The sequence below is a fragment of the Stegostoma tigrinum genome, chromosome 27 (genome assembly GCF_030684315.1).
Source record: "Stegostoma tigrinum isolate sSteTig4 chromosome 27, sSteTig4.hap1, whole genome shotgun sequence".
Lineage (NCBI taxonomy): Eukaryota > Metazoa > Chordata > Chondrichthyes > Orectolobiformes > Stegostomatidae > Stegostoma > Stegostoma tigrinum.
In genome coordinates, this window is record NC_081380.1 from 621209 (window position 1) to 1175866 (window position 554658).

General features: G+C 43.3%; 9 protein-coding genes and 1 non-coding gene across 18 annotated transcripts; 4 read left to right on the top strand and 6 right to left on the bottom strand.

The window, feature by feature from the left end:
- Positions 1-2081: 2081 nt before the first annotated feature.
- Positions 2082-99384, top strand: LOC125464750 (phosphorylase b kinase gamma catalytic chain, skeletal muscle/heart isoform-like). Of its 3 annotated transcripts, none has more exons than XM_048557524.2 (10): positions 2082-2649; positions 3293-3384; positions 28810-28985; positions 38513-38567; positions 59836-59901; positions 62744-62907; positions 72158-72248; positions 74712-74865; positions 89663-89788; positions 97297-99383. In XM_048557524.2, exons 2-10 carry the CDS (start codon positions 3302-3304, stop codon positions 97564-97566), a joined length of 1185 nt encoding a protein of 394 aa, XP_048413481.1. In that variant the 5' UTR covers positions 2082-2649; positions 3293-3301; the 3' UTR covers positions 97567-99383. The 3 variants fall into 3 exon arrangements, with proteins under 3 accessions (XP_048413481.1, XP_048413479.1, XP_048413482.1); XM_048557522.2 differs by having other exon boundaries at positions 2084-2649; positions 3232-3384; positions 97297-99382; XM_048557525.2 differs by lacking the exons at positions 2082-2649; positions 28810-28985 and having other exon boundaries at positions 3285-3384; positions 97297-99384.
- Positions 99385-109904: 10520 nt separating this feature from the next.
- Positions 109905-161413, bottom strand: sumf2 (sulfatase modifying factor 2). 3 transcript variants are annotated; one of them, XM_059655540.1, is made up of 10 exons: positions 161260-161356; positions 156271-156352; positions 155753-155897; positions 139341-139455; positions 136349-136393; positions 132554-132704; positions 128987-129042; positions 119347-119431; positions 118106-118271; positions 109905-110148 (listed from the first exon to the last, which is right to left on the bottom strand). In XM_059655540.1, exons 3-10 carry the CDS (start codon positions 155890-155892, stop codon positions 110043-110045), a joined length of 864 nt encoding a protein of 287 aa, XP_059511523.1. In that variant the 5' UTR covers positions 155893-155897; positions 156271-156352; positions 161260-161356; the 3' UTR covers positions 109905-110042. The 3 variants fall into 3 exon arrangements, with proteins under 3 accessions (XP_059511523.1, XP_048413414.1, XP_059511522.1); XM_048557457.1 differs by lacking the exon at positions 156271-156352 and having other exon boundaries at positions 161272-161413; XM_059655539.1 differs by lacking the exon at positions 156271-156352 and having other exon boundaries at positions 161260-161413.
- A 12260-nt stretch (positions 161414-173673) lies between these two features.
- cct6a (chaperonin containing TCP1, subunit 6A (zeta 1)) lies at positions 173674-206895 on the bottom strand. The gene is made up of 14 exons (XM_048557438.1): positions 206699-206895; positions 205398-205461; positions 203381-203515; positions 202406-202579; positions 201530-201633; positions 200536-200646; positions 195397-195556; positions 194644-194726; positions 187769-187865; positions 187055-187202; positions 185878-186011; positions 176044-176146; positions 175850-175922; positions 173674-174064 (listed from the first exon to the last, which is right to left on the bottom strand). Exons 1-14 carry the CDS (start codon positions 206833-206835, stop codon positions 173992-173994), a joined length of 1596 nt encoding a protein of 531 aa, XP_048413395.1. The 5' UTR covers positions 206836-206895; the 3' UTR covers positions 173674-173991.
- On the bottom strand, positions 202115-202246 carry LOC125464805 (small nucleolar RNA SNORA15). Its single transcript, XR_007250093.1, has one exon. It is a non-coding gene; the product is annotated as a small nucleolar RNA SNORA15 (small nucleolar RNA).
- A 13099-nt stretch (positions 206896-219994) lies between the features above and the next one.
- Positions 219995-283666, top strand: dhx33 (DEAH (Asp-Glu-Ala-His) box polypeptide 33). 2 transcript variants are annotated; one of them, XM_059655265.1, is made up of 12 exons: positions 219995-220230; positions 224974-225134; positions 232610-232837; positions 238286-238460; positions 243240-243421; positions 253194-253305; positions 262938-263097; positions 263269-263357; positions 270919-271046; positions 273217-273420; positions 273969-274055; positions 279304-283666. In XM_059655265.1, the coding sequence occupies exons 1-12, from the start codon at positions 220047-220049 to the stop codon at positions 279610-279612; spliced, it is 2019 nt and encodes a 672-aa protein (XP_059511248.1). In that variant the 5' UTR covers positions 219995-220046; the 3' UTR covers positions 279613-283666. The 2 variants fall into 2 exon arrangements, with proteins under 2 accessions (XP_059511248.1, XP_059511249.1); XM_059655266.1 differs by having other exon boundaries at positions 220227-220335.
- Positions 283667-300340: 16674 nt separating this feature from the next.
- Positions 300341-456764, top strand: LOC125464592 (carbohydrate-responsive element-binding protein). Of its 2 annotated transcripts, none has more exons than XM_059655497.1 (17): positions 300341-300752; positions 320343-320449; positions 323806-323888; positions 338869-338958; positions 340199-340240; positions 349405-349573; positions 359786-359866; positions 403774-403919; positions 407055-407658; positions 411585-411658; positions 420867-421044; positions 424619-424728; positions 426566-426685; positions 433543-433670; positions 439887-440010; positions 447186-447315; positions 452399-456764. In XM_059655497.1, the coding sequence occupies exons 1-17, from the start codon at positions 300502-300504 to the stop codon at positions 452506-452508; spliced, it is 2547 nt and encodes an 848-aa protein (XP_059511480.1). In that variant the 5' UTR covers positions 300341-300501; the 3' UTR covers positions 452509-456764. The 2 variants fall into 2 exon arrangements, with proteins under 2 accessions (XP_059511480.1, XP_059511482.1); XM_059655499.1 differs by having other exon boundaries at positions 454637-456764.
- An 8192-nt stretch (positions 456765-464956) lies between these two features.
- nupr1b (nuclear protein 1b) lies at positions 464957-470316 on the bottom strand. The gene is made up of 2 exons (XM_048557437.2): positions 470089-470316; positions 464957-467357 (listed from the first exon to the last, which is right to left on the bottom strand). Exon 1 carries the CDS (start codon positions 470308-470310, stop codon positions 470089-470091), a length of 222 nt encoding a protein of 73 aa, XP_048413394.1. The 5' UTR covers positions 470311-470316; the 3' UTR covers positions 464957-467357.
- Positions 470317-472388: 2072 nt separating this feature from the next.
- On the bottom strand, positions 472389-523195 carry rcc1l (RCC1 like). 3 transcript variants are annotated; one of them, XR_009447296.1, is made up of 12 exons: positions 522890-523195; positions 517620-517749; positions 516127-516255; positions 511704-511770; positions 510318-510369; positions 505264-505348; positions 497969-498150; positions 494624-494711; positions 487790-487963; positions 475889-475974; positions 475254-475442; positions 472389-473233 (listed from the first exon to the last, which is right to left on the bottom strand). XR_009447296.1 is itself a non-coding variant. In XM_059655234.1 (11 exons), the coding sequence occupies exons 1-11, from the start codon at positions 523124-523126 to the stop codon at positions 475365-475367; spliced, it is 1308 nt and encodes a 435-aa protein (XP_059511217.1). In that variant the 5' UTR covers positions 523127-523195; the 3' UTR covers positions 475104-475364. The 3 variants fall into 3 exon arrangements, 2 of the variants coding, with proteins under 2 accessions (XP_059511217.1, XP_059511218.1); XM_059655234.1 differs by lacking the exon at positions 472389-473233 and having other exon boundaries at positions 475104-475442; XM_059655235.1 differs by lacking the exons at positions 472389-473233; positions 516127-516255 and having other exon boundaries at positions 475104-475442; positions 522890-523190.
- Positions 523196-527908: 4713 nt separating this feature from the next.
- derl2 (derlin 2) lies at positions 527909-550901 on the bottom strand. The gene is made up of 7 exons (XM_048557248.2): positions 550766-550901; positions 545137-545202; positions 544167-544240; positions 543836-543929; positions 542545-542740; positions 538852-538942; positions 527909-538289 (listed from the first exon to the last, which is right to left on the bottom strand). The coding sequence occupies exons 1-7, from the start codon at positions 550856-550858 to the stop codon at positions 538184-538186; spliced, it is 720 nt and encodes a 239-aa protein (XP_048413205.1). The 5' UTR covers positions 550859-550901; the 3' UTR covers positions 527909-538183.
- On the top strand, positions 550711-553144 carry mis12 (MIS12 kinetochore complex component). Its single transcript, XM_048557249.2, has 2 exons — positions 550711-551020; positions 552017-553144. The coding sequence occupies exon 2, from the start codon at positions 552025-552027 to the stop codon at positions 552709-552711; it is 687 nt and encodes a 228-aa protein (XP_048413206.1). The 5' UTR covers positions 550711-551020; positions 552017-552024; the 3' UTR covers positions 552712-553144.
- Positions 553145-554658: the final 1514 nt, after the last annotated feature.

Genomic DNA, 554658 nt, shown 5'->3' on the forward strand with positions numbered 1-554658 from the left:
TCAGACCTATACCCCTTTCATCAGGGAAGGGGGATGGGGAGAAGGTTCTTGTCTGCCTCTCCCCTCTCCCTATTTATTTCAGAACGCTCTCCCCATCCCCCTTTTCTGATGAAGGGTCTAGGCCCGAAACGTCAGCTTTTGTGCTCCTAAGATGCTTCTTGGCCTGCTGTGTTCATCCAGCTACACACTTTGTTATCTCAGATTCTCCAGCATCTGCAGTTCCCAATACCTCTGATATGTTTTTTGTTCTGTTTGCTTTTATCAATTTCACCATCCTCATGGTTGAATTCATCCATTGGAAGAAGGAACTCAACCAGAAACTGATTGTGAATTCTATGCTCCTATAGGGGGAGCATAGTAGAATTAATAAAAACAGGTGCATTGTGGAAGGACTATGTAAATTATTGCACAGTACGAGGTACTATTGAGTAGTGCTAGTCACCAACGAGGCTTGAGGGCAAGCCAACTGCTTCTCAATTTACGAACTAAGTTATTTGAATATAGAACTATTTAACTATCTTCCTTACACACACATCAATAAGTTTATGTCTAGGATATTGTGCTGCATACAGTGAGGAAGCCGGACACTCAGAGAGTTAGGCTATTCATCTGAGACTTGATACATGCCTGCATGAGTGCTTAATCTTAGTTTGTAGATCCCATTTTTGGTAAATGCTCCAAGGGATCAACATGGGAGGTTGGGGGGGGGGGGGGTGAGATGTTAAAGCAACCGCTGGTTAAAGCAACAAAATTGGCCCACAGCTAGAGAAACCATACCTGAAAGAAAATTAGCCAAAATAAACAGCAGCCAGCAGCTATTGACTACAGAGGACAGTGGAAACCCACATCAAAGAGGTCACAAAGGCAACCAGTTATAACCAGCTTTAAAGTTGTATATAGGTCGATCAGACTTTCTTGCAATTTGACTTCCATCCAGTGCCTGAGGGCATGCACCGCAGCACGGCAAGAATGAAGGGTGTTGCCTTTCAACCCTGCTTGTCACCTCTTCACCCAAAGGCCCTGAACCCCTACAGTGCAGGAGGCCATTCAGCTCATCAGGTTCATGCTACCCCTCCAAAGAGCTTCCCACCAGACCCAGCAGTCTATCATATCCTGTAAACCCATATTTTACCATGGCTGATCCACCTAGCTTACACTTCCCTGGACACTCTGGGGCAAATTAGCATGGTTAATGCCCATCTTTGGATTGTGGGAGGAAACCAGAGGGCCCAACGGAAACCCACACAGGGAGAACATGCGAACTCCACACAGACAGCCACCCAAGGTTGGGATCAAACCCACTTCCATGCCGCTGTGAGGCAGCAGTGCTAACCACTGACCTACTGTGCCTCAGGGAGGTCCAGGTAGAGGGACATACAAACACACACCTGAAAGCCACACAGTGAAGACTTGTAGCGAGGCTCACGGCAGAAAGACATGCAGCAACCCTAGAAGATCCAGGAAAAGATCTAGCCTGGCCTGTGCAAACCCCCTTCATGGAAAACAGCCAGCCCTACATTGGGGAAAAAAGAAATACCAACAGCCCCAGCTCAAACACATGGATTGTTATAGGTGATAGCCCTTTCTCAGACAGACTGAGCTGGATCAAATATAAATATTGTGCAAATTTGGGAAATGTTCACAAAATTTTAATAAGGAATATTTTACTAATAAAATCAAGTTGAACCTCACTGAAAAGAGTACATTTAGTGTTTTTAATATTATATCTGGTTGAAGTGTCCAAGGCATGGGCAACAATAGACATTTGCCATTTTTGTTTCAGGAACTAACAGACACTGACATTGGTCTCTCAGCCAATGAGGCCAAACTTGCAGTGTGTTTCTTTTCCTAAGGTTCCCATAGGCACTGCAGTGTTGCCCCATCCACTGTCTTCATCTTCGCTTACCCCCTCCCCATTCCTATTCACTCATTTCCCTTCTTCTGATCCCTGATTCCCGCCCCAAACTCCTTCACCTTAGCCGTTTCCATTCCCCATCCTCCTCACCCTTTCACCCCTGCCCATGACCCCTACCTCTATTCACCATTCCCCCTCCCCACTCTCTCCCTCCATTCCATTCCCCATCCACCCTAACTTTACACTTCTCAGCCCCTATCCCCTGCTTCCGCATCCCTTCACTGCTAGTCCCATCCCGCTCCTCCTACACCATTTCCCCTCTCATCTTACATTGCCCTTCCCCCTCCTCATAGTCCCTCCCTTTCTCGGTCCCTTCACTAGCACCCCTCCCCCCCTTTCTAACTCTGTTTTCCCTCCTCTACCCCTTCCCCCTCCATTCTCTGCCCTCACAACTCACCTCCCCCTCCCCGTTCGCTCCAGCCATCTCTCCCCATTCCTCAATCCGCCGGCTCTCCCAGTGCCCACCTCTCCGTCTTTGTCTTTCCCAAACTCATTCCCTCCCATATCCCTCTGATTTTCACACCGCCACCCCCCCCCGCCCGCCTCCTCGCCTCCTCCACCGACTCCCCCTCACGGTTTGACAGACGCTGCATTCAGTGCCTGAGAGTTTGCTGGAAATTGTAACTGACTATTGAGTTTCTGATTGTATTCTCTGTCTCGGAGTCAGTCTCACATTCTCCAGCCGCACTGGAAACATATTGATCCTGACGCTGTGCAACTGCCGCATACTGAAGGTAAGAGCCGAGAGCGGACGGAGCTGAACGAGAAAAACCTCCGGAAACGGACATTGCAACTCCTTCCCCATCACACTTCAAGCTCCTGCCCGTGCACTGCCCTCTCTGTACCCCCTCTCCATTCCTTCAGCTCTTCCTCCCCTACTACTGCCCTCCCCCTTCGCCGTCCCCCGACTCGCGCCCCCCCCGACTCTCGCGCCCCCCCCCGACTCGCGCGCCCCCCCCCCGACTCGCGCGCCCCCCCCCCGACTCGCGCGCCCCCCCCCCCGACTCGCGCCCCCCCCCGACTCGCGCCCCCCCCCGACTCGCGCCCCCCCCCCCAACTCGCGCCCCCCCCCCAACTCGCGCGCCCCCCCCCAACTCGCGCCCCCCCCCCCAACTCGCGCCCCCCCCCCCAACTCGCGCCCCCCCCCCCAGCTCGCCCCTTCCCCCCCCAACTCGCCCCTTCCCCCCCCAACTCGCCCCTTCCCCCCCAACTCGCCCCTTCCCCCCCAACTCGCCCCTTCCCCCCCAACTCGCCCCTTCCCTGTCACTAACTCTATTGGTATCCTTTAAAGAAACAGTTTTCTTCTCTTGGTTCAGGTCATTGATGCCAGAATAAGGATATCAAACTGCTGATTAATTGCGTACTCACTCCCATAAGCCAGGTATCATGACCCGTGAGGAGGAGATGCCAGACTGGGAAGGAGCCCAGGAATTTTATGCCAAATATGATCCAAAGGATGTCCTTGGCCGGTGAGACCTTATGGCTTTGTTTGATTTATTTAAAATAATTTGGTTAAATTTTATCGCATACTATCAAACCAAATGATGCCCTCAGCAATAGATTAGAAAACCATAATTTTTTTGTTCAGTTTTCTGAATCATTTCTCTTAATATCTCGGAATAAGCTGTTATTGAGTAATTGTTTAAATTAAGTATTGAAATGTGAATGGAAGGAAGACCAGATTCTTGCGGAGCCAGGAAGACTTCACTTTAAAAATAGTCGATGGAGCTAAGAAGTTATCGCAATTTCAGACATCCCATTTTGCTGAAGCTCACCTGTGCAATTTCACTTAGTTCTGAGTTCCAACATATGTAGCTTTGATAGTTACCTTGATCTGCAGTGTGGGAGTTATGAATTTATGGATTGGACATAAATTGTCCTGAAGGAGGGATAGAATCTGTTTTGGTATCATGATCTGAAGATTATTTTATATTCCCTGCTCTTTAAACAAGGAAGTATAACAGGTTAGAAGTCCTTTGATCAGGCATCTGGCAGAGGTCAGTAAAAACATTCTACTTTTCATGCATTTTTAGCAGAGGTTTTCATTGAAATTTCCCAAGGGATACATGTATGTCAAAATGAATGCTTGGTTGAATTTTAAAAGCTGTTATTAATAATATTATCTCTGCATGATTTTCTGAGTGTGTATTACAATAGACAGCTTTAAAAATTTGATACAAAATGTGGTTAGAAATGTTTTTATATAAGCAATGCAATCACTTGAATAACTTTACAAGATTTGACAGGATTTCATGCATGCAAGTTCTTTTTTCATAGTCAAGTATGAATGAATTAGAACAGTATCAAATTGTTTTGTCATTTTACAAAACTATTCACATGGTCTCCACAGTGTGCCTGTGGTGGTAGGAGTAAAGGAACAAAAGCAGTCCATTCTGCATGTGTAGCCTGCTACATTGTTCTGTTATCTGATCATCTACTTCAATGCCACTTTGCCACACTGTTTCCAGAAATCTATCAATTTCTGTCTTAAGTATGTTCAGTGTCTTTTGGGGTACAGAATTCCAAATGCTCATTACCTTCTAAGTGAAGAAATTCCTCTTCATTTCAGTTTGAACACCCCCTCCCCAACCTTATCCTAAAATCCTATAAACCTGATTGTAGGCTCATTAGCTAAAAGAAATAAAGTATCTACATCTACTCTGTCAGATCTTCAAAGAAATTTGTAAGTTTTAGTAACTTGTCATCCTCACATTACTCAAAACTCTAGGGAATACAGAACCTCTCCTCAGAGAAATAAATGCCATCCCAGGTATTATTCTGGTGAAATTTTGTTGCCCTCCTTCTGTGACAAAGGTTTCCTTACTTAAGATGAGGAGCCCCAAACTTTATACAATCCTCCAAATGCTCTTAGCAAGGCTCCACAGCAAAACATCTTTAATCTTGTGCATACCATTTTTTAAAAGTGCATTATTCCTGTCTAAGCCAGCATTTATTGTCATCCCTAATTGCTTAGGCATCAATTAAGAGTTAATAACATTGTGGAGGCCTAGGAGCCTCATGTGGGTCAGACCAGGTAAGGATGGCAGATTTTCTTCCCTAAGAACATTAGTGAACCAAATGGGGCTTTCCTGACTATTGACAGCATGATGAGACATTATTGGATTCTTAAGTTCAAATTTTTATTGAATTCAGATTCCACAATCTTTCATGGCAGCTTTTGAACCTGGGCCCCCAAAACAATATCAGGGTCTCTGGATTAGTAGTTTAATGATTATACCATCACCATACCATATCATATTCCTTCCTTATTCATTGTTGCACCAGAAAATCATGATTAAGAACACTGTTTTGTTGTTTTATTAGATAGATTCCAGACCTATACCTTTAGGACTCCATGACATTAAGCCTTGTGACACTCTGGTACACAGGTCTTGTCTTCAGCCACACTCCCTGTGTAATGGTGTCAGTGTAGAGTCTTCAGTCAGTTATGTGTTTGTAATATACACTAATAGCACAAAATCTGGACTTCCATCTATGGTATTGTCACTGTGTAAATAGTGTTAATCAACTTCAAAACATCTGCCTCAACATGAACACAATGCACTGTAATATACCTTACATGGACTAACAAAAAAAAAGTGCAAAACCTATGGACACCAAAACTTGCTAAAATCTCAAAATTTAAAGAATATTCTACCTTTTTGCTTCCTTTTCTACAAATCTTCATGAAAGAAGATTGCATATTTCATTTTTAAGAATATGGACCATATTGGAAGTTGGACTGCTAAATAGCTGAAATAACAGAAGCATTTTGCAACTTTGAAAGATTAGATGCCACACATATTTAGCTCTGCAGGACAGTGAAGCAAAGAGATTATTACTTTGACACTGTGTTGGCACCAACAGATTTTGAATTAAAGAAATTCTGCCTGACAACAGTCCTCTGGTTAAATTGCAGTTTGCTAAAAAGCTGTAAGTGAAAGATTACCAGAGACATCAAGAGCTTGTGAACCGAAAATATCTAGTTTTCCCTCCTCTCCATCCATTTGGGGATCATGTGGGGATAAAGAAAGAAAAAAAGACTTAAAGCAAAAAAAATCAAGTAAAGGCCTATGTCTGCTGAATCAACTATTGAGGTGAAGAACGGTTATTGATAAACCTACAGCAGCCGGTCATCAATGCTAAGTCTCAAGAGTAACACAATTTCATCCACCCATGAAATTTGAATGGACATCTGTTTACTATCTATATTTTTTCCACTCATGATGTCAGTGTCAAAGAATCTGCCTTCAGTCTAGTAGCCATAAGTATACATGTGTATATTTGGGATTTTTGAACATATATAGCTTAAGTTACATTGTAATAAATTAGAAACCCTTTCTGTTCCACTGCTCTTTACTAAGTGTGTTGCAATAAATAGTTTTTTTTTACCACTACTGAAGGAGTCTGATGAAAATTTCCTTTGTCCTGAATAGCAGTCAGTCAGGCAAATTGTTTGACTTGATGGTCTCGTTGGGTTTTTGTACATTCCATAGTGGTTTGTGGAAGCAGTGGGGCACAATTACCAGCACATCACTTTCCCTTTCCCACATGCTCACATTTTCAGTCATGGCACTTCACGCTTATTTACATTATATTGCACTTGACAGTTCATGCGTTTTTACTTGTCTAAGTTTCCTTGAAACCTGTAGTGATTGGAAACATGCCAACGCTGTTCTCATTGACTATGAGATTTTTGACTGGGGTTGTTAACCTGAGCCATTCAGGGAGCTCTGGATGACAGATATAAATAGGAGATTCAGAATGTCTCCTCAGTTTAGGGACTGACTCTGAGCTGGCTGGTTACAGCCCACGTACAGTGCGTATGTAAATACAGGGTGACTTGGTGATATGATACTGGCCTCTGTGCATTTATTTCACTGGCAGTGAGAGAATGTCATACCTGAAGAAAACTCACTCACAGCAATTGACGTTAAGTTGGGTTAAGCATTTCTGGCATCGTGCCTTAATTTGGAAAGCTTGAAGATTGGGCCTGGTATCTGGAAAGAAACTTTTTTTTTCCAGCCAAATGACTTTGGGGCAGATATAAACCAAAGAATAATCCTTCTGACTGCTTGCAGACCTGTAGCATTTTTGATTATTAGGAATTTAACTTTCCCGATGCACAAGATAATAAAGGCTTTCAAGAGTCTATAGATTTAGCTAAGGAATGTTACAACCCTAAACCTCCTCTAATTCTCAGGTTCTATCGGTTTTATTCGGCTGCTTGAGAATGAGGGGAATCTGTTTCGCGATTTTTGACAAGGTTAAGAAGACTGGCAGAGGTACATGATTTGGGCTAATCTTGAATGAGATACTGAGAGACTGGTTGGTATGTAGGATTAATGATGTAATCATGCAGAAGCACCTACAGGTAAATCCCAACTGGACTTCAACCAGGAACTACAACTTGCTTTGTCATGAGGAAATGCAGCAAGTGAAGCATGGGAGCTACAGAGCTTCGCAATGGAAGTGGTCACCTTCACCTGTTTGTCGGAGCCTGGGGAACATCGATTGAGTGTAGGCAATCGCAGGGCCTCACGCAGGACATATCCTGAGCAGAGGGAACTCAATCCAGCCCACAACAAAACCTTGCAACAAAGCTGATCCTCAGACAAATGGCTAAGAAATTCTTCAGGATTTGGGCCTGCAAGCTATTGTAGTTGAGACAGAAAAGGAGCCCTATGAGGCCTGACTGGAGTAAGAGAACTCAATGGTCAGAATCCAGGAGAGTGCACGCCTTGGAACGTCCACCTACATGTGGGTTTGAACAGTTAAAATTGCTTAGCAACATCCAAATCAGAGCCGATTAAAATAAATGTCTGGTTCTCATGGAGCCCAATACCCACGCATCTGTAACAGTGGTTGGAGAAGTCTTCAACAAGATTCAGCTCTTATGTTCATGCAAGATCTTTGCCACATTAAGGACATATTCTGGGGAACTGTTACAGATTAAGGGCATAATAATAAAATGTGAGGCTGGATGAACACAGCAGGCCAAGCAGTATCTCAGGAGCACAAAAGCTGACGTTTTGGACCTAGACCCTTCATCAAAGAGGGGGATGGGGTGAGGGTTCTGGAATAAATAGGGAGAGAGATGAGTTGCTGTTCCTGTTCCCGAAGGTTGCAGGAACAGCAACTCATGTTCCGCCTGGGAACCCTGCAGCCTAATGGTATCAATGTGGACTTCACCAGTTTCAAAATCTCCCCTTCCCCAACTGCATCCCTAAACCAGCCCAGTTCGTCCCCTCCCCACACTGCACCACACAACCAGCCCAGCTCTTCCCCTCCACCCACTGCATCCCAAAACCAGTCCAACCTGTCTCTGCCTCCCTAACCTGTTCTTCCTCTCACCCATCCCTTCCTCCCACCCCAAGCCGCACCCCCATCTACCTACTAACCTCATCCCACCTCCTTGACCTGTCCGTCTTCCCTGGACTGACCTATCCCCTCCCTACCTCCCCACCTATACTCTCTCCACCTATCTTCTTTTCTCTCCATCTTGGGTCCGCCTCCCCCTCTCTCCCTATTTATTCCAGAACCCTCACCCCATCCCCCTCTCTGATGAAGGGTCTAGGCCCGAAACGTCAGCTTTTGTGCTCCTGAGATGCTGCTTGGCCTGCTGTGTTCATGCAGCCTCACATTTTATTATCTTGGATTCTCCAGCCTCTGCAGTTCCTATTATCACAGATTAAGGGCACGTCTTCAGTTCCAGTCTCCAATGAGAAACAATTGGTGTAGTTATTGGCTGGCCAACAGAAGACAGCGAGTGGTAGTAGAAGGAAAATATTCTGCCTGGAAGTCAGTGGTGAGTGGGGTTCCACAGGGCTCTGTCCTTGGGCCTCTACTGTTTGTAATTTTTATTAATGACTTGGACGAGGGAATTGAAGGATGGGTCAGCAAGTTTGCAGACGACACAAAGGTCGGAGGTGTCGTTGACAGTGTAGAGGGCTGTTGTAGGCTGCAGCGGGACATTGACAGGATGCAGAGATGGGCTGAGAGGTGGCAGATGGAGTTCAACCTGGATAAATGCGAGGTGATGCATTTTGGAAGGTCGAATTTGAAAGCTGAGTACAGGATTAAGGATAGGATTCTTGGCAGCGTGGAGGAACAGAGGGATCTTGGTGTGCAGATACATAGATCCCTTAAAATGGCCACCCAAGTGGACAGGGTTGTTAAGAAAGCATATGGTGTTTTGGCTTTCATTAACAGGGGGATTGAGTTTAAGAGTCGTGAGATCTTGTTGCAGCTCTATAAAACTTTGGTTAGACCGCACTTGGAATACTGCGTCCAGTTCTGGGCGCCCTATTATAGGAAAGATGTGGATGCTTTGGAGAGGGTTCAGAGGAGGTTTACCAGGATGCTGCCTGGACTGGAGGGCTTATCTTATGAAGAGAGGTTGACTGAGCTCGGTCTCTTTTCATTGGAGAAAAGGAGGAGGAGAGGGGACCTAATTGAGGTATACAAGATAATGAGAGGCATAGATAGAGTCGATAGCCAGAGACTATTTCCCAGGGCAGAAATGGCTAGCACGAGGGGTCATAGTTTTAAGCTGGTTGGTGGAAAGTATAGAGGGGATGTCAGAGGCAGGTTCTTTACGCAGAGAGTTGTGAGAGCATGGAATGCGTTGCCAGCAGCAGTTGTGGAAGCAAGGTCATTGGGGTCATTTAAGAGACTGCTGGACATGCATATGGTCACAGAAATTTGAGGGTGCATCCATGAGGATCAATGGTCGGCACAACATTGTGGGCTGAAGGGCCTGTTCTGTGCTGTACTGTTCTATGTTCTATGTTCTATGTTATCACTGATGGATAGTAAAAGGCTTGGGCCAAAAACCAATTGGCGTGGACTTGGTTGAAAAAGATAGACAAAAGCAGACATGGAAATCAGAAGGCTGGAAAGTGAAGGATTCATCAGTTTACAGAGTGGGTAGCTGTGGCCATACAGATTGTGAAGCCTGATGGCTCAGTCTGCTTTTATGGGGATTTTAAGCAAACAATAAACCGCTTCTTGCAGCCAGATCCCTCACACTGAGAACATGTACACAAAACTGGTGGAGTAAAGCTAGACATGAGCCATGCCTACTTACAACTGGATGAGGAGTCCCAGAGGTATGACATTATTAATATAATGGTTTATGCCAACATACAAAACTGCTATTTGGGATCTCATCAGCCTCCACCCTTTTCTAGCGTACAATGGAGCATATTTTACAAGGGCTACCCCAGCTTGCCATTTATCTGGATGACATGCTAATAATCAGGAATATCAATAAAAAGCACTTAGATAACTTAGACATAGTGCGTAAAAGTTTCTCCCAGGAGGGTGTATGTCTTAAAAATGAAAAACGTGTGTTCCGGGTGCCCCAAATGACCGACTTGGAATACAGAACCAACAGAACTGGGTTATACCCATCGGAAGATAAAGTGACAGTGATCAAAGTTGCCCTGGCTCTCATGTCTGTATCAGAGCTTAGGTCTTTCCTCGGCTTGTTGATACTTGTATGTAGCCTGGCCTCTATCTTGGCACCCTTTCACCTGCTGCTGAAAAAGACTCTGCCTTGGAAATGGTCCCTAGCTAAATAGAAGCTTTTAGGGAAATGAAAGAGTGTTGGCCCACTAAAATCTGAAGCAAGACAGAAGGAATCTGGGAAAACACAAAGGCATTTTACACATATGTGAGGAATAAGAGAATGGTCAAAGAAAGAGTAGGGCCGATCAGGGATAGCATAGGGAACTTGTGTGTGGAGCCTGAGGAGGTAGGGGAAGCCCTAAATGAGTTTTTTGCTTCTGTCTTTACGAAAGAAACGAACTTTGTAGTGAATGAAACCTTTGAAGAGCAGGTGTGCATGCTGGAATGGATAGAGATAGAGGAAGCTGATGTGCTGAAAATTTTGTCAAACATTAAGATTGACAAGTCGCCAGGCCCGGACCAGATTTGTCCTCGGCTGCTTTGGGAAGCGAGAAATGCAATTGCTTCGCCACTTGCGAAGATCTTTGCATCCTCGCTCTCCACTGGAGTCGTACCTGAGGACTGGAGAGAGGCAAATGTAATTCCTCTCTTCAAGAAAGGAAATAGGGAAATCCCCGGCAATTATAGACCAGTAAGTCTCACGTCTGTCGTCTGCAAGGTGTTAGAAAGGATTCTGAGGGATAAGATTTATGACCATCTGGAAGAGCATGGCTTGATCAAATACAGTCAACACGGCTTTGTGAGGGGTAGGTCATGCCTTACAAACCTTATTGAGTTTTTTGAGGCTGTGACTAGAAAAGTTGATGAGGGTCGAGCTGTGGATGTGGTGTATATGGACTTCAGTAAGGCATTTGATAAGGTTCCCCATGGTAGGCTCATTCAGAAGGTCAGGAGGAATGGGATACAGGGGAACTTGGCTGCTTGGATACAGAATTGGCTGGCCAACAGAAGACAGCGAGTGGTAGTAGAAGGAAAATATTCTGCCTGGAAGTCAGTGGTGAGTGGAGTTCCACAGGGCTCTGTCCTTGGGCCTCTACTGTTTGTAATTTTTATTAATGACTTGGATGAGGGGATTGAAGGATGGGTCAGCAAGTTTGCAGACGACACAAAGGTCGGAGGTGTCGTTGACAGTGTAGAGGGCTGTTGTAGGCTGCAGCGGGACATTGACAGGATGCAGAGATGGGCTGAGAGGTGGCAGATGGAATTCAACCTGGATAAATGCGAGGTGATGCATTTTGGAAGGTCGAATTTGAAAGCTGAGTACAGGATTAAGGATAGGATTCTTGGCAGTGTGGAGGAACAGAGGGATCTTGGTGTGCAGATACATAGATCCCTTAAAATGGCCACCCAAGTGGACAGGGTTGTTAAGAAAGCATATGGTGTTTTGGCTTTCATTAACAGGGGGATTGAGTTTAAGAGTCGTGAGATCTTGTTGCAACTGTATAAAACTTTGGTTAGACCGCACTTGGAATACTGCGTCCAGTTCTGGTCGCCCTATTATAGGAAAGATGTGGATGCTTTGGAGAGGGTTCAGAGGAGGTTTACCAGGATGCTGCCTGGACTGGAGGGCTTATCTTATGAAGAGAGGTTGACTGAGCTCGGTCTCTTTTCATTGGAGAAAAGGAGGAGGAGAGGGGACCTAATTGAGGTATACAAGATAATGAGAGGCTTAGATAGAGTTGATAGCCAGAGACTATTTCCCAGGGCAGAAATGGCTAGCACGAGGGGTCATAGTTTTAAGCTGGTTGGTGGAAAGTATAGAGGGGATGTCAGAGGCAGGTTCTTTACGCAGAGAGTTGTGAGAGCATGGAATGCGTTGCCAGCAGCAGTTGTGGAAGCAAGGTCATTGGGGTCATTTAAGAGACTGCTGGACATGTATATGGTCACAGAAATTTGAGGGTGCATACATGAGGATCAATGGTCGGCACAACATTGTGGGCTGAAGGGCCTGTTCTGTGCTGTACTGTTCTATGTTCTATGTTCTATGTTCTAAGACGTAATGCTGACATGCAATACCTCCCCATATGGTATTTGGTTAGTGTTCACTTACTGGTGACCCAACGGAGAGGAATAGCGTACACTTCCTGGACTTGGCTGATGGCAAGTATATTATGCCCAGATAGAGAAGGAAGGATCAACACTTATCTTTGGTGTGAGGTGGTACCACGAATACCTTCACAGATGTAAATTTGTCATAGCAACAGACTGCAAAACCCTGCTAGGGCCACTTAAGGAAGACAAGGCTATGCCGTCCATAGCGTCTGGTGGAATTCAATGGCGGGCCCTTATTCTCACTGCACACCATCACTAGTTGGAGGCCAAGTGCGAAACGGTAATGCTTTGAACTGCCTCCCACTGGCAGATACTCCGGTGATGCATCTCTTGGAGAATCCATTCTGGTCTTAAACTTTCTGGATACTCTTCTGTTCACCACTGACAGTATATGATTATGGACACAAAATGATCCCATCCTGGCAAAACTGAAACAGTTCATGGTAATGGGGGAAGCAGAAGGGCCATCACCACCAGGACTGAAATTTTATGGACCTGTTAAGATCCGATCACCATTGGAGATGGTGAATTACTATGGGAGTGATGCAAGAGTGATTGTCCCAAGCAAAGGTTGCCACCAGGTACAGGCCAAAGTCCACTACGGTCATCCAGGGGCTTCCAAAATAAAGATGTTGGCAAGACGTTATGTTTGGTAGCCGGATTGGATGCCAGCATAACTGCATTGATGGGGCAGTGCCTAGAATGTCAACAAGAACAAGGCAGGAATGGCTGGGTAAACCGTGGACACAGTTATGCATTGCTCAATGTTCTTTGTCATTATGGCTGCTCATTCAAGGTGATTTGACGTGCATAGAGTTCATTCAGCAAACCCAGGGAGGATGATTAAAAAGCTCTGAGCATTGTTTGCGACACTCAGGGTCCTGGAAGTATTGGTCATGGACAATGGGACGTCATTTGCCAGCAGCGAATTTGAGTACTTACGACAGTTGAATGATATTTCGCATGTTTGGATGGTTCATACTATCCATCGTCCAATGATCTAGTGGAAAGTAAAAGACTACAGCTTCACTGAATACCAAACTCTCCCGGTTTCTGTTTGGTTATAAGACTACCCCTTACGTAACTACAGGAATAGCTCCATCAGAGTTACTGATAGGGAAAAGACTTTGCACCAGGTGAAACCCGATATTCCCGGACCTGGGGGTGAAGATAAAGCAACAACAGGAATACCAGTGCCTGCTACATGCCTCCTCTCTGCAAAAGAGTCAGTTTACTCCAGGCAACGAAGTTTGGTGCCACAACCACAGAAATGGCTCGGCATGGGTACAAGGCAAGGCCAATGGGGGGCATATGTTCAGGTAGGTGAGGTGGCACTGAATAAACATGGAACACCTGAAAGCACAAACGGGGCAGAAGCAAAACATACACAGTCCCTCAGAATAGCCAGAAAGGCAATCAGAAACCGTGGGTTCTCCCCCTCTGTCTAGTGTCAAGGAAACCTCAAAATCTGAGATGGATGCATCCTTGATACTATTGCAGTTGGAAGAAGAGGGAAAACTCTCCCAAGTTGCTCCAGGCACAAGAGATGGGCTATATTCCAGCACACGCCCCCTGTGTCCAAGTCAGAGCTATGGACCTGGGGCAAAAACTTCCAGAAGGAACAGGTCTATATCCCTGCACTAAAGTAGGAAGTTGGAACCGTGCTCAATTGGATCTCATTGTATACGAGATCCTTGATTGGGATTGTTAACTTGGGCCAATCAGGGAGCCATGGCTGACAGATATAAATGGAAGATTAGAATGTATCCTCACTCAAGGGCACTGGTTTTCAGCTGACTGGTCACAGCCCTTGTGCACATTTAAATAAAGGGTGATTTGGTGACAGGATACCAGCCTCTGAGGTTATTTCAAAACCTTATTGGATCCTCTTCGCAATCAGGTAGATTAGGTCATTTTTAAATTTTGAAATATTACAACAGGTCATAATCATCCACATCTAAATTACTTGTAAAGGCCACGTATATAGCAGTGATCCTTTCAAAACCTACTGCCAGCAGTCTACCATCCTGAGAATGTTTCAGTTATTCCTAATCTTAATCTTCTGCCTCTTAACCAATTCTCTGTGTTTAGTTATAAATTACTTCTCATCTCATGAACTCAAAATTTGGTTACTAAACTGTATGGGACCTTATCAAAATCTTTCTGAAAATCCAAATGCACCATATCCTCGGTTTAGCTCTGCTACATGTAATAACCTCAAAGAAACGTGAAGCTCTTGACCAGTCTCAGGTGGCTTAGTAGCTGAGTGGATATCACTGCTACTTCACAGCACCAGGCACCTGGGCTCAGTACCAGCCTTGAACATCTGTCTGTGTGCAGTTTGCACATTCTCCTCATATCTGTGTAGGTGTGCTGACCTTCACTCTTATAGTCCAAAGATGTGCAGGTGAGGTGGATTGGCCATGCTAAATTGTCTGTAGTGTTCAGGAATTTGAGGATTAGCTATGGGACATGCAGAGTTACAGGGATAGGGGGTGTGTCTGGCTGGGATGCTGTTTGCAGAATCACTGTGGGCTTGTTGTATCAAATGGCCTATTTCCACACTGTAGGGATTCAAAGAAAATACTTGAGTTGGTTTGTTCAACATGATTTCCCTTTTCTAAATCCATGTTACTGCCCAGTTTTACCATTATTTTCAAAATGTATATCCTCTATAATAGATTTGAATATTTTCTAAACAATTGACTTCATTCTAACCAATATTTCTCCATTCTCTTTCCCCCGAAGCCCCACCCAACCAGCCCCAGCCTTCCTTTCTTAAATTTTGGGGCAGCATTTGCTACATTCCAGTCTTCTATCATCTTTCGAGAAACCATAAAATATAGAAAGAAAATCACCATAAAGCTCATCCAATACAGGAAGCTTGTTAGCTCTTGATTCAGCTAACTTTCAAAGTATTTCCTTTTCTCCCGAGCAGTCTAGCTATAACTTTTAGACCATGTCCCCTAGTTCTATAGTCTCCAACCCATGGAAATAGTTTATCTACCCTGTCTTCTCCTGTTAGTATCTTGAGGACTTAGATCAGGCCACCCGTTCACTTCTAAATTCTAGATAAAACAGGCCTAAATTGTATAACAAAACAATGAACTGCAGGAAATCTGAAACAAAAACAGAAATTGCTGGAGAGACTCAGCATCCATGGAGAGAAAGCAGGGTTAATGTTTTGAGTCCAGCTTCAGAACATCTGTGGGTAGAACTTAGGAATATAAAGAGGGCAAACACCTTACTGTAATAGATCCTCAATCAATTAGTAGACAATTGTGGAGCAGATATGCAGACAGTTCAGGGCCAGGGTGCCCTGGAGGGAGGGGAGATCACTATGTGCCTTGTCATGGCAACCCAGTTAAGGCAGAAATGGCAGCTAATAATCCCGTAGATGTGGATTCTGGTGGGATAGTAGGTGAGTACCAAGGGGGACCCTATCGCTGTTATGGGACAGCATAGGGGATTGAGGGCAGAGTGCCCTGTCTACTATGGTTCTGGGGGATACTCAGTTGAGGAAGAGGTGGACATTTTGAAGGGCCTCTTGTTGAAGAACAGATGTGGCAGAAATGGAGGAATTAAGAGAATAGAATCGGGTCTTTACAGGAAGCAGGGTTTTAGTCAAGGTAACTGTGGGAGCCGGTGGGTTTGTAGTGGATATTAGTGGCCAGTCTATCCCCAGAAATAGAAACAAAGATGTTGAGGAAGGGAAGGGAGGAGTAAAAATGGACCATGTGTAGGTTAGAGGAGGGTGGAAATTGGAAGTGAAATAGATGAGAGAGGAAACCACACCAGTGATGTCATCAGTGTACTAGAGGAAGAGTAATTGCAGGGATTGGGATATGACTGGAAGAAGAAATGTTCCATGGACCCCACAACAAGGCAGGCATAACTGAGACCCATGCAGGTACCAATGGTCACATCTTTGACCTGAAGACAGTGAGAAGAGTTAAAAGAGAGGTTGTTCAAACTGAGAACGAGCTTGGGTTGGCAGAGGAGAGTGGTGTTGGATAGGGACTGTTCAAGCCTATTTTCCAAGAAGAAACAGAGACCCCTGAGACCACCCTAATTGGGGATGGATGTGTCGAGGGATTGCGATCCATGTTAAAGATGAAACAACAGGAGGCCACAAACTGGAAATTCTGAAAATGACATGAAGTGTCAGAAGAATCACAGATGTAAGTGGGAAGGAACTCGATTCCTACCTCAACTGGATTTCTTTCACTCCTGTCCAGTCCTTTCCCTTCATTGCCTTCATCTACACACTTCTGATAAATTCGATCGAGCTCAATTGGAAAATCAATAGGAGAGGGACTGGATCAAGCTAAGGGAGAGGCAGCGTATTGAGGTCAGTCAGAATGGGAGTAGGAGAGGATCGAGCTGAGTCAGAGCAGGAGGGGAGTGGATCAAGCTCAGTCCAAACAGCAGCTGGAGAGGAGCAGTGTCGATGGAACCTTCGCTGAATCCAGTGGCAAATCAACTGAGATGACATCAGGGTTCAAAAAGTGATGCAGGGTGAGGGGTTTGGCTACAAAGGAACCAGGTTTACAGGCTGTGAGAATAGTCATGGATGGGAGACAGAATGTAAAGTCCTTATTTTTGTGATTCATAGTTTGTTAGGCATAGAGGGAGAGAGATCTGATTTGATGAGTCGTTGATCCCAGTTTATTATTTGTTGTAAGCTTCAAAATAATAGGTGAACTCAGCCCTGTGGAATTCTCCTCCTATAATATGTGGGAAATTAGGGACACTGCCAGTGTCAGGGCATGAACATTTTGGGGATAGGGACCATAGCTTGAGAAGTTTCGCATTATGGAAAGGAATAAGGTTAATGTAGAAGTTAAGTGTTTCAATTGGGAGACAGTTAATTTTAATATCATTAGATACAATCTGGCAAACATAGACTGGGAGCAGCTATTTGCAGGTGTGTCTAGAAAGTGGGAGTCTTTTAAAAGTAGTGTCATGTGAGTTCAGCGTCACCTGTGCCTCAAAGAGTGAAGGGCAAAGGCAGCAAGATCAGAGAACCCTGAATGTCTAGCATTATCGAGAGTTTGGTAAAGAAACTGAAGGAAGCGTATATTGGGTACAGAACATTAGACCAAGGGTGTTCAATCAGAAGTATGCATGTGCAAAGTTCTCAAAAAAAGAAATTTGGAGTGCAGTGGTGAGGGGATGTGGAATGAAAACCCCAAGGTATTATATAAGTATAATTAGTGCTAGAGGATTATCAGGAAAAGAGTGTGGTCTGTTAGGGAGACCAAAGGGATAATTTTTGTGCGGAACCAGGTAATGTGGTCACTTCTGAAATGAATATTTTTCATTTGTATTCATAGAGGAGAGAGGTATTGTAGCTGGAGATTTCGGTTGGAGTGGTGAGGTTCAAGAGCATGTTAAGACTAATAAGAAGGAGTTATTAGATGTTTTAATGGGCATAGAGGTACATATAACCCCAGAGCCTACAAATGCTCTCATCTGCTTCTTTTCCACTATTTGCAGGCCTATAATAAATATCAGGCAAGGTCACTGCTCCCTTCCTGTTTCTCACTGCCAACCATACAGATTTTGCTATCAACGCTCAAGCATTCCTTCAGTTTCTTTTCCCATTCCCCATCTTCTCTCTTTAGCCTTCACTGATGCTTCCAAAAGTAGGTTCATTAGTCAGCCCATTCCCTCCTTTACAAGTTTAAATTTATCCCCGCTACATGATTTACTCTGTTAGCTAGGAGATTAGGTCCATTTCTGCTTAGGTGAAACCTATCTCTTTTGAACAGCTCCCCCCCTTTCTCAGAAGTGATTCCAATGGACCAAAAGTCAAAACTACTCCACTCTGCACCATCCCTCCAGTCATGCATTCACCTACTAGATCTGCCTTTGCCAAGATGGTGAACTTGTGGCACAGGTAGTATTTCTGAGATTACTGCCCTGGAGATCTTGTGTTTCAATCTACTCTCTAATTCCTGAAACTGATCTTACATGTTATCATTTCGTTCCCACATGAACCACAGCCACAGGTTGTTCACCCTCCAATTCGAGAAATTCATCCAGCTGTTCTGAGCACTTGCATCCAGGAGGCAACAGACCAAATGGGATTCATGATGTCAGCTGCAAACTAGACTGTCTATCCCTCAAACTGTTGAGTCACCCACAGTGACCATCTTTCTAATTTGCCTACCAGCGTCTCTCTTCTTCCAGAATGGCCTCGAGATCCATGTTACTGTGCTTTTCCCTTGAGCCATCCACTCCTGACTCAGTCATTTTGCTCACTAAATAGACATCTAAAATTTCATACTTGTTAGACAGCTGCAAGGAAGCTTGGTCTGCTGTCTCTTTTCCTTTTGAAGAATGATATTCTGCCATCTCTGCCGCCCTCCTTGCCTGCATATCACAATGTCAACTCACCACTCTCTGGTACAACTCTTCCAGAATCCTCTCTCCTTCCTGTATGCTATGCAGTGAAGGTAATTGTGTTGCTCAAAGATTGCTCCCGTCTGACACTTCATGCAGGTATGACTATCCTGGATGTCTTGCAGATCTAAAACTCCCACATCTTATATGCTATGTACATCGCAAGGCTTCCCAGAGACCCTGACATCTTTGCTTGTCAAGATGACACGCTGCTGAGGCTATGCTGTTTCAAAGCCACAACCAAATTTTCCAAAAACACACTCTCTGTCTTTCTCTCTCTTTATTTGGCTCAAAGAGGAAGGATGGAGTGAAACACTGCCATAGTGTAGTGTTAGGGGCTTCACCGTTCTTTGACACAAAGTCCTCTGTGATCTGCTTCTCAGTTATGGTGACCAAGCTGACATCTCTGAGAAACCTCCTCAGTGACTTCTCACTATCATCCTCTGTCAGATGCTCTTCCTGTTGTTGAGCACTGGGACATCCAAGATCACCTTCTCAGTTGTGGTGAATGAACCAAAAATGACATAAGATTAGCCCTCTGCTCTTCTCCAGCAGAGAAACTTGAGTATTGCCTGTTCCTGTTAATAACGTTATTAGTTTAGCTGTATAATTTGAAGAAAAAATAGGTTATCTATTATTTTGATAATGAGGGGAGGTGATGACCTAGCGGTATTATCGCTGGATTGTTAATTCAGAGACCCAGATAATGTTCTGGGGAGTAGATTCGAATCCCACCATGGTAGATAATGGAATTTGAATTCAATAATATCTGGAATTGAGAATGTAATGATGACCGTGAATCTGTTGTCGATTGTTGGAAAAACCCATCTGGTTCACACGTGTCCTTTCGGGAAGGAAACTGCCATCCTTATCTGGTCTAGCCTACATGTGACTCCAAACCCACAGCAATGTGGTTAACTCTGAACTGCCCTCTGGGAATTAGGGATGGGCAATTAATGCTGCCTAGCTAATGATGCCCTCATCCTGTCAATGAATGAAGGAAAAAAAATACATCTATATTTTTTACAAAAGCAGAAATTGGTGGAAGCACACGGTGGGTCTGGCAGTATCTGTGGAGACAAAGCACAGTTAATGTTTTGGGCCCAGTGACCCGTGTTCAGAACAGTCTGTATCTCTTGTCTTCCTTATTCACCTCCCCTGCAGTCACAGCAGATTTCACATGCACCGCATGCACTTTTCCCATAGCCTCCAGCACCTTAAATTAGGTAAATCATGTTATTACGGTGGGAACACTTAAGCATTGGATTTCCACTTCTAACCTTAGCCACCTCCTTTCTTAATGTGAGGAAGAGATCTTGTAGCATTCCCAGCAATCCAACCTGTACCCTGGCTACTTACCTTCCTTTCACTCTGCCACCTCCATTCTTCTTGCATTCATCATCAATCAGAAAACAGATTTATTTTAATGGACCAGCTCATAGTCATCGGCCATGGGTTTACAATACTATGGTTGGGGGGGGGAAAAAAATCGACGAGTTAAACAATATTGCAAAAATCAAAAGTCTGGATTTCAAGGATGTATTAAATTGTGTATCAAAGCCTTTTTTGAATTTTCAACAGTGTTGCCATGCTACTGTCTGCAGAGTGATGGGCACTTTTCAATTTAGTAGTTGATCAGGTGGACCTAGGTCTTATCTTGTTAGAATTCTTTCTTTTAAGCTTTCTGGGTTTTCTTTATTTTCTCTGAGTGAACAGATTAGATTCCCTACAGTGTGTAAACAGGCCCTTTGGCCCAACAAGTGCACACTGCCCCTTACAGCATCCCACCTAGACCCATCTCCCTATAGCCCACACACCCCTGAACACTGTGGGCAATTTATAATGGCCAATCCACCTAACCTGCACATCTTTGGACTGTGGGAGGAAACCCGCGCAGACATGGGCAGAACATGCAAACTGCACAAGCAGTTGCCCGAGGCTGGAATCGTACCCGGGTCCCCGGTGCTGTGAGGCTGCAGTGCTAACCACTGGGCCACCATGCCGCCCCATCAGATTAAGAGGGAAAAGGAAGCTTTCTGTTTAGAGTCTCTCAATGTATTTCTGTCTCTGCTGCCTGGTATGTACAGCTGTTTTACAATCTGCACCTCAACCAATCAGAGAGCTGTCATGTGGCAGGATTTTCCAAATTCAAACTACTCTCAGTGCCATTGAGTTTCTCATTCTCCTTTTCACTGCTTCAAAAATTAACGTTGCACTGCCCTGCTCAGAAAAATGCAGTGCTTGATTTTTAGGTCATAAGATGCTTCTGGTATTTCAGTCAAATAGCAGTCCATTTGAATTAAGGAAAAGAAAAAAATGTGAGGCTGTTACACCGGAAACATTGAATAATATTGTTACATGGGTGTCTTGCTATGTGAGCATGCTGCTCAGAGTGAATGTACTTTATGGCCAGTCGTTCCTAGCTTCATTCGGCACAAATAAAATTTACTGTCAGTGACCGTGCCTCCCATGACAAGGTGAAGTTTTCTACACAACCATCAAGTTAACTTCTACATTTATTTGAAGAGTGTTCACAAACATTTAACCTGTCTGATTAAACAGGATACTAGCAGATTGGATACGAATTTATCTAATGGAGAGAAATCAAAACAAAGATGCTGCCAGACTGCTGAGAGTTACACTGTTGTTATGAGCAGCTGAGTCGGGGTGATTCTGTTCCTTCACCCACTTTTATTGGCCATAATAAGTGGTTTTAAGTTTTTTTCACCCCTTGCTACACCTTCTCCAGTTAAAATGTTGTCTACTATTTTTATCAGCAGCAATGAGGAACCTATTCAAGGTTTCCTTCAGTGAAGGAATGAGCAGATTTATAGCATAAAAGCACAGTACAGTGAATGCTGGAAATCTAAAATAAGCAGAGAATGCAAGAGAAACTCAGGAGGTCTGCTATCATCTGGCCAGCATCTTGTGACAATGCCAATGTCTTTCTGGACAGAGAAGCATGAAGGACAACATATATCTCTGTCTTGCTTTTATAGATCTGACTAAAGTATATAAAACAGTTTTTTTATAGAATAGAATTTGAACAGAACAGTTGCTTAGAGAAAACTGTGTCCAAGCTCTTTCAGACTTAACCACTCTGTGATACTGCTGAACAATTTGATGCTAGCATTTCTGTCAGTTTCAGAATGAAGAATGGGGTGTGCACTGATCTAAGTCCCTACTTCCCCATGCTCGCCTGCATGCTAGATTAGGCAGCAAACTCTATAAGCTTTCCAGACTGAAAGCAAAGACAAAAAGACACATCATCATCCGGTAGCTCAGTGGTTAACACTGCTGCCTCGCAGCACCAGGGACCCGGATTCCATTCCACCCTTGGGCAACTTTGTGTGGAGTTTGCACATTCTCCCCGTGTCTGCATGGGTTTCCTCCAAGTGCTCCGGCTTCCTCCCACAGTCCAAAGATGTACTGGTTAGGTGGACTGGCCGTGCTAAATTGCCCATAGTGTTCAAGGACTGCCTAGATTAGGTGAGTTATCGGGGAATGGGTCAGTGTTGCATGCTCTGAGGGTCATTGTGGACTTGTTGGGCCGAAGGGCCTGTTTCCACACTGTAAGGATTCTATGAATAAATTCTATGAATCCTGCTGGGAATTCCTGTATGCTAATAATGCCTCGTTAGTTGCTGACATGGAAATTTATGTATGAAGACTCATGGATTGTCTCTTCCATGCTTGTAACTTATTCTTCCTGAATATAAGTGTCAAGAAAACTGTCATCATGGGACAAGTGTCTCATTTCTGCTTTCGATCATGTTAAACAACATTCTACTGGAAATATCTAATATGCTCTGCTACCTTGAGTTCATGGTGACAGTTTGTCAATGCAGAATTGAATTCACACATAAGAGCAACAATAAGCTTTCAGGAGCATGGAATAACATCAATTTGGCCCTCAGGATCAAGGTGCTGATTTCTGAGGTCTGTGTTTTCAACATGTTCTTAAACTACTGGGATGTGTTGGAAGGTTCACCACTGTTGATGAAGTGAACACAATAATTTTCATCTTCAGTGTTCTCACCATATGCTCAACATCTCACAAAAGGAGAAAAATCATGAATGTGACAACTGTCTCTGAGGCAAAGCTAACACTCAGCAAGCAGAGGTAACTTTGGATGGGCCATATCCCAGAGCAAGGTTAAGACAAGGTCAGATACCCGGGGACCATCTGGGAAAATTGATTTTTACATCAAGAATCCAGTAGCCAACAACAGGGAAATTGGGTGTATACCAGCATCTGGACCGCATGACCAGTGGCTACAGCAGCTTAACAACACGACAACCATGGAATGGGCTCTCCATGCAGCAACAAGATAGGACAATGGGGAGGTCCCATATTCTGACCCCATCCACAATGGAATTGCTGCATATCCATCAACACACGTTGGTGAAAGCAAGTCAACAAAGGATTAAAATTCGATAGTTGATTGTTTGGACAGTCGTCTCAGACCTGTGTATGCAGTATTCCCCTTGATAGAATGTTGACAGTATTCCCCCAGACAGTTTGTAGACAATATTCCCTCAGACAGGCTGTCAACAGTTATGCGCTAAAGAGGCTGTAGACAGTAACCCCTAAAACAGGCTGTCAACAGTAATTCCCTAAAGAGGACGTAGATGGTATTCCCTGAGATGGGTTGTAGTTGGCATTCCTGTAGACAGGCTGTAGACAGTATCTTTCCAGACTGACAGTAGCCTGCAGAGCAGAAAAGACAGTATCCCCTTGGACAGATTGTAGACAGTAAGCCTTGAGACAGACTGTAGACAATAACTGCCTAGGCATTTTGTGGACAGTATCCCCCGAGACAGACTGTAGAGAAACTGTAGACTGTATCCCCCTGGACAGATTATATATATAGAGAAACTATACAAGTATTCTCTGAAACAGACTGTGGACAGTAGATGCCCAGACAGGCTGTCGACAGTATTCTCCGAGACAGACTGCAGACAGTGTTCCTCTAGACAGACTGTAGACTGTACCCTACCCCTCTGTAAACCAGAGATTGTGCATTCTAGATTAGATTCCCTACAATGTTGAAACAGGCCCTTCGGCCCAACAAGTCCACACCGCCCCTTGAAGCATCCCACCCAGATCCATCCCCCTATAACCCACACACCCCTGAACACTACGGGCAATTTAGCATGGCCAATCCACCTAACCTGCACATCTTTGGACTGTGGGAGGAAACCGGAGCACCTGGAGGAAACCCACACAGACATGGGGAGAATGTGCAAAGTCCACACAGACAGTCGCCCGAGGCTGGAATTGAACCCGGGTCCCTGGTGCTGTGAGGCTGCAGTGCTAACCACTGAGCCACCGTGCCGCCCTGTTGACAGTATTCCCTGAAACAGAACATAAAAAGTATGCACCCAGACAGACTGTAGACCACACCTCCACCCCAGACAGCGTGTTAACACTAACCACCAGATAGAGTGTAGACAGTATTCCCTAAACAGACTGCAGACAGTATCTGCACACCCCCAGTCCCCCAGATAGACTATCACAGTATTGTCCTCAACTGAATGTAGAAAGTAATCCTCTACAAAGGCTGTAGACAGTAATGTCCTAGACTGTTTGTCAACCGTGCTCCTTTAGGCACTCTACAGAAAGTATCACCCTGGACATGCTTTAGAGAGTAGACTGTACCTCAGCCCCCCACCAGACAGGCTGGAGACAGTACCAGTACCACACTTACTAAACTCTGGATTGCACCCTCTGGAAAGGCTGTAGGCAGTATTCCCTGAGATAAATTGTAGACAATGTTCTCCTAGACAGAATGAAAATAGTATCCCCCAGATAGGCTGCAGACAGTACACCTTAGACTGTAGAAAATTCCTAGCTGGACTGTAGAAGGTATCCTCCTCAACTGACTGCAGATAGTAACCTCTTAGGCAGGCTGTAGACAGCATCCCCCCAGACGGAATGTGTCCAGTATTTTACTAAACAGACAATTGGTAGTACTTCCTAGACAGACCATAGACAGTAATCCCATGGACAGACTGTAGATAGTCAGTAGACAACATCCCCCTACAGAAATCATGGGCATGGGTAAATTATAGGTAAGTACCCTATGGACAGACTGTAGAAAATATTCCGTAGACAAGCTGTAGATACTATACTGCTCAACAGACTGTAGATAGTATCCGAGATAATGGGAACTGCAGATGCTGGAGAATCCAAGATAATAAAGTGTGAAGCTGGATGAACACAGCAGGCCAAGCAGCATCTCAGGAGCACAAAGGGTCTAGGCCCGAAACGTCAGCTTTTGTGCTCCTGAGATGCTGCTTGGCCTGCTGTGTTCATCCAGCTTCACACTTTATTATCGTAGATAGTATCCTCCTGGATTGACTATAGGCAGTATGTCTCTCAATAAACTGTAGACAGTATCCCCCTCGATAGACTGTAGAAAGTACACCCCTAGACATGCTATAGACAGAACCGTTGAGACTGTAGACAGCATGTTATACCCCAGACAAACTTTAGACAGCCTGTAGATAGTACACTAACCTAGACATATTGCAGACAGCATCCTCTCTAGGTAAATTGTTGATAACACTTGCATCCCAGTCAGACTCTAGACAGCATCATCTCCAAACAAAAAAAACTAAAGAAGTGGGGACACTAAATCAGAAACAAAACCAAAGTGCTGGAAAAGCTCAGCAGGTCTGGTAGGATCTGTGAAGGAAAAAATAGAGTTAATGTTTCCGGTCCAGTCACCCTGCCTCAGAACAGAGGAAGAGTCTGAGGAAGGGTCACTGAACCTAAAACTTTAACTCAGTTTGTTCCTTCACAGATGCTGCCAAACCTACTAGGCTATCATTTCCAGACATGCTGATATAGACAAATCTCAGAGAAATGTATAAAGAATAGCGTACCAATTGTACAGGATTTAAACATCCCTAGTATTAATTAGGATAAGACAAAGTGCTTAGGTGGGTGCTATGGGTGGCACAGTGGCCCAGTGGTTAGCATTGCTGTCTCAGCGCCAGGAACCCAGGTTCGTTTCCACCCTTGAGCGACTGTCTGTGTGGTGCCCTGGTTTCCTCTCTCAACCCAAAGATATGCAGGCTATATAGATTAGCCATGCTAAATTGTCTGTAGCATTCAGGGATGTGTAGATTAGACGAGTTAGAGGGGGATGGGTCAGTGTGGGATGCTCTGAGGGTTGGTGTGGGCTTGTTGGGTTGAAGGGCCTGTTTCCACATTGCAGATTTTCTATGATTATGCCTGTGAATCCCTTAAATGTGTCCAGAAGATCTTTGAAAGGCAGCATATCGGAAGCCCTACAAGAGAGGGGAGCAATGCTGAACCTAATTTTAGGCAATTCAGGCAGACAAGAGGTAGATGTGAAATGATTGCAGGTACAGGAAAGAAGGCACCACATTACCAACCATAATTCAGTAAGGTTTAAATTAATGATAGACAAGTCCAAAATTGGATCAGAAATAAAGGTTCTGAATATGAGGTCATTAAGACTCCTTGGAAACCACCTCACATCTAGAAGGACAAAGGCAGAACATACATGATACCATGGTCACTATGTGGAGTACAGAATCACTACCTGCAGTTTCCTTTCCATTCACCATTCTGACTTGGGAAGATTCATTATTCCTTCACTCAGTGATCAAATTCCTGGAAGCCTTTCCCTAACAGTACTGTGGATATCCTTGCACCAAATGGATGCAGTGGTTCAGGAAGACAGTTCATTACCATCTTCTTAAGAACAATTAGGAATTGACAATACATAGCCATGGTGACAGAGGAGAAAACTGTGATTCAGAGTTGCACCTCTGAAAAGGTTCAAATTTGAAGGTGAAATGTTGGATAGATTGTTTGTACTTAAAGTTGACAAGACACTGGATGGGAAAGGATGTATTCGAGTAAGAATAGACATTGCAGGCACTGGCCACAACCTTTCATCCTCCCTGGACTCAGGGAGGAGCCAAAAACTGGAGAATTGCAAGCATTACGGCCTGTTCAAGAAATGTTGTAAGGATAACCCAGGCAATTACAGAGCAGTCAGTACAACATCATGGTGGGGAAGTTTCTAGAAATAATTATTTGATATATAATTAGTAGTCACAAGGAAAATGGTGGGTTGAATAGAAAGCTTTCAGCATGGATTTCTAAAGGGAAATCATGTTTAACTGACTTGCTGAGGAGGCAACAGGAAGATTCAATAAAGGGAGCACCATTGATTTAGTATGCATAGACTTCCAAACTTCTGTTGTTGTGCCACACAACAGACTTGTCAGGAAAGGCAGTGGTTTAAAAGGGCCAGTAGCAATGTGCAAACAAAATTGTTTTGAATGATAGGAAACAGAGAAGAATGGTCAATGGATATTTTTGGGTTGAAGGAAAGTTTATAATGGATTTCCATGGGTTTGTGATTGGGACTCTTGTTTTTCTTAATATATATTAACAATCCAGATCTTGGCATGCAAAGAAGATTTCAAAGGTTGCAGCTGCAATTTGGGAGAAGTTTAAACTGTAAAGAGGACAATGGAGAATGCCACAAGGTGATAGTTTGGTGCAGTGGGTAAATAGGTGGCGGAGGAGGTTTAATGCATTGAAGTGTGAGGTTGTGCATTTTAGTGGGAGGAGCATTGAAAGACAAAACAGGTGGTACAATTCTAAAGCAGCTGCAGGAGCAGAGTAACATATGTGTTGATGTGTATAGATCATTGAAGGTAACAGAACAGGTAAAGAGAACAGTTAATAAAGCATACAGTGTCTAGTCTTCAATAACCGGGCTATAGAGTACAAGAGCAAGGAAATGATGTTGAATTTGTACAAGACAGTTGTAAGACTTCAGCTGGAGTATTGTGTACAATTCTGGGCAACACAAGGATATGACTGCATCGGGGTGAGTGTCGAAGCAATTTGCAAGGTGGTCTCAGGGATGTAGTTACAAGGATTGGGTGAAGAAGTTTGGACTTTCTCCTTGGAGAGAAGGAGGCATCTTCAAAATCATGAGCAGGCTGGATACAGTGGATAGGGTGAAAATGTTACTGCTCATAAAAGGATCAAGAAAGTCAAACCTGGCACATAGGAAGATGGTTGTGGTTGGTTGTTGGAGGTGAGTCATCATCGCAGCTCCAGGACGTCACTTCAGGGTAGTGTCCTAGGCCCAACCATTTTGAGCTGTTTTATCAATGACCTTCCCTCCATCATAGGGTAAGAAGTGGGGATATTCATCAATAATTGCACTATGTTTAGCACCACTTACAACTCCTCGGATACTGAAGCAATCCGTGTTCAAATGTGACAACATCTGAACAATATCTAGGCTTGGGCTGACAGTTGGGATGTAACATTTGTGTCACACAAATGCCAGGCTAAGACTGTTACCAATAATAGCAATACCAATAATAATACCAATACCAATAATACCAATAATTCTAACCCTTCAGTGGTATTAGTATCACTGAGTACTCCACATCCAGGGGGTTATTATTGACATGAATGTCTAACATAAACACAGTGCCTATAAAACCAGATCAGAGGCTTGGAATACTGCAACAAGTTACTCATCTCCTGACTCCCCAAAGCACGTCCACCATCTACAAGGCACAAGTCAGGAGTGTGATAGAATACTCTCCACTTGCCTGGATGAGTGCAGCTCCAACAACACTCAAAAAGTTTAACACCATCCAGGACAAAGCACCCCACTTGATTGGCACCACATCCACAAGCATCCACCCCCTCCACCACCAACACTCAGTAGCAGCAGTGCATACTACCTACAATATTCAGCTCATCAAATCTACTCTGCTGTTCAATCATGGTTGATATGTTTCTTAATCTTATTCTTCTGCCTTCTCCAGTTATGCTGTTCTTGATCTAGTCCATTTACAGATTCAGACAATTACTATGAGTCCTCAGCTAAAAACTTTGACTAAGTCAATCTCTAGTTTATCAAGTGTTCTTTTCCATCTCTTCCCAGGGGTGTCAGCAGTATTGTCAGGCGCTGTATCAAGAGGAAGACAGAAATAGAATATGCTGTAAAGATTATTGACATCACATCTGAGCATCTGACTCCAGAGGAACTGGAAGAGATTTGTACATCCACTGCACAAGAAATCAGCATCCTTAAGCAGGTCTCAGGGCACCCACATATAAGTGAGTAAGTCATCCAGGCTAAATCTGTAATAATAGAACAGCTATTGAAGAATGGAGTAGATGCTATGATCATAGACAACAGATGTGGCAAGCATTTACATCTGGGGAGAAGTGCCAAAGTTGTGAGAGCAGTTCTAAAGATTAGTAAGCAAAAGTGTGACATCGGATCGCCCCACCAGCCAGTATGACATAATTCATCACCAGCAGGACAGACCAGCAAAGGTGGCATATAGTTTGGTGGGAGTGGTCCCTGGAGTTCACAACATTGATTTGGATTCCATCAGGTCTCATATCATCAGGTCAGACATGGACAAGTAAACCTTCTAATGACCATGTACCCCCAACCCCCACCTCCTGGCCTGATAAATCAGTACTCCTCCATATTGAACAACACTTAGAGGAAGCAGTGAGGGTGGCATAGGCATAGAATGCACTCTAAGTAGAGGACTTCACTGGGAGTGGCTCACCATAGTATTTGAGGTGACTAAACCCCATCAAATTGGAACAAACTCTATTTTGTTCAATAAGTCAGCTTAAAACTGATCCAGTAGTTTAAATTTGGACATACAATTGGAGGGGTGATGGCCGAGTTGAGAAAATCCATGATCTGAGGTAAAAGCACTGATATAAATGTAGACAATAGCTGGATTGAAAGTAATCGAGTGGATGTGGGACGATGTGGAGAATAAAGACTACCAGCAGGGAAGGAAATTATTCATGTCAGTGTTGTAGTTATTTAAGTCAACTGTTCATAATTAAATAAAACATCATGTTCAGCCCAATGTACTTTCTGTTGTTTTGTATCTGATCAACAAAGTTGCTGTTCCTAAAGTAGCAATCCCTGACTGAAATTCATCCAGCTACATCTCGTGTTTACAAGTTTTTCTATTATTCATTTGTGAGATGTGGGTTTCACTGGCTGGCCTGCATTTATTGCCCATCTCTAGGTATCCTTGAGAAGGTGAAGATGAACTGCCTTCTTCAACCCCTGCAATCCTGGTGCTGATGGTAGACCCAGAATGCCTTTCGGGAGGGAATTTCAGTTCAAAGTTGAATGTTAAAAGCTGCATTGTTATTTCAGTTGCATTAAAATTGTCATTCTCTGTGCTCATATTGCAGCCTGCAATATCTCATATAATAGTATATATAACTTCATCAATGTACAATCCTTTGATTTATTCTGGTGTCCTGTTTTAGGGCTCATGTGGGAGGGCAGGGTCTATTGGCAATGCTTGTGTTTCTATGACCAAATTCTGGTGTTAAATTATTGAAGAGGATGATAGGGTTGCTGTTGTCCTTTTTAAAAGGCATTTAGACAGAAATATCAACAAAAGTGGGATATGCATCAAGATGGGATTATTTTAGAATGGCATCATGGTCAGCACAGACCTAGGCCAAAGGACTTGTTTCCTGTGTTGCATAGTCTATGTTATGTTCAATGAGTCACAGAGGTGGGATATTACTGTTTTTTTTGACTAAGTGCAAGTTGCATAAATTTTGGTGGATTATTTCTCGCTACAAGACTGAGCAGTTTTTCTTGCTGTATCTTACCAAAGTCACCACTTTAGTTGCCATTTCAGCCCTCGTGATGGAGATCATATCCTATTCTCTATAAGTTTTACACTATAAGTTCACAAATACACACATACCACTAAAATTGAATTATACAGTATAAGTTTGGCTGTGAGCTAACATTCATCCCAGAATCAGCCCTGACCTTCGTCAAACTATTCCAGTACAGCTACAATATTGGCATCTATCCAATTAGCGGGACAGTTGGGAATGCCCACATTGTTGGTATTGTAGCTGTAGTAGAGTAGATTTATTAAGGGTGCAGCCTGTTCTGGAGCAAGTCCCAGCTCTCAGCAGAAGTTACATATTTTAGATCAATTTTAATGGCATGGACAGGTTTGTGAACCAATTTAAACAAAATTTTCTTACCAGAGAGGAGGGATAAAGGAGACAAATACAATTATGGGAGAGAGGACTGTTTTTCCCCTGGTCAAAGACAACATCAAAAGTTTGTCTGAACACATTTTAGAATCATAGAGTCATACACCATAGAAACATGCTCTTCAGCCTACCCTGTCTCTGCTGACAAACAAAAACAAAATTATACTTCACCATGGACATCCAGACCCTACACACCTGCATTCCCCATGCAGATGGCCTAAAGGCCCTCCGCTTCTTCCTGTCCCGCAGGCCCACCTAGTCTCCTTCCACTGACACCCTTATTTGCTTAGCTGACCTCATCCCCATCCTTAACAACTTCTCTTTCAATTCCTCCCAGTTTCTACAGACAAAGGAAGTGGCCATGGGTATCTGCATGGGCCCAAGCTATGCCTGCATCTTTGTAGGTTACGTGGAACAGTTCCTCTTCCAAAGCTACACAGGCCCCATCCCCCAGCTCTTCCTCCGTTACATTGATGACTGTATCGGCACCGCCTCGGGCTCCCAGGAGGAGCTTGACCAGTTCATCCACTTTACTAACACCTTCCACCCCAACTTTAACTTCACCTGGACCATCTCTGATACCTCTCTCACCTTCCTGAACCTCTCTGTTTCAATCTCTAGCAACTACCTGGAAACCGATATCTATTTCAAGTCCACCAACTCCCATAGCTACCTACAATACACCTCCTCTCACCCACCTTCCTGCAAGAATGCCATCCCCTATTCCCAATTCCTTCGTCTCTGCCGCATCTGCTCCCAAGATGAGGCATTCCACTCCCCGACATCCCATTGTCCTGTTTTTTCAAGGACCGCAATTTCCCCTCCACAGTGGTCGAAAACCCCCCGACTGCCTCACTTGCTTTTCCCGCAACCCATCCTTCACACCCCCTCCCCGCAATAACAACAAAAACAGAATCCCCCTTGTCCTCACGTACCACCCCACCAACCTCTGGATCCAAAGCATCATCCTTCACTTCTGCCATCTGCAATCCAACCCAACTACCAAAGACATTTTATCGTCTCCACCCTTATCTGCATTCCGGCGTGACCGCGCTCTCCGTGAGTCCCCTGTTCGCTCCACACTCCCCGCTACCCCATCAACCCTGGCAGTTTATCCTGCAACCACAGGAAGTGCTACCCCGGCCCTACACCTCTCCCCTCACCCCCATCCCAGGCGTCAAGAAAACCTTTCACATTAAACAGATGTTCACCTGCACATTCACTAACGTGGTATACTTTATTCGCTGTTCCCATTGTGGCCTCCACTACATCGGGAAAACCAAGCAGAGGCTTGGAGACCGCTTTGTGGAACACCTACGCTTGGTTCACGACAAACAACTGCACCTCCCAGTCGCAAACCATTTCAACTCCCCCTCCCACCCCTTGGACGACATATCGATCATGGGCCTCCTGCAGTGCCACAATGATGCCACCCAAAGGTTGCAGGAACAATAACTCATATTCCACTTGGGAACCCTGCAACCCAATGGTTTCAATGTGGACTTCATAAGCTTCAAAATCTCCCCACCTCCGACCTCATCCCATAACCAGCCCAACTCGTCCCCAGCCCCAACCTCATCCAAAAACCAGCCCAGCTCAAACCCGCCTCCTTGAACTGTCCATCCTTTCTCCCACCTATCTCCTCCTCTCACCTCAACCCCTACCCCAACTTCCTACCTAACAACCTCATCCCCGTCTCCTTGACCTCTCTGTCTTCCCATGACTGACCAACACCCATCCCAACTCCCCACCTACACTCACCTTTACTGGCTCCATCCCTGCCTCCCGTACCTGTCCGTCTCCTCTCCACCTATCTTCTCCTTTATCCATCTTCGATCCGCCTCCCCCTCTCCCTCATTTATTTCAGAACCCCCTTCCCCAGAAGGGTCTAGGCCTGAAACATCAGCTTTCCTGCTCCTCTGATGCTGCTTGGCCTGCTACATTCATCCAGCTCTACACCTTGTTATCTCAGATTCTCCAACATCGGCAGCTCCTACTGTCTCAAAGTTATGCTAATCCCACTTATCTGCACTTGCTCCACAGCCTACTGTGCTCATCCAGATATGGCTGCCATGGGAAAAAGATTTTCATGATCTACCCATGATAAGTGTAGAGAAATTTGGACACTGCCGGTTAGCTGAGGAAATTCATCAAGGTGCCATAGTGCAACTGAAATGATTGGGAATCAAGGAGAACATTTTCCTTTGGTTGTCGGAGGCTAGTTATCTCAGTACAAGGGCATTGCTGTATTACTGTGGGTGTTTCAACCCTTGAGGATTTTCAGGTCTGAAAGGGTTAATTTTTTTAAAAGAATCTTTACAGTATGGAAACAGGCCATTCAGTGCAACAAGGCCACACTGAACATCTGAAAAGGATCCCAACCCCCTGCCTTGTTTCCTGTAGCCCTGCATTTCCCATGGCTAACCCACCTAACTTACACATCCCTGGACGCTATAGACAATTTAGCATGGCCAATCCACCTAACGTGCACATCTTTGGACCGTGAGAGGAAACTAGAGCACCTGGCAGAAACTTGCACAGACACGACGAGAATGTGGAAACACCACACAGACAGGTGCAGTAAGAACTGCCTACTAAGTTAGATTATGCAATCGCAGGCAGAACAATGTAGTATCTGAAAGCATTCCTCAAAGTCTCTGTAACAATGCCTATCATAGCAAGGCAACCTGCAGTTAATTTACCAGACTGATTCCTAGGTTGGCACTTCTGTCAAATGAGAAGAGATTAGATCCATATTGACTGGAGTTTAGAAAATTAGAGGACACCTAATTGAAATATATAAAATTCTTACAGCTCAACAGACTGCATGGGAAGATGGTGTTTCCCTTGTTAAGTGCCATTTGCAGCTCCTTAGCAGCCCATATGCATATGCAGCAAGACCTGGACAGCATCCAGGTGAATGCTACTTGATGAATACCAGGTAACATACATAAGTGCCAGAAAATGGCCATCTCCAACAAGTGAAAATTTAGCCATCACAACTTGACTTTCAGTGGCATTACTAGTGCTGAATCCCCCACAGCATCCCAGAAGTTACTCTTATTTCGCCACACTTGTGCTGTGAAAGGAGATCAGAGTAAAGTGGGTAACTCACTCTTGACCTTCCAAAGCCTGTCGTCCATCTCCAAACACAATTGTGATGGAATATTCTTCAGTTTCCTGATGTGTACAGCTTTAGCAACATTCAAGAAGATACCATCAAAGAAAATGGTGACCAAACAAGTAGATGAGAGTAAACCGGTTATTGTGGTGTATATGGATTTCAGCAAGGCTTTCGATAAGGTTCCCCACAGGAGGCTATTGTATAAAATGCGGAGGAATGGAATTGTGGGAGATATAGCGGTTTGGATCAGAAATTGGTTTGCTGAAAGAAGACAGAGGGTGGTGGTTGATGGGAAATGTTCATCCTGGAGTCGGTGTTGGGTCCACTGCTGTTTGTCATTTTTATAAATGTCCTGGATGAGGGTGTAGAAGGATGGGTTAGTAAATTTGCACACTAAGGTTGGTGGAGTTGTGGATAGTGACGATGGATGTTGTAGGTTACAGAGAGACATAGATAAGCTGCAGAGCTGGGCTGATAGGTGGCAAATGGAGTTTAATGCAGACAAGTGTGAGGTGATGCACTTTGGTAGGAGTAACCGGAATGCAAAGTACTGGGCTAATGGTAAGATTCCTGGTAGTATAGATGAGCAGTGAGATTTCGGTGTCCATGTGCACAGATCCTTAAAAGTTGCCACCTAGGTTGACAGGGCAGTTAAGAAGGCATACAGTGTTTTAGCTTTTATTAATAGAGGGATCGAGTTCCAGAACCAAGAGGTTATGCTGCAGCTGTACAAAACTCTGGTGCGGCACTTGGAGTATTGTGTACAGTCCTGGTCACCGCATTATAAGAAGGATGTGGAAGCTTTGGAAAGGGTGCAGAGGAGATTTTCTAGGATGTTGCCTGGTCTGGAGGAAAGGTCTTACGAGGAAAGGCTGAGGGACTTGAGGCTGTTTTCGTTAGAGAGAAGAAAGTTGAGAGGTGACTTAATTGAGACATACAAGATAATCAGAGGGTTAAATAGGGTGGATAGAGAGAGCCTTTTTTCTAGGATGGTGACAGCGAGCACAAGGGGGCATAGCTTTAAATTGAGGGGTGAAAGATATAGGACAGATGTCAGAGGTAGTTTCTTTACTCAGGGGGTAGTAAGGGTATGGAAAGCTTTGCCTGCAGCGGTAGTAGATTCGCCAAGTTTAAGTACATTTAAGTTGTCATTGGACCAGCACATGGATGTACATGGAATAGCGTAGGTTAGATGGGCTTCAGATTGGTATGGCAGGTCGGCACAACATCAAGGGCCGAAGGGCCTGTACTGTGCTGTAATGTTCTATGTTCTGTGTTTTTAAAAAAGCCTGTTAGATCGTCATTTCATCCAAAATCTTCAACATTCACTCTTTCCCATCAATGGCAACAACATGTACCATCTACAAGATGTAATGCAGAAATTTGCCAAGGCATCTTTGACAGCATCTTTCAAATACACAACAGCTCAAAGGGCAAGGTCAGCAGACGCATTGGAATATCCTCCAATTCCCTCACTGAAAACATAATGGGTTTCCCTTCACCACATGGGCTGCAGCGATTCAAGATGGTGACTCACTGCCATCTTCTCCAGGGCAGTTAAAGTTGGGCAACAAAGTTTACTCAGCCAACAATATTTACATGTCAGAATTTCTTTTTAGAAATTGCATCCAGTGATCCAAACATGCGGTAATTTCTCTAATTGTTAAGTGCTGGTGACGCTGCAGGCACAGAGTGGGAAATTGTGTACTTTGCGAAGCCAAGCATAGTTTTGTATATAATGGGTATCAGAACTGAAAAATTCCATTGAAATCTGACAAATAATCCATAAAATGTTTACCTTAGCAGTTCCTTTCATCACATGCATCACCATTTTTATTGTGATTGAGTAAAGGATGAATACTCCCTTCTAGTTTTGCAGTTCAATATGTGTAACATTCAGGGAATTTAAGACCACAAAACAAGTTGGCTATATTGTGAAAGATGAATACATAAACTTCGGGACTCTTATTAGACCATAAGACATAGGAACAGAAGTAGGTCATTCAGCCCATTGAGTCTGCTCCACTATTCCACAAAATCAAAATGCTGAAGCCCATGTACACCACGTCAACTGCCCAGAGTGTTGGAGTTGGTAAATTATCATGGATACAGGATTGACTAACAAATAGAAGACATGGTGGCACGGTGGCTCAGTGTTTAGTACTGCTGCCTCACAGGCTACGTAAAATACATGTACTATGGCCAAATTTACAGATGACACCAAACGCATATTATTTTCAGTGTGTCAAGTTTTTGCCTACATGATTAACATGTCTATGTCCTTCTGCAGTTTTTTTTGTGTCATCCTCATCACTTGCGTTTGGTGTCATCTGTAAATTTGGCCATAGTACATGTATTTTACGTAGCCTGGTCAATTATGTATCGGAAATAATCACGGTGATACTCCACTGCCAGCCTGAAAATGCCCCCCTTATCCCAACTCATAGAATCCCTACAGTGTGGAAACAGGGCCCTCGGCCTGACAAGTCCACACCGACCGTTGTAGCATCCCATCCAGACCTATCCCCCTATAGCCCACCTATGCTACACATCCCTGAACACTGTGGGCAATTTAGCACGGCCAATCCACCTAACCTGCGCATCTTTGGACAGTGGGACGAAACTGAAGTACCGGAAGGAACCCACACAGACATGGGACAGACAGTCGCTCAAGTTTAGAATCAAACCCAGGTCCCTGGTGCTGTGAGGCAGCAGTACTAACCTTTGAGCCACCGTGCTGCCGTGTCTTCTATTTGTTAGTCAATCCTGTATCCATGATAATATACCAACTCCAACACTATGGGCAGTTGACGTGGTGTACATGGACTTCAGTAAAGCCTTTGATAAGGTTCCACGTGGTAGGCTATTGGAGAAAATACAGAGGCACAGGATTGAGGGAGATTAAGCAGTTTAGAGTTGAAAGAAGGCAACGAGTGGTGGTTGACGGAAAATAATCAGCCTGGAGTCCAGTTACCAGTGGTGTGCCTCAAGGATCTGTTTTAGGACCACTGCTGTTTGTCATTTTTATAAATGACTAGGATGCAGACATAGGTGGATGGGTTAGTAAGTTTGCAGATGACACTAAAGTCGGTGGAGTGGTGGACAATGTGGAAGAATGTTGCAGGTTGCAGGGAGACTTGGATAAACTGCAGAATTGGGCCGAAAGGTGGCAAGTGGAGTTTAATACGGATAAATGTGAGGTGAATCACTTTGGGAGAAATAATAGGAAGGCAGAATACTGGGTCAATGGAAAGATTCTTGGTAGTGTAGATGTGCAGAGGGATCTTGGTGTCCGTGTACATAGATCCCTGAAAGTTGCCTCCCAGATTGATAGTGCTGTTCAGGCGGCTTACGGTGTGTTAGGTTTTATTGATCGAGGGATTGAGTTCCAGAGCCTTGATGTCATGATGCAATTGTACAAAATGCTAGTGCAGCCTCATTTGAAATACTGCGTGCAGTTCTGATCGCCCCCATTACAGGAAGGATGTGGAAGCATTGGAAAAGGTTCAGAGAAGATTTACCAGGATGTTGCCTGGTCTGGAGCACAGGCCCTATGAAGAAAGGCTGAGGCACTTGGGTCTGGTCTCATTGGAGAGAAGGAGGCTAAGAGGGGATTTAGTCGAGACATACAAGATGCTCAGAGGATTAGATAGGGTGGACAGTGAGAGTCTTTTTCCAAGGATGATGACTTCAGCTTGTACAAGGGGGCATAGCTACAACTTGAGGGGTGATGGATTTAAGACAGATGTCAGAGGCAGGTTCTTTACTCAGAGAGTGGTAAGGGCGTGGAACACCCTGCCTGCCAATGTAGTTAACTCAGCCACATTTAGGGGCATTTAAACAGTCCTTGGATAAGCACATGGATAATGATGGGATAGTGTAGGGGGAGGGGCTTAGATTAGTTCACAGGTCGGCGCAACATCAAGGGCCAAAGGCCCTGTTCTGCGTTGTATTGTTTTATGTTCTATGTTATGTCGTTTGACATGTGATATCTTATACCATATGCTTTCTGAACATCTAAATACATTGCATGCACTGCTTCCCCTTTATCCATCCGACTTGTTACCGCGAAGAATTCTGATAAATTTGTCAGGCATGATTTCCCCTTTGTGAAGCCATGCTGACTCTGCTTGATTATATTACTTGGAGAGCATGAGGGCAAGTTCACGATCTCAACCTTGCCATAATCCGTGGGGCTGAAGAGGAGACTGGTGTTGGCAGTAGCTATTGCAATTTGTCCCTGGGCTGCAGATTGGCATAATCCAAGAAGATTTCAGGAGGCAAGAAAGAAAAGCAATAATGAATAGAAAAAGTGCTGAGAATTCTCAGCAAGTTGGGCAGGGTCTTTACTGACTCCCCTATTACTGCATTTAGATTTCCAGTATCTTCAGTACTTTGTTCCTCAAGAAATAAAACTGGTGAGTTACACTTTTGTTCTTTTCTGTTACAGTTTCACTCAACGATTGCTATGAATCATCAAGCTTCTACTTCCTGGTGTTTGATCTGTAAGTATGGAGGCAGTTACAAATGAGATGGTTCATTTTCTGAAGACACATATGGAGTAGGGGGAAAAAGTAGCATTCAAAGCTAGAACTTACTAAAAATCTAAAAGTAGTGATTGTAATGTAACAGTAAAAATAACCTCATGTCAAATGTCAGTTTTATAATATACAGAGAACAAAGTAGAACACAGAATGTACAGAGAAAAATAACAAAGGAAATAAAATAGACAAAAAGAGTGAGAACAGCAGCTAATACAACTTAAAACCCGAAAGACTCTATTACAGAAGAAAGGAGAAGAGGATACTGCCACTTGAACGAGGAGGTGTTAAACAATTAGGGCTAACTAAAATAGATAGAACATAGGACACTACAGCGGAGTACAGGCCCTTCAGCCCTCAATGTTGCGCCGACCTGTGAAACCAAACTGAAGCCCATCTAACCTACGCTATTCCATTATTATCCATATGTTTATCCAATGACCATTTAAATGCCCTTAAATTTGGGGAGACTACTACTATTGCAGACTGGGCATTCCATGCCCTTACTACTCTCTGAGTAAAGAACCTACCTCTGACATCTGTCCTATATCTATCACCCCTCAGTTTAAAGCTATGTCCCCTTGTGCTAGCCATCTCCACTGTTCACCCTATCTAATCCTCTGATCATCTTGTATATCTCTATTAGGTCACCTCTTAACCTTCTTCTCTCTAATGAAAACAGCCTCAAGTCCCTCAGTCTTTCCTCTTAAGACCTTCCCTCCAGACAACATCCTGGTAAATCTCCTCTGCACCCTTTCCAATGCTTCCACATCCTTTGTATAATGCGGCAACCAGAACTGTACGCAATACTCCAAGTGCGGCCGCACCAGAGTTTTGTACAGCTGCAACATGACCTCATAGCTCCGAAATTCAATCTCTGTACCAATAAAACCTAACACATTGTACGCCTTCTTAACAACCCCATCAACCTGGGTGGCAACTTTCAGGGATCCATGTACGCGGATACTGAGATCTCTCTGCTCATCCACGCTACCAAGAATCTTACCATTAGCCCAGTACTCTGTATTCCTGTTACTCCTTCCAAAGTGAATCACCTTACACTTATCTGCATTAAACTCCATTTGCCACCTCTCAACCCATCTCTGCAGTTTATCTATGTCCCTTTATAACCTGCAACATCCTTCCACACTATCCACAACTCCACCAACTTTAGTGTCATCTGCAAATTTACTCACCCATCCTTCTATGCCCTCATCCAGGTCATTTATAAAAATGACAAATAGCAGTGGCCCCAAAACAGATCCTTGCGGTACACCAACAGTAACTGAACTCCAAGATGAACATTTCCCATCAACCACCACCCTCTGTCTTCTTCCAACTAGCCAATTTGTGATCCAAACCACTAAATCACCCTCAATCCCATGACTCCATATTTTATACAATAGCCTACCATAGGGAACCTTATCAAACGCTTTGGTGAAATTCATATATACCACATCAATCGCTTTACCCTCATCCAACTGTTTGGTCACCTTCTCATAGAACTCAATAAAAACTCGTGGGCATGGATTTAAGGTGAGAGGGGAAAGATTTAAAAGGGACCTAAAGGGCAACTTTTTCACTCAGAGGGTGAAGCGTGCATGGAATGAGATGCCAGATCCTTGCCAGATACCTGTTTCAATGAATGAATGTCATGTCTCATTCTTCAAAACTGCAATGGAAACAGGGTCAGCCACTCCCTTTCTTAATAAGGGAAATAGCCCACATTCAAACCTCCCGCAACCCCTTCAACAAACACAAACACATTCCCTCCACCATCACTGCTCCCTGGTTCAAGTATAAGTCATGTGAGCCTTCTCAGCATGTTTCTAACGTAATTATATCCTTTCTGAAATAATGAGACTAAAACTGGACACAGTGCTCCAGGTATTTTCTCACCGATGTTATGTAGAATTACAGTAAACCATGCTGAGTTCTATATTTCAAGCCACTTGTAATAAATGGCAATATTCCAATGGCCTCTGTATAACACATGCACCAGGATATCCAGATACCTCTGTACCTCAGATATCAGCAATTGCTTTCTGTTTAAATGACATACTGCTTTTTTATTCTGTTGCCAGAGTGGAAAAGTCCAATTTTCACACATTCTACTCCAGTTGCCACATTTTGGCCCATTCACTCAAATTATTTTTATTTCATATCCTTCCCACATCTTATCCATGCATCTATCTTTTCATCACTAGCAAATTTAGCAAACCATACATTATCTGCCTTCATCCAATTCATTGATATATGTCGTAGGCTGCCCTTGAAATCAAGGCAACTTTTGACAGAGTGTGGTGTCAAGATTAGCTCGGAAAACTAGAGCTAGTTTGAATCAGGGGAAAGTTGTTCATTGGAGTTTCACCTGGTATAAAAGAGCATGGTAGTCAATCATAGCTCCAGGTCATCTCCGCAGGGGTTTCTCAGGCTTTTGTTGGAGGCCCAACCATCTTCAGTTACTTCATGAATGACCTATCTCTCATCAAAAGTTGATATAAAAGCAAGGCATTGCATTTTGGTAAGGCAAATCAGGGCAGGACTTGCTCCGTCAATGATAGGGTCCTTGGATGTTTTCTTGAACAGAGGGACTTGTGGGTTCAGGAACATAGTTCCTTGAACATGGTGTCGCAGGTAGAAAGGGTGTTGAAGAAGGCGTTTGGCACGTTGCCGTAATTGGTCAGAACATTGAGAATAGGAGTTGGGACACTACGTTGCGGCTATGCAACACATTGATGAGGCCACTTTAGAGTACTGTGCACAATTCTGATCGCTCTGCTATAGAAAGGATTTTGTTAAACTAGGAATGGGAAAAAACAAATTTATGAGGATGTTGCTGGGACTAGAAAGTTTGAGCTAAAGGGCGAGGTTGGATAGGTTGGGACTTTTCTCCCTGGAGCATCAGAGGCTTAGGCAAGACCGCATAGAGGTTTATAAAATCATGAGAGACATGGATAAGATGAATAGACAAGGACTTTCACCTCAAATTGGGGAGTTCAAAACTAGAGGACATAGGTTTAAGATGAGAGAGGAAAGAATTAAAAGGGACCTGAGGGGCAATTTTTTCACACAGAGGGTGGATGCATGTATGGAACCAGAGGAAGTAGTAAAGATGGGCACAATTACAATATTTAAAAGACATCTGGACTTGAATAGAAAAGGATTGGGTGAACATGGACCAAACACAGGCAAATGAAACTAATTCGGTTTGAGATAGGTAGTTGGCATGGACAAGTTGGAACAAACGGTCTGTTTCTGTTCTGTATGACTCTGTAATTCTCAATATTCAACACCTTTCATGACTCCTCAAATGCTGGAATAGTCATAAAGTCATACAGCATAGAAACAGACCCTTCAGTCTACGCTGATGAACAAACATGAAACTGTGCTGATGCCGTTTTGCCTGCATTTAGCATCATAGAATCCCTACAGGACAGAAACAGGCTGTTTGACTTATTAGGCCTGTAGCAGTCCCCTCAAAAGCATGCCACCCAGATCTAGCTCCTGGCCCTACCCTAACCCTGCATTTACGATAGCCAATCCATCTAACCTGCACATCTTTGGACTGTGGGAGGAAACCAGAGCACCTAACAGACATGAGGAGGACGTGCAATCTCCACACTGACAGTCACTTAAGGCTGGAATTGAACCCATGTCCTTTACACTATGAAGCAGCAAAGCTAGCCACTGTGCTGCCACTTGGCCCAAAGCCAACTGTGCCCTGGCATTTTAAGTGTTCAACTCGAGACTTTGTAACTCTTATGAGAGTACCTGCCTTTATCATCCTTTCAGGCAGTGTGTTTCATGTATTGACCACTCTCTGGGTAAAAAAGGATCTTTCTCAGATGTCCTCTAAACCACTTATTTCTCACCTTAAACGTGTGCCCTCTGGTCTTAGAACTGAACTGGAGTCACCATATAAATAGTGCGGCTACAAGATCATGTTAACGTTTCTGAATCTTGCAGCAAGTAACTCCCCCCACCCTACCCCAGCCCCCAACTTCCCATAGCCTTTCCACCACCTACAAAGTACAAGTCAGGAGTGTGATGGAACTTAAACAAAGTTGCTGGAAAACCTCACTAGGTCTGGCAGCATCTGTGGAGGAGAAAACAGAGTTAACATTTCGGGTCCGGTGACCCTTCCTCAGAACTGGATGGAACTCGCCTGGATGAGTGCAGTTCCAACAACACTCAAGAAGTTTGGTGTCAACGAGAACAAATCAGCCCACTTGATTCACACCAGATCCACGAATATTTACTTCCTCCACATCAACCTGCAGCAACAGCAGTAGGTACCATCCAAAAGGTATACTGCAGAAATTCACCAAAGATCCTGATTCAGTAACTTTCAAACCTGTGACTTCCTCTGTCTAGAAGAACAAGAGCAGCAGATACATGGAAACACCTACACATTTCCCTCCAAGCCACTCACCATCCTGACCTGCAAATATATCACTGTTTCTGCAGTGTTGCTAGCTCAAAATCCTGGAACTCCCTCCCTAATGGCATTGTGGATCTACCTACTGCACATAGACTGCAGTGGTTGTAGAAGGCAGCTCACCACCATCTTCTCAAGGGCAATTAAGGATAGGCCATAAACACTGGCTCAGCCAGCAACACCCACAGTCCATGGATGATTTTTTGTTAATGTACCCACCTCTGGACCTTGAGATACTTTAGTGTTGCCAACCTGAAAATGACCCATTTATATTTACTTTCTGTTTCCTGTTAACTAATCAATCTTTTATCCATACACACAACATCGGCTCCAAATCTGCTCAGTAACCCTTGATCTGGCACTTTGTCAAATGCCTTCTGGAAATCCAAATGCTGTAAATCCATTGGTATCCCTTTATCAAGATTACTTGTAACTTTTTCAATGAACTTTAACACAATTGTCAGCATGATTCCACTTTCACAAAATCATGCTGACTCTGCCTGATTGTACTGAGATTTTCTAAGTACTCTGCTTTAACCTACTTAACAGTGGATTCTTGCATTTTCTCTATGACAATTTGTTACTCTAACTTGCCTGTAGCTTCCCACTTTCTGCGTGTAGTTTCGGTCCTTTCTAGTACAAAGCACCAAAATTTTGTGAAACATTTACTAATTTCAAGAATCTGAGGAATACTGGAAAATTAAAACCAATTAACCACTTCTCAGTAATGATTGTAGGGAGCTCCTCGCTCCTTATCACCTCCTGAGTAATAATTATTTCTGGAATGTTTGTCGATCTTCTGTAGCAACAACAGACAAAAACAAAATCCTCAACAGGTCACCTGGAAGTGTTACTGGACTCGAAACGTTGACTCTGCTTTCTCTCTACAGATGCTGCCAGACCTGCTGAGTTTCTGAAATTCCAGAAATTTCTGTTTTGTATCAGATTTCAAATGTCGGTGGTTCTTTGTCTTAGGTTCCATCATTAGTTCCCTTGGCTCCCTTTCTAGAGGACCAATGTTCAATTAAGTTATTCATTTACTTTTTAAATGTCTACAGAAATGCTTCCTATCTACTGCAATATTTCTAGCTTGCTTTCTGATATCCAATAACTTTTTTCTCCTATTTTGGTCGTTCTTTGTTTTTCTGATTTTCTGACCTGACACTCATGTTCACAGAATGAATGCTCTTCCTTTTAATTTAATACTATTCTCGACCTCTTTAATTAGAAATAGAAGGTGCATGCCCTCCAGTGCCTTTCTCACTGGAATGTATCTTCACTGACTGCTATGAGCACCACCCTCCCCCCTGCATTGCTATCTTGGGCCTATCTTGGAGGTGATAGGACTGAATCAATGCCACCTAACCTCCCTGGAACAGAATTATGGTGAGTACTGGCCTCCCAAATAGAGAAGGGTTTATGGAGTCAAAATGCCCACCTCCTTCACAAAAATCTGGGTGAAAAGCAAGTAAACTTTGCAAAACATTAATGAATTGTTGATTCAGGCCCAGCTGGAGGATTTTGAACACCTCAGGACTGATGACAGGGCAAAAGGCATATTACCCATGTTGAAGGATCTCAGGTCTGTTGAAACTTAAATTCTTCTCCTTAGCGTAGGTGAGGTGTTCAAAAATTATGAAAGGTTTGAAAATCTAAACAAGCAGGAATTGATTCACTGGCAGAAGGATCAGTAACTGGAGGAGACAGATTGAAGTTATCTGACAAAAAAGAAGAGTTAAATGTGGAGATTCTTTCATTTAAAATCCAGTGATTTTTGATTGAATACTTTGTCTGTAAGGCTGGTAGAAGCACATTCAATTGTAACTGCCAAAGAGAATTGGATAAATATTTGAACATCATAAATATTTTCAGTTTTTAGGAAGGGTGTGGAAATGAGACAATGCACGGGTGAAAAGGAACACAATGGCCTTGCTCTGTGCTGAATCCACAGATCCTAAATACAAAGATGATTTCTCATCAGCTGAACAAGGGAAGAGAGGTTTCAATAGCTGCATATGCCAAGACAGAATGCACCGCATGTCTGAAGTTTTAACTCAACCAGTTTAGCTTCAGAACATTGCCTCTTGTCTGGGATAGTCAAGAGTAAATTGCTTTCTTTCACCTATCGTATCAGATCTTTTTATCATTTAAGAGCAACTGATTGGAGATTCTACCGAGATTCTACATCCTACATGGCTAATAACGTAAGCCCGAAATCCTGGCTGTAAAAGTCTCGTCTCACTCCAACAAAGGGAATCAAGAAACCCTGCCTGATCCTGCTGATCTGACAATCCTACCCCGATGAAATTACAGCCACTGTCACTGCAGCAGGTTAAAAATAACGCTGGACGTTGCATGTGTTTTCATGCTCCCAAATGGTATGGGGTCATTCATCATCCCAAAAGTGAATTACACGCAGGTAGTGAGGATTCTCAATCTCTTAGAACTGTTCCTTTGCTGAATATTTTGGGCCTTAATATAACAGATATCACACACACTGCTGCTGAAGATTGAGTAAATGATGAAAAGTAACAAGCACAGTGTCTAAATCCCAATATTAATGGAACTGAGACCCTCTAACAGCTAAGGGCTGTGTGGGTCTTTACCCCCTCGCTCATGGCCTGAGGGGGAGTGGAACGTTGAATCTCAAATAAGACATATGGTCACTTGCAACCTAACTAGCGCCATAAGACCATGAGAAATAGGAACATGAATTGGCCATTCAGCCTCTCAAACAAAAACAAAGTTGCTGGAAAAGCTCAGCAGGCCTGCCAGCATCAGTGGAGGAGAAAACAGAGTTAATGTTTCGGGTCCAGTGACCCCTCCTCAGAACTCAACCTCTTTAATTAGAAATAGAAGGTGCATGCCCTCCAGTGTCTTTCTCATTGGAATGTATCTTCACTGACTGCTATGACCACTGCCTGACCCGAAACGTTAACTCTGTTTTCTCCTCCGCAGATGCTGCCAGACCTTCTGAGCTTTTACAGCAATTTTGTTTTTGTTCCTGATTTACAGCATCTGCAGTTCTTTTGTTTTTTATTCAGCCTCTCAAGCCTACTCTGCCATTTAATAGAATTATGGCTGATCTGACATTCCTAATATCCACTTTTCTACGTTTCCTGTAATCCTTGGTTCAAGGCATTATGGGTAGAGCTCAGGAATAGGAAGGGTGCATTCTCAATTCTTGATTGAAGCCTTTTATCCCTGTAATCCTACTGATCAAAAAACTATCTCTCTCAACCTTAAGTGTACACAAGAACTATGCCCCCACAGCTGTCTGTGGCAATAAGTTCCAAACACTCTCAATCCTCTCAGAGAAGAAATTGCTCCTTCCTCTCAGACTTAAATTGACACCACTTATTATGATGCTGTTGCTATCACAGAGACACGGATGAAGGAGGCACAGGATTAGCAGTTTAATGTTCCATGATATCAATGTTTTAGACCATACAAAGGAGGAAGCAAAAGAGATGGGGGAGTTGTTTCACTGGTTGGGGAACATGTCACCGCTGTTTTGAGGGAGATACTGTGGCGGGGAGGATGATCTTGCAGTGAGGCATTATGGGTAGAGTTCAGGATACGAAAAGTGCAATCTCAGTGCTAGGATTGTAGTCAGTTTCTAGAAAGAAGTGAAAATAACAGGGTTGTTGAGGTGAGTGATTTTTCCCTCCCAAATATAAGCTGAAGTTGAAACATGAGGACTTAGTACAGAAAGTATTACAAAGCTGGCCTGAGGCAGCAGAAGAGCTTCTGCTAGACTGCTTGGAATTGATGGATTTGTCCATATTCAAAAATTAAGCTGCCAACCTATACAAGCATCGGACCACCGTCATGGACTTCGCTGGCATAGAAGACTGCATGCCAAAGAAGTCAATCTCTATGTTCCCCAACCAGAAACCAGGATGAAGTAGAAAATCCATTGCCTTCTGAAGACTAGGAATGTGATGTTCAAGATAGGCAACCCCGACCTTTACAAGAAATCCAGATGGGATAACTGTAAGGCCATGAGAGATGCCAAGAGGCAATACTGACTAAATTAGAGATCCAAACTAGCCACATGGACACCCACTGTTTGTGGCAAGGCCTACATGACTTAATGGGTGATAAAGTGAAGCAGAACAGAATAAGGACCAAAATACATCCCTCCCTGATGCACTCAGTGCATTTCACGCTTGTTTCAAATAGAAGGCCAGTGAAAGGATGTCACCTCACCAATAGCCTCGGATGCACCTGTTCCCTCAGTCACTGCCTATAGACATCAAATCGGTCTTCTTGAGAGTAAACCTGAGGAAAATGATTGGCCCAGATTGAGTCCTCAACTGTGCAGTCAGGTTCTGCATGAACCAGTTGACTTCTTTAAACTCTCTTTCTACAATCGGAAGTCCCCATCTGCTTCAAGAAGACCACTATCATCCTGGTATCGAAGAAAATGCATGAAATGTGCCTCAATGACTATTGCATGATGGCTCTGACCTCCATAATTACAAAGGGCTTTGAGAGATTAGTCATGGCTCACATCGACTCTGGCCTCCCAGCTTGCCTCAGTCCCTTGCAATCTGCATACTAGTACAGTAGGTCCATGGTAAATACCATCTATCTAGCCCTGCACCCATCCCTTGAACATTTCAATAATAAGGCTTAGGCTTCAACTTATTGACTACAGCTCCACCTTCAACACTATAATCCCAACTAAGCTAATATCCAAACTCCGAGACCTAGGTGTCTGCTCCATCCTCTGCACCTGGATCCTCAATTTCCTGACACACAGATGCAATCCTCAACACTTCCACCCCATAAGGATGAATACTCAGCCTGTTATTGTACTGTCTGTACACTCATGACTTTGTGGCCAGATTTCAAACTCCATCTACAAGTTCACTGACGACACGACCATTGTAGACCAGATATCAAGCAATGACTAGACAGAAATCAGGAAAGAGATAGACTGTTTGGTAGCATGGTATAAAGATAAAATTCTCTCCCTCAGCAGCAGAAAAACTGAAGAGGTGAGAAGCAAGGAGTAGGGCACTCCCCTGTCTACATCAGTGGTGCTGAGATCAAGAGTGTCAGGTTCCTAGGAGTGGCGATCACCAACAATCTGTCCACCCATGTTAATGTAACACTCAAGAAGGCACCACAATGCCTCTTGTTCCACAGGAGCTGAGGAAATTTGGTACGTCCACAAGGACTCTCACCAACTTTTATAGATGTGTGGACTGGTCATGCTAAGTTGCCCCCAGTGTTCAGGGATGTGTAGATTAGGTGGGTTATAAGAGGATGGGTCTGGGTGGGATGCTCTGAGGAGTGTGGACTTGTTGGGCCGAAGGGCCTGTTTCCACACTGTAGGGATTCTGTTCTTCTATTCTATTCTGTCCACCGTAGCAAACATTGTATCTGGATGCATCACGGCTTAGTATAGTAACTGCTCTGCCAGGACCGTAAGAAATTACAGAGAGTTGTAAACACAGGTTAATCCATCGTGCAAGCTGACCTTCTGTTCAAGGACTGAATCTACACATCTTGCTGCTCGGAAAGATAGCCACCATCATCAGAGACACCTCCCACTCCATTTATAATCTCTTCCAAGCTGTTCCATCAGGAAGAAGATACAAAAGCTTAAACACATGTACTATATCTTCAAGAACCGTTTCTTCCCCACTATTACTGTACTGTGAGTAGACCTCTCAAGTTTCAAATCTAATGTTGATCTTGCTTTTTGTGCGTCTTCTTTGCAGCCATACATTCTATTCCTCACTATGTTCTATCACCCTATCATCTTTATATGGTATGATCTGCCTGTGATGCATGCAAAACAAAACTTTTCGCTGTGCCTACATGACAATTATAAATCAAATAAAATCATAAATATTTTCTGGGACTCTATTAGTGCAAGGTGTTTGGACGAAAATCAGTTTGTTAGGTATGTTGTGAGGGTATTTAGAAACAGTATATAGATAGCCCAATGAGGGAGAGGGCCATACTGGACCTGGTATTGATACATTAGCCTGGCCAGGTGATCAAAGTTTCAGCGTGGAACATTTTGGGAATAGTGACCATAATTCTGTATGCTTTCAGAATCTTATGGATAAGCACAAGAGTGAACCTTGGATGAACATGTTAAATTGGGGAAGGCCAACTGTAACCAAATCAGGCAAGAAATTGAGATTGAGGATGAGGAGAGAATGTTTGAGAGTAAATCAACATCTGACATGTGGCAGTCTTTTAAAGACAGGTTGATTAGAGCACAGGACAGGCAAAACCCTGTGAAAATGAAGGATAGGAATGGTAGGATTCAGAAACCTTGATAGAAAAAATTATCAGCTTAGTCAAAGAAAGGGAAACATACCTAAAGTCTAAGAATAAAACCAGACAAAATCCTTGGAAAATATAGAGAAGTAGAAAGGAGCTCAAACAAGGAGACAGGAGGGCTAAAAGAGGCTATGAAGAGTTAAGGAGACTGTCAAGGCATTTTATACAAATGCCAGGAGTAAGAGGCTAGCAAGGGAAAGAATAGACCCACTCAAGGATAAAGGGGGGAAGTTATATGTCGAGCCAGTGGAAATGGGTGAGCTCCTTAATAAGTATTTTACATTGGCATTTACCAAAAAGAGAGGGAAGAAGGATGCTGAGGTTACAGAAAGGTATGTGAATACTCTTGCTCAGATCAACATAATGAAGCTGATGTGTTGGGTATCTTGCAATACATTAAGATAGACAAGTCCCCAGGGTCAGATGGGATCTATCCCTGAACTCTGGGCGGCAAGGGAGGGAATAACTTGAGCTCTAATAGATATTTTTATATCCTTTTTAGTCTCAGACAAAGTTCTAGAGGACTGTCTGATGTTGTTCCTCTTTTTATGAAGAGAAACAGATAATCTAGGTAATCTCAGGCCAGTGAGCCTAACATCAATGGTGGGGAAAGAGTTGGAGACAGGATTTATTCACATTGGAAGTGAATGGAATTGTTAGCGATGGGCAACGTGGATTTGTTCAGGGAAGGTCATTTCTCAACAACTAGATTGAGCTTTTTGAGGAAGTGAAAATAATGATTGATGAGCAAAGGGCTTTTGATGTTATCTACATGGGCATTAGTCAGGTATTTGATAAAGTACATCATGGCAGGCTGGTACAAAAGATAGAGCCTCATGGGGTCCAGGGTGAGCTGGATAAATGGATATAAAACTGCCTTGGTCATGGAAGACAGAGAATAGCAGTGGGAGGGTGCTTTGCGAAATGGAGATCGGTACCTAATGGTGTTTCACAAGGATCAGTGTTGGGACCTTTCTTGTTTCTAATATGTATAAATGACCTGGAGGAAAATATAGGTGGTCTGATTAGTAAGTTGCGGATGACTCCAAAATTGGTGGAGTTGCAGATAGTGAGGAGGATGATCAAAAAATATAGCAGGACACAGATTGATTGCAGGTTTAGGCAGAGAAATGGCAGATGGAATTTAGATTAGATTAGATTCCCTACAGTGTGGAAACAGGCCCTTCAGCCCAACAAATCCACACCTCCCCTTGGAGCATCCCACCCAGACCCATTCCACCTATAACCCACACACCCCTGAACACTACACGCGATTTAGCGTGGCCAATCCACCTAGCCTGCACATCTTTGGACTGTGGGAGGAAGCCAGAACACCCGGAGGGAACCCACGCAGACACAGGGAGAATGTGCAAACTCCGCACAGACAGTTGCCCAAGGCTGGAATCGAACCTGGGTCCCTGGCACTGTGAGGCTGCAGTGCTAACCACTAAGCCACCGTGCCACCCCAAATCCAGGAAAAGGCAAGATGATGCATTTTGGAAGATCAAATTCAGGTGTGAATTATGCAATAAATGGTAGAACACTTAGGTCCTTTGAAATATTGAAGGATCTGGGTGTATAAGCCCACAGATCCTTGAAAGTACAATACGGTTGAATAGAGTGATCAAGAAGGCATACAGCACACATATCTTCATCGGTCAGGACATGAATATAAAAGTTGGCAAGTTATGTTACAGCTGTATAGAGTCTTTCGTACCGTTCTGGTTGGCACACTACCAGAAAGACATGGATGCTTCAGAGAAGGATGTTGCCTGCTCTGGAGTGTGCTATTTATGAGGAGAGGTTTTTCTTTCCTTCATTCATTCATGGAATGAGGGGCCGTCTCTAGTTGCGCTAAGATTTATTGCCCATCCCTAATTACCCAGAGGGCAGCTAAGAATCAACCACATTCCTGAGTGTCTGGATTCACATGTAAGTCAGACCAGGTAAGGATGGCAGTTTCCTTCTCCAAAGGACATTAGTGAACCAGATGCGTTTTTTTCCTGACACGCGACAATGGATTCATGGTCATCATTGGATTCTTAATTCCAGATATTTATTGAATTCAAATTCCACCATCTGCCGTGGAGGGACTTGAACCCAAGTCCCCAGAATATTAACAGTCCAGTGATAATACCACTCGGCCACCACCTTCCCCTGAATAAACTCACTGGAAAGGTACAGCTTGGTGGATTAGATAGGGTGAATAGTTAAAGGCTTTTTCCACAGGGTGGAAAGGTCAACTACAAGAGGGTACAGATTCAAGGTAAGAGGGGGACAGTTTCGGGGAGAAGCATGGGGAAAATTTTTCGTCTAGAGGGTGATGGGTGCCTGAATGCATTGTAAGTGGAAGTGGTGGAAGCAGGCGAGTTAGCAATGTCAGAGGCGTATCTTGGCAGAGATAAAAAAAGGGACGTGAACAGAAGCATTGAAGCCCCATTTGGGCAAAAAGTAGCAGATCTAAATAAAGATTAGGAATTGGCACAGGCTTGGTGGGACGAAGGGCCTGTTCCTGTTTCTGATACTATGCCCTATATATGGTCCTATAATCTCACATAAGAGGAAACACCCTCTAAGCATTCACCCTTAAATCTTCTGTGTTTCAATGCGATTATCTGTCATTCCTCTAAATGACACAGAGTACTAATCGGTTTCACTTTTGTTCATAAGATATACAAGGGGTCATCCTTGTGAAAATTATCTGAACTGTTTCCAATGAACTCATACCTTTCCTTAGATAAGGGGACCAATACTATTCATAGCACTTTAGATGTGGTCTCACCAGCACCTTATACAGTTGCAGTAAGACTTCCCTACTCTTATAATCCAATCCCTTGGAAATAAGGGGCAACATTGCATTAGCCTTCCTGTTTACTGTGACACCTGTATGCTAGCTTTCTGTGTTTCATACACTGGTATCCCCAAGTCCCTTTGTTTAGCTGCTTTCCACAGGTTTATTTCCATTTAAATAATATTCTGTACTTTTGTCAACTCTTCGTCAATGCACAATTTCACTGTTCCCATATTATACTCTATTTGTCAAATTTTACCCGCTTACCTCACCTATCTCTGCCGACTGTTGTTATCCCTTTCACAGCCCAGCTTTCCAGCTATTTTTGTGTCATCTACAATCTTTTTGCTACAGTACATCCACTTCATTCCTCCAAGTCAGTAATATATATTGTAAACATTTGCAGTCCCAGCACTGATCTGTGTGGAACCCCACTGGTCGCAAGTGACCAACCTTAAAAAGAACCCTTTGTCCCCATGCACTGTTTCCAGCTCATGAGCCAATTGTCTATCCACGCTAATATACCTCCAACACTGTGCAACTTACCTTATGACTTATTGTTTTATGAGGTACCTTGTGAAATGCTTTCTATCCATTCTGATTGGGACTTCCTCGAAGAAAGTCCATAAATTAGTCAGACGCAGTTTCCCATTCATGAAGCCATTCTGACTCTGCTTGATTATGTTATGATTTTCCAAATGTTCTGGTAATACACCCTTAACAATTGATTCCAATATTTTTCCAAGAGATGTTGAGTCAATCAGCCTATAGTTATCTGCTTTTGCCTACCTCCCTTTTTTAAAAAATTGGCCGTTTTCCAATCCTCTGGTACTTCTCCAGATCCTAATTTTTGGAAAACTGCAACTCATGCATCTACTATCTCCTTCGCTACCTGTTTTAGATCCTAGTATGCAAACCATCAGTGCCAGAGAACTTGTCCACCTTTAGGCCCATTTGTTTGTCAACACTGCTTCTTTAGTGATGGTGAAGGTATTTAATTCTTCCCTACGTGTTCTTTGATATTGTTGGAGCCCAGAGAACACTGGCTCCAGTTATCATCTTATACAGAGAGGAGAAGAGTCATAAATGACTTTATTAATGTGTTAAACAAGACACATGTTTCTTATATATTTTCCCACAAGCTGAACTAGAACCTATTTATACACCCACTAGGGTCCTTTGACACTCCCCGAGTAGTCACAGAATATAAAAGCTAATACCCAATTCAGATAGCTGCTGCTGACAACAAGGGCTAATGCTGGCCAGGCACTGCACTCACGTCCTTGAAGTAGGGTCTGCTTCTGTTGATCTCCCCCACAGTTTTCGCTGGCTACATTCCTTATCTAATTCACTTATCTCATGCCTTTACCTGCTTAAAGATCTAGGTAGTATTACCTCATTGCTCCTTGTCTACATAAGGCTCTTGCATTACCTCATTTTTCTTATCTATTTGCAGAACTTGGTTGGTACCAAGTGCTTCAGATCGGCTCAGGCCAGCACCTGAACGTAGGCCATTCTCAGTTCACAATCTGTTTTCTCCCTTTGTGTGTCTGGGTGGGATGCTCTTCAGAGAGGTGGTGTGGACCTGTTGGGCTGAATGGCCTGTTTCCACGCTGTAGGGATTCTGTGAATTCTATAACCCTTTCACTGTATCTCAATACACGTGTGAAAAATAAATCAAATTAAATGTTCCTGAATATTAAGTTCCCAGTTTGAAATTCTTGTGACCGTATTACCTTAATGGCTACGAGATCATAATCATTTACGTGGATTTGCACCATTAGTTCACCTACTTTCTTTTGAATTATTCATGCTTTCAGATATAAAGCCTTCAAGTTTCCCTATTTTCCTCACATTTCTATGGTTCCCTTTTGCAATATGACATTTATGCACCCTGTTCCTTCCTTTTATTTTCCTTTAACAATTAGCCCCATCACTAACCTGCAATCCTACCTTCTCCTTTACTTTGATTTTCTAATTTTCCATGCAACAGAACCCACTGGAGCCACTCCCCCACATAATTAGTTCTAGCCATAAACTAAATTATATTAATCGTAAGTGCTTTCAAAATGTGCATTGGCACAGTTAAAGCACAGCAGTCCTTTACTAGAGAACTGCCCTTATCAAGTTTCAGCCGGTCTCAAGCTTAAAAATAGTGTTAAACTTTGCCCTTTATTTAAGCTACAGTCACAACAGCTAACAGTTCAAAGCCAGCTTTTACATTAAAGTTTATATTAAGAAATTTATATCACAGTAAGTTAAAAATCTAGGGGTAGAAATTATGAATTATTGTAACTTGAATTTTTTTTTAAATATCAAAGTTAGAAGCAGAATACAGCCAGGACATGGTCCAGTTAAGTTAATGTGTTCAGGAGATAGGGAAGGATCTGTGTCTGTGAAATCTCATTTGAGATAATATAATTTTAAATGGTCTCCCTGCTGTAGGAAGGATGTTATGAAACTTGAAAGGGTTCAGAAGAGATTTACAAGGGTGTTGCCAGGGTTGGAGATGTTGAGCTATAGGGAGACGCTGAATAGACTGCGGCTATTTTCCCTGGAGCGTTGGAGGTTTATAAAGTTATGTGGGGCATGGATAGGGTAAATAAACAAGGTCTTTTCTCCAAGTTGAGGAGTCCAAAATGATATGGCATAGGTTTAAGGTGAGAGGGGAAAGATTTAAAGTGACCCAAGGGGCGGCTTTTTCAAGCAGAGGCTGGTGCGTGTATTGAATGAGCTGCCAGAGGAAGAGGTGGAGGCAAGTACAATTACAACATTTAAAAGGCGTCTGGATGAGTATATGAATAGGAAGCGTTTAAAGGGGTATGGGTCAAATGCTGGCAAAAGGGACTAGATTATTTAGGATATCTAGTCGACGTGGACGAGTTAGACCGAAGGTCTGTTTCCATGTTGTATATCTCTATGACTTCATGACTCTACGTTTCCATGTGACACACTGACACTTGGGCAGCAACATGGTTGATTCTTCACTGCTATCTGAAATTGCCTAGCCAGCAACTCAGCTCTGTGAAAATGCTGACCATCTGACGTTCACCTCAGCAGAGAAAATGACAAGGTATACTACATCCATCCCACCCCTGCCAAGTCTTCATCTCTTACTTCCAGGGACTTGCACTGAAGTTGAGCAGCGCTTAATGCTCTTTTAAGCAGACAGGGGTGGGGATGGAAAAATGTCTTGGGTGGTGGGGTCGGATTGTAAATGGCGGAAGTGTCGGAGGATGATGCGTTGTATCCGGAGGTTGGTAGGGTGGTGTGTGAGAACGAGGGGGATCCTCTTAGGGCGGTTGTGGCGGGGGCGGGGTGTGAGGGATGTGTTGCGGGAAATGCGGGAGACGCGGTCAAGGGCGTTCTCGATCACTGTGGGGGGAAAGTTGCGGTCCTTAAAGAACTTGGACATCTGGGATGTCTGCTTTCCGGAGAGACCACTCTCTCCGTGACTCCCTTGTTCGCTCCACACTGCCCTCCAACCCCACCACACCCGGCACCTTCCCCTGCAACCGCAGGAAATGCTACACTTGCCCCCACACCTCCTCCCTCACCCCTATCCCAGGCCCCAAGATGACATTCCACATTAAGCAGAGGTTCACCTGCACATCTGCCAATGTGGTATACTGCATCACTGTACCCGGTGCGGCTTCCTCGACATTGGGGAAACCAAGTGGAGGCTTGGGGACCGCTTTGCAGAACACCTCCGCTCAGTTCGCAACAAACAACTGCACCTCCCAGTCGCAAACCATTTCCACTCCCCCTCCCATTCTCTAGATGACATGTCCATCATGGGCCTCCTGCACTGCCACAATGATGCCACCCGAAGGTTGCAGGAACAGCAACTCATATTCCGCCTGGGAACCCTGCAGCCATATGGTATCAATGTGGACTTCACCAGTTTCAAAATCTCCCCTTCCCCTACTGCATCCCTAAACCAGCCCAGTTCGTCCCCTCCCCCCACTGCACCACACAACCAGCCCAGCTCTTCCCCCCCACCCACTGCATCCCAAAACCAGTCCAACCTGTCTCTGCCTCCCTAACCGGTTCTTCCTCTCACCCATCCCTTCCTCCCACCCCAAGCCGCACCCCCATCTACCTACTAACCTCATCCCACCTCCTTGACCTGTCCGTCTTCCCTGGACTGACCTATCCCCTCCCTACCTCCCCACCTATACTCTCTCCACCTATCTTCTTTACTCTCCATCTTCGGTCCGCCTCCCCCTCTCTCCCTATTTATTCCAGCTCCCTCTCCCCATCCCCCTCTCTGATGAAGGGTCTAGGCCCGAAACGTCAGCTTTTGTGCTCCTGAGATGCTGCTTGGCCTGCTGTGTTCATCCAGCCTCACATTTTATTATCTATTAAGTGGTAGAAAGGGCTATGTGAATCCCAGAAAATTAATAAAATCTAAGCTTTGCAATCTTCTCACATCCAGTGTGAATGCTTGTGGACAGTTAAACATTTAACAGGAAGATGAGCCTCCACATATTTGCCATCGTCATAGATGGGGGAGCCCCACACATCAGCAATGGTATAACATATTTGTCTTGGTTTTCTTCCTGTAATGAAACATTTGTAAGTATTTTCAGCCAGATGTATCGAGTGAATGATGCATTTCAGCCTCCCCCAGAAATCCCCAACATTACATATGCCAAACTTCAGTCAGTTCAATTATTTCCACATGATATCAAGAAGGGGCAGCACAGTGGCTCAATGGTTACACAGCACTGAGGACCCAGGTTCAATTCCACTCTTGGGCGACTGTTTGGTATGACGTTTGCACATTTTCCTAGTGTCTGTTTGGGTTTCCTCCAGGTACATCAGTTTTCTCCCATAGTCCATAGATGTGCAGGTTAGGTGGAATGGCCATGCTAAATTGCCTGCAGTGTTCAGGGGTATAGGACGGATAACCATGGGGAACGCAGGATTACAGGGAGAGGGTCAGGGGTTGGGTCTGGGTGGGATTCTGTTTAGAGGGTCGGTGTGGACTTGTTGGGCCACATGGCCTGTTTCCACACTGTAGGGATTCTATGGAAAAATGCTAACGACACTGAATATTGCAACATTTCCAGCAACTGTAGTGAAAACTTATATTCTAGAACTTGTTGCTTCTCTAGCCAAGCTATTCCAAGACAGTTACTGCACTGATATTTGTCCAACAATGGTAAAACATTTCCAGGTATGTCCTGTACACAAAAAGCAGGACAAATCCAACCTGGCTAAGAACCGCCCCATCAGTGTACTCTTGGTCACCAGTAACGTGATGGAAGGAGTGCAAAGTGACATTTACGCAGTACTAATTGGCTTACTGTTGTTCTGTTTGGGTTTGGCATTTAAGGGAGGCTATATGAATGGAACTGAAGAACTGTGAAGGATCACAAGCTATAATAGGTTTTGTGTGCAGATCTCCTGGTAGTAGCTCTGAAATGCTAAATTGTAGAAATACAGAAAATAGGCAAGTGTGTAGCAAAGGTAGAGCAGTATTAATGAATCTTCAGACTGGATAGCTTAACATCAGTGATGGAAAATTGTTACAATTTAGGATGGGGTACCTGAACACCTTGAAAATTTTCATTCACTCAGGGAGATCCAGCATGGATTCATGACAGGCAAACCTTGTTAAATTTTCTTGAAGAGCTGACAGGCATTGGACAGAAGAATGTTGTTATATGGACTTCGAGAAGGCATTTGATAAGGTTCCACAAAAGAGACTGTCAACTAAGGTAGAGCACACAGAATTGAGAGCAAATTACTGATATGACTGGGAAATTGGTTTGAGTGGAGGTGACAAAGATAATAGGTAGATACTAAAACTGGCAGGATGTGACCAATGATATCCTCCAAGGGTCTCAATTATTCACATTATTTATTAACAATTTGAATAATGGCATAGAAAATCATACATCCAAATTTGCAGCTGATGCAAAGTTAGGCTGCATTGTAAACTCTGTAGATGGTAGCATAAAATTATAAAAGGATATGGATAGTCTAAGTGAATGAGCAAAGCTGTGGCAGGTGAAGTTCAATATGTGCAATGTTGAGGTTATCCATTTTGAATTGATCAGGTTATTTTCTAGATGGTATGAAGTGAAATATAGTGGATGTCCACAGAGACTGCAGATTCGGGTGCTCAGATCTTGAAAATGTTACAAATGGGTGCAGAAAACAATCAAGACAGCTAACGGAATGCCAGTGCTTATACCCTGAGGAGTGGAGGAGAAAGATGCAGAAGTTATTTTGCAGTTGTACAAAACCCTTGTTAGACTCGACTTGAAGTACTGTGAGCAGATCCGGGTACAACACCTATGGAAGGATATATTGGCCCTGAAGGGAGTATGATATAGTTTTGCAAGATTAATATTTAGACTTTGATGTTAAGATATTTAAATTAGGGGGTTATGTGATTGAAGTTTTTAATGCTATTTACAGGAAAGGCAGGTAGATAAAGAGAAACTATTTCTACTGTCTGGGAATTCTAAGGCCATAGACTGAGAATCAGAGCCTCACCATTCGGGAGAGATATTAGGAAGTACTTCTATGTGCAAAGGATGGGGAGATGTTTGGAACTCTCACCCACAAATGACATGGATGCTGGATCAGTTTTTATTTTAAATCTAAGATAGATAAGTTTTAGTTTAAGCAAAAATATGAAGCAATATTGAGTTGAACCTCAGATCAGCCATGATCTCATTGAATAGTGGAACAGTCTTTAGGTGCTTGATGAACTTCTTCTCTTCCTATTAAAACAAAGCAAGAAAAGTCAGTTCAACTGTAGCTAACAAAGGAAATTAGGGATATATTAGATTGGAGGAAGGAAGATATAAAGTGTCCAAAAAAAGCAGTCGACCTGAGGATCAGGAAAAGTTTGGCTTTAAGCAAAGGAAGAGAAAGAGATTGATTGAGGGGAAAACCAGTGCAAGAGAAAGTTTGTGAGGAACAAGCAAACTGGTTGTAAAAGCATCCATAGGTATTTAAACAGAAAGATTAATGAAGACAAATGTAGGTCAATTTAGTGTCAGGATCACGGCAAGTTATAATTGGAAACAAAGATATTTACCTCAGTCAACATTATTATACAGAGGTTCTGAGCACTCCAGTGAAGCATATTGGGTCAAATAGCTTTCTTCTGCACCAATATAATTCTGTGATTCTGACATTATGTTTGTGAGTTTGCTGTGCTGCAAATTGGCAGCTACGTTACCAACATTACAACAGTGACCACACTTCCAAAGTGCTTCATTGCCTTGAAAGCACTTTACAACATTTGGCCGTTTTGAATAATATTTTAAGGTTTTCTATTTTGACTGTCCTTATCTCTGTTATCTCCTCGGTCCCATTAACTCTTGATAATATCTGCACTCCTCTAATTAAGGCACTTCTAATCTTCCTTCTAACCGCTCCATTGCCCGTTAATCTAAGTTCAGATGTTGGGGCCTGAACATCTCCACCCTCCACCTGCCTCTCCTCTTCTCACAGCTTAAGAAGCTGACTGTTTAGTCACCTCCCCAGGTTTCTCCTTGTGGCTTAGAGTCATATTCTCTGTTGTTATAGTACCTTGGAGCAATTTACCGTGTAATTGATGCAGTATAAATACAAATTTGTGTTGGGTTCTTGTCATGGAGTAACCATGTCAAGTAGAATAGTCAGTATTCTGGTGTGACATCTTTACAATGTTCTTCCATTAATAGGATGAAGAGAGGAGAGCTATTTGACTACCTGACAGAGAAGGTTACCTTGAGTGAAAAAGAAACCAGGTAAGTGAATCTGTGGATAGAACCTCCTGCCCTCTTCCATGCCAGCAGGCAAGGTATCCCAAACCCTGCTGCCTTCTCACGTCCACCCAAAGTAAGTCAGAGATGAGAGGGCCTATGATCAAATTTTCCATCTCACTGCCAATTGAGACTGTTTTGTGGGTGTTTAATGGTCACCAAGGGCCCTATAGCACCCTCACTGGCATTAACCCTGCTGCAGGTGAGCCTATCAATGTCCGGCATGTACAGCAGGTAAAAGTGTGTAGGCAGCTTATCAGCTCCTGAGTTTAGGGTGGGTAATCCCTGCTTGATCAAGGGAATTGGTATCAAGAATAGAGATCAGTCCTCGGAGAGTCAAACCTTTGACAGTGCTGTCAACACCTCTCTCCCATTGAGCTGCCTGACGTTACCTAGAGATGCCAGGTCATTCCTTGATGTTGGATCTGGGTCCTGTCATTCCAGCAGCATCCATGGCCTTGCCAGTGACATTCTGATTGGATAGCAGCTCTCGGTAGCAGAATCCCTCTTGGGCATCCTGAGTCCAATGAAGTTTCCACAACATACCTGATTGGATCATGGTGTAGTGAGCCTCCCTAAAAAATGGCAACATGGGTTTCACTCTCACTATTGTTTTCACCCTGCAATCAGCAAGTGAGATCTACAATTCCTCAAGAACATTCTGCCTGGCCTTTATGTCTGTATGTTACTCATAAACATTGCAATAAACACCTCTTCATCCAAACCACCAAGCAAGAAAGACTTCTCCCAAGATCACTGAAAAGAGCAGCAATGACATAGTAGTTATGCCTCAGGGCTTGTAATCCAGAAACCCAGGATAATGTTCTGGGGACATGAGTTCAAATTCCACCATGGCTGATGTTGAAATTTGAATTCAATAAAGAAAAATCATGAAAGGACAGCCTAATGACAACATTGTCTTTTTTTTTGTAAAAACCTATCTGGTTCACTTGTGCTCTTTAGGGAAAGAATCATACTGTGCTTACTTGTTTGGCCTCCATGTAACTCCAGGCTCACAGCATCACAAGACTCTTAACTGCCCTCTGGGCAATTAGGGATGAGTAACAAATTGTTGGCTGAGCTAGCAATGCCTGAATCCCATGAAATAATTTTAAAAATTGAGATCTAAGGCTGCCTGGCCTTTCCCTTGAGTTGGACCTACTTCAGATGAAATTTCCATTTTTCTTTTCAACTGGAGTGATTCAAACATGGAGTGGTAACAAAAATAGGAACACATTAGAAGGGGATATTCTTTAAAAAATTGTTCATGGGATGAGAGAACCATTGAATAGGCCAGCATTTATTTCCCATCCCTAATTGCAGTCAAAGTCACTTGTGTTGACATGGGTCTGGAGTCACATGTAGGCCAGACCAGGTAAAGATGGCAGTTTCCTTCCCTAAAGGATATCAATGAACAGATGGGGCTTTTTCCACAATTGACAATGGATTAATGGTCATCATTAGAATCTTAATTCCAGATGTTGATTGAATTCAAATTCCACATCTTCCATGGCAGGTTTCAAACCTGGGACCCCAGGATATTACCTCGGTTTCTACAATAATGGTCCAGTGATAATACTGCTAGACTGTGGCAAGAAAGAAATGTCAGTAGATTTGGTGAGGTGAAAGAGGTTGGAAATGGAACTGTAGTTTATAAGGACAGCAGCACTAAGGGTATTTGAAGATGAAGGTGAGGCACAGTTCTGGCCTAATATTTTACCAACTTTGATAAAACACAGAATAATTTGGTGAGGCTTGTTGGTATTCACAATCAGCATTCAATTGGATGCATCATGATCTCAGACTTTAATCTTGTGACATGTTTCTATTGGGAAGTCAGTGCAGAGTAACAATTAGCTCCATCAATCTGGTCTGTCGTTGTATGGTTCACAGTATATCACATTCTTCTGAATACTAATGCTGCAAAATTATCTTTTTAGTCACAGAACAATCATTTTTACTGTGTCTTTAATCAATCATATTGATCTTTTTTCAAAAATTAACATTGCAAAGGTCTAGAATCCAACTCTTGCACATAATTTTTAAAAATTATTTTATGGGATATAGGCATCGCTGACTAGGCCAGCATTTGTTTTCCATCTACTTCTAAGAAGATGTTGATGAACTGCTACAGTCTATGTGCTGCAGGTAGACCCACAGTGCTGTTACAGAAGGAGTTCTGGGATTTTGACCCAGAGAGCTGAAGTCATGGCAATATATTTCCAAGTCAGGATAGTGAGTGGTTTGGAGTTGGTGGCACTCCCATAAGAAATAGGAACAGGAATAGGCCATTTGGCCCCTTATGTTTGCCCCTGCAATCAATAGGATCTTGCCCAATCTGACATTCCCCACACCCACTTGCCTGCCCTTTTCCCCCACAAGCCATGATTCCCCAATTGATCTAGTCTTAAAAATAACAAGGACTCTGCTCCCATGGCTCTCTATGGTAAGGAGTTCCAAAGACTCTTGACCATCAGAAAGAAGAAATTCCTCCCTATCTCAGACTTGAATTGACTGCCCTTTATTCTAAGTCTAGTCTGTCATCCAATCTGCTGCCCTTCTAGGTCGATGTGATTATTGGTTTGGAACATGCTGTCAGAGGACCCCTGGTGAATTTCTGTAATACATTCAACCCAACACACTGAGCTTTGCCAGAATTGCAGGATGAGATCTAAAAATAGCTTTGGTATGACTAATAATTGGAATTACCAGCTGCCAATTCACTCATTGCTGCTGAGTGTGAACTTGAGCAATTGGAGGAATCCAAGAGGAGCAATGTATTAGCATATAGTAACAGTGTTAAAACAAAACTTATTTCTGCTTCTAGAAACATCATGCGAGCACTACTTGAGGTGGTTAAGTTCCTCCATTCCAAGAACATTGTACACCGAGACCTCAAGCCTGAAAATGTCCTGCTTGATGATAACATGAACATCAAGTTGTCTGACTTTGGATTTTCATTACAACTTGAACCAGGCAAAAAACTGAGAGGTAAGAGAGTCCTTTCTGGGAATGGGATGAATTGCTCAGAAGGACTAAACAAACCAACAGTGAGTATTCACCAATCCTGGTGAAGTGAAAAATAAGAAATATTTCAACCACCCAGAATGAGTTTGGATGGAACTGAGAGCCAAACATAGAACATACAATACAGCTCAGAAATTGACCTTTCAGCCCATCATGCTAGTGTTGACCATGATGCCATTTCTAAACTAACCACATCTGCCTGCTCATGATTCATATCCTTCAATTCCCTGTGCCTGCCTAAATGCCTCTTAAACACTGCTCTCCTATTTGCTTCTGCCACCTCCCCAGGCAGTGCATTCCAAAAACCTACTACCCTCTGTTTTCTAATAAAAACGTGCCTTGCACATCTTTTAAACTTCCTACTCACCTTTTAACATGGCCGTCAGATGAAGAGTCAGACTGGGAGACAGGAAACAAGTGAATGAGAGACTCTGAGAGGGACCTTGACACAACCCATAGCCTTTGCATAATCCAGTACATCCAGACACACCTCGACATTACATGGAGTGAATCAAATTTGCTGAAGACTGATGTCTCTGGCATCTTTAATCAAATCAGGCCTTAACCATCTGAATTCCTAGGAGCACAAACTAGTTTACGCAATCTCTCCTTGAAGTTAACCCTTGGAATCCAGGGAACATTCCGGAAAATCTATGCTGTACATCATCATAGTAATTATAGGTGGGTCAGTGTGATGACCGGGTAATGTGAAGTAACAGTAATAAAGGTCTACAACACAAAAAACCCCTCTTGCAATAGACAAAAGCACCATCTAACTATTCTAATCCCATTTTCCAGTACTTGGCAATGCCAGTGCATATTTAAATGCTTCTTAAATGCAATGAGGGTTTTCTTTAGTGCCCTTACAGGCAATGAGTTCTAAATTGCCCACCACCCTCTGGTCGAAAAATGGTTCTCCTCATATTCCCCCGTAAATCTTCTGTCCCTTAAATCTACACCACCTCCCCTCCTCCGATTGTCATTGAGCCCTGAATCTGGGAAAAGTTTCTTTGTATCTCCCCTGTCTATGCCCCTCATCATTTTATGCATCTCAATCATGTCCCCTGTCATTCTCTTCTGCTGTAACAGAAAACAATCCCAGTCTGTTTTCAAAACTGAAACTCTCTGTAGAATTAGAATCCCTACAGTGTGGGAACAGGTCCTTTGGCCCAATGGCCCAACAAGTCCACACTAACCCTTGCCGCACTCCACCCGGACCCATCCCATTTTTACCCACCTAATCTACAGACCCTGAATGCTACAGGCAATTTAGTTTAGCCAATCCACCTGACCTGCACATCTTTGGACTGTTGGAGGAAGCCAAAGTTCCTGGAGGGAACTCCACACAGGCAGTCGCACGAGGGTGGAATTGAACCCAGGTCCCTGCTGCTGTGAGGCAGCACTGCTAACCACTGAGTCACCATGCCAGCTCAGCAATAGCCTGGTAAATCTTTTCTGCACTCTCTTCATTGCTATCACATTCCTCCTATAATGTGGATTCTAGAATTAATCATAGTTTCTTTACTCAGAGAGTAGTAAGGGAATGGAACGCTTTGCCTGCAACGGTAGTAGATTCGCCAACTTTGGGTACATTTAAGTCGTCATTGGATAAGCATATGGACGTACATGGAATAGTGTAGGTTAGATGGGCTTGAGATCGGTACGACAGGTTGGCGCAACAGCAAGGGCCGAAGGGCCTGTACTGTGCTGTAATGTTCTATGTTCTATGATACTGTAGCTGTGACTTAGCCAATGTTTATACAGTTCCAGCATAACCTTGCTGCTCTTAAACTCTATGCGTCAACTAATAAAGGCAAGTATCCCATATACCATTCTAATTCAGAGATATTTGTCTATGATATTGGAGCTTTTTAGGAGTTCAGAAAAAAAGTCACAGAATTATTAGAGTGCAGAATGATGCCATTGTACTTGCACCAGTTTTATCATCCAATGTCAACCCATCTGACAAACCTGTCTTCCTGTATTCTAAGGCTCCACGCTATTTACTACTTCGGCAACTTTTGTATCACCTGCAAATTTATTGATCATCCCTCCTAGACACAAATCTAAGTTATTTATAGATGTCACTATCTCGAGCATGAAGGAATCTAACATCTTCCCCTTCAGTGGCATTATAAGTGTTAAACCCATGTGCTCAACATCGAGTCATAGAGCTATACAACATGGAAACAGACCCTTCGGTCCAATTTGTCCAAGCCAACCAGATATCCTAAATAAATCTAGTTCCATTATTAGCATTGGCCCATATCCCTCAAAACCCTTCCTATTCATATACCCAGCCTTTTAAATGTCTTAATTGTGCCACAGACGCACAGTGGCTCAGTGGTTAGCACTGCAGCCTCACAGCGCCAGGGACCTGGGTTCGATTCCAGCCTCAGGTAACTGTCTGTGTAGAGTTTGCACATTCTCACCGTGTCTGCGTGGGTTTCCTCCGGGTGCCCCGGTTTCCTCCCCCAGAGCAAAGATGTGCAGGTTCGGTGGATTGGCCATGTTAAATTGCCCGTAGTGTTCAGGGGTGTGTGTGGGTTATAGAGTGATGGGTCTGGGTGGGATGCTGTAACGGGCGGTGTGGACCTGTTGGGCCGAAGGGCCTGTTTCCACACTGTAGGGAATCTAATCTAAAAAAATCCTCCATCACTTTCTCTGGCAGCTCATTCCGTACACATGCTACCCTCTGAATGAAATCATGGGAATTGCAAAGAAATTGGCTACAATTCTAACTAGATCGTCCCTTTAAATACTGTGGCTACAAGAGCAGATCACAGGTTAGGAATAAATCTCCACCAGATTCCCAATACAAGGCACAATTTAATGTGATAGAATGCTCCCCACTTGTTTGGATAAGTGGAGCTCCAATAAAGCTTATTTCCTTGAGGTTGGCCTGGTGGCTCTGTGATTAGCACTGCTCCTTCAGAGCACCAGACACCTGGGTTTGATTATATTCTTGGGTGTCTGTCTGTATGAAATTTTGAACATTTGTCCACCATCTGTGTGGTTTTCCGCCGGGTGCTTCAGTTTCCTCACACAGTCCAAAGGTGTACAGGTTAAGGGGATTGGCCGTGCGAAATTGCCTATAGTGTCCATAAATGTTCAGGGTTGATACAAGGGAGGTACAAGGATAGGGCAGGGGGTGGGTCTGCATGGAATGCTGTTTAGAGTGTCGTTATGGACTTGATGGACTGTACAGCCTGCTTCCACACTGTCAGCATTTTATAAATCATATTGAGCATTTATGTAGGGGATCTTGGCATGCAAGTTCAATGATCCCTGAAAGTGGCAATAAAAGTGGATAAATTGGCAATGAAGGCATATGACACACTTTTCTTCAGTCAGGACACTGAGTAAAAAGTTGGCAAGTCATGTTTGCTGCGATATAAAACTTTACTTAGGCCACTTTTGGAATAATCTGTGCGGTTCTGTTCACCACATTATCAGAAGGATATGGAGGCTTAGGATAGAGTACATAAGAGGTTCACCAGGATTTTACCTGGATTGAAGTGTATTGGCTATAAGGAGAGGTAGGACAAACGTGAATTGTTTTCACTAGATCTGAGGTGGAGAGGCAACTTGATACACGTATATAAAATGATGAGGAATGGTATGGATGGGGTGGATCATCAGAGTCTTTTTCCCAGTGTAGAAATGTCAAATACTAGGGGGCATAAGTTTAAAGTGTGAGGGAAAATTTTTAAAGATGTGCAAGGAAAGTTTTTTTTACACAAGGTAGTAAGTGTCTGGAATGCCTGGAGGCGTTGCCCGTGGAGGTGGTAGAAGCAGAGACAAGAGCTTCCGGGTCCCCTGACTCTATCACCTGAGCTGAGTTAATTTCCTTATATGGTGAGAGTCAATGTTCTTGTGTGGGGGAATTTGCTAATTGCCTTCTGGAAGTCCAGATACATAATATCCCTTATGATTCCCACTCTGATTAATGTCAGTGTTTGGATCTCATTTTGTTGGCCCTATGGTGCAAGGACTCTGTGTTTTGGGGATAGTGTGTTGGGGTGAGTACAGTTTAAAAAAAAGTATTGTTTTCAAGAACTCTTTTTGACCTTTCCTTTTGCAACACCTCCTTAGAGGAGTACAGTTGATGATGGATATACAATCCTTTTAGTGTTGTCCATGTTGTTGCCCTGTAGGGTGATGTGGCGTATTAATTCAGCAAGTGAAGTCTGGTAATTCATACTGCTCTCAATCCTAACCATAAAGGTGTACAGATCCAAATAAAGACATAACTAAATAGGGGGCTAATTATTCTCAGAACCAAACAGAAACAGCAGAATTGGTGCATTACTGCTTGGTATGGCAACTGCTGTGCCTAGGACTTAAGAAACTATGGACAGTGGTGTGGACCACCCATACCACCTCAAAAGCCAACCTTCATGGACTCCATCTACACTTCCTATTGCTGCAGAAAGGCTGCTAACATCATCAGAGACCCCACCCACCTTGCTAATGCTCTCCTACAACTTCTTCCATCAGGCAGAAGCTTGAACACACGCACCAACAAGTTCAAGCTTCTTCAAGTTTCTTCCCTGCTGCTATGAGACAGCTGAATGGACCTCTCTAAATTCAAATAATGTTGATCTGGCTTTGTGCACCTCCTGAGCAGTGTAGCCTGTGTGCCTCGCTCTGTCTAAGCACCCTATGATCTGTATGTCCCTGTTTGCTGTGATCAGCCTGTACTGCTCCCAAAACAAAGCTTTTCACTGTGCTTAGGTACATGTGACTACAATAAATCAAATCAAATTAAAAAAATGCTTTGACTGATCTTGTTGCTGCATCATGTTTATTCTCAAATGTTTGCTGTTTATATGGGAGATTGGGGTAGCCAGACAGACAAAGGACAGAGAACAGGCTCTTCAGCTCACCATGTCTGTGCTGACCATGATGTAATTCCAAACTAATCCCATCTGCCTGCACATGGTCTATATCCCTCTATTTGCTGCCTGATTATGTGTATGTCTAACTGCCTTTTAATGTTGCTGTAGTCTCTGCTTCTACCATCTCCCCCGGTACCATGTTCCAGGCACCCACCACCTGTTTTTTAAAAAACAGAACTTGCCTCATACATCCCCTTTAAAATTCCCCTTCTCACCTTCTACCTTTGTCCTCTAGTATTTGATATTTTCCCTTGGAAAAAGCTCTTAACTGTCCACCCTATCCATGCATCTCAATATTAGGTCACCCCTCAGCTTCTGATGTTTTAATTAAAACAATCCAGGTTTGTCCAACCTCTTCAGATAGTAAATACACTCCAATCCAGGCATCATCCAGGTAAACCTCTTTTGAGTTCTTTCCAAAGCCTTCACGTCCTTCCTTTAGAAGTGCACACACATTCCATTGTGGCCTAACTAAAGTTTTCTACAGCTGCAAGTGCATCTTGCCAACTTTTACATTAAAGTCCTGACCAATGAATGCAAGCATGCTGTATGTCTGCTTTACTATCTTATCCACTTGTGTTGCCACTTTTAGAGAGCGAAGGGCTTGCATCCCAAGATCCCTCTGCATATCAATGCTGTTAAGCATCCCGCCACTTACTGCAAACTTTCTTCTTGAATTTGACCTCCCAAAACGCATCACCTAACATTTGCCCGGATTCAACTCCATCTGCCATTTCTCTGCCCAACTTTCAAATAGGTCTAATTCCTGTTGTATCCCTTGACAAGCTTCCTCACTAACTCCACCAATTTTCAATATCATCTGGAACCTTACTAATTGCAACACCTACCTTTTCACCCAAATCATTTATACATATAATTACAAGCAAAAGCCCAACACTGATCCTTGCAGAATACCACTAGTCACAGACCTCTAGTCAGAAAAACATCCCTCCAACACTATCTTCTGTCTTCTATGACCAAGCCAGTTTTGTATCCAACTTACCAACTCACCACACATCCCATGTGACTTAATCATCTGGACCAGGCTATAATGAGGGATCTTGTCAAATGCTTCAGTAAAATCCACGTTAACAACATCCACTGCCCTACCCTCTTCAGTCAATTTCTTTACTTCCCCAAAATACTCAAGCTTGGGACAAGACCTCCTGTTCAGAAAACCATCCTGATTCTCCCTAATACTATTTTCTCCAAATGTGAGTAAATCCTCTCTATAAATTTCCTCCAGTACTTTCCTTACCACTGATGGAAAGCTCGCATCAGTCAACCTATAACTCCCTGGATTACCTGCTGCCTTCTTATAGTAACAATGTTGGTAATTTGCCAGACTTCTGGGACCTCACCTGTGGCTAAAGTGAAATAAGGATCTCTGTCAAGGCCTTAGCAATCTGCTCCCTTGCCTCCTTGGTTTCCTGGGATCAATTCCATCAGATCTTCTGGACTTATCTGCTGAAATGTTTATAAGATGCCCAACACCACCTACTTTTTGATATCGACATGCCCCCAAATATCAACAATCCTGTAATGCTAACCTTAGCATTATTAACATCCTTCTCCTTTGTAAGTACCAATGCAAAGTACTCATTGAGGACGTAGAAACATAGAAAATAGGTGCAGGGGTAGGCCATTCGGCCCTTCAAGCCTGCACCACCATTCAATATGAACATGGTTGGTCATCCAATTTCAGTATCCCACTCCCGCTTTCACTCCATACTCCTTGGTCCCTTTAGCCCTAAGGGCCATGTCTGGCTCCCTCTTGAATCTGTCTAAAAATCTGGTCCCAACAGTTGTCTGTGGGCAAATAATTCCAGGTTCACAACCCTGAATGAAGAAATTCTTCCTTATCTCAGCCTAGAATGGCTTACCCCTTATTCTTCAACTATAACCCCTTTATCTGGACTCTCCCAACATTGGGAACAATCTTCCCTCATCAAGCCTGAGCAGTCCCATCAGGATTTTATATGTTTCTATGAGATGCACCTTCATTCTTCTAAATTCCAATGAGTACAAGCCCAGTCGATCCAGTCTTTCTTCATATGCCAGACCTGTCATCCTGGGAATCAGTCCGGTGAACCTTCGCTGGACTCTCTCAATAGCAAGAATGTCCTTCCTCAGACTATGCGGCAAAAACTGCACACACAATACTCAAGGTGTGGCCTCACCAGGACCCTGTATAACTGCATCAAGGCATCCTTACTCCCATACTCAAATCCTGTTGCTATGAAGGCCAGCAAACCATTAGCTTTCCTCACCGCCTGACAAGCCAGGGACCTACAGGCCAGTGAGCCTGACATCAATGGTGTGCAAATTATTGGAGAGGATACTGAGGGACAAGCTCAACCAAAACCACGTCCTGCATCTGCATGCAAACCATCAACCACCGCTCTACCGTGACACCCAGATCTTGTTGCACCTCACTAAAGACTTATCCAACTATAACATAACTTCTTTTTAGCCCTTGAGTGACTCCTATACTCAACGCTCGACCTAAGAAGGCCAGCATGCTACATGCCCTCTTCACCACCCTGTCCACCTGTGACGCCACTTTCAACAAACTATGTATTTGTACTCGGTCCCCCTGTTCCACAACACTCTTCAGAACCTTACCATTTACTGTACAAGTTTTACCTTGGTTTGACTTTCCAAAGGGCGGCACGGTGGCTCAGTGGTTAGCGCTGTAGCCTCACAGCACCAGAGACCTGGGTTCGATTCCACCCTTGGGTGACTGTCTGTGTGGAGTTTGCACATGCTCCCCGTGTCAGCGTGGGCTTCCTCCAGGTGCTCCAGTTTCCTCCCACAGTCCAAAGATGTGCAGGCTAGGTGGATCGGCCATGCTAAATTGCCCATAGTGTTTAGGAGTGTGTGTGTTATAGGGGGCTGGGTCTGGATGGGATGCTTCAAAGGGTGGTGTGGACTTGTTGGGCTGAAGGGCCTGTTCCCACACTGTAGGGAATCTAATCTAATCTAATCAAAGTGCGACTCCTCAAGCTTATCAGTACTGAATTGCATTTGCCAATCCTCAGCCCACTTCCCCATCTGATCAAGGTCCCTCTGCAATTTTTGATAATCTTCCTCACTATCAACAATACCTCCTAATTTTGTATCATCCGCAACCTTGCTCGTCATGCTGTGTACATTCACATCCAGATCATTTTTGTCAATAACAAAGGTCCCAACACCAACCCTGAGAAAGAACCTTCAACCATCATCTTCTGCTTCCTACCATGAAGCGAATTTTGAATCAAAAATCTAGCTCTCCCTGGACCCCATGTGGTACCTAACCCTCATAACTAACCTGTCGTGCGGGACCTTGTCAACGACCTTACTCAAGTCCATCCACTGCCCTATTTTCATCCACCCTCTTAGTTACCTCTTCAAAAAACTATAAAAGATTTGTCAGACATGACTTCCCATGCACAATTCCATGCTGACTATCCCTTATCAGACCTTGACTATCCAAATGTTGGTTGATCCTCTCCAATAATTTGCCTAGCATTGATGTCAGTCTCACTGGCCTGTAGTTCCCTGGCTTGTCTTTGCTACCTTTCTTAAATGATGGAACAACATTAGCCACGCTCCAGTCTTCCGGAACTTCACCAGTGGCTAAAAATGAAGCTAAAATCTCTGTAAGGGCCTCTGCAATTTCTTCCCTAGCCTCCCACAGCGTCCGAGGATCATGCCCAGGGGATTTATCCACCTTAATGTGCTTTAAGGCTGCAAACACCTCCTCTCCGGTAATGTGTATGCAGTCTAAAACATCTCCACTTGTTTACCTTATTTCCAGGATGTTGCCAGGAATGGAGAGCTTACAATAGACGAGAAAGGCTGGGATGTTTTTCACTGGAGTGAAGGAAGTTCAGGGATGACTTTATTGAGGTTTTTAAAACCATGAGAGCCACAGATGAGGTGAATAGCAAGCGTCTTTTCGCTACAGTGGGCGAGTTCAAAACTAGGGTGCATGTTTTTTACGGTCAGAGGAGGAAAATTTAAAAGGGATATGAGGAGCAACGTTTTTACATAGAATAAATTTCCAGAGAAAGTAGTGGACTTAGGTACACTTAAAACGTTTAAAAAACATTTGAATAAATTCATGAATCGGAAATATTTGGAGGGATATGGACCAAGTACAGGCAGTAGGACTAGTTTAGTTTGGGACCATAGTTGGAATGGTCTGGTTGGACCCAAGGATCTATTTCCATGCTGCATGAATATATGTGTTACGCATGTTGAATGCTTCGCAACCTGGTGTCAATTGCAACTTTTAGTTGAGCACCTTCTGTTCTTGTTGAATACAGAATTGTGCGGGACTCCAGGATACCTGGCTCCAGAAATTTTACTTTGCTCTATGGATGAAACTCACCCTGGATACAGCATTGAAGTGGATTTGTAAGTATTTCCCCATTGCACAAGTACTTGGCACACTAATGGGCGGTTTAGACCTGACCTTTCACTCCCAAGTCGGATGCGCAAAGTTGGCAAAATTCCTGACTCCGGAAAGCTGGCTCAACTGAAAAAACTGGAAGTGGTCAGATTCTGCCTTGTTTGGAGGGCCAGTGGTAGGGGTTGTACTGGGCACACAGTAGCCCCAGAGCTGGCATGGTTAGTAAGTTTGCAGATGACCCAAAATTAAAAGGTACTGTTGATAACGAAGAAGGTTATCAAAAATTGCAGAGGGGTCTTGATCAGATGGGGAAGGGGGATGACGACTGGTAAATGCAATTCAATACAGATAAGCATGGATGTTGCACTTTAGACAGTCAGCCAAGGTAGGACTAGTACCGTAAGTGGTAAGGTCCTAAGGAATGTTGTGGAACAGTGGGACCTTGGAGTACAAGGACATAATTCGTTGAAAGCGATGTCACAGGTGGACAGAGTGGTGAAGAAGGGATTTAGCATGCTGCCCTTCATTGGTCGAGCGTTGAGTACAGGAGTTGGGATGTAATGTTACAGTTGTATAAGTCATTGGTGAGGCTGTTGTTGGAGTATTGTGTACAATTTTGGTCTCCCTGTTATAGGAAACATATAGTTAAACTGGAAAGTATGCAAAGAAGATTTACGAGGACATTGCCAGGACCAGTAGGCCTGAGTTATAGGAGAGGTTGGCCAAGATAGGACTTTATTCCTTGGAAGGTAGATGAATGAGAGGCATAGGTAGAATGAATGCTATGAGTCTTTCTTTTCCAGGGATGAAGAAATGAAAAAGGTTTAAGGTGAGAGAGGATAGATTTAAGAAGCACCTGAGTGGCAACTTCTTCACACAAAGAGTTGTAAATATATGGAATGGCCAGCCAGAGAAAGTGATTGAGGCAGGTACAACAGCATCATTTAAAACACATTTAGGTAGGTACATGGATGAGGAGGGTTGAAAAGGATATGGACCAAATGAGGGCAACTGGAACTAGCTGAGTGGGCACCATGGTCAGCATGGACCAGTTTGGGCCGAAGGGCCTGTTTCCATGCTGTATTACTGTATGACTGTATGGCTCTAACTGGTTAAGAGAGATGGGGCCAGTAGGAATTAACTTCATTCAATCAGGATTTGATAGAAGAGCCAGTGGTTAGGAGTCTCTGCAATCAGGCAAGTGTTGTTGTTGCTTAGAGGAGAAATCAATCAAAGGTGAAGCAGGCACTGACTTGTAGCAATTGTGCAGCTAGTTGCTGACGCCTGAGGAATGAGCTCATTGTGTGCTTTTCAAATGAGAGTACAGTCACTGCTGTCTCTTCACATTGGGGCACCTGCAACCAAGTGAAGACTTGAAAAGCCTCACAAGACACAGCCTTGGGAATGGCAGCATCTTGGCACCATAACTGCTTCAAATCTTCACCTGTGGCGCAGATTGCAATCTCTCAGGGGAAGGCACATTTGCCACAGACTTTTGCCCTGCCCACTTTCCAGGCATCTTTCAAGATGCAGCAATCCTTTTTGGTAGTAAAAATAATCAGACCATCGCCAGTTCAGATTATTTTATTTCAGTAGAAGATGTATTTCTTTATGCTTCAAATTAAAGCTAAACCATATGGCTATCATGAGGCACTGAAGCAAGTCATTCACTGACGCTGGCCAGAGATGCCATTTGTCTTCCATAGATGTTAATAGGATGAATTAATAAATAACGCAGCAAATGGAGAATTTGTTGTCAGAGCAATAACCCAACTAGGTCAAATTTAGTGGTCTCACCAAGGGTAGTGAAACAACCAACAGAAAAAAAAAGGAACTGAGATTGTGCAGGTGTTGCACCTTGGATTGTTTTCTGATTCACTCCCTCCCCCCACCCTATCTCCTACATATAAACCGACATTTTCCTGGTTACCACAGATGCTTTCAGACCTGTTCAGCTTTGCTAACATTTTCGGTTTTTGTTTCACATTTACAGCATCCACGGTTCTTTTGGGTTTTATGTGCATGCTAGCTTTATGCGATTTTGCATGAAGATTCCCAAATCCTTCTGTGCTGCAGCTTTCTGTAGTCGTTCCCCAACATTTTTCACATATTCCATCTGTCAAATTATTGCCCATTCACTTAACCTGCCCATGCATTTTTAAACAATAATCATGCAAATTTGAACAGGTGCCATCTTGTTAGCAGGAAATAATCCAGAGTGGTTCAAGCTGACATTTTTCTCTTCCTAAACCAGAGATAGGCAAATATAAAAGAGCAATTGACTTCATTGACTACAGTTATCCAAAGCAGTTGCTGCCTGTTGCTTGTCCTTAAAAATACACAAGTACGCAATGGAAAATAGACCCATGATTAATAACCAGACTAGAGCATTTCTGCCTGTTTAAAGCCAAACTTTATTGCAAGTGTATTTGACAAGTAGTTCTGATGTGAGATTGTCCTGTGCACAGATGGAGTTGTGGAGTGATCATGTACACACTGCTCAGTGGCTCACCACCTTTCTGGCACCGGAAACAGATGCTGATGCTCAGGATGATCATGAATGGAAGTTATAGTTTTGACTCTCCAGAATGGCAAGATCGATCAGACACCGTGAAAGATCTGGTGGGTATTTCAGTGGTCATACTAGTAACTCTTATTTCAATGATTTTGTCACATTTTTATTTTCAAATCTCATAAATGAATGAATAATTAAGAACAATATTGACAAGGGAGCACAATATATCATTTTTTTCTCCCACTGCTCCTCTATTGTCAAAGATTTTTCATGTTTTCAATGGAGTTCAGGGATATAAGGCCAAGTAATAAGCAGCAGAGGGCAGACACAGAAAGGACAAGAAGAAGCCTGTGCTTTATAATCCATTACCCTGTTGTTGAGATTCCCATTCACTTTACTTATTAGTAACAATATGACTGAAGTGTTAACCCTTAATTAACAACAGTGGCTCGGTGGTTAACACTGCTGCCTCATGGTGCCAGGGACCCAGGTTTGATTCCAGCTTCAGGCAACTGTCTGTGTGGAGTTTGCTCATGTGTCTGCGTGGGTTTCCACCGGGTGCTCCAGTTTCCTCCCACAGTCCAAAGATGTGCAGGTTAGGTGGACTGGCCATGCTAAGTTGCCCATTGTGTCCAGGGAAGTATAGGCTAGCTAAATTAGGCATGGGAAATGCAGGTTTATAAGAATAGAGTACAGAGGTGCATCTGGGTGGGATGCTCTTTGAAGGGTCAGTGTACCTTGATGGGCCAAATGGCCTGTTTCCACACTGTAGTGATCCTGCGCTTCGTGAACGTCAATCCTTCTAAAGAAAGGCCAACATACAATTTGCCTTCCAAATTGCTTGCTGTTCCTCCATGCTAAGCTTTCAGTGAATTATGAACAAGGAGACATTTGGATAACAACACTTCCCAATCTCTTATTTAAATAATGCTCTGCATTTCCTACCAAAGTGGACAGTGTCTCATTTTTCCACATTATATTTCATCAGCCAAGCTCTTGTCCACTTGTTAGCCTGCTGAAGTCCCCTTGACACCAGTTTTGCATCTTCCTCACAACTCACATTCCCACCTTGCTTGTCATCAGCAAGTCTGTAAATATTACATTTTGGATTTCAGCCCCAAATCATTGAGAGATTGTGAGTAGCTGAGGCCCAAGCACTGATCTATTTATTGTAGGTGTACTTAACAAATTGGTGGAGGACTTCAGAAGAACAGGTCACTATCATTTACATCGCATACAAATAAGGACAGGAAGCCTTAACATTCACTCTGCTGAGTTGTAGGACACCTTCGAGCTTCAAGTGCAACTGGACTCAAAATGGTAACTTAGCTTTCTGTCCAAAGGTACAGCCAGACTTGCTGAGTTTCACCAGCAATTTCTGTGTGTGTTTCAGATTTTCTCCATCTGCACTTCATTCATATGATTATCCATGAAATATTTAGCATCAGTTCTATTCATACATTAGACCCTTCAGCTGGCCACTGATTAAACCATGGTTGTATTGTGAAAGGTTAAAAAGATGTGCTGTTTTTTATTCATAAAGGTACTGTATCCTCATACATTTATTTCAAATTTGTTTAAGTATCTATGACCGATAAGGACTGCAAACATTATTCGACTTGATCATAGAAACAGAAGATAGGAGCAGGAATGCGGGATTTAGCCTTTCCAGGCTGTTATGATCATGGCTGAACATTCATCTCACCAGCATGATCTTGCTTTTGCTCCACATGTTCTCTGGCCCCTTGAATGCCAACTGGATGTACAATTTCTTCTTGAAATCATGCTATGTTTTTGTCTTGACTGTTTTCTGTGACAGTAAATTCCACAGGTTCACCATTTTCTGGGTGAAGCAATTTCTCCTCATCTCAATCCTAAATGATGTATCGCATGTTAGAACATCAAACTGTACGGCACAGTACAGGCCCTTCAGCCCACAATGTTTTGCTGAACATTTACCCTAATACCAAGGTCTGTCTAACCTCCACCCCTACCTTACACTATCATCCATATGCCTATCTAATAGCCACTTAAATGGCCCTAATGAGGCCAACCCCACTACCCTCTCCGGCAATGCATTCCACGTCCCTACCACTCTCTGAGTAAAGAACCTACCTCTGACATCTCCCCGAAATCTACATCCACTCACTTTAAAACTATGCCCCCTCGTAATTAGCTACCTCCACCCTAGGAAAAAGTCTCTGGCTGTACACTCTATCCATACCTCTGATCATTTTGTACACCTCTATCAAGTCACTCTCATCCTTTGTTGTTCGAAAGGGAAAAACCCTAGCTTTCTCAATCATTCCTTGTAAGATCTTCCCTCCATTCCAGGCATCATCCTGGTAAATCTCCTCTGCACCTTTTCCAATGCCTCCACCTCTTTCCTGTAATGAGGTGACCAGGACTGGACACAGTACTCCAAATGTTGCCGATCCAGGCTTTTGTATAGCTGGAGCATAACGCATGGTTCTTGAGCTTAATCCCTCTATTAATGAAAGCTAACACATCATACGCCTTCTTAACAACTCTATCCACCTGGGTGGCAGCTTTCAGGGAACTGTGAGCATGAACCCCCAGATCCTTCTGCTCCTCCACACTGCCAAGAATCTTTCCATTAATCCTGTATTCTGCTTTCAAATTTGTCCTTCCAGAATGAATCACCTCACACTTGCCAGGGTTAAACTCCATCAGCCACTTCTCAGACCAGCTCTGCATCTTATGAATATCCCTTTGTAACCTAGAACAGCCCTCCGCACTATCCACAATTCAACTCACCTTTGTATCATCCACGAACTTGCTAATCCACCCTTCCACTCCTACATCCAAATCATTGTCAAAAATCACAAATAGAAGAGGACCCAGAACAGATCCTTGTGGTACACCACTTGAATCTGAGCATCATGTTGAATATTTTCCATCCACTATCACCCTTCGTTTTCTAAGGGTCAGCCAATTCTGAATCCATGTTCTTGGATTGTGACACCCATTCCTGGACTCCCCTGTCATCAGGAACATCCATTCTGCTTTTACCCTGACTCGTTCTATTAGGATTTTGTTTCTGAGATCCACCTTCATTCTTCTGAACTGCAGAAAATATAATCCTAACAGATTCAACCTCTCCTCATACATGATCTGAAATCTGTTTACCCATATCAATTAGTTCACTGATAGAACCAGCACAATCTTCCAATACAATGGTCAGTCTGTACCTAATTGTGTGGCTTGAATCCTTCACTCTTTTCTTAATGTTTTCATAAATTGTGCACTTAGGGATCAGATCTTTTGGTCATGGTAACTGTGTCAATAGAATTAACCAGTGAGGTTCTAGTATTGAAAACTGTAGCAGTGTTATTTCAGCTCATGTTTGGTCTGTTCTTTCTCCTGGTCACAAGCCATGTTCTACTAATTAGCTGAGTTGCTTCTATCATTAACCAACCATTAAAATTATATACAGTACTCAAGTAGAGGTCAAGCACCATTGGAGCACGATTTTGTCAGACTCGTTTATCATACAAAATGTTATGATTAATTAGCACAAGTCAATTTTCCAGTAATCTACAATATACACTTGGAACTTAACAATCAGTCTTTTCAAAGAGTTGCCATAAGTGCATCATAAGTGTCAAATGCATAACTTGCTCTCCTACTGTTACTCTGTGTCCTATGTTGAGTGTTGAATACTGCATTGCTTGCGATGTGGTATAGCCCATACATAGTGTAGTGTACTCTTCATTCCCTCTCCTCTGGACATTATCCTACAAATTTCTGCATTAGAAACAACATTCTGTAAATTAAACAAATGACCATCCTGGTTGTCATTGGTTGGTTGAGATTAGTTCTGCAAGACAAAATGAAAAATTTATTGAGTAAAATGTTTCAGCAGTGATCAGTGTTTACAGTATCTATTTTTCCCTTTTCAGTTTGTGAGCACATGTATCACTGATCATAATTACAACATACGGTCCCACCCATCTAGACACAAGCCTTATCTCCCACACTAGTTACCTCAGGCTGTTCTGCTTTGTCTTTTGCCTCAATACACAGGACTTGCTCATAGTGTCACAGTCATAGAGAAATACACCACAGAAACGGACCTTCGGTCCAACTCATCCCTGCTGACCAGATATCCTAAATAAAACAAGTCGCATTTGCCAGCATTTGGCTCATATCTGAGAAAAACCCTTCCTATTCATATACCCATCCAGATACCTTTTAAATGTTGTAATTCTACCAGCCTCCACCACTTCCCCTAGCAGCTCTTTCCATACACGTACCACCCTATGCGTGAAAAAGTTGCCTCTTAGATCCCTTTTAAATCTGTCTCCTCTCGCCTTAAACCTATGCCATCTAGCATGTTGCGGCTGTACAGGACATTGGTTAGGCCACTTTTGGAATACTGTATTCAGTTGTGGCCTCCCTGCTATAGGAAGGATGTTGTGAAACTTGAAAGGGTTCAGACAAGATTTACAGGGATGTTGCCTGGGCTGGAGGGTTTGAGCTACAGGGAGAGGCTGAGTAAACAGGAGTTATTTTCCCTGGAGCATCGGAAGCTGAGGGGCGACTTTATACAGGTTTATAAAATCACAATGGACATGGATAGGATAAGTAGACAAGATTTTTTCCCTCATTTTTATTTTTATTCATGGGATGAGGGCACCAATTGCTAAGTGCCCCGAGGGCAGTTAGAAGTTAACCACAGATGCTGCCAGACCTGCTGAGCTTTTCCAGCAACTTCTGTTTTTGTTTCTGATTTCCAGCATCCGCAGTTCTTTTACTTTTTATTTAGAATCTGGCCAATGTGGACTAGGTACAGCTATTTGTTAGAAAATCTATATCAGAACAGTGGGAGAAATTCAAAGGGTAATTCTGAGAATGTAGGGCCAAAATGTTCCCAAAAAGGGGAGGATGGGATCAACAAGTCAAGAGAACCCCGGATGTCAGGGAACGTACAGGATTGGATGGGGACCATTAAGGCCTAAAGTGCCAGGCAACGATAAGCACTAAAAAGGGTGAATATAACTGTCACCCTTGACAGTTCCAGTACATCTCCATCACTTAATTCCCACACTACCAACATCCTGGAGATTGCCATTGACCAGAAAGTACGTGGACCAGCCACATAAATATTGTGCTACAAGAGCAGGTCAGAGGCTTGGAATTCTATGGAGTAACCTTCCTGAAACCTCATGACTCCCCAGTGCCTGTCCATCTGTAAGGCACAAGTTAAAAACTGAAAGAACTGTGGATGCTGTAAATCAGAAGCAGAAACAGAAGTTGCTGGAAGCTCAGCAGGTCAGGCAGCAGCTGTGAATTAAAAATCAGAATTAACGTTTTGGGACAGGTGACCCTTCCTCAGAACAGGTTAGGAGTGTGAGATAACAAGGTGTAGAGATGGATGAACACAGCAGGCCAAGTAGCATAAGAGGAGCAGGAAAGCTGATGTTTCGGGCCTAGACCCTTGTTCAGCAAAAAAAAGTTAGGAGTGTGATGGATTGCTTCCTACTTGGCTGGATGGATGCAGCTCCTACAAAACCTCCATCCAGGACATCATCCAATAGACTGGCACCACATTGTGATGGATCCTGTGCATTCACTTCCTTCATCACCAACACATTGTGACAGCAATATGTACCATCTCAAGGGTAAGATTTACTCATCTATGCCTGGAGGTGCAATTAAAAGAAGATACAATTTTGAGAGATACCTGAGCATGTCAATATTTGATGTTGAGTGATGAGGAGATATGTCATTCAGAAGGACTTGCCAGAAAACATAGGGATATGTGGAATTCATAGTGAGACGAGAAGTGTTGCGTTATGTAAAGTGGGGTTGAAGTGTCCAGCGAAAAGTGAAGAAGTGGTGGTAAGAGTACTAGATGGACTCTCAGCTCCAGGAGTACAATTTGTCCTTGGTAATGATGTAATTGAATCACAGATGTGAGTGCTGCCTACTGTGGTTGAAAAGCCAGTGGAAAATCAGGCAACTGAGTTATTACAGGAAGTACATCCTGGGATTTCTCCTGACTGGGATAATAAGGTCAGAAAGTAAAGTCCTCCTGGAAAGTCATCCTGGTAAACCTCTTCTGCTCCCTTTCTAAAGCCTCCACATACTTCCTGTAGTGTGGCGATTAAGAATTAAATGCAATACTCTGACTGCAGCCGAACCAAAGTTTAATGAAGCTGCAACATGACTTCCTGATTGTTGTACTCAATGCTCCAACTAATAAAGGCAAGCATGCCAAACGCCTTCTTTACCACCCTCTCTCCTTGTGTGGCCACTTTCAGGGAACTATGAACTAGGAACTCAAAATCCATTTGTGTATCAGTGCTGTTAAGAGTCCTGCTATTAATTCTATACTTGCCGTTAACATTTGATCTCTCAAAGTGCAACACCTCACGTGTCCAGATTAAACTCCATCTGTCAATCCTCCACACAAATCTACAACTGATCTATATTCCACTGTATTCTTTGATAACCTTCTACACTATCCATAACTCCCCTGATCTTTGTATCGTCTACAAACTCACTAACTCACCCATCTACATTTTCATTCAAGATAATAAAATGTGAGGCTGGATGAACACAGCAGGCCCAGCAGCATCTCAGGAGCACAAAAGCTGACGTTTCGGGCCTAGACCCTTCATCAGAGAGGGGGATGGGTTGAGGGTTCTGGAATAAATAGGGAGAGAGGGGGAGGCGGACCGAAGATGGAGAGAAAAGAAGATAGGTGGAGAGAGTATAGGTGGGGAGGTAGGGAGGGGATAGGTCAGTCCAGGGAAGACGGGCAGGTCAAGGAGGTGGGATGAGGTTAGTAGGTAGGAGATGGAGGTGCGGCTTGAGGTGGGAGGAAGGGATGGGTGAGAGAAAGAACCGGTTAGGGAGGCAGAGACAGGTTGGACTGGTTTTGGGATGCAGTGGGTGGAGGGGAAGAGCTGGGCTGGTTGTGTGGTGCAGTGGGGGGAGGGGACGAACTGGGCTGGTTTAGGGATGCGGTGGGGGAAGGGGAGATTTTGAAGCTGGTGAAGTCCACATTGATACCATTAGGCTGCAGGGTTCCCAAGCGGAATATGAGTTGCTGTTCCTGCAACCTTTGGGTGGCATCATGGTGGCACTGCAGGAGGCCCATGATGGACATGTCATCTAAAGAATGGGAGGGGGGAGTGGAAATGGTTTCTGCCAATGTGGTATACTGCATCCACTGTACCCGGTGTGGCTTCCTCTACATTGGGGAAACCAAGCGGGGGCTTGGGGACCGCCTCCGCTTGGTTTCCCCAATGTAGAAATGTATTTTTCTCAGATTCCCTCTAAACCACTCACTCCTCACCTTAAGTGTATGCCATCTACCATGGGGAAAAAATTTTGACGATCTGTGCTATGCCATTCATAATGTTGTATGTCTCAATCAGATTCCCCCTCATCCCCCTTTGCTCCAAGTAAAACAAACTCAACCCATCTAGTATCTCATTACCGAGCCTTTTCATCCCAGGCAACATAAGAGCCATAGAGTCAAAGAAGACTACCCCATGAAAATGAGCCCTTTGGCCCAACTTGCCCATGCTGCCAAGTTTACACAATTAAACTAGTGTCATTTGCCTGCATTTGGTCCGTATCCCAATGCTTTTTAAATGAGAAAATTGTACTTGGCTCCACCACAATCTCTGGCAGCCCACTCCAGACAGCGTTACCCTCTTGTGAAAAATTTGCCACTCTGGTCCTTTTGTACCTCTCCCCTCTTACCTTAAATCCATGACCTGTAGTTTTAGATTCCCTTACCATGGGGAAAAGCTATTGGCTGTCTATCTTATCTATATGTCTCATGATTTTATAGACTTCTATAAGGTCGCCCCTCAGTCTACTGCAGCCCAGAGAAAAAAGGCTCAGCCTGTCCAACCTCCTCTTATAATGCAAACCTTTCAGTACAGATAGCATCCTATTTATCCTTTTCTGCATTCCTTCCTGTAGTATGACTACCAGAACTGTACACAGTACTCCAAATGTGCCCTCACCAACATCTTGTCCAGTTGTAACCAGGCATCCCAACACTATGACTGATGAAAGCAAACATGCCAAAGGCCTTCTTCACTACCCTACCTACCTGAGACTGCTGTTTCTATTTCTGGACCCCTAAATCTCTTTGTTCTGTAATACTCCCAATGGCCCTACCTTTGACTGTGTAAGTCCTGTCTGGCTTGACCTACCAAACATTATGTTATTAAATTAAACTCCATCTGCCATTCCTCAGCCCAATGGCTAAGTTATCTGTGTTCCCAGATAATCTTCTCCACTATTCACTATACTACCAATCTTGGTGCCATCTGCAAGCTTACTAAACCATACCTCCTAAATTCTATTATTTATATAAATGATGAATAACAGTGAGCCCAGCACCAATCCCCACAGACACCTCTGGTCACAGGCCTCCAGTCTGAAAAATAACCCTCTGTCCTCTACTATCAGAACAATTTTGTACCCAAGTGGCTAGCTCACCCTGGATCTAGTGAGATTTAACCTCTCTAAAGTCCATGTAGACAACATCATCACTGCCCTGTTCTACTTTCTTGGTCACCCCTTCAAAAAACTCAATCAAGTTTGTGAAACACTATTTCCTACACACAAAGCAATGCTGATTATCCCAAATGAATCCTTGCCTCTCTAAATGCCTGTAGCTCCTGTCTTTCAGAATCACCTTGACCAACTTACCCACCACAGAGGTTAGGTTCACTGGTTTGTAATCCCAAGCATTTCCCTGCAGTCTTTCTTAAATGAGGGCACAACATTAGCCACCCTCCAATTTTTGGGAACTTCTCCAGTGACTGTCGATGATACAAATGCTAAGGGCCCCGCAATTTTCTCCCTGGCCTCCTATGAAGTCCTTGGATACACTTCTTTGAGCCTAGGTATTTTCTACCTTAATGTATTATAAGACTTACAGCACCCCCTCCTTTGTAATGTGGACGCTCTGCAAGACACCACTATTTATTTTCCCAGGCTGCCTAACATCAATGCCTTTCTCAACATTAAATACTGACAAGAATATTCATTCAGGATCTCATCCATCTCCTGTGGCTCCGCACTTAGATGATTTTGTTGATCTTTATTTTGTACCTCCTTTCCTTATTAGATCTCCCAACCTTGCACTTGATCAAGATTAAATTGCTGATTGCACTGCCATTATTAGACTGTAGACTGAGACTATATTTCTTACTATGAACATGGCCACCAATTTTTGTATTGCCTGCAAATTTATAATAATACCTTATACAGCCACATGCATGTTGATAAAGTGCATTACAAATAGCAAGAGTACCATTACCTTTTGCCTCTGACTTACAAGCCAGTTTTGAATCCAAGTTACCAACTTGCCTTGGATCCATGGGGTCTTACTTTTTGGACCAGCCTTCCAAGTAGGACCTTGTCAAAGGCCTTACTGATGTCCATATCAAACAGATCAAGTGCACCGTCCTCATCAATATATTTTCAAAAAAGGTCAATTAAATTGGAGAAACAAGATGCCCCTTCAACAATCCATGCTGACTATTCCTAATCAATCTCTGCCTTTCCAAGCATCGATTAATCCTATCCCTCAGAGGTTTTCGTAATAATTTCCCTACCATTGATGACAGACTAATTGGTCTATATTTACCTGGCCCATCCCTGCTGCCCCTCTTGAACAAAGGAATGCCTTCACTTCACCTGACGAAGGAGCAGCGTTTCAAAAGTTTGTGATTTCAAATAACCCTGTTGGACTATAACCTGATGTTGTTTGACTTCTGGCCTTTCTTAAGCACCCCACTACACTGAGTATTCCCGAGGGGCCTTCCCTGTGTTTATTTTTCTCAATCAAACTCTCTATCCCTTGACATCAAGGGTTTCCAATGAATTTCTACCCTTGCCCTTCCCTCTCAGAGGAATATATTGGCCCTGAATTCTCACTATACTACTTTTAAAAGTCTCCTACTTTCCAATTTGCATTCAAGCAGCTGCTCCCAGTCTGTTTGCCAGATCCTGTCTAATGATATTGAAATAGGCCTTTCCCTAAATTCGACACTGTAACTTCTGCACTATCCTTATTTCATTCTCTAATGACTTTAAAACTTCGAGAGTTATGGTCACTGCTCCCAAAAAGTTTGCTCAGTGACACTTCAGCCTTTTGATTCCCTAGGATTAGGTCCAGCACTGCCACATCTTTATGTACTGGCACGAAAAGCTCTCCTGGATGTACTTTCAGAATAATCCTTTCACACTAAGGCAATGCCAACTAATATTAGGAAAGTTACAATCCCCTTCTACTATAACCCTACTCCTCCCACTCCTCTCTGTGATTTGCTGACATATCTGTTCTTCCATCTCCCTCTGACTGTTGGGAGGTGTCTGGTATAATCCTAACAAAGTGATAATCCTTTTTTTTATTTCTAAGCTCAACCCAGATGGTCTCATTTGAAGAGCTTTCTAAGACCTCCCTCATTACAGTAGTGATGGTCTGCTTTATCAATAATGCAAAAGCCCCCATCTCTCCTACTTAGAGCCATAGAGTCATAGAGTAATACAGCATGGAAACAGGCCCTTTGGCCCAAACAGGTCCACGATAACCATGGTAACCACTCAGCTAATTTCAATTCCCCACTTTTGGTCCATATCCCACTAAACCCTTCCCATCCACATACCTATCCGAATGTTTTTTAAATGTTGCTATTGTACTTGCGTCAACTACTTTCTCTGGTGGCCCATTTATATATACGCACCACTCTCTGTGTGAAGAACTTGCCCCTCATGTCCTTCTTAAATCTATCCCCTCTCACATTAAACCTATGTCCCCTAGTTTTCAATTTCCTATCCCAGGGAAAAAATTATATGCATTCATTCTATCTATACCCCTCATGAATTTATACACCCCTCATTCTCCTATGTTCCAAGAAATAAAGTCCTATCCTGGCCAACTTCTTCCTATAACTCAGGCCTACTAGTCCTGGCAGCATCCTCATAAATCTTCTTTGCACACTTTCCAGATTAACTGTGTCTTTCCTATACCAGGGCAACCAAACCCGAGCCTCACCAATGACTTATACAACTGGAACATTACATCCCAACTCCTGTACTCAATGCCTTGACCAATGAAGGCCAGCATGCTAAATGCCTTCTTCACCAACCTGTCCACCTATGATGCCGCTTTCAACGAACTACATACTTGTACTTCTAGGCCCCTCTGTTCCACAACACTCCTCAGGACCTTACCATTTACTGTATAGTTGTACCTTGACTTGGCTTCCCAAAGTGCAACACCTCACACTTAGCTATATTGAATTGCATTTGCTAATTCACAGCCCACTTCCCCATCTGATCAAGATCCCTCTGTAATTTTTGATAACCTTCCTCGCTATCAACGATGCTTCTGACTTTACTTTCTGACCTTATTATCCCAGTCAGGAGAAATCCCAGGATGTACTTCCTGTAATAATTCAGTTGCCTGATTTTCCACTGGCTTTTCAACCACAGTAGGCAGCACTCACATCTGTGATTCAATTACATCATTACCAAGGACAAATTGTACTCCTGGAGCTGAGAGTCCATCTAGTACTCTTACCACCACTTCTTCACTTTTCGCTGGACACTTCAACCCCACTTTACATAACGCAACACTTCTCGTCTCACCATGAATTCCACATATCCCTATGTTTTCTGGCAAGTCCTTCTGAATGACATATCTCCTCATCACTCAACATCAAATATTGACATGCTCAGGTATCTCTCAAAATTGTATCTTCTTTTAATTGCACCTCCAGGCATAGATGAGTAAATCTTACCCTTGAGATGGTACATATTGCTGTCACAATGTGTTGGTGATGAAGGAAGTGAATGCACAGGATCCATCACAATGTGGTGCCAGTCTATTGGATGATGTCCTGGATGGAGGTTTTGTAGGAGCTGCATCCATCCAGCCAAGTAGGAAGCAATCCATCACACTCCTAACTTTTTTTTGCTGAACAAGGGTCTAGGCCCGAAACATCAGCTTTCCTGCTCCTCTTATGCTACTTGGCCTGCTGTGTTCATCCATCTCTACACCTTGTTATCTCACACTCCTAACCTGTTCTGAGGAAGGGTCACCTGTCCCAAAACGTTAATTCTGATTTTTAATTCACAGCTGCTGCCTGACCTGCTGAGCTTCCAGCAACTTCTGTTTCTGCTTCTGATTTACAGCATCCACAGTTCTTTCAGTTTTTAACTTGTGCCTTACAGATGGACAGGCACTGGGGAGTCATGAGGTTTCAGGAAGGTTACTCCATAGAATTCCAAGCCTCTGACCTGCTCTTGTAGCACAATATTTATGTGGCTGGTCCACGTACTTTCTGGTCAATGGCAATCTCCAGGATGTTGGTAGTGTGGGAATTAAGTGATGGAGATGTACTGGAACTGTCAAGGGTGACAGTTATATTCACCCTTTTTAGTGCTTATCGTTGCCTGGCACTTTAGGCCTTAATGGTCCCCATCCAATCCTGTACGTTCCCTGACATCCGGGGTTCTCTTGACTTGTTGATCCCATCCTCCCCTTTTTGGGAACATTTTGGCCCTACATTCTCAGAATTACCCTTTGAATTTCTCCCACTGTTCTGATATAGATTTTCTAACAAATAGCTGTACCTAGTCCACATTGGCCAGATTCTAAATAAAAAGTAAAAGAACTGCGGATGCTGGAAATCAGAAACAAAAACAGAAGTTGCTGGAAAAGCTCAGCAGGTCTGGCAGCATCTGTTAACTTTGTGGGCCCTGTAACCGTTCTAGAGTTTTGATGAACGTTGACTCTGATTTCTGTTCAGAGAAGCTGGCAGACCTGCTGAGTTTTTCCAGCAACTTTTGTTTTTGGCCAGATCCTGCCTTATTAAAATTAGCCTCCCCCCAATTCAGGGCTTCTATTTCCATTCTATTTTTGTTCTTATCTATCATTATCTTAAATTTTATTGCCATAACTTAGTTCTTCAGCCTATTTATTACAACTGGAGACTGTAAAGTATTCCTCAAAGCTGCTCGCCATTCACTGTCCCCCTGTGCTTTTTTCACTGCTGCCTCACAGCATCAGGGATCCGAGTTTGATTCCACCCTCAGTGATTGTCTGTGTGGAGGTGGCACATTCTCCCTGTGTCTGCATGGGTTTCCTCCGGGTGCTCCGGTTTCCTACCACAGTCCAAAGATGTACAGGCTAAGTGAATTGGCCTTGCTAAATTGCCCATAGTGTTCAGGGATGTGTAGATTAGGTGAGTTTATCGGGGAATGGGTTTGGGTGGGTTAGCAGTGCTAACCACTGAGCAGCCCACATACAACTGAGAGGAAGAGGGGCTATACAACAGTAAGAGGAAAGGGTCATACAGAAAGGGGAGAGACAGGTGGACAAATAAAACTGTAAAAATGAAAAACGAGTGAGAGATATTCAAGGGAGAAAGAGGACACAGAAGAAAGAGAATTATTTAAAGATAAAGAGAGACAAAGGACGTGAGGAGCATGTACAGGAGAGAGACACATAGGAGGCTAGAAGGAAATGTAGAAGAATTATTAAAAAAAGAGAAGGTACATAAGAAATATGAACAGGGTAGGAAAGCTGTACCATGACCTGATTCATAATTCAGTAAGAAAGCTGTAAAGGCTGGGTCATTAAAGTACATTTAAGGTTGATATAAACAAGTTTTTAATCAGTAAGGGAATCAAGAGTTATGTGAAAGATGCAGGAAAGTGGAGCTGAGGATTATCAGATCAACTGCGATCTCTCTGAATAGCAGAGCAAACTCGATGGGCTGAATGACCTATTTTTGCTCATATGTCATATGGTCTTGTGGATTTTTGGCCAGAAATAGCATGTCAGACACAGAGGTTCGAGCTCTTATTGGGAACCCTGGGACCATGCTTCAGGCCAGTGGCTTTTCATCAAAAATGGGAAAAGTTTGAAAAAGAATTGATTTTGAGCAAGGGGTGGGCAGGACAAGGATAAAAGAAAGACCTGTAATAGGACTGAAAATTGAATGATGAAGAAATTAGTCTGCTGGGGCCAAAAGGAATGATGATTTTGGCAGGAAAAGAAACAAGGAAACAAAAGATGTGCTAAGAGCAGGTGAATACTGTCTGAAAGAACTCAATGAAACAAGTAAAGAGAACAAAATAAACTGATGTAACTGAGTGTATTGTTGAGTCTTAAGGCTGTGTAATGAGGAAAATGAGACTGTTCCTCCGGTCTATGCCAGTTCTTACTAGAACAGGGCAGCAGGTCAAGGACAGGAGCATCAGTGTGAGGTGGAGAATTAAAGTGACCGTGGAAACTCAGTATTATAGGTGCAGGCAGAGTGGAGGTTTGCCACCAAGCAAACACCCAATCAGTGTTCAGTCCCTGCGATATTAGAAGACCACACGTGAATATAATAGTCATAATGGGAACTGCAGATGCTGGAGAATCCAAGATAATAAAATGTGAGGCTGGATGAACACAGCAGGCCCAGCAGCATCTCAGGATATAATAGACTTGATTGAAAGGAGTACACTCAAATCATGCTTTATCTATAAGGAGTGTCTGTAACTTCTTTGTTGAGAAGAGAGTGACTGTAGGGCAGGCGTTCAGGATTCAAAGATGAAAGGAAGCACAAGAGAGAGAGGTGTCTGCTTTGGTGCTCTCAAAACTGGTGTCAGGAAACCGGGGTCATGTTGGATTTCTGTGGGAGATGAAATTTTCTGGTAATCAAATGGATAGCACTTGCTACAATTTTTGAGGCAGATCAAAATGAGACTGGTGTATAAGAGAATAAGACAAATGGGTCTCCATATAGATTTCAGCTGGAATACAGAGGGAGGAGCTCACAGTAAGACATGCTGTTAATGTCAAGCCTGTGATGTTCTAATCTGTCTGTTTGTTTTTGTAATGAATAGATTTCCCACCTTCTGGTCGTGACACCTGAGGATCGATTCACGGCAGATCAAGCCCTGGCACACCCTTTCTTCCAACAATATGTAGTAGAGGAAGTTCGCCATTTCAGTCCCTTCAGGAAGTTTAAGGTAAAAGTTTAAGGTGACACCAGACGGTGGTGACCATCAGCAACACCAAGATCCAGCATCACTACAACCAGACTGCATCCAATAAAATGTCAGTTGGTTTTGTTTGACACAGATTGGAATCCTGAACGTCAATAAATCCAGACTTCTATCCACTGTCACAAATGGAAATCTTCACCAAAAGGAACAGTCCCCTTTCCCTTACTGCTTCCACAGAATTATCCATTGTTTTGTAGGCAAGTGAGCATATTGATATACATATTTTCAAATCAACCTGTTCATGGATGTTATTACACATCTCTGAAATACGTGTGACTTGAAGCTGGTTCCCCCGGCACAGAAGAAGGAATACTGTCACTGAGTACATTGATCATTGTTGTAATTAGAGTGAATGGAGGACAAATTACATAGAATAAGCTCCCACAAACACCAATGATATTAGAAGATCACATGTGAATATGGTCAAGTAGTCAGTTTTGAGAATATTTCTTGAGGAATTGCTATAGTCAGAAGTCTTATGCACAGCAAAAGGCCTTTTGGCCCATATTGTTAGTGCTAATCAAAAACAACTACCTAAGTATTCTAAGATAACAAGGTGTAGAGCTGGATGAACACAGCAGGCCAAGCAGCGTCAGAGGAGCAGGAAAGCTGACATTGTCGGGCCCAGACCCTTCTTCAGAAGAAGGGTCCAGACCCGAAATATCAGCCTTCGTGCTCCTCTGATGCTGCTTGGCCTGCTGTGTTCATCCAGCTCTACACCTTGTTATCTCTGATTCTCCAGCATCTGCAGTTCCTAGTACACCTAACTATTTTAATCCTAATTTCCAGCATTTGGTCCTTGTATGCCTTGGCATCGAAAGTGCATGTTTAAATATGACTTAAGTGTTATGATGATTTCTGCTTTTATCACACATCCAAGCAGTGAGTTCCAGATTCCTACTACCCTCTAGGTGAAAAGTTTTTCTTCATATCTCGTCTAAACCTTATGCTCCTTACTATTTTAAATTGACACCTTCTGGTTATTGATCTCTCCATTAAGAGGAAAATTTCCTTCCTGTCTCTCTCTGGCCCTCATAAATTTATACATTTCAATCATGTCCCTTCTCAATCTCATCTACTCTATGGAAAACAACTTTCCTGTTCCTTTGATGGTGCCTGCCCTCTGTATTCCTCCAGCTCCATACCGTGTTGTCTCTGACTCCGGCATCTGCAGTTCCTACTATCTCTGAGTGATTTTAAATCACACTGCGAAGCCTCTTCCAAGGATGCCCACCTTGAAGAAGTTGTCCTCCTCCCTCCAGAAAGACCTCAGTGGATCTCTTTCCCACTGCAACCCTCTCGTACCTTCCCCAGCCCTATCCCTCCTCTCTCTATTTATGTCCCAGCTCCCTTCCCCGCCCCCATTTCTGAAGAAGGGTCCTGACCTGAAACATCAACTTTCCTGCTTGTCTGATGCTGCCTGACCTGCTGTGCTCCTCTAGCTCCTTAATGTATTGTTCCTGTCTGTCCAATCTCTCTTCATAACTGAAACTCTCCAACCCAGCCAACATCCTGGTAATTCTGCCTCTGCACCATTCCAATACTAACGCATGCCTCTACAATGTGAATTCCAAATCTGCATGTAATACTTCAGCTGTGACTTAACCAACATTTTGTACAGTTGCAACATAACCTCTCTGATCTTAAACTCTGAGCCTCACCTAATAACGGCAAATAACCCAGATGCATTCTTAACCACTTTAACCGCCTGCCCCTGATACCTTAAGGGACTGGTGTGCATATATACCAGTGTCATGGTGGTGTCATCAGTAAACTTGTAAATTTATCTTTCTCAAAATGTGCTGGGATAAATCGTTCCTGAAAATATATGAATATCTCTTTAAATGTCAAAAACTACATCACAGCTTCTTTTTCACCTGGTTTCTCAGTTCACTTTAGCTAGCTCAGCATTATCATTACCGGCATTCAGGTTTTCAATAAAAATTTGAGATCCATACCCCTCCGCTTCCATCTAATCTAAAATTCTATTGTAATATGATTATTCTTACTTAGATTAATCCTGTCTGATTGCTCATAACCACATCTGGAATAGACTGCTCCCTAATAAATTCTAGGAAGTTCCATTCTGAGAAATTGTCATGAATACAGTTTATGAAATCATTTTTACTTTTGCCAGTTAGATTCACCCAGTATGCATGTGGATTGAAGTCAGCCATGATTTTTACAGTAACTTTCTCAAATGGCCTATTTATCTCTTCCTATATATATCCTTTATGTAACTACACTTTAATCTCATAAGTGACCTCTGCTTTTATTGTCCTTCTCACCTGCAGCCAAACTTATTTTACATCTTCAGAAATTGTTGGAAAAATTCAACAGGTCTAGCAGCATAGAACATAGAATATAGAACAGTACAGCACAGTACAGGCCCCTCAGTCCACAATGTTGTGCCGAACATTTGCCCAAAGCCTAAGGTCTATCTAACCTCCACCTCCACCTTATACTGTCATCCATATGCCTATCTAATAGCTGCTTAAAATGCCCCTAATGAGGCCGACTCCACTACCCTCTCCAGCAACGCATTCCACGCCCCGACCACTCTCTGAGTAAAAATCCTACCTCTGACATCTCCCCTGTATCTACCTCCACTCAATTTAAAACTATGTCCCTTGTATTAGCTACCTCCACCCTAGGAAAAAGTCTCTGGCTGTCCACTCTACCTATACCTCTGATCATTTTGTACACCTCTATTAAGTCACTTCTCATCTTTCGACATTCTAAAGAGAAAAGCCGTAGCTTTCTCAACCTTTCCTCTTAAGACCTGCCCTCCATTCCAGGCAATATCCTGGTAAATCTCATCTGCGCCTTTTCCAATGCTTCCACATCTTTTCTGTAATGAGGTGACGAGAACTGGGCAGAATACTCCAGATGTGGCCGAACCAGGCTTTTGTATAGCTGGAGCTATAACTCGTGGCTCTTGAACTCGATCCCTCTATTAATGAAAGCTAACACATCATACGCCTTTTTAACAACTCTATCCACCTGGGTGGCAGCTTGCAGGGAACTGTGGGCATAAACCCCGAGATCCTTCTGCTCCTCCACACTGCCAAGAATCTTTCCGTTAACCCTGTATTCTGCTTTCAAGTTTGTCCTTCCAAAATGAATCACCTCACACTTTTCAGGGTTAGAGGAGGTTCACCAGGATGTGCCTGGTATAGAGGGCGCTAACTATGAAGAAAGGTTGAGTAGATTAGGATTATTTTCATTAGAAGGACGGAGATTGAGGGGGGACCTGATAGAGGTCTACAAAATCATGAGGGGTATAGACAAGGTGGATAGCAAGAAGCTTTTTCCCAGAGTGGGGGACTCAATCACTGGGGCCATGAGTTCAAAGTGAGAGGAGCAAAGTTTTAGAGAGATATGCATGGAAAGTTCTTTGTAATTTGCTGTAATTTTCTTTGTTCTTTGTTCTAAACTCCATCTGACACTTCTCAGCCCAGCTCTGCATTCTATCAATGTCCCTTTGTAACCTAGAACAGCCCTCCGCACTGTCCACAATGTGACTCACCTTCATATCATCCACGAACTTGCTAATCCACCCTTCCACTCCTTCATCCAAGTCATTTACAAAAATCACAAATAGAAGAGGACCCAGAACAGACCCTTGTGGTACACCACTCGTAACTGAGCATCATGTTGAATATTTTCCGTCCACTACCACCCTTTGTCTTCTAAGGGCCAGCCAATTCTGAATCCAATCTGCAACATTCCCCCCCATCCCATACCTCCCTACCTTCTGCATGAGCCTACCATGGGGAACCTTATCAAACGCCTTACTTATATCCATGTATAGCACAACCACTGCTCTGCCTTCACCCACGTGTTTGGTCACCTCTTTAAATAATTCAATAAGGTTTGTGAGACGTGATCTACCCCTCACAAGTCCATGCTGGCTATTACGAATCAAACTGTGCCTTTCCAAGTGATCATAAACACTATCTTGCAGAGCCCTTTCCAATCATTTGCCCACCACTGACGTAAAACTAACTGGCCTGTAATTTCCAGGGTTATCCCTATTCCCTTTATTGAACAAGGGAATGACGTTTGCCTCTCTCCAAGTTTCCGGCACTATACCTGCGGACAGTGAGGACAAAGAGATCATTGCCAAAGGCCCTGTGATTTCTTCCCTCATTCCCCATAGAATCCTTGGATAAATCCCAGGGGACTTATCTATCTTCAAGCTCCTCAAAATTCATAGTACATCTTCTTTACTGACATCCACCTCCACTAGCCTACCAGCCTGTTTCACTCTGTCCTCCTCTACAGCTACGCCCCTCTCAGTTGTGAATATGACAGAAGAGTATTCATTAAGGACCTCTCCTATCTCTTTAGGCTCAGTGGAGAGAAATCAGAATTAATGTTTCAGGTCGAGTGACCCTTCCTCAGACCTGATGATAGCTAGAAAAATGTCAGTTTATATGCAGAAGATAGGGTGGGGGGAGGGGTTAAGGAGTAAACAGTAGGTGAGGAATAGAGCACAAAGACAGAAAAGAGCAGTTAGACAGACAAAGGATTGGATAACAATCTGGCTAGGCAGGTGAATAGCTGTTAATGGGAACTGTTAGTGGCTAACAATGGGTGCTATGTAATAGCAGACTATGTGATAACAAGCCTGGATGTGAGGATTGGGCTAAGGACATGGGAGAGCTCAAGCCCTAAAGTCATTGAACTCGATATTAAGTACAGAAAGCTGCAGGGTCCCCAAGCGGAAAATGAGGTGCTGTTCTTCCAGCTTGCGTTGAGCTTTACTGGAGGACTATAGCAAACCTGAGACAGAGATGTTAGTCAAGGAACAGGGAACAGGGTAACGTGTTGAAGTGACAGGCAACTGATAGCTTAAGGTTTTTTTTTGTGGGCAGAATGTCGGTGTTCTGTGAAGCGGTCACCCAGTCGACGCTTCATTTCCCCAAAGTAGAGGAGACCACATTGTGAGCAGTGAATGCAGTAGACTAGATTCTGAGAAGTGCTGCTTCATCTGGAATGTAAGTTTGGGCCTTTGGAGGAAGTAAATGGGCAGGTGTTACACTTTATGCTGTTGCAGTGAAAGATGCCATGTGGCTGTGGAGGTGTTGGGAATGAAGGAAGAGTGGACCAGGGTGGCCCAGAGGGCACAGTCCCTGTGGAAACGCTGACAAGGGAGGGGAGGGCAATATGTATTTGGTGGTGACGTCTCGCTGGAGGTGTCAGAAATGGTGGCTAATGATCCTCTGGATGTGGATGCTGGTTGGATGGTAAGTGAGGACGAGGGGACTCTATCACTGTTGCAGAAAAGAAGAGAGAGTGTGAGCGCTGAAGTGTAGGAGATGAGTCAGATCTCGCTGAGGACCTTGTCAACCATAGTGCTGGGGAATCCTCAGTTGAGGAAGAAAGTGGATGTTTCAGGGGCACCTCTGTCTCTTCCTACCTTAACTCAGTCTTTTCTCCCCTTGTCCAGACCCTGCCCATTTACACCCGCGACTCCTCAGATGCTTTACTCTAGTTTCAAGAATTTCCCATTTGCGGGCTCCAGCTGCCTCCTTTTTACCATGGATGTGTAATCCTTTTACACATCCATCACTCACCAGGATGGTCTCAGGGATCTCTGCTTTTTCTTGGAACAAAAGCCTGAATGTCTCCGTCCACCAACACCCTTCTCCCCTTGGCCAACCTCGTCCTAACCCTGAACAAGTTCTCTTTTAACTCCTCTCATTTTCTTCAGGTCAGAGGGGTAGCCATGGTTACACATACACCCAGTTACGCCTGTCTCTTTGTGGGGTATGTAGAGAATTCCTTGTTTTGGTCCCATTCCGGCCCCCACCCACAACTCTTTTACCAATATAATATGATATCGTCAGGACTGCCTCCCTCCCTTGTCTGGAATTGAAAAAGTTTATCCATTTCGCTTCCAATTTCCACCCCACTCTCTCCTTCGCCTGGTCCATCTCTGACTCCTTCCTTGCTTTCCTCAACATTTCTGTTTCCCTTTCTGGGGATAGGCTGGCCGAGAATGTTGAACTGCCAATCCTGCCCGTATTTTAGGTAAGCCTGATATCGTACTCCAATGTGATTATCTGTGCCCTGACCTCATCTGTCTTAAGAATCAGGCTCCTTATATTAAAACATATCCCACTTAAACTTGGTAATCCCATTTCTTTCATATCTTTTGACTCCCTTCAAGACTCAGTGACTCATGTTTCAACTTCTGATTCTATTGCAGGTTTTCTGCCTTGTGAATTGCAATCTCCCTGCCCATCTAGTTTAAATCCCCTCCTGTAGCTTTAGGAAATCTTCCTGTGAAGAAGTTGATTGCGTTTCGGTTCAGATATGACCTGCCAATTTGCACAGGTCCCATCTCGTACAGAAATACTTAAGTATTCCTCATTTATCTGTGCTACAGGATAAAACAGTTTGCATTGTCAGGCCTCCCACCGATAGATGCAGGCAACAACCAGTACTGACAGTTTGGAAAATAACTGGCAGCATGAATTTACCAAGCTTTCTACAGAACTCAGAATTAGTCAGGTTAATCCCATCCAACAATCCCCTACATCATTAGCAGGGGTTTATAGGTGCAGAATAGAGTGAGTGTTGGAGCATTTAATTGAATTAACTTTGCTGTCACGTGCAGTGAAAAGCTGCTTATGACGGCATCTTAGCTGCACATGCTAAAATGTTTGGTACAGAATCGAAACATAATATATAAAAGTCCAGCATAAGGATAAAAAGCGAAAATAAAAGGTAATTAAATTACAGTCCTTTTAACCCAAGTCTGTGAGAGCACCTGGCTTCCAGACCGTACTCAGCCAAGACTACAGACAACATCAGGCTTCAGACATCCAGTTCACAAGGTTCTCCCGTCCCCTGATGACAGTCTCCGGTCCAGGACTCCTCTCCCTGCGACAGCCTCCAGTCTAGGACTCCCCTCCCCGCGACAGTCTCTGGTCTGAGATTCACCTCCTCGCGACAGCCTCCAGCCCGGGACTCCCCTCCACTTTACGGCCGTCAGGCCGGGACTCACCTCCCCACGCTGGCCTCCAGTCCGGGACTCCCCTCCCTGCGGCAGTCTTCGGTCTGGGACTCACCTCCCCACAACAATCTCGGTCCAGGACTGCCCTCCCCGCGACAGTCTCCGATCCGGGACTCCCTTCCCCGCAACAGTCTCCAGTCCCGGACTCCCTCCCTGCAACAGTCTCCAGTCCAGGGCTCACCTGCCCCACTCCCCTCTGGGTAAGTTTAAAACATTAAAATGTTGAGAAAGAAACATTCCAGAAAAAAGAAATAAAAAGAGAAAGAATGGGTGGCACAGGTGTTCTCTGGTTGGAGCTCCCTACTCTGCCATTATCTTTAGGAAGTTCTAAGATCTACAATGTGGGAGGTGAAGGAGATATGAGGAGATCTAGAGGGGATGTGTAGTGCAGAGAGATTTTCACTTGGTATGTTGAGCTATGACAATTCTGGATTCTGTTTTCTAGACCATCATCTGGACTGTAATGGCCTCTGTTCGTATTTATTACAAGTATCGTCGAGCGAAGCCCCTCACCAAGCAGGTGCTAATTCGAGATCCTTACGCTATTAAGGGAATTCGTAAAGTGATTGATGGCTGTGCTTTCAAGGTTTACGGACACTGGGTGAAGAAAGGTTTGCAACAGAACAGAGCAGCCTTATTTGAGAATTCTCCAAAAGCTTTCCTGTTCTCACTGGGCACTGAGTTTGGTTATGTGTCTGAAGAGTGTATGGAATGAGTACATGTTCTGTTCATTTAACCGCTGAGCCCAATTAGCTCTTTATTTTTTCAAATGGTGTGAGGCTGATAATCTAAGTGTTAATTTAAGATTTATAAAAATATAGCACCAGTGTGAGCCGAGTTGTAAAGTGATTAGAATTCAAGAATTCGTGTGTAAGAAACTAACCATTTATCCCACTGTGAGGTGTGTATGAATCCTCTAGGCTTTCTGATGGTGCTTTTGTGATGCCCTGAACCTGGTGACAGTAATGGGTACTGCATTCTACCCTCACCAAGAGTGTTCCTTTCTCCCATTTCACCCTTTTCTGGCTCTATTTCCTATCTTAAGGATCCTTGTTGTCACTCTGGCCACACCTCCCAATGTAAATGCCCTTTGGACAGCCAGCTCCTACAGCAATGAGCAATTTACTGAACAATGGACAGGTCCAAGGCACCTCCCCTCAGCCCCACTCTGGGGACGGAGAATAGCCTTCAAGTGGAGACCACTCATGGGAATGCAGCCAAGGCCCAGTGGACATCAGACACGAAAGTACCTGTGGTGGTCGGGGGATGGGAGAATCTGGAATCTCAGGCTCAGAGACGAGTTGTGTTAGTGGGTTTTTGAGGTTGACAGAGTGGGGAAAAGTGGAATATGGAGGTGGGAAGACTTGGGGAGAGGTCAGATAGGCCAGGGGGTATCAGTAGAGGGTCAGTTTTCCTTTGTCCACAACCAAATTGAGCAGGAAAAGCTGGAAGAGTCACACTTGGCCCAGACCTCCACTCACCATGGGGAGAGGAGCATTTGATGGAGGTAGGTACAACTGTAACATTCAAGAGGGCACTGGACAGTTATTTGGAAAGCCACCAGGAAAAGGCAGGAGATTGGCACAAAGTAATAACACCTCATTTGAAGAGGTGGTGCAGGCATGATGGGCTGAGTGGCCTACTTCTGCACCATGACATGATTCTGTGAGGAGTCACTTAAATGGCCATTCACTGACCCATGGCAGATGGGCCCTTGAAAACACCATTTTGCACAGATTGCGAGCAGCTGGGCGATAGGGATAGACAGACAGATTTTCGATCAGTAGGGGTATCAAGTGTTACTCTTGTTCCTATTTCTTATGTTGTAATGGAAATGATGCCCATCACATTGCTCCCAGTGTTACACAGCTTCCAGCTGCTGTCCCAACGCCAGACAGAGACAGAATTGGATGGGAGTATCGCAGAAACTGACTCCTTGGAGAAGAAAAGCTTCACCTTTGAATCTGTGACACCGGCTTAAATTTATAAACTAAAATGAAAAGAACCAACAAAGAAGACCCTTGCGCTGCATGAAATGGTGACTTATTTTGTTCAGTCCAACATAAAAATCAGTCCTTTATTGAAAGATTGTGCTTTCTTTGCATGTGCTCTGACAGGCTATTTGTGTGAAGTGATTGCACTCTGGTTCTTTTCCAGCAGCATTAAGAGAAAATATATCCATTTTGAGACTATGTGGAATCATTCTTTTTCCTCATCGTTTAGTAAAATGATACACATGTATATAAACCTGTATGTATATAGACTTTGTATGTGCGTTTCTGTCGGGGTGACTATAGAGTCATAGAGCTCGCTGAAATAACTCCACAGAGGCTGATATCTGGTCACCAGGTCACTCTTTATTTACAGGTGGGAATCCAGCTCCCTCAGAGCCAGCTCTCAGAGTGAACAGAACCTCTGACACTCCTGTTTATCTTTGTCAGCCAGGGCTCCCTGATTAGACAAGATTAACAGCTCCAATCAGGGAACTCATTTCCTGAGAGGTCCACCTGGCCGACCTCATTACAATCACTATGTCCCTCACCCGCTGAGTTTGAGGGACACAGACTGGATCTTCTGTTTTGTAGCTCCTTCTGGGATGTTTTAGTAGTAGGAACAAAAACAAAGTTGCTGGAAAAGCTCAGCAGATCTGGCAGCATCTGTGAAGGAGAAAACAGAGTTAATGTTTCAAAGTACTTATTCAGTTCCATTTCTTTGTTCTCCATTACTACTTCTCCATCCTTTTCTTTCAGTGCTCCAATGTCCCCTCTTGCCTCCTTCTTACCTTTCAGCTATCTAAAAGTAAAACTCCTGCTATCATGTCTTCTATTACTAGCTAGCTTACCCTCATATTTCATCTTCTCCTGCTTCTTGTATTTTTAGTTCTCCTTTGCTAATTTAAAAGCTTTCCAATTCTCTGGGTTCCCACTAATTTTCAGCACATTATATGCTTTTTCTTTTGCTTATTTGCTGCTCCTGGCTCCCCTAGTCAGCCATAGTTCTCTTGTCCTCCCATTATTATGTTTCTTTTACCTTGGAATGAATTTCTGCTAGCTTGTTGAATTACCCCCAGAAACTCCTGCCGACGCTGATAGGGAAGATCTCACTGTCTTCCCTGCTATGTTCCCCTTCTAATCCAATCTAGCTAGCTCTTCCGTTATACTTTGTAGTTAGTCAGGTGTGAGGCGATTCACTTTGGAAGGAATAACAGGAATACTGAGTACTGGGCTAATGGTAAGATTCTTGGTAGTGTGGACGAGCAGAGAGGTCTCGGTATCCATGTACACAGATCCCTGAAAGTTGCCTCCCAGGGTGATAGGGTTGTTAAGAAGGTGTACAGTGTGTTATGTTTTATTGGTAGAGGGATTGAGTTTCGGAGCCATGAGGTCATGTTGCAGCTGTACAAAACTCTGGTGCGGCTACACTTGGAGTATTGCGTACAGTTCTGGTCACCGCATTATCGGAAGGATGTGGAAGAATTGGAAAGGGTGCAGAGGAGATTTACCAAGATGTTGCCTGGAATGGAGGGAAGGTCTTATGAGGAAAGGCTGAGGGACTTGAGGCTGTTTTCATTAGAGAGAAGAAGGTTAAGAGGTGTCTTAATAGAGACATATAAGATGATCAGCGGATTAGATAGGGTGGACAGTGAGAGCCTTTTTCCTAGGATGGTGATGGCTAGCACAAGGGGACATGGTTTTAAATTGAGTGGTGATAGATATAGGACAGATGTCAGAGGTAGGTTCATTATTCAGAGAGTAATAAGGGCATGGAATGCCTTGCTTGCAGCAGTAGTAGACTCGCCAACTTTAAGGGCATTTAAATAGTAATTGGATAAACAAATGGATGATAATGGAATAATGTAGGTTAGATGGGCTTCAGATTGGTATCACAGGTCGGCGCAACATCGAGGGCCGAAGGGCCTGTACTGCGCTATAATGTTCTATGTTCTATGTAAACTCTGAGGAAGAGTCACCGAACCCGAAACGTTAACTCTGTTTTCTCCTTCACAGATGCTGCCAGACCTGCTGAGCTTTTCCAGCAACTTTGTTTTTGTCCCTGATTTACAGCATCCGCAGTTCTTTTGATTTTTGTTTTAGTACTAGGTCAGGTTTCAGTATTTTAGGTATTTGTCTAGCTGCAAAAAGCAGTTTACTGTTCGTTTAAAATCCTCACAAAGGCAAACCAACCCATCGGGCTTCATAATCAGTACAATCATTGCTGCCCATTCGGCAAACTGGATCCTTCATTTTCCGTTGTCTATTTTACCCATAGGCAAATAGCACAAGACAGGTCTCACAGAATCATGGAGTTGCTTCCTGATCAAGGCCTTGGCTCCTTTGATATTCCCTCGACCTTCCTGAAAAGTTTCTGCATGTTTAATTAGGATTTCACGCAGGCATCTATTTTCTAATCAAAAAATGTTGAGCCAAACAAGGTGAATCTTTCTCAATGAATCTTGCCCCTTCAAGCTTGGGCCCAAGTAATAAAATACAATCAGCAATAACTGAACCAGCTGCTTCTCATAAGAGTCAGAACCAAAGTTGTACTCTTAGACTGTAGGGGTTCCCTATTGATTCCATTAAATCCAAACACTTAATCAAAAGCTTACATTGATTGTTTCAGAGATAGTAGCAACTGCAAATGCTGGAGAATCTGAGATAACAAGGTGTAGAGCTGGATGAACACAGCAGGCCAAGCAGCATCAGAGGAGCAGGAAAGTTTTGGGCCCAGACCCTTCTTCAGACAATCTTCATTCTCACTCTAAACTGCTTGTTTTATTAATGTTGGGCATCGCTGACTGAGCCAGCATTTACTGCCTAGTTACCCTTCAGAAGGTGGTGGGGAGCTGCCTTCTGAAGCAAAGCTGTGGGTTTTCAGGGTTGTAGGGATTGGGTGGGATGCTCTCCAGAGAGTTGGTGCCGACCTATTGGGAAAATGGCCTGCTCCACTCTGTAGCGATTCTATGATTAACTTCTGTAAACCATCCAAGTGACTTCTTACACACCCAGGACCTCTTAGCCACTAAACAAACCAGTACTACATAAGGCACGCCGTATTTAAAATAACCAAATTGAACACCTGAAAAGATAACACCAACAATCACCACTCACTGTCTTTGGGTCCAATAAGTCTAAATCCAACCTGGAATTAGAGATTTTGAACCTGACAAGGGCACCCAATTTGTTGTGCACCAGACAAACCCAAACCTCCTCAAAACATATCATGGAAAATACTTAGACCCTAACTTTCATTTTATTCAAAGGCACTACATTCCACATGATTCACTTGGTCAAATTATTAAGTTTCAAGCAAACACACTTGATTCTTACTCATAACAAAAAAGGAAAAAATTGCATAACTTTAATTCGATCAAAACACTTAAAATACTACATCACCTACTCACTACGCATCAACTGTTCCAATTAATCCCATAAATATACCATTGGCAGAAGCAAATTCAGCAAAACTGATTTCTCTCACTTATTATCTCCTCCAATCCAGAAGGAGCACACTGATAGAATGAATCTAGCAGCAGCAGAAAGACAGCTGTATCTAGCAGCTTCATCCCAAACACACCCCCCAACTTCAACAACTGAAAACAAAACTGAAACCTTGGATTTGTGTGAGCCTGACTCCACTCATTCATGCTTCTTTTGTCTTTTTTTTAAATCCCAAAACTATTTACCCTGCTTTCTATGGAGCAGACTCCTCAACACCAGCTTGACCACCCTCTCCCCGACTTTCAAGAGAATCAGGACATATAAATCCCCTTAAATATCATAACAATCTCTCTCAACCTTTCACATATAGTTCCAACTTCTAATGCACTTATGTCCCCTCTCAAAATTACAATGTTTAATTCTTTCAAATTCAATGTATGTTTCTCCATAAATTCTTGAACCTTTGTCTATGAACATCAAGAACTTAAATGTCATGCAATCAATATAGCTTTACATTGCCATATTTCTGAGAATTCTTCCCTGAAAGTGAAGTATAAATTTCTCGTACTTTATGTGTGCCTCTTGGCAGGCTGATACAAAAGGTAAAGTCACATGGGATATGCAATTAGCTAGTAAGATGGATACAGAACTGGTTTAGTCATTAAAGACAGAGAATAGCAGAAGGGTCTTTTTCTGACTGGAGATCAGTGACCAGTTGTGCTCCACAGACATCAGTTCTGGGACCCCGTTGTTTGTAACATATATAACTATTTTGAACGAGATTGTAGGTGATCTGATTCATAAGTTTGAAGATGATAGGAGTTTAGGGGAGTTGCAGATAGTGAGGTGGATTCGCAGATGACAGAGTAGGATATATGTAAGCTGGAGTGGAGAAAGAGCAGATAGAATTTAATCCAGACAAGTGCAAGTGAATGCATTTTTTCTAATGCAGGAGCAAAAATATACAGTGAATGGCAGAATGCTTAGTGGCATCAACATACAGAGGGTTCTATAGGTCCGTGGTTCCCTGAAAGTGGCAATACAAGTGAATAATGTGGTCAAGGCAGCATATGGCATGCTTACCTTCATCAGTCATGGTTTTTAGTTTAGAAATTCATCATGTATTAGCATGGTTTTTGTGGGCTAAAGGGCCTGTTCCTGTGCTATATTACTCCTTATTCTTTGATCCACATGTCAACTTAGTGTGTATGAGCAATGCCCAATCTTCTTTTGCTCAAATAATTTGTCTAGCCATTTCCTCAAGTAACATGAAGAACACTTCCATCTCCTCTTCAAAGTTTAGTTGAGCCCATTCAATATTTCCTTATTGGACTTCTAATTATGATTCAGATTGTCCCCAGTGTCAGCATTCAATATCTCCCATTACGGCTGCAGCATTTTAAGCTGATATTCATATTCTCTCTCTTCTTGCCACCTTTACATTACTGATTTTCTCATTTCCATTTCCTGTTGTCTTAATTCCAACTCCTTTTCCTGGTTGTTTTTGGATTTCCCCACCCTTTGGAATTCCATCTCTACTTTTTTTCATTCTCTACTAATTTGAGCATGTTTTTACAATAGCTGAATATCATCTGACTCCAATGTCTCATGACTCAGTATTTGCCTCTCTCTTCCTCTATTCCAGGTCCCATGTTGAGACCTCAGTTATCTTTACATTCTTAACGATGACAGGCAATGCTTCTTTCAAGTTATATGCCAAGATAATCACACTGGGTTTTGGAATTTCCTTTGACACTTCTTCCAGGGACTACTTTGCCAACTCCAGGAATCCTTTGCCATATCCAGCACCGTGTCTTAAATACCAGGAGACAGAATGAGTTTGAGTGAGGCAGAGTGAGTTGGAGTGCAGTGAGGTTAGTTCAAGTGAGTTAGGAACAAGAGTAGTCCATTCAGCGCTTCAAGCCTATTCTACCATTCAATGAGATAGCACATAGAACAGTACAGGACAGGAACAAGTCCTACAGCCGACCATGCATGTGCCAACTTTGATGCCATTTTAAGCTAATTTCATCTGCCTGTACATGGTCCATATACTGCTATTCTATGCCTATTCATGCACTGTTTAAATGCTTCATAAACTTTGCTCTTGTATTTGCTTCTGCTGTCTCCTCAGGCAACATGCCTCCCTATGTGTAAAAGAATTTCCTTGTACATCCCCTTTCCCTTATCTTAAAACTGTCTTCTATGACCAAGTTAGTTCTATGTCCATCTTAATAGTTCACCATGCATCCCATGTAACATCACCTGCTCTATCAGCCTACCGTGAGGGACCTTGTCATATCTTACTAAAGTTCGTTTAGTTAACAAGAATCAATCATTTTGTCAAAAAATTCATGTTTGAGACAGGACCATGCAGCCTATCACTAATAAATCCACATTTTTCCAAGTGAGCTAATCTTGTCTCTAATTTCCCTACCACTGATGTAAGGCTCACCAGTTTCCCAGATTATCCCTCTTGTCCTTCTTAAACAAAAGAACTTTATTGGCTGTTCTCCATTCCTCTGCATCATAATTCACGGAGAAGGATCCTAAAGTACTCATTAAGGACTTCACCCACTTCCTCTGACTCCGTGCAAAAAATTCCCTCCTTTGTCCTCGAATAGACCTACTCTTTCCCTAGTCACCCATGTATAAAATGCCTTGAGATTAATCCTGTTTGCCAAGGATATTTCAGAAAAGGACTTACCAGAATGTTGCTGGGAGTGGACGATTGAGATGTAAAAATGGACTGGAAAGATTGGGATGGTTTTTCACTGGAGCGCAGGAAAATGAGGAGTGATCTTATCGAGGTTTATAAATCATTAGAGCCATAGATAAGATGAACAAAAAAGGTCTTTTCACTAGGTTGGCGGGAATTCCAAACTAGGATGCCTAACTTTAAGGTGAGAAGTAAAAGATTTAAAAAAGGACATGGGGCAATTTTGTTTTTTTTAAAAAAAAGACAAGTTCATGTGTGGAATCAACTGCCAGAGATAGTGGTGGATGTAGGGACAGTTACAACGTTTAAAAAGGCATTTGGATAAGTTCATGAATAGGAAAGGTTTGGCAGGATATGGGCCAATACAGGCAGGTGGGACTAGTTTAGTTTAGGAACATGGTCAGCATGGACTGGTTGGACCGAAGGGTCTATTTCAAATTTTGGACTCACTCAGGGCTAAAAGGATCACAGGATGTAAGGAAAAGCAGGAACATGCTGAGTGGGATGACCAGCCAATAAATGGCAAGAGCAGGCTCAAAGGGCTGAATGGCAAACTCCTGCTCCCTTCTTTTTTCCCATGTTTTTATGTTTCTAATAGCTTCTGTAGCAGAATGGTCTTTCAGATTGTCAACAACTTGCATTTTAACTTCTGTCTAATTACGTTTCTCAAAGATTAAAACATGTATGAACGAACAAAATTTGAGCAGCAGCGCGAGTGGGAGCTTGGAGCAGGAGCCTGTCGGGAAGCCGGTGAGTCACTGTTTTTGAATCTATAAAAAGCTTACCTCGTGAATAGGCGGAGCGTACGCTGAGCGGGAGCGGACACGGGACTGGTGAGTGAGGGAGGTAATATATTTGTGTTGGTTGCATTACCCGAAACACTACCCGGGTAGTGTGTCCCACCCATCCTCCTCCTCGAACCAAAAAAAAAGGTTCTGTGTGCCTGATTGGTAAGGTAACAAGTTTATTTTTTATTCTTTATTTTTTAACAGTCTTGGGAATTTAGAATAATGGGAACGGAGGTCAGGGCAGTTGAATGCTCCTCCTGCAGAATGTGGGAGGTAAGGGTCACCACTAGTGTCCCTGCTGACTACATCTGCGGGAAGTGCACCCAACTCCAGCTCCTTGAAAACCGCGTTAGGGAGCTGGAGCTGGATGAACTTCGGATCATTTGGGAGGCAGACGGGGTTATTAAGAGGAGTTCCAGGGGGGTAGTCACTCCTCAGGTACAAGAAAAAGGCAGATGGGTTAGGGTCAGGGAACCGGCAGGCAGTGCAGGGATCCCCTGTGGCCATTCCCCTCAACAATAAGTATACTGTTTTGGATACTGTTGGGGGGTGATGACTTACCAGGGGAAAGCAGTGGGGCACAGGTCTCTGGCACAGAGTCTGTCCCTGCTGCTCAGAAGGGAAGGGGGAAGAGGAGCAGAGCAGTAGTCATTGGGGACTCCATAGTTAGGGGGTCAGATAGGAGGTTCTGTGGGTACAAGAGAGATTCATGGTTGGTGTGTTGCCTCCCAGGTGCCAGTGTGCGTGATGTCTCTGATCGTGTTTTTAGGATCCTTAAGGGGGAGGGGGAGCAGCCCCAAGTCGTGGTCCACATTAGCACCAACGACATAGGTAGGAAGAGAGATGGGTATTTAAGACAGAAATTCAGGGAGCTAGGATGGAAGCTGAGAGCTAGGACGCACAGAGTTGTTGTCTCTGGTTTGTTGCCCGTGCCAAGTGCTCGTGAGGCGAGGAATAGGGAGAGAGAGGAGTTGAACACGTGGCTATGGAGATGGTGCAGGAGGGAGGGTTATGGATTCTTGGATAATTGGGGGTCTTTCTGGGGTAGGTGGGACCTCTGCAAGCAGGATGGTCTTCACCTGAACCAGACGGGTACTGATATCCTGAGGGGGGAAATTTGCTAAGGCTATTCGGGTGGGTTTAAACTAATTCAGTAGGGGGATGGGAACCAAAATTGTAGTTTGAGCATAGAAAAGGTTGAGAGTAGCGTGGTCTGAAATAAAGTTTCAGGGATGCAAGATGGCACCAGCAAGCAAGAAGTTGGTTTGAAGTGTGTCTACTTCAATGCCAGGAGCGTCCGGAATAAGGTGGGTGAACTTGCAGCATGGGTTAGTACCTGGGACTTCGATGTTGTGGTCATTTCGGAGACATGGATAGAGCAGGAACAGAATGGTTGTTGCAGGTTCTGGGACTTAGAGGTTTCAGTAAGAACAGAGAAGACGGTTAAAAAAAAAAGTTGGGGGGGGGGGAAGGTCGGGCATTGTTGGTCAAGGACGGTATTACAGTTGCAAAAAGGATGTTTGGGAACTTGTCAACTGAGGTAGTATGGGCTGAGGTTAGAAACAGGAAAGGAGAGGTCACCCTGTTGGGAGTTTTCTATAGGCCTCCGAATAGTTCCAGAGATGTAGAGGAAAGAATAGCAAAGATGATTCTTGATAGGAGTGAGAGAGACAGGGTAGTTGTCATAGGGGACTTCAACTTTCCAAATATTGACTGGGAGCACTGTCGTTCGAGTCCTCTAGACCTATAGATGGGTCAGTTTTTGTCCAGTGTGTACAGGAGGCCTTCCTTACAGTATGTAGATAGGCCAACAAGGGGCAAAGCCACATTAGATTTGGTACTGGGTAATGAGCCTGGCCAGGTGTTAGATTTGGAAGGAGGTGAGCACTTTGGTGATAGCGATCACAATTCTGTTATGTTTACTTTAGTGATGGAAAGGGATAGGTGTATACCACTGGGCAAGAGTTATAGCTGGGGAAAAGGCAATTACGATGAGATTAGGCAAGATTTAGGGAGCATAAGATGGGGAAGGAAACTGCAGGGGATGGGCACAGTAGAAATGTGGAGTTTATTCAAGGAAACGCTCCTGTGTGTCCTAGATAAGTATGTACCTGTCAGGCAGGGAGGAAGCTGTAGAGCGCGGGAGCCATGGTTCATGAAGGAGGTGGAATCTCTGGTCAAGAGGAAGAAGGCAGTTTGTTAGGATGAGATGTGAAGGCTCAGTTAGGGCACTTGAGGGCAATGAGGTAGCCAGGAAAGACCTAAAGAGTGAGCTCAGAAGAGACAGGAGGAGACATGAGAAGTTGTTGGCAGATAGGATCAGGGTAAACCCTAAGGCTTTCTATCATTATTTAAGGAATAAAAGAATGACGAAAGTAAGATTAGGGCCAACAAGGATAGTAGTGGTAAGGTGTGTGTGGAGTCAGATGAGGTAGGGGAAGCGCTAAATGAATATTTTTCAATAGTATTCACTCTTGAAAATGACAATGTTGTCGAGGAGAATACTGAGATACAGGCTACTAGACTAGGTGGGATTGAGGTTCACAAGGAAGAGGTATTAGAAATCCTACAGAGGGTGAAGATTGATAAGTCCCCTGGGCTGGATGGGATTTATCCTAGGATCCTCTGGGAAGCCAGGGCGGAGATTGCTGAGCCTTTGGCATTGATCTTTCTTTAACTCGTCATTGTCTACAGGAATAGTGCCAGACGACTGGAGGATAGCAAATGTGGTTCCCTTGTTCAAGAAGGGGAGTAGAGACAACCCTGGTAATTATAGACCAGTGAGCATTACCTCAGTTGTTGGTAAAGTGTTGGACAAGGTTATAAGGGATAGGATTTATAATCATCTAGAAAAGAATAAATTGATTAGGGACAGTCAGCACAGTTTTGTGAAGGGAAGGTCGTGCCTCACAAACCTTAAGAGTTCTTTGAGAAGGTGACCAAACAGGTAGATGGGAGTAAACCGGTTGATGTGGTGTATATAGATTTCAGCAAGGCGTTCGATAAGGTTCCCCACAGTCGGCTATTCCACAAAATGTGGAGGAATGGAATTGTGGGAGATATAGCAGTTTGGATCGGAAAGTGGCTTGCTGAAAGAAGACAGAGGGTGGTAGTTGATGGGAAATGTTCATCCTGGAGACCAGTTACTAGTGCTGTTTGTCATTTTTATAAATGACCTAGATGAGGGTGTGGAAGGATGGGTTAGTAAATTTGTAGACGACACTAAGGTCGGTGGAGTTGTGGATAGTGATGAAGGTGATGAAGGATGCTGTAGGTTGCAGAGAGACATGGATAAGCTGCAGAGCTGGGCTGAGAGGTGACAAATGGAGTTTAATGCAGACAAGTGTGAGGTGATGCACTTTGGTAGGAGTAACCGGAAGGCAAAGTACTGGGCTAATGGTAAGATTCTTAGTAGTGTAGATGAGCAGAGAGATCTCGGTGTCCATGTACACAGATCCTTGAAAGTTGCCACCCAGGTTCGCAGGGCTGTTAAGGCGGCATACAGTGTTTTAGCTTTTATTAATAGAGGGATCGAGTTCCGGAACCGTGAGGTTATGCTGCAGCTGTACAAAACTCTGGTGTGGCCACACTTGGAGTATTGCGTACAGTTCTGGTCACCGCATTGTAAGAAGGATGTGGAACCTTTGGAAAGGGTGCAGAGGAGATTTACTAGGATGTTGCCTGGTATGGAGGGAAGGTCTTACGAGGAAAGGCCAAGGGACTTGAGGCTGTTTTCGTTAGAGAGAAGAAGGTTGAGATGTGACTTAATTGAAACATATAAAATAATCAGAGGGGTGGATAGGGAGAGCCTTTTTCCTAGGATGGTGACGGCGAGCACGAGGGGGCATAGCTTTAAATTGAGGGGTGAAATATATAGGACAGATGTCAGAGGTAGTTTCAGAAGTAAGGGAATGGAACGCTTTGCCTGCAACAGTAGTAGATTCGCCAACTTTAGGTACATTGAAGTTGTCATTGGATAAGCATATGGATGTACATGGAATAGTGCAGGTTAGATGGGCTTGAGATCGGTATGACAGGTCAGCACAACATCGAGGGCTAAAGGGCCTGTACTGGGCTGTAATGTTCTATGTAAAATATGAAAGCTCCATTCAGAGATGATCTTCAATTTTAATCTCCTTCACATCATAAAGTAAGGTCTATTTAATAAAAGCAATCAATCTCCTTAATTATTCTGATCCATGGATCAAGGTGTACATTCTTAAACTATTGCTAGTCTTCAGATGATTTAGAGTTCAGTTTTAACTTTCCCATTGTGTCTTGGAGACGAAACTTCACTTGTAGCACATCGGAAGCCCAAGTTATCAGAAGCTGAGTCAGGTGTATTCCCCATCCTAGAAAGAAACACAGCAAAATTAGCTTTCTGCTACTTTTCCTCATTTTTAATGTTTGATGTAACTGATATGCACTGGTCAGTTTGGATCACAAGCCACAATTGCTGACTGTTGTTAACCTGTATCAGTTGACAGGGTCACGGTTTTTATTTAAAACTGTGTGAGTGGTTTTTGCAATGTTTGTTACCTTTAAATTCTTCACCATGCTTGACACAAAACAAACTTACTTTACAGGCCGCACATGCACAGCTTTACAAAAATACTAGAACAGCCATCCGTCAAATGCTGCTCTCAAACTGATCACTGGGTCGCTATCCTGGGGCAGATATCAGGAAGACAGTTTTTAAAACAGGTGGTACACCTAGCTGGGAGGATTACTGCAGAAAACGTCAAAACTGAGAATTAGCTGTCAACATTCTCAGATATTGATGTGTAAGTCTAAGTGCAGGAAGTACAAAGGAAGAGAGACACCCCCTCTATCGTCAATACTAGTGCTGCAAAAAAGGTGAGAAGTGTGCCACATCAAGAGTCGGTGCCTTTTATCTCCTGACACCAGGTACCTCAATCCGATGGGTAGGCAGGTATTCCCAGAATAGTACTGTCACTCAGTGAATCTGTTGTGTTTGGCTTTCAGCAAAAGGTTTCCTCTCCCTGACTGGGCCATAGTGACCTTTGCAAGGGGAGCACATGCAACAAGAGGTGCCTGGACAATGGCTGGATCAATGACAGGCAGACAAGTCGGGAGGCTGCAAGGAAGCCTCACTGATCACGTGGGCTCCATTTCTACTATGGGATAGTAAATGTGATGTTTACAATCAAGTCAGTTGGGAAAAAAGTGGATGTTGCACAGAATTATTCGTCTCGTTTTAGTATCATTTCAGGCACACTTCAAAGTCACTGTTCCAGAGAGCAGGAAGCCATCTAGGCAGCGAGAAGAGATCAGCAACAAAACTGCCTGAGTCAGATAGTTGAGGGTTCAAATCACAGTCCATTTACCCAAATTGGAGTATTAGACAAAAACAGAGCAATTACCCTCCAACTCCTCACCATCATTTACCCCTGAACAAACATGCAGAACAGATTATCTTATCATTTGTCATCTGTGGAATTTTGTTTTGGTGAATTGGCTGCCATATTTGATAATGTTAAACTGTGTGACTACAGTTCACAAATGCTTTAATGGCTGTGAACCATTTGTGATGTCTGAAGATCATGAAAGCTTATTATAAAATTAAGAGTTTCCTGTTTGCTACATGGAGGCTTTTTGACCCACTCACACCCAGACCTCAGAATTCACCTTTCCATGCTCCAACCCCCTTTCATTTGGATTTGGTTCTCTGTCCCTACTCAGCTATTACTGCACTGCACCAACCAGTGTGTTCACCCAGCCACCCCACCCTCCTGCCATTGAAAAGTACATGCTGTTTCAGAGGCAGTGCCACCCTCTGAGAGCAATATGTTCAAATCACATTCTCATTTCTGTTGGCAATGGAAAATCCATTCCACGAAATGCAAAAGCAGGGAGGTTGTGTTGAACCTTTATATCACTGGGACATTACATATAAATTAGGAACAGAGTGGGAAATTCAACCCCAAGGCTACTCTGCCATTCAACAGGATCTTGGCTGATCCAACATTCCTCACATCCAGTTTCAGCTTAATCCTTGATTGCCATACTGATCAGGAATCTCAATCAATCTCAGCCTTAAATATGCACAAGTACTCAGCGCCCCCACACCTTTATGGCAAAGAGTTCCAAAGACACCTAACCCTCAAAAAAAATTCCTCATCTGAATCTTAAAATGACTCTTGTTTATTGAGACTATGCCTTCGAGTACTAGACTCTCCCATCCACTCAGTATTTACCCCATCAAGCTCTTTAAGAATCCTATAACTTTCAATAAGATCACTGTTCATTCTTCTAAATCCAATTAGTAGACATCCAAACTGTTTAGCCTTTGCTCATAAGACAATACTTGGGATCAGTGAACCTTCTCTGAGCTGCCTTCATTTCGATGGTACCTTTCCTTAAATTAAGGTGACCAAAACCGCTCACACAGTACTCCAGATGTGGTCTCACCAACACCTTGTATGGTTGGAATAAGACTTCTCTGTTCTCATTCTCCAATCCCCTGGAAATAAAGATCAACATTCAATTAGCCTTCCTGATTACCTGCTGCGCTTGACTATTTGAGTTCTCTGTTTCTAGCGCAAGTATCCTCAAGTCCCTTTTTAATCAATCACAGCTTTCTGCAGTTTTTCCTTAAATTTAAATAATACCGTTCCTTTGTTCTCCCTTCCAAGATGAACTTGGCATTTCCCATATTTTATTCCATTGCAACTCTTTGCCCACCTTAACCTTTCAGTATCTCCTTGTAAAATGTTTGCATCCCTCTCACAACCAGCCTTTCCACATAATTTTCTTGTTTGTACTGTAGCCAGACTTGCACTCACTTTCTTCCTTTTTGCCATTAATATACATTGTAAACACCTGCAGTCCCAGCACTAATCGCCAACCTGAAGAACCATCCCCACTCGCTTTTTCCTGTCCATTAGCCAATTCACTATCCATGCCAATATTCTACCTTAAGCCTCATGGGCTCTTATGATTTATTCTTCTGAGAGGTGCCATGTTTACATTTTCTAAAAGTCTAAATATAACACATCTACTGGCTCCCCTCCAACTGCTTTGATCGATAAATCCTCAAGAAAATGAGTTATCAGACACTATTTCCCTTTCATGAATCTATGCTGACTCTGCTTAATTAAATTATGGTTTTCCAAATGTGCTGCTATTACTTCCTTAATGATTCCAATTCTTTTCCAACAATAGACGTCAGGCTAATTGGCTTATAAATTATCTGTCTTTTGCCCCTCTCCCTTTTTGAAGAGGGTGTCAATAGGGAATGATTTCAGTCTGGGCACAGCAATGAGATAGCATTATCTATCATGCTTTCCCATTAATATTGAGATATTTATTGTCATATATGCAAAAAAAACAGCCCTTCAAGCCTGTGCTGGCACATTTTGCCCTTCTATGCCAGAAGGGTCTTCACTTAGTATCTGTATTCTTCTATTCCCTTCCTATTCACGTATTCGTCCAGTTGTTTCCTGAATACTGCTATTGTGTCTGCTTCTACTACTTTCTCTGGCCTTAGTGTGGAAAAACTTGCCTCACACGTCTCTCAAACTCTCACCTCCCACCCCCAAACACACTTCAATGTGCAGTCCATAGTAATCGCCCCTTCACCCTCCACTCTATCCAAGCCTTTCACGATGTTATAGGTCACCCCTCAACCTCCTGCATTCCAAGGAAAATGAGCCTAGTCTATCCAACCTTTCTTCATAGCTAAAATCCCCACATCCCAGGCAACATCCTGGTAAACCTTTTCTGTACCCTCTCCAAAGCACTCGTGTCCTTTTTGGTAGTGTCGTGACCAGAACTGCACGCAATACTCCAATTGTGGCCCCACTAAAATTCTATAAAGCTGCAGCATAACTTGTCAATCCTTCTACTCAATGCCCCGTCTCACCAAGGGTTATCCACATGCCTCCACTTCTCACTTCCAAACAACTGTCAAACCTTAAAACAGACCATGATTCGCAGCAAACTACCCAGCCTTCACGGCAACCTCTGCAAGACATGCCTTATCAACATGGATACCACCATTACACGTGGGAACACCACCCACTACACCCACAGTATGTACTCCTGAGACTTGGCCAATCTTGTCTACCTCAAACGCTGCATGCAAGGATGCCTCAAGGCACAATATACTGATGATCTTATACAGATGCAACAATAATGGATGAATGGACACCGCGCAATAATTGCCAGACAGGAATGTTCCCTCCCAGTCACAGAATACTTAAGCAGTCAGGGACATTCAACTTCCGATCTTCAATTAAGCGTCCTCCAAGGTGGACTGCAAGATGCAAAACAACGTAGAATCACCAAGCAGAGGCTGATAGCCTCAACCGTGATCTTGGGTTCATGTCACACTACAAGTGACCCCACCGCACTGTTTTCTATCTGTAAAATCTTCTGTCCTGTTTTAACACCATCACCTTGATAACTTATGATCTTTCTACTTCAATTAGTTTGTATAGTTATGGATTACTTGTTACTTTGGTTAGGCCCACGGCATATGACTCTTCTACCTGTCATATTAATCCAGCCATTTGGTTTGTCTCCAGCAACACCTTACTTTTAATTTTCTGTAATTATCTCTCTGCCCTAATTAATCAGATTACAGGCAATCTCTTACTTGCTATTCAGCTGTTGACACTTTACGGACACTGTTTGACTCTTCTGATCACCTGCAGAGAATTCTTATTCAGCCTGTCGATACTCCACTCACACCATTTGTACGATCTTTTGATTTTTCTGCTTGTAAATTCTGTGCCTGTGTGCTTCTCTTTACTTCACCTGATGAAGGGGTAGCACTTCAATAGCTTGTGATTCCAAATAAACCTGGACTATAACCTGGTGTAATGTGACTTCTGACCTTACCTACCTGCACTGCCACCTTCAGTGATCTGTGGACCTGCACACCTCTATCCCTCTGCACATCGATACTCCTAAGGGTTCTGCCATTTACTGTATAATTTCTAATTGTACTTTGCCTTCCAAAGAGCATGATCTCATTTGACTGCATTTAAATCCACCTGTCATTTTTCTGCCCATGCCTCCAAGATGTAAAAGCAACAGGGTTGCTGTTGTGGGTGATTTTAACTTCCCATATTGACTAGAACTTGGCAGTCTGATACAGAAAGCAAGTTGCACGGGGTCAGAGGTGAGCTTGCAAGATGGGTTAAAAACTGGCTCGGTCATAGAAGACAGAGGGTAGCAGTGGAAGGTTTGTTTCTGAATGGAGGGCTGTGACTAGTGGCGCTCCTCAGGGATCAGTGTTGGAACTGTAATATATATATATTTGGAGGAAAGTGTAACTGGTCTGATTAGTAAGTTTGCAGATGACAAAAGTTGATGGAATTGTAGTAGTGATGATGACCGTCAGAGGACGGCAGCAGGGTATAGATAGATTGGTGACTTGGGCAGAAATGGCAGATGGTGTTTAATCTGGAAAAATGAGAGTACGGTACGTGTAGGAAGGTCTAATTCAGATGGAAAATATACAGTAAATGGCATAACCCAACAGAGTACTGATAGGCAGAGGGATCTGGGTGTACAGGTACACAGGTCACTGAAAAAGTGGCAACTTAGGTGGAAAGGGTAGTCAACAAGGCAAACGGCATGCTTGCCTTCGAAGGCTGGGGCATGGAGTTTAAAAATTGGCAGGTAATGTTGCAGCTTTATGGAACCTTAGTTAGGCCGCACTTGGAATAGTGTGTTCAATTCTGATCGCCACACTACCAGAAGGATGTGATGGCTTTGGGGAGGATACAGAAAAGATTTACCAGGATGTTCCTTGGTATGGAAGGCATTAACTATGAGGAGAGGTTGGAGAAACTTGGGTTGTTCTCACTGGAACAATGGAGGTTGAGGGGTGACCTGATAGAAGTCTACAAGATTATGAAGGGCATGGACAGCGTGGACATTCAGCTTTTTCCCAGGGTAAAAGAATCAGTTGGTGTGACGGGCAAGGTTTAAGGATGGGTGCCTGGAACTCACTGCCAGGAGAAGCAGTGGAAGCAGATATGATGGGGACTTTTAAAGTCTTGTGACTTGAAACTTTTGACAAGTACACAAAAACATTGGATATAGGAGAATATGGATTGCAGAAGGATAGGGGGTTTTAGTTTTCACAGGCAGCTTGTCGCTGAAGGCTTAGAGGGCCGAAGGTCCTGTTCCTGTGCTGTAATTTTCTTTGTTCTAATCTCGATCCTCTGACAATCCTTCTCACTATTTCAGTATCTCCAATCTTTACATCATCTACAAACTTACTAATTACACCAGCCACACTTTCCTCTGAATCATTTATATACACCACAAACAGCAGAGAATGATGGAATGCACTGCCTGGAAGGATAGTTCAGAAGTGAAACTTCACAATCTTTAACAAGTAATTGAATGAACATTGGAGGTGCTATAACATTCAAGGCTCTGTGTCTACAATAGGCAAGTGGAAATGGTGTGGCTAATAGTGTATCTTTGGTGATAAACACTTGATAGGTTGAAGTGTTGTTCTTTACTGTGATTCTGTGATTTCAGACGTTGATAAATTGATTATCAATGCATACACAGTTATGGGGATAGCGTGGGTAAAGATGTGGAAAGTTTCCCTCAGCCACAAAAGTATTAAATGATGGAATACGCTTAATTGGCTGAATGGTCTATTACTTTGTAACTGTTCTCCAGGTATAGAGAAAAAGAATCAATAGGATTCCTGAGCTAGCATTCATCACCTGTCCCTAACTGACTTGAACGGTGGGGCTTGCTAGGCTAATTCAGAGGGCAGTTTAAATGTCAACTACATTGCTGAGAGTTTGGAGTCACATTCAGGTCAGAACCAGACAAGATTTTATAGAAACGTAGAAACTAAGAGTAGGAGGAGGCCATTTGGCCCTTTGACTCTGCTCACCATTCAATATAATCATGGCTGATCTTAACACTGTTTCCAATTTCTCCCCATTATCCTTGATTCCTTTAATATCCAAAAAAAATTCTTAAATATACTTGGCCTCCATGTGTTGTGAAAGTGAATCCCACAGGGTGACCTCACTTTGACCAGAAATGTTTCCTCAAGTATGTTGTAAATGGCCTACACAATCTTAAGAGAACGTGACCCGATTCTAAACTCTCCCTGTATCTAGTTGGTCAGGTCCAGTTCAAATCTTATACGCTTCAATCAGATCCTGTCTCATTCTGCTCACCTTCAGTAACAGGTCCAATCAAATCAACCTCTTCTCAGACGACATTCCTACCATCCCTGATATCAGCCACATGACCCTCTACTGCACTCCTCTATGAGGAGTATATAGTATCTTCATTAGGGAGACCAAAAATGCACAGTACTACAGGTGCAGTCTTAACCAAGCTCTCCACAACCACTGTAAAACATCCCGACTTCAGAACTCAAAACACACTAATTTTCTTACACTGCTGTACAAGGGCATCCCCAGATCCCTTTGTACATCCACATTTCCCAATATATTACCATTTATACAAGATTCTTCCATTCAGCTTTTCACACTAAAGTGTATAACTTTACATTTGCCAAGTCTTCACCCACATATAAAATTATCTGGATCTCCTTGAAGCTTCCTTGTATCATCCTTACAATTCTCAATCCATCTGCAAACTTGGAAATAATATTCCTTCCCGAAAGGCACTAAACAAGGTGGCTCTTTATGAGAATTCACAATTCTAATTCCAGATTTATTCTGAATTCAAATTTCACCATCTGCAATGTTGGGGTTCGAACTCATACCCCCAGAACGTTAGGATGAGTCTCTGGATTACTAGTCCAATGACATCACCAGTAATGAACTCCAAGCAGACAGAAAAAGGCTGGTGAGATTAACAGCGTATATAGCAAATAATTTTATTAGTTTACATTTCTCTAAAACTTTGATAGGAATAAAGTGAAGAGGCAGTAGAAAATAAAAGGCAAAATTCTAAAGTGGATGCAGGTAGAGAATTGAGATATAAGTTCACAAATCTCTGGAGGCAGAAAGGTCAAGATCGGAGGCATTTAAAAAAAAAATTCAGTCAGGGAAAATGGCTTTCGCTGGATGCACCAGCACATGCTGTCTCTCACCAACTGCCCTTTTGGTGATGGCAGTGAATTGCCTTCTTGAACTCCTGCAATCCATGCCATTAGGGATGCAATTCCAGTTCAGCTTTGAAAAGACCTCACTTGACAGACTGAATGGCCTCCTCCAATGCAGTGACTACTCTATGATTGGATGAGTTGGCACAAAAATGTTCCCAAAAAAAGGCCTAAAATACAAAATCAATGGATTCAGAGAAGTATTGCAAGATGTAGAGTACTACCTGCTGGTAACCCGTGCTTTGTGATTGAATGATCCATCTGCACTGTCAATCCAGGAGGAGCCACGCAGGACATACATCTTCTGAGCTCCAGCCTTTAAAGGAAGGCCTCTTGGAGAATATTCAGAGTCTGTCCATTCCCATACATTTCCTAGCATGTCATAGAGGCCTGAACAAGGAACATAAAGTTACTTTCAAATGCAGACATTTTTATTTCAATAAACCTGATACTGATGCCAGTAAATGAGTATCTTCCAGTTAAATCAATCTTCTTTTCTCAGCAATCATTAAATGCACTTGGTGAGCTTACAAACCTATCTGCATGTAAGTAATAATTCAGGGGAGAGAATGAGAGACAGTGACAGAAAGTCAGAGACCTATAGCACAGAAGAAGCCATTTGGTCCATCGAGTTTGCACTGGTCAGGAACAATCACCTAAATATTCTAATCTCATTTTCCAGAACTTGGCCTGCAATCTTGTATGCATTGGAAAAATACTGTTTGAATTTTGGGGGTTCCTGCCTTTACTGCTCAAAGAGTTGAGAGTTCACATTCCAACCACCCTCTGGATGAAAAGGTTTTTCCTCACATCTTCCTTTAAACCTTCTGCCTCTTATGCAGAATCTGTGCCCATGGTCATTGATTGCCTCACCAACGGGAAATGTTTCTTCCTGTCGCCTCTCTTATACCCCTTATTATTTTAGATTTTATTCATGTCCCTCTCAATCTCCTCTGCTCGAAGGAAAACAATCCCATTCTGTCCAATCTCTTCATAAACTCTCCAGCCCAGGCAACATTCTGGTAAAATTCTCTGCACATTGTCCACGATTATCACATGCTCCTCCTATAATGTGAATTACAGAACTCTACCCTGGCCCAATGTTGTTTATAATTCAGCAAAATCTCCCTGCTATAAAACCCTACACCTCGTCTAATAGAGGCAAGTAATCCACACACCTTCTTAGCCACTTGATCCTGTCCTCATATCTTAAGGGCCAGTGTATATGCGCACCAAGCTCCTTCTGGTCCTCAGTGTTTCTTAGGACCCTACCACTCATCATGTAATCCCTTGCCTTGTTTGTCCTGCACAAGTGCATCATCTCAAATTTATCCTTATTTTGAAGTGTGAGAATGTGTGTGTAAGTAGGCAGAAACAACTGGTTTTCAGCTGGGGTGTATTTATAAGATGCTCAAGATGGGGAGCACTCAGCTCCAGAAAAACGTTGACAATGACAGATCCTTACCATACTTATTCTGTGGTGGAAATGCATTTACAGGAGATACACCATGATATCCATCTTCTACTGTGTCTTCATCTGGAAATTTTCCCTAAAATGACATATCCAGAAAAAAATTACCATAGAAGTCAATGAGAACATGAGCAAAATAAAATGAAACTCTTTTAGAAACACCTAAAGAGTTAAATGGTAGGGGCAAACAAATACAATCTTGCAGAGACAGAGGGTATCGAGAGAAAAGCACAAACTAAGTGAGTATGTATTTCGAGATTTTAGAGCAGCATGGGAATTTGGTGTAGAAGGAAAGAGATGCTGTTATTCTGCATGCTTTTTTGGTTCATAGCTTGTAAGGGCTTTTAACAGAATAAGGTGAAAACCCAGGATCGGGAGCCCAGCACAAAGCAAAGAGTGACATCACACTCACTGGGAAGTGCAGAAGAGCTTGTGGGGGTAAGAACAAGGAGTGATAAAAGATAAAGACACTAATTTCTAAACAGGAAAAAAATAATTGGGGTGACATCATAGGGAAGTAGTGAGGTGAATGGAGGCTGAGGAACCAGCTTTAGTGACTGGGACAGGAAGAGTGTAAAGTCCTTCCTTTTATGGTCTATAGTTTGTTAGAGATGGAGAGAAAAAAAAAAGTCTGATTCGGTGAGTCATGGGTAAGGTCGAGTAATTTGCTCATAGTTTATTGTTTGTATGCATAAGGTTCCCAATGGCAGGAGGACAACTCCACGAAATACTCCTGCATTGTGTGGGAAATCAGGGTCACTTCCAGTGACTACGAATGCAGAATGTGTATTCAGATGCAACTCCTGATTAGTCAAGTGGAGCAGCTGGAGCTATGGATAGACTCACTACAGAGCATCCACAAAGATGTCATGGATAACACATTTAGTGAGCTATTCAAACTACAAGTAAGGGCTACACAGGCAGAAAAGCATCATGTGACCACCAAGAAAAATAGTAGGCATGGTCAAGTAATGCAAGAGATCCCCCATGGCTATTCCTCAACACCACCCCATCTCATTTCGAACAGATAGACTGTAAGATACTATTTATTTCTGGGGTAGGGGGAGGGAAGGGGGGCTTTGGCCTCTTAGGTGAAAATACCAATAGCCAAGTTAATACTAATATGGTTGCCTTTGCTGCACAGCAGGGAAGGAAAAGGACTGAGACAGCTTTAGTGATAGGGAACAGACAGGCGACAGGGAAACTGGCTGCTCTGTGACCAGAAACAAGACTGTTGAAAGTAATGCTGCTTTCTTAGTGCAAGGGTAGTGATGTCTCAAAGGCTGCAGGCATTCTGAAGGGAGGTGGTGAACAGGCAGCAATTGTGGTACACAGCAATACCAATGAATGGGGAAAACAAAGCAATGAGGCCTTGCAATAGAACATAGAACATAGAACAGTACAGCACAGAACAGGCCCTTCAGCCCACAATGTTGTGCCGACCATTGATCCTCATGGATGCACCCTCAAATTTCTGTGACCATATGCATGTCCAGCAGTCTCTTAAATGACCCCAATGACCTTGCTTCCACAACTGCTGCTGGCAACGGGATTTAGAAAGTAAGGGAGTGCAATGTTAAAGGGATAACATTTGTTCTGCTGACATGTAAGAAATTAGGCACTAAGCTGCGCCGAGGGCGCCTCTGTCTCGCAGACAAAATGTGGTAATCTGATTATACTCTGCTCTCTGTAAATGTTGAACTAAGGCTAAAAAGATGAGGAACTATCTCGAGCAGCGATTGAGAATTGAGGAACTGTCTGGTTGTACACTGTTTTTGGGCAGCTGACCTTCGCTTCTAATGTTAGGTGATTAGGTCATGTACTATCACTGTTGCTAGGCATATGACTGCACGGAAGTAAAAAGTTGTATCTTGCATACAGGACTGGCTGTGATGTAAAATTCTATATAAAGGGAAGATGGTTCCCTTATTGGGAGGGCATCGCTTGACATGGCTCCGCAAGCCCTGCGAAGATTGTTAAGTGATCCTCAAAGCTTGTATTTGCTTAAATAAACTGTGGCTGTTCACAGTAGTCGGCGTATTGTATTTGTATCGTGTGTGTGTAGCAATGTCCTAAAAAGGGAACCCCATAGGAGTAGATTTAAAAAGGAGGAATACCAAGGTTGTAATCTCCAAATCATCTCCAGTGTACACACTACAAAGTACAGGAATAAGAACATAGGTCAGATGAATGCGTGGCTAAAGGGATGGTGTAGGAAGGAGTGCTTTAAATTTTTGGATTATTGGTGCAGTTTGTGGAGGAGGTGGGATCCATATAAGGTGGGTTGCATCTGAACCAGAAGGGTCCAAAGTTCTTGCTGGGAGGCTTGTTTGTACAGTAAGGGAGGTTTCCATCTAATTTGGCAGTCAGATGGGGCACCGAGCAAATGTAAAGTTGGGAGCAAGGTTCAGTCAGATATAGAAGGAATACTAGGACAGGAGGAGGAGGAGACATGGGCAGGGGGGAGAACTGGATAGCTGCAGATGCTGGAGAATCTGAGATAACAAGGTATAGGGCTGGATTACCACAGCAGGCCAAGCAGCAGAGGAGCAAGGTGGCTGACGTTTCAGGCCTAGACCCTTCTGCAGAAATGCAGGTAAATGCAGATAAATTAAATCTATTTTAATGCACCAAGTCTGATGAGTAAGGCAAATGAACTTACAGCATTGATCAGCATATGGGAATATGATATTGCTACAGTCACTGAGACATGGTTGAAGAAAGGGCATGAGTGGCAGCTTAACATTCCAGGGCATTGAAGGTTAAGGTGTGATGTGGGCACAGGAGTATTGTGCGCAAAGACAGCGAGCTATATTATCAATAAAAGGAGACCACCATGAGGGAGGACATCTTCAAAGGCTCTTCAAGTGAGGGTAGAATTTAGGAACAAATTAAAAAAAGGACAATTACCTGGCTGGGATTATATTACAGGCCCTGTAATAGTCAGAGGGAGATAGGCACACAGAGGGGTGGCACGGTGGCTCAATAGCTAGCACTGCTGCCTCAGTGCCAGGGACCCGGGTGTGATTCCACCCTCAGGGCGGCTGTCTGTGTGGAGTTTGAACATTCTTCCCATATCTGCACGGATTTCCGCCCAGTGCTCCAGATTCCTCCCACGTCCAAAGATGTGCAGGGTAGGTGGATTGGCCATGTTAAATTGCCTGTAGCATTCAGAGATGTGTAGATTAGGTGGGTTATAGTGGGATGGGTCTGGGTGGCATAGACTTGTCAGACCAAAAGAAGGGTCTGGAACACACTGTAGGGATTCTATGGTGGTAAATCACAGAACAGTGTGAGAGGAATAGAGTTACAGTAGCAGGGGGTTTCAACTTTGCTAAAAATAACTGGGATTCCCTTAGTGTGAAAGGGATATTCGGGTGAAATTTTATGGTGAATCGAGGAATGCTTTTTATGCCAAGGTGTAGATCGTCCTACTAGAGAGGTTGGGGGGGGCGGGTGCAGTGCTAGACCTAATCCTAGAGAACAAAGCTGATCAAGTGGTTCAGTATTAGTGGTCAAACATTTTGGGAATAGTGACCAGTTTCAAAGTCATTATGGAATGGGATGAGATTTGTGCAGAAGTTGTGTCTAAACTGGGGAAGGCTAATTTCAAAATCATTAGACAGGATCTTGCAAATAAAGACTGGGAGCAACTACTTGCAAGTCTACATTTGGAAAGAGGGAGTCTTTCAAAAGTAGTATAATGAAAGGTCAGTACCAGTGTGTTCCTCTAAGTGTGAAGGGTATCTGAAGAGTATGATGTGAAAAAAGCCATGTTAAGTACATATGGTGGGTACCAGAAGCCAACAGATGTTTTGTTTCAGGAATCTGAGGGGGGAACCTGGTCAAATGTACAGAGTTTGAAAGGATCAAACAAGTTAATTTTGATAGGCGGACAAGGACATTGAAATAGATCAAACATATAATGTACCTAGAGAGATGATTATTTTGGAAGGGTTCAACAATTCACTCCTGAAGTAGTGAAAACTCACGTGGAAGAAAGACAGACAGTTAAGACTGCAAGATGAGCAGAAATAACAGATGATTGAGTTAGTTCATAAATCAAAGTTTAGCTTCCAACATCAATTTGAACTGGGCAAAAGAGAAATCCCTCTAGTATGGGAAAAGGAGGTCTCATTGAAGATAGTATATCACAGGGTAAAAAGGAAACCCATGAGGAGAGAGAAGTAAAAAAGCCCAGGTGTTTTCACTGTAATAAAAGTAGGCTACATGAAGTCAGTGTTGATGGCTTAGAAAAAGCACTGGGAAGAGGATTGTGGGAAAAGGGATAAGCCAGTGTGCTTGGTTGAAGTGGCAAAGTAAAGCAAAGTGGAAGCTAAAAAGTAGCAAAAGAACCTGGCCAGCGTTTGGTTGAGGAGAAAGTGCCACAACTCTTTAAAAAATTTACTCATGTGGGTAAGGTTTACTGATGTATGCCAGGAGTAGGAGGTAAAGAAATTCAGATTTTAAGGGATGTGGGAGCAAGTCCATCTTTGATGCTGAGATGAGAAGATATGTATTTCAGAAGGAGTGTTGCCAGAAAAGATGGTAATGAATAGAATGCTTGGTGAGAAGAAGTGTTCATAGACATAGAACAATAAAGCGCAGAACAGGCCCTTCGGCCCTCGATGTTGCGCCAACCTGTGAACTAATCTAAGCCCATTCCCCTGCACTATCCCATCATCATCCATATACTTATCTAAGGACTGTTTAAATGCCCCTAATGTGGCTGAGTTAACTACATTGGCAGGCTGGACATTCCACGCCCTTACCACTGAGTAAAGAACCTGCCTCTGACATCTGTCTTAAATCTATCACCCCTCAAATTGTAGCTATGCCCCCTTGTACAAGCTGACATCATGATCCTCGGAAAAAGACTCTCACTGTCCACCTTATCTAATCCTCTAATCATCTTGTAAAAGATTCATTGGAAAGGGTGAGGCTTGAGAGGCCAGTGAACGATGAAGTGGTGGTAGGAGTAATAAAGAAATTTTTGATTCCAGAAATACCGTTTATCCTTTTAACAGGAAAGAAATCAAAAAGAGAATGTATTATTGGTTACAACAGTGGGAAGAACCAAGTTCAGATGATTCTGAATTGGACATTCCTCAGAGGGGAAGTAATGGCCTAGTGATATTACCGTTGGACTGTAAATCCAGAGACTCAGATAACTTTCTTGGGACCCAGGTGTGAATCCCACCATGGCCGGTGGTGGAATTTGATTTCAATAAAATCTCTGAAATTAAGAATTTAATGATGACAATTGTCGATGGTTGGATGACTTTTAGGGAAAGAAACTGCCATCCTTATCTGGTCTGGCCCATAGTAATGTGGTTGGCTCTGAAATGCCCTCTGGGCAATTAGAGATTGGGAATTAATGCTGCCTAGCCAGCGATGCCGTCATCCCATTAATGAAAAAAGGAAAAAAAGATTAAATTGGACAAATAAGAAGTTATCGAAAATCAGGATAAAATATTGAGTCACTTCGAGGAAAATCAAAATACCTTAAGAAGTTATTACAATCATAAGGGGAGATATGAGAGAATGATTGAGTATTAATCTGGTTACACACAATGCACATATAGGAAACACTGTTCCAATTAAGCAACATCCTTCTCGACTTAACACTCTAAAATGGCACAGGTTCAAGAAGAAATTGAACACAGAACATAGAACAATACAGGACCTTCGGGCCACGATGTTCTGCCAACCTATTATTCTACCAACAAACTACTGTGCACACCCTATATTTTACTATCTTCCATGTGCCTATCCAAGTGTCATCCAGAAGTCTCTAAAGTATCTGACTCTACTACCACTGCCAGCAGCACATTCCACACGCCCACCACTCTGTGTAAAGATGGTCAGAGACAATACCAAAGTTAGTTGCATCAACTGGAGCTCAACCTGAGTAATGATGCCAAAACCAAGTGGCACCGAACAATTGTGTGTAGACTATTACAAAGCAAATGCAGTCACAAAATCTGATTCATATCCTATTCTATATTTGGAAGATTGTATTAAGGAGAGATAAGCAACCTATATTTCAAAGTTTGGGTAGTTTTCCTGCTGCTAGAATTGAATGAGAAGAAAATCTATTTTAATGAATTTGCCTTTGCTTATGGGATGTCACTATATTGGAGGTTAATTCGTACTAATTAGTATATATTATTATTGTTAAGCATTTTGACACAGTTAAGCCAATTCTTATTTTTATATTTAAAATAGAGACAAAATAAATTAAAAATGCAGTTTGTTTTGCGTAAAGTGGAATAGGACCTGGAATGCAATGTCGGCCTTTAAAATAAGAAAAAGTTAGAGTCTAGGCTATCCTTTGAGGGGGTTTGGTTTGATCCATAACACAAGTTTAAAGTGAGGAGTAAGCGGTTTAGAGGAGACCTGAGTAAATAGATTTTCTACCCAGAGGGTAATAGCGTCAAAGCAGGCATTCTTGCAACATTTAAGCAGCATCTGGATGAACACTTAAAATACCAGGGCATAGCAGGCTATGGACCAAATGCAATTAAATGAGGCACATATGGTTTGGTATCTGTTGGTCAACACAGACATGGTGGTTCAAAGGACCTGCTTCTGTGCTGTTGGACTCGACTTCACTACATAATACGGTCAGAGACATTGGATAGAATAAAAATAATGATGAGGGACTTAAAAGGTTACCGCTCTGAAAATAGTGAAATCGCCAGGTCTCAATGTGATGCATCCTAGAAGGATGCAAAGGGAAGTAAAGTTGGAAATGACAGAATGCCTGTATATAATTTCCCATTACTGAGTGTTATAGCAGCAGAATCAGAATACTTCACAAGGGACAAAAGGAGAAACTGGAGTTTAAAAACAGTGACAGAGCTGATATAATGGGAACTGCAGATGCTGGAGAATCCAAGATAACAAAGTGTGAAGCTGGATGAACACAGCAGGCTCCCGAGATGCTGCTTGGCTGCTGTGATTATCCAGCTTCACACAGAGAACCAGGGGTTTATAGTCATAAGCCTGACAGCACAGAACAAGGCCCTCAGCCCACTGTGCCCACGCCGATCAAAAACAACCACTAAACAATTCTAATCCCATTTTTCCAGCACTTGGTCCATAGCCTTGTATGGCTTAGCATTGCAAATGCACATCTAAAACTATTTCTTAAAATGTTGAGAACTTCTACCACCCTTATGCTCAGTATTGCATACAGTTCTGGTTACCACATGATCAGAAGGAAATGGATGCTTTGGAGAGGGTATAGAAAAGGTTTAACCAGGATGTTGCCTGGTATGGGGGATTTTAGTTATGAAGAAAGGTTGGATAGAGTGGGTTTGTATTCACTGGAATGCAGCAGGTTGAGGGGCGATCTGAAAGGAGTTTAAAAATTGTGAATGGCGTGGATAGAGGGATCAATTACTAAGGGACACAGGTTCAAGGAGCAAAGGGGAGGGAGGATGTTTAAAAGATGTGTGAGGCAAGTTTTTCCACACAGGGTAGAGGGTGCCTGAAACATGTTGCCAAAGGTGGCAGTGGAAGCAGACACAGTAGCAGCATTCAAGAAACACATGGACATGAATAGGAACAAAATGCATTGGCTAATGAAAGCAAGCATCCCAAGTGCCTTTTTAACATCTTTACACAGGGAGATTGTGCTAGACAGGATTAAATAAGTTTTTCCAGAAGGAGTTCAGAAAAGAAACACATTTGTTACAGTACAGGAGGAGGCCATTCATCCCATCATGCCTACAACTGGTTTTTATTCTTACCTAGTGTCAATTCCCTGCCTTTTGTCCCATCCAAATAATCATCCCTAGCTTGCGTTGAGCTTTGCTATAACACTGCAGCAAGCCCGAGACAGATATGTTGGTCAGGGAACAGGGTGGTGTGTTACAAGAAGGAGGCAATGCATAGTTCAGGATCCTCTTTGCGGGAAGAATGCAGATGTTCAGTAGAGCAGTCACCAAACCTACTTCAGTTGAGTTCAACGACTTCAGGGCTTGAGCTCTGCCATATCCCTACCCCAATTCCCACACCCCAGCCCTTACCACCACAATCCCCATTAATAGTTATTCATCCTCCTAGTCAGATAGTCATCCACCCCTTTGTCCATCCAGCTGTTGTTCTCTCTCTCTTTTGGCTCTATCCCAATCCATAGTTTAATCCTTACCTCCTCCCCCCATCCTATATATAAATTGACATTTTCCTAGCTACTATCTCTTCTGAGGATAGTTCACTTGACAAGAATTGTTAACTCTGATTTCTCTCTACAGAAGCTGCCAGGCCTGCTGAGCTTTTCCAGCAACTTCTGTTTTTTTTCAGCTGATGTGCTGGGTGCTGCAATTGGCTTCACCATTCAAGTGAGGGAAGCTGCAAAGGTTCATAATATCAACGATATCCAACATCCTTTAGGAACATAGTTTCTAAAATTAACCTGTGGAGAAAGCAGGTGGAACTTGAACTTCCTGGCTCAGACATAGGGACATTACCACTGAGCCATAAAAGCCCTACCAAACTACCCCTCGAGAAGATATTATCTTATCAACCTGCTCAAAGATGTTTTTACACATTATATGTTCCTCCTGTCATATATGTACAGCATAAAGTCTGAAATATAACTCAAAGAAAACAGATCTATCAAATTTTCAGATATTGGATACAGTTAATCAATCTTCTCCAGTTGTTATGGTTTGTGAGCAAAAAAGTTAAATTACTTAAGGAATAATACAAGGCTAGATTTAATATAAGAAACAGGAGGTTTACAGGGCTTGAGGGGAACTTATTTTTTAACCTAAAGGTCTGGAATTTTGCACCTTTAAAGGGTGGTAGATGCAGAAGCTCTCAGACCATGTTAGCAGTGGTGAGATTTGCACACGATGTCAAGGCATATAATGGGATTATCGCACTTAGGTACTTGCTTTTGACCAGCATAGATTCGATGGGCTAAAAGGCCTTTTATTTGCCGTGTGCTATAGATTTCCATGACTCCGTGATTTCAGAAGCAGGTGAGACGTGAACATCGTGTTGCTGATTCAGTGGTAGAGACATGTCAGAGCAAGCCTTTTCTTAAAGGCTGCCCAGACAGCATCACCCTCAAGCTGTAGATATTTTCTAATCAACATGTGCAGAGATGCTATTACGCACCTTTGGGGCAAGTAGGACCCAAACCCTGTAGGTTTCCTGGCTCATAGATCTATCAAATTTTCAGATATTGGATACAGTTAATCAATCTTCTCCAGTTGTTATGGTTTGTGAGCAAGAAAAAAGTTATACTACTTATAAGGAATAATACAGGGCTAGATTTAATTTAAGAAACAGGAGGTTCTTATGTGCAAGTAGGTCTCCTGGCTCAGAGATAGGCACATTACCACAAGAGCCTTTTTAACCCTTTTGGGAAACGCAGATCCTCTCTGCAATCAAACAGCTAGATTTTGCTTGACAACTTTACTCATACCTAACAGTAGCAACTTGGAAGAGATAATGAGGGTGCTGGGACCCTCATCAAGAATCACCAATTTCAGGATCAAGGCAAGTGATTACTTATCAGCCCCCATAACTATCCTCAACCATATCGAACGATTGGCAAGTTGCAGATCATAAAATTCTATAATTTTAGTAACCATCAAAATTGTATACAACACACTACCTGCCAGAGATTTGTGCGATTTGCTTGAAATTTGTTTCCCCATGGGTATGCTCTACCTGAAAGCAGAAATAACAAGAGTATTTTCAATTAAAGATCAAAACAAACGTAAGTCCTTGGCATTACACATAACTTTATCATGGGACGATACTAAACACTGCAATCCAAAAGTCCAAAGGGAGAGAAGAGAAAAGAGACATTGGAACAGTTCACAACTTGAGCTGCATATTTGAAAGATAAATCACAACACAGAATGGCTTTGCCAAACAGTTTCATTTCTGCAATTCTCTTAAGACACAAGATAAAGAACCTGCAGGCAATTTGAGGAAATAGTGAGAGAAGTTAAGTGGAAGAGGGAGCAGAGTACCAAGTAGGGGCATGTCACCTGGGGGAGTGGGTGTTGGGATGTCATGAAAGTGGGCAATGCTTAGAGTAAGGGAGAACTGAAGTTAAAAGCTTGTCAAACCTCAGGGGCTTCAGAAGTCATGGAGTCATAGAGTCATAGAAATCTGTAGCACAACGGCAAAACTTGGGAGCAGCACAGTGGCTCAGTGGTTAGCACTGCTGCCTCACAGCACCAGGGACCCGGGTTCAATTCCACTCTCGGGCAACTGTCTGTGTGGAGTTTGCATATCCTCAGTGTCTGCATGGGTTTCCTCCAGGTGCTCCAGTTTCCTCCCACAGTCCAAAAGATGTCCAGGCTAGGTAGATTAGCCATGCTAAGTTGCCCATAGTGTTCAGGGGTGTGTAGATTAGGTGGGTTACAGGGGGATAGGTCAGGGTGGGATGCTTGTGAAGTTCAGTGTGGACTTGTTGGGCCAAAGGGCCTGTTTTCACACTGGAGGGATTTTAAAGCAGGTCCGATCAAGGCAATGTGTCTTGGGTAGTGGAAGTTAGTCTGGCAGTACTTGGATCCGGAGCAGGGAGTTAGGCAGGAGCACAATTGATTAAATCCAAGGTCGCTGTGAACTATTCCATACAGAGCGTCAATGTGGCTTTGTACGTGGGGAACCATGTCTCACTAGCTTGACTGTTTTTTGAAGAAGCGACAAAGACTTAAGACAACAGAGCAGTGAACGTTGTCTATCTGGACTTCAGCAAGGGGTTCGACAAGACTGCATTTGAAAGGCTGGTTGGCAAAGATAGATCATATGGAAATGGGAGAGCTAGCCATTTGGCAAACTGGCTTGAAGGCAGGAGAAGAGGTTGGTGGAGGGCTGATTTTCATTTATGTACATGATTTGGATGTGAGTACAGGAGGTATGGTTAGTAAGTTTGCAGGTGACACCAAAATTGGTGGTGAAGCAGACAGCAAAAAAAAAGGAGGTTCTTTCACAGTATAACGGGTCCTTGATTAGATGAGCTAATGGGCCAAGGAGAGGCAGTTGGAGTTCAATTTAGATAAATATGAAGTGTTGCATTCTGGTGATGCAAATCATGGCAGGGCTTAGACACTTAATGATAGAATCCTGGGAAGTGTTGGCAAACAAAGAGACCTTGGGGTGCAGGTTCATAGTTACTTGGATGTGCAGTCACAGGTAGATGAAGACGACATTTAGTTTACTTGCCTTTATTGGTCAGTGCATGGATTTCTCTCCAGATGCGAGTTAGTGTTTCAGGTCCAGTGGCCCTTCCACAGATGCTATCAGACCTGCTGAGCTTTTCCAGCAATTTCTGTTCTTGTTGGGATGTTATGTTGCAGGCAAACAGGACATTGGTTAGGCCACTTTTGAAAGACCACATTCAATTCTGGTCTCCCTGCTAAAGCAGGAATGTTCAGTTTGAGGCTGAGGCGTGACCTTATACAGCTGTATAAATCAGGGTGGGTGGGGTGGGGGCGAGGGAAGAGGAGGACAGTGTGAATAGTCAAGAGATCTGGATGGGTACATGAACAGGAAGGGTTTAAGAGGGATTTGGGCCAAATGCTGGCAAAGGGGACTAGATTAAATTTAGATATCTGGTCAGGATGAATGTGTTGGACCAAAGCGTCTGTTTCCGGGCTGTACAACTCCATGAGTCTATGTAGCTTCCGTACATTATAGACCAACCAATCCTAGTTTGGTTAACAAAGTATACAACATCCTAAAATTTAGTAATACGGAACAGAGTATGACAGCAAGGAGATTATGTTTATTTTCCATAGAACCTCAGCTGGAGTACTGTAACCAATTTTAACAAACTTGTAATGACAATCAAGAGGGTGCAGAAAAAAAAAAATCAAAAATTATCCCAGAGATGAAGAACTTCAGCTTTGTACATGGATTGGAGAAGCTGGGTCAGTTTTCCTTGAAGAGAAATTTTAGAGGTATTCCATAGCTTAAAGACTTGATAAGGAAAACCCATTCCCATTAGTAAAAAGGTTGAGAACAAAGGGCATAGATTTCAGGTAATTGAAGACACAAGTAAAGATTCTTTCACACAGTTAAATGATTAGGATCTGGAATGCTCCAAGTGTTCAGTGGAGTTGGAAGGAGTTCCCCATAACAGCTGAGGGTCTAATAAATAACAATTCAAGAGTGAAGCAAAAAGAAGCTTAGTGCCAATAACATCTGGGCTGTAATGGTTACCAGGAATTTAACTGGTAAATGTTTGGCAGGTAAAGGCATTCAGGAGTATAGAAGCAAAGTAGGGAGGTGAAGTTAAGACATCAGCCATCATCTAACTGAATGCAGGACAGGTAGGTTGGGACTAAACAGCTTTCTCCTGTACCTTAATAACTACTCTGCCACTCTTTATAGAATCATAGAATCCCGACAATGTGGAAGCAGGCCACTTAGCCCATCAACCCTCCACAGTATCCCATCTAGACCTACACCACTCCCTGCCGCCCATCCCCCATTCAACTCTTATTCCCAGAATGCTGCATTTCCTGTGGCTACCTCACCCAATCTACACATCTTTGGACTGTGGAAGGAAACTGGAGCCCCCGGAAGAAACCTGTGCAGACGTGGGGAGAATGTGCAAACTCCACACATATAGTCGCCCAGGGTGGAATCAAATCTAGGCCTTTGGAGCTGTGAGGCAGCAGTGTTAGACACAGAATCACCATGTTGTCCTGATACAGCAATGATACTCCATATTAATGCACATCTACATCCACAACCTACTGCATCTGTACACCTTGAGAATTCCGCCCTTTGTTTTATATTATCACCTTCCCACTCCCCCAACATTCTACCAAAATGAAAGATTTTACACTTCTCAATGTTAATTCCATCTGCCATTTGTTCACCCATTCCACTAGCTTCTATATGCTTTCCAAGTCATACCCCAGAGATGAAAAATTTTTACTGAATAGTGGATTTCTAACACAAAGTTTAGAAATTCAGCATTAAATCTGGTTTCTGATCTTCCTGGCTATTAAAAAAAAAATCACAGGAAATAGGTCAAGTGCTTTGGATCTCCAAGCAGCTTCATGGATTGTACAAAGCTTCTATGCATTGCATTGTCCACAAAGTTTTTGTGCTCTGTACACTAAGATCTAGGTTGTTAACATACCTAAGAGCAAGGAATGCAACAATGACTGCTTAACCACTATGTAAAACCCATGTTAGTGTCATGTGATCATACCTTCCAACCCGCCTCGAGCAGCAAACTCCCATTCCTCTTCAGTCGGCAATCGCATCCCCTTCCATGCACAGAACGCCCGAGCATCAGACCAGCTCACCTGTACGACTGGGTACTGTAGTTTCTCTTTAATTCCAGAGCCAGGGCCTGCTGGCTTAAAACAATTGGAAAAATCTGACTGTGATGATCATATTCTATAAATTATAGATACAACAAAAAAATCTACCGTTCATTGGTAAAAATGAAATCTAATTCCAGATCCCAAAAGCCACCACGTCAGAGGTGGTTATTTAGCTAAACCAAACAATTCTTAATGAAGAATAACCAAAATACAGCAAACAATTCTGCTCAATGCAATATCAGGTGTGAAATTTATGTATATTTTAACACCATTTAGTTTGGACATTTTTGTATTTTGAACTGTTGGCGTTTGGGTTTTCTATGTGTCTGAAGGAGTTTCACAATTAACTTAAGCAATTCTATAACTATTGTTATTTTCAAACACAGTATTAGACAGAGACCTTTCAAAAGAGAAGTGGGAATTGTAGACTGGCAGCATTTTTCAGCAAAGTAAATAGTGCAGTGCTTCCAAAAGTTTTTTGGGATTTCTGAAGAAGGGTCCAGACCCAAAACGCCAGCTTTCCTGCTCCTCTGATGCTGCCTGGCCTGCTGTGTTCATCCAGCTGTACACCTTGTTATCACAGCTATGTACAGGTTCTGTTTGATACTCACGATACGTCACTGCCTAAATTCAAAGTCCAGAGGCAGGAGCTCAGGACAGCAAGACTCACTGAAAGGCCGAGACCTTGAAATCCAATGGCAAATCAGGGACATTCTCACAAGAATTTCATTCTTAACATCAAGACTATGAGACAATGTGAAAGCAACATACGCCGTTTTCCACTGGTACCCATTAAAATATCCTCCCTTTAGAACTGAGCTGGATTTTGCAATTTCTGGTCGGTTGAGGGAGTTGGAATGAGAAATATTCAGTCCATTTGCTCCTGTTCATACCATTTCAGTACAGCTAATCAATATGTTCAATTAACTGAATATACTTAATCACTTACCCCACTACCCTAAGAGAAGAAACTTGTCCCAGTCTCAAATTTGCAGCCCTTTATTTGCAGAGTATGACCCCCAAATTCTCTCACAAGGGGAAACAATCTCTCTGCATCTTCCCAGTGAAGTCCCCAGAAATCTTGTATGTTTCAAGGTGTCTTCTCCTTTTTCTACATTCCAATAAGTACAGGCCCAATCTACTCAAACTCTCCTCCAAACCTGGCAACAGTCTAGTGAATTTTCCTTGCATCGCTTCTTTAGATAAGGAGATTAAAATGTTCATAGTATTCCTGCTGTGGTCTGACTGGTGCATTACATTGTTTATTTGCTAAAACTCTGTCCTTTTATACTCCCTCCCTTTTGTAGCAGAGAATCAAAGTAGAGGCCCTTCAGTCCATCAGGTCTGTAACCAAAAATATACTATTACCTACAGGAGTCCCATTTTCCTGGACTAGATCCATAACCTTAAATGCCAAGATATGTCAAGTGCTCATCCACGTGCTTTTGAAGGTTGAGAGATGTTGTGCCTCAACAACCTTCCCGGGTAGTACATTCTAGAGATCCAGCACCCACTGGTTGAAACAATTTTTCTCAAATCCCCTCCAAACCTTCTGCCTTTCATTTTAAAATTATACCCCCTTGTTATTGACCTGTCAACCAAGAGGAACCAATGCTTTCTATTCACCCTGTTGATGCCCTTCAATCTTCTATGTCTCTATAGGTGCCCTCAACTTTCTTGGGAGCAAAGACGACAACCTAAGTTTATTCAGCTTCTCTTCGTAGCTGAAATGCTCCATCACAGACAATATCCCTGGGAATCTCCTCTGCAGCTCCTCCGGTGCAATCACGTCATTCCTACTGTGTGACAATCAGAAATCCAAGTAGTACTCCAGCTATAGCATAAGCAAAGTTCTATACAGCTCCAAAATGACCTCCCTACTCCTATAATATATGCCACGACTGATAAAGGTAAGCCTCTGGAGGCCTTAACTGCCTGATTAACACATCCTGCCACCTTTTATATTCCATATTGTTTTCTCCACAGGAAATAAATCTAATAACTTTCCCCATTATGGTGATCTTGGATGCTAGCTTTTTATGACTCTCAGATGAGGGCTCCCAAATCTCTCCATTCTGTAACTCTCTCCTTTTATGTATCATTCATCTCTTAATTCCTGATTTCAGTTCTTTAATTGCCAATTTTTACTGAACTCAAATTTCACCAGCTGGCACAACAGATTCAAACCCATGTACCCAGAACAATAGCCTGGATCACTAGTTCAGTGACATTCACAGCTTTGCCACTGCCTCTCATGATGATCAAAACTCTGCCAAGTAATCAGAAACTTAGATTTTAATATGCATCAGCCCAATGATTTGACAGGAAATATACCAACATATGCAAAACTGTTACTGTTTTGCTACATATAAATTCACAGTGTATGTGGACGTTTAACAAAAATCTCTGCAATCTAGCACAGAACATATAAATTCACACCACATTTCCAATACTGCTCAGGCAACTGCATTTTAGACACCCAAATTCCTTTGGAATAAAAACCAAGCAGTTTCGTCAGAGGAAGACAAAATACTGCCTGTAAGGATGACACAGGCTGACACTCATAACATTTTAGTCATATTTCGACATGCACTTGTAAAGCCAAGGCATACAATGCTATGGGCCAAGAGCTGGAAAATGGAATTAGAATAGTTAGCTGGTTGTTTTTGACTGACGCAGCATGTAATGAACTGAAGGTCTTTATCTGTGCTGTAGATCTCTATCACTATGACTCTAAATGAAGGCACAGAGATGAATTCAATGCATTTGGAGATGCCTCTTTTGTGCATTTTTATTGATTGTAGGTTGAAAGTCAGAGTGGCATCCATGGCATATGGAAGAAGGGGAGATAACAAGGTGTAAAGCTGGATGAACACAGCAGGCCAGGCAGCATTTTCGGAAGAAGGGTCCAGACCTGAAACATCAGCTTTTCTGCTCCTCTGCTGCCTGACCTGTTGTGTTCATCCAGCTTTACACCTTGTTATCTCCCCTTCTTCCATATGCCATGGATGCCACTCTGACCTTCAACCTACAATCAATAAAAGTGCACAAGAGGCATCTCCAAATGCATTGAATTCATCTCTGTGCCTTCATTTAGAGTCATAGTGATAGAGATCTACAGCACAGATAAAGACCTTCAGTTCATTACATGCTGCGTCAGTCAAAAACAACCAGCTAACTATTCTAATTCCATTTTCCAGCTCTTGGCCCATAGCATTGTATGCCTTGGCTTTACAAGTGCATGTCTAAATATGACTAAAATGTTATGAGTGTCAGCCTGTGTCATCCTTACAAGCAGTATTTTGTCTTCCTCCGACAAAACTGTTTGGTTTTTATTACAAAGGAATTTGGGTGTCTAAAATGCAGTTGCCTGAGCAGTATTGGAAACGTGGTGTGAATTATATGTTCTGTGCTAGATTGCAGAGATTTTTGTTAAACGTCCACATACAATGTGAATTTATATGTAGCAAATCAGTAACAGTTTTGCATGTGTTGGTATATTTCCTGTCAAATCGTTGTCTCAGACAGCATCAGCAGTTCCTACCATCTCAGAAAAAGAAGGTACTCCTTCTTTGATGCCCGACATCAAAATACATATAATCTAATTTTCAATTAAGTGTACAACTGTGAAACAAAATGCAAAAACATCAAACTAACATTCACTCCACAGGACTCACCTGTTGCCAAAATGCTCTTTCAATTGGTAGCCACCAAGGAGCAGACTGAAACAACAACATATAAACAATTATTGTTCCAAATAATGTAATGTTATAAAAATAGCATTTTCTACATTTTGTTGCAGCATTGTCAATTTTACTTTTGGCCTCAACGCACATGGCTACCTCTGCGTTTCAAGAAATTGCACATTTCAGAACACAAATCTTACATTAAATACAAGCAAAAGCTACATCACAAACTAAAATATGTTCTCAAACATTGGTTTTCAATCATACAGTAACAAGAACTGAATACATCAGATTCTGCAGCTAAAATGGTTCACAATGGCAGACTGAGGGGTGGTGCAGGATTTCTAATGAAAGATCATCCATCAGATGTATTAATTGTTTCATGGAATCACATAATTCACTAGAGGCCTTTTGGCCCATCAAGTCTTTAACAAGCAACATTATACCACTACCTACACTACTCGCACTTTCCTGCAATAGGCCCAGAACCTGAATATCATGACATTAAGTGCTCAAACAAGTCCTTTCTAAAGATCACAAGGTTTCCTGCTCAGCTACCCCCCAGCATATTCCAGATCCCCAGCTGGGCAAATATGTTTTTCCTGAAACTCCCTCTAAACCTCCTGCCTTCACTTTGAAATTATGCCCCATAGTTATTGAGCCATCAACAAAAGCGAATGGATGCTTTCTATTCACCCTGTTGATGCCCTTCACAATTTTATACATTTCTTTCAGGTCTCCATTCAACTTTGTTTCTCCAAAGAAAACTACCAGAGCTTATCCAGTCTCTCTTCGTAGTTGATATGCAGCATTCCAGGCAACATCCTGAAGAATCCTCTTCATGTCCTTCAGGACAATCACATCCTTTCTATAGCACATATTCTCTACATTCTGATCTCAATCAGTTCCTTTAGAGAAAAGCAAGATTTGAATTTCAACAGCATCTTTACACAATCTTATATAGTCAACCTGCTGTGAAGATCATAGAATCCCTGCAGTGTGGAAACAGGTCCTTCAGCCCAACAAGTCCACACTGACCTTGACATCCCAGCCAGACCCAATCACCATATAACCCACCTAATCAACACACCACCAGTCCACCTAGCCTGCTCATCTCTGGACTGTGGGAGGAAACCGGAGCACCCAGAGGAAACCCTGCAGACACAGGGAGAACGTGCAAACTCCACACAGACAGTCATCCGAAGGTGGAATTGAACCCAGGTCCCTGGTGCTGAGAGGCAGCAGTGCTAACCACTGAGCCACCGGTGCCGCCCCATGAAGCCTTGAGTACTTTACTATGCATTCACTGTTGCACTGTGGAAAATATAGCAGATAATTTGCATACAGTAATACCTCACAGATGAACAATTCAAAACTACAGGGCAGAGTGGGGTTACTCTGCTCATTAGATGAACATAGCAGTAGCAAAAACAGACAATGAGTTGAAATAGATAAAATCTCAATTGCTATTGTAAAGATGCACTCTGTGCCACGGTCTAATGGAGGCAGGCGGGAGGTAAAATTAATCCCCAGCACTGGAAAGTTGTGTCAGCCAACATCTCTGACAAGGTCACTTGTCTCTCCCAAACTGTACTCACCACATCACATCTGAAATTTTGCCTAGACTGCATCCCAAAATGTAACTTTTGCAACAAAATGAATCTAATCTGCAGATGATGAAATCAACATCAGCTTCCACCATTTTTTGGAGAACCTGCTGTGTAGAATTATTCACTGAATTATTACCCCTTCAACTACAGCCAGTCTCTCAACCATGATTCCACAGCAAATGGCTAGCACATACAGTTTTATCCATCCAGTGAATTTTCAAATAACCATAACTAATCATTGCAGTACATATCCAACACAATATGAATTCTACATTTGCTGCTGGTGCTTGATATCCTTTGCTGATCACAGGTCAATTATTGCAGAGCTAAGTGTGAAGACTCATTACTTCGAGACAAGTTCCTGATTTTTTCCCCCTTGCTAAGTTTCATACCATCTATTATGTAGGTTCCCCACTTACCTTTCAGTATTTTACATTTTCTCCCCTTGAATTTCATTTGCCACAGTTCTGCCCACATGTAGCTACCATCAACATCCTGCTACAACTTGTTGCTTGCTTAAAACTCTATTGTCCCTAAGACAAGCTTGTCACTGTCAAAGAGTCTAAAGAAAGTCTTATGCATCCAAATTCATGCTGATCAAAAGACAGTTGTCTCATTGGGGAAATATCCTGTCATATGTACCGCTTAGAAACAGACCCTTCAATCCAACACATCCATGCCAACCAGATAACATTGATAAATCCAGTCCCATTGTCCAGCATTTGGCTCATATCCCTCAACCCTTCCCATTCATATACCCATCCAGATTCCTTTTAAATATTGTAATTGCACCAGACTCCACCATTTCCTCTGGCAGGTCACTCCATCACCCTCTGTTTGAAAAAGTTGCCCCTTAGGTCCCTTTTAAATCTTTCTCCCCTCACCATAAACCTATGCTCTCTCGTTGTGGACTCTCCACAACAGGTAAGAGACACAATCCATGCCGCTGGTGATTTTATAAACCTCCATAACTTCACTCCTCAGCCTTCAATGCTCCAGGGAAAATGGCCCCAGTCTATTCAGCCTCTCCCTATCGTTCAAACCCTCCAAACTTGGCAACATTTCTGTAAATCTTTCAAGTTTCACAATATCCTTCCCATAGCAGGGAGACCAAAATTGCACACGGTATTCCAAAAGTGGCCTAACCAATGTCCTGCACATCCACAACACAACCTCAACTCTATACTCAATGTACGGACCAAGTCATTGCCATTTCAGCCATGACTGTTGCAGTATTGATTTACACCATTCCTCACTCACCCTGTAAACTTTATAAATAGGTTTCGAGCTCCAACATTAAAAGTTATATACCTTTAAATAGCATTCTCCTTAAAGTGCAACGTAGAAATGCTGTTCGTGAGAATTAATTATACCTCAATTCTTTGTGTCACTTTGTTTTTCAATTCTTCTGGTACAAAGTCTTCAAACACAAAACTCCAACCAAACGATTCTGCCTCTGTTTTATATTTCTGTGATCTGATAAACTCTCTGCAAAATATTGTAAAGTGTTAAAATTAATAAATCAGACACCAAAAACTGGACTCTGCTACTGTTGAAATGCACAGAATGTCAATGTGTGAATTGGACACTAATGCAAGATCTACTTGACACAATGGCCATCTCCAGTATGAAACAATGTAACCACCATCATTGCCGTTCACTGGCATCACCATCACTGAAACCAACATCCTGGGTTGGGGGGGGGGGGGGGGGGGGGGGGGGCTGGTGGTTACCACTAACAGCGAACTGAACCAGACGAGCTGTATACACTGAAGCCTGCACATAGGCACAAGTCAGGAATGCAATCGAGTACTCTCCACTTGTCTGGATGAGTGCAGCTCCAAAAACACAAGACGATCAATAGCACCCAGGATAAAGCTGTCACTTGATTGGCACCATATCCACCACCTTAACCATTCATACTCTTCACCACTGACATTGGCAGCAATGGGTACCATTTGCAGGATGCACTCCTGCAACCCATTCAGGCTCTTCAATATCCACGTCCCAACCACTCTGAGTAAAGAGCCGACCTCTGATGTCTCCCCAATATCTACATTCCTTTCACTTGAAAACAACGCGCCCTTGTAATAGCTGCCTCCAGCCTAAGAAAGTGTCTCTGGCTGTCCACTCTATCTATACCTCTGATCATCTTGTACACCTCTATCAATCACCTCTCATCCTTCATCGTTCTAAAGAGAAAAGCCCTAGCTCTTTTAACCTTTCCTCATAAGACTTTCCCTCTATTCCAGGCAACATCCTCGTAAGTCTCCTCTGCACCTTTTCCAACACTTCCTCATCTTTCCTGTAATGAGGTGACCAGAACTGGACACGCTACTCCAGATGTGGCCGAACCAGGGTTTTGTATAGCTGCAGTATAATGTCATGGCTCTTGAACTCAATCCCTCTATTAAATGAAAGCTGACACACCATATGCCTTCTTAACAACTCTATCATTCTGGGTGGCAGTTTTCAGTGAACTGTGGACATGAACCCCAAGATCCCTCTGCTCCTCCACACTGCCAAGAATCTATCCATTAACCCTGTATTCTGCTTTCAATTTTGTCCTTCCAAAATGAATCACCTACACTTTTCAGGGTTAAACTCCATGTACTACTTCTCAGCCCAGCTCTGCATCCTATCAATGTCCCTTTGTAACCTAGAACAGCCCTCCACACTAGCTATAACTCCACCCACTTTCATATCGTCCGCGAACTTACTAATCCACCCTTCCACTCCTTTATCCAAATCATTTACAAGAATCACAAATAGAAGAGGACCCAATTAAACTCCACTTGCCACTACTTGGCCATTGGCCCATTTGATCAAGATCCCGTTGTACTTTGAGATCACCTTTGTTGTCCACTATAACTCCAATTTCGGTGTCAGCTGCAAACTTACTAACCATACCTTGTATGTTCACATCCAAATCATTTATATAAATGATGCACAGCAGGGGACCCAGCACTGATCCTCATGGCACTCCATTGGTCATAGTTTGAAAAGCAACATCCACCACCACCCTGTTTCCTTACTTCACGCCTGTCTGTATCCAAATGTTCTCTCTATATTCCATGTGATCTAACCTTGCTAATCAGCCTACAAAGAGGAGCCTTGGTGAATAACTGGCTGAAGTCCATACAGTTCATGACCACGGCCTACCCTGATCAATCCTCTTCGTTACTTCTAAAAAAACTCAATTAAGTTAGTGAGACATGACCTCCCTCACACAAAGCCACGTTTACTATCCCTAATCAATCCTTGGCGTTCCAAATACATGTAAATCCTGTCCCTCAGGACTCCCTCCAACAATTTTAAGGGCAGTATGGTGGCTCAGTGGTCAGCACTGCTGCCTCACAACACTAAGTAGTCGGGTTCGATTCCATCCTTGGGCAGTCGTCTGTGTGGAGTTTGCACGTTCTCCCCGGGTTTGCGTGGGTTTCCTCTGGGTGCTCCAGTTTCCTCCCACAGTCCATAGATATGCAGGCTAGGTAGATTGGCCATGCTAAATTGCCCATCGTGTTCAAGGTATGGGTAGATTAGGTGAGTTTTAGGGGCATGAGTCTGGGTGGAATGCTCTGAAGGTCAACGTGGACTTGTTGGGCTGCAGGGCCTGTTTCAACACTGTCAGGATTCTAAGTTCCCAAACTTGTCAGGCTGACCATTGTGCTCACTCAGCTAGTTCCAATTGCCCGCATTTGGTCCGTATCCCACTAAACATTCCCATCCACGAACTTATCCAAATGTTTTTTAAATGTTGCTATTGAACTTGCCGCAACCACTCTGGCAGCCCATTTCTTATGCACACCACTCTCTGTGTGAAGAACCTTAAACTAGAGGGCATTAGTTTTCAATTCTCCATTCCTCGTGGAGACGGTAAGGAAGCATGGGATACGGGGCAATGTGGCAGATTGCATTCAGAATTGGCTGACCCTTAGAAGACAAGGGGTGATAGTGGACGAAAAATATTCAACATGGTGCACTACAAGGATCTGTTCTGGGTCCTTTTCTATTTGAGTTTTGGAAATGATTTGGATGAAGGAGTGGAAGGGTGGATCAAGTTCGCGGACAATATGAAGGTGGGTCACGTTGTGGACAGTGCGGAGGGCTGTTCTAGGTTACAAAAGGACATTGAGAATACAGAGCTGGCCTGAGAAGTGGCAGATGGAGTTTAGCCCTGAACAGTATGAAGTGATTCATTCTGGAAGGACAAACTTAAAACAGAATACAGGGTTAACAGAAAGATTCCTGGCCATGTGGAGGAGCAGAGGGATCTTGGGGTTCATGTTCACGGTTCCTTGAAAGCTGCCACCCAGGTGGATAGATTTGTTAAGGCGCATGGTGTGTTGGTTTTCATTAATAGAGGGATTGAGTCCAAGAGCCATGAAGTTATGCTGCAGCTATACAAACGCCTGGTTCGGCCACATCTGGAGAATTGTATCCAGTTCTGGTCACGTCATTACAGGAAAGACGTGGAAGCGTTAGAAAAGGTGCAGAGGAGATTTACCAGGACGTTGCCTGGAATGGAGGTAAGGTCTTATAAGGAAAGCTTGAGCGCGTTAGGGCTTGAGAGGTGTCTTGATGGAGGTGTACAAAATGATCAGAGGTGTAGATAGAGTGGACAGCCAGAGACTTATTCCTCAGGTGGAGGTAGCTTTTATAAGCGGGCATAGTTTTCAAGTGAAAGCAGGTAGGTATTGGGGAGTCGTCAGAGGTAGGTTCTTTACTCAGAGTGGTAGGGTGTGGAAAGCGTGGAGAGGGTAGTGGAGTAAGCCTCGTTAGGGGCATTTTAGCAGCTATTAGATAGGCATATGGATGATAGTATAAAGGTAGGGGTGGAGGTTAGATCGACTTCAGGGTTAGGATAAAAGTTCAACCCACGATGTTGTGCTGAAGGGCCTGTGCTGTCCTAAGTTCTACCATGGTGAACCTTATCAAACGCCTTAAATCTATGTCTACCACAACCACTGCTCTACCTTCATCCACATATTTGGTCACCTCTTCAAAGAATTTAATAAGGTTTGTGAGACATGATCTACCCCTCACAAATCCATGCTGACTATCACGAATTAAACTGTGCTTTTCCAAGTGATCATCAACCCTATCTCTCAGAACCCTTTCCAATAACTTGCCCACCGCTGAAGAAAGTCTACTATTTCTGGGGTTATCCCTATTCCTTTTTCTGAACAAGGGAATGATGTTTGCTCTCCCAAGTCTTCCGGCACTTTACCTGTGGACAGTGAGGATGAAAAGATCATCGCTAAAGGCTCTGTGATCTCTTCCCTTGCTTACCAGAGAATCCTTGGATAAATCCCATCAGGCCCGGGGGACTTATCCATCTTCAACTTACTCAAAATTCCTAGTATATCTTCCTTACTAACATCCACCTCCTCTGGACTACCAGCCTGTTTCACACTGTCCCCCTCAGTTGTGAATACTGAAGAAAAGTAGTCAATGAGGACCTCTCCTATCTCTTTAGGCTCCGTGCACAAATTCCCTTTACAATCCTTGAGCGGCCCTACCCTTTCTCTGGTCATTCTCTTATTCCTCACGCACATGTAAAAAGCCTTGAAGTTTTCCTTGATCCATTCTGCCAAGGTTTTCTCATGCCCCCTTATAGATCTCCTAAGCGCTTTCTTCAGCTTCTTCCTGGAAAACTTGTATCTCTCTACAGCCTTTTCTGTTCTTTGTTTCCTGAACCACACATAAGCATCATTCTTCCTCTTAACCAGTCGCTTGACCTCTCTCTCGTGAACCAAGGCTTCCTCACTTGACCACATCTTCCCTGCCTGCTAGGGACAAGCATATCCAGCACACGCAGTATGCATTCCTTAAACAGTCTCCACATTTCTACAGTGCTCTTCCCTGACAGCATCTGTCCCCATTTTATGTTATCGAGTCCTTGCCTAACAGAATTGTAATTACCCTTCCCCAAATTATAAACCCTACCCTGTTGTATGTACCTATCTTTTCCCATGACTATCGTGAAAGTACAGGGTTATGATCACTACTACCAAAATGCTCTCCTACCAACAGGTCTAACACTTGGCCCAGTTCATTGCCAAGCACCAAATCGAACATGACCTCTCCTCGTGTTGCTCTACCTACATCCTGTGTCAGGATTCCTTCCTGAACACACTGGACAAAATTCGCTCCATCTTAACTATTACAACTAAAAAGTTTCCAATCAATATTTAGAAAGTTGAAGTCTCCCATGACTTCTGCACCTTTCCAATGTCTGTCCCTCAATCCACTCCTCCACAACTGTAAGGGGGTCTGCAAAACACTCCCAAAGTGACCGCTCCTTTCATGTTCCTGAGCTCAACCCAATCTGACTCTTGAAGACATATCATTCTCGAATTGCCTTTCAGTAGCTGCTATACTAGCCCTGACTAGCAATGCTATTCTCCCACCTCTTTTACCATCCTCCCTATTTCTTTAAAAGCATCTAAATCCCAGAACTTCCATTACCCAAGTTTCTAAGTTTTTAAGTGACAAAATTGTACTCACCTCCGTCAACACCTCTGGGCAGCCCATTCTAGACACTCGCCACTCTGCAAAATAATTGCCTCTCCAGGGCCTGTTTGTACCTCTCCCCTCTCACCTTAAACCAATATCCTCTAGTTTTAGAGGGCCTCACCATGGGGAAAATCTGTTGGGTATCTACTTTATCTATGCCTCGTATGATCTTTGGAATTCCATAAAGTCACCCCTCAATCTCCTAATCTCCAGGAGAAACATTCCTAGTCTTATCCACCCTCACGTTATTACTCAAACCTTCCAGTCCAGGTAGCCCTATCCTGGTAAATCTTTTCTGCTCTCTTTCTAGTTTAATCATATGCGACCAGAACTGCATGTAGTACTCCGATTGCTGCCTTACCAATGTCTTGTACAACTGCAACAAGACAACCTTATCGCTATACTCAAGGCTCTGATCAACGAAAGCAAGCATGTCTACGACAGTATCAATAAAAGCGAACACCACATAGTCCTTCGAGATAAAGTCCCACCTTCGCATTGAGAATAACCTCCATCATGTTGCGTGGCACTATCAACATGCTTAATTGGATAGACTTCAAACAGAACTAGCAAATCAAGACTGGGCATCTGAGGCATAGTGAGCCATCAAAAGCAGCAGAATTGTACTCCTGCACAATCTATAACCTCACGGCCTGGCATATTTCTCATTCAACCATTACAATCAAGACGGGGGGGCCAACCCTGGTTCAATGGAGACTGCAGGGCACATGCCAGAAGATGAGGCAACAACCTGGTATAAGCAGCAAGTGATAGACAGAGCTAAGCGACCCCACAACCAATGGATAAGATCTATCTTCTGCAGTCCTGCCACATCCAGTCATAAATAGTGGTGGACAATTAACCAACTCACTTCAGGAGGCAGCTCCACATTGCCAAAGATGGAATTGACCAAAACATCAGTGCAAAAGATCAGGCTGAAGCTTTCCAATCTTCAGCCAGAAGCGTTGAGTGAATGATTCATCTCAGCCTCCTCCAGTGGCCTCCAGCATCACAGATACCTGTCTTCAGCCAATTTGATTCACTCCACGTGAAACCAAGAAACGGTTGGAGACACTGGATACTACAAAGGCTACGCGCCCAGAAAACATACCAACAATACAACTGAAAATTTGTGCTCCAAAAATTGCCATTCCTCTAGCCTAGCTGTTCCAGTACAGTTACAACATTGGTATCTACCAACAATGTGGAAAATTGCTCAGGTATGTCCCGTACATAAAAAGCAGAACACCACCAACCCAGCCATTCACTGCCCAATCACTCACTCTTGATCACAGCAAAGTGATGGAAGATGTCATTAAATACTTTCAAGCAGCACCTGCTCAGTGACACCCAGGTTTAGATTCCACCAGAGCCACTCAGTTCCTGACCTCATTACAACCTTGGTTCAGGCAAGGACAAAAAGTGCTGAATTCCAGAGGTGAGTGGCGAGTGACCATCCTTGACGCCAAGGCTGCATTCGACAGTGTGGCATCAAGGGGTTATACTCTCCGGTGGTTGGAGTCATATCTGACACACGGGAAGATCATGGTGGCTGTTGGAGGTCAGTCGTCTCAGCTCTAGGGCATCTCTGCAGGAGTTCCTCAGGGTCGTACCCCTACGCCTAACCATGTTCAGCTGCTTCATCAATGACCTTCCCTCCATCATAAGGTGAGAAGTGGGGATGTTCATGGATGATTGCAATATTCAGCACCATTTGTGACCCTTCAGATACTGAAACAATCAAATGCAACAAAGGTCTGGATAATATCCAGCCTTGAGCAGGTATTTGGCAAGAGACATTCAATCGCAATCAACATCCTGGGGCTTACCATTGAAACTCATGTAGCCACTATATTTATGTAGTGTGGCCAAAGAACAGGTCAGAGGCTAGGAATACTGCAGCAAGTAAATCACCTCTTGACTCCTCAAAGCATGTCCACCAACTACAAAACAAGTCAGGAGTGTGATGGAACAGTGGCCTAGAACAGTGCAGCTCCAACAATACTCAAGAAGCTTGACACTATTCAGAACAAAGCAGTCTGCTTGATTGGCACTATAACAATAAGCATTAACTCCTTCCACCACTGGCGCTCAGTAACCGCAGTACGTATTGTCTACAAGATGCACTGCAAAAATTAAAGATCCTCAGGCAGCACCTTTCAAACCCACGACGACTGCCATCTAGAATAACAGGGCAGCAGATATATGACAACACCACCACCTTCAAATTCCTCTCCAAGACACTCGCTACACTGACTTGGAAAAATATCGCCATTCCTTCACTGAGACTGGATCAAAATCCTGGAACTCCCTTCCTAATGGCACTGTGGATCAACCCATAGCTGGTGGACTGCAATAGTTCAAGAAGGTAACTCACCGCCACGTTTTCAAGGGCAACCGGGGACAGGAAGTAAATGCTGGCCAACCAGCAATGCCCACATCCCACAAAATGAAAATTTTATAAAAGCATGCCAAAAACCTTCTTCACCATCCTATCGACCTGTGACTCCACTTTCAACTAACTATAAACCTGTACCCCTGTTTTATAACACTCCCCAGGGGCCCTACCATCCACAGTGCAAGCCCTGCCCGGGTTTGACCTACCAAAAATGCAACATCTTGCATTTGTCTTAATTATTCTCCGTTTACCACTGCTCAGTCCACTGTCCCAGTTGATCAAGGCCCCACTTCATTGCTAGATAAGCTTCATTTTTCACTATACCACCAATCTTGGTGTTATCCAGGAACGTACTCACCAAACACCTGAATTGTTGTCCACAATTTTTATATAAAATAACTAGTAACAGTGGACCCAGCACTGATCCCTGTGGAGCAACGCCGGCCACAGGCCACCAGTTTGAAAAACAACCCTCTACCACCACCTTCTGTCTTCTAAAGACAATTTTGTATCTAACTGGCTTGCTCTCCCTGGATCCAGTGAAATTTCACCTTACTCAACACCCCATCATGCAGTGCCTTGTCAAAGACCTCACTAAAGTCCACGTAGACAACATGGACTGCTGGACTGCCCTCATTCACTTTCTCAGTCACCCCTTCAAAATCTCAATCAAGTTTGTGAGACTTGGATTTCCCGAACATAAAGACATGCTGACGAGCCCAAACGAGTCCTTCCTCTCCAAATGCCTGTGGATCCTGTCTCAGAGTTCCCTCTAACAACTTACCCAGCAGAGTATTTCCTCTCTTGTAATTCCTCTCCTCAAGAAAGGAAATAGGGAAATCCCCGGCAATTATAGACCGGTAAGTCTCACGTCTGTCGTCTGCAAGGTGTTAGAAAGGATTCTGAGGGATAAGATTTATGACCATCTGGAAGAGCATGGCTTGATCAAATACAGTCAACACGGCTTTGTGAGGGGTAGGTCATGCCTTACAAACCTTGACGAGTTTTTGGAGGATGTGACTAGAAAAGTTGATGAGGGTCGAGCTGTGGATGTGGTGTATATGGACTTCAGTAAGGCATTTGATAAGGTTCCCCATGGTAGGCTCATTCAGAAGGTCAGGAGGAATGGGATACAGGGGAACTTAGCTGCTTGGATACAGAATTGGCTGGCCAACAGAAGACAACGAGTGGTAGTAGAAGGAAAATATTCTGCCTGGAAGTCAGTGGTGAGTGGGGTTCCACAGGGCTCTGTCCTTGGGCCTCTACTGTTTGTAATTTTTATTAATGACTTGGATGAGGGGATTGAAGGATGGGTCAGCAAGTTTGCAGATGACACAAAGGTCGGAGGTGTCGTTGACAGTGTAGAGGACTGTTGTAGGCTGCAGCGGGACATTGACAGGATGCAGAGATGGGCTGAGAGGTGGCAGATGGAGTTCAACCTGGATAAATGCGAGGTGATGCATTTTGGAAGGTCGAATTTGAAAGCCGAGTACAGGATTAAGGATAGGATTCTTGGCAGCGTGGAGGAACAGAGGGATCTTGGTGTGCAGATACATAGATCCCTTAAAATGGCCACCCAAGTGGACAGGGTTGTTAAGAAAGCATATGGTGTTTTGGCTTTCATTAACAGGGGGATTGAGTTTAAGAGTCGTGAGATCTTGTTGCAGCTCTATAAAACTTTGGTTAGACCGCACTTGGAATACTGCGTCCAGTTCTGGGCGCCCTATTATAGGAAAGATGTGGATGCTTTGGAGAGGGTTCAGAGGAGGTTTACCAGGATGCTGCCTGGACTGGAGGGCTTATCTTATGAAGAGAGGTTGACTGAGCTCGGTCTCTTTTCATTGGAGAAAAGGAGGAGGAGAGGGGACCTAATTGAGGTATCAAGATAATGAGAGGCATAGATAGAGTTGATAGCCAGAGACTATTTCCCAGGGCAGAAATGGCTAGCACGAGGGGTCATAGTTTAAGCTGGTTGGTGGAAAGTATAGAGGGGATGTCAGAGGCAGGTTCTTTACGCAGAGAGTTGAGAGAGCATGGAATGTGTTGCCAGCAGCAGTTGTGGAAGCAAGGTCATTGGGGTCATTTAAGAGACTGCTGGACATGTATATGGTCACAGAAATTTGAGGGTGCATACATGAGGATCAATGGTCAGCACAACATTGTGGGCTGAAGGGCCTGTTCTGTGCTGTACTGTTCTATGTTCTAGTATAGCCACCCTCCAATCTTTAGGTATTTCACCCGTGGCTGTCAATGATTCAAATATCTCCCGCCAAGGGCCCTGCAATACGCTTCTTCAGAGCCTAGGTATTTTTCTACCTTAATGCATTATAAGACTTACAGATCCCCTCTTTTGACACTCTGCACGACTTCATTATTTATTTCCCCAAGCTGCCTAACATCAATGCCCTTATCATTAAATACTGACAAGAATATTCATTTAGGATCTCACCCATCTCCTATGGCTCCGCACTTAGATGACCTTGTCGACCTTTGAAGGTCCTATTCTGTCCCTAGTTACTCTTTTGCCCTTCTTGTACTTGCAGGATCTCTTCGGATTCTCCTTTACCTAATGGGCCAAAGCCATCTCATGGCTCCTTTTAGCCCTCCTGATTTTTCTCTAGCATACTCCAAAATCAATACCCAAGCAGTTCACTTGATCCCAACTGCTTCTACACATCATATGCCTCCTCCTTTTCCTTGACCAATGCTTCAATAACCCTAGTCATCCAAGGTTCCCTACTCCTGCCAGCCTTACACGCTAGCCCTGAACACACAACCTCACTTTTGAAAGCTTCCCACTTACCAGACATCCCTTTGTCTGTGAACAATTACCCTCAAACAACTTCTGAAAATTCCCAAGACCATCAAATTTGCCCCTGCCCCATTTTAGAACTTTAACTTGTGGTCCAGTCAGTTATTTTAAAACTAATGGGATTAGGGTCACTGGTCCCAAATTGCTCTCATCACTTGCCTTGCCTTATTTTCCAAGAGGTGGCCAAGTTTTGTGCCTTCTTTAATAGGACTGCCTACATATTGCATGAGAAATTCTTCCTGAACATCAAATTTCTCTCTGTCCAAGCCCTTAGCATGATGGTAGTCCCAGTCAATGTTAAGAAAGTGAAGATCCCCCACTATTACAATACTATTATTCTTCAGTTATCCTGACATACTTGCTCCTCAATTTCCTGCTGACTACTGGAGGGCCTATAGCACAATGCTATCAGCAATCTCCTCTTTGTTTTTCCTCAGTTCTACTTGCACTGACTCAGCAGACAAACCCTCAAGAAGCCCTCTCTCAGAACTGTTGTGATGTTCTCCCTAGTCAAAAAACACAACGCTCCCCTCCTCTCTTGCTTCCCCTTCTATCCTTCCTGTAGCTTCTGTACCCCAGAACATTGAACCACAAGTCCTGTCCCTCCGAGTCCCATGTACTCATCCATGCCCCGAGTTCATTTGCCTTACCTGTCAGGCTTCTTGCATTGGAATCAATGCAGTTTAACCCAGACTTCCCTTGCTTTCTGCATGCTCTTGCCTGCCCTGTCCAGTATTAGGTTTACTAATACTGCATTTACTATTTAACTTGCTCTCATTAACTTTCATAGTGTCCTCAACCTTCTCTTTTGTCTTCCTACTGCTTTTGATGCCACCCTCCCAACAGACGAGTTAAAACCGTCCTAAGTGGCTTGGCTAATCTAACCACCAGGATATTGGTCTCCCTCCAGTTTGAGTGCAACCCATCCCTCTTATACAGGGCACCTCCACCCCAAGAATCCCAATCCCTGCCCCTGCACCAGCTCTCATGCCACATATTTACCTGCCAAAATTCTCCTATTCCTACTCTCAATAACACGTGGCACTGGAAGTAGTCCAGAAGTTGATACCCTTGAGCTCCTGCATTTTAACCTTCTGCCTAACTCTCTATAATCACTCCTCAGGGCCTCATCCTTTTTCCTAGCTTTGTAGTAGTCTCCTACTATAAACATTCGCTTGGACTTTGCCTGTCCCTAATATACAGCACAGCCAGTGATGGCTGGCTGCTGCTCCTGTATTCCCGAGGAGCTATTCTTCCCACAACAGTATCCAAAATGGCGTACCTGTTTGACAGCGGGATAGCCACAGGAGACTCTGCACTATCTGACTGCCTCTTCTAGTGGTTACCAATCTGCCTGACTGAAGCTGTGTTGTGACTATATCACTATAGCTAGTGTCTACCACACTCTCTGTCCCTGTACGGTCCTGTGTCCAACTGGTGAAACACACGGTCTGTGAGGAGCTGCATTCGGTCACACTTCCTGAAGTCACAGACATCAGGGAATCTAGACTGTTGCCTGATCTTGCACATTTGGCAGGAGGAATACACCAGTACCCTAGCTGTCATCGTTGACCCTTGACAGTACAGCAGAAAGAATCTTATCTTGCTCTTATCTCGTTTCTGATTATCCTCAAATGAAGCCTGGTAATGCGCCAAATCCCATAGTTAAATCTCCAACAGCAGTCCCATCACACAGCAGCGCTTCTCAAAATTGCCACTCCGAAAATAGCCAGTCCACGATAGCTTGCCTGCCTTTTGTTCACTCCTGGCCGATCTCTAGTGACTCCTCCCTGAATCCTCCTCGATCATCTCTCAGCAGCACCCTCTCTAGGATGGACTAAAGGGCTTTTTCCTGTGCTGTAAACCTCTACGGTTCTAAGCCTTCCTTCAAAGCACACTTCATCATGATTTGAAACCATGTTGCCATTCCTTCACTAGCATTGTTGAAAATCTTGGAACTCACCCCCCAACCACATCGTAGGCGCATCTACACCACTTGATCAACAAGTAAGGCCAAAAACACTTCCTCCAGGATAATCTTTCTTCAAAATTGCACAGAGGTCTTGTCTCACCTCCACCATTTTCTTGTTTTCCATTATCGTTACTCAATCTCATTGTTTCTCTTTCTCTCTCTATACCAAAAGTTTTTTTTACTAATTAAATATTTTGTGAAACTTTTACTATCCACTTTTGTATTACTTCTACTTTTTTCTTCTCATTTTCTGCTTTCTCCTTTTCATAATTTCACAAAATCAAAGTCAAAATGACCAGGCAATGAGCGTACAAGTACTTCAAGTATAGATAATAAAATGTGAGGCTGGATGAACACAGCAGGCCAAGCAGCATCTCAGGAGCACAAAAGCTGACGTTTCGGGCCTAGACCCTTCATCAGAGAGGGGGATGGGGAGAGGGAACTGGAATAAATAGGGTGAGAGGGGGAGGCGGACCGAAGATGGAGAGTAAAGAAGATAGGTGGAGAGAGTATAGGTGGGGAGGTAGGGAGGGGATAGGTCATCCAGGGAAGACGGACAGGTCAAGGTGGTGGGATGAGGTTAGTAGGTAGCTGGGGGTGCGGCTTGGGGTGGGAGGAAGGGATGGGTGAGAGGAAGAACCGGTTAGGGAGGCAGAGACAGGTTGGACTGGTTTTGGGATGCAGTGGGTGGGGGGGGGGGGGGGGGGGAGAGCTGGGCTGGTTGTGTGGTGCAGTGGGGGGAGGGGACAAACTGGGCTGGTTTAGGGATGCAGTAGGGGAAGGGGAGATTTTGAAACTGGTGAAGTCCACATTGATACCATATGGCTGCAGGGTTCCCAGGCGGAATAATGAGTTGCTGTTCCCACAACCTTCGGGTGGCATCATTGTGGCAGTGCAGGAGGCCCATGATGGACATGCCATCTAAAGAATGGGAGGGGGAGTGGAAATGGTTTGCGACTGGGAGGTGCAGTTGTTTGTTGCGAACTGAGCGGAGGTGTTCTGCAAAGCGGTCCCCAAGCCTCCGCTTGGTTTCCCCAATGTAGAGGAAGCCGCACCGGGTACAGTGGATGCAGTATACCACATTGGCAGATGTGCAGGTGAACCTCTGCTTAATGTGGAATGTCATCTTGGGGCCTGGGATAGGGGTGAGGGAGGAGGTGTGGGGACAAGTGTAGCATTTCCTGCGGTTGCAGGGGAAGGTGCCGGGTGTGCTGGGGTTGGAGGGCAGTGTGGAGCGAACAAGGGAGTCACGGAGAGAGTGGTCTCTCCGGAAAGCAGACAGGGGAGGGGATGGAAAAATGTCTTGGGTGGTGGGGTCGGATTGTAAATGGCGGAAGTGTCGGAGGATGATGCGTTGTATCCGGAGGTTGGTAGGGTGGTGTGTGAGAACGAGGGGGATCCTCTTAGGGCGGTTGTGGCGGGGGCGGGGTGTGAGGGATATGTTGCGGGAAATACGGGAGACACGGTCAAGGGCGTTCTCGATCACTGTGGGGGGAAAGTTGCGGTCCTTGAAGAACTTGGACATCTGGGATGTGCGGGAGTGGAATGTCTTCTCGTGGGAGCAGATGCGGCGGAGGCAGAGGAATTGGGAATTGGGGATGGAATTTTTGCAGGAGGGTGGGTGGGAGGAGGTGTATTCTAGTAGCTGTGGGAGTCGGTGGGCTTGAAATGGACATCAGTTACAAGCTGGTTGCCTGAGATGGAGACTGAGAGGTCCAGGAAGGTGAGGGATGTGCTGGAGATGGCCCAGGTGAACTGAAGGTTGGGGAGGAAGGTGTTGGTGAAGTGGATGAACTGTTCGAGCTCCTCTGGGGAGCAAGAGGTGGCGCCGATACAGTCATCAATGTACCGGAGGAAGAGGTGGGGTTTGGGGCCTGTGTCGGTGCGGAAGAGGGACTGTTCCACGTAACCTACAAAGAGGCAGGCATAGCTGGGGCCCATGGGCACCCCCTTAGTCTGTAGGAATTGGGAGGAGTCAAAAGAGAAGTTGTTGAGTGTGAGGACGAGTTCAGCTAGGTGGATGAGTGTGTCGGTGGAGGGGTCTGGTCGGGCCTGCGGGACAGCAAGAAGCGGAGGGCCTTGAGGCCATCTCCATGCGGAATGCAGGTGTACAGGGACTGGACGTCCATGGTGAATAGGAGGTGTTGGGGGCCAGGGAATTGGAAGTCCTGGGAGGAGGTGGAGGGCGTGGGTGGTGTCACGGACGTAGGTGGGGAGTTCCTGGACCAAAGGGGAGAAAACGGAGTCCGGATAGGTGGAGATGAGTTCAGTGGGGCAGGAGCAGGCTGAGACGACGGGTCGACCAGGGCAGGCAGGTTTGTGGATTTTGGGAAGGAGATAGAAACGGGCCGTGCGGGGTTGGGGAACAATGAGGTTGGATCCCTTTTCCGCACCTACACAGGCCCCAAACCCCACCTCTTCCTCCGGCACATTGATGACTGTATCGGCGCCGCCTCTGGCTCCCCAGAGGAGCTCAAACAGTTCATCCACTTCACCAACACCTTCCACCCCAACCTTCAGTTCACCTGGGCCATCTCCAGCACATCCCTCACCTTCCTGGACCTCTCAGTCTCCATCTCAGGCAACCAGCTTGTAACTGATGTCCATTTCAAGCCCACCGACTCCCACAGCTACTAGAATTCACCTCCTCCCACCCACCCTCCTGCAAAAATTCCATCCCCAATTCCCAATTCCTCCGCCTCCGCCGCATCTGCTCCCACGAGAAGACATTCCACTCCCGCACATCTCAGATGTCCAAGTTCTTCAAGGACCGCAACTTTCCCCCCACAGTGATCGAGAACGCCCTTGACCGCGTCTCCCGTATTTCCCGCAACACATCCCTCACACCCCGCCCCCGCCACAACCGCCCTAAGAGGATCCCCCTCGTTCTCACACACCACCCTACCAACCTCCGGATACAATGCATTATCCTCCGACACTTCCGCCATTTACAATCCGACCCCACCACCCAAGACATTTTTCCATCCCCTCCCCTGTCTGCTTTCCGGAGAGACCACTCTTTCCGTGACTCCCTTGTTCGCTCCACACTGCCCTCCAACCCCACCACACCCGGCACCTTCCCCTGCAACCGCAGGAAATGCTACACTTGTCCCCACACCTCCTCCCTCACCCCTATCCTAGGCCCCAAGATGACATTCCACATTAAGCAGAGGTTCACCTGCACATCTGCCAATGTGGTATACTGCATCCACTGTACCCGGCGCGGCTTCCTCTACATTGGGGAAACCAAGCGGAGGCTTGGGGACCGCTTTGCAGAACAGCTCCTCTCAGTTCGCAACAAACAATTGCACCTCCCAGTCGCAAACCATTTCCACTCCCCCTCCCATTCTCTAGATGACATGTCCATCATGGGCCTCCTGCACTGCCACAATGATGCCACCCGAAGGTTGCAGGAACAGCAACTCATTCCGCCTGGGAACCCTGCAGCCATATGGTATCAATGTGGACTTCACCAGTTTTAAAATCTCCCCTTCCCCTACTGCATCCCTAAACCAGCCCAGTTCGCCCTCCCCCCACTGCACCACACAACCAGTCCAGCTCTTCCCCCCCACCCACTGCATCCCAAAACCAGTCCAACCTGTCTCTGCCTCCCTAACCGGTTCTTCCTCTCACCCATCCCTTCCTCCCACCCCAAGCTGCACCCCCATCTACCTACTAACCTCATCCCACCTCCTTGACCTGTCCGTCTTCCCTGGACTGACCTATCCCCTCCCTACCTCCCCACCTATACTCTCTCCACCTATCTTCTTTACTCTCCATCTTCGGTCCGCCTCCCTCTCTCTCCCTATTTATTCCAGTTCCTTCTCCCCATCCCCTTCTCTGATGAAGGGTCTAGGCCCGAAACGTCAGCTTTTGTGCTCCTGAGATGCTGCTTGGCCTGCTGTGTTCATCCAGCCTCACATTTTATTATCTTGGAATTCTCCAGCATCTGCAGTTCCCATTATCTCTGATACTACTTCAACTAGAGGATGTGTTTTGGGAATATTACTTCACACAACATAACTACAATAGATACAATTACTAATTATTTAAAATAGGTTTAAAATCATTACATTTCTCTGACCTAAATTCCACATTGGTAACTGGATACTGGTTTAAAGCAAATGGTTTTACAGTCACTCTTCTGATTGGAGATTCGCCATCTCTAGCATCGGCTTCATCAGTACCCATGTGAAAAGTGCCACCAGGCAGCTTCACTACCATCGAATCTAAAAGGTAGACACACAGGTTAGAAAAAACAACAAAGAATGCTAAGGAAGACAATAAATATCTATCAATATCTCTTTGTAATTTTATGTTACCATCTACAATGTTGCCCAACTTTGTATCATCAGCAAATTTGGATATATGACTTCCTCGACCATTATCCAAATGGTGGAAAACAGTTCAGAACAACACAAGTGCACGTCTGAATTTTGTGCAGCGCATCATAAAAGACAGGTCCTTCGGGAGTATGGCATGTGTAAGTGTACTTAAATAATAAAGTAGGAGGCCAAAGGAGGGCCACAAAAATATATTTGGCAGACAGGATTAAGGAAAACACCAAGGCTTTTTATAAGCATAGTAAAGTCAGAGGATTACCTCGGAAAGAACAGAGATCAGAGGGGCAATCGGTGTGCGGATACAGTGGATGTAGGTGAGGTCTTAAACGAATACTTCTGATCTGTATTCAGAGAGAGACAGACATTGTAGCCAGAGATATCAGTTGGGATGGGGAAGTTCTAGGGCATATTGAGACTAATAAGGGAGAGGTATTAGACATTTCAACGGCATACAGGCACATATAACCCAAGGGCCTGATGAGATACATCCCATGCTGCTAAGGAAGGCTAGGAGGAGATTGTTGGGGCCCTGGTGGATATATTTAATACTTTGCTGGTTACAAAGTGCCAGAGGACTGGGAGTAAGCAAGTGTGATTCCTTTGTTCAAGAAGGGCAGGGATAGGACGAGAAACTCCAGGCTAGTTGGTCTGATGTCAGCAATAAAAAACAAATTGCCAGAAGAGCTCAGCAGGTCTCCCAGCATCCGTGGAGAGAAATCACGGTTAACGCTTCAGGTCCAGTGACCCTTCCTCACTGGCCTAGTGGTATTATCAAGGACTGTTAATCCAGAGACCTAGGATAATGTCCTGGGGTTGAATCCCGCCACAGATGGTGGAATTTGAATTCAATAAAAATCTGGAATTAAAAATCTAATGGTGGCCACAAATCCATTGCTGGTTGTTGGAAAAACTGATCTGGTTCACCAAATATCTTTTCAGGAAGGAAACTGCCATCCTTACCTGATATGGCCTACATGTGACTCCAGATCCACAATGTGGTTGACTCATGGCTTACAAATAGAAGACAAAGCATTATGGAGGAGGGTTGCTTTTATAATTGGAAGCCTGTGACCAGCTCTGTACCACAGGGATCGGTGCTGGGACGCTGGCTGTTTATAATGTATATTAATTACTTGGACGTGAATGTAGAAGTTTTGACTAGTAAATTTGCAGATGACATGAAAATTGGAGGTGTTATTGATAGTGAGGATTAGATTCCCTACACTGTAGAAACAGGCCCAGTGACCCAACTAGTTCACACTGCCCTTTGGAGCATCCCACCCAGACCCATCCCCCTATAACGCACACATCCCTGAACGCTACGGGCAATTTAGCATAGTCAATCCACCGAGCCTGCACATCTTTGGACTGTGGGAGGAAACCAGAGCACCCAGAGAAAACCCACGCAGACAGGGGAGAATGTGCAAACTCCGCACAAACAGTTACACGAGGCTGAAATCGAACCCGGGTCCCTGGCACTGTGAGGCTGCAGTGCTAACCACTGAGCCACCATGCTGCCCTGAATGGTCTCAGGCTAGTCAGCTGGTAAATTAGGCACTGCAATGGCAGACAAAATTTAACCCTGCTAAGTGCAAGGTGACGCATTTGAATGGTCCAGTAATTGAAGGACATACACAATGAATGATAGCTCCGACCATACGTAATTGTTACTCGGGTAAATGCATGTTACTTAAATGTGAGATCAACAGCAATTTAAGGACAAATCATGTTTAATAAACTGGAAGAGGTCTATGCAGACTTGGGAACATAAGAACAGAAATAGGCTATCCAGCTCCTCAAGCCAGTTCCACCATTCAATGGCTGACCTGTGGCCTAAGTCCATGTATGCCTTTGGCCTCTACCTTTACCTAACAAAAGTTTATCTATAACCAATTTAAAACTAACAACCAAGCCTATATCCACTGCCTTTTGTGAAAAAGTTCTAAACATCCACCACCCTGAGGTCCTCATAACCCCTGAAGTCCAGGTATTATTCTTGCTATCTTTCTAAGCCAAGGTGCGCAGATCAGCTTACTGCAAATTAAACATCCAGTGCAAGGGTGAACAATCAGTACAATCTGAAGGTCATATTAAATTAGCTTTCTTGATTATTTTCTGCACCATATCTTCTCCTGTATCCATCTTCAATCAACCTCCCCCTCTCTCCCTATTTATTTCAGAACCCTCTTCCCACCCCCCCATTTCCGAAGAAGGGTCTAGGCCCAAAACGTCAGGTTTCCTGCTCCTAAGATGTTGCTTGGCCTGCTGTGTTCATCCAGCTCCATACTTGTTATCTCGGACTTCAATTCCTCATCTCTTTGGACTGAATGCACGGTCTAAAACTTCATACCATCTAGAAAGTACCCTGATTTATCCTTTTTCAGTCCAAATGGCTGACGCTGAACTCCATCTGCCATTGACTTAGTCTATCAATATCTCTTTGTAATTTTATGTTACCATCTACAATGTTGCCCAACTTTGTATCATCAGCAAATTTGGATATATGACTTCCTCGACCATTATCCAAATCATTAATAATGTGAATAAATGAGACCCAAACACAGGGACACCACAGGCAGATCTGACCAAGTATCCGTTATCCTTGCTTTCAGTCGTCTGCTACTCAACCAACTTCCTAGCCATGTCAGTAATTTGCACTCAGTTCTGTGGGTTTCTAACTTAGTCAACAGTGCCTTTTGTGGAAATTTATCAAGTTCCTTCCAGACGTCTGTCTCAACAACATTCAGAGACATTCCCTGTTACCTCTTCAATAATTCTGAGGTTGTCAGGCATGACCTAACTGTCATGAATCCTTGATAACAAAGTGTGGAGCTGGATGAACACAGCAGGCCAAGCAGCATCTTAGGAGCACAAAAGCTGATGTTTCAGGCCTTGATCCTTCATCAGAAAACGGGGAGGGGGGAAGAGGATTCTGAAATAAATAGGGAGAGCGGGGTAGGCGGATAGAAGATGCATAGAGGAGAAGATAGGTGGAGAGGAGACAGACAAGTTAAAGGGGCAGGAATGGAGCCAGAAGAGGTGAGTGTAGGTGGGAGGGGATAGGTCAGCCCAGGGAGGATGCACAGGTCCATTTCCTACCTCCTAACCTCATCCCATTCCCTTGACCTGTCCGTCCTCCCCAGACTGACCTATCTCCTCCCCACCTCGACTGGTTCCATCCCCACCTCTTTGACTTGTCTGTCTGCTCTCCACCTATCTTTTCTATCCATCTTCTATCCGCCTCCCCCTCTCTCCCTATTTATTTCAGAACCCTCTCCCCTCCCCCTTTTCTGATGAAGGGTCACAAAACATCAGCTTTTATGCTCCCAAGATGCTGCTTGGCCTGCTGTGTTCATCCAGCTCCACATTTTGTTATCTCTGATTCTCCAGCATCTGCAGTTCCCATTATCTCTGTCATGAATCCATGCTCAGTCTCCCTGATTAATTAAAAATTTACAAGTTGTTCAGTTAGCACATCCTTCCAAAACCCAATGTAGTGCTATGCCCTGAGCAAATTTGGGCCTCACTAAATAAAAGAAAAATAGGAAAGAAATTGGTTGAGTGACAGGAAATAAAGTAACAGTTAACAGATGTTTCTCAAACTGTAGAAAGGTTTGCAGTGGAGCTCCTCATTGGTCACGATTAAGATTCTGTTCTCCCTGATTTAGAAAAATGAACTAGCTCTTGGTATTATAAAATATTACAAAATTTTGAAGTAAGTTGAAACTTGGACACATTGTAAGGATGTTAAAACTTCAAAATGACTGCCAGGTTGGTGGATTGAGCAAATAAGTAGCACAGTAACACAGAGGAATGATTGATATTGGGAGCAAGAATACCAGAAGCCAATATAAAATTGTAGAAGCATAGGCACCGGAGCATGCATAAGTCATTGAACTGAACACAGAAAGCCTGGTTGAGAGCGCGGTCATTAAATTATACTTGAGTTTTATGAATAGAAGCATAAAGGAACAAAAACATGGAAGTGATATTAAAGCTGTACAAACCCTTATCCAGTCTCAATTATAGACCTGGGGGCACTATGCTTAAAAGGAGAATGTGAAATAATTAAAGGATGCAAGAAGGATTGACAAGTATGGTTCCAGAGATGAGGAACTTTACTTATTACTGGAAATATTGGGACTGTTCTTTGGAGAGGGGCAAGAGGAGATTTGATAGAAATGTACTAAAATCCTAAGGGGCCTGGACAGAGGAGATGATAGAAACTTCTCTCACTAATGGGAAGATTAAGAATCAAACAAGACATATTAAGTATTTAGCAAAATAAACAATGGCAACATCAGGAAAATCATTTTCATACATCAAGTGTTTTGGATTATAAAGGCACTGCACTCAAGAGTGACAGAGGCAGATCACTGGATCATTCAAATTTGACTAGGAACATCTAAAAAGGTAATGGTAGTGTAGAGGGAGACAAATAATGGTAATGTTCAGGACAACCGGAAAAGAGTAGGAGAAAAAGCTCAAAGTAAATTATAACCCAGCACCCCCACCCCCACTATCCTTACCACATACTACTTATAGCCAACCCATACCTGTACATCCTCCCTCCCTATACCCCACTAGTTCCATATAGCTCACAGCCATCATAACCCTATGCCCAGCCCTTCACACCCTTCCAACACAACACAACACAGCACAGAGCAGAGCAGAGCAGAGCAGTCACATCCAACTCTCTACACTAATGCACCCTTCCCTCCCAAAATCCCTGCACTTGTTACATCTCACCTCAACCTTTTTCCACCTCCCTGCAAAACCCTTCCCAAAACTCTCGCCATCAGCACGTACTGCTCTCAGCCAACCCATTCCAACACACAGCTCCCTTCCCATCTCCTTTCTCCACTGTGTTCACCCTTCCCCAAATCTGCAAACCACTAGTCACTCCACTCTCAGATAACAAAGTGTGGGGCTGGATGAACACAGTAGGCCAAGCAGCATCTCAGGAGCACAAAAGCTGACATTTCGGGCCTAGACCCTTCATCACTCCACTCTCCTCCGTTTTACCCATCACCGCCCTTTCTTCACCTCTTGACCCACCGAACCGCACTCCTCTTCCCCATTTCACCTCTTTTGCGCCTTGTCACCAGCTCCCTCTCCCTTCATTGCCATTCCTTCCACACACCACTCCCACATCTCCATGACCACACTCCTCTCCTCTGTCTCCCTCCTGCTCGGCTCCAATACACACATTCCACCCTTTCCCTCCCGGTCCGGTCAGGTCACTGACCTGTGGCTGTGGCTGTGGCTGTGGCCGTGGCCGTGGCGGCCGCCGCCGCTGTCCCCCACTGCCAGAGGCAGAGGAGGAGCCCGTAACCGGCTCTCGGACGATGATAGCTCCTCATTGTCGCCGCCGGAACCGGAACTAGACCCGCTCCGCTCCGTTCCCATGACAACCTCGGGCGGGACTGGGCCGGGCCTGAGATGCTCACAGATGTTGGGGTGGTGGATGGAGCTGCACTTCTAGCAGAGCGTTCACTGCAACTGGATTTCGGTATGTTCCGACGCAGAGAACTGCTGTTGTCCTGAAACTTAAGTCAAAGAACAAAGGCCAGAGAAAGTAAAATTGTGCCAACTTTTGGGTGATCTTGGAACTGGCAGTCATTGGGCCATATTCCCACGTTAGCGTAAACAGTCAGAGAACACGCCTCAGCAAAAGCAACGCTTTTCGGTAACTTATGGACGGCTTTTCAATGTCCCCATCACTACTACCTAACTCCACACCCCCTTCCACTTTCCACAGCGGATAAATCACTTAAAAATTAATCTCCTGCCTGTCCCACTATCAGCCTGAGGAAGCAGGCAGCAAACCGGGGTCTGAGGGACAGAGCTTTCAATCATTACTCTCCACATGGACCTGAACTTGTCACCAACGTGGAAAATATCTGACTCATTATTGCACAAAAGCACATTCTTCCTGTCCACTCCAGACTGGAGCAATCCGGTCAGCACCTTGCCCTTGTACCTCCACAGACCTGCAAATTTAATTTCAAGAATCCACCTAAAATTTCTTTTGAAATAATTGTCTCCACTTCCACTGCTTGCAAACAAGAATGGAAAACATAACGCACAAAATTTCATCGGTGCTTTTACTATTCACAATCAAACCCAAAAACATAGATTAAACATGAATTAACAAGTTGGTTGTATTTGATTTTAAACTATTACATATGAACTAAGACAGATTTCACAAAATGCTTGTCAACTGCAGATCTCACTGTTCTTGTAAGGTAAAATTTCTACAAATTTATATTATCTAACTGGTTCAGAGGTAGTAAGGACTGCCAATGCTGGAGAATCTGAGATAACAAGGTGTAGAGCTGGATTAACACAGCAAGCCAAGCAGCAGGAAAGCTCACATTCAACGTCAGCTTTCCTGCTCTTCTGATGCTGCATGGCCTGCTGTGTTTATCCAGCTCTACAGCTTGTCATCTTCTATATCTTGTATGATCTCACTGATGTTTCACTAAAACGTCTCAATTCTCTCCATTTAACTAAATCTACCATTTCTCTGCCCATTTTGGCGTAATATTTGTGTTGTGTTGCAATCAATTTGTAAGATCCTCACTGTATGCCAAGCCTCCAAATTTGGTATAATTGGAAGATATTGAAATTTTGCTGTGTATTCTATATGTCCAAAGTATTTACAGAAATGAAAACATGTGGTTCTAATGGTTGCTCTGTCTTGCTATCTTAGACTCTGTGATGCGTGTAACCTGAAAAATAACCTTATATCACAACTTTCTTGTTTTAGAGTCACACAATAATACAGCACGGAAACAGGCCCTTCTGGTCCATGTTGACCATGGTGCCCACTCAGCTAGTTCCAATCGCCTGCATTTGGGTCCAAATCCCTTTAGACCCTTCCCATCCATGTACTTATTCAAATGTTATTTTAAAAGTTGTTATTGTATCTGCCTGAACATTTTCTCCGGCAGTGCATTCCATATATGCACAACTCTCTGCATGAAGAAGTTGCCCGTAAGGTCCTTCTTAAATCTTTTCCCTCTTGCCTTAAACCTATACCCTCTAGTTTCACTTGCCCATCCTTCAGAAAAAGACTGTATGCATTCATCCTATCTATGCCCCTCATGATTTTATATACCTCAATAAGGTCACCCCTTATTCTCCTACATTCCAAGGAATAAAGTCCTATCCTGACCAAACTCTCCCTATAAATCAGGCCTACTAGTCCTGGCAACATCCTCGTAAATCTTCTGTGCACACTTTACAGTTTAACTACGTCTTTCCTATAAAAGGATGACCAAAACTTAACACAATGCTCCGTGTGTGACCTTACCAATGACTTATACAACTGTAACATAACATCCCAACTCCTGTACTCAGTGCCTCGACTGATGAAAGCCAGCTTGGAAGTGTGTTCAAATCTGATATGACATTCATTAATCTCAATTTTGTCAGCAAACCTTATGTGGTCCTTTTCAGTTACTTTCCTAAAATCAGTAGATCAATAAAATTAATCATCCACAACACCCCCGTCATCAACCTTCTTGATTACATTATTAACTACGGAATTGGCTGTCAGGTAGCTGAACAGCTTGGGGCCGTGTGCAAGACCGAGAAATCATCAGATCGCCACTAGATCAGGAGTTGTCTTTGTTCTCTGAACTAAAGCTACTTTCAGCCCAAAACAACCAGTTTTATCATTCCTCCAGCTGTTGCTGTAAGCTGTGGCTTGTAATAAGTCAAAGACATTTTAAGTGTGAACCTATGCCTCCGACAAACCAGTGAAAGCTTCCAAAGCAGGAAACCTGAGCAGGAGTGTCCAAGAATCACTTCATCAACTCCAGGGGCAGAACCCACTAACTGCCTTTCCATTCATCCATAACACTTACATTTATTTATCCTCCCTTTATGCAAGGGGAAGTACACAAGGGGATTGATTTTAATTAGTTGAGTTATGCTAACCAACCATAATTGTTTACCTGTAGTTTGAATACTTCTACAATATTTTTTGTTAAAACACAGACCAGGTTTCTGCATTTCTCAATGTGGGTTTGAAAACAGCTAAATGGGAAATTTTGCACACTTTTAAAAATCTTGAACTTTAATGATAATTCTGGGCATGGTCAGGCTTGATTTCCAGTATGTTGCCCGCACAGAATATGACTGTAGTCAGAATGCTGGCAGGGCCCATAGGATTTAAATTTTGATTTGATTTATTATTGTCACATGTACCTAGATACAGTAAACAATTTTGTTTTACGTGTGGTACAGGCAGATCATACCACACAAAGTGTATGAGAGTAACTAAAACGAGTGAGAAATGCAATATTATGGCTGCAGAAAGAGTGAGATCAACCATTAAATTTAAAATTTAGGAGGTATCCATTTTCAGTGACCAGTGCTTTCAGCCCTTTTTTTTCACTGATGTGGAGTAAATCAAATTGGTTGAAGAGTGGCATCTGATATAGGGATGCTCAGAAGGAGGCAGAGATGGATTATCCAGAGGCACTTTCAGCTAAATATAGAACATAGAACATTACAGCACAGTACAGGCCGTTCGGCCCTCGATGTTGTGCCGACCTGTCATACCGATCTCAGGCCCATCTAACCTACACTATTCCATGTATATCCATATGCCTATGGATGCAAATACATCAGACTTACCTTTTGCAGTGATGAATTGGACTCCCTCATTGTTGCGTGATACTTGTGGAGCCTCGTCCTCCTCCAGTGTATTACTTAATTGTTTACCAACATTCACAACTGGATGTGGCAAAACTATAAAGCTTAGTTCCGATCAGATGGAATTGCTTAGCCTGATCTATTGCAAACTGTCTCTCCTATCATAGACAGGTGCATCTGCGACAGTAGTTGATGAGCACAAGGTAGATTTTTCTCTTCACCCCTTGCTCCAAACCTAGTCTACCAGCTGATCCTTTTAGGTCTCAACAAGCTTAGACAGTAGCAGTGCTACCAAGCCAATCTTGGTGACGGAAGCAAAGTTCCCCAACCAGAGTGTACACTCTGCCCTTGTCACCCTCTGTGCTATCATCAAGTGACATCCAACGTGGCGGAGTATTAATTCATCAACAAAGGGCAAGCAATAAGGGGCAATCAGGTTTCCTTGCCCATAGTTATCCTGATGCTGTGAGATTTCATGTCTCAGGGCAATTCCTTCCCCACTGTATACCCACTGTGCCAACATCTCCAGTCAGTCTGTCCTGCCAATAGGAAACACCATACTACTAGATGATGATAATGATGATATCTGGAATATTAACTGCAAAATGAAAATTATCAGACTGTTGCTGTACTAGTTTGCGAAAGTTTTCCCAGTTTTGGCATAATTTCGTAGATGTCAGTCAGGATGACTTTGCAGTATTGTGTTTGCTGTTGTCTTTTCTGATACCAAGGCTGATGACATGGTCTGTCCGGTTTCATGCCTTTGTAATGATTTGATGCAACTGACAAACAACATATATTTCAATCCATGAGGCCTGACAGGTAAGGCAGATGAACTCAGGGCACGGTGGGAAACATGAGACTGGGATATCGTAGCAATTACAGAGAAGTGGCTGAGGAATGGACAGGACTGGAAGCTTAATGTTCCAGGGTATGGATACTATAGGAAGGATAGAAAAGGGTGCAAGAACTTAGAAATATCAGAACTTAGAAACAAGGGGATGGCCACTCTGTTGGAACTGTATTATACACTCCCAAATAGCCGGCAGAGGGACCTAGGACCTTTTGTTTTCAGTGGCAGCAGTGCGAGTCAGAATGCCAATGGGAAGGTAAGGTGGGTTTTGTTTCTCCTTGTATAAAAAACTTACCTCGCGCAGCAAGCGGCCCTCTTGTTTTCAGCGGCAGGTGTGTGGAGGGAACGTGAGCCAGGAAGAAACAGATAAATTCGGGCATTGGCTAAACCTGAAACACTACATGTGTTGTATCTCCCACCCATCCTTGTCCTCTAACCAAAAAAGACTGTGTGGAGGTTCGGTAAAGTAAGGCTTTTATTTATTCTTGTTCTGGAAATCTAGAGTAGAGGGAATGGAAGCTAGGGCAGTTGCATTCTCCTCTTGCAGGATGTGGGAGGTAAGGGTCACTGCTGGTGTCCCCTCTGACTTCACCTGCGAGAAGTGCACCCAAATCCAGCTCCTCAAAAACCACATTAGGGAACTGGAGCTGGAGCTGGATGAACTCCCGTCCATTTGGGAGGCTGAGGGGTGATAGAAAGGAGTTGTAGGGAGGTGGTCACACCCAAGGTACAGGAAAAAGGTAGCTGGGTAACTGTCAGGAAGGGGAAAGGGAATAGGCAGACAGTGCAGGGATCCCCTGTGGCTGTTCCCCTCAATAATAAGTATACCATTTTGGATACTTTCGGGGGGGATGACCTACCAGGGGAAGGCCATAGCGGACAAGTCTCTGGCACTGAGCCTGACCCTGTGGCAAAGAAGGGAAGGGGGGAGAATTTGAGCGAAATTGTAGTTGGGGACTTGATAGTAAGAGGCACAAAGAGGTGGTTCTGTGGAAACAAATGAGGTGAAAGGATGGTATGTTGCCTCCTGGGTGCCAGAATCTGTGACATCATGAATCGTGTCTTCAAGATCCTTAAGGGGGAGGGTGAGCAACCAGCAGTCATGGTACACATCGGTACCAATGACATAGGTAGGAAAAGGACTGAGAATGTGAAATATGAGTACAGGCAGTTAGGTTGGAAGCTGAAGTCCATGACAAACGGTAGTTATTTCTGGATTGCTACCAGTGCCACATGATAACAAGGTAAGAAATAGGGAGAGAGTGCAGATCAACATCTGGCTACAGGGCTTGTGTAGGAGGGAGGGCTTCCATTGTATGGATAATTGGAGCACATTCTGGGGAAGGTGGGACCTCTACAGTAAGGACGGGTTGCACCTGAACTGGAAGGGCGCAAATATCCTGGGAGGGAGGTTTGCTAGAGGTGTGCGGGAATGTTTAAACTAGTTTGGCAGGGGGTGGGGAACTGGATTTATAATTCGGAGGATGAAGTATTCGGCCTTCCAAAAGACATAACAGGGAGTGAGGTGGTTTATAAAGAAATGCGGTCGATGGAGCGTAGTTGCAGATTCGGAGATGGTTTGAGGTGTATATACTTCAATGCTAGAAGTATCAGAAATAGAGCAGATGAATTTAGAGCATGGGGTAGAGCTGGATGAACACAGCAGGCCAAGCAGCATCTTAGGAGCACGAAAGCTGACATTTTGGGCTTCGACCCTTATTCAGAAATGGGGCAAGGGAAGGGGGTTCTAAAATAAACAAGGAGAGGGGAAGGCAGATCAAAGATGGATCGAGGAGAAGATAGGCGGAGAGGAGTCAGACAAGTCAAAGAGGCGGGGATGGAGCCAGTAAAGGTGAGTGTAGTTGGGGAGGTAGGGAGCAGATAGGTCAGTCCAGGGAGGACGAACAGGTCAAGGGGGAAGGTTGAGGTTAGTAGATAGGAAATGGAGGTGTGGCTTGAGGTGGGAGGCGGGGATAGGTGAGAGGACGAACAAGTTAGGGATGCGGGGACGAGCTGGGCTGGTTTTAGGATGCAGTGGGGGGGAGGGGAGATTTTGAAGCTTGTGAAATCCACATTGATACCATTGGGCTGCAGGGTTCCCAAGCGGAATATGAGTTGCTGTTCCTGCAACCTTTGGGTGGCAATGTTGTGGCAGTGCAGGAGGCCCATGATGGACATGTCATCTGAAGAATGGGCGGGGGAGTTGAAATGGTTCGCGACTGGGAGGTGCAGTTGTTTGTTGCGAACGAGCGTAGGTGTTCTGTAAAGCGATCCCCAAGCCTCCGCTTGGTTTCCCCAATGTAGAGGAGGCCACAACGGATACAGCTGATGCAGTATACTATATTAGCAGATGTGCAGGTGAACATCTGCTTGACGTGTAAAGTCTTCTTGGGGCCTGGGATGGGGCTGAGGGAGGTGGTGTGGGGGCAGATGTAACACTTCCTGCAGTTGCAGGGAAAAGAGCTGGGTCTGGTGGGGCTGGAGGGGAGTGTGGAGCAGACAAGGGAGTCATTGACAGAGTGTCCGTCCGGAAAGCAGACAAGGGTGGGGAGGGAAAAATGTCTTTGGTGGTGGGGTTGGATTGCAGATGGCGGAAGGTGTCGGAGGATGATGCATTGGATCCGGAGGTTGGTGGGGTGGTACGTGAAGACAAGTGGGATTCTTTTTTGGTTATTGTGAGGATGGGTTCTGAGGGATGAGTTGCGGGAATTGCAGGAGACAAGCTGGGGCATTCTCGACCGCTGTGGGTTGGGGGAAGTTGTGGTCCTTGAAAAACTAGGACATCTGAGATGTACGGGTGTGGAATGCCTCATCCTGAGAGCAGATGCGGCGGAGGCAAAGGAGTTTGGAATAGGGGATGGCATTTTTGCAGGAAGGTGGGTGGGAGGAGGTGTATTCTAGGTAGCTGTGAGAGTCGGTGGCCTTGAAATGGATATTGGTTTCTAGATGGTTGCCTGAGTTGGAGAGAGTTCCAGGAAGGTGAGAGGGGTATTAGAGATGGTCCAGGTGAACTAAAGTAATGGGGTGAAAGGTGTTGGTGAAGTGGATGAGCTGTTCAAGCTCCTCTTGGGAGCATGAGGCAGGGCCGATACAATTATCAATGTAAGAGAGAAAGAGGTGGGGTTTCGGGCCAGTGTAGGTTCAGAAGAGGGATTGTTCCATGTAACCTACAAAGAGGCAGGCATAGCTTGGGCCCATGCGGGTACTCATGGCCACCCCCTTTGTCTGTAGGAAGTGGGAGGAATTGGAAGAGAAGTTGTTGAAGATGAGGACGAGTTCGATTACGCGGATGAGGGTGTCGGTGGAGAGGACCTGGTCAGGCCTGCGGGACAGGAAGAAGCGGAGGGCCTTGAGGCCAGCTGCATGGCAAATGCAGGTGTTTAGGGACTGGATGTCCATAGTAAAAATGCAGTGTTGGGGACCGGGGAATTGGAAGTTCTGGAGGAGTTAGAGGGGGTGTCATGGATGTAGGTAGGGAGTTCCTGGACCAACGGGGAGAAAATGGAGTCAAGATAGGTGGAGATGAGTTCAGTAGGGCAGGAGCAGGCAGAGACAATGGGTCGACCAGGGAAGTCAGGTTTGTGGATTTCAGGAAGGAAATAGGAGCGGGCGGTGCAGGGTTGGGAAATGATGGGGTTGGAGGCTGTGGGTCGGAGGTCACCCGAAGTGATGAGGTTGTGGATGATTTGGGAGATGATGGTTTGGTGCTCGGGAGTGGGTTCATGATCGGGGCGGTAGGAGGAGGTGTCGGAGAGTTGGCGCCTGGCCTCAGCGATGTAAAGGTCATTGTACGATACTACAACTGCGCCTCCATTGTCCACGGGTTCTATGGTGAGTTTGGGATTGGAGCGGAGGGCTGCACATTCTGTGGGGGAGTGGTTGGAGTGGGTGAGAGGGGTGGAGGGATTGAGGTGATTGATGTCTTGACGGCAGTTGGAGATGAAGAGGTCGAGGGAGGGTAGGAGGCCTTGGGGTGGAATCCAGGAGGAGGGCTTGTGTTTGAGGCAGGAGAAGAGGTCAATGGGGGAGGGTTAGGATCACGGTTAAAGAAGTAAGCATGGAGGCGGAGGCAGTGGAAAAACTGCTCAATGTCCAAACGTGACTGGTATTCCTTGAGGTGTGGGTGGAGGGGTACAAAGGTGAGCCCTTGACTGAGGACTGACTGTTCATCCTCAGTAAGGGGGAGGTCTGGGGGGATGGTGAAGACTCGGCAGGGCTCAATATTGCCGTCTCCTCTGGAGCTGCTGGCTGTGGAGGCTCGGTTCGCAATAAACAACTGCACGTCCCAGTCGTGTACCATTTCAACTCCCTTGCCCATTCCTTAGACGACATGTCCATCCTGGGCCTCCTGCAGTGCCCCAACGATGCCACCCGAAGGTTGCAGGAACAGCAACTCATATTCCGCTTGGGAACCCTGCTGCCCAATAGTATCAATGTGGATTTCACAAGTTTCAAAATCTCCGCTCCCCCCAGTGCATCCCAAAACCAGCCCAGCTCGTCCCAGCCTCCCTAACCTGTTCTTCCTCTCACCTATCCTTCTCCCACCTCAAGCTGCACCCCCATTTCCTACCTACTAACCTCATCCCACCCCCTTGACCTTTCCATCCTCCCTAGACCGACTCCTTATCGCCTCCCTACCTCTCCACCTACACTCACCTTTACTGGCTCCATCCCCACCTCTACGACTTTTCTGTCTCCTCTCCACCTATCTTCTCCTCTATCCATCTTCAATCCGCCTCCCCCCTCTCCCTATTTATTTTAGAACTCCCTTCCCCTCTTCCATTTCTGATGAAGGGTCTAGGCCCGAACCGTCAGCTTTTGTGCTCCTAAGATGCTGCTAGGTGGACTGTGTTCATCCAGCTCTACACCTTGACGTCTTGGATTCTCCAGCATCTGCAGTTCCTATTATTTCAGAACTTAGAACATGGGTTGGTACTTTGGAACTACAACGTTGTGGCCATTACAAAAACTTGGGTAACTCAGGGAGAGAAATGGTTGTTGGAAGTTCCAGGATTTAGATGCTTTAGAAGAAATACAGAGTGGAAAAAGAGGTGGGAGAGACATTGTTAGTCCGGGCGAGTATAGCAGCTACTGAAAGGCAGTTTGAGAATGATATGTCTACAGAGTCAGTTTGGGTTGAGGTCAGGAAGGAGAAAGGAGCAGTCACTTTGCTGGGGGTTTTTTAAACAGACCCCCTAATGCAGACAAGTAGGGTGGATTGGGAGGCAGATACTGGAAAGGTGCAGAAGTCACAGGGTTGTAGCCATGGGTGACTTCAACTTTCCAAATATTGATTGGAAACATTTTAGTTGTAATAGTTTAGATGGAGCAGATTTGTCGACTGCGTTCAGGAAGGATTCCTGACACAGTGGGTAGATAGACCAACACGAGGAGAGGCCACTTTGGATTGGTGCTTGGCATCGAACTGGGCCATCTTACACGCCTGTTGGTAGGAGAGCATTTTGGCAGCAGCGATCATGATACTGTTTCTTTCACGATAGTCACGGATAGGTACATATGGCAGAGTAAAGTTTACAATTGGGAGAAGGGTAATTACAGTTCAATTAGGCAAGAACTGGGTAACATAAATTGGGAACAGATGCTGTCAAGGAAGAGCACTATAGAAATGTGGAGATTGTTTAAGGAATGCATACTGCATGCACTCGATATGTTTGTCCCTAACAGGCAGAGAAGATGCGGTTGAGTGAGGGAGCCATAGTTCTCAAGAGAGGTCGAGTGACTGGTTAAGAGGAAGGATGCTTATGTAAGGTGTAGGAAAATAGGAATGGAAAAGGCTCAAGAGGGATACAAGTTATCCAGGAAGGAGCTGAAGAAAGGGCTTAGGAAAGCTGTAAGGGGACATGAGAAAATCTTGGCAGATAGGATCAAGGAAACCTCCAAGGCTTTTTACACGTACGTGCAGAACAAAAGAATGAACAGACAAGGGGTGGGGCCAATCAAGGATTGTAAAAGGAATTTGGGCACAAAGCCTAAAGAGATGGCAGAGGTCATTAACAAATACTCCTCTTCAGTATTCACAACTGAGAGGGACCTCGTTGTTGAGGAGGGCGTTGAGAAACAGGCAGGTAGGCTAAAGAGGTTGATGTTAGTAAAGATGATGTGCTAGGAATTCTGAGGAACTTAAAGATAGATCAGTCCCCCAGGCTTCATAGGATTTATCCAAGGATTCTATTGGGAGCGAGGGATGAGATTGCAGGACTTTTGGTGATGGTCTTTTCATCCTCACTGTCCACGGGGATAGTGCTGGGAGATTGGAAAGAGGCAAACATCATTCCTTTCTTCAAAAACAGAAACAGAAATAACCCTGGAAATTACAAGCCAGTTAGTCTTAAGGCAGTGCTGGGCAAATTACTGGAAAACGTTCGGAGAGATAAGATTTATGATCACTTGAAAAGGCACAGTTTGATTCATGATAGCATGGATTTGTGAGGGGTAGATCATGCCTGACAAACCATTGAATTATTTGAAGAGGTGAATGAACGTGGAGCAGTGGATGTGGTATACATGGATTGAAGGCGTTTGATAAAGTTCCCCATGGTAGGCTTATGCAGAAGGTAAGGAGACATCGGACAGGGGTAAGTGTGGCAGATTGGATTCAGAATTGGCTGACCCTTAGAAGGCAAAGGGTGGTAGCGGATGGAAAATACTCAACATGGTGCTCAGTTACGAGTGATGTACTACAGGGATCTGTTCTGGGTCCTCTTCTATTTGTGATTTTGTAAATGATTTGGATGAAGGAGTGGAAGGGTGGATTAGCAAGATCGCGGACAATATGAAGGTGGGTCACGTTGTGGACAGTGCGGAGGGCTGTTCTAGGTTACCAAGGGACATTGATAGAATACAGAGCTGGCCTGAGAAGTGGCAGATGGAGTTTAACCCTGAACAGTGTGAAGTGATTCATTCTGGAAGGACAACTTAAAAACAGAATACAGGATTAACGGAAAGATTCTTGGCCGTGTGGAGGAGCAGAGGGATCTTGGGGTTCATGTTCACAGTTCCCTGAAAGCTGCCACCCAGGTGGATAGAGTTGTTAAGGTGCATGGTGCGTTGGTTTTCATTAATAGAGGGATTGAGTCCAAGAGCCGTGAAGTTGTGCTGCAGCTATACAAACGCCTGGTTCGGCCACATCTGGAGAATTGTGTCCAGTTCTGGTCACGTCATTACAGGAAAGATGTGCAAGCGTTAGGAAAGCTGCAGAGGAGATTTACCAAGATGTTGCCTGGAATGGAGGGAAGGTCTTACAAGGAAAGGTCGATAGAGCTAGGGCTTTTCTCTTCAGAGCATTGGAGGATGAGAGGTGACCAAAGACTCCTGCCCCTTCCAGACTTCTGGTCATCTCTCTTGCCTGTGTGACCATCTCCTGAATAGGAGACGCTGTCTCTCATATGCCACAGGTGGTCCTTAAATATAGAATTCATGAACGCCATCTCAAACTGGAGAAACATCTTGTACAAGTGATAGCCATACATACGGCAGCAAGTGGAAGCGGTCAGCACTGATTCCAGTCTTGGGAGACATTTGGTGTTGAGTTTGCATATTCTCCCCACATCATCTGGTGGTTCCACACCCACCGCCACCCTGGTCGAAAGACGTGGTTAGGATGAATTGGGCATGCTAAAATTGTCCTGTAGTGTCCAGGGATGTATAGGTTAGGTGGATTAACCATGGTAACTGCAAGTGTGGGAAACCTGGGTGTGGATGCTCTTTGGAGACTCAATGAGCTGAATAGCCTCTAGGTGCACTGTACAGATTCTATTAAGTGGCAACCAAAGTATGTCATGTTGATCTATTTTTCCAATCCAACCCGTTTGGATATATTACATACCTCTGGAACAGATGGAACTTGAATTTGGGCCTCCTGGTCTGGGGTAAGGACCATACCACTATGCCACAAGAAACACTAAGGCATGTGGTGTTGAGAACAAACTAACAATGGACCAAGAAGTTACCCAGTTTGATGACCTGCAGCATTCATTTTTAAGGGTTTCTCACACTTTAAGCAGCAGGACAGAACCATCATAATGATGGAAAAAAATACCAGGAGATGCAAAAGGATCTTCAAAAGGAAAAAAAAATTGCTAGTAGATGTATTATTAAATACCACACCAGGACACATACATATCATTTGCAAAACAACTAGATTTATTCAACAGTTGAATGCAAAGATTGGGAAACAAAACTATTTAATGTAGAATAAAAAATTATTCACCATAAATAACCACAAAACATGAAAGCTTAACAATGTATTTGTATTTGTCACTGTTAATAGCTTAACAGCTTCAGTGAAAACGCGCATGGCCTCCGAATATCCTTGCAGCCAAGAGGATTGAAAGACTGAGCCCCTGGTTACACTTACTATTCAGTCAGTTGGCCACATTATGGTGATATGTTAAATTCAAAAGGAACAAGTTTGAACTGTAAAGAAATCCTGTTTTTTGTTTAGCCTTTCAGAGACGACATTCCTGCTCGCATTATTTCATCAACAAGAAGAATATTGCTTGCAATTACCGTACTGAAAAACAAAAAAAAAATTTAAGCTCAATTGTTACAGTAAAATTTATTACAACCTGGCTCAACCAATGTGTAACACTTATTTTAAAGTAATAGCCAATTGCAATTGTAAATATTACTTACATCAACTAAGCATCTATTACTAATTTAACTCAGGAATAAACAAGATGAGCAAGGTTACAAATGTTGGTTTGAACTTTCAATTATTTTGAATTACCCAAAGGCTTGGTTGCTTTCTCCATGGAAAACCTTCAAGGTGACCTGCCAGCCAGTCAGTATTCTTATCTCCTACATTATAAAACTGTCGTAATCACATTTAATTTGACATTCTTGCATTTTAGTACATAAGAACTAAGAGCAGGAGTAGGCCATCTGGCCCCTCGAGCCTGCCCTGCCATTCAATAAATGTTGGCTGATCTTTTTGAGACTCAGCTCCACTTACCCGCCTGCTCTCGATAATCCTTAATTCCTTTACTGTTCAAAAATGTATCTAGCCTTGTATTAAAAAGTGAGGTAGCTTCAACCGCTTCACTGGGCAGAGAATTCCACAGATTCACAACCCTTTGGGTGAAGAAGTTCCTCGTGACCTCAGTCCTACATCTGCTCCCCTTTATTTTGAGGCGATGCCACCTGGTCCTAGTCCAGAATGTATCTCCCTATCCTTTCTGATGAAATAAAATCACTTCATTTACTCATCTCAACCGGACACTTGTCAGCTGAATCTAGTCTCTTATGGTCTAACAGTCTATTTGTGTCACAGTCACTGTTTATACTACTATTTGACCAGAAATATTTAATATCCCCCAATCTGAAAGATGATTTACAAGTCACTGTTTATGTCCTTATGATTTTTAGACAAAAATTGGCCCTCTATACAACAAGGTATAATTTTGTTATGTAGCCTTTTTTGTATCATATACTCCCTTCAAATCTATACAGACATCATCCATTGCTGTCTCTTACCCAAGAAGACAAAAAAACACACAATCTGCTTTCAAGTATTATCTATAACTCTGGACTACATGTAAACTACATAAAAAGGACCAAGAATATCATTCAGATGCCACTTATGTTCTGCACTCAAGGGTTCTCAGTGCAGGTTTCAAGTCATGGGGAAAATACAATGTTTCTAAGTGATGAATGCAGCAGTTTTTGCAAATATAGCTCGAAACAAGTGGATGGATGCAGGTGATATCTTCCCTGATGGCTTGGTGCTAACAAAACTTCATGCTGTAATCTCTGAGAAATTTTAATCAAATCCGAATTACACAATCCACCATGCCAAGATTCAAACAGAGTACATTACCAAGGTCTCCAGATTAATAGTCTAGCTTTATATCCCTTAACCAGACTCCCTGTTCAGTCTCTCTGTACATAGAGCCAAAATGACATGAAATTCAGAGCAGGACCTAATTTTGCCAAATCCATTGATAAAGCCAGGCTCACACTAAAATCTAAAACAAATTGCTTGAAATCTCAGCAGGTCAGGCAGCAGCGGTCAGAAATCAGAGTTTACATTTCAGGTCCAGTTACCCTTCAGAACCCGAAACATTATTAGACACAATGCATTAACTGATTTCTCTCCACAGATACCGCTAAACCTGCTGTGATTTTTCAGCAATGTTTTCATTTGAGATTTAAAACATCCACACAGTTTTAATCTTTTTACTCTCTAAAATCAACTTGCAAGTGTTTATATGCTATATATACACAGCAATATCAATAAAACCTCAAAATCCAGATCACACAATTGCCCAAAACAGGGTACACAATTCTGCTCACTTACCTTGAATGAAGCAGCTGCTTCTTGACATTATAGTTGTCCCAAACCCCAGCTTCACCTGCTAGCATTGGTTCACCTGTGAAAGACAATAGGTCAAACAGGAGATAAATTCCAATAGTAAAAAGCTATTGATCGCTAGTGTGAAAACATCCACCCTCTGTTCCACCAAAATGAATGGGACCTTGATATTAACTTACCAGTGTTCAAGTTTACACCAACAAGCTGGCCAGATTCAGAATATTCTGTCTGAATTTTTACAAGAGTCTCTTGAGGATCATATCCAGAGTTTTGTGCAAGTACCTGAAACAAATGAAGTGTTTATTCTGCAATTATTGTTTCTCAAGCATTATTAGAATAACTACCTTTTATTTAAACTGAGGTCAAAAGAGAACTGTAAGAGGAGAACAGCATTAATAATAATGAATGAAAAAAGGCATTAGCAAGAAAATATCTGTCTTCAGAAGATTGCAAAGTGGAATTTAAGAATCACAACAGTTCAAAAACACTGATGGGAGCAGTTTACAAGCTGCAGGCAGTGGCAAGAACAATGTACAGAGCATTAATGAAGGTATTATTGATTCAGAATGAAGAATAAAAAACAGGATTCATTTCTGAAGAAGGGTCGAGGCCTGAAATGTCAGCCTTCCTGCTCTTCTGATGCTGCTTGGCCTGCTGTGTTCATCCAGCTCTACACCCTGTTATCTAAGGTATTATTGGAGCTTGTTATAAAGACAAAGACAATCTGGTAATTGTGGGGGACTCCATCAATGCAGGCTGAGGCAATCAAATTGGCAAATGCAAGATTAGTTTGCAAAACAAAATAAACTCCAAGCTGTTGAGTGAGGCAAGGGAGAAAATAGCAGGGGCATTGGCAATAATTTTCAATTCCTCTCTGGCCACAGAAGAGGTGCCACAAGACTGGAGGATGGGCTGTGTGGTACTGCAATCATGCAGAGTAAAGCACAAACCAGAAACTAAAGGGCAGTCGGTCCTCAATGTTGGAAAACCTACTAGAAGCAATTCTGAGGAGCAGAGTTAATCTGCCTTTGGAGAGGCTAAGATTAATTAAGAACAACCAGCATGGCTTTGTTAAGGGGAGGTCTGTCTGACCAACTTGATTGATATTTTCAAAGATGTGACCAGTGCATCAATGAGAGTAATGCATTTGACAGACTGATAGGGATTCAAAATTGGTTGAGAGGCAGGAAGCAGGTGATCTTGGTCAAGAGGTATTTTTCCAACCAGAAACCTGAGTCCAGTGGAATTCCAAAGGGATCAGTGTCCAGGCCCTTGCCATTTGTACAAATAATTTAGACTTGAATGTAGTAGGAATGATAAGTTCGTAAATATCAAAATTGGAGAAGTGATAAAAAAAGAGGCACTCTTATGGCGCACTCAGTGTCTCTAGTCCTAGACCTCAAGGCCCAGGTTCTCAAGTCCCACCTACTCCAAAAAGGTGTGTACTAACATCACTGAATAAGCTGATTAGAAAAATAGGTTACATTAAAAGTTATTAGAAAGACAGCCTTGGATATACTTTCTCAGAATGGAGAACTGTGACCAGTGGTGTTCCACGGGGATCCATATTGAGACCACTGTTGTTTGTGAACTACATAAGTGATCTGGAGGAAGGTTATAGGTGATGTGATTAGCAAGTCTGTAGATGACAATAAGATTGGTGGAGTAGCAGATAGTGAAGAGGACTGTCGGAGAATGCAGCAGAATATAGATAGATTGGACAGTTGGGCAGAGAATGGCAGATGGAGTTCAATCCAGGCAAATGTGAGGTGATGCATTTTGGAAGATTCAATTCAAGAGCGAACTATACAGTAAGTGGAAAAGCCCTGGGAAAATTTGATGCACAGAGATCGGGGTGCTCAGGTCCATTGTACCCTATAGGTGGCAACATAGGTTGATAGAGTGGTCAAGGCAGCATAGAGCCTGCTTTCATTCATCGGATGGAGCATCAAGTACAACAGGTCATGTTACAGTTGTACAGGACTTTCGGTTCGACCACACCTGGGATACTGCGTACAGTTCTGGTCGCCACATTACCAAAAGGACGTGGATTCTTTAGACAGGGTGCAGAGGAGGTTCACCAGGATGTTGCCTGGTATGCAGGGCGCTAGCTAAGAAGGGAGGTTGAGTAGATTAGGATTATTTACATTAGAAAGACAGAGGTTGAGGGGGGACCTGACTGAGGTGTACAAAATCATGAGAGGTATAGACAGGGTGGATAGCAAGAAGCTTTTTCTCCCAGAGTGGGGGACTCAGTTACTAGGGGTCATGATTTCAAGGTGAGAGGGGGAACAGTTTAAGGGAGATATGCATGGAAAGTTCAATACGCAGAAGGTGGTGGGTGTCTGGAACGCGTTGCCAGCAGAGGTGGTAGAGGCAGGCACGATAGCATCATTTAAGATGTATCCAGACAGACACATGAATGGGGAGGAAGCAGTGGGATACAGATCTTTGGAAAATAAGCAACAGGTTTAGCTAGAGGATCTGGATGAGCGCAGGCTTGGAGGGCCGATGAGCCTGTTCCTGTGCTGTAATTTTCTTTGTTCTTTTGTAGGCAGGTTTGCCAGATGCGCTGATCAGTGGCAAGCACATTTCAACTTGGACAAGTAGCAGGAGACGCACCTAGGCAGGACACAAGGCAAGGGAATACATGAACAGTAAAAGACTACTGCTTGAGCTGTAGAATTTTAGTGAAAAGAGATTGGACAGACCAGCATTTGCTTTCCTCACAGCAAGAGACTTTTTCTTGGGGGGCGGAGGATAGCTGAGATGTATAAAATTACAAGGTGTATAAATAGGGTAGACATGAAGGAATCAATGACCAGGATATCTATTTATATTAAGGGGTAGGTGTTTACAGGGATTATGAGAAATGATTTTTCCATCAAGAAAGCGGGGAGGAAATCTAGAACTCGATGCCTTCAAGGGTTGTAGATGCAGAAACACTCCTAACATTCAAGAAGCATTTCCATGTACACTTGCGATGCCAAGGCATACAAAGCTATGCACCAAGTGCTGAAAACTAGGATTAGATTAGTTAGATAATGTTTCAGTGGCACAGACTAAATGGGTTGAAGATCCTATTTCTATGTTATAGACCTCTGATTCTATTTTTGAGAGGTTCTTAAAACAATATATTGTGTAACCAGAGGGATAAAGCTGACTTAAATCTAGCACTGTAATAAAACAGTTCATTAGTAATACTTACGTAAAGATCCTCTGGGAAATGCTAATCATAATAGCATGTTAAGAATGTCATGTTTAAACTGTGTGTTCCAACTACAAAGTATAAATGTAAAACCAACCCTACAGGTATCAGAGATCGGATTAAAATTAATTGGATAAATACACTAAAACATATAGTTGTAAATAAGCAATGAGAAGCATTTAAAGAAAAACTCAATACAAAGCACTTACAATGAAAAATAAAAAATTGGCAAAAACCACACATCCACACCTCGCTCAGAAGTTAACAATAGCAACAACTAAAAGAGGCTTTTAATATTGCAAAAAAAAGGAACAATCTGAAAATTGGGAGCATTTTAGAAACCAGCAACGAGCTACCAAAAAAGACAAGCAAATTGTTACACGGCAGACAGAAGCCAGTGCACACTGGTTCCGTGAATAAGCATTATGACTGTGTGTCAACACATCATAGAATCCCTAGTGTGGAAGCAGGCCTTTCAGCCAACTGAGTCAACACCAAGCCTCCAAAGAGCACCACATGAAACAGAGGAAAATTTTTTACAGCACAAATGGATGGTGTTATACCCAGGACCTTAACAGGAAGATTACGACTCATGCCATATGCTTGTGAGCACAAGAAATTGGAGGACTGACTGACTGAACACATGGCAGGAGAACTGGCGTAGAAAGAAGAGCATCAGATTTGAGGAAACGAGACCATTCGGGAGTAGGTGGAACTTGTACAAGTTGGATGGGTACACCTCAAGACAGAGATTGTTATCCTTGTAGGGAGAATTGCTAGAACTGTTGGGTTGGGTTTAAATTAGCTGTCAGAGGGAATGGGGACCCAAGGTATAACTCAAATCAAAAAAGAAGCTAAATCGTACATCAGGATGTTGAAAAGATGGGAGAAACAAAGCATCAAGTTAACACCACTCTACTTAAATGGGCACAGCATTTGTAACAACGTACATGACCAAAAAGGATAAAGAGAGATAAACTGTCATCATGTAATTGCCATTGGAGAAGCAAGATAGCCAGGCAGGGGAACTAAATATTCAAAGATGGTTAGTATTTATTTACCTAAAGCTTGGATCCATTTGTATTAAAACAGTAATTGTTAAATATAAACATCTGTTTCTTGTTCTATAAACACAGGTGCAAACTGCATACAATTTGGGGAATTCTACAAACTACTTAAATATGTTTAACTTTTGTGATGCCTCCAGGAATATTGGAACATGATTTGAAGCAATACTAACTCAGTTTGGTGCAACAGTCTACACACGCATTGTGTTTCTCCTGGTTGGAGGGTATAAAACTTGGGGACGCAATGCCATGATCATAATGAATGGTGGTGCTGGCTCGAGGGCCGAATGGCCTACTCCTGCATCTATTGTCTATTGCAATTTAAAAAGTAAGGGCAATGCCTCTTACATTACAGACTAGAAGATTTGTTTGTTTTGAAAACTCAGTTGTGTACCTTATCAGAAGTCTAAAAACAGAATGTTTGACTATGTTTCTGACTACCAATGTGCAGAAGCTCTGGGTTTGAGGTGGATAAAATGCATTGAAGTGCTCATTCAGTCACTGTTGTATGAATGGCAGGCCATGTTTGAAAGGTTTAATGTTCCACTCCTGCTCCTTTGTATGTCTGAACTGAACCTGCTCCACTGTGCTGAGGTAATAGAGTCCAGATCCAAACCACTCCTCATTGTGGGATAAAAAACTCTCATTGCACTTGCTTCTTTTGTAAATTACGTTGAGCCCATGTCCTTTCATTCCCAATACTTTAACAAACAGCAAGTTTCTCCCTATCCATATTGTCCAGACCCCAGTTTTAAAAACTTCCCAGACCACTAATTCATCATCTCTCCAAGGGAAATCATCCCAACTTCAATATATTTTCATGTCAAAAAGTGCTTCATCCCTGGAATCATGCTTGCAAACCTCTTCTGCACCCATTCCAATGTTTCCTGAACTATGGCATCCAGAACGGTATATAATACAGGCTGGCCCCCGCAGCCCTGTCCCGCTGACATCTATTTGCCCCCGCAGCCCTGACCCCCTCACGGGGACTGGCCCCCGCAGCCCTGACCCCCTCACGGGGACTGGCCCCCGCAGCCCTGTCCCGCTGACATCTATTTGCCCCCGCAGCCCTAATAGGTCTAACTTGTATTTCAAAGATTCATTATACCCATCTTATCTTTAACCCCCTTCTCCTAATAAATGCTATAATCTTGATTAACTGTTGCCACCTTCAATGACCCATGTAATAAGGTCTCCCTGGGTGTGTTTAAAGCAGTACCTTTATTTCATACAGACGCTCCATGTTCCATGTACCAAAATATACTGCCACTCACTTTTCTGCAATGAACCTGATCTGTCACTAACAATGTCAATGCCTTTCAAGTTCTAAAGTGCCCCTCAGTTCATAATGCTTTCAAACTCTATAACATCTGCAAACTATGAAAATTGTCCCTTGTACAGCAAGGAGGTGGGGGGGTAACATGGATAGAATACTGCGATAGATAGAAAGCAGAGGGTGGGCACAACTAGTACATTTTCAAAATGGCAATGGATAGTGGAGTGCCACAAGGGTCAGCACAGGGCCTGAGCCATTTATAATCTACATTAATGACTGCATTAAAGCATCAGCAAACCTATGAGGAGGACACTGACTAAGCTGCAGGCAAATAAAATGAACAGGTTGCAAGGTGAAGTGTGAAGTCATGGGAACTGAAAAGCAGAACCTCTTTTTGAAAAGGGAGAAACTTATAGAGCTGATGTTCAAAGTGACCTGGTATCCTCATGGAAGGAATGCAGAAAGTTAGCATGCAGGTGCAACAGCAGTTAGGAAGGCAAGTGGCATGTTGGCCACTTTTACAAGTGAATTCAAGTATGGGAAAAAAAGGTCTTGCTACAATATAGTGTTTTGGTGAAACCACATCTAGAAATACTGTGTGCAGTTTAGGACTCTACATTTAAAAAGATATACTTGTACTGAAAATGGTACAGCAATGATTCACTAGGTTATAGTCCGAGATGAGGAGGGTGTCTCAAGAGGAGAGATTTGACAAACTTGGTCCAGGCGCTCTGGAGTTTTATATAAAAAAAAGGTGCTACCAAGAAGCAGGAATAGTTGAAATTGGATTGGCTGTGCTGGGAGCAACTCATACGTGAGGATTAAGAGAACGATCAGGGTGAAGGTAGGGCCGATCAGGGATAGCGTAGGGAACTTGTGCGTGGAGTCAGAGCAGATGGGGGAAGCCCTAAATGAGTTTTTGGCTTCGGTTTTCACTAAGGAAAGGGACGTTGTTGTGAAATGAGAACTTTGAGGAGCAGGAAAACAGGCTTGAACAGATCAAGATTGAGGAAGGTGATGTGCTGGAAATTTTGGCAAAAATTAAGATTGCTCCAGGAAGTGAGAAAGGAGGTTGCTAAGCCGCTGGCGAAGATCTTTGCTTCCTCACTCTCCACGGGAGTCATATCGGAAGACTGGAGGGAGGCAAATGTTGTTCCTCTTTTCAAGAAAGGGAATAGGGAAATCCCTGGAAATTACAGACCAGTCAGTCTTACGTCTGTGGTCAGCAAGGTTTTGGAAAGAATTCCGAGGGATAGGATTTATGACTATTTGGAAAAGCATAGCGTGATTAAAGGGAGTCAGCATGGCTTTGAGGGGGGCAGGTCATACCTCACAAATCTTGAGTTCTTTGAGGAAGTCACGAGACAGGTTGACGAGAGTCAAGCAGTGGATGTGGTGCACATGGACTTCAGCAAGGCATTTGATAAGGTTCCCCACAGCAGGCTCATTCGTAAAGTCAGGAGGTATGGGATACAGGGTGAGTTGGCTGTCTGGATTCAGAATTGGTTGCCTGACAGGAGGCAGAGAGTGGTTGTAGATGGTAAGTATTCTGCCTGGAGGTCAGTGCCGAGTGGTGTCCCACAGGGCTCTGCTCCTTGTAGTTTTTATAAATGACTTGGACGAGGAGGTTGAGGGGTGGGTTAGTATGTTTGCTGATGACACAAAGGTCGGAGGTGCCGTTGATAGTATCAAGGGCTATTGCAGGCTTCAGCGAGACATTGACAATATGCAGAGCTGGGCTGAGAAATGGCAGATGGAGTTCAACCCGGATAAATGCGAAGTGATGCATTTTGGAAGGTCGAACTTAAATGCTGAATATAGGATTAAAGGCAGGATTCTCGGCAGTGTGGAGGAACAGCGGGATCTTGGTGTACAAGTGCATAGCTCCCTCAAAGTTGCCACCCAGGTGGATAAGGTTGTTAAGAAAGCATATGGTGTTTTGGCTTTCATTAACAGGGGGATTGAGTTTGAGCTGCGAGGTTATGCTGCAGCTCTACAAAACCCTGGTGAGACCACACTTGGAATAACGTGTCCAGTTCTGGTCGCCCTATTATAGGAAAGATGTGGAGGCTTTGGAGAAGGTGCAAAGGAGGTTTACCAGGATGCTGCCTGGACTGGAGGGCTTGTCTTATGAGGAGAGGTTGACTGAGCTCGGACTCTTCTCTCTGGAGAGGAGGAAGAGAGGTGACCTGCTCGAAGTGTACAAGGTAATGAGAGGCATGGATAGAGTCGATAGCCAGAGACTTCTCCCAGGGCAGGACTGAGTGCCACGAGGGGTCATAGTTTTAAGGTGTTAGGAGGAAGGTACAGAGGAGACGTCAGAGGGAGGTTCGTCACCCAGAGAGAATTGTGAGCACATGGAATAGTTTGCCAATGGCTGTCGTGGAAGCAGAGTCATTAGTGACATTTAAGCGACTGCTGGACATGCACATGGACAGCAGTGAATTGAGGGGAATGTAGGTTAGGTTATTTTATTTTTGGATTAGGATTATTCCACGGCACAATGTGGGCCGAAGGACCTGTACTGTGCTGTACTTTTCTATGTTCTATGTTCTAAAACATGTAGGGGCATGGGAATAGATAATAAACAAACAATTTCAAAATGTGAACACCTCCTCCTTCTTTAACTTAATATTTAGAAGATTCTACGCTGAAAGGAAGGTGTTACTCTTTGTTCTGGCTTTCTGTTGTTGTTCAGCCTGCATCAAGCTGAAGCACTGCAGCAGGCCCAAGTCAGATGTTGCCATAGGAACAGGGTGGTCTGTTGAAGTGGCAGGCAACTGGAAGCTTGGGATTTTTAAAAACAGAGTCTAAGTTGTATGCAAAGTTGTCACCTATTCTGCATTTCAGCTTTCCATTGTAGAAAAGATCACATTGTGAACAGCAAATATAGTAGACTAGGTTGAAAGAAGTGCAGGTAATTCGCTACTTCACCCGGATCTCTGGAACCATTTTAAAAAAAAAACTTTTTGTAATTATCTCTCTGCCTTAATTAATCAGATCATAGGTCATCCTTTCACTTGCTGTTCAGCTCCTAACACTTTACACACACCATTTACACTTTTGATCACTACAAACACTTGTTATTCAGTCCATTAACATCCACTCACACTGTTTGTACCATGTTTTGACATTCTTATTTACCTAGAATTATCTTGCAATGATCTCTCCGCCTATAAATTCTGATCGTGTGCTTTCCTCCACTTAACATGACAAAGGAGCAGTGCTTGGAAAGCTTGTGATTTCAAATAAATCTGAACTGTAACCTGGTGTTGAGAGACTTCTGATTTTGATCATAAAAAGGAACAAGAATGAGACGGCATAAATTTAAAGTGATGTACAAACGAGGCCAGGATGATGCGAATAAAAGTCATAAAGTTGGTAGTCAGGGTATAAAATGCACTGTCTGGGAAAGTGGTGGAAACATTCAAAAGGGTACTGAATGACTACTTGGATGGAAACAGTGTGCATGGAGTTGGCGGTGGGGGGGGGGGGGGGGGGGGGGGGGGGTGGAGAGCTGGTATTAAGTAAAGACCCAGAGAAGGCGAGATGGGCCAAATGACACCCTCCTATGCCACAACAATTCTGCAACTCTTTACCTTCATATTTAGCCACATCATAGTGCACCAGCCACGTGTTGCCCACTCACCCACAGAGCTGAACTGACAAACATACATACAAGCTCCTGGAGGTATGTCAACAGGGAGGGTGTGGAAAGAATGTTTCCTCTTTTGGAAGGTTCTAGAGTTTTAGGAGGGGGTTAGTTAGAAATGTTGAAAGTAGATGGGAATGTGAAGCAATCAGGTTGTCCATGAACTTACTGAAGCGCGGTGCAGGTGCAAGGAGGCAAGTGCCTACTTCTCCTAAGTTATGTTTGTCACTAAGATTGGGATAGATAAATTTTGAACCTGAACGCCAAGGGATATGGCGAGTGGGCAGGAAAGAATTTGAAGCCCAAGATCAGCCATGGTTGTTCTACATGGCAGCAGAGGATTAAATCAGCCATGTTAGTCTACTCCTGATCTGATTTTTTTTGTCGTCTTCTAAAAATCAGAGTGAGAAACGTGGTAAAATGGGAGAGTAATTTATAATAAAATCTTGTTTTCTGCATCAGCCTCTCATTTCTTGGGCACTCAAACAGGAATAAAACCTTCCGAGTTCTCAGGAAAGGTCACCGGATCCAAAATGTTAACTGATTTCTCTTCACAGATGCTGCCAGGCATACCGAGCATTTCCAGCAATTCCTGTTCAAGTTTCTAATACCCACAAACCTTTTCAGAACAGTGTTAGGAGATTACAACAGCAAACATCAATTCAGATTTAAAGCAGAAAGCCTCACAGCCCTACAATCTTTTCTTTCAAACCACAAATACTCCCAATAAATTGTTGTTGGCCTTAAAAGAAAAGGATACATTGAGACATGCAATCAGTTTAAACTGAAGAGTAGCACAGAGCCACTTACCTTGGGAATAATCAACAGAGCATCTGCAAATGCTTGTACTCCCAACTGTGCTCTGCCCTTCACATTGGCCTTGTGCTTGATCAAACCATCTGCTACCGCAACTTCAAATGCACCTGCACCTGCCACTACACAACCTAAAAGGCAATGAATATCAACTTCACCATTTCATTTGATTTATACACATGAATTAGTTATTTAATGCATTTAGAAAGCATGTTTGATAATATGTTTCAGTAAACAACAGCTGAGTTACTAGATCTCGATTACACAACGGAAGTGGTGCAACAAGCTCATCGTTGGCACATGATGAATGAAAACGAAAATCAGCAAAAAAAAACTTGGCATAACTGAATACTAAGCTCTGGTGTCAAGACTAGACAGGCAGGTAGGTAAGCAGTGATTGGTGGCTGCCAGTACCCATGGCATCATCTCCTATCATGAAATCCCTACACTGCCGGAAGCAGACATTCAACCCTCCAAGTCTGCAACAATCCTTTAAATGGCATCCCAACTGGACCCCCATCCTATCCCTATAGCCCCTCATGTACTATGGCTAACCCCACCTAACCTGTACATTCCTACATACTACAGAATAATTTAGGCTGGTCAATCCACCAAACTTGCACATCTTTGGACTGTGGGCAGGAACCCAGAACACTCAAGGGAAACTCACATTGACATGAGAAGGATGTGCAAACTCCAGGCAATCACTCAAGGCTGGAATCGAACATGGGTTCTTGATGACGTGAGGCAGCAGTGCTAACCACAGAGCCAACGGGCTGTCCAAACCTCAAAGTCAAAACCCCTTTGATCTTTCTTCACATCCTATCACAAGGCACATTTCCAGAACTTGCAACTGAACCAAGACCAACACTATAAACACGAAAGCTTTCAATCACCGAAGTATTATGGTTATCATGGTCTGTCCACACATTCCAGTTCACTTCATTGTACAATCTGATGTCATTTTGGGGGCAGAGAACAAATGTCTCTTCTGGTGTCTCTGGTGTTTTGCCAGAAGCTGAACAAAACTCAAAAACACTTTCAGGTTTACCTTCCACAGGAGATAAGCTCAGGCAACAATTCACATCAAGACAGAATCGCAACTCAGCCACAGAAATAATACCGAGTTCAGTATTCATAATGCAGAGTTCAATCATTTAATTTTGTCACTTGCCATCCTCAATTGCATTCTTCACAGCACGCAGACCGTCACGGACTGCATCTTTGATTTGTGTTAAAGTATGCTTGTTTGGTCCCTTGAGAAGCAAGGTCACTGACCGAGGATTATCGCATTGCTCCACAAAGGTGAACTTCTCTTCGCCCTGAGTACAAGAGAAAATATTTATTACATTATTTGCAACACAAGGTCTTATTTTCAACACTAAAATGTGGGATATTAAATAGATAATTTTGTCAATAATCAAGTGTGGAGAGTGAAACAGTTAAGAGATTACACCATACTTTAGTGAACAAAAAAATATGGGCTTCAAGGAAGTTTTATTTAAGGTCCCCTATTCAAAAGGGATTCTTTCACAGCTTTACATACATCCCATTTGAAAGTTGCAGTGTCTAATAATACGACAGTTCCTCCAAAGTGGGTGTATTCTCAAACCTCTGAATAAAAATGGAACTCTTAACCTCATTCAGGCAGGAGTGCTCCTACTGAAAAGGGAACACCTATTGTCACTTACCTGCAATTCCCTTCCAATGTTCTAAATAAACATCCAATCAAGGCCTACATTTCAAACTACTGATGTAACTTACGGCTAAATTTTAATATATTGAAAATAATACAATGAATGTAGGAGTCTACTTTGGCATAGAATTAATGAATTAATCCGTTTAAACTATTACAGTGGAGGGGAAAAAGGTGAAAAGTACCACGTACCAAAGCGTGCTCATACACAAGTCCAGCATGCCCCAAGCACTCCGGGGTGAGATCCTCCACAGAATTCATGGCAATGCCTCCACATGCAAGAGTCAGCCTGAAGTATTCAAGAGGATATTAGCTCAAAAGACAAAGACATTCAGAACCCAAGAGTTCCAACAGTTTTAAATTTACATTTACAGAAGATCAAGTAGTTCAACGACAGGTTCAAAAACACCTACGCTTCAACCACAAAATAAAAAAAAAAATTTCCTTTGAGCACAACTTTATTATTCTACAGTCATCTGCAAGCAGATGAAAGAAAACAGGCAAAAATATCAATTTTCAAAAATTCACTGGCCAGAAATGTAAACTATCTTGAAAGATCAAAGACAAGACAAAGTTCACATAATGATTAAGTGCCTTCAGTGAAAAAGCCAATTGCCACAATCAGCATTCTTTTCCCAATGACTATTTTCTAGCTGTCCCCAGCTGTTTAATATTTACATAACTGAATTATGTTAAAGGATTTGAGAAGGTTGTGAAATGCACTTCTTCCAGAAAGCACTTGACAAGTTATTTCACAAAAAGCTTAAGTCACCAGATAAGAGCCAACAGCATTGGAGCTAGCATACTGGCATGGATAGAGATTTGGCCAACAGGCAGGAAACAGCAAGTGGGAATGAAAACTATTCTTTCGGTTTGATAGCTTATGAACCGTGGGATTCCACAGGGATCACTGCAGAGACCATATCTCTTTACAATATATATTAATAGCTGAGAGAAAGAAGTAAATGTACTGTAGTCAAATTTGCTGACAACAGAAAAATTACATGGAAAAACAGGGTGAGACGGGGATATAAAGTTTATAAAGAGAGATTAATCAGTTAAGGAAGTGGGCAAAAAGTTGGCAAATGAACTATAATTTGGGAAATGTTCATTTTGGCGGAAAGTACAAATGGACAGTATTTTTTAAAATAGACAAAATTGTAGAAAGCAGCAGAGACAGCAGGAAGGGGCCTTATTCACAAAACAAAGCTAGCATACAGCTGCAGCAGGTAATCTGGAAAACTAATGGCACTTTGGCTCTTACATAGCTCTAGCAAGTACGGTTGAAGCACAACAGTAGGGGAGACATACTGCAACCACACAAGATGTGGAGTATTGCCAGCAGTATCCTTATTTAAAGGACAGCTATTGTTGCACTGAAGGCAGTTCAGAGAAGGTTCACCCGGATGACCCCTGGTACAGCAATGGCTCTTAAGGTCAAATTTTGCTCCTTCTCAAGTAGGTGCATCCACGTATTGAATAAAAAAATTTATACATAATTAAAATCAAAACCTGCAAGCTCTTAACACGATTACCGTCCACAGACGCACTTTTGAGAAGCGACAGTATCAATGCTGTCTCTTTTGTTTTTAGTAGGATGATGTACTCTTCCTGTCAGGTGTGCGAAAGAGAGATTTAGAAAGTCTCCAAGAACAGTGTCTGCTTGCAAATTCTATCAGACTGCATGGATTGGTTAGAGTTGCAGTTAGAGACTGAGCAGTTTCAAGTACAAGGGGGTGTGACGGACACCAGTTTCAGAAATGTGGGGACCGCAGATACAGTTAACTAGATGGCTGACTGCTAGAAGAGGTAGCCATGAGTCTCCTGTGGTTATCCCCATAGCAAACATGTATGCCATTGTGGATACTGCAGCCAGAAGGGTGGGGGCAGGGGGTGAGATGGCCTCTCAAGGGAGCACAGCACTGAAAGCTAGGTTTCTGGTACCTTGTAATGAGGGGTACGCCAGGTTCCAAGCAACTGATTGTAATAGGAGACTCTTGAGTTTGGGCCACAGACAGACATTTCTGCAACCATCAGCGAGACACAAGCATAGTGTGCTGTCTCCCTGGTGCCAGAGTCTACCGATGTCTTGAAGAGGGAGTAGAATATTCTGAAAGGGGAGTGTGACCAGCAGGAGAGCATTGTGCAAATTTGTACCAATGAAAGGGATTAGGTTGTGAAAGGAGAGAACATAGGAAACTGGGCAGTAGGTTAAAATGTAGGTTTGAAGGTAGTAATAGCCGGACTACTACCAGTGCCACATTCTATATGACAGTAGGAATAGGAAGACAGAGCAGATGAACACGCACGGCTGATGTCATGTTGAGGCTGTGCAGGATTCTAGTGAAGCCATTTCTAGAGTACTGTGCACAATTCCGAACACCCTCCAATAGGAAGGTGATTATTAAACTGGAGTGTGATCAGAAAGGATTTAGATCAAAGACTGTAGAATCCCTACAGGGTGGAAACAGGCACTTTGGCCCAACAAGTTCACACTGGATTGCTACCAGTGCCACGTGCTAGTCAGCGCAGAAATGAAAGAATAGCTAGGATGAATGCGTGGCTTGAGAGATGGTGTAGGAGGGAGGGGTTCAGATTTTTGGGACATTGGAACCGGTTCTGGGAAGGTGGGACTATTACAAATTGGACGGTCTACACCTGAACCGGACTGGAACCAATGTCCTTGGGGGTGCTTTTGCTAATGCTGTGGGGAAGGCTTTAAACTAATGTGGCAGGGGGATGGGAACCAAATATTGGACAGAAAAGAGGTAGAAACGAAAGCCTGTAGGGAACTAGATAATGGAGTCGGTGTGACTAAAGGGAATAGTAGTCAGGGAGCAGATGATGAACACAAAAGGCACAGGTGGTCTGAGGTGCATTTGTTTTAATGCGAGAAGTGTAGTAGACAAGGCAGCTGAGCTTAGGGCTTGGATCGGTACCTGGAGGTATGATGTTATTGCTAATACTGAGAGTTGGGTGAGGGAAGGGCATGACTGGCAACTAGTTGTCTCAGGATATCGATGCTTCAGGTGGGATGGAGAGGGAGCTAAAAGGGGTGGAGGAGTTGCAGTAATGGTCAAAGACGATATCACAGCTGCACTGAAGGAGGGCCCCATGGAGGACTCAAGCAGTGAGGCAATATGGGTAGAACTCAGAAATTAGGAAGGATTCAGTAACAATGTTGGGGCTGTACTACAGGCATCCAAACAGCGAGCGTGAGATAGAGGTACAAATATGTAAACAGATAATGGAAAGGTGTAGGAGAAACAGGGTGGTGGTGATGGGAGATTTTAATTTTCCCAACATTGTCTGGGATTCACACAGTGTTAGGGGTCAAGACAGAGCAGAATTTGTAAGGTGTGTCCAGAAGGGTTTTCTAGAGCAGTACGTATGTAGTCCAACTCGAGAAGGGGCTAGACTGGACCTGGTGTTGGGGAATGAACACGGCCAGATGGTTGATATTATAGTAGGGGACTACTTTGGAAATAGCGACCACAATTCCGTAAGTTTTACAATACTCATGGACACGGATGGGAGTGGTCGTAAAGGAAGAGTACTAAGCTGGGGGAAGGCCGATTATACCAAGATTCGGCAGGATCTGAGGAATATAGATTGGGAGAAACTGTTTGAAGGTAAATCCACATTTGATATGTGGGAGGCTTTTAAGGAGAGGTTGATTAGCGTGCAGGAGAGACATGTTCCTGTGAAAATGAGGAATAGAAAAGGCAAGATTAGGGAGCCATGGATGACAGGTGAAATTGAGAGACTAGCCAAGAGAAAAAAGGAAGCATAGATGAGTTCTCGGCGACTGAAGACAGACGAAGCTTTGCAAGAATATCTGGAATGTAGAGCGAACCTGAAAAAAGGGATTAAGAGGGCTAAGACAGGACATGAGATATTGCTGGCAAACATGGCTAAAGGAAAATCCCAAAGACTTTTATTCATATATAAAAGAGCAAGACGGTAACTAGAGAAAGGATTGGCCCACTTAAGGACAAAGAAGCAAAGTTATGCGCTGAGTCAGAGAAAATGGGTGACATTCTTAACGAGTACTTTGCATCGGTATTCACCAAGGAGAGGGACATGACAGATGTTGTGGTTAGGGATAGATGTTTGCTTACTCTGGGTCAAGTTGACATAAGGAAGGAGGAAGTGTTAGGTATCCTAAAAGACATTAAGGTGGACAAGTCCCCAGGTCCGGATGGGATCTATCCCAGGTACTCGAGGGATGTGAGAGAGGAAATAGCCGGGGCCCTAACAGATGTCTTTGCAGTGTCCTTAGACACGGGTGAGGTCCCAGAGGACTGGAGACTTGCTAATGTTGTCACCTTGTTTAAAAAGGGCAGCAAGGGTAATCAGGGTAATTATCGACCGGTAAGCCTGACGTCAGTGGTAGGGAAGCTACTGAGGGATAGGATCTATTCCCATTTGGAACAAAATGGGCTTATCCATGATAGGCAACATGGCTTTGTACAGAGAAGGTCATGTCTTACCAACTTAACAGAATTCTTTGTAGATGTGACAAAGTTGATTGATGAGGGAAAGGCTGTAGATGTCATATACATGGACTTCAGTAAGGCGTTTGATGAGGTTCCCCATGGCAGGCTGATGGAGAAAGTGAAGTCACATGAGGTCCAGGTAGCTAGATGGATAAAAAAACTGGCTGGGCAACTGGAGGCAGAGGGTAGTAGTAGAAGGGAGTTTCTCAAATTGGAGACCTGTAACCAGTGGTGTTCCACAGGGATCTGTGCTGGGACCACTGTTGTTTGTGATATATGAAAATGATCTGGAGGAAGGTGTAGGTGGTCTGATCAGCAATGCTGATGACACTAAGATTGGTGGAGTAGCTGATAGTGAAGGGGACTGTCAGAAATTACAGCAGAATATAGATAGACTGGAGAGTTGGGCAGATAAATGGCAGATGGAGTTCAATTGGGGCAAATGCGAGGTGATGCATTTTGGAAGATCAAATTCAAGGGCGAACTATACAGTAAATGGAAAAGTCCTGGGGAAAAATTGATGAACAGAGAGATCTGGGTGTTCAGGCCCATTGTTCCCTGAAGGTGACAACACAGGTCAATAGGGTGGTCAAGGCAGCATATGGCATGCTTTCCTTCATCGGATGGGGTATTGAGTACAAGAGTTGGCAGGTCATGTTGTAGTTGTATAGGACTTTGGTTTGGCCACATTTGGAGTACTATGTACAGTTCTGGTCGCCACATTACCATAAGGATGTGGATGCTTTGGAGAGGGTGCAGAGGAGGTTCACCAGGATGTTGCCTGGTATGGAGGGTGCTAGCTATGAAGAGAGGTTGAATAGATTAGGATTATTTTCATTAGAAAGACGGAGATTGAGGGGGGACCTGACTGAGGTCTACAAAAATCATGAGGGGTATAGACAGGGTGGATAGCAAAAAGCTCCCCCCCCCCCCCCCCCCCCCACCCAGAGTGGGGGACTCAATTACTAGGGGTCAGGAGTTCAAAGTGAGGGGAGGAAAGTTTAAGGGAGATATGCGTGGAAAGTTCTTTACACCAAGGGTGGTGGGTACCTGGAACGCGGTGCCAGCGGAAGTGGTAGACGCAGACACGTTAGCATCTTTTAAGATATATTTGGCCAGGTACATGGATGGGCAGGGAGCAAATGGACACAGACTGTTAGAAAATAGATGACAGGTTAGACAGAGGATCTTGATCGGCGCAGGCTTGGAGGGCCGAAGGGCCTGTTCCTGTGCTGTAGGTTTCTTTGACTCTCAGAGCATCCCACCCAGACCCATCCCCTAAACTACACACCCTGAAAATTCAGGGGAAATTAGCATGGCCAATCCACCTAGCCTGTACATCTTTAGACTGAGGGAGGAAACCGGAGCACCCATGTAAACACGCAGGGAGAACATACAAATTCCACACACTCAGTCGCCTGAGGGTGGAAGTGAACCCAGGTCCCTGGGACCAACAGGCGGCAGCCTAGTGGGTCAGTGGTTAGTACTGCTGCCTGTTGGTCCCAGGGACCTGGAATTGAGCATTTGAGTTGTATAAAAGAAAATAGGCTAGATAGGCTGGGAATTTTCTTCACTGTAGCAGAGGAGGTCGAGGGGTGACTTTATAAGAGGTTTATAAAATCATGATGAGCATAGATAAGGTGAATAACAAAGATTGCTTCTCAGGGGGCGGAGGGGTTCAAAACCAGGGGACATACATTGGAGGTGAGAGGAGACAGTTTTATGATGGACATTGGGCAACATTTTTCACAGTGTGGATTGAAGTCCCAGAAGTACTGGTGAATGCAGATACAGTTACAACATTTAAAAGACATTTGGATAAGTACATGAATAGGGAAGGTTTGGAGGGATATGGGCCAAATGCAGGCAAGCGGAACAGTTTAGTTTGGGAACATAGCCAGCTTGGACTGGTTGGAGTGAAAGATTTGTTTCCCTGTCATATTACAGATATCTGATGGAGTCATAGTGTAAGAAAAATAGGGCTGTAATAGTAGGGGATTTTAACTTTCGAAACATAGAAAAGTGTTTCTTAACACATACCTGTGACTGAGCTTCAAATTCTCTCCATATTATAGGACTGCCAAGCTTTTTTAAAAAATTAACTAGGCTACAACAAGACACCATAAAAGTTTGTTAAACAAAAGCATGTCAAATAATTTGCTATTATATCTAATAGCATCTTTTTGTCGTGGCTGCATTTCATTCAAAGACAAGAGCATTTAAGTGCATTCTGCAAAGACAAGCCTTCAGAGGCCTGATCAAAGATGGAACAGACAATTTTGTTGAGGTTTTTATTATACAAATACTAATTATAGACAGGAAATATACGAAGAGAATTATTTTAGGGCTAATGGCAAAAACTATGCTCAGTCACCATTACCACGGATAAGCTTCTCATCATTTCACCAACTACAATCAGCCTGCTCTTTACAGCATTGGGTCTGAATCTACCAGGGTGCTGATTTTGCTCCAAACTGGACTGTAAGAGTACTTTCCTCTGTGGGACAACAGCCACACCTGCTCATAATACATGATTACATTGCATCGCATGCATTTAACAGAACCAACCTTTCCATATTTCTCCGCTTCGCTCTCCTCAGTGCCACAATGCCTTCTTTTGCAAACGCATCTAATGATAATGGATCAACACCCTACAAGTCAAAATTAAAATCAAATTTTAAATTTGGTAGAAAAATCTACTGGAACTATGAAAATCAGGCTGGAGAAAATAAATCTACTGTAACGCTTCATTGCAATATTAGACTGAAATTATAAACTGACAAATAAAAATATGCAAATATAGACAATAAATGAATCAAACCAAGTGCCCTGTCACATTTATTAGAAAGGAGGAAGCACAGCAGTAGAATGCAGGTGCAAGTGCCGGATTGTTATTGTAAGCTATTTCATAAATACAGCTTTTCTGAAAGGGGTGAAGTACTTTCTGACTTCCACAGAAATCTATGTGGAGACAATGCCTATCACTGTTCAAGTATTAGGTCAAGAAGTTAGAACATCTGAAAATAAAATGAGTCAGGTTAAGAGGTCAGAAATCCAGCTGATTCTTTTCTAATGGTGGTGATGCAGAATTGTCTTGAAATTGGAATTTGCAACTGTTGTCTAGTTAGCCTGACTAAAAGCTTGTAAAAGTCAAACAATTTGCTGATACAGCCATGGTTCACGTATGAAATAAAGGCTAGTTACAGGCAGGTGATTAAAAAATTGCAGATGACAACTGTTAGGAGTCTTCACAGGAGTAAAGAGGAGGGATCAAGGTTTGCAAAGACACAAAGCATAATCAAGTTATGGCAAAGTACTCACCTTTTGATTAATAACTACAAATCCCTTATTAGAGTCACCACAAACTTTTCTCTTCAGTGCTATGATTTTGTTAACTCTGTCTTCAATGAATTTCCTCTCAGCTTGCACAAACTTTTCCCTTTCATCAGCACTTTTGTAGAAGAATCCTGAATTTACTTCTCTGGGGAGAAATACAAATATCTCAGTGCTGCAGGTCACTCAAAAGGTAAAATATCAAATGGGTAAAAGCTGTGCCAAGACTTACTTCAGGACAATAATATTGATCAATAGTCACAAAAATTCAGCAAAGGCAATACACCAGACATTATTCTGAACATCATTATATAGATTAAGACAAATAGGTGGTTACTAAAAATTGTACAGCATAAAGACCACTAATTTATACACTTAAGATTGCCTGACTTCACCCAATTCAGCTGGAAGCTTACTTTTTGACATGTTTATTTGAAAACACCACAAACCTCAATGTACTCCTGGCTGATCCCAGGATGTTACTGGGACTAAAAGGCCTGAGTTCTAAGAGGAGGTTGGATAAACTGGGATTTTCTCCCATAGAAAGTAGACCTTATGACAGTTTATAAAATCTTGAAGTGCATTAAGTATGGCGAATAGTAAAAGGTCTCTATCCTATGGTTGGGGAGTTCAAAACTAGAGGGTATAGGTTTAATGTGAGAGGAAAAAGATTTAAAAAGGGACCCAAGGGGCAACGTTTTAAAAACGAAAGTGGTGCGTGTGGGGAATGAACTGGCAGAGGAAAAGGTGATTGCAGGTAGTTACAATATTTAAAATGACATTTGGATAGTACATAAATAGGAAACGTATAGAGGAATATAGGCCAAACACAGGCAAACCAGACTTTAGTTCTGGCAAATAACTTTCTTTGCATCGATATTCTCCACAGAGAAAGGCTTGGTGGATGAGGAGGGGCGGGATGGTGTAGAAAGTTTGGGTCATGTTGAGATCAAAAGGGAGATGGTGTTGGGGGTCTTGAAAAACATTAAGGTAGACAAGTCCTCAGGGCCAGATGGGATATACCCCAGAATACTGGGAGAGACAAAGGAGGAGATTGCTGGGGCCTTGAGGGAAATCTTTGTATCCTCACTGGCTTCAGGAGAAATCCCAGAGGATTGGAGAATAGCCAACGCGTTCCTTTAAGGAAGGTAGCAAGGATAATCCAACTAATTACAGGCCTGTGAGCCTTACGTCAGCGGTAGGGAAATTACTGGAGCAGATTCTTCGAGACAGGATTTACTCCCACCTGGAAATCAATGGGCGTATTTGTGAGAGGCAACATGGTTTTGTGACAGGGAGGTAGTGTCTCACTAATTTGATTGAGTTTTTCTGAGGAAGTGATGAAGATGATCGATGAGGGTACAGCAGTGGATGTTTTGTCTACATGGACTTCAGTAAGGCCTTTGACAAGGTCCTTCAAGACAGGTTGATACAGACAGCAAAGTCACTCAATGTCAGAAGTGAGCTTGCAAGATGGCCCGATCATAGAAGACAGAGGGTAGCAGTGGAAGGGTCTGTTACTGAATGGAAGGCTGTGACTAGAGGCGTTCCTCAGGGATCAGTAGGGACCTTTGCCATTTGTAATATATATATAAATGAATTGGAAGAAAATGTAACTGCAAGGGGCAAGGTTTAAACTTGATGTATGAGTCAAGTTTATTACACAGAGGGCAGTGCGTGCCTGAAACTTGCTGCCGGGGAGGTAGTGGAAGCAGATACTATATAGTGACTTTTAAAAGGCGTCTTGACAAATATATGAATAGGATGGGAAGAGAGGGATACGGTTCCTAGAAGGGATGGGGGGTTTAATTGTGACGGGCAGCATGTCGGTGCTGGCTGGGAGGGCCAAAAGGGCCTGCTCCTGCTGTAAGTTCCTTCTGTTGTTTGAAACTTGGTCGGCATAAACACTCAAACCAAAGGGTTTGTTCCTGTGCTGTATGTCTCAATCAGTGGAAGGATCGAGAAACATGGTTGATGGAAGGCCTGGACTGGTGATTCAACATTCCAAGATCTTTAGGTGAGACACAGCAGGGTGTAGAAAGGGTTGTAGGACTGTTAATTAAGGTGTCCAATTCTGCAACCAGGAGAGATGATATTTTGGAAGACTTTGAGGATAAGAAGCTCTGAATTACAGGTTTCCAAAAAGTCAGCAGCAAAAAGTAGACAGTTTGAGGTGTGTAAAAATAATATTCAGTTAATTATGTTAGGGAATTCCAACTTTCCCAACAAATTGGGACAGTCAGAGCGTTAAGGGTTTAGAGGGGGTGATTTCTTGAAATGTATCTGGGGGGAGGTTTTTTGCATTAATATGTACGATGCCCAAAGGATAGTGAAGTGCTGTCTTGGGAAAAGCCACCATACAAGCATTTAATGTGGCAGTGGGGGAACAATTTAAAGAAAAGCTCAAATTTGTTATGGACAAGGAAATAGGTGGCCTATAAGAGGCGCTCTGGATTTAGGGAAGGCACAGTTAATTAAAAAAGACAGGATCTGGCCAAAACTGAAAGGGAATAGCTCCTCCAGTTAGGGGGCAGGGGAGGTGAGGAATAAGCAGCTGCAGAGAATACAGCTCCAACATATAACAGGAACAGGACCAATTAGGGACCAAGGGAGCAACCCACGTATGAAGTCGCAGAATATTGGAAAGGTGCTGAACGAATACTTCTCTTCAGCCTTCACTCTGGAAAAGTCAACCGCGGTATAGAATTCAGGAATAGAGACTGAGGAACTTGCACAGTTTGACAGTGGAAATCAGGAGGTATTGGAGGCTCTGCCAGGCTTAAAAACAGACGAGGGAACAGGCCCAGATGAATTGTATCCATGCTGCTTTGGGAGACGAAGAAAGAAATTACAGAGGCACTTACACAAATTATTAATCCCGGTCTGGCCATGGTGGGGGTGGGTATGGGGGTGTTCCATAAGATTGAAGGATGGCTAATGTGGTTCCACTTTTCAAGAAGGATAGTAGAGGTGGATGAGGAAATTTCAGACCGCCAAGTCTCAAGTCACTTGAGGAAAACTACTGGAGAAAATTCTGAAGGATACAATTAATACTTAATTGGAAAGCCAGCAGACCTAGTCAGTATGGCTTTATCACAGGAAGGTCATGCCTAACAAATCTTTGAATCAATCAAAAAATATAACCAAGGGTGTGGATGAGTAAAATTCAGTTCTTGTAGTTTTTATGATTTTAGCAAAGCTTTTGACAAAGGTCCCACCTGGGAGACTGACCGAGAAGGTTAAGGTACATTCACCAAGAAAACTTGGTGAAATGGATCAAAAACTGGTTTAATAAGAAGATACAAAGGGAAGTGGTAGAAGGCTATTCGATTGACTGGAAGCCAATAAATGATACAGATGAAAATGTGTAGGGAACATTAAGCAAGTTTGCACACAACACCAAGATTGGTAGAGTGGTTAACAGCAAAGAAAATGATTGTAAGTTGCAGGGCAATACAGAGACGTTAGTCAGACGGGCAGAGCAGTGGCAGCTGGCATTCAACTCTGATAAATGTGAGATGATGCACTCTGAAAGAAGGAACAAGATGAGGGAGCTTTCAATGAATGGCAGGACCCTGGGTAGCTTAAAGAAACAAAGGGAGCTTGGGGTAATTATTCAGTTCCCTGAAGTCAGCAGAGTACGTGAACAGGAAAGTTAAGAAAGAATATGTGAAACTTGCTTTCATCAGTCATGGCGTAGAGTCTAAGAGCAAAGATGTAATATTGGAGTTGAGAGAACGTTGGTTAGGCCACAGCTGGAGTTCTACGTACAGTTCTGGTCACCTCAACACTGCAAGAATGTGACAAAAATAGATGGCGTACAGAAGAAGTTCAAGAGGATGTAGACTGAGATTGAGAAATTGTGCTGTTAGGAAACTAGATAGCCTTGGAATGTTTTCTCTCCAGGAGCAAGACACCATTGAGAAGTACAAGATTCTTGGGGGCAGGGTGGTGTCAGACAGAGTGAATAGAGAGTAGCTGTCCCCCTTGGTTTAGGGGGTCAATTATGAGTGGGCATAGTTTTATGATGAGGGGCAGGAGATTCCGCAGGGATTTGAGAAAAACACTCTCACTCAGAGGGTGAATTCTGTACTTCACTGCCTGGGAAGGTAGTGAGGGCCAGAAACCTTGAAACTTTTGTTTGAGCACTTGAATAAAATAACATTCAAGGAAATGGGACTAGCGCAGGAACTCAGGATTAACACACCTTTGGTGGCAGTTACACTGGTATAGAGTCAATGGGCTGAAGGGTATTTTCTGCCCTGTATGACAGATTCAAAGGGCACAGAAAAGGTATTGGGGGAAAAGCAGCTGTGGTCATTGAACAAAAAAAAAATTTCAAAGCAAGTCGTTACAAATGAGTTTAAGACTGTACTACCTGAGAGGATGGCAATTAAGGCATTAAGAGCAAACTAGATTGCTATCCAAACAGAAGAATGCGCAGGGAGAAGGCAGGAATGACCCTTAGTTATTTGTTCCGAAAGACAGTCAGCAAAACCATGACAAACTGAATGGCCTATTTTTGTGCTACAATTCAGAGATTGCACCCTACATATATATGAAGTCATCCAAAACTCTGCTGCACATCTCAACTCTCAGCTGGTCCCAACCACCTGTTACCCTACGCTACTGAATCTACACTGGCTCCAAGTCGAGCAAAAATAGTGATTCTAACATTTTCACCGTAATTTGTAAATGCCTCAGTCCTCCCCATTTCTAATCTCCTCCAATAATCTTCATTCATTTACTTCTTATCTTCAGTATCCTTGATTTTCCTCACTTCAAAATGGGAAGCTTCTGCTCTCAACTGGCTGAGTTAAACTCTAGAAGCCCTTGCTGCACCTTTTTCTCTCTATTTAGCGTAATGCTTAAAAGCTACCTAATTGGCCAAGCTTTCAGTCATCTGCCCTAACACCTCCTTTTGTGGCTTGCTGTCATATAATTCTTTTGTTTTATAACGTTCTCATTGCCATCAGCGATGTTATTGCACTATTAACATTTGATATCCCTTAATCCAGTTATTCGACTCAAAAAGATTGATCCAAGGAAAATAAATGTCTCTGACTCAAAAACACTTGGTTTTAATTCAGCTCAACTTCACGAACTGTAATGCCTGGCTGCACTTACGTTTTTTCATACTCCAGGGAAATATTGCAGGTAAGCATATAGGCATCTTCAACTCTCTTCTTCATATCTGGGTGACGAGCACCATGATCCAACACCAGTCCTCTTACCAGGCTGCAAAAAGAATATGTCCAGTTACAATCAATACTCGAGGGAGAATTATCACTGAAGGAACACTTTCCTCAATACTAATTAAATTCAAACAAATACAGCCAGAAATCTGTCATGAACATTTAATATGGCATAGAGGGACACAGGTTAAGCAGACAAGTAGGAATAAAATTTGGCTCTTAATAGAGGGGTCAATAACCAGGAGATGCAGCTTGAAGGCAAAGGCCTCGACATTATGTGGATACATAGTTAAAAAAAAATTTACCCAGAGAACTGCCTATCTGAAAGGGTGGTAGAGGTAAGAACCCTCAACATTTACGAGCTTTTTACAGGATTTACTTGAAATTCATAGGTTACCAGGCAATTGTTGGAAATTGGAATTTCAACAAATTGGTGTTTGGTGACCTATTTCTGTGCTGTAAAACTCTGAAAAGTTTTGGATTCGTATTTCAATCAAAGACTGAACATAAAACAAAAACCCATTTAAATATTAGGAACTGTACCGACAAAAGTGAAATTAGCAACAACATAAAAGTCAGAAACTAATAATGAACAATGGCACTAATAAAAAAAGAATGAAATAATACAGTAGACAATCTACAGCTCAGTTTTGAGGAATCCAAAAAAAATTTATACTTCAAAATTCACACCAAGCAGCCATGAACAAAAGAGGACCAGAAAAGTATTCTACTTAAAAATTATCCAAGAGCCAAAAGAAGCCTTTCATGAGTAAAAAATTTATCGTTTTTAATTCTAGACCAGAGCTTTCTTGAATATCACTGCTGCCAGAGTAGGTATTAAAAGTTGGTCCTTGATGATCAACAAAATAGTCATAATAGTTAATTCTGCCACTCATTGGAAGCAGCTTTCACAGGTTATTACTTACTTTGTGTCAGTCTCAGTTTTGTGCTTCATCTCCATAATCTCAACCATGAACAGATCAATGGGTTCGTTTGGTTTCCTCACTGCCAGCACAGCATCGACTACAGCCTAAAAATGATCAAACACTATATAGCTAGATATTCAATTTATATCAAAACTAAATTGTGAAACACAATGTCCAGCAGAGATTACACAATTAATATGCAACCACGTTAGAAACAGTTCATTGCTTTGCTCAACCTATAAATTCATGCCAAGAATCAGAGACAGCAAAACAATCCCATCTGCCATCAAGTTAAAGACCACAGGCTAACCTGAAAAGGATGCACAAATAGAATTTAGTCCCAACTTAAAAATGTACATTTGTCACTTTTTAAATAAAAATATATTACCCCAAAATCCACCCTTAATATGGAATGCTTTCCAAGTAATTATGGCATATCACAATTACATTTTAGCAGTGTTGGTGCCACAGTATCTCCAGGAGGGCTTTTTTGTGACAAATTTACATTCAATTGCCATACGAAGGTGAACATTGCAATTTCAAATCAATAATTTTGCAAGATTTGCAATGTCCATTCCTACAAAAACTTGTGTTCACCACTTTTGAATGTTGCCATGACAGGACAGAGCACCAATTTCAATCAAGTAAGTGAAGATACTCTAGCATGATGTCTGGCTGCTTTAACTACAGAAGAGCTAATGCAGAATTTAGTCATGCACTCGTGAGGCAATTACTTGCCAATATCTAACTAGGACAGAAAAAAAAAGATAGAAATTCATTTTAAACAGCAATGGAAATCTGTCAAATTTCTATTAGAAATTGCACAATGTAATGCTACACTGAAGGCTCAAAAGAAATTTTAAAATATGTGAATACCTCTGTTAAGACATCTGCCAATTCCTTGTGCACTTTGGTGCGCAACGATGTTCTAGCAACATTGATAAGAGTCTCTCTGTCCATCTCTTTGGTTATTTTCACCTGCTCCAAAATCTCAAGGGCCTTGTCTTTTGCAGCTTCAAACCCTTCTGTCACTATCCTGGGATGCAAACCCTGAAAATAAATGGCATGATACCCAGATCAAGTTCTCAATATGCTGCTGAACAAAATTACATTGTGACACATTTTTCATCTTTGATTAATAATCCCTCCATTACCTGACCATACCACTCCCCACTTTGAGCCTACTCTAACTCTACAGTTGTTGCTGGCCTGCTGGCCCGTTACGTCAATGTTAATCACTCCATTAACTCCATCGGCCCTCTCCTAGCTGAAAGTTCCTTTCAAAAACCTCCCAAGAAACTCCTTAAAATCTACCTCCTCAGTCCCAACATCTTACAAAAGAAAATTTAACTTAGCAAAAGTCTAAATGCAAAAATGTATATCTAACTTGTAGCAGTGGTATAAAAACACTACACACCTACAGATTGAAATTTGGTAGAATGGGAACAATGTACCAAGGTAGTCTTGTGAAATATAAGATACCAGATTCACAGACCTACTTTTTACAAGAAAGTACAGCACAGGAACGGGTTCTTCGGCCAACCATAAAGCAACCCAGCACTTCATATCATTTAGTCTTTTTATGGGCCTTGTTACAAGGATACATAACGGAGGAAAACATTTAAGAATTTAAAGTTTAAGAAACATAGGTGTGCTTTGTCACCCTAGTTATACATTTTATAATTACACCAAATTATACAGCTGGATCACCAGTAATGAACATTGCTCTTCATCTGGTCCAGTGCTCTTAGCAGTTTAATATCGCAAATGTTCCTGGCTAAGATTCACACCACATGCACATCCAGAGTACTTTTAACTTATAAAACTGCAATGACGCTACATATTTGTTACCTCTGAAATATAGAGATCAGCTTGTTTCAGCAACTCGCCAATGATCAGCACATTGGAAGTGGTGCCATCACCAGTCATGTCATCCTGAGCTGTCGCCACTTTAGCTATTAAAGAAGCTGTTGGGTGTTGTATTTGCTGCAACAGAATAATTGGGATATTCATAATATTTTACAGCAAATTCCACTAAGGTTTTAATTTTTACCTCATTCAAGGATCAGAAAGAGAGCAAGAGATTATTCAACTATTCAGGTGACTACGTCAGAAGTCACACGACACCAGGTTTATTTAAAAATCACAAGCTTTCAAAACACTATTCTTCTGTCAGGTGAAGTGAAGGAAGGCGCAGAGGCACAGAACTGTATAGATGAGGAGATAACGGTAAGATAATTCCAGTTAATAAATGTGTTGGTCTATAACCTGGTGTCCGTGACTTCTATTTTTGTCCACCCCAGAACAACATGGACAGCTCCACATCACACATGTAGGACTTGGGTCATTAAGATTGGCCGTCGATTGTTTTTTGTTCCATCTGTGTGATGAAACTTTCCCAAAACTTCAACAAATTGACCCACGGCCTAGTTTTTTTTAAATGAAGTGTCCTAGATTTCCACAGTCCTTTGGAACTTAACCCGATTGGCTTCGCTCTCATTTCAAGCCAACTCCTGTTATTTTGGACAGTCAGATTAACAGAAATACCTCTATCTATTCTAAACAAGGTTCATTAAATAAATATTGAAATGCAAAATGTCCATGCAAGTTTTTCAACATTGTCCAGTTTACATCTCCCAACTATAGGTGTCACTGAAGACCAAGACTCTCATTTCTTACAAAGTGACCATTTCATACAAAGTGAAAACATACAGGTATGGAAATGGTGTCAAAGATTAGCTTAAGTTACATTGCTAATTGAAGGAGCTATCAGCATCCACAAGGTCACATCTCATCACCCTCAGGAAAAAAACCACACAATCTGAACAGTTACATTATGCAATCAGATGAGTTGCAATACTTCAGCCATTAAACTCAACTTGGAATTAATTGAAAAACTAAGACTGTTACAAAGACAATTTAATCTCATATTTAGTTAATTAAACATTGCAACATAAAGTAATGAAACTGAGCCACAGCAAGAGTTACGAAATGAAGACTTTGCTAAAAAGATGTACGGAAAACTTAAGGAGGAAAGTCAGCTAAAAAATTTTAGTGAGGGAAGGGGTGTGCTTTGAGCTTCAACAACTGAAGGCACATCTGTCAATTTTAGAACCATGATGATCGGAAAGCACACAAGGTCAGAACGAGAGTAGTTTATATCTTGAACAGAGAGAAATACAAAAATGAAGTTGAGAACTGGGACCAGTAAAGACCAGTCAGCACAGGAGTGGCAGAAAAATGGGTCTTGCTGCAATGTAAAATATTGCCAGTAAAGTTTTGAAGTCACCTCAACATCACAAGACAGAAATGCATTGGAACTGTTAACTCTCAAGATAAACATGAATGAGATTTTCAGTGCAGGAGCACAGAGGGGGAAAAAGTTCAAGGTCAAAAAGTGTAAACGTAGATATTGTGTGGACACAATGCCAGAAACTTTCATCACACAAGACTGAGAATTTAGCAACAGCAGATATGAAAAGGCATGATGAATTTGGTTGGAACTGTTGACACAATAGAGACCGAGCTTCAATGCCCAAAATATGCATCCTAGTTATAACTTCACATAGCAATTGGAATGAGGGCCTGGTGGATCTCATTGAATTAGTTCCCTAATTGACCCAGGTTAACAGCGCCAATCAGGCAGTCCTGACTGAGATATAAACAGGAGTCTCAGGGATTCTCCTTATTCCAGGGACTGGCTCTGAGCTACCTCAACAGAATCCATTTACTGTGAATGTGTAAATAAAGGGTAATTTGGGGATGGGATACTGGTTTCTGTGGAGTTATTTTACAAAGTAACAGCAACATGCAGCTACAGTTGCCCAAACCTCAAATATTATTTCTACAGAAATTATATGATACTCACCATTTCATGCAACAGAACATTACCATCTTTGGTAAGCTTGATATCTCCAGCACCAGAAACAAGCCTGAAGACAAAAAGATCACAGCTTAACTGGGAGTTCTAATAATGCATATTTCAGCCTGTCAGCATTTGTTAAATTTTCAAAATCAAATTATGAACACTTACAGAACTGGTACTGAACAAAATTGCTGAAGCAATCGGTTGACACATCTCAAGGGCCTTGATGGGCTTAAGTCCTAATGCCTTAGAAGAACTGGCCAGTGACAGAGTTGTGTACTGATTTTAACAGGCAAAAATTTTCAACACTTCAGGAAGGTTACAGTCAATTGGAAGATAGCTAATGTACCTCCATTATCAAAAAAAGGTGGAAGACAAAGGCAAAAACTGCTTAACATCCGTTACAGGGAAGACATGAAAAGCTATCACAATGCATCGGGGTCAAATTCAGGACAATTAGAGGTAATACAGTCTTGTGGAAGGGAAATACCATGTAACCCATTTAATCAAGATCTTTGAAGGAGTGACAAGTGCTGTAGGTAAAGGGAAACTGATGAGATATACTATACTTGCATGTGGCATCCTGTCAAATGCTTTCTGGAAATCTCAGAATACTGCAGAAAATGAAAGCTCCAAAGACAGGGGGTAACAGTGAAGATAGATGGAAGATCATTTGCACACAAGGAACACAGGTGGCACAAATGGGTCATTTTTTGATTGGCAGGAGAGAAGTGGACTTCTGGAGTTGGGAATTTCAAAGATTTTTCACCCAGAGTCAAGAAATTTCTCATCTTGGATCTAACTGATTGAACCCTTATCCTGAAAATGATGTCAGTTTTGGACTCCCCATGCTCACCCTGTCATGTGCTCTAAGAATCTTATAAATTTCAATGAAATTACCCTTTCTCCAGAATTGAGGAGACTCTCAAGTCTCCCGTGTCCTGTCCCCATTCCCTCCCTCGCACCCTTCTGCCTACTTACCTTCTAACTTTGCTCCCCCTACCCCCCTCGCTAATCCCTTCCTTTTTTCTCCCACCTTCACCCTCTACCCCCTCATCCCACCCCACAGCCCTCCTCTCCTTCCACCTCCCCACGCCTATGATCCTCTCCTTCCCCACCCTTCCTTCGTCCCCCCACCCTGCCCTATCTTTTCTCCCCGTCTTTCTCGCTCCCAGCCACCTTCCCCACCTCCAACCCCAATGCCTCACCCTCCCCAAGCCCATCTCATCCTCCCCCCGCCAATCCGCATCGAACACGTGTTATCTCTGCCGGCTCGCTCCGTTCACAAGGCCGCGGCTTCTCACATCTTCATGGTCCCTTTCGGCCCCAGATTAGTCCTGAGAACATCCTGTAGGCCTCGCGCCGCACTAATATTAACAGCTAGGGCAGCTTGGGCCCTGGCTATCTCCGCTTTCGGGTTTAGAGCTTTGATTGCAGACATTGCAGAAACTCAACCGCCCAACACCACGATCGCTCCTAGACTCGGCAGTGGCAGCCCACCTCCCTCAACCCCATTGGTTAACTAGAGCGTTCCCCTTTACCTCATTGCTGCTCACCAGGCAGCCACCCAATGTATGGCCAGTTTACACGTCAATCAGTAATGTCTTGCGTTTTCTGCTGCGTATGTGGTCGGAAATCACTGTCAATCAGCAATGCTTCGGTCACTGATTGGCTTGCAGGCTGGTTGCCGGGCGGTGATTTACAGAATATTCTGGAAATTTGGATGGAAAGTGGCTGCGGGGCGGGGGTGTCATGGTGGGAGTCGGAGTTATTAGTGCTTTATCTTATCGTCTATGTCCTCTTTGAGAGACCAATTCATCTGGTACCGTTGGTGTGGTACAGATGACAAGCTCAGCGTTTGTTGCTTAAATGTTATTGTCTTTGGATATTCCAGAGGCTAGTGGAGGTGAACGTGCTGGTGTTGGACTGGGGTGGACGAGGTCAGAAATCACTGCAACGCTAGGTCATAGTCTGGCAGGTTTATTTGAAAACACAGGCTGTCGTAGTCTCACTCCTTCGGGTGTTAGTGAGAGAGGGAGTGTCAGACACAGAATTTATAAGATCAAAGGGTCATATTGCTGTTGGGGATGTACGAAACAGACCTAAGATGTGTTAAATCTTTAATCACTTAATATGTAAGTGTAAATCCCCAAATTCCTTTGAAGTCCCTGTCCTGAGAGAACTGAAGGTTTTATCGGTGTAAAGATGAGGCGACATTTTAGGTCAAACAATGCATGTTAGGTGTGAGGCCTTGTTTATAATCTCTTTGTGTTTTGGTATCGAATGAGAACAGTCACAGGATATGTCTGATAGTGTACCCTTCGTCAGCCAGTACTTCCCTGTAGTGGACAAATTCCATTTGCCAACATTTTGCTCAATTATCTATAGCCAATCAAGAGCTCTCCATAACCATTTTTATCCTTCTCGTAGCCTGCCTTTCGATCAATTTTTGATTTATCTGCAAATTTGGCTATAGTACATTCAGTTACATTCTCCATGTTAGTAATATATATTGTAAACAGTTGTTATATTAGCACTGGTCTCTGTGGAACCCCATTGGTCACAAGTTGCCAATCTGAAAAAAGAACTCCTTAGTCCCATCTCCATTAGCCAATTCTCTATCCATACTAATATACCACTGCCTCCAATGCCTTGGGCATCATATGACTGAACCTATTGTAAGGTTTCTTGTCAAATGTCTTCTCAAAGTCCACAACTTACTTACTGGTTGCCCTCCGTTCACTCTGATTGAGACTTACTCAAAAAAATCTTGAATAAAATCATCAGACAAGATTCCTTTTCATGAATCTATACTGACTGGGCTTGAGTAAAACATGATTTTCTAAATGTTATACTATTACTTACTTAATAATCAATTCCAAAAGTTTTCCAACATAGAAATTCAGCAAATCAGCCTATTGTTACCTACTTTGTGCCTTTCTCCCTTTGTTGAATTGAGTGGGCACATTGCAAGTTTTCCAAACCTCTGGTACTTCTCCAAAGTCCAGGGTTTGTTGGAAAATTACAGCTAAAACATCCACTATCTCTGTAGCTGTCTCATGTAGAATACTAGAATGCAAGCCATCAGGGCCTTGGGACTGATCTACCTTTAACGCCATTAGTTTGTCTAATACTACTTCTCTGGTGTTGGTGATGCTACTTAATTCCTCCCCAATATTCTTTAAATGTTAATAGGGTCTTCAAAGTATCTTTCATAATAAAGACATGCAAAATATGTTCTATTATTTCCTTGTTCCCCATAATCATCTCCCAGATACATTGTCTAAAGGACCTTGTTCACTTTGACTTCTCGTTTATATTTTTAAAGAAGCCCTTGTTATCGGTTTTTATAACCTTGCTTTTTGCCGTTGTAATTTATTTTCTCTACCTTTATTGTCTGTTTAGACCTCTTTTGCTGGATTCTGAATTTATCCCGATCTTCTGACCTAACTCTGAGTTTTGTCTTCTTATATACTGTTTCTTTCAACTTAATACTCGATGTATTTTTGCTGGGAATCATGAATTACCTCCTTAGATGTTCACCATTACTTGATTACTGTTATTTCTGCTAACTTATCTGCCTAGGTCGCTTTAGCTAACCCTATCCTCATTTCATTTTATTTAATTTAAATACAGTATTTCCAACCCTAGTTTATCACTCTCGACCTGAATATCAAATTCAATCACGTTATGGTCGCTACTTAATAGATCTTTTGCTTTGAGGTAATTTATTAAACTTGCCTCATTACCTGTTACCAGATCCAAGATAGCATGCTCCCTGTTTGGGTCTGTGACATACTGTTCCAGTAAACTATCCTTAATGCACTCCATGAATTTGTTGTCATGGCTATCCTTTCCAATTTGATTTACCCGATTAACTTGGAGATTAAAGTCACCCATAATTATTGCTCAGTTCTTTTTATATATTCCTTTTTTTTATTAATTTGTGGCCTTTCCTATTTGTTTGGGGCTTTGAATACTATTCCTACTAATCTTGTTTCCCTTGCCTTTTTTTAACCTCTGCTCTGACTCTACATATGTGAGCCCAGATCATCTCTGACATCTGTCGAAATTGCACCCCACTCTTTCCGAAAGGTCATATATCTCTGAATATTATGTGCCAGTTTTGATCTTCATTGACTTTTATTTACTCCGTCAGTTCATATACCTTATTCTGCATGTTTCATGCATGAAGATCCAAAGCCTTTAATTGTTCTTTCATCAAATTTCCCTATGCTTTTTCGGTTCATTGGTGCAATATGATGTCCTCACATTGGTTTCCTTCCTTTTATTTTCTGATAACAACCAGCCCCATCTCAAACCTATAATCCTATCCTCTCTTTCATCTCTGATTTTCTCATTTTCCTTGCTCACCACTGCCCCCCCACCCCTGACCACAACCCAGAAATCACTTTAAGCCCTATCTACAGACCTAGTTATACAATTCACCAGGGCCTTGATCCCAGCATGACTCCAAGGTGAATTCTGTCCCATCAGAACAGTTCCCTCCTTTTCCCAGTACTGGTGCCAATGTACCTATGTATTCAAACCCATTTCTCCCACGCCAATCTTTCAGTCATGCATTTACCTCTTTAATCTTGTTAACCCTGTGCCAATTAACTTGTAGAGTCATACAGCATGGATTCAGACCCTTCAGTCCAACTCATTCATTTTGACCAGGTCCTTCAGCTAGTAATCTTAAAATTATTACCTTTTCGGTTCTGCTTATTAACTTTGCCTTAGCTATTCATATGTTCTCAGCACGATCTCTTTCCTGTTTCTACTTGCATTGTTGATGTCAACATGGACCATAATAACTGGATCTTCGTCTCCCACTCCAAGTTCCTCTGCAGCCCAGATGAGATATCCTGAACACAGGCATTAGGCAGGCAAACTGCCTTTGGGGCTCTTGATTCTGGCCACGGAGAACAGTGTTTATATACTGTCCCTGATTACAACTACATTCCTCTTTACCTGCCTCCTTGAATGGATCCCTGTATCACGGTGCTATGGTCAATTTGCTTATCCTTCACATTCTCATCCACACAGGGAGCATGAATCTCAAACCTGTTTGACCAGCTCAAGGGCTAAACCTCCTGCTGCAATACCTCATAGATCCTTTACCTGTCTTGCTTCTATTCACACCTTCCTGTCCTTGAGCATTGAACGAATTTGAGGTAATTAATCTAATTGTCTGTGTCCTGAAACACCATGTTCAGGTAACTGTTCCCCTCCTTGTTGTTTCTCAGTGCTTGGAGCACAGGCTCATCAACTCTGAACCAGAGTTCCTTAATCTACCAACACTTGCTACAGATGTCTCTATCAACCACAATAAGGTCCATTAGCTCCCACAGCATGCATGTACAGTACATCACATGGCCCAGCATTCAATTTTATTTACTTAGTTCTTGTTTTTTTTTGTACTGCTCTTTTAATTTTAAAATATTTCTATTATTTACCTATAATCTGGAAGTAACTTTTTTAAAGATATTCAAATCAGCAGCTATTACCAACTAATAAACTTCTGCTTTTCTTGTGACATCCCTATTTTGTGGGGTACTCCTAATCCTGGACTTCAATTTATCTGTTAAGAAGCCATTACAAATTAAGTCAAAAAAAGTGAAAACCACACTTTCCCTCTCCACCAAATTCATGTGCTGCTCAAAAGTCTCAGAAGTACATTCTCATTTATGCCTCACTTAGGGTGTGATCTCTCCTTGACTGTGCAAAGCTTACTGATGATTGTTCTGGAAGAGTCACTGAAAGACTATTTTTTTCATAGTGACACCGTAAAAATACACCATTATGCAAAAACTTTATATTTTCCACCGGCAGGAAAATACCTGGTGGCTAGTGAAATATTGGATTGAATTGAATCATTTATTGTCACATAAATTCACTGTAAAAAAAACAATGAAAAATGTGTACCATCACTGTACACACACGGCACCATTTACATTAACATAGAATAAGATAATGAAAAAAAATACAAGAGTCCAACTTTCCTTTCCACTGTTGCAGTCCCTCTCCGGGCTTTCCAGCCTATGCCATGCCTCCGCCTGTATCCTACTCTGGACTTTCCAGGCAAAGTCTGATAACAGCAATGCTTATGTCAAAAAAGTGGAAGTGGCAGGAGGTAGGGGAAGGACAGTACAAAATCAAAATAGAATTGGGTGGGAAAATAAAACACCCCATCTCCTGTGGTGCCCAACTCTCCCTAAAAACATCGAGAACATTGATGGACACACTATGCTCCCTCTGCAATGATACCTAAGCGCGAGTGTAAGTGCAGAAGAAGAGCAGGTAATCAGCAGAGACAACCCCATCCATGGCCTGCTGCCTGGACATATTTCTAGCCAGCCTGGCCAGGTCCAGGAGCAGACTCAGGAGGAGATCCACTGAAAGACTTATATTGTGTTTGCTGAGCAAAGTGTTGTCTGCCAAGATCCCATTTATATTTCCATATCGGTAAGTATGTGCAAACGCTCTTAATTTCATGCTCTATGCCTCTAATTCACAAAACCTAGCATCCTGTCTGTCTTGTAAACTAAATTTTCACCCTGTACTGCACCTGCAAAAATTTCTGCACACATGCTCATGTCTCTCTTCCACTGCACGCCATTTAGAATTAAATTCTTTAATATTATCTCTCTTAATCCACAATTAGTGAAATAAAAAGAGGAAATAATCAGTGTGTCAAAAAGCATTTGTGGAGAAATAAGCAAGATTAACATTTTAGATCTGTGACCTTTCATCACAATTCATAAGAGATCATAATTCATCACAAGATCATAAGAGAATAACAAGGAATATCCTGTGCAATCGTATTTGGTGCAACGATAGTGTCCTTATACCCTAGCCAAGAGGCCTTGGTTCAAGTCCTACCTTGGGTGTGTGTTAACTGTTCACATAGATTGATTAAAATAACTGTAATCTGATATCTAGTGCACAAACTCAACTAAAAGAGGCCTTGTGGTGCAGAAGTTCAATTCCTACCTTTCCTAGAGATGCATAATAATATCTCTGAATAGATTGTTCAGAAAGTATTAACAACTGTAACAGGTTTTGGTGAAACAACAACTGGAGTACCATTTGTAAACTGTAAAAGGTTCTGATGAGGGGTCACTGATCTTGAAACGTTAACTGTTTTTTCTCTCCACAGATGTTGCTAGATCTGCTGAGTTTCCCCAACACATACAGTTTTTATTTAAGGTCTCCAGCATCTGCAGTTCTTTACTGGATAGGCCTCCAAGAGTGTAGGAAGTTGAGGTTTATTGAGGTTTATAGATTATATATAGAGAGGCATGGATAGGAGGAAGAGCAAAGTAGGGGAGTTCAAAACTAGAGGGCATAAGTTTAAGGTGAAAGGGAAAGATTTAAAACAGACCTCAGAAACAACTTTTTCACTCAAAGTCTGGTGTGTATGTGGAATGAACTGCCAGAAGAAATGGTAGATACAGGTACAGTTTCAACATTTAAAAGACATTCGGAGAGGTACGTGAACAGGAAGGGTTTTACAGGCAAGTGGGCCAAGCACATGCCAAGGAGACTAATTTAGTTTAAAAAAACTGAGAGGCATGAACGAGTTGGACCAAACGGCGTGTTTTCATGCTGCATGACTCTAATCACACAGTTAACTGCATAGATACTAGTGCATGGTTAGCAAATCAAATGCAAAAGGAGATTTTCAAGTTGAAACAATTTCACAGTGGGTCAAACCCATTCAGGCAATATGGACACGAAACCACATGCACAATCCTCCACTCACACCCCTTTAAATTGGTGTCAAACATGGGGATACCCCACATACATGCCCTTTTGATGCTGCACATGCATATCATTTCGAATGACCATAATATTCTCCAGCTAGAATATTGCACTGGCTGTTGTAACTGATCCTTTACTATACTAAACAAACTATATGAGCCAGAATCAAAATCTATGTACAGGAAAAGCTGGGGAATTACAGAATGGTGAGCCTTACGTCAGTGGTGGGTAAATTGTTAGAGAGGATTCTGAGGAACAAAATTTATATGCATTTCAAAAGGAAAGGACTGACTAGGGGTAGTCAACATGGCTTTGCATGTGGGAAATCATGTCTCACTGACTTGATTGAATTTTCTGAAGAGATGACAAAGAAGATTGATGAAGGCAGAGTGGTTAATGTCTACTTGGACTTCAACAAAGTTCCACTTGGTAGGCTGGTTAGTAAGGTTAGATCATGACATCTTGGAGGGGGGTGGTGAAATAACACCGTATGGAGCTGGAGAAATACAACAGGCCAGGAAACATCAGAGAAACAGGAAAGCTGACATTTTGGGTCAGTTGGATACAAAACTGGCTTCAAGATGGGAGACAGATTGTGGTGGTAGAGGATTGCATTTCAGACTGTAGGCCTGTGACCTACTGTGTGCCACAAGTTCCGGCGCTGGCTCCACTGTTTTTCATCATACATGCAAATAAATTGGATGTGAATATTTGAAGTATGGTTAGTAAATTTGCAAATGACACCAAAATAGGTGGTGTAGTGGACAGTGAAGATTATCTCAGTGTACAGTGGGACCTTGATCAGAAAGGGCCAAGGAGTGGCAGATGAAGATTAATTTAGATAAATGCAAGGTGTTGCATTTTGGTAAGGCAAACCTGTGCAGGGCTTATACAGTATGGTCAGGCCCTGGGGAGTATTGCCAAACAGAATGACTGAGACAAGTAGGTGTGTAGCTCCTTGCAAGTGTAGTTGTAGGTAGATCGGGTGATGAAGAAGGTGTCAATAGAAGTAGAGCCGGAAAAGCACAGCCAGTCAGCATCCAAGGAATAGGAAAGTCAACGTTTCAGCCCAAAATATTGACTTTCTTGCTCCTCTGATGCTGTCTGACTGGCACCTCATTTTCCGCCTGGGAACCCTGCAGCCTTCTGAGCTCAATAACTTTAGGGCCTAAAATCTCCCATGTCCCTACCCCAACTGCTACACATCAGGCTTTGTTATGACATAGTCCACTAATACACACAACTCACTGTTAGACAGACATTCCTCATTAATAGTACTCACCTTCTCGTTAGATCATTAACCACTCCTCTGACTGTTCTTCTCTCTCTGGGCTCTATCTCCATTTATCGTTTACTCATTACCCATCCCCCACAACCTCCATCCTGTTGATTAGTTTCCTAGCCAACTAACTAAGGAACGGTTATTGGACAAGAATCGTTAACTCTTTTCTCTCCACGGATGCTACCAGACCTGAACTTTTCCGGCAATTTCTATTTTTGTTCCTATTGGTATGTTCATTTGGAAGCTCACAGGGTCGATAAAGGCTGTTGATGTTTATAGTACCGTCATCGATGCCGGCGATCTGACCTTTTGTTCTTAAATAGCTACTCCAACAATTGAGTAGCTCAGTCAAATCATCTGTAGCGGGCAGGAACCCGTGCGTTCAATCCATGAACTGAAGACTGTAAACATCCTGACAGAAAAAGCATAACTCTACACTTCGCTGGAGTAAACTGACGATTGTCCTAACATTCCTTCCGAGCCCATAATTTATCAGCTCACTTCCTTACAACAAAGATAATGGGAACTGCATAGAACATAGAACATTACAGCATAGTACAGGCCCTTCGGCCCTCAATGTTGTGCCGACCTGTCATACCGATCTGAAGCCCATTTAACCTACACTATTCCATTTACGTCCATCTGCTTATCCATTACTTGCTGCACCTGCACGTTAAACTTTTTTTATATACATAAGAACACTAGATCCCTCTGCACTGCATATTTTTGCAATCTCTCCATAATTCAGTTGTATTCTGCCTTTTGATTCTTCCTCTCAAAGTGCATGGCCTTATTGGCTCCTAGATGAAATTCCGCCTGTCAAATTTTCACCCACACACTCATTGTACCTTTATACTCTCGCTGATTTCTTATGCCCTCATCGCAACATGCCCTCCCACCTATTTTTGTATCAGCAGCAAATCTGGAGAAATTACACTCTACCCCATCTTCCAAGTCATCAATTCAGATGCTGTATAATTGAGGCTCTAAGACTGATCATAGAGGGGAATTTTAAGGATGGTGATTAAAAACTCATGAGTGCCACAAGGATTAGACCTGAGGCCACGATTATTTACAATATTTCTTAACTACTCAAATGTTGTATGTAAAAGTACCCTCACCAAGTTTGTGTCTGATACAAAAATAGATAGGAAGGTAAATAGTGAGGATAAGAAAAGAAGTCCACAGAGGGGTACAGACAAGTTAAATGATGGGGTGAAAAACTAGGTAGATGGAACAAAATATGGCAAAATATAAGGTTATGAAATTTAGCAGGAAGAATAGATTATTAAAATAGGGAAATATTGCAAAAAACTGCAATGCAGAACATTCATGAATCACAAAAAAAACTAGCATTCCAGTTCAGCAGGAAATAGGAAAAGCAAAAGGAATGTCGGCCTTTAGTTCAAAGGAAATGGAGAATAAAAATTGGCAGCAAAGGCACTGATCAGATCACAGAAATTACTAGAAAAGCTCAGCAGGTCTGGCATGATCTATGGAGAGAAACCGCTGGAGAATTCCAAGATAATAAAATGTGAGGCTGGATGAACACAGCAGGCCAAGCAGCATCTCAGGAGCACAAAAGCTGACGTTTCGGGCCACCATCAGAGAGGGGGATGGGGAGAGGGAACTGGAATAAATAGGGAGAGAGGGGGAGGCGGACCGAAGATGGAGAGTAAAGAAGATAGGTGGAGAGAGTGTAGGTGGGGAGGTAGGGTGGGGATAGGTTAGTCCAGGGAAGACGGACAGGTCAAGGAGGTGGGATGAGGTTAGTAGGTAGATGGGGGTGCGGCTTGGGGTGGGAGGAAGGGATGGGTGAGAGGACGAACCGGTTAGGGAGGCAGAGACAGGTTGGACTGGTTTTGGGATGCAGTGGGTGGGGGGGGGAAGAGCTGGGCTGGTTGTGTGGTGCAGTGGGGGGAGGGGACGAACTGGGCTGGTTTAGGGATGCAGTAGGGGAAGGGGAGATTTTGAAACTGGTGAAGTCCACATTGATACCATATGGCTGCAGGGTTCCCAGGCGGAATATGAGTTGCTGTTCCTGCAACCTTCGGGTGGCATCATTGTGGCACTGCAGGAGGCCCATGATGGACATGTCATCTAAAGAATGGGAGGGGGAGTGGAAATGGTTTGCGACTGGGAGGTGCAGTTGTTTGTTGCGAACTGAGCAGAGGTGTTCTGCAAAGCGGTCCCCAAGCCTCCGCTTGGTTTCCCCAATGTAGAGGAAGCCGCACCGGGTACAGTGGATGCAGTATACCACATTGGCAGATGTGCAGGTGAACCTCTGCTTAATGTGGAATGTCATCTTGGGGCCTGGGATGGGGGTGAGGGAGGAGGTGTGGGGACAAGTGTAGCATTTCCTGCGGTTGCAGTTGAAGGTGCCCGGTGTGGTGGGGTTGGAGGGCAGTGTGGAGCGAACAAGGGAGTCACGGAGAGAGTGGTCTCTCCGGAAAGCTGACAGGGGAGGGGATGGAAAAATGTCTTGGGTGGTGGGGTCGGATTGTAAATGGCGGAAGTGTCGGAGGATAATGCGTTGTATCCGGACGTTGGGAGGGTGGTGTGTGAGAACGAGGGGGATCCTCTTGGGGCGGTTGTGGCGGGGGCGGGGTGTGAGGGATGTGTTGCGGGAAATACGGGAGACGCGGTCAATGGCGTTTTTGATCACTGTGGGGGGAAAGTTGCGGTCCTTGAAGAACTTGGACATCTGGGATGTGCGGGAGTGGAATGTCTTATCGTGGGAGCAGATGCGGCGGAGGCGGAGGAATTGGGAATAGGGGATGGAATTTTTGCAGGAGGGTGGGTGGGAGGAGGTGTATTCCAGGTAGCTGTGGGAGTCGGTGGGCTTGAAATGGACATCAGTTACAAGCTGGTTGCCTGAGATGGAGACTGAGAGGTCCAGGAAGGTGAGGGATGTGCTGGAGATGGCCCAGGTGAACTGAAGGTTGGGGTGGAAGGTGTTGGTGAAGTGGATGAACTGTTCGAGCTCCTCTGGGGAGCAAGAGGCGGCGCCGATACAGTCATCAATGTACCGGAGAAAGAGGTGGGGTTTGGGGCCTGTGTAGGTGCGGAAGAGGGACTGTTCCACGTAACCTACAAAGAGGCAGGCATAGCTGGGGTCCATGCGGGTGCCCATGGCCACCCCCTTAGTCTGTAGGAAGTGGGAGGAGTCAAAAGAGAAGTTGTTGAGTGTGAGGACGAGTTCAGCTAGGCGGATGAGAGTGCCGGTGGAGGGGGACTGGTCGGGCCTGCGGGACAGGAAGAAGCGGAGGGCCTTGAGGCCATCTCCATGCGGAATGCAGGTGTACAGGGACTGGACGTCCATGGTGAATATGAGGTGTTGGGGGCCAGGGAATTGGAAGTCCTGGAGTAGGTGGAGGGCGTGGGTGGTGTCACGGACGTAGGTGGGGAGTTCCTGGACCAAAGGGGAGAAATTGGAGTCCAGATAGGTGGAGATGAGTTTGGTGGGGCAGGAGCAGTCTGAGACGATGGGTCGACTAGGGCAGGCAGGTTTGTGGATTTTGGGAAGGAGATAGAAACGGGCCGTGCGGGGTTGGGGAATAATAAGGTTGGAGGCTGTGGGTGGGAGGTCCCCTGTGGTGATGAGGTCGTGAATGGTGTTGGAGATGATGGTTTGGTGCTCGGGTGTGGGGTCATGATTGAGGAGGCGGTAGGAGGTGGTGTCGGAGAGTTGGCGTCTGGCCTCGGCGATGTAGAGGTCAGTGCGCCATACTACCACTGCGCCACCCTTGTCTGCGGGTTTGATGGTGAGGTTTGGGTTGGAGCGGAGGGCTGCCCGTTCTGCGGGGGAGAGGTTGGAGTGGGTGAGAGGGGTGGAGAGGTTGAGGCGGTTAATGTCTCGACGGCAGTTGGAGATGAAGAGGTCGAGGGAGGGTAGGAGGCCTGGGGGTGGTGTCCAGGAGGCGGACTTGTGTTGGAAGCGGGTGAAGGGGTCAGTGGAAGGAGGGTTGGGTTCCCGGTTGAAGAAGTAGGCATGGAGGCGAAGACGGCGGAAAAACTGCTCTATGTCCAACCGTGACTGGTATTCGTTGATGTGTGGTTGTAGGGGGACAAAGGTGAGCCCCTTGCTAAGGACTGACCGTTCGTCCTCAGTCAGTGGGAGGTCTGGGGGGATGGTGAAGATGCGGCAGGGCTCAGTGTGGCTGTCTTCTCTGGGGTTGCTGGCTGTGGAGGTTGTGGGCGGAGCGATGAGGTTGTCGGCCATGGGCGGGGTTCCGTCAGCCGTGGGCGGGGTTCCGTCGGCTGTTGGAGGATCGGGGTGGGCGGCAGCAGCTGCGGTGAGGGTGGTGTGTGTGGTGTTGTACCTGGACGTGGAGGTGGTGACTGCAGCAGCGGTTCCGGAAGTTCTGTGGCCGGCGGAGGCGGATGTGACGTCATCGGTGGGGTCTCCGGCCGTGTCCTCATGGTCAATGGCGGCGGGTGCATGGTGGGGGAGGGGCAGGGACAGAGTCGGGATTTGGGAGGCGCAGGAATCCTCTAGTGGGTCGCAGGGGCCCGTGAGTTGGTTGTACTTACGATTTTTGGTGTCCAAACCGCAGGAAATGCTACACTTGTCCCCACACCTCCTCCCTCACCCCCATCCCAGGCCCCAAGATGACATTCCACATTAAGCAGAGGTTCACCTGCACATCTGCCAATGTGGTATACTGCATCCACTGTACCCGGTGCGGCTTCCTCTACATTGGGGAAACCAAGCGGAAGCTTGGGGACCGCTTTGCAGAACACCTCTGCTCAGTTCGCAACAAACAACTGCACCTCCCAGTCGCAAACCATTTCCACTCCCCCTCCCATTCTCTAGATGACATGTCCATCATGGGCCTCCTGCAGTGCCACAATGATGCCACCCAAAGGTTGCAGGAACAGCAACTCATATTCCACCTGGGAACCCTGCAGCCATATGGTATCAATGTGGACTTCACCAGTTTCAAAATCTCCCCTTCCCCTACTGCATCCCTAAACCTGCCGAGTTCGTCCCCTCCCCCCACTGCACCACACAACCAGCCCAGCTCTTCCCCCCCCACCCACCCACTGCATCCCAAAACCAGTCCAACCTGTCTCTGCCTCCCTAACCGGTTCTTCCTCTCACCCATCCCTTCCTCCCACCCCAAGCCGCACCCCCAGCTACCTACTAACCTCATCCCACCTCCTTGACCTGTCCGTCTTCCCTGGACTGACCTATCCCCTCCCTACCTCCCCACATATACTCTCTCCACCTATCTTCTTTACTCTCCATCTTCGGTCCGCCTCCCCCTCTCTCCCTATTTATTCCAGTTCCCTCCCCCCATCCCCCTCTCTGATGAAGGGTCTAGGCCCGAAACGTCAGCTTTTGTGCTCCTGAGATGCTGCTTGGCCTGCTGTGTTCATCCAGCCTCACATTTTATTACTTCCTTATAACAATCTTCCTCCCGAAAGTTGTGAAAATCCATCACCCATCATCGACTACAATTCCGGCAAGGATCAGGAATATCCGGTCGCACTCGGAAATATCCGGCCAGAATCGGCAATTTCCGGTCTACCTCGGGTATTTCCGCCAAGACCGGGCTAGCAGCATGGTGGATTCTGTGCAACCGTAGGTTCGGGTGCCAATGGAGAGTCGGCCTCCTCCAGCAAAGAAGTTCAAAACATCATTGTCCGTGTGTGCTCAAAGGCGGGACAATGCACTCTCGCGGGAGATGGAGATTGACCAACAGCGGAGAGAACTGCCCATCTATCGGGCTCGGGGAAAGCTCCTTGGACAACTGCGACAGCTGGACGCGGCGGTGATCATTGGTAACCACCGTCGGCCGGCCTAACCAAAACCTCCCCCAAGCTAAGAAACAATGGAGTGTGGAACTGGAGGAACACGGCATCATCAGGGGAACAGTGACTCGAAATGTGAGCTTTCCTGCTCCCCTGATGCCACCTGGCCTGCTGTGTTCCTCTAGCTCCACACTGCTGTTGTCTCTGTTTCTAGCAGCTCTTAAATTCTCCCCCCCCAAACTAACTCGACCACCACCACCCCCAGCCGAACCATCCCCCAAACTAATACCACCACCACCACCCCCAGCCGAACCATCCCCCAAACTAATACACCACCACCACCCCCAGCCGAACCACCCTCCAAACTAATACCACCACCACCTCCCCAGCCGAACCCCCCTCCCAGCTAACGCTACCACCACCACCTCCCCAGCCGAACCCCCCTCCCAGCTAACGCTACCACCACCACCTCCCCAGCCAAACCCCCCTCCCAGCTAACGCAACCACCACCACCTCCCCAGCCAAACTCCCCTCCCAGCTAACGCTACCACCACCACCTCCCCAGCCAAACCCCCCTCCCAGCTAACGCTACCACCACCACCTCCCCAGCCAAACCCCCCTCCCAGCTAACGCAACCACCACCACCTCCCCAGCCAAACCCCCCTCCCAGCTAACGCTACCACCACCACCTCCCCAGCCAAACCCCCCTCCCAGCTAACGCAACCACCACCACCTCCCCAGCCAAACCCCCCTCCCAGCTAACGCAACCACCACCACCTCCCCAGCCAAACCCCCCTCCCAGCTAACGCAACCACCACCACCTCCCCAGCCAAACTCCCCCTCCAAACTAATACCACCACCACCACCTCCCCAGCCAAACCATTCTCCAAACTAACTCTACCACCACCAGCACCAAGCCCCCACCAGAACCAACCCCATATTAACCCCAAACTGAACTAACCTTGACCTCAACACCCTCCCATGAAACTGGACTACTACTGCCTGAAACCACGCCCCAAAAGAACCCACACTAAAATCAACTCCAAAACTACTCTTGCTGTCCCCCAGCCTCATTAAAACCTTCCCTGAACTGACATCCACCAAATAATGCCCTCTGTAACCAGCTCTCCCCCTAACTAACCCTATCTGAAACCATCCCTGAAAACCTACCCCTCCAAACTGACCACCAAAAACTAGCCTGTCCAATCTAATTCTTCCTAAACTAACCACCCCTCAAACTAATCACCCTTTTAAACTGTTCTCCAAATTAGCACTACCACTTTGAAACCATCTCCTGCACCCTCAGCTTAATTAAACCCAACCCCTAAACTAATCTACTCTTGGAACTACCTCCCAAAGAAAGCCCTGCACAAATTCCCAGGAAAAAAAAATCCCTGAAAACCAACTCCCAAATCAATCTCTTCCCTAAAACCAACCCCAAACATACTTTTCTGAAGCCATCTCTCAATCTGACCCACCTGCAAATAAATCGTCGCTCCAAAGCCCCCACCCAAAATCATATCTTTTCCCCCCACCCCCAACAAATCTATACCCCAAACTGATCCCTTCCTGGGAACCACATCCTTCCAAAAGCACACCCAAACTGAAAACCCCTTCCCAAACTCTCCCCCCAAACAGACCTAGAGTTACTTGCTATCTCCTCTCTCCCATTTTGACTAGTGTCATATTAGCAGTTTTCCAATAGTCTGGTACTTCTGCAGAGCACAAAGATTTTTGGAAAATAACAACCCTGAAATGGCAAACTGATTGCTGTCCCACTGGCCTTCTGACTCACCCCACCCTTGATACTTACCTTGACCCCATAGACCCACATACTCACCCTGACCACCCCGACACTCTCAGGATTGTGGGATGCCAACATCACACTGACTGCACCAGTATGTGGCGAATTACAACACCATTCGGTGACTGTAGCCTCATCCTGTGAGGAAAGGGGGACTGAATGAAAATTTGTCAGAGGTGTTTGCTTTTCAGTGAGATATTAAAACCAAGTTCTAGCTTCTAACATAACAGGTCCCTGACAGAGTAATGCAGGAAAGTTGGAATTTTTTCTGAGTCTGATCAATATTTGACTCCTAACCAATACCAATGAAATGAGAAATAAAACCCTAAAATGTTGGAACTCCCCAGCAGGTTAGGCAATATCTGTGGCTACAGAAGAATACACTTACAAAATAAGATTGCTTAATTTTGTCATTGTTACTTGTGTGGAAATAGGATTCACATTTACCTACAAACTAGTAGTGATAATCTTCAAAAATAATCGGCGGCAGAGTGCTGAGAAATGTATAAATCAGTGCAAGTTTGACCTGTTTCTGGTGTTCCAAGTTCTACAAGGTGGCAATTCCACTGGGTAGTAATTTGCACAGTATATTTTTGTGGAAAGTTGAGGTACATTTCAATATGACCTTGAAAGCAGCAGAATTTACCTCATCAAACATTGAAAAGATAATAGTCAGCTACTTCTTTCTGAAGTAATGCCATTTCATTAAAGAAGGTATACTGTTTTAGTAATTGTAAGTGGACTTTGAGATTGTTTGCAACCCAACTTCTGAGTTAATATTGCTTGACTTTGATTATTAAATTGAGTGGCACTATCTTTGCAACCAAAACAACATCTGTTCACTACATGCATCCCTTAAACATAGGGGCAGCTGGTAAATGATTGGATGGTGAAACTCTTATTAATAAATGTGTGTAATTATGAGGTATGACCATGATTGTGCTGAGGCTATACAAGTACGTAATTCACTTTAGTGCAGTCTGATTAAACCCTGTTTAACTTTAGTAGAAGTAACTTGCCTGTGTTAACATAAGAACTAGGAGCTGGAGTGGTTCATTCGGCTCCACAAGCCTGCTTCGTTTAATACGATCATGGCTGATCTCATCTTGGCTTCAACTCCACATTCCTGCCTGCTCTCCATGACCCTTCAACCTCTTATTAATTTAAGATCCATCTGTCTCCTCCTTTTTAAATTTGCTTAAAGTCAGAGCATCCACCGTACTCTGGGACGGCAAATTCCACAAATCAGCAACCCTTTTGAGAGAAGTAATTTCTCCTAATCTCTTCTAAAACTGCTATCCCTTATTCTAAGACAATTGCTTTTCATTCTAGATTGCCCTACAGGGGGAAACATCCTCTCTATGACTACTTTGTCAATCCCATTTCGCATCTTATATCCCTAAATCAGATCTCCTCTCATTCTTCTGACCTTCACAGAGGAATTGCTTAAATTGCTCAATCTTTCTTCACCTTTTGATTTAATCCCATGGACCTCCTCTGAACTGCTTCCAATGCAACTAAATCTCTCCTTGGGTAAGGGAACCAAAATTGTATGCAGTACTGCAGGGGCACTCTCACTAATGCCTCATATAGTTGCAGTAACACTTAATTTTTGCAGGTAAATTTTTGTTAAGCAAATGTATTAAGAGATGTAGAGAAAGGCCACACAGATCAGCTTTGATTTCAATGAATGGTAGATCAGGCTGGAGGGCTGAAAGGTTACAGGAATAAGCCATCCTTGTGTATGTTTATACTCTTCATTGAGCAATAAATGGCAAAATTCCATTGCCTTCCCCCCCCCACTCCCCCCGGCACCATTACCTGCTGTACCTGCAAACTAGCTTTTTGTAATTCATGCACAACAGCATCCAGATCCATCTGCACTGAACTACTCCGAGGTTCCTCTTGATTTAGATAATAATTTGCCTTTCTATTCCTCTGATGAAATAGATAGCCTTATGTTTATCCATGTTAAACTTCATTTGCCAAAATTTGGCCGATTCATCTAACCTGTCCATATCCATTTGTAAATTTCTTATTTCTGCATCAGTACTTACATTTCCACCTGTTTTAGTGTCGTTTGCAAGTTTGGCTATAGTGCTTTCTGTCCCTGCACCAAGTCATTAATATTGATTGTCAGGCCCCAACTACTTACAATCCGGCACCCTAGTAAATCTGTGTTGTGACCTAAAAGATCAATATATCCTGAGTATGTGTATAACATAGTGACCATGTCACTCAACCACTAACTCAGAACCCCAGACTGGAGACGTGTTCATTAAAACAAAATTGGAAAATAAATGTAGCCGTTATTGATTGTCTCAAAAACACATCTGGCTCATGAATCACCTTTGGGGAAGGAAACTTTACCTTGTCTGGCTTACATGTGACTCCAGATGCTTCCTGTGGTAATGTAGTTGACTTTTAACTGCACTTTGAACAATTGGAATGTGCAAACAAAGCTGATCTTGCTGCTGACTTCCAAAATCCATGGACATATAAAACCAAAAGCTTTTATGATAAACAGCCTGCATGGGTTTCCTCTGGGTCCTCTGGTTTCCTCCCACACTCCAAAGATGTGCAGGCTAGATGGATGGGCCATGCTGAATTGCCCATAGTGTTCAGGGACGTGTAGATTAGGTGGATCATGGAGAATGCATCTAGGTTGGATGCTGAGGGTCAGTGTGGACTTGTTGAGCCAAAGGGCCTGTTTCCACACTAGGGATTCTGAAGCCTACGAATACGTGAATATTTCTTTTAAATGTCTTGATGATTTCAGTACAGCATTCTTGAGCATTCCTTTCTTAGGATCTGGATTCCAATCTATACCATTATGATGAAGGACCACTCAAGGTATTAGTTGTGAGGGTTTTGAAAGAGATCAATTTAAAAGCCTTGGCCGGGCACAAAGCCCAGATGAGGGGACAACTTGCTAAACCTGGCTCATGTTACGATGTTTTTAATTCAAGGTGAGACAGGTTCGGGGAAGACGACACAGATTCCACAGTATCTGTATGAAGCCACCATCGGGCGACAGGGTATCATTGGCGTCACACAGCCCCGACGTGTGGCAGCAATATCACTTGCAGCTCGTGTCTCAGAAGAAAAGAAAACAGAGTTAGGCACGTTGGTAAGATTTTATTTTAACGCTTCTTGTAGTGTCAGCGACAAGGCCAGCATTTGTTGCTTATCCCTGGTTGCTTTTAATATGTAACTTCTAAGAACAAAATAAATAGGAAGAAGAATAGGTTTTTCAGCCCATTGCGCTAGCTCCACCATTCTAGGTCATTGTTGATCATCTCATTAATGAATGTAGCTGGCATTTGACTGCCTTTGCCTAAACTTCATGCTTTCCAAAAGTTGGAGCATTTTCTTGAGCCTGTCATCATGGGTGTAATTATTTGGAACTGAAATAAGTGGCTCATTTAAATAATGCACTATTCCCTGAATTTCTTGCAAACTGAGTGTTAATAGTCAAATATGACATTGACTTGTCAACTAAAGGGTGCAGATATGCGTTTTGTCTAAGTTTTGTGGGGAAAAAAACTCTAGATTTCTGATAATGTGGTGAATACATTCTTGACATTTTGTCAAATTTTCTGGTGGATTACATTTTTAGACCCTGACTATCAGTCAATTTATAATCCTACACTATCAATACTTGCTGGAGTTGGTGCAGGAATGAGGGCTTAAGACTCTGGGACCACTGGGTATGTTTTTGGGGAAGATGGGTACATGTTCAAGTCTTGAGTTTGCATCTGACCCACATAAAGGCCAAGATCCTGGTGTTGTTGGTTGGGGTTCAGTTTTGCAGAGTAAATGGTATATAGTTTGAGGTACAATAGTGCGCAATGCGCAGACAATTTGGAAGAAAATCCAAGCACTCTGGTTGTCAACATGTATGTAGTCAAGACACAAGGGAACTTAGCATGGGGTTGATGGCATTTATTTTAATGCAAGGAACCTTGTGATTGAGGGACCTGATTAACACATGGAAATACGATATTGCTGTCACAGGGACATGTTTGAGAGATGGGCAGGACTGGTAGTTCAGTATTCCAGGGTATAGAATATAGACATGGGGAGGGGTTTTAAAAAAAAGGTGACCCTACAATATTTATCAAAGGTCAGACAGGTGCTAAATCAGTGTCTTCTGACTGCATAGTGCACATATTATGAAATCTGGAAGACATTAGCCATTGAGATACACAGCATGCAAAAAGGCCCTTTTGGCCCACTGAGTCTGTGCCAGTCTAAAATAACGAACCTAACTATTATAATCACATTTTCCAGCATTTGACCCATAGCCTTGGCACTCCAAGTGAAATCCAAATACTTTTCAAATAGTATGAAGGCTTCTGCCTCGACCACCCTTACAAGGAGAGAATTCCAGATTCCCACCATCCTCTGGGTGAAAATGTTTTTTCTGACGTCTCTTAAACCTTTTGCTTACCTTAAATCTATGCTCACTGGTCATTGATACCTCCGTCAAGAGGAAAACTTTCTTCTTGTCTACAACGTGCAAACAGACCCTTGGGTTTAATTCATGAGCCGAAACAAAGTTGCTGGAAAAGCTCAGCAGGTCTGGCAGCATCCGTGAAGGAGAAAACAGTTAAAGTTTCAGGTCTGGAGACCCTTTGTCAGAACTCCCGAGGAAGGGTCACTGGATCTGAAATGTTAACTTTGTTTTCTCCTTCACAGATGCTGCCAGACCTGCTGAGCTTTTCCAGCAACTTTTTGTTCCTTAGGTTTAACTTGCCCATGCCGTCCACGTTTCCTGAACTAAACTGGCCCCACTTCGCTACATTTTGGTCCACATCCTTCTGAACCTTTCCAATTCATGTACCTGTCCAAATGTCTGTTTAAATGTTGTAACTGTACCTGAATCTATCACTTTCTGTGGCAGATTCCACATATTAACCGCCCTCTGTCTGTGTGTTTTTTTTGGGGGGGGGAGGGAATCTGCTCGTCCAATCCCTTTTAAATCTTTCTCCTCTCACCATAAAGTTTATGCCCGCCCAGTTTTGAAATCCTCTACCCTAGGAAAGGACCTCTGCTGTCCATCTCATCTATGCCCCTCATGATTTTATAAGGTCAACCCTCAACCTCCACTCCACTGAAAAAAGGTGCCAGCCAGTCAGCTTTTCCTTGTTACTCAAACCTACCTTCCCACCATTTTCCACCCCCCTCCCCTGCCCCCACCAATAGCAGGGTGACCAGAACCATACAGAGTACTCCAAAAGTAGCCTCACCAACTTGAACAGTCTCAAAATGACATCCCAACTCCTGTAATCAATGGCCTGAATGATGAAGGCAAGCAAATGAAATGCAATCCCGTCTCCCTGTGACGTAACCTTCAAAGAACAATGTACCTGAACACCTATGTCTCTGTTTGACTTGACTACCCAGAGCCTGGACTCTAACTGTCTTCCTTCAATCTCTTCTGCAATTAAGAAAAACAACCCTAGTCTGTCCAATTTCTGTTTATAACTAAAATTCGACAGCCAGTGCAACATCCTGATAACACGGTGTGAAGCTGGATGAACACAGCAGGCCAGGCAGCATCAGAGGAGTAGGAAAGTTTGATGTTTCGGGTCGGGACCCTTCTTCAGAAATTCTCTAGCATCAGCAGTTCCTATTATTTCTGTAACAACATCCTGATAAATCTCCTTTACACACTATCCAGTACGATCATATCCCTCCTAGAATGTGGATTTCAGAACTGTACACAATACTGTATCTATGGCCTAATCAACGTTTTATATAGTTCTAGCATAACCTCCTGCTCCTAAACTCTGTTTTGGCTAATAAAGATTAGTAATACCTTAACCACTTTATCTAAGGGACTGGTGTGCATGCAGACCAAGATCTCTGATTCTTGGTGCTTTCCAGGATCCTACTGTTGATGCAATCCAGTCCAAGTGCATCACCTCACGTTTAGAGAGGTATAGAAATCATATAATGTAGAAAAGGCCCTTTGGCCCATTGACTCTGCACCGACATAACTACCAGTAAAGGTGCACTAATCCCAATTTTCTACACTTGTCCTGTATCCTTGAATGTTATGATATTTCATGCTATGTTTATTAACATGGTTAAGATGCCACAAATTACACAAATACACTGCATAGAAACAAGCCAATCAGCCAAACAGATTATTGCCAGTGATTACACTTCACACAGGTCTCCTTCCAGTAAGATAAAAATAAAAGGGAAGGTATTTAAAATGTTGGCAATCCCCAAAGCTGAAACATCACCCCTCCGGTTTGGAGTGGATGCATCTGGTTGCTGAGGGAAGAAAATTGTCAAGGCTTTGGCCACACACTCTTTCAGCCCTTCTTTAGATACTAGTTGGTACCAGAAAATGAAAATGAGAATTGCAAACATCAAACTCAAAAGGGGACTGTGAAACACGTAGCATCTCCAATTTGCTGGACCTTGTCGAAAGCCTTGCTGGTCCACGTGGACTGCACCAAAAGCATTGCCGTCATCTGTCAAAATTCAATCAAGTTGGTCAGACATGGCCTCCCTTAACAAAACCATGTTGACTATTCTTGAATAACCCCTGCCTCTCCAAGTGCAGACTAATTCTGTCCCTCAGAATTGCTTCTAATAGACTCCCCACCAATTGATAGATAAGCCTGCCTGTAGTTTCCTGGTTTACCCTTTGCTCCTTTCTTGAATAACGGTACCACACTGGCTGTCTTCCAGTCCTCTGGCATCTGTCTTGCAGCTAAAGAGGATTTCAAAATTTTGCAAGTGCCTGTGTTATGTCCCCACTCATCCTCCACCACTCTACATCATTCAACAGCCTGGGATATTTGGGCCTGAAAGCAAAGCTGTAAACTAGGAAAGACTAGTTTTAATAAAACCAAGATTTGGCCAGAGTAAACTTGGACCAGCATGGTGGGTCTGTGGTTAGCACGGCTACCTGACAGCGTGAAGGATCAGGATTTGATTCTACCCTTGGGGGACTGTGAAGTTTGCACGATCTCCCTGTGCCTGCGTGGTTTCCTCAGTCCTAAGATGTGCAAGTTAGGTGGATTGGCTGTGCTAAATTGCTCATAGTGTCCAGGGAAGTGCAGGCTCGGTGGATTAGCCATGGGAAATACAGGTTTACAGGGATAGAGTAAGGGTGGGTCTGAGTGAGATGCTGTTCAGAGGGTTGGTTTAGGCTCAATGGAATCGGCCATTTGGTCCACACTGTAGGGATTCTATGACTGCATCTAGCCAATAAGATTCATCATGTTATAAGCCTGCCAGACCACTCAGAACTTCAGCTATCTATGCTAACATCTTTTAAATATTCATTGTTTTCTGCCATGTCCACTGCATTTCCTTTAGCAATGCATTACATGACCTTGGGAGCCATTGAAATACTAATGGTGCCTCAGAGCTCCATTAAACTCTTATGCCTTTTGCTGGTGGCTCAGTGGTTAGCACTGCTGCCTGTCAGCGTCAGGGACCAAGGATTGATTCCACTCTTGGGTGACTGTCTTTGTGGAGTTTGCACATTGTCTGTACACCTGCACACACACACAGATGTGCAGGCTAGGTGGATGGCCATGCTAAATTGCCTGTAGTGTTCAGGGATGTGCCGATTAGGTGTGGTAGCCATGGGAAATGCAGGGTTACAGGGACAGGGTAGGGGGATGTTGGATATGGGTGGGATGCTCTTTAGTGGATGCTGTGGACTTGTTGGCTTGGGTAGCCTGTTTCTGCACTGTAGGGAATTTTTAAAAAAAAAACAAGGATGCTGGTCCTCTCCTGATTCAGGTGCAACCTTTTCTCTCTTGAACAGGTGCCAACATGCTTAAAATTGAAATCTAGAAACCCAGAAATCTAAAGCCCACCCTCCTGCACTATCTCTCTATGGTCATCCAAACTAACCTAAACAAATAAAATGATTGAAGTGAAACAAAAACAGAAATTGCTGGAAAAACCCATGGACTTGGCAACATTTACAAAGAGAAATCAGAGTTAACATTTTGGCCAAAGTGCCCCTTCTCCAGAACTGAACAATTGAAAAGGAAATTCAATTTAGAATTGAATCCTCTTACACTATAGCCCTGCAGTTATTCTTCCTCCTTTTTTTCTCGCACAGCATTTGCAACCACAGTGCCATAAGGTTAGCTTCCACTGCTTTCCCCTGTGCAGTCATCTCCCCCAGCACTATCCAAGTGTAGAAAGGGGGATGATCAGTAGAGGACACCTACACTTCTGCTACTCAGTGGTGGTCACCCAAACCCTGTCTGCTGTTCATTTGGCACTTGCATCTCACTGAATGGGCTACCTACAACTTTCTCGGCATTCTGGATGGTCCACAGTGAATTAATCCACAGCTACAGTTCTGAAATGCTGTTCACTAGTAACTGCAGCTGCGCATACTACTTCCACGCATGTTCACCAGAGACAACTGAAGATTCTATAATTCGTTATATAGCACAGGAGGAACATATCATGTGTGAGTTCTGCTCCCAAGATTTCTTTTAAGTATCCTGTCTGATTCAGCACAAACCCCTGTCCTTCACATTAGAAGTGTCCATGTCCATTTTGGATGTAATTCTTATCTGGCAGGTATTCTCACAGCCTTTATTTTTAAGAAAGGCACCACAGGGCTCAATTTCTACCTTGCTCTGTGTCTGTAATTTCAATTTATGTTTCAGACTTCTTGCATTTACAGTTTTTGTTTTTAAAAATTGCATTCTCCACCTGTGTGCATCTTTCTTTCTGTCATGGATTCACTGGATGACGACAGCACTAAGTACTTACAAAATACCTTTTAATTAGCAAAACATTCCAGGCTTCACGGGAGCAATTAGGAAAAGAAATTCAACCCCAGACCGCATAGAAAGAGATAAAGGGAGGTGATCAACAAAGAGGCACTGATGATGTTACCCAGCAGGGTAATGAAATATCTGCCAACCAACCAGAAAGAGACACGTTTTAAAGGTGAAGGGGAAGATTGAGAATTTAGGGATGGAATTTGAGAGCTTGGTGCCTAAGTAGCTAAAATCACATCCACTAGGTATAATGATTAAACCAAGCTGTTAAGGTGCTCAAAGTTAGGAGCATACAGGTTCTTTGTGGGTCGTGGGGCTGAAGGAAGTTAAAGGCAGGGAGAACTGATGCTATCATGAAGGGCTTTGAAACAAATTGGGTGGCATGGTGGCTCAGTGGTTAGCTCCTCGCAGCACCCGGACCAGGGCTCGATTCCATCCTTCGGCAGCTATCTGTGTGATGTTTAAACATTCTCTCTGTCTGTATGGGTTTCCTCCAGGTGCTCAGGTTACCTCCCATACTCAAAGATGTGCGGGTTACGTGTATTGTCCATGCTAAATTGCTCAGTGTTCATGGATGTGTAGATTAGAGGGATGGGTCTGGGTGGGATGTTCTGAGATTTGGTGTTGACTTGTTGGGCTGAAGGGCCTGTTTCCACACTGGATGGAGTCTATGAAAGACATTTATTATTTAATTTTGATCTTCTCTGATTTGCAGGACTAATTTGCGGTCTCTCCTTTTCTCTAATTTTGTGAAAATACTTTGTTTGCTATTCTGATTTCTGATGTACCCTGCGTTTCTCTGCTGTCTCTGGCTGTCGATCTGTTTCTATTTACTTGTGGGATGTGGGCATTGCTGCCTGGGCCAGTATTTATTGCCTGGTTGCCCTTAGGAAAATTGTGAGCTGATTTCTTAGACAACTGCAGTCTATATTATGTAGACAGACCCACAATGCAGCGAGTTCCAGGATTCTGATCCAGCAACATGTGAAGGAATGGTGATATGTTTCCTAGTCGGAATGGTGATATGTTTCCTAGTCAGGATGGTGAGTGAGTTTGGTGGTGTTCCCTTGTATCTGTTTTCCTTGTCCTTCTGGATAGTAGTGATCATGCACCTTGAAGGTGCGGTCTAAGGATCTTTGAAGTTCTGCAGTGCAACTTATGGATAGTACACACTGATGCTACTGAGCTTTGGTGGTGGAGGGAGTGGAAGTGGTGCCAGTTAAATATGCTGCTTTGTCCTGGATGATGTCAAGCTTCTTGAGTATTGTCAGAGATACACTTGTCCAAGCAGGTAGGGAGCTTTTCATCAGCCTCTTGACCGGTGCCTTGTAGATGGTGGACAAGCTCTCGGAGTCAGCATTTAAGCTATTCATTGCAGTATTCCCAGCTCTGACATGCTCATGCAGCCACTATATTTGTGTGGCATGTTCAGTTGTGTTTCAGGTCAATGGTACACCCCAGGATGTTGATAATGGGGGATTCGGTGAAGCTAATGTCATTGAAAATGAAGGGATGGTGGTTAGATTGCTCTTATTGGGGATGGTTTTTTTCGCTTGATATTTGTGTGGTTCAACTGTTACTTGCTACTTTTCAGCCCAAGCCTGGAAATTGTTCAGGTCTTGCTGCATTTGAATACGGACTGCTTCAGTATCTGAGGAATTGAGCAGCACTGAACATTGTGCAATCATTAGTGAACATCATGACTTCTGACCTAATGTTGGAGGGAGTGTCAGAGTTGATTGATGTTACTAACTTTTCCTGACTTCTTTCTGGTCTACCCTGGTTTCTGTTCTGAATGTTTTCTCTGCATTTCATGTCTCAGATTGGATACACTGTCCGTTTTGAAGATCTCACCTCTGACAAGAGTAAAATTAAGTTTTTAACCGATGGGATGCTGCTTCGAGAGGCAATCGGAGACCCACTCCTTCACAGGTACAGTGTGGTGATTTTGGATGAAGCCCATGAAAGGACTGTCCACACAGATGTTCTCTTTGGCATTGTGAAAGCCGCACAGAAAAAGCGAAAGGAACTCGGCAAAATGCCACTGAAGGTAAAAGTTTGGTTTGACCTCTACAACATGCAAATCTCTCAAACTAAACAACATTTCTTCATTGCTGCCTGTCTCCCACCTGGGTTCTGTTATACACAATGGTACAGAACAGCAGGAGACCATTTGGTCTAAAAGCCTGCAATAACTCTTCGGTAGAGCATTCTACTTAGTTCCACCATGTCCTCTTCTTCCACATTTTATTCTCATATTTATCCACTTCCCTGTTGAATCACATTTGTATCTTTGTATCCATCAACCTATCAGGCAGTGTATTGTAAATTCTTATCTTTTAATTCTGTAAAGATTTTCATGTTCTCTCTGGTACCTTTTATCAATCACCTTGGACCTGGTGCCCTCCTACTATCTTCCCTTCAGCTAATTGAAATCATTACTCTGTTTTATTTTACTTATATCTTTTCCATGCTTTAAAACATCTATTCTTGTCCTTCTCTGCTCTAAGAAGACACATCCTACATTTTATAATTTCTGTGCATAACTATAATTACTTCATCACTAGAGAATCAAATGGGTTTACTTAAATGAGTTATTCAAGTAAATCTATTTGATTCTCCCCCAAATGTCCAGCTCCTTCCTAAAATTTATTGCCAAGACTTGGGCAAAATAGTCTTTTATACAGCTTTGTGTTAACTACTTGGCTGTTAATACTGTGCTTTGATTCATTAAACCCCAGGGACCATATGCTTTATTAACTCCTTTTGTTAACTTGCCCTGCCCCTTTCCAAAATGTACATTCTGGCACTGACCAATGTACGATGATTTTATTTGTGTTCACCAGTTGGCCAATCTGTTGCCATCCTCCTTTTGGTTTCCTGCACTTGCAAGTTTTCTTTCAGTTGCAAATTTTGTAACTGTTCCATCAAGTCCAATTTATTATTGTTTCTCAGAGTCAGTGTTGTTTCTGGTTCTGAACCATGGAGAGCAATATGTGTGTCCCATACACTTGTAAAACAGCCAATTTCCACATCTGTTTTCTGTCCAGTAGCTTAGAATGTATCCACTTCAAAGGATCACTTGCTTACTGTGTGGAGTTTGCATGTTCTCCCTGTGTCTACGTGGGTTTCCTCCAGGAGCTCTGCTTTCTTCCCACAGTCCAAAGATGCACAAGTTAAGTGGATTGGCCATGCTAAATTGTCCATAGTGTTCGAGGATGTCTGCACAAGGTGTGTTAACTATGGAAAATATAGGGATAGGGTTAGGGGATTTGTCTGGGTGGATGGTCTTCAGACAGTCTGTGTGGACATGTTGGGCCAACTGGCCTGCTTTCACACTGTGGAGATTCTATGATGATTTCTACCACCTCAAATGAGAGGCCACCACCAGACACACATTCCCCTCCCCTCACTTGTCAGCTTTCTTCAGGGACGTCCTGGTCTATTCTTCCTTCACTCCCAATGCCTCCCTACAGCCTCATGGCACCTTCCCTTTTAACAGGTCCGTGTACTTCCTCCCTCCTTTGTATCCAAGGACCCAAATATTTCCAGAGAGAACAAACTCAACCCCTCCATTCCCTGTGATGTGCAACCAATCATCTCCCAAACTATTCACAACCTCATCACCTCAGGTGACCTCCCACCCACAACCTCGAGCCTTATTGTTCCCCAACCCCGCACTGTCCGCTTCTATCTCCTTCCCGAAATCCTCAAACCTGCCTGCCCTGGTCGACCCATTGTCTCTGCCTGCTCCTGCCCCACCGAACTCATCTCCACCTACCTGGACTCCATTTTCACCCCCTTGGTCCAGGAAACCCCCACCTACGTCCATGATACCACCCAGCCCCTCCACCTCCTCCAGAACTTTCAATTTTCCAGTCCCCAACACCTCATTTTCACCATGGACGTCCAGTCCCGAAACACCCACGTTCCTCATGGAGATGGCCTCAAGGCCCTCCGCTTCTTCCTGTCCCTTAGGCCCGAACAGTCCTCATCCGCCGAGCCGAACTCATCCTCACCCTGAACAATTTCTCTTTCGATTCCTCCCACTTTCGACAGACAAAGGGGGTGGCCAGGGGTACCTGCATGGGCCCAAGCTATGCCTGCCTCTTTGTAGGTTATGTGAAACAGTCCCTCTTCTGTACCTACATTGGCCCCAAACCCCACCTCTTCCTCCATTACATTGACGGTATCGGCGCCGCCTCTTGCTCCCAAGAGGAGCTCAAACAGTTCATCCACTTCACCAACACCTTCCACCCCAACCTCAAGTTCACCTGGGCCATCTGCAACACATCCCTCACCTTCCTGGACCTCTCTGTCTCCATCTCAGGCAACCAGCTAGAAACTGATGTCCATTTCAAGCCCACCGACTCCCACAGCTACCTAGAACACACCTCCTCCCACCCACCCTCCTGCAAAAATTTCATCCCCTATTCCCAATTCCTTCGCCTCCGCCGCATCTGCTCCCACGCATCCCAGATGTCCCTGTTCTTCAAGGACCGCAACATCCACACACAACCCTCCCCGCCCCCCAAGCAGTGGTCGAGAACGCCCACGACCATGTCTCCCGCATTTCCCGCAACACATCCCTCACACCCCGCCCCCGCAAGAACCGCCCAAAGAGAATCCCCCTAGTCCTCACATACCACCCCACCAACCTCCGGATACAACACATCATCCTCCGACACTTCCGCCATCTACAATCCGACCCCACCACCCAAGACATTTTTCCATCCCCGCCCTTGTCTGCCTTCTGGAGAGACCACTCTCTCCGGGACTCCCTTGTCCAATCCACACTCCCCTCCAACCCCACCACACCCGGCACCTTCCCCTGCAACCGCAGGAAGTGCTATACTTGCCCCCGACCACCTCCCTCACCCCCATCCCAGGCCCCAAGATGACTTTCCATATCTGGCAGATGTTCACCAGCACATCTGCCAATGTGGTATACTGCATCCACTGTTGTGGTTGCCTCTACATTGGGGAAACCAAGCGGAGGCTTGGGGACCGCTTTGCAGAACACCTCCGCTCGGTTCACAACAAACAACTGCACCTCCCAGTCGCGAACCTTTTTAATTCTCCCCCCCACCTCCCATTCTTTAGACGACTTGTCCATCCTGGGCCTCCTGCAGTGCCCTAATGGTGCCACCCGAAGGTTGCAGGTACAGCAACTCATATTCTGCTTGGGAACCCTGCAGCCCAATGGTATCAATGTGGACTTCACAAGCTCCAAAATCTCCCCTCCCCCCCACTGCATCCCAAAACCAGCCCAGCTCCTCCCCGCTTCCCTAACCTGTTCTTCCTCTCACCCATCCCCTCCTCCCACCTCAAGCCGTACCTCCATTTCCTACCTACTAACCTCATCTCGCCTCCTTGACCTGTCCATCCTCCCCGGACTGATCGATCACCTCCCCACCTGTACTCTCCTCTCCACCTATCTTCTCCTCTGTCCATCTTCGGTCCGCCTCCCCCTCTCTCCCTATTTATTTCAGAACCCTCTCCCCATCCCCCTCTCTGATGAAGGGTCTAGGCCCGAAACGTCAGCTTTTGTGTTCCTGAGATGCTGCTTGGTTCATCCAGCTTCATACTTTGTTATCTGTAATTTTGCCTCTTGGTTTTCAGGAATTTCTGCTTATCTCCAACCTCCCTTGCCCTCAGCCTTGTCTCCTTCCTAATGCGTAACGAGTTTTCGTTCACAACCACAGTGAAGCTTCTCTCGTTGAGTTTATGATCCTCTGCAGCACCAGAAACTCTGTACTCTCCTTCCTCATTCTTAACATCTCTGCATCATTCCTCCTCAGCTTGACATCTCTCTTCACTTTATCACTATCACCCCCTTCGTCTCCCACTCCTTTGCCTTCCTTCCATTGTTTAGTTCAGTCGTTCTACGACCCAGTGGGGTTGTGTGCCATAAATTGAAGCCACCCCCACCCATTATCAGAGTTATACCAAATGTTGAAGTTCTTTTTAAAGCATGCACAATATCTCAATTCCCCTGACGTTCAAATCAAGTTGGATAAAAAGCACAGATGATATTTATGTATGAGCAAGGATTATTATTTATTACAGATAATTAGACTACAGTGACAGGAAAACAGATACAAACCACTGGTGTATAACACTACAAACCAAAACTGTAATCTTTTTATAAATACTCCCTTAACATACAAACAGACTAAAGAGATAGATGAAATAGATTGTTGACAGAGATATAAAAACTGCAAAAGTCAGTTAAATGGTCTTCGTTTCCCGGTTCCAATGTTGAGAAGATCCTTCTTCATCTAGACAGGCTTCTTGTTTGGATGTCTCTCTGAATGCTTACACTGGTTTGTGAGAAGGACATTGTGGCTGATTGACACACAAAATATTTCTGATTGTCAGCTCAGAAGTCACAGTTCTGCAGGAATTGTGACTGATTTTCTTCAGGTTTAAACTGAGTTTTTGTGTGCAGAGAACAGGGAGCTTCTAAGCCATGAGAAGCACTTCTTCTCATATCTATGTTTCTCTGCCCCTGTCCCTCAGTTGCTCACACGCTCTCTGTAACTTGTTCACCGCTCTAGGCTGCCCCGCCACTGAGAACCAAACATACTATGTTGGCAAGCTCAAAGTTTTTGTCCTGGATAAGTGTCACTAGTCCACAGCCCAAAGATGTTTTATTCCCAACAAGAGCTGCATCAGCATGTACCCTTGGCTCTATTACTTAGTTTGTTCAGCAGATGTTTACAATGCCTGCTATGGGTATCTGGCTATTTCCTTTCAAAAATGCAGCTGCTTTTCCCAACCTTCTTTTTGGTTAAAAAGACAGTTCTTTCTCATTTCAGCTCATTAGTTTTCTTTTAAAAGCCATTCTTGCCAACAGAGTTGTATGCTGAACATCTCAAGCAGTTGCTCAGCATCCTGTTCTGATGATGTTACCTCAATATTTGGATCCCCCTTCTCTTAATCATCATCCTGCCTGCTGATAGCAACACATACATTATCAAATTAACTACCATATGGTATGTCCATGTCATCCAACTCTCAATCCTCTGTGCTACAAGATTGTTTTTTTTTCCAGATATTTTTGGTGTTGGATAAGTGTTTGTTTCTGCAGTGAAACATTGTACAAAATTACAAGCAATCTACTGCACAAAAACCCAATCTATTTGGTCAGTGACCAATAATTGTTGTCATTGATCAGTTAGTGCTTGCTTTCTACTTGCGATCCTTTGTTTTCAACTCATTCTGAAGTGGAAGAAGCTTCTCCAAATAAATCTCTCCAACCTCTTCATAATTATTATGTTCAATGCAGTGAACAACCATGCAGCATGAAGGAACTGCTGCAAACCCTGGCTGAAGTTTGTTCCATGACTTCAAAGAGGCACTTTCTTTTGCTTAGATTTGAGTTACCATGCTGATGTATTTTTGCATTAGCTTTTCATTTCAGTTTCTCTTTTTGCCTGCATAAAAGTTTCTTCACAGCCAAACCAGTTTGATTCTTTCTTTTTCTTTTTGAAAGGTAATTATCATGTCTGCCACAATGGATGTCGATCTCTTCTCTCAGTACTTTAATAGAGCACCTGTTTTGTATCTGGAAGGGAGACAGCATTCCATTCAGACCTTCTACACAAAGGAACCTCAGAGTGACTATCTCCACGCTGCTTTAGTGTCAATTTTTCAGATCCACCAGGCAAGTATGTTAGTGCCTAAATGATTGGACGTCAATTATTGTCTGAATTTTGAGTTTTCATTTGTGTACAGTATTATTCATTATTATCTGTGCTGTTAACTGCATTTCCTTTGGCAATAAATTACATCACCTTGGGAGCCATTGAATACTAATGGCACTTCAGACCTCAGTTATACTTTTCAGATGCCTTTTGACTTTTGGGGTGGCATGGTAGCTCAGTGCTGTCTCACAGCACCAGGGACCCGGCTTCAGTTCCAGCCTCTGGCGACTGTCTGTGTGAAGTTTGCGCATTCTCCCCGTGTCTGTGTGGGTTTCCTCCGAGCACTCCAGTTTCCCTCCACAGTTCAAAGATATGCAGGTTAGATGGATTGGCCATGCAAATTGCCTATAGCGTGTGGATTAGCCACGGGAAATGCAGGGATGCTGTTCAGAAGGTCAGAGTGGACTTGTTCAGCCGGGTGGCCTGTTTCCACCCTGTACAGATTCTATGACTCTGACAAATCTGGCCCAGCTGTTTGTAATTTAGCCCCATTGTTCTGGGTGACCTGTGAATCTATGTGGCCAGAAGCTTGCTCACGATCAATGTTTTGACCAACTCGTTTGTAGTTTATTGCCTTTTTCCTCTCTTCTCCTCTCCCCCCCGCCCCCCCATTTTTGTGGCAGTGTGTTCTCAACCCTGGCCAGTCCTTTGACATAACTACCAAATCAACATTAACGTTTAGAAGATTGTAGTTCAAGTCTTTGCTGTTTTCTCAAACACACTTCAGTATACAAGGAAGTAAACATCGGATCCCAGAGCATTTTCCACTCTGGGTTTCACAAGTTATTTTAGTTTTCCTTCCTTATCTATGTTACTTCTTATTAAACTGTTTTACCATATCCTGTTGGCCTTCATTTTTAACATTGCAATCTGTGTAATATATCAACTCCGTTGTGACTCAAAAGTCACAAACAGAGGATTATAGAAAAAGTCAGAAGTCATATGACAGCAGATCTAACCCATTGGACTATAACCTGGTATCGTGTGACTTGTGACGTTGTCCAACCCAGTCCAAAACTGATGCCGTGACATTAGGATTATGGAAGATTAATAGTTTGAAACAAGGAGTTACGAGGGGACATGAGATATTGTTAGCAAACATGGTTAAGAAAAATCCCAAAGCCTTTTATTCATATATAAAGAGCAAGAGGGTAACTAGGGAAAGGATTGGCCCACTTAAGGACAAAAGGAAAATTATGCGTTGAGTCAGAGAAAATGGGTGACATTCTTAACGAGTACTTTGCATCAGTATTCACCGAGGAGAGGGACGTGACAGAAGTTGAGGTTAAGGATGGATGTTTGCTTACTCTAGGTCAAGTCAGCATAAGGAGGGAGGAAGTGTTGGGTATCCTAAAAAGGCATTAAGTTGGACAAGTCCCCAGGTCCAGATGGGATCTATCCCAGATTGTTGAGGGAAACGAGGGAGGAAATAGCCGGGGCCTTAACAGATATCTTTGCAGCATCCTTAAACACGGGTGAGGTCCCGGAGGACTGGAGAATTGCTAATGTTGTCCTCTTGTTTAAGAAGGGTCGCAAGGATAATATAGGTAATTATTGACTGGTGAGCCTGACGTTAGTGGTAGGGATGCTGCTGGAGAAGATACTGAGGGATAGGGGCTAGTCCCATTTGGAAGAAAATGGGCTTATCGGTGGTAGGCAACATGGTTTTGTGCAGGGAAGGTCATGTCTTACCAACTTAATAGAATTCTTTGAGGATGTGACAAGGTTGATTGAGGGAAAGACTGTAGATGTCATATACATGAACCATTTGATAAGGTTCCCCATGGCATGCTGATGGAGAAAGTGAAGTTGCATAGGGTCCAGGATGTGCTAGCTAGATGGATTAAAAAACAGGCTAGGCAACAGGAGACAGAGTAGTAGTAGAAGGGAGTTTCTCAAATTGGAGACCTGTGACCAGTGCTGTTCCACAGGGATCTGTGCTGGGACCACTGTTGTTTGTGATATACGTCAATGATCTGGAGGAAGGTGTAGGTGGTCTGATTAGCAAGTTTGCTGATGACACTAAGATTGGTGGAGTAGCAGATAGTGAAGGGGGCTGTCAGAGATTACAGCAGAATATAGATAGATTGGAGAGTTGGGCAGATAAATGGCAGTTGGAGTTCAATCCGGGCAAATGCGAGGTGATGCATTTTGGAAGATCAAATTCAAGAGCGAACTATACAGTGAATGGAAAAGTCCTCGGGAAAAATTGATGTACAGAGAGATCTGGTTGTTCAGGTCCATTGTTCCCTGAAGGTGGCAATGAAGGTCAGTAGGGTGGTCAAGAAGGCATACAGCATGCTTTCCTTCATCAGCTGGGGTATTGAGTACAAGAGTTGGCAAGTCATGTTACAGTTGTATAAGACTTTGGTTTGGCCACATTTAGAGTACTATGTACAGTTCTGTTTGCCACATTACCAAAATAATGTGGATGCTTTGGAGAGGGTGCAGAGGAGGTTCACCAGGATGTTGCCTGGTATGGAGGGTGCTAACTATGAACAAAGGCTGAGTAGATTAGGATTTTTTCATTAGAAAGACGGAGATTGAGGGGGGACCTGATTGAGGTCTACAAAATCATGAGGGGTATAGACAAGCTGGATAGCAAGAAGCTTTTTCCCAGAGTGCGGGACTCGATTACTAGGGGTCATGAGTTCAAAGTGAGAGGAGGAAAGTTTTATGGGAGATATGCATGGAAAGTTCTTTACGCAGAGGGTTGTGGGTGTCTGGAATGCGTTGCCAACGGAGGTGGTAGACGCTGTCACGTTAGTGTTTTTTAAGATGTATCTGGACAGGTACATGGATGGGCAGGGAGCAAATGGATACAGACCCGAAGAAAATAGATGACAGGTTAGACAGAGGATCTCGATCGGCACAGGCTTGGAGGGCCAAAGGGTCTGTTCCTGTGCTGTAATCTTCTTTGTTCTTTGTTCCTTGTTCTTTTTTCTAATAATTGAATAAGTAGTTAACGAAAGCACATTGGCAACAGTAGAATAGATGATGTGTCACAGCTGCAACCTGTGGGAGCTCCTAGAGGCCAGTGTGATCCAGGACAAATCTAAACAATGCACTTGGAGCAAGCAGCTTCATCTTAGAATTTGAGCTTAAGGCTGAATTACAATAAATGCAGAATCCCTACAGTGTGGAAGCAGGCCATTCGACCATTGAGTCTCACCGACCATCTGAAGAGCATCCCACCCAGACCCACCCTAACCCTGTACTCCTGCATTTCCCATGGCTAATCTACCTAACCTACACATCCCTGGACACTGAGCTGTTTAGCACCTAACTTGCACATCTTTGGGCTGTGGGAGGAAACTGGAGCACCCAGAGGAAACTAACAGACTCCATTCGGACAGTTACTCTAGTAGAATGGAACCTGGTCCCTGGTGCTGGGAGGTACATAAGGGAAGAAGCTGAAAAGTTTGCGCCAAAAGGCGGTCACGTCCATAAAATAGGATGTTCTGATGTAGTCAGTGTTAAGAATAACGTGAGTATGGCAGAGAAGAGGACTCGGGGCAATTGAAACACTTTCAGGTTGGCAGGCTGTGACAAGTGGAGTGGCAGAAGGATCTAAGCTGGGGCGTTGGCTACTTGTATTAATCTATATAAATGACTTGGATAAAACGACATGATCATGTATCCAATTGTACTAATGCAAGGTCAGGTGGGAATATAGGCTGTGAGCAGGATATAAAGAGGCTGTAAATTGATCTGCATCCTTCATGAGAGTGGACAACAAGATGACACAGTATCACAATATAAATGTGGTGGGATTATTCAGTGTGGTCGTAGGAATAGGGAAGCAGAAAATGAACTGCCTGTAATGCAAATAAGACAATATTTTTCACTAACTTAGTATACATGATGATATATCAAATTATATCAAAAAAATTTGTTAATATTGGTGTTCTGCGAGACTTGTATATACAAGGAACACAAAGTAATATACAGCAAACAATTGAGAAAGCAAATAACATGGAGTTTTTTAATTGCAATGGGATTGAAGAATAAGGAAGACTTGCTACAATGGGCTTTAGGTGGGCCCGCACCTGGAATATAATGTGCTGCTCTGGTATCCATTTTTGTGGAAGGATATACTGCATAAATGATGATGTGAAAGTTCATGAAATTGGTTTCTGGAATGAGAAACTGAGTAAATTGGGCCAACGTTCTGGTGTTTAGAAGAGTGAATGGCAATCCCAGAGAAACATGTAAGATTTTGAAAGGGGTTTGACAAGGGAGGCACAGAACTAGTTTCCACTGGTTGGAAAATTTATGACTTGGGGACATGGTATCAGGATAAGAGACCAATCATTTAGGATTGAGAAGAGCAAAAATCATTTCATTGCAAAGTGTTTTAAATCCTTTGGAATTCTCTGCTGCAGGATGCTGAGGGTGTTCCACATTGAACATGTTTATAGACGGAAGAAACAGAAGTTTGATCCATCAGGGAACTGAAGGAAATGGAGAATTGCATGAAAGTAGAGTTGATGCCCATGAGTTGCTGTGAACATGTGAGCAGATTCAATGGGCCATCTGCTGTACTACTGCTATTTCTCCTGTTCTTCTGCCCATTCTTTGACTGTTGCTTGCTTTGTTCTTTTTATTGCATTGTTGTATATGTCTGAATGAATGTGAGACTTTCTCATTGAAAACAAATGGAATGGAAGGCAGTTTGAGGAATGAAGAAGATTTCTGAAAGCCTGTTCCTTAAAGGATAATTGTTATCTCTCTAACAGGAAGCACCACCTTCACACAACATTCTGGTTTTTCTGACTGGTCAAGAGGAAATTGAGGCTATGAGTCGAACATGCAGGGAAATTGCCAAGCACCTTCCACAAGGCTGTGCGCAGATGTCAGTATTCCCTCTGTATGCATCACTCCCTCACCTGCAGCAGCTTCGAGTCTTTCAACTGGGACAGAAGGTACTTCTTAAAATTCCTCTTGAGCAAATCTTAAAGCAAGCATGAAAGTAAACTCTTCGTTCTTTGTAGAAAGAACAATTGTTGGAACAAACATGAAACTGCAGAGCCTTCTAATTAGCTCGTAGACGCTCTTTGCTTTGTTGGCTGTCTTTAGTTCTAAGTCCCTTGCCAGTTAGCTTTGCAAACAAATGGGGAGAAATAAAACTCTGAACTTAGTCCTTTCGAATTAAAACTTAAAATTACAGACTTATCAGTGGATCTAAATCTATAGAAATGTTTTCTTATTCTTTCGTGGAATGTGTGTGTTCCTGGTGAGGACGGAGTCATCCACACTGCTGTTCTGAAGTCACACATAGGCCAGACAGGAAGAGGGTGACAGCCTTCCTTCCAGAAAGGACGTTAGTAAACAAGGTGGGTTTTTGCCATAAGTGGCATTGGGCGGCACGGTGGCTCAGTAGTTAGCACTGCAGCCTTACAGCACCACAGACCCGGGTTCGATTGCCGCCTCCGGCCACAGTCTGTGTGGAGTTTGCACATTCTCCCTATGTCTGCGTGGGTTTCCTCCGGGTGCTCCGGTTTCCACCCACAGTCCAAAGATGTGCAGGTTAGGTGGATTGGCTGTGCTAAATTGCCTGTAGTTGTCAGGGCTGTGTGGGTTATAAGGGGATGGGTCTGGGTGGGACGCTTCAAGGGGCAGTGTGGACTTGTTGGGTCGAAGGGCCTGTTTCCACATGGTAGGGAATCTAATCTTTAAAAAAAAAGTGCTGATTGTTTCATGATCACTGATACTGACTTTCAATTCCACTGGCTGCCAAGGTGGAATTTCAACCCAGGAGTAATAGTTTGAACCTCTGGATTACCAGCTTGGTGACATTACCGTTATGCAAAAGTTGCACTGCAATCATTGTAGTGTGCTTGAGAAGCTTCTGTTTTCCCTGTTGATGCCATAGTACAGTTCCTTCATGTAGAATACCATGGTCAGATGTCAGATCTGTCCTTGAAGCCCTTGTGTGAGGATTTAATATAATCTAACTAATGGGTTTTGTAAATTCCCAGTTTGTAATCAAGTATAATACCTTCCTCTGTGGAAACAATAACGTAATGACATTGTTACTGGACTAGTAATCTAGAAACCTGGGCAAATGCTGCAGAAACTGGAGGTTAAATTCCAACAGCAGCTAGGTGCATTTAAGCCCAGTTAATTTTTGAATCAAAGGAACATTAGAAATAGGAATGGGAATAGGCATAACCCTTGATTTCCCTGATATTTAAAAAAATGTCTACCTCCTTTTTAAATGCTCAATGATCTAGCCTCCACAACTGTCCATGATAGAAAATTCCAGATATTGACTACCGTCTGGAAGCAGAAGCTCCTTTTACATTTTCAGTTTAAATGAGTGTCTCGTTATTCTTTTAACTATGAGGATTCTTACCTTAAGATACAATAAGTGCGAGGTTATAAGGGGATGGGCCTGGGTGGGACGTTTCAAGGGGCGGTGTGGACTTGTTGGGCCAAAGGGCCTGTTTCTACTCTGTAGGTAATCTAATCTAATCTATCTAATCTTGTGCAGATGTAACAATACTTTCCTATTTGTAAACTCAAACCCTAGGGGAGTAAAGGCCAACATTCCATTTGCATGCTGAGTTACTTGTTAACAAGAACACCCAGATCTCTCTCTGCTGTGCATTTTATGGAGTGTCTCTCCATTTAATTAATTAAAGTCTGAATTTTGATTCTTGCAGTCAAGAATTTCCCACTTCTCACTTTCTTACATTAAAGCTCACTGTCAAGTTTTTGTCCACTGTTGTAAGTTACCTCTCCCCTTGCAGATACCTTACATTGTCCTCACAACATACTCTGCCACCCATTTTTTTTGTAACATCGACTAGTTTTAAATACATTACAATCTGTGCCTTCCTTCAAGTTATTTAATATAGAATTTAAGTAAATATGCCCCTTGGTCTGATCCTTGTGATGGTCTACTGTTACGTCTTTCCAAGCTTAGAAAGATCCATTAATCCTGACTCTCTTGTGTCCATTAACTAATCCTGAATCTAAGCTATTACCCCCAATGCCATGAGCTACCATCTTTTGCAATAACCTGTTATGTGCCAGTTTCTCAAATGCCTTCTGAAAATCCTAAAAAAACTAATCTACCTGCATCCTGTTATCAAACCTGCTTGTTATGTCCTCCAAAGAATTGAGAAGTTTTGTCAAACATTATTCCCTTTCAAAAAACCTATAAGCTTTTTAAATGTCCTGTTTCTTCCTTAATAATGGACTCCAGATTGAAGCCTTTCCACCACACCAAGGTGGCAGTGCTCCGTTTATTGAGAGTGATGCCATTGGGAGTTCTCAACTCTTGGCAGGGTCACCCACAAACAATGTCCGAACCTGACACAGCTCAATCCAAAACAAGCCCTCCGTGGTAAACTAGGCCAAAAATACCCATCTAATATCCGTGGCTGCAGCAGATGCAAGTTGCAGCAGTAGGGATTAATTGTTCTTTGAGGTTTCCTTGTTGCTGGAACTGGGTCTACCTTTTGTTAAGGACTATGTGCCTGCTGATGCGTAACAGCGTATTCAAGTTAAACAATATCCTGCACAGAGGAATGCAAACCACCTCCGTGCACAACAATCCCCGCAGCAAGATGTGATGGGCAGGATTGAGAGATCTGGAGACAATGGTCATGACTGCTTATGCTAAAACCCTTGATGCCAAGAATGAGTCGAAAGAAGGGTTCCACTCTAACCTGGACACCATCTCCTCCAAAATCTCTTAGGAAGATAAAATTGTCCTGTTTGGAGACTGCACTGTGAGGATTGGAAAGGTTGCCCAACTCTGGAGAGGGACCATTGGAAATGGAGGAGTTGGGAATTGCAAAGCCAATGGGATTATCCTGCTCATCAAATGTGTGGAACACCAGCTAGTCATCACCAACACCTACTAAAAAGACAAATTCAAAATTTCTTGGAGGTAACCATGGTCAAAATACTGGCACATGATCAAATACATCATTGTTTGGACCGGAAATCAAAGGGGTGGCCTCGTTACTGAAGCAATGACCAGTGCAGACAACTGGTGAACAGACCACTGGCACATCTGTGCCTCAGTGTGCTTGAAATGGCACCAGAAGCAGTTCAGAAAAAAGCTCAACTAGTGATCTTAGAGTCCTAGAGATGTACAGCACAGAAACAGACCCTTCAGTCCACCTCATCCGTGCTGACAAGAGATCCTAAATGAATCTAGCCCCATTTGCCAGTGTTTGGCCCAAATTCCTGTCAAACCTTTCCTATTCATATATCATCCAGATGCTGTTTAAATGTTGTCATTGTACCTGCCTCCACCATTTCCCCTGGCAGTTCATTCCATATAAGCGCCACCCTTTGTGTTGGAAAATGTTGCCCCTAGGAATCCTTTTTAAATCTTTTCCGTCTCACTTTAAATCTATGTCCTGTACCCTGGTGAAAGACTGTGTGACTATTCTTTCTATCCATGCCCCTCATGATATTAAACCTCCACAAGGTCTCCCTTAGCTTCTGAAGCTCTACGGAGAATTGTCCCAGCCTATTCAACCTCTCCCTATAGCTCAAACCTTCCAACCCTGGCAACATCTTTAAGTCTTTTCTGAACCCTTGCAAGTTTAACAACATCTCTTCTACTGCAGGCAAAAAGGTCTTCACTAAAATCTCAAGAGTTGATTTTAATGAAGTGGAGGAAATCTGGAAAGAGCTGAAGACATTCGTCATCTCATCCATCTTCATCTCAAGGGGGAGGCAATAGTCTAGTGGTATTATCACTGGACTGTTGACCCAGAGAACCATACAATGCAGGCAGTAGAACTTTTAATTCCAGATATTTATTGAATCAGTATCTGATGTTGACTATAAATAGATTGTCAGAAAAACCCATCTGGTTCACTAATGTCCTTTTAGGGAAAGAAGCTGCCATCCTTACCTGTTCTGGCCTACATGTGGCTCCAGACCACAGCAATGTGGTTGACTCTGAAGTGCTCTCTGGGCAATTAGGGATGGGCAATAAACACTGCCTAGCCAGTGATGCCCCTCATCCCCTGAATGAATAAAGAAATTCAGTGAAGAAATCATCAGCCACAAGACTGGTTTGAGAATGACCACATCATCCAAGATCGTATCGATAAGAAGAGGAAAGCTCTCCATGCCTGGCAAAGAGGAGGACTGAAGAAGAGGCTGAGTTGCAAAGAGGAACGTTGGAAATAAAGAGCCAATGGTGGACTGAGAAAGTTGAGAAGCTGCAGCTTCTTGCCGACCAAGACGACTACCTGGGATTTAATCATTGTCACCAAGGCAATATGCAGACCCACCACCCTTGGCCTCAGACTGATGTGGAGTAAGGATGGTACCCTTTTCTGAGAGACCAAAAAAAATCAGCCTGTGATGGAGCGAACACTTCAAAGAATTCCTAAAGTGTGATACAATCATCGACGAGGACATAGTCATGCAGCACGGAAACAGACCCTTTGGTCCAACCAGTCCATGCTGACCATGATCCCAGACTAAATTAGTCCCACCTGCCTGTCCATGACCCTTATCCCTCTAAGCCTTTCTTCTTGTATATGGGGTCTTACAAGATGTCGGTAGAGTAAGATGCTCCATTCGGAGCACCTCTGCTCACCGGCTCCCCCTCCAACCCAACATGTTTAACTACCGCTACCTGGAGAATGGAGTCAAGGGAGACAGCTCTCAACCAGAGCCTGGATGGGAGCTGAGCATATTTCAGCCGCATTCTGCAGCAGCAGCAGCGAAGCGAAAAATACCTGTACCTAGAGATGGTGCTGAGGAGTGACATTACAAACTTTTCACTTCACTGTTTGAGTGCATGTGACACTAAAGGCTTTTCTACCCATCCAGATGTTTTTTTTCAGCTTTGTAACTGGTTGCTTTCTTTAGACTAATGAAATGTAATAACTATAATAAAAATATGTTTTTTGAAATTCCGCCCCCTTCCCCCCCCCCCAACTCCCTTTCAATAACAAACTTGGACTCCCACCAGGAGTGGCAGCAGTTGAAACCTCCATTAGACACACGACTGGAAAAGTTACAGGATTGGACAGGATTCCAGCAGAGATTTTCAAACTTGGAGGAGCAGAGTTTATCCATTATCTCTATTGACTGTTCCTGAAAATCTGGGACAAAGAAAAAATCCCTACGGATATCAAGGATACTGCTTCCACCTCCCTCTTCAAGAAAAGAGGCAAAGTGGACTCTGGGAACAACAATCTTGCAGTTCTCCATCCCCAGGAAGATTACTGCCCAAGTCCTTGCTAGGCACTGTTTCCAGTCTTGGCTGAAATCCTCCTAAAAACTTGTGGCTTCTGATCCAACTGTGGAACTATGGACATGATTTTCACTGCTTAGCAATTCTAAGAATAATGCCACGCATAACTACAGCCACTGTCTGTGGCCTTCATCAATGTGATCAAGGCTTTTGACTCAGTCACTTTGGAAGTGCTTTGGAAGATCCTGTCAAAAGCCAGCTGTCCAGTGAAAATCAGTAACATCCTCTTGCCTCCACAACAAGATGTTGGTGATGGTCCTCACTGGTAATGTGACAGAATCCTTAGGGGTTAAGACTGGGGTCAAGCAGGGATGTGTCAACGTACCCATGCTTTTCTCCGTCTTCTTTGCCACCATTCTTCATCTTATTAAGCACAAGCTTCCTAAATTGGACATTATCTAAAAGTTGGATGGAAAACTTTTCTACCTCAGCCAGTTGAAATCCAAAAAGAAAATGAGAATGATCTCCCTTATGGAACTTTAGTATGTGGATAACAATGTTCTGTCCACACTCTTGGAAGACCATCTTCAAGCCTCACTTTAAAGACTTAATGAAAGCATACGAAAGAATTGGTCTTGACCTCGACTTCAAGAAGGCTCAAATCCGTTGCCAGCCAGCCCATCCCTCCTCAATCTCAAACCGTCCCAAACATGAAATATTTCCCCTACCTGGGAAGCTAACTCTCAACTATGACTCTCACCGATGTGCAACCAACTCCACTGGACCAGCCACATGCTTAGTATGCCTGAGTTTCAATCACCAAGGTAAATTATGTTTGCCCAGCTCAAGACAGACAGGAGGATAAAAGAAGCATCTCAAAGTCCCTAAAGGCTACTGTCAAAAAATACAACGTAGATGTCAATGTGTGGGAGACTCTACTTCAGAGGAAACTACTTGGAGTAAAATCCTGTGTGAAGGGATATAATTCTTCTGAGAACATCCTCAACAGGAGGAACTACAGAAAAGGAACCGGAGAAAAGAGTGCTAATGATCTAAAGGCCAAGGACCAATTCTGCCTTCTGGAAATTTCTACCTAACATATGGTCAGAGATGTGCGTCAAGGATCAGGCTCATCAACCACACAAGAACCCACAATCAGTGACATGGAATTTTCTAGATGGACAGTTGCACCAGTCAGTGAGTGATTTGCTGACGTAGCTGAATGGACTTGCGCATTTTCCCAATAATAGGTGTTAGATTAACTGGCCTATTGTTTTCCGCCTCCCCATTCTTAAATGGGGGTGTCACATTAATAGTTTTCCAGGGAGTTCTGCAACATCTCAACTGATGCCTTCACTATCTCTGCAACCAGTTCTTCTAAAAATTCTTGAGTGCAGTCCTGTTAACCTGTCTGCCTTTCGCCTCGTTAGTTTGTCAAATATTTTTTACTGACGAAGACTGTTGTAAGATATGAACAAACAAACGAACAGGCTAGATGTTCGACCTATCAACCTTGCCCTGCTATTTGTTATGATCAAGTATGATTGATCACTTTCATACCTTTAATTCGTACTATCCCATATGCTGTGGGTGATCAGAAATCTTATCAATCTGTACCTTGTTTAAACATACTCACTGAGTTTCCAAATACCCCTGTGGTAGCTAAGTCAAAATGTGAGTTTTTCAAAAAAGAATCTCCTCATCTCTGCCCTAAGTGACATCCTTTTTTATTAAAAAAAAAGGATTGTGCCCCACCGAGTTCTGGATTCTCCAACCGGGGAAAACATCTTAAGAGTCCATCCTGTATTTTCCTTTCAAGTATTTTACAAGTTTCAGTGAGATCACCTCATACTTCAAAGCTCTAATAAACACTGGCCCAGTTTGTCTAATTTTTCTTCATAAGCCAGTCCTGTGAGCCCAGGAATAAATCATGTGAACCTTCATTGTTGCACTTCTGTATGATAATATCTTTTCTCACTTAAGGTGTCTAAAACTAGCCCTCCCATTAGCAACTAGCCTATCTGTTATCTTTGGGATGTTTGTAGTGTCTTCCATCATGAAGCTAGATTTTTTTTTAAAAAGTTACTTTTAATTGTCTGCTTTCTCCCTGTTTCCTGTTTTTAATTCCCTAGTCATTATCTTCCAAAGGACACACACTTGAACTATCTTCTTTATACCCGTAAAATTTATCATTGGTTTTTTTAATACTTCTTGCCAATTTATTTTTATAATCATTTTTTAAAATTCTCCCATTTTCTTAGCTTTTTAGCCATTGGCTACTGGTTCCTAAAAAGTTCCTGATCTTTTTCCACATCACTTGTTTATCCCATTTTGCAAACCTTTAATTTCGAATGAGATCTCAGTCTAATTCATAATGATTATGAAACTCACTCATCAAAACCAGTCTGGTTCACTAACATTGCAAATAGTGCTGAACATTATACAAGGACTCAAAAATATGTCAAGACTTGTTAATATCCAGGCTTGGGCTGAAAAGTGTCAAATAACACTACAGTACACAATGCCAGACACTAACAATCAAAGAGACGATTTAACCACTGAGCTTTGACCATCAACAGCATTATCATCACTGAATGCCCCGCTATCAACATCCTGGTGGTTACCATCAACCAGAAACTGAACGGGACTCTCCATATAAATGTAGCAGTGTCAAGGACCGATCAGAGGCTAGGAATACCCCAACAAGTAACTCACTTCCTGACTCCCCAGAGCCTGCCCACCACCTTCAAAGCACAGGGAAGAGGTGTGATGGAATACTCTCCACTTGCCTGGGGACAAAAATAACATTTGAGCAGCTTGACACTATCCAGGAAAAGACAGCCCGCTTGATTGGCACTGTGTCCATTTCAGCTACCAACACTTAAGCAGCAGTGCCTGCTATCTACATGATGCACTGCAAAAAATTTTCCCACGCTCCTTAGCATCTTCCAAATCTGTAACCACTCCCATTTAGAAGGATATTTGCAGCAGATACATTGAAACACCACAACCTTCAAGTTCTCTCCAAGCTACTACTCCACCCTAAATTGGAAGTGTTTGGGCATGCTTTCACTGTCACTGGATCAAAATTCTGGAATTCCCTGCCTAATGGCATTGGGGGTATATCTTTTGCACATGGACTGCAGTGGTTCAAGAAGGCAGCTCATCACCTTCTCAAGACCAGCAATAAACGTACATCAGCCAGTGCTGCGCACGTCCTATGAGAGCAATTTTTCTTTTCCCAAAAGGTGATGAGATCTGATGCCATTGCAGGTCTGGTCTCCAGGCAATGTGATTGAATTTTAAATGTCAGCTGGTAAGCAATTCAGCTGTCCCAAACCATGACAGAAAAATACTGGAATTGTAATTATGTCTCTAGTCTAGAATTTGTAATGGGGAATAAACATTGTCGTAGTTAATGATGCATAAACAGAAGTCAAAGCTGTGTTGAAGAATGAGCGGTTAGAAGGTTGCAAAGATACTTTAGTGTGATTTGAATGAGCAGTGTGAGTCGGCCAATGCATGGCAGGTGAAATATAATCTGAATAAGTGTGAACGTATCGGTTTTGGTAGCCGGAACAGGAAGGTAGATAATCGAGTGGCAATGAATTGAGATGGGAATGTGCAACAAGAGCTAGGTGTTCTCATTCACCTGTCATTGTGGGTAAATATGCAGATGCAACAGACAGTAAAGAAGGAAGATGATGTGTTGTACTTCATACTGAGAGAATTCAAGTACAGGGCAGACATTGCTGCAATTGTACAAGGCCTTGTTGAGACCACACCTGGAGTATTGTGTAGTTTTGGTCTCCCTTCTGAGGAAGGATGTTCTTGCTATGATGGGAGTGCATTGAAGGTTTATCAGACTAATTCCTGGTATTGCAACACTGACATTAGAGGTGAGGTTGAATCTGTTCAGATTATATTCTGTGGAATTTAGAAGAATGAGAAGGATCTCGTAGAAACCTATAACATTCTAACATGGCTAGACAGAATTGCAGATTAATGTTTCCAATGTGGGGGAGAGAGAGTCATGAACTGGGGTCATAGTCTAAGGATATGGGGTAAACCATTTAGGGCAGATGAGAAATTTCTTCTCCCCCCACCCCCAGAGTTGTGAGCCTACGGAATTCGCTACCACAAAAAGTAGTCAATGCCAAAACATGGTGCGATTTCAAGGAGTTGAATATGGCATTTGGGGTGAAAGCGATCAAAGGATATGGGGGTAAAACAACATCAGGCTGTTGTGTTGGCCGGTCAACAGTGATCATCGTGAATGGCAGAGCAGGGGCAAAAGGCTGAATGGCTTACTCCTCCTATTTTCTACGCCTCTAATAGTAAAAAAGATTCTGTCTCTACAATTATATAACTCCACACAACTCTCTGTGAGCCCATTTGTCCTTTTGGGAATGACTTAAGACACCGATTTATGAACAATTATTGGAGGTGGTGTGTTGGCTGAAAATGAAGGATTCCACAGTGGCTTGTATTAATGACTTTTGATTTATCTATAGGGCTGCCGTAAAGTGATTCTTTCCACAAACATTGCAGAAACATCAATCACCATTCCAGGCATCAAGTACGTTGTGGATACAGGCATGGTTAAAGCCAAGCGCTACACCCCTGGTAGGTGATATTCATCTCTGACTTTCCTCGTTGCTGTCTCTCCACTCTTCTGAGCACACAGCATCTCCCACCACCAACCAGCACCATCCCTTTCCCTTTCACTTTCACCCTGTATTTACCTAATGCTCAAAATACACACAGGCATTGAACAAATCTGACCCCAAAATGACCAGATCAGGTGGGAATGTTCTTTTGTGGGCGACAACTCAGAGAAAAGTCATCTACTTGAAATGGATTGGATGGGCGTGGTGAGAACCTGCTCCAACAGTTGGTGGGCAAGTTGTCGGAGCGAGTCCTGAGTGACAGGATTTATGTGAATTTACAAAGGCAAGGACCGATTAGGGATAGTCAGCATGGGAAATCATGTCTCATTAACTTAATTGAGCTCTTTGAAGAAGTAACAAAGAGAATTGATGAGGGTAGAGTGGTGGACATGATCTTTATGGAATTCAGTGAGGCATTTCACAAGGTTCCTCATGGTAGACTGTTTAGCAAGGTTAGATTACATGGAATGCAGGGGGAACCAGCCATTTGGATGCAGAACCAGCTCAAAGGTAGAAGGCAAAGGGTGGTGGTCGAGGGCTGCTTTTCAGACTAGAGGCCTGTGACCAGCGGTGTGCCACAAGGATTGGTGCTGGGTCCACTGCAGAGGAAGTATGGTAAGTACGTTTTTAGATGACACCAAAATTGGAGCTGTAGGGGTAAGTGAAGAAAGGTACATGAGAGTACAACTGGACCCAGTCAGATGGACCGGTCTGAGGAGTGGCAGATGGAGTTTAATTTTGATTAAATATGAAGTGTTGCATTTTAGAAAGGCAAATCAGGGCGGGACTTGTATACTTAATGGGAAGGGCCTGTGGAGTGTTGTTGAACAAAGTAACCTTGGCATGCAGGTTCATGATTCCTTGAAAGTAGAGTTGCAGGTAGATAGGATAGTGAAGAACGCATTTGATATACTTGCTTTTATTGGTCAGTGCCTTAAGTATAGGAGTTGGGAGGTTATGTTGCACCTGTATAGGATGTTGGTGAGGCCACTTTTGGAATACTACGTTCAATTCTGGTCTCCCTGCTATACAGAGAATATTGTGAAACTTGAAAGCGTTCAGAAAAGGTTTGTAAGGATGTTGCCAGAGTTGGATGGTTTGAGCTGTAGGGAGAGGCCGAAAAGGCGGTCTATTTTCTCTGGAGCGTTTGAGGCTGAGAGGTGACATTATAGGAGTTTATAAAATCATGAGAGGCATGGATCGGTAAATACACAAGACCTTTTCCCCGGGATGGCGGAATTCAAAACTAGAAGGCATAGATTGAAGGTGAGAAGGGAAAGATTTAAAAGGGATCTGAGGGGCAACTTCTTCCACACAGAGGGTGATGCTTGAATGGAATGAACTACCAGAGGAAGTGGTGGAGGCTAGTACGATGAAAACATTTAAAAGGCATCTGGATAGGTATATGAATAGGAAGGATTTAGGGCATATGGGCTAAATGCTGGCAAATGGGACTAGATTCATTTAGGATATCTGTTTGGCATGGATGAGTTGGGCTGCAGGGTATATTTCTATGATAATAAAGTGTGAAGCTGGATGAACACAGCAGGCCAAGCAGCATCTCAGGAGCACAAAAGCTGACGTTTCGGGCCTAGACCCTTCATCAGAGAGGGGGGATGGGGTGAGGGTTCTGGAATAAATAGGGGGAGAGGGAGAGGCAGACGGAAGATGGAGAGAAAAGAGGACAGGTGGACAGGAGAGTATAGGTAGGGAGGGGATAGGTCAGTCCAGGGAAGACGGACAGGTCAAGGAGGCGGGATGAGGTTAGTAGGTAGGAAATGGAGGTGCGGCTTGGAGTGGGAGGAAGGGATGGGTGAGAGGAAGAACAGGTTAGGGAGGTGGAGACAGGCTCGGCTGGTTTTGGGATGCAGTGGGGGGGAGGGGAAGAGCTGGGCTGGTTGTGTGGTGCAGTGGGGGGAGGGGAAGAACTGGGCTGGTTTTGGGATGCAGTGGGTGAAGGGGAGATTTAGAAGCTGGTGAAGTCCGCATTAATACCATTGGGCTGCAGGGTTCCCAAGTGGAATATGAGTTGCTGTTCCTGCAACCTTCGGGTGGCATCATTGTGGCACTGCAGGAGGCCCATGATGGACATGTCGTCTAAAGAATGGGAGGGGGAGTTAAAATGGTTCGCGACTGGGAGGTGCATTTGTTTATTGTGAACCGAGTGGAGGTGTTCTGCAAAGCGTTCCCCAAGCCTCCGCTTGGTTTCCCCAATGTAGAGGAAGCCACACCGGGTACAATGGATACAGTATACCACATTGGCAGATGTTCAGGTGAACCTCTGCTTAATATGGAAAGTCATCTTGGGGCCTGGGTTAGGGGTGCGGGAGGAGGTGTGAGGGCAAGTGTAGCACTTCCTGCGCTTGCAGGGGACGGTGCCGGGTGTGGTGGGGTTGGAGGGCAGTGTGGCGTGAACAAGGAAGTCACGGAGAGAGTGGTCTCTCCGGAAAGCAGACAAGCGTGGGGATGGAAAAATATCTTGGGTGGTGGGGTCGGATTGTAGATGGCGGAAGTGTCGGCGAATGATGCGTTGTATTCGGAGGTTGGTGGGGTGGTGTGTGAGAACGAGGGGGATCCTCTTTGGGCAGTTGTGGCGGGGGCAGGGTGTGAGGGATGTGATGGGGGAGACGCGGTCGAGGGCGTTCTCGACCACTGTGGGGGGAAAGTTGCGGTCCTTGAAGAACTTGGACATCTGGGATGCTGTGTAACTCTGACTCTATAACAATCACAGGCTGTTCTCTCTAGTGCTTGCTGTTGATAAGCCTGACAGGAGCCAATCAATGATAACCTGTTTCATTTGGAATGAGTGGAGTCACAGGATTAGGCCATTAAGTTCAGTGAATCAGCTCCAGCATTTAATATAATCATGGCTGATGAAACACTTGAATGCCTTGTATCCACGCTGTCTCCATAACCCTTTCTGCCATTAATAATCAAATGCTTATCAACTTTTTTACTTCAAACATGCTGATAGACTGATCATTCATACCCTTGAGGGATAGAGAATTTCAAAGATTCTCAATCCTCAGTTTTAAAAAAAACTCTCCCTTTCTTCTGTACTAAGTGGCAACCCCTTATTTTTAAATTGATCTCCCTGGTTCTAGACTGCCCAAACATATAACTGTCTTACCTGTATTTACACCCTGTATTCTTTCAGGATTTTATAGGTTTCACTGGGGTTACTCCTCATTATTGAAAACTCTGAGGAATACAGGCTCTATTTTTCAATCTCTGTGCATAGGACTGTCCCACTATCTGAAAAACAAGTCTTTGTTGTTCTCCCTCGATTGTAATAATATCCTGCTTGAGGTAAGGAGACCAAAACTAGACACTGCTCCAGATGCAGTCTTATCAAGCTGTTATACAATTGCACCAGGACTTCACAACTCCGAGACTCAAATCCTCTTTCAATAAAAGACCATTAGTCTTCCTAATAGCTTACACTTGCATGTTATCTACAATGACTTAATAACGAGAACTCCTGGGATCCTTTTGCATATCGACGTTTGTTCCTCCTACCAAAGTGAATAACTTCATTTCTTTTACATGATATTCCAGCTGCTGTGTTTTTGCCCAAGGCAAGTTCTAAAAATGTTTTACACCTTCCTCACATCACCTCTTTTTGCTTACCTTTGTAATCTCCAAATTTTGGAAATATTAATTTTAGTCTCCATATCCAAATTATTGATATAGTTTGTGAACAGCTCAGCTGAAGTTTTCATTCTTACAGTACCTCACTAGTTGGTCTGCCAATGTGACAATGATGCACTTACTCAATCTCTGGCTAGCAGACAAAAGCTAAGAACTATGGGTGCTGAAAATCTGAAACAAAAATAGAAAATGGAGGAACTGAGCAGGTCTGATAACATCTGTGGAGAGAAAGCAGAGTCAACATTTAGAGTCCATTGACCCTTTTTCAGAACTGGATTAACCTGGTGCCACATTACTTCTAATACCATGTACTTTAATTTTGTGAAACCATCTCCATTTTTTTTTGAGACCTTAGTAAATGCCCTCTGGAAGTCCAAATATACTGCATCCATCGTGAATCCTTTTATCAATTTTGTTAGTAACACCCTCAACAAAAAAATTCCCAAGTTTATCAGACGAGATATTCCATTCACAAATTCGTGCTGACTATGCCCCTTGCTGTCAATTTGTTCTGCGCAGATTCCACAAAATTGTTCTTCCGATCCAGCATCCTCCTTGATCACATGTTGTATTTATCTTGAATTTGTAATGCAATTGCACTTCTCCTTTTCTTGTCTAGCCTTCCCTTTCTGTCCTCTTTAAATCTTAAATACCTTTGAATATTCAGTTCCCCATCGCAATCACCATGCAGCCATGTTTCTGTAATGGCAATTAGATCAGACCCCTGTTTTATCAACCTTGTTGTGAATGCTGCACGCATTCAGGTTGTGTGCCATTGATTTTCGTCTTTTTGATATCATTCGACTTTTGAAAGATACTTGATGCTTGGGTTGTTCCTCCTGTGTTTCTTTTCCATTGCAGCTTTTCTGCAAAGCTTTAACTTTCCAATTTTGGATACCCCTCATTAGCTAGCTTTTAAGCCTGTATTAACATGGATCCCTCTGAGGATATCTGCCTCAGTTCCTATAGGTACTTATGTCCAATTCCAGCATCACCCACATGATGACAGGCATTCAAAGCTGTGATCTCTCAGATTCAAACTCCTGAAAGTTGGGTGCCAACTGTTGCTGCACCCCTGAGCACCACAATTCCCATCAGGTACCACGGGCAGAGTAGCAGAGTGATTCCAGGTTGCTGTGTTTCACAGCAAGGTAAATTAACATAATGTTGTTCTGACTGATTTAATAACGTAGTTCTGTCTGGAGACATGAACAATTAGATATGCAAGTGCTGGCAGTGAGGGTGTACCCAGAGAAGTTGGAGTGTGCTAAGACCCAGGAATAAGAAGGCCAAGTTGGGAGTAAGGGATGGAAGCAGTCTTTTTATCAATGCTGAACTGGAGTTAGGAGCTGCCATCTTGCCAAGGTGGCTGTCTGTACACAGGGTCTATGATAGTTAGGATGAAGAAGGAGGCTACAAAGGATGTTGAGAGAATAAATAATTTTTGGGAGAGGGAGGGTGGTCATGAGGAAGTCATTTGGAGAGGGAGGGAGGCAGGCTGCAGGAGTGGAGCAGAAAATGGAAACTACGAAGAGCAGAGAATCATTTCAAGACTTCAGCAAAGAAGAACTCAGCTAACATGGAGCTAGGAAAACTTGAAATCAGTGGTAGTGAATGACTTGCAAACAAATGGGGTATCTTTAACTTAAGGCTGTGAATATTCAGGAATTACTTAATGAGGAAAATTGAAGTACATGTTATTGTAATGAAGACTATATTGACTATATCAATCTCTGATTAAAATTTAACAGTTTCTTTTTTTTACTGCATCTATCTAGTTGAAAGATTCCAATTTTGGGATTACACAAACACGTGGGCTGTGATCATACAAAAATCTGTCTGACATGTTTAGGGTGATGGCTTTTTGTGTGTATAACTAAGTTAGTTGTTTTGAAAACGTTTTTGCTAACTTAGGCCTGTTACCTTGCATAAGTTTAAATACTGTGGTATTTAGCAAATAAATGCTTTCCTCCTTTAAAGTTGTTTGTGGCTTTAAAGTTGATGGTGTTGATAATTTATTGAAGAAATTAATTAATTCTTTTAATTCTGCCTCTGCCTGTGTCCAAATATCCCACATATATACATGAAAACAGAAGATAATATGATTGCATCATCTAATAAAAGACTTTCTCTGAACGCAGACCCCCAAAAATCATTAAAGTAGCCTTCTGAGGAAGGAATGGTTTTTGTCCAGGTTCCTCCCGATCACCCCTACCAGCCAATCAGTGCTTTGCTTTGCTCTGTTTCTGCCCTCATTCTATTTGAATGTAGACAGATTAAGCTGCTGAACAATACTGTGGCACAGGTCATAGGAATAGGAGAAGGCAATTTTGCCTGGCAGGTCTGTCCTGCCATTCAGTAGATTCATGGCAGATCGAACACTTTAATCGTTTTACTCAGTGTACAAGGTTATCCCTTTCCATCAGAAATTTTTTCAGTTTTTACCTTAAACATACTTAAAGACTGAGCTTCCCTAGTCCCCTCTGGTAGATAATTAGAAAGACTCTCAACCTTCTGTTTCTAAAAAAAAAGTCCTCCCCATCTTGGATCTAGGTGACATCCCTTTTTATTTTTAATTGACAGTACTGGTCTCCACAACCAGAGGAAACCTCTTACTTGCATTTACCTCGTCTATCCCTTTAAGTATTTTCTGAATTTCAACGAGATTACCGATCATTCTTTAAAACACTAGAAAGTGGAAGGGCAGTTTGCTCAATCTCTCTAGCTCTCCTGCCATCCTAGGACAATTATGCTTAATCTTTGTTACACTTCCCTGTATTGCAATAATATGAGGAAAGATTGAGCAGCTTGGGTCTATATTTGCTAGAGTATAGAAGAATGAGAGGAGATCTAATGAGATATACAAGATTCTAAAGGGAATTGACAAAAGCAGAGCAGATGTTTGTCCTTGTGGGTCAAACTAAAACAAGATATTTTTAATCAGTAATTGGTTGAAGGGTTATAGGAAGCCAGAAGGAAACTAGAATTGAGGCCAAGATGAGATCAGCTGTGATGGTGTTTAATGGTGGAGCAGGCTGGAAGGGGCTGAATTATCCTTTCCTGTTCCTAGCTCTTTTCTTTATAAGTTGACCAAAACTACACTGTATGCCAGGTGTATTTTAACCAAGCTCCTACACAGTTGGAGCAAGAATTTACTGCTGCTGGACTCTCAATCCCTTGCATTAATGGCTAACTTCCATTAGCTATCTTAGTAGCTTATTGTGCCTGCATATTAGTCTTTCAGTAACTTATTAGCAAGGACACTTGGGTCGCTTCGTACATTTATAGTTATACTTTCCAACCTCTTTCCATTTAAGAAAAAATCTGGACATCTGTTTCCTTAACCTTACATTTTTCCACATTATATTCTATCAACTTGTTCTTTCCCATTCACTCAACCTGTCCATCCTCCTGAAGCTACTTTACATCTTTTTTACCACAATACTCATTGTCACTTGCTTTATCAGTCACAAATTTGGAAACAAATCACTTGATCCCATTTCCAAATCCTTGAAATTATTATAAAGCAGAGGTTGATCCCTACACACTCCCCACCGAGAACTGAAACCAAAACACCGAAAGAGGAGCACCTCACCATGTAGTCTGTAGAAGGAGTTTGGAAGGTAGTGTAACCTGCTTTGCAGCAACTTCTAGTGGTTAAATAAAATAAATCCCTAACACACTCTACACTCAACAAGTAGCAACCTATTTAACTAACTCTAAATGAACAAATGAATGAAACTAATAATGAACTGAATAAAACCCTACTGACTACTAACTGTTCCTGAATAAAGCAAGATTCTAACGCTGTGTTCCTCTCTCAAAAATTACAGCAGGGTCGCATGTCTTCAAGAGAGTTCTGTGCTTCTTCTGTCAGGAATAATAACTAGTTGTGCTGTTGGTACAGTTATTGCTGAGATGGTGCTTCCTCTAAGACCCAAAGGCATCTCTGAGAGCCAGCGATTTCTCTCTTGAGAACTGAGGGCCAATAGCTCTGGTAGATGGCAGCTAGCTCTGGGATCTGTTTCCAACTATCCCCTTCTTGTTATACCCTTGATGATATACCAATATTCCTTACCATAGGATTGATCCTATGTTGTCGGAACCATCAGACTTTAAATTCAATTGATTTTTGGTGTCTAAATACCTGGTTCAAATTCATTGGCTAAATTCAATTGGCCTGTTGTCTTGGTTAAAGCCTGCTGCTTGGCCTGCTAACTATGGCCTTTTGATACAGATGTTTCAATTTGGATGCTCTATGTATTTGCAAACTTTCAAACTGCTGCGCACAGAAAAAGCATGTTATCTTTTAAAAGGACCAGACAATGCTTCTGCCTTCGCTCCCCTTTTTTACATGTGCTTTCATTTTCCCAACCAGCCTTCTCTGGTGGTGCAGTATTAGAAGCTTTCTGAAAATATAATTATATGCCATCCACGCTGTCTCCATTATCAATTTTGTTAGTAATGTGGTATCTTCAAAACAGTTCCAATAAGTCAAATATGATTTCCTGATCGAAAATCAATGCTTATTATGCTCAATCAAATCATTATCATTCAAGTGTATATTTATCGCAATCTTTATAAATTATGTAAAATTCTAGAATTTTCCTACAAAGTAGGGAGCTAGAGAGCTGTTGCTCTCTCTGACATACCAAGCTTATATATAGTGGGGCAACAGTTGTTAACTTCCAATTTGCAAGAATCATTCTAAAATCTACAAATTTTGGAAGGTAGTTATCAATGCTTTGACTAACTCTGTTGCCATGTCCTTCAACATACTGGGAACTTAACAATTTGCACTACCATTAACCTTTTCAGTACAGTCTTTTTACTGATGCTCGTTTCCTTCAACTCCTCATTCTCTGTAACTAATCGAGTCTCTAGTTGTGGGAGATTTCTTGAATCAAATCTGTAAAAGCCGACACATACTAATCATTTACTTTCTCTGCTACTTCTCTATTCCTCACTATAAATTCTTTTGACTCTGTCTATATGGATGCAACATTCCTTTTCACCAAATGTTTCTTTCTTCCTACCTATAAAATGTTTGATAGTCTGCTTTTATGATATTTCCTAGATTGCATTCATTGTATTCTTCCTTTCCTTATCAGTTACTTTCTACTCCTTTTTGACACTTGCTTCATTTTCATGGTTACACCACTGGCCACCAAGCCATTAGCTGTATAAACTTCAAATCCGAAAATTCTCTTGCTAGCAGAGTGAGAGTTTAAGAATGCCTTTAAATTCTATTTCTGTGATCAAGCTTTTGGTCATTCATCCTATTATCTATCTCTTTGTGGCTTGATAAATTCTGTTTATCAAGGCTGCTCTTTCAGCGCTCTGAAATGTGTTTGTTGAGAAGCATTGGAACAGGAAGAGGCTATTTTGTAATAGAAGACTTTTTTCCCCATTTGTGTGATTGTAATTGATCTGTAACCTAATCCCAAAGACACATGTTTCCCCTTACTCTTAACACTCTTTGTTAACAAAAGTGTGTCAAACTCAGATTTGTATAAATCCATCATTTTTCATTTGTGGGTGAGTCTCAATTGCCTGCGACCTTTATTTGCAGAAGAGTTTACTAATTTTGCTTCTGAAAGATACTACCCTAATTTTTGAGACTATTGCCTCTTTATCTGAGACAGTTAGCAACTCTTCGCCAGAAGGAGTAGCTTCTCCCTCTCCACCAATGTCTGTTTCCATTTGATTATCTTGAAAACTTTTTGATCATATCAGTTCCAGACAATGCACCATTACCTTGTAAGTTCTCCTTTTATAATTCAAGCCTAACCTTTGCAATTTAACTTTTGAAGTCAAGTATATATTTTTCTGCTTTGTGTTGGTGCAAATTGAGGATTCATTTTAAAATATTCCTGACTTCCTGACTGAATCACATAAAGCGGAGTTAGAGAAACATGACATGTTGCTGTGTTACAGAGAGTGGGTTGGAGGTCCTTGCTGTGCAGAAAGTTTCAAAAGCCCAGGCATGGCAGCGAGCAGGGCGGGCAGGACGGCAGCAGGCAGGAATCTGTTACCGACTATACACTGAGGAGGAGTTTGAGAAATTCCTAAACATGACCGTACCAGAGATACAAAGGTGATCCTGCTTTCTCTTAAAATTTCTCATAGAAACTCTGTGGTTATCGTTACTGTTTGTAGTTAAGTCCTGACATTTTATTCTGACAAATTGTGAAACCGGATGATTTTATGCTAACTTCAGCCAGTTATGTAACCCACCTTGTGTTTCCTGTTGTTTGGCTATCTGCAGATGTAATCTGGCGAGTGTGATGCTTCAGCTGCTGGCCCTTCGGATACCCAACGTCTTGACATTTGACTTTATATCAAAACCATCTCCAGGTAAGGGGAAAAACGATTCAATCACATTCCTGCACTTGATTAACCAACACTTGGGAAGTAGAGTTTCTACAGAAAGCCTGAAAAATCATCTGACTTTGAATATTCCCACTCTTTCAGAAAAGTAAACACCAATTCGTGAAAGAAAAATTAATTAATTACAAAAAATGCAAACTTGAAATATAAACTGAAAATGCTGGAAATACTCAAACTTGGGCACCACCTGTGGAGAGAAAGAATTGATGTTTCACATGAGTGAGCTTCCATCAAAACTGAAAGTTGAATGGTCTAGTATTAAGCCACTACATAGGCAGGGGTAACTGGGCAAAAAAACAAAAGGAAAAGATATGCAAAAGGATAGAAAGTAATGAGAGTAAACAGTGAGAGACAAAGGTTCAATGCATAAAGTGATGATATTGGGTCAAGTAAAGAAATAAGAGCTAGATCTTCAGGAGGTGTAAATGGCAATCGTTGCCACCATCTATTGCCTGATTTCTGCTATTCACACCACCCCATTGTAAATGCACCTTGCCCTCCCCTCTCTTTTTCTGAAGTGACCATTCCCTCTGTGATAACAAAGTGTGGAGCTAGATGAACGCAGCAGGCCAAGCAGCATCTCAGGAGCACAAAAGCTGATGTTTCGAGCCTAGACCCTTCATCAGAAAAGGGGGATGGGGAGCGGATTTGTCCCCAAGACCTTTGACAAGAGCATAAGCAGAACTAGGCTGTGCACCCTCTTCTCCCTACTGTGTCATTCTGTAAGAATGTGGCTGATCTGCCTGGGCTTTAACTCTTTTATGTCAGCTCTCCATAGCCCTCAAGTTCTCTCTTTCAAATATCTGTCTGCTTCCTCTTTAAATATTTTCATTGATCTGGCCTCCGCAACTCTGGAAGAGAGAATTCCAGGCATTCATTACCGTTGAGAGAAGAAATTCCTTTACTGCCCAGTTTTAAATGAGTATCTCATTATTTAGTAACTATGTCTCTTGTTTGATGGTTCCCCGTTTGTGGAAACACCTCCTAACACTGAAATTTCTGTAGCATGAGTAAAGTACAAGGGTATGAAGACAGTTAAGAAAACTGGGAAGGTAAGTTAAAATGTAGGATAACTCAGAGAATCTCTTGAACTAAAGGCTAGGAGAAGAATACATGCTCTGTGGCTAACTAAGAAGATTAGGAAAATTTTAGAAACTAGCCAAGAGCAGCATACAAAAAAAATTGACTTGGAAAAAGTAAACCAGAAAACCTAGTAAACCAAAAATTTTAAAATGACATTCAAAGTATTATGATTCACTGGGGAAGCATGATGGAAAGTAAACCCCCTTCTTCGTGTAGTTATGATCAAAAATTAAAGATTTTATGAAGTATGCAAAGTACCTCAATTTACCTGATTGAGATGCTGGTTGACAGAAAACTTGGGGCAAGTTTCTGTACTGAATAGAAATCACTGTTTATTATGAGTTATTAGCTACAGCCTAATCACAGGTCCCCTAATCTCCCCTTGAGCTCGCGGGCAGATAAACAGAACTAGTAAAGTGGGTTGTAGACAGTGTGTTCTGTTGTTGAGATGATCATTTTGACTCTTGTAATGGCCAGTTTTTTGCTTCAGTCATCTTTCTCTATATGCTTCCACTAATTGATAAGAAACGCAAGGTATCAGGTTCACTGATAAAGTCTGTGAACTATTAAACTCACAGCTCACATCAACTGTTGCAGAAAAGCTGACACTGACTTTCTTCAGGTTTTACAGTCTGTTTTGACTGCAGAGAAGTGTAGCATCACTTGCTTTTATACTCTGTCTCTGTTTGAAAACCCAAGGAGTAGACCTTAAGCCGCCTTAACAATTTCTGCTCCTGTACTCCCCTCAAAGTTATACTGTTGATGTAGTTGGTTGGCTTGCTTGTCCCAGAATTTTGGTGTTCCTGAATTCCATCAAGGACATAAGAATAGATGACAACGAGACCATGTTATCATTTGACAGTACTATCCTGTCCACATTGAGTGATAGACAGACATACTACTAGCAAGAGAAACGCTGACGACACTATTGAAACAAGAACAAGACCCCAGTGACGCCATCTTTACAGACAACATGCTGAAGCTGCTGGACTTGTGTCACCACCCACTTCACCTTTAAGGCCTAATACATGAACAGATCATCGGGACACCTATGGGATCGCCTATCTTTGGACTAATAACTGAAGCAGTGATGCAGAGACTTAAAATACAGCCATTCCGCTAATCCAAACAAAACTATGGATACACTACATGGACGACATGGACATTGAAATCTCATTGTTTTCCCACCTGTTACTTAAACTCTGGAGTGCATTGATCTGGATTACCTCCCTTCCGGTTTTCCTTCGCAGTGGAGTGTATGTGGGGTCAAGCTTTGTGTTTGTTGATGGTTTTCTTCATGGAATACCAGGCTTCTAGGAATTCTTTTGCTTGTCTCTGCTTTGCTTGTCCCAGGATTTTGGTGTTGTCCCAGTCGAATTGGTGGTTCGCCTTATCCAAGTGGATAGAGATGACTGGGTATTTGTTGTGACTTTTTGTAACCAATTGATATTCATGCACCCTTGTTGTTAATTTCCTTGTTTGTCTGATGTAGATTTTGTCGCAGCATTTGCAGGGAATCTTGTATATGACATGGGTCCTGATCATAGCGGGTCTTTTGTTTGGGTGAGCAGTTGTTGTCGGATTGATGTGGGTTTGTGTGCTACTCTGATGGCCAGTGGTCATAGGAGTCTTGTGGCCAGTTCCGATATGTTCCTGATGTAAGGTAGCGTGAGGAGTGTGTCAGGGCATGTAGTATCTTCCTGGTGGTGTTTGTGTAGTAGGCATCTTCTGCCCCAGTTTTTCGGTTATCCATTCATTGTCCTTGAATACCTGGTAGAGGTACTCTTCTTGGCGTAGCTCTGTGCGGCTGCAGTGTGTAGTTGCCTGTTAAAATAATGTTCTCACATGACTTTGTTAAAGTGTGTTATGGTGGTTGCTGTTGAAACGCAGTACTTGGTCAGTGCATGTGGCTTTCCTGTGTATCTTTGTTAGGAATTCCCCAGTTGTCCTCCGCTGTACCATGATGTCCAGGAATGAGAGCTGTTTATTCTTCTCTTCTCTGGTGAATCTGATCCCGGTGAAGGTGTTGTTTATTAGTTTGTGTGTCTCCTCCAGTTTGGTCTGTTTAATGATTACAAAGGTGTTGTCCATGTAGCGTATCCATAGTTTTGTTTGGATTAGTGGAAGGGCTGTACTTTAAGTCTCTGCATCACTGCTTCAGCTATTATTCCAAGGATAGGTGATCCCATAGGTGTCCCGTTGATCTGTTCGTATATTTGGTCATTAAAGGTGAAGTGGGTGGTGAGACATTAGTCCAGTAGCTTCAGCCTGTTGTTGTGAAGATGGTGTCACTGGGGTCTTGTTCTTGCTTCAGTAGTGCCGTCAGTGTTTCGCTTGCTGGTAGTATGTCAATCAATGTGAATAGGATAGTAACGTCAAATGATACCATGGTTTTGTTGTTTCCTTGATTGAATTGAGGAACGGCAAAATCCTGGGACAAGCAAAGCAGAGACAAGTATGGGAATTCCTCGAAGCCTGGTCCTCCACGAAGAAAGCCAGCAAAAAACACACAGCTCAACCCTGTATACACTCCACTGCGAAGGAAAATCAAAAGGGAGGTAATCCAGCTCAACTGACTCCAGAGTTTAAATAACAGGCAGGAAAACATAACAGCGCTTCATCAGAGGCTGCACTGATGTTACCTAGCAGGGTAAGGAGATGTCTGCGGAAAAACAACGAACCGGCTTGGCGAGCCAACCAGCCACAACATCCACAACCCGAGCTGCAAATCTATTGTAAAACCTTAGAGTTGTACCATTTGAGCCTGTATTGTTAGTCCATGTTTTGTTTATCTAAAAATATTGCCTCTCATTTCTCTGCATTGAACATCTGCTAGGCACCTGACCATTTGATCACCTTGTCAATGTCCCTCTGAAGATGCTCAGCATTCATACTTCACTACTTCCCCAAGCTTAGTATCATCTGCAAGTTCAGAGATTTTTGCCTTCAACACCCATCTCCAAATCATTGTCTAAATCAGAAACAGCAAGGGTCCTAACCCTGATCCCGGGGATTACTACTTTTCAACTTGTCTCGAATCTGAGAAATGTCCATCTGTACCTACTCTGTTTCCTATCCTTTAGCCAGCTTTTACTTCATGCTGCCAAGGAACCATCAATCCCAAATGTTTCTAATTTGCTAACTAACTTGCCCTGTGACGCTATCAAAAGCTTTCTGAAGTCCAAATATACAATATCCACAGCATTACCCTCATTTGCTGCCTATGTCACCTCATCAAGGAACTCAATTAGATACATTAGACGTGACCTGCCCTTGACAAAGCCACAATGATTTTCTCGTTAATTTATTTTACTGTGAGTGTATATTTACCTAAACCCATATTACAGCCTCCATCAGTTTTCCTACTACTGATGTGAAGTTGACAGGTCTGTCGTTTCCTGGGTCATCCTGAGATTGTCACATTTCTGATTACCAAGGCGTATGGGGATGGGATGGGTAATAGGCATTGAAGTGTTCAATTAACAATGATCATATTGAATGGTGGGGCATATTCTGTGGGGTGAATACATGCTGCTGTTCTTGTGTTGTATGTTCTTACTAGAAGCTGTAATGGAAATAAAGGCTGACAAGTGCTCTGGACCTGAGCCTGCATCACAGGGTATTAAAAGAAGTGATTGGGTCAATGATCTTTGCATCGTCTGTAGTCTTTCAAAATGCACCAAATTCTGTAGATTGGAAACCAACAAATGTGATGCCCTTGTTCAAGATGGGAAAGACACAGAAAGCAGGAACCTAGAGGCCAGTTAGCCTTACTTCTGACATTGGGAAAATACTGCAATCCATTATTAAGCCTAGGAGGCCATGCAGAAAATCATAATGCAATCAAGCAGAGTTGACATGGTCTGGTGAAAGGAAAATAATGTTTGTCAAATTTATTAGGATATAACGAGCAGAGTGAATAAAGGAGACCTATGAGATAATATGTATCTGGTTTTCCAAAAGGTGTTTGATAAGGTCACAGAATCACAGAACTGTTCAGATACTGAAGTAGGTCATTCAATTCACGGAGCCTGCACCAGTGATATTTCCTAGTACCAGTCTCTGGTTTTTTTTGTGACACCTTTTCTGCTCCCCACCCCCCCCAATCTCAACTGCTATGCATGCTCACCATTTCTATTCAAATAATCATCATCTAATGTCCCCTGGAATACCCCAGTTGAACTTGCCTCCAGCACATTTCCAAACAGTTAATTCCGCAGCCTAAACCTCCTGCTTTCACTTTAAAATTATGCCCCCTGTTCTTGACCCCTTAGTTAAGGGAACAGCTGCCTTTTATTCACTGTCCATGCCCCTCATGATCACATACACCTCAGTCAGATCCCTTTTAACCTTCTCTGCTTCAAAGACTACAACCCAAGCTGATCCAGCCTCCCTTTATAGCTGAAATGCTTCATCCCAGGCACCATCCTGGTGAATTTCCTCTGCATCCCCTCCAGTGCAATCACATCCTTCCTAAGGTGCAGAGACCAGAACTGCACACAGTACTACGTCTGTGGCTTAACCAACATCCTAATCAGCTCCAACATCACCTCCCTTCTTCAATCTATGCCATGACTGATAAATGTGAGCATCTTGAATGCTGCATTAACTACCCTATTAACTTATCCTGCTGGCTTCAGAGAACTATGAACAAGTGCCTCAAGATCCCTCTGTTCCTTTAAACTTTCTAGTGCACTGCAATTTAGTGCTCCCCTGTCTTGTTACTTATGACAATAGACAATAGGTGCTGGAGTAGGCCATTCAGCCCTTTGAGCCAGCACCACCATTCATTATGATCATGGCTGATCATCCACAATCAGTATCCTGTTCCTGCCCTATCCCCATAACCCTTGATTCCACTATCTTTAAGAGCTCTATCCATCTCTTTCTTGAAAGTATCCAGAGAGTTGGCCTCCACTGCCTTCTGAGGCAAAGCATTCCATATATCCGCCACTCTCTGGGTGAAGAAGTTTTTCCTCAACTCTGTTCTAAATGGCCTACCCCTTATTTTTAAACTGTGTCCTCTGGCTCTGGAACTTCCAATATCACGGTTAAATTCCATCTGCCGAGCTGACTGATCTGTTTATGTCCTTACTGACAACTACTGGGCACAGTTTGTGTCATCTGCATATTATCATTGCCCCCTACATTTTCATCAATATTATTATGAATATCACGAACAACAAGGGACCCAGCACTAATCATTGTATTATGCCACTGCACACTGGGCTCCAGCAACACAAACAGCCTTCTACCACCACCCTCTGTCTCATACCACAGAGCAAATCTTGGGTCTAACTTACTAAGTTACCCTGGATCCCCATGAGCATTTACCACCTTAATCACTTTCCACCATGGGACCTTGCTGAAATCTATATAAACCACTCAACTGCTGGCATGGTGGTTCAGTGGTTGGCACTGCTGCCTCACAGCACCAGGGCCCTCGGTTCAGTTCCACCCTTGGGTGACTGTCTGTGTGGAGTTCACACATTCTCCCCAAAAGGAGATTATTAGGCACTTGTCCCTGCACCAGCTCTTCAAACAACAATTATTGGAGCTGAGAAGATAAGAGGCAACCTTATTGAAACATCCATATTCTTATGGAACATGACTGAGTGGATGCAGAAAGTTTGATTCCTCTTGTGGGAGAGCCTAGGAGTAGATGGCTTAGACCAAGACATATTTTAAGATTATAGGTGAGAAGAGTAGTAAATTTATTAAATTCTTTACTGCAGAAGGCTGTAGGGACTGGATAATTAATTATGTACAAGACAGATGGGTTTTTGGTCAGTAAGAGGATTGAGAGTTATGGCAGGAAATTGGAGGCAAGGATTATCCAATCAGCCATGATCTCTGAATGGTGGAGCTGACTTAATGGACTAAATAGCCTGCTCCTGCTCCTATGCCTTGTGGTTTTTGTCATTGAGGACCTTCAAACTGAGTTTTATTTTGAATTGATGAGGGAACTGAGGGTTATGTGGAGTTGGCACTGAAGTGAAGTTAAAGCTTCAGTCAGATCAGCTGTAGTCTTATTGACTGGCAGAGCAGATTCAAGGTTGAATGGTCTACTCCTTTATCTTGCTGCACCTCACTTTACAAAGTCATTGACATGAGTGTCACAGAATGCAACACTTCTTCAGAAGCATATCCCAAATCACAGGCCCAATCAATAAGATGTTCCATCAATTAATTCTAAGTTGTTAAATGCTCGTAGTTGCTGATTTGTACTTGTCATCCTTGAATTAGCAGAGTGTGTTCTGCCATGTCTGTTTTGAAGAATGATTTTCGAATTGATGAACTAAATTCTAAAAGCTTTGGATTCTAATGTAATATTTGAATTTTGTTATTTTGCATTGCTATTTTCCATGTTACATGTAGTCTGTTGTACTCTGTGGGGTAATAGCTCTTTAACATCTGCCATAGCTGATTTTTTTTTTATCCACAGAAGCAGTGCGGGCAGCCATTGAACAGCTTGAGCTGCTGGGTGCAGTCGAGTGCAAAGACAGCCAGATCATTCTGACACAAATGGGCAAGAAAATGGCAGCATTCCCTCTGGAACCCAGATTTTCCAAGGTAGAAAGCACTAGAAGACCCACAACCATTACCATCTAGATACACCACAGTGTGCAAGTTCACCTCCACGCAACTCACTATTCTAACTTGGAAATACATTGCTAATCCTTAAATGAGTCTGGGTCAAACTCCTGGAACAGCCTCCCTTACAGCATTATGGGTGTACCCACACCCATAGATTGCAGCAATCCAAGAAGGAAGTTGCTTTCCATCACCTTTTTCAAAGGCGATTAGAAATGGACAATAACAAGCAATATCCACATCACGTGGAAAATGAAATAAAGTGTAGCTCCCCTCTTACCCAGGGCCTTCTGTTTTTTTCTAAAGAATGCTGTTTAGAATTTAATACAATACTTGAACTGGGGTTTAATTAGTAGATAAAGATTAAGTATGACCTTGTTACTAATTGGCTGTATTTACAAAACAAGAAAGTGTCTGTGCTTTGAACAGAGACAAATTACTGGCGAAATTCAGCAGTTTTGGCAGCATCTGTAGAGAGAAGAAACAAGTTCGTGTTTCAAGTCTAGGTCTGAACAAAGTGTCAGTGCATTCAAAATGTTAGCTCTGCTTTTCTCTCCACAGATACTTCCAGACTTGTTTTTGTTTCTGATCTCCACCATCTGCCGTTTGTTTTATTTTGACCTTTTTAACAGCTATACTGCCACCTTCAGTGTTTATAATGACTCAGTTCTCTGCTTCTGCACTCGCTTTGCAGTAATACCATTTGCTTTGTTACTTCTCATCAATGTCCCTAACCAAATGCATCACGTCATGCGCCCCTGTGTTAAGTTTAATTTCCCCCTTTTTTTTCCATCTCCCCTAAAATAAACAAAGATCACAAAATGCATGCACGTTTCATTTAGGGCAGGTTATGTGTGTCCATTCCAATGATATTCTGAATCGTACCGAACAGTGATACAGATGACTAGGTTTAAGCCTTTTTCCCTGTGCCGAATTACATAAGTGGAGGTTGACTGAATGTAGTCACGATACCCTTGGCATCAACTCCTGCGTAGTAGCAACCTTTGTTACAGCCTTGCTGCAGACCCAGAGACTGATGAGTCTTTCTTTCCACCCTCCCCTTTTCTGTGACATCACACTTGAACTTATCTATTGACCATGGCACCTCCTATCTCAACCCAGCAGTGTCATCAGGGAAAACAACAACACTGTCTTTTGGGATGGAAAAGACCTGTTCGAAAAGGATGGGTCTAACCTAAACTGGAAAGGGACCAATATCTTAGTAGGGTGAACTGCTCATTCTGTTAAGGAAGACTTTATACTGAGAATTTCGCCACTCGCCATCTCTAAGAGCAGTGTAAATGTAAGGATTGATGGGGAAGGTTCTGAATGTGAGTAGAACATGTCAATTAGAAAAGAAAGACCAGAGAGAGTCAGAGCATGTAGTAATTCTGAAGAACTAAATTGCATTTATTTCAGTGTAAGGGGTCTCACACATAAGGCTGATGAACTCAGGGCATGTTTAAGGATATGGGATTGGGACATCATACCCAATTACAGAAACTAGGCTGAGAGATGGACAAGACTGGCAGCTCAATGTTTTCAGTTTTAGATGTTACATATTACTGCTATACTAGGGCAGATATTTCTGAAAAATCAGCCAGTAAAAATATATGGGTAGAAATTACAAATAAGAAAGGAAAGATCACTTTGATGGGATTGTACTGTAGTCTCCCCCAATGGTAAGAGAGAAAGTGAGAAGCAAATATGTAGGGAGATCTCAAGTATGTGTAAGCATAATAATGTTCCTCATGCTTTTCTGAGAAGGAGTGGCTACATAGCCCCAACTATGTGGGAAGGAGCTGGAGTTATCACTTCCATCTCCCTTCTCTGTGGGGAGGGGAGGGAAGAAACCATTAGGAGCAATCAGAAATACAGTAGCAACTTAACCTAGCGAGTAGAGAGAACATTAACTCACCTCCATTAGGTGTAATTGAGGTGACTAGCGTTGATGTATTTCATGGGAAATCAGATGAACTCGTGATGGGAAAAGAAAATAGATGGATATGCTGATTGGAATAGATGAAGGCACGTGAGAGGAAATGTTTATGAAGCATAAATGGCCAGTGTCCATGGTGTGGAACCTATAATGTTCCTGATAAACGTGTAAGGAATGATGTAACTTTAAGTGTGTTCCTTTCTCTGTCAGGCTGTCCTACTGTCCCCAGAGTTTCACTGTTCTGAGGAGATGCTGACCATCGTTTCATTGCTTTCTGTGGACAGTGTCCTGTACAATCCACACAGTAAACGGGAGGAAGCACACTCTGTGAGAAAGAAATTCATCTCTAGCGAGGGAGATCACATGACCCTCCTGAACATGTATCAGGCTTTTAAGAATGTAGGAGGACATAAGGTAAAACCTATTTCTTGAAGTTTATTTTTGGAGAGAGCATGACAGCTTAGGACTTGCCAGTTAAAATCAGATCAAGAACTCTGATGACCAGTGTAGGCATCAGTGGTCAGTTCCTCACTAGCTTCATGTCCTGTTTAATAAACACACGTAGTCAGCTGTACAATCGGAAGTGATATCTAGAATAAATATAATATATAACCATTAGCTTTTCAATGTCAAGTATTTTAAATATCATTTTTGACCTCGAGTTGTGCACAATTCAATTTGACAGTGTAAAGTGATTACTATCTCTTAAAGGGTCTCAATTTTCCAAACAGAACAGCACTCGGATAAGCTGCTGTTCTCTGGGAATTGTAGCTCAGTACAGCTGAGTACCTTGACGTGACCAGTTGGTGAGGGGAGGATTTAATGTGATCCCTGGGTTACAAGTTGCGTTATCAATCCTGTGATTACTGTAACAATTGTGTGCCTAACACATTTTGAATGCATATAAATATATATTACAGAAGTTAATAACTTTCTGTTTTGGTTGCATGCCTGCTCGTCAGGAATGGTGTAGAGAGAACTTCGTGAATGGCCGAAACATGGCAATGGTATCAGAAGTTAGATGTCAACTGCGGGATATTTGTGCAAAGGTAAAAATGAATTTCTCACCAGTTCATGTACCTCCTATGGTTGATGGCTCAATTGATGTCAATTCCAGTTTTCTGTTAGACCAGAGGCAAAAAAGCAGCCCAGTGTGATTCTTCCCCAGAGAGAGGAACTGTGTAGTCTGCTGGGCTGTGTGGCTGCATGGTTGAGGTAATAAGCAACTTACAGTCTGGGCCTGTAACTGGAAAATTAATTTCAATTTAACCAAGCGTGAGTTGATGGATTTAAAGAGGAATAATGAGTGCGAATGGGAATCTATTAAGAATCTAAATGTATCAATTTTAATAATTAATTTTGTTATTTTAATCTGTGAAATTTATACCCAGCAATGCAAACAAACCTGGCAATAACTTCTACACAGATGGAATTTAAAGGCAACAAAGTGGATTGAACTCCACAGTCTTGGTGGGAGGGTCGATGAATGATGTTTTTCAGACTGAATACAAGTTTATGTAGTGGTTCTGCCCCACGACTAATGATGGGACCACTGCTTTTTTTGATATATGCCCATGATCCAGACTTGGGTAGAAGGGGAATCATTTTACAATTTTCAGTTGAATAAAATTCTGGCAGTTAACTACCAATGAAAAAAGTAGTAACAGACCTTAGGAAGACATAGACTGGTGTAATAGTGCGACAGATGGCTTTGGACTTCAGCTGGAATTCAGTTCCATGCACCTCCATTTACAAATGATGTGGAGAGTTTGAAGAAGTTGCCACTGAGACTTGTTTGGCTGATCTGAAGAATTAAGGATTAGACAGGAAATGTAGTTGTAGAACCACAGTCCATTGACCCAGGCTGTTTTGAGGACTTGAGTTGAAAACCTACCAGGATGGTGGGTGGAACTCCAGGTTTTATTCAATTAAAGTTAGTCTTTTTCGTGGTGACCATGGCGATTATTATCAGTTGTTCTTAAAAACCCATCAGAATCATAGAATTATACAGTACAGAAGAGCCCATCAAGTCTGTACCATCGAAAGTATGAATGCCTACACTTACCTGAACTTGGGACTTAGCCTTGAATGTAACAAAACTTTAAGTGCTCATCCAAGTACTTTCCAAAGGCTGTGAGGTTTTCTGTCTCAACAATCTTCCCAGGCAGTGCTTTCCAGACCCCCTCCCCCTCTGGGTGAAAATGTTTTGCCTTGAAGGTTGCAGATGAAATTGGAGGCGTACTTGCCAGTGAATAAATTTACCTCGGAGTACAACAGGATCTTGAGCAGATTGGCCAGTGAGCTGAGGAATGGCAAGTGGAGTTTGATATAGATAAATGTAAAGCGCTGCTTTTTTTTTGAAAGGCAAATCAGGGCACAGCTTATACATTTAACGGTAAGGTCCAGAGGAATGTTGCTGAACAAAGAGACCTTGGAGTGCTTTTTCCTTGCAAGTGGAGGCACAGATAGACAAGATAGTGAAGAAGGCATTTGGTACGCTTGCCTTTATTGGTCAGTGCTTGAGTATAGCAGTTGGGAGGTGATGTTGCAGCTGTATAGGACGTTGGTTAGGCCACTTTTGGAATACTGTGCAATTCTTGTCTCCCTGCTATAGGAAAGATGCTGTGGAACTTGAAAGGGTTCGGAAAAGATTTACAATGATGCTCTAAGGGTTGGAGGATATGAGATATAGGGAGATGCTGAATAGGCTGGGGCTATTTTCCCTGGAGTGTTGGAGCTTGAGGAGTGATGTTATAAAGGTTTATAAAATCATGAACATCATGGATAGGGTAAATAGACAAAGACTTTTCACTGGAATAGGTGAGTCCAAAACTAGAGGCCATGGATTTAAGGTGAGAGGGGTAAGATTTAAAAAAGACCTGAGGGGCAACATTTTAAGGCAGACGATGGTGCATGTATGGAATGAGCTACCAGAAGAAATGGTATAGAATCTGGTACAATTACAACATTTAAAAGGCATCTGGATGGGTATATGAATAGGAAGGGTCTAGAGGGATATGGGCCAAATGCTGGCAAATGGAACTAGATTAATTTAGGATATCTGGTCAGCACACATGAATTGGACCGAAGGGTCTATTTCTGTGCTGTATAGCTCTGACTCTGAATCCATTCTAAACCTCCTGCATTATATCCCCTTGTTATTGACCCTTCAACTAAGGGGAATAGTTGCTGTTTATTTACCCTGCCCATGTCCTTCGTAATCTTATTCAACTCTATCAGGTAGCCCCTCAATCTTCTCTGCCCCAAAGAAAACAACGTGACTTTATCCAGTATCCCTTCATAACTGAAATGCTCCCTCCCAGGCAATATCCTAATGAATCTCCTCTGCACCCTCCCTGGTGCAATCACATTCTATAGTGCATTGACCAGAACTGCACCCATGCTCCAGCTGTGGCCTAACCAAAGTTCTGTACAGTTCCAATATAATCACTACACTCCTTTCATCTATGCTTTGACTGATAAAGGTAAGTGTTCCATTTGTCTCTTTAACGACCCTGTTAATTTGTCCTGCCATCTTCAGAATCTGTGGACAAACACCCCAAGATCTTTCTGTTCCTCTGAATGACAATACTATGAAGCTCAATGAGTACTCCCTTGTCTTACGACTTCTTCCAATGTGCATCACCTCACACTTATCAGGGTTAATTTCCATTTGCCTATCTGACCAATCTGTTTATATCCACACTGTCAACCTAGCACCTTTCTGTTCACTGCCAACCACCCAGCCAAGCTTATGTGTTGTCCACAAACTTTTTGTCATCCCCATGTTCTCATCTACGTCGATTATAAATATTACCAACGATAAGGGACCCAGCACTGATCCCTGTGGTACACCGTTTTGCACACCAGGCTCCAGTCATAGAAACAACTTACTACTACCACCGTCTGTCTCTTGTCAGTAAGCCAGTTTCGTATTTATTTTGCCAAGTCACCCTTGATCCCATGAGCTTTTACCTTCTTTATTAGTTTCCACATGGGACCTTGTTAAAGGCCTTACTGAGATCCATACAAACTTCTTCAACTGCCCTACTCTCATCAAACACTCCAGTCAAAATACCATCAGATTTGTTAGGCATGACCTCTCTGACAAAGCAATGCTGACTATCCCTGATCAAACCTTGCCTCATTAAATGGGGGTTAATTTTCTCCTTCACCATTTTCTTCAATAGTATCCTTACCATTGTTACCGTCCTTGGTCTGTAATTCCCTGACCTATGTCTCATCACCTTTCTTATAAAGTAGAACTACATTAGCTGTCCTGTCATCGTCTGGCACTTACCCTGTTACCAGAGACCACTTAAAAATTTGGATCAGAGGCCCTTTAATTTTCTCCCTTTGTCTCCCACAACAGTTTGGGATACAACTCATCTAGATCTGGGAACTTTTAAACCTACCAAAACCTCCAATACCTCCTCACTTCTTATCCAAGCTGTCTAAGAACTTCACAGTCCATCTTTACAAATTCTGTACTTGCATCCTCCTTCTAAAGACAGCTGTGAAGTATTCAGTTAACACTCTACCAATGTCCTCCACCTTCACACACAGATTTCCCCCTCGTTCCCCAGTAGAATATCTTGAGCTTCACTCTGATCTTTCCTGCAAGCATTTTGTCATGCCCCCTGTTTGCACTCCTGATAGTTTTCTTGAGTTTCCCCCCGTGCTTCCTGTACACCAGGGCCTCCTTTGAGTTGCTTCCTTCGTACCTTTCACACATCACATCTCTCTTTCTTTTTATCCAATATTCCTAGACATCATTGTTCTCTGTGTGTGTTGCTCCTACATTTCATCCTAAGGGAATATGTTGGGCCTTTCCTTTCCCATGACAATCTTAAAATATATGCTGTTATGGCCACTATCACTAAAATGTTCCCCCACTCTCATCGTGAACGCTTGTCTTAATTTATCCCCTCGAATTAGATCCAGCACTGGTATTGTAAGACTATCTCTTTGTTGATTTTTAAAAAATGCTCTCATGTACATTGCAATACAAAAATCCTCCCACCCCCCCCACCCCCCACCATCACCGAAAGCCTATGTTCTCTTATTAATAGTGGGGTAATTGAAATCCCCTAGTGTTATTAGTTTATTATAATATTTTTACATGCCTTCATGAATTGACTCGACTGGGTATTTGTTCCTCAGTTGCCCACTGGCTGTTTGTTTGGGTGACTATAAACACCGCTAACTGTGACTGCCCCTTTTTATTCCTAAATTCCACCCCCAAATCCTCATTTGAGAACTCTATCAAGATATCCTCCCCTTACTGCAGTAATTGACTCCCTAACTAACAATGTGACAGTAACTGTAATTCCATCTCACATGTTCTGCCTGAAGATCGTGTACCTGAGAATGTTAAATTGCCAGTCTTGACCCTCCCTTAACCACTCTCTCTGATGGCAATAACATTGTGGTTCCAAGTGTCAATCCATGCCGTTAACTCATTTGTTTCACCCACAATACTCTTGGCATTAAATGAGAAGCCATCTAGCCTTGCTATGGAGATAGTAGGAACTGCCGATGCTGGAGAACCTGAGATAACAAGGTGTAGAGCTGGATGAATACAGCAGGCCAAGCAGCATCAGAGGAGCAGGAAAGCTGACGTTTCGGGTCTAGACTCTTCTTCAGAAATGGGAGAGGGGAAGGGGATTCTGAAATAAATGGGGAGAGATGGGGAGGTGGATGGAAGATGGATAGAGGAGACAGACAGGTCAAAGAGGCAGGAATGGAGCCAGTAAAGGTGAGTGTAGATGTAGAGTTAGGGAGGGGATAAGTCAGTCCAGGGAAGAGGGACAGGTCAAGGAGATGGCATAAGCCTAGTAGGTAGGAGATGGGGGTGGGGCCTGAGGTTGGAGGAATGGATAGGTGGGAGGAAGGACAGGTTAGGGAGGTGGGGATGAGCTCGGCTTGTTTTGGGATGCAGTCAGTGGAGGGGACATTTTGAAGCTTGTGAAGTCCACAGTGATACCATAGCTGCAGGGTTCTCAAGCTAAATATGAGATGCTGTTCCGGGTGCTACTTTTTTGATGGGCTGTTCAAGAAAAGTAGTTATCAGCCTGCTTTAGTTGACATCTAGACAATCAACAGTGCTTATAGTATGAATGCCAGGCCCAGTAACTTGGTTAATTTTATTGTTGCAAGGCAGGTCTGGTGCTGTGAATTGGCTCAGTCTTTTCACCAAACTTGGTCCAGGGCACCCCTAGTCGCTCCATCAAGTACTACACTGCAAATTTGAGATACTTTGGTGATCATGTGTTTTGAATTTTTTTTATCTCTTAGTTTGGAGTTCGTTTGGAATCTTCTCGTTCAGACACCAGCAATATCCGTCGGTGCTTGGCTCATGCGCTGTTTCTGAATGCTGCAGAACTGCAGCTGGATGGGACGTATGCAACCCTGGACACCCGGCAGCCTGTGGCTATCCATCCCTCCTCTGTCCTTTTCCACTGCAAACCTTCCTATGTTTTGTACAATGAATTATTGCACACATCGAAGTGCTACATACGGGACTTGTGTGTGGTAGATCCTGAATGGCTTTATGAGGCTGCCCCAGAATATTTTGGTAGAAAGTTGAAAAGAGTAAAAAGTTAATGCATCTGAGATGGCGACTGCTCCCCGTATATCTGTTGTAGACAGGTGCATCATTGGTTTTCAGAAGACAAACAACCACAAGATTTTGCACTAAAATATCTGCTTTTTTAAATAACTTTTATATTACTTGGAAAGTAGTTCGTATGTGAATTAACAAAGCATAATGCATTATTGGCCTTTTCTGATACAGCTTCAGTAGAAGAAATGGATTGACCAACAATATTAACTCTTATTTTCTACTGTCAAATGTTTTTGTTGAGAGTTAGTCAATGGTGGAGTCATGAAATTGTGTTTTAACATTTTTACACACCAACTAGAAGGAATTTAATGAGTCATTGCTTTTTAGATTTCCTTAAAGTGAGAGATCTCAGGGAAATTCAGAAGTGCATGAGGATCTGTCTGTGCAGCATGATTGGGGCAAACGTGTCTGCACAATACAGTTGGGGGCATCCATGTTTTGTAGTTTAGTCAACTTTGTGCTTATACCTTTTGTAATGGCTTTTATTTAATTGTAATACATTAGATTCAACCCCAGGATCTCATGCTGAAACTGAATATGAAATTCCAAGTGTTATTATCACATTTCCTTTGAGGATTCTTTAGCTATGTATTTTTTTTTTAAAAAGTCATTTGCTGCAATTCATTAATTTCTGTCCTTAAGCCATTTCTTTTTCAGACCAAGCTGACACTTGTTCTTCTTTATTCAAGTGAGCCTAAATTTTGTTGACCATTCTTTTTATGTGGAGTTTTGTCAATTAGATTATTTAAATGTGAGCTGCCCTTTACAAATATCTGCTTTACACCCTTTACAATTAACTCAATCCTCTTGAGACCGCAAACATTCTGGGGACGTGGGTTCAAATCCCAGTAGATTAGATGTTGAAATTAGCATTCAGTAAAGACCTGGGAATAAAATTTAGTTTAATGCTGACCACATAACTACTGCTGATTGTCATAACTACCTACCTGGTTCATTAATGTCCTTTTGGCAATGAAATTTGCTGTCTGTATCTGGTCTGACTTACGTGTGACTCCAGACTCATAACAGTATCATTGACCCTTGATTGTTATCTGAGCAAATAGGGATGGGCAATAAATGCTAACCTAATTGGTGACACCTACAATTCCATAGTGAACAAAAAAAAGTGCCTCTTTTATCGCCTGATTACTATTTCTGAAGCCTACCCACCGTGTATAATAAACTGACTAGCTTGTAATTTTGAGCAGTGATCCTCTTCTCAATCTTCTGATACCTTCTATTGATGGAATAAAGTGTAAGATCATCGCATGCCTTTTCCAAAATCTTCATTCTCCCTCAACTGATTTTATGTGACATAGTTCCCACTTGAATTCACCTGACATGCCTTTTTCACTGTTTTTGTTTCAACAAAGTCTCCGCCTCCTCATCACTTGAGTCCTGACTTTGGCTCCTTTTCTATTCCACTATCAGGTTGCTCCCCACTCTTTTCCATTGATAATCTAATCAGAGATCATTCTGACTCAAATTCCCCCTGTGAACATATGGTCCATTTAGTATACCTCACTCCCCAGCACCAGATCCATCAGTGCTTCCTTTCTAGTTTGCATTAGAACACACTGACCAAGGAAGTTCTCCTGGGATGTGGCATCTCTGGAGTGCAGAATGTGGTGGTAGAAACCCAAGTGCTTTTTTTTTAAAAAATACTCTCACATTGTACAAGTTTAATTGCTAGTTTCTAGTCCATTAATCTTTCTGGAGAGATTTATAGGGTCTTTAAGTTTATAATAAAGAAATTTACCAACTAAATTATAATTGGTCTGTCTAAGCTGAAACATTGTTGCAAATACTCAAAATTTAACTTTGCTTTTTGTTTTACTTCAATTGTTCTCCAACAGACTTTGATGTTTCTTTTTCTTCTGGTATTGTTCCAAAGAGCACTACTTCATGAATGAATGTGTGATCTGTATGGAAAATTGCAGTCAAACTCAATCCTGTTCTTGGGTAACATCCTTGTGCCAAAGGGAGTCAGTGTTCAGGTCATTGAGAATTAGGCAAGGAGAATGAATTTTAACTGGGCTCTTTTTCTAGTCAACAGTTATTTATAACTGTGATTTATTTTTTGACCTTGCTGCCTACAGTTGGAAAAATATTCTTCTTGGGTCTGTGGCTCATCTGCTCTTGCTATGGGGCACCAATTCATCTACAGTGCTATGTTCTCCACAAACAAGCAGAATATGCTCAGAATGTGTGTTTTTTGAGTTAACTGTGAGCTTCAGGAGCCTTATTGTTCTCCGCTGCTTTCACAATGTCAACGGCCTTGGCCAATCAGTTGCTTTACTAATCAATTAGCATCTTTTTACTGCTGTAGTATCCATTGGTTTGACAGATTGAAACTTAACATTGTTCCATTTGCCCTGTTGGATACAAAACCAGAACTTCAAATATGCCTCGCTTCAGTGTTTTTCTTTCAGAAACATTCTCGGTCTTCAAGGGTTGGTGCTCACAATATGTTTGAATAATTAAAGTTCCAAAATGCCTATTGGAGTTCACTTGCCCGTCAGTTGTGAGCTTCCTCTTGATTTCTGGTCCATTAACACTTCCAGATCGAAATTCTTGATTCATTACTTGGATGTTTTGTTTGGTGTACTCTAGTTTTTCAGATCTGTTATTGGCTGAGATCTGCATCTTCCCACTACCAATTCTGCCATTTCCACCCCAGTCAAAAGCTTTTTGATCAGGTTCGTAAAACTAGATCTCTCTTTTCAGGGTCACATATTCACAGCGTCCCCCTCTGCTATCTGGCCTCAGGTTTCTAACAAGTGAAAGGATCTGAAGGAACACAGCAGGTTACGCAGCATCAGAAGATTCCTGATGATGGGTCCAGACCCAAAACATAAACCTTCCTGACCTGCTGTGTTCCTCCAGTTCCGCGCTGTATTGACTCTGACTCCAGCATCTGTAGTTCTTGCTATCTGCAAGGATCTGAAGTTCAGATGAAAGTTTAGGCTATACCTGCCTAATTCTGCTGTTTACAACTCTCATGCTGGTGAGTCATCAAGCATATTTCAACATCATGCCTGTTTTAACACAGGTTGGGTGATACACTTGACTGAGAGCTGCAAGCAGAGCAGAAATCCAAGTTGTACCTTGAAGTGTCTTTGTCTCTTGGAAGACTGCAGATGAAGTATAACGTTTTATGAATTTTGATACAAACGTTAAATCATATTTTGTATACAGTTACTATGTGGCTTTTGGAGAAACATTTGCAAGTTTCATCTTTCCTGAAGCACACATTCCCCACTATTAAGGGTGCAGGTCAGTCTTTGCTGTTTCCACTGCCAGTAGCTGCAGTCCCCAAGACCTTCCTTCCAGATGGTCTGGTTGACAGCAGGAGGATCTGTGTGATGTGATGGAGGTATGAATGCATGTGCCTGCATTCACCATCAGATGGCGTAGGTCCATCAGGACACATGTAAATCAAAATACAGAATTACCATTCGATTAACATTTAGTTGTTTCATATCTGAGCATTTATAACTAAAGCATGGTACAGTGTGCAGGGTATGATATAATTACTAGAGATTGAATTTTGTAAAATCTTTTCGCTAGATTTTTTAGAATCCGCCTTGATTCTATTACTTGCTTTTCAGCTATCAGTTTGTGCGTGTGCACTTGATTTCCAATGGACTGCTGATTGTTATTACTGATAACATTTTATGTAGGTCTCAAATATTGTCTTTAGTACTTTTTTAAAAATTGAGAGTTCTGACTGGTTAATTGTATTTTCTTTTCCTAATTATTGAAGGAAAAAAGGGTTGTCAAATGACTGACTGTACAGAAATTAAGAAAAGCCAACACAGCTTCAGTGGTTGTATTCTGGGATGAGAAGCACTGCCCTGCATATGATTAATGCATATGGATGATATGATTTTCAAGCATAAACTTTTGTAACATTATGCAATCCTGTTTGTTTCACCTTTGTGAATTCATGTTCTCTCAAAACTGTACATTTTGGATAGTGTTGCAGAAATTAGCATAGTTCATTGGTCTGACAAATAAAACTTTTTATTTTTACATATATGGGTTTATTTGGGACCTTCAGTTGAAGTCCATGAAAAGAATTGTCACCGTATTGCCACATTATACCTGATGATTCCTGGAAGATATTTGGTTATTCATTCACACTGATTTACAAGATCTTGTAATTTATCAGGGAGGAGGTGGCCTACAGGTATTATCGCTGGGCTGTTAATCCAGAGACCTAGATTAGATTCTGGGTTCGAATCTGGCCATGGCAGATGGTGGAATTTGAATTCAATAAGTATCTGGAGTTAGGAATCTAATAATGATCATGAATCCATTGTTGATTATTGGAAAAACCCATCCAGTTCACTGATCTCCCTTAAGGAAGGAAGGAAACTGCAGTCCTTACCAGGTCTGGGTGACACATGACTCCAGACCCCAGTAATGTGGTGGACTTTTAACTACCCTCTGAGTAATTAGGGATGGGCAATAAATGCTGCCTAGCCAGTGACACCCTCATCCTGTGAATGAATAAGGAAAAAAACCTTGAAGTATCAGAGACCATCTAGATGCTCATGCAGCTGCATATATTGTGATCTCAGACCTGATCTGCGCATTTGTTACAACCTTGGGCAGTATCACAAAACCTACTACAATCTGGTTTGAGAAAATAATGTTTTCTTTCTTAAAACACACACAATTTGAAATCTCCAGTTGCTGTGAGAACAAGGGACACAAATCAACATTATCTTACACTCTAACATCTGGAATTAACATGAGGAAATTATACATTAATAGACAAACTATTTGGGCACACTGTTAACCTCTTTATTAGTTAGCAGATACAATAAAGACTGGTTTTCTCAGCAACCCACTGCCAGTCACAATCTTTTAAGCTCTATCTTTTGAGGGATTTTAATTGTGCTCCTGCAAGAGCTAGCCTGAATCACAACTGACAGCAGATCTTCTCTACCTGTGTTCCACGTGATTTTTGGGTTACAATTATACATGATTCTAACGACAAATCCGCTTCTCGTCACTTTGATCATCTTTTCTAGACTCTGCCTTTGTGACGCAGAATGATGCCAATAGTGCAGGTTCAGTTCCCGTAGCAGCTGAGGTCACTGTGCGAGGGATGGGTCTAGGTGGGATGCTGTCTGTATCAGTGTGGACTTGATGGGGCGAAGAGCCTGTTTCTACACTGTAGGGATTCTGTGATCTATGAACCCTGCCTTTTTGTCTCAGCCGTTGCCTGAAATATGTTGACCCTTAGGTTAAACTCACCTCCAGTCCAATTTCTGTCCGAAAGGAGAACATCTATAGTCCTTCGAGACTGAAGGCCCCGTTCACAAAAGCTAAGCTGATAAGTTTAATGAGTTGCTGCAATTAAGTGGATTGCTCTGCCACTTCAGATGGTAGGAAGAATCAGTCATATTGATGTGGGTTTGTAGTCACATGTAAGTCAGCCTGGGTAAGGATGACAAATTCTCATCTTTCAGCAGCTCAGTCTTTGCAATAATGTGAGCTATGATAGTCACATTTACCTCTACCAACTTTCTATTATAAACTGAAAACAATACAAGTTAGACATTTCCCAAATGTTGTCATTGTATTTAAACTCACACTGACTAAATTCTCAACAATTTACCAACGATCTCTCATAGTATGTGATTCCATATAGTTTTAACTGTTGTAATTGGATTCACTTCCTTTGGATCATTTATTTTGATTTGTTTCATTTAATTCAGTTGACTTAATTTGATGAAATCCAACACATTCATTCATATCAATCACTTGAATAATTTTGGGCTCTGACTTTTAAAAGAATAGGTTCATGACCTGAAATATTAACTTGGTTTCTCCACTCCAATGCTGCCTTCCTAGCATTTTCTTTTTTTGATTTATTTTGATCTAATTTAAGCAGTTTCATCAATAGATTCATTAAATTCATGTTTTCCTAAAATTCACTTCAGATGCCATCCCACTGACCTTTTTATTGACCCCTCTAGTCTATCTCTCTGACCCCAAGCAATCTTTCCCCAGCAAAAGACTCTACTACAACACTGTATGCCACGTTTCAATGAAATTCAAGTCTGATGGGGTAATAAACATTAGGATTAAATGGGTAGTTTAAGTGTGGAAGACTGTAATGAGTAAAGTGCCACAGGAATCAACTATTTTTGGTCTCTTTCAAGAGTTTGGATGAGGGGATCAAACGTGTTGCAGCTAATTTTGCTGATGTCATCAAAACATTTAAGAGGTAGTGGAGTGTTCAAATAGGTATATGAGAGAATGGGAAAGAATTTGGCAGATAGAATATACATGTATAAATGTGAAAATGTACATTTTGGCTGAATAGAAAAAACAGTAAATTAAGAAAGTGAGATTACAGAACTGTCAATTTCAGACGGATCTCAGTGTCCTGGTAAACAAATTACAAGACACTCAGGTATAGCAAGTGGTTGGAAGGCAAATGGAATATTGTCATTTATTGCAAGGGACGTGGGAATGTTTAACTAGCTATACAGGACATTGTTGAGAGTATGTGGAATACTGTACAATGTTGGTTTTTATTTTGAAAAAAATACAATTACATTAGAAGCAATTCAGAATAGGTTCACATGATTCACACTGGGATGAAAGGCTTAGTTAATGAAGAAATGTTTGAGTAGGTGTAGCTTGTATCCACCAGACTTGAGAAGAGAGATTAGTTTACTGAAATGTATGTGATCTGAGAGGATTTGATAGGGTGATTATCAGGAAGAGATTAGAACAAGTGGAAACAGTTTATGAGTAAGAGATCTGGCATTTAAACAGAGATTAAGATATTTGTATTTTTCTCCTGAATTTCAGTGGACCCAGCACTGATACTTGGGGCACACTGCTGGTTATAGGCCTCCAGTCCAAAAAAAACTGTCTCCTACTTTGAAATCAATTTTGTGTCTATTTCCCCAGAAAATAGTAGAGGATCGGTCATTGAACATATTCAGGGCTGAGTTAGATTTTTGATAGACAAAGGGGTCAAAAGTTAGTGGCAGTAGGAAGGTGAAGTTGAGACAGCACCTGAAATCTTATTGAAAGGATTGATAGGATCAACTGGCATACTCCTAATTCAATGATGTATGTTTCCATGTTCCATATCCATCTCTTTCATGAGCAATGATGTTCTTCTTATAATGTGATGACCAGAACTGCACACAGTACTCCTATTGTGGCGTAAACACTGGTTTGTACGGTTCCAGCACAAACTCCCTGCTTTATATTGCATGCCTTGGCTAACAGAGGCAAATTTTTTGAATAAGTGACAAAGACGATCAATGAGGGCAGGGCAGTAGATGTTATCTATATGGACTTTAGCAAGACCTTTGACAAGATTCCTCATGGTAGGCTGTTATAGAGGGTGAAGTCACATAGGATCTGCGGTGAGCTGGTAAGATGGATACAGAACTGGCTTAGTCACAGAAGATAGTGTACCAGTGGAAAGATGTTTTCCTGACTGGTAATCTGTGACCAGTGGTAATCCATAGGGATCATTGCTGGGACCCCTGTTGTTTTTAACAGAAATAAATGATTGGGAGGAGAATATAGGATGGCACGGTGGCTCAGTGGTTGGCACTGCAGCCTCACAGCACCAGGGACCCGGGTTTGATTCCAGCCTCGGGCAACTGTCTGTGGAGTTTGCACATTCTCCCCGTGTCTGCGTGGGTTTCCTCCGGGTGCTCCAATTTCCTCCCACAGTCCAAAGATGTGCAGACTAGGTGGATCAGCCATGCTAAATTGCCCGTAGTGTTCAAGGGTGTGTGGGTTATAGGGGGATGGGTCTGGGTGGGATGCTTCAAGGGGCGGTGTGGACTTGCTGGGCCGAAGGGCCTGTTTCCACACTGTAGGGAATCTAATCTAATCTAATTTTGCAGATGACAAAAGGATCTGGGGAACTGAGACAGTGAGGAGGATTGTGAAAAGGACACAGCAGGACATAGGCTGGAAACTTGGGTGGTGAAATGGTGGATGGAGTTTAATCTGGGCAAATTTTAGGTGATGCATTTTGGAAGGTCTAATGCAGGAGGAAAGCAACAGTAAATGGCAGAACCCTTAGAAGCATCAATGTATAGAGGGATCTGGGTGTACAGGTCCGCAGTTGCCTGAAATTGGCAATGGAAGTGGATAAAGTGGCTCAGCCTTCATCAATAAGGGCATGGAGTATAAAAATTGACAAGTCATATCGCACCTATATAGAACTTTAGGCCATATTTGCAATATGATAGAGTCATACAGCACAGAAACAGACCCTTTGGTCCAACTCATCCCCACCAACTAGACATCCTAATCTGACCTAGACCCATTTGCCAGCATTTGGCCCATATCCTCTTAAACTCTTTTGATTCATATATCCATCCAGACGCCTTTTAAATGTTGTATTATATCCGTTTCTATCACTTCCTTGCTGCATTTTACTGTATTGTTCTCCAAAATGCAAGTGACAATGAAAAGCTTAGTCATTCATTCAAAAAGTTATCCCTCAGTTCCTTTTTAGATCTCTCCCACTTTGGGGAAAAGACCTTGGCTATTCACCCTGTCCATCCCCCTCATGATTGTATAAACTTCTGCAAGGCCACTCCTCAGCTTCCAGCACTCCCGGGGGAAAAAAAAACTCCAGTCTCAGCAACATCCTTGTAAATGTTTTCTGCACCCTCTCAAGTTTAACACTCCCCAGGGCCCTACCATGAGTTTTATAAGCCCTGCCCTGGTTTGCCTTTCCAAAATGCAACACATCACATTTATCTAAATTAAACTCCATCTGCCAATGCTCAGCCCAGTGGCCTATCTGATCAAGGTCCTGTTGTAGTTTGAGATAATCTTCACTGTCCACTACACCACTTATTTTGGTGTCACCTGCAAGCTTTACTCACCATGCCTCCGAGATGCACGTACAAATCAATTTTTTTAAAATTTTAAAATGGAATGCCTCTGGCTAGGCCATCAGTCAGTACCCATCCCAGAGGATAATTCAGAGTCAACCACATTGCTGTGAGTCTGGAGGCCAGACCAGGCAAGAATGGCAGTATCATTCGCTAAAGGACATTAGTGAAACAGGTGGGTTTTTCCAGCAATCAGCAACAGATTTATGGTCATCAGATTCTTAATTCCAGTTTTTTTTTAAATTTAATTGAATTAAAGAGCCACCATCTGCTGTGGAAGGGTTTGAACCTGTGTCCCCTACAACATTACCTTATTCTCTGGGTTAACAGTCCAGCGATAGTATGACTGGGCTGTTACCTCCCCATTACCGATGAAAAGCAGTGGACCCAGCACTGATACTTGTGGCACACTGCTGGTTATAGGCCTCCAGTCCAAAAAAACAACTCTGCGTCTCCTGCTTTGAAATCAATTTTGTGTCCAATTGGCTAGATCCCATGTGATCTAACTTGATTAACCAGTCTACCTTGCAGAACATTGTCAAATGCTTTGCTGAAGTCTGTATAGGCAATGCATACTGCTCCGTATTCGTCGATCTTCTGAGTCACCTCTTCAAAAAAAAATCAATCAATTTAGGGGACATGATTTCCCATGCACAAAGTTATGTTTACTATCCCTTAACAGCCTTTGCCTTTCCAAATGCAATTAAATCCTGTCCCTCAGAACCCCCTCCAACAGCTGACCTGCCACATTAGCTGACCTCATTTTTTGGCATCTTAACCATGGCTATCAATGATACAAATTTCTAAGCAAGGGGCTCAGAATCACTTTCCTTGCTTCCCACAACGTTCTGGAAAACACCTGATCAGGTGCCAGGGATTTATCTACCTTTATGCATTTAAGACCTCCAGCACCTCTTCTGTCATATGAAACCTTTGAGACATCACTTTGTATTTCTCCAAGTTCCCTCGCTTCCATGCCCTTCTTCACAGAAAATACTGATGCAAAATATTCTGAGTATCTCACACATCTCTTACGGTTTCACACATAGACAGCCATGTTGATCTTTAAGGGGCCTTATTCTCTCCCTAGTTACTCATTAGCCCGTAATGTACTTATTGAATCACTTCCGATTCTCCTTAACTCTATTTGCCAGAGCTACCTCATGTCCTCTTTTTGCCCCAGCTATCTATACCTCACATATGCCTGCTTTTTCTTGACCAGAACCTCAATTTCTCCAGCTATCCAGCATTCCCTACACCTACCAGTCTGAACTCCCATTATCATTCTTAAAGGCCTCCCACTTCCTAACTGTTCCTTTACCTGCAAGTAGCCTCTCTGAATCAACTTTTGAAAGTCCCTGTCTAAAACCATCAAAATAGGCCTTACTCCAATTTAGAACTTTAACTTTTTGATCAGTTCTATCCTTTTCCACAATCATTTTAAAACAAATAGAATTACAATCATTTGCCCCAAAGTGCACCCCCACAGACAGGCCAGCTACTTGTCCTGCCTTAATTCCCAACAGATGTTCAAGTATTGCTACTTCTCGAGTAGGTACGTCCACATATCGATTAAGAAAATTTTCTTTTACCAACTCAACTCCCCTTAACTCTATGATAGTCTAGTCTATGTTTGGAAGGTTAAAATCCCCTACTGTTACAACCCTATTACTATAGATATCTGAGAATTCCTTAAACAGTAGATTCTCAATTTCCAGCTAACTATTGGAGGGCTTATAATATGATACCAACAAGGTGATCATCCCTTTCTTATTTCTCAGTTCCACCCATTTACCTTCATTGGACGATGTCCCAGGAATATCCTCCCTAAGAATAGATGTAATGTTATCCCTATCTGAAAAGACCACTCCCCCTCCTGTCTTTCCTTCCTTTCTTTCTTGCCAATAGCGTCTATACCCTGGAACATTAAGCTGTCAGTCCTGCCCATCCCTGAGCAATGATTCTGAAATAGCTATGATATCCTTGTCCTATGTTCCCAACCTGAATTACCTTTCAGGCCTCTTGCATTGAATTAAATGTCATTTGATGCATCAGTCTTACCTTGATCTCTGCCAAGCTCTTGTCTGCCTTGACAGTTAGACTTGCTGCCCTTAACTACTATAACCAGCCTTTGTGTTTTCTCATTATTACTTTGGTTTTCCCCTCGCCCCCAAATTGGCACAGGGACAGTAAGATTGAAGAGGTAGACATATGGCTCAAAGATATGGGAGAAACAGGTTCAAATTCATGAGATATTGGCGTTAGTACTGGGAAAAGAGGGAACTATTCCAATGGGGCACGTTCCACCTGAATCATTTCTGGGACCAGAGTCACAGACATACAGCACGGAACAGACTCCTCAGTCCAAACTGTTCATGCCAACCAGGTTTCCCAAACTTACCTGCATTTTGCCCAAATCCATCTAAACCTTTCTTATTCATGTACCTATCCAAAAGTCTTTTAAATGTTGTACGTGTACCTGAATCTACCAAGTTCTCTAGCAGTTTATTCCATATGCACATCACCCTCTATGTGAAACGTTTGTCCCTCATGTCTCTTTCAAATCTTTCTTCTCTGACATTAAATCTATGCACCTCTAGTTTTGAACCCCCTATCTTAGGAATAAAACTTCTGCAATTCACTTTATCCATATCCCTCATAAGTTTATAAACCTCCATAAGGTTACCCCTCAACCTCCTGCTCTCCAGGGAAAAAAGTTCCAGCCTTATAACTGTCCTTATAACTCATACCTTCCAGTACTGGGAATATCCTTGTTTGTACTTTTTGAACCCTTTCCAATTTAATAATACCTTCCTATGGAAGGGTAACCAGAACTGTATCCAGTACTTCGAAAGCAGTCTCACTAATGTTTTGTATAGCCGTTAACATGACATCGCAACTCCTGCACTTAGAACTCTGACCGATGAATGTCTTTGCCATTCCGTATACAAGTGACACCATTTTCAAGGAACTTGAAACCTGAGGTGACTGTTTGGCAATACTCCCCAAGGTCCTACCATTAACTGTGTACATCCTGCTCTTGTTTGTCTTATCAAAATGCAAAATCTCACATTTATCAGAATTAAACTTGGTTTGCCACTTTTCTTAACTTAGTGGCACCACATTAGCCAACCGTTTTCTGGCATCTCACCCATGGCTATCAATGATACAAATATCTCTGCTGAGGGACCCACAATTTCTTCCCTGGTTTCCCCCAATGACAAATTTGATCAGGCCCTGGTGATTTATCTACCTGTATGCATTTTAAGACCACTAGTACTGCCTCTTCTGCAATGTTGACTATTTTCAAGATATCACTATATAGAACAGAGAACTGTACAGCACAGGAACAGAACCTTCCGCCCACAATGATGTGCTAAACATGAAGCCACGTTAAACTAATCCATTCTGCCTGCTCTTGGTCCGGATGCATATTCATGTGCTTGTCTAAAAATACCTTAAATGCTCCTATTGTATTTGCCTCCACCACCACCCCCAGCAGCATATTCTAGACTCCTATCACTCTTTGTGTAAAAGAACTTACCCCTTATATCTCATTTGATTTGTGAACTCTCACCTTAAATCATGTCTCCTCGTATTAGACATTTCAACTCTGGGAACAAGATTCTGACCATCAATCTTACCGATGCATCTCAGAATTTATAGACTTCTTTCAAGTCTCCCCTCAGTTGTTGCTGTTTCTGAGAAAACAGCCCAAGTTTTTCTAACCTCTCATTGTCGCTCATACTCTGTAATCCAAATAGCATCCTGGTAACCTCTTCAGCATCCTTTCCAAAGCCTCCATATTCTTCCTGTAATGTGGCAACCGGAATTGAACGTAATACTCCAAGTGCGGCCTAACCAAAACCTTATAAAGCTGCAACACCTTGTACTCAATTCGCTGACCAATAAAGGCAAGCATGCCAACACCTTCTTTAGTACCGTACCTACTTGCATCACCACTTTCAGGGAGCTATGGATTTGAACCCCAAGATACTTCTGTACATCAATGCCATTCAGGGTTTTGCCATTAACTACATACTTTTTCCTTCACATTTGATCTCTCAAAGTGGAGCACCTCACACTTACGTGGATTAAACTCCACCTGCTATTTCTCTGCCCATATCTGCAACTGATCTATATCCTGCTGTATCCTTTGACAACCTTCTACACTATGCATTGATCTTTGTATCATCTGCAAACTCACCCACACACCAGCATTTTCATCCAAGTCATTTGTATAAATCACAAACAGCGGAGGTCCCAATACGGTCCCTGTGGAACACCACTAGTCACAGACCTCCAACCAGAAAACACCCTTCCACCATTATCCTCTATCTTCTATGGGAAAGCCAACCTGATTCCACGCCGCCAAGTCACTGTGGATCCTGTGCATCTTATCTTCAAAATGAGCCTACCATAACGGACCTTGCTGAAAGCCTTACTAAAATCCACATAAACAGCATTTACTATTCTATGCTCATCGATTACCTTTGTCACCTCCTTGAAAAAGTCAATTAAGTTAGCAAGACCAGCCCTGCTCAAAGCCATGCTGACTGTCCCTAATTAGGCCATGCACGTTTTGAAAAGCATAAATTCTATCCTTAAGAGTTTTCTCCAATATCTTCCCAATCACCGATGTGAGATTCACCAGTCTATAGTTCCCTGCATATATATTTCCCCAAGCTTTCTATCTTCAATGTCTTTCTCCATAGTTAAGAAATATTCATTTAGTATCTCATCTATCTCCTGTGGTTCCACCCATAGTTGGCTTTGTTGATCTTTAAGTGGCCCTATTCTGTGCCTAGTTGATCCTGTGCCATAAATGACACTATGGAATCCTTGGGTTCCCTTAAATCTTATCTGCCAAAGCTATCTCAAATCCCCTTTTAGCCCTACTGATTTCCTTCTTAGATATGATCCTAGCCCCCTTATACTCCTCAAGGGATTTACTTCATCCCAGTTGTCTACACCTGACATGCATATTCTTTTTTGTCTTGATCAGAGCCTCAACATCTCCAGTATTCCAGCGTGTCTTATTCCTACCAGGCTGGTCCTTCACTCTAACAGGAACACACTGGAACAATTCCACAGAGGCCAGTATCCTGGTTCTCAGCCTAGCTGAGATCTCGTGCAAACATTAGGGTTGGAGTCAAGAGCAAATTTTGTTAATGACTGGTTCTACAATCACTGATACAGCTGCGCCATATCAACCTCCATTAAAACTAGCTGACCATTTAACCAGATATTTATTTTGATTGGTTCTTATTTGGATGTTGCTAAGTAATGTAACTGTTTCAAGCCAGATATAGGTGGGCTTTCCAGGGTGTTGTCTCTCCTGGATACTGGCATTGAGCTCTCTTATTCAATTCAGGCCTAGTGGGACTCTTGCTGCCTTGTATCTGCATACCAGCAGCAAATACAGTGTCTTGCTGCCCGGATCCAGAAGAAAATGTTAAATGCTTAGCCTAGGCTTGGTTTTGTTTTGAGGTTTTGGTGTAGGCTGACCTAGAGTCCCTCTGTTTGGGATATGTCCTGAGTGAGGCTATGCCTTCACTCAAGTGGTGTCCCCTAAGGTCAGTTTGCAACAGTATCCACTTCCATCAATATACCCTGTAACTCATATGCTCCACCTGCTGTATTTTCTAATAACAATGCCAGTCATAGTGCCTGTTTGAAGTCCATTTGGGCTTCACCTAATAGGTGCTTTTGCATGGTTACATAGTTCCACAGAATCATAGAATCCCAACAAGTCCACACCAACCCTCAGGACATCTCACCCAGACCCATCCATCTAATCTATACATCCCTTAACGCAATGGGGCAATTTAGTATGACCAAACCACCCAGCCTGCACATCTTCGGACTGTGGGAGGGAACCAGAGCACCCAGAGGGAACTCACGCAGACACAGGGAGAACGTGCAAACTCCACACAGACGGTGCCTGAGGCTGGAATCAAACCCACTGTGAGGCAGCAGTCCTAATCACTGAGCCACCGTGCCACCTGCTTCTTTTTAAAAAACTTTTTTAATCATAATAATTTTATCAAAGTTGGTGAATAAGATTCACTTTGTGTAAGCATTCCACACTTTTAAGAAATATAAGTACAAAATAATGCAATTATTACTACACAAATCAGACCCAAGCACGAGTCTTAGAACCAATTGCATTTAAACAAGTTATTAGAAGCTATTATATTATTTCACAATGTTCACAACAGTTCAATGTGTGGTAAAGACTCTCAAACAACTACCTGCTCAGATCAATTCTGTCATTGATAGCAGCCCAGTCCAGTGCAGAAGTGTAACATTTTCTTTGTCAGGCTGCTGTATGTCATAAACAGCTTCCACAAATTCCTGACGGCAAAGATTCCATATTGTGTGGCTTTGACAATGTTCCAGGTGCTGTGGTCACCGATATGGCCCTTCCATGACTGTGAATCACTGTAGCTGTGACTGTAATAGCTTTCAGTCTTTACATCCACGGGGTGGAGCCCTGGGTCACATCCTGGATCTGGCTCCAGCTCGGGATCGTCCCGGTGAAGATCCGCCTTCTTCAACCGCCCCACTGCATTCGGGTTACTGGCGCCGCACTCTAGCTGCGAGCAATGGATGTTGCCACTGGAATAACTCTACAGAGATCGGTATCCCATCACCAAGTCACCCTTTATTTACATGTGCACGGTACTTTACACTGGTCCAGCTTCCTCAGAGTGAGCAGAACCTCTGACACTCCTGTTTATATCTGTCAGCCAGGGTTCCCCAGATTAAACCAGATTAACAGCCCCAACCGGGAAACTCATATTCTATGAGGTTCACCTGGATGACCTTGTTATAATTTACCACACATTCTGTCTCTGAACTGTGAATTGCATAAGTTGGGCTGTGGTAGGGCTTTAAACTAAGTAGTGGGGTGGGGGTTAGGGATGGGATTCAGTTTCATGGAAAATTATGGATAGGGTTAAGGGTTGGGAGTGGTCAGTAAAGCTTATAGAAAAGTAAGGAATCTCATTTCAGGCACCGTAGCTAAGGGGACAGCTGTGGGAATGGAGTCTGTCAATGCAGGACTGAAGATGTTGTACTTAAATGCATGCAGTATATGAAACAAGGTAAACGTGTTTGTAGCCCAAATTGAAATTGGCAGGTGTGATGCTGTGGGTATTGCAGAGACATGGCTGCAAGGGGAACACGGCAAGGAACTAAATATCCAAGGATGCGTATCCTATTGAAAGTACAGGCAGATGGACAAGGGGCAGGGTTGCTACGTTAGTAAGAAATGAAATTAAATTGATGGCAAGAAATGATATGGAGATGAAAGGCACAACATCTGTGTAGGTAGATAGACACAGACAAAGACCCTTCATTCCAACTCATCCATGCTGACCAGATATCCTAAATTAATCTAGTCCCATTTGCCAGCATTTGGCCTATATCCCTCTAAACACCACCTATTCATGTACCCTTTTAACTGTTGTAATTGTATCCACCTCCAACACCTTCTCTGGCAGCTCATTCCAAACACACACCACCCTCTGCGTGAAACCATTGCTCCTTATGTCCCATTTCAATCTTTTCCTTCTCACCTTAAACCTATACCCTCTAGTTTTGGATTCGCCTATCCTGGAGAAAATACCTTTAATATTCACCCTCTCCATGCCCCTCATGATTTTATAAACCTCTATAACAGCACCCCTCAGCTTCCGACACTCCAGGGAAAATAGCCCCAGCCTATTCAATTTCTCCCTAGCGCTCAAACCTCCAACCCCTTTGACATCCTTACTATAGCAGAGAGACAAGAATTGCGCACAGTATTCCAAAGGTAGCCTAACTAATGCCGCAACATCACCTCCAAACTACCATACTTAATCAACTCACAAATAAATGCAAGCACACCAGATGCCTTCTTCACTACTCTATCTACCTGTGACTCCACTTTCAAGGAGCTATGAATCTGCACTCTCAGGTCCCTTTTCTCGGCAACACTCCCCAGGACCTTATCATTACGTGTCCTGCGCTAATTTGCCTTCCCAAAATGCAGCATTTCACATCTGTCTAAATTAAGCTCCATCTGCCACTTCCTTGGCCCATCTGAACCAGGCCCTGTGTACTCTGAGGTAACCTTCTTCAGTGTCCACTAGACGACTAATTTTGGTGTCATCTGCAAACTTTTCCTCAAATCCCTTTTATACCTCCAGTCTTTCGCTTTAAAATGATGCATCCTTGTTTTTGACCCTTCAACTAAGGGGAACAGTTGTTTTCTATCCAACCTGGCCATGCCCCTCATAATCTTATACAATTCTATCAATACCAGCCCCCACAACTTCCCTGATGCAAAGAAAACCAACCCGAACTTATCCAGCCTGTCTTCATCGCTGAAGTGCTCCCTTCCAGGCAACATCTTGGTGAATCTCCTCTGCACCCTCTCCAGTGGACTCGCATCCCTCCTTTTGGACGGTGACCAGAACTGCACACAGTGCTCCAGCTGTGGCCCAACCAAAGTAATGTGTTTGGCTCCAAAATGAACTTCCTCCTCTTATAATCTATGGCTATAATCTATCACAAATCTATATCAGGACAGGAAAATCCTCTGCGTTGCTGCCCCACCTTTAGTGTATCCTTCAGCACGTAGTCCCAGGCATTGGGATGTCCGTAAGACTCAGTCAAGGAGAGCCCCTTGGAAGACCTGTAAGATTTAGGATGTGAAGACCACCTTCCAGCAAATTTCTCATCCTTTGGTGATGTTTGTCATAGTGGCCAAAAGGAATGGGGTCTGGCATATTAACATTAATATGGTCCAATAGGAATGAGCATTTAGAACATAGAACGGTACAGCACAGTACAGGCCCTTCGGCCCACAATGTTGTGCCGAACCTTTACCCTAATCCTAAAGTCTATTTAACCTCCACCCCTACCTTATGCTATCATCCATATGCCTATCTAATAGTCGCTTAAATGCCTCTAATGAGGCCGACTCCAATACCCTCTCTGGAAATGCATTCCACACCCCAACCATTCTCTGAGTAAAGAACCTACCTCTGACATCGCCACTAAATTCACCTCCACTCATTTTAAAACTATGCCCCCTCAAATAGCTACCTCCATCCTAGGAAAATGTCTCTGGTTGTCCACCCTACCTATACCTCTGATCATTTTGTACACCTCTATCACCTTTCATCCTTCATTGTTCCAAAGAGAAAAGTCCTAGCTCTTGCAACCTTTCCTCGTAAGACCTTCCCTCCATTCCAGGCAACATGTTGGTAAATCTCCTCTGCACCTTTTCCAATGCCTCCACGTCTTTCCTGTAATGAGGTGACCAGAACTGGGTACAATTCGCCAGATGTGGCCGAACCAGGCTTTTGTATAGCTGCAGCATAACTTCACGGCTCTTGAACTCAATCCCTCTATTAATGAACGCTAACACATCATATGCCTTCTTAATAACTCTGTCCACCTGGGTGGCAGCTTTCAGGGAACTGTGGACATAAACCCCAAGATCCATCTGCTCCTCCACACTGCGAAGAATCTTTCCGATAACCCTATATTCTACTTTTAAGTTTGTCCTTCCAAAATGAATCACCTCACACTTTTCAGGGTTAAACTCCACCTGCCTCTTCTAAGCCCAGCTCTGCAACCTATTAATGTAACCTAGAACAGCCCTCCGCATTGTCCACATTGCGACCCACCGTCGTATCATCCACAAACTTGCTAAACCACCCTTCCACTCCTTCATCCATATCATTTACAAAAATCACAAACAGAAGAGGACCCAGAACAGATCCTTGTGGTACACCACTCGTAACTGAGCACCATGTTGAATATTTTCCATCCACTGCCACCCTTTGCCTTCAAAGGGTCAGCCAATTCTGAATCCAATCTGCCACATTTACCCCTGTCCGACGTCTCCTTACCTTCTGCATGAGCCTACCATGGGGAACGTTATCAAGCGTCTTAGTTAAATTCATGACTAGCACATCCACTGCTTTACCTTCATCCACGTGTTTGGTCACCTCTTCAAAGAATTCAATAATGTTTGTGAGGCATGATCTACCCCTCACAAATCCATGCTGGCTATCACAAATCAAACTGTGCCTTTCCAAGTGATCATAAACCCTATCTCTCAGAGCCTTTTCCAATAATTTGCCCACCACTTATCTCATGTTAATTTAATATTAACTAAGTGTTGCAGTCCATGAGAAATTTTTAACAGCAGAGCGCTTAGAAAATAGTGACAGGGTTGGACAGCTCCAGTTCAGAAAAAGGATCACTGGACCTTAAACATAACCTCTGTTTTCTCTCCATAGATACTGCCGGACCAACTGAGCTTTTCCAGCAATTTCTGTTTTTGTTTCAGACAGAGTCAGCATGGATTTGCTAAAGGGAAAACATGCTTTCACACAACTTTTGGTGTTTTTCAAGGATGTGACTAGTAAGGTTGATTGGGGGAGCCAGCGGATGTGGTTTACCTGGGCATTCAGGAGGCTTTTGATAAAGTACCATGTAAGAGATTAGCAGTGAAAATTAAAGTGCGTGAGATTGGCCATAATATGTGGACATGGTTACAGACCTGCCACGGTTAGCAGGCAGGAAACAAACAGCAAGAATATTTAAATCATTTTCTGAGTGGCAGCCAGTGGCCAATGCAGTATCACAGGGGCCTGTGCTTAGACCCCATCCATAAACAATAAACACAAATGACTTACTTGTGGAAACTAAAAGTAATATCTCCACATTTACAGATAATACAAAGCTAGATGGAAGGGTGAGCTGCGAGGAGAATGCAGAGCTGGTTCAGTGTGATTTGGATAAGCTGAGTGAATAGGTAAATGTATGGCAAAGTATCATGTGGCTAAATATCAGCTTATCCACTTTGGGACCAAAAACAGGGAGACAGATTACTATCTGAATGACAACAGATTGGAAAAGAGGGAGTTATAATGAGACATGGGAGTCCTTGTACACCAGTTGCTGAAACTAAGTATGTATGCAGCAGGTGATTTAAAAAAAGCAAATGGTATGTTAACCCTTCTATTTGAATGCAGGAGCAGGGATGTCTTGCTGAAAGTGGAGAGACCACACCTTGAGTAGTGGTTTAGCCTCCGTTTTAGCGTCCTTATCTGAGAAAGGGTGTTCTGTCTATGGAAGGAGTACAATAAAGGCTTACCACATGATCTTTGGGATGGCAAGACTGGCATGGGAAGAGAGACAGGATCAGTGTTTTGAAGAAAGATGGCAAATCTCTTGCAACCTATAAAATTCTAACGAGGTTAGACAGATAAATTGCAAGACAGATGGTCCCATTAACTGGAGAGTTCAGAACCTGGGGTCACAGTCTGAGGAGATGGGGTCGGCCACTGAGGACTGAGGTGAAGAGAAGCTTCTTCACCCAGGTGTGGTGAAACAGTGGAATTCACTCCAACAGAAAGTAGTAGAGGCTAAACCATGTTTTCAAGAAGGAGTTAGATATGGGAAGATATATAGAAGGATATGGGAAGAAACCAGGAACAGGGTCCTGAGTAGAATGATAGAACATAGAATTGTACAGCACAGGAATTTGCCCCTTTGGCTCATGGTGACGTGCTGAACATGATGCCAAATTAAACTAATCCCTTCTGCCTGTCCTTGGTCCATACCCCTCCATTCCTTACATATTCATACGCTTTTCTTAAAAAAAGTCCCTTAAAGTCCCTATTGTATCTGCCTTCACCTCTAAACCCATACCAAACTCTGTGTAGAAAACTTTGACCCCACATCTCCTTTGAACTTTCTCCCTCTCACCTTGAATGCCTAGTATTAGACATTGATCACATTGAATGGTGTGGCCGATTTGAAGGGCTTCTGTTTTCTATGCTTTTGCATTTGTACATTGGGAGTGGGCAATTATCTCATTATGGGAATACTGTCCAGTAGAGACAGGCGGTGGACTCATTAGGTTAATATCGAGAGTCGGTCAGAACACGTTGCAGTGCGATGAGTGCGGACCGTTGTGGAGGACAGTGTGAGACCCGGGCTCCGGTGGCCGGTGTAGCCAGGGCCGGGGACTCGCTACCCGGCAGCCGCCCACAGGTGATACACAGCGGGCACTTCATGGTGTCGAGGCCGCACGGCGACAGCATATACAGCGACTTGGAGCAGCAGAGTCTTCGGGCGGAGTGCCCGAACTCTCGGAGCAGCGAGCCCAGCTTGAGCCGCCTGCTGGAGTGCATGAGCCTGGCGTACAGGTACCGAGCTAGCACGGGCTGGGAGTGGGAAGCCGGGCCCCCTCCAAGTGCTCCAGGACCCCCTCCAAGTGCTCCAGGACCCCACTAGCGGATCACCCGTAGCGGTGCTCCTTGCTCGGGTTTAGAAACTATGCACCTGGTTGCTGTCTTTCATCTCCTCCTTACTAAAATCTGGTTTAGCCGCGAGCGCTTAATTTTTGTTGCACTGCAATTCTTAGTCTTAGAGATGAAATGCGTTTGACTTTGTGGATTTGTGGGAGTGTTGGATTGTATTTTAATCAGAGAGGCACGCTGATGAACTGTGACTGTTAAGATCCTACTCCAAATGAAAGCTCAATTAAAAAAATACACAAAGATACTGGAAATATTAAACAAAAAGGAAAGTGCTGGAGAAACCCAGCAGGTCGGGCAGCATCTGTCTAGAGAAAGCAGACTTCAGGTTTTAGGTCCAGTGACCCTTCTTCAAAGCGGCTGCTCTGAAGGAAAACTTGTTGGAAGCAGCAGATCTGACTCATAGACAGAGTACAGAGATGCTCTTCAGCAAACACTGCGCACAAAATAAAGTTGGGAAGTTCGGGTCTGTTTGTCACAGTACACGTGGTGAGATCAAAAGGGGCCGTGCAGACAAATTGCATGTAGAGGTCTGGGATAGCTGCTGTCAAATACAATCTTTGTTTGATAACAGAGAGAATGACCACCTTTCAGTCAGACACATTGCATCTTCCAAAGTTGCCGGCTGAGTATGACCACTGAGCATGAAATTAGAGGGAGTAGGTTAGAAACGAGGAAATCCGAGTCCGAGTGAGAGATGGTGCTTAGAATTGAAAGTTGAAAGTGAGGTGTGGTGTTTCGCAGCATATAGTCGTACAGCCACTTCAGTTCATTCAGTACGATGTTGAGATAAAGGGGTGGATCTGCATTTGCGTCTGATCTTAAATTGTACATATACTTAATTCTTTAGAGGACAAAAGCAAGCTGCAAAGGGATGATAATAATAAAGGAAAGTTGCAAATCAAACTTAATGCCATTAAGTACGAGCTTATAAGCTTTAAAGAAGTATCAATTATACTGAGAGATAGCAAGAACTGTCGATGCTGGAGTCAGAGATAACAGCGTGGAGTTGGATGAACACAGCAGGCCAGGCAGCATCAGAAGAGCTGATGTTTCAGGTCAGGACTCTTGCAATGCTGTCAAGAAGGGAGTGCATTACAGGATTCTGACAAAGCGACAGTGAAGATGTCGCAGGATGGTGAGTGGCTTGGAGGTGCTGGTGTTCCCATGTATCTGCTTCCCTTGTCCTTCCAGATGGAAGCAGTTGTACATTTGAAAGGTGCTGTCTGAGGAGTTTTGCTGAATTTCTCCAGCGCATCTTGTAGATGGTATACACTGTTGTTATTGTTGGTGGTGAAGGGAGTGGATGTTTGCGGATGTAGTGCCAATCAAGCTTTGTCCTGGATGGTGTCCAGCTTCTTGAGTTGGAACTGCACACATCCAGGCAAGTTGGGGAGTGTTCTATCACACTCCTGACTTGTGCCTTGTAGATGGTGGACAGGCTTTAGGAAGTCAAGAGGTAAGTTACTTGCTGCAGTCACTATCTATATGGACATCCAGTTCAGTGGTCAATGGTAACCAACAGCTTATGGATAGTGAGGTATTCAGTGATGGTAATGCCATTGAATGTTGATTTGATTTGACTTACTTATTGGCATGTGTACCAACGTGAAAAGCTTTGTTTACAAGTAGTGCAGAGAGATCATAACAGCAAGGACGTACAGATCACAGGGTGAGAAAAACTTAGACAGAGGCTTACATGTTAGAGTGTGCGGTAGGCAAGATCACCATTAGCCAGATCAATATTATTTGACGTTAGGGAGTCCATTCACTAGTTTAACAACGGCAGGGAAGAAGCTGTTCTTGAACCTGCTGAAGCTTCTGAATCATGTGCCCAACAGAAGAGATTTAGGAGAGCATTCCTGGGGTGAAATTGGTCTGATGTTGGCGGCCTTTCCATGGTAGTGATCCATGTAAATGGAGTCCTTGGATGGAAGGTTTGTTTCCATGATGGTCTGGGCTGTGCACATCACCTTCTGCAATTTTGTACCGCCCCAGGCCCCTACTGTACACTGTTGCCATACTGGGCCATTATGCAGCCAGACAGTGTGCTTTCTGTAGTGCATCTGCAGAAGTTGGTGAGGGACCTTGTGGATGTTCTAAATTTCCTGAGCCGCCTGAGGAAGAAGAGCTGGTGTTGTCCCTGTTGTGTAGTATTTATGTGAGAAGTCCAGGACAGGTTGTGGTTATCACTTAACATCACTCCCAAGAACTTGATGCTGTCCACCCTCTCCTCCTCAGGTCCATTGATGTAGATGGGGTTGTGTTCTCCTTTCTTTCTGAAGTCAATGATCAGTTCTTTAGTTTTGCTGACATTGAGGGAAAGTTTGTTCTTATTGCATCACATCACCAAACCCTTTGTCTCCTTTCTGTATTCTGACTTGTTAGATATCTGTCCTACCATGGAGGTGTTGTCAGCAACATTGTAGATGGTGTTCATTTGGGTTTTAGTAACATAGTCAAGGGGTGTACAGAGTGTACAGTAGGGGGCTGAAGACACATCCTTGTGGGGGGGGGGGGCCTCCGGTGCTGAGTGTTATCATGGGGGAGGCACAGTTACCTATCCTCACTGATTACAGCCTATGGGTCAAAAAGCTGAGGACCCCGTTGCAGAGGGTGGAACCGAGCCCAAGGTTTCAGAGTTTTGAGATCAGTCTGGTAGGGATAATGGTGTTGAAGTCTGACATAGGTGTCCTTATTGTCCATGTGTTCCAGGAATGAGTGCAGGTCTAGGGAAATGGCATCCACTGTGGACCTGTTACATCAATAGGCAATCTGTAGGGGATTGAGGTAGGCTGGGAGACTAGAATTGATGGGAAGATGGTTAGATTCTTTCTTACTTATTGCCATAGAAACAGAACTTTCAGCTCATATTATGCCAACCAGCAAACACCAAACCATATTAATTTAATTTACCCTCACCTGCATCCATAGCCTCCTGTGCTTTGGCATTTTAAGTGCTCATCCGGATGCTTCTTAAATGTTGAGAGTACCTGTCTCTGCCACCCTCTGTTTCTACCATCCTCTAGGTAAAAAGGTTTTTCACAAATTCTTCTAAACCACTTGCTACTCACCTTAAACTTATGCCCTCTATTTTTAGACAGGGTTGCCATGGGTAAAAGATTCTCACGAGCCACTCTGTCTGTGCCTTACATAACTTTGTGTACTTCAATCAGATCCCCCTCCTCAGCCTCCTCTGCTCCAGGGAAAACAAAGCCAGCCGATCGAGTCTCTCCTCATTACTCAGACTTTCCATCCCAGGCAACATCCTGGTGAATCTCCTCTGCAGCTAACAAAATCCTTCTGCTAATGAGGTGACCAAAACTGCACACAGTGTTCCATCTGCGGCCTAACCAATTACAATTTTATAAAGTTGAAACAAGACATCCCTGCTGCTATATTCTGTCCTGGCTAATGAAGGCAAGAATGCTGTATGCCTTCTTTACCACCCTGTCTACCTGTGCTGACACCTTAAGGGATCTGTGGACTTGTACACCAAGGTCCTTTTGTTGCTCAGCACTGTCCAGGGAGCTACCATTCATTGTGTGTAGACCTCCCTTATTAGACTCTCAAAATGCATCACCTTACACTTGTCAGGATTAAATTCCAGCTGCCATTGCTCTGCCGAATTTACCAGCTAATCAATATTGGGCTGAAGCCTGAGACCATCCTCCTCACAATCATCAACACCACCATATTTTGTACATCCAAGTTGTTAATGTACGTAACAAAAAGCAAGATCCCTGCACCTGTAGTACATTGCTGGTCACCCTTTACCTTTTATTTGCAAGCCAAGTTTGAAACTAGTTTACCAACTTGGCTTGGATCCTGTGAGCTCTTAGCTTTTGGATCAGCCTCCCAAAGGCCAGACTGATGTTTGTGTAAATCACAACTCCACGGCCCTCTTCTTTTCAAACAAACCCAATTGAATTGGCCAGATAGTGTTACCCTCCAACAAATCTGTGATGATCATGCCTTGTAATTGTGACCTTGCCCTTGCATCAGTTTCTCAGTTGTTACAATGAAATGCAGTAATATCCAGGTCTTTCTATACAACCGATACTCGGAATCAGGTTTCGGGGGTATATTCCCTGACAAATTTGGGGAAGAATAATATGGAGACAGCCTGATCAGTTGTGTGGCTTTCAAGTGAATGAAACTGGGATCCAAGTCCTGGTGAGCCAGACAAACCAGGATTGTAGGGAAACATGTGAAACTGGAGGAGGCTTTATTTACAATTGAATGGACCTGGTGAGTTTTGAATTGAATGCAGATGCAGCAAAAGCCGTCAAGAATGACGTAAGCCAAATGTTTGAAGTATAAGGAACATAAAGAACAACTGAAACTCAGTTTGAGAAGAAAGATACATATTCTTTCATTCAACATGCAAACAAATGGAAGGAATGATAAACAAAAAAGGAAGACTTGCATTTATGTAGTATCTTTCATGACCAAAAACATTTTGCATATAATTAAGTATGCTTATAGTCATGTGTAATGTTGAAAATTGATAGCCAATTTTTACACAACAACAAGCCACTGACAATAATGAGATAATGACCAGATAATTTGGTTTTTTGGTTTTAGTTTATGCACTAGGTATTGACCAGGATGCTCTGAATAACTCGCTTGCTCACAGGCAGAGTGACCATGGCCCCACAGGAAGCCATTCAGCCTGTTGAATCTATACCAACTCGATGCTAAGAAAACCAGGTAGTCCCATTCCTTTTCTCAATTTCCATAGCCCTGTAAGTTTAAATGAGTGTGGGACCACTTCCCTGTTGATGATCATGCCTGTAGTCATCTTGGTCCTACGCTCTAGAATTCCCTGTATTAGAGTCCCAAATGATTTAGACAAGTTAACTAGTTGGGCCAGTGGATGGTATTTACAGTATAATGTGAATACATCTGAAGTTATCCACTTCTGTAGCAAAAACAGTAAGGCGGATGATTATCTGACAGGCTGTGAGAAAGGGTTAGGTGTCCTTGCACAGTAAGCGTGTCGGGACAGCAGGCAACGAAGAAGGCAAATGATATGTTGACATTCACAGTGAAAAGACTGGAGTGCAGGAACAGGGATGCCTTGCTGCAGTGGCATAGGTAAGAACGCACCTGGAGAAATGTGTGCAGTTTTGGTCTCCTTATCTGCGGAAGCGTGTTACAGCTATGGAGGGAGAATGACAAAGGTTTACCAGATTTGTTACTGGGATGGCAGGATTGATTAGTGGGGAGAGACTGGATTGTTTAGGATTATATTCACTTGAATTTAGAAGAATCAAAGGGGATCTCATAGAAACTTCTAAAATTCTAGGAGAATTAGACAAGTTTAGATTAAATTCCCTACAGTGTAGAAACAGGCTCTTTGGCCCAAGAGGTCCACACCACCCCTTGGTGCATCCCGTACAGACCCATCCCCCTATAACCCACACACCCCTGAACACTACAGGCAATTTAGCATGGCCGATCCACCTAGCCTGCACATCTTTGGACTGTGGGAGGAAACTGGAGCACCCAGACGAAGCCCACGCAGACATGAAACTCCACACAGACAGTTACCGGAGGCTGGAATCGAACCTGAGTCCCTGGTGCTGTGAGGCTGCAGTGCTAACCACTGAGCCACCGTGCCGCCCCAAGTTTGGTGCGGGAAGGATGTTCCTGATGACCAGGGAGCCCAGAACCAGGGGACACAGTCTAAGGATACAAGATGGGCCCTTTAGGACTGAGAGAAAGAGAAATTTCTTCACTAAAGAGTGGTGAGCCAGGAATTTTCTGCCACAGAAAACTGCCAAAGCCAAAATATGGAATGTTTTCATAAAGGAGCGAGATATAGTTTTTAGGACTAAAGGGGTCAAAGGATATGAGGAGAATGCAGGAATATAATACAGGCAGTGCCTGACTTCCATGCTGGACGCTGCTCGCTGGGTCAAAATCCTGGGAGCCTCTCCCTAACGGCACTATGGGTCAACCCACAGCAAGTGGACTCCAGTAGTCTGAGAAGGCACCATGGTTCAGTGGTTTGTACTGCTGCCTCACAGCGCCAGGGGCTCAGGTTCAATTCAGTCCTCAAGCATGTTCTCCCTGTGTCAGTGTGGGCTTTCTCTGGTTGCCCAGGTTATCTCCCACAGCCCATATTGTCCAGAAATGTGCAGGCTGGGTGGGTTGGCTATGGGAAATACAGGGCTAGGGGAGTGGGTTGGGTGTGGGTATGATGTTCTTCAGAGGGTTGTTGTTGACTCGATGGGGTGAATGGCCCACTTGCACACTATAGGGTTTCTGTGATTCTAAGGCAGTTCACCACGACCTTTTCAAGGGCAAGTAGAGACAGTGCTGACCCAGCCAGTGATGATTGGATGAAGGAAAAGTCAGTTGATTGGCAATTTGGAATACAAAGCAGGACCATGGAATGTAGCTGTATGTAAATCCAGGAAGTGATCAGTTTTTAAAGGCTACACCCTGGCGTGGGATTGTGTTTGTAAGTAGGAGTTGGGACCCTTTGTACTGAGCTGGACAATCAGCAATAATCATATTGAATGGCAGAGCAGGCTTGAAGTGCTCAGTAGTCTATTCCTGGTCCTACATTCTGTGTTCTACCATCTCCCTGAGGACCGACAGGCTTAACTGCCTTACCTGAAAGGCAGCGCCACTGACAAATAGCAGTCCTTTAGGACTGGACTGAATTGTTGACATAGATTTTGTGTTCAAATCCTGGAGTGGGACTTGAAACTCCAAACTTCTCATCAGCTCAGTGATATGAGCTGTAGTTAATTGGGAGGGATGGCATGCCACAAGGTATGATCATTTCTCACTGAGTAAAAGGAATGTTTGACAATATGTGGATGGGAAAGTACTTAGAATGGGCTTAATTGCAGTAATTATCCAAAAGGTATTGGATATTCACTTGCGGAAGGTAAATCTGCATATGATGCACTGGAGATTGCTATATTTGACTTCTGATATTGATGCCGAAGGAGTGAGAATGAAAGGGTTTTGAGAATCACTTGCGTTATCGGGTAGATATTTTCCAGTTAGCCTGTTCACAGAAATTATTGCACACTTCCAGAACAGGTGGGACTTGAGCCTGGATCTCCTGGCTCAGAGGCAGGGACATCACCAGTGCATCAATCATACGAATGATTAATATGGCTGGCTTAAATCAAATAATCTAATCCCTGCATTAGGGTTAAATCCTGAATTATGCAGGGAAGCAGTTCTCTTGTGTTAGGGCCAGGTTAATGGACCCTCAGACAGAGGATTGCCTGTATTTCACCACCAGTTGACAAGACACAACTGTTCAGAGATGTGTTTATTTTGTCTTGACCAAAGTGTCTTTTAAAGGTGATTCAGTTAGAGGGGGTGGCAAATTGGCAGAGACACATTGTTCAATTTTCCACTAGCCAGGCAGTCATCGTTCCAGAATAGATAGGTGGTGTGCATGGAGACCCTGTGGAATCCCCATTGGAGAGGACACCAAAGGAATTGTATGGGAAATTAAATTTTCAGCTGAGGATATCGCACTTTGGCTAGAACCTTCAACTGTCTAGTGAAATCGAGTAAAATAATTCCACAGAAAAGGTTAAATGAGTAGATACATATTCAGACGCCTGAGTAACTATTAAACTGACACGATACTAAGCTCACACCTCCCCCAGACCCTTCTACTTCCTGACCCTGACCTGAAGCCTCCCTGATCCCCAGCTCTGGGACCACAACTGTGCCCAAACCCAGTTCTTTCCTGGACCTGACTCACCACCAGCATCCCAAACAACACTCAAAATTGTATTAGTATATCTCACCACACTGCAGCCTGACACCCTTCCCATTTGGCATTCTTACTTGGCACCCTGGCAAGCTAACCCCTCCACAGCTGGTACCCTGTCCATTCAGCACCATATTCACTAAGCACCTAGACATCAGGCACCCTACTCACTCAGCTGATGCCTTATCCAGTTGGTACTGTACCTAGCTCCCTACTCACCTGGCACATGTCAGCCTGGGTGTACATTGGGCACAGTTTGAATGGAGCGTATTCTGCTGGGACTTCCTCTGTTCTGATGAAGGGTCACTGGACTCAAACCTGCTTTCTCTCATCAGATGTGGCCGGGCCTGCTGCGTTTCTGTTTTTGTCCAATATTCCCTATGTTCCTCTGAACTATCCTGGAATTCATTGAATACTAAGGAGTCAGAATTGTATTGAAGACCCTGTGCCAGTAAATGGGATTAGCATAGTTTGGTGTTTGTTGGTCAGCATAGACATAGTGGGCCAAAGGACCTGTTTCTAAGCTTTATGACTCTACTGTTCCCTTCAACCTCGAGGCATGTATATCCTTCCAGTGTGGAAATGGGTGGCATAATTCAATTCCCAGTATCTTCCTGCAACTCAGAAGACAGGGAATCTCTGTACTCTAAAATAGGGATGGACATGTGATTCATTAAGGACAGTGGGATCCCTAGTGAGCCAGTGAGTGCATGCACGGTTCTGTCTGGGCTCAAAGTATAGACAGTGGGGGCTTTTTGTCAACATAGAAGCATTGTTCCCAATGGTTGATGGGACACGGACCAGGGGACTTCGATTCAAAGTTTTTGGAAGAGATCCTGAGAGATTGCTCACCGTCACCTTCTCCAAGGCAATTATGAATAGGCAATAAATGATGGACTTGCAAGCAGCATCCACAGCTTGGGAAGGAATAGAAAAGATATTTTTCATTTAAACCTGGAATTTGTGGCCTATGATGTTGGTCAATGATTTCGGGAGAAAATTAGAGGGCAGTCGAAGGAAATAGACCTGCTGGATAATATGGATTGAATGGGAGAATAAGATTGGCTCATTCTGATGCAGCAAATGGGCTGAATGCACCATTAAATTTTTTCTTAATTCATTCACGGATTTGGGCATTGCTGATTATGATTTGACGTTGGAAGGAGCGGACAAATGGCCAATGAAATTAACTCTAGGAAGTTGGTGATACTATTTTAACAAAAAGAATGGGATGAGAGAATACAAGCCCTGTGGTAAAGGGATGTCAACATGGGGATCTAGCAGTATTTGTACACAAAAATAAAATGAAGAACTGCGGAGATTTGAAACAAAAACAGAAATTGCTGGAGAAACTGAACAGGTCTGGCAGCATTTGTGGGAAGAAAGCAGAGTTAATTTTTCGAATCCGATGACTGTTCATTAGGATGGTTTCTTCATCAGTGTTTGTATGCAGATTTTAGAAAGAGCAGTATTCATTAACACAACAGAGATGTGGGGTCAGAGACCTTGTGTAGATTTAAGGCTTAGATCAATAGATTCTTGATCAGTAGGGGTATCGAGGAATATGGCAAAAGGGCAGGAAAGAGGATGTGAGGAATATCGGATCAGCTGTGATCCTCTTGGATGGTGGAACAGGCTCGAGGGTCAAACAACCAACCCCTGTTCCTATTTCTGAGATAACAAAGTGTGGAGTTGGATGAACACAGCAGGCCAAGCAGCATCTCAGGAGCACAAAAGTTGATGTTACGGGCCTAGACCCTTCATCAGAGAGGGGAATGGGGAGAGGGAACTGGAATAAATAGGGAGAGAGGGGGAGGCGGACCGAAGATGGAGAAAAAAGAAGATAGGTAGAGAGGAGAGTATAGGTGGGGAGGTAGGGAGGGGATAGGTCAGTCGAGGGAAGATGGACAGGTCAAGGAGGCGGGATGAGGTTAGTAGGTAGGAAATGGAGGTGCGGCTTGGGGTGGGAGGAAGGGATGGGTGAGAGGAAGAACAGGCTAGGGAAGCGGAGACAGGCTGGGCTGGTTTTGGGATGCAGTGGGGGGAGGGGAAGAGCTAGGCTGGTTTTGGGATGCAGTGGGGGAAGGGGAGATTTTGAAGCTGGTGAAGTCCACATTGATACCATTGGGCTGCAAGGTTCCCACACGGAATATGAGTTGCTGTTCCTGCAACCTTCGGGTGGCATCATTGTGGCACTGCAGGAGGCCCATGATGGACATGTCGTCTGAGGAATGGGAGGGGGAGTTAAAATGATTTGCGACCGGGAGGTGCAGTTGTTTGTTGCGAACCGAGCGAAGGTGTTCTGCAAAGCGGTCCCCAAGCCTCCGCTTGGTTTCCCCAATGTAGAGGAAGCCACACCGGGTACAATGGATGCAATATACCACATTGGCAGATGTGCAGGTGAACATCTGCTTAATATGGAAAGTCATCTTGGGGCCTGGGATAGGGGCGAGGGAGGAGGTGTGGGGGCAGGTGTAGCACTTCCTGCGGTTGCAGGGGAAGGTGGCGGGTGTGGTGGGGTTGGAGGGGAGGGGTTTAACCTGTTCTTGTTTCTGATTGTTTTAACAGCTTCTCAGGTATATCAGATCCTGAATAGAAGTACAAAAGCCAGGAGGTCATTCTAAACCAGTACATAACGCTGGTCCTGCCACAGTACATTGCTAATTAGGAAGGTTCTGATGGTTTTCAGTTGTTTAGGAGATTTACTCAAATAGTTCCAGGATTTAGGGCAGTGCTTCCCAAACCTTAACACACTGTGACTCCATTTTGAGCCTAGAAAATTGTGGTGATTGCGCTCAGTTAGAGCTGAGGTTGTGCTCTATTCAGCAGGAAAAAATTAAAAAATTTGATCAAGGTGTAGAAAATCGGACAGGTTCAGATGTGAGTGGCGGTGGGAAACTGTTTACCGGGCTGGGGTTGATAACCAGATGGTACAAATTTAAAGTGAGTGCTAATTAGGATTTGGAACGTGCTGCCTGAGATATTGTTGGACACAGATTCATTAGTAGCATTTTGGGAGGATATTGCTCAAATACTGGAAGGAGAAAGGAATTTCAGGGAAATGAGTAAGGACCAGGAGTGGGATTAACTGGATTGTTTGAAAGAGCCAGCAGATGAGTCGAATGACCCCCTGTGCTGTACTCAGTTCTTAATTTTGTTCTTCATTTTGTTTGAGTATTCAAAACAGATCTAGTTGTGCCTAGAGCATCTGTTGAATTTCTGAATGCCAATCTTTAACTATCTGTATCCAACCACCTGCATCTGTCTCAAGCGTGTAGAAGAGGTCTCTGGCTATCTGACAGTTGTTTTTATTTAAACGCTGATTTATTACAACAATTCTTTTAGTTTAATGTGACCTGTCATTTTGTAAATTTTGCAGCTTTTGAGATGATAGAAGATTAATTTCTTTGAAGTGAGCTTAGGTTTTGAAAAATGTGCTTTTCCGGCAGATTTTTCTTTCCACCTGTTTAGCTTCTAAGTGAATATACAGTGTACGAAGGTTAACAGGTTTCTTAATAGTCTTCGTAAGCACATGCAGGGTGTTATGTTCCTCAGAAGAGTGTATTAATTAACATTTCCTTACCATTAGTGCAGACAGTTGGTGCTTTAATTAGATCGCATTGTTCATTTCTCATCACAGTTTAACAACAGCTCAGCCAACTCAATGTTTACTGAAAGGCAGAGGCACCCTTTGCCCTTTTCATGATCTGTGTAAAGAATTAACAAAGGGACTTTTGTAACACTGCAAGTTCCTCATAACAGAGTAAATGTTGATGACTGGTCAAAGGTCAATTATTTCTCTGAGACAACGGACCAGTTGGAGGTGTGGTACAGTAGAACTTTCAGAAGTTGACAATCAAAAGATGGCTCACAGTAAAACCATAAAAAAAGGAATAAGAGTAGGCCATTCAGCCCCTCAAGCCTGTACCATCAGTCAGTACAATCACAGCTGATGTGACATTCCTCAAATCTGCTTTTTTGCCCTTTCCTCCCAACCCTTGATTCCCCTACTGATTAAGAATTTATCTCAGCCTCAAGCAAGGACTCTGCCCTCACAGCGATCTTTGGAACTCCTTTCCAGAGATTCTCAGCCCTCTGAAAGAATAAAGCCTCCTCATCTGAATCTTAAATTGGTGCCTGTTAATTCTGAGACTTTTCCCTCTGGTCCCAGACTGTCCCATGAGGGAAACATCCTCTTAGCATTTACCCTGTCAAGCCCTTTAACAATCCTGTATGTTTCGATGAGCTCCCCACTTATTCTTCTAAACTCCAGCGAGTAGAGTCCTAGCCTGTTTAGTTTTTGCTCCCTGCGCACCAGGAGTCATCCTAGTCAGCCTTCTCTGAGTTGCCTCCAAATAAGGGAACCAAAACTGCTCACAGTACTCCAGATGTGATCTCTCCTAGCTTTTTCTACAGTTGCCCTAAGACTTCCCCACACTTATACCCAAGCCCTGAAAATAAGGGCCAATGTTCCATTACCCTTGTACAGCCACACCTGTATGATAGCTTCCTGTGTCTTGTACATAAGTTGTTCTCCACACCCAAAATATACACAGACGCACACACAGAGATGCAAATGCACAAACAGGCACGGCTGGTTAGAAAAATTAAAGCACGTGGCGTAGGAGGTCATGTAACGGCATGGGTTAATGATTGGTTAACAGACAGAAAACAGAAGGAATAAACAGATCATTCTCATGTTGGCAGACTGTGACAAGTGGGGCAAGACAGTAATTGGGCCCCAGCTGTTCACAATATATATCAATGATTTGGAGATGGCGAGCAAATGTAATATGATCACATTTGTGGATGATATAATGCTAAGGAGCAACATGCATTAAGAGGAAGTTTTAAAGCAGCTTCAGGAGGATTTGAACAGAATGGGTAAGAACATGGTGATGTGGAAAAATGTGAGGTTACGCACTTTGGTAGAAGAAACTGATAAGTCCGAAAGATATTGGAGCTAAGTAGGCCATTCAGCCCATCAAGTCAGCTCTGCCATTTAATGAGACCATGGCTGATCTGCTAATTGTCAAACTTTCCTGTCTTTTTCCTATTAACCTTTGATTCCCGTGCTGATTAAAAATCTATCTAAGACTTAAATACATTTAATGATCCAGCCTTAACAGCGCTTTGTTGTCAGGATTTCCACAGATTCACAACTCTCCGAGTGAAAAAAATTCATTGTTGTCTCAGTCTTAAATGTGTGATCCCTGATTCTGAGATTATCCTGTCTGGTTTTAGACTCCCCGACGTGGAAACAAACTCTCTGCATCTGCCTTGTCAAGTCCCCTCAGATGTACAGAGATTTACAAGCATTAGAATTCGGAGCAGGAGTAGGACATTTGGCTGATCAAGCCTCTATCTCTATGCTGTATATTTCTCTCTATACGCTTGATACTGCTAATGTCGAAACTTATCTCTCTCTCTTTAATATAGTTCATGATGAATTGTAAAAGGTGGACAAACAGATTGAGGTGCCCTGTGGCAAGTCCCTGAAAGGCTAACGTTCAGGAGCAGCAAGCTATAAAGAAGGCTAATGCAATGTTGGCTTTTATTGCAAGAAGATGAGCGTCTAGCTATGGTGAAGTCTTGCTGCAAATGTACAGGACCTTGGTTAGAATGCACCAGCAGGACCGTGAACAGTTTGATCTCTTAGAATCATTGCATCTGTACAATGTGGGAACAAGCCCTTCATCCCATTAAGTCCACACCAATCCTCATAGCATCCCACCCAGACCCATCCCCCTATAACCCATCTAATCTATACTTCCCTGAACACTACGGGCAATTTAGCACGGCCAATCCACCTACCCTGCATATCTTTGGACTGTGGGAGGAGTCCAGAGTGCCTAAAAGAAACCCACACAGGCATGGGGAGAATGTGCAAACTCTCAGACTGTCATGCAAGGGTGGAATCAAACCTAGGTCCCCAGGGCTGTGAGGCAGCAGTGCTAACCACTGAGCCACCATGCTGCCCTGTTTCTTATTTCAAGAAAGATGTTATTACCATAGAAGGAACACAATGAAAGTCATGAGGCCCATTTCTGGAATGGTGGCACTGCCATAAGAAGAGGGATTGGGTAGATAGCATGTGTATTTTCTCGAGTTTTGGAGAATGAGAAGTAATCTCATTGAAACTTACAAAATAATTGAAGGGCTAGATAGGATGGATGCAGGTAAGATGTTTTCCCTGTTCTTTTAAGGAGCCTAGAACTGGGGGCACAGTTTGAGAAAGGGTTATGTCACTTGAGATTCGGTTGTTGAATCCATTTTTAAATGCACAAGATCTGGACGATATCCAGGCTTGGGCTGACAAACAGCAAGTAACATTTGTGCCACACAAATGCCAGGCAATAAACATCTCCAACAAGAGACAATCTAACCATCGCCCCTTGACATTCAATGGTGTTACCAGCACTGAAACCCCTACTACCAACAGCCTGGGGGTTATCATTGACCAGAAACTCTACTGGACTCACTGCATAAACACAATGGCTACAAGAGCGAGGCAGAGGCTAGGAATACTGCCGCGAGTAACTCCACCTCCTTATTCCCCACTTGCCTGGATGAGTGCGGCTCCAACAACACTCAAGAAGCTCGACACCATCCAGGACAAACCAGCCCGCTCGATTGGCACCACATCCACAAACATCCACTCCCTCCACCACAGACACTCAGCAGCGGTGTGTACTATCTGCACTGCAGGAATTCACCACAGATTCGTATACAATTCCTTTCAAATCCATGACCATATCCATCTAGAAGGACAAGACAATAGGTATATGGGACCACAACCACCACCTGCAAGATCCCTTTCGAGTCACTCACCATCCTGACTTGGAAATATATCACCATTCCTTCACTGTTGCTGTGTCAAAATCCTGGAATTCCCTCCCCAAGGGCATTGTGGGTCTCTATATAGTACATGGACTGCAGTGGTTCAAAAAGGCAGCTCACCATCACTTTCCCAAGGCTGGCTAAGGATGGGCAAAGAATGATGGTCCAGCCAGCAACATCTATGTTCCATGAGTGAACTTTTTAAAAAATGCATAGAAACAGGCCCTTGGCCCATCATACCAACCAACAAACACAAAACCACACTACGATAATAAAATGTGAGGCTGGATGAACACAGCAGGCCAAGCAGCATCTCAGGAGCACAAAAGCTGACGTTTCAGGCCTAGACCCTTCATCAGAGAGGGGGATGGGGGGAGGGAACTGGAATAAATAGGGAGAGAGAGGGAGGCGGACCGAAGATGGAGAGTAAAGAAGATAGGTGGAGAAGGTGTGGGTGGGGAGGTAGGGAGGGGATAGATCAGTCCAGGGAAGACGGACAGGTCAAGCAGGTGGGATGAGGTTAGTAGGTAGCTGGGGGTGCGGCTTGGGGTGGGAGGAAGGGATGGGTGAGAGGAAGAACCGGTTAGGGAGGCAGAGACAGGTTGGACTGGTTTTGGGATGCAGTGGGTGGGGGGGAAGAGCTGGGCTGGTTGTGTGGTGCAGTGGGGGGAGGGGATGAACTGGGCTGGTTTAGGGATGCAGTGGGGGAAGGGGAGATTTTGAAACTGGTGAAGTCCACATTGATACCATATGGCTGCAGGGTTCCCAGGCGGAATATGAGTTGCTGTTCCTGCAACCTTCGGGTGGCATCATTGTGGCAGTGCAGGAGGCCCATGATGCCTGGGAACCCTGCAGCCATATGGTATCAATGTGGACTTCACCAGTTTCAAAATCTCCCCTTCCCCCACTGCATCCCTAAACCAGCCCAGTTCATCCCCTCCCCCCACTGCACCACACAACCAGCCCAGCTCTTCCCCCCCACCCACTGCATCCCAAAACCAGTCCAACCTGTCTCTGCCTCCCTAACCGGTTCTTCCTCTCACCCATCCCTTCCTCCCACCCCAAGCCGCACCCCCAGCTACCTACTAACCTCATCCCACCTGCTTGACCTGTCCGTCTTCCCTGGACTGACCTATCCCCTCCCTACCTCCCCACCCACACCTTCTCCACCTATCTTCTTTACTCTCCATCTTCGGTCCGCCTCCCCCTCTCTCCCTATTTATTCCAGTTCCCTCCCCCCATCCCCCTCTCTGATGAAGGGTCTAGGCCCGAAACGTCAGCTTTTGTGCTCCTGAGATGCTGCTTGGCCTGCTGTGTTCATCCAGCCTCACATTTTATTATCTTGGAATCTCCAGCATCTGCAGTTCCCATTATCTCTCTCTCTCTTACACAAAACCACACTACTCCTATTTACCAATATTTGTTCATTGGATACTATACCTCTGCATTTTAAGTGCCACTCCAGGTGCTTCTTAAATGTTGCAAGAGTATCTGCCTCCACCACCCTGTCAGGCAGCATGTTTCACATTTCTACCACCCTCTAGGTGAAAATATTTTTTCCTCAGATCTCCTCTAAACCACTTGCTCCTCACTTTTAAACTTATGCCCTCTAATCTTTTAAGTCTGTCATGGAGAAAAGATTCTCATGATCTACTCTGTCTGTGCCTCTCACAATTTTGTATACCTCCATCAGATTCCCGCCCCTCCACTCTTCAGCCTCCTCTGCTCCAAAACAAAAACAAACCCAGCATATGCAGTCTGTCCACATAACAGACTTTACATCCCAGGCAACATCCTGATAAAATCTCTTCTGCGCTTTCTCCAGTCCAATCCTATCCTTCCAATAGTGCAGTGACCAAAACTGCACATAGTATTCCATCTGTAGCCTAACCAACGCTTTATAAAGTTGCAACAAGACTTCTTTGTTCTTATATTCTACGCCCTTGCCAATGAAGGCAAGCATCCCATTTGCCTATCCACCTGTGCTGTCACCTTCAGGGATCTGTAGACTTGTACACCAAGGTCTCTTTGTTCCTAAGTACTTCCTAAGGATCTGCCATTCATTATGTATATTCCACCCTTCTTAGACACCCCCTCCAAAAATGCATCACTTCACAATTATCAGAGTTAAATTCCATCTGCCATTGCCCTGCTCACTTTACCAGCTGATCAATGACTGCAACCTGAGACCATCCTCCTCACTATCAACAACACTACCAATTTGTGTAAAAAAAACAAATCAGGAACAAAAACAAAGTTGCTGGAAAAGCTCAGCAGGTCTGGCAACATCTGTGAAGGAGAAAACAGAGTTAACATTTTGGGTTCAGTGACCCTTACTCAGAAGTGATGGTGGCTGGGAAAACATCAGTTTATATCATATCATCAGAGATGATGCCAGACCTGCTGAGGTTTTCCAGCAACTTTGTTTTTGTTGCTACCAATTTGTGTGACCTACAAACTTACTAAATACTACATTCACCTCCAATTTGTTAATGTACGTATCAAACAGGAAGGGTCCCAGCACTGATCCCTGTGGTACATCACTGGTCGCAGGCTTCCAATCAGAAAAACGTCCATCACCCTTTGTCTCTTGTTTGTCAGCTAGTTTTAGATTCAGGTTGCCAACTTGTCTTGGATTCTACAGGCTCTTGCCTTTTGGACCAGTCACCTTTTCAAAAGAGCCAATTAAATGAGACAGGATCACCCTGTAACAAATCTATACTATCACTGATCAATCCTTGCCTAGCCAAGTATTGACTAACCATGTGTTTCAGAATTCTTTCTAATAATTTCCCTACCACTTATGCCAGACTAAATGGTCTATAATTACCTGGCCCATCCCTGCTGCGCTTCTTGAATAAGGAACCTACATTACCTATCCTCCAGTAATCTCTGCCTGTGGCCAGCAAAGTGTTAAATATCTCTTCCAGGGCCCTAGCAAACTTCTCTCTTACCTCCCATAGCAGACTGTACTACATCTCCTAAGGCCATGGGGAGTTATGCACCTTTACCTCTGCTAAAGCACCTAATAACTGCAGGGGGCAAATCAAGAAAGTAATTGGGAGAACAAAGAGGGGGCTTGGAAAAAAAAATCTGCCAAGCAAGATTAGGAAGAATCAGGGGAAGAGAATAACCAGGTAAAGATTAGGGTCCAGTCAGAACCAAAGAGGAAATGTGTGCATGAAGCCAGAGGACAGAGCTCCGCAGCCTCACAAGCGTCAGGGATCTGGGTTCGATTCCAGCCTCAGGTGACTGTGTGGAGTTTGCACATTCTCCCCATGTCTGTGTGGGTTTCCTCCCACAGTCCAAAGATGTGCAGGTTAGATAGATTGGCCATGCTAAATTGCTTATGATATGCAAGCTGGGTGATTAGCCATGGGATGTGCAGGATTATAAGGATAGGGTAGAGGGGTGGGTCTGTGTGGGATGCTCTTTAGAGGAATTGGTGTGGACTGTATGGGCTGAATGGCCTGCCTGCACACTATAGAGATTCTATAATTGTATGAACTCCTTCTTATTAGTCTGAACATGCTCTTGAACCTTACCAGACCAACTGAAATCTCCAGATGCAAAGTCTCTTTCCTCTGTGAATACAGATGAGAAATATTCATTATAGGTGTGACCACGTTCTCTAGTTCCACGGACAGGTTGCCCCTTTAGTCTCTAATCAGCTGCACTCTCTCCCTAATAATCCTCTCAAACATAGTATACTTATAAAATGTCTTTGGGTTTTCCTTGTTTGCATTTCTAAGTTCTTTTTAAGTACTGTCCTACACTCTGTACTTCTGAAGAGCCTCCTCTGTATTTAATGCTCTGTACCAAACGTATGTTTCCTTCAGTTTCTTTACCAAACTCTGTATTGCTAGACATTCAGGGTCCCTGATCTTGCTGCCTTTGCCCTTCACTCTTTGAGGGACAGCTGGCCCTGAACTCACACGACACTACTTTTAAAAGACTCCCACTTTCTAAATGTAGACTTGCCTGCAAGTCACTACTCCCAGTCTATGTTTGCCAGATCCTGCCTAATGATATTGAAATTGGCCTTCTTCCAATTTAGACTTGTGCACCATCCATATCCCATTCCACAATGACTTTGAAACTTCCATAGTTAAGGGGTTTTTTTACCTTAGGAATTCTCTCCCACAGAGGGCTGTGAAAGTTCAGGGTTGGAGTCTGTTTAAGGTAGAGATTGATTGCTAAATTTCTGATTATAAATGGCATAGAGGGATGGGGGATAGTATTAGAATCATAGAAACCCTACAGTGTGGTAGCAGGCTACACTGTCTTTCTCTGCCTCTGTTGCTCTTTCTGTGCAGCTCATGCCCTTTGAATTTCTCTCTCTCACTCTCTTCAGATTTGTCCCTGTGTGTCTCTGTCCCCGTCCCTGCCCCTGTGTGTGTGTGTCTCTCTCTCCACCTCCCTGCCCTGCCTGTGTCTCTCTCTCTCTCTGTCTCTGCATTACCCCCCACACGTCATCCCCTCTTTTTCTCTCTCTCTTCTATCTCCCTGCATCCAATCTCTCTCTCTGCATTCCCATCCCCCAGGCTGGTGATTATCTGTAAATTCGAGGTATCTGTGCCCCGTACTTTCCCTGGAGAGTGGTGACATGACATTGCCTCTCAGCTAGTAATCTGGAGAGGCTCTGTATGGGCCTGAGTTCAAATTCTGATGTAGCGCTTTATCAGGCCCAGGCAGAAGGCCCTGTGAGTGGCATTTTGCAGGCAATCTGTTTGTGTTTGCTCCCATTACCTGGACCAAAAATTTCCATGAGCCGATCATGTGAAATCTCAAAACATTCATGAACAAAGCTGCATCTGTGCAACTTGAAGCACATAGATCCACTTTTGTGTCAGTTTAGGTGATGCTTTCCTTTTCTGTTTCAGTGGAAAGCTGGTTTCTCCAAAATGGAAGCAATTCAAAGGCTTGTCACTTCTATGGAAGGACAAAATCCGTCTGAACAATGCTATCTGGCGAGCGTGGTTTACACAGTGTAAGTCTTTAGTAATCATTCTTCACTACTTTTCCAGTCCTACCTTCCTCCATTCAGGCTCTTTATAAGAAAGCTTTTGGGATGTACCTGGGCATCATTCTTTTCTTCTGAATCATTTAGATTGGAAATAATGGGCCAAATCTTCCAGTTTCCAGATCACTGCAGACTGGGACATACAATAGAAGATGATCTCTGGCACCCCATGTGGGAATAGCCTGGGAAGTTTCAACTTCCAATGGTCAATTTCCCCTCTTCCTGGGACCCTACACAAATGCCTTTGACTCTGAGCTAGAATCAGAGATTTCAGACATTAATTATCTGGGTTGTTATATCAGAAACATTATATGGATTAAAACCCCATGCAGGTTCTTCCTAACTAGCACATTGACTGGCCCCATTACAGTTCATCAACCCTCCAACACAGTCTGCCTACTACATGACTACACTGACCCACCGTTGCCCACCTCAGCATTTGTACAATTACTGCAGAGCTTCCTTCCTTCTTCCAATAGCCTGTAACTTGTACCTACACATTTTAGTATCCCTTTCCATGCACAAGTTGTTCTTTTTATAATGGGTTTTGTTGAGATTTTATTGGAGGGTACACTAGGTTTTCAGGGGCTCCTTTCTCATTCTAAGTAACTTGTTTACTCGATGATGCAGTTACATATTAACAAAACCTCCTGCATTTGCATGACATATTCAGAAGTTGGATGCATGCCAGCAGAATTAGAATAATTAGTCAATGTCTTTAATAACTATCAATGGTCAATTTAACTTATAAACCCACAACCACACAAGGTAAGTCATAATTTCCTTCATTCTACATTATCTACATTGCATATGACAACAGGCTTAAGTTAACAACTGAGAGGGGGATGGGGAGAGGGAACTGGAATAAATAGGGAGAGAGGTCTCCCCATCCCCCTCTCTGATGAAGGGTCTAGGCCCGAAACGTCAGCTTTTGTGCTCCTGAGATGCTGCTTGGCCTGCTGTGTTCATCCAGCCACACATTTTATTATCTTTGAATTCTCCAGCATCTGCAGTTCCCATTATCTCTTAAGTTAACAACTATTGTTTTCTCAGTATAGCTTCTAAGCTTCTATAGACAAAAAAAAATTGCCCTAAATGTACTTTCTGCAGGCTGGTGAGCTCATAGCTAAAATGATTTATTTACGTAAAGACAAAGCTGGAACATTTTAACCAGGCAGTCATTTTTATTTCTTTGACCTCAGTCTTAAGTTTAAATTTTAAAATTCACCTAGTGTTCATTAGAATGGCATCCACAACATTTTTTCCATGTTGTAACTCTTCAACTTGTTCAGCCTTAAGCTAAACACTCCACATTCGTTTCTCAGTGATTTTAAAATTTCCAGCTCCTAGTTATAGAGTCACACAGCCACAGAAACACACCCTTGAATCCAATGCATCCACGCCAACCCCACGATTCCCAAACCAAACTAGTCCCATTTATCTGTATTTGGCTCACGTCCCTCGAAACCTTTCCCATTCATGTACTTATCCAAATGCCTTATAAATGTTGTAACTGCACAATCGTTTACCACCTCCTCTGGCAGTTCATACAGCTTTGTTAGGTTTCAGACTGTTGCTGTCTTGCATGTGGCCTCCCATTTCCACTGCTCCACTTAGTGTCCTTCCGTCTATGTCCCTCTCTCAGATGTTTCCGGAACCCCACCCCTCTTTCAGCTTCCATCTCCCCCCAGCCCCTTCTTGCAACATTTTTCTTCCCTACTCCACACCCCCCACCACTTCTTGTAACCTACTCCTCTACACCCTGTTTTAAAAGACAGCCAGAACTTTGAAAGGAAATTTGATAAATCAGTACACAAACTAGTCAGTGGATTACAGTGCAGAGAAGAATGAGATTGTGCACCTTCGATTTAAGTCGAATTAATTAGAATATCTTCTAAATATTTAGTGTGTAAAAACAGGAGCAGGCCATTCAGTGCCTCAGACCTTTTCCCTTGTTGGTTCAGGAGCTTTTAATACCTTTTAAAGACCTACCACATCAGTTTTAACATTGTCAGAGAAGGATTTTTCTGCAGCACAGATTCACTGGAATGATACCATAATTCAAAGGGTTGAGTTGCAAAGGAAAGGCTTATATCCCATAAGTGTAATAAATTAACTCACAATTTAATTAAGGTATTAAAGTTGATTTGCGCTAGTTCCTTCGGGGATGATGTTATTATAGATGTTCTAAAGATTAATTTCCAATCTGTACTAGACACAGATGAGGTACCAGAGGGCAGGAGGAATACAAATGTGGTTATGTTGCTTAAAAAGGTTCCAGAAGTAATACCAAATGGTTATAGGTCAGTTAGTCTTACTTTATAGTGGGCAAATTATTAGAATCAATCCTGAGAATGGATAAACTGTCACTTAGAAAGGCATGGACAAGTCAGGGATGGTCAGCATGGCTTTGTTCAGGGAAAGCCACGCCTTATAAATTTGATTGAATTCTTTGAAGTGATGAGGAGGATTGATGAGGCTAGTGCAGTGGGTGTTGTCGTGGGGTTGGTTTAGCTCAGTTAGCTGGATGGCTGGTTTGTGAAGCAGGGAAATGCCAACAGTGTGGGTTCAAACCCCACACTAGCTGAGGTTGCCATGAAGGACTCTCCTTCTCAACCTCTCCCTTCACCTGAGTGGTGAGGCGGCCCGCAGGTTAAACTCTCACTAATATGAGAGCACTCCTCTGGTCTGTTAAGATTATGGTGACTTGACTTGGATGTTCTCTGCGTAGATTTTAGTAAGGCATTTGACAGGGTTCCACATTGCAGACTGGTCAAAAATGTAAAAATCCATGGGATACAGGGAAATATGTCAAATTGGATCCGAAGTAGGCTTAGTAACAGGAAACCAAGGGTAAACCACATCAAGGGTAATGTTCAATGGCTGCCCTAGTGAACAGAAAGCTGTTCCTGTTTGTTTTATACGTTAATGATTTGCACTTGAATGTGGGGGGCATAATTTGAGAAATTTGCGGATGACACAAAAATTGGCTGTGTAATGGATAGTGTGGGGGAGAGCTGTAAGCTCTAAAATGATATAGGTGGTTCGGTGGAGTGGGCAGAAAAGTGGCAGATGGAGTTCAACTCTGATAAGTGTCTGAAGAGGTTTTACCAAGTTAAAGATGCTGTGACATCGATAATTATTGACTGCATGAATTTATAAAGCACTGTAGGAGCCTGAGTCACCTTAGATTTTTGTAAACTGCTTTTAGCTTTCTCAGGAACAGTGTTGAGGTTTTTTTTTAAGAAAAGTACATTATAGTGAAATATCTAAACACAACAAATTTATTTGTTATTAATTTGCTTGTTTTGTACTTCTCCCAGATGTACAAAAGAGGAAGAATCCTGTGTGTGGGTTTATCACTCCCCTGGAAGGGTCTGAGGCTGATGAACACCGTAAACCAAAGGTCAGCAGGACCCAGAGATTCTGTTCTTTGAGAGTTTACAGAGTAATGGTTAAATGAAGGAAACAATCAAAAATGTAGAATGTTTCAGTGTCTTATTAGAAAATTAGCAGTGTGTATTTCCAGGGGTAAGATTCTGCTTGATGTCTCTGAAATATAACAGTGAGGTTACTGTGATATTTGGTCAACGTTTTAGAACGTTTCACAAAGCACAAACTGTTTAAAGTTGTAATTGAGCTGCCCCAGGCAAGTCTTGGGGAAATCTTTAAAAATGTGGAAAATGTCCAAAATACTTCAGGAATCACCTCCTGTCTTCCCAAAGCCTGTGAACCATCCACAGGCATATGTCACAAATATGTGAAAATTGCAACTTTAAATGAAGTGTAAAAGCCATTAAGGTATCAGAGAACAATTTGGCCTGGAAAAGCTAAAGTGCATGTTGAAATTCTGTGCCATAGATGTGCAGCATTGTGCATTCCTAGTTGAAATAATTTGCAAACCAAAACAAGGAAAACTTCAGTGATAAAAGTGGCTTCTTGCTTTCAGCAAAGAAATTTACATACAGCACAAGTTCCTCACACATGGGGCTACATCGTTACTGCTGTTACTGTAACACACTTATATAGGGGAAGGTTTGGTGGCTCAATATTCCCGGATACAGGGTCTTCAGGTGCAACAGGGAAGGAAGTAAAAGAGGAGAGGTGTCACAATATTGAACAGGGAATCTATTACAGCAAAAGGGAGCGATGATACCTTAGAAGGTTTCTCAAATGAAGTCACATGGGCAGAATTAAAAAAAAACAAAAGGGAACAGTCACAATCCTGGTAGTGTGCTATAGGGCCCTGAACAGTCTAAGAGAAATACAAGAACAGATACAAGATATGAGGGCAAATTTCAGGGAAATAGAAAAGAAATAGGGTCATGATAGTAGGGGATTTCAGCTTCCCCAAAATTAACTCACATAGTCATAGGGTGAAAGGTTTAGAAGGAGAGAAATTCTTAAAATGCATCCAGGACAGTTTTTTCAGCCAGTACATAGAATGCCGTACGAGAGAGGGAGTAGTCCTGGACTTAATTTTAGTTAATGTAGCTGGACGAGTGGCTGAAGGAACATTTTGCAGTGAACTTGGTAAGATTCAAGATTGTTGTAGGAAAGGACAAAGATGGGCCAGAAATCAAAATTCAAAACTGGAGGAGGATGCATTTTAATAAGAAAAGATACGATTTGCCTGAGTGGGCCATGAGCAGATACTTTCAGGTCAGAACAGTGGGATGCATACAGAAGGATGTGTGGAGAATGAAGGACCACTATGTTCTAATTTAAAAAGAAAAGTGTGGGACCATCAAATCCTGTGAACATTGGATATTGCGGAATATACAGCACTGGATTAAGAGAAAAAGGGAGGCTTATCGCAGATCCCGAGGGCTCAAAATAGCAGAAGCCCTACAGGAGTATCGAATATGCACAGTGGAATTTGAAAAGACTAGAAAAGGTAACAAACAACATAAAAGGATAATGGCAGATAAAATAATGGAAACACTTAAGTTATTTTTACAATTGCATAACAGTAGAAGGATAACAAGGGACAGAGTTTAGGAGAGAGATAGTAGGAACTCCAGATGCTGGAGAATCTGAGATAACAAGGTGTAGAGCTGGATGAACACAGCAGACCAAGCAGTATCAGAGGAACAGGAAAACTGATGTTTTGGGCCTAGATGCTTCTTCAGAAAAGTAAGGACCACACTGATACTTCGGGTTGGTGTTCACTAGTGAGAGGGACTATATGTGTATAGAAATCAGAGAGAAGGTCTGTGATACAATTAAAGAAATTAGCAAAGACAGATGTGGATCTGAGGGTCTGGCAGGCTTACAAGTAGATAACTCTCTAGGGCAGGATTGAAATGTATCCTGGTTTGGTGAGTGAGGCAAAGAAGGAACTAGTAGGTCATTGGCAATAGATTTCAATTCCTCTTTGGCCAGAGGAGAGGTATCAGAGGACTGGAGGGCAGCTAGGGTGCTACCATTACTAAGAAGGGAACAAGGGGAAAGCATGAAAACTACAGGCCAATCAGTCTACCCTTAGTGGTGGGGAAACAGCTAGAATCCATTTTGAGGTACAGAATTAATCTGCATTAGGAGAGACAGTGATTAATCCAGAACAGCTAAGGGGACACCATGTCTAACCAACTTGGTTAAACTTTTCGAAGAGGTGACCAGGTGTAGATGAAAGCAGTGCTTTTGTTGCAGTCTATTGGGACTTCAGCAAGACTTTTGATGAGGTCCTGCGTGTGGAACACTGATAGTAAAGGTAAGAGCCCATGGGATCCAAGGAAATATGCTAATTGAATCCAGATTGGTTGAGTGGCGGGAAGCAGATGGTGATGTTTGAGAGGTATTTTTGTGACTGGAATTCTGTGTCCAGTGGGATTCTGCAGGGGTCAGTGTTGGGGTTCTTGCTGTTTGTGGATTATATAAATGATTTAGACTTTGAACACAGCACACATCTTTAGTGTGGCTCCTGTTGACATCACAACTTCAATATCACAGAATTCCTACATTGTGGAAACAGGCCATTCAGCCCATCAAGTCCACACTGATCCACTGAAGAGCATCCCACCCAGACCCTCCTCCCTAACCTGTCCCTGTAACCCTGCATTTTCCATGGCCAGTCCATCCAACCTGCACATTTTTGCACTATGGGAGAAAATCAAAGCACCAAGAGGAAACCCATGAAGACATGGGAAGAACATGCAAACTCCACATAGACCATTGAACTCGGGTCCTGGCGCTATGATGTAGCAGCATTAACCACTGATCTACCATGCCATCTCAAACAGTGAGAAAGGCTCTGGATTGCTGAGTACTGGCACCTGACAATTGCTGGTTAACCCTCTTGTATCCAACAGATTTAGAGCAATGGGAACTTAGTTACAGTTAACTTTTTCATAACCTCAGTGATAGAGTAGGAAGTCTAACAAATAAGTCTATTAATTCAAGTCCAAGTGTCAGCTATAAGTTTGAGTTGTCAGGAGAGGCTGGCTGTTTGGAATATATAGCCTGCTATGTAAGGTGCCAGTGTCCCAGGTGACCACTTGTACAAGCAGTGTTCCCAGCTGCAGAAGCTGGACCTCCAAGTTTCAGAGCTTGAACAGCAGTTGGACACTCTGAGGCTGAGAATTATGTGGATAGCACATTCAGAGAAGTGGACACACTGCAGCTCAAGGGACTAGAGAAAAGCAGGGAAAGGGTGACCACTAGACAGTCTGGAAAGAACAGGTAGGTAGTACAGAAGTCCTCAAGGGCCCCACTCATTAACCAGTATTTTGGAAGCTGGACTTTGGAGGACTTCAGTCAGAGACCAATGTCTGACACCGTAAGAGGCTTGACGGTGTAGGGTTGGAGAAGAGGAAAAGAAGCAACAGGAATAGGGGGTTCTTTAGGCATGGAGCAGACAGGTGTTTCTGTGGCCAAAGAGGTAACTCCAGGATGGTGTGTTACCTCCCTGGTGCCAGGGTTAGGGACATCATTGAATGGCTGCAGGGTATCCTGAAAAGGGAAAGTGATGAGTTAAACATTGCAGTATGTCTTGGTCCCAGCAACATGGGCAAAGTGAGCAATGAGGTATTGCATCAAGAATTCAGGGCACTAAACAATAGATTTAAAAAGTAGGACCTTTTAGTAGTAGGACCGAACAGAGGTTAGGGATAGATGTTTGCTTACTCTAGGTCAAGTTGACATAAGGAAGGAGGAAGTGTTGGGTATTCTAAAAGACATTAAGGTGGACTCGTCCCCAGGTCCGGATGGGATCTATCCCAGGTTGTTGAGGGAAGCGAGAGAGGAAATAGCCAGGGCCCTAACAGATATCTTTGCAGCATTCTTAGACACGGGTGAGGTCCCAGAGGACTGGAGACTTGCTAATGTTTAAGAAGGGTGCAAGGATAATCCAGGTAATTATCGACCGGTGAGCCTGACGTCAGTGGTAGGGATGCTACTGGAGAAGATACTGAGGGATAGGATCTATTCCCATTTGGAAGAAAATGGGCTTATCAGTGATAGGCAACATGGTTTTGTACAGGGAAGGTCATGTCTTACCAACTTAATAGAATTCTTTGAGGACGTGACAAAGTTGATTGATGAGGGAAACGCCGTAGATGTCATATACATGACTTCAGTAAGGCGTTTGATGAGGTTCCCCATGGCAGGCTGATGGAGAAAGTGAAGCCACATGGAGTCCAGGGTGTGCTAGCTAGATGGATAAAAAACTGGCTGACCAACAGGAGACAGAGGGTAGTAGCAGAAGGGAGTTTCTCAAATTGGAGACCTGTGACCAGTGGTGTTCCACAGGGATCTGTGCTGGGACCACTGTTGTTTGTGATATATGTAAATGGTCTGGAGGAAGGTGTAGGTGGTCTGATCAGCAAGTTTGCTGATGACACTAAGATTGGTGGAGTAGCAGATAGTGAAGGGGGCTGTCAGAGATTACAGCAGAATATAGATAGACTGGAGAGTTGGGCAGATAAATGGCAGATGGAGTTCAATCGGGGCAAATGCGAGGTGATGCATTTTGGAAGATCAAATTCAAGGGCGAACTATACAGTAAATGGAAAAGTCCTGGGGAAAATTGATGAACAGCGAGATCTGGGTGTTCAGGCCCATTGTTCTCTGAAGGTGACAACGCAGGTTAATAGGGTGGTCAAAAAGGCATATGGCCTGCTTTCCTTCATCAGACGGGGTATTGAGTACCAGACTTGGCAAGGTCATGTTACAGTTGTATAGGACTTTGGTTCGACCACATTTGGAGTACTGTGTGCAGTTCTGGTTGCCACGTTACCAAAAGGATGTGGACGCTTTGGAGCGGGTGCAGAGGAGGTTCACCAGGATGTTGCCTGGTATGGAGGGTGCTAGCTATGAAGAGAGGTTGAATAGATTAGGATTATTTTCATTAGAAAGATGGAGATTGAGGGGGGACCTGATTGAGGTCTACAAAATCATGAGGGGTATAGACAAGGTGGATAGCAAGAAGCTTTTTCCCAGAGTGGGGGACTCGATTACTAGGGGTCATGAGTTCAAAGTGAGAGGAGGAAAGTTTAAGGGAGATATGCATGGAAAGTTCTTTACACAGAGGGTGGTGGGTGCCTGAAACGCGTTGCCGGCGGAGGTGGTAGACGCAGATATGTTAGCGTCTTTTAAGATATATTTGGACAGGTACATGCATGGGCAGGGAGCAAATGGACACAGACCGTTAGAAAATAGATGACAGGTTAGACAGAGGATCTTGATTGGCGCAGGCTTGGAGGGCCGAAGGGCCTGTTCCTGTGCTGTAGGTTTCTTTGTTCTTTGACCTCAATGATTGTAATCTCTGGATTACTCCCGGTGCTGTGTGCTAGCAAGTTTAGAAATAGGAAAATAAGACAGATGAATGTGTGACTCGAGTTGGTGCAAGAGGGAGGGTTTTAAATGCCTGAATCTCTGGGACCGTTCTTGGTGAAGGTGGGACACGTACAAATGGGATGGTCTGCTCTTGAGCAACATTGGGACCAACATCCTTGCAGGTAGGTTTGGAGGTGTTTAAACTAGTCTGCCTGGGGGAGGGGACACATATCAACACTGTAGCATAATGTGTCTCTGTTTCAAAGGAAGCAAGTCAGAGGGAGTTCAGCTACTTTGAATGTCAAGACAGTAAGGCATGCCTGAATGGGGTCCTTGTAATACGTAAGACTGAGTAAATTAGTGTGGATTGACATATGAAAATCTGATACAGTTGCCATCACAGAAACATGATTGAGGGAAGGGCTGGAGCTGCAACTCAATATTCTGGGATAAAGGATCTTTAGGAGAGACAGAGGAGGGTGTAAAAATGTGGCCGGGTAGCAGTATTAATTAAGGAGTCAATTATTGTGATAAGGAGAGATGATATCTTGGGACAGTCCTCAAAACAGGCTTTGTGAGTAGAACTTAAGAATGGCCAATTTATTGGGAGTGTATTATAGGCCCCCAAAGAGTCAGCAGGAAATAGAGGAGCAAATATGTAGACATTTCACAGAGGTCTGTAAGAGTAATAATCAGGTAGTTTCTTCTTTGTACTTTTTTCTAATTACACTATGGGATTTCAACATTCCAACATAAATTGAGATAGTCATAGTATTAAGGGTTTAGATGGCTGGATTTCTTGAATTGTATCCAGGAGAATTTTTTGTATCAATATGTAGAAGGCCCAACAAAGGATGGGGCAGTGCAGCATCTGGTTCTGAAAGAAGCCAGACCGGTGCTCAATGTAGGGCAACATTTTAGTGATAATGAGCACCACACAATTCAGTTCAAATTCGTTCTGGACAAGGAGAAAAATGGCCTGCAAAAGATGACTTTGGATTGGGGAAAGGCAGGTTTTATTAAAATGAAGAGAATCTGGCCATAGTTGACTGGGAACAGCTCCTGTGGGTAAGGCTACAGCAGAGTGGTGGGTTAGGCATTAAAAAAGGAGCTGGGGAAAGTACAGCCCCAACATGTACCCTTTAGGGGGGAGAAAAGCACCAAGTTCAGAGAACCCTGGATGTGTAGGACAATTCAGAACTGGGCGAGGAAGAAGAGAGGCAATTGCTAAGGGAGTAATTCAGCTGCAGCCCTAGAGAAATACAGGAAGTGCAGGAGGGAACTTAAGAAAGCAATTGAAGAGTAAAGGGGGACCTGAGAAAGGACTTGCAAACAGGATTAGGGAGAATCTTAAAATAGTTCATAAGTATATTTAAAGGGAAGAGGTTATCTAGGGAAAGGGTGGGTTCAAGGGAGTGACCTGTATGTGGAACCACAGGATATTAGAAGGGTGTTAAATGAATACTTCCTTTGGTTTTCACTCTGAAAAAGGAGAATGTAGGTACAGCATTCAGAAAAATGAACTGTGAGAAACTTGAGATAACAAGGTGTAGAGCTGGGTGAACACAACAGCCAAGCAGCATCAGAGGAACAGGAAAGCTGACGTTTTGGGCCTAGACCCTTCTTCAGAATATATTAATCTTCTAAAGGGTCTAGGCCCGAAGCGTCAGCTTTTCTGCTCCTCTAATGCTGCTTGGCCTGCTGTGTTCATTCAGCTCTACACCTTGTTATCTCAGATTCTCCAGCACCTGCAGTTCCCACTATCTCTGTGAGAAACTTGCAGTTTGACATAGGAAATGGGGAGATATTGGAGGCTCTGTTGACCTTAAAAATAGATAGATCCCCTGACCCAGATAAATTGCATTCTAGGCTGCTGTGAGAAGGTGAACCAGGAAATTTCAGCGGTCTGACACAAAGTTTTAAATCCTTTTAGGTGTAAGTGCCAGAGGATCGGAGGATGGCCAATGTGGTTCCACTCTTTAAGAGGCGAACCAGGAGATAATAGACTGTGAGTCTCCCATCAGTTGTAGGGAAACTGATGGAGAAAATTCTGAAGAAGAGAATTAATACCCACTTGGAAAGGCATGGGTTAATTAGGGGTAGTCAACATTGCTTTGCCAGACATCATGCCTAACACATTTACTGGAATTCTTTGAGAAAGTCTTCAAGCCTGTGGATGAGGGAAGTTCAGATGATGTAGTTTATATGGAATTTAGCAAAGCTTTTGACAAGATCCTAAACGGGAGACTGAGAAGGTTTAAGCACATGAAATTCAGGGAAACATGGGAAGATGGATCAGAAAGTGGTTTAGTAATAGACACAAAGGATAGTGGCAGAAGGCTGTTTCAGTGACTGGAAACCAGTGTTCAGTGATGTACCACAAGGATCAGTACTAGGACACTTATTGTTTGTTATATATATAAATGATGATATAGCTGAAAATGTGGGGAATGTTAAGCAAATTTGCAGACAATGCCAAGATTGGTAGGATGGTTAATAGCGAAGAAGATAGTTGGTGGGTTACAGGAAGATATGGATGGGTTGGGCAGACCAGGGTCAGATGGTATTTAAGCCCGTTAAGTGTGAGGTGATGCACTTTGGAAAAGAGACATGGTACGTGAGTCAATGAATGGCAGGACACTGGGTAGCTTAGGGGAACAGAGGGATCTTGGCCAATTATTCATAGATCCCTGAAGTTGGCAGAGCACGTGAATAGGATAGTTAAGAAGGCATATGGGACAGTTGCTGTCATTTGTTGTGGTATAGAATGTCAGAGCAATGAGGTAATGTTGGAATTGTATAGAGCATTAGTCAGGCCACAGTTGGAGTACTGTGTGCAGTTCTGGTCACCTCATTACAGGAAGGACGTGATAGCACTAGAAGGGGCATGGAGGATGTTCACTAAGATGTTACCTGGGATGGAGAAATTGAGCTATAAGGAGAGACCAGATAGGCTTGGATTGTTTACCTTAGAGCAGAGAAGACTGAGTGGGGACGTGATTGAGGTGAATAAGACTGAAGTAGGTAGACAGGTGAATAGAGAGCAGGATAGGTGATGGCTTGTGGTATTATTGCTAGACCATTAATCCAAAAACCCAGCTAATGTTCTGGGGACCTGAGTTCAAATCCCACCACGGCAGATGGTGGAATTTGAATTCAATTTAAAAAAGTGTGGACTTAAGAATCTATTGATAACCATGAAATTATTGCCGATTGTCAGAAAAACCCTTCCTTAGGGGAAGGAAATCTGCCACCCTCACCTCATCTGGTCTACATGTGATTCCAGACTCACAGCAATGTGATTGACTCTCAATTGCTCTCTGAAATAGCCTAGCAAGCCACTCAGTTGTCTCACCCACAACAAAGTCTTTAAGAAATGAAAAGAGACACATTACCTGGCATTGACCTAGGCACTGAAAAAGACAACGGCAGAAACAGCCTGTTGACCCTGTAAACTCCTCCTCACTTTGGGAGCTTGTGCCAAAATTGGGAGAGTTAAGCAACAGCCTGACATAGTCATAGTCATAGACAGAATTATACCTTACAGGCAGTGACTGAGACACCACCATCACCATCCCTAGGTATGTCCTGTCCCATTGGCAGGACAGACGCAGCAGGGGTGGTGGCACAGTGGTATACAGTCAGGAAGGAATTGCTCTGGGAGTTCTCAACATTGACTGTGTACTCCATGAAGTCTCATTGCTTCAGGTTAAACATGGGCAAGGAAACCTCCTGCTGATTACCATGTACCGTCCTCCCTCAGCTGATGAATCAGTACTCCTCCATGTTGAAGAACACTTGGAGAAAGCACTGAGGATGGTAAGAGTTCAAAATGTACTCTGGGTGGGGATAATCAATGTCCATCACCAACAGTGGCTCAGCAGCAGTGCTTCTGATCAAGCTGGTTAGTTCCTAAAGGACATAGGGGCTAGGCTGGGTCTGTGGCAGGTGGTGAGGGAAACAACAAGAGGGAAAAACATACTTGATCTTATCCTCACCAATCTGACAGCTGCAGATGCATCTGTTCATAACAGCATCAGTAAGAGTGACTATTGCAGTCTTTGCGGAGATGAAGTCCCGCCTTCGCATTGAGAATAACCTCCATCATGTTGTGTGGCACTATCACCGTGCTAAATGAGACAGACTTCACACAGATCTAGTAATTCAAGACTAGGCATCCATGAGGCACTGTGGGCCACCAACAGCTGCAGAATTGTACTCCAACACAGTCTGTAACCTCATGGCCTGGCATATCCCCCACTCAACCATTACCATCAAACCAGGGGATCAACCCTGGTTCAATGGGGAGTGCAGGAGGGCATGCCAAGAGCAGCACCAGGCAAACCTGAAGATGAGGTACCAACCTGGTGAAGCCACCAAACAGGACTACTTGCATGCCAAACAGTTAAAGCAGCAAGTGATAGACAGAGCTAAGCAACCCTACAACCAACGGATTAGATCTAAGCTCTGCAGTCCTGCCACATCCAGTTGTGAACGGTGGTGGACAATTAAACAACTCATCGGAGGAGGAGGCTCCACAAATATCCCCATCCTCAATGATGGAAGAGCCCAGCACATCAGTACAAAAGATAACACTGAATCATTTGCGGTAATCTTCAGCCAGAAGTGCCGAGTGGATGACCCATCTTGGCCTCCTCCAGTGAGCCCAAATACCAGTCTTCAGCCAATTCGATTCACTCCATGTGATATCAAGAAACAGACGGAGACACTGGATATTTAAAAACAATGGGCCCTGACAACATTTCAGCATTAATACTGAAAACTTGCAAAAAGCAGGACAAATCCAAAGTGGCCAATTACTTCCCTATCGGTCTACTCTCGATCATCAGTAAAGTGATGGAAGGTGTCAGTATATCAAGCAGCACCTGCTCAGCAATAACCTGCTCAGTGACGCCCAATTTGTGTTCTGCCAGGGCCACTCAGCTCCTGACCTCATTACAGCCTTGGTTCAAACATGGACAAAATGAGCTGATTTCCAAAGGTGAGGTGAGAGTGACAGCCCTTGACTTCAAGGCTGCATTCAACGTGGTGTGGCATCAAGGAGCCAAAGCAAAACTGGAATCAATGGGTGTTAGGGGGCAAACTGTCCGGTGGTTGGAGTCATACCTGACACATAGGAAAATGGATATGGTTGTTGGAGGTCAGTCATCTCAGCCCCAGGACATCTCTGCAGGAGTTCCTCAGGGTAATGTCTTAGACCCAACCATCTTCAACTGCTTCATCAATGACCTTGCCTCCATCATAAGGTCAGAAGTGGGGATGTTCACCGATAATTGTACAATGTTCAGCACCGTTCATGACTTCTCAGATACTGAAGCAGTCCATGTTCAAATGCAAAAGATCTGGACAATATCCAGGCTTGGGCTGACAAGTGGCAAGCGACATTCATGCCACACAAATGCCAGGCTATGACCATGACCAATAAGAGACAATCTAACTACTGCCCCTTGATATTCAGCGGTGTTACCATCACTGAATCCCCCACTCTCATCTACTAGGGGTTATCATTAACCAAAAACTCAACTGGATTCACCACATAAACACAGCAGCTACAAGAGCAGGTCTGAAGCTAGGAATACTGCAGCAAGTAACTCACTCCCGACTCCTCCAAGCCTGTCTACAACCGACAAGGCACAAGTCAGGAGTGTGATGGAATACTCCCCATTTGCCTGGATGAGTGTAACCCCAGCCACCCTGAAGATGCTGGACACCATCCAGGAAAAAGCAGCCCGCTTGATTGACGCTACATTCGCAAACATCCACTCCCTCCACCACTGATTCTCAGCAGCAGCAGTGCGTACTATCTACAAGATGTACTACAGAAATTTACTAAAGATCCTCAGACAGCACCTTCCAAACCCTTGATAACAAAGTGTGGGGCTGGATGAACACAGCAGGCCAAGCAGCATCTTAGGAGCACAAAAGCTGACGTTTCAGGCCTAGACCCTTCATCAGACAAACAATTTTAATCTTCCAAACCCATGACCACTTCTGTCTGGAAGGACAAAGGCAGCAGACATGTGGGAACACCACCACCTCCAAGTTTCCTTCCAAGCCACTCACCATCCTGACTTGGAAATATATTGCCATTCCCTCACTGTCACTGGATCAGCATCCTGGAATTGCCTCCCTGAGGGTATTATGGGTCAACCCACAGCAGGTGGACTGCAGCAGTTCAAGAAGGCAGCTCACCACCACCTTCTCAAGGGCAATTAGGGATTGGCAAGAAATGCTGGCCCGCCAGCGGTGCCCACATCCCACGAATAAATAGAAAGAAAGAACTGTTCCCCATGGTTGAGGGGTCAATCATGAGAGGGCATAGTTTTAGGGTAAGGGGCAAGGGATGCAGAGGGGATTTGAGGAAAAAGTGCTTTCACTCAGCACGTGGTGGGAGTCCGGAAAGCAGTGCCTTGGATGGTAGTGGAGGTCAGAAACATTAAAAACTTACAAAAATATTTGGATAACCACTTCAGAGACCATAACAGTCAAGGATATGGGACAAGTGCAGGACATTGGGATTAGTGCACCTTCAGTGGTAACTATATTGGTACGAACTCAGTGGACCTTTTCTGTGCTGTATGACTCTGTGAGTCTATCTATGAATTGTGACTCTATGAGGGCTGATCAGTAAATTTATGGATTCTATGAAAATTGATGGGATGGTAAATGATGAGGAGGATAGTTTTAGATAATAGGAGGATATGGATAGGGTGGTCAGGTGGGCTGATCAGTGGCAAATGGAATATAATCTGGATAAATATGAAGTGATAAACTTAGACAGGGCAAACAAAGCAAGTGAATACTGATCCAGAATGATACCTAGGTTGGAGAGTTTCAGTTATGATGAGATTAGATAGACTGGGATTATTGCTTTTAAAGCAGGGGATATTCAGAGGGGACATAATTGAGATGTATAAAATTATGACGGCTGTAGGTAAGAAAGACAGGAAGATGGAGGGGGTCAATGACCAGGGACATATAAGGGCAGAGGTTTGAGGAAATGTGAAGTAAATCTTTATCATCCAGAAGTTTATAAGAATTTGAATGGCATGGATAGAGAGGAAAGTATGAGGCTTTTTCCCAGGGTCAATTACTATGGGACACAAGTTCAAGATGCAGGATGGCTAGGGGGAGTTTAAAAGAGATGTGCGGGGCATGTTTTTCTCACAAATGGTGGTGAGTGCCTGGAAATTGCTGCCAGAGGAAGTGGTGGAAGCAGACACAATAGCAACATTCAAGAAGCACTTGGACGAATACATGAATAGGAAGGGAATCGAGAGATATGGATCCTGTAAGTGAAGACAATTTTAGTATGAAAGAGCAAAATGTGTCGGCATAGGCTTGGAGGGCTAGAGGGCCTATTCCTGTTCTTAGCTGTTTGTCCTTCAGAGGTGATAGGAATCTGAAAACCACTACTTGTAAGGGTGGTAAAAGCAGAAACTCTCATGACATTCAAGAAGCATCTAGATGTGCATTTTTGACATGAGGCATACAAGGCTATCGGCCAAATGCTGGGAAATGGGATTGAAATAGTTAGATGGGCATTTTTGATTGGTACAGACTTCATGGAAGCATTATACACTTTGAATGGGGTGGTATGGCCAGATAACATCAACATAGTTTTATGAGAGGCAAAATGCACTTGACAAATTTTAGAAACTTTTCAGCATGTAACTCTTAGGGTTGCGGAATTAGATCCAGTAGGAGTAATTCAAGTACATTCAAAGAAAAAAGCATTCATTTAGGTGCTCCAAAAATTATTGTGTGAGATAAGTAGGGCCTCAGAGCTGAGGTAATAAATTAATCTGGATAGAGGATTAATTAATGGACAATTATCAGAAAGTCAAGATAAATAGGGCATATTCAGGCTGACTGGCGGAACTCTACACTGATAGGTACTAAGTTGGTTTCCCTGGCTGGGATATATAAAACATGTGGGGGACATGGGGCTGCTGTTTCAGGGAATGAAATCTGTCATTTAACTCTGAGATGAAGAAAATGTCTTCACTAAAAAGTTATGCATCTTTTGGAATTCTCTACTCCTGAATGTTTTGGAGGTTCTGTTGTTTGAAAATATCACAAAGAAGCAAGAAATAGGAGCAGGAGTAGTCTGTTTATTCCTTTAAGCCTGCAATACTGTTTGATAGGATCATGGCCAATCATTTGTCTCTGGTCTGTACTTCTGCTATTCTTCCCTTTCAAATCTAAACATTTGTTTTCATTCTGAGACAGTAAGATTTTTGATCTCTCAGGAATCGAGGGCTATGCCAACCCTGGTGGGACAGTGAAGTTAGAACGTAGAACAGTGTACACAGGAACGGGCTCTTCGGCCCACAGTGTTGCGCTGGACATGACCCCAAATGAAACTAATCCCTGCTGCCTGCTCTTAGTCCATATCTCTCCATTCCTAATACATTCATGTGCTTGATTGAAAGTTCCTCAAACTCTCTTATCATATCTAACTCCACCACCACCCCTGGCAGTGTGTTCCAGCTCCTACCACTCTCTGTGTAAACAAATTACTCCTCACGTTTCCTTTGAACTTTTCCCCTCTCACCTTAAATGCATGCCCCCTAGTTTTAGACATTACAGCTCTGAGAAGAAGATTCTGACCGTCAACCCTATCTATGCATCTTACAATTTTATAGAATTCAATCAAGTCTCCCCTCCTCAGCACTGTTCAAGAGAAAACAACACAAGTTTTTCTAGCCTCTCCATGTAGCTAATAACACCCTAATCCAGGCAGCATCTGGTAAGCCTCTTCTGCACCTTCTCCAAGGCCTCCACAACCTTTCCATAATGTAGCAACCAGAATTGAGTGCAATACTGTAAATGTGGCCTAATCAAAGTCTTAAAAAATTAAAGCCATTATTTTTGCTTTGAAGAGCTGAATGATTTGGGGTGCCATGGTGTTTCAGTGGTTAACATTGCTGCCTCACAGCACCAGGGACCTGGGTTCACTTCCACCTTGAGTGACTATCTGTGCGGAGTTTCCTCCGGGTGCTCCAGTTTCCTCCCACAGTCCAAAGGTTGGGTGAATTGGCCTTGCTAAATTGCCCATAGTGTTCAGGGATGTGTAGTTTAGTTGGGTTACGAGAGGGAGGAATGGGTCTGAGTGGGATGATCTGAGGTTCAGTGTAGACTTGTTCGGCCGAAGGGCCTGCTTCCATACTGTAGGGATTCTGTGATTTGCCCCAGTCCTATTTTCTGTTCTGAAGTTCTTGAATTGCTGTGTTTCTGAATCCAGTCTCTGGTTTACTGTGTGTTGTTACTCTGCATTATTATGGTGTCTCTGTATCCTGTCAGTGGATCTCTGAGTGTTATCTCTGGGCACTGTCACTGAATCTCAGTGCACCATCTCCAGATGCTAACACTGGCATTTGAAGAATTTCTGAGCGTTACACCTGGGTGCTGACACTGATTAGTTTTGGCATTTTTCTCTAACTTTGGACAACTTGTAAACGCTTGCCCCTTTTTTTCGTTGCTGTGATGTTTTACCCTACCATCCTCCTGTCTACCCCATCCATTCCCTTGCATTTTGGGTTTAATGCTTTCTGTAGTTTGAATGGGTTTGTTTCTGCTTATTACAGGCAATTGTGTTGGAGGGAAACTACTGGAAAAGGCGGATTGAGGTTGTAATTAAAGAATATCATAAATGGAGGATCTACTTTAAAAAACGAGTGAGTATAGAATTATTTGCTTCATTGTCCCTGCTTCCATCTTTGTATGCTGAGTTTTTACAAGTGCACCGATAGGACCATGGTAGTAATTTTACTGGCAGTGCCCAACTAGTGGGCACTATCCAATTAAGAACATTAGCTGTCTCTCCACGTTGTGAGTCTGTTCAGGGGGCTATTAGCTCTGCAGGCTCAACAACACCACCTAGACAGTTGGCCACTGTTAGGACTGTATCAAAACAAGAGGAGGCCTCCTTCTTGACAGAAATTGATTTGCCTGATAAGCAGGGCCTACTGATCAGAGATCTGAACTCCAGCAGTGTCAATGGGGCCATTGGGCTGCCCACTTACTCTGTGGTGAGTTAGTCCTTGGGCCGAGTAGTCTCTATGGATTGAAGAATAGCGGAGGAGCTGCTGGGAGCCTCGTGCAGTTCATGAACTCCAACTTCACAGGCAGCCATTCTAATTCTGGCAAAATGCTGGTGGCTTGGTAAAATGGCCATCTGTAAGTCAATGAATTTGTGTAAAAACGAAAAGAACTGCGGATGCTGTAAATCAGGAATGAAGACAGAAGTTGCTGGAAAATCTCAGCAGGTCAGGTAGCATCTGTGAAGAAAAAATCAGAGTTAACGTTTCTGGCCCAGTTCTGAGAAAGGGTTCACCGGCCCCAAAATGTTTACTTTGATTTTTTTTGTCTTCACAGATGCTGCCAGACCTGCTGAGATTTTCTAGAAACTTCTGTTTTTGCTCCCAATTAATTTGTGTATTGGCTGTTGCCCCCCTGTCTGCACGTATTACGCTGCTGTTGTTCCAGCCACTGGGAATATCCCCTGGTGGTGGGAACACACCAGACTTCCAAAACCAACACCTTGGCCCTCTCCAAAGAGCTGATAAGATCATGGCTTTGTTGTGGCAGGTAGCTATAATCACAATTTTTCCAACAGTCTCTGATAGAGCTGTTTGTGAAGATTAGAACTTCATGGGGTTGGACTGTCAACGGTTCACTGTCCAAAGCTGTTTGAGAAGATTTTGAGCCACTAGCAACAGGGCTGGATCTCATTAATAATCTGCTCATACTGATTTGGGAACTGGATTAGTGTTGCATGTAGTTAGAAATATCACAGAAACCAGTGGACACATGTTTGCAGAACTTTTGGCCTGATTTGGCTCTTAGAAAAGTAAAATTTATTTTAGATGTTATTAATTGCCTCTCTTTGCTAAAAGTCTTCTATTTATTCAACAGTTACCCAAGAACCGTGATGATGGCCTGTCTAGCCTGGTAAAGGTAGGATATTTTCTAGTTTCTAGTTTCTTGTACCTGTTAAGTGCAGGATCATTATGAGACAGAGCATTTAAGGAAGAGTCAGCACAATTTTGCAAAAGGTGGATTGCGCACAACTAATAGAATTTTCTTGACTTAACGGAGAGAGTTAATGAAGGGAATGAAATGGATGTTGTCGATATTAAATTCTAAAGAACGTGAAATACCAGTTCAGAGGGATGACAAATTTGAGGCTCATAGAATGGGAAGGTCAGACACCATAAGACCATAAAATGTAAGGGCAGAATTAGGCCATTTGGCCCATCAGTTCTGCTCCACCATTCAATCATGGCTGATATTTTCTCACTCCCATTCTCCTGCTTCTTACATAACACTTGACCCCTTTTTACCAATCAAGAACATACCTATCTCTGTCTTAATACACTTAATGGCTTGGCCTTCACAGGGCTCTGTAGTGATGGGCTCCACAGATTCACCAGTCTCTGGCTGATGAAACTCATGCTCATCTGAATTTGGAAGGGTCGTTATTTCATTCTGACACTGCACACTCATGCCCTTATCTCTCCTACCGGTGGAAACACCTTGTCCACATCCAGGCCTCTCTATTCTGTAAATTTCAATCAGATCCCTGCTCATCCTTCTAAACTTCTAAACAGACGCAGAGCCCTCAACTGTTCCTTATATAATAAGCACTTCATCCCCTGGTTCATTTTTGTAAACCTCCTGTGGACCCCCCTAAAGTTCAGCAATCCTTCTTTAGAAATTGGGCCCAAGACTGCTTACAATTTGCAAATACAGCCTAGCAAACCAATAAAATGTATTAACCAGTTTAAAAAAGAGTATTAAAAAAGAAATGAAACGGACCATCTGGACTGGGTCTGGATGGACCACCTGACATTGACCAAGGTGTTGGAAATGGCAATGACTTACTCAGCCCTGTCAATCCTGCAAAGGCCTCCTTTCAAACTTCTGGGGTTAGTGCCAAAATTGGGAGAGCTGTTTCATTTATTTTTGCTATAACAAAGTGTGAAGCTGGATGAACACAGCAGGCCAAATCTTGGCCTGCTGTCTTCATCCAGCTTCACACTTTGTTATCTTGGATTCTCCAGCATTTGCAGTTCCCATTATCTCTCATTTATTTCTGCTTCTCTTTTTAATCCTTGCTTTTGGATGGTAGATGGTGCTGGAGACTGGCAATTTTGTACATTTTCCACAGTACTCCCGCATTCAAGTACCCGTGATAATAAAACGTAAATCTACACTGTATATCACTGTGTGCTGCCACCACTGCTGGGTGTGTCCTGCTGGTGGGAAAGGGTATATCTGGGGATAGCAATGGTGATGTCTGGGATATTGCCAGTCCACATCCACCAGTCAAGACTCCTCAGGCTCTTATGCATATCAGTTGAATACGGTGGCACTTTTCTGAATCCCAGCAGATACAAACCTAGCCTTTCCAACCTTTGCTCATTTGACAGCCCTTTAATTACTTTTGTCAGTCTGGTAAACCTTCTCCGGACTTGTTCAACATATTTACGTCCTTCCTCATGTAGGGTGACCAATATTGTGCATCGTATTCTGATGAGGTTGCACTCGTGCCCTGCATAGCAGATGTAAAACCTCCCTACTTTTATATTCAGTTCCCTCACTTATCTTTCCTAATTATTGGCTATATCTACATACAAACCTTATGTGATTCATGCACAAGGGCACCACAGAGCCCTGGGCTTCCTTGTGGGAGATGATGGCCTCATGGTATTATCACTCGACTGTTAACCCAGTTTACCCAGATAACATTCTGGGGACCCAGATTCGAATCCTGACAAAACAGATGGTAGAATTTGAATTCAATAAATTCAATGAAGAGTTTAATGATGACAGTGAATCTGTTGTTGATTGTTAGGAAAAACCCATCTGGTTCACTAATGTCCTTTAGGGAAGGAAACTGCCATCCTTACCTGGTCTGGCCTACACACACAGCAATGTGGTTTACTTTTAACTGCCCTCTGGGCAATTAGGGATGGGCAATAAATGCTGCCTGGCCAGCGACGCTCTCATGCCATGAAGAAATTTTTTAAAAAATTAATCGTAGAGTTCAGCAATGTCTCACCATTTGCCTCACATGCTTGTTTTTTATTCTTCCTGCCAAAATGGACAATATTTTCCTCAATCCCGTGTAGTTTGCCCACTGGTGAAACAGGTCCACAGTGGGCAGCAATTCCCTAGCCCAACACTCATCCTGGAACATCTGGATAACAAAGACACTTAATGTCGGCCTCCTACTCATCGACTGCAGCTCTGCCTGCAACACCATAATCCCTAACACACTAAGCTCAAAATTCAATTCCTACTTTGCAGCTCTGCCCTCTGCAACTGGATCCTCAGCTTCCTGACCCATAGACTGCGATCAATGAAGATAGACAACTGCATCTCCTCCATGAATACCTATCAATGCTGGAGCGCCCCCATCCCCAAGGATGCGTCCTCAGTCCCTACTCCCTGCACACCCATGACAGTGCAGCCAAATTCTGAACAAACAGCATCTACAAGTTCGCTGATGACATTGCCTTGTAGGACGGATGTCAACAACGAGTCAGAACACAGAAAGGAGACAGAGAGTTTGGTGACGTGGTGCAATGATTACAATCTCTGCCTCAGTGTCAGCAAAACGAAAGAACTGATCATTGACTTTAGGAAGTTAGGAGGAGAACACACCCCCATCTATATCAATGGAGCTGAGGTGGCGAGGGTCAAGTTCCTGAGGGTGACAATAACCAACAGTCTGTCCTGAATTTTGCACCTAGATGCGAAGGTCAAGAAGGCACACCTCTTCCTCCTCAGGCAGCTCAGGAAATTTGGTATATCCATCAGGACCCTCACCATCTTTTACAGATGCACCATAGAAAGCATTCCATCCGAGTGCATAATGGCCTGGTACAGTAACTGCTCTGCATGGGACCGTGAGAAACCACAGAAAGTTGTGTGCAAGGCGCAGACCATCACAGGGGCCAAATTCACATCCATGGACTCCATCTACACTTCATGTTGCTGCAGAAATGCTGCCAACATCATAGACCCTGCCCACCCCAGTGATACTCTCTTCCAACCTCTTCCATCAGGCAGTAGATACAGAGGCTTGATCACACACACACTAACAGGTTTGAGAACAGCTTCTTCCCTGCTGCAGTTCGACTGCTGAATGGACTTCTCCTAAGTTCAACTACTATTGATCTTGCTTTGTGCACCTCCTGTGCAGCTGTAACGCTGTACACTTTGCTCTGTCTAAGCACCCTATGATCTGCATGTCCCTGTTTGCTGTGATCTGCCTGTACTGCTCACAATACAAGCTTTTCAAAATACTTAGGTACATAAAACATAGCACAGGTCACTACAAGCCCTTCAGCCCACAATGTTGTGTTGAACCTTTACCCTAATCCTAAGGTCTATCTAACCTCCACTCCTAACTTATACTATCATTTATATGCCTATCTAATAGCCACTTAAATACCCCTAATGAGGCCAACTCCACTACCTCTCCGGCAATGCATTCCACAACCTGACCATTCTCTGAATGGCTACAGTAAATTAAATCAAACCAATTTCCACATTTTCCCCATGCCATTTGCCATACCCTTGTCTATTTACTTAACCTAACCTTTTGTAGCATCCTTGTGTCCTCTTCAGAACCTACTTTCCTACCTATCTTCATATCGTCAGCAGATTTTGCTGATCCAGATTGCCTTGATCCACTTCAATTCCCCTACCATTACAATAGGTCCACAGTAGACATCATTTCTCTTGCCCTACACTCATCCCTGGAACATTTAGATAACAGCGGCACCTCAGTCAGACTCCTATTTATCGACTTTAGCTCTGCCTTCAACACCATAATTCCAACCAAACACATCTCCAAATTCCAAGATCTAGAACTCTGCTCCCACCTCTACAATGGGATCCTCGACTTCCTGAGCTACAGACCGCAATCAGTAAGGACAAGCAACAACAATAATCCTCAACACCGGTGCCCCGCCAGGCTGCATACTCAGTCCCTTACTTCACTCCTTATACACTCACAACTGTGTGGACAAATTCAGCTCTAACTCCGTTTACAAATTTGCTGATGACCCCATCGTAAGCGGGTTGAATCTCAAACAACGATAAGGCAGATTACAGGAAGGAGGTACAGAGTTTGGTGGCATAGTGTAAAAGCAACAATGTCTCCCTCAATGCCAGCACAGTGAAGGGGATGGTCATCGACTTCACCAAGCAGAGTGGAGGACACACCCCTCTCTATCAATGGTGCTGAGGTCAAAATTGCCAAGAGCCTCAAGTTCCCAGGAATAAATGTCACCAACAATCTGTCTTGGCCCATAAACATCGCCACTACAGTCAGAAAGCACACCAATGTCTCCACTTCCTCAGAAGGCTAAGGAAATTTGACATGTTCACAATGGCTCTTACCAATTTCTATAGATGCACCACAGAAAGCATCCTTTCCAGTTGCATCACCGTGTGGTCTGGCAACTGCGCTGCCCAAGACTGCAAGAAATACAGAGTTGTGATGATACTTTTCATTGTATCTCGGTATGTGTGACAATAATAAATCAAATCAAGTCAAATCAAATCAACTGTACCTTCAGGGACTGTATCCAAAGCATTTATATAAATTGTAAGAAATTGAAGCTCCAGCACTGATTCCTCTGGCATACCACTTGTTACATCATGGTTCCCTGTTTTCCCTTTGTCCAGAGAATATTTTGTTTTTTCAAAAAACTGCAATAAGTTGATTGAATATGATTTCCCTTTCACAAATCCCATTGATTCTGCCTAAAGGCTCTGCCATAACATGTTTATTAATAGGTCCTAATGCTTTCTCTATGACAAATATAATTCCTGCTATCAGTCGCCTTCCCTTTTTGAAGAAAGTAGTTATGGTCACTATCCTCCAATTTAATGGAATCTTCCCTGAATCAAGGGAAGTTTGGAAAATTAGACCAATGCATCAACTGTCTCATTTCTTATAAGACCATATGAAAAAGCCCATCAAAACCTGGGAACCTGTAAGCCTGTAGCTCTAATACTTTGCTCAGTATCACTTCCCTTTCTCCCATTTTTTTGAATTGTGGCTCCTTCTGGCATGTTACTTGTGAAGACCAATGCAAAATACCAATTCAGTTTATGTCCTTATTTCTCCGTATTTTCCTTTATTAATTCCTCAGACTTGTTTCGCACAGGACCAATGTTCAATTTGTTGATTCTTTGCCTTTGTATATATCTATAAATGCTTACTATTTATCTTTACATTTATTTATGTACTTTTTTCTGTATATTTTCGACATGTGGTGTTAAAAACAATGATTTGGTACTTGGTTATTGATGAAATGTGACACATTTTGTCAAAGGTTTTCATCTTACTTTAGTCAGGACATTTTACAAGAATACCAATTCAAGGGGGAAACCAATTTCTGTACTGTGTGAAGGAACATCTCTGATTTATTGCGAAAGAAAGTTGACATTTTGGGTCAGGACCCTTCAGAAATGAGGAGGGGGAAAGGAGCTGTGAAATAAATGGAGAGACGAAGGGTGGGGCTAGGTAAGGTAGTTAGGATGGTAATAGGTGAGTACAGGTAGAGGGAGTGTAAGGCAGTTCAAAACTGACATCTATTTCAACCCCACTGACTCGCACAGTTACCTGGACTACACCTCCTCTCACCCACCTTCCAGCAAGAATGTGACACCCTACTCTCAATTCCTCTGCCTCCGTAGTGTCCATTCCTAAGATGGAGCATTCCACTCCCGGACATTCCAGATGTCCTCCTCTTTCAAAGACTACAAATATCCCCCCTTCTCTCCGGTGATCAAAAATGTCCTCAACCACATCTCTTGCATCTCCTGCACTTCTGCCCTCAAACCTCCTCCCCCCAACAAAAATAAACACGGGAACCCCCTTGTTCTCACATATCACCCCCCCCCCCCACCTCCATATCCAGCATATCATTCTCTGCTACTTCTGTCACCTACAATCGGACCCCACATCCAAAAAGAGAGACTTTCCTCCCCACCCCAACTGCCTTTTGTAGGGACCATTCTCTCTGCGACTCCCTCATCCGCATCGTACTCCCCACGAACCCCACCATACCCAGCACCTTTCTCTGCAACCACAGGAAGTGTCTCAACTGCCCCTACACCCCCCGCCTCACCTGCATTCAAGGCCCAAAAGCAAACCTTTCGTATCAGTCAGGAGTTCACCTCCACATCTGTCAACTTGGCCTACTGTATCAGTTCCTGACTGATGTGGCCTGCTCTACAACAGTGAGACTAAACGGAGAATCACAGTCCGTTTCTTAGAGCATCTGCGCTCTGTACTTGACAAACAAGAACACCTTCTGGTCACGAACTATTACAACTCTGAGTGACATGTCCATCCTGGGCCTCCTCCAGTGTCACAATGATGTCACCTGCAAACTGGAGGAACAACACCTCATAATCTGTTTCGGGAGCCTAGGCCTGATGGCCTAAACATGCAATTCAACAGTTCTAAAATCTCCCCAACCCCCTGCCCCCTCCCCCGGTATCATCCTGTGTCTAACTCTCTCTCTCATCCCTACCTCCTTGATCTGACACAACCTGGGTATCAAGTGCCCCACCCATCCCACTGACCAATCCCCACCATTCCCTGCGTGCACTCATCTCATCTCATAACTATCTCATCCCCATCTATCTTCCCAAGCTCAACCTTTCCTCTATTTACTTCCGAGCTCCTTTCCCCTACCCCATTTTTGAAGAAGGGTCCCAACCCGAAATGTCAACTTTCCTGCTCCTCCGATGCTGCCTGGGCCGCTGTGTCCCTCCAGCTCCAAACTGTGTTATCTCTGACTCCAGCATCTGCAGTTCTTGCTATCCCTGATTTGTTTATGTGTAGTCTCCTTCCGTCAGAGATACTGCCAATGGAGAATACAGTTTGTGTAAATATTCATTCTTGTTCTGAAAAGAATGGAGCTTTGTTTACAAATACAATTCTGAGAGACAGGGCTTACATACATTTGGAGAGGCAAGGGCTGATTAGAGATAGTCAGCGCAGCCTGGTGCGTGGGAAATTGTGTCTCATAAACTTTGAGTTTTGAGTTTTAACCAAAAAAATTGATGAAGTGATGGACGTTGCACACTTTACTAAAGAGATTTAAGTAAAACCTTTGACAAGGTTGCATGTGGTAAATTCATCAATAAAGTTAGATCATATGGGACTTAGAGAGGGCTTGGCACTTTGATTCAAAGTTAAGACAGTGGGTGGTGATGGAGGGGTTTTTCATACTGGAGGCCTGTGACTAGTGGTGTTCTGCAGGGATAGGTCTTCGGGCCACTTCTGCTTGTCATTTGTATAAATGATTTCGTTGAGAATTTAAGAGGCATGGTTAGTAAGTTTGCAAAAGACACCAGAATTGAAGGTATTGTCGATGGTGAGGAAGGTTATCCAGGATTGCAAAGGGATCTTGATTACTTGGGCAATGGGCTGAGGAGTGGCAGATGGAGTTTAATCTGGATAAATGCCAGGTATTGCATTTTGGTACAAAAAAACAATGTCATGACTTGTACAGTTATTGATAGGGCCCTGGTAGTGTTGGAAAGACCTAGGGGTGCAGATACGTGGTTCTTTGAAAGTTGTGTCACAGAAACAAGGTGATGAAGAAGGCATTTAGTATCCTTGCTCATACCATTCGACGTAGGAGTTGGAAGTCTTGCTGAGACTTTGCAGGATGTTGGTGATGCTACTTTTAGAGCATTGTGTACGGTTCTGGTCACCCTGCTACAGGAATGATATTATTAACTTGGAGGGAGTTCAAAAAAGGTTTATCAGGATGTTGTCAGGGGTGGAGAGTTTGAGTTATAAGGATGGGCTGGGACTATTTTTCTTGGAGCATTGGAGGTTTAGGGGTGACGTTATAGGCATTTATATAATCTTGAGGAGCATAGATAAGATAAATAGCAAAGATCTTTTTCCCTCGGGTGGGATCGTTCAAAACTGGGGGGCGTATTTTTCGGGTGACAGGGGAAACATTTAAAAGGGATTTGAGGGGCAACTTGTTCACACAAAGGGTGGTTTGAGTGTTGAATAAATTGCCAGAGGAAGTGGTAAACTCAGGTACAGTGACAACATTTAAAAGAGATTTAGACAGGTACATGAATAGGAAAAGTTTGCAGGGATATGGACCAAATGCAGGCAAGTGGACCTGGCTTAGTTTGGGTGATTTGGCATGAATGAGTTGAACCAAAGTGCCTGTTCCCATGTTGCATAACTCTGTGACTACGTAACTTGCTGGATCATCAATGGGGCTTGCAATGTGACACAACTGTGTGCAGTGAAATCTCTACAGAAAAGAGCTGTGCTCTCTGCAGACAGCCAGAATGTGTACATTCACTGAGCCAGTTTCATTTCAAAAGGTGACATTAGGTGAAATAGCTATTCAATAGTTCATTTCTCAGGCAGTGCTATGACCAATTGGAGTTAAGCTGCCATTTAAAATGTAATTAAGGCCTGGCTGTTGATCATTCCCATGGTAGCAGTTTTTCAATTTGAGTCTGCTTGTTAACCAGTCAGTGTTTTTCCTGTCATGCAAGGTGGATTAGATTAGATTAGATTCCCTACAGTGTGGAAACAGGCCCTTTGGCCCAACAAGTCCACACCGCCCCTTGAAGCATCCCACCCAGACCCATTCCCCTATAACCCACACATGCCTGAACACTACAGGCAATTTAGCATGGCCAATCCACTTAGCCTGCACGTCTTTGGACTGTGGGGGAAACCGGAGCACCTGGAGGAAACCCACGTAGACACGGGGAGAATGTGCAAACTCCACACAGACAGTTGCCCGAGGCTGGAATCGAACCCAGGTCCCTGGCACTGTGAGGCTGCAGTGCTAACCACTGAGCCACCGTGCCGCCCCTTTGTAGAAGTAGATTTTCCCTTTGATTTGGTATTCTTGCAAATTGTCCTGATGAGTGAAAGTCAAAAAGCTTCAGTAGAATATGTGTTTTTAAGCAATACTCAAAATATTTATTATGATCTGTTTTTGTACATTTTACTAACCTAACCACTGGTACTTATAATATTTTAAACCTTAGGAACTGAAAGTGTCAACTCACAAGCTGTTGATTTGCATACTTTTTAGCAGGATGTCGTCACAAAGAATGTGCAGAAATGGTCAAGTGAAGATCTCCAGGATTCAGTATCGATGGAGGAGGTAGATCCAGTTCTCTGTGATTTAGATGATCTTTTCTCTGATATCTCAGACACATTGTTTACCACAATGGAGAAGACAAAGCCATGGCCAAATGCAGGTGAAGTTTAAAAGTGTTTCATCACCTTGGCACCTACACTGCTTCTGAGGAAGTTTTAATTTACTTATCCAGATGAAGTTTATGTTGTTAAGGTGATCCAGTTATTTCTTAATTAGCCGGAACACTCCTTCCTTTTGCAATTGTTTCTATGACCATTTCAGTGGACATGGATGAAGAGGGTAATGGATCTGTATTTCACTTTTTACAAACACTTTTCTCCTTTTAACCCTGAGACATTGAACTATTGTTTAATTGAACCCTTTTCCTTTTATTTTATCTCCCATTCTTTATTGAAATCAAAGATAGGATTTAATAGAACAGCATTCAAAACTGCAAGGGAATTACTTTATTATTCTATGCAGACACACGCATTAGGGAAATTAAGGAAGACTGGACAGTATAGGAGATGCGTTTTTGTATATCCAGATCAGTTAATGCAAGTTACAACTTCCTGGAAGTCAGTGTCCAGTAATAGTTTCCCTTGTGAGCTGGGCCCAGCAGTGTTTCTGCTTTCAGGCAAACTGTAGGCTTCATTGCAGCTAGCAACCTGGAGCCAAGAATGGAAAGTCTGATCCAGGCTCCAAGTCACCCAGCAGGTCTAATCTTCCACTGGAGGTCAGACAGCAATTGACCTAAAATCTCAGAAGTGGGCTTTTAAGCAATTCAACCAGTTCTGATTTCGATCATTTGACAAGAATAGGTATTTCAGGAGCTAATGGCTCATCTCAGTGAGCTAGTTGGAAGGTCTTATGGGAAGTGTAACAGTGTAGCTTTACCTCCTCCCACCAGATTTTTCATTGTTGTGATGAGACAACTCTAAAAGCACTAGCACCCAATTTAACATGATTGTCTTTGTCTAGAACTTGCTGGAAGTAGTCAGCTCATCTCCAGGCTCATCTCTTGCCAAGATCTAGAGTGATCCCTGGACTGAGTGGGTTCCTTTAAGAAGAAAAATTGGATAGGCTGGGCTTGTTATCACCAGAGTACAGAAGCCCAAGGATAGGATTAGATTGAAATTTATAAAATGCTCCCAATGGTCTTGACAAGCTGGGCATGGAAAAGATGTTAGAAATAATGGAAACTGCAGATGCTGGAGAATCTGAGATAACGAAGTGTGGAGCTGGATGAACAGAGCAGGCCAATAAGCAGCTTAGGAGCACAAAAGCTGACATTTTGGGCCTAGAACCTTCATCAGAAAAGAGGGATGGGGAGAGGGTTCTGAAATAAATAGGGAGAGGGGGGAAGCGGATCGATGGTGGATAGAGGAGAAGATAGGTGGAGAGAAGGCAGACAAGATAAAGAGGTGGGGATGGAGCCTGTAGAGATGAGCATAGGTAGGAAGGTGGGGAGGGGATAGTCTAGGGAGGATGGACAGGTCAAGGGGGCGGGATGAGGTTAGTAGGTAGGAAATGGAGGTGCAGTTTGAGGTGGGAGGAAGAGATAGGTGAGAGGAAGAACAGGTTAGGGAGGCGGGGATGAGCTGGGCTGGTTTTGAGATGCAGTGAGGGGAGGGGAGATTTTGAAGCTTGTGAAATTCAAATTGATACCTTTGGGCTGCAGGAGGTGGGAGGTGCAACTGGGAGGCGCAGTTGTTTATTGCGAACTCAAGCAGATGTTCACCTGCACATCTGCCAATATGGTATACTGCATCCGCTGTACCTGTTATGGCTTCCTCTACTTTGGGGAAGCCAAGCAGAGGCTTGGGGATCGCTTTGCAGAACACCTATGTTCAGTTCACAGTAAACAACGGCACCTCCCAGTCGCAAACCATTTCAACTCCCCCTCACATTCCTTAGACGACATGTCCATCCTGGGCTTCCTGCAGTGCCACAAGGATGCCACCTGAAGGTTGCAGGAACAGCAACTCATATTCTGCTTTGGAACCCTGCAGCCCAATGGTATCAATGTAGACTTCACAAGCTTCAAAATCTCCCCTCCCCCCACTGCATCCCAAAACCAGCCCAGCTTGTCCCCACCTCCCTAACCTGTTCTTCCTCTGCCCTATCCCCTCCTCCCACCCCCATCTCCTACTTACTAACCTTATCCTGCCCCCTTGACCAGTCCGTCCTCTGCGGACTGATCTATCCCCTCCCTACCTCCCCACCTACACTCACCGCTACAGGCTCCATCCCCGCCCCTTTAACTTGTCTGCCTCCTCTCCACCTATCTTCTCCTCTATCCACCTTCGATCCACCTCTCCCTATTTATTTCAGGACCCTCTCCCTATTCCCCTTTTCTGATGCAGGGTCTAGGCCCGAAACGTCAGCTTTTGTGCTCCTAAGATGCTGCTTGACCTGCTGTGTTCATCCAGCTTCACACTTTGTTATCATGGAAAAGATGTGAACTGTTACGGGTGAGTCAAGAACTAGGGGGCTGTATTTTAAAATTAGATATCACCCTTTGAGGATAGAGATGAAGGAATGTTTTTCTCTGGGGATTTTGAACACTCTGCCTCAGTTGGAGGTGGGGTCTTTGACTACTTTTCAATCAGAAGTAGATAGATTTGGATTAGACAAGGGAATCTAAGCGTTTGAGAAATAGATGGCAGTTGAGTGGTAGAGAAGTCTTGAAAGGCTATTTTTTTCCACTCTTGCATGAGAAGGTGTATGCTGTTGACTGCACCAGCATTTATTTTCCATTCCTAATTGTCCTTGAGAAGGTGATGGTGAGCTGCCTTCTTGAACTGCTACATCCCATTTAGCATCGGTATGCTCTCAATTGGCATTCTAGGATTTTGACCCAGTGACGCTGAGGGACTGGCAATATGTTTCCAAGCCAGGATGATGAGTGGCTTGGAGGGGATCTTGAAGGTGCTGGTATTCCCATGTATCTGCCGCTGTTCTCCTTCTAGATGGAAGTGGTCATGGGTTTGGAAAGTGCTGTCTAAGAAGCCTTGGAGAACTCTGCTCCTTGTTTGCATGTTTGCATTCTCTTTGACCATGCCTTTTCCCACGGTAATAAGACTATTAAAGCAACATTGCAGGGTTGAAAAATGGAGGATATCCCACTTTGGTTGTTTCTTTGTAAAGTCGACAGAGGCCAGGCCACCTTCCAGGAGAAGGTCCAGCAGACAGCGACTGAGAGGGAGAGGCATCACTTTGGCGCACACATCACAGCCTGGAAACAGTCAGCTGCACTAAAGAACAGATTATCGTAGCCCTGCTGTCAAGGAACACCTAAGCACTAAACATAACATCACTGTTGTGTTTCCCTTTCTCCCTCCTCTAACCAGAAAAAATGGGAGACAAATGTGCTATTGAAAATTTGTTGGTGGAAGAGTGAGAAGTAAGGCATTGGCTTGAGAGGGTTTTGTTAGCAGCAGCTCAGCATAAAGTACCAGCAAACTCAGGTAAAGTCCCTTTAACTTTCCCCTTTAGTCTTAGAGCATTTGAGATGGCAGTTAGGTCAGTGGCATGTTCCTCCTGCAGGATGTGGGAGGTTAGGGAGACTCCCACCATTGCTGATGACCACCCCTGTGGGAAGTGCACCCAGCTGCAGATCCTGGGAGACTGTGTTAGGGAGCTGGAGCTGCGTGCACTCAGGATCATCAGTGTTGCTGAGCACATCATAGATAAGAGTTTTGGCGAGCTGGTCACACTTAAGGTGCAGGAATCCCTGTGGCCATTCCCCTTGAAAACAAGTCTCTTGGATACTGTTCAGGGGAAAGCACCAGTAGCCAGGTCAGTGGCACTATGACTAGCTATGGGGCACAGTGGGAAAGGGTACAGGTAAACAGGACCTTAGTGATAGGAGATTCGATAGTTAGGGGGACAGACAGGAGATTCTGTGGCTGCAGATAGGAATCCAGTATGGTGTGTTGCTTCCCAGGTGCAAGGGTCCAGGATGTCTCAGAGTGGCTGCAGAATGTTCTCAATGGGGAGGGTGAGCAGCCAGAAGTCATTGTACACATTGGCACAAATGACATGGGTAGAAATAGGGATGAGGTCCTGTGGAGTGATTATAGAGAGCTAGGAAAAATGTTAAAAACCAGTACCCCGACCGTGGTAATCTCCAGATTATTTCCAGTGTTAGAGAGGGAAAGAACGGGACGATGAGGCAGATAAATGTGTGTCTAAAGAATTGGTGCAGGGGACAGGGACCCAGATTCCTGGATCTTTTCTGGGACAGAAGTAACCTATTCAGGAAGGACGGGTTTCACCCAAACTGGGGGGGAACCAATATCCTGGCAGGCAGATTTTCGAGTGGGGGGGTGGGGAGTGCAATCGTCAACAGCAGTGAGGCAAGTGCAAGGCTGGAAAGAGATATAGTAATTAGAAATAGCAAGTTGAAGAGACAGGTCAGGCTGGAACAGGACAGGGAGTGATAAATTGCATCTATTTCAATACAAGAGGACTGACAGGAATGGCCAATGAACTCAGGGCCTGGATGGGTACTTGGGCCTGGGATATTATAGCCATTAGGGAAACATGGCTAAGGGAGGGACAGGACTGGCAGCTCAATGTACCAAGGTACAGGTGCTTTAGGCCAGACGGAGGTGGAGGAAAGAGGGGAGGGAGAGTTACATTTTTGATTAAGGGGAGTACCACAGCAATAGCCAGAGATGAAATAACTGAGGGATCATCCAGTGAGGCTTTGTGAGTGGAGCTAAGAAATAAGAAGGGGATGGAGACATTATTGGTGTTGTACTATAGGCCCCCAAGTAGCCAATGGGAATTAGAGGAACAAATATGTAGAGAGTTGTGGAGTCTTGCAGGAGAAATAGGGTTCTTCTTGTGGGGGTTTTAACTTTACTAACGCAGACTGGTTCTGCCACAGTGTTAAGGGCTTTAGATGGGGTGGAATTTGTTAAATGTGTTCAGGAAAGTTTCTTCAGGCAGTATATAGAGGGTCCTATTCAGGAAGGGGCAAAATCCGGACAATTCTTGGAAAATAGGGCAGGACAGGTGACTGAGGGGACAGTGGGAGATCATTTGGGGCCAGTGACCATCGTTCTATTAATTTTAAAATAGTAATGGAGAAGGATAAAACTGGTCCACAGGTATAAGCTCTAAATTGGGGCAAGGCACTTTTTGAATTAGACAGGAGCTTGTTAGAGGTCGATTGGGGAGTAGTTTGTTTGCAGGTAAAGGGACCTCTGGCAATTGAGAGGCCTTTAAAGTGTGACAGCTACAGTTCACGCTGTATATGTTCCTGTGAGGGTGAAGGGCAAGGTTGGCAGGAGTAGGGAACCCTGGATGTCAAGAGATATTGAGGCTTTGACCAGAAAAAAGGAGACATGGCTCAGGACCAGACAGCTGGGATTAAGGAAATCCCTGGAAGAATATAAGGGAAACAGGAGTTTACTGAAGTAGGATATCAGGAGGGTGAAAAGGGGGCGCAAGATAGCTTTGGCCAAGAAGATTAGGGTGAATCCAAAGAGATTCTTCAAGTATCTTAAAGGACAAAGAATAGCTAGAGTGAGAATAGGACTCCTCAAGAACCAAGGTTGACATGTACGTGTAGAACTGCAGGTGATGGACGAGGTCCTCAGTTAAGGCTTTTTATCATGAACCACATACGTATTTTCAATTATGTTAAGTGTGTTGTGTTGCAGTGTAACTTCTAGTATTCTCATGTTCTTGACAGTTATCCCACCGGTGCCGTATAATTATAACTCAGCAGGCAGTAATTTTAGAGATAGCAGGAACTGCAGATGCTGGAGAATCTGAGATAACAAGGTGTAGAGCTGGATGAACACAGCAGGACAAGCAGCATCAGAGGAGTAGGAAGGTTGATATTTCGAGCCTAGACCCTTCTTCAGAAATGGGGGAGGGGGTGGGTGTTCTGAAATAAATAGGGAGAGAGGGGGAGGCGGATGGGAGATGGATAGAGGTGAAAATAGGTGGAGAGGACACAGCCAAGTCAAAGAGGTGGGGATGGAGCCAGTAAAGGTGAGTAGATGGGGAGGTAGGGAGGAGATAGGTCAGTCTGGGGAGGACGGACAGGTCAAGGGGGCGGGATGAGGTTAGTAGGTCGGAGATGGGGGTGGGGCTTGGGGTGGGAGGAGGGGATAGGTGGGAGGAAGGTCAGGTTAGGGAGGCGGGGATGAGCTGTGCTGGTTTTGGGATGCGGTACGGGGAGGGGAGATTTTGAAGCTTGTGAAGTCCACATTGATACCATTGGGCAGCAGGGTTCCCAAGCGGAATATGAGTTGCTGTTCCTGCAACCTTCGGGTAACACCGTTGTGGCACTATAGGAGGCCCAGGATGGACATGTCGTCTGAGGAATGGGAGGGGCAGTTGAAATGGTTCATGACTGGGAGGTGCAGTTGTTTAGTGCAAACCGAGCGTAGGTGTTCTGATGTAGAGAAGGCCACAACGGGAACAGCGGATGCAGTATATCACATTAGTAGATGTGCAGGTGAACATCTGCTTGATGTGGGAAGTCTTCTTGGGGCCTGGGATGGAGGTGAGCGAGGAGGTGTGGGGGCAAGTGTAGCACTTCGTGCGGTTGCAGGGAAAAGTGCCGGGTGTGGTGGCGCTGTAGGGGAGTGTGGAGCAGACAAGGGAGTCACGGAGAGAGTGGTCCCTCCAGAACGCAGATAAAGTTGGGGTGGGAAAAATGTCTTTGGTGGTGGGGTCGGATAGCAGATGTGTAGGTTAGATTGGCTTCAGTTTGGTTTCACAGGTTGGCGCAACATCGAGGGCCTAAGGGCCTGTACTGCGCTGTAGTGTTCTATGTTCTATGTTCTATATTCTATAAACAACTTCTGTGCCTTCTGGATCAGCAGGTTTCTCTAGGAACATCCTGGCTACCTTCTCCAATGGAGGTACCAAATATCAATATCATTTTTTAATAGTGTTGAGTGCTCTATTATATAGACATCTTTGTGTGGGTGACCACCGGCACTTCCATTGTTCTTAAACCGTGTTTTCTGCACATCATTCTGGAAGTGACCTATAGATTTGCAAATGTATTGTTCCTTTGTTGTGTGGGTATCCTTTGTGCTTGTGAGGTCTTATCCCATGTGCTGACAGTGGTTCTCACCATCTGGTGTTTGGCTTACTCTCTATGTTGGTTTGTTACATGCCTATTGAGAGTGTCCGCACCATTTAAAGTGAACAGACTCTTTCTTTGTCTTTATTTTTGGTAGTGGCAATCTCCCCTCTCAGGATCTGTTTGAGAGTCTCTCTGGTTTTTGCTCCCAGCACAATGTGACTAACATTTACAAAATTAAATTGTCTCTAGGCAATAAGTTTTAACAACACTTCTGATTTAAAAGCTCCATATTTCAGCTTTCTGGTGATCCCCATTGATCGTTTATGAAATTAGCTGTGGAGTCCTTAGAAACCATACTTTTCCATTAAATCTTATTTGTTCAAGAATGTTTTTGTTCTGAAATTAACTGTAACATTGTAAGAAGGCAGCTCATCACCACTATCACCAGGGTATTTGGAAATGTGCAATAAATGCTGAACTAGCCATCGAAGGCCAAATCCTATGAATGAATAGATTATCAAAAACGTTTGAACATTTTCAAAAATATCTGCACTCTTTAACATTACTCTGATTAATAATATAATCTGCAACCGAGCCCACTGAATATAATTGTGAATTAACTTGCTCAGCTTCAGACTTTATGTATACTTTTTGAAGCAATATTGTACCTTAAGAACTGTTGCTTTCATGATGTCCAGTTTTGAATTTTGTACTGCTCTGATCTTGAGTTTTTGAGTATTATATCTAACTCCATTATTTTCTATATGTATTTAATAATTCTCCTTCCAGTAAATTTGTTCCAGATCCATAGTATTTCTATGCTGCTTTTAATCTGCTGTTCTTTAAGCCAGTAATCCACACAGACATGGGGAGAATGTTCCCCAAGGCTGGAATCAAACCTGGTTCCCTGGTACCATGAGCCAGCAATGCTAACTACTGAGCCACTGTGCTGCCCCATTGTAATGATATATCAAATTCTACAACAATTCTTTAATATGTATCAGTGGCAGTTCTATAGTGATTTGTTGATTTCACCTTTCAAAAATTCTGTTTCCTTATAATATTGAATCTCTGTGCTGCAGACTGGCTTTTTCTATTTTCTTTAATGATCAAGGTGACTTCAAGGGTGGCACGGTGGCTCAGTGGTTAGCACTGCAGCTTCACAGGGGCCCAGGTTCAATTCCAGCCTTGGGTGACTGTGTGGAGTTTGCACATTCTCCCCACGTCTGCGTGGGTTTCCTCCGGGTGCTCTGGTTTTCTCCCACAGTCCAAAGGCTGTGCAGGCTGGGTGGATTGGCCGTGCTAAATTGCCCGTAGTGTTCAGGGGTGTGTGGGTTATAGGGGGATGGGTCTGGGGGGATGCCCCAAGGGACACTGTGGACTTGTTGGGGCAAAGGGCCTGTTCCCACACTTAGGGAATCTAATCTATCCTTTTCAGCACTTACTGATTTTTGTAAGTATTACTAGCTATTTGTTTCTCTCTTTGTCATTCCACAGTCTTTCCCCTGCATGTCTTAATGGCTTCTTGGTGAATGTTTATCTCTGGAGTGCTAAGCATGCAACCTTGCTGATTTTATAGTTAGTGCAGGTTCTGTCTTTGCCAATGAAAGCAGTACATTTACTTTCCTTCAAAAAAGTTTGGTTCTCCTCCTGGTTGCTCGGAAACCAAATCTATAATGTTGTTACCATGTATTTCCCCAATAGATATTGTTTGGCTGCACATGGTATCTGCCACCTCTGTTGGTATGTTGCAGAGGAAAGGATGTTTGAGGTAACTTGGAGACGTACAGCACGGAAACTGACCCTTTGGTCCAACTTGCCCATAAAAATCAGATATCCTAGATAAATCTAGTCCCATTTTCCAGAATTTGTGCCATATCCCGCTAAACACTTCCTATTTGTATACCCATCCAGATGTCTTTTAAATATTGTAATTGCACCAGCTTCCAGCATTTCCCCTGGCAGCTCATTCCATACGTGTACTGCCCTCTGTGTGAAAAATTTTACCCCTTAGATCCTTACTATGTCTTTCCCATTTCATCTTAAACACTGCAACCAATGCTCCCCTATCTGTTGAATATCTGGGGTCTATCCAATGATCGGTGGTAGAGGATACCCTCTGTAGGCACTTTACAAAATGGCATTTGTCTCAGTTAACTCAATAGTTTATTACATGATAGCAATTAGTCAATATTACTACTCAGTTAGAAATTACTGGTGAAAATCAGCGGATCTGGCAGCATCTGTGGAGAGGAACCGTCAATATTTTGAGTCCAGTGATCCTCCTTCAGAACATTCACCAGACTTGAAACATTAACCCTGCTTTCTCCCCACAGATGTTGCCAGGCTTGCTAAGTTTATTGAACAATTTTTATCCTATTTCAGGTTTCTGGCATCCACAATTCTTTGATTTATTAAAATTACTGAGGAATCTCAGCAACAGTACAGAATACATGTCTTTCCTATTAAGGCTTGTTTAAGGGTAATGTCTTGCTTCCATCCAAAGTCTGTGTGTGACGTGGTCAGCTTGGGCAGAGATAATATAATTTCACTATTGACCTTTTTCAGAACCATTACCCTATATAATCCTTATCACCACAAATGCAGGTTTTCTCAAGGGGAAGTCTGCAGCACTGTTTCCAGAAAAGTGAATTCAGACAGCTGTAATTGACCCTGCAATACTCTCCAATGTTATCAGCCAGTGCGAGAAGTAACTTCATCTACACTTCAGCATTCAGTATGCTATGAATTAATTTTTTTTCCAAATCTAACTAACTTGGCCAAAATACTTATAAAAGTCTGCGCATCGTTATTTTATTTCTTCCCCCAGATTTAAAGGTTGTGTGTTATTTTTCAAGAAGAATAATTGCAGATATGGGCACAGTTTAAATCTGTTTTTAATAATCCTGTAACCTTTATTTAAAGAGGTTTTGTTTGCAATAGTCTAGTTTTGCATTTGTTACTTAAGGAACCTAATTGATTTGTTTTTGATTGTGAGCAACTTACAGTTTGACGTAATTAACAACATCATGGCCTTTTTTAAAAATTCAGCACAGGAAAAGTGGGACAAAGTGGTTCACCCTTCCAAACTCAGTTGTGACATTGTCCACAAAAGACCAGAGCATCTCTCTCCATTGGACTGAGGACACTTCAATAGCTTTTCTTAGGCTGTGAAAGGCTTTGGGATACCCCAAGTGTGAGAAAGCTGCTGTCAAAATTTTTTTTATTGTGTGCAATGATTTTTCTGAGTGGTTCTGTTATGATTTCCTGCAGTGTACACCAGCAATGCTGACATCATTCAACCAGACCTCACTCCTTTACAGCCTAATCTGGATGGGTTGATGGATGTACAAGGTAGGAATGCATCAAACATTTCTCCACTCTCTCAGAACATCAGTTGTATCAGAAACAATTTATCTCACATGAAATGTTCAAAACTCCCTGCACTCCTAACAAATTTAATGAAAAATTTCATTAAAATGTCATAATGTTTCAGCTCTATTGTATTTAAGAATAAAGAATTTATGTGTTGCCAAAGGAAGACAATATTTTGATGAAGCGTTTTGTATTGTACTCATCTGGGGATCATTTGAAGAAAACCAATGTGTAGGGAAAGCAATATTCTTATACTGTGAAGGACAGTTCACATTTGTGAAGTCATAGAAATTGAAGCAGTGCCCATGTGATGCTCCAACCTTGCTAGCCTGTTCACTATTATACGACTCAAGGATGCTATAAATATCTGCATTGCAACACTATAATCAAGCATTCTGCAACCAATCCAACCAGCTTGTGCTGGCTAAACTCTCAATGCTGTGAGCAATGTTGGATGTGACTGCACATTTGGGCAACGTGCAGAATAATCTTGTGTGCAAAGAATTACACAGACAACGAAGTTAAGACTGGTAATCAGGTATTCAGTGTGGTCCGCTTGCACATAATAGAAACTAGTTTTCCCTTTATACTAACAATGGTCATGAATTACCCTGATGAGTGCAAGATGAAAAGCTTCGATAAGATGTGACTTTTTTCAGCAACACTACTGTACGATGAATTGACCAATAGAAAATGTATTGTGAGCTGCAGGAAGCTACAGGCTCAACCAAGCCAAGCTCATAATTCACTTCTACCCAGCTGTTGTCTTACTACGTTCTCAAAACAGGGTAGTAATTCTTCTTTAAATCAGCTGATTTTAAATTTATTTGTGGGATATGGGCATCATTGACAAAGCCAACGTTTATTGTCAATCCCCATTTGCACTTGAGAACCTCACGACAGACCACCTTGTTGAACTGCTGCAGTCTGCAGCACTGTTCAGGAGCAACACTAAAGGAACAGCAATATAGTTCCATGCAGTTTGGTGAGTGGCTTGGTGGGGAACATTCAGGTGGCGGTGACCCCATGTGCCTGCTGTCCTGCCCTTACAGGCGATAGTGGCTGAGAGTTTGGAAGGTGTTGTCAAAGGAGCCTTGGTGAGTTGTTGCACTGCATCTTGTAGATGTGCTGCAGTAGATCAGGTCACTTGCAAAAAATGTTGACAATTGCTTTCATCACAATTTTAGAGATTACAAAAGCGTAACGGATCAAATGGCTTTTTCCCTTCTCTATATGTTGAAGTACTAGGTTCGTTTTTTTTCCCCCTATATATATATCAATTCAAAATGTCACATTTGCAGACCGTTCCTGTCTACCATTTATTACATAGAACCACAAAATACAGAAGAGGCCCTTCAACCCATTGAACCTGTACTGCCAAAAACTACTGTAAATGTATACCAGTCCCATTTTCCAACACTTGAAATGTTGCCTTGAATGTGATGACATTTCAAGTGCTTGTACAAGTACTTCTCAAAAATTGTGAGGTTACCATCTCAACGAATTTCCCAGGCAGTACACTCTAAATTCACACCAGCCTCTGAATGAATTTGTTTGCATCAAAACCCCTCTCAACCCTCTGCCTTTCACATGAAAATTAAAGCATCTTAGTATTGAGCCTTCAAGATATAGGAATGGCTGCTTTTTATTCGCACTTTCCATGCCTCTCATAATCTTACACGCCTTTACCAGGTTCCCCTTCAGCCTTTTCTGCTCCAAAGAAAGCAACACAAGCCTATCCAGCCTTTCTTCTTAGTTAAAATGCCCCATCCCAGGCAAAATCCTGGCCAATCTCTTCTGCACCCTCTCTAGTGCAGTCACATCTTCCTGTAGTGTGTCAACTTTGCTGTGCATATAATACTGTAACTGTGGTCCAACCAAAGTCCTAGTCAGCTCCGATTGAATTTCCGCTCTCTTATAATCTATCTCATGACTGATAAAGGCAGGCATCCCAAATGCCTTCTAAACTAACCTATTAACCTGTCCTGCCATCCTCAGGGATCTAAAGATACCTCAATTCCTGTGAGCTTCCTAGTGTCCTGTCCTTCATTGAGTCTTCCCCTGTCTTGTTATATCTACTAAAGTGTGCCTCACACTTAGCCAGGTTAATTTATATCTGCTACTAATCTGCCCATCTCACTAAGCTGTTTATATCCTCCTGTAACCTAACACCTTCCTTTCCAACTGTCAACCACCTGGTCAATCTTTGTGGCATCCACAAATTTACTTTTTCATTCCCCTCATATTTTCTTCAATGTCACAATCAATAAAATACTAAAACAATGATCCCTGTGGAATACTATTGGATACCAGCCTCCAGTTTCACAAACAGCTTTCTGCCACCCCCTCTGTCTCCTGTTAGTAAGCCAGTTTTGGATTCATCTTGGCAAGTTAGCCAGGATCCCATGAGCTTTTAGCTTAGATTAGATTCCCTACTATGTGGAAACAGGCACTTTGTCCAACAAGTCCACACCGCCCCTTGAAGCATCCCACCCAGACTCATTCCCCTGTAACCCACACACCCCTGAACGCTACGGGCAATTTAGCATGGCTGATCCACCTAACCTGCACATCCTTGGACTGTGGGAGGAAACCAGAGGAAACCTACACAGACACAGGGAGACCGTGCAAACTCCGCACAGACAATTGTCCGAGGCTGGAATCGAACCCGGGTCCCTAGAGCTGAGGCTGTAGTGCTAACCACTGAGCCAGCGTGCCACCCCGCTTCTTTATCAGTTTCCCATGTGGGACCATGACAAAGGCCTCTCTGAAATCGGTATAAACTACATCAACAGCCCTACCCTCATCTAAACTAGCTTTAAATTGAGGGGTGAAAGATATAGGACAGATGTCAGAGGTAGTTTCTTTACTCAGAGAGTAGTAAGGGAATGGAACGCTTTGCCTGCAACGGCAGTAGATTCGCCCACTTTGGGTACATTTAAGTCGTCATTGGACAAGCATATGGACGTACATGGAATAGTGTAGGTTAGATGGGCTTGAGATCGGTATGACAAGTCGGCACAACATCGAGGGCCGAAGGGCCTATACTGTGCTGTAATGTTCTATGTTCTATGTATGTAAACACTTTGTCACCTCCTCGAAAAATATACCAGATTTGTTAAACGTGAGCTCCCTCTGACAAAGCCATGCTGACAATGCTAATCAAGCCTTGCCTCTCCAAATGGGTATTAATTTTCTCCTTCTGAATTTTCCCCAACAGTTTCCCTCCCACTGATGTTAGACTCACTGGTCTACAGTTTCATAGAACACAAAACATAGAACAGTACAGCACAGTACAGGCCCTTCAGTCCACAGAAATGTCCGTCTGTTTTCCTAACTCACGATCCCCCCCATCACTACCACACTTTTTTTATTCCTCCCATCCTGTACAGTTGGACTGTTTTGCTACCAGAAGCTTGACTCTGTCTTTTTTAAAATTTATTCATGGGATGAGGGTGTTGCTAGCTAGGCCAGCATTTACTGCCCATTCCCAATTGCTTAGATGGCAGTTAGGAGTTAAACATATTGCTGTGGGTCTGGAGTCACATCTAAGCTAGACCAAGTAAGAATGACAGATTTCCTTCCCTAAACAACATTCGTGAACTGGGTGGGTTTTTCCTGACAATCAGCAAGGAATTCATGGTCATCTGTAAGATCTTAATTCCAAATTTTTCTTTTGTTAGATTCACGAGGTGGGATTTGAGCCTGGGTTTTCAGAACATTACCTAGGTCTCTGAAGTAACAGTCCAGGGATATTATCACTAAGCCATTACCTCACTTGAAGAACCTGCACTATCTTGAGGAACCCCCAGTGCCCTTATCAGCTCCCAAAATGGAAAATCAAATTGTGAGCCAGGGGTTTCAGCCTGTTCCTCTTTGACTACCAGGTGATCACCTATTTCCTTCTTTCCTTCAGTCTCTTGAGCTGTGGTGTGGCCACCTCTCTAAGTGTACTGTCCATATACTTCTCAACATCGCAGACGTTCCACAGTGTCTCCAGCTGCCCCTCAAACACTGATACAGGAGCTGACATTTCTACTTTTGGGAGTACTTCCTGTAGGTGTGGTCACGTCGGATACTATCAAATAATTTAGGGCTCACATTCCAATCAGCTGCCTTTGCCTGCCATGACTAAGTAAGTTCAAATTTAAGGCCAATATTTTTCAATATTTTTCAAACTTCGATCAGACTCTCTCTTTACCTTGACTTAAAGACGTAGAGCCTTAGGAGATCAACATCACAGAAAAAAGTCCTTCGGTCCACCACATCCACGCTGGTCAAAATCAACAACCTAACTATCGTAATCCCGTTTTCCACTATTTGGCTCATGGTCTCGCATGCCTTGAAATTACAAATGTGTGCCTAAATATTTCTTAAATATAATGAGGGTTTCTGTCTGTATCACCCTTATTGGTGGTGAGTTCCAGAAGAAAAAGAGGTTTTTCCTCATATCTTACATGTAGAGGCTTTGGAGAGGGTGCAGAATGATGCTTGGAATAGAGGGTATGAGCTAAAAGGAGAGGCTAGAAAAATTTGGGTTGTCTTCTCTGGAGTGACGGAGGCTGAGGAGAGACTTGATAGAAGTCTATAAAATTATGACATCCATAGATAGGGTTAATGGTCAGAATTTTTCTCCTGGAGTTGAAATGTTTAAAACAAGGGGGCATGCATTTGAGATGAGAGGGGGCAAGTTCAAAAGAGATGTGAGGGGAAATTTTTTACACAGAGAGTGGTTGGAGTCTGGAACACTCTTCTAGCGGTGGTGGTGGAGGCAGATACGATTGGGGCATTTAAGGAACATTTAGATAACCTCAAGAATATGCAAAGAATGGAAGGATATGGACCAAGAAGGAATTAGTTTAATTTGACATTGTGTTTGGCACAACGTTGTGGGCTGAAGGGTCTATTCCTGTGCTGTACAGTTCTATGTTCTATCTCCTCTATACCTTCTACCTGTTACCTTAAATCTGTGCTCCCTGGTCATTGAATGCTCCATCAAGGTGAACAGTTTTTTCCTATTTATGCCTCTCATAATTTTGCATCAACTGTGTCCCCTCTCAATCTCCTCTGCTCTAAAGAAAACAACCTCAGTCTGTCCCTCTCTTTATAACTTGGTGCCGCTGCACTTGGAGTATTGTATACAGTTCTGGTCACCGCATTATAAGAAGGATGTGGAAGCTTTGGAAAGTTTGCAGAGGAGATTTACTAGGATGTTGCCTGGTATGGAGGGAAGATCTTACGAGGAAAGGCTGAGGGACTTGAGGCTGTTTTTGTTAGAGAGAAGAAGGTTGAGAGGTAACTTAATTGAGACATATAAAATAATCAGAGGGTTAGATAGGGTGGATAGGGAGAGCCTTTTCCCTAGGATGGTGACAGCGAGCACGAGGGGGTACAGCTTTAAATTGAGGGGTGAAAGATATACAACAGATGTCAGAGGTAGTTTATTTACTCAGAGAATAGTAAGGGAATGGAACGCTTAGCCTGCAACGGTAGTAGATTCGCCAACTTTAAGTACATTTAAGTCATCATTGGATAAGCATATGGACGTACATGGAATAGTGTAGGTTAGATGGGCTTCAGATTGGTATGACAGGTCGGCACAACATCGAGGGCCGAAGGGCCTGTACTGTGCTGAAATGTTCTATGTTCTATGAAACTCTGCACCTCAGGCAGTATCCTGGTAAATATTATCTGCACCCTCTCCAGTGCTACCACATTCCTCCTATGATGTGGATTCCAGAACTGCACACACTACTCTATGTCTGTGGCCTAACCAACTTTTCTACAATTCCAGCGTAGCCTCCCCATTTGTAAACTCTATGCCTTGACTGATAAAGGCAAGTATATCCCCTATGCCTTCTTAATCACTTTATCCATTGATTGAAATCCTATTTGAATCTCTTTTTCTCATTTGCTTTTTTTTTGCTATTTATCACTGATGCTTCTCATTTAATGCTTGAATAATGCCCCAGCTCTTGGGGGCCGTTCCACACCTACCCCCACTGACCTGTGAAAGTAGTTAGGCAAACAAGACAGCAGAATAAAAGAAAAGCCTCCTTTGCTGAGCTCCCACACTCCCCATACTGCCCACGCCACTCTCTGTCGGTTGCACAGGGACCATTTTTTAAAATCCTGTGCCTCAGTTGTTTCAGGAACTGGTTTAGATCGGTTTATCTGTCAGCCCTGGTTAAATATGTAAACTTACAGCAGCCCCACTCAGTTAGAGAGATTGTTTTCACTCTCCTCAGCCCTAAAGGAAACCTGACCGACTACACTTTATAACCCTACTAAACAGTTGACATTATCAAAGAACTTAAGCAATTAATTCTAGATTCTAAGGTGAGTGACTTAACCTCTCATACTTCCCAAACTGACACACTCCACAGGTTACACTCTGTTATTGAGTTGGATTTTTTTGATGGCTCCATGTCAACCTTATCCATTATAACTTCTTGAGTCTGTATTTCTCATGGGAGAGCCTTCGGATTCCTGTTATGCTGTAATTACACCATCAGCCAGTGGTGACACTGCAGTGCCACTGTCGCCTATACTCCAGAGAAGTCTGTTATCAAACCAAGTGTAGTCCTCCGCCTCTCAACGTCAGGCATATTTTCAAATTACTGATGAATAATTATATGAAATCAAACGTGGTGAAAACTTTAATTACTTCAAAATGAGAATGAACTATAATTGTGCCTCAGTCTAATTATCCATTGTTAATTAACTCTCTTTGTGGGCTGCATTTAGCTTTGACTCTATGATTTATGAACCTTAGAAAATTGACTCAATGTGAATGAAAAGCCTTGCACAAAGCCATTTCCTCAAAAAGTAACACTTACATCCTGTAATATATTTCCCTGCCACATTTCCTTCATGATTTTTTATCAAGCTAATGTATTTCTAGTCAATTAATTTTCTTACCACCTGATTGAAACCTCCAATTTTGGACTCAAGGGTAGGTGACACTATTGCCTGTTTGTCTCGGTAAAAATAAAGTATTTTAAAATTACCTTGCAGAACATCATAAAATATTCAAAGGGACACATTGCCAGGAGATGATGTTTCCACTTCTGTGATTTGATAAAAGTAGGCCAGGAAATTGCAGACAAGAATTTGTAGCTTCAGGATTTGTCTCAAAGAAACAAAGAAACCAGGTCTCCTTCGGTTGAAAAGTTGTTACTGTCCTTTACTTAAGAAGGTGAAGAGAGGTAAAGCAGGAATTGATGTGCCTGTTGTTTTAATGTCAGTCGCAGGCTTTTACAGAATCCAAATCTGGAATAGGATTTGAACTCACAACCTTGTGACTAAGTAGGGTAAGTGCTCCATACTGAGTCATGACCACCACAATTAATACTTTAATGATCTTTCTTGAGAATGATTTGCAGTTTAATAGTATTTTTCGCAACCATCAGCTTATTAGCATGATATAGCCAGTCAAGTATTTTTAAAAGTGCAGTTGCTATCATAATGTAGCAAGCGCGGCCTCTAATTTGCATACTGTGAAACTCCATAACTAGCAATGCTGGTAGTAACTAGTAATGGTCCAAATTTCCCAGCCTCTGGATAGAGTTCAGGCATATTCTGAAAGAAGTGCATCAGGACCATTTGTAAGTTCCGATACATTGACCACACAATAATTGCCTGAGAAGTTTAAATTGGAATCCTATAAAAAGTCGTAAATTCTGCATTAAAGTTGGAGACTTCAGAGGGCTCTGACGAACATGAATAGTTATCCAAATGTCAGAGGAATTGAAACTTGCTCTAACTGTAAACTAATGGTCCTGTCCACAAACTTCCATGGGATCACCCCATCACTCGTACTCAGTCCCAGTCCTGATACTGAACCCTCCAAACATCCCCATGCCGCCTCCCCCAACTCCTAAAGCGACCCCAATGACTTACAAGATAATAAAATGTGAGGCTGGATGAACACAGCAGGCCAAGCAGCATCTCAGGAGCACAAAAGCTGACGTTTCGGGCCTAGACCCTTCATCAGAGAGGGGGATGGGGAGAGGGAACTGGAATAAATAGGGAGAGAGGGGGAGGCGGACCGAAGATGGAGAGAAAAGAAGATAGGTGGAGAGAGTAGAGGTGGGGAGGTAGGGAGGGGATAGGTCAGTCCAGGGAAGACGGACAGGTCAAGGAGGTGGGATGAGGTTAGTAGGTAGATGGGGGTGCGGCTTGGGGTGGGAGGAAGGGATGGGTGAGAGGAAGAACAGGTTAGGGAGGCAGAGACAGGTTGGACTGGTTTTGGGATGCAGTGGGTGGGGGGGAAGAGCTGGGCTGGTTGTGTGGTGCAGTGGGGGGAGGGGACGAACTGGGCTGGTTTAGGGATGCAGTAGGGGAAGGGGAGATTTTGAAACTGGTGAAGTCCACATTGATACCATATGGCTGCAGGGTTCCCAGGCGGAATATGAGTTGCTGTTCCTGCAACCTTCGGGTGGCATCGTTGTGGCACTGCAGGAGGCCCATGACAGACATGTCATCTAAAGAATGGGAGGGGGAGTGGAAATGGTTTGCGACTGGGAGGTGCAGTTGTTTGTTGCGAACTGAGCGGAGGTGTTCTGCAAAGCGGTCTCCAAGCCTCCGCTTGGTTTCCCCAATGTAGAGGAAGCCACACCGGGTACAGTGGATGCAGTATACCACATTGGCAGATGTGCAGGTGAACCTCTGCTTAATGTGGCATGTCATCTTGGGGCCTGGGATAGGGGTGAGGGAGGAGGTGTGGGGGCAAGTGTAGCATTTCCTGCGGTTGCAGGGGAAGGTGCCGGGTGTGGTGGGGTTGGAGGGCAGTGTGGAGCGAACAAGGGAGTCACGGAGAGAGTGGTCTCTCCGGAAAGCAGACAGGGGTGGGGATGGAAAAATGTCTTGGATGGTGGGGTCGGATTGTAAATGGCGGAAGTGTCGGAGGATGATGCGTTGTATCCGGAGGTTGGTAGGGTGGTGTGTGAGAACGAGGGGGATCCTCTTTGGGCGGTTGTGGGGGGGGGGGGGCGGGGTGTGAGGGATGTGTTGCGGGAAATACGGGAGACGCGGGAGACAAGGGCGTTCTCGATCACTGTGGGGGGAAAGTTGCGGTCCTTGAAGAACTTGGACATCTGGGATGTGCGGGAGTGGAATGTCTTATTGTGGGAGCAGATGCGGCGGATGCGGAAGAATTGGGAATAGGGGATGGAATTTTTGCAGGATGTTGGGTGGGAGGAGGTGTATTCCAGGTAGCTGTGGGAGTCGGTAGGCTTGAAATGGACATTAGTTACAAGCTGGTTGCCTGAGATGGAGACTGAGTGGTCCAGGAACGTGAGGGATGTGCTGGAGATGGCCCAGGTGAACTGAAGGTTGGGGTGGAAGGTGTTGGTGAAGTGGATGAACTGTTCGAGCTCCTCTGGGGAGCAAGAGGCGGCGCCGATACAGTCATCAATGTACCGGAGGAAGAGGTGGGGTTTGGGGCCTGTGTAGGTGCGGACGAGGGACTGTTCCACGTAACCTACAAAGAGGCAGGCATAGCTGGGGCCCATGCGGGTGCCCATGGCCACCCCCTTAGTCTGTAGGAAGTGGGAGGAGTCAAAAGGGAAGTTGTTGAGGGTGAGAATGAGTTCAGCTAGGCGGATGAGGGTGTCGGTGGAGGGGGACTGGTCGGGCCTGCGGGACAGGAAGAAGCGGAGGGCCTTGAGGCCATCTGCATGCGGAATGCAGGTGTATGGCGACTGGACGTCCATGGTGAAGATGAGGTGTTGGGGGCCAGGGAATTGGAAGTCCTGGAGGAGGTGGAGGGTGTGGGTGGTGTCACGGACGTAGGTGGGGAGTTCCTGGACCAAAGGGGAGAAAATGGAGTCCAGATAGGTGGAGATGAGTTCGGTGGGGCAGGAGCAGGCTGAGACGATGGGTCGACCAGGGCAGGCAGGTTTGTGGATTTTGGGAAGGAGATAGAAACGGGCCGTGCGGGGTTGGGGAACAATGAGGTTGGAGCATGTGGGTGGGAGGTCCCCTGAGGTGATGAGGTCATGAATGGTGTTGGAGATGATGGTTTGGTGCTCGGGTGTGGGGTCATGATCGAGGGGGCGGTAGGAGGTGGTGTCGGAGAGTTGGCGTCTGGCCTCGGCGATGTAGAGGTCAGTGCGCCATACTACCACTGCGCCACCCTTGTCTGCGGGTTTGATGGTGAGGTTGGGGTTGGAGCGGAGGGAGCGGAGGGCTGCCCGTTCTGCGGGGGAGAGGTTGGAGTGGGTGAGAGGGGTGGAGAGGTTGAGGCGGTTAATGTCTCGACGGCAGTTGGAGATAAAGAGGTCGAGGGAGGGTAGGAGGTCTGGGGATGGTGTCCAGGAGGAGGACTTGTGTTGGAAGCGGGTGAAGGGGTCAGTGGAGGGAGGGTTAGGTTCCTGGTTGAAGAAGTAGGCATGGAGGCGAAGACGGCGGAAAAACTGCTCTATGTCCAACCGTGACTGGTATTTGTTGATGTGTGGTTGTAGGGGGACAAAGGTGAGCCCCTTCCTAAGGACTGACCGTTCGTCCTCAGTCAGTGGGAGGTCTGGGGGGATGGTGAAGATGCGGCAGGGCTCAGTGTGGCTGTCTTCTCTGGGGTTGCTGGCTGTGGAGGTTGTGGGCGGAGCGATGATGTCGTCGGCCGTGGGCGGGGTTCCGTCGGCGTCGGCTGTGGGCGGGGTGCCGTCGGCCGTGGGCGGGGTTCCGTCGGCGTCGGCCGTGGGCGGGGTTCCATCGGCGTCGCCCGTGGGCGGGGTTCCGTCGGTGTCGGCCGTGGGCGGGGTTCCGTCGGCGGTTGGAGGATCGGGGTGGGCGGCAGCAGCTGCGGTGAGGGTGGTGTGTGAGGTGTTGTACCTGGAAGTGGAGGTGGTGACTGCAGCAGCGGTTCCGGAAGTTCTGTGGCCGGCGGAGGCGGATGTGACGTCATCGGTGGGGTCTCCGGTGGTGTCCTCATGGTCAATGGCGGCGGGTGCATGGTGGGAGAGGGGCAGGGACAGACTCGGGATTTGGTAGGTGCAGGAATCCTCTTGTGGGTGGCAGGGGTCTGTGAGTTGGTTGTACTTACGATTTTTGGTGTCCAGTAAAGCTGAGTGGAACTGGGTGTTCAGTCTGTGGATCCTGCGGAGGATAAAAAACAGCAGGGGTCCTTTGCAGGCCTGGGAGAGGGAGGCTCTGAGCTGGGGCTCTGAGGGAGGCTCTGAGCTTGGAATTCTCCAGCATCTGCAGTTCCCATTATCCCCAATGACTTACCTTACCTTTACCTATCACTTGTATCTGTTTATCCACTTGGCAACCACTTGCCACCCTGCCCTTTTACTCCTCTGGCACCCTGCTCCCACACCGATCTGACACCATAGCTCATTACCCACTTACAGTCTGGTCTCCTCATCTACCCACCTACCTGCTACACTATCTCTTACTCATCTGCAGCCCTACTGCCTTACTTGCCTGGCACCATACCACTCATAGACAGACCTTCTCATTGTAGTTGTCAAAATGGTTTTGAACCTTTTGAATGGTTTACTAACTGGAATAGGGCAGCTGGTACCATAACAAGGGAACAGATACAAAGATTCTCTCCATTGCTGCCTGCATGATTTGCTGGAATGTATCTATTAGAATCGACCTTGCATCAGAAGTCAGATTGAAAAATTCTGGAAAGGGATTGGCAAAATTAGTTGATTGGGGTCAGGTCATTCTGCTTTTTTGTGTAATATTGATTGAAGAATACACATTGGCCAGGTCAGCAAAAGATTGTCTTCTTTGTTCAAGATGGGTGCAAGGGATATTCCGCATCCACCTGAAGAAACAGATGGAGCCTCAGCTTAATATCTGATTTGAAAAATTAAGAGTTGTGAATGATGATATCATAATGATACAAAATATGAACTATTGATCTTTGAAATCAATCGGCTGATTTAATACTTGAACTTTCATGAATGGAAAGGGACCAAAGTGACACGGATCAACTGACCCACACCAACTGGCTGCATTAGGCTGCAACTGGGGGAGGTGATGGCCTAGTGGTATTATTGTTGGACTGTTAATCCAGAGACTCAGGTAATGTTCTGGGGACCCACGTTCAAATCTTGCCACGGCAGATTGTGGAATTCAAATTCAATGAAATATCTGCAGTTGAGAATCTAGTGATGACCATGATTAGTGATTGCCAGGGAAAAACCCATCTGATTCACTCGCATCCTTTAGGGAAGGAAACTGCCATCCATACCTGGTTTGACCTACATATGACTCCAGACCCACAGAAATGTGTCTGACTCTTAACTGCCCTCTGGGCAATTAGGAATGGACAAAAATTGCTGCCTACCCTTATCTCATGAATAAAGGAGAGAAAAAAATTACCAAATCAACATGGATTCTGTCTGAGCTGAAATGAACTTTTTTTCCAAAGGGCAATAGAATCAGTCCCCCATGCTCCAATGGGAAGTGTGAAAAATTCCTTGCCTCCTATTTGATTTACATCATTATGAGAATCTTCACAAGTTAGAGCTGAAACATCTATACTGTACTAAGCAGACTGGAAACCATTATCTCCGCAGACATGTCATATACAAACAGTTTCTATTTCAATTAGCTTTTCTGGCAGATTAGACAGAACTAATTAACGATGCAGAACTGAACAAAGACTAGGAAGGCACTCTCTCCCCCAAGAAGAAAAATGTGTGGTTGACTGACTGGAAAGAAGAATCAGGAAACCAGAAGCTTTAAAAATAATTGCAATCTTTGTACTGCTACCTGCGTCCAAGAAACCAACCTAGCAGCTTCGGTGCAAAAAGAGAAGTTGCTGGAAAAGCTCAGCAGGTCCGGCAGCAACTCTGGAGAAAAAAAATAAGCAGAGTTAACCTTTCTGGTCTGGCGACCCTTCGCCAGCTTTGGTTTCAAGTTAAGTCTGTATGCCTGAAGGACACCCGAACTACATTAAACTACATGTAGTTTATCTTCCTTCATACAGGACACAGAGTGTCTCAGAGGGAGAGATGGCTTAAGTGACAGCACCACTTAATGTTGCTTCTTAGATATTTTTCTTGGAGTTAGATAATAAATCTGCTGTTTCGTTTACTTGGAAATCTTGTGATTAACCTCTGCTTGCAGAAAGAGGAGTTAACTGCATTTTAATTGGAAAGATATGTAACCTAACTGCAGAAAGAATAAAAACTTCTGTTGTAAAATGGGGAGAACTGCAGATGCCCTAAATCAGGAACAAAAACAGAAGTTGCTGAAGAAGCTCGGCATGTCTGGCAGCATCTGTGAAGAAGAAAATCAGAGTTAATGTTTTGGGTCTAGTGACCCTTCCTCAGAACTGATGGTGGCTGGGAAAACATCAGTTTATATGCAGAAAACAGGGAGGTGGGTGGGTTAGGGAGTAAACAATAGGATAGAGCCTAAAGAGAGAAGAACAGCTGGTCAAAGGAATTGATAACAATCCGGCTGGGAGGGTGAATGTTGTTAATGGGGACTATTAGTGATTAACAACAGCAGGTGTGTAATGGCAGGCTGTGTGATAACAAGGCCTGTTGTGTGGGGTGTGGGATAGAGGGCTGGGACATGGGGAGTGGGACACACAGGGATACCCCACATGCAGTGTCACATGCACTCTCTTCTCCACAACAGCGTCACATCACATTGGCCCGGGATTGTACCACTCTGCAGTTCCACTTCTTCCTCTGGCGCATTCACCGCGCTAACAAGAAACATTTCCTTTTCCTTTCAGGCATCAAGGCCCACAAGATGCAACAACTCAGAGATACCCAGGCCCTCTGCAACCTTCCTCTCCTCCTCTCCCAACCCTTCCCCCCCCAACCTCCTGTCAGGCATTCATCATCCCTCCAAACCTTCTGCTGTCTGATGCTAAACCTTCTGTGCTCAAAGGCCTCAGATTTATCCTGCTGTGTCCCTTCCTTAACGAATTTCAGGCGCAGCACAATGACAAACTCTTCTTCCGTCGTCTTCACCTCCATGCTCATTTCTTAGGACAAGTGTCCTCTCCCCATCCCATAGATTCCTTCATCCACCTTTAACGCTTTCCCTTCACCTGCACCCCTCCCTCGTATTACCTGTGCTCGATCTGTTCATTGAGAACCGTCGATGTGGCATTGTTGCCTCAATTTCTCTGCCCCCCTCACACAATCCAACCTGTCTCGTTCCGAACTGACTACACTCTGTGTGCACTTAGATCTAACCCTGACTTTGCCATTGAGCCTGCTGATAAGAGTGGTGCTGTTGTAGTCTGGCATACTGGCCTCTACCTTGCAGAGGCTGAACGCCAGCATTCAGATACCTCCTCCTTCATTCCCCTGGATCATGACCCCACCATGACACATCAGGCCATTATATTTACGAATGTTTCATCTAATGACACCCCCACCCCTGCCAAACTGCTCGCAAGCTGATAGTCCCCCAGCCCTACACTGCTCACTTCTACCTCCTTCGAAAAATCCACAAACAGGACTGTCCAGGCAGTTCTGTTGCTTCAGCCTGCTCCTGCCTCGCAGAGCTCATCTCTTCCTACCTTGACTCAGCCTTCTCCCCCCCCCCCACCCCACCACTGGTCCAATCCCTGCCCACATACATCGATGATTCATCTGATGCCTTACGCCGGTTTCAAAACTTCCAGTTTGTCGGTTCTAGCCACCTCCTCTTTACCATGGACGTGCAATCCCTTTACACATCCAGTACCCACCAGGAGGACCTTAGGCATGTCCACTTCTTCCTGGAGCAAAGATCTGAACCATCCCCACCCACCACCACCCTTGTCTGCTTGGCCGAGCTCATTCTCAGCATCAACAACTTCTCTTTTAACTCCTCTCAGTTTCTTTAGGTAAGAGGGGTGGCCATGGGTACCCGCATGGGCCCTAATTATGCTCGTCTCTTTGAGACGTACATGGAACATTCCTTGTTCCCGTCCTATTGTGGTCTCCACCCATGACTGTTTCTCTGATCTGTTGATGATATCATCGGTCCCGCTTCCCTCTCTCTTCAGGAATTAGAAAAGTTCATCGATTTCGCTTCCAATTCCCCCCCGCCCTCACTTTCATCTGGTCTATCTCTGACTCTTCTCTTTCCTTACTCGACATCTCTGTTTCCATTTCTAGGGTAGACTAGCCACTAATATCCACTGTAAACCTACTGACTCCCACAGGTACATGGACTATACATCTCACACTCCACTTCCAGTAAAGATTCCATCCCATTCTCTCAGTTCCTCCGTCTCCATCATATACGTTCAATTGAGGCCAACTTCGACAAGGGAGCCTCCGAAATGTCCACCTTCTTCCTCAACTGGGGATTCCCAGCACCATTGTTGACAGGAACCTCAATCGGGTATGATCCATCTCCCGCACTTCCACCCTCACCTCTTCCCTCCCGCAACAACGATAGGTTTTCCCCTTGCCCTTACCTACCATCCCACCAGCATCCACATCCAAAAGATCATCAGACCCCATTTCCACCACCTCCAAGAGATGCCACCAGACACATTCCCCTCCCCCACTTGTCTGCCTACCACAGGGACCATTCCCTCCAGGACACCCTGGTCCACACTACCTTCACCCCCAACACCCAACTCAGCCCCACGGCACCTTCCCCTGTAACCAGCAAAGGTGTAACACCTGCCCATTTACCTCCTCCCTCCTCAGTATCCAAAGGCCCCAACATACCTTACAGGTGAAACAACATTTCTTCTGTACTTCCCAGAATCTAGTCTACTGCATTCACTGTTCACAATGTGGTTTCCTCTACATTGTGGAAATAAAGCATAGACTGGGTGGCTGCTTTGCAGAACGTCTATGTTTTGCTCGCAAAATTGACCCTGAACTACCTGTTACCTGCCTGATCCCTGGCCAACATCTCTGTCTGTGGCTTGCTGCAGTGTTCCAGTGAAGCTCAAAGCAAGCTGGAGGAACAAACCTCACTTTCCACTTGGGGACCCTGCAGCCCCCCAGATTCAATATCGAGTTCAATAATTTTAGGGCCTAAACCCTCCCATGTCTTGTAGGACTTGATGCCTGAAAGGAAAAGAAAATGTTCCTTGTTAGCACGACGAATTATCTGGAGGATGAAGTGGAACTGCAGAGTGGTGCAACCCCAACCAGAGTGATGTGATGCTGTTGTGGAGGAGAGCACATGTGCTGCGGCATGTGGGATATCCCAGTGTCCCACTGCCCATGTCCCAGCCCTCTATCCCACACCCCACACACCAGGCCTTGTTACCACACAGCCTGCCTTTACACACCCCCTGTTGTTAGTCACTAATAGTCCCCATTAACAACATTCACCCTCCCAGCCAGATTGTTATCAACTCCTTTGTCTGTCCAACTGTTCTGTCTCTTTTGGCTCTATCCTACTGTTTATTCCCAACCCCATCGCCTCCCTATTTTCTGCATATAAACTGACATTTTCCTAGCCACCATCAGTCCTGAGGAAAGACACTGAACCCGAAACGTTAACTGAAACTTTTGTTGTGACTAACTGTGGAGACTGAAAGAAAAGGAATCCTTCTCAGCTGATCATAAACATGAGTCAAAATGTTGTAGGATGATCCCATTGTCTGTTATTTCTCAGCAGTAAGTGGAATCAAGAACCTTTGAAACAGGAAGAGTTACAAACCAATATGCTAATTATGCACTAAACTCTCCTCTTGAGTTGTTCATTGATCTGGTGAGGGTCACTGTCAGGTTAGGTTAAATGAACCACAAAGTAGGAAGTAAAAAAGATTAACAAAAATAAAGTTTGAGATCAGAACGTGGAATCCACTGCATGAGGGAAGATATTGTCAAATAACCTGAGACAACACAATGTTATGTTACAATAGTAAAATCCTAGCATTTATTTCTTTTTGTGTGTTGCCTATTCTGATTCTCTCTGCGAAGCAATGTAACTAATATCAATCGTTATTGGAAGGAGGCAGGCCTTCATGCAAGTTCCATTCACAAGTCAAGTCAACATGTACCAGGGTCTAGCAAAGACAAAAATTTATGTCAGCAGTTTTCATCCCACTACCACAGTTGGATCCATCGCCAGATGACCTCATCGCAGCCAGGTGTTTTGCCCCACTCTCCATGCCTTCACTGGTCAAAATGTGACCGGCACTGAAGTGACTAATGATTGATCAGAGGCAGTGATTAAATTCAACATTTGTATTTGTTGCACGAGGTGGCAATATCTTTGTTAATTGTGGGAGCATAAAGATTTGTAATTTAGCTGTAATCAAATACTGTACACTATAATTTATCATCAAGGGGCACTCCCACTGGTTTCAGTTCAGGAGCTAGGAGAATCCTGTTGCTCAGGAATTGTCACTGAGTGTTGAAGCTTCCTCCCTAATAGCGTTGTGTGAATCCCTATACCACATGGATTGCGGTGGTTGAAGAAGGTGATTCATACATTGCTTCTGTCTTCAGGAGGAGGACACAAATAATGTACCAGAAATTCATTAGTGAGATGGAGGAAATCAATATTAGCAGAGAAATAGTGTTAGAAAAATTGATGGAATAGAAGGCCTATGCCCAGATAATCTACCTCGAGTACTGAAGGGAGTGGCCCTAGAAATAGTGGATGATTTGGTGGTCATCTTCCAAGATTGGAGAGAGATGGTCCAGGTGCAGGCAGGTGGGACTAGTTTAGTTTGGGATTTATGTTTGGCATGGACTGGTTGAACCGAAGGGTCTGTTTCCGTACTGTATGACTCTGGTAGAGTTGATGGGAGAAGCCATTGAATGTGGTTTCCTTGGACATTTAGAAATCTTTTGATAAAGTCCCACATAAGAGATTAAGGTGTAAAATTAAAGCGCGTGGAATTTGGGGTAGATGGATGGAAAATTGGTTTGTAGACAGGAAACAATGAGTAGGAATAAATAGGTCTTTTTCTGAATGGCAGGCTGTGATTAGTGGGGTACTGCAGGGTTTGGCACTAGGATTCCAGCTATTCACAATATATATAAATGATTTAAAAATGGGAACTAAATATAATACCTCAAACTTTACAGGTAACACAAAACTGGGTGGAAGGGTGAGCTATGAGGAGGATGTAGAAATGTTGCAGCGTGATTTGGACAGGCCAATTGAGTGGGCAAACGCAGTATAATATGGATAAATATAAGGTTATCCACTTTGGTATCAAAAATAGGAAGGCAGACTATTATCTGAAAGGCTGTGAATGAAAGAGGGGAGTGTTCGACAAGTCTTGGGTGTCCTCATGTACCAGTCACTGAAAGTAAGCATGTAGGCTCAGTAGGTGGTGAAGGAGGAAAACTGTGTTGGCCTTTATAGTGAGCGGATTTGAGCTCAGGAACAAAGATATCTTGTTGTAATTATACAGGGCATTGATATGGCCACAGCTGGAATATTGAGTGCAGTTTTAGCCTCCTTACCTGAGGAAGAATGTCCTCGTTACAGAGAGATTGCGGTGCAGATTTACCAAATTGATTCCTGCAATGGCAAGCCTAATGTATGGAGAGAGATTGAGTTGGTTAGGATTCTATTCGCCGGAGGTTAGAAGGTTGAGGGAAAGATCTTATAGAAGCTATAAAATTCTAAGCTAGAACGTTTAGATGAAGGAAAGATGTTTCTGATGGTGTTGGAGTCTAGAGCTGGTGGCCATAGTTTAAGAATAAGGGGTATAACTGAGAGAAGGAGAAATGTTTTTATCCAAAGAGTGTTAAACTTGTGGAATTCATGACCACAGAACACGGTTGAGGCTGAAAGATTGTGTTTTTAAGAAGGAGTTAGATATAGCTCCTATGGCTAAAGGGATGAACGGGTAGTGGGGGAGAAACAGGATTATGGTATTGAGTTTGCTGATCAGCCAAGATCATATTGAAAGGCGAAGCAGGGCTGAGGGATTAAATGGTCTACTCCTGCTCCTATCATTGATGTTTCTATATGACTTACCAGCACTTTCCAAAGGGCAGTCAGACCTGGGAAGTAAACCTTCTCTTGTTGGTGAATCTCACAATCCCAAGAATGAGAAACACGTGAACCGTTATGGAGCTGTCATTGGCTGTTGCTATGTTTTTCTATGATTTCTGCCAGCTCTACCCTACACCCACTTACCTGGTATGAATAACAAAGTAAAAACACAAGGGCTCTGGGTGTCATTGACTGCGCCAAAATTTATTGCCTGACACTGTCACCTTTGAGGAGGTGGTGATGAGCTGCCCTCTGGAATGGCTTGCATTCTTGTTGGTGTCATATCAATGCTGTGAGAAAGGACTTTCCAGGATTTTAGCCCAATGACACTGCAAGACGACGACATATTTATAGAAAACAGAGAGCAGGAATGAATGGATCATTCCAAGGTTGGCAGGTATTGGGTGCAACAAAGATCAGTTCTTCACTCAGGAGTTGTTGAATCTTGGGAATAGCTGACCTGACATTGCTCATGTCCACATTCCTGCCATTTCCCCATAACCCTGATTCCCTGACTGATCAAGATTCTGTTTCAGCTTTAAATATACACAATGACTCTGCCCTGCTCCTCTCAGTGGCAAGGAGTTCCAAAGACTCTCAAATTTCTGACGGAAGAAATTCCTCCTCCTCTCAGTCTTAAATTGGTGCTCCTTTATTTTGAGACTATGTCCTCTCACCCTAGACTCTCCTGTGAGGGGAAACATCCTCTAAAAAATTTACTCTGCCAAGCCCCTTTTAAGAATCCTGTTTGTTTCGTTGAAATCACTTCTGATTCTTCAAAACTGCAGCGAGCAGAGTCCAAACCTGTTTATCTTTTGCTCAGACTACAATCCCTCCAGACCAGGGATAATCCTAGTGAACCTCCACTGAACTGCCTCCAATGAAATGATACATTTTCATAATAATGGGACCAAAACATCTCTCCATCCCCCAGACGTGGTCCCACTAGCACGTTGTTGAATTGCTGTACAACCTCCCTACTCTTATACTCCAATCCCATTGGAAAAAAGGGCCAGCATTCCAATAGTCTTCCTGATTACCAGCTGCCACAGTTAACCCAGATCATAGGACTGCTCTCATTAAAGGCAGATGGCTGGTGGTGGTTTAACCTGAGGGTCACCATGCCCCAGGTGAGGGCAGAGGTTGAAAATGAGGGCCCTTCATGGTAACATGGAAATTGAACCCAAGTTGTGGGCATCACTCTGTATCATTAGTCAGCCATTCAGCCAGCTGAGCTAACATTTTGGTGGATAGTAGCCTTGCTGTGGTGGAGAGATTGAGTGTTCTGTAGATCCCAAGAGCAATACTGTAAGGAGTTCTCAACTCCTGGCAGGGCCACTGATGATGGTAATGTCAGAGGAGAGGAACCAGACAAAGTGCAATCCAAAATCAGTCCTCAACAGTGATCCATGTGATATCAGTGGCTGTGATGGTGGTTACAGGCTACAGTAGGAGGCACATCCCCGGTCATTGAAGTTTCCTTGTCACCGGATAAGGATCTAGCTTCAAACAAGGACCGTGCATCTGCTGATGTGCAACAGCATTCCCACATTAAAAGGTGTTCTGCTCAAAAGCGTCTACATAAAGGAATTAAAATCCCCTCCATGCACACACAACTCTGTGGTGAGAGCTTACAGGCAGGATTAGGAGACCTGGGAGTCCCCAGCTTCTGATGGACACATAGACGATGTTTTTTTAATCCAGACGATTCACTCTCTGATTAAGAACAGGATAACATTTTGCCAGCTTTCTTCACCACTGTGCAGCTGTCTTCAGGATTCACTCTGCTCATGTGACATATGACAGGTCGGCACAACATCGAGGGCCGAAGGGCCTGCACTGTGCTGTAATGTCCTATGTTCTATGTTCTATGTTCTATCCCGCACATGGCAGGAGCTAGAAAAGGTCGGTCCCAACACCAACCCGGCTGGAAAACCACAGCCAGTGGCCTCACCTACCTGCAGTCTGAAAACCAAAGTCAAACTTGATCTTGGAACCTGGAATGTTTTCCCATTCCCTACAAGAATGAATCCTCATGGACCTTCACAAAATGTGCAGCACAGATGGACCTGCTTGTTCTTGCACATGAATCAGCAGAACGATCATCAGAATGAAGCGCTGCCCCAATTACCTCAGATACTTCATCATCGATATCACTGCCCTGCACGAGACTTGACGAGCAGCTGGGGGGAAGGTGTTGGTTACACCTTGTTCTGAAGAGGAAAACCCAGATGCGCGGAATTGGATTCACCATCCAGACCAAACTCGGCAACTGACTATTGAAGCTCTGTGCTGGCACCAATTATCACCTCATGACTCTCTGTCTATAACTTGCTACAAAGCAGCAGGCAGTGATCAAGAGTGCTGGTGCTCCAGCCCCGTTGGCAAGGGAGAGTACAAAGAAGATTTCTGCTCCACCCTGGACACAATACTCACCAACATCCCTTATGAAGATAAAATCCTTGGAACCTCCAACACCAGCGTTGCAAAGGAATTGCCCAACTCTGGAAATAAACCAGCAGAAGTGAAGGTGTCGGGAATTGTCACACCAGTGGAATTGTCCTGCTCACCAAATGTGTGGAAAATCAGCTGGTCATCACCAACACACTGATCTGCTAACAAGACAAATTCAAGATTTCTTGAAAGCATCCATGGTCAAAGCACTGGCACATGAAAAAAAATCATCATATGGTCCCAAAGTCAAGAGGATGCCTCATTACCAAAGCAATGACCAGTGCAGACAACTGATGATAGGCCACTGGCTCATTCACGCTGAATGTCCACCAAATGTCACCAGAAGTGCAGAAAAAAAGCTCAACTAGCAAACTTGCAGCAGTCTTCTCCTAAATCTCCAAAGAGTTAATTTTAATAAAGTGGAAGAAATGTGGAAGGAGCTGAAGACAGCCGTCATCTCATTCAGTGAAGAAATCATCAGCCACAAGACTGGTTTGAGAATGACCACATCATCCAAGATCTTATCGATAAGAAGAGGAAAGCTCTCCATGCCTGGCAAAGAGGAGGACTGAAGAAGAGGCTGAGTTGCAAAGAGGAACGTTGGAAATAAAGAGCCAATGGTGGACTGAGAAAGTTGAGAAGCTGCAGCTTCTTGCCGACCAAGACAACATTTAATCATTGTCACCAAGGCAACATGCAGACCCACCACCCTTGGCCTCAGACTGATATGGAGTAAGGATAGTACCCTTTTCTGAGAGATAGAAAATAAATCAGCCTGTGATGGAGAGAATACTTCAGAGAATTCCTAAAGTGTGATACAACCATTGACAAGGAAATATTTGGTGAAATTCCACAACTCCCCATCAGTAACGAATTTGGACTCCCATCAAGAGTGGCAGAAGTTGAAACCCTCCCTTGGACAACTGAAGAATGAAAATGTTACAGGACTGGGATTCCAGCAGAGATTTTCTAACTTGGAGGAACAGAGTCCACCCGTCATCGCTATCAACAGTTCCTGAAAATCCAGGACATAGAAGAAATCCCTGAAGATCTCAGGGACACTGCCTCTACCACTGTCTTCAAGGAAAACAGTAAAGTGGACTCTGGGAACTACTGTGGAATCCCCCTATTTTCCATCATCAGGAAGATCATCATCCAAATCGTCACTAGGCACCATCTCCTAGTCTTGGAGGAAATCCTTCTGGAAACCCAGTCTGGCTTCCAACCAAACCATGGGAATAGGGACATGATTTTCACTGCTCAGGAACTCCAAAAGCAATGCCAGGAATAACACCAACCAGTCTACAGGACCTTCATCGATCTGACCAAGGCTTTTGACTTAGTTACCTGGAAGTGCTATGGAAGATCCTGCCCAGTCTGGTTGCCCATTGAAGTTCATTAACATCCGCCATCTCTTTCACGACAAGATTGTCGGTGATGGTCCTCACCAAAGGTAAGGAGACAGAATCCTTAAGGGTTAAAACTGGGGTCAAGCAGGGATATATCAATGCAGCCATACACTTTTCTCCACTTTCATCACCATCGTTCTGAACCTTGTTAAGAACAAGCCTCCCAGGGTGGATGGGAGACTTTTCAACCTCAACCAGCTGAAGTCCAGAAAGAAGACAACACAACTTCACTTGTGGAACTTCAGTATATGGACGACAATGTCGCTCTGTGGATGTCACTCTTCGGAAATGAATCATCATTCTTCACTTAAAGACTTCATGCAAGCATACAGAGGAGTTGGTCTCAGCCTCAACCTCAAGAAGACTTGGATCCTTTATCAACCCTTTCCAGGACAAGTTCCAGTCCATCCCTCCAGTTGATCAATGGAGAAATATGGAACCTTATCTGGGAAGCTATCACTCTCAGACCTAGATGCAGAGATACAACATTGCATCTGGTCTATGAGTGCTGACTTGAGACACCTTGTCACCCTTCTACTGCTTCAACTTTAACTTGAACTATGTATAAGCACCGCTTCAAGGCCTTAGAGAAGTACCATTGATGGTGCTTGAGACTGATCATCCGTGACAGCTGGGAGGACAAGCGTCTGAACATCAGCATCCTTGGAGCAGCTAGGAGACACTCATTCAGAAGAAAGCACTTGAAGGAAACTCCTGTGTGAAGGGACACAATTCTTTGAGAACATGCTTTAGGTGGGCACAGTGGTTAGCACTGCTGCCTCACAACACCAAGGACCCGGGTTCGATTCCAGCCTCGGGCGACTGTCTGTGTGGAGTTTGCACATTCTCCCTGTGTCTACGTGGATTTTCTCTGGGTGCTCCAGTTTTCTCCCACAGTCCAAAGATGTGCAAGTTAAGTGGATTGGCCATGTTAAATTGTCCGTAGTGTTCAGGGATGTGTAGATTAGGTGGATTATAGGGGGATGGGTTTGGGTGGAATGCTCTGAGGGTCAGTGTGGACTTGTTGGGCCAAAGGGCCTGTTTCCTCTCTGTAGAGATTCTATGAATAAGAAGTATGGGAAAGGATTGGAGAAAAGTGTGCCAATGATCTAAAGGCCAAGGACCAATTCCACCTCCTGGAAACCTAACATGGCCAGAGATATGGATCTAGTATCAGGCTCATAAGCCACACCAGGACCAACAGAATCCACAATCAGCGATATGGAATTTCTGAGGTGGACAATTGTACTAGTCAGTGAGTGATTCGCTGATTAACTTGCCTTTGCACATTTTTTTTCTATCATCTGCGCATGTGACTACAGTACATTCACATCGTTCCTCCAAGTCATTAACAGATTTTACAAACAGTTATAGTCCTATCACCGATATCTGTGGTACTCCCCGTTACAGATTGCGAACCTAAAAAATGAACCCCTTATCTCACTCGGTATTTCCTGCCCATGAGCCAATTCCCTATCCATGTCAATGTGGTACTTCTAACACCATAGGCTGTTAACTTATGACTTAACATTTTGCGAGGTACCTCCTTGAAGGCTTTTTAGAAATCCAAATACAATACGTCTACTGGTTCCCCTCTATCCACTCTGGTTGAGTCTTTCTCAAAAAACGTGCTAATTGTGCTTTATTAGATTAAGATTTTTCCAAATGTTTTGCTGTTATTTCCTGAATTGAATTGAATATTTTCCTAACAATGGGTATGAAGTGAATCTGCCTGTAGTTACCCATTTCTTGCCACTCTCCCTTTTTGAAAAGGGGAGTCACATTATCAGTTTTTCAATCCTCCAGTACTTTTCCAGGCTGTAACAATTTCTGGATAATTGCAACCAATGCATCCACAATTACTGTGACTACCGCTTTTCGGATCCTGGGATGCAAGCCATTAGGGTCAGGGGACTTATCAGCCCTTAGCCCCATTAGTTTGTCTAATACGACTACCCTAGTGAGGGTGATGTACAAACCTGTGTATTTTAGTATTAATGGTATGTTAAAAATATCTTCCGCTGTAAAGACAGATGCAAAATATCTGTTTAACTCCTCTGCCTTTCCTTGTTCCGCATACTGATCTCCCTAGATTCATTTTCTAAGAACCTTTTCTTAGATTTAAGTAAGCTCTTATTGTCAGCTTTTACATTCCTTGCCCTCAGTGTATTTTCTTTCTTCATTATCTTCTTTGCTGGATTCCAAATTTATCCCAGTCTTTGGAACTTTCACTGACTTTTGCCTCCTAATAAGTTTTTTTGGTTCAATTTAATATTCTCCCTAATGTCCTTGGTTAGCCATGGTTAGCTTCTCCCTTTCTTAGAATCTCTCCTCCTTGATTACTGTCATTCCTGTTAATCTATCTGCTCACTTCATTTTAGCTAACTATCCTCATTACATTGAAATTCTTCATTTAAGTCAAATACAGTTGTTTCTGACCTTTTCACATTTGTAATCTAAATATTAAATTCTATCATGTTATAATCACTACTTTTGAGGGGAACTTGCACTCCAAGGTAATTTATTAAATCTTCCCATCATTTATTACCAGATCCAAGATGGCCTGCTCCCTGGTTGATTCCATAATATGTTGGTATGGGAGAATGTCCCCATAGTACTGTATGACTTTGTCGTCATAGTTACCTTCCAACTTAATTGACACAATCATTATGAAGATTAATTTATTGCTCTGTTCTTTTTGCATGTTCCTATTTGTTAATTTACAGCCTCTCCCACAGTGTAGCTAATGCATGGGAATCTATACACTATACGAACTGATAAATTCTTTGCCTTTTTGCTTTTATTTACCTCTGCCCAAATATATCATCTGAACCTAGATCATCTCTGACAACTATCCTCATTCCATTCACATTAACAGCACTACCCCACTACCTTACCCATCCCTCCTGTATCTCTGACAGATTAAATATAGTTGAATGTTAAGTTTCCAGTTTTGATCTCTTGTAACCATGGCTAACGGCTTTGAGTCTGCATTCATTTACTTTAATTTGCTGCATCGGCTTAGCTCCATTGTTGTGCACCTGACGAGATTCACAGAGAAACACTGGGCTTGGTCAGAGGGCTCTTACTTGAGGTCCTCCTTTGTCAGGTGGATCTCTTTGGTTGCTCCCCCCCCCTCCCCCCCACCAGGCTTCTCCTTGGTCAGAGAATTCATGTTAGGAGGGTTCTCTTTGATCAAGGGGATCTTACTCAGAGGCCCCCTTCAGTCTGCTTAGGGAATGACTGAAGAATGTGAGACCAGGCAAAGCAAGCTCAGCTGCTAGAAGAGTACTGGTACAAGGCATCTTACTGCATCTAATCAGAGTTATACAGCATGGAAACAGACCCTTTGGTCCAACTCATCCACACCAACCAGCCATCCCAATCTGACCTAGTTCCATTGATTGGCAGATGCCAGCATTCGGCCCCTCCAATGTCATGCCTATGAACTAATGAGATGTCTCCCTCAGCATTTCATCTATTCTGAAAGGGGACATGGTACCATCCAGTGAACTCATTTCCAATGGAAATACCACCTCACAGATTCAAATGACATCAAGTCAGCACAGAGTGCCTGACTACCAGCCGTCTGATGGAGCACCTTCAGGAAAGTTCAAATTGGATATTCTTCGGCTGTCAACAAGATGACATAATCATTTATCACTGCTTGTGAAAACAAGTTAGTTCTTTCAAGTTCTTTTTTGGGATGGGTATGTCACTGGCAAGTCCAGAATTTGTTGTACATCCTAATTACCCTTCAAATTGGTGCTTTGCTCTGCCATTTTTGAGAGTGGTTTATATGTTGAGGGTCTGGAATTACCAGCTAACCAGACCTGGGTAAGGATGGCAGATTTCTTTCCTGAACAAACATTGGTGAAGCGATTGAGTTTTTATGACAAAGCTCAGCAGGTGTAACAGTAGCAAAGAGAGAAACAGAGTTAACCTTTTCAGTACGATGTGAGTCTTTTTCTGAAAACCAGTTGAAACAAGTCTTCAGACTTGAAATCTCAACTTTGGGTTCTCCCTCTGCCAATGCTGCCGGACCTACTGAGTTTCTCCAGCATTTCCTGCTTTTATTTCAGGTTCCAACCTCCACCTTTGGTTTTGTTTTGACATTTTTAAACTCAGGTTGTCAGTGCCTGTCCCACTCCCTAAACTGCACATATCAATACTGCCTGACATTACCACATTTACTGTGCAGAAAAAATGTATTTTGTTGGCTGTTAATTAGTTTGGGACGTCATGACTTTCCAAAAGGTGCTGTGAAAATGCATGTTCCTCAGAGGAATATAATTCAATGACTTGTTTTGAATTCTATACAAGCACACACACACACACACACACACACACACACACACACACACACACACACACACACACACACACACACACACACACCTTGAAATGGAATCTGAATTTGAGGAGAAAGATTTATAACGACACGAGGGGCATATTTTTTAGACAGAGTGTGGTTTGTGTGTGGAACAAACTTCCAGAGGAAGTGGTGGATGTGGGTATAGTTACAATGCTTAGAGACATTTGGATAAGTACATGAATAAGAAATTATTGGAGAAATATGGGCCACGCATAGGCAGGTGGGACAAGTTTAGTTTGGGATTATGGTCGGCATTGACTGTTGAAGGGTCTGTTTCTGTGCCATATGACTCTGTGATTCTATAAATGGCAAAACCATCCCTACAAAGGCACAGAGAGCTGTTAAGAAAGAGACCTCTTGAGAAACTGTCAGTTTAAACACACAGTTTGAAATGAATGTTATCAGCATTCACTGGGTTGAACAGAACTGGCATCTGCCAATCAAAATCTGAAGCAATAGTGATCTAAGGCGATATGTTCCGTCCCCTGACAGACCTCAGGAAACAGTTGAAACAGACTGGTTTACATCAGTATACAGGACAGGTGGCCATGGCAAGGTGGGAAAAAGTACATGGAATAAACTTTGGTCAGTTTGCTGAAGAGCAAGACAGTCGCATCTCTCAGGGTAAGTTCAGCGTCAGCTTGTAGAATATGGAGTGAGCCAGGACTTTACATCCTTTACATTTTCTTTTAAACATCAAATTAGCCAGCTCTGCTCATTGACAAAGCATAAAGTAAATAAAAGACTACTTCTCTCTCCCTGTAACTCTTTCTTTACTCTGATTCAACTTTTCTATACCTTCCTCTCTCTCTTTTCCTCTGCCTGTTTTGGACAATCTCTTTATTTTTGTCTGCCATTTGGACTCTTCCTCTCTGACATGCTCTGATTCTTTCTATCACTGTCTCCACCGCATTCTCTTTCTGTTTCAAGCTTTCACGCTGATAAAGTTAAAAGGCTGCCTCCATGCTTGCCTTCAAAGGAAGGATAGCAGATATATTCATTCAGAGGGGCTATGGCTATAGAAACACAGCAATTTACCTCCAGAGCTGCTGGTTCTAGACAGGAACCACCAGGGCGTGTCCATTTGTGTTTCTCTGTGAAGGGTTTTCACTTTAAAAGCTAAACTTTGATCACAGTTATCAGATTTCTGCTGTGGAGGGGTAGATCCCACTAGGTATTACTGTGGCCCTCTAACAGCTTTGCAAGTTCTGATGAAGAGCCTTTGAACTCAAAGTATTAACTGTGTTTTTCTCTCTCCATGGATACTGCCAAACCCACTGAATTTCTCCAGTAGTTTCTGTTTTTAACTTAAGAATCTAACTATCTCTGCCTTAAAAATATTTAATAATCCTAATTCTATTGCCTTCCAAGGCAGAGATTTCCATATTCGCAAAACCCTCAGTGTCCTAGAAGGGCCATCCCATACTTTGAAAACAGTGTTCTGCACTGACCAACAAGAGGAAACGTCTGTTCCATGTTCACTTTGTCAAAATCATTCAGGATCTTGTACATTTCATACAAATCACCCTTCATCTTCTACGTCACACTCAGGCTGCCGTGGGAGATGAGGGAGAAAATTACTAGAGCCCCGACCCAAATACTTCTTCTCTGGCCACAGGGAGGACAGCTAACGTAGTTCCACTTTGCACGAGGATGGCAGAGATAGACCAGGGCGCTATAGATTGGTGACTCTCACATCGGTGATAAGGGAACTATTGGAGAAAATTCTGAAGGCGAAGATTAATCTGCACTTAGAAAGACAAGGTTTGATCAGGAATAGTCAGTATGACTTTGTCTGACGGAGGTCATGCTTAAAGCTGGTTACATTTTTTGTGGAGGTGACCAAATGTTTTGAGGGTAGGGCATTTGATATAGTTTTGTATGGATTTCAACAATATCTTTGACAAGGTCCCATATCGGAAACTGATAAAGAAGATAAAAGTTCATGGGATCCAAGGCAACTTGTCAAGTTGGATCCAAATTTGGCTCAGTGACAGGAGACAGAGGATGGTGGGAGAAAGCTGTTTGTGTAATCTGAGCTCGGTGTGCAGTGTTTCTGGGATCAGTGATCAGTGTTGGGACCTTTATTGTTTAGCACATGGGACACTTGACTTTATCAGTCATGACATAAATTATAAGAGCAAGAGGTCATGTTGGAGCTATGCAGCACTTTGGTTAAGTCACAGCTAGAGTTCTGGTTACTGTAGTAAAGAAAAGATGTGATTGTACTGGTGCGGTGCAAAGGAGACGGACCATTTCAGCAATGAAGAGTAGCTGGATAAACTTGGAGTTGTTTTCCTTTGAGCAGAGAAGTCTAAAGGGGTCCTGATGGAGATGTACGAGATTGAGGAGCATGAACAGGGTAAATAGAAAGCAGCTGTTCCCATTAATCAAAGGGTCATTAATAAGGGGACATAATTTTATGATGAAAGGCAGGAAGTTTAGGGTGAAGATGAGGAAATACTTTTTCACCCGTAAAGTGGCAGGGCTCCGGAATGCACTGCCTTGGCGGGGGGGCAGGGGGTAGTTGAGGTGGGAAACCTCACATCCTTTTAAAAATAAATGGATGAGCAATTAAAATGTCATAATGTTCGAGGCTATGGGCCTAGTGCGGGAAAGTGGGACTAGTGTTGATTTAAAGTTGTGTTTTTGGTTGGTGCAGAGTCCATGAGCCGATACTGTACGATTCCATTGTTCCAGTGGAAACAAGCCCAGCCTGTCCAACTAGACCCCAAGGACAACCCACTTGTTCAAGATATCAATCTAGTAAACCTTCCCAGAGCCTGCTGAAATATATTTGAATTTACTTAAGGAGATGCAAACTGCACAGTATTTAAGACATGGTCTTACCAATGTCCTGTCTAACTAAAACAAAACACACTTTTGTTCAGTTTGTTTCATGATAAAGAGGTGCATTGCATTAGCCACCTTATTATGTGCTGTACTTTTATAGTTACCTTTTGGTAATGTGCAATAATATCTAAATCCCTTTGCACATTGGAATTCTGCAGTCGTTTTCCATTTAATTGATATGTTACCTTTTTACTCTTCCTGCTGAATCAATTCACACTATCCTACGCTTTACAGTTACCAGTTTTTTCCAACTTTCTACATCCTCAAACTCCTTGTGTCTCCTTCACAACATATGTTCTTTCCATTTGGGTTTTATCTGTGAAATTGTGAAAGGTTTGAGCCCCCAGCATGGATCCCTGTTGGACTCCATTGATTGTGGTGATCAGACAATGATTCATTTATGCATATCTTTGTTTTCTGCCAGCCAACCTTGTATCCATGCTAATATGTTACCCCCTACACTATGAGCTTTAATTTTCATCAATAACATTTGATGTGGCACTTTATCAAAAGTGCCCTGGAATTTAAAATATAGTACAGCAATAGGCTCCCCGTTATCCACAGCACATATCATTGTTTTGAAGAACTTCAACAAATTGGTGAAAAATGGTTTTGTGATGAAATCATACTGACTCTTCTTGATTGCCTTGAGTTTATCTAAGTGCCCAGCAAGAACCTTTCTAATCATGATTCCAACACCTTCCCCAGGATGGGTGCCGAAATGTAGAACAATACAGCGCAGCCCTATGGCCTACCATCTCTGTGCTGACCATGATGCTATTCTAAAATAATCCTGTTTGCACATGGTCAATATTCCTCTATTCCCTCTCTGTTCATATGTCTGTGTGAATGCCTCTTAAACATTGCAAACATATCTGCTTCTACCACCTTATCTGGTAGTGTGTGCCAGGCACCAACCACCCTCTGTGTCAAAAAACTTGCTTCACACATCCTGTTAAATATTTCCCTTTCTTAAACCCTGGTATTTGACATTTCCACCCTGGCAAAATGATTCTGAAAATCCACCCTATCCATGCCCCTCATAATTTTACATACTTCTATCAGGTTTCCCTTCAGTTTCCGAGGCTCTGGTGAAAACAATCCAAGTTTGTCGAACCTCTCCTTAGAGCTAATACAGTTCAATCCAGGCAACATCCTGGCAAACCTCTTTTGCATCCTTTCCAAAGCCTCCACATCCTTCCTATAGTGTGGTGACCAGAACTGCACACAATATTCCAAATGTGACCCAACTGAAGTTTTATACAGCTGCAACATGACATGCTAATTTTTATACTGAATGCCCTGACCAAACATACCATATGCCTTCTTTACCATCTACTTCACTTCTGTTGCCACTTTCAGGAGCTATGGACTTGCAGCCCAAGATCCTTCTGCATATCAAAGCTCCCAAGGGTTCTGCCATTTACTGTATACTTTCCACTTGCATTTGACCTCCCTAAATGCATCATCTCATGTTTGTCCAGACTAAATCCCATCTGTCATTTCTGCACCCAACTTTCCAACTGATCCATATCCTGCTGTATTCCTTGACATCTTCCTCACTATCTACAACTCCATTAATTTTTGCGTCATCTGCAAACTTACTGATCAGACCTTCTACATTTTCATCCAAAACATATATTATAAACAGAGGACCCAGCACGGATCCTTGCAGAACACCACTGGTCACAGAACTCCAGTCAGTAATACGCCCTTCTACAATTATCTGCCTTCTGTGACGAAGCCAATTTTGTATCCAAATTATCCACATACTGTGAATCCTGTGTCACTTAATCTTCTGGACTTTACTTTAGCAATGTAAAGTAATACTTTAGCGAATTTGCTTTAGCAATGACAAGTGAAACTGAATATATTGCAAATCATCAAAAATTGTCCTCATATTTGACCGCATAATAGAGGGAAGGTCACGAATGAAGCAAGTGAAGATTGTTGAGCATAGGACATTACTCTGAGCAGACAAGGCTCTTGTGGTGCAGTGATAGTGTCCTTACCTTTGAACCAGTTTTAAGTCCTACCTACTCAGGAAGTTTAGATTAGATTCCCTACAGTGTGGAAACAGGCCCTTCAGCCCAACAAGTCCACACTACCCCTTTTTGAAGTATCCCACCCAGACTCATCCCCATCACCCTATAACCCACACACCCCTGAACGCTATGGGCAATTTAGCATGGCCAATCCATCTAGCGTGCACACCTTTCGACTGTGGGAGGAAACCGGAGTACCTGGAGGAAACCCACACAGACGTGGGGAGAATGTGCAAACTCCACACAGACAGTCACCCGAGGCTGGAATTGAACCCAGGTCCCTGGCGCTGTGAGGGTGCAGTGCGAACCACTGAGCCACCGTGCCGCCCCCAAGTGTATATAATCTATACACAGGTGTGTGATAATATCTCTTAGCAGGTTGATTAAATAAAATTGACTGTGTGGATCTATTACAATGATGTCTTGGGCCTGAGATGATGGGCCTCTGACACCCATTCTTTATGCTGGGTATCACTCCAACCAGTGCAGACATATTCTCATTGACCTCAATTATGCTACAGCTCCTTGGCAATAAACTGTGACAAATGCTGGCTTCCTGCAGCATTTCCCTCTCTGCCTGAGCAAAGTAAATCTGTAAGATCTGTGGTCTCCAGTGACTGTTTCTGTTGCATGCCAAAAAGAAATCTGGCAGGAGACTGACAGGTTAAAACAGGCAAGATAGAAGGAAAGTTCACTGTAGTCATGATTAAATAGGGAAGACTTTGGAGAGGAAGTGGGAAACCACAGGCAATGTGTAGGCGAGGGGATCTGAAGGTCAACACTAGAGTTAGCACCACAGAGAACGACTGAGTTTCTGAGGGATTTTGATTTGCATTAGGGCACTGCAAAGATGGGAAATGCTCATTGTTTATCAGATAGTACACTATTCACATATGCAATCAGCATTTACAGTACAAACTCACAGTACATACTTCATATGCAATGTAAACTGAATTTAAAAACAGAATACAGTGCCTTGTAAAGAGCAGGTAACATATACTATATATACCACATTATGACAGAGAAATTACAACATGGAAAGCCATTTGATCCAATAGCTTCATGTTGGTATGTATGCTTCGCATGAACCTTTTCCCATTCTTCTCATCAAATTATGTCATCCTCTGCTGTTGAGTTACAAGATTTTGGGCTCAAATCCTACTCCTGGGCTTGAGCACAAAAATCAAAGCTGACATTCCAATCCAGTACTGAGGGGTACACACTGCCAGGGATGCTATCTTTCAGAAGGGATGTTAGATCAATCTCCTATCACAGTGGACATGAAACAATTGACAGTGTTATTTCCAGAAGAACAAGTGAGTTACATCCAGAGGCCCAGCCAATCGATCAATTTCCCGAGAAACAGACATCATCATTGCACTCCTGCATGTGGGAGTTTGCCAAGTGTAAATTGGCGGCAGTGTTCCTTGTATCACAGCATTGATTGTACTTTAGAAGGTAACGTCCACAGGTATGAGGCTGGAAAAGCACAGCAGGTCAAACAGCAGCGAGGAGCAGGAAAGTCACTGTTTTGGGCCAAGACTCTTCATCAGGATTGTACTTCAGAAAGCACTTGAATTGGCTATAAATCACTTACAGGTATCCAGTAATTTGTGAAAGATGATATCTGAATTCATGTCTTCTTGCTTTCTTTGTTTCTATGTTTAGTCAAATTATGCAACAGACAACACACTCTATTATGTAAAACAGGCCTTCTCAATCTTCAGTCCTTTTGTTTCTAAAGCCTTGACCACACCAATAAAATTACCTCGCAAGGTAGCCTGAAGACAGCTCTTGATTTAACCATCCCCTTAATTATTTTGTCTTGAACCCACGCTCTTGGATAAATCCCCAACAAACAAGAGACCAGTAACATTTTTTAAAAGAAAGGCGATATGAAAATCTGGTCAATAGGAATTAAACAGCCAAGTTCCACAACTCAAAACAGGTTTTGTTTTGCTGTCCAAGAGTACAGCAACTATAGACCCAGGCAGCTTAACTTTGATGATACAAAGAGCTGGGAAGATAATTAAAAACTAAAAGAACTGTGGATGCTGTAAATCAGAAATGAAAACAAAGTTGCTGGAAAAGCTCAGCAACTCTGGCAGCATCTGCAAAGAAAAAATCAGAGTTAACGTTTCGGGTCCGGTGACCAGTTGTGAGAAAGGGTCACCGGACCCGAAATGTTAACTCTGTTTTTTCCTTCACAGATGCTGCCAGACCTGCTGAGCTTTTCCAGCAACTCTGTTTTTGTTCCTGGGAAGATAACTGTTGGATTTCAGGACATGTGGAACTCTCACTCCACAAGAATTGCTGGGAAAGTTGAAACTTCAATTGGGAGGAATGGCCTAGTCGTTTATATTGTCAAGCTATTAATCCAGAAACTCAGTTTATGTAATTCAATTTAAAAAATCTGGAATTAAGAATCTATCTAATGCCACAAAACCATTGCTGATTGTTGGTAAAACCCATCTGGCTTCACGGATGGAAATTGCCATACATACTTGGTCTGGCCTACATGTGACTTCAGACCCACAGCAATGTGGTTGATTCTCAACTGCCCCCTGAAATGGCCAAGCAAGCTGCTCAGTTCAAGAGTAATGAAGGGTAGGCAATAAATGCTGGCCTGCCAAGGACTCTCACCTCCCATGAGTGAATTATAAAAAGCTTCTGGTGGGCAGTTACCCAGCATCTGGAACTCACCACTAAAGTCCTCCATTCTGTATTAAGAGTCAGACACCTTAGAGGGTTCTGACTGTTTTAGCCTAACATTTGACCAGGAAGAGTTAGATGAGTTAAAATCTGCACTAACTCCTCGGTAGCTGTAAAAATGACACCTGACCTGATCCCTGTCTCCCATCGAACAATTCTGAACCCCTGATAATCCCTCAACTCCTCTGATCAACCTGACACCCAACTCCACCACAAACCTCCCCACACCGCCAGATTGCTACGCCTGGTAATCTCCTCACTTGGGCTTTCACAGGGACAACTCCTCCAAAGATACTCAGGACTTCCGTTCCTGATTGGAGCCAATTCAGTCAATAACTCCAAAAAATATTAATAGCCACAAGGATAAATAAAGGTAATTGAGGAAAGACAGCATCAATACCTTAAGTGAAAATCATGTTTAGTTAACTAGCTGGAGCATTTCAAGAGAGGATTAATGAGACTAATACTGTAGACGTGTAGATGGATTTTGAAAAGTAATTCCAACACCCTCCCCCCACCCCCAACCCCCATTACCTCACTCGGAAACAGTGTGTTTAGTAACAAACTCTCCCATGCCACTGGAAATCTGTAAATTTAAAGGAGCTGTTGTAGTGCAGTGATAATGTCCCTTGCTCTAATCCAGGAGCCCAGCGTCAACTCCCATCTGCTCCAGAGGTGTGGCAGGGCATTTAGAACATGGAACATAGAACATAGAACATTACAGCACAGTACACGCCCTTTGGCCCTCGATGTTGTGCCGACCTGTCATACCGATCTCAAGCCCATCTAACCTACACTATTCCACGTACGTCCATATGCTTATCCAATGACGCCTTAAATGTACCCAAAGTTGGCGAATCTACTACCGTTGCAGGCAAAGCATTCCATTCCCTTACTACTCTCTGAGTAAAGAAACCACCTCTGACATCTGTCCTATATCTTTCACCCCTCAATTTAAAGCTATGCCCCCTCGTGCTGGCCGTCACCATCCTAGGAAAAAGGCTCTCCCTATCCACCCTATCTAACCCTCTGATTATTTTATATGTTTCAATTAAGTCACCTCTCAACCTTCTTCTCTGTAATGAAAACAGCCTCAAGTCCCTCAGCCTTTCCTCGTAAGACCTTCCCTCCATACCAGGCAACATCCTAGTAAATCTCCTCTGCACCCTTTCCAAAGCTTCCACATCCTTCTTAAAATGCGGTGACCAGAACTGTACACAATACTCCAAGTGCGGCCGCACTAGAGTTTTGTACAGCTGCAGCATAACCTCTTGGTTCCGGAACTCGATCCTTCTATTAATAAAAGCTAAAACACTGTATGCCTTCTTAACAGCCCTGTCAACCTGGGTGGCAACTTTCAAGGATCTGTGTACATGGACACCGAGATCTCTCTGCTCATCTACACGACTAAGAATCTTACCATTAGCCCTGTACTTTGCCTTCCGGTTACTCCCACCAAAGTGCATCACCTCACACTTGTCTGCATTAAACTCCATTTGCCACCTCTCAGCCCAGCTCTGCAGCTTATCTATGTCTCTCTGCAACCTACAGCATCCTTCGTCACTATCCACAACTCCACTGACCTTAGTGTCGTCTGCAAATTTACTAACCCATCCTTCTACGCCCTCATCCAGGTCATTTATTAAATTGACAAACAGCACTGGACCCAACACCGAACCTTGCGGTACACCACTAGTAACTGATCTCCAGGATGAACATTTCCCAACAACCACCACCCTCTGTCTTCGTTCAGCAAGCCAATTTCGCTATATCTCTCACAATCCCATTCCTCCGCATTTTGTACAGTAGCCTACTGTGGGGAACCTTATCGAATGTCTTGCTGAAATCCATATACACCACATCAACCGGTTTACTCTCATCTACCTGTTTGGTCACCTTCTCAAATAACTCAATAAGGTTTGTGAGGCACGACCTTCCCTTCACAAAACCGTGCTGACTATCCCTAATCAATTTATTCTTTTCTAGATGATTATAAATTCTATCCCTTATAACCTTTTCCAACACTTTATCAACAACTGAGGTAAAGCTCACTGGTCTATTTCTGAACAGGTTGACTTAAAGTACCTATAATTTGCAGAAACATCTAAGACTGATTTTACAGCTTGGCACCAGGGTCCACTCAAAGCTTGCTTATTGTTCACACTCAGGCTCAGTGGCCTTCAGACTCTTGTCTTCCTTGCGACGGATCTAAGCTCTCTCCTTCCACACTGGCTACTTTGGACCCCAGTCAACTGCGGAACATATCCATGCGGAGATCCACAAGCATGGTCATCACCGTAAATGGCACATGATTGCACAACATTCTCAACCTGCCCTGGATGGATCTACCATGAAACAGAAATGGTTGTAGCAACTCATTCTCAGCTTCTGGATCTGATCAGTGACTTCTTCACTCTTCTTCACATTGCTTATACTGTACTGATGGACTCAACAACTTTAGCTGCCCAGTGTGGACTGATCCCCGTCCTTCTGTATCTTCAGTTCAGTTTACCCAGAAATTTTGCTTCCCAAACCTTAGTTTAGTTTTGTTTCTTTGGAAACTGTGATGGTAGGTTTCTTCTCATCATCCCATTCTGTTCCCCTTTCAGTTGAATTTCTGATTTGGCTGGCTTCTTCCTGGATAAATGCAGGTGAAATAGAAACACACCCTCATAATTTTGTGCTGGGTTTTCAGGGAGGTTTGCTGAGCCAGAATGGTTATTTTGCAGTTTTTTTTCAATTAAACAAACTAAGGTCACTCAAAGGTACATTGATCAGACAAATATAAAAAATAGCATTTCTAAGCACACAGCATTTAGTGAACATTTTGAATCAATAAGTGAATGCGGCACCTGCTTTCCCGAAGATAGAGCCTGAACAATCAGCCTCCTCTGCTTGGCCAAGCTTGTCCTCATCCAGAACAACTTCTCTTTTAACTCCTCTCATTTTCTTAAAGTCAGAGGGATGGCCATGGGTATCTGCATGGACCCCAGTTATGCCTGGCTCTTTGTAGAGTACATGGAACATGCCTCATTTCCGTCCTATTCCGGCCCCCACCCAAAACTTTCTCTGACATATCAATGATATCATCAGTGCTACTTCCCTGTCTCATCCAGAATTGGCAAGGTTCATCAATTTTGCTTCCAATTACGACCCCGGTTTCACCTTCATCTGGTCAATTTCTGACTCCCTCTTTCCTCAATATCTCTATTTCCATTTCTGGGAATAGGCTGGCCAGTAATATCCATCATTAACCTACTGACTCCCACAGTTATTTCGTCTAAACATCCTCACACCCTACTTCCTGTAAAGACTCTATAGTGCTTTCTCAGTTCCTCCATCTCAATGGCATCTATTTTGATGATGCTAACTTCGACAAGGGGCTATCTGAAATGTCCACCTTCTTCCTCAACCGAGGATTCCCCAGCACCATAGTTGACAGGGCCCTCAACCAGGTCTGACCCATCTCCTGCATTTCAACGCTCATCCACTCTCTCTTCCCTCTCATAACAACGATAGGATTCCCCTTGCCCTTACCTATCATCCCACTGGCATTCACATTCAGAGGATCATTAGCTGCCATGTATGCCACCTCCAACAAGATGCCACCACCAGGCAAATATTCCCCTCCCCTCCATTGTCTGCCTTCCACCGGGACTGTTCCCTCTGGGACACCTTGGGTCACTCGTCACTCCCAACATCCCTCCACACCCCCACAGTATCTTCTGCTGCAACTGCAGAAAGTGTAACACCTGTCTGTTTACTTCCACCCTCCCCACTATCCAACATACTTTCTAGGTGAAGCAGCACTTTACCTGTACTTCACACAATCTAATCTATTGCATTCATTGCTCACAATGTAGTCTCCTCTACATTGGGGAAATAAGTGTGGATTGGGTGACCACTTTGCAGAACACCTACATTCTGCTTGCAAAAAAGATCCTGACCTTCCAGTTGCCTGCCACTTCAACACATCGCCCTGTTCCCTCACCACTATCTCTGTCTCAGGTTTGATGCAGTGTTCCAGCAAAGCTCAGCGCAAACTGGAAAAACAGCACCTCATTTTCCGTTTGGGAGCCCTGCAGCCTTCTGGATTCAATATTGATTTCAACAATTTTAGGGCTTGAGGCGCCTTCTCCCATGTCCTTACCTCAACTCGCACACATCAGGCCTTGTTATCATATAGCCTGCTATTACACACAGCCCAATGTGAGCCACAAATAGTCCCCATTGGTAGCTATTCATTCTCCCAGGCTGATCAGTACCTACTCCTTTGTCTGTCCAACTGTTCTTCTCTCTCTTTGGTGTTGAACACCAAAATAGAGCCGCCACTTGTGTGTACACAGGCTAGTCCCAGACCAGGACAGACAGGTCTGCAGACTCATCCCTGTGCCTGCTTTATTTTATACCTGGCAGTGCTCTTGTACACAACCAAATGGCTTTCCCACCACCAAATCACCATGACTATATTTTTTGTTTCTACCAACCACCAACAGTAAATCACCAATGTAGCCAATTGGATATACACCAGCCAAGCAATGGAAACCATTAAAAGTGAGGGAGGTGTGGATGAGTGGAAGGGAGCTAAATCGAAAAGGAAAAACAAAGGTTGTGAATTTGGAAGGTACTGTCAAAGAAACTTTGTTGAGTTGCTGCAATCCATTGTGTTGTGTTCCCCGAGGTACCTGCTTCTCTCTCTAACGGTATTGAGGGTGTTGATGGACATTGAGTGCTCCTTCTCCAACAATACCTGGAATTGAATGTAACTGCAGGAAGAGGAACAGATAATGTGTCTGCATTTTTTTTAATTTAGCCTATCTTTCTGACCAACTTGTTCAGAGATAGTATTACACACCCTACGCAGGTGAGACATGAACCTGGGCATCCCGGTCCAGGGACATTACCCCTAAACCATAGAGCTCAGGTGATGAGTTCCAGCTGGGCAAGCCATTGCCTGTTACTGAGGGAACTCATACTCAAAGACTCCATGAGAAGATTTTAAGCAATGCCTCATGTAGGGGTTATCACAGCACTAATCATGAATGATTGTCTCTGGGAGTCTTGGTAGATGGAGCCCTGAATAGGAGAGATCAAATGGATAACACCCCTCACAGGCTTTGTGTTCCCCAAGATACCAAAGTATTCTCCACCCAGCCAGGGTTCAAACAGCCCTAACAGTATCTACTGCAGAATAAGTATTTCTCACCAGTCATGTGATTTCTAGGAAATCATGTTAAAAAGAACTCCAATATCCACAGTGACCTTTCAGTGACTGTTTTTAAAGAAATCACTACTGAGTATTTCCACAAACTTGAAATAAATTTAAGAAAATGAATTCTGAAGTGACTTCACAGCAATTTTTGGCTCCTTCACATGTGGAGGGTTTTATTTGTTTTGGGGAAGCTTGGTGGAGCTTCACGAGGTTGATTCCAGAGATGAGGAGTTATAAGGAGAGATGGAGAAGTTTGGGCTGATACTCCCTGGAGTTTAGAAGAATGAGTTCCAATTGAGATGCATACGTTGCTAAAGGAGATTGACAAAGTAGATGTTTCCTTATTGAAGGCATAGAACAAGAAGTTTAGATTTATGATAAAGGGAAACAGACTTAAAACAGAGATGGGGGAGAATTAACTTCTCTCAAAGGTTGGTGAATCTATGAATGAGGTGGAATCCCAGACAATGAGTAAGTTAAAGGTGGAGACAGAGTAAGATGGTGGCAGAGTAGGACTCTCCAGTCGGAGCTCTCCTTTTCTTCTTTTTCTTCCTCTTAATGCTGTTTTTCTTTCTTCTGTCATAGCCTGTGGCAATGATTCCAGTCTCCAGTGACGACTCCTGACCTGGCACAGAGGCCTCCTCTCATAGGGGCATCCTGACATTGCTTGGCAACCATCTGGCCTCCCGCAGTGCCCTGCAGGTGTGGTGTGTCGCCAACGCAGGGTGGAGTAAGGGCTCAGTGCAGACTGGAAGCAAGGTGCCAGTGTGGTCTGTTGTGCTGAGGTCTGCAATCTGGACATGTTTATTTTTCTGTTGTCTAAGAGCTTGCACCTGAAGAAGTTGTGTCAAGGTACTTTTGTATCTGAGTTGGCGCTGTAATTGGCAATGTATAAACTTTTCACTGAGTATATGTGCCAATAAAGGCTATTCTATTATGGTAACGGGCTGAAGGGTTATGGGGAGCAAGCAGGAGGTGGAATTGAGGCCGAGATGAGATCAACCATGATTGTATTAAATGTCAGAACAGGCTCAAGGGGTTGAATGGCCTTCTCCTGCTCCTACTTCATACACTCTTATGTTACATTTCCACTGTCAGAAAATGAAATACTTTTAAAAATGTAATTGATTGTAAAGTGTGGAAAAAAGCAGTGCTAACCACTGTGCCGCCATGCTGCCAAGGGATGTGAGAGATTAGCTTGGCACCTCTTTCACGCTGACTTCCTACTCTCCACTTAATTCCAGATACCAAAGTATTCTCAATCCAGAGATAGCAGGAACTACAGATGCTGGAGAATCTGAGATAACAAGGTGTAGAGCTGGATGAACACAGCAGGCCAAGCAGCAGCAGAGGAGTAGGAAGGCTGACATTTCAGGCCTAGACCCTTCTTCAGAAATGGGGGAGGGTTCTCAATCCAGTCACTGTTTAGAACACCTATAGCAGTACAAGCAATTATCACCAGTTATGTGATTTCTAGGAAGCCTTGTGAACAAAAAATCTCCAAATTCCATGTGGTTTCTTTTGAAGAAACCACAACACTTGAAATAAATCAGTTTTTCTACAAACCTTCAAACTTTAATCAATGAACAAAAATCATAAGAAATATTAGCTCTAAAGCATCTTTGTAACACTGTCCATTTCATCCCACTCCAATAGCCCTGAGAATCTTACATGTTCAATTCTCCTTTGAAAGTTAGCAGTGAGGCTGCTTCCCTAAATCTCTGTTCTAATTATAAAAACTCAGCTTTAAAAACATTCTCATCATTTCATTCGCTCTTGTGTCATTTATCTGAAATCTATATTCTCTGGTTCCTGACCCTTCTACTATTGGAAACATTTTCTCCTTGCTCAGTTTGTCAAGACCCCTTCACAATTTTAAAGACCCCTTTCAGAGAACACAACACTCATAAATTTCTTCTTGACTTCTCTGCTCCAAGAAGAACAAGCCTAGTTTCTACAATCTGTCTTCATAACTTCCTGTTAATCCATTCAAGGGATGTGGCTGTTGCTGGCCCAACTCCAATTGTCCTTGAAGCATTCTAGTCCATTGGGAGTGGACAAGGTCAGAAATCACACAACACCAGGTTATAGTCCAACAGTTTATTTGAAAACACAAGCTTTCGGAGCCTCAGTCCTTCTTCAGGTGTTAGTGGGAGGTAGTATCAGACATAGAATTAATGCAAAAGATCAAAGGGTCATGCCATTGATGAGGATGTACTAAACAAACCTAAGATGCTGTTAAGTTTTTAATCAGTTAAAAGATTTAATTAAGTAATATGTGTATGTAAATCCCTGAATTCCTTTCAAGCCAATGTCCCAATAAAGGTTTTATCAATGTAAGGAAGAGGTGACATTTTAGGTCAGACAGTGCATGTTAGGCGTGAGTCCATGTTTACCACCTGTTTGTGTTTTAGTCTGGAGTCAGACTGGTTTTATTTCTAAAGTACAAATTTATAAAATGCCACATTGACTGATTGTCAATAAATTGTGTGCTTTTTGAACGAAATAAAGTGTATCAGCATATAAAAATTCACTCTATAGATGTACGTGTGAGCACGATTGGAGTGGGGCAGGAGTTTTAGGATTCTTACTAGCAACAGGAAAGGAACAGTGACGTTGTTCTGAGTCAGGCTGATCTGTGTCTTCGAGGATGGTTGTGAGTTTGCAAAGTGCTGTCAAAGAAACTTTGCTGAGTTGCTGCAATCCATCTTGTTAGTGGTATACACAGCTGCCAGTGTGCATTGATTGAGGCAGTAAATGTTTCCAGTGGTAAAGTAGTGATGATTAAGCAGGGTGCTTCGTCTAGGATGATTTGAACTTCTTGTTGGAGCTGCGCTCATCCGGTCAAGAAGAGAGTTTTCTACCATACTTCCCGACCTGTGTATTGTATATGGTGGGCAGGCTTTGGGGAGGCAGGTGCTGCGTTACACATCACAGAATTCTGTGCATTTGACCTGCTCCTATAGCCCAGTATTTATGTGACTGGTCCAGTTCAATTCCTGATCAATTGTAACACTCCAGGATATTAATAGTGGGAGAGTCTGCAATTGTAGTGCCTTTGAACGTCAGTGGAAATGATTAGATTCTCTCTGGTTGGAGATGGTAATTTCGTAGCACTTCTGTGAATCAGGTCAAGTTGGTATAATTTACCTCCAGCTTATTGCCTCAAACCACTCTGAATATAACCACCATTGTATTAATATCAATAAGAGTGCCGGGGTTACCCCTGAGGTGAACACTAAGTGGAAACACCCATTTATTGGCTGCAACTGAAGATTGTTCATGTTTTGGCTGCGAATTCATCTGTTTGGTACTTATTGTTGTTTTTATAAACCTGCCTGCTTGTGTTCAACTCAATTCCTGTTGATATACACATCCATGTTATTGTTACCTCTGGATTAGACAATTACAGTGTTCTGCTGGTCAGTCTCCAATCCTTCAATTTCCAATTCTTGCAAATTCCCCAGAACACTTTAGTGAACATGTACAGAAAACATTGGGTACAAAAACTAAACAAATTCAAACCTAGAGTCAAAATTGAAAATACTGGTATGTTCAGCAGGATTTTTAGTGTCTGATGGATTGGATTATTCTTATCAATGAATTATAAATCAAGCAGTGTTGTACTGTTCAGTTTCTGATATACTACATGCAGCTCTGATTAGATAATAACAGCAGAAAACGACTAACCTTGAGGAAGATTCAAAACTAAGAGTTTTGGGTGAGCTAAGCTAATTGGAAGAACAATTGAGAGAGTTGGAGTCTCGACTACAAGGAACTTAACCAAAGTCCTCAACATTGCGTCAGGAGTTTGGAAAAATGTTTGTTGAATGAATTATAGATCCTGGTCACAGAGAAATAAATAGTCCTCCACCGTTCTTATGTGTAGCTTTGTGACCTTTTCTGTTCATCTTCTTCCTCAGGTTTCTTCAGTGGTCCCCATCATCCACACCCAGCCAATTCCTTTCCAGAGCACAGTCACCTTTCAAACTTCCCCAGCAACCCCTTTGGACCAGTAACCTTCACTGGCCCAACAGAAAATATACTGCATGGCAATCATCATCCACAGGTCAGCTCCGTTATATATATCTTGATGTTTCTGACTTACATTTTGAAACAATATTGTTCACACTTTAATGCCAAGTTAATGAAACATTTCAGTCTTTCCACCTTGTACTAACAGCACATACATGGATATATGGGTCGAACAATATATTTCTGAATTGATCACAATTGTGTTAAAGATGCCAAGTTCATCATTAATTTTGCTTTATTTCTAGGTTTCATCACATTGACAGACTAAAAATAAAACATTAAGGCTTACACTGTGGGATCTCTGAACATTTCCATGTAATATTATCGTGTTCCCACATGTAACAGAGACAACAGGTTGCCAGGGTCCCACATAGATCTATGCTGAAGCCTAAACTATTCACTAGTGATGATGTGATTGAGTCGCATAAACAAATTACCAATGACATAAATGTAGATGGCAAATAGAAAGAAACATTAAATTATTGATAAATTAAGTGAATGGCCGAAATGGTGACAAATGGATTTGAATGCAGGCATACCTGAAATCACCCACTTGGATCTTGGAGAGAAGGAACTTTCTAAATCGTGAAAAATGAGAAGCAGTGGTGACCTGAAGAAACTTGGAGTTCCAGTACACCGATCATTAAACAGTCACCAACGGCACAGAAAATAATCTGTAAGATTAATACACTTATAGCTATGCATTTATGTCTTCACGATTAGAATATAAGGGGCTAGAATTCATACTTCAACAGTTCAAAGTCCTGGTTGGATCACAACTGAAATCACTGGGAGCAATTCTGGGCACTGCACCTTGTGAAGGAGCTATCGCAGATATGAAGATTTTCAAGAATGATACCCAGACTTCAAGGATTAAATTATAAATTGAGATGCCCAAAATAGGGCTGTATTCCCTGGAAATCAGAAGCTCAGGTGCTGAATAAATCAAATATTTCACAATGTGAAGGGAATTTATAGGGTCGATGGTGGGAGACTGTTTCCACTGGTCAGGAAGCCAGTAGCTCCCATGGACTTTGGAGTATTGTTAAAAAAATTGGAGCCAGACTTTTCAGACTGAAATTCAGAAACACTTCTCCACAGAAAGGGTGGTAGAATTTGACACTATCTTCATTAAATACCAGAGTAAAACTGTTAACTTTAAAACTGAATTTGATAGACTTTTAGTAACCAAGATGTGAAGTAAATGTTGGTGCATGATGTTGGTTTGTGTTGTCAACAATGATCCATCTCATTGTGTGGAGGAACAAGCTTGAGGGGCTGAACAGCCTGATTTTATATTGAAAAGCGGTTTGTTTTTAACAGTAGACAAAACATTTAAATGAACGTGTTCAGAGTTTGTTTGCAATCAGTTTGAGGCAGAGCTTTCCTTGTTGATTTTGCTCAGGAATGAATCACATGACACTCGGTTCTCGTCCAGCAGGTTTATTTGAAATCACCTCCATCAGTCCACTCAAGTTCAACACCGGCACCTCCACATCTTGTGCAGCAATTGCAATGGGATTTAAACCTCCAGCAGTGTTATGAAATAATGAAATGAGTATCATTTTTCAAAGCAAGCTGAATACAGGGCTCACTGTTAAAAGTGAAGACCAGCCAAAGAACGTGGACAGTTATAGTAACTAAGAAAAGCCTGTTTAGGGGCATTGAAGCCTTACATCACCGAAGTGAGTCATTCAACCATCCAGTCAATGCCAGCTCTCTGTAGAGCATTTCATTAGGTCCCACTCCACTGTGGGATAGGTACAGGTCCATAGCTCTGTAGGTTTATTTCCCTGAAGTGCCTATCCAACTGCTATTAGAAATAGTCTGCTGTCCCCAGTTCCACTGTCCTTATGAACAGTGACTTGCAGGGCATTCCCATTCGCTGTGTAAAAATGTTCCTCTCACACACCTCTTGCTTCACTTGCTCACAACCTTAAATCTGCGTCCTCTTAGGCCTTATATCATCAGTCATTGGGTACTGCTTTTCCTGGTATGGTTTATCTACCCCTGACATAATCTTGTCTGTCCACTTCCTGCCAGGAGATCTACTGTTATGGTATGTGACACTTGACTGTCTTGTGTCATCTGCAACTGCTCCGTGATACTAACTGTAAACTCGATTTATGTTATTTCTGTACAATCAGTCTGAACCATGAACCATGATGCATATTATGCAAATGTTTTATCACTAATGGGTTCGTTTTTAATCATGATTACACTACGATGCAGAAAGAGGCCTTCATCCCATCAAATCCTACAACCCACGTTTAGTACTGCTAATCCACCTAAGCTGCACATCCCTGGACACAATAGGGCAATTTAGCATAGCCAATCCATCTAACCTTCACATTTTGGTACTGTTGGAGGAAACTGGAACACCCGGAGGAAGCCCATGTAGACAGGGGGAGAATGTGCAAACTCTGCATGGACAGTCATCCAAGGCTAAAATCACACCACTGGTGCTGTGAGGCAGCAATGCTATCAGTGAGCATCACACATTGAAAAAGCAAAATATTTGAGGACTCACCTCAGGTGACTAAGTTATTCACCTCTCGTCCCTCCTGACATGATTCCTGGGCATCCTCATCTCACCTCCTGGGCCTGTATCGAAGGCCTGACTCCTGGGCCTGACTCCTAAACCCACCTCCTGGAGTTACTCCAAGGCTAATCTCCTGGGCTGGAATCCCTATTCCACGTCCTGGCTGATCTGCTCTGCTGAATGCTGAATCCACCTCCTGGGCTTTTCTGTATGTTAAAACCAGGAGTCAGAGTTGGGACTAGGTTCCCCTTATTGAAATTTTAACCCTATTGCTAGACTTAGGTGTTAAGGTTATTAAAGTTACCTCTAAGTCTTATCTGAAGCACGTTCTGTCACAGTTTCTCAGCTTCAACCTACATAATTTTGAGCAAGTAACTTGACTGATTTTCACAGATGTTTAGTGAGTCAGATCTTTTTCTGTTTTTGGATATTTTCCTGGACTGTACTTGGAAGAGTTTGAACTACTGCTGTTCTTGGAAAACCCTGCTTACACACATTGCCCTTATCAATAAGTTATTGCACAGTGCAAAATACACAGTCCATGACACTTGGGGGTAATGATTTAATACTAAAAGCTCCCAAGACATTGCAACGTTGAAATATGCAGATTATTATCTTGTTTTACAGGTAGACATCCTCTCAGATCCTGGGTTTACCCTGACCATTAATACAGCGGCAATCTCCAACCAGTTTTTCCCTGGGTCCACAGTGTCTGTTGACAGCCAGAGCGTTATTTCTGGCTCAAAGTTCCAGCCACCAGCGCGTTATGAACAGAGACCAAGTCATCTACTTCCAGAGAGCATCACGGCTCAGTCACCTTGCAAATCTTCCTATTGGAACACAATTCTGTCTGCACCAAGTTCTGCAGTAATCAGCCAGCAAGAACCATTACCTTGTCCAAGGCCTCTCCTGAATCCAAAATACAGATCTGGAACTGATGTGTTTCCCCCAGTCATCACTGACTCTGCACCATCGCCTTTCAGCCAGCAATGCTCAGCTTTCACCTTTCCTGCAGCCATGATGCTGTCTCCTTCAGACACCAGTCCATCATCCTCTGCAACAGTCCCTTCTGTTCAACTGAAGCCTCAGACGCAGCAAGTCACTTTAACCCAAGTGCAGTCACTCCATTCTGTGTCAAAATGGAAACACAAGCCCACAAACCCAGAAGAAGAGTTATTTCCCTCAACTGTATCTTCGCAGTCTCAAGACTTAATCCAGCTGCTCTCAGCAGGTAAATCTAACTTAAATAATGAGTTAGTATTCAAATATACTGTTCAATATACCTACATGCTTTTAGCATTGCAGAATGTTTATAGTAGGTATTGCTGGACAGCAGCCCTACATTGTGCCTAACTGAGATTAGTTAGATACTATACTAGATATTCATGCAATCACACATTAGTTTTAAATATATCGTTCAAATGCAGTGATCCTATTTTTTGATCATCTCCAGGGCACAGCCCAAGTAATGTGAATTTCTCCAGTTAAGCACCTGTAGCTCGGTAAACCTACCCCCATCACAGACAGGGTTAAAGTGATGGGCATGTGGCCACCATGAAGGACATACATACCTTGGCATTCTCCATGTGACACTGATCACCTTCAGGTGGGAGGGGCACCAAACTGAGTTCAGGACATCTGTGATTTCTCATTGGTCCTTCCAATTAGCGTTCAGCCAGTTGGAGATCCATATCCCTGAGCCTTGCAGTATCTAGTGCTGGTGATATGCAGGTTACTCTAATTATTAGCAAGTGCCTGCTGAAACCTTTCAGGTTATGTCTCTCTGTTTGCTGGGCCGTTCATCAGCATGGACCACTATGGGAACACTAGGTTGCCATAGATCCGCAAAAGATGCTAATGTGCCATAGACCACCATACGCCATAAACCAGCATGTGGTGTTACACCACATAGACCAGTTAGATGCATTAACCACAGACTAGCAAGAGGCACTAGACCAGCAGTAGGTGCTTTTGGTAGACCAACAGATGGTGTTATGCAGTACAGAGCAACAGGAGGCAATAGTGCACAGAATTCTGGCAGGAGGTGCCAATGCACACAGTTGACTAGCAGCAGGCACCAATGCATAAGAGGCACACAGAAAGTGCTAACACACAACTGACTGGCAGGAGGCCCAAATGCATCAGAAATCAGCAGGATAGAGGCTCACAGTGGCCTAACAGGAGGTGCTAGAGCACCGTAGACACATCGGAGGTGTTAATGCACAATGGTCCAGCAGTAGGTGCCTGGACACAATAGGCAGCTGGAAGTGTGAATGCAACACATACCAGCAGGAGGCACAAGCTCACCACAGACTGGCATTAGAACACACTAGATCAGCAGGAGCTGCAGGAGACTATGATATGGTCTACTAGGAAGCATTTGTACACAATAGACAAACATGTTGCAACTGCAGTATAGACCTACCGGAGGCACTAGCACATCATAGATCAGCAGGAGGCACTGAGGCAGCATAGACTAGCAGGAGAAATGTGTGCAGAATAGACAGCAGGAGATGCCAGCTCTACATAGCCCACCAGGAGGCACGAGTGTACGGTAGAACAGTAACATGCAGAAATGCAACACAGAGCAGCATATGGCGCTAGCTCAGCATTGATCAACGTGGTATCAGCAAACTAGAGACCCCCTGCTGGGGATGCTTGTCCATCCATGACCAATGGAGGCATTAACATACCATAGCTCAAATAACACACCATAAACCAGCAGGAAATGCAGCTGTACCATAGACTAGAAAGGGATGCATAGTGAGTACGAGCAGGAGATGCTAGAGCACAATTGACGACAGGCGGCATTAGCTCACCACAGACCACCAGGTGCTGCTAAAACACAATAAGCCAACAGCATAATAAAATGTGAGGCTGGATGAACACAGCAGGCCCAGCAGCATCTCAGGAGCACAAAAGCTGACGTTTCGGGCCTAGACCCTTCATCAGAGAGGGGGATGGGGTGAGGGAACTGGAATAAATAGGGAGAGAGGGGGAGGCGGACGTAAGATGGAGAGAAAAGAAGATAGGTGGAGAGAGTATAGGTGGGTAGGTAGGAAAGGGATAGGTCTCCAGGGAAGACGGACAGGTCAAGGAGGTGGGATGAGGTTAGTAGGTAGATGGGGGTGCGGCTTGGGGTGGAAGGAAGGGATGGGTGAGAGGAAGAACAGGTTAGGGAGGCAGAGACAGGTTGGACTGGTTTTGGGATGCAGTGGATGGGGGGGAAGAGCTGGGCTGGTTGTGTGGTGCAGTGGGGGGAGGGGACGAACGGGGCTGGTTAGGGGATGCAGTTGGGGAAGGGGAGATTTTGAAACTGGTGAAGTCCACATTGATACCATTAGGCTGCAGGGTTCCCAAGCGGAATATGAGTTGCTGTTCCTGCAACCTTCGGGTGGCATCATTGTGGCACTGCAGGAGGCCCATGATGGACATGTCATCTAAAGAATGGGAGGGGGAGTGGAAATGGTTTGCGACTGGGAGGTGCAGTTGTTTGTTGCGAACTGAGCGGAGGTGTTCTGCAAAGCGGTCTCCAAGCCTCCGCTTGGTTTCCCCAATGTAGATGAAGCCACACCGGGTACAGTGGATGCAGTATACCACATTGGCAGATGTGCAGATGAACCTCTGCTTAATGTGGAATGTCATCTTGGGGCCTGGGATAGGGGTGAGGGAGAAGGTGCCGGCACCTTCCCCTGCAACCGCAGGAAATGCTACACTTGCCCCCACACCATATTCCGCTTGGGAACCCTGCAGCCTAATGGTATCAATGTGGACTTCACCAGTTTCAAAATCTCCCCTTCCCCAACTGCATCCCCTAACCAGCCCAGTTCGTCCCCTCCCCCCACTGCACCACACAACCAGCCCAGCTCTTCCCCCCCACCCACTGCATCCCAAAACCAGTCCAACCTGTCTCTGCCTCCCTAACCTGTTCTTCCTCTCACCCACCCTTCCTTCCACCCCAAGCCGCACACCCATCTACCTACTAACCTCATCCCACCTCCTTGACCTGTCTGTCTTCCCTGGACTGACCTATCCCCTCCCTACCTCCCCACCTATACTCTCTCCACCTATCTTCTTTACTCTCCATCTTCGGTCCGCCTCCCCCTCTCTCCCTATTTATTCCAGTTCCCTCTCCCCATCCCCCTCTCTGATGAAGGGTCTAGGCCCGAAACGTCAGCTTTCGTGCTCCTGAGATGCTGCTGGGCCTGCTGTGTTCATCCAGCCTCACATTTTATTATCTTGGAATTCTCCAGCATCTGCAGTTCCCATTATCTCTGATACTATAAGCCAACAGCAGCTGTTAATTGACCAGAGCCCATTTAGAGGTGACTCTGCACCAATATGAACAGAACCAGCAGCTCAGACCAGCAGCAGGCACTAAAGCAGCCTAGCTCACTATAAACTGGCTACAGCACTAGGGCACTGATGACCAGTGAGAGCTAGACCAGCAGGAGACACTAACACACCGCAGACCAGCAGGTGGTGCTTGTTCAGCATAAAGGAGCAAGAGGAATCTGCGCACAATAAACTCCAGGAGACGCAAGCTCATCTCTGACGCCAGCGTGCCAGAGCATGATATTCAAGTTGCTGGTTTTGCCCAGATTATAAAACAACAGCTGGCACTATCACCATGTAGATGTAAGGAAGTGTTAGTGCATAGTATCCCAGCAGGAGATGCTGATTAGCGGGAGGATACACCATCGACTACTGCCCTGGTGTGGAGGGGTTAACTTATGAGCAAAGGTGAAACAGATTGGAACTCTTTTCATAGGAGTATGGAAGAATGAGAGGTGATCTCAGTGAAGCATATAGGATTCATAAAGATCTTACCAAAATAAATGCCAAGAGGATGTTTCCCCCGATGGGAGAGTCTCAGACCAAAGACTATAGCCTTAGAATAAAGGAGTGCCAATTTAAGTCTGAGATGAGGAGGATTTTTATCTCTCAGAGGGTTGAGAGTCTTTGGAATTTCTTGATACCGACAGATGTGGGGATAGAGGATGCTCTTTTGGAGGGTCAGTATAGACTTGATGGGTTAAATGGCCTCTTCTGCACTGTAGGGATTCTATGATTCTATGTTTGCTTGTTCCCCACCTCCAGCCACGCTTTCAGTCAGTTTGGTTAAAACTCATTCACTCAAAATTTCCTTTTTTTCAGAGAAACAAGAAGATGGACGATTAGCACAGTTCATTGTCAGCTGTGACCTTGCCCCTTCACCATCCAGCTGTCTGGTAAGACTCACTGCTGAGTTACGAGTGATTCAATTTTGTTCAGTTTTTCTGAAAGCTCAATAATTTATATTTATTTAATCAACAATTGGACCTTGTCCATATTTCTGTTTCTATGAAGAGATTTGGAAGGAAGGATCATGAATCTGCCAATATATCAAATAGCAATTTTCTCGGTCCCACCCAGTCAGGAAACTCTAGGACACAAATTACCAATCTGAATGCGAGAACAATGTGATTTACTCATGGGATGTGGACATCGCTGGCTGGGCTAGCATTTGTTGATTTTGATTTGATTTGATTTATTTATTGTCACTTGTATTTACAAATACAAGTACTGTATTATACAAATACAGTGAAAAGTGTTGTTTTAGGAAGCATGGACTGGGAGCAGTTGTTCCATGGTAAGGGAACTATAGACATGTGGAGACGGTTTAAGGAACAGTTGTTGGGAGTGATGAGTAAATATGTCCCTCTGAGACAGGCAAGAAGGGGTAAGATTAAGGAACCTTGGATGACGAGAGCGGTGGAGCTTCTAGTGAAAAGGAAGAAGGTAGCTTACATAAGGTGGAGGAAGCTAGGGTCAAGTTCAGCTAGAGAGGATTACATGCAGGCAAGGAAGGAGCTCAAAAATGGTCTGAGGAGAGCCAGGAGGGGGCACGAGAAAGGCTTGGCAGAAGGAATCCGGGAAAACACAAAGGCATTTTACACTTACGTGAGGAATAAGAGAATGGTCAAAGAAAGAGTAGGGCCGATCAGGGATAGCATAGGGAACTTGTGTGTGGAGCCTGAGGAGGTAGGGGAAGCCCTAAATGAGTTTTTTGCTTCTGTCTTTACGAAAGAAACCAACTTTGTAGTGAATGAAACCTTTGAAGAGCAGGTGTGCATCCTGGAATGGATAGAGATAGACGAAGCTGATGTGCTGAAAATTTTGTCAAACATTAAGATTGACAAGTCGCCAGGCCCGGATCAGATTTGTCCTCGGCTGCTTTGGGAAGCGAGAAATGCAATTGCTTCGCCACTTGCGAAGATCTTTGCATCCTCGCTCTCCACTGGAGTCGTACCTGAGGACTGGAGAGAGGCAAGTGTAATTCCTCTCTTCAAGAAAGGAAATAGGGAAATCCCCGGCAATTATAGACCGGTAAGTCTCACGTCTGTCGTCTGCAAGGTGTTAGAAAGGATTCTGAGGGATAAGATTTATGACCATCTGGAAGAGCATGGCTTGATCAAGTACAGTCAACACGGCTTTGTGAGGGGTAGGTCATGCCTTACAAACCTTATCGAGTTTTTTGAGGATGTGACTAGAAAGGTTGATGAGGGTCGAGCTGTGGATGTGGTGTATATGGACTTCAGTAAGGCATTTGATAAGGTTCCCCATGGTAGGCTCATTCAGAAGGTCAGGAGGAATGGGATACAGGGGAACTTAGCTGCTTGGATACAGAATTGGCTGGCCAACAGAAGACAGCGAGTGGTAGTAGAAGGAAAATATTCTGCCTGGAAGTCAGTGGTGAGTGGAGTTCCACAGGGCTCTGTCCTTGGGCCTCTACTGTTTGTAATTTTTATTAATGACTTGGACGAGGGAATTGAAGGATGGGTCAGCAAGTTTGCAGACGACACAAAGGTCGGAGGTGTCGTTGACAGTGTAGAGGGCTGTTGTAGGCTGCAGCGGGACATTGACAGGATGCAGAGATGGGCTGAGAGGTGGCAGATGGAGTTCAACCTGGATAAATGCGAGGTGATGCATTTTGGAAGGTCGAATTTGAAAGCTGAGTACAGGATTAAGGATAGGATTCTTGGCAGCGTGGAGGAACAGAGGGATCTTGGTGTGCAGATACATAGATCCCTTAAAATGGCCACCCAAGTGGACAGGGTTGTTAAGAAAGCATATGGTGTTTTGGCTTTCATTAACAGGGGGATTGAGTTTAAGAGTCGTGAGATCTTGTTGCAGCTCTATAAAACTTTGGTTAGACCGCACTTGGAATACTGCGTCCAGTTCTGGGCGCCCTATTATAGGAAAGATGTGGATGCTTTGGAGAGGGTTCAGAGGAGGTTTACCAGGATGCTGCCTGGACTGGAGGGCTTATCTTATGAAGAGAGGTTGACTGAGCTCGGTCTCTTTTCATTGGAGAAAAGGAGGAGGAGAGGGGACCTAATTGAGGTATACAAGATAATGAGAGGCATAGATAGAGTTGATAGCCAGAGACTATTTCCCAGGGCAGAAATGGCTAGCACGAGGGGTCATAGTTTTAAGCTGGTTGGTGGAAAGTATAGAGGGGATGTCAGAGGCAGGTTCTTTACGCAGAGAGTTGTGGGAGCATGGAATGCGTTGCCAGCAGCAGTTGTGGAAGCAAGGTCATTGGGGTCATTTAAGAGACTGCTGGACATGTATATGGTCACAGAAATTTGAGGGTGCATACATGAGGATCAATGGTTGGCACAACATTGTGGGCTGAAGGGCCTGTTCTGTGCTGTACTGTTCTATGTTCTATGTTCTATGTTCTACTGTTGCCACTGTCCAGTGCCATCTTTAAAGCAAATAAACCCAAACCCAGAATATAAAGCTGCAGAAATAATAAAGTTTATCTTATCATCTTATTTCAATAAAGCGAGGTGGTCTTTGGAACAGGTCCTACTTTGAGCTGAGCTCCTCAACTCCGATCCTCAAGTCTGTGTTGCTAAACCAATGACACTAACCATGGCAATCCACGCCCAGTAGGTAGGTCTACTATGCCCTTAGGCAGGGAATTCCAGGATTTTGACCCAGCAACAGTGAAGGAACGGTGGTATATTTTCAAGTCAGGATGGTGAGTGGCTTGGAGGGGAACTTGCAGGTGTTCCCATGTATCTGCTGCCCTTGGAAGTAGTCCTGGACTTGGAAAGTGCTGCCTTTGGTGAAATTCTGCAGTGTATTTTGAAGATATTGCACACAGCTACTGCTACTGAGTATTGGTGGTGGAGAGTTGGATTTTAGTGGATGTGATGCCAGTCAAGAGGGTTGCTTTGTCCTGGATGATGTCCAGCTTCTTATTGTTGGAGCTGCACTCATCCAGACAAATATGGAATATTCCATCACACACTTGACTTGTGTGGTGCATATATTACTTTTTGCTTGTCAGCTAAAGTCTGGATTTTGTCCAAATCTTGTTGAATTTGGACATAAGCTGCTTTAGTGTCTGAGGAGTCATGAATGGTGCTGTACACTTTGTGCAATTATTGGTGAACCTCTCTACTTCTGACTATTAGAGGGAGGGTCATTGATGCAGTTGGGCCTAGGACACTACCCTGAGGAACTCCTGCAGAGATGTCCTGGAGCTGAGATAACAGACCTGTAAAAGTTGTTAAAACTGGCAGTATATTGGCTGGATGGAAACCTAGTTTGATAGTGGCTTGGCTGGATGAACACAGCAGGCCAAGCAGCATCTCAGGAGCACAAAAGCTGACGTTTCGGGCCTAGACCCTTCATCAGATGAAGGGTCTAGGCCCGAAACGTCAGCTTTTGTGCTCCTGAGATGCTGCTTGGCCTGCTGTGTTCATCCAGCCTCACATTCTATTATCTTGGAATCTCCAGCATCTGCAGTTCCCATTATCTTTGATAGTGGCTTGGGCTTGGAATAGAATCTTTCTTGCTGTGCAGGGTCGAAGGGTGTCTTCAGTTAACAATGGTAGAGGATTGACCACTAGTTAGTTTTAACCATCAAGCGAACTTGTCTTAACAATAAAATATAGTTTATTGCATTTTAGTAATAGATACAAGTTTATATTGGCTGGTTAGGCAGAATGGCAAAGATTATCAGGGACGAGAGATGATACATCTGACCCCTCCCTCACCAGGATCTGCAGCTAAACCATTCAGTTCTTCACCCAAGACTGTGTGACATCATCATGTTGGAGCCTGATGCAGTCTTCACCATTAACCCTTTCAGAGCCATTACCTTATACAATGGGACGGCAAGTGCAGGCTATGGCACAGGGATTGAGAAATGATTGAAGGGATTGCTTTAGGATCTGCTATGGTCACTGTTGGGCAAACCATTCAGAAAGGTTTCTTCAGAACAATTTTTATTTTGATGGACATTTAGGATGTTTAAATGTTAATTTGTTAATCTGAGTGCATGTCTGTTCAATAGATGGGGAGGATAGCATGATGAACTGCAACGGGGAAGTGTGTATGCACCAGGATAACACCCCTGTCTGACCTGATTCCAGTCCTCAGAGTTGTTTTTAGTATATTTCATGGAACTTAAAACTTGAAACAGTGCAGAAAGAGGCCATTCAGCCCATAACATGTGCTCTACAAATAAGCAGCGCACTTAGTATGACCTCAGAAAAGGACATACATGTTCATGTGGTAGGTCCCAGGAATATAACTGAGCTGAGTCATCACATTGATCGGAAGCTGTTGGTTTTCGCAGCCTTCAAGAAGTTTGAGAATAATGAATGGTTGTGTGATGTTACTTTTCTGAGCTCTTATTATTCCAGTTTTCTTAATCTGACAAAATATTTCCGTTGTCCATTCTACACTTAGAACAGTACAGCACAGTACAGGCCCTTTGGCCCACAATGTTCAGCTGAACTTTTACCCTAATCCTAAGGTTTATCTAACCTCCAACCCTACCTTATACTATCATCCATATGCCTATCTAATAGCTGCTTAAATGCTCCTAATAAGGCCAACCCCACTACCCTCTCCAGCAACGCATTCCATGCTCTGACCACTCTCTGAATAAAGAGCCTACCTCTGTCTCCCCTATATCTACCTCCACTCACTTCAAAACTATGTTCCCTTGTAATAGCTACCTCTACCTGAGGAAAAAGTCTCTGGCTGTCCACTCTATCTATACCTCTGATCATTCTGTACACCTCTATCAAGTCACCTCTTATCCTTCATCGTTCCAAAGAGAAAAGCCCTAGCTCTCTCAACCTTTCCTTGTAAAACCTTCCCTTCATTCCAGGCAACATCCTGGTAAATCTCCTCTGTACTTTTTCCAACACTTCCACATCTTTCCTGTAATGAGGTGACCAGAACTGGACTCCAGATGTGGTCGAACCAGGCTTTTGTATAGCTGCAGCATAATTTCACGGCTCTTGAACTCAATCCCTCTGTTAATGAAAGCTAACACACCATATGCCTTCTTAACAACTCTGTCTGCCTGGGTGGCAGCTTTCAGGGAACTGTGAACCTGAACCCCAAGATCCCTCTGCTCCTCCACACTGCCAAGAATCTGTTAACCATGCATTCTGCTTTTAAGTTTTTCCTCCCAAAACGAATCACTTCACACTTTTCAGGATTAAACTCCATCTGCCACTTCTCAGCCCAGCTCTGTATTCTATCAATGTCCCTTTGTAACCTAGAACAGCCCTCCGCATTGTCCACAACATGACCCACCTTCATATTGTTCGCAAACTTACTAATCCTCCCTTCCACTCCTTCATCCAAATCATTTACAAAAATCACAAATAGAAGAGGACCAAGAACAGATCCTTGTGGTACACCACTCGTAACTGAGCACCATGTTGAATATTTTCCGTCCACTACCACCCTGCCTTATAAGGATCAGCCAATTTTGAATCTAATCTGCCACATTTCCCCCTATCCCATGCCTCCTTACCTTCTGCATGAGCCTACCATGGGGAACCTTATCAAAAGCCTTATTTAAATCCATGTCTAGCACATCCACTGCTCCACCTTCATCCACCTATTTGGTCACCTGTTCAAAGAATTCAATAAGGTTTGTGAGGTATGATCTACCCCTCACAAATCCATGCTGACTATCTGGAATCAAACTGTGCCTTTCCAAGTGATCATAAATCTTAAGTCTCAGAGCCCTTTCCAATAATTTTCCCACCACTGACGTAAGACTAACTGGCCTGTAATTTCCAGGGTTATCCCTATTCCCTTTTTTTAAACAAGGGAATGACATCTGCCTCTCGCCAATCTTCCGGCACTATACCCGTGGACAGTGAGGATGAAAAGATCATTGCCAAAGGTCCTGCAACACTTCTCTCGCTTTCCATAGAAACCTTGGATAAATCCCATCAGGCTCAGGGGACTTACCTATCTTCAACTTACTTAAAATTCCTAGCACATCTTCCTTACTAACATCCACCTCCTCTAGCCTACTAGCCTGTTTCACACTGTCCTCCTCTGCAATAGGTCCCTCTCAGTTGTGAATACCGAAGAAAAGTATTCAGTAAGGACCTCTCCTATCTCTTTAGGCTCCGTGCATAAATTCCCTTTACAATCCTTGATCGGCCCTACCCTTTCTCTGGTCATTCTCTTATTTCTCACGTATGTATAAAAAGCCTTGGAGTTTTCCTTAATCCTATCTGTCAAGGCTTTCTCATGCCACCTCATAGCTCTGCTAAACCCTTTCTTCAGCTCTTTTCTGGATAACTTGTATCCCTCTTGAGCCTTTTCCATCCTTTGTTTCCTAAGCCTTATATAAGCCTCCTGCTTCCTCTTAACCAGTCATTTGATCTCGCTTGAGAACCAAGGCTCCCTCACTTGACTGCATCTTCCCTGCCTGCTAAGGACAAACATATCAAGCACACGCAGTCTACATTCCTTAACCAATCTCCACATTTCCGTAGTGCTCTTCCCTGACAGCATAGTTTTTGAGATTTCAGCTGGCTCAATTGCTTTTGATCTACAATTGAATGTTCAATTCTCCACAGTTTCTGTGCTAGGATGGACACTCCCTTAAGAGCAGCTTTCCACTATTGCAGTTTCAGGAGGATTCTTTCAAGAACATGCAGAGATATCAGAGGAGACTACATTGTAACCAAGAAGGCAGGTCGACATTTGATTCCACAGCATACTCAGGGAGATCTGCTTGCTGGGCTTCCCTTTCAGGTTGTCCTGTCATCAGTTCACAGACTGACCCGGGACTGGGGATTGTGACCCCAACATCGAAACTCTGCACAGCCACTTCCTTTACAAGGGTGTCATTATTTTCCGTGATACCAAGGATGCAGCAGCTACTATCTATTACACATGCGACCATGGGTGCTGCACTCAATGTTGCTCTGGTATTTATGAATGGGGAAACGTTCCAATTCAGTTGAATGGCAAGTTTTATCAGATCATCCTGCAGCTGAAGGGCAGGCCTGCGGGAAGATGGCTCACAGTATTGAGTATGCATGGAATATCTGGAATGGTCTGACAGATCCTGGGACATTCCTAGAGCTATGGTCCATGGGGTCAATCCAAAGTACAGAAACTGTAGAGAAAGAAAGCAAAGAATAGAGGTGAACAAATAGACAGTATATTTATAGGAGTTTTAAGCCCTGGAACATGCTTCTTGAAAGGTCAGTAGAGCAGATTCAATAATAGCTTTCAAAAGGGATCTGAATAAAAATCTGCAGGATTTGGTGAGATAACAGCTGGAATACTGTGTATAGTTTTGGTCTCCATATTTAAAGAAGAATCTTTGAGTCAGTATGAGAGGGTTGTCCAGAAGGTATAGGACCAGAATTAGGCTGTTTGGCTCATCGAGTCTACTCTGCCATTTAACCATAGCTGATATGTTTCTCAATTCTATTCTGCATCTCCCTGTAACTTTTGTTCACCTTACTAATCAAGAACCTATCTATGTCTTAAAGATACTCAATGACTTGGCCTACACAGCCTTCTCTGGCAATGAGTTCCACCATCTGGCTGAAGAAATTCCTCCTCATCTCAGTTCTAAAGGATTGTCCATTTTACCCTGAGGCTATCCCCTCAGGTCCTAATCTTGCCCACTGGTGGAAACATTGTGTCCATGTCCATTCTATTCAGACATGTCAGTATTCTGCAAGCTTCAGTTAGACACCCCCTCATCCTTCTAAATTCCATTGGTTATAGACCCAGAATCCTTAACAGCTCCTCAAATACCAAGCTCTTCAACTCCAAGATAATTCTTGTAAACCTCCCCTAGACCCCCTCCAAAACCAGCACATCATTCCCTTGATACAGGGCCCAAAACTGCTCACAATATTCCAAATGTGGTCTGACCAGAGTCTGATACAGCCTCAGCAGTACATCCTATCCTTGTTTCCTTGTCCTCCTGAGATGAATGCTAACATTGCATTCGCCTTCCCAACTGCCAACTGGACCTACATGTTAACCTAAAGGGAACTTTGAACTCGGAATTAAAAATGAGAAAAAATGTTCCCATGGAGGGTGGTGCATGTATGGGATGAGCCGCCAGAGGAAGTGATGGAGGTGGGTACAATTACAACATTTAAAAGGCATCTGGCTGGGTACATGACTAGGAAGAGTTGAGGGCCAAATACTAGCAAATGTGACTAGGCCAGATTGGAATATCTGTTTGGCATGGACAAGTCAGACTGAAGGGTTTGTTTCTGTGCTGTATTACTCTCTAACTTCTGTCCCTCTATACTATGCCACTATTTTGTCTTATCAAAGTGCGTAATCTCACACTTTCCCACATTGCACTCCATCTGCCACCTCTTTGCCCACTCTGCTGACCTGTCCACATCCTCCTGCAGCCTCCCCACTTTCACAACGCTCCCTGAGACTCCACCTATCTTTGTGTCATCTGCAAACTTAGCAACAATGCCCCCAGCTCCTTCATCTAAATCGTTAATGTGTAGTATGACTAGTTGAGATTCCAACACTGACCTCTCTGGAACTCCACTAGTCACTGGCTGTCAAACTGAAAAAGACTCCCTTATTGTCACTCTGTCTTCTGCCAGTCAGCACATCCCCTATCCGTGCCACTACCTTGCCCTCACACCTTGGCTGTTAACCTATAATGAGATGCTGAGTAAATAGGGCCTATACTCACCAATATTTCAAAGAATGAGAATGAGACTGGTTGTTTCCATCGTGGAATCTAAAATATGAGGGCTCAACCTCAGGATAAGGGACCGATCATTTAGGACTGTGATAAGGAGCAATCTCTCCATTCAGAAGGTTGTGGATTGTTAGAGCTCTGCACCTCATAGAGTTGTTGATCCTTCAACATTGAATAGACAGATTTATAGTCTCTCAGGAGAAGCCAGGGAACATGAGGGTAAATTGAAGCCGGAGGTTAGTCATGATCATATTGAGTAGTAGCATAGACTTGAATCATCTGGTGCAACTTAGCATTCCCCACACTGAAACTTTTATAGGCTTTGCAATGTCACTACCTGCTGTTGTTTGTATCCACGATGATAAACAGCTGGAAATGGGTTACTGAAGAATTTAACACATTTCTTTACGCAGACCAGTGCACTGTCAGATTTCCCAGGAACTACCTTGATGAAACCAACTGAGCACGTCTTTTTAGAGCCGTCTGCACAATCCAGTACATCACCCTCTGTCCCTTATGTTTATCCAAAGACAGAGAGGTTATCACCGAGCTCAAGCTGCAGTGAAAATATTCCATCATCTTCACTTCCAGGTATTTACTGAGGAACCGTAGAGACTTAGGGCAGAATCTTACAGGGCTCTGAGTAACATGGTGAGATTTGTGGCCAGTGAGCCTTGTTGCACCTTTCATACTTTTGCTGAACAGCGAAATTTCTTGCTAGGCAGCAGTGAGCTGCCTGTTAAGGGGGATCTGTAGCTTGTTAAACATCTTAGTAACACCACAAATCCCCTCATTAATATTTAGTATCCTATCTTCCCAAATACATCAAACAAGCTTGACCTTGAGAAACCAGAGCATCTCCCTGGTGCATTCAGCTCACTGCTTGCTCTGAAAGACCAACCACCCCCACCCCATGCCCCATGCTGGACACGGAGCACCATGGTCCCAGGGCACAGTGCATGAGCTCATACACCCCACAGCTACAGACATTGGCATCTAACATGTGCCAGTCTCTAAGAGCACATCTCTGATCCACTGTCAGGATATTTCTACGCTTCAATGCTGTCTCTCCAGCTGCACCAACACTCTCATTGTAAAGCTGCAGCAACGTCACTGTGTGCTCAGGAACTGCATCAGGCTATAGCTGCAAGCTCTTTGCTCAATCTCATAGTGCTCGCTTACTCTGAGCCGAGTTGGATGCCTACTGCATTCCTCCTGGCATTGCCTTTGTGCACTTTGCCCCATCAGCCAGAGATACCAGGCTTATATCACTGCTGTCTTGCTGCAGTTTAGCTCAGACATAGAGGCAGCAAGCTGCTCATCACTGTCAGCAGACTTCAGTCAGGTCAAGGGGCCTTTACTCTGGGGGCCCTGGCACAGTAGGTCAAGGGCAGCCTCCGAGAACAGTGAGGGGAATTGGACACAAATCAGTCAGCTGCTTGGGGCTGAATGAAGAACAGAACACCATTTAGCCAGACTCTCTCTGCTGTATCGGGCAGTTTTCTCTCTGGAAAGAAAGAAAGGCAGGTACCATGAAACAGCTATTGCTGTTGGTGCAGGTGGGGAGGAGTTCCAAGTGAGTGAGTTGGCAGCACAGAGAGCAATGCAGGGTTACTGATGTATATTGGGGGTTGGGATCAGTGACAGTGATTAGGGGAAATAGTGAGAGTGGGGGGAGCGTGACCCTTAGTGGGTGGTGGAGGCAGTAGTAGAGATAGAGTGAGAGAGAATTATCGGACAGAATATGGGTGGCACCTACGGTAACGGAGTGGAGAAGGTCAATGACCCTCTTCGTACAGAGCTGGGCATTCCTCCAGATGGCCGAGACAGTACTGACCCCAAGGTCAACCTGGGACCAGGCTGACATGGTCTGGCAGAATGGCCTCCATTGCCGGCCTGGGGGAAAACGATGTTCTGTGTTAGCACCTCCCAATCCAGCAGGGCCTTCAGGATCCTGTCCACAAAGCAGGGCAGCAATTTCTCTCTGCCTGCCTTGTCTGCATAGGGTAGCTCTGGACTGATTGTGTCTGTTCATGTGTACTATGGACTGCTATAGATGGCACCAAGCAATTACCAAGTCTTTCAGATATCTGGTGAGTTGTTCTAGGTAAGATGGGACTAGAATGAAACATACTGAGACATAAGTTAGGATCAGGTGGAGTAGGTATCTAATGAGGCGAGTTTGATAAAACGCAGCGAGAACTCCCCAGAATAACTTGACACAACTTGCACCTAACCAAACAAATACAAAATTCAGTGCAGAGTATTTATAATACTGAAGGAGGAAATTCAGCCCATCAAATTCATGCTGGACCTCTCAAGTAAGCCAATTTATTCCAAGATCCATCCCTGTAGAAATCTATTTTTGTCAATCATCTATCAAAGTTTCTTTAGAAATCTGTCCTTTAGTCCTTACATCATCACTTAATGGGAACAATGTTTCTTTTTCTATCTAAACCTGCCTGAATCTTGTACACTCTATTAAGTCTCTTTTCAATTGGTTTTTACTCTGAGGAGAACAACTGCAGATTTTTCAATAACTTTGTAGCTAAAATCCCCAGCACTGGAAGCCTTCTGGTACATCACTTCCATATTCTGTCAAGGGGCCTTCTGAAAGCGTGCTGATGAGGACTGGATGCAGTATTGTAGCAGGATTGCAACTGGAGCTTTATAAAGCTTCAGCATAATTTCCCTGCTTTTATCCTCAGTACTTCTTTTTACGAAACTTCAAATCCCAAAGATTTTGCTAACTCATTTCTCAATATATGTGTTGATGTGCTGAATGGCCTACTTCTGCTTCTGTATTTTATGATCAAATAGTCTTATGTCCTACCACCTTCAAAGATAATTGCACATGCAGACTCAAGTCCTTTTGTCCTTCTGTATATGTTGGTTTATCTAATCTGTTCTCAATTTCTATCCCTCCAAGTACCAACTACATTCATACTCAGCCTCTACTACATAGCTTCCAAGGCCAATGGGTCCTTACTGAGTCCAACAACTCTTCCAGTAAATCATTAATCTATGGTTTCCTCACTTCTTTAACTTCAAAAAGCAGAAAAATTGGGAATGTAACAAGCTAATGTACGTCAATCATTCAAATAAAATGGCCTCACTTACCTTGTAAATTCCCAGTAGCCCTTTCACTATTCCTTCTACAGCTCTTTATGCTACAAATGGAAGTGAACTTACTCCATTGTAAAGTGGAGCTTCATGTCATTGCCATTGCTCAGTTGGCCAGTACAATGTTCATTCTCACCTTTTTAACCAGTCTATCCTTTCTCCTCAACAGCCATTAACATTTAATGAACCTGAAGTTTGGTCAAGAGTTGCACACAGTTTCCACTTTTAAAAGGACTCTTCTACCGAGGCTCTAGACAGGATACCAAAGGACATTTTTCATTCGATGAGTGACTTCCTCTCTCATTTTCAGTTTCAGACTCTTCTTTGTAATTTGTCTATATAGAGTCACAGAGTCATTCAGCATGGAAACATACCCTTTGGTCCAACTTGTCTGCACTGACCACATGTCCAAATCTGACCTAATCCTGTTTGTCAGCATTTGCCCCATATCCCTCTAGCCCCTTCCTATTCATACACCCATCCAGATGCCTTTTAAATGTTGTAATTGTACCAGCCTCTACCACATCTTCTGGCAGCTCCTTACATACATGCACCGCCGTCTGCATGAAAAAGTTGCCCCTCAGATCTTTTTTAAGTCTTTCCCCCCTCACATTAAACCTATGCCCCTCTAGTTTTGGACCCCCCTACCTTGACTATTCAACCTATCCATGCCGCTTGTGATTTTATAACCCTCCATAAGGTCACCCCCTCAGCCTCCAATGCTCCCGCATATCTAGCCTCACCCTACAACTCAAAGCTTCCAATCCCAGGAACATTCTTGTAAATCTTTTCTGCACCCTCTCAAGTTTCTCCCTCTGCTGAGCTCACTACAGCTGTGGTCAGAACTTTCTTCTCGTGTCACTCCTAAATTCTCGGAGAAACCGGCTGATTGGAACCATGTCGTGTATGCTGCCTGTTGTGTTTTCCTTCTCTTCCTTTATTTTCAGTTATGATGGTGTTCTGAGTTTTTCACTTGTGAGAAGCTCTGGATGGTTGTTGCCTTCTGTGCATTGCTTATAATCAGTGCTGTCTCTTTGTACAGATCACAAATGTCGCTCAGGGAAAGTGTCACTCAATGAACCAGGAGAATGGGGTTCAGTGAAACAGTCAACATGTTCCACTACAAACAGGACAAGGCCCCAAACAAACAAGGTAAGTGTATGGAGAACTCATTTCACATAGAGGCAGCTTTTAAAGGTTAAGAAAGTGTGAATAGGGTGAAGTTGCTGGTTTAATTTTTATAGAACTAGAATTAAAGCCACTTCGAATGCACCAACTTACAGACTGAACAGGGGAGACCTTGGTGTGTGGTGGAATATAGTTGACGGGTCAATATAAAGGGAGCATAATTTTAAAGTGAAAGGCAAGAGATTCAGGGGGTATTTGAGGAAAAACCTTTTCACCCAGAGGATGGTTGGGGTCTGGAATGCACTGTCTGGGGAATGTGGTTGAGACAGGAAACCTCAAACCTTTAGACAGTACTAGGCTGAGCACTTGAAGCATCATAACTTTAAAGGCCTAGTGCAGGAAAATGGGACAAGTATCAATTAGAATAGATTTTAATGACTCTTCTCTGTTGTTTGATTCTGGGAACAGAGAAAGAGAGGAACAGCGCAGACAACGATGGAAATCGCAGAGAGAGAGGGGAGCAGAGACAGAAGGAAGCAGCAAGAGAGAGAGGGGTACAGAACGAGAGAGGGAAACAGCGGAGAAAGAAGCAGTGGGGAAGAGAAAGAGGTGCAGAGAGGTATGAGAGCAGCAAGGAGAGCACCAGGGAGCGACCAATGTAACAATCACACACAACAGCCATTTTCAATCGCACACACAAAGTGATCCTGCAACTCACTGAGCACCACTTACACAGCTCTCAGATGGCTTCTGTCAATTTAGTCCGTCACATTCAGCAATGGGAATCAAGTCAAAGGGACTTCCAAAAATCCCAGGTCGTATTTCAACACTTTAATTACCAAATAATGATTGAAATAATACTATAGTAGAGAGTTAGGAGGAGGAGGAATTTCTGAAATTCATTCAGGCAAGCTGAACTTAATTTTGGCAGATCTGGTGCTGGGCAATGAGGTGGATCAAGTGAACCAAGTGTCTGTAGGGATTATTTGGTTAAGAGTGATCATTATATTCTAAGGTTTAGATTAGTAATGGAGAAGTAAGGAACAGTTAAAGTAGGAAGTCTAACTTGGAAGACAGCTAACTCAAATGTAATGGGAAGCAATCTATCCAAAATCAAATGTAACCAAATACTGACATTAAAATGACAATAAAACAATGGGTGATCTTTAAGAAAGGGTTGCTTTAAGTAAGCACTTGAAATATTCTCAACAAGGATAAACAGTAAGGGACCAAAAGTCAGGGCTCCTTGCATGATGACTGAGATAGAGATAATGATGAAACTAAAGACAAGTGTGTGCGACAAATATCAGGTGAATTCTTCATGTAAGACCCTGGGTCAAACTGTGATGAGGGGAGAAGTAAAGAAGAAAATAAGACTGACAATAGGAGAATAGAATGACAGTTGTAAAAAGAACCCCAAAAACCTACTGATGGGAATGTAGGTAGAGTGTGTCCTACCAAGAGCAAACAATGTGATATATATTTAGAGGCAGAAGGCTAGGCTACAATTTATAATAGTTGTTACTAAGAAAAAGAAATCTGCCAAATATTGGTCTAAGTGGAGGGGGTAGAAGCAGTGAATGAGCTCAATATTGAGAAGGAAGAGGCACTAGAAAGACTGGCTCTCCTCAGAATGGCTAATTGACTGGTCTGGATGACTTCGTTAAAAGCCCTGTTGGGAAACTTTCTGTCAGCAGATGTAGAATAAAAATAATAATCTACTATAAAGTGTTTCTAAAGAGCTTAGTGAAGGTGCTTGCTGTCTGAGGTAGGTCTGACAGCAGGAGTATAGGGTTCTGTGATATAAATCCAGTCACAGCTGAAGAATTATTCAAGTGTTCCGATTCTTTGCCTCTGGTAGTCTGTGACAAGACAGATCGTTCACATCTCTGCGGAGCAGAAGAGGCGTTTCAACATCAAACTAGGCTTTGATACCTTGCACAGTCTGGTGACATCCCTTGACTCACAGCCAGCTGTGAAGGTGAGTGTATTCTGCCACTCTATAGTGTGTGTGTGTGTGTGTGTGTGTGTGTGTGTGTGTGTGTGTGTGTGTGTGTGTGTGTGTGTCTGTCTGTCTGTCTGTGTGTGTATCTGTGTCAATAATATGAAAATTGACAGAGTTATGCAGCACAGAAACAGACCCTTCTGGCCAACTCAATGCCGACCAGATATCTTAAACTAGTTCCATTTGCCAGCATTTGGCCCATATCCCTCTAAACCATAAGACAATAAGACATAGGACCATAAATCAGGCCATTCGTCCCATCAAGTCTTCTCTGCCATTCAATCATGGCTGATAAGTTCTTCAACCCCATTCTCCTGCTTTCTCCCTGTTGCCCTTGATCCCCTTGATAATCAAGAACCTATCTATCTCAAACTTAAATATACTCAATGACCTGGCCTCACAGCTTTCTGTGACAGTGAATTCCATAGATTCACCACTCTCTGGCTGAAGAAGTTTCTCCTTATCTCTGTTCTAAAAAGTCTTCCCTTTACTCTAAGGCTGTGCTCCCGGGTCCTAGTCTCACCTACCAATAGAAGCATCTTCCTAATATCCACTCTGTCCAGACCTTTCAGTATTCTGACTCTTTCTATTCATACACATAGTCCAGATGCCTTATAAATGTTGTTATTGTACCAGCCTCCATTACTTCCTCTGGCAGCTTGTTCCGTGCATGCATAACCCTCTGAGTGAAAAAATTGCCCCTCAGCATCTTTTTAAATCTTTCCCCCCTCACTTGAAATCCATGCCCTCTAGTTCTGAACTCCCCTACCATGGAAAAAGGTCTTGCCCTGCATGATTCTATTAACCTGTATAAGGTCTCCCCTCAGCCTCTGACGCTCCAGGGAGAACAAGACCCAGTCTATTCAGCAACATCCTTGTAAATCTTTTCTGGACCCTCTCAAGTTTAACATCATCGTTCCTATTGCAGGGACTCCGTATTCTAAAAGTGGCCTCACCAATATCCTGTACAGCTGCAACTCCTATACTCAATGCACTGTCCCATGAAGGCAAGCAAAACGAATGCCTTCTTCGCCACCCTGTCTACATGCGACTCCACTTTCAAGGAACAATGCACCTGCATCCCAGGAACCTTTGTTTGGCAACACTCCATAGGGCCCAAACATTAACGATATAAGCCCTGGCCTGAATTGCCTTACCAAATGCAACACCTCACATTTATCTAAAGTAATCTTCATCTGCCCATCTGGTCAAGGTCCCATCTGAGATAACCTTCTTTGCTATACGCTACACGACCAATTTTGGTGTCATCTGCCAGGCACCAGCTGAATGGTAATATAACATCATTAAGGCTATTTACTTCACAGCTCAGAGAATCTTGTCTCTGAAAGAGTTCTGTTAGTCACCCCATCTTGACTGTGCTGCTTTTCCTCCACTAAATCTAGACAGAACATATAACCACAGTCAAACCAGTGACATGGATTACCTGATTTTACATTTTAAATTCTACAATGCAATGGGCTTGCACTCAGGTGTTCTGTCAGTGACAGCAGGATAGTCATCGTCATAAACAATTCAAAGTTCAATGTTTAAGCGTGTGCCAATAAGAATGCAAGTAAAGGGAATAGGAACAGGCAGTGCAGCCCTTCAGTCCTGTTCTGCCATTCAGTAGGATCGTGGCTGATCTGATCTTGACCTCAAATTTGTTTTCCTTCCCTTGCCCTGTAATCCTTGATTACTTTTAATTCAAAAATCTCTAATTCAGTCTTCTATTTGTCCAGTGAGAAGGCAAGTCAGCTCTGATATATTCTTATTCACCCAGGGGTCCTGACCTGTGAAAGATAAAACATGTTTGGCATAGTGACTTTTCCAGTTAAACTAAAAACCTGGAGGATAATTGTTCCTTGCCAGTTAAAACTAAAAACCTGGAGGATAATGCCCTGTGTGCCAACAAGGACAAAAATTACCAACAGCAGCTCCCCCACATTTACGGTAATGGCCGGGCAAACCCTGGACAAGGTTACACCTCGACAATGCCTACCCTTCCATGGGCTCAACATTTTTAGTTGTTGTGGATGCCCAGTCAAAGTGGTTGGACGTACATAGAGTACATTTATCAAACATGCGGTCAACGATAGAAAAGCTGCAAGCATCTTTTGAAATACACGGGCTTCCAGAAATGTTGTTCGCAGTCAATGGGCCATCATCATTTACTAGCAGGGAATTCGAAAATTTCCTATAGCCGAATGACATTTGGTTTGTAAGGATAGTTCTTTACCATTTGTCGTCCAATGGTGTGATGGAAAGAGCAGTCCAAATTTTGAAGACAGGCTTAAAGAAACAGTCTACAGCCTCACTCGATATAAAATTTACATGGTTCCTGTTTGGTTATCAGACTACTCTTCATGCAACTACAGGGATAACTCCAGCAGAGTTACTAATGGGGAGAAGACCAGGTTAAAGGTGACCTTCCTTGACCTGAGAGGGTGAGGGTGAAATGGCAGAAGGAACGCCAATGCCACACACAAGACTCCTCTAAGCGGGAGACACAGGGGATGAAGTTTGGTGTCAAAACCACTGGAATGGCCCAGCATAGGTAAGAGGCATGCTCAACACGAGATCAGGTTCCATGACATACAATGTTCGGGTAGGTGATGCAGCCCTGAACAAGCACATGGACCACATGAAAGCTGCAACCGAGCAAACAGGGTAGGAATTAAACATACCCAGCAACTCAAAACAGCCAGAAAGGCTGTCAGAATCCATGGGTTCTCCCCCTCCATCTATTGTTGAGAAAACCTCAATGATTGTTGTAAGAACTCATCTAATTCACTAATGCCCTTTAGGGAAGGAAATCTGCTGTCCTTACCTGGTCTGGTCTGCATGTGACTTGCATTACTTACAATAATGGCCCAATAAGCCATTCATTTGTATCAAACACTAAAAAGCAAAAGATGAATGAAACCGGCTGGACCACCAACAGTTAACTGAGACACTGGAAACAATAACCAACAAAGGCCTGTCTACCTTGAAAAGTCTTCTTTATTAACATCTCAGTTAATGTTGGGAGAGCTGTCTCACAGACTAGTCAAGCAACAACCTGACATAATCATACTTACAGAATCATATCTTCCAAACAATGCCCCAGACATCACCATCACCATTGCTGAGGTGGTGACACAGGGGTATTAGTCAGGAGGAAGTTTCCCTAGGAGTCCTCAACATTGACTCAAAACCCCCATGACATCTCAAGGCATGAGATCAGACATGGGCAAGAAAACCTTCTGCTGATTGCCACAAACAGCCCTCCCTTGGTTGATGACTTTGTGCTCCTCTATGTTAACAACACTTGGAGGAAGCACTAAGGGTAATAAGAGAGAGAGAGAATGTACATTGAGTGGGGCATTTCAATGTCCACCACCAAGAATGTCTCAGCAGCAGCACCACTGATCAAACCAGTCCAGTCCTAAAGGACATGACTGCCAGCTGGGTCTGCAGACCTTATCCTTACCAATCTGCCAACTGCTGATGCATCTGTCCATGGCAACATCGGTAAGAATGACCACTACACAATCCTAGCAAAGTCTCATCTTCACACTGGGAAGTAGGACAGACTTTGAATAGAGCTAGCAACTCAAGACTGGGCATCCATGAGGCATTATGGGGCAATCAACAACAGCAGAACTGTACACCAGCACAGTCTGTAACCTCATTGTCTGGAATATCCCCCACTCTACCATTACCATCAAGCCAGGGGATCAGCCCTGGTTCAATGGAGAGTACAGGAGGACATGCCTGGAGCAGCACCAGTCATACCTAACAATTAGGAGTCAACTTGGTGAAGTAACAACTGGTAGGCCAATAACAGAAACATCAAGTGATAGACAGAACTAAGTGATTCCACAACCAACAGATCAGATCTAAACTCTATAGCCCTGTCGCATCCAGTTGTGAATGGTGTTGAATAATTAAACAACTCACTGGAAGAGGAGGAGGCTCCATGAATATCCACATCTTCCATGACGGAAGCGCCCAACATATTAGTGCAAAAGCTAAGGCTGAAGCATTTGTAAATAACTTCAACCAGAAGTGCAGAGTGGATGATCCGTCTTGGCCTGTCATTAGCACCCTATCCGTCTCCTGTCAATCATCAGTAATGTGATGGAAGATGTCATCAACAGTGCTATTAAGCAGCACCTGCTCTCTGTTGCCGAGTTTGGGTTCCACCAGCTCCTGACTTCATTACAGCCTTGGTTCAAACATGGATAAAAGAGCTGAATCCTAGGGGTGAGATGAGAGTGACAGCCTTTGACATCAAGGCTGTATTGAACCAAGTGTGGCCTCAAGGAGCCCCTAGTAAATCTGGAATCAATGGACATAAAGGGGCATACTCACCACAGTTTGGAATTATACCTGATACAAAGGAAGATGGTTGTGAGAGGTCATTTCAGCTCCAGGACATCTTTGCAGGAGTTCCTCCGAGTGGTGTCCTAGATCCAACCATCTTCAGCTGCTTCATCAATGGTCTTCCCTCCAGCAGAAGGTCAGAAGTGGGATGTTCGCTGATGACTGCACAATGTTCAACACCACTTGCAACCCTGCAGACACTGAAGCAGTCTGTGTTCACATGCAACAGGAACTGGATAATATCCAAGCTTGGGCTGACAAGTTGCAAGTAACATGTGCAAAACCCAAGAACAAGCAATGATCATCTCCAATCTAACCATTGCCCCTTGACATTCAATGGCATTTCCATTGCTGAAACCCAGGCTATTAACACCCTGGGGATTACCACTTACCAGAAACTGAACTGGACGACTGATATTAACTTGTGACTATAGATATTAACTTGTGACTATAAAAACAGGCCAAAGGCTAGGAAGTTTGCAGCAAACAACTCACCTAATGATTCCCGACAGCCTGTCCACCATCTACAAGGCACTATTCAGGAGTGCGATGAAATACACTGCAGTTGCCTGGATGAATGCAGCTCCAACAGCATTTAAGAAGCTTGACACAATTCAGGACAAAGCACATCTACAATTATCCACTCTCTCCCCTACTGATGCTCAGTAACAGCAATGCATACCATCTACAGAATGCATTGCAAAAATTCAGCAAGTCTCCTTAGGCAGCACCTCCCACACCCACAACCACCTCATCTAGAAAGACAAGCACGGTGCATACACAAGAGCACCCAGTTGCAGTTCTTGTGAGTGTTCGGAGATCCAGGCTAGAATAACAGTATGATTCTGTTGGCCAAGGCTATGCAGAGATTGGTTAACTTCTCAAGACATGTCACAAATAGAGGCAGTAACATGTATGGAAAGTGAAATCTTGTGTAACAGTTTTGTTACTGGTGGCTTTGTGTCTTTTAAACATTCTTTTTCTTTCTTGTAAAAATAATTGACTCTCATCATAACCTCCTCACAACTCGTCCCTTGTTCCACGTCATTAATATAGATTGTTGAAGACAATTGAGGTCCCAGAATTAATCCCTGTCGCCCCATTTTTTAAAACGTTGCTAACCTGAAAATGACGTCTGTTTCAAGTTGGCCAAACATATTACCCCTGCACCATAACTGTTCCCTTGTGCAGTAACCTTTCATGTAGCACCTGATTGTGCAACATTATAGTGTAATAACATAACCTTGAAACCTCTGTGGCAATTAAGCTTAACATCCAATATTTGACAGGTGTTCCTTCATTCTTTCCAAAGCTTTCCTGCGAAAAGTTTTAATGAGAGGAAACCATTTGTAAATCATGTCACCTTACAGCACAGAAGATTTTTTTGTCCATTATTTCTGGCACTGTACCGTTAGTCCCATTCACATAACCCTACAGTTTTTCTCCGTTCTAGTACTTACTTAATTAAATTTAATTTTGATTAATTAAAATTATATTTTAAAATATGGGATTGGGAGGGCTCAGTATAAGAGCAACATCAGGTTGCATTTCCATTGCTATTTATTCTGCTTTCAACACTCTTTCAGGTAATACATTCCAAGGCACGACTATTGTGTATAACCAACTCTCACCTCACCACTGGCACATTTTTGCTATTAGCAACTTTAAATCTGTATTCTAATTATTAATCTGTACTCAATTACCAATACCACTTTTTTAACTTGCAGACATATTGGTAATGAGTTCCTCTTTTTTATTGTATAAAAACATTCCTGATTTAAATTCCTCTACTAAATCTACACTTAACCAACTGGAACTATGTAGTCTATGTGGAACTGAAAACTCTCATTCTAGATATCATTCCAGAAAATCTCCTATCCTCCACCTCAAAGCTCATGTCATCCTTCCTAAAATGTTATGTCCAAAACTGGATGCAGTGCTGTAGTTGCGGCCTAAACAAGTTTAACCCAACTTTCTTGCACTTGTACACTATACCCTGCTCATGAAGTACTTTATGTTTTTTTAAAGTCAGAAGTCACATGACACCAGGTTATAGTCCAACAAGTTTATTCGAAATCACAAGTTTTCAGAGCACAGCTCCTTGGCCAGGTGAAGTGACAAGGGGGCTACGCTCCAAAAGCTTATGATTTCAAATTAACCTGTTGGACTGGAACATGGTGTCATGTGACTTCTGACTTTGTCCACCCCAGTCCAACACTGGTACCTCCACATCATGTTTTTTTAAACAGCCTTCTCAATGTCAGCTTGCTGCTGAAGCACAGACATTCCTCTAACATCTGACTGATACTAAAGGGGCTGATTTAAATGGAGAGTAAGATCAGGACACTGTTAAATCTGCCGGTAACCTCTTTGCTCCAATGGGGGTAATCTTCTTTCATCAGTGTCGTTACCATCACCCCACAGCTGCTTTTGGAATCTATGTTCTTGCTCTTGTACTGTTCTTTTAGGTCAGCAAAGCCACAACACTTCAGAAAACAGCTGCATATATCACCAAGCTACAGCAAGAACAGACACGGACACAGGAGGAGGCACAACGAATTCGAGAAGATATCGAGAAGATCAACACTGCAATCAAGTATGAATTTCTTGCAAAATCTTTAGCAGCATTGAAAGAGCTTTACTCTGTACCTAACCCATTCTGTACTTGTCTGGGACTTTGATTGTAGAGGACAGAGGAGCTCGCTCTATATGAACCCAAGAGGTACCTGCTCCAGGAATATTTGATAATACATTGTAGAGGGGCTTTACACTCCATTGAAACAGTGGGTGAGATGTTGGGGAAATCAACATACAAAGATGGGATTAGGAGGAATGCTATCAGAACAACATCAAGTTGCATTAATTATCACCTTTAACTTAGTAAAATATTGCAAGGTGCTTCACAGGTGAACTATTGAACAATGTTTGACAACAGCTACATAAGGAGATGTTGGGGCAGATGATAAAAAGCTTGGCCAAGGGGACAGATTTTGAGAGCTTTTCCAAGAACAAAAATGGGCGAAAGACTTTGAGGGGGCTTATTATATTCACTGTATACTCATTATATTTTCTTAAAGTGCTTTACAATCAGTGGAGAATTCTTTGAAGCCTGGCCACTGTTGTACAGCAGAAAATGTGGCAGCTCAATAGCACAAACAGCAATGTGATCGGGACCACAAGATCAGTTTTTGTGAAGGCTAGTTGAGGAATAAATATTGGTCAGTATATCAGTATATTGGGAACTTTTACTACTCTTCTTCAAAATGGGATTTATAATACCCACAACAAAGGAAATCAGTGTCTGGGTTTAATATCTCATTTAAAAACTGATACCTCTGACTGTGCACGATTTTGTCAGCACTGATCCGACAGCATGCCCTTAGCTCTGGCTGGCGTGTCTACCATGAGTTTTCAGCTGAAATCCCAGAGCGAGATTTGAACCCACAAATCTCAGAATCAGAGTAGAGAGCACTACCATCTGAGGAGGAGAGAAGTAGTGAAGTTAGGGAGGGAACTTCTGAGGTAGGGTAACGTTAACTGTTTTTTTTATTCCTTTGCAGCTGCTGCCAGACCTGCTGGGCTTTTCCAGCAACTTTGTTTTTGTTAGAGTCAGGGACCTGGGCAGCTAAAGTAATTACTGTCTATCGTGAAGCATTTAGAATCGGGGATACCCTAGAGGCCAGAATCAGAGGAGCAGAGAGATTTAAGAGATTGTGAGGCTGGAAGAAGGTGGGGATTTTCTCTTTGCTCTGGAGAAGAATGGAAACAAGTGAGTGTAATGCCATACAGCTGAGGACAGGATGATGCCCTTCTCAATAGCTGCTGACAGACTGAGAAGGATGAGGAGGGAAAGTTTACCTTTGTCACGAGATGTCATTTGTGATCTTAATAAGTGTCATTTCAGATCTGTGGAAAAGATAAAGATCTAACTTTTGAGGGATTGCTCTCAGAAGGATGGGGACAAGCTTGGTAACAGATTTAAAGGATGAAGAATTTTGGACAAGATGGGAAGGTTGCAGATTGGAGAAGAGTTTTTAACAGCAGAAGCATACTGGTTTGATTTTGAGGAGTCAGCTGATGAAAACAAATTTGAAGAGGATTGGATAGTATGCGAGGGGAGAGAAACGTGAAGTGGTGATATTAGGTGGTGTGTCTTGTGGTTGCCTTGAAAGGAGTACCTTTTGGGTGTTACATAAGAACATAAGAACTAGGAGCAGAAGTAGGCCATCCGGCCCCTCAAGCCTGCTCTGCCATTTAATGAGATCATGGCTGATCTTTTTGAGATTCAGCTCCACTTACCCGCCCGCTGACCATAACCCTTAATTCCTTTACAGTTCAAAAATGTATCTAGCCTTGCCTTAAACACATTCAGTGAGGTAGCTTCAACCGCTTCACTGGGCAGGGAATTCCACAGATTCACAACCCTTTGGGTGAAGATGTTCCTCCTGATCTCAGTCCTACATCTGCTTTCCTTTATGTTGAGGCTACGCCACCTAGTCCTAGTTCCACCAGCTAGTGGAAACAACTTCCCTACCTCCATCTTATTTATTCCCTTCATAATCTTACATGTTCTGTAAGATGTCTCCTCGTTCTTCTGAATTCCAATGAGTATAATCCCAGTCTACTCAGTGTCTCCTCATAATCCAACCCTCTCAACTCTGGAATCAACCGAGTGAATCTCCTCTGCACCCCCTCCAGTGCTAGTATATCCCTTCTCAAGCAAGGAGACGAAAACTGCAGACAGTACTCCAGGTGTGGCCTCACCTGGACCCTGTACAGCTGCAGCATAGCCTCCCTGTTTTTAAACTCCATCCCTCTAGCAATGACAGACAAAATTCCATTTGCCTTTTAAATTACCTGCTGCACCTACTTTTAGCGATTCATGCACAAGGACACCCAAGTCCATCTGCACAGCGGCGTGCTGCAATATTTTACCATTTAAAACATAGGCCATTTTGCCGTTATTCCTCCCAAAATGGATGACCTCACACTTATCAACATTGTATTCCATCTGCCAGACCTTTGCCCACTCACTTAGACTATCTATATCCCTCTGTAGACTTTCAGTGTCTTCTGCACACTTTGCTGTACCACTCATCTTAGTGTCATCTGCAAATTTTGATAAAGCACACTTAGTCCCCAAATCCAAATCATCTATGTAATTTGTAAACAATTGCAGTCCCAGCACTGATCCCTAAGGCACACCACTAGCCACTGATCACCAACCAGAAAAACACCCATTTACCCCTACTCTTCACTTTCTATTAGTCAACCAATCCTCGATCCATGCCAATACATTACCTGTAATACCGTGCAACTTTATCTTATGTAGCAGACTTTGGTATGGCACCTTGTCAAATGCCTTCTGGAAATCCAAATACACCACATCCACAGGTTCCCCACTGTCCACCAAGCCAGTAATGTCCTCAAAGAATTCCACCAAATTAGTTAAACATGACCCACACTTCAGGAGCCCATGCTGGGTGTTCCCAATGGGAGAATTTATATCCAGATGTCTTGATTCTTCTTCCTTAATGATAGATTCAAGTATCTTCCCCACCACCAAAGTTAAGATAACTGGCCTATAATTACCTGCTTTTGTCTACTTCCTTTTTTAAACAGTGGCGTCACATTGGCTGTTTTCCAATCTGTAGAAACCATCCCAGAGTCCAGTGAATTTTGGTACATAATTGCTAGTGCAGTTGCTATTTCCCCCATCACCTCTTTTAGTACCCTGGGATGCATTTCATCAGGGCCAGGAGACTTGTCTACCTTTAGCCCCACTAGCTTGCCCAGCACTGCCTCCTTAGTGATAATGATAGTTTCTAGGTCCTCACTTGCTATAACCTTCTTGCCATTTGTTTTCGGCATGTTATTTGTGTGTTCCACTGTGAAGGCCGACACAGAATAACTGTTTAATGCCTCGGCTATTTCCTCATTCCCAATTATTAAATTGGCCTTCTCGTCCTCTCAAGGATCAATGTTTACCTGCGCAAAACTTTTACGATTTACATATTTATTTTGCTGCCTGTTTTTATATTTTCAGCTAGCTTACTCTCAATCTATCTTACTTTTCTTTATAACTTTTTAGTGGCTTTCTGTTGGCCTTTAAAGATTCCCCAATCTACTAGTCTGCTAATCTTTGCTTTTTTGTATGTATTCTTTTTAATCTGATACTTTCCTTTATTTCCTTAGACATCCATGGCTGACTATTTTTTTTCCTACAGTTTTCCTTATCAGTGGAATATACTTCTGCTGAGCACCGTAAAGAATCATTTGGAAAGTACTCTCACACTCCATCTGTATGTTAAATTGGGCCATACTGTAATTGCTGTTTCCGAGAGGATCCCTTACTATGGGATCACTAATTATTCCCGTCTCATTACACAGGACTCGATCTAGGATAGCTTGCTCCCTCTTAGGTTCCATTACATATTATTCGGGGAAATTATCGCGGATGCATTCTGTGAACCTCTCCTCAAGGCTGCCATGACCGACCTGATTTGACCAATCGATATGGAGATTAAAATCCCCCATGATAATTGCTGTGCCATTTTTACATGCATTAGCTATTTCTATATTTATTGCCCATCCCACCATGATGTCACTATTTGGTGGCCGAAATACCACACCTATCAATGACTGCTTCTCCCTGCTAGTCCTAATTTCCACCCAAATGGATTCAGCTTTTTGTCCAGTAGAACCTATGTCATCTCTCATGACCACCCTGATGTCATCCTTAAAATTCAGAGCAACACCACTTCCTTTACCTTCCTGTGTGTCCTTCCAAACAGTTTGATACCCCTGGATATTTAATTCCCAGTCATGACCATCCTGCAACCATGTCTCTGTAATGGCCACTAAATCATACCCATTTGCCATGATTTGCTCCGTCATCTCATCCACCTTGTTTCGAATGCTCCAAGCATTCCGGAAAAGTTCCCTTATGCCAGTTTTCAAGCCTTTCTGGGCCCTATTACCTCCATTAGCTTGAGTTCTCCTTCCCTTTAACTTTTTTCCTAATTTACAATGGAGTTGAAGCGTCCTCGTCACCGGCTAACCTGCTGCTTTGCCTTACATTAATCGTTATACTCCCTGCATGTTCAGTCCTCCCCCCGCCTCACTAGTTTAAAGGTCTATTGACCACCCTATTTATCCTTTTCACCAGAACACTGGACCCGGCACTGTTCAGGTGGAGTCCATCCAAGCAGTATAGATCCCTCCTGTCCCAGGACTGATGCTAGCGCCCCATGATAAGGAAGCCCTCTTTCCCACACGACTCTTTTAGCCACCTGTTTACTTCCCTGATCTTTGCCTCCCTTTTCCAGTTAGCACGTGGCTTGGGCAGCAATCCAGAAGTTATGACCCTTGAAGACCTGTTTTTTTAATTTTGTTCCTAGCTTTTCATATTCCCGAAACAAGTCTCTTTTCCTTGTCCTGCCTATGTTGTTGGTACCTACGTGGACCACAACGCTGGATCCTACCCCTCCCTCTCTAGTATTCTCTCAAGCTGATCAGAGATGTCTCGCACCCTGGTACCGGGCAAGCAACACACCATGCGGGATTCTCTATCCTACTCACAAAGGATACTGTCTATCCCCCGATGATAGAAGCCCCGACAAGTACAATCTGTCTTTTTGCTCCCCCCTCTTGAATGGCCTCCTGGACCATGGTGCCATGGTCAGTTGACTCATCCTTTCTGCAGCCCTGTTCCTCATCCATGCAGGCAGCAAGTGCCTCATACCTGTGGGACAATGTCAAGGGCTGCGGCTCCTGTGTTCCTGTCTGCAGGGTTCCTCTACCTGCCTCACTCGCAGTCACACACTGCTCTCCCTGCCCACCGATCGAATTAACATTAGTTAATCTACCAGGTGTGACTGCCTCCTGGAACACAGCATCCAGGTATCTCTCCCCTGCCTGGATGTGCCACAGTGTTTGGAGTTCGGATTCAAGCTCATCAATTTTGAGCTGGAGCTCCTCAAGCAGCCAACACTTGCTGCAGATGTGGTCACTGCCGTTCTCAATGGGATCAGCCAGATCCCACATCATACAGCTACTACACATCATCTGGCCTGCCATCTCTACTTAGTTAATTTTTTAAAATTAATTAGTTTTTTTTTTAGTTTCGCAGTGTTCTCTGCACCAGTAAATTTACTCCATTATATACTCAAACAGACTCCGGCTTTGCCTTCCGAGCTGCTCCCGGAGGGTTAGATGTCTAGGTGACCACTCCAAAAAAAGATGAGAAAAGAAATGCAAATAGCTTACCTGCTCACCACACTTAGCCTTTATTACTAGGTTAGAGGAGGTGGAAGGGTGGGAGACACTACACGTGCGGTGCCTCGGGCATTAGTTATTTCTGAAATTTATTGAGTGAAAGATAACTGTTACCCAGCTGACCACTCGTGCCCGCTCTAGGACTCCTCTTCTGCTGTACAACTGAAGGCCACAGTCATGCGAGGTAAGACTTTTATAACTAGAGCTTACCTTCCCAAACTGCCCTCGCGCTCTCTCTGCTGGACTCCAGCCATGGGACAACTGAGGGCTGCAGTGTTGGAGAGGAATTTCCCAAATTCTATTCCCACAAGATGGATGATTAAGATACATCTCACTTTTTGATGAACATTGCTGCTGAGAAAGAGAGCGCCAGATGGAGTGGGTGGCTACTGGTTGTGGGTACTGGGTAATGTAAATTTAGTTGTAAGATTACTGAATGGACTGCAACTGTTGTCTCTCCATATCTGATGACATTCTATTCTGTGATTCTATTCTATCAACTGAACATTGTGTGTGCTTACCTTCTGATTTCCAGCATCTGTCAGCAGCAGCTACCTGCTACTGGAGTACCCATCACTCAGCAAAGATTCAGACAGATGAGGGAGATGTTTGATGAGTATGTGCGTGTGCGGACATTGTCCAACTGGAAGTTCTGGATTGTATCCTTTAATTAGTCCTTGCCATTCAGAATCAGATTGTGAACAAAGTAATGGCAGCTGGGCCTTCACAGTGTGGAGGTGTCAGGACATGATTACACATTCCTCACTGCAATGACTCTGACTCAGACTCAGCTCAACCCAACTGTTAGCATCGTGAGGTAACAGCAGATTTTTGTGGTGAGTATCAGACAATAGTTGATTATCCACCACGAGGACAAGGTAAAAATCCCACCAGTTGGAGGCACCGGCTAAGCACCAAAAATTTGTTTTCTGTTTGAGTAACTATCTCCCAACTTAACTACTGTTAGTATCAGTGAAGTGTACAGGAGATATGGAGCTTGTAACTATTTGTGTTAAACTTCCAGACTGAACGGATACTGTGTTTTCCTTATGTTACTGGACTAATGATCCAAAGAACATGGCAGTAAAATTCAGTTTGATTGCATCTGTAGAATTGTTAATACTAGTGCTGTTTTGGTTCCAAAGTGTCATCTGTGCTATATGTCTTTAGTGTGATCTTTGCAAAACAGAGATGTGCATAAATGGGTCTTTACCAGCTTGGCAGGGTGTGATGAGTGGGATCCCACTGCCATCTGTGCAGGGCTTCAATCTTTCACAATTTATATTAATGACTTAGATAAGGAGGACAAATACATTGTAGCTAAGTTGGCAAATGACACAAAATAGGTAGGGAAATATGTTGTGGAAACATAAGGAGTTTGCAGATTTCAGTTTCAGCAGCAGTGTCTACTATCTACAAGATGCACTACAGAAATTCACCAACTATCCTTAGATAGCACTTTTCAAACTCATGACCACTAGAAGCGCAAGGGCAGCAGATACATGGGAACACCACCCCATGCAAGTTCCCCTCCAAGCCACTCACCATCCTGACTTGGAAATATAATCAGTTTCTTCACTGTCACTGGGTCAAAATCCTGGAATTCCCTCTTTAAGGGCGTAGTGAGTCAACCCACAGTATGTGGACTCAGCAGTTGCAAAACATAGCTCGCTACTACTGCCTGAAGGGCAATTAGGATGGGCAATAAATGTTGCCTGCCAGCGATGCCCACATCTCCTGAATAAAATGTTTTAAAACACCTTGGGTGGTTCGGTGGCTCAGTGGTTAACACTGCTGCCTTACAGCATTAGGGACCCACATTCAATTCCACCCTCAGGTTATGGTCTGTGTGGAGTTTGCAGATGCTCCCCATGTCTGCATGAGTTTCCAACTGGTGCTCTGGTTTCTTCCCACAATCCAAAGATGTGCAGGTTAGGTGGATTAGCTAGGCTAAATTGCCCTTCGCGTTCAGAGTTGGGTGGATTAGTGGTGGGAAATATAGGGTTACACAGAGAAAGCAGGGGATGGGGATGGGTCTGGGTGGGAAGCTCTTCACCGGGGTGGTGTGGACTTGTTGGGCTGAATGGCCTGTTTCCACACTGAAGGGATTCTATGATATGTAGATTGAGGGAATGGAAAACTGGCATTTGGAATGTAATGTAATGTGTGAAACTGTGAAATTGCTCACTTCTCCAGGACAGATGAAAAATCAGCGTATTACTTAAGTGGAGAATGATAGTCAAATTCCTAGGTGGAGAGGGACCTTGGTGTTCTAGTGCAGGAATTACAAGAAGTTATGAAGAGATACAGCACATATTCAAAAAGGCTAATAGGATGTACGCCAAACTTTTGTGAAAGGAATTTGTTATGGACCAGGCCAAAACATATCAAGGAGATAGCCTAGACCCTAACTTTAATCTTATTTAAAGGCAAGTGTAAGGTGCTATATTCCGGATGTGATTTGATTGGTCCACTACTGGGCTTTAAGCAAAACACATTATTCCTACACTACAGGTAAAATACAAACAAACTAAAATAGCATAACTTTAACTTTATTGAAATATGCAATAAAATAATATTTTATGTTCCAATATAGCAGCATGCCATAAACACACCATTGGCAAAGGCAAATTCAGCAAAACAGATTTTCTTCATGCACTATCTCCAGTACAGGAGAAAGAAGCTTGAAAAGAGACACAATCTCACAGCAGGGATTGCAGAGAGAGAGAGAGAGAGTGAGAGAACAAGCAAGCGAGAGAGGGAGAGAATGAGAGAGAGAAGTATCTGTCGTCTTCAACAGCTGACTCCAACAACTTGAACTGAAAAGCAAAACTGACTTCATTCACTAATGCTTCTTGTCTATTTTTAAAACAAAATCACTCAAGGAGCGCAAAGCAGTTTACCGTGTTTCGGAAGTGCCATTCATCCCCCACTCTGCAAGAGAAACAGCACAGGACAAATCTCTTCAAGGGCACAGTCTCATCACCAATTGAACAGAGAAAGGATATGATACCTCAGTTATTTGGGATGTTGGTGAGACTACATCTTGAATATGATGTGCAGTGTTTGCCCCCTAAAAAAGGAAAGGTATAAATAAGTTGCAGGTGGCTCAGAGGTAGTTTGCTAGATTGATACTTGGAATGAGAGATTAATCTAATGAGGAGAGATCGGAGAGGTGGGGCTTGTTTTCTCTGGGGTTTAGAAGACCGAGAAGTGATTCGACTGAGGTATATACAATCCTGAATGGCTTTTCAAGTTGGTTATGGAAATGATGTTTCCTTTTGGGAGGTAAAGTCCAGAGTTAGGAGATACTGTTTATAAGTAGGGTTTTCTTATTTAGGACTGAAACAAGATAAATTTTACAGTGGTGTGACGTTCTAACTTGGAAGGGTGTGATGGTAGGGTCATGGAATATTTTTGAAGGTGGATTATTGTTTGACAGCGATATAATGTGGGGGCAGGAACATGGAATTCAGAACACAAACAAAGCTGTGATCTTATTGAATGGATCAGCAGACTTGAAGGGCCAAATGGCCTACCCCAGCTCCTAATTCCCAGCTAAAGGTGTTATGTAAGTATAATATACATATTGTACATACTATAACACAAGTTTTCTGAGCATTGCAGCCGTGATGGGAGCAGTCTGATCTTGTTTGGCAAGAAGCATGGAACCCATACGGTCTGTCTGAGATTTTGGTGCAGTACCTCAGCCATTGCTAGTTTCTGCTGGTGCTGTAGTTAAAGCTAAGATATTGGCTAGCAGATGCTCCATCGTGGTCAGTGCTGCCGTGGACTTTCCAAGCTTCCATCATCACAACAAACAGACCCAGATTAATCGTCCACTTCAATCCCTGTGTCTGCTCCTTGACGTTATTCACTGTTAGCCTGCAAGATTATGTTAGGAATTGGGGAAGTAAACAGTGAAAAGTAGTTTGCATTTGCTGATACTGTAAGGATTTGTAGTCACAGATTAGATTTTGGGCAAAAGACATGGGGTTGTGTGAGGAAGAGTGTTAAAACACAGCCAGTGGCAATGACCTGAAGCCCTGTTCCTACGGGATGCTGAGATGACCAGTGATCTCAAAAGACAATTGCATGAGCACCTGAGGAAAATAAGTTTCCAGGGCCATGGGGAGAGGCTGGGGTAATGGGACTGATGAGATGGCTCCATTTAGAATTGACATTGATTCAAAGGGAAGCATGATCTCCTTCAGAGGTAGTGGCACAGTAGTATGTAATCAGGAGGGATTTAGAACATAGAACATAGAACAGTACAGCACAGAACAGGCCCTTCAGCCCACGATGTTGTGCCGACCATTGATCCTCATGTATGCACCCTCAAATTTCTGTGACCATATGCATGTCCAGCAGTGTCTTAAATGTCCCCAATGACCTTGCTTCCACAACTGCTGCTGGCAATGCATTCCATGCTCTCACAACTCTCTGTGTAAAGAACCCACCTCTGACATCCCCTCCATACTTTCCTCCAACCAGCTTAAAACTATGACCCCTCGTGTTAGCCATTTCTGCCCTGGGAAATAGTCTCTGGCTATCAACTCTATCTATGCCTCTCATTATCTTGTATACCTCAGTTAGGACCCCTCTCCTCCTCCTTTTCTCCAATGAAAAAAGTCCGAGCTCAGTCAACCTCTCTTCATAAGATAAGCCCTCCAGTCCAGGCAGCATCCTGGTAAACCTCCTCTGAACCCTCTCCAAAGCATCCACATCTTTCCTATAATAGGGCGACCAGAACTGGACGCAGTATTCCAAGTGCAGTCTAACCAAAGTTTTATAGAGCTGCAACAAGATCTCACGACTCTTAAACTCAATCCCCCTGCTAATGAAAGCCAAAACACCATATGCTTTCTTAACAACCCTTGGGTGGCCATTTTAAGGGATCTATGTATCTGCACACCAAGATCCCTCTGTTCCTCCACACTGCCAAGAATCCTATCCTTAATCCTGTACTCAGCTTTCAAATTCGACCTTCCAAAATGCATCACCTCGCATTTATCCAGGTTGAACTCCATCTGCCACCTCTCAGCCCATCTCTGCATCCTGTCAATGTCCCGCTGCAGTCTACAACAGCCCTCTATACTGTCAACGATACCTCCAACCTTCGTGTCGTCTGCAAACTTGCTGACCCATCCTTCAATCCCCTCATCCAAGTCATTAATAAAAATTACAAACAGTAGAGGCCTAAGGACAGAGCCCTGTGGAACACCACTCACCACTGACTTCCAGGCAGAATGTTTTCCTTCTACTAACACTCGCTGTCTTCTGTTGGCCAGCCAATTCTGTATCCAGACAGCTAGGTTCCCCTGTGTCCCATTCCTCCTGACCTTCTGAATGAGCCTACCATGGGGAACCTTATCAAATGCCTTGCTGAAGTCCATATACACCACATCCACAGCTCGACCCTCATCAACCTTTCTAGTCACATCCTCAAAGAACTCGATAAGGTTTGTGAGGCATGACCTGCCCCTCACAAAGCCGTGTTGACTGCATTTAATCAAGCCACGCTCTTCCAGATGCTCATAAATCCTATCCCTCAGAATCCTTTCTAACACCTTGCAGACGACAGACGTGAGAATTACTGGTCTGTAGTTGCCGGGGATTTCCCTATTTCCTTTCTTGAAGAGAGGAATTACATTTGCCTCTCTCCAGTCCTCAGGTACGACTCCAGTGGAGCGCGAGGATGCAAAGATCTTCGCAAGTGGTGAAGCAATTGCATTTCTCGTTTCCCAAAGCAGCCGAGGACAAATCTGGTCCGGGCCTGGCCACTTGTCAATCTTCATGTTTGACAAAATTTTCAGCACATCAGCTTCCTCTATCTCTAGGTATTGGCATTCCTCCACATTGACTCTAGACTCCATCTCATGACATCAGCTCCAACAAGGGTATGGAAACCTCTCCCTGATTATCAGATACTACGTGTCCCCTGTTCCCCACTGCCACTCACACCCCCTCCCTCAACTGATTCAGTACTGTGCCATGGTGGACAACACTTGGAGGAAGCACTGAAGGTGTCTAGGTGCAAAATGTAGTCTGGATGGGGGATTTCAGTGTCCATCACCAAGAGTGGCTCAGCAGGAGCATCACTGATTGGGTACGAAAGGACATAGCTACAAAACTACGTCTGCAGTAGATAGTGAGGGAACCAACAAGAGGGTAAAACGTACATGACCTCATCATTACCAATCTGCCAGGTACAGATGCAACTGTCCAAGACAATATCGATAAGAGCGACCATAGCACAATCCTGTTGGAGACAAAGACCCACCTTCACATTGAGAATACCCTCCATAGTGTTGTGTGGCATTATCACTGTGCTCAATGGGACAGACTTCAAATAGATATAGCAACTCAAGTCTGGACATCCATGAGGCACTGTAGGCCGTCAACAGTAACAGAATCGTATTCCAGCACAATCTTCAATCTCATGGCCCAGCGTATTCCCCCACTTAACTATTACCATCAAGACATGGTATCAACCCTGGTTCAGTGTAGAGTCCTACACAGTAACTATCTTGACTTGCAAATGTAAGGCCGTTTCTTTCTTGTCACTCGGTCAAAATCCTACAATTCCACTCCTCGCAGCACTGAGGACCTGCAAGCCCTCTAAAAGCTGGCATCAGGAAGCTAAGACATCTTTGAGAGCCACAATTTACAGAACCCAAGTGGACAAGGTCACAAACCAAAACCCACAGTCCATTCAGAATCTCAGTTAATGACTTGCCCATACTGAAGCCCACAATTAGTATGCAACTCATTCCCAGACATTCATTACACTTTGTAAACACCAAAATCGCTGGGTTAGATTCCTACTTATAACTTGCTCTCGAATATCTGTTACTTTTTTTCCAAAAATGTACTTCATCAATAAAATACTTTGAACTGTGTTACATGACAAATCAAAGTTTATTGAAGTACAAGCCAGATCATTTTTTTCTAGTGCTATATGTTATTCCCGACATTTACAATGACAGTCTATTTACACAATATATAACATTTCAAACATACAGCCCTAGGGTTTTTCTCAGTTTCCAGCTCCTCTGTGTACAATGGCTGACAGGACTTTGTAAAATTTGATCTGTCCAGTAGCTGAACTGAGTATTTAGGGTAGCTCTCAGCACATAGTCCTAGATCTTAGAGTGTGCCAGTCTGCAACCCTCAGTCAAGGTCACCTTGCACTGGAATACCAACAGGTTTTGGGTTTTTTGTGAATATCTGTGTTCTCATTTGATCCAAGGTTTTACAATATTTATGATGCCTTGGAAGCTCAACTGCACTTTATAATGGAAATGGCCAAATATTTGACGGAGAATTCTGTCAGTTAGAAGAAGAGTACAAAGATTTAAAACAGACATGAGGGATAACTTCTTTACACAAAGAATGGTTCGTGTGTGGAATGAACTGCCGTGGAAAGTAGTCAATGCAGGTACAGTTAGAGTGTTTGAAAGACATTTGGTTAAGTTCATAAATAGGAAACGTTTGCAGAGATATGGGCTAAGCACAGGCAGGTGGGACTAGTTTAGTTTGGGAACGTGGTCAGCATGGACTGGTTGGTCTGAATAGCCTATTTGCATGCTGTATGACTCTGAGACTCTATAAACGCCATTTACAAGAATGCTGAGACAGAACAGTATTCTAAAGAAGGGTCATTGGACTTGAACTGTGAACTCTGCTTTCTCTCCACAGAGGCTGTCAGACTCTGCTGAGGTTCTCCAGCAGTTTCTTTTTTTGTTTCAGATCTTCAGCATCTTTTATGGTGTATTTTTGGTGTTTGGATGCTGCTTGTTGATCTGTATTTACCTTAACAGATATTGCATAGTTCAGCTTCATTATCCGCCCTCTTTTCGAATCATTTAATGGGATGGTTTCCACTGGTAGTTTGGATGATCTTTATCAGTCAGCTCTGGCTTGGCTGGACCAACACTGCTCCCTCCCTGCATTGAGAGTCAGTGAGTATCTGTCTTATTCACAGTGCAACCTATTGTAACTCACCAAGGGAAAATTACCTGATTCATCTATCCTTGAATAGCCATTCCCTTACTATCTTCAGTGAATTATGTAAATACATTCCCAGGGCTCTTTGCTTTTGCACTCCTGTTAAAGTTGTACCCTTTTATTTTATATAAGATAACGCGGTGTGAAGCTGGCTGAACACAGCAGGCCAATTAGAGGAGCAGGAAAGCTTGACGTTTCGGGTAGGACCCTTCTTCAGACCCTTTTTCTGAAGAAGGGTCCTGACCCAAAGCGTCAACCTTTCCTGCTCCTCTGATGCTGCTTGGCCCGCTGTGTTCATCCAGCTTCACACCGTGTTATCTCAGATTCTCCAGCATCGGCAGTTCCTACTATCTCTGTAACCCTTTTATTTTATATTGTCTTTCTCTATTAGTCCTGCCAAAATGAATAACTTCACATTTTCTGTGTTGAATTTTACCAGCCAGTTATCTACCACTCCACAATGTTGTCCATTCCCTTTTTAATTCTACACAACAGAACCACAATTTACAAGGCTTCCAAGTTTTGTGTCATTCACAACTTTTGCAGCTGTCCTCTTCCCATCAAGGTCTAGGTCCTTAATATCTATCAGGAAAAGCAAGAGTGTCAGAACCCTGACCTGGGAGAGCTCCATTATATGCCTCCCTCCTGCCTGAAAACCATCTGTTTGTCAGCACTCTCCATTTCCTGTCAATCAGGCAGTTTCATACCCACTTTTCTGCTATCCCTTTCATGACCTTTAACTTTGTTCAGAAACCTGTCAAATACCTTTTGGAAGTTCATGTACACCACATTAACAGCGTTATCCTCATCAGCCTTCTCTATTACCTCTTTGAAAAACTTCAGCAAGTTCATTAAAAAACAATTTGCCCTTTACCAAGCCTTACTGGTATTTTGTAATTAAACTGCATTTGCTTAAGTTATTGATTATTTTGACTCAAATTATCGTTGTTAAAAGTTTTCCCACCACGAAAGTGGAAGTGACTGGCCTGTAGTTGTCAGGTTTACGGTTACACCATTTTTGAAGAAGGCAGTGGCCCCTAACCTGCAGCTAAAGAGGATTGAAAAATTATTCAGTGCCTCCACAATTTTAAACTTGCTGTCCTCAGAATCAATGGGTGCTTCACATACAGTCTCAGTGACTTATCAACTTAAGATACAAGCAATGTGTCTCATTCCTCCCCTTTATCAATGTTTAGCTCGTCCAGCATCTTGATGTCCTCCTGTTTCACTGTGACGTGTGCTGCATCGTCTTTGGTACAAATAGATGCAAATTGTTCTTTTAGTATTTCAGCCATGCCCTGCACCTATGAATAATTCCCCTTCTGTGTCCTTAATCAACCATACTCCTTCTTTTACCACTGTTTTACTAGTAATGAGACTAAAAGATAGTTGGATTCCATTTTATGTCAGCTGCTAACCTCTCCTCATACTCTCTTTTCTCTCTCCTCAATTGTTTATTCACTGTCCCTTTGAAACTTCTGTGATAAGCCTGACTCTTAGTTGTATTATTCACTTAACATTATCGTTCACATCTATTTCCTCTTTCACCTTAGACTGTTCATTTTTGTCATGCAGGAGGCTCTGGATTTATTTGTCGAACCTTTCACCATGATTGTAACCAAATTATCTCAGTTTGGCTGCCACACTTTGATTCCAGTTTACCTGGGCCAAATGTATTCTCATTCCAGCATTCCTATGTGATATCCTTGTGTGATATCCCTGTGTGATACCTCTGTGTGATATTCCTGTGTGATATCCCTGTGTGATACCTCTGTGTGATATCGCTGTGTGATATCCCTGTGTGATACCTCTGTGTGATACCTCTGTGTGATAACCCTGTGTGATATTCCTGTGTGATAACCCTGTGTGGTATCCCTGTGTGATATTCCTATGTGATAGTCCTGTGTGATCTCCCAGTGTGACACCCTTGTATGATACCCCTGTGTGATGCCTCTGTGTGATACTCCTGTGTGATGCCCCTACGTGATATCCCTGTGTAATAACCCTGTATGATATCCCTGTGTGATACCCCGTGTGATACCACTCTGTGATTCCACTGTGTGATATCCCTGTGTAATAACCCTGTATGATATCCCTGTGTGATACCCCTGTGTGATAGCGTGTGTGATACCGCTCTGTGATTCCACTGTGTGATATCCCAGTGTGATATCACTGTGTGATACCCCTGTGTAATATCCCTGTGTGATACCCCTATGTGATATCCCTGTGTGATATCACTGTGTGATACCTCTGTGTGATATCCCTATGTGATACTCCTGTGTGATCTCCCAGTGTGACACCCTCATGTGATACCCCTGTGTGATGCCTCTGCGTGATATCCCTGTGTGATACAAATTGATTATTTTGACTATGGATTACTTGTTGCCCTTTTTCATGCCAATTTAAACCCTGTGATACTCTTGACACTGTCCCTTAAATTTACTTGCTGAATAAACATGTTTCTATTTTTGTTATAAAATGATTGTTACATGCTTGTTCATTTTAAAACTCATTCTTTGGTCAGTCACATTGCAATTTACCTTTCAGTTGATGATCTGTTTCTTGAATAAGATGTAATTATTCTTTAATGATTCAAGTCCTCCGTCACAGCCGTTCCATAATTGTTGTAATTTCCTTGCAAATCCATTTCTCTACATCGTTCCCAGTAGGGAACTGTTGCCTTTAGAATACTCCCAGTAATGTATCGGCCACTCTAAGTGCTGTAACCAAGTAAATTGTGTTCCTGACCTCTCTGGGCCACCCCATCCTTCCAGCACGGTAAAGTTGTCCTGTCATCACTGTTTACCTCCCTGCATTCCTGGGATATTTAGTACCCAGTCCTGCGTTTCTTTGATGCGGATTTTTGTCATCGCCACATTTCCTGTGGGATTCTGAACCTGCAGCTGTTCACCACATCCCTAATTAGACTTCATTACTTTCCCCTTTTACTCTAACAGCACCTAATAGCTAACTACTTCTACTCCAGTGCTGTCTTCCTTTCCTTCCAATTCTCTGTTTACTTTGGTATTCCTCTCTGACCAGGCCACCTGGTCTCCACATGCCTGCCAAGTTAATATAAATCCTCTTGATGGCACTGCTAAACCACCCCAAGGATATGTGCCCTTTATTCAGTGTAACACCTTCAGTCTGTACAAGTCCCATCTTTGCTAGAAACAGTCCCAGTCTTCCAGCCCTACCACTTTCCAGCCACACACAAATCTGCACCATCCTGCTGCAGTCTTCCTCCACTCACTGAACTTGGACAGTCCCTAGATTACTGCCTTTTTATGCCCTGCTTCTTTGTACCTTTCTTCACTCACCAAAGCCTATTTGCAAGATCTCATCCCTTTTTCAGTCCGTCAGTGGTATCACCAATATGGACCACGACTGCTACTGTTAAGCTCCTCCTCAGCGATGTATCTGCTTGTGGTGCAAGGCAGGAACACAGTATCCTGAATTGATATCAGCAGCTGCATCATGCCTGTGGCTCCTCCATTTACAGAACCTGCTTCCACTGTTGCTTTCCCAATCTGCATCATCCAGGTGCAACTGAAGCTCCCTGTGCTGCTGCACTTAGTTCTGGCTGCATGCCTCAGAGCGATGATCTCACTCTTCGGCATTCAGAATGGGATACTGCTTGGAGAGTGAGACTATTCCAAGGCACTCCAGCACATTGTGCCTGGCCCACCTTGCCTGCACTCTCTATAGTGATTGTAACAAGGTAGGCCAGGTGGACTTCATAGGATATGAGTTCCCTGATTGGGGCTGTTGACCTGGTCCAATCTGGGAGCCCTGGCTGACAAATAAGAGCGGGAATGTCAGACATCCTGTTGACCCTTAGAGCTGGCTCTGAGGGAGCTGGATCAGTGCCTGGGATTCGCCATGTGTAAAAGGGTGACTTGGTGATGGGATACTGGTGCCTGTGGAGTTACTTCATTCTCCACCTTTGTACAGAGTGGACAGTCAGTCCAGGTCACTCTTAGTCTCACAGATGCTCCTCAGTGACTCCCGCTGCTGGTGAATTTTTCAAACTCTACCTCACTAACACATCTTGCACAAGACTGTCCAAAACATTATAAACTTGATATGTAAAAACAAACATTCCGTATCTCTCTGAATCAAATATTTTGCTCATTATGTTAATATCAATAATAATTAATTCAAGATCTGAAATTATTTTATTTTCTCTGCCTTTCATAAGCTTTTCATAACTTCTTCTCCTGCAAGATTTCTTGAACATCAATAGCAGAGAAACACAGTGGAATGCCTCTCCATAAGTGGATCCACAGGAGTATCACACAGGGGCATCCATGGGTATATCACACACGGATATTCACAGAATATCATAAAGGGGCATCCACAGGCGTAACCTGAGGGATGTCACACAGGTGTATCCGCTAAATGTATCACAGAGGGGTATCAAACACGGGTATCCTGAGGGCTATATCCCGAGGGATTTTTCTAACCCTGTGGTATGACTTTTCCTTTGTGGCTCAAGATCCCATGAATTCTGGATCAGGAACTGAGAAGTGACCTCTGCTGGATGATAAACATGATCTTCCCAGAGGTAACCAATTTGTGTGCCTCTCTGGTTCTTCATCCGGTTGTGAAGGAGAGCCTAGGGTCTGGAGCCAGAAAGTCCAGCCCTGTCTTCTGGCTCTAACCCAGCCCGTTCTTGCTTTGCAGATAACAATCCAATTCCCTCTTGACTGAGGCTGCCTCCACCACATTCCCTGGCAGAGTATTCCAAATCCTAACTACTTGCCGTATGGAAATCTTATTTCTCATCTTGCAATTGCTTCTTTTATACAAATCACCTTAAATCTAAAAATCCAACATGACGAACCAGCCTTGACAAGATAATTTACTGCTTTATTTGGTATGAAGCAAATTATAGGAAATGCAAGCTGTGATTTTGAGTAAAGCTCTGAAATTGGGGATCACTCGTTGGAGGTTCACTGCACAATCTCAGAAACTGTTTGATCTATTGCTGCCCTCATTTTGATTCAGTATTGATCAGATTTTATTTCTCAACAGCTGTGCTGAACTCCCTTCGACAATTGAGCACCTCTACGTCAATCCTAGCGGATCCATCCCTAGTCCCTGAACAAGCAATTGTGGCCGTGAGGAATCCCAGTCATTCTTAATGACAGATCCAGGCTCCAGCAACTCTATCATTTGTGCAATGTCCTTGTATTGTCTTCACAGCATTCAGGGTTAAAGTGTCACTGTGTTCGACTAATCTCTGTCTGTCTGTCACTGAATGTTTTGATACAATTGCTCTTGTAACACATAGCTGTCATAAACCATTTTGAAGCTTAAACCTCAATGAAAATCCTGACATCAGATTTTAGTTTGTGGAAGAAGCTTTTGGTTCACATTGGCAGGGAACTGGGAAAAATATCCTGCAGATGGTGCATCTTGCATTTAGGAGCAGAGAAGCTCACATCTTAAAGGGTTATTGTGCTCAACATTTCTCAGTTCTTACTCCTCTGAGTTGCTACTGTTTGAGACCACTCCAATGTCTCAGGGATGGGAGGATCATGTTCCAGAGAGTGAGAATTATTTTTGTTGCATTCACTTACAGCACCGTGATAGCCCCCTAGGTATCTAAGTTGTGGGAGAGGAAGAGCTCAGTTCCTACTGATCCACATACAAAAAAGCCCAGAGAGATGCATCCATTGTGTGCACAGTACAGGCTGTCCCTGTGAGTACAGGCTGTCATGGTGAGTACAAGTTGGCCCTGTGAGTACGGGCCATTGCTGAGAGAACATGCTGCTATTGTGAGTACACGCCCTCGTTGAGAGCACAGGCTGTCCCTGTGAGTACAGGCTATTGCTGAGAGAACAGGCTGCTACTGTGAGTACAGGCCATTGCTGTGAGTACAGACTGTTACTGTGCGCACAGGGTGTTACTGTGAGTTTAGGCTGTTCCTGTGAGTACAGGCCGTTACTGTGCGTACAAGGTGTTACTGTGAGCACAAGCCGTTACTGTGCATACAGGCTATTACTGTTTGTACAGGGTGTTACTGTGAGTACAGGCCGTTACTGTGCATACAAGGTGTTACTGTGAGTACAAGCCGTTACTGTGCATACAGGCTGTTAGTTTGTACAGGGTGTTACTGTGAGTAAAGGCTGTTACTGTGCGTACAGGCCGTTACTGTGTGTACAGGCCGTTACTGTGCATACGGGGTGTTACTGAGAGTATAGGCTGTCCCTGTGCACACAGGGTGTTACTGTGCATACAGGGTGTTACCATGCACACAGGCGGTTACTGTGAGTACAGGGTGTTACTGTGCTTATAGGACGTTACTGTGAGTACAGGCCGTTACTGTGTATACTGGCCGTTACTGTGCATACAGATGGTTACTGTGCGTACAGGCGGTTACTGTACGTACAGACCATCAGTTTGAAGCTAGATGGCAGCTGTTGAGGCAGCTCCAATGGAATGTTCAGGTTGTAGTTTGAGACTATAACAGAGTGCTGAGATAGTGACTGTGTGACCAGCTGTGTGAACAGTCCCTCCCTGTTACAGGGCAGTGTGAATTTCTGGGGTTGCTCTCCCACAACTTTAGGGCCTGTCCAGCAGGAAACAGTTGTCATGTTCAGTTTTATATTCTTCCTGTCAACATGGACCTCAAATTTTCCAATGTTATAGTAGCGGAAAAGCAGATGTGAGACCACAATCTTATTGACTAGTGGAGCAGGCACAAGGGGCCTAATGGCCTACTCCTGCTCCTTTACTCAATCTGCCAATCTTTTTCCCCATCCATAACTCCTTGCAGACATGATGTATCTTCACAGCTTGCTTTCCTACCTTTACATATCATCAACAAACTTAGCTTTTATAGTCAGTTCCTTTTTCCATTATTAATAAAGATCATAGATAGTTAAAGCCTAGCAGTGATTCCTATAGAAATCCAGTTTGCCAACCTGAAAATGACCCAATTCTTTGTTTTCTGATATTTAGCCAGTCCTTTACCCATGATTATGTACCACCTCCAACATCATGATCTCTTATGCAAGAACTTTGAAAATTACACTTTATTGAGAGTGCCTTTTGGCAATCCCAATATACTACATCTGCTGCATTTCCCTTTCTTCTTTCAGACGAAACATGTTGACCCTGCCTGATTGTATTTAGATTTTCTAAATGTCTTGCTGCTATCTGTTTCTTAATGCATTTACCCATTGACAGATGTCAGGCTAATTTATGCTTCCCTGCTCTCTGTTTTCCTCCTGTTTTGAAAAGTGATATTACATTTATGTCTTACAGTCTGCTGGGACCTTTCAAGAATCTAGGAGATTTTGGAATCAATGAAGTTTACAATCAATGGAACCACCATCTCTGCTGTCAATTAGCATAGAATCCCTACAGTGTGGAAACAGGCCCTTCGGCCCAACAAGTCCACACCCACACTTGCAGCATCCCACCAAGACCAGATCCCCTATAACCCACCTAATCTACACATCCCGGAACACTACGGGCAATTTAGCTTGGCCAATCCACCTAACTGCGCATATTTGGGTTGTGGGAGGAAACCGGAGCACCCAGAGGAAACCCACACAGACAGGGGAAGAATGTGCAAGCTCCACACAGACAGTCGCCTAAGGCTGGGATCAAACCCGGGTCCCTGGTGCTGTGAGACAGCAGTGCCAACCACTAAGCCACCATGTTGCTCGAAACTTCCTGTACAACTCTGCTATGCATCTTGGCCAGTCAGGTCCAAGAAACATCCAAGACATTAATTCTATTAGTTTTCCTAGCAGACTTTCTCCAATGATCATGGTTGTCTTGCATCCTCCCTCTTACCCTCTGCATTGCTACTAATCTTGGGAGGGTTTTCATGTCCACTACTGTGAAGCATGACTCTGTCATGCCCTTGTTTCCCGTTATTAAATCCCCAGTCTCACCCTCTAAGGGAGGAGTGCTCATTTCGGCCTCTCTTTGCTTTTTTGTATATTTGTAAAGATGCCTACTGTCTGTTTTTATATTCATTACTACTTTTCTCATACCATTCTCTCAATTTCTCTTTTTTTAAAGTTATCTTTTATGCTTTCTAAATTGGCCCTAGTTTTATGTCATGCCACTGATCTTTGCAGCTTTGTGGATCTTGCTTTCAATATGGTACCATTTCTTTGTTGTCAGTACCTTTGTTACAAGCCCCCATTGTCTTGATAATGCTCTATACAGTGCAGGTACTATCAGGGGTCCTGTAGACCATTCACACACCTTTTTGCAATTTTCACTCCTTGATCCTAATAAACAAACATATTTTCTCACTGATCTCATCCTTCAGAGCCAATATCTTCAGTGTTCTTCCTGATTATTCTATCCTTGAATATTCAGGTCCTAGCCGTGGACACCTTGCAACCATATCTGCATAATGGCCATATCACACCTATTTAATACAATTTGCACCACAGATTTGTTCTTCCTATGAATAATGCATGTATTCACTTTAGGAGCCTGTCTTTTAACTTTTCCTTCCCCTACAATGACTCTATTTGCTGGTGTACTGTCATGTTTGTAAACTCTGTCTCTTTCTGCCATACTCTTGTGCTCATTTCTTTTATTACTACCCTGAACTGTTGCCTTGACCTTTGTGTTAACTTTCTAAATCACATGTTATATGAACCCTCCCCTCTCCCAGCTATGCAGTTTAAAGCTGCCTGTATCGTCTCTGCACTGTGACGACCAGATCCATGCTCACCCGCTCCAAGTTTCTCCCCAACCCCGTGGGGATCTCCTTGATCCTGCCACCAGGTAGGCAACACAGTCTACAAAATTCATTTTCAGCTCCAGAGAATCCACAAAATATACTGTTCCTTTTCACCGTCCCTACTTGACCAGCTCACTGCACCACAGTGGTGTGGATGATTTTTCTTATATTCCCTGCAGCCCACGGTGACATCCACGTAAACTGCAAGATTATCATACCTGTTGGGCAAGGGAAAATTTGTGATCAAAGAAGATTGAGCTTAGATCATGATATTAATTGATTACCTTGACCTTTACCTGTGTTCTGCTAAAGTTTCATGCTTACTAATACATTGTTAACTTCTGTTTAAGCTATATTCTTGGTGCCCAAGATCAGTCATTTGTAACTTCTCCATTGCTATCTCCTGGATCTTCATATCTGCCTTATTCAGTACTACACCTTTCTATCTTTGATCATGGCCCAAATCAGAAGTGCTTAGCTGAAGTGTTGTGGCGTCTTCTGGAGCTGCTTGTCCAGGTAACTGTCCGTCTCTATGATGCATCATGGTGTCTGCAGCTCAGACTCCAGCTCATCAACTCTGAGCTGAAGTTCCTTGAGCCACAGACTCCCTGCAGATGTGGTTATTGGAGATCACACTGGGGTCCACCACTCCCACTGGCTATAACTGCAACACATCACCTGCTCCACCATCTTAATTGTGTCTTATTTAACAAATTAAGTTGCAAGTTTAAAAATATCATTCGTGTAATTTATCTTTATGTTAAGTAATCTAATGTGTTTGGCTATAAGTTTAATGCAATGTCTCTTTCTATTGTTCATTTTTGGAAATAGGATCTCAAAAACTCACAATCACATAGATGCTAACTTAATTAAAGATTTGAATTTATCAAGTTCTGGAGGCTGAATTATTATTAAGGCTGAAGACATTATGTCGGTGTTCCCATACTCTGCAATTAACACCTCTGCCAGTGGTCTGCCCACAGGATCCAGGCAGACCTGTACGTGGCTCTGTGAACACTGTGCATACAGATAGAGCCGAGAGTAACACCAGGACCTCTCATTGCAGCACTGTTACAACATGGAAAACCAAACCAAATCAGCCTCACTTTCACAACACTTTGAAATATTCAATAACTATCAAAATAGCTCTACTGTTCCTAATCAGACTTCACAAATAAGGGATCTTGGACACCAAGTTTATTAATTTAAACAAAAGTTAACAATTTATTATTAAGAATTAAACTTTAGCAGAACATAGATAAAGTTCAAGGTAATCTAATTAATATTTATGATCAAAGTGAGCTTCTTTGATCACAAATCCCCACTTTCACACCAGCAAACACAGTTAAGGGATAATCTAAAAAAGAAATTAAAAGAATTTCAATTTGCCAGTTTGATGACCATTTTTAATAACGAATATGAGGCCTTCTCGAAATCCTTGGACAATAGTTGTATTACCTCTGAAGACTTCTACTTACTTCTGACAGACTGGGGCTCTTTGCTCAGAACTTTCAGCAAATTGGTAACTGGAGAGTAAGTAGATCCAAAAACAGTTCCAGTCCAGGAGCTTCCAAAACAAAAACTCTCTCTTACCCAAAAACCCTGTCAGAGCCAGTATACTCTTGTTTTAAAAAACAAAATTTCAACATTTACTGTGGTTGGATGGCCAGCACTGGCCCTATCTTGATTGACCAATTCAGCATCCAGCAGCTGTGCTGCAGCATCTTGGTGTTGATTGTCTGCAGTGCCCTTAGAGCAGTAACTAGCCTGCATTATCTTTCCAAGCCAGTTCCCAACAACAGACATCTCTCTTTTTAAAAACAAGTTCAATTTGTCAACTACAACTCACAGCATGAAACAAGCAGGCCAAATGTACAAGAGCTCGTCTCCTCAAAGAACCTTAAAATTAAATTATGCAGAGTAGATAAGACAAAACTTACCAAAGAGGTCACACTGTAAGCGAGTGAAGAAAACTGTGGGATCAGGAGAGTAGATGCCAGTCACCATGTTTGGCCGGACTCTCAGTCAGTTACAATTAAGATTGAAAAAACTGACAAATCACACTTCATTCATTGACAGGTTTGGAGACAATTAAGATTTAAAGTTATTATCAATAAATTTTATAAACCATTCAGTCAAAACTAAACAGCAAAAATATCACGGAGCAGACTGGAAACAACACCATTCCCCTCTGTCTCCTGAACACCAATAGCGAGATCAAACTTCCATCGAGTCTAAAATCAAAGGCACGGCGTCTCAACCCTGTTCCAATTGTTTATTGCCAGAAATTGAAGTGTTTGATCCTGATCACCTTCAAACCGACTATGCATAATGAATTCCAAGATCCTGAATTCCAGTCCTCTCCTGTTCCCAGTCCTCTTTGTGGTTCCTCTTTCCATTCACTCCATCTAGCAATTTATTTGTCCGCTCATATAATCTGTATATATCCTCTTGAGACTCTTTGAATCTTCCTCAACTTTTTTTGCATCGTTAGAAAACATTAAAAAATGTTAAAAAAACATTTAAGCCCCTTCATCTGAGCCACTCATGTAGATTATAAACAATTAAAACTCTAGCAGTGACCTGTGAAAGTGTCCCCAGATTAAGGTTCTCACCTGCTCCAGCATCACCCAGCTCACCCCAGTGGAGAACCGAGGAGCCCCAGAGAAATCTAAATGCTCCCCCTCCATATCTAATGTTAGTATTGAACCAGGTGTGTTTGGGGACTCCAAAATTTGAGATGGTAAAGAGGATACATAGAGGATCTCACTCCTTGTTCCAAACTTAACCATGCTGATTCCTGGAGCAGGGATACTGTAAACACCACCAGGTTTCTTCTGAATGTGCTGATATCAGCACGAGCACCCCACCTCACGAAGGTGAGGATAGAAATTGCAAAGAATGTGACCTTGAATATAGGAATAGCACCAGAGGATTGGAGACCGAACATGTTACACCCTGCTTAAACATGGAGAGAGAGACAAACCCAATAATTCCAATATCACACCTAAAAATCTGGAGGCAACGATCTGGCAATATTCTTTAACATTTGGGAAAGTGGCTGATAGAGATGTAAACCAGGACTGATTTTGAAACAGAATTATTTGGAATCATTCAATTTGATGAAGTTTGCTTGTATACAGATTTAAAGAGGCTCAAATTAAAAGACAATGGCAGGGGAGACACAACATATATCTGAAAGAAAGCAAGCTGAAAGTAGCGGTGAATGGTAGGAGAATACTATATCACAAATAGAAAGTTGTCGGAAAGCTCTAGGCTGAATTGTATTGTTTCATTGGCTAGGTCTGAGTTGCATTGGGTTTTTGAGGGATTTTCACAATGACACCTCATTAATTAATGACCCCACTCCTTTGGTGCTCCTCACATTCGATTTCAGCCCCATCTGTCATGCAGCATTTATCCTGAATTTTACGAGCAGCCCTTGTGCCCACATCATCTCTTAAAATATTTTTAAGAAAATTATTTCACAGGATGAGGGTATCACTAGTTTGACCAATATTTACTACCCATCACTAATTGCCCACATGGTTGTGGGTCTGGAGTCACATTGAGGCCAAAGCAGATGGGATTTTCCCAACAATCACTAACAGTTTTATGGCCATCGTTAGACTCTTAATTCCAAATTTTTATTGGATATAAATTACAGTCAGTCTTGGTAGGATTTGAACCCAGGACCCCCAGAACATTACCTGGGTCTCTGCATCAATAGTCTAGTGATTATAGTGTTGTACTATCACTTCACTCTAAGTGCACACTCAGTCAAGAGCTGTCAGTCCAGACCTGCCCTGGACGGATTCTGACATTTGCTGTGGACATGGCAGCCAGAGTGAAACTGGTTTCAGTTTTGTGGGCGGGGACGCCTCATGGATGGGGTCACACAGAAATCAGACTTCCTCTGCCCCAAGAGTGGCAGTGGAGTCCACAACAGTGGACCATGCAGACTGCTCTGAGTTTGCTATGCAGATACAAGCCCTTTCAGGAGGAATGCCCCGCACTGTAGGAAGAAGGTCAATAAAGAACGTTCTGCATTCCACCAGTGGTAAATACCACCATCTTCTCTCCAATAGCTCACACTCCCTCTCTGTCTGCTACTGCACTCATCTCATATCAAGGCTCTGCCACTCTCACTATTGTTAGGTTCGTTTTCGGAGACCCTCACGGACTTGCTGTAATAACAAGACACTGACCTGTTTAGAAAAACACATATCCTTTATTACCAAGCAAGTACAAGCTGTGGAGGATCACTGTACTCAACCCAGCACAGAATGCAGAGTCTCGTAAGCAATTCTCCCTGAGCAGCAGACAGTCCCTGCTTTTCATACCTTATCGAGTGCATAATACATAAAGCAATTTTACATCTCACAATGGCATGATACATGAAACAATCCCTACATCGGACAATGACATGATACACAAACAATTACTACATCAAAAACATAAACAGAGCAGGATATAGTATCGATCGTTCGTGAAGTGACTGATGACAGGGGGCGATTTCAAGTTACCGAAGTGACACAATGTAATTTCAAGCCACTGACGTGTCTGGCCTGAACAAAAGTCAGTGCCCTGGCCCCTTTAGCAGAAACAGAAATTATATACTTTACAGGATTTCAGAAGTCTCACACCTTTACAAACGGTTCCCACCTAATCTTATTTCAGACAGTTTCCACATACCAGGAAGATAAAAACGTACAAAGTTTATACCTAATTCTATTCAGGCAGGAAGTTTTAAGGCAGTGTCTACATGCCTCAGTATAAGCAGATAAAGGACATTAATTTATAGAAAATATAGAAATCAATGGGATGTTATCCCTTTAACATCTCAACTATCACCTGCAACATCTTCATTCCCTCACTGCCATCCACCCCAACCCGAAACTGCACTAAACCTGTATATTATCTGTGTTGTGCACTCCGTTGCTCAGGGCAATACACCACCAGGGCTAATATTAACAATCGTGCCACATGTTTGTAATAGGCTCTTCAATATGTCCTGCTATCATTGTCGATTTATGTCTCTCTGTTCCTGTACCCCTTTTAAAATGAGAGTTTATATACTTCACCTCATTGGCCTCCAGCCATACTTGTCTGAAGATGCCTGATCTTGGAAGCGAAGCAGACTCAGGCCTGGTTAGTGTCAGAGATAATGGGAACTGCAGATGCTGGAGATTCCAATATAATAAAATGTGAGGCTGGATGAACACAGCAGGCCAAGCAGCATCTCAGGAGCACAAAAGCTGACGTTTCGGGCCTAGACCCTTCATCAGAGACTCTGATGTCTCTGATGAAGGGTCTAGGCCCGAAACGTCAGCTTTTGTGCTCCTGAGATGCTGCTTGGCCTGCTGTGTTCATCCAGCCTCACATTTTATTATATCAGGCCTGGTTAGTACTTGGATGGGAGACTGCCTGGGAATACCAGGTGCAGTAGGCTTTGGGGTGGCATGGTGGCTCAGTGGTTAACCCTGCTGCCTCATAGCTCAAGGGACCCGGGTTCAATTCCAGCCTCGGGCGACTGTCTGTGTGGACTTTGCACATTCTTCTCATGTCTGTGTGGGTTTCCTCTAGGTGCTCTGGTTTCCTCCCACAGTCCAAAGATGTGCAGGTTAGGTGGGCCAGCCATGCTAAATTGCTTGCAGTGTTTGGGGGCCTGTAGGTTAGGGGGATGGGCCTGGGTGGGATGGTCCAAGGGCCAGTGTGGACTCAGTTCGGCCAAAGGGCCTGTCCCTACATTGTAGGGATTCTATGATTGTTATTTCTTATTAATGTGGATTGAATATGTGCCTTACTGCCCAGTCCTTTCTTTCCTTCTCCCTTTGTACCTAGCTCTGGTCACTTCAGAACAAAAACAGCTAACAAAAGGATAGAAAGGCTTGAGGTGGTTACTGTGCTGCCCGAGCATTCAGTAGGACATTCTCCCTTTTATGAGGAGACAGTTCTGACTCTGACCATCCCAAGCAGTTGTCTAATCTCACACGCTGGTCTTGGAGGCTGCCCTTGACCTACTGTGCCAGGACCCCCAGAGGAAAGGTGGCCCACCCCTTGACTTGACTGAAGTCTGCTGACAGTGATGAGCAGCTTGCTATCTCTGTGTCTGTACTAAACTGCAGCAAGACAGCAGTGATATGAGCCTGGTATCTCTGGCTTACAGGGCAAAGTGCACAAAGGCAATGCCAGGAGGAAAGCAGTAAGCATCCAGTTTGGCTCAGAGTAAGCAAATGCTATGAGATTGAGCAAAGAGTTTGGAGCTACAGCCTGATGCAGTCCCTGAGCACACAGTGATGTTGCTGCAGTTTTACAATGAGAGTGTCAGTGCAGCCGGAGAGACAGCACTGAAGTGAATGAAGTATTGTTGCCAAATTTGAATAATGCACCTTCAGAATTATGTGAAGCTTTAGGTAGTGTTCAAGGAGATTCACTAGAATGCTAACAGAGCTGCGGGACTTCAGTTACAATGGAGAAGCTGAGCTTGTCCTCCTGACAGCAGATAATACAAGGGGGGGTTCCAAAGAAATGTTTAAACACACTTTACGTTGCAACATAGTTAAAATACACAAAAATTTGGCATTACTTTAACTCGACTGAAATACTTAACAAGATAATATTATTTAACCACTAATCATCAACTATTTTAATATAGACAGCAATCCTATAAACACACCCTTGGCAAGGCTATTTAGCAAAATAGTTAAGGTTCTCATTTGATAGTAGGAATGGCAGATGCTGGAGAATCTGAGGTACACAGCAGGCCAAGCAGCATCTAGAGGAGCAGGAAGGCTGACGTTTCGGGCCTTGACCTCTTGTTCAGAAAGGGTCTGGGCCTGAAATGTCAGCCTTCCTGCTCCTCTGATGCTGCTTGGCCTGCTGTGTTCATCCAGCTGTACACCTTGTTACCTAAGGTTCTCATCCGCTGCCTCTCACCAAACCATCGGAATGAAATTCTGGAAGAAATAGTCAGCCTCTCTAATTCAAAGAGGAAGTTTCTCGTCTAAGACTCCAGCAGCAGAGAACTCAAGCTGTTAGCTCAGCAGCAGCAAAAACCTTCTCACTAACTGAAAGCAAAACTAAAACCTTCTTGGGTCTGTGTGAGCCCTGACCCTACCTACTCATGCTTCTTTTGAGTAATTCTTTTTAAAAAACACCCAGGAATACCTCCAAAGTGTATACCAACTGCCTATATGAAGCAGACACCCTGATGCCACTGTGGTAACACCTCTGTGCAAGAGAAACAACACAGAGCACATCACTCTTAAAGGCACAGTACTGTCAAAATGTCAACTCTGTTTTCTCTTCACAGATGCTGTCAGAATTGCTGAGTTACTCCAGCAGTTTCTATTTTTGGTTACTTAAAAGCATGAGTGGTTTTGTTAAGTAAGAAGAATAAATAAATAAGAAGAAACCTGTTACAAATGATCAAATGAAGTAGTACAGCACAGGGACAGGCCCTTTGGTCCTCCAAGCCTGTGCCGACCATCGTACCCTAATTAATCTAAAAACAAACCTGCCACTTTTTGTTCCGTATCCCTCTATTCCCTCCCTATTAATGTTACCATCTTGATGCCTATTAACTGTCTTCAGTGTGCCCGCTTCCACCATCTCATCTGTTAGTGCATTCCAGGCTGCTACCACATTGCGTGAAAAATTTCCCTCACACATCTCCCTTAAACTTTACCCCTCTCACCTTGAATCTGTGCTTCCTTGTAATTGAAACTTCAACCCTGTGAAAAAACCTCTGACTATCCACCCTATCTTTGCCTCTCATAATTTTGCAGACCTCTATCAGGTCTACTCTCAGTTGTCGTCTTTCAAGTGAAAACAATCCTAGTTTTTTAACCTTTCCTTAAGTCAATGCCCTGGAGACCGGGCAACATCCTTCCCTGCATTGTCTTGAAAGCTTCCACGACTGGTAGCGTGGTGACCAAAACAACACACAATATTTCAAATGCGCTTAACAAGGGTTTTTTATAGCTGAAACGTGTTTTGCCAACTCTTGTATTCCACACCCCAGGCAATGAAGGCAAGCATGACGTATACTTTCTTCATCACCTTGGCTACCTGTGTTGCCATTTTCAGGGAACTATAGACCTGCATGCCCAGATTCATCTGAATGTTAGTGTTCCTAAGGATTCTGCGCTTTACAAGATAATTTACACCGAAATTTGATCTTCCAAAATTCATCAACTCACATTTGTCTGGATTAAACGCCATCTGCCATTTCTGAGCCCAAATTACCAACCTGTCGATATGCTGCTGTATACTTTCACAATCAGAAACTCAGTGACAGACGGTTGATGATACAGTGTTGACAACACAGTTTTGAGGTGATTGGCAGAACTAATGAGGGTATGGAATAAACTTTCAGTGCTGCTTGAAAAAGGCACTGCAAGTAAATTGAATCCTGACATTTAAAAACGTACTGGAGAAATACCTGAAGATGAAAAGTAATCTGAAAAATGCTGGGACAGTTGGAAATTTCTACAGCCCCATGTGAAGACATAGCACAGCTCAATGAGTTTCCACATGGAACAGTTTTGACAGTCAAGTCTGCTGGTTGCCTAGGTACTGGGATGGGAGGGTTTTTTTTAATTTTAGAGCTGTTTCTTTAAACATGAGAGACTTCCACCCCTATCTTCCTCTTTGGTAATGACAGATACAAAGCACTGATTTAACACCTTAGCCATGCTCCTGCTTCCAGATATAAATCCCTCTCTTGGTCCCTAATTGGCTTTTCCCCTCCATGTACCATTCACATGTTAATTGGAGACTGCAGGATACCTCTATGATAGTTGCCAGTGTTTTCTCTTTGCTTCTCTTGTTGCATTTTCACACCTGCACCCCTCACCCTCCCACCCATCTGAACCTTCTGTATTTTTCCCAGTACTCAAGTTCATTTTCACCTGTCTTAAGCATCAATTTTAAGATAAAGAATAAAATGTATCTCCTTTCTCATTCAGGAAGCTCTGGATTTGTTTGCTGTGTCTTTCTCATTTGCAGGAATAGACCTTAATTCTATCCAAACCATCTCCTCTTTGAAGGTGGTCCATTGTTCAGTTACTGTTTCTCCCACCAACCTGCCCTTCTCCATTGTTGCCGCACCAAAGTGCACTCTCAACCTATCGGTAGCGAACACATCAGCTGTGAAGAGTCTTCCTGCTTAGGTCACGGTGATGTGGACACTTTAGCTGGTTGCCACAGAACTGGAGCCTGGGTAATTTACGCTGAAGGAGTCATAGAGATGTACAGGACAGAAACAGACACTTCAGTCTAAATCATCCACAGCAACCAAATATCCCAAATTAATCTAGACCCTTTTGGTAGCATTTGGATCCTATCCCTCAAACCCTTCCCATTTGTACACCCACTCAAATGTCTTTTAAATGTTGTATTCTTACCAGTCTCCACCACTTCCTCTGGCAGCTCATTCCATGCTCCCACCACCCTCTGTGGGAAATGTTGCCCCTTACGTCCATTTTAAATCTCTCCCTTCTCACCTTCAACCGACGTCCTCTAGTTATGGACTCCCTGGGGAGAAGACCCTGCCTATTTACCCTATCCATGCCCCTCATGATTTTATAAACCTTTTATAAGATCAGCCCTCAGCTTCCAACACTTAAGGGGAAATCGCCCCAACTTATTCAGCCTTTTCCTATAGCTCAAACCCTCCAGATCTGGCAACATCTCTGTAAATATTTTCTGAACCCTTTGCATTTTTTCAGGTGCAACAATGGGTGAGTGGCAATTATGGGTAACTTCCCCCGGGGTAGATAACTTTGTTCGTTGGAAGTAATCCAAAGTCTCAAACAACATGTTGCAAGTGGCAGAGCTTGGAGATCGTGGACCCAATACAGAATGTGCCAGAAAAGCAGAGGTCATGGTTCACGTGGGAGCCAATAATGTAGAAAATTTGCTGGTATTTGTGGAGACAATTATAGCCAATCTGTTCAATGGACATTGACCAGGAATGAGACAGTCTGGTTGATATTTTGCTCCTCCCAACCCCAGGAGAACTAGGTCCAACTGCAGACTCAAACCCAGACGTCATAAAATCAGCTCATTACATTGTGACAGCTTTTGACCCAGAAACAATAGCAGTAAAGAAAACTTGCATCTGGGCCCAAAACATCAGCTTTCCCGCTCCTCTGATGCTGCTTGACCTGCTGTTTTCATCCAGCTCTACAACTTGTTATCTTGCAGCACTGGGGCCTTTTTATTTGTAAATGTTTGCAAGACTTTAAAAGGATTGTATTAATTATAAAGAGATAACTTACAACTTTTGGATAATAAATATTGGTCCATATGACATGGCAATCCTTGACCTGGAAGCAAATATCAACACCAAAAGTGTTAAAATATAGGAGACCATTTAAATTACAATCTCCTGAAGAGAAATGATTAAGTCTTTACTGGGTAAATGGTGTGGTTGACTCTTCAGGTGGACTAACTGCTCAAAAACTTGGCAAGACAGCCTCTCTTGTATCTGCAACTCCATATTTAATTGGTATTTTAAACTCATCACGATTTGCTGGTCATTTTGATTCTGATTCATATTAAAAGTTACAAACCGGCACAATTTTGTTAGAAACATCTTTGTTTGAGAGTCTGATTGTAATGATCAAATTTACCAGATTCCTCAGGGATAATGCGAACTGGCACTTGGTCTGAAAGCTGACTGGATGACTATGCAGATCGTGAAGCTCACATATATAACTGGGCTATCGATACATTCTGTATCGATACAAGTAGGATCACTTCTGAGTACTGGGAATTACTTTAATGTCTCATTGTTTTCGACATATTGACTATTAAACACCTTCACTGAACTCAGTAACCACACAGCGAGAACTCATCAAAAAGTCACAGTACACATAAAACAGACATGGCTTCTGGCTCATTTGCATTTATAAATGTATTCAATACAGGCAAACATTCACAACCACAATTATCAGATTAAACCATACTTGGGAAAATGCCTTCATTCTGTTTCGCAAGGTTAGAAGTTCTATTGCTATTAGTTTTAGCAGCTACAAAACACAACACACTAACTCAATTGTGGTTTAATTCCTCAACTTTAATTTTCCACAATGGGTGCTTTATCAAAAGTTACGACTCATTCCCAAAACATTACTGAAAGCTGCTTCAATAAACAATTGTCACTGTCCAACAACTGGAGAACATATGTTGCGATGGTACTTCTTAAGACAGTAAGAGACCAAACTCAGGATGTTGATGGAAAAATCAAGGTCACTTGTTGAAAATCTGTGAAGGCGAATCAGAGAAACAAATTTAATTGAATATGAGCATAGACTAATAATAATGTCAATCGCTCACCTTTTTTATTCTTGGGATGTAGATAATTTTAATAAGCTTTATTGTACACCGTAATTACACCATATGTGTATTAAGAGTCAAATATGTGGTGTGAGATTAGACTGAAGTCACATCTAGGACAAATAGGGTAAGGGTTTACATCAGATATTGCCTCAATTTGGAAGGAGTAAAAGGATTGAAGAGTTTAAAATGATCTTTGCTTCCTCACTCTTCACAGTAGTCATACCAGAAGATTGGAGGGAGACAAATGTTCCTCTTTTCAAGAAAGGGAATAGGGAAATCCCTGGAAATTACAGACCAGTCAGTCTTACGTTTGTGGTCAGCAAGGTTTTGGAAAGAATTCTGAGGGATAGGATTTATGACTATTTGGAAAAGCATAGCGTGATTAAAGGGAGTGAGCATGGTTTTGAGAGGGGCAGGTCATACCTTACAAATCTTATTGATTTCTTTGAGGAAGTCACGAGACAGGTTGACGAGGGTCGAGCAGTTGACGTGGTGTACATGGACTTCAGCAAGGCATTTGCTAAGGTTCCCCACGGCAGGCTCATTCATAAGGTCAGAGGTATGGGATACAGGGTGATTTGGCAGTCTGGATTCAGAATTGGTTGGCTGACAGGAGGCAGAGTGTGGTTGTAGATGGTAAGTATTCTTACTGGAGGTCAGTGCTGAGTGGTGTCCCACAGGGCTCTGTTCTTGGGCCTCTGCTCTTTGTAGTTTTTATAAATGACTTGGATGAGGAGGTTGAGGAGTGGGTTAGTATGTTTGCTGATGACACAAAGGTTGGAGTTGATAGTATCGAGGGCTATTGCAGGCTTCAGCGAGACATTGACAATATGCAGAGCTGGGCTGAGAAATGGCAGATGGAGTTCAATCTGGATAAATGCGAAGTGATGCATTTTGGAAGGTTAAACTTAATGCTGAATATAGGATTAAAGGCAGGATTCTCTGCAGTGTGAAGGAACAGCGGGATCTTGGTGTACAAGTGCATAGCTCCCTCAAAGTTGCCACCCAGGTGGATACGGTTGTTAAGAAAGCATATGGTATCTTGGCTTTCATTAACAGGGGGATCGGGTTTAAGAGCCATGAGGTTATGCTGCAGCTCTACAAAACCCTGGTGAGACCACACTTGGAATATTGTGTCCAATTCTGGTCACCCTATTATAGGAAAGATGTGGAGGCTTTGGAGAGGGTGCAAAGGAAGTTTACCAGGATGCTGCCTGGACTGGAGGGCTTGTCTTACGAGGAGAGGTTGACTGAGCTCGGACTTGTCTCTCTGGAGAGGAGGAGGAAGAGAGGTGACCTGATCGAGGTGTACAAGGTAAAGAGAGGCATGGGTAGAGTCAATAGCCAGAGACTTTTCCCCAGGGCAGGATTGACTGCCACGAGGGGTCGTAGGTGTTAGGAGGAAGGTATAGAGGAGACGTCAGAGGGAGGTTCTTCACCCAGAGAGTTGTGAGCACATGGAATACTTTGCCAGTGGTAGTCATGGAAACGGAGTCATTAGTGACATTTAAGCGACTGCTGGACATGCACATGGATAGCAGTGAATTGAGGGGAACGTAGGTTAGGTTATTTTGTTTTTGGATTAGGATTATTCCACAGCACAACATCGTGGGCCGAAGGGCCTGTACTGTGCTGTACTTTTCTATGTTCTATAACAAAAAGCGTTTGATTCAGTGGATAGGGAGAAACTAATCTCTGATGGGAGAACTCAGAACAAAGGGACACAATCTTAAAATAAGAGTTAGGCCATTTGGGAGTGAAATCTATGAGAATTTTTCACATAAATTGGTAATGGAAATCAGAAAGTTTCAGATGTTGGGGGTCACTGAAATGTTAAGCTGAGAATGATGGATCTTGTTGGGCAGGCAAAATTCTTTAAATAATCAGTTGTGTCGGGTGGGCTGAATAGTCTTCTACTATTCTTATAAGAAGCTGTGTAAATATTCATTTGTCCTTAATTCCAAATACAGCCTATTCTGATGACTTCACTCCACTTAAGCTACTAGGAGCAGATGTTAGTTGATCTTTCTGTGCAACTGAATACATGTGATTCTGTAATGTTGTTGTGACTCATTTTTTCAGTTAAATCAAAATCATGTGTCAGTCAGGACTCTGTACAAAATCTGTATTCTCCAATATTTTCCTTTCTGCTACCTGCAGTAAAATCATTTAAGTCTTTGAACTGCTGTCTCCGCCTCCTGATGCTAGCTGAACCTTCATGACACCCTACTTAAAATCCCCAAACTGAGCTCAGCCATGGAATCAAATGCTATTCCCTATTGCACTTTGGAATTAAACAGAGACAATCCACTTTGTTAGTATAGAAGATGACAAATTGAAATGGCTGTATCCAAACTCACCAGAAAAGGGAGCTCTTTCTGAGTGAAAGACTAACTTTCAGCTGATAAAGCTGGGAATTCCCACCCAAAACATCTCTGGGTCTTGTTCCTCATGAAGAAACACCTTGGAACTTATCTGACCCAAATGTTTTTCTTTAGCTCAGTATCCAACTTCATGCCAATGCAGCTATAAAGCACTGAGTTTAATTACACAAGAGGTTCCTAACAACTGAAGTTTGTTTGGGCACTGCACATCCTGCACAGTGAAGAGGGGGCACACAAGTGTGTGGGGAGGGGAAGGGGAAAAAGTCACTCACCTAGGATGAGCTTCGAGCTTTCTTCCTTTTCAGGTCACTTTTGTAGAGTTTCTCCATGATCTTCCTCTCATGCCCAGCTGGGCAACTGCGATTCGTATTCCGAATGCTCTCTTTCTTGCTCCTGCCTTTCCCTCCATTGTGAGCCGGGTAATCTGCCAGATTGTAATACTCGTACTCATCGTAATGTGCTTCTTCAAATGACTCCAGGCTACTGCAAGACATTGTGCCTGGGGCGAATGGTCTAGAGGGAGGCTGAAGCTGAAGCTAGGACCCTGTGTACTGGGCTGTCCTAAACCGTGCTGTGCTGGGCTGCACTTGGCTGGGGTAATTCACTCTGTATGCCTTCATTGGTTCACTGTGATGTCAGGCTAAGGATGGACTGGCATTTTTTAAAACTGTTTTGAAGAGAGGTGATGTATAAGTTTTCAGAGGAGTCATTGGTTTTACTTAACTCTTAAATAAACTGTGACCATATATGACCCAGATAAGCAGAACTGATTTCTGAATCTCCAACACAGCCCTCTCTTTCACTTGTGGATATCCTGTCTAGCCTCTACCTCCTCCTTTACCAGAGGCTATCTACCCAGACTCAACTTCAACCATCTCTAAGTAAATTAACATCATATACCTATCCTCATCAATTTTAAACTACTCAGGTCCCTACCAAGGCCTCCACTATTCTCATCTCAGTTGATTTTACTAACTTTAGTATGTTCATCTCGTGAAGGACTGCCACGTACGGTACCATGGATGGGTCAGGGAAGTTGCAACTACTTCCTTCTTAAATGGGAGGTGGTGCATAGTGGTAATGGTGCTGAACTAGTAATCTAGAACTTAAGGCTAACATTCTGTTGACCAGCACCTAATGCTGGATTGCATCCCACCAAGGCAGATCTAAAGGTGACCACTGTTGAGTATTTTAAAATCCCTCTGGTTCACTAATGACCTTTAGAAAAGAAAATTTGCTGTACTTACCTACATGTGACTCCAGGCCAAAGAAACGAGGTTGACTCTTAACTATCCTTCATAACGGGCAATAAATGTCAGTAATGTGTACATTGATTAAAAAGTGGAAAATAAGGAACAACTCAAGACAGTGGTTATCCAGGTCAGATCATCACCCATGAACAGAGATCCTCCTGAGACACCCATGCTTATGTACCTTCTGCTTTAAAAATAATCATATTCTGCCAGTTCCCCCAAATCCATTCAATCTGGAAGTTTACCTTTTGCACCAGAACTGAATACATTTGTTAACTGAGGCTGCCCCAGGATCTGTGGTCCCATTATCTGCACTTCAGTTCTGACCTTCTCTAGTTCGTCACCCTTTCAACACCTTCAAGATTGTATCATTTTGGACACCTCCACCATGAAATACATTTCTCAATCCTTCCACTTCACACCTTCTCACTCTCACACCCATACTTCCTGTTCTTCACCCACATATTGCCTAGGACCCCAAATATGCTTCAGGGCACGCAACTGCCGAGTCCTTTCTCTCTCGTTTCGTCCATTTGAGCATCTATCACTACCTTAGGAAGAACACATGCAAAATAAACGAGCAGTTTCCTGAACAGCTCAACTCTCTGAGCTCTCTAAATCCTACTAGTTTTTATTTGCCACACCCACTACCCACTTTCACCTTCGCTGTTTTATAGAATCAGAGTCCCTATGGTGTGGAAGCAAGCATTTCAGCCCAGAGTCCACACTGCCCTCCGAACAGCACTCCATCCAGATGCAAGCCTATTCCTGTAACCCTGCATTTCCCATGGCTAATCCAATTAGCCTGCATATCCCTGGACACCATGAGCAATTTAGCATGGCTAATCTAGCTAACCTGCACGTCTTTGGACTGTGAGAGGAAACCAGGGTACCCAGAGGAAACTCTTGCAAAAATGGGGAGAATATACAAACTCCACACAGTTGGTCACCCAAGGCCGGAATTGAACCTAAGTCACTGGCACTGAGAGGCAGCAGTGCTAACCCTGAGCCACCTACTTTCTTTAATGATTCCCTCCATTACTGAATTGAGACACATTCCAACAATGGTTCAATGGTACTTCTCCTGAGGGAGTTTGTCTCATTTACCCCTCCCTTTGAATCTTTTACTCTTCAGTTCTAAAGGAGGGTCAGATCTTGAAACACTAATTCTCAAACCCTTTCTAGTTTTGTTCAATTTTCAGGATCAAAAGGATTTTATGCACAAAAGTAAATCTGTCTTGGAATTAAGGATAAAAGACAACAAGGTAAAAGAATAAAAAAAAGTGTATAGATTACAAGAAAGCTCAATGCCAAACATTATAAAACACATGAGAGGATGGAAATGATTGAGAATTTTATAAGGACACTATGACAACATATAATCTATGGACTTCAATATAAAAAGCATATGGCAGGAGCTAAAAGTAATGATAATCCCTGTGCAGATGTGTGTGTTTTTTTATTCATTCATTGTGGGTGTTACTGGCCAGCATTTATTTTCCATCTTTAATTCCCTGAGAGCAGTTAAGAGTCAATCACTTTGCTGTGGGCCTGCAGTCACGTATAGGATGGCAGTCTCCCTTCCTAAAAGGACATTAGTGAGTCAGATGGATATTTATGCCAATTGACTGTGGCATCACAGTCATCATCAGACTGGTAATATTTTACTAAATTTAAATTCCACCTTCTTCTGTGGCAGGATCCGAACCACAGTCCCAGAACACTACCTGGATCTCAAATAGTCTAGTAATTATCCCACTATGACACCACTTGCCCATATTGTAGAATCGTGAAGTGTGTCCTCTTGTGGAGTGTGTGTTCTTTCTATTCTGTAAATTAAACAGACCTACATTTTGCAATATATTGCAATTATTTGTATACTTAAATTGTGCAGCCGATTTATTACCTCATGTTTCATTTATTCTTCATGATTGCCTGTAAATATGTAGTGAATTATTACTGGTTTTATTTTATCTTGATCATAATCTGACAGCTGCCAACATGAGGATCTTTCAATAAATCTATTGTCTATTTTGCTTTGATTTATTATAACCAGCAGCTGGTTAAGCCAGTTGATACTGACTACTTGCTAGCCCTGCATTCTTGTTAAATGCTAACATCTGGATGAGGAGTAATCAGCAGTTTGCGAAGCTGTCAGCAGTACCTAAAGGGATTGAATGACGGCTAATCACTGTTAGAGGCAGGGTACAGCTATCAATCAGACGTCCATAAAGTAAGAAAAAATATTCATTTAATACATTTTGTCAATGAACAACACCAAACATCTTTACAATTGAACAGAAATTTCTTGCACATAAATATTGGGGAGATGGAAGCCAGTGCTTTCTGTCCTGACAGCAACTCAGTGTCCCTGCTACCAGCTCCACTCCTTGTCCTGGCAACGGTCTTAAGTGTTTGAAACCTTGGTGCTTTTTTTGACTCGAAGATGATCTTCTGACTACACATCCACTCAAGTCATTGACAAGCTGACCTAGCAGCACTGCTTTTACCCATGGCATTCTACTTACCCAGTGTGGTACTGTGACTCTATTATCTTTCTACTCAAAAATTCCACAAGACAGCGATCATTCCAGGGATCACCACAGCTTCAAACTCAGTGTTACCATATACATTTTCACTTGCAAACAACTTTTAGCACTTGAGGTATAAGCACAGGAAGCATTTCTCCCACAACTCACTGGTACAGAAACCAGAAATCAACCCATAGTGATTTCCAGAGGGTTAAGCAGAGCTCCTTCATGGGCCTGTTGGTTTGTGAAGTACATTCAGCTTTTCAACTCTGGTAGAATTACAGGCCACAAATCAGTGTGCAGACACCAGTTTAGTCCTCTTGACACAGTCTTTTTCCAGCTTTGTAGCCATACAATATTCTCTAGCACAGTTTAAATACTCAATGACAATTGCCAATAAGTTTCATCAACTCCTCACTTGAAGCAGTTCCTCACAGAAAGCCTTTGCAGCAAGATGTTAGTAATATTGAAATCCAAACTCCAATCTCTGTTCATGCAAACAGCAATCACAACGGCACTGCTTTCAAGGTGGGAACAGCAGTCAGCGTTCCATCAGGTTGTTCATACGATGGATTTTGTGGAATGGACGATCTTTTCTTAATTTCCTTTCATAAATGAAATGAACCTGGCATTTCACAAATCCTGAATCTCCCTTTTCACATACCAATCCGGAATTCTGTGAATCTTGAGATTCACAAATCTAGGATTCCTCTTTTACATATGAATTCAAAGTTTCTTGGCTCATGGAGGAAGCTCAGTTTTCACTGAAGTTTGCCATTTTCACTCCAGTATTATTAGACAGGAATTGTACTGTTTACTGCCTTGCAAACACCACCATTATTGTGACATCACAGCAGCATGTTACATTAAGTATACTGTATCCTAGAGACAAGAACATACAGAGAATTCATAGAACATAGAACATTACAGCACAGTACAGGCCCTTTGGCCCTTGATGTTGTGCCAATCTGTCATACCAATCTGAAGCCCATCTAACCTACACTATTCCATGTACGTCCATATGCTTGTCCAGATGGACAATTCAAGGGACTATCAATGGTGGTCATGTGAAAAACTGGAAACAATTTTGTATGAAAGGACACAAAAAGTCAATGAGCAAAAGTATTGAGATAATGAGAGATAGGAAAAGGTGATGTATAAAAAGTGCCCTAAAGAGAGCAAAATTAACAAAGATCTTTAGCACCTCAATATTTATTTCCCAAATAAAATGAACCAGGTTTCTCAGAATGGTGAGAAAACTATCCCAGATTCTGATATGTGAAAAAATAGATCTGTGATAATCTTTACACCAACAGTTGTGACTATTGATACAACAGTTGGAATAAAATCACAGCACACTCTCAGAGTTAGTTAGAATGGCACCTTCCATCCAGTTTTAAAGGTGTAGTGGAGGAAATTGAGAGGCAATGAGTTCAAGAAAGAAAGCTACGAAGAGAAGTTAGAGAAGAAATAACAAAATAGGTTGATGAACGGTGGACAGTGTAACATATTTGAAAAGTTTACTTCAAAAGGTCAACATACTCAAACACAAGCTGTTCCATTCAAGTGACCATCAGACCAACAACAGGTCTTGTCAATTTGTGCAAGGTAGATCCACATGCAATACAAAAAGAGGAACTCTTTTGCACATACGTTTCTTCTGTGGATACTGGAAGAAGATCAGGGATCCTGGGCAGCTGATTTTGGTCCAGAATCAAAGAAGATCCATGTTGCAAACTCTCATTGCGTGCAGCTAGTATCAGTTCAGATGAATGATTTTGTAAGTGCCACCATGTGGTCCACCCCACAAGCCACATCCACGACGTTGCCTGGTACTGTCACCTAAACAACCAACAAAATGCAGTTAGCTACCTCCTCTCTGGCTACTCAGTGTTACGAAGAATGGTCTTACCAGAATGTATTAGAAAAGGAACTGGGCTCCAAGAAATACCCCAAGTATGAGCTCCATCTGGCAAGCTATCATCAATAACAAACCAGTGAACTGGAAGAACAAGTGATCCAAGTTTGACAAAATAGAGGATTTCTTTAATATAGTTTCAGGTGAAAGTAGATGGCAAAGTGGAAGTGAAACAAAAGGAATTATCAAGCAGCTGTATCTTTAGGGGAATTTTTTGTTGGGATTCCAATGGCTAAGATTTGAGACAACATTGCAATGAAAAACTCTCCCTAGGTATTCTCCTTCAATACAGGTTTCTTTCTGCGATACTGGATTTCATTTTGATACAGAAATTGAAACTCCAAGAATAATAAAAAAGTGAAGGACCTACCCGCCAGGGAAAGTACTGATCATCCATGCTTCCAATGCCAAGGCAGCCTCGGAGATTCTTGCCCCACACGAAAAGCTCACCACGATCTGGAACATGAAGACATTATGGACTGGAGTGTTAAGCAATACAGCCATCATTTTATTAGCCAGCACCTATGGGACCAGGAATGTGGTGGTTGATCAAAAGGCCCGAATGATCAATGTGAAAACACACACTAAGAAATAGAAATGCAATGCATCACCATTATATTTTATATACAGCATAAGTCACTTAAACAGCAATGCAACTTGGCCTTAATAAAATCTAATGGTAGAGATCTTTCTCACTCGTACCCGCAACTCAATACTTGGACGTCATGGAGACTGCAATAACAGTAAACTTCCAGTATTTCAGGTAAAGTAACTTCTGCCAGTTTTTTCAAGAGCAACAGTAAAAACAAAATTTGCTGTAACTAAATAACCTCAATTTCTCTTCCTTTTAATTTATTCAGTTATGAGATGTTGGCATCACTGGCTGGACCAGTATTACCCTGGAGAAGGTGCTGTTGAGCTGCCTGCTTGAATCACTTCAGGCCATGTGATGTAGGTACACTACAATGTTATTCAGAAGGGAGTTCCAGGATTTTGACATAGTGACAATGAATGAACAGTGATACAGTACTGTGCAGCACCACCACTGTGCTAAATGGGATAGACTTCAAATAGATCTTGCAACTGAAGACAGGGCATCCATGAGGTGCTGTGAGACAGAAGCAGCAGAATCATGTTCCCAACAGAATTTGCAAATTCATGGCCTGACATATCCCCCTCTCAACCAAGAGAGTCAACCCTGCTTCAACAGACAGTGCAGAGGACAAGCCAGGGGCAACAACAGGCATACTTAAGAGTGCGATATTGATCTGGTAAAGCTCATAACACAGGACTACCCCCGGGTCAAACAGTGTAAAGTAGCATGTAGCAGACAGAGTTAAGTGACCCCACAACCTCTGAGATCAGATATAAACTCTGCAATCCTGCTAGATCCAGTCCTGATGGTGGTGGACAATTAAACAGCTGACAGGAAGTGGAGACTTCACAAATACCCTCATCTTTAACAAGAAGGGAGCTAACAACATCAACATAAAAAATGAGGACAAAAGATATTTATATCCAATTTTCAACCGTAAGTGCAGAGTGATTTCAGCCTCCTTTCAAGGTCCCCAGCATCACATCACATCAGTCAATTCAATTCACTTTGCATGATATCAAGAAACAGCTGAAGATATTCAATTCCAAAAAGACTATGGGCCCTGACAACACTCCAGCAACAGGAATGAAGTTGGGAGCTTCCAGAATCTGCTACTACCCTAGCCAAGCTGTTCCAGTGCAGCTACAACAATGGCAACAACCTGACCATGTGGGAGATGATGCACAGAATGCAGGTCAAATCCAACTCAAAGCGTATTCCATCACACTCTTGAATTCTACCTTGTAAATGCTAGATGGGGTTAGTCCTGATGAAGAATCCTGACCAGAAATGTCTACTTTTCTGCTCCTCTGATGCTGTCTAACCATCTGTGTTCCTCCAGTTCCGCACTGTATTGAAATGGTAGATGGGCTTTGAGGAGGTGTAAAGTGAGTTCGATGCTGATCATTGCACAATCATCAGTATGATGGGAAGGTCATTGATGAAGCAGTTGAAGATGGCCAGGCCCAGGATATTACCATGAAGGATTCCTGCAGAGGTTTCTTGACATGGAGATGAATCGTCTTCAATAACCGCAACCATTTTCCTTTGTCCAAGTATGGCTCCAGCCAGTAGAGAGTTTTGCTCCTGATTTCTATTGACTTCAAGTTTGTTGGGAATCAGAATCGTACAGATTTAGCCTATTGAATCTGTACCACCAAAAATACACTACCTCCTACACTAACCCCACTTTCCCATTCTAGGCTCATAGCCATTAACGTTACAACAAGTGATAATCCAAATGCTTTTTAGAAGATTGAGAAGTTTTTCGCCTCAACTACCCTTCAAGGCAGTACATTCCAGATTCCTGCCACCGTCTGGGTGAAAATACTTTTCCTCAAATCCCCTCACTTTCACTCTACAATTATGAACCCTTATTTTTGACCCTTTGACTGAGGGGAACAGCTGCTTTCTCACCAGACTGTCCATGCTCCTCAATCTTATACATTTCTATCACGTCCCCCTTCAGTTTACTCTGCTGCAAAGAAAACAACCCAAGCTTATCCAGAAACTTCAGTTCGCAACAAACAACTGCACCTCCCAGTCGCAAACCATAACCATTTCCACTCCCCCTCCCATTCTCTAGATGACATGTCCATCATGGGCCTCCTGCACTGCCACAATGATGCCACCCGAAGGTTGCAGGAACAGCAACTCATATTCCGCCTGGGAACCCTGCAGCCATATGGTATCAATGTGGACTTCACCAGTTTCAAAATCTCCCCTTCCCCTACTGCATCCCTAAACCAGCCCAGTTCGTCCCCTCCCCCCAATGCACCACACAACCAGCCCAGCTCTTCCCCCCCACCCACTGCATCCCAAAACCAGTCCAACCTGTCTCTGCCTCCCTAACCGGTTCTTCCTCTCACCCATCCCTTCCTCCCACCCCAAGCCGCACCCCCAGCTACCTACTAACCTCATCCCACTTCCTTGACCTGTCCGTCTTCCCTGGACTGACCTATCCCCTCCCTACCTCCCCACCTATACTCTCTCCACCTATCTTCTTTACTCTCCATCTTCGGTCCGCCTCCCCCTCTCTCCCTATTTATTCCAGAACTCTCTCCCCATCCCCCTCTCTGATGAAGGGTCTAGGCCCGAAACGTCAGCTTTTGTGCTCCCGAGATGCTGCTTGGCCTGCTGTGTTCATCCAGCCTCACATTTTATTAACCAAGCTTATCCAGCCTTTTTTCTTGGCTTAACTGCTCCATCCCATGTAATATCCTCATGAATCTCCTTTGCACTCCCTCCGTGCAATCATATTCTTCGTATAGTACAAGACCAGAGCTGCAGACAGTATTCCAATTGTGGCATAGCCAAAGTTCTGTACAGCTCTCATATAACTTCGCGTGGCTGTTAACGAGGTTAGGAACTGCATGGCCCTGGCAGTACCCAAACTGGACATCACTGAACTGGAGCCATTTGATAGCACCGTTAACACCTTCCATCACTTTACTGGTGACTGAGAGTAGACTGATATGGTGATAATTGGTCGGGTTTGATTTGTCCTGCTTTTTGGGTGAAGGATATAACTGGCAGTTTGCCACACTGTTGGGTAGGTTCCAGTGCTGTAACTGTACTGGAACAGTTTGACTAGGGGTGTGGGAAGTTCTGGAGCACAATTCCCGGAATGTTGCCAGCGCCTATTGCGTTTGCAGTATCCAGTGCTTCCAACCATTTCTTGACATCACATAGAGTTCATATTGCACTCAATGCAGAAGGTCAACAATTGTTTGAACAAGGCTCAGAGAAACATAGAAAACAGAAGTAGGAATGGGCCAGTCAGTCCTTTGAGCCTGCTCCATAATTCCATCATGGTTATGGCTGATCATTCAACTCAATATCTTGTTCCTGCTTTCTCCTATCTTTTGACCCTTTTAGCTCCAAGGATTGCATCTAACTCCTTTTTGAAAACATTCAATAGCTTGGCCTCAACAGCTTTCTATGGCAGAGAATTCCACAGGCTCACTGCTCTCTGGTGAAGAAATTTCTCCATATCTCAGTCCTAAATGGCCTACCATACGTCATTAGACAATGACTCCTGGTTACTTTCCAAGTAGGTATTGACTGTGTGTTGGCTTTCCTTAATCGATTCAGACTTCTGGCACCTACCCTATGTCCAGCTGGAAGATTATTAATGTCTACTGTCTCCGCTCCCACTCCCTTCAGTGATTAGAGATGCAAGCATTCAGGCCAGGCAACGCATCCACCATAATCCTTTCTACTTTCTTCCACTGATTGGTTTTCACTTCATCCATTACCTTGTGCACTTTGACCAATATTATGTTGATGAGAAATATCAATATCAGAGTCTCATTAAGTACTCTAGCTATGTCCTGTGTCTCCGAGAGAATATCACTCACTTTGTCTCTTGTTGGACCTTCTTCTTACTAGTCATTTACTATTTTCATGCCACTGTCAGATTTTTTACTTCCCTTTCAGTTAACTGCCATTTTTTTCACTCATATTCACTCTTTATCAGCCTTATTTTCGTCTTTACTGCTCCTCTTAGCTTAGCATAAAAGAATATAAGAACTAGGAGCAATAGAAGGCCATTTGGCTGATCAAGCCCACCTTGCCATTCAACAACAATGTAGTTGATCAGTCCAAGGCCACAACTCCAATATAACAGCAGCTCCACAACTCTCATCTCCCTGATTTTTCAAACATCTCTTTAAATACTTTGTGATCGAGCCTCCACAACCCTCTGGGGTAGAAAATTACAGATATTCACTCGGAGAAGAAATTCTCTCACATTTATTTAAAAGGAGGGTCCCATTTCGCTGTAATCACATCCCCTAGTTTGAGATATCTCCACTAATAGAAACATCTTCTGGGGCGGCACGGTGGCTCAGTGGTTAGCACTGCAGCCTCATAGCGCCAGGGACCCGGGTTTGATTCCAGCCTCGGAAAACCGTCTGGGCGGAATTTGCACATTCTCCCTGTGTCTGCGTGGGTTTCTTCCAGGTGCTCCAGTTTCCTCCCACAGTCCAAAGACATGCAGGCTAGGTGGATTGGCCATGCAAAATTGCCCGTAGTGCTCAGGGGTGTGTGGGTTATAGGGGGATGGGTCTGGGTGGGATGCTTCAAGGGGCGGTCTGGACTTGTTGGGCCAAAGGGCCTGTTTCCACACTGTAGGGAATCCAATCTCTACCCTGTTAAGCTCCATCAGAAACTTGTCTGTTTCAACAAGATTACCCCTCTTTCTAACATCTAAAGAATAAAAGCTGAACCTGTTTAGCCATTTTTCATAAGTCAACCACTTCATTTCAGGAATTGGTGCAGTGAATCTCTTTTCAGCAGGTCCAAAGCTAACATATTCTCTCTTAAACATGGGGATCAAAACTGTACACAGTGTTTCATGCAGAAGAACACCAAACACATTGCGCTGCACTTTTCTGGAATCTCTATCTAGTTGAATAACAGTCTGCCTTTGGATTCTTTCCATCAAAATGCATGATCTCCTACCTTCCTACATCAAACTCCATTTGCCAGGTATCTGCTCACTCTCACTGCCTATTCTATATCCCCTTGTAGATTCCCTGTATCCTTTTCACAACATGATCACCCAACTATTTTTTATCAGTAGTAAATTTTTATACATTACATTCTGCTCCACTTCCAAGTCATTAATACATACAGTAAATAATTTAGACCCTAGATCTACTCCTTATGATACTCCACTAGTCACAGCCCAGATAACATCCTGGTAAATCTCCTCTGCACCCTCTCCAGTACTGTCACATTCCTCTTATAACGTGGATTCCAGAACAATACGCAATATTCTAGCTGTGGTCTAACCAACGTCCCAGCATAAGTTCTGTGCTCTTTAACTCTATGCCTTGACTGTTAAAGGGAAGTATACATGTGCCTTCTTAACCACTTCATCAACCTGTACTATAAGGGACAGCTGTACATACAGACACTAAGACCTCTACAATCCTTGGTGCTTTCCAGGGTCCTACTGTTCATCATGCCTTGCCTGGTTTGTCCTGCCCAACTGCATCATATCACATTTATCCAGATTGAATTCCATTGCCAATCAGCCTGCCTGTACCTTCCTGTAATCTATCCCCCACTATTTACGTCCTTAATTTTTGTCTCATCTGAAAACTTACTGATCAATCTTCCTACATTCAAGTCGAAATCGTTTACATGAACCTACAACAGCATGGGCCCCAACATTGGTCCTTGTCAGACCCCACTGGACATGTTTTATTCAACCACAGAATCCTTACTGTGGGGAAGTAGGCCATTCGGCCCATCGAGTTTACACTGCCCATCCGAAGGGCATCCCACCCAGATCCGCCCATCTACTCCATCCCTGCAAACCTGCATTTCCCATGTCTAATCTGCCTAGCTTGCACATCCCTGGACACTAAGGGTAATTTTCCATGGTCAATCCACCTAACCTGCATTTTTTTGGACTGTGGCAGAAAACCTGAGCAACCAGATGAAAACCATGCTGAATCCACAGAGTCGCATAAAGCTGGAATTCAACCCAGGTCGCTGTGCCTTCTCAGTGGTACATTCTTCTCATCAAGTTCTTTTTTTGACCAGAATAATTTGTTTTGCTGTGCCCTTGGGTAATTAAAGTTCCTAATGTAACTACTCTGTAGTCTTCGCAAATCTCAATTTCTTTGCAGGTGTGTTGTTCTACCTTACTCACTATTTGGAGACCTCTGAACTGCTCCCAGCAGAATGTGGTCATAATCATTCTACTCCTCAATTCCAATGATTTCATTGGGCATAGTCAGGTTGGATTTGCAATTGGAAAATTGCGTTTAGCATTTTTAAGATGTTACTAACAAAATTGACAAAGGGAGCTCATGGACGTAACATACTTAGATTTGCAGGAAGCTTTGGATAAAGACCCAGCTAGAAGCTGGTTAGAAAATAGAAAGCATATGGGACGGGAGGCAATGTACATGGATTAACAACTGGCCAACAGAGAGAAAACAGACAGTCGGATGAAATGGGTCATTCTTGCATTGGCGGTTGTGATTAGTGGGTACTGCAAGGATCAGTGCTTGGGCTCCAGCTATTCATGATTTGGAGGTGGGCGCCAAATGTAGTTTTGAATCATCTGTAAATTTGGAAACGTTAAATGCGAATGTGTGTTGTGAGGGAGATGTTAGGTGGGTTCAGAAGGATTTGGACAGTCTTCATTAATGGGTAAGAAAATAGCAGATGGAACATAACGTGGAAAATGTGAGGTTATCCAGTTTGGTAGAAAGATGTGCAGAGTATTTCTTTAATGGTAAGAGGTTAGGAAGTGGAGATGTACAAAAGGGCACTAATATCCTTGCCAATAAGTCACTGAAGGCTAATATGCAGGTACAGCAAACTATTAGAAAGGCTACTGGAATGTTAGCCTTTATTGCAAGGAAATTTAAGCACAGAAATAATGAAGACTTGCTTTAATCGTACAGGAGCTTGATTAGATCGTATCTAGAGTACTTCATGCAATTTTGGTCTACTTATATCAAGAAATTATCATCATCATAGAGAGAATACAATGAAGGTTCTCCAGACTTGTTGCCAGGATGATGGGACCGTTCCATGAAGAAATATTGGGTAGACTGGGCCTATATTCTCTAGGATTTTTGAAGAAGGTTAACTCACTGAAAACTTACAAAATAGTTAAAAGGGATAGATAGGATAGATGCAGTCCTAGCTGAGGTGTCGAAAACCAGGGGCCACAATTTAAAAATTAAGAGGCAAGCCATTTAGGATCTAGATATGTTTTTTTAAATCAGAGGGCTGTGAATCTTTAGATCTAGTTACTCCAGAGGGCTATGGAAGCTCAGTATTTAAATGTATTTAAAATATAGGTTAACAGATTTCAGATGGGGATGGGGTGGATAAAAGGCATTGAAGTGTTCGCTCATCCATGATCATGTTAAATGGTCTGTTTCTAATTCTGTTCGTGTCCCTCCGAGCCTGCCTCCAATACTACAATGTCTTCCCTAATCAGTATTGCTGTCCTACCTCCCTTTTCTTATCCTTCCTTTTTTTTGAATACTTCATATTTTTGAATGTTAAACACCCGCTCTCACCATTTTTTAGATAAATTTAGTTTACTGCCACTACATCATCATCTCACACAGCTATTTGTGTTTGTGGCTCACCAACTTTATCCACCCACTTTGTGTATTTACACATAAGCATTCAAAGCTTGACTCTCTATTCCTCAGTGTAACTTAGGGGCAAGGGAGAGGAAGCTGTGTCCAGTGCAGATGCAAAGCACACTTGGGACAAGAAGGTATGTCAAGAACAATTCAAGGAAGTGGTGACAAAAGGCCTCATCTGTGACTGACACCATGGGATTTGCAAAGCCATGTGACACAGCAACACAGAAGATGAATCTAAGGGGAATAAAAGGATATTGAATTCAGAGGAGAGAGAGTACAGTGAATTGAGAAGGTGGTTAAGTTGAAGCTGAAAAGTTGTTTGGTGCAGAGGGTACAGGAGAAAACCGGATGGGCTGGTACCAGGGTGTGTGATAGAGAGGAAGAATTTTAAATGAGAAGCAAGGGAGCTGGAGAGAGGTTAAGATCTCAAACCACCTGAGTAACAATGAAATAGTCCATGAAGTGTTCTGGTGAAAGGAGACATATCACTCCTACAATATAATAAAATGTGAGGCTGGATGAACACAGCAGGCCAAGCAGCATCTCAGGAGCACAAAAGCTGACGTTTCGGGCCTAGACCCTTCATCAGAGAGGGGGATGGGGGGAGGGAACTGGAATAAATAGGGAGAGAGGGGGAGGCGGACCGAAGATGGAGAGTAAAGAAGATAGGTGGAGAGGGTGTAGGTGGGGAGGTAGGGAGGGGATAGGTCAGTCCAGGGAAGACGGACAGGTCAAGGAGGTGGGATGAGGTTAGTAGGTAGCTGGGGGTGCGGCTTGGGGTGGGAGGAAGGGATGGGTGAGAGGAAGAACCGGTTAGGGAGGCAGAGACAGGTTGGACTGGTTTTGGGATGCAGTGGGTGGGGGGGAAGAGCTGGGCTGGTTGTGTGGTGCAGTGGGGGGAGGGGATGAACTGGGCTGGTTTAGGGATGCAGTGGGGGAAGGGGAGATTTTGAAACTGGTGAAGTCCACATTGATACCATATGGCTGCAGGGTTCCCAGGCGGAATATGAGTTGCTGTTCCTGCAACCTTCGGGTGGCATCATTGTGGCAGTGCAGGAGGCCCATGATGGACATGTCATCAAGAGAATGGGAGGGGGAGTGGAAATGGTTTGCGACTGGGAGGTGCAGTTGTTTGTTGCGAACTGAGCGGAGGTGTTCTGCAAAGCGGTCCCCAAGCCTCCGCTTGGTTTAAGCGGAGGCTTGGGGACCGCTTTGCAGAACACCTCCGCTCAGTTCGCAACAAACAACTGCACCTCCCAGTCGCAAACCATTTCCACTCCCCCTCCCATTCTCTTGATGACATGTCCATCATGGGCCTCCTGCACTGCCACAATGATGCCACCCGAAGGTTGCAGGAACAGCAACTCATATTCCGCCTGGGAACCCTGCAGCCATATGGTATCAATGTGGACTTCACCAGTTTCAAAATCTCCCCTTCCCCCACTGCATCCCTAAACCAGCCCAGTTCATCCCCTCCCCCCAATGCACCACACAACCAGCCCAGCTCTTCCCCCCCACCCACTGCATCCCAAAACCAGTCCAACCTGTCTCTGCCTCCCTAACCGGTTCTTCCTCTCACCCATCCCTTCCTCCCACCCCAAGCCGCACCCCCAGCTACCTACTAACCTCATCCCACCTCCTTGACCTGTCCGTCTTCCCTGGACTGACCTATCCCCTCCCTACCTCCCCACCTACACCCTCTCCACCTATCTTCTTTACTCTCCATCTTCGGTCCGCCTCCCCCTCTCTCCCTATTTATTCCAGTTCCCTCCCCCCATCCCCCTCTCTGATGAAGGGTCTAGGCCCGAAACGTCAGCTTTTGTGCTCCTGAGATGCTGCTTGGCCTGCTGTGTTCATCCAGCCTCACATTTTATTATCTTGGAATCTCCAGCATCTGCAGTTCCCATTATCTCTCACTCCTACAATAGGTGGGCAAGGAGAGCTCTGAAAGGTACAGCCAGGTCAGGGAAGAGGATGAGGGTGGGGTGTTGTCATTCCACAATCCTCATATAGAGGAGACAATGGCCTAGTGGTATTATTGCCGGACTGTTAATCCAGAAACCCAGAAAATGTTCTGGGGACCTGGGATCAAATTCTACCATGGTGGAATTTAAATTTAGTAAAAATATCTGGTAAAATAAAAATAAAGATAATGAAAAACCCATCTGGTTCACAAATGCCCTTAGGGAAGAAAAGTGCCATCCTTACCTGGTCTGTCTGGCCTACATGAGACGCCATAGAACATCACAGCGCAGTACAGGCCCTTTGGCCCTCGATGTTGCGCCGACCTGTGAAACCAAAGTGAAGCCAATCTAACCTACACTATTCCATTATCATCCAGATGTTTATCCAATGACCATTTAAATGCCCTTAAAGTTGGCAAGTCTACTATTGTTGCAGGCAGTGCATTCCACGCCCTTAATACTCTCTGAGTTAAGAACCTACCTCTGACGTCTGTCCTATATCTATCACCCCTCAATTTAAAGCTATGCCTCCTTAGGCTAGCCATCACCATCCGAGGAAAAAGGATCTCACTGTCCACCCTAACTAATCCTCTGATCATCTTGTATGTCTCTACTAAGTCACCTTTTAACCTCCTTCTCTCCAACGAAAACAGCCTCAAGCCCCTCAGCCTTTCCTCATAAGAACTTCCCTCCATACCAGGCAACATCCTGGTAAATCTCCTCTGCACCCTTTCCAATGCTTCCACATCCTTCCAATAATGCGGAAACCAGAACTGTACGCAATACTCCAAGTGAGGCCTCACCAGAGTTTTGTACAGCTGCAACATGACCTCATGGCTCCGAAACTCTCTTCTACCAATAAAACCTAACACACCGTACGCCTTCTTAACATCTCTATCAACCCGTGTGGCAACTTTCAGGAATCTATGCACATGGACACTGAGATCCCTCTACTCATCCACACTACCAAGAATCTTACCTTTCGCCCAGTACTCTGTATTCCTGTTACTCCTTCCAAAGTGAATCACCTCACACTTTTCTGCATTAAACTCCATTTGCCACCTCTCAGCCCAGCTCTGCAGCTTATCTATGTCCCTCTGTAACCTGCAACATCCTTCCGCACTATCCACAACTCCACTGACTTTAGTGTCATTTGCAAATTTACTACCCATCCTTCTACATCCTCATCCAGGTAACCAATAAAAATGACAACAGCAGTGGCGCCAAAACAGATCCTTGCGGTACACCACTAGTAACTGAACTCCAGGATGAACATTTACCATCAACCACCACCCTCTGTCTTCTTGCAGCTAGTCAATTTCTGATCCACACTGCTGTGGTTCACTCTTAACCACTCTGTGGGCAATTAGTTTTGGGAAATAAATGCTGCCTGGCCAGCGACACCCACATCCTGTAAATGAATGAAGGGGGAAAAAAACCACAGGCCTTGTTTGCAAATCAACAAAGAGAAATGTTGAGGAGCAACAAAATGTCAATGGTGCAGGGAGGGGGATGTTGGACAGGAAAGAGCTTGCAAGATTAGCTCCCAACAGACACACTGTGCGAGGCAAGTTTATCGATGGGTCCTCAAAAGATACCAAGACTGATACAGATAGAAACTTTACAGCAAGTCAAGTCTGAGCAGCAGGAGAGTGGGAAAGTTGAGTGTCATCGAAAAGCTGTGGTGGAAATTTGGGAAGACAGAATATCCAAAAGGTCAGAAATTTAAGGATAACAAGAGGATTAAGGGATCTAGAATGGCAAGGAAGGCTGATGGGCAGAACAACCCAGTCATGTTATAGTAAGAACTGCTGATACTGGAATCAGAGATAACACGGTGTGGAGCTGGAGGAACACAGCAGGTCAGACAACATTGGAGCAGGAAAGTTGACATTTCAGGTTGGGACCCTGCTCCTCTGATGCTGTCTGACCTGCTGTGTTCCTCTAGCTCCACACTGTGTTATCTCTAGTCATGTTTGCATGCCGATGACAGATGGGCCTAGCAACAGTACAGACATGAAATACAAGACTTAATCCCTGAAACCTTCAACAGTTCATGGAGCTCGTTGAAAGACACTTACTGGTGATGGCAGCAAAATGGTTGAGGCCACAACGAATATGGTCAACTTGGACCTCAGGCGTGAACTCTGAGCAGCCAAACAGCGTTGATGGGATCATCTCTGGCATTCCAGATTCAGAGAGATTGCAGCCCTTTCCTAGGATTCCATAACCCCAGACAAAGACATTGCCTTCTCCTGCAAAAGACAATAGTACAAGTTCATTCTTGGCAAACTCAGCAGTGGTTAAGTCAGCCAGCACAGCATCTCTCATTGACACTCTCAGATATTTAGAAACATCAGGGAATCATAGATTCACTGAGAAGCCGATAATGCACAGTGGAAGCTTTCCTGGAATAAGACACTGGTAGGTCAATGCGTAGCCCTCTCACCTCAGCTGGGGAGGCTGTGAGCTCAAGCTGCATTGTGGATGTTTCAGTATAATTCAGGCTGACATTCCACTGCAATGCTGAGGAGATACTGCCTCTTATACAAGATCTTAAAGACGTGCTTTGAAGTGCATGCAAAAGATTCCACGGTGGGATTGTAGGATTTTCTGTTCTTAAACTGGCTCCTGGATTTCCCTAGGTTACAACACTGACCACAATTCAAATTGAGTAACATTCATAGTCAACGTACCAAATGAATGATAAGGAACTATATTGAAACTGTTAAAAATAATTGTTTATGGGTGGGCGACACCTTGATGAACGTAGAGAAGTAACAAGGAGGTAGAAGACACAAGAGGGGAAGTTATTCAACAATAATCACTGACTCAAGCTCCATGACGAAGTTGACAAAGTGTGAAGCTGGATGAACACAGCAGGCCAAGCAGCATCTCAAGAGCAAAAAAGCTGACATTTCGGGCCTAGACCATTCATCAGAGAGGGGGATGGGGAGAGGGTTCTGAAATAAATAGGGAGAGAGGGGGAGGCGGACCGAAGATGGAGAGAAAAGAAGATAGGTGGAGAGGAGAGTATAGGTAGGGAGTTAGGGAGGGGAAGGGTCAGTCCAGGGAGGACCGACAGGTCAAGGAGGCGGTGTGAGGTTAGTAGATAGGAAATGGAGGTGTGGCTTGAGGTGTGGGGGGTAAGACAGGTGAGAGGAAGAACAGGTTAGGGAGGCAGGGACGAGCTGGGCTGGTTTTGGGACGCAGTGGGGGAAGGGGAGATTTTGAAGCTTGTGAAGTAAGTCCACATTGATACCATTGGGCTGCAGGGTTCCCAAGCAGAGTATGAGTTGCTGTTCCTGCAAACTTCGGGTGGCATCATTGCGGCACTGCAGGAGGCCCATGATGGACATGTCGTCTAAGGAATGGGAGGGAAAGTTAAAATGGTTGGCGACTGGGAGGTGCGGTTGTTCATTGTGAACCGAGCGGAGGTGTTCTGCAAAGCGGTCCCCAAGCCTCTACTTGGTTTCCCCAATGTAGAGGAAGCCACACCGGGTACAGTGGATACAGTATACCACAATGGCAGATGCGCAGGTGAACATCTGCTTAATATGGAAAATCATCTTGGGGCCTGGGATGGGGGTGAGGGAGGAGGTGTGGGGCAAGTGTAGCAATTCCTGCGGTTGCAGGGGAAGGTGCTGGGTGTGGTGGGGTTGGAGGGGAGTGTGGAGCGGACAAGGGAGTCCCGGAGAGAGTGGTCTCTCCGGAAGGCAGACAAGGGTGGGGATGGAAAAATGTCTTGGGTAGTGGGGTCGGATTGTAGATGGCGGAAGTGTCGGAGGATGATGCGTTGTATCCGGAGGTTGGTGGGGTGGTATGTGAGAACGAGGGAGATCCTCTTAGGGCGGTTGTGGTGGGGACAGGGTGTGAGGGACGTGTTGTGGGAAATGCAGGAGGAAAGTTGCAGTCCTTGAAGAACGTGGACATCTGGGATGTGCGGGAGTGGAATGCCTCATCCTGGGAGCAGATGCGGTGGAGGTGGAGGAATTGGGAATAGGGGATGGAATTTTTACAGGAGGATGGGTGGGAGGATGTGTATTCTAGGTAGCTGTGGGAGTTGGTGGGCTTGAAATGGTCATCAGTTTCTAGCTGGTTACCTGAAATGGAGAATGAGAGGTCCAGGAAGTTGAGGGGTGTGTTGCAGATGGCCCAGGTGAACTTGAGGTTGGGGTGGAAGGTGTTGGTGAAATGGATGAACTGTTCGAGCTCCTCTGGGGAGCAAAAGGTGGCAACGATACAGTCATCAATATAACAGAGGAAGAGGTGGGGTTTGGGGCCTGTGTAGGTGCGGAAGAGGGACTGTTCAATCCACTTCACCAACACCTTCCACCCAGTTCATCCACTTCAGCAACACCTTCCACCCCAACCGCAAGTTCACCTGGGCCATCTCCAACACATCCCTCAACTTCCTGGATCTCTCAGTCTCCATTTCAGGTAACCAGCTAACAACTGATCTCCATTTCAAGCCCACCGACTCCCACAGCTACCTAGAATACACCTCCTCCCACCCACCCTCCTGCAAAAATTCCATCCCCTATTCCCAATTTCTCGCCTCCGCAACATCTGCTCCCAGGATGAGGCATTACACTCCCGCACATCCCAGATGTCCACGTTCTTCAAGGACTGCAACGCTCCCCCCGCAGTGGTTGAGAACGCCCTTGGCCGCGTGTCTCCCGCATTTCCCGCAACACATCCCTCACACCCTGCCCCCGCCACAACCACCCTAAGAGGATCTCCCTCGTTCTCACACACCACCCCACCAACCTCCGGATACAACGCATCATCCTCCGACACGTCCGCCATCTACAATCCGACCCCACCACCCAAGACATTTTTCCATCCCCACCCTTGTCTGCCTTCCGGAGAGACCACTCTCTCCGGGACTCCCTTGTCCGCTCCACACTCCCCTCCAACCCCACCACACCCAGCACCTTCCCCTGCAACCGCAGGAATTGCTACACTTGCCCCCACACCTCCTCCCTCACCCCCATTCCAGGCCCCAAGATGATTTTCCATATTAAGCAGATGTTCACCTGCGCATCTGCCAATGTGGTATACTGTATCCACTGTACCTGGTGTGGCTTCCACTACATTGGGGAAACCAAGCAGAGGCTTGGGGACTGCTTTGCCGAACACCTCCGCTCGGTTCACAATAAACAACCGCACCTCCTAGTCGTGAACCATTTTAACTTCCCCTACCATTCCTTAGACGACATGTCCATCATGGGCCCCCTGCAGTGCCACAATGATGCCACCCGAAGTTTGCAGGAACAGCAAGTCATATTCTGCTTGGGAACCCTGCAGCCCAATGGTATCAATGTGAACTTCACAAGCTTCAAAATCTCCCCTTCCCCCACTGCGTCCCAAAACCAGCCCAGCTCGTCCCCTCCCCCCACTGCATCCCAAAACCCAGCCCTGCTTGTCCCCACCTCCCTAACCTGTTCTTCCTCTCACATATCCCCTCCTCCCACCTCAAGCCGCACCTCCATTTCCTACCTACTAACCTCACCCCGCCTCCTTGACCTGTCCATCCTCCTTGGACTGACCTATCCCCTCCCTACCTCCCCAACTATACTCTCCTCTCCACCTATCTTCTTTTCTCTCCATCTTCGGTCCGCCTCCCCCTCTCTCCCTATTTATTTCAGAACCCTCTCCCCATCCCCTTCTCTGATGAAGGGTCTAGGCCTGAAACGTCAGCTTTTGTGCTCCTGAGATGCTGCTTGGCCTGCTGTGTTCAACCAGCTTAACACTTTGTTATCTTGGATTCTCCAGCATCTGCAGTTCCCATTATCCCTGACTAAGTTAAATAGCTCAGTAAATGCAAAATAAATGCTAGCATTTCATCACAAAAGGACTGAATACAATGAGATGGAAACTATGGTGCAGCTGCACAGAGCTCTGGTTAGATCCCATCTGGCTTTGCTGCATTGATTTTTGAGCAACACAACTCAGCAACAGGATAATCACCTTGGAAGGACTGCAGCTGATATGCACTGGAACAAGATGAGGGTTATGAGACATGGTATACAAACTGGTCTTGCCTTCCTACAGTACAGGGCGACAAGAGTCACTGAATTGTGATGTTTAAAATGACTGAAAGATTTAAGAGGATAAAGAGAGAGGGTCTGCTTTCTTTGATTCCTGCAATCCAGAACAAGAGGATTGATTTTAAGCTTTGAGGTTGACGCTCAATGATATTGAATAACTCTTCATTTGAAGCAAGATGGAAATCCGAAACTCAGGCATAAAGGAAAAGGAGTAGGCCATTCAGTGCCTTAGTCCTGTTGGGACAATCATTAGATCACGGCTGATCTATGATCAGACTCCATGTAACTACTTTCCACCCATAATAAAACTAAAGGCGAACAAAAAAATTCAAACCTTATTTATTTATAGATATTTACTGATGTTTCTCAATTTCACTCCAGAAAGGTCTGGCTCTCACTTTTAGATGATGGATCCCAACCCCAGCAGGAAGTTCCTATTTACACTTTCTGCTCCTCTTACAGAACTGAAGGGATCTGCACCTCAGAAAAAGGCCCTTTAGCCCATCATGTCCGTGCTGGTCAAAAACAACCACTTAACTATTCTAAGATAACAGGTGTAGAGCTGGATGAAGACAGCAGGCCAAGCAGCTTCTTAACTATTTAAATCCCACTTTCTGGCACTTGGTTGATAGACTTGTTTGGCTTGGGACCACTTTAAAAAAAACAATCAACACGCCATGCTACTGTGATGTTCAAGCTTTGATTTGTTTCCCCAATTAGCAGACGCCTGAACCTACAACTCTTAAACCGGGACTCCCTTTTCTCTACTCAGTTGAAGCCTTACAGACCATAAAACCCTGAAAAAATGACCTTCCAACCTATGAATAAAACCAAAAGAAAAACAAAACGCACCTCTTTCCATCAACAAACTTGCAAGGTGGATTGAATTTCCAGTCACTCTGTCTCTGGTGTGCCTTCCCTCAACTACACATCTGAAATGTACTAATCGTGTGCATTTCACAGACCATTCTTAAAACCACTCCTTAACCTTCATTACTTTAGAAGGGATCGGTAGAGGGAAGGGCAGGAGATAGGGACCACTGCAAGACTTTCGCGTGGGGAGTGAGAGAGGAAAAGCTCTCACCCCCATTCAATCACCTCGTCTAGACTTCTCACAAACTAGCTCTGATCCCACCCATTATCCAAATACCCCACGACCGATCCTGGATAAACACCGGCAACCACTACTTCCTAAAAATTTCCCATTCATTCGACTGCCTCATTTTTGTAACATTTCTTTCAATTTTTTACCATATTTAATTAACTGAAGTGCACTCCTCTCTGTAAGTATTTTTCAATGGAATGTATCATTGAGAGTTATGACACATCTCTTTAATGGCAGTGCTTCTCTCCCACTTTAGTTATTGACCTGTCTTCCAGCCCATTTAAATAGCCTTGTTTCATATCTTTTTAACTTCCTTCATTGAAGCGTACGGCATTAGATTCACAACGCTTACCCTCAAACTGAATGTAAAATTCTATCACATTATGCGCACACTTACCTAGAAGATCCTCTACTGAGTGCATTAATTAATTCCATCTCATTACAAATCACCCTGTCAAGATATTTTTCACAAGCAGGATAGAAACCTTGATTCTTAATACAAGGCTATCCAGGGGTTGTAACAGGAGGAGCTGGGTTAGGGACAGGTTCTGGCCAATGTGTATTTCATTTCTTCTCACCACATCCATCTATGTCTCCACCCCACTACATAATAAGTGATCTGTAGCTCAGGCTGGAACCTCAAAATGGCCCACAGGGTTAACGATCAAACGTTTCCTGTAATGGTTACCAAATAGCACTCATTATTAACGAGATTTTCCCTTACCCTGTTGGCTGGGCAGCTGGATTGCAATACAGAGTGATACCAACAATGTGGGGGTCAATTTCCACACTGGCTGAGGTTACCGTGAAGGATTCTCCTTCTCATTCTCATTCTCTTGCCCCGCCTGAGGTGTGCTGGCCTTCAAACTAAACCACCAGTTAACCCTCTCTTTTGAATGCAGCCCCGTGGTCCGTTGGGATTACAGCAACTTAACTGCTACCCAAAACTTAAACCATATCCCATTTAAATTCAAAACACACACATTCATTCACAAATACAATGCACAAGGCAAATTTCAGTTGAAATATTATGGATGGAAAGACACAGGCAAAAGGGAAGAATTCCGATGGGTGAAGAGTCCCAATAAAAAGGAATAGAAAGAGGTGAGTTTCTCACTTTTTTAAAAATCTTTCGTGATGCTTTCTCTGTGTTGTCAACCATGGCAATCCTCAATTCAGTAACTAGTTAGTTGGATCTAGGTTTTTGGTTGAGTTAGAAATTTTTCTTTTCAGATGTTTTGATGCTGGCATTCTTCCACTCACAAAGGGAGTTGTGGGGAGAAGGGGAGACAGAGAGACAGAGAGAGAGTCAGACAGAGATTGGGCTTGCTTTCAGGTTTTTAGAAGTCTGAATTCACTCAGGTCTGTGGAAAACTGTAACTGAAAGACAATTAAAAAGCTATTGCTGAGCTTTTAACCCAAAAGCACTTGGTATCAGTCAGTCTCTCAAAATATATCAAACCCAACTCATCCAAAAAAGTTACGTACTGTAATTTTGATTTGAATTGTTAAAAAACACAATTGATCCGAACTACCATTTTGAATTTCTTATTTCCAAATTAAATTTATGTAGTCCTTACAATATCTAATCAATCTCCTAGGAAGTGAAATTAACAACCAACAGAATAAATGGTCACTATGCACTCAAAGATGGATAAACAATCATGATAACACCTAATACTGTCAGTTGGAATTGAGGAGGTCTGAAAAATAAACATTCTGAACACAGCATTGTGTTAAAAAGAATGAGGACTCACTGTTAAGTATTGCAGCATGGGTCCCACCACATGCTGCCTGCTTTATCTTTCCAACTCCTTTAAAAGGAAGGTGCTTTGGAACACTGACCTGCAAGAACATGCAATGGAAGAAAGTCACAATCACTTTGTAGGGAGATTTTGCACATTTTTCAGTTACCGCCTTATAAATTCCAATTCCTTCTACTGTCTGCATGTCCTCCTCTTTCACTGCGGCCAGGGTAGCAACAGTTGTAAAGTATTCTTTTGTTACATCAGTTAAGACCCCTGGCTGTGTGTGTAAATCCCTATTTTGATTCTTAATCTGCCCCACTCCTTTTACCACCTCTTAAAATATGTATATTGTTATACAAAAGCTTGAATTCCCTTCTATGTCAATTGACAGTCTCTTCTCATATTTTCTCTTTGTTTCTTGTATCTGCTATATCACTTCCCCCTTTGAACTTTCCATATTCAGCTTGGTTCTCCGCTGTATTACCTTCACCTGATAGCTCTAATATGAACATTTGTTCTTCTCTAACTCTACTAGCACCTAGGAAGCTCTGGATTTGTCTGTCATTCTTTTCCCTTTCATGGAAATGTGACTTATTTGTGCTTGAGCTCTCTCTTCTTTGAGGGCATTCCATCAATCCCATTACACTTTTTGCCTGCTAATCGTTGATTTGGATTTATCTTGGTAAGATTCATTCTTACCTCACTGAAGATGGAATTGCACACCAGCAACAACCACGCCCCCACCCCGCCCCACCGCCGTTAATTATCCTTACGCTGGATTGTTTCATCTCCTTTTCCATATTTAACCCACAAGCTTATGATACCATAATTACTGTTCCCTAAATAGTCCTCTACTGACACTTCATCTACTTGGCCCATCTCATTCCGTGAACCAGGTACAGCCAGAGAAACCTTTCTCATTGTACTCCTGCAGAAATCCTACTCAGCACATTCTAGGATCTCTTGCCTCCCTCTGCCCTTTACACTATTACTAAGTCTACGTTGCAATAATTCAAGTCGCCCATCATAGCTTGTTGATAATTCTTGCACATTTCTGTTATTTCTATGTAAACACGTTCCTCTACAACTTTCCTAGTAATTGGTGGCCTTTATAGACTATAAATACAGTCTGCAATAATGGCATCTTCTTTGTTCCTTAGCTGTAGCCGAATAGATTCTGCCCTTGACCCCTTTGGAACATTCTCTTTCCAGCTCTGCAATGTTCTACTTCATCAATCTAGCCATTCTATCCCTTTCCCTTCCTTTCCTGATCCTTGAGCAGCTAATATCCAGAAAACCTTTTCTGATCTAGATTTTTGCATTCACAACATAATTTGCTATGTGGCTTTGTGAACCTGGAACTCATTATTCTATAATACCACAGACCATGCACAAACAAACGTATGCAGGGTAATCCTGATGCAGACTTCACTTTTTCCCTTCTTATACTGAATCTTCCCCAATAGTTTTCTATTTCTATTTAGGTAGTGGGGAGAAGTGAGCCTGCAGGGTGAGGTGGAGAGAGGGGTGGTGAGAAAGGAAAGGAGTGGAAAAAGCGAATTGCTGCAAAGGTGAGTGGGAGGCTTGCTGCTAAGGACAGCCGGTCAATAAAGTAATAAGGGAGCCAGGAATTCCTGAATTCACAGGTAATGAGCTCTTTGAAAATTAAAATGTTTCTCAAAGTGCGGGTCAGATATTGAACAAAACATTTCATTGCTAACTTATGGCAGTGACCTTAAGCCAATGTAAATATCGTGGTGTCCAATAAATTTAAACTTTCCTGTGTATTGTGGATTTAATAGAGGATTGACAATTACACAGGATATTGATGAATTCTTCTTATGCTGCTCCTGGGTCTCCAAATACACAATTTGATAACACAAATATAGAAGATAACGTGTCTGCTTCTCACCTACCATTGTTCAGAATGAAAAGGTAGCCCTCCAGAAATCTAGAGAAAAGCTCTTAGAAAGAAAATCAATTTTGATCCTGACCCAATTTCCATATCCAGTTGAGTTAGTTGAAACCATCCCAGTAGCACCAACAAATCACCCTTCAAAGGACCAAGTGCCAGCTCTGTTTTGACTTCAACCAAAGGCATGTACAGGTCTGATAACCTCCAGAACTGATCCCAATTTCCCAATCTAAACCTTCCTCTTGCACAACGCTCCAGTCACGTGTTCATCTGCTTATCTATTACGGCCAATGAATTATTTCTCCTTTTGAAACCAGGTAGCCCAGAGTGTTCGAGCAAAGATTAAGAACCAAAGACAGACCTCCATTTCCTGGTGGTAAATAGAGGATACAGGCATTTACTGAGCAATGAAATCAGGAGGGATAAAAGGGGGTATGAGATAACTCTGGCTGAGAAGATTAGGGTGAATCCAAAGATTTCCCTTTAACATATTTAAAGGGAAAAGAATAACTTGAGAGAGAATAGGACCCCTCAAGGACCAAGATGAACATGAATGTGCAGAACTGCAGGAGATGGGCTCTGTGCTTACCATGGAGAAAAACAAGACGACTTGGGGAAGTTAGTGGCGATATCTTGGGGACACAGTAGAGGCAGCGCTGGAAGTATTAGAATGCATGAAGGTGGATAAATCTCCTGGCCCTGATCAGATATATCCAAGAACCCTGCAAGGGGCTACAGAAGAAACTGTGGTGGCTCTCGCTGATATTTTTGTATCATCGATAGCCATGGGTGAGGTCCCAGAAGACGGGAGGGTAGCAAGTGCTGTGCCTTTATTCAACAAAGGCTGCAAAGAAAAAAAACTGTTCAGATGCATGGTTCTCTGAAAGTAGAGTCTCAGGTAGACAGGGCAGTGAAGGCTTTTGGCACACTGGCCTTCATCAGTTAGAGCACTGAGTATAGATGTTGGCAAGTTGTATAAGACGTTGGTGAGGCCGAACTTGGAGTATGGTGCTCAATTGTGGTCATCTTGCCATGGGAAGGATGTTGTTAAACTGGAAAACGTGTAGAAGGAATTCACAAGGATATTGCCAGGACTCAAGGGACTGACTTATAGGGACAGGTTGGACAAGCTAGGACATTTTCTTTGCAGCATAGGAGGCTGAGGGGGGATCTTATTGAAGTGTACAAGAGAAGCATGAATAGGGTAATGCACTCAGACTTTTTCCCAGGATTGGGGAATCAAAGACTACAGTGCATCAGTTTAAAGTAAGAGGGGAAAGAATACATGGCAACCTGTGGGGCAACTTCTGTTTTTACACATAGGGTAGTATGTGCTGTAGGTCTCTGTGACTCCGTGCTGAGACTCTGTTAGGATGCTGAGTCACTACTGTGTTTGCTTTCACAAAGTTTTTCTTTAGACTGCAGACTCCCGTACTTACTTGTGTGGCCTCAGTAACGGCAGAGAACTGAAGATACTCAGAGTTGCCCCAGCCAAACAGATTCCCATCTTTGGATACGGCTAAACAGAAGTCTCCGTATGTTGCTGTCTGTACAATATTGACTCCAGCAATATCGCCTGTGAGCCTGGTCAATTTACAGGTGACACCATAGTGCCCAAGACCTAAGTAAAGAAGTGAAAGAGTAGGTTTTGTTGGTTTTCAAATACAAACAATTAACTCTTTATGCAGAGGCAATAACAAGCTTTTTAACAGAAATAGTAGTCATCAAGGCAGAATGCTGAAGAGGAACTTGTGTACGCTCAGAAATAGCAACAATATTGGAAAGCTTTTGGAGCAGAGGTGTCAAAATTTGCAAATGGAGAACATGTTGTGAAAGTTATCATTTAGAGGAATTCGGTTGAAAGAATTACTGAACATTTCTCCAGAACTGACAAGTTACAACCCAAGAAGGTGGGGAGAGGATCTTTCAGATAGAAGTTGGTCAGTTTGTGATTCTGTTCTTCAGTAAATAGTGATGAGGTCAGAAGTTACAGGCCAATCAGTCTACTGTACAGACTGTAATATGGAATGGGCAAACCAGGTTGTGTGTGACCACCAAATAGAACACATTGAAGAAAAAGGGAGAAGATGATGAAGGAGGCAGAGTCAATGTGCTGCCAAACCCAATGCTTTTGGGAAGCCTATCACTTATAAAACATTTATACAAAGACTAATATGAAGTTAAAGAATGAGATAGTTACTATGAAGGATTCTTATCAGATTGAGAAACCGACTCATGGAGAAACTGGCTGGGGAAACCACCTTTTCCTTTGTGGATCATTCATTGATTCGCTCAAAGTCCAAATCTCCCTTACCCTCTAATTAGGAATATTTTCCTTCATGTGATTCATAGGGTGACCCATGTGATAGTAAAACACCTTTTTAGTCGAAAGCCGTTCAAAAGTACGTATTTAAAAGTGATCACCGCATCCTTTTAACCTCACTATCAATCATTCCAAAGAAAGACGTAGGTCAGTGGTCACAAACATCACCACAAATACACAAACAGATTTTGACGTGTATCTCAATAATTAAAAGTCAGGCCCCTATAACTCAGGTTAATACAAGTCATAAGCTGAAGACAGATGACTGGCTTATTGGTTGAATCCAGGCAGAAACTGGCAAATGGACTTGTACAAAACTGGAAAATATTTGTGAATAATAGGTAGCTATTAAAATCAGAGTTGATACAATTTCAGCGGCCAACTTTTGAGTGCAACAAGCTGCTGGTTTGCATCCATCCAATTAAACTTGCCGAACAGACATCACAGCACGGGGAATGATTCAGCCAATAGCTGGCATCTGAGCGCAGCTGGTGGGTTGTGCGCGTACGTGCGTGCGTGTGCGTGCCTTGACAGCTCCTGCATGACAAACTGCTAAAGGAGGGATTGAGGCAAAATTGGCAACTTGGATCTAAAACAGGCTTCGTGGAAGGAGACAAGGGTGGAGGAATGTATTACATTACAGGAGGCTTCAAACAGCATGTGCAGGTGAGCAGATCAGTGGCAAATGAAACCTAACCCTGATAAATGTGTGGTGATGCACTTCGGAAGAGGTAACAAGAAAAGGGAGTATCAACTAAATGGCAGGGCACGAGGAAGCTCAGAAGAACAGAGGGTTTGTGGGGTGCTTACCCACAGGTCTCTGCCAATGGCAGTACAGGTTTAATAGGGTAGTTAGGGTGGCATAGGGGACACTTTATCAGACCTGACATATTTTAAGAGCAGGAACATTATGTTAGAGCTGTAAGGAACTTTGGTTGGGCTACAGCTGGAGTACTGTATGCAGTTCCCGTCACACCCTAAAAGAAAGATGCGATTGCACTGGAGGGGATGCAGATGAGATTCACCAGATGTTGCCAAAAATGGAGCATTTCAGCTATGAAGAGGTGGAATAAGCTTCAGTTGTTTTATAGAGTCATACAGCACAGAAACAGACCCTTCAGTCCAAGTCGTCCATGCTGAACAAACATCACAAACTGAACTAGTCCCAGTTGCCAGCATTTGGCCATATCCCTCTAAACCCCTATATCCAGACAGGTGCCTTTAAATTTTGTAATTGTAACCACCTTCACCATTTCCTCTGGCAGCTTGTTACTTATAGCCACCACCTCTCCGTGAAAATGTTGCGCCTTATGTCCTTTTCAAATACTTCCCTTCCCACCTTAAACCTTCTATTTTTGGACTTCTCCAGCTATTTAGCCCATCCATGATCCTCACGATTTTATAAATCTCTATAAAATAACCCCTCAGTCTCCGATGCTCCAGGGAATATAGTCCCAGATTATTCAGCCTCTCCCTATTGCTCAAACTCTCCAGTCCCAACTTCCTAAAGAAGTTTGCTTTAGAGTAAGTTGAGGTTGTACTTGATGGAGGTGTATAAGATAATGAGGGACATGAACAGGGTGGAGCGAAAGCAGCTCTTTCTCTATATCAAAGGGTCAATAACAAGGGAGCATAACTCTAAAGTGAAATGCAGGAGCTTTAACGGGGTTGTGTGGAAAAAGCTTCTCACCTAGAAGGGGGTCTTTAATTGTTTTTGTTTAGTACAGCACAGGAACAGGACCTTCTGACTATTACGTTGTGCCAAACATGCCGCCAAATTAAACCAATCCCTTCTGCCTGCCCTTGGTCCATATCCCTCCATTCCTTGCATATTCATGTGCTTATCTAAATGCCCCTTAAACCTCCCTACTGTATCTGCTTCCACCACCACACTTGGCAACATGTTCCAACACACACTGTAAAAAAAAACACCCCTCACATTTCCTTTGAACTTTATCCCTCTCAGCTTAGATGCATGCCCTCTAGTATTAGACATTTCCACTCTGCAACTTCTGTCAGGGAGGGTAGTTGAGGTGGGAAACCTCACAACCTTTAAAAGATAATTGGAATTTCATAATATTCAAAGCCTAGAGCAGCAAAGTGGGTCTAGTGTAGGTGGCAGCGTATTTTTTGGCTGTACAGCCAAAGGATATCTTCTGTACTGTATGATTCTATGTGGGCAGATGATGAGATGACCCAAAGATTGCCTGGGTGGTAGACAATGAAGAGGAAGGTCCTTAGGTTACAGGAGGGCATAAACTGATTAGTCAGATGGAAATTAACCTGGACCAGTGTGAATTGACGCACTTTGGAAGAAAGAACAAGACAAGGGAGTACTCGATGAATTGCAGAACACTAGCATGCTAGGAGGAACAGTGATCAGAGGGATTTACGGGGTGCTAGTCCACACATCCGTAAAGGTGGCAGGTTATATATTTTTTTAGAATTATTGTTCATTCACAGGACATGGACACCTGGAGAAACTTAGCAGGTCTGGCAGTGTGGAGAGAAATCAGTGTTAATATTTCAAGTCCAGTGACACTTCTAAAAGCGGTTTGAGTTTCTCCCAACTGTTTTTTTAAAAGATAATGGGAACTGCAGATGCTGGAGAATTCCAAGATAATAAAATGTGAGGCTGGATGAAGGGTCTAGGCCCGAAACGTCAGCTTTTGTGCTCCTGAGATGCTGCTTGGCCTGCTGTGTTCATCCAGCCTCACATTTTATTATCTTGTTTTTTTTTAAACCCTGTTTCTGTCCTTAACTTTCTTGGTTAACCATAATTGATTTATCTGCTTCCTAAAATCCTACATTCTTGCTGAGTTGGTTATTCCATTTCCTAGAATCCCCCTTCCTCACTGAGATGGACCTTTATTGTGAGTCATAAACTTCTATTTGAAACATCTACCATTGTTCATCAATTGTGCCTTCTGCTAAACTCCTTTCCCTGTCCATTCTAGCCAACTCTGCCCTCATTTAAGCTTGGCAAGTTATTTCTAAACCAAGTCTCTCAAACTGAATGCGAAATTCTAATATGTTATGGTCTTTGGCTCCTAGTGGATCTTTTATTCTGTAATCATTTATTAAACCTGCCTCTTACACCTAACCAAATCCAAAACAGCCTGATCACTTGCTGGTCCACAGCATATGGTTCCAGGAAACAATCCAGAAGGCATTCTTTGAATTCTTCCTCATGACCACGTATGCCAAACTGATTTCCCAATTGACATGAAAACTGAGGTTACCAGTGATTAATCATGCTTTTTTTGCACGACTTGATTATTTCCTAGTAATTTATCCTACAGAACCTAAACGGATTCAATTATCATCTGATCATAGATAATTTCTTGTAACTATTTCAATCTCCTACTAACAGCACGTTACCATCCCTCTTTTCTGCCCATGCTTTCAAAAGGTCAAATACCCCTGAATATTTAGTTCACAGGTTCGATCTCTGCCATGGCTTAAAAAAACCATATCTGTTAATCTCTGTTTGAGTCATTCACTTATTTTGTTCTAAATATTACGTACATGTAGGAGGAGAGCCATTAATTTTGCCTTTTTAATCCTTGCTTCACCGTTAGCCCTATTTGTTCCTGCTTCTTAAAGCTTTCTGTACAGCCGAACTGATGAGCATTTGATAAGGTGTCACATAAAAGGTTATCAATAGAAGAGAACAGCTCATGAGGTTGGAGGTAACAATATTAGCATGGATAGAGGATTGGCTAACTAACAGTAAACAGAGAGGGTATAAACAGATCATATTCAGATTTGCAAATTGTAACTGGTACAGTGTTGCCATGATCCATACTGGGGCAACACTCATCTCCTTTTGAAATCAACAGATATAGAGAATGTTTGCAGGACCACAACTAGAGATCTGAGTACAGTCTTTTCAAGCCTCTCATTAAAGGAAGGACTTACTCGCACCGGAGGCACACCGTAGGGGTTTCAGTTATGTCATTTCCTGGGATGAAGGGGTTTTGTTGTGAGGGAATGGTGTGAGCAGTTTGGACAAGTTAAAATCAGTTAGGAAGCCGATCATTTGGCACAACAAGTCCACAACCCTCTGAGCAGCATCCCACCCAATACAACTCCCTACCCTATCCCTGTAAGCCTGCATTTCCAAGGCTAATCCACCCAGACTGCATATCCTGGACACTATGGGCAATTTAGCATGGCCAATCTGCCTAACCTGCACTTCTTTGGACAGTGGGAGGAAACTAGAGCATCGAGAGGAAATCGACACAAACAGAGGGAGAATGTGCAAACTTTACACAGACAATTGCCAAAGGGTGGAATCGAAGCCAGGTCCCTAGCACTGTGAGGCAGCAATGCTAACCACTGAATGGCTGTACCACCCCTAACATTGGATTAATACTGATATTTAGAAGAATGAGAGGCGATCCCAGTGTATGATTCTGAAATTTGAAAGGCTTCTGAAAAAGATTTACAAGGGTTTGCCAGGGTTGGAAGGTTTGAGCTATAGGGAGAGGCTGTTTTGCCAGGATGGGGCTATTTTCCCAGGAGTGTCAGAGGCTAAGAGGTGACTTCATAGAAATTTATAAATATCATGATGGGTATGGATAGATTGAATAGTCAAGGTGTTTCCCCCAGGGTGTGGGAATCCAAAACTAGATAGCATGGGTTTAAGGTGAGAGGGGAAAGATTGAAAAGAAACCTAAGGAGTCACTTTTCACACTGAGGTTGGTGCATTTACTGAATGAGATGACAGAGGAGGAGGAGGAAGCTGGTGCAATTACAACATTTAGAAGGCATCTTGGTGACTTTGTGAATTTGAAGGTTTTAGAGGGATACAGGCCAAATGCTAGCTAATGGGATTAGATTAATTTAGCATATTTGGTTGGCTTGGATGAGTTGGACTGAAGGTCTGTTTCCATAGAGTACGTCTCTATGAGTCTATGAGTGGGGCTGGCAGGATTCGTGTTGAGGGATAGTTCTCCTCATGGGAGAATGTAGAACTAGGGTCACAGTTTCAGAAGAAAGTTTGCTCATTGAGGCAGCAATAAGAAGGAATTTCATCATTCAGAGGATCTCTGAGAATTTGTGGAACTCTGGGTCATTGCATTTATTAAAAAGGTAGAGGTGGACTGATATTTGAACTGTACAGGAAAGGAGGATTATTGAGAACAGTCAAAAACAAGGAGTTGATTCCAAGGTTAGAAAAGTCATAATCATATTAAATGGTGGAACAGGCTTCAAAGACTCACTTCTACAAACTCGAAGTACTGCAAACACATGGGAAGATTGCCCCAGAGCTGACTGCTGAAGAAAATATCTGGAATTCTAAATTGTACTCCTGTGATCCTGTGAATCCTATAATCTGTGAAGGTAGTGAGCTGCATATTGTTTGGGGTGTGGAGCTAACTCACTGGTCTGAAACGGCTTTTTCTCATCCTCCCCAATTTGTGTTAATCAGGTCACAGGATGTTCTGCTGTATCAAGTAGCCAGTCAATCTTCCTTTTACATCCTTTCAGACGGTACATTCCAGATCTCAACTCATTGTGTGAAAGCAATCTTCCTCACTTCATCTCCTCCTGTCTTACCAATTGTCTTAAATCTGAGTACTCTGATACTAGGTGGAAATAGCTCCTCCTTACCTACTTTAACCAAACCATGAGAGATTTTGGATGTCTCAATTAAGCTACTCTAAAGAGATCAATCCCAGCTTCTCCAATTTTTTTCACATAACTACATCCCTCTCTCTCTTACAATATATTTTAAATATACTACATATTACACTGTCTGCACTATAAAACCTGCAAGTCACATAAGGAGATACTGGGACAGAAGACCAAAAGCATAAAGAAAGATGGTTTGAAGGAGTAGGGTAAAGAAGCAAAGTGAGGTAGAGGTGAGAAACAAATATAGGGAGGGAATTTCAGAGCTTGGGACCTACTTGATGGCCCAATCGTCAACGGTGCAGCTCTTAAAATACTCAAAAGGTGAGAATCAGAGGAGCGTAGAGACCTCAGGGCTTGCAGAGTTAAGAGAAAATGCAGATATAGGGAGGGCTAAGGTCGTAGAAGGATTTAGAAACAAGGATAAACGTCTTTAAATCAAGAATATTATTCTAATAAAACTCTTCCACATTCTTGAAGATCCTGACATCCTTCCTAATGTATGCTGCCTGGATATGGAGAAAATTAGAGCCTAACCAGTGTTTTATAAAGAACCACCGTTACTTCACTGTTTTTGCATTTTATTGCTCTGTTGTTAAAGCCTATAATCCCTTCAGCTTTGAAGCAGCCTCATCAACTTGTTCTGCCACCAGAAGTCTGTCGACAAACTAATGAATAATTAATTCTACAAAACTATCACAAGCTTCTAAGCTGAATCCTGAAAGGAGAAGTTGCTGAAGAACTGAAGAAACTGTTATCAGACCCCTTTACCTGTTTGTCCGTCAGCTCCCCAGCCACAGGAATAGATCTCGCCCTTCTCTGTTCTGAAGAGACTGTGATCCTGTCCGCATGTAACCTGAAAAACAGTAACAGCACGCTGATGGTGTGAATAGCTTCCAAGCTAGAAGCAATGCTTATCAAACCACATCAAAATTTCTGTATTATACAATACATATTACTACATTATATTACACAAACAAACAATATCTAAAGAATAAAATTTTTAAACATTTAAAGTTTTTTTTTTGAATTTTGCTACTTTTACTTGTAGTTCCATTTTAATTTTAAATTTTTTTGGCTTCTTACTCCAGATCTTGTAATTGGTCACATCAGAGACGCTTAGTTCTCTAATTTTTTCAATTAATTCACAAGATGAGTGCATCACCCTAAAGTCAACCATTTAGTGCCTAAGCCTACGTGCCCTCGAGAATGAGATACAAAGCCACCTAACAGAACCACCACCTCTGCCAATATATTCCCAGGGAATTTACAGGAACTGGTGTTTCCTTGTTCACTACCCTCATTTTGTTAAATGATAGAGGACATGGGTTTGAAGATTGCACCATCAATGGGTGATGGGTTTCTTACAGAGTAACGAGGATTACAAAAATATTTCTTTAGCTGTTACACTTCCATATGCTTTTTAATTTACTGCAGCAATTCACAACTCAGCTTTAATTGTCAGATAAAGTCAATGAAAACAGATGACAAAAGATACTTGCTGACTAAAATGCTTGCTCCTTATTTTCACAGTTCTTGAGAATCAATTACACTGTACAAACTTGTACTGTAAGCATTTAGAATGAGCACTCATACGTAAAGGTTGTCTATCAAAATGCCACTTCAGTTTTCCCACTGCTCCGGACATGTGTTATTTTTCTTTAAACTACCTTTGATAAATGAGCAGGAGATCAAATCTGAGTGTCTGCCAGTTTTTGTCATTTTCTAACTAAATTACCAGAAGTGGTAAAGACAACCATGCAAAACCAACCTCTAATGGCTGTCAGTAGAACTTAACCCTGCATCAGGAATCCCTACTGAATACCTATCATCCATCACGTATCCTGAAAACACTGCCCTTTTCGTGATTGAACGTTGCATGAGATTTATCCCAACTCCAGCAAATTTGTTCATTTGTTAACAAAACGAACGCACAGCCTGATGTTTATGCATAGATAAAGTGAGATTTTAATGTTAATATTTTGAGTTAAATACAACTGCTTCCTTTAGCCTTCAGTTGCCCAGTGACATCCCAACTCAATGCTACTGGTCTGAACTACCTCACCCCAATTTCTCTGACACACCAATCATTTGGGAATAACAGGATGCCATTCAGCCCTGAGCTTGTTTCATCTTTCAGTTAGAAGGTGATTGATTTGTACAATTCAATGGTCCTTGTCAATCAAAAAAAATCAAACTTTCAATACTTTCAGTCGACATTAAGTGCAACAGCTTCGTAGATTGTTCGTTTCACTAGCTTATGTTTGAATAAATACTTTTTGGAATCATCCTTGAACAGTTAGGCTCTTTTTTTGAGGTTATATCATTGTTATAAATCTCTTCAACCAGAGAAAGTAATTTTCATCTGTCTACAAATTCAATTCCTTTGGACATTCTGTATACAGTAAATATATTACCTCATTCGCTGTATTCAAAGGAATACAAACCTAGATGATACAACCTGTCATCATAATACGGGCAGTATTCTGGTGAATCTGTGTCATTGACACACAGAAAAATGGAAAATGTCACACTCTCTTGTGAGAGCACTTTTCCTGTGTTTTAGTGCAGGACTCCAGATGGGGTTACTGCTGGTACATAACTATCAACTTTGTTGATTAACCATTAGACTCCTCAAAGAGTCCACCTTAAGTAATGGGGTAGCCTAGAACATAATTGCAAAAGATAAGGCAACAACTTTCAGTGGATCTCAGCCTCGAGAGGACACCAAGGTAATTATTGCCAGTTTTCAGCCAATTCAATTCACTCAAGCTCATATCAAGAAATACCAGAAAGGTCTAGATACTTCAAATACTACGGGCCCAGACAATGTTTTGGCAACAGTACTGACAACTTGTGCTCCAGATCTTGCTATGCCACTGGTTAAGCTGTTCCAGTACCGATACAACACTGCCATCTACCCAAACAATGTGGAAAAGTGCCCAGGTACATCCTGTACACTAAAACCCGGACAAATCCAACCTGGCCAGTTACCACCCCATCAGTCTACTCTCGGTTATCAGTAAAATGATGGAAGGTGTCATCAAGTAGCACCTACTCTTAATACCATGCTCAGTGACGTTCAGTTTGGGTTCTGCCAGGGCCGCTCAGCTCCTCTCCTCATTACTGCTTTGGGTCAAACATGGAAACAAAAGAGCTGAATCCCAGAGGTGAGCTGACAGCCTTTGACAATAAGGTTACATTTGACTAAGTATGATATTAAGGAGCCCTGGTAAAACTCAAATCAACAGGATATGTGTGAAAACTCTCCACTGACATGAATATACTTGGCACGTAGGAAGATGGTTGTGTTTTTGGAGATCAGTGATCTCAGCTGCAGGACATCTCCGTAGAGTTCCTCAGGGCTATAACCTAGGCCCAACCATTTCCAGCTGCTTCAATGACCAGCGCCATTTGCGATTCCTGGAGTTGTCCACACTGAAATACAGCAAGGCCTGGTTTGGACTGACAATTGGCAAGCAACATTCATGCCACACAATGTCATGCAATAACTGTTTCCAACAAGAGAGAATATAACCATCGCCTCTCGCCATTCAGTGGCATTACCATCACTGATTTCCCCCACTATTAACATTCTGACAGTTACAATTGATCAGAAACTGAATCTGACAAGCCATATAAATATTGTGGTTGCAACAACAGATTACAGGCTAGTATTCCTGCAGAAGATAACTCCTGACTCAAGGCCTGACTACCATCTACAGGTCTTAAGTCAGGAGTGTGACAGAATACACCCCGCTTTCCTGGGATGACTGCAGTTCCAACAACATTCAAGAAGCTTGACACCGCCAGGACAAAGTAACCTGCTTGACTGTTTCACAGCTGTGGTACCATGCACTCCCTTTACCACTAACACTCTTAAGCAGCTGTGTGCACCATCTACAAAATGAACTGCAGAAATTCTTCAAGGCACCTCCAACAGTACTTTCCAACATCACTGCCATTGAGAAGGGCAAGGGCAGCAGGTACATGGGAATACCAACTACTGCATGTTCCTCTCCAAGCCGGTCAGCAACCTGACGTGGAAATATACCACTGTTTCTTTACTGTCGCAGGATGAAAATCCTGGAACCCCCTCTCTAATGGCACTGTGGCTTCACCCACATCAAATGTACAAGTGGTTCAAGGACACAGTTCTTAAGAGCAACTCGGAATGGGCAATAAATGCTGCCTCAGTCAGCAATACCTACATCCCATGAATCAATAAGAAAAAGGCTTAAAAGGTGACGAAGGTAAGACAAAGTCAGTACATGAGACACAGAGATGGCTCCATGTTCAGCAAAGCTGCTTTTAGCTAAAGGCAACTGAACTATATTTGGGGCTCAAGGAAGTCCTACTGTAGTTCATGATCTCCATGCAATGAGGGCTCCAAGAAATCAAGAGAGCTGTGCTTGGTACAACTGAGTTAGGTTAGTGTTTGGTCTAATACTGGCTTGGTTAAGCTCAGTATTTGTGAAAAGCTGTTGTGGCTGTTAAGTGCTGAACTGCAGTTTCCAAAACCAGGCAGTGTAGTCTCCAGAAAGGGCAGTACACAACCAGAGTGTGAGAGCACTCATTAAGACAATTCATGATGAAGTGGCTTTTGATCAAATTTCAAGGTCAGTTCATGAAAAGTGAAAAATCATCATCTCATGAAACTTTCATGAGATTTGAAACAAAAACAGAAATTTCTGGAAAAACTCAGTTCTATAGAGTCACTGGATCCAAAAATATTAATTCTGCTTTCTGCCAACAAATGCTGCCAGTCGTGCTCCAGCAATTTCTGCTTTTGTTTCAGATTTCTTAAATAAGATATAGTGACAGGAGTTGAGTGGAAGGATGCTGAGAAATTTGTGAGATTTGTTTAACTACACTTACTATTTAATGTGGTCTGTTGACACTTGACCATCTGATACTATATTTGCCTTATGTTAAGTTTGGATTGTTAGAATATAACTCTACTATGAACAATCTAAACCTGAATGTCAATAATCTTTGTATGTCTGTTAAGTCTGATTTGTAACAAACTAGTTATTCTTTGTTAAGCCAGGCTGAATTGTCTAATACTAAACCGGATACAGTCTAAAACCTATTTAATTGGCTTAGTTTTAATGTGTGTTCAATTCCCACCAAAACTGCGGTGACCCTCAAGTTAAACCACCACCAGTCGTCTCTCTAAAATGAGAGCAACCCTAAAGTCCAGTTGGATTATGGCAACTTTAACGTTATCCATAATAAATTTTAAAATTTGGTTTGGCTAGTAGAGAACTGGGAGTGGAAAGAAATGAGTGCACACCTCCAATCTCAGTCGTAACAAGAAAAAGAAAAGATAATAAGTGGCTCAAACTCCATCAAATTATAGCTTTATAAATATTTTATGAGTTGTCTGAAGAAGCTGCGCATGGGAATGAATTGCAGCAGGGGTGGGGGGAAAATATAGGGATGCAACAAAGTCTCCAATTTAATTAGAGAAATGGACGAAACCTTGTATTCCAGACTGACTCATATGGTACTGAAAAGAGCGTGAACCAAGTCCTGGGAATAATCATCAGGATTAACAAATTGCCACTGAAAAGGAGCTGCCAGTGCTGCTCAAGTGAACAAACTGCAGTGTATTTAATTTGAATGTGTATCCTGAATCCTCATTCTGCTTGCCATTCAGAAGTGAAGTCTTCTAACAATGCACTGAGTCAAGCAGGAGATGGAACTGTGAACACAATTGCACGAGTTTGCCACTGAATAAAAAGAACCATTGCCTGTTTCAAAGTATTCCTCCTGTGATCTTTCACAATCAATTGGGACTTTCTAACAAATTTAGACCTTACCTCAACAATTTTGTCATCTAAATCTTCAATTCGGTGAATAATTTGGCTGCCACTGGAAAAATAACAAATATCATGGTAAGTAAACTAGAGTCACAACACACGTACAGTTAAAGACTGATCTGCACTTTAGACCAAGCTGTGCGGCCATAACACAGGGCAAAAGGTCCTGACTAAGAGACAGCGAGACCCCTTGGAACAGGTAAATGCACGGGCAGAATGGGGCAACATATTGCACGTTGATGTCTCTGCCAATTGCATCATCAATCAGTCACATCTTCGTGCACTTTCACAGATTATTTTAATACAATTGTGCAGTAAGAATATAGCTGAAGAATGTTTTCTGCAGAAAGGATGAGAGGGCCATTTTCATTGATCAACATTGAATTAAAGTATTAACAGTAGGACTGCAGGTACGAATCATGCACATGTTTGGGTTGTGTTTCATGGCTGATGCAGGGAACTCCAGAATTTGATGAAGCAATTGGTTCCTTGAAGGTTGGAGGTGTGACCAGAGTTGGAACTACTGACTGGAAGATTACCGGTGGTAGAAAATAGAATATTCAGAATGAGAAATGACAGATTATTTCTTCAATCTCCAAATTTATCTCCCAAAGACATTCTTCAACCAGCTCCCAGAAACACAACACATCCATTTTGTTCTCACTGATAATCCTCCATTTCCCTGTTCCAAAAGCACACACATACTGGCCTCCTCCCACCACTATTCTTTCAGCACTCATTGCTCCCATTCATACTGACAAACTCTACAACTTTCATAAGTAACCTCACTCCTCCATTATTGGTCAGGCTTTCCTGCCAAATCGAATCCCCAATCACTTCAATGTCCCAGCCAGTCAAATCTAACTGAGTCTCTAATTCATCCTCTGTACACCTTAATATCTTACTCTCAGCCTCTTGTTCATTTCCGATGTCCTTTAGCAATCTCTTTCATTTCCTTTAGGGCCTTACAGGCACAAACATATCACGCTGAAAAAAAAATCACAATTTTGACCATCCTCTACATAAAAAGTGTTTATAACCTACCTATTAAATCCTAATTTACATTTCCTATCATGCCAAGCTGTAGATAGGCTGTTCACCTTAACAAAGTCCCAAGATATGCATGCGGGCCCCCATTACTTTCCCACGCTTTGTAAAAAGCCTAACTTTTGATTGCCTTTTTAATTATACCACTTAAATCCTAGCACTGCCCAGGGTATCTATGATGGACTGTTATCATTAAAAGGGACCTCTTCACTTACACTCTCCTGAGAGATTTTCTGTTTATCACTATTTGTTACTATTTAACTAAAGTTCAGCTGACTGCTGACCCTTACCCAGTCAGGTTTCATTTTAGATCTGAGTAAGGGCTAAAAGGTAGCTTACCTATAAATCTCATTGTCCACGATGCTTCTCCCACACTGTCCGTAGGCATTGTTTCCCATACTGAAAACTGCGAAAAAACACAAACCAAATCCAAAAGAGCTCCCAAAATTTTATCAGAAAGCACCATCATCTGGCAGGGCTAAAAAATACAATTTCTAAAAAGGACAATACAAGGAAAGGAGAGGGGTACTCTGTTGTACCAGATTAAAAAGCACAAGCAAAACAAATGGAGCTAAAAGCTGATAAGTCCCCTGGACCTGATGGGTTGTATCCTGGAATTTTAAAAGAAGTAGCTACAGAGATAGTAGGCGAGCAATCTCCAAAGAATTGTCAGATTCAGGAAAAGTCCTAGGGGACTGGTAAACTCCCACTGTATGATTTTTACTAAAAAGAGTAGGGAATTTTAAAATAAGACTAGTTAGCTTGACATCAGTCACTGGGAAAATGCTAAAGTATATTGTAAAGGATCTAAGAGCAGAGAATTTAGAAATAAATACAAAATGAAGCAGAGTCAACACGGCTTCATGAAAAGGGAATCATGCCTGACAAATTTATTAGGGTTCTTTGAGGAGCTGACAAGCACGGTAGATAAAGGAGACACCAGTGGATGTAATAGATTTGGATTTCCAAAAGGTTTTAATAAGGTACCATACATAAGTCTATTTAAACTATAATAACCCATGATGTTCTGGTTGTATATCAGCGTGAATAAAGGATTGGCTAACTAACAGAAAACAGAGAGTAGGGATCACAAGGGCATTTTCACAACGGCAACATGGAGGGACTGTCAAACAGGAGGGGGTTCTTTGAAGTTTAGGAGAATAAGAGGAAACCTAATTGAAACATATAGGATAATTTTAGGGTCTTGACATGGAGAGATTGTTTCCCCTGTGGGAGAGTATAGGACCAGAGGATATAAGGTCAGAAAATGAGGTCGCCCGTTTAAGGCAGAGACAAAGAAGATATTTTTCCCCTCAGAAGGGAGCCTATCTGTAGAATTCTTTACTGTAGAGCGATGGGGGGCTGGGTTATAATGTATGTTCAAAGCTGGACAGAGAGACTTTTAATCAGTAAGAAAATAAAAAGAGTCACAAACAAAAACAAATTGCTGGAGAAATGTAGCAGATCTGCCAGAAGGGTCACTATTCACAAAGCATTAACTCTGCTTCTCTATCCACAGATGCTGCCACATCTGTTGAGTTTCTCTAGCAATATTTGTTTGAGTTTTAGATTTCCAGCATCTGCACTTCTTTGTTTTAGTTTAGGGAATCAAGGATTATCCGGGATAAAGCTGGAGAGTGGAGTTGAGGATCATCAGAGCAGCTATGATCTCAGTGAATGGCAGAGCAGACTTGAAGGGCTGAATGGTCCACTTCTACTCCTACATCTTAAGGCCCCTATCACATTATTAAATAATACAATGACTTTCAAACTTTCTTACATTTAAATTTCTCATGGCACCAAACTTTGCTAGATTTGTAATCACCTGCATTCCTACAATGTTACAACATACCTTCTCTGCACCACCTCCCACTATGCCTGCTCATTGCCCATTGCCTCATCTCTTACATACTTTGCACTACTGACTTTGGCCTCCAACTCCCACTACCAACATCACCACTTGTGGCTGTACTTTCTGGACAGTAATGTCTGGAATTCCCTTCATAATGTCTTTCCCTCACCTCTACTCCTTCACCCCAGCTTCCTGAATGACCAAACATTTGAACGGCACACAAGCCTGGTGCAAGTCTGGCTAGGGGAGCTGACTGAGTATTGAACTATAACATACATAACTGGGTCAGGGTCACTGCTTTAATCTGAAATAAATATATCCCTTACAGATTTAGTGCTCTGAAACAATTTTGTAGAAAAACACAAACACTGGAGCTTTCAGCAAAAATACATCACATGAAGGAGGAAAAATGAAAAGAAAACGATGAACCAATCATGGGTAACTAAGCAAGCCAAGGAGAGTATGACATTGAAAAAAAAGCATAAACGGAGGTAAAAGTCAGTGATAGCTCCCAACACTGGGATAAATTCAGAATCCCATTAAGGAGGACTAAAAGATAATTAAGACAAAGAAGATAATTAAGTACAAGCTAGATAGGAAAATTAAAATTGACAATAAAAATTTATTTAAATATATAAAAAGAAAGAGAGAAATCAGGGGGAAGAAAGTAGGGAGAGGTGCGTGGAATTAAGTATCGTCACCAGAGAAGTAGTATCAGACAAACTAATGTGCTAAAGGCAGATAAGTCACCTCGCCTTGTGAGTTGCATCCTAGGGTCTTAAAAGAGGTAGCTACAGAGATAATTAATGCATTGGATTCTGTGAAGTACCAGAGGTTCGGAAAACTGCTATTGTGACACCCATTCAGAAAGGGCACAAAGTAGGTAACTGCAGGCAGATTGGCCTAACATCTATTGTTAGAAAAGCATTTCAATCAATTCTTAAAGAGCTAATGGTAACACATTTGGAAAATCATAATCTACTCAAGCTGACAATGGTTTCATGAAACGGAAATTAGGTCTGACTAATTTATTAGAGTCTTTTGAGGAAGTCTCAACCAAGGTGGATAAGGGAAATGGTAGATGCATTATATATGGACTTCCGAGAAGGCATTCGACGAGGTATCTCAAAAAATGTTAAGTAATAAAATGAGGTATTGGAGGTAATATATTGGTATGAACAGAGAATTGGCTCATAGCAGGGCTCATAGTGAGCGGGATATGGGGTTCTTTTTCAGGTTGGCAATTGATAAGTAGTAGGGTTCCACAGGGATCAGTGCTGGGACCACAACTGCTTACAATATATATTAATAGTTCGCAGAAAGGAAGTGAATGTATTGTAGTCAGATTTACAGCCAACCGAAAAATATGTGGAAAGGCAGATTGTGAGAGGGATATAAGTAGCATACAGAGACATATTGATAGGTTATCTAAGTGGACAAAATGTTGGCAAACGAAATATGTCAGAAAACATGAAACCGATCATTTTGGAAGGGAGAACAGAAGAATAGTATGATTAAATGGAGACAAACTGCAGAAACCAATAATGCGTAGAAGGACTTGTGCATGAAACACAGAAACTTACCACACAGGTGCAGCAGGTAATTAGGAAGGCTAATGAAATATTGGCTCATTTCAAAGGGATTGGAGTATAAAAGGAGGGCAGTCTTACAGTAATTGAACAAGGTGCTGATGAAACCACATCTGCACAACTGAGCAGCATGGATTGGAAATAGCTAATGCAACACAAAATTAACCCATAGATGGGAGCAAACAAGAGGCTTGCAAGCCTGACCCCAGACACTTGGAAACACAGGAACAATGAAGACAGTAAGAGATTTCAGATGGATAGGAGCAGATTGGTGAAGTGTGCAAACACATAGGAAATTATATTTAATGTAGAATATGTCAAGTGATGCATTTTGCTCAAAGTAATGATGAGAGACAACATGAGAGAACTTTAAAGGCAGTGCCGGAACAGAAAAAGGTCCAACGATACATACACAATTCAACAGAACAAGTTGAGAAGGCTGTGGAGGAAAATATGAGCATTTGATTTTATAAACAAACTAAACAGAACAAAAGTAAAGAAATTATGTTCAATATTTATAAATTACTCGCTGATGACACAATACAGGGCACCACACTTTAGGAAGAATATCAAGACCTTTGACAAAACACAGAAGAAACTTGCTAACATTAATACTGCTAACTAGTGTGCTGCCTGACAGGGTAGGGAGAGCAAATTGAATTGGAACTTGCACAGTGAAATTGTTGAGAATATGAACAGAGAAAAATTACGAGGTTTTGGGAAAAATAACAGGAAAGTGGGCCAAATCAGACAACGCTTTCAAAGAATTGTTACGGGAACAATGGGCTGAATGGCCTCCTGTTATTTGCAATCCTACAACTGGCCTAGATAAATTTTTTCACTACTTCTTGAAAGGGTAAATGAGGATGGAGAGAAATTTAAATGTAATTGGTTGGTAGTACAGAAAGCAAACAATGCGAGAAAGGAGACAAGCAGCTGAAGCTTTTCAGCTCATACATCAGGACTAGGACTCAAGACTTGAAAAAAGAGACACAGTTTTAATACAGCACAAAAAACAGAGTGCTGATTGGTTAGGTGATCACTGGAATTATAATCTCAGACTTGCTCAATGGGCTGCAGTCTTTCCCTGTCTTTCCTCTCCAGTTTGCAGCGGCAACAAACTGACCTCTACTGCCCCTTAAACAGGTATTTGAACAGGGTCAGGTTGTGACACCATCAGTTTATTTACACAAGGATTATTCTTCTACCAACTGGCAAAATTACAACCATATAAACAAAAACAACCTACCACAGCTTAAGGGTGAATGATGGAGAGCAGGAAACCTGTCATATACAATTGAAGAAGAAAGAAGATACAGACCTCCTTCGTTGTCAGTCAGCAGTAGCGAATGTGCTCTCCCACATGACACCTGGATCACACGGGTTTCCTGAGGCCTCTCTAGAGGTAACGGCACTGGTGATGGTTCCAGAACAAATTCATAGCCCTTTGCTGAAACAGGATTCAGAACAGTACAGTAACAATGTGTGCTTCTGGAGCAAAAGAAATCCAACCTTGCATTTTAAGGTCTTAGTTTTGATTTACTCAAAATGCTATTACCCCACAACACGGTCACCCACGGCTCAAGCGTTCACATAGATTAGACTCCATTGGTCTTACCTACTGTCATAGAATTCCGGATAAGAACTCAGGCTCCAGAGTTTAAGGATTAGTTTTCTCATTGGTTACTCTTTATAAAGGAAATTACTGGAGGTAGTGTAAATAGGGGCTGGAATTCTAATGAAACGATTTACCCATAATCTGGAACAATTGGTGAAATTATTGAACCACTATTTCCTGCCCAATGCATTGGAATGTTAAAAGGCGTTTGGTACACATCAGTTAGTTGCCGAGGTCACATCCATATTTCTGTTAAAAGTACATCTGTACAGACCTGTTACAGGTCAGGGTGTGTTCAGTCCTCGAGACCCCTTACTCAATGCACACATAAGGAACAAAAAGGGATATGAGTGAACCCACTACGGTCAGTTTGACTGAAAGACTGTCAGCAACAGTTACAGACTTTGATGCACATGATGTAGCCCATCAATATTGCATTAAAACTCTGACTCAGTCACAAAGGAAATGGTCAATCGCTCAGTCGGCTGGCCACATGACTGCATCGTGCTTCATACATCACAAGGAATGTTCTAGAAGGCTGGATGGACTGCTTCTTTGCTCAGTCCCAGGTACGTTGTTTGCTGATTTTTACACTGACCGTGACTTGCTGAAAAGTATTCATCAATCCACTGACTGATCATAGGAAGTATATGTGTTTTGTCAAAGGTCTTGACATTCTTCCTAAAGTGTGGTACCCTGTATTGTGTCACCAGTCAGTAATTTATAATATTGAACACAGTTTCTTTGCTTCTGTTCTGTATAGTTTGTTGATAAAATCAAATGCTCATATATTCTTCCACAGCCTTCTCAACTTGTTATGTTGAATTGTGTACGTATATTTGGACCACTGTCTGTTCTGCTACTTCCTTTAAAATTCATTCGTGCTGTCAGAGACCAAAATAAGAGCCGGCAATATGGATTTCAAGGAAATCTTCTATCTCAGAATGGTTGGAATGTGAACTTTATTCTGTTGAAGCAAATAAATGCATTTAAGGGGGAACCTTAACAAGCACATGAGAGAAAGGAATCTAAGGATAAGCTGACAGGAGATAAAGCCAGGCTGAGGTGGTTCACATCGCTCTTGTGCTGCATGTTCGAGGTAATCAACACCCCAAACCCTAAACACAAATCTCCAACGGAATAAAAGCGAACACCAAACACAGAACATTTGCCATTTCAAGGTCACCGCAACTCACTCCTATCTGCCCGACTCCGGTGAAATCCAATCTGGGAATCTTTGTTCAAGCCCATTCCCCAGACCTTGGTGATGTCACGAGTTTGTGAAGCCAATAAAGTGAACCCATAGCCACAGGCCGCAGATGAGATCTGTTAAAATGACATACAAAGGTTGCATTGTGAATGTTTGCATCTTGGAATGGTTTGATAAACCTATTTTTCAATGATGAATGGCATAAAATCATCATCAGATTTAAACACAATCTCCTGGCCCCACAAGCGGTCCAACAACAGACAATATTGACCAGTTATTTAACAGCATTGCTGAAACCAACCCCTCACTTACATTCCTGTCCCTCTTCTCAGTTTAGCATTGAAAGAAGCCTCTCTCTAAACCTTCTCCACACTCTCATCTCATTCTCAACTTCTCCACTTGCCTTCCATTTCTCTCCTCCATCAACCCCACTCTCTCCTAATCCACAAATGATCATGTCATGTTGTGACATTTGCATGAATTCATGTGCTTAAGAGAAAAAGAGATTATAATCAGTTCTCTTACCAATGCCATGTTTTTAACAAATGAAGCTATCACAAAAGATTTGACAATGTGGGGACGAGGATAGGATTGTCGATTAATAATTTCGGGTTGGAGGAGTTTCCAGTTGACCAACTGAGAACATGATCTTCATTTGAGAAAAAGGTTTCAAATCTGATCTAAAATCAAGTAGTTTGTAAATGTGGATGGTGTGACCTTCTCAGGTGCCTGCACCTAGGAGAATTAATATATGACATGGAGTATGGTCACAACTGAGAGTCTGTCAGATGTGGAGAATCTAAGAACATTTTTCAATACAATATCTGGCTGAGGATGCGCAGAGAGGTACGAGAGACTAAAGAGATTGCTTGCCTCACAAAGCCAAAGGACACACCACTGAAGGTCATTTTGATTCAGCTTGAGCAGCTCAACCAGCCCCAGCCTTCAGAGATTACAGAACAATGTTATGGTAGCAGGAATAAACTGCCCAATGAGATAACTAAAAGAGTTGATTGAGGTTTACATGTCAAAACACACAATTTGTTCAGAGGAAGGCAAGGCCAGATCATCACAGGTCATGTCCATTATCCTACACTCAAAGAAAAGAGAGCGCAAAAACGGAAAGAAACTTGTCTCTGTTTAGAGTAGTATATGGAAGGTGCTCTACATTTATTTTCTCAGAACTAAAAACCAACCTTCACCATGATAAATAACAAATCAAAGCAGGATTGTGATTACTTGTACAACTAGCAAAATTGTGTAGTTTGTTTGGTGTTTATGGTTTCCCACCAGAAATAATGTCTCACAACGGACCTCAATTTTGCATGGAAAAATTTTTGGAATTCAGGTGGCTGAACAGGATAAAATACAACAAAGTTCCATTTGTGTCATCCTGCTTGCAACAAAGCAGTAGAGTGCACAATGCAAGTTGTTATCAGTAATCCTTAAATGCAATCTGAAGTAAGACAAAGTGCTGGAGAAACTCAGCAGATCTGGCATCATCTGTGAAGACAGAAACAGTACTCTGAACTCTCTCCAGCACTTTCTGCTTTTATTTCAGCCCTCCAGTTTCTGCAGTATTTTGCATTTATCTAAAATGTGGTCTTTCAATTGATCCCAAACTGGCAAAAGTGAACTTCTGCTTTAACTATCCAATCACATTTCACATCACATCAGCTGAACTGCTTCTTAAAAGGCAGCCCAGTGCTCAGAGGTCATGGGAACTGCAGATGCTGGAGAATCCAAGATAACAACGTGTTAGCGAGTTTTGAGAAGATTTGTAACTCAGGTTGAGGTTGCGGAAGTGAGTTTGCTCGCTGAGCTGGAAGGTTAGTTTTCAGACGTTTTGTCACCATTCTAGGTAACATCATCAGTGAGCCTCCGACGAAGCGCTGGTGTTATGTCCCGCTTTCTATTTATCTGGTTAGGTTTCCTTGGGTTGGTGATGTCATTTCCTGTTCTTTTTCTCAGGGGATGGTAGATGGGCTCCAAGTCAATGTGTTTGTTGATGGAATTCCGGTTGGAATGCCATGCTTCTAGGAATTCTCGTGCATGTCTCTGTTTGGCTTGTCCTAGGATGGATGTGTTGTCCCAATCAAAGTGGTGTCCTTCCTCATCTGTATGTAAGGATATGAGTGATAGTGGGTCATGTCGTTTTGTGGCCAGTTGATGTTCATGTATCCTGGTGGCTAGTTTTCTGCCAGTTTGTCCAATGTAGTGTTTGTCACAGTTCTTGCAAGGTATTTTGTAGATGACGTTTGTTTTATTTGTTGTCTGTATAGGGTCTTTTAAGTTCATTAGCTGCTGTTTTATTGTGTTGGTGGGATTGTGGGCTACCCTGATGCCAAGGGGTCCGAGTAGTCTGGCAGTCATTTTGGAAATGTCTTTGATGTAGGGGAGAGTGGTTATGGTTTCTGAGCCCGTTTTGTCTGTTTGTTTGGGTTTGTTGCTGAGAAATCGGCAGACTGTGTTCACAGGGTACCCATTCTTTTTGAATACGCTGTATAGGTGATTTTCCTCTGCTCTGCGTAGTTCCTCTGTGCTGCAGTGTGTGGTGGCTCGTTGGAATAATGTTCTAACGCAGCTTCATTTGTGGGTGTTGGGATGGTTGCTTCTGTAGTTCAGTATTTGGTCCGTATGTGTTGTTTTCCTGTAGACGCTGGTTTGAAGTTCCCCATTGACTGTTCGCTCTACATCTAGGAATGGCAGTTTGTTGTTGTTTTCCTCCTCTTTTGTGAATGTTAGGCCAGTAAGGGTATTACTGATGGTCTTGAATGTTTCCTCTAATTTGTTTTGTTTATAACAATAACAAAACCTACAGACAAACCAACGGTACACCCATGGGATCTCTGATATCAGGGTTATTAGCAGAGGTAGTAATGCAGAGACTTGAACAAACAGCTCTACCAATCATCCAACCCAAACTTTGGGTCCACTATGTGGATGACACCTTTGTCATCACTAAACAAAACAAATTAGAGGAAACATTCAAGACCATCAGTAATACCCTTTACTGGCATAACATTCACAAAAGAGGAGGAAAACAACAACAAACTGCCATTCCTAGATGTCACAGTAGAGCGAACAGTCAATGGGGAACTTCAAACCAGCGTCTACAGGAAAACAACACATAGGGACCAAATACTGAACTACAGGAGCAACCATCCCAACACCCACAAACGAAGCTGCGTTAGAACATTATTCCAACGAGCCACCACACACTGCAGCACAGAGGAACTACGCAGAGCAGAGGAAAATCACCTACACAGCGTATTCAAAAAGAATGGGTACCCTGTGAACACAGTCTGCCGATTTCTCAGCAACAAACCCAAACAAACAGACAAAACGGGCCCAGAAACCATAACCACTCTCCCCTACATCAAAGACATTTCCAAAATGACTGCCAGACTACTCGGACCCCTTGGCATCAGGGTAGCCCACAAACCCACCAACACACTAAAACAGCAGCTAATGAACTTAAAAGACCCTATACAGACAACAAATAAAACAAACGTCATCTACAAAATACCTTGCAAGAACTGTGACAAACACTACATTGGACAAACAGGCAGAAAGCTAGCCACCAGGATACATGAACATCAACTAGCCACAAAACGACATGACCCACTATCACTCGTTCCTTACATACAGATAAGGAAGGACACCACTTTGATTGGGACAACACATCCATCCTAGGACAAGCCAAACAGAGACATGCACGAGAATTCCTAGAAGCATGGCATTCCAACCGGAATTCCATCAACAAACACATTGACTTGGAGCCCATCTACCATCCCCTGAGAAAAAGAACAGGAAATGACATCACCAACCCAAGGAAACCTAACCAGATAAACAGAAAGCGGGACATAACACCAGCGCTTCGTCGGAGGCTCACTGATGATGTTACCTAGAATGGTGACGAAACGTCTGAAAACTAACCTTCCAGCTCAGTGAGCAAACTCACATCCATAACAAAGTGTGGAGCTGGATAAGCACAGCAGGACAAGCAGCATCTTAAGAGCACAAAATGCTGCTGGGCCTGCTGTCCACACTTTGTTATCCCAGTTCCCAGTGCTGTTATCGTGCAATAGTAATTTCCCTACTTCTGTACCACAAGGACCTGTAACAACTTCCAACTGCTCCACAGTTGTGTAATAACATCCAGAAACAGACATCAGGAAAAAAAACAAGCATGATTGCTGAAAGATATTTAGCAGAATCACCGTCTAATACCATCACCCCTCTCCCCACCTCCAAATCCCTCCAGTCTCCTGCCCTGCCTTCACCCCCCACTTGCCCACACTCCCTCTTCGCCAATTTTCCCCCCATTCCACCACTCCCATTGTCCCCAACTCTCCTGACCATGGGCCAATCCCAATCCTTGATTCACTCCTCCACCATCTCCACCCTACTTGACCAACACCCACTCCAATACTCACACGCCATTTCTACATTCCCTTCTCCACATCCTCCACTTTACCAATCTTCTCTCATGCTCAGCACCTTCCCATCCATTTTCCCCTTGTCCCCAAGCCACGCTTCCACCACCCCAATTTCCATAACACTGCACCACCATCCCCACTCTCCTCACCCAGATTCCAAATCCCCCTTGCATCACAGAACATCCATCCAACTCCATATGCACCCTCCTCACCCCATTCCCACTTCACCCCATTTCGCTCTATCCTACCCCGACACCCTCCCCCTCCATCCCACACCCTCCCTGTCGACCCCCAAACCATCCCAACCCCCTCACCTTCCATCTATCCCACTCCTACCCTCATCCCCAGCCACACCAACTGACCCCCACCCCCTCCCATCACCATCTTATCTTCCATCCTACCCTAACTCCCAGCCACACCAACTGACCCCCACCCCACTCCGTCACCATCTTACCTTCCATCCTACCCTCCCTCCCAACCGCATCACCCTACCCCCACGCCCCTCCGCCCTACCCTAACTCCCAGCCGCACCAACCTACCCCCATGCCGCCCCTCCTCCACCATCTTACCCTCCATCCTACGCTCACTCCCAGCCACACCACCCTACCCCATGCCCCTCCGCCACCATCTTATCCACCATCCTACCCCCACCCCCTTCCACCACCATCTTACCCTCCATTCTACCCTCACTCTCAGCCACACCAACCTACCCCCACGCCCCTCTGCCACCATCTTACCCTCCATCCTACCCTCAATCCACACTCCCTCCATCCTAGCGCCCCCCCACCTGACTCCACTCTCCGTCGCCCCTCACCCTCTGTTCCAGCTCCACTCCGCACGGCCTCAGTTGGATTTGCCGGGGTTTCTGGCCTCCGCTGCGGCCCAGCACCAGGTGCGGGAGGCCCAGGGCCCCGGTGTGGGCGAATCCCCAGACGAACACGCGGCTCTTCCTGCGGCCTTTGCCCATGTAGCGGAGGACCGGGTCCGGGGCCTGTGCCCCCCGCAGGCCTCGGGCCTGGAGCCAGCGCCAACCGCAGCTCCTCAGGGACATTCCCAGCCTCCAGGCCCCGGCCGCCAACTGCAGAAGGTCAAAGGCTGCGGTTCGCTGGGGGCCGCCATGATGGGAAGGGCGACGACCGCCCTTTCCCCTTAAAGTGACAATGTACGTCTCTACACGGTGGGGTCCACATTGATTAACAGCAGCAACGGAAACTCGTTTCCTCAATCAATATGTAGAGCGCCCTGACAAGAACAAAAACAAAGTTGCTGCAAATCCAGCAGGTCTGTGAAGGAAACAAAAGTTCACGTTTCGGGTCTGGTGACCCATCCTCAGAGGGCCAGAAGGTGCAGCACTGGACCTCCTCTTAGGAACCAAGTTCGGGCAAGTGACTGAAGTGTCATTCAGAGAGCACTTTGTGTCCAGTGACCATAACTCTCTTGGTTTTAACACAGTTATGAAAAAAAATAGGTCAGGTCCACAAGTTAAGGCGCTGAACTGGAGCAGGGCTAGTTTTGGAGCTTTGAGGCAGGATCTAGAAGAGGTCGAGTGGGTGAATCCTTTTGAAGGAAAAGGAAGGACTGAAAATAGGAAGCTTTTAAAACAGTGGAATTAAGAGTCCAGGTACAGCATGTCTCCTGTAAGGGTGAAGGGAAAGTCTGGCAGGTTTACGAGGGATATTAAGGCTGTCGTCAGGAAAACGAAGGCGGCATACGTTGGGTTTAAGCTATCGGGCTCAAGTCAATCCCTAGGCAATAAAAAGTATAGGAGCACACTCAAAAGCGACATCAGAAGAGCAAAATGACACTATGGGATGGATCTGGCAGATAATACCAAGAGATTGTATAGCTATGTTCAGAGTAAGAGAGTGGCTAGCGAGAGAATAGGTCTACTTAAAGATCAGCATGGCCATCTAAGTGTAGAGCCAAAGGAGATGGGGGAGATTTTTAATTAGTATTTCTCCTCAGTGTTTATTGAGGACAGAATCATGGATGCTAAGAAAATAAGGTAAACAAGTGGGGATGTTTTGGACCGCATACACATTACCAGAGAGGAGGCGTTTGAAGACTTAAAGCACATTAAGATGGATAAATCCCCTGGGCCTGATCAAGTCCATCCTCAGATGTTGTGGGAGGCTGGGAAGAAATTACAGAGGCACTTGCAGAGATTTTTCCTTCATCTTTAGCCACTGGTGAAGTTCCAGAAGACTGGAAGGTGGCTAATGTTGTTCCATTGTTTAAGAAAGGTAGCAAAGACAAGCCAGGGACCTACAGACCAGTGAGCCTGACATCAATGGTAGGCAAGCTACTGGACAGGATCAATCAACATTTGGATAGTCAAGGTCTGATTAGGGATAGCCAGCATGGATTTGTGCATGGTAAGTCATGTCTGACAAGTCTTTTAGAGTTTTTTTGAAGAGGTAACCAAGAGAATAGATGAGGGTAGGGCAGTGGGTGTTGTCTATATGGACTTTAATAAGGCCTTTAACAAGATCCCACATGGAAGGCTAGTCATGACGGTTAGGTCACATGGGATCCAGGGACAATTAGCTAATTGGATTCAAAATTGGCTCAATGGTAGGAAGTAGAGGGTGATGGTGAAAGGTTGTTTCTCGGAGTGGAGGCCTGTGACTACTAGTGTGCCACAGGGGTTGGTGCTGGGACCTTTGTTATTTACATAAATGATCTGGATGTGAATGTATGAGGCACAGTTAGTAAGGTTGCAGATAATACAAAATTAGGAGGTATCATTGATAGCAAAGAAGGTTACCAAAAATTACAGAGTGATCTTGACCAGATTGGGAAATTGGCTGAGGACTGGCAAATGTAATTCAATACAGATAAGTGTGAGTGTTGCACTTTAGAAAGTCCAACCAAGGTAGGTCTTATTCACTACGGGGTAAGCTACTGGGGAGTGTTGTGGAACAGAGGGACACAGGAGTACAAGCACATAGTTTGTTGAAAGCGGCGTCACAAGTGTTCAGGGTGGTGAGGAGGACATTTAGCACGATGGCCTTCATCGTTCAAGGAACTGAATATAGGAGTTGGGACATTATAGAACATAGAACATTACAGCACAGTACAGGCCCTTTGGCTCTCGATGTTGTGCCGACCTGTCATACCGATCTCAAGCCCATCTAACCTACACTATTCCATGTACGTCCATATGCTTATCCAATGACAACTTAAATGTACCTAAAGATGGCGAATCTACTACTATTGCAGGCAAAGCATTCCATTCCCTTACTACTCTCTGAGTAAAGAAACCACCTCTGACATCTGTCCTATATCTTTCACCCCTCAATTTAAAGCTATGCCCCCTCATGCTTGCCATCACCATCCTAGGAAAAAGGCTCTCCCTATCCACCCTATCTAACCCTCTGACTATTTTATATGTTTCAATTAAGTCACCTCTTAACCTTCTCTCTAATGAAAACAGCCTCAAGTCCCTCAGCCTTTCCTCGTAAGACCTTCCCTCCATACCAGGCAACATCCTAGTAAATCTCCTCTGCACCCTTTCCAAAGCTTCCACATCCTTCTTATAATGCGGTGACCAGAACTGTACGCAATACTCCAAATGCAGCCACACCAGAGTTTTGTACAACTGCAGCATAACCTCTTGGTTCCGGAACTCGATCCCTCTATTAATAAAAGCTAAAACACTGTATGCCTTCTTAACAGCCCTGTCAACCTGGGTGGCAACTTTCAAGGATCTGCGTACATGGACACCGAGATCTCTCTGCTCATCTACACGACTAAGAATCTTACCATTAGCCCAGTACTTTGCCTTCCAGTTACTCCCACCAAAGTGCATCACCTCACACTTGTCTGCATTAAACTCCATTTGCCACCTCTCAGCCCAGCTCTGCAGCTTATCTATGTCTCTCTGCAACCTACAGCATCCTTCGTCACTATCCACGACTCCACTGACCTTAGTGTCATCTGCAAATTTACAAACCCATCCTTCTACGCCCTCATCCAGGTCATTTATAAAAATGACAAACAGCAGTGGACCTAACACTGACCCTTGCGGTACACCACTAGTAACTGGTCTCCAGGATGAACATTTCCCATCAACCACCACCCTCTGTCTTCTTTCAGCAAGCCAATTTCCGATCCAAACTGCTATATTTCCCACAATCCCATTCCTTCGCATTTTGTACAATAGCCTACTGTGGGGAACCTTATCGAACGCCTTGCTGAAATCCATATACAGCACATCAACCGGTTTACTCTCATCTACCTGTTTGTTCACCTTCTCAAAGCACTCAATAAGGTTTGTGAGGCACGACCTTCCTTTTACAAAACCGTGCTGACTATCCCTAATCAATTTATTCTCTTCTAGATGACTATAAATCCTATTCCTTATAACCTTTCCCAACATTTTACCAACAATTGAGGTAAGGCTCACTGGTCTATAATTACCAGCGTTGTCTCTACTCCCCTTCTTGAACAGGGAACCACTTTTGCTATCCTCCAGTCATCTGGCACTATTCCTGTAGACAATGACGAGTTAAAGATCTGATATGTTACAGTTGTGTAAGTCGTTGGTGAGGCTGCACTTGGAGTATCGTGTGCAGTTTTGGTCACCCTGTTATAGGAAAGACATGGTTAAACTGGAAAGTGTGCAAGGAAGATTTTGCAAGGATGTTGCCAGGACTAGTAGGCCTGAGGTATAGAGAGGGGTTGGCCAAGATAGGACCTTATTCCTTGGAATGTGGGAGAATGAGGGGGCGACCTTATTGAGGTGTGTAAAATCATGAGGGGCATAGATAGTATAAATACTCATAGGCTTTTTTTTCCAGGGATGGGGAGTTGAAAACTGGAGGGCATTGTTTTAAGGTAAGAGGGGATAGATTTAAAAAGGACTTGAGGGGCAACTTCTTCACACACACAGTGCTACATATATGGTACGGGCTGGCAGAGAAAGTGGTTGAGGCAGGTCAATAGAAACATTTAAAAAACATTTGGACAGGTACATGAATTGGAAAGGTTAAGAGGGATCGGGGCCAAATGCAGACAACTGAAACTAGCTGAGGGGGCACCATGGTCAGCATGGACCAGTTTGGACTTGAAGGGCCTGTTTCCATTGTGTAACACTGTATGACTCTATGAGAGAGAGTGGCTCAGGTTTAGGGAATTTGGTCTTTGGTCTCTCTGCACATTATAAACTTGCTGTCAAGATTAGTTTCAGTAATGGTGACATGACAACTACTAGTCAATTGTAGTAAAAACCCTTCTGGTTCGTAAATGAAGAAAATCTGCCGCCCTTACCCGGTCTAGTCTACGTGCAATTCCAGACCCTCATCAATGTGACTAATTCTTAGCTGCCCTGTGAAATGAAAACAAATCTTCCAATTCCAGGACACTAGGATGGGCAACAAATGTCTACATCCCACAAAAGAATAAAAAACAAAATACTCACTTGGTGTCAGCCTTCACAGCAGAGCATGAGAATAAAGTGTCCAGGTTACAGGCAAAGCAAGACAGGAAACTTCCCAGATTTAATACAAATGAACGAGTGATCATGGCGAAAATAATGAAGATAGACAAATTTCCAAAATTCAACAGTGATCACCACAACAATAATTAAAATCGTTCAGCACCTTGAACATAAAACATCCCCAAGTGCTTCACAGAAGCATTGTAAAATGAAATATGACTGTCACAGATTTTATATTATAACCCCAGGTATTTAAGTATAGAAGAACAAGGATATTGTCAGGTTAATTTTTTTGTATATATACTGTGGTAAACTAACTAGAATTAGTTAGTCAGGAACATAGTGACTAAGCATTTGGATAAATATTAGTTAATCAGAATCCGCACAGATATGTAAAAAGAAAGTCATGTTTAATAAACCCAGTTACATCTACACATTTTCATGGTACATACAAGAGCTATTGATGTTCTGAACTTCCAGAAGAGATTTGAAAGGTTCTGCAAACACAGCGTCAACTAAGAGTGAATGGAGAAGTTAATCTATTGACACTGGTAGGAATTGGTTAGAAAGCAAGACACAGACTGGGCATAACACAAACACACACCAATGAGCAGACGGAGCGCAGTGGTAGCATCTTAGCTTTACAAAAAACGTGGATCCAGGAGTAGAGAGTTTAAGTATGTCAAATGAAGTGAAGTGGCACAATAATATAGATGAAAATCAGAAATTTGCAAATGGCCATTGATAAAATGATTCAGTTGGTAAAACTGTGGCAGATGGAGTTTACTATGAGCAGAGTGCTTTAGTAGAAGCTGCTGGGCAGATGGAGAAAATAACATTGGTAAGATGAGAAGAATGCTCAACTAGATCTCACAGAGAACCAGAAGTGAGATTCCAGTTGTAGCTATAAACTCTGGTTCGATCCCAACCCCATTTAGGTTTCATTGAAGTTTTTAAGTTGATGAAAAACTTTGAAAGGATGCATAGAGAGAACCTGTCCCTGTACTTCATCTGGTGGGGGATTTCAGAACAAAAGGGCACAAAATTAGAGCCAGTGCCTTCAGTGGTGATTTCAGGAAACACTTCACACAGTAACTGTCAAAACCTGGAACTCTGTCCTCATAAATCTGTTGAGGCTGAAGTATTAAATATATTGAGATTGACAGCATTAAAGATCTGGAATCAAGCAAGGTAAAAGTTAAGATGCAGTAGAGCTACGATCTAAAGGAATGATGGGACAGGGACTGACAGGGTTTGAAGGATGCTATTTCCATCACTGTTTTGTACAAAGATGGTCAGAAATGTACTTGTGCAGAACATTTATCTATACAGGCCAGAGATACTTTCAGGAATCCATTTTATCTGACTATTCATGGAATATAAAGTGATTCACACCTCTCACAAATAATTTAAATAAATTAAGGCATGACATTGAAAACAAAATTTGATGTCTTTCTATATCAGAGAAAACGTAACAATTTTTAGTAAAAGTCATCTAGTTGGCTACCACTCACTTCCAGTTCTCTGTAAGATCAAGTTCAACATTCAACTTACCAATACTTTTCTCTAACTACACAAAAATAATCTGCTTTATTAAAGATTCGCTTTGTCAGACGAGCAAAGTATGAATAGTCCACAGTAGAACTCATCTATCCACCAGAGTAGCTGCAGCTTACTGTAACCAGTTTTTGAATGACACCAGATTGCTAACACATATTGTAAAGACGGTGATCTCAGAAATGATTTAACATTTCTGCAGAGCTCAAGATTTAGAATATTTCAGAGTTACCAACACTCCTACAATTCATGCAAATATCTTTTCCATGGAATCTGAATACTGTTCCTGATTCACCCAAAAAGTACAGCCAGAACAGTTTTTAAAATATCTTTCCAATAGTAACAAAAAACTGAAAGTTAGCCGGAAATGTAAGGGTTGGCCTGTGCTGAACTAAAATGAAGGGCATTTGGATTCCTAACGTTACAGATAACAAAGAGAAATCATATTTATAGAGCACATTTTAGACTCTCAGCACACTGAGCATTTTAAAACCCATTTGATACCGAACAAGGAAAATTAGTGTTGAATTAAAGGCATGGATGTATCAAATTTAAAATTAAGCAAAATAACACAGATACAGAAAATAACGGCCCTGGCTTTGAAAGATTATGAAGGCTTTTACAGATGCCCTGAATAAAATATTCCAAATTTCCCTCAAGTTGGGATCAATTCCTTAAAATTGGAAAATTGCAGATGTTACTCCAACACTTAGGAAATTTGAGAAAGAAAAAGCAGAATGATAAACCAGTTAGTCTAACATTTGCTGTCAGGATATTGCTACAGTACAGAAATGAAGGATCAAATGTCTGACTACCAAGACGTTTCAGTCAGAGAGGATTGTGTATTTGTAAAGGGTGGATCACACCTGACTAACTCGATAACATTTTTTAAAGAGATGAAGCAAGTAATAAACAGGCACATTTCTTAATAATTTATATGAATGTCAGGTAGTCATTTGATACAATTCCCTCCTAAGAGACTGTTAACCACAGTTGAAGTTCATGGATTTGAAGGAAAATTATGAACCCATTTAAAAAATTGACTGAGTGACAGGAGACAGAAAGTTGGAAGAGTGAGATATTACTGATTGGCAGGATATGATTAGTGGTATCAATTATCCTATTTTCATTAATGACTTTGCTGATGGGATTTGTTTTATTAATTTATGAAGTGTGACATCACTGACCAAATCATCATTTATTGCCCATCTCTAATTGCCCAGGGAGCACGTAAGAGTGGGTCTGAAGTCATATGAAGGCCAGGCCAGGTAAGGATATGACCATGGAGCAAGAGAATGCCATTCATCTCCTGAAGCTTGCTCTGCCGTTCAATAAGATCCTGTTTGAATTTATTGTAATCTCAAATCCACCCTCAGTCCTGAAACCCTGTCATCATTGATAACCTCTCACCCCTTGAGTAATGCAGTTTTACAGCACAGCAAAAAACCTTTAGGTATACTGTGTGCATGCTTGTCATCAGGCATCTATCTATGCAGTTTTCTCTGCTCTAAGGAAAACAACACCAAACAAATCTAGTGTCATAATTGAAATTCTCCAGCCCAGGCAACATCCTGGTAAATCTCCTCCGCACTCTCTTGTGCTATCACATCCCTCCTATAACCTAACCAATGTTTCATACAGTTAACATAACATCCCTGCTCTTATTCAATGCATTCACAAATAAAGGCAAAATTCTGAATGCCTTGTTAATCATTTCACCTGCCTGTCCTGCAACCTTCAAACCTTAGCATCTTACCATTTAACAATGTACTCCTTTGGCTTGTTAATTATCTTCCAATCTAATAGAACAATTCCCTGAACCAAGGGAATCTTGGAAAATTAAAACTAATGTATTACCTATCTCATCAGGGACTTTTTTTAAGACTCTAGGATGAAGTCCAACAGGATCCTAGTATTTGTCAGCCCACAGTTCCTACAATTTATTCCGTACCATCACACTGGTAATTGTGATTTTCCACAGTTCCTCTCACCTCTCCATTTCCTGATTTATTGTTGCTTCAGGGATGTAACTTGTATCCTGTATAGTGAAGACTGATACAAAATACCTGTTCAGTTAATCTGCCATTACTTTTCCATTATTAATTTCCATGCTGACTTTGACAATCACTCACCTCGTTAACTCTTTTCTTTAAATATCTGTAGAAACACTTATCATCTGCTTTTTACATTTCTAGGTAGTAATTTTTCCCCTCCTTATTTATTGTTTGGTCTTCCTTTGCTTTTTTTAAATATTATGTCTAATCTTCTGAGCTACCACTCATCTTTGGACACAATTTTTTTTTGGTTTTGTACTATCTTTAATATCTCTAGTTAAACAGAATTGGTGGATCTGCAGAAATTTTCCTTGCTTGTTGGAATTTGTCTATTCTGAAATATCCCACTGTATCTCTACTGACCTACTTAACTTGCCAATTCATTTTAGCCATCTCTGCTTTCATATCTTCATAACTGCCCTTATCTGAATTTAGAAAAATCACAAACCCCCTCTTTTCCCCTCACACTGAACGTAAAATTTAACCATTTTATGGTTGCTGATACCCAGGGGATGTCTTCACCAAAAGATTAATCCTACCCTGTTACAATACAAGGATGGCAAATTTCTTTCTCTAATGGATATTAATGATTCAGATGGGCTTGTACGATAATCAACATTGGTTGAATAATCACCACCAGACTAGCAGGTCATTCCGATTTTATCAAATTTAGATTTCACTCTCTACTACATGGGATCTAAATTAATGTCTTGCAGACCTTTAGTCTGGGCTGGGAGATCCCTAGTCAAGTACATTACCACTATGCCATGCTTCCCACTTGATAGATAACCATATATCCAAATTTCCTGAAGACACAAAAGATAAATTACATTATAAGGAATTTAGATGAAAGTGTAAAATTTACAGAGACACTGATAAGATTAATCACCAAAACTGTGGGAAATGGTTTTCAGGTAGGAAACTTTGGACCTAAAATTAAGGGATTAAGATGATGCGTAAATAGTACAAAATGTTGGTGCAAATCCTAAAGACGTAAATGAAAACAATGTTTAGAAAATAATCATTAGAGCTAATAGAATGCGGGCCTTTATAGGTAGAGGGATATAAACCAAGAGGTGAAATCAGATTGAAGCAATTCAAAACCCTGGTCAGATAGCACACAGAGGAATGACAGCAGTTCTGTAAGAAAGATATATATTGACTTTAATGGGAGTGCAGCATAGGTTTACCAAAATGATATCTCTACTTCAAAGCTAAATTATAAGCAAAGATTCCAATAACTAGGATTGCATTGCTTTTGGGCCCGAATAGTGGTTGCAGTGTATGAATTAGTTTAAATCAGAAAAATAAATGTACATTTAATAAAGATAATGGTGTCACAGATTTTCTTAAAGACTGGCCAAATAAATTTGCAGTTATAGCGTGGAAGATTAGTTCATGCAATAAATTCAAGTCAGTTTTTCAGGGCAGTACAATGGAGAACCAACTGGAGAATGAGCTAGTTGGTATTGACTACTGTGCAATAGTAAAAGAAAAATTCATAATCTTATGGAAAGGAATAACTAAAGAAGTGACCAGACCATGATGGAATTTCATGATGAGTTTGAAAGCAATTTAGCTAGGGTCTCAAATCTAAACAATGCAAAATATACGAGGACAATTTGGTTAAGGTAAATTTGGAAACTACATTAGAAGATACAATGGTAAACAACCACAGTTAATGAGTGGAATTAAGGATGGTATCAGATCATAATAAAAACATTACAATGTTGCCAAACGATTTTTGTAAGCCTGAAGATTGGGAGGATTTTAGAATTCGGCAAAGGACAACCAAGAAATTGATAAGCAAGAGAACGTAAAAGTAGACTAGAAAGAGATACAAAAACAAATTGTGGAAATGTTAATAGCTCTGTAAATAGAAAAGCACTGGTGGAAGTAAATATGAACTCATAAGAGGCCAAGATAGGTTAAATTAGATGGCAGACACTTTAACCAAATAATTTATCTGTCCTAGAAGACACAAAAATAATCCTGGAATCATTAGGAACCAAAGTTTTAGCAGGAAAAAGGAACTTAAAGATCAGCATTAGTAGTAGTCCTGGCAAAATCAATAGAACTTAGTAGTAACACATCCCCTCTACATCATTATCTGCATCTTTGTGCAGAAGGGGTAACCACAGAAATTGTGATGCATTGGTTATAATTTTCCAGCATGCTGCAGTTTCTAAAGGAATTATAGAATTATTACAGCTAAGAAGACCACTTCACCTGTTGAAGCTCTGCAAGAGGTACTCAACTTGCCCCATTCCCCTGTCCTTTTCCCGCAGACCCACAAATGTTTTCACTTCAGGTACTTACCCAGTTTCTTCTTGAAAACCCTGTTTGAATTTGACACCACCACATTCTCAGGCAGCACATTGCACATCTGAACCACTCATTTAAGTTGTTTTTCCTCATTTAGACATTGGTTCTCTTGTCTTTCACTCTAAATCTGTGCCCTCTGGTTATGGAACCTCAAATTAGGAACAATTTGTCTTGATGATATCAGTCTGAATCCCTCATGGTTTTGAATGTTGCATCAAATTTCCCATCTACCTTCTCTAGCGAAAAACAGTCTTAGTTTCTCTAATCTTTCCTTACATTTCAGCACTTCATCTCTGGATCCATTCTAATAAATGAGTCACAGAATGGTTACATCCCAGAGTGAGGCCATTCAGACTACTGTATAATTGCTGTCTGAAAGAGCAATTCACCTAGAGCCACTGCCCTGCCTTCATCCCATTGCCTCATTTTCTCCTATTTCAAATAATTCCCTTTAAAAAGTCTTAATTGAACTTTCACCACAAACTCAAAACAATGCATTCCAGGTTCAAAATACTTGCTGTGTGCAGTCCCTGCATTTATTGTTACTTCTGCTACTCCCTTCTCCCCCAATTTCACCTCACCTGAGCCATCTTGCTCTAGATCCTTTCACCAATGGAATGGTTTCTTCCTATTCTTTTCTTCTCAACCTTCTCATCTCCAATGAGAACAGTCCCAATTTCTCCAAACACACAGAATGCTGGAGAAAGTCAGCAGGTCTGGCAGCATCCGTGAAGAGAGAAGAGTCTTCTGTGACTTTTCTTCAGTTCTGAACAATCACTGGACTTGAAATGTTACATTTTTCCTGTACACAGGTGCTGCCAAACCTGTTAAGTTTCTTCACTGTTCTCTGAATCTGTTTCAGATTTATAGCATCCATGGTATTTTGTCTTTAGTCAACTTGTCCATTCTATCCACTGTTGCAAAGTTGTGTACAGTACTTGTGAATTGGAAAGCCGGAAGTTAGAATTTGTTTGCAAAAATGATAGAGGGGAAGAGTGCATAGTCCTTTTAAGAGGTGATGTGCTTTTAGTTCTGAAATTGAAACATATATATCAGTTGGTTGTATGTTGGAAACTTAGGCTTGGTTTGGTGTTAAGGCAACCAGCTTGCATATCAGCCAATTAATTTAAACCAGGTACTTTGAGACTGAAAGGCAACTGAATTTAAATCTGATGGTGTTGACAACCTTGGAACAATCCTATTATAAGAAAATTGACAGGTCATCAAGGGTGTATAAGAAGAGTTTTTGAAAATCAGAGTGACAGTGAACTGCCATCAGAAGAGTAAGACTCTGGCTTTCACAGAAATCTTTAAGCTTTCTGATTAAGCACCATCTAAAAGGTACCATGGCACTCTAAGCTCATATTCTTGACACCAGAATTCAATGGAGAGTCGTGTTTCAGACACGAGAATGCAACGGAGAAAAGCATTCGTAGCTGAGGATCAGTAGAAAGGGTGCAGAGCATTCCGGAAGACACACCCGATTGTAGTTTTCAGAGTCTAAGTTTTAATGCATTTTTTTATTACTTTGGTTTATAAGTATGATTTGTATTTAGTGGAACAGCATACCATTAGAATTTTGTTTTATTAGGGAATAGTTACTAGTTAAGGGGAAATTGTTCAGTTTGTTAACTTATTCATTGTTAGGGTTAGATGAATAAATTGTTACTTGTTGATTATAGAGTGAGTGAAGAGGATTTCATTTCATTTAACCTCTCCTTTGTAACAGTTTGGGAGGTGAAGGCACATTACACCATTTTTCCCATTTCCTTTAGCAGATTGTGAGGCCAGGCAAGCTTCTCTGGATGTTTAGTTTTTAATTATCAGAGGGGTTCAACCTCCTCTCCATAACACCACATATCTATGAATGTTTTCTGCATTCTCTTCAAAACCTTCCCATCCTGAAGTGCAATGCCCAGAGCTAATAAACAATATTTCATGTGAGGCTAATCAGTATTTTAGAAAGGTTCACCATAATGTCCTTGTTTTTATATCTTTCATCTCTATTTTTACACCTCAGCCCCCTTAACTCTTTTCACAACCTGTCAAGATTCCTGCACATATACTCTAGCTCTTTATTCCTGCACTTCCCTTAGAATATTCTCTTTGTTCTTCCCACCAAAATTAATTACTTCATAGTTCTCTGCATTAAATTTCACCTGCTACTTGCCAGTCACCTCTCCTTTCCATTTATCTGGTGTTCAGATCAATATTCATCCCCTAATCAGCATAATTTAAAAACAAATGATATGGTCACTACCACATTGCTAATTGTGGGATCTTGCTGTCATAGTAATGATAGCATTTCAAAAGTCCTTCATTAGCTAGAAAATAGTTGATACATTTTAAAGGTTATGAAAAAGCGCTATATAAGTGCAAAATTCCTGAGCATTGTGACAACTGCCATTTCTTCATCAATCTGGTCTCTGCAGTTTCTTTCTTTCTAGGAGGTATTTGTTTAGAGACTGAGGTGTCTCACTTCCTTTCCCTCAGTGATGTCTATATCCTGAGCAGGATCCCTGAGTCTCCAGACTCTCAGGTAGATTTCTTCAGACCATTTCTTGTATTTTGATTATCTCCGTTGGAAACATATCTGGACGCCAACTGGCATTATACAGTCCCGCCTCATGGAGATATCTGTAGCATGACTGCTATATCTCAGTATCTATCCATCAGGAATATTTCTGGACATTGAATAGTTCTCAGTACCTCCAATCCCCCTCTCTGCAGAATGAGGGATGAAACATGTACAAAAAGGAACCTCAAGGAGATAAATAATTTAACTGAAATAATTTAATTCCTGTCAAAAGATTTTGATTAAAATGTCTAGAGTGGATAAAAACAAGACTCCTGTCCACTCTATCAAATGCTCTGAAAGAGTTAAGAAATTAGCTGAATGTAGCTTTGTGTAGAAAGAAAACTTGACAAGCTGGTGTAAACACAAATTATACTCAACAGCTTCACAATCAGCAAATCGTCATAGATCATTGGAGTCAAATTTTATGATTAGAATCATTTAAAGTACTTCAGATTTGGCACACATGTGAATTGATTAAAAGGTTTCACTACAAGCCTATTAGTACCCAGGTGCAGGCCTGAGGTTTACTGGGGTACAGGTTTTCACAACAACATAAAATATCGACATCCCATTAGTTCTCCCCAGTGTCCAGGCTATCCTATGAAACATCATCAACCTGAAATAGTAGCATTCTCTCTTCAGAAATTTTGCCAGACCTGCTCACTATTTTCAACATCTTCACATTTCAGATTTCCAGCATCCGCAATGTTTTTGCTTTTGTATGAGGAAAGCAGTTTGGTAGCCTGTCAATCTCCCTGCACGATCACAGTATTGCTCTTGGTTCACAGCCCTTTGGTTTATTTGCTGTTAGTCCCACTATGCTCATAGCATTTCCTATGAGGTGATCTTGGACCTTGGGATAAAAACTCTGCTTTATAATCAAATGCTAGTAACTCCAGCCTGTGATCAGCTTCCCTCAGTGGGTCATCTGCTCAAATAAGACCAATGTGGCACATTGTGAACACAAGTATTGTGTTCTACAGGTTTATTTAATGGAATTGATCCAACTGGCTGTTGTAATATAGACCAGACATTCTTAGTATTTGGATTTGTAGGCAATTCATTTCAGATACCCCTCTACAATTGGGTGCTGCTAATTAATTTGTAAGAATTTAATAGAGAATTAATTTTCAGAAAACACCATCTCACCCTCCCATTACATGCAATAGATCTGAAATACTCACAAGACGCCTGCCTCCTGCTACCAAATCATTTCTGACAGCAAGCAAGTTTACCTGCCCACTTCCTTATTCAGGGCTGCTTACATTGAGATTCATAGTCCCACACAACCCAGAGTTAACACATCACAAGCAAACACATTTTTACCTTGTTCTAGCCACAGGTTTATGGTATCTAGTTGCCAGGCACTGTAACACTGAAAAAGTTCTGAAGATATTCTCAGATTATTGGTGACTAATTATTAAAAGGATTCTATGTGCTTGACCAGGTTACACTCATCTGACATCAGCCTGTAACAGGGAGAGAATGTGCAACAGCAAAGCATTGGTCTGTTTAACCAATTCTGATTAGCTAGAGGCTCGACTGACACTGGGCTTAGCTGTCTACATGTGTGACGGACAAAATAGATCAATCGAAAGACTGTGCAAGTTGACTGTGCTTAGGTAATATATTCTTGCATTAATCCTGCTGAGAATAGATCAACTCCAGCTGCAGGCTTTTTGCTCAGAAATTTGATCTCCGTGTTCAGTGAGGTTTGATGGGTTGAGTTCTGTTTTCATCGTAAAAAGAATTCTTACAGCAGTCAGCAATTGCTCATAAAAACGATCAGTTATATAAAAATTATGGCTACACATTCTACTAAGATGAATGTGACTCCAAAGATTGATCTTCCAAGAGACAATTAGCGTGAATACTCAGATGTGCAGTTTGATGGAACAGATCTCATTGAAATGTCAGCAATTCCAATATAACAGACAAAGCTGCAGGCACTGTCGGCCAATTGTAATTCACCCTCGAGATTTGACAGGTATCCATCATACAGAAAGTGCTTGCTGGTTGGTGGGTTGTTGGCAGTCTGCAAGGTGGTATTTATTGAACTGAACCAGGGTGACAGGTAACAGTAGGGAGGCAAAAGAGAATAAATATATCCTTTGAGGCCCTGCAGTGTGAGAGCTGCTTACAGTTGATTTAAGTCTAGCCCCCGAGTCGCTGTCCTTCACCCCAGTTGAAGCCCCCTGGCCGGTCCTCGGGCAACGGGTTGTAGTTGGGGTCTTCCTCCGGAATATCGAAAACAACTTTCCTGCCAGGGAAAACAGAGGCCATTCCTGAGATAAGTTATGGAAACAACATGCAATAGAGTCAATAGCAATACTCGTAGATCAGGCTGGGTGTGAATAATCAGATCAAGATCATATTCTACACAGTAGTACACAACAGGAACAAGGCACAAAATCAGACTTTACTCCTGGAATAAACGCAGCAGTACGATACACTGTGCAATAGGGCGGCATGGTGGCTCAGTGGTTAGCACTGCTGTCTCACAGCGCCAGGGACACAGGTTCGATTCCACCCTCAGGTGACCGTCTGTGTGGAGTTTGCACATTCTGCCCACATCTGCGTGGGTTTCCTCTGGGTGATCAGGTTTCCACCCACAGTCCAAAGATGGGCGGGTTAGCTGGAACGGCCAGAGAAAATGCACTGTTACAGGGACAGGGTGGGGTGGGGTGGGGGTGTCTAGGTAGCATGCTCTGGAGACATGCTCAAGACAGAACTTGATGGGCTGAATGGCCTGCTTACACACTGTACAGATTCTATGATCTGTCCTAAACAATGAATGATCATTTAAGTGAAAATGAACTTACAAAATGTTTGGTGTCCTGAGCAGCCGACCCCCACCAGGCTGGTTTGGAAACACGTCTTCCAAAAAATAATAGATATGGCCAACAGCAATGCCTAAAATGAAACAACAACTAGGTAAAGCTAGAAAGACAAAATAGCCACAGCATTACCTTAAATTACTAACCCATACGTAATGAAATACATTGTCACCAGGGCTTGTTTCATCCAGATTACCATCAATTTGCTATAGATTTTTCAGACTTCCTTGGATTGTAGAGTCTTATAGCCCATGAGCCTGCCCTATAAAAGCTACCCAATCAGGTGCACTCCCATTCTTTATCCAGAAAGTATTTATCCAATGCACTGAATCTTCTTCTGCCTTTCCTTCAGGTTTGCAATCCAGATGAAGCAACTTGCTGCGCAAAAGAATTTCTCCACATTTCCCCACTGCAATTATTTCAACTTTATCAATGGAAATGATTTGCTCCATCAAAACCTCTTGTTTACTCTTTGTCCATGAGGGTTTTATAAGTGCTGGATCCCTTGAGAATAAGGACTCTTTGGGTACAAAGGGGTACTTGGGGCATTAGAAAGAAGGCTCCAGGTTTGGCGGGACTAAGATATGGTGCTAGGCTCCAGAAACAGGAGTACGACCATTTACCCTCAAGTGTGTTCAGTTATTATCTGGGATAATCGATGACTTAACTTCAAATTACCACTTTTACCCCATATTTCCCAAATACCATTCATTAGTAAAACTAATATCAGATTTAATTATTCACACTAAGTGTTTCCTAGACTAATTCCTCGGAGACCTGGTTCTGGTGATTAGGCTACGGTTACCTGTCCTCCACGTCCCACAGAAAGAAATGGCTTCTGTCTATCCTATTTAGCTATCAAATCATCCCTCCCACCTTCAAAGTTCCAGGGAATACCACCCTACCTTTTATCTCATTGTAAATTAAACCTTGGAGTCCAGGTATTACCATGGTGAATCTACACCACATTTTCTTCAAGGTCAATATTCCCTTCCTAAATTATGCTGCCTAAATCAGCTTGCTCAATCCCCGAAGTGTGGTCTGACTCCTTTTGTTGACCTCAAAAGGAACTGTTCACTTAAATGAAATAAAGCTTTGAGGATGCAATTTCCTTTTGGTGTTCAAAGTCTTTACGATAAAGTAAAAATTCTCTCAAATCCTCAGGCTAATAGCACCATTAACCCTGTACAAAAGGTCTTAGAGAAGGAAAAAAATTGTATGATAAAAATGGTTTACATCCATATTAATATCAGTTTTGGAATTTCTATTTCAAAATAGAAGGTGATAGGTGTTGGTTACTTTTGGGAAGAGTTTTCTTATAAATGAAAAAGGCCAGAGAGTTATTGTGTAACAGGCGCTAAATTCAGCATTTGTCAAAAAGCAGCTGACTGCACACTTTGGTGGTGTTAACTGAAATATGTTTATGCTGTTGAGTTTATGACAGGTAGGGTAAACATTCAAGGTCATTGCTTACAGTTCAGAAGAATCTAAAATTGAGCAAGTTTTATTTTAAATTTAGTTCAGAAAACACCAAACTTGAATGCAGGTGCAGTTTAGTTTCTCTCCTAGAAGGCGTTTAGTTCATGAAACTTCCAAATCATGAGAATTTGGTCAGAAGTCTACAGTTTATTAGAACTAAGATAAGTTAGGTTCTCCGATGTGCAAAACATTTGCAACAACATACTTGGAAAGGACTCATCATCAATTTGTCTCTACAGTGCGAGGCAAAAATAAAATCAGTTCAGTAGAAATTTAGAATTGAGATGGGGTGCAATTTCTCTGGACCTGAATGTGTCTGTAATGGGCAGGAAAAAGGTTGGAATTTAGCTGTGCTGTGTTCTTACTTAGATCTTGTTAACTGTCATTTATATTTAGACAGCTTGTATTTCTACTTATTCTTTTTTGAAATAACATTTTGTTGTACTGATAAGAAAATCTACAGCCTCAAGTGGATATGTCCTTGTGACTCACCACCAAGTTAACTAACCAAACAGATAAAAACACATGATCCATCAACACATATACACAAAAATCTGCAAGTACTGCAGATGCCGGAAATCAGAAACAAAAACAGAAATTGCAGGTAAAAGCACAGCATCTGTAAAGAAAAATCAAAGTTAGCATTTCAGGTCCAGTGACCCTTCTGCAAAACTGATGCTACCTGGGATGATGAGGTAGGGGAGATAGAGCCCAAAGAGACAGAAAAACAGTTAGACAAAGGAATGATTAAAAGTTAGTCCGGGGAAATGAAAGCTGTTAATGGGTGCTATTGGTAGGATTGGGTGTGGTAGCAGCCCAAGTGATAACAAGACCTCAGGTTTGGGGGTTGGGGTAAAGCTTTGGCCTCAAGTTTTAAAATTGTTGAATTCAATATTAAGTCCAGGAGGCTGCAGAAAATAAGGTGCTGCTCTTCCAGCTTGCGCTGAGATTCACTGGAGCACTGCAGCCTACAACAGAGATGTTAACTGGGGAGCAGTGTTGTGTGTTGAAGTGGTAAAATATGACCTATCCAGATAGGTTTACTTCTAGGATCTGACTTGTCCAGTATTACCATCATCTGAGATCATAACCAGCGTTCCTTCTAATTACTACTTCTGCTGCATGAGGCTGAGAGATCCAGAACAGGAAGTCAATTTTGCAGTTCATGCCGTCATACTGATTGTCATGTGCAGAACGTCCGAGTGGCTGTACAAATTAAGTGAGAGATCAGAAGCATGATCTCAAGGGATTGCATGTCCAAGTCAGTACTAAACAGTTAAATACAAGCTAGAAAAACACTGCCGGATGGAAAGGTTTGCATCATCTAATTCTGTTTGCAATGTCTCAACAATCAGACTGGGCAGGTGTGACCTGTACTGGATGGATCTGCACAAGACAATGATCACTTTCTGAGCTGTGTAAATAAATAGAGATGATGGAAATGCAAATGAACAGGTAAAACAGAACGTAAAGTAACAAGATCTGAATTGTTTGAGACTTTTGCTTGTATGAGATTTTTATTCCTGTTATGATATTTCTATCACATAGATCATAGAACCCTTACAGTGTGGGAACAGGCCCTTTAGCCCAACAAGTCCACACTGACCTAGCTTCCATATCCCACTTAAGATACACATTCCTGAACACTATGGGCAATTTATCATGGCCAATCCACCTAGTCTGCACATCTTTGGAGTGTGGGAGGAAGCCAGAGCACCTGGAGGAAACCCATGCAGACATGGGGAGAATGTGTAAACTCCACACAGTCACCCGAGGGTGGAATCGAACCTGGGTCCCTGGCGCTGTGAGACAGCAGTGCTAAACACTGAGCAATGGTGCTGCTAATCTGTTTCTATTTGGTCTACTCATTGTTAATGTCCAGGGATATATTATCTTCTGATAATATTACAGCTAACAGATGATGGTCAAAGGAATAACGGGCTACTTAAAAATCAGACATCTATTAAGCAGATTTACAGGTTACTTTAATTTCTAAAAAATAAGCAGTATACAATTCAGAATTGATTCGGATGCAGAATAGCACCAACAGTTAACCACACCAAATTTTCAGCTTCCTCCCCAAATAATACCATGAAATGGTCAAATCATATCATATTTATATTCAGACATCGTGACATTCGAAGAACACCGCTCTCATTCCGTTCAATGTTTTTCTTTGACGTGATATTGCTTCCTTACCTAGCAAATCCACTATGATTGAATTTCCAAGCAACAATGAGAAGCCCATTAGTACCCAGGGCAGGAATGGAGCCTGAAAATTAAGGAGCCCAAAGAAGTTCATCCTGACGTAAGGATTTCTCCTGCTCCATATGTAGACGAGCATAATGGTAAAGGCCTGACCCAGGAACACTAGATTTACAAACAAGCCAAAGATCTGACATAAAATTAAGGAGGAGAAAAGTCAAACATTTTCAACAGAATTATCAGATTTCTGGGCCTGTGTCAAACAAGATAAAGATGGGGTGAATAAGAGGGACAAGAATAGGGGGGGCAGGTGCATGGATGAAGATGACAGGAAGGTCAGAGAAGGGAGAGGAGGACAAGGAGAGCTTGTCCCTCATTATTCATTTCAGTAAGGCATCACTATCTACCCGATGTGCATAACATTTACGAATAATAACATGTTCTTTGATTGTTTGTGACTTTCACCTGTGTTCGAGGTGCCCTATTTGAGTCAAAATGCTCAATGAAGCAATTCCATTTGAAAAGGTAACAACAGAATATTTTAAGCATGACAGCACATGAAGAAGACATATCCACTGGACACTGCTAGGTGTGGCAGTGCCATGAGGCAAGATGGAAGCTACGCAATGAGAATCAGCTTCAGACACTGTCAACCTGATTTGCACTCTTTTATGAATGGGTGCTTCTATGATTTTAAATGAGAACTATACAGGCCATACAACACCCTAGAAACATATTATGGGATACACAATGTATGAACATCCAACTCACAGAAGTGATTAATGGAATCCCATGTGGGGTGTATTAACAACAATTTTAAAGATCTGACATACATTAGAGAGTACTTATGAACGGCTATTTTACATTATGTATTGTGTTTTGACTTTCGACTTTCATACAAGTCTGTCCACTTGCAAAGGGACTCAGGGATGCAACCCATTCGCAACCTGCAGATTGCCTGTATGATAGACTAGCAATAGACTAAAAATAAAAGCACAGCAGACCAAAGACAATTACTAAGGTAAAAGAACAATGAGTTTATAGAGGTATGAAGGTCCTCAGTGTGATTCAAGTCTGTGCTGAGGTTACTGAACTTCACCAGTAGGCTGTGGGAAGCTATTATTAGATGGGATGAGGATATGAGTGACATTGGAAGTCACTGAGCTCTGTGGCAAAGTATTAATGTTATTAAATGACAGCTGTACGCTTGTTAAATGTATTTAGTTAATTTACTGATCTCCTATAGTTTGATAACATATATTTTAAAGAAAAAGCTGAAAGATACAGTCATTAAAAATCCACCGAAGAGAAACATAAAGACAAAGTCTGCAGTTCGACCCCTGAATGAGCCTTCTTCAAGCATCCGGCAATATCGATATCTGCAGTAATGGTTAAGAAAATGCAAGGTGTAGCAAAGTAAAACTTTTTGCAAGCATAAAATATTTTTGGAGGGAATAAACACTGTCTTTAAACTGGATCTCTTTATCTGTTGCAAATGCAATTTGTAAATAGACATTTTTTTCTGTCATTTGCAATAATCAACCAACTTAATTCTTATGCAAAAATCAGTTTTCTGAAATTTCTACGTGTAATTTCAACAGCAGTCAAAAGGATACAGGAATATCATATTAAACAAAAAATTAAATCCCACGGTTCCAAAAAACAGGAAATTTGTGATTAATCTCCAAACCTACAAGAAAAGAAAACATGGGTTAATGTTACAGTCTGGAAGTCCATTTCATTTCCTTTATGTGTTGCTCCTCTTGACAGTACTCAGCTAAGTAACAGCACTGATACTAAAGACATCACTTCAAAGTGTATTGAGGAAGAAGGGAATTGGAATTGTGAAGGTTCCTCGGGAATGTCAACGAGCACCTTGCCAGCATCATCATCGTAATGCCAGTCAACGCCCTGGTAACATCAACCAATGAACACCAGAAACTGGGGAGGGCGCAGAGAAAGCCGTGACTAGCTGTCTCCACAACTGTCAATGGAAAATGATGTGAGAAATCAAACAGACTGAGGAAATCTGAAGGGCACAATGCAGTCAGTGTGCGGGAAGTATGTTTTCAGGTTCTCAATAACTATCTCCAAGGACAGAGTTCCTGATGTTCACTCTGATACTGGGCACTTTCTGAAAGGAGGCTGGGGAATCAGTCACCTGTGGCCAATGATGTATCCCAGCCCTGAGATACTACCGCAAGTAGGCAATGAAGAACACTACAGGACAGGGTGAGAAATGAACAAATAACTTACTAACGACATCACAGCAATTGATAAAAATCAACTCTCAGGTATATAGCTACTTTAAATTCCTGCTGTTCAACTTATAATTCACAAAGCCACCAGAGCCTGTGCAATTCAGCATTTTCCGACATTATCAGAACAAGGGCAAACAACCGGTTGACTCAATCAATGAAATGCTGGCCTAAGAGATGTAATGTTCAGACGGCTGTTGAAGAACAGTATTGAACCTACTGTCACAGAAGGGGAAATAACTGCTGCTGTACTGGAAATATTAGGAATGGTGATTATATACACTATCCATGCAGCATAATGTATTAAACTTACAAACACAACACTTACCTGATAGTGTTTAAATATAAGCTCGGGATTGAAGTACAACTGGAATGGTGTGATTATTTCTAATTGCTGAAAGAAAATAAACAAGGCATTTACTTTTCACGAAGAAATAAAAGAAGAAAATTGTACCTCATAGCATCTTTCTTACATTATCCTAAAACAACTTACAACAGATGACGTACTTTTGAAATGCAGTCTTAAAGTACGCCCACAATACAATGGGATAAATGATGGTACAGAGATACAATAGCTATAGGAGACTCCAGTTATGATGATAGGTAATTGTTTCTGCAACCGCTGACATGAGCCCTGCGATGTCTATTGCTCCCCTCATACCACAGTAAAGGATTGACTAGGTGCAGAATATTTTGAGGGAGGAATATAGAAGCTCATCTGTGAACCAGGAATACAGGGACAGAAAGGATTATGATCTGCTGAGGTTTGAGGAGTTCTGGAAGAAGTTAAAGAGCAGGATCTCACAGATAATCTTGGAATCAATCACAGTGCTATGCATAAGCTTGATTATAGGAAAAGTAAAATAAAAGGGGTTAACACGTGGCTGGAGAAATGGTGCAGAAGTATGAACCTTAGGTTCATTCAAAGAATCCCTACAGTGTGGGGACAGGCCCTTCGGCCGACAAATCCACACTGACCCACAGAGCATCCCGCCCAGACCCATCCCCCATAACCCACCAAATCTACACACCCCTCAACACTACCGGCAATTTAGCACGGCAAGTCCACCTAACCTGCACATCATTGGACTATCGGAGGAAACCGGAGCAAACCCACGCAGACACGGGAAGAATGTGCAAACGCCACACAGAATCGCCCAAGGGTGGAATCGAGCCCGGGCCCCTGGTGCTGAGAGGCAGCACTGCTAAGCACTGAGCCACCATGCTGCCAGTAGTGTCAACTGAGGCAGGAGTTATTTTCAAGGTAAATAAATTGTACCTAAACAATATCCTTGATTAATTTAGTGCGGGGTGCACAAATCGAAGATAAACAAAGTACACAGAAAATACATAATATAATTCCAGGGAGTTTGGTTTTGTGGACAGATTGGAGATACTGGGAATGTTTTCCTTGGAGTTTGACAAAATGTTCAGCAGAGGTATTCAAAATCATGAAGTCAATGGAAAAGATGGAAAGGAATTGCTCTCATAGAAACATAGAAGATAGGAGGAGTTGGAAAGTAAAGAGCCTATGGATTTAACTGCCAAAACAAAATTGGTGACATAATAAACAACATTTTAAATAACTGGTTGGATCTGGAACGTGCTGCCTTTCAATCAGGGCTTTCCAGATCTTCATCTGGAGACAAAGGGCCTGGTGAAGGTACAAACTGAGCACTTTTAGTCTGGCCTCACAAGAGGAAGTTTTACCAGAAAAACAGCAGGAGAGGAGGAGTGGAAAAAATTGGATAAGATTGAAATTGGTGAAGAAGAGGAACATAAAAGAAAGCTAGTTCTCAAAGCAAGAAAATCCTCAGGTTTTGATGTAATGTATCCTGGATTGCCAAAAGACGCAAGGATGGAAATCACGGAAAAGCTGGGCCCAAGCACCAAAGCATCCTTCGAAATTGGGCTGATGCCACAGGACTGAAGGGTGATGGACTAGAGCAGGAACAGTCCATGAAGCATGTTGTGAGGAAGAGACACTTACGAGAGATTTTTATGGCCAGATTGTGAAGAACAGAAAGAAGGTGAATAATTGTGAATCTCTTGTAAAGTTGTGAGATTTGATGGCCCAATATGCATTGATATCTGGGGACGGGCTGACATGCTTAGAAATCTTTGGTATTTTTCATTATCACACTTTTTATTTGATGGGCACCATGGGTGTTTAATCACAGATGGTTATTCATATATATAACTAATTCATTGTTTAACTGCTCACCATATTCTGGATTACACATTGTACGTGCATTGTAGATTACATTACTGTATTAACATTGTAAAATTTATTTTTCTTTGTTTAAAATCGACAAAATGTTGTGTCTTCATTCTCCTAGTAAAACTCTTGCATCTTACCTTTTATCTACTATAAAAACAAATGCTACTTGTTCCTAACAATACGATATCATAATTTAGTGATCTTGTCTGGGATCATACACAAAGCTGATGGTCCATTCTGGAACCATAGAACTAAATCCATGCATTATGTAAAAGCTAAGTTTCTCCTGACTTCCACACTGTCACAGAGTTTCCAGTTTCTTCTTCCTGCTTCCTTTTCCTTTAAATGGCTCAAAAGCTATCGCATTTCTATCTTTCTTCAGCTCTGATTAAAGGTCATCAACCTCAAATGTTAACACTGTTTCTATCTTCACTGACATTGCCTGGCCTGCTGTAAATTCAAGCATTGATTGATTTTATTTCAATTTTCTATCACTCTACTTTTGTACAAAAAACAAGGATGTCTTGTTAAATCTTCAAAAAAACATTGGCTGGATCTTAGCTCAAGGAATGTGTCGAATTCTGGACACGGTTAAAGTAGCATATTGGATCCTTGGAGAAAGACGACAGTTATGCTAGAGATGATGGTCTTCAGTTTCCAGGGAAGACTAGGGTAACTCAGGTAATTTTACATCTGAGAGGAGGAAGAGAAGATTTGTATTCAAAATGATGAGTGGCTTTGAAATGTCAAAGGCACAAACCATTAACCTGGTTTGGTGGTGTTAGTTGAGGGATGAACTGCAGTCAGGAGCTGTAAAACATTCTTTAGATGGAGGAATGGGATCTTTCACATGCACTTGAGAAAGTACACGGTCACTCAGTTTAAAGGTTCACGCTAAAGATGACACTTGGAGAGTGAAGCGTTACCTCAGTCATGAAGTAAGCCTACATTATGGGTTTAAGCCTCTGAAGAATAGCTTGAATCCACAAGCACCTAATAAAGGGGGTCATGGTAACTTAGTGATTAGCACTGCTGCCTCACAACACCAGGGACCCATGTTCAATTCCAGCCTCAGGCACATCTCCTTGTGTCTATGTGGGTTTCCTCCCACAGTCCAAAGATGTGCAGGTTAGGAAGACTGGCTGTGCTAAAAAGTGTCCAAGGATGTGTAGGTTAAGTGGATTAGCCATGGGAAATGCAGGATTGGTTGGTTGGGGGTGGGGGGGGGGGGGGGGAATGCTCTTCAGAGTATCAGTGTGAACTTGTTGGCTCAAATGGCCACACTGTAGGGACTCTATCAATAGGATATTATTAAACATCAATATGATATTATTAAACATTACCAGCAATGGCAAGTTAGCAAAAATACATTTAAGATTCAATAATGAACACAGGTATATGCAAATCTCTCTAAATTCAAATGTGCAGTTGTGTTCTGTAGATTATTCAACACACCTAAGTTGTATTGTGAAACAGTGCAGATGAAGTTCATGCTCCAGATGATTCATTTTAGGTTCTCCAGTGAATCATCTGAACATTTGTAAAACATGGGTCATTACCAGGAATATTAAACAGGGGTGAGACTAACTAAACTGGTGAGAGGGGTGAGAGCTTCGTTGGAGGCTCACTGATGATGTTACCTAGAATGGTGACGAAATGTCTGAAAACGAACCTTCCAGCTCAGCGAGCAAACTCACATCCAGGAGTGAGACTAACTATACTGGTGACACACGCAATCCTCAACGGTCATGAATGTCAACTTAGCTCCCTAACTATAGTGTGACATTCACAATGACAAACTCATTTACTGCACTACGCTGAGTTAACTACACAGGTGCTGATACAATGTTGTAAGACAGTTATTCTGTTACTTTCTCATCAACCATGAAACTGTATTAAATTATGCTGGAAAACTGGTAAGAAGGGGAGATCGGACTAAGAAAAAAAAGAGAGAACAAGGTGTATGCACAAGAATCCCTAGAGTGTGGAAACAGGCCATTCACCCCAACAAGTCCACACTCACTCTCCGAACAGCATCTCACCCAGACTCAGCCCCCTATGCTGTCCCTGCAGCCTCCCAAAACTAATTCATCTAACCTACACATCCCCAGACACAATGGGCAATTTATCACAGCCAATCCACTTAACCTGCACATCTTTAGACAATGGGAAGAAATCAGATCACCCAGAAGAAACTCACACAGACACGCAAACTCCAGATAGAGAGTCACCCAAGGACAGAATCAAACCTGGGTCCCTGGCAATGCGAGGCAGCAGTGCTAACCACTGAACCATCGTGCTGCCCAAGGGCATTAACATGGGATTACGGTAATACTTGACTGCTCTAAGTGTACTGGCTGCAGAATCTGAAAACAGAGAATCTAGAACGATACTGGGAAGAGAAATTCGAATGAATAGCTCTTCCTAAGCTCCTCTTAGAATTCCAAAATGTTTTGGGCTCCAACATAATACGTAAATGCTGAATTTTTGTGAAAGCCGCCATAATCAAAGGTTACAACTATTACAACATGGTGTGTAATCCAACTTATTTTTAATGTGGAAGTATTTTCATTGATTACACATTGGGACTGTCCTGTGGGTATCTTTTAAACTTTGACCAGATCATCCCTTAACCTTCTAAGTTGTTGGAAAAAATCAGGCCTAATTTGTATAATGTCTCCTCATAAGTCAACCTTGAAGTACAGACATCATACTTGTAAACCATTGCTGTAGTTCCTCCAATGCCAACATATCTTTCCTAAGGTATGGTGCTAAGGATTTGTCATTCTTTAGTTCCATTAATTTCCTCGACATTTTACTGATGTAATTTTATCTGGTCAGAGTGTATTAAAGGCTACAGTGTGGAAACACACTCTTCGGACCAAACAGTCCATGATGACCATAATCACAAACTAAACTCGTCTCACTTGCTTATGCTTGGCCCGTATCCCTCCAAATATTTCTTATTCATGTACTTATCCAAATGTCTTTTAAATGTTCTAACTGTACCCACATCCACACTACCTCTAGAAGTTCATTACACACACAAACCAGGCTGTGTGAAAAAAAATTACAGTCCTTGTCTCCTGTCCACTATTAATTTCCTCAAGTTGAGGTAAGCTATCCCCCTTTTTTACAGTAAACTCCAGATTGGTGTACAGGAAATTCCCTGCCCTGTAACAATTTCAGAAAATCTGTTCTGAATCTTCTCTAAAATCTTCACTTCCTTCTTAAACAGTGTCATCCAGCAATGGTGTCATACTCCAGAAGGAACCAAACTGGTGTCTTAAATCATGTTCAACATAAATTTTCAACTACTGAGAAAGTTAACACGCAACATGTTTAATAACTTTTGTTTAAAAAAAAACTTATTCTACCACCTTCAAACATTGGTGGCTAAGAGAGTGTAGAACTGGATGAACACAGCAGGTCAAGCAGCATCCCAGGGTCTCTCTATTCCTGCAGCCCATTTAGACCCATTTAACTGGTACTGTATGTTTACCACAAGGTGTCACATGGCTGATTTCTTTTGCATAACATTTCATACCACAGCGCTGATCAGACACCTTCTCCTCGGGATGAGGAGAACGCACACCTTTACGCGGGGGGTGGAATTCCCACAGCACGTCCCGGGGGTGGGGGAAAAAGACGGATACCTCCCCCCAATGGTTCAATTCGCCACGGCAGCCCCTTCTTCTTTTGTCCGGTCGCCCCCAAGACGAGGTGAAGCACCTACCACAGCAGCAGTGGTGAGCACACAGGCGGTGGTATAAGCCCGCGTTACCAGGGGGATCTGCAGGTACTCCTGCTGCAGGCTCTGATACGCCATCTTCAGCGCGGCCTTGGGCCGGTTTCCGGCCCTTGCGTCACTTCCGGAGCTGGCCACACCCAGGGGTCGGTGCATGCTCAGTGAGGGAGGCGTTTGTTCGGCGGGAAGCTCGAGACGGAGAAACAACAACAACAACCGGTCAGAGAAAAGAAACTAGAACAGGTAAAATAAATAAAAACGGAGAGAGGGAGTGTTGAAGGGGTCAGGGTATGAGGGGAGGCACAGTGAGGCCTCGAGAATCGGGGGGGTGGGGGTGGAAGGAGTCGAGGACAGGGGGTAGTGGGGATGAGGGCAGTGAGACAGAAACAAAACAGCCGGAGTTAGGCACATTGAATACTCCTTTCATCATGATCCTTGCTGAATGTCCAACTCAGTACCCTGTTTTATTCCCTCTACCCTTTGATCCTTTTTGCTCAAATTCCTTGAAAACGTTGTGTTTTGACCTGAGCTTGTTTTGTGTGGAAGGGGATTTCACAGACCGCCCAGCTGCTGGGTAAAGTAATTTCTTATCATCTTAGTTCAGTCCTCAACACGGTGACCCCCTGAATCTGGACTCCCCAGTCATTGTGAACATCCTTCCTGCATTTACCCCGTCAGAATTTTATCAGTTTCTATGAGATCCCCCTCATTCTCCTGTGAGCCTGTGGAATTCACAGGAAGTAGGTGATGCCAAAATATTGAATGTATTCAATAGGCGACTAGACATAGTACTTGGGACGAATGGGAGCAAAGGTTCACAGATCATAGAACCTCTACTGTGTGGAAATAGGCCTTTTAGCCCAACAAGCCCAGACTGACCCTGGAGCATACCACCCATACTGATCCCCTGATAACCCACAGTTCATTTCCTCATCTAAATCTTTGTTATTGTGTATAGTTAGGGTCCAAGCATCCAACTCTGCAGTACCTCATTATAGTCACTGGCCGCCAGGTTTTACCCACTTCTCGAGCAGGTGGGACTTGAGTCAGGGCTTCCTGGTTAAGAATTAGGGATATTAGCGTTATCTTCAAAAATAAATAGTGAAACATTTTCTACTACTTGGATTAATAGACACTTTGAGAAATACTGTGTGAGCTTTCCTTTGGTCACACTTATTTAGTCATTCACTTTTCTTTATTTGTTTAAACATCGTTTTCCCCCATTCACTGTTTATCTAGGTTTTAAAATGGCAGACAGGTTGATGACATATGAGACCCAATTTTTTGGGTTCTCTCCCCAAACCTGTGTTCTGAGAGTGTCCAGTGGAATCCAGGATTCGCTCCTTGATGTCATGCTGGTTGTAGAACGAGTCATTTTCAAGAAACTGAAGGAATTGTCAGATAGCAGTGTGACTCCATCTCAGATCCGTGCCTGTACAGAGAGCTTCCTTCAAATAATGAAAGAACGATTTGACGTGATCTTTGAGAGGGTTGAGCAAGGAATTCTGCAACACATTTTCTACATTCCTGAAAATATTCTGCTTCATGAAGATCATGTCCAGGAAAAGTACCCATACACTGAGGAACAGTTCAAGGACTTACAATCAGAAATAGCTGAACTTGAACACTGTTACAGATGTGAAATTATGGCCAAACATGCTCTTCTTACTGAATTGGAAGACCAAAAGCTGATTGAGCTGAAACTCGAGCAGAGAATTCACTGGTTCAGCAATCTGGATAGCAGTTGGAGGAGTAATGCAGTCAGCAATGTTCGTGAGAGTCTGGCCTTTGTTCGGGAATTGACTTGCAAGGTCCCAGCCATACTTCAGAAAATTCAACAGAAATACAAGGACGAGCAAAATCAATCAAGAGTACCCAGTGAGAGTGAACAGGAGGAAGGAAAGGAAACGAGAAGGAAACAGCTTAACCTATAAAGGTATTGGGACTAATTGGTGCAATGAGTTTGCACAGTACTGCCTATACCCACCTCAATTTGAGGACACTATGATTTCTGGCTGGAAAATTAAGTTGAAGTTGAGAACTCTTCACATTCCTATATAAAGCAACCAATGGTCAAAAAAATTATTAGAATTTGACATTTTATTGGTCCTGTAGGAAGACCAGAAGGACAGCCTTCCATTTCAAATTAGGCAACCATATTTATGGTCGATTTATATTACAAGGAGGTGATGAGATACATTTGGACCAGTACTAGGAGTAATATCCTGTATCTATTCTGTATGGTAATCTGCTCTGGGCATGTGACAGACTTGGAGGGTATTAGCAAGTGTGTGAATGACAGAAAATTTCCAAAACCTGTATGGACATCTTTCCTGTCAGCTGAACATTTATATAAATAAAGATAGATACAGTGACTTGGTCTATGTCTCATTCAGATTTCTTTGTATTTACAGGCTGTTTATTATGTTTATTTTTGTGCATCATTGTGCCAGGCTTTCTGGATATTGCAGTGCCATTGTTTTAAATCTTGTTTTTAAATATGATTTTGCTTTGATCTTTTGAGACTATAATTGTGATTTAAAACATTATTAATGCTGATTTTCTCTACTACAACCCTTCAACTGATTCATTTCAGGTTGTCAGCTGCTTAGTGACTGTTTACTAAGTTGAAATTGACCTGATTCAAGGCATACATTGGCTGACACTAGGCAAACATGAAAGCATGTCATGGCTGGGGAGGTGGGCCTTTGGGCCAGAGATGGGACACTACCACTGCAGGTGAGACAGGCAGTTGTTGGGCTGGTCTACTAGGAAGGCAGAAGCTAGAAGGATGTACATAATGACACTTAGTTCTCTGTTTGTCCATCACAATGATACAGATCATTGTATTATAATATTTGTGTTTACTATGGGAAAAGGACAGGGAATATTCTTAAGTAAAAATAATTAACTAGGGTAAAGCCAACTCCAATGGGGTGAGAATGGATCTGACCTGGAGAAATTCAAATTAATTAGCAGTATAGCTACAGTTGAACAATGGGCTGCCTTTAGATTACATAGTGTGGAAACAGGCCCTTTGGCCCAACAAGACCACACCACCCCTTGAAGCATCCCACCCAGACCCATCCCCCTATAACCCACACACCCCTGAACGCTGCGGGAAATTTAGCAGGGCCAGTCCACCTAGCCTGCACATCTTTGGACTGTGGGAGGAAGCCCATGCAGACACAGGGAGAATGTGCAAACTCCACACAGACAGTCACCCAAGGCTGGAACTGAACCCAGCTTCCTGGTGGTGTGAGGCTGCAGTGCTTTCAACCATTTTAAAGAAGGGATAAATCAAGTTTGGTAGACAAGGTGAGGGGGAACTGTTGGAGTTCCTTTCAACTGTTCACACTCTGTACTTTTGAGAAAAAGAGATGTGTGAATTTGCATTTGAATAATCAGTGGTGTGCTTCATGGGAAATGAAAGTTGATCACTTATTAGGGCAGCATGGTGGTACAGTGGTTAGCACTGTTGCCTCTGGTGCTAGGGACCCAGGTTCAATTCTAGCCTTGTGCAACTGTCTGTGTGGAGTTTGCACATTTCCCTGTGTCTGTGAGGGTTTCCTCCAGGTGATCTCATTTCCTCCCACAGTCCAAAGATGTGCAGGTTAGGTGGATTGGCTATGCTAAATTGCCCATGGTGTTCAGGGAGGTGTAGATTGGGTGGGTTTTGGTGGGGGGAAATAGGTCAGGGTGGGATGCTATAAGGTTTGGTATGGACTTGTTGGGCCAAAGGGCCTACTTCCACACTGTAGTGATTCTATGAGTTAACCACTCATCCCAAAGTCTAATACTACACTATCCAATTACACAATCACACTGAGTACAGTTGAACAGAAATTGCACTTTTCCAAGTTGTAACCAAGTGGAGCAGT

What these genes read in the sequence shown, in the direction of transcription:
- LOC125464750 (XM_048557524.2), top strand. Translation starts at nt 3,302, where the DNA reads ATGACCCGTGAGGAGGAGATGCCAGACTGGGAAGGAGCCCAGGAATTT. An exon ending in CTCAGGGCACCCACATATAA is followed by an intron (nt 28,986 to 38,512) that starts GTGAGTAAGTCA and finishes TTTCTGTTACAG; the next exon opens with TTTCACTCAACGATTGCTAT. An exon ending in TTGAGTGAAAAAGAAACCAG is followed by an intron (nt 59,902 to 62,743) that starts GTAAGTGAATCT and finishes TTCTGCTTCTAG; the next exon opens with AAACATCATGCGAGCACTAC.
- sumf2 (XM_059655539.1), bottom strand. Translation starts at nt 161,374, where the DNA reads ATGAGGAGCTATCATCGTCCGAGAGCCGGTTACGGGCTCCTCCTCTGC. An exon ending in AAAGAGCATTTTGGCAACAG is followed by an intron (nt 132,705 to 136,348) that starts GTGAGTCCTGTG and finishes AATTGTTTTAAG; the next exon opens with CCAGCAGGCCCTGGCTCTGG. An exon ending in ATCGCACAAATCTCTGGCAG is followed by an intron (nt 119,432 to 128,986) that starts GTAGTGTGTTGT and finishes ATGTCATTTTAG; the next exon opens with GGAAAATTTCCAGATGAAGA.
- cct6a (XM_048557438.1), bottom strand. Translation starts at nt 206,835, where the DNA reads ATGTCTGCAATCAAAGCTCTAAACCCGAAAGCGGAGATAGCCAGGGCC. An exon ending in CCGAAAGGGACCATGAAGAT is followed by an intron (nt 205,462 to 206,698) that starts GTGAGAAGCCGC and finishes TTTTGTCTTCAG; the next exon opens with GCTTGTTTCTGGTGCTGGAG. An exon ending in GAAGAATGCAATTGAGGATG is followed by an intron (nt 186,012 to 187,054) that starts GCAAGTGACAAA and finishes ATTGCCTTTTAG; the next exon opens with GTTGTGTAGTGGCAGGTGCA.
- dhx33 (XM_059655265.1), top strand. Translation starts at nt 220,047, where the DNA reads ATGGAGAGTCGGCCTCCTCCAGCAAAGAAGTTCAAAACATCATTGTCC. An exon ending in AAACAGAGTTAGGCACGTTG is followed by an intron (nt 225,135 to 232,609) that starts GTAAGATTTTAT and finishes TTCATGTCTCAG; the next exon opens with ATTGGATACACTGTCCGTTT. An exon ending in TCGGCAAAATGCCACTGAAG is followed by an intron (nt 232,838 to 238,285) that starts GTAAAAGTTTGG and finishes TCTTTTTGAAAG; the next exon opens with GTAATTATCATGTCTGCCAC.
- LOC125464592 (XM_059655497.1), top strand. Translation starts at nt 300,502, where the DNA reads ATGAGTGCGGACCGTTGTGGAGGACAGTGTGAGACCCGGGCTCCGGTG. An exon ending in ATGGCAATCATCATCCACAG is followed by an intron (nt 403,920 to 407,054) that starts GTCAGCTCCGTT and finishes CTTGTTTTACAG; the next exon opens with GTAGACATCCTCTCAGATCC. An exon ending in TCCATCATCTTCACTTCCAG is followed by an intron (nt 421,045 to 424,618) that starts GTATTTACTGAG and finishes CTCTTTGTACAG; the next exon opens with ATCACAAATGTCGCTCAGGG.
- nupr1b (XM_048557437.2), bottom strand. Translation starts at nt 470,310, where the DNA reads ATGTCTTGCAGTAGCCTGGAGTCATTTGAAGAAGCACATTACGATGAG.
- rcc1l (XM_059655234.1), bottom strand. Translation starts at nt 523,126, where the DNA reads ATGTCCCTGAGGAGCTGCGGTTGGCGCTGGCTCCAGGCCCGAGGCCTG. An exon ending in GAGTGGAGCTGGAACAGAGG is followed by an intron (nt 517,750 to 522,889) that starts GTGAGGGGCGAC and finishes TCATTTTAACAG; the next exon opens with ATCTCATCTGCGGCCTGTGG. An exon ending in GCTGACTGACAACGAAGGAG is followed by an intron (nt 511,771 to 516,126) that starts GTCTGTATCTTC and finishes GTTTTTTCGCAG; the next exon opens with TTTTCAGTATGGGAAACAAT.
- derl2 (XM_048557248.2), bottom strand. Translation starts at nt 550,858, where the DNA reads ATGGCGTATCAGAGCCTGCAGCAGGAGTACCTGCAGATCCCCCTGGTA. An exon ending in TTATATTTAAACACTATCAG is followed by an intron (nt 544,241 to 545,136) that starts GTAAGTGTTGTG and finishes CTTTTCTTGTAG; the next exon opens with GTTTGGAGATTAATCACAAA. An exon ending in AATCATAGTGGATTTGCTAG is followed by an intron (nt 538,943 to 542,544) that starts GTAAGGAAGCAA and finishes GTTTCATTTTAG; the next exon opens with GCATTGCTGTTGGCCATATC.
- mis12 (XM_048557249.2), top strand. Translation starts at nt 552,025, where the DNA reads ATGGCAGACAGGTTGATGACATATGAGACCCAATTTTTTGGGTTCTCT.